Source organism: Lissotriton vulgaris, chromosome 7 (genome assembly GCF_964263255.1).
Source record: "Lissotriton vulgaris chromosome 7, aLisVul1.2, whole genome shotgun sequence".
In the NCBI taxonomy this organism is placed as follows: Eukaryota; Metazoa; Chordata; class Amphibia; order Caudata; family Salamandridae; genus Lissotriton; species Lissotriton vulgaris.
Window position 1 is genome coordinate 84,708,773 of NC_141695.1, and position 576,716 is coordinate 85,285,488.

Genomic DNA, 576,716 nt, shown 5'->3' on the forward strand with positions numbered 1-576,716 from the left:
TGTGTGAGTGGCTGTATGTGTCCCTGAATGGGTGTGTGAGTAGCCTTGTGGAAGTATGAGTGAATGTATAGCAACTTTACAGGTATGTAGGTGGCTTTGTGACTGTTTGGGTCTGTGACTGAATGTGAGAGTGGCAAAATGAGTGTGTGAGTGGGTATATGAGTGTGTGTATGGGTGTACCTGTAGCTGTGTGAGTGTCTGGGCCAGAACAGACCTTACCTGCCCCTTTATCCAACAACAACCCACAGATGTGCACAAAATATCTACTAACTGGAGTATCTTTTACTGGTTAATTAGTAAGTGCTACCTCATTGAGTAAATGTCCTTTGCATATTGTACACTGCAGCTGTGCAACATACCATGGAGAAATGTTTATTTTTTGGAGATGTCCTCATATTCCCACAAACCAAGTTTGCAGAGGAGCTGTATGAGCCAATGTAAGAGGTCCTGCCCCCATTGGCAAGAGTCAGCAGCTGCAACTTCTGGCTTGTATAGTGATGATGAATGGAGTCCCCAGGTTGCTGTGGGATTCATGGGGGCAACACTCCATCAAAATGGGTCAAAGAAGTATCCCACACAGCAAGTTTGCAGAGTTCATATAGGAGGCCCTGCCCCCTTTGGGAAGAGGCTTCAGCTGCACATCCTGGGGCGTGTAGCGATGTGGCATGGAGTCCCCAGGTGGCTGCATAGTCTGTGGAAGTCACACATGCTAAAACTGGCCTACAAACTGTATCAACAGCAAGTTTGAAGAGGGGATATAAGAGGCTCCACTCCGTTTGGCAAGAACCTAGAGCTGTGCCTCCTGGCATGTGTAAGGATGTGAGATGGATTCACTAGGTGGCTGCGGGATCTGCAGGGGTTACACACCACAATCCTGGCCACAAAAGTGTTCTCAGGTTCTTTGGCTTCAAGAACCCATCACTAGAATCTGTGTGAAACGCGCTGGGGAGCCTTTTGGTAAGCCGTCCATCATCCTGTTAAAAGGTGTGAAGACCATTCAATACATCTACGACTTGGCCTCTTCTTTATTATTTATTGGGGATGGGGGATCGGAGGCTCCCCTCTACAGGCCAATAACAGCCCCAGGGACTCAATTCCCAGGGCCATACCTCTTTATGCTGGGTGCCCTGGACACCACCCAGGTCACCAAGTGTGCTACATTGTCAACCGTGAGGGGTGCCTCAATGGCCCTGCGGTCCCTGCTGGCTCCCTGCTTCCAGCGGGAGCTGGCATTGCTCCCACACACATGGAGCAGCACACATACTGCTCCCTGTGTGTGGGAGCAATCCTTCCATCTGTTTTCGTGCCTGCTTGATAGCGGGCAGAAAAACATATTAAAAAACTGTTCACAGAGAGTGGAGCAGTTTTCCTGCTTCTGCCCACTGGGAGCAGACTAACAGTTTTCTATTGCTTGGCGGGAGCGGTCATAGCTCCTGCCAAGTGGAAGTGCAACTGCTATTTACTGAGGATGCTTACTACAGGAAATTGGGAGCAGACCCTAGGGGGTGGCGGTCTTCAGGGCTATTAGTGGCTCCAGGAATGGAGCATCACTGCCCCTCCTTTCTGTTTGAAGGACCTACACTAAAAAGGTTGTGCTCCCCGGGGCTAAGAATGATCTAGAAGGGGGGCCACGTGGCCACCCTCCCACTTTTAATGTAGCCATGCCCCGGGGAGGGGGAGGTTCCCAGGGTGAAATAGGGCAAATTCTGTGCCTTGGGGAGTGGCAGTCCCTGAAGCAATTTTTGAATAGAGGAGGAGAGTCAGCATGCTCCCTCTTTTTTATATGCCTCAAGCCCCTGTGAGGTGGTGGTCCTCAGGGCCTATTAAGACCTACCGAGGGGGGTTACATATCCCCCATCATATTACTGCATAAAGCCTCTGGGAGGTGGCAGTCCCCGGGTCAGTCTCTGTCTTTCTAAAAACCTGAATGCTACACATACATCTACCTTACAAAGCCTGTCATGCACTTTGTGATTATGCCAGTATTCAGCGCTGACTGAGAGTAGAGGAGGAGTGAAATGGACCTGGCTGGCTGGCATAGTCGATTCCCTGGTGCTTGGAGAGGTAGCCTTCCCCAGCAAGACAACGTAAACAAAGTCTTCTCAGGAGGGAGGCACTACGTAGCACAGTGAAGTTACAATGCATATGTGCAGTTGCCTGGGACAATTATATTGAACAGTTGGAGTTACAAAGTGTTCTGACTTTGTCTAATGACATAGTGAGGACAAACCGAAGAGGAAGGGGTGTATGACAGGTTATGGATTACATAAAGTGTGGTTACAATGTTGGACAACAGTGGTACTACTGCTTTGGACACTGTGAACCACTATTCTCCTCTCAGCCATCTTAATAGTTTTTTTTTTCTTTTCAGAAACTCCAAATGGCATGTCTGTATCTGCCAGTGGACTGCGTTTTTTACTCCCTCCTCTCAATGCCTCCACAGATGTGTCTTGATCACCAAAGTCAATGAACAACTGTTCATACCGCAGATGAACAACGTGGTCTTTACATCCTTATTCCTTATCCACTGCGGAACCATGCTGTGGGTAAGCTGCTGCGGTACTGCTGGAACAGTAGGCAAGTTCAAAAGACTTTAGAACTATGTCGTAATTTGACAGTGATCAGGTTAGCGTTAAGCTTTGCTACACACATTTTCCCTTATCTTGACCATGATGTTCGGGGGCCATTTTAAGAACACTGGCGTCCATTTTATATGAATGCGCTGCCTCATGGTCAGCATGCCCTTTTGTCCTTCCTCTGTACCACTGACCACCTAACTTGCCCAGCAACAGGCTATTTTTAGTACTGGTCAAGCTTGCACATGTGTAGTCAAACCCTCTATACTAGTGGAGAGTCATTACTTAGGAATGTTCCCCAAACTGACCAGTAGTGTTATAACGCCTCCCATAAGCTGGCTGTGTTCCAAAAATGTCCTTATATGTACCTAAACTGAGCAAATGTGTTCCGCCTACTCTTTTTATTACTGTAAAAATGTATAAAAGAGGTCTCGCACCGATGTTCGGGGTGATACTTCTTGCATTACCGAAGGGTGCTGTAGGAATGTACCACCACCCCATGGGGTCCTAATAAACTTGTCTTTTGCATTTCCAGTTTCCGTGCCAACTTCTGTTTTACGGTGTTAAGCAGTTTTGCAGAATATGTAGGTCTGGAGAACCCGATACCACAAATTGGCGACCACGAAGGGACTCATTGGCGACTCGGATGCCCGAAGGAGAGGTCGTGACGAAGGATTGGAAACTCTCCATGGACGCGTACGCTGCCACTGAGTGACCCGAGTCTTGGCACCCATGGGTGTTTTCTTCCTTTCCTTCTGATCTGACCTTCCAGGTGGCGCCGGTCCTCGACTGAGATCCTGATCGCTCGAGTTGTCGTACAGTGCCTGTTTGGCTGATTCGATTAAGGAATTTGGCAGTTGGAACCTGGATATTTGAGAATTTGGTAAGCTTGTGATTGGTAAGATAGTCTACGGACGCTTACTGTGGCTTTTTGGATTTGTTTTGAGTTAGCTAACATTTGGTTCTATGATTTGAGTTATATGTGCAGTGCACTTCACATAGGCAGGCAATGTAGAGATATTTCTCTAATTTCGTATTTGTTTGAACGGCACACCTTGTGTGAAGTATATTAAGTGCGTGTTTCCGTGATATTTCGACATGCCTGTTTTAAGCACACTTCGAGGAATGTGCTGTCTTGGAATAGGTACCAATTATCGATTAAATGAATCTCAGCTGGCTCCCCCAGAGGGGACACCTAATCGCGAAATGTATGTTAAATTTGGCCTTCCCCCCATTATGTATAGTACATTGTGGCCCAAATATACCAAATCCGATCACGAATTGCAATGGCCACTACATGGGTCGTTTGATTTACGAAAGGTTCAGTATGTTGAGCAATGTTTTTTTCAGCGCAGGTCTAGACAAGATATGTTTGATTGCGTACGTATGTGGGAGAAAGTGGTGCATGAGCGAATGAAGCGTGAACAAGCCTTGGCGGACAAAGAACAGCGAAAGGCCGCTCATGATAAACTTTACAGCTGGAGGAAAAAGAGTTGCAGGAAAAGAAAGAGAGGGAGGCACAGGAACGTAATTTGCAAATGAATGGTCAATTCCCTATTCGACGACCTCTTTATCCTGTCCTTACTAACGAATCTGATGATTTTTCATTATTAGACCGTTGCCCGCCTCCATACGTTCCACCTACGGCCCCGACCGAGGATTCGGACGGAGACGATCAAGGGGGTAGTCGTACTAGGCTAAGTGTTGACCGAGCTGCGGAATTGCGTAGTTTTGCTCGAAAACTTAATCTTAAGATGATAACTATTTCAGAGAATTGATGACCATATGCGTAAGTGGTCTGAGCGAGAACGGCTGTATTTCTTGAGCCATTTCGGAGATGAAGTTGTAGAACGATTTAGAAAGTATTCAACTGATTTGGAGCCTAAGGATGTATCAGTTGGTCGTAAGAATATGCGTAAAGGTCTTTTTGTTCTTGCAGATGCGGATCCGTTTTTCCAACGGTTGGTCCAGCTACGGGATTAGACATTAAGATTACGGGAGGCGAAAAAGGCATCAGATGCGCCTGCACCGGGATCTACGGAGAAATCCAAAGAGTGTCCTATCTTTGGAACAGATAAGAGTTCTACAGTCCATGTTATGCCTATATGTGAAGCTGCACCTTTATATGTCCCTCCTAAAGGGCAAGGTTCGAGAAGTGCTCCCCGACAATTCTATTGGGAGGCTCACAACCTTCGTCCTGGCGACTATGTTATGATCCGGTCCTTTGAGAGAACCAGCAGCTTGGAGCCGAGGTGGCGTGGCCCTGAGCAGGTGTTGCTGGTGACTCGAACGGCTGTGCGAGTCATGAACAAGAAGCGATGGGTGCATTCTACTCATTGTCGTTGTGTTTCTCCGGATCTGGTAAACCCCATTGTGCTGTCTGATTATCAAGACATCTTGGACGCAGAGAAGAGCCCAGCTGTTACGTCTACTGAATCGGAGGGAGCCTTCCCGGACCACACTGTCTCTGGTGGAGAGAGATATAATCTACGGCCAAGAAAAGCAGTTGTTTTGTGCGAGACTGGTTGAGTTACCGCTCCAGGTTTATGAAACGGAAACCGGGAATATCAAGGGGGGGGATCAGTCCTGCCAAGTGTAGTGACACCCGTCTTGAATCTCGGAGAAGAAACCAACGGCTAACTCGAAGTTCAGCAGTCACATTTTTATTTTTTTTAGTTGCTTTCTTCTTGAGACATTTGTACTTTGAACTATGTCACCTTCTACGATGCGGAATAAGAGAATTCTTGGTGCAGTACTTTTCGTTATGACCATAGTGGTGATAACGGTAATAGCATGGGTGGTAGAACGACTGATTCCGGCAAGAGAATATTTATTGCCTACTACCCCAATTCCATCTGAACATTTTCATTTCACTTTGCCCTATCATGAAGAACGACATAGACAGACTTATCTAAATAACAGTTTCATTCAAATTTTACATCACACCCATAATATGACGAACACTTCGAACTGTTGGGTATGTGGAATGTTGCCTGGACATCAAAAGAAAGGAGGCACTCCGCTTATTCCTCTTCCGTTCTCTCACAATGGTTCTTGCAATGCTTGGTACACTCTTTTGTTCACTTTGAGATGGCCGACGAAAGGTGGATTACTTTTTCGGCTCAATAAAGTCTGTTATAATGATCGAGATGGTTACCCGCAAGCAGAAGGAACTAAATTTGAATGGGAAGAATATCGACCAGATAATGTATCTTCGCCTCGAGTTTATACGAATCAGAGAAATGTAAATATGTCTAGTCTGCACGTGATTACAGTTATTGATACTAAAGCTGATTTATGTGTCCGAAATAAAGGTACAATCCCAGTAGGAAGAAGTGAATGTAATACTACTCTCACCTTTGACACTCCAAATGGTATCACCTTTGTGGCTTCACGAAACACTTACTTTATTTGTGGAAATAAAGGTTATCACCGTCTCCCTTTAGGATGGTTAGGAACATGTTATGTATCTTTTGTATTACCTCCTGTGTTTATTGCCCCGCCTATGTATCATAACGAATTTGTGTTATACCATGATTTTATCCTAAATAGAGTGAGGAGAACATTAGCAATTGACGAAATTGATCAGACAGATACCTCCCTGCAGCAATATGTTGATTTTAATTTAGGCCTCTTTTCATTTGTTGATGCTGCTCTAAATAGCAGAAAGATCAGACGACTGACACGTGTTGTGGAAGCCGTTGCTAATGAGACAGTTTTTGCTTTAGGGAATTTGACTGAGGAACTTCAAATTACCAGAATTGTAACGCTACAGAACAGATTGGTTTTAGACGTTGTGTTAGCTGATCGTGGGGGTGCGTGCCGCATTATCGGAAGTAGTTGCTGCGTATATGTGCCTGATTATTCACCTTCTGTATATGATGCTATTTCTAAATTGCACAAAATAGCTGCTGAAATACATCCTGATAATGGTACCTGGACACTTTTGGGTTGGTTTTGGACTTTGCTTAGTACTTGGGGTTGGAAACTATTGACAATTTTATGTATAATAATTGGGATACTCTTCTTTCTATGCCTATGTATTCAGTGTGGCCCTATGTTATGTTATATGTGCATTTCTGCTTGTATTCCATCCAAAAGAGCTATTGTCAAGAATGAGCAAATGATCAATAGAGAAATAACGAATATTATGTCAATCAATATTGACGATGAGTACCCTGATAATGTCCATTATGAGGTAGCTTCAGCTAAACGCTAAAAGGGTCGTCTGTCGTAATTTGACAGTGATCAGGTTAGCGTTAAGCTTTGCTGCACGAATTTTCCCTTATCTTGACCATGATGTTCAGTGGCCATTTTAAGAACACTGGCGTCCATTTTATATGAATGCGCTGCCTCGTGGTCAGCATGCCCTTTTGTCCTTCCTCTGTACCACTGACCACCTAACTTGCCCAGCAACAGGCTATTTTTAGTACTGGTCAAGCTTGCACATGCGTAGTCAAACCCTCTATACTAGTGGACAGTCATTACTTAGGAATGTTCCCCAAACTGACCAGTAGTGTTATAACTCCTCCCATAAGCTGGCTGTGTTCCAAAAATGTCCTTATATGTACCTAAACTGAGCAAATGTGTTCCGCCTACTCTTTTTATTACTGTAAAAATGTATAAAAGAGGTCTCGCACTGATGTTCAGGGTGATACTTCTTGTATTACCGAAGGGTGCTGTAGGATTGTACCACCACCCCATGGGGTCCTAATAAACTTGTCTTTTGCATTTCCAGTTTCCGTGCCAACTTCTGTTTTATGGTGTTAAGCAGTTTTGCAGAATATGTAGGTCTGGAGAACCCGATACCACACTATGCCACCCAAAACGATGTTGGAAGTGTAAGGTGGTGAACTGATTCTGCTGACACCATTGGCTACCTCTCCAACAGTGGTGATCAGTACTGAAATGCATGTGTGACCATGCACTCATCTATCAATGGATGATAATGTTCTCGTACCTTTCCAGCAGGCTCATAAGGCTGACTTTCCAGAGCAGATGTTTTACTCAACGAGTGATAAAAATAATATTACGGGGGGAATGACATCCCAATGGAACTTTCACCTACTATAACAGCACCTTTGGGAGGTCTTTGAAGAGCACAAAAAATGTGTGAAAATACCCCTCTTCCATCAAGCTATTTCGACCAGTACTGTAAAAAATAATTTCACATAACAGCCCTCTGTAGCAGTTGAAAGGCTGAATGAGCGCTAAACAAAACAACAAATGGAATAAAATGCAGTACTAGAGAACACAACTAAGAGAAAATACCTTACATATGCACCTTTTAACTATGGCTGAGATACCCGCCACCCCCTCTCAACACAATCCCCAAAGGAGGGAAACCGGAAACAGTTCTTGAAGTTTTTGGATGAGGGAGGGAGTGACCCTCCCCGGCCGTATTTATTAAAACAAAAATTAAAATTAAACAGTTTCATATTAATGTACAATTTCATTACCACATTGCGATGTTTGGCTAACCTTAACAGGTTCTCTAATACAGAGGTTCTCCTAGCCGAACTAACAACCTACAAAACATTTTCTTGAAATTTTGAAATTGTACATCCTAACGTTTAAGGGCCAACGGCAAGGTCGTAACCGGTGTCAAGATCCCTAACCAGAAATACCCCCCCCCACTTGGGAGGGGCGACAGCACTGAGGCGTACCTCGAGTGCAACTACCAATTTCCCTTGACTTGACGGGGGCACCCATAAACTCGACGCCACTTAAAGGTCGTTCGAGGACTCGTGTGAGGTATCTAGAAGGTAGCGTAGACCTCCCCCCAAACCCCACACAACTTACCACATCTGCCGTCGCAGACGTCACTGGCCCCGGGAAATTCCCCAGGAGGGGGCTGTAACCCTTCCTACACAGGAAGGGGCCTTGACCGCCTTTCCTTTTCTTTCGGCGACCCATCCTTAGAAGGGACCGCCTCCCCGTTGAGGGGCCAAAGGCCACCTCCCCCGAGCGCTCCCATCCGTGTTGGGTGACGCCCACTCATAGGGATCTTCCAATTAGTGCTCACCGATCATGACCTTACCGCCCGACCAAAATAAATACGACAATGCTAACTAATAACTAAGACCAAATATAACAGACAATAGCAATAACACTTTATTCAAAGCATGCTTACTGATGAACACTAAAGCAGAATTACTTTATTTGCAAAACATAACACCAATCGGTCATTCTTTATTGCATACTCAAAATCTTCACGATAATACCACAACCTGTAAACGAAACAGAATTAACCATCAAACTTTATTTAAAACAACTCGCTGTCTTCAGGGGCTGGTGGGTGGGTCAAAATTGGCTCTTCGTTCCGTCTCGAGCTCACGTGCAGCGAGGAGGTGCAGCTTCAGAGCACAGGAACAAGAGGATGCCTTCTGGTCTTGCGTCCCTTTTTATCCGTCTTCAGGGCGGGCGTAAACCCGCCCCTGCCTGCCCCGAGGGCGTGGCCAGCCGCGTCAGTGTCTAGGCCAGCCCACTCTAGGGCGGGAAAAAGCGCGCCCCGGCTACGCCGCTTCGGGCATACCAGCCGAGACGCGCCTCCCGCCCAAAATGGCTTCCCGGGGGGATCGAGGTACTCCGCCATACGTTCGGGGGGACCGAGTGGTCGCCCCTTTCCATTAGTAAAGGTTTTCAGCCTACAACAAAACAGAAAAACTTTAAACTTTATATTTTTAGACTACATCTATACAACTAGACACAATCAACAATACTTTGATGTTTTTAATAATTGATAATATTATGACCCATCTTTTTTCAACCTTAAAAAAAAGAAAAGCTGAGTCTGCCCACCAGGATTGAAACCTGTTATGCAGAATTTAATAGAGAAAAATAGGTCTGCCTGCATAATGGGATAAGGGTCCGCTGGCACTCCTATGTCTCACAGATGTTTTTTAGGTTGAATTGAGGCCCCTGATATAATGTACAGATTTCTGTAACAGGGCCAAAGACATTCTGACCTATACATGGGATCTCTTTTTAATTAGCATCCAAAATGGTTTAGTACTGCAAAGAGAAGTACATGTCTGTCCTGATTGGCTGACACCCATCCATTGTCTTGCCAGAATTTTGGAGTGCCGTTCATGGGCTTTATCTGATCTTACAACAACAGAGAGGCACTGAATAATTGAGTAACAAAACATGTATGCCATTGATGAATGTATGTATGAATGATTGAACATACACATATAGAAGAGTATCCAGATTATTTGAACCTGGTAGTTGCAGTAAGAGCTGCAATGGAAAAGAAAGGAAATAGATGCCGGGGAGTGGGGGAAGGGGGACAAGGGAAGGAGAAAAGGAAGGGATGTGTTACAATGAAAGTAGGAGAGCTCAGAGACATATTAGATTGGCAAGAAAATCAAGCTGCCTGAAGAAACAACAATTTAGCAAGGAAGGTGCTGCAATGGAATCTGCACAGACCTGCTAGGCACTTAAACAGGGTTAGAGAGGCTTTGTGGGACAAGGAAGGTGTTGCATAGGGAAGTGGCACAAACCCACCGGCTCTCACAGAACAGAAGAGTGGCATGGTGGGAGAAGGAAGAGGATGCAGTGGAGTGCAGCACAGATCCATCTTGGTGCTCGCAGATGTGAAGAATGACCAAGCTAGACAATGAAGGTGCTCAGGGAAAAGTGTCAAATGCCTCCTTGGTAACTCGATGGGACAAGTAAAGAATAGAAAGGTAGAGGAGGGACCCTAAAGATGGAAAAATACATTGACAGTAAAACTAATAAATAATATTTATGTGCATGTAGACTATTTCTTAGGTGTAATAATCCATGAATTACAATAGATTGGTCCCAAAACTGAATGTCAACCCCACTAGTTTTTGCCTCGTGCCAGCTGAACTACAGTAGCCTCTGGCTGAAGGCTGGTCCGAAAACCCCAAAGATTCTTTTATAGTGTATTTATGGATTATGTCTCTTTGTATAAATGTTTCAGTGTGTGCACATGTGTGTGTGCTGGTTACCTGATGACATGAGGCTCCCAGCAGACAGCTAACTATGTTGGTAAGCAACACGTAAAAAACACAGTGGATAAACATGTTTATCTTTCCAGAGTGTCCTAGCTTCTTCAGTAATAGAGACACATTTTGGGTTTTTTGTCCAAGCCAAGGAGCAGAAAATATGGGAAAATACCGAAGATACTTTACAGTTTAAATGGAGGGAAGATCTTTAAATAACCAAAAAGCATGTCAGGGTTTAAATGGAGGAGATCCCCTCCGTCACGGGACGGCACGTGGGCTAAGCCCGGGCAAAGGGAGGGCCATCTGTGGCCATCAGGGGCCAGAAGAGGCTTGGCTGGGCCAGCCCCCTAACACCCCCTCCACTGCACGGGACCTAAGTCCAGCTAAGTGAGCTGTCAGACATTTATTGAAGTGTTATACTTGCTTAATTTTGTATGATCAAGTGTGGTATGGTATTATTGCCACCAATAGCAATTTGCATCCAAGTATGAGTAAATCCAGCCGTAAGGGGGGGGTACAAGATGGGGGAGTGGGGACGCTGGATGCCTTCCTCCAACGGGCTGAATCAGTTTTGACAAAGGAGATAGAGCTCACGGAGAGGAGGCTCTCGCTTGATCCTCTTAACCAGATTCTTAACCCGGTACCAGGGATAGCGTGAACTGGAAGCAGACTTCTCTGCCCTGACTCCATGTTAACATCTCCTTCTCAGGGTGACCTGGTGTTGGTCCTCACTCAGTTCCCCTCCCTCTCCTTCCACCACACGTACAAGGCAGCTACGGGCTCCACCAGTTGTTAGAGCCAAAGACCAACTTGGGAAAAGAAAAGCAAATAGTGCTCCCAAAGGAAGTCGCCAAAATGCAAAACACGCTAGAAATAAGTATTCTGCAACTGGGTTGGAAAGCCAAACAGAAAAAGCCACGATTCAGGGAACCCACCCTATGATGCAAGGAGTGAGTAAGTCCATGATATCCGTGCCAGATTCTATCACTGAGGGTGTTATGATAGGATTAATTGGGCATAGGGAGGAAAGGCTCATGGCACTCATACATCCAGTTATGGAGAAACTTGACCTAATAGATCGTAGACTTACCATCTTAGAAAAGCACCTATCGAATGAGCAACCTCCCACTAAAGGGATAAAACCTAAAGAAGTATGTTCTGATAGTGCTTCTACTTCAACGGCCGCTAGACTTAGTGGCCCTTCTGTGGTTCCAGTGGCCTCAGTACCAAAGACACTGGCTTCGGTTACCAACATAAATTCTGGAGTGAAGTCTGGCCCTAAGGGTCCTGTAGGGAGATTACATCCAACGGGTATTGGCTCCACTAAGGATGTATTTCTTCACCTCCCTCCGGAGGCATGTCCATATTCTATTATCTTGGCAAATGTCCCAAAAATTCCAGATAGCGAGGAGGAGCACTGGTCTACGCTCAAAAATAAGGCTCTCCACTTCCTAAATAAGAAAACAGTGTTAGGAGAAAATCTTTTTAAAAATGTTAAGATGGTTAGAAGGGTTGCCTGGGTGAGACACACAATGAAGAGTATGGAGGGAGACTGTGTTGTTGTGAACTTTAGTTCTCCAGAGTTGGTAGGGCACATCCTGAGTCAGGCAGCATCATTCAGGATCCACCACGATTTTATTAATGTTTTACCATTGGGTTATTTCTACCATTCGTCGTCCCATCCAGTAGCCCATGTTAGGAGAGATCAAGTAATTCAGGCAAATCCCCCCACTAGTTTTGTCCCATTAAGCAATAGATTTGAGATCTTTAGTTCACTGGACATTAAGTATTGACTGCAATGTGAATTACGATTCAGAAAAGGGGGTGGTGATGAACAGAGTGTCTGAATTAAGCAGACCACTCTTACCCAGTCCAAAGATCAGGGCTTGATCCATCACCGTTATTTATCTCACTTCACCATCCCAGCTCAGAACCTGGCTATATGCAAATCAGTCTGTCCCTGGCCCAGTGCATCATGGGAACAGGGCAGACTAAACTACTAAGCCAATTCTTCACCAGAAAGGAGACAAGCTACCGGGGACCGGTTTCTGGCATTTCAGCCTTCTTCGGCCCGGCTTGCTTGAATCCTGATGGTGCAGTGAGAAAGGGACTCATGTCTGAGTATACCCTGCCACACCTATAGTGGCCAAAAACGATTCAGAAAAGGGGGTGGTGATGAACAGAGTGTCTGAATTAAGCAGACCACTCTTACCCAGTCCAAATATCAGGGCTTGATCCATCACCGTTATTTATCTCACTGCACCATCCCAGCTCAGAACCTGGCTATATGCATATCAGTCTGTCCCTGGCCCAGTGCATCATGGGAACAGGGAAGACTAAACTACTAAGCCAATTCTTCACCAGAAAGGAGACAAGCTACCAGGGACCGGTTTCTGGCATTTCAGCCTTCTTCGGCCCGGCTTGCTTGAATCCTGATGGTGCAGTGAGAAAGGGACTCATGTCTGAGTATACCCTGCCACACCTATAGTGGCCAAAAATGATTCAGAAAAGGGGGTGGTGATGAACAGAGTGTCTGAATTAAGCAGACCACTCTTACCCAGTCCAAAGATCAGGGCTTGATCCATCACCGTTATTTATCTCACTGCACCATCCCAGCTCAGAACCTGGCTATATGCAAATCAGTCTGTCCCTGGCCCAGTGCATCATGGGAACAGGGCAGACTAAACTACTAAGCCAATTATTCACCAGAAAGGATACAAGCTACCGGGGACCAGTTTCTGGCATTTCAGCCTTCTTCGCCCCGGCTTGCTTGAATCCTGATGGTGCAGTGAGAAAGGGACTCATGTCTGAGTATACCCTGCCACACCTATAGTGGCCAAAAACGATTCAGAAAAGGGGGTGGTGTTGAACAGAGTGTCTGAATTAAGCAGACCACTCTTACCCAGTCCAAATATCAGGGTTTGATCCATCACCGTTATTTATCTCACTGCACCATCCCAGCTCAGAACCTGGCTATATGCATATCAGTCTGTCCCTGGCCCAGTGCATCATGGGAACAGGGCAGACTAAAATACTAAGCCAATTCTTCACCAGAAAGGAGACAAGCTACCGGGGACCGGTTTCTGGCATTTAAGCCTTCTTCGGCCCGGCTTGCTTGAATCCTGATGGTGCAGTGAGAAAGGGACTCATGTCTGAGTATACCCTGCCACACCTATAGTGGCCAAAAACGATTCAGAAAAGGGGGTGGTGATGTACAGAGTGTCTGAATTAAGCAGACCACTCTTACCCAGTCCAAAGATCAGGGCTTGATCCATCACCGTTATTTATCTCACTGCACCATCCCAGCTCAGAACCTGGCTATATGCAAATCAGTCTGTCCCTGGCCCAGTGCCTCATGGGAACAGGGCAGACTAAACTACTAAGCCAATTCTTCACCAGAAAGGAGACAAGCTACCGGGGACCGGTTTCTGGCATTTCAGCCTTCTTCGGCCCGGCTTGCTTGAATCCTGATGGTGCAGTGAGAAAGGGACTCATGTCTGAGTATACCCTGCCACACCTATAGTGGCCAAAAACGATTCAGAAAAGGGGGTGGTGATGAACAGAGTGTCTGAATTAAGCAGACCACTCTTACCCAGTCCAAAGATCAGGGCTTGATCCATCACCGTTATTTATCTCACTGCACCATCCCAGCTCAGAACCTGGCTATATGCAAATCAGTCTGTCCCTGGCCCAGTGCATCATGGGAACAGGGCAGACTAAACTACTAAGCCAATTCTTCACCAGAAAGGAGACAAGCTACCGGGGACCGGTTTCTGGCATTTCAGCCTTTTTCGCCCGGCTTGCTTGAATCCTGATGGTGCAGTGAGAAAGGGACTCATGTCTGAGTATACCCTGCCACACCTATTGTCAGGATCCGTCCACCCCCTCGCCAGAAGGGTGGATCGAGCAGAAGGTGCAAGCTAAAAAACCCTTGTTGGAAAACTTCATTGAGATTCCTAGTGACAGCGCTGCGGAGGTCCGCCATCTTGGGAGTGCGGAAGTCATTCCGTTTCCTGCGTGGCGGTTTACTTTGCAGTTGATCCGAGAGTGTCTGCATATCGCGCACGCGCGCAATTCGCGCTGCGCACTTCAACTGAGGAAAATACCGGAGACGCGTGCTTACCTCACGCTCTCTTCAGAGAAAGTTCTTTTGACCAGAGTTTTTGAATACAAGGCGGCTGAACTGAAACCTTAAGGAAAGTAACAAGTTACGCTTTGTATTATAGAAAAAGACTTTTCCTAATTCGCCTTTTTCCCTTCAGTATTGTCAAAGCTGGAAGAATCCCGTCGTCGGAGTTCAGGAGAGAAGTTGTGTGGAGGAGTCAGAGCTGGGGAAAAACTTCAGTCAAGAGAAGTTCCCTCAAAGACCTTCAAGTAAGAGTATTATTCTTGAGTTATCTGAGAGAAGTCTCAAGGCAATGAACTAAAGACGCTTTGGACTCACTTTGGCAAAGAAGCTGATGAGCGTTGCGTCAAGAGCCTTACTGAGACATCTTGAGGAGAAAGACTTTGATTAAGAACGTGAATTTCCAAAACGTGTCCAGAGAGTAAAAACATGTGATGAAAGACTACTCCCTGTGGAGTTTCCGGAATAGTCTCAGAGTTGAAAGACTTTATATTCAGAGTTATAGACTTGAGTTTCACAGATCACAGAGTGTGTTCGAAGCATTGTTCTAGTCACGAAAATTCCCAAGACCAGAGTTTGTTCTTCCAGTGAACCAGTAGTAATTCTCCAGACATCACTTATAGAGAGTGGCTATCTTCCTAGTTTGCTTAGGTAAGACATAGAGGGCATAATAATAATAATAAGACAGAGTAACTAAAACATGTTAAGTAGAGAAGGCTAAAGAATTGTCTTTTCCTTTGCAGCGAGTCCAACCTGAGGGCTATCGAAGCAAACCTGACGAGGAAGAAGTCTCTCTTGTTTTGTCTGTCCACTTCCCCTTTCCCTTGCTGGTGAGGACTGAAGACTGTATATCTAAGCGGTCTTGGGTCTTGGCTAGAAGGGGACTGAGGAATTAGCGTCTGTTCCTGAGGGGGCCGAACCAGTGTATCCTTTACGGTTCTGACAGATTGAAGTGCCTGCCTCTATTGAGGAATCAGGTCCCCTCCCGGACAGAATGGCGGAAGGCTTCGATTTAAAAACCTTGAGTGAAGTTCTAGGAAGTATGCAGGTGCAGTTAAATAGTGCCTTAGAGGAGAATAAATCTTTAAGAGAGGAAGTTAAAAGATCTAGTTTAGAAACCATGCAAATTCGTCAGAGGTTAGAAGGTCTAGCAACGATAGGGCCGTTACCTAGAACCGCTACACCACAGCAGTCATCCCCGTCGGGGGTTTCGACTCAAGTAATTCACTCTATTTCCCCAGTCATTCCTTTGGCAGCCCCAGAGAGGTATGGGGGGGATCCAATGAAGGCCCAAATTTTTCTGACGCAGTGTTCCCTACACTTTTTGTGTCGTCCTGTAATATTCACAGACGATCAGGCTAAGGTAGCATTCATATTGTCTTATCTGACGGGAGATGCGGCTGCTTGGTCAATGTCATTGGTCACCAAAAAAGATCCGATCCTAACCAATTACGAAAACTTCAAGGTGGAGTTTGCTCGAATTTTCGATCGACGATCTTGTGCTCAATCCACTGATAATGAGCTGTTGGACCTTAAGCAAGGAAATCGAGATTTGGTGGGATATTTGGCTAACTTTAATAAGTTGGTAGTGGAAACTAATTGCCCAGAGGAGAAAAGAGCGGCAATTTTTTACAGAGGCCTTCGGGACGAGTTGAAAGATGCTCTTGCTCAAATACCACAGCGTCCCACAGAGGTTTCCGCTCTCATAGACTTGGTGTTACAATTGGATCACAGATTAAATGAGCGGAAACATGAAAAAAGAAAGGACTTTCGACCCATACCTCCTCGATTCGATCGAATGAGAAGTGATTCTCAAAAGAGTTCTGAGACAACGTCCGTAGAAGAGCCCATGCAAATTGGATCCGTTCGAGGTCCGTTGTCAAAGGAAGAAAAGGAGAGACGGAGGAACTCCCTGTTGTGCATTTATTGTGGAGGTTCTGGGCATTTTGTCAGAGAGTGTCCGAAAAGATTAAAGACATCGCAGCCAGTAAAAGATCGGCTTCGCCCGTAGAGAGAGTTGCACGGGTCGAAGCGTCAGAAAAGTCAACTCCAGAATCTCAGCATATTATGAATACCCTCCAGTCGGCTGCTCCACATTTAATCGCGACTTTTGTGGTGAAATTTTGAGATCAAGAAATCAAAGAGGTGTCTGTCATGATTGACTCAGGAGCAACAGGCAATTTTTGTGATTTAAAGTATGCCAGACGGCATGGCATTCAGTTTGTGAAGAAGGCTACTCCAGAACCTGTGCGAGCAGTGGATGGCACCAACTTGTCCTCGGGGCCTATCACTCATGAAACAGAGCTACTTCGATTAACAGGTTTACAAGGGCATTCAGAGTATATCACCTTTAACTTGATTGACGCTCCGCAGTTCCAGTTGATATTGGGGCTTCCTTGGCTAACAGAACACAATCCAAGAATCGATTGGAGTCGAAGAACAATCGAAATGACTTCACCTTATTGTGTCGAACATTGCTTTCGTAAGGAGAAGGTTCCAGAAGAGGAGTCACAGGTCAAGATTTTAGCTTCTGTTCATCCGGCCCAAATCTGTGCAGTGGAAGTTAAGTCAATTCCAGCTGAGTATCAAGACTTAGCAACGGTGTTCGATAAAAAGAAAGCAGAAACCCTTCCTCCGCATCGACCCTACGACTGCAAGATTGACATCGAGCCTGGAGCAATTTTACCCTGCAGTCGAATCTATGCGCTCACAGAGACGGAGAATCGTTTCCTGAAGGAATATCTAGACAAATACTTGGCCAATGGATTTATTCGACCCTCACAGTCCCCGGTCTCCTCGCCTCTTTTTTTTATTCCGAAACGGGATGGAGATCTGCGGGCTTGTATTGATTACAGAGCCTTAAATCAAGTAACTGTCAAGAATCGATACCCGCTCCCCTTAATCTCAGTGCTGTTGGACCAGGTCAAGAATGCTAAAGTCTATGCCAAGTTGGACCTTAGGGGAGCATACCATCTCATTAGAGTGGCTTCAGGAGATGAGTGGAAGACAGCGTTTCGGACTCGGTATGGATTATTCGAATATCAGGTGATGCCATATGGCCTTTGTAATGCTCCTGCAGCCTTCCAACATTTCGTAAATGACGTGTTGGGGGAGTTTTTGGATAGAGTGGCAGTGGTTTACATTGATGATATTTTGATCTTATCCAACAGTATGGAAGAGCACATTCCTCATGTAAGAGCAATCTTGAGTAAGTTATTGGAGAATCACCTTTACGTCAAGCTGGAAAAGTGTGCCTTCCATGTCACCAGAGTAGAGTTCCTGGGTTTTGTGTTATCCCCTGAAGGAGTGAGCATGGATGTCACGAAGATCAAAGCAGTTCAGGACTGGCCCTCTCCCAAGTCGGTAAAAGAAGTGCAGAGTTTCTTGGGATTCTCGAACTTTTACAGGAGATTTATCTCAGATTTTTCACAGAAGGTGACCCCCATTACTCGACTCTTAAAAAAGGGAGTCAAGTTTGAATGGAAGGAAGAAGCAGAGGAGGCTTTTCAATTTCTGAAGAATTCTTTTACTCAAGCTCCCATACTGTTGCATCCACGAACCGAAGACCCCTTCTATGTAGAAGCAGACGCTTCTGATCTTGCCATTGGAGGAATTTTGTCACAGCGGCATCCTGATACTGGTCAGTTACATCCGGTGGCGTATTACTCTCGCAAGCTCAATCCTCCTGAGTGTAATTATTCAATTGCTGATAAGGAGCTTTTGGCTGTAAAGAGTGCCTTTGTGGAATGGCGCCATTATTTGATGGGAGCGAGACATAAAGTAACTGTTTTTACGGATCACAGAAATTTACAGTTCCTCAAGTCAGCACGAACCTTAACCGCCAGACAATTACGATGGTCATTGTTTTTTGCGGACTTTGATTTCGTCATTACCTTTCGCCCTGGAAAAAGTAATGCCAAGGCGGATGCGTTGTCAAGGATAGATTCAACCACCTCAGAGAAAACTGGAAGAGAGGAACAGAGCATCATTCCGGAGGAAAAGATTGTTATGGTAACCACGGCAAGTGATCTGCGGGACAAGGTGCAGGAAAGTATGTCCATTCAAGAAATGCAAGATTGGTCTCAGGAAGAGCAGGGTCGAGAAATCAGAGATGGGTTGCCATATCAGGATCAGCGTTTGTTTCTACCGACATCAGAGCTCCGAGAAAAGGCGTTAAAATCTTGTCATGATCATTTATTGGCAGGACATAAAGGAATTCTCAAGACCACAGAATTGGTGGAGAGGAACTTTTGGTGGCCTGACATGAGACCGCAGATCCGGCAATATGTAACTTCTTGTGAAAGGTGTTTGCGAGGAAAAGCTGATAGGAGATCACCTCAGGGGAAGTTAAGACCACTACCGGTGCCACCTCACCCCTGGCATACGGTGTCAATGGATGTGATAGTGGAACTACCCTCTAGTTTAGGCTACACCGTAGTTTTAGTGTTTGTCGATGTATTCTCTAAAATGGCACATTTTATCCCTTTGAAGAAGGTTCCTAATGCACCCACTTTGGCACAGCTTTTTTCCCAGCATGTTGTGCGGTTGCATGGAATTCCCAAGGTCCTGGTTTCGGATAGGGGAACTCAGTTTGTTTCGCATTTCTGGAAGGCCTTTACCCACAGATTAGGAATAGACACTCGGTTTTCTACAAGCTACCATCCAGAAACAGATGGCCAAACGGAAAGAGTGAATCAGGAACTGGAGCAGTACTTGCGACTATACCTATTGGATCAAAAGCTGGAATGGTCTGAGATGGTGTGGGCAGCAGAGTTTGCTTATAATAACTCCGTTCACTCTTCCACTGGTTATTCGCCTTTCTACATAAATTATGGTAGACACCCTACTTTGATAGTAGAAAAAGAAGAGAGTTCAGTCCCTGCAGTGGATGATATAGTCTCTAGAGTGCAGAGGTCCCTTGCCCAAGTTAAAGAAAACCTGTCCAAGGCCAAGGATTCTTATAAAAAACATGCAGATAAAGGGAGGAGAGAAGATCCGTTTTTTTGCCCTGGAGAAAAGGTGTGGTTGTCCACAAAAAATTTGAGGTTAAAAGCTAATCGAAAATTCCAACCCCGTTTTTTAGGGCCCTTTACGGTGGAGAAAATGTTAGGACCTGTAACGGTTAGGCTACACCTGCCCTCTTCTCTGAAAATTCACCCCACCTTTCATGTCTCTTTAATTAAGAAAAGTCCAGAGCATTTGAGAGTAGGCTTAACTCCTAAGTCAGTGCAGGTAGATGGTGAGGAAGAGTTTGAAGTACACAAAATCCTAGACTCAAGGTTCAGAAGAGGAACACTATACTATCTGGTTGACTGGAAGAATTTTGGTCCAGAGGAAAGATCTTGGGAGCCAAGTGACAATATACATGCCCCCAGGTTGCTCAGAGACTTCCATAAACTTCATCCTTCAAAACCCCGGCTGGGGAGAGCATCCTTGGTGGGAGGTACTGTCAGAATCCGTCCACCCCCTCGCCAGAAGGGTGGATTGAGCAGAAGGTGCAAGCTAAAAAACCCTTGTTGGAAAACTTCATTGAGATTCCTAGTGACAGCGCTGCGGAGGTCCGCCATCTTGGGAGTGCGGAAGTCATTCCGTTTCCTGCGTGGCGGTTTACTTTGCAGTTGATCCGAGAGTGTCTGCATATCGCGCACGCGCGCAATTCGCGCTGCGCACTTCAACTGAGGAAAATACCGGAGACGCGTGCTTACCTCACGCTCTCTTCAGAGAAAGTTCTTTTGACCAGAGTTTTTGAATACAAGGCGGCTGAACTGAAACCTTAAGGAAAGTAACAAGTTACGCTTTGTATTATAGAAAAAGACTTTTCCTAATTCGCCTTTTTCCCTTCAGTATTGTCAAAGCTGGAAGAATCCCGTCGTCGGAGTTCAGGAGAGAAGTTGTGTGGAGGAGTCAGAGCTGGGGAAAAACTTCAGTCAAGAGAAGTTCCCTCAAAGACCTTCAAGTAAGAGTATTATTCTTGAGTTATCTGAGAGAAGTCTCAAGGCAATGAACTAAAGACGCTTTGGACTCACTTTGGCAAAGAAGCTGATGAGCGTTGCGTCAAGAGCCTTACTGAGACATCTTGAGGAGAAAGACTTTGATTAAGAACGTGAATTTCCAAAACGTGTCCAGAGAGTAAAAACATGTGATGAAAGACTACTCCCTGTGGAGTTTCCGGAATAGTCTCAGAGTTGAAAGACTTTATATTCAGAGTTATAGACTTGAGTTTCACAGATCACAGAGTGTGTTCGAAGCATTGTTCTAGTCACGAAAATTCCCAAGACCAGAGTTTGTTCTTCCAGTGAACCAGTAGTAATTCTCCAGACATCACTTATAGAGAGTGGCTATCTTCCTAGTTTGCTTAGGTAAGACATAGAGGGCATAATAATAATAATAAGACAGAGTAACTAAAACATGTTAAGTAGAGAAGGCTAAAGAATTGTCTTTTCCTTTGCAGCGAGTCCAACCTGAGGGCTATCGAAGCAAACCTGACGAGGAAGAAGTCTCTCTTGTTTTGTCTGTCCACTTCCCCTTTCCCTTGCTGGTGAGGACTGAAGACTGTATATCTAAGCGGTCTTGGGTCTTGGCTAGAAGGGGACTGAGGAATTAGCGTCTGTTCCTGAGGGGGCCGAACCAGTGTATCCTTTACGGTTCTGACAACTATAGTGGCCAAAAACGATTCAGAAAAGGGGGTGGTGATGAACAGAGTGTCTGAATTAAGCAGACCACTCTTACCCAGTCCAAAGATCAGGGCTTGATCCATCACCGTTATTTATCTCACTGCACCATCCCAGCTCAGAACCTGGCTATATGCAAATCAGTCTGTCCCTGGCCCAGTGCATCATGGGAACAGGGCAGACTAAACTACTAAGCCAATTCTTCACCAGAAAGGAGACAAGCTACCGGGGACCGGTTTCTGGCATTTCAGCCTTCTTCGGCCCGGCTTGCTTGAATCCTGATGGTGCAGTGAGAAAGGGACTCATGTCTGAGTATACCCTGCCACACCTATAGTGGCCAAAAACGATTCAGAAAAGGGGGTGGTGATGAACAGAGTGTCTGAATTAAGCAGACCACTCTTACCCAGTCCAAAGATCAGGGCTTGATCCATCACCGTTATTTATCTCACTGCACCATCCCAGCTCAGAACCTGGCTATATGCAAATCAGTCTGTCCCTGGCCCAGTGCATCATGGGAACAGGGCAGACTAAACTACTAAGCCAATTCTTCACCAGAAAGGAGACAAGCTACCGGGGACCGGTTTCTGGCATTTCAGCCTTCTTCGGCCCGGCTTGCTTGAATCCTGATGGTGCAGTGAGAAAGGGACTCATGTCTGAGTATACCCTGCCACACCTGCTCATTGCACCATTGCACTCATTGCACCATTAGGATTCAAGCCGGGCCGAAGACGGCTGCAATGCCAGAAACCGGTCCCCGGTAGCTTGTTTCCTTCCCAGTATAAGAATTGGCTTGGTAGTTTGGTCTGCCTTGTTCCCATGATGCACTGGGCCAGGGTCAGACTAATTTGCATATAGCCAAGTTCTGAGCTGGGATGGTGCAGTGAGCTAAAAAAATGGTGATGGATCAAGCCCTGATCTTTGGACTGGGTAAGAGTGGTCTGCTTAATTCAGACACTCTGTTCATCACCACCCCCTTTTCTGAATCATTTTTGTCCACCATAAGCGTGGAAGGGTATACTCAGATGTGAGTCCCTTGATCATTGCACCATTAGGATTCAAGCAAGCCGGGCCGAAGACGGCTGAAATGCCAGAAACCGGTCCCCGGTAGCTTCTTTCCTTCCCAGTATAAGAATTGGCTTGGTAGTTTGGTCTGCCCTGTTCCCATGATGCACTAGGCCAGGGTCAGACTAATTTGCATATAGCCAAGTTCTGAGCTGGGATGGTGCAGTGAGCTAAAAAAACGGTGATGGATCAAGCCCTGATCTTTGGACTGGGTAAGAGTGGTCTGCTTAATTCAGACACTCTGTTCATCACCACCCCCTTTTCTGAATCATTTTTGTCCACCATAAGCGTGGAAGGGTATACTCAGATGTGAGTCCCTTGCTCATTGCACCATTAGGATTCAAGCAAGCCGGGCCGAAGACGGCTGAAATGCCAGAAACCGGTCCGCGGTAGCTTGTTTCCTTCCCAGTATAAGAATTGGCTTGGTAGTTTGGTCTGCCCTGTTCCCATGATGCACTGGGCCAGGGTCAGACTAATTTGCATATAGCCAAGTTCTGAGCTGGGATGGTGCAGTGAGCTAAAAAAAATGGTGATGGATCAAGCCCTGATCTTTGGACTGGGTAAGAGTGGTCTGCTTAATTCAGACACTCTGTTCATCACCACCCCCTTTTCTGAATCATTTTTGTCCACCATAAGCGTGGAAGGGTATACTCAGATGTGAGTCCCTTGCTCATTGCACCATTAGGATTCAAGCAAGCCGGGCCGAAGACGGCTGAAATGCCAGAAACCGGTCCCCGGTAGCTTGTTTCCTTCCCAGTATAAGAATTGGCTTGGTAGTTTGGTCTGCCCTGTTCCCATGATGCACTGGGCCAGGGTCAGACTAATTTGCATATAGCCATGGTCTGAGCTGGGATGGTGCAGTGAGCTAAAAAAACGGTGATGGATCAAGCCCTGATCTTTGGACTGGGTAAGAGTGGTCTGCTTAATTCAGACACTCTGTTCATCACACCCCCTTTTCTGAATGCAATGTGAATTAGGCAAGAATCACTTGGAATTTAGTCCAGTTAATACCCACAGAATGTGCCCACCCTCAGGCCCCTGCTCACTGGAAGTGAATCCTTCTGCCCGGGCAGAAAATGCATTGTTGAGTAGATATGACAATAACAACAGCCTGTCTCAAGAGGTTCTTCAAATTGGGAAAAGAGGGAATGGAGGGTCAGTCGATAGTGGACCTCATGGTCAACATAAAATTGATATTTATCCTGACGTAACATCAATGGTCTCGTGGAATGTGGCGGGGCTTACAAGTAAGGTGACATCATTAGATTGGTTATCTTTTTTAGGCAGCAAAGATCTAATATTGCTTCAGGAAACTTGGCTGGTTACACCAGAGCATAGACACGGATATCTTAATTTTTATGTACCAGCAATCCCAAGTCTGTGAGGGAGACCGAAGGGGAGTCTACTAACGTGGGTAAAACAAGACAAGACAGTAGATATATAATCCACCAATTGGATACCAAAAGCAGCGATATCCTACTAATTCAAGTTCAGTGCCCCAATTCAAAGGATCTTTTCATTTTTAATATATATTCAAGGGGTTTGCCAAGGGGTAAACCCTCGGACACTATCGAACAGTTAGATGTACTCCTTGAGTTTTATCGTAATAAAGGTAACATCATAGTTGCGGGGGACTTCAATTGCTGTTTTGAACCACTGGACAGCAATGATATAGATCTTACCCTGGAAGAAGATTTTTCATGGAATATCCCTCAGCTTACAGTAGCGCCAATTAAAAAGTGGAAAGAGGCCGCACTTCAGCTCAAAGTTTTATGTGTAGGACATGGGCTACGTGCAATAAATGGTAGATCAGCTTCTGACAAACATGGTGCATTTACTTTCAATAATGGTTTATGTAAGAGCTGCATTGATTATATACTCACTAATAAAGAGAATTGGCCCAATATTAAGGACATGATGGTAGTTGAAAGGGTCGAGAGTGACCATGATCCATTAATTCTATCCTTTAAGTTATTTAAATTTTACCTCCAGGAGGGCCCTCAGGATTGTGTTGACATTGTCCTTTCAAATGATACTAGACAGATTAGATGGGAAAATTGTCTAGTGAGAGAAGATAAGATAGCGAAAATGAGGGAAATGACTATCCAGGCAACAATGGAACTCCAAAAATGTATCACACAGGAGGAGGTTATAGCAAATGTCAATCCGACCCATAATAAACTTTTTAATCAATTAAGGTCTTTTTTTATAAATAAGGTGTCAAATAGACAGAAAATGCCTGTTAAGAAGGAAGATCAATGGTATGGGAAGTACTGCAGGACAGCATACAAAACGCTGGCAGAGGCAGTTAAATCAAAAGATAGAGATAGAATTAAGAAAGCCTGTGCCCTCTACAAAAAAGCCCAATATGATGCCAAACGAGCATGGGATGAGGATTATTGGAGGGAGTTGTATTGTGCTAGTAAAGAACGATCTATGTGCACCTTTTTGGATATGGTTAAGTGGGGTAGGGGGGTTGAAAGGGGAGAACCAACAAACCATGTTCCACCCAACCTCTGGGTCTCTCATTATGCGTCCCAGTTTGCTTCTATCGAAATGGCTGGTGAAGCGAGTGAAGATTCTATCCTCTCTAACAAGGATATTACTCCACTATGATTTGAGAGAACCAAGGTTGGAAAGATACAGAACATTATTCCCAAAGGTAGACCACCAGGTTTGGTCTTAGTCCCAGCCGATTTACTAATGCATGATAAGGAGGTCTGGGCACCGTATATCCAATCTCTAGCAACTGGTATTGCCATAAGCTCACCCATACCTGATACCTGGAAGGATGCTGAGATCATCCCGATCTTTAAAGAGGGGGAGCGCTCAGATCCAGGAAATTACAGGCCAATAAGTTTAATCGACTGCATTCAGAAGGTGGTAGCAAGGCTTGTTCTGCAGAGAACTCAAGGGTGAATTGAAGAGGAAGAAGTACTGTCACCTCTCCAGGCCGGGTTCCGCAGTCATACAAGCACAATTGACCAAGTTTTTAGATTTGTTTTAATTTATTGGCGTGTGGTAGTGTTGGGGGGGGCACGCTCTTCGCGGCATTTGTCGACCTCAAATCAGCGTTCTACCTGGGCCCACAAGCACAAATGTGGTTGGTTTTTGCAGACCAGGGCACGCCACTGGATATTTTGTCCTTTTTAATGAAATTACATGAGGACAATTTTGCCCAAGTTCGTTGGAACCAACTGGGGAATGCAACAGATAAGTTTCCAATTGCTAGGGTAGTACGCCAAGGGTGCGTACTGGCACCGACCCTCTTTTTACTGTACATCAAAAGGGTGATCAATTACTACGAGCATCAACCAACTGATGCCCCCAAGTTGGACTGTAAGTTGATCCCCCTGTTGATGTTTGCAGATGATACTCTATTTATTTCAAAAACACAACAAGGCCTGCAAAAGGCTATAAATGTTTTTGAGGTATTCTGCAAAGACCATGGGCTCTCAATAAATGTGAGTAAGACCAAGTTCATGGTCCTCCACAAGTCCAAGTTTCTGAGAGGGAAGGTGGCCATGAATGGGGTTCAGCTCGGACAGACTCAGGTTTTTTTTCATATCTGGGCATCATCCTCGCTTCTAATTTAGATTGGAAACATCATACCAATCAGTTGGTCACGAAGCATGCACAGTTAGCAGGAGCCCTAACAAAAGAGTACCTCCTCTCCCACACTAGGCCAATTACCCCTGTACTCAAAATTGATGATGTGAAGATTGGTGCAGCAGTTCTTTATGGGGCAGAACTGTGGGGGTATAGTAATCTTACCCGACTGACTAGCGCCCAAAATACATTTTTACATGGAATCACAGGCCTCCCAGTATCTACCCCCTTGATTCCCCTTTTCTATGACCTGGGATCCCAACACTTGGAAGATATGGCCTGGTATAGACCAGTAGCATACTGGAGGAGATTGTGGGTTACCCCTGATCTCTCCCAGTAAGCACAGGTATTCCTTGAAGTCAGAGATGCTGACAGGGCACACAAAATCCCATGGATGAGGGAGGTAAGGGCATCATATACTGCTATGGGTCTATCCAGTTTGTGGGAAGACCCAATGGCCAATACATTCCCACCTAGAATTTTTTTAGAGAACTTTACTGGAGCATGAAAAGATTTGGTCGTTGTACCAGTCCGTCACTAACCGCGGACTTTTTGGAACTGAAACACTCAACTGCTCTTGAGGGGTATTGGGATTGTATTACCGTTCCTTAGGATAGGAAGAGATACCATCAGTTTAGGGTTGGAACACTACCTATTAACTCCGTTACTGCCAAATGGAGCGGAGGATACAACCCCAGTTGTCCTTTTTGCCCTACTCAACGGGAAAGCAAGGGTCACATTTTATTTATCCCTTCTTGTTCTTTCGAGAAAGTTTCTAGTGACCTCTAAGTTAGCTGGCACACACAATTAATTTTAATATACTCGCTAGACACATACTGACCTCATTCCTATGTCAAATCTATAGTGTATGTTATTCCAATGCACAGAGCCTATTAGGGATGTAGGAACTACACTACCATCCGACAGACTTGACTACCATACCTCCAAACCATCCATAGTTATGCAACAAGACTCATCCTCAACCTACCACACTGCTCAGCTGCGCTTGTACCTTGCATACACAAAAACAGAGCCCAAACTTGTGCCTTCTTGTACAACTCCCTTAAAATGTGAAACAACCTCCCACAGCATATCAGAGTCTCTCCATCACTTTTTGAGTTCCACAAGAAGCTGGCTCATTAGATAATTCTCCCTGGGAGCCTAACGCCTACCTACCTGCAAAGCTCATGAATACCGTCAGGGTGAGTAACATGCAATGTAAATAGGCATAACATAAAGTAATATACTTAAAATTATATCCTAATGGGGGTGCATGAGGACTGTGAATAGATACAGTACATGTATCACAGTTGCAATATCTATAGAAGGTTCAAATGTATTTGACAACCCCTTAAATGTATAGATATATGTGTAGTACAAATAAAAACAAACGAGAAGGTATGATTTAATAAAGTACTTTTTTAACCATTATATTTCCAAAAACGGGGTGCTATTGGTTATAGCTCATACATCTTAATACATGTTTGTGATCATTAGCTTATCACAACTTATCAGAATCAACACATGGATAAAGAAAAGAAGAGTATAGCACAGTAAAAACCAAGTGTTTGCAAAGTTTTTCACCCAAGAAAAAAGATTTGTGCCCTAGGTTAGAGTCAGGGTAGTGTTTCTGAAAGTAGATATTGTATGACCCTAGAGTGTTAGAGACACTGGGTCATGGGTTCCATGTCCAGGAAGACATACCTCTGTAAAGACGTGGTAACCAGGAGCCTGACCTTTGGGTAATTTGGAATGTAAGTCACTGGCATATAAGGCATGCCCTCGCCCATGCAGGACCTCTTTAATTTCCTGGACCTTGCTAGTAACCATGAGACCCTAGAAGCAGGCACAAAAGAGGTTGAATAGCTGTAATTCCTTCTTTCCTTGTGATTCCTTTTCATTTAGTAAGATCAATAGCACAGCTCCTCTTAAGTCCTCTCTTTAAACACTTTAAGCATCACTCTGACCAACCCAATGCACTGGGGAGACTTGTCCCATCCTAATATTCAGAACTAATCTGGGCAGCTTTATCTTGTGGTCTCGAAAATCAAGTACTGATGCCAATGAAAAGAAAAAACGAACGGAAGCAACTGCAAGCTTACTAGTTGAAAGTGGATCTGTAAGCTCAGTTAAAGAACCGTGGGCCAGATGTTTGAACATCAGGTCACAAAATACGGATTGCACATTGTTAACTGTATTTTTGCGACCATTAAAGATTTTAAAGAACCATCATATGCACGTATCATATGTTATCAAAAATACAAATTGTACTGGACCGCAATTCGATCTGCCTTATTAATTTTAATTATGTAGGTATCTACATGTGACTCTCTACTATTAAAGGCCATCACAGGGATATTGGCCTGCTGGTGCCAGAAGACATCCATGCGTTTGACTGCATTAAACATATTTTTTTAAATGCAGCCAGTTTTCTTTGAAGAAAACAGGTCTAACTTAAAAAAGTCTGTTTAAGACTCTCTACTAATCTATTTTTTCATTAATAAAGGGAACATTTTCTTTTGTGAATGATTTGCCACCTCCTGTGAGGGGGTCAGTACATTTTCAATGGATTTCTATAGCCAAGCCTTGACATATGAGATACCAATTCGGTATTTGGAAGGGATACTTCCAACACTTCCCTTCCAGACACCATTTGGTATCCATTTGTAATCCCATATTAGGAGTTTGGAAAATGTTTATAAGTCCTAAATCTGGAAATTCAACTTAGGAAACTGCATATTAACAGTCGCAAATGCTGAACTTGAATATTTGTGACTTAAAATGCTTAGTACATCTGGCCCCCTTTCTCCTCTTCTCTGCCTGGTTCATCAGTGAAACTTGATGTGCATGCCTTCTGCTGCTTAGTGCATACCTAACATTTGCCAGCTACTAGGGCATTAGTGAGAAGGAAGCAAGATGCCACCCCATGATGGTAGAGAGAGGGCTACCAACGAGAGGAAAGGTCTGCAGTAGGTCTATACCCTTACTGTATTGTGTAGATATATAATTTCATACATACAGTAGTCACATTCCAATTGCCATTCTTCCACTGGACAGTGGCAGGCAGATGTTTACCCTCTAGGAATCTAGGAATGTAACGATCACAGAGAATGCTGACAGGAGAAATGCAGTGAGAGGGAGGACCCCTGTCAATGAGCTGTGGCCGGTTGCAGTCGGAAACGTGTAAATTGGCTTGGATGGAACATTTGATGGAGTAGATGCAGATGGAGCATGGCTGGTGGACTCTGAGCCGATGCAGGGAGTAGTTGGTGGATCGGAGATGTTGTGAATGAAGCCATAGTTCCACCATTCCGATCCCTGAAAGCAGAGAACAGAGTGGAGAGCATTAATCGTCATAGAACACATACACCAGCAACAGAGCATTAACAGTGGCATACATATTAGCTTGTGCTTTACATACTTCTAGCAGAGAGGCACACATACAGTCTAGTGCATAGGTACTTGGTGATATTGGCTGTTTACAACTGTGGATCTTCTTAGGTAAATAGAGATATGTGTGGTTCTCTTTTGAGGGTTAAAAGAGGGTGTCCGGTGAAAATGCCTTAAAACCCAAGTAGACATCAGGGACATTGTAGAATGTCTACTCTTGGTAATGAAGGACTATGTAGGGAGAACAGCATGTTTCTCTCGACTGGGTGCCCCCTTTAAATTCAGTTCACTGTATTGTCCCCCAAGGCTACAGCATCAAGTCATGGATCCCAAAAAGAGAAAGGCCATGTGTTGCAAGGGGGTTTCCAAATGAATAGAGTGGACAGGAAGGCAGTTGAGGGCTTCTTTATTACATATTCTTCAGTGCAAGAGTCCTACGCTCCAGCTTGAGTCAGGGGCATAGCGCAACTGCCAAGCCTGGAATCCTTAAACAAGAATCTCCCCCAAACATTCCATTACCAGAGAGTACCAGGAAAATACAGAACAACCAACATTCTAAATATTAAGAACCCTAGAATATAACACCATGATATGTTATCTGTTTTTTGTGTTAAGTGCCTCTTTTTTTCTGACTTAGTGGAGTAATGAAACTTGATCCCCTGCCCCCCTTTGGAAAGTTCATGGAGGGGGGGTCATTCGGCCCACCACATACCACTTTGCCCCACTGCCCAAAAATCTGGTATATTTTTAATTGAACGCTCTAAAATGTAATGAAATGAGTCAATATTGTTTAAGTTCTAATAAGAGAGTGAGAAACACTCTTAACATATACAAATGGAAATATAAAAGTGTAAGTACTAAATGATGTAGAAAACCTTTTTTTGCAATTGAGAAGTGCTGGTACTCCCCCATTAATAGTAATGCACCAGTGCTGAGAGGTACAGGTACTCTTTCTTTCAACATTTTGAACTGCAGTGACCAGACTGCATCTGCCCATGTAAAGCACTCGTTACATGGGAATGCCTTCAACTACCCATAGTGCACAGCTTTGATACAAAGTAGAGCAAAGCACAAGTTGTTTGTAGCACTGTCTCCCCAAAAAATTTCTGGATTACAAACTGAAGAAAACAAATGAAAATGACATTGTAACAGAAAATATTTTATTTTACTTTTTCCCTATTTACTGCTTTGCAGGCAAGAGACACTTCGATGGAATTAGACACATGTTAATGTTTTATTAATAGTAAACATAATGGTGAGGGGAGGAGAGAAGCACACAGTGTGATCCATGCTGCCCCTATCAATCACAAGAAGTGTTAGCTATTAGGATGGTACCATGACAGAGACAACTCTGAAAACCCCAATTTACTGGCAGGTCCCAGCAGCTCCACGGAACTAATTGTCATCATCATTAATATCAACTGTAGACAAAAATGCTTGGAGTAGATTTAAAATGTAAGGATGCCAGGCAGTGTTGTGTTCCATCATTATCACCCATGCAACCTCTGTATTCCAGTACACTGTGCTGGGCTAACGTCATTTATATGTGTTACCCCAGCAGAGTGTCCAAGTTCATATACAGTATTTTTCTGGATTTTTCTGGTAAATAAGGCGGTACAAGGACATAGCCTTAATTGTGAATGATAAATGCGCATAAAATATATATGCATTCGATCATAATTTCGTCTCTGCTATAGAATAGTATATATTGTGTAGTGTGACATGTAATATAGACCACGCCTTGACAAACCTGCCTTGCTGTTTGGATTGCCTGTGGATTCCTTGCATCTCCACCAACGCCTCGCGGAACCCGCTGCGCGGGTCCCGCTTCGCAGAGGGGGCGCTCTCCTTCGTGGGCTGTTAGCTGCTGCTGGGGTAAGACAGGGGCTGAGGGCTGCGAGCAAGAGGGCTGGGACTACATTTCCCAGGAGTCCCAGTAACCCCGCCCGTTCCACCTGGGCTGCTCTCCCTCCCCGCCCCGCCCCCAACGACCGGGTGATCAAATACCAGCTTGCCCTGCACTTCGTGGGACACCTTGACAAACCTGCCTTGCTGTTTGGATTGCCCGTGGATTCCTTGCATCTCCACCAACGCCTCGCGGAACCCGCTGCGCGGGTCCCGCTTCGCAGACGGGCGCTCTCCTTCGTGGGCTGTTAGCTGCTGCTGGGGTAAGACAGGGGCTGAGGGCTGCGAGCAAGAGGGCTGGGACTACATTTCCCAGGAGTCCCAGTAACCCCGCCGGTTCCACCTGGGCTGCTCTCCCTCCCCGCCCCGCCCCCAACGACCGGGTGATCAAATACCGGCTTGCCCTGCACTTCGTGGGACACCTTGACAAACCTGCCTTGCTGTTTGGATTGCCCGTGGATTCCTTGCATCTCCACCAACGCCTCGCGGAACCCGCTGCGCGGGTCCCGCTTCGCAGAGGGGGCGCTCTCCTTCGTGGGCTGTTAGCTGCTGCTGGGGTAAGACAGGGGCTGAGGGCTGCGAGCAAGAGGGCTGGGACTACATTTCCCAGGAGTCCCAGTAACCCCGCCGGTTCCACCTGGGCTGCTCTCCCTCCCCGCCCCGCCCCCAACGACCGGGTGATCAAATACCGGCTTGCCCTGCACTTCGTGGGACACCTTGACAAACCTGCCTTGCTGTTTGGATTGCCCGTGGATTCCTTGCATCTCCACTAACGCCTCGCGGAACCCGCTGCGCGGGTCCCGCTTCGCAGAGGGGCGCTCTCCTTCGTGGGCTGTTAGCTGCTGCTGGGGTAAGACAGGGGCTGAGGGCTGCGAGCAAGAGGGCTGGGACTACATTTCCCAGGAGTCCCAGTAACCCCGCCCGTTCCACCTGGGCTGCTCTCCCTCCCCGCCCCGCCCCCAACGACCGGGTGATCACCGTAAGAGCCATAAATTAACGTGTGAATACCGCTGCGCGGGAGCGCGCAGGAGCTCGCCGGGAGAAGCCCGGGACAAGGGCGGGACCGTCTGTGGCCGTCCGGGGCCGCAGGAGGCCGGGCTGGGCCAGGTCTTTTTCATCTTACTGTTGTATGCTGTGTTTTTGCATCCTCTCACCGTGTATAGCCAGTTGTGTGTTTAGTTTGTTTTACTGAGTGTTGATAGCTTAAACTATCCGTCCTTGACATGAGTCACTCTGCCCCTCCCGGTGTGAGTGTCTCTGTTCTTGGCCCTTTAGATAAATTTTTTAAGAAATCTACCAAGGAGGTAAATATGGACTTACTCCTTGCAGAGAGAAGAGCAGAGCGCCGACGCTCAATCGAGCAGTTAAAGAAAAATCCACTGCCAGCACTGTCAGTTTCAAACAATATCAATGATTTAGCCGTCCAAGGTTTGAGCTCTATTGAGGTCGATGCTACTGACCTTAATCAAACCACTAATATATTTAGGTTCCCTGCTATCTCCCCGCCATGTACCAGTGCCACTAGTGGAGGTCATCTAGTTTGTCCCCCTATTGATCACTCAAGCTTCGTCGAAACTAACATCCCCGAGACCCATATTAGGGAAACTGAACCAAGCCCCATGCTGCCTAACTTGTCACTGGTTTGTATCGACCCAGGCGAGAGCATACCCGTAACGAGTTTATGTAAAACTAGAATCACGCTTGAAAAGGCAAAGAGGGCTGTACATTCCCCACCGAGGAAAAAAAGGAAAAAGGGCGGGGTAAAAAGGAAAGGACGCAGCTGGCAGACACCAACACCACCCCTACCCAAATCAATTATTGAGTCAGGGCCCCCACATCCTGTAGAGCCATTACAATCAGACACACACGATTTGGTATCCCCTGAGTTAGCTACCGTAGGGGTAAATGAGGTGTCCTATGGTATTATAGAGAAGCTCATTAAATCATATATGCTACCCCTGCTGGAGCGTGTTAGGACAATGGGTGAAAAATTGGATCGCCTATTGGCGACCATTGAGCCTACACATTCCCCTAGCCTGGTTAAGAATAAGGGCCCATCCAACAAACCCCCCGGATCTTCCCTTGTTGCTGGTAAAATAACTAGTACCACCAGTCAACAAACTATTAATGCTACCAAAGCGGTCACTATTTCAAATAAAGTTTTGTCTGTGGATGCTAAATCTTCTTCATCAAATATTTCTGCTAAGGCAAATTCTAGTGTGGTAGTCAACAAACCATTTGTTAAGGGAGCAGCGCCGCAGCCAAAGAAAGGGATGGGTAAACCTGCTGTTTCCAATGGTAATACCAAAAAACCCCCACCACTGAAGAAAAATGTAGACCTGCCCCCTGACTCCCTGAATTTTGTTATTGTTATGACAGGTGTGCCACCTGTTGCGGAAGGGGATAGAGAAAACAACGAAAGCTTAAAAAACAAAGTCATCTTTTGGCTGAAAACAAATAGACCCCTTCCTCCTAATCTTAATGGGGATATTGTTACGGTCAGAAGATGTCAGTGGGTTGGGGTTCGCCCTAAGGATATAGAGGGGGATATAGTGATCATTAACTTTAGGGACCATAGAGTTGTTTCTCATCTCACGGATTGGTATGTGGGAAACAATGAGGGAGGGATCTCCACAAGGAATTTAAGTTATTTCTATCCCGAGACCCTGATCAATCCAACAGATCAAGCCCCCTGGTAGAAATAATAAAAACACCAAAAGCCTCCTAAAATGGTCCAATTTTACACCAAGTTTTCATGGACCCCAGTTTAACCCAGAGGCGCAGTATCGCTCCTACATCCAATCTAGTTACAACTGTCCAGTACAAACGCCGGGCTGGGCTAAGTTTTATACCTAGCCCTTAGGTCCCCCAGCCTTATTGGATCTGCCATTTCCAAATAAGCCCCCGTATCCTATGGCTCCTACAACACATGCCTTCACACAGTTACAACAGCCCCCAAGCTTTTACCCAGTAAATCCCTATCCCAATAGGCCTACCCATCCCAAAGAGCTTTGGAACATACCACTGAGAAACCTATACGACCCACTTTCTGGGTTGTCGACTAATGATTGATCAGCACTTGCGATAAGGGATAACGAACCTAACTCTGAGTGTCCGAGTGTGGGAGATGACTCGAGTATCCCTCTAAGTAATGTTGAAAGCCCTAAGGACAGACCCCAGTGTGGTGAGGAGGGATGTATAGTTTACTCAAGAGAGCTTGACATACCAGCTCTGCTATCCACCCCACTGGACCCCATGGATGTTTCCTTCACGGGCGTACACCCTGAGTCAACTACACAGGCTGGGTCAATATACTTGACAAGGGAAGGGTTGATTATAGATGTACCTCTGCCTGCAGAATCCTCTTTCCAGCCCAGAGAACCCCTCCCATTAGACGCAACAGTATTGTGTGACCAAGTTTGTGAAAAGGGTACCACCATGGGATGTTGGAATGTGGCTGGAATTGAATCCTGTATAAGCACTCCTGATTGGGCTGATTTCATCCGACAAGGTGATGTTTGGTCTTTTCAGGAGACTTGGGCAACCCTTCCAGTGTATCTTCCAGGCTTCTTGAGCTTTAACAAACCTGCAGTTAGAGGCCAAAGAGGCAGGGCCATGGGGGGCCTTACTACTTGGGTTCGTCAAGCTGCAGGTGTTTCTGTAAAGGAAATTCATATCGACTGCCCTGATATATTGGTAATCAGCATGAAAACAACTAGTGGGCTGGATATTTTGTTGTTCAATGTATATGCCAGAGGAATTCCGGGTGGTCGAGTTTCAACCACCCTAACATGTTTGGATGATTTCCTAGGCTCTACTCAAATAGCAGGGCATGTGGTTATAATGGGTGATCTCAATACTTGTTTTGAACCTTTAAGCAGGGAGGATGGGTTATTAACTGAGGCAGAGGACATGATGTGGGGGATTCCACAACTTGAGCTACCCCCGATCACTAAGTGGACTCAAGCCGCTACCTTCATCAAAGGTCTCTGCCTGCACTGGGGGCTGCGTGCCCTAAATGGTCGCGTAAGCTCGGATAGGATGGGCAACCCCACATTCTTCAATGGCAGACATAGCAGTCGCATTGATTACATCTTGGTTGACATTAATCTGTGGCCCACAGTATTAGACATGACAGTTAAGCCACGACCAGAAAGTGACCACGAACCACTCATAGCAGAATTGAAGGACTTTAGTTTTGCTGGGCTGATTGTGCGACAGCCCAACCCCGTACAAGAGGCCATGGTACTAACTAATGATATGAGGCGGGTTCGATGGCCAAAGGTATCTGTTGATGTGAATGCACGCACAAAGATCAGAACTTTGGTTTCGAACTCTCTAAAGGAAATTGAAAAGTGTGATAACCTGGATCTGACAATCCCTAAAATTTCCGATATTCATGCCAGCCTGTTTTTGTCCCTAAAGTCACTATTTGTTAAATTTGTAGCTAACAAGGGTATAGGGAAGGCGAGGAAACCTGGTAATTGGTATAACGAAGCCTGCCGCGAGTCCCACTCGCTTTTGTTTAAGGCATTAAAATCAAAGAACCCAGTCTTAATTAAAACCAGTAGGAAGGCATATAATGAAGTCAAACGGCGGGCTAAAGCAGCATGGGATGATGAGCGCTGGACTCTACTAGCTGAGGCCTGTGGCTCCAGGAACCTCCAGCAGTTTTGGCATCTCCTCAGGTGGGGTCAGTCACAGGACGATCGCCCTAGCCCCGTATCTGTAGATCAACGGAAATGGGTGTCCCATTTTGAGGAACAGTTTAGATGTCATAGTGCCAGGCATGACCCCATTAGTTGGCCATTAACCTTTGACACTCTTGTGTTTTCGGCCAAAGAGGTTGAAACAGTCCTGAATGCCATCCCTAGGGGTAAAGCGCCTGGTCCGGATTGCATCCCTGCAGACATTTTCCAGCAAGATCAAGATCTATGGGTACCGTATCTATTGCAACTGGTAAATGCGCTGGCCAGGGGTGCCAGGGTACCTGATTCTTGGGCTGGTGCTGAGATCCTGCCCATCTTCAAGAAGGGCGACCGGTCGGTTCCATCGAACTACCGGCCGATCAGTTTTATTGACGCGGTCCAGAAGATTATAACCCGTCTTGTTCTATCAAGGGTTCAGGCCTGGATAGAGGAACACAACATTCTTACCCCCCTTCAAGCTAGGTTTAGACCTCATGTGAGCACCCTGGACCAGGCATTTCGCTTTATGCTATTGCACTGGAAGACGGTTACCTTGGGCAAAGGAAACTTATTTGCGGCCTTTGTTGACCTTAGGTCCGCGTTTGACCTTGTCCCGAGGGCCGGGCTTTGGAACTGCCTATTAGATATGGGCATGCCTCCCATTTTGGTCCGCCTTATAGTGAACCTCCATGCACAGACATACGCATTTGTAAGATGGGGCAAACCTGGTGAGGTGACAGAGAACTTTCCAGTGGCCAAAGGTGTCAGACAAGGTTGTGTTTTGGCACCTACCTTGTTTTCTCTATATATCAATAGAGTTACCAAGTTCTATGACAACTTTTCCACGGATGCTCCAAGCTTAGCTGGCATGAAAATCCCCCTGCTCATGTTCGCTGACGATACTCTCTTGATTTCACGAACTAGACAGGGCTTGCAGAATGCACTGTCACGGTTTGAGAGTTTCTGCAGTGAACATGAGTTGGAGGTGAACGTGTCCAAAACCAAATTTATGGTTTTAAGGGGACACAAACAGGTTAAGGCCAGGGTTTCCATGGGGGATACCCCCCTGGAGCAGACAAAGTACTTCACCTATCTGGGAGTTACCTTTAGTGACACCTTGAACTGGACCCATCAGATCAAGCTTATGACCATGAAACACCAACAGTTGGGTGGGGCTCTGATCAAGGAACACAAAGGGTCATTCACGAGGCCTATGTCGCCGCTCATTAAGATCTATGGAGGAAAGGTTTTATCAGCAGTCCTATATGGCGCGGAGCTCTGGGGTGGAAATAATTTGGATCTGCTAAAACATGCCCAAAATAAGTTTTTAAGAATGGCTACAGGTCTGCCTCAGTCGACACCATTAATCCCCCTTCTCTACGACCTGGGGTGTCACACGGTGGAGGATCAAGCAAGACTTCGCCCACTTACTTTCTGGCGCTGCCTGTGGACGACGCCAGAACTCCATCATTATGCAGAAGCCTGCCTGGAGGTTAAAAATAGCTCTGGCGCCACAAAAATTGGATGGTTTAGAGACCTTAAGGCCACCCTACTTTCTCTGGGTTTTGGTGAATTGTGGTCTTCGCCCGAGTCAGCCAATTTCCCATCAAAAAATGAACTCAAAAAATGTAATTGGGAATGGGTGACTCATAACATGTACTCAAAAATGAGCTTGAGCAGTCTCACTGGACTGTTTACTGTACATAAGGACATTCCTAAGTTAGAAGGGTACTGGGACACTATTACAAAACCTTTGGACCGCAAACTATATTTTCAATTTAGATGCGGTTCACTTCCCATAGGGGACTTCACTAAAAAGTGGGGAACTGATAGATCGGGGTTTTGTCCAATGTGTCATGGTACTGGGGAAAGCCTGATTCATTTTTTGTACGTGTGCCCATTAAACTCAGACCCTAGAGCCAAATGGCTTAAACCGGTATGTAGACTCCTAGGCACCAGATCGGCTGTGGAAGCAATGAGATTGTTAAAAACTAACCTGGATCCGCTTATTGTTGTGGGGGTTGCTAAGTTTCTCAGGTGGGCCTGGGTGCTTAGAAGCAGGCTTATTAAAAATAATCAAGTGGTGATTGTTTAAGTATCATGTATTCTATGGATGTATGGTCGTGCTCGACCCCTTTTTAAACTTTTGTATAGTTCCATAAGAAGCTGATTAGATGTCAATGATTTAATACTTGTTTTAAATGTTTTATGTGTTTATACTGTATTTTATGTCTTTTATGATGAACTAATCGAATAAAGACTTCTTGAACTGAACTGAACTGATAGACCACGCATGGGGCTTACCTAGCCTCATCAAGTGAATCTTTTTTGCAGTACATGTGCTGGCTCCCGAATTAGGCATCAAAACAAATCAAATTAGGGACAGATTGAATGTTGTGGACTCATTCTTCCCATTGACCATTGGAGATGAAAATATATATATATTTTGAAATATGCTCTGTAACCATTTGCAGCAAAGCGCTGGAAAGAAACACCTTTTGACCTCATACTGTTGTTATGTTATAATTATTGTGGCATGATCATACTACAGGCATTCGCATCTCATTGAGGTGGCACATGAAGAGAAGACACTGTGCATAACTTCATTCCTCCCCTCTAAGCCTCTGGAAAATGCATGCAAGCATTTGTGGGTCAAAAAGATGGTTAGTGTCAGAGATGCAGAGAGAGTACTCACTCCTCAGGTAACAGACTGTTCCATTGTTCGAGTGCTTGAGGTGAGTCCACAGTCTGGGGAAAGAGAGCAAGATTCTGCCCTGCCAGTTCAGCGCCTGGCAGTTGTTCCCCGCTTCCGCAGGGTCCGTCTGGGGGGCAGTTCTTTCTCTGTTAAAGCAACGGAGGCCTGGAATTCACTCCCTTTAGAGCTCAGGACACTATGCTATTTAAGAAACAGTTAAACACTTTTCTCTTTAATCAAGTCACCTAATCTCTGATGCTTTGCTGTTATGTTCACCAACCGCGCCGGGACACTCTTGAGTATTTGTGTGCGATATAAATGTTCTGTAACATAACATAACATAACAGAGAGGAGGGAGCCCAACTCCGTCAGAGGTAAGGATTTCCCTGAGAGATTGACGGGGTGTACTGAGGCCCCTCTGATATAGCAGCATAAACCTGGAGCTGTGCATTTCATTCCAGATTGAACTGTGTGCTGCTAAATGGAGCGATGGTTTCCCAGACTGAACCCCTTGTGTTGATAGACCTGTAACTGTGCTTCCCAGATCTGAGGTGTTTACATGGGACAGCTAAACAGCCATGAGCCACACACTGCACCTGCTTATGCTGATTATTAATACCAATTTCATATCGCCTCTTAACTGCCGCCCAATCCTGGTCATGTCTGCCTCCCCCTCCCCTCACCTGTCCCAGAGTGTGCCAGAGACACAGAGGTGGGAGAGCTAAGAGAGAGGTAAGAGGTAGTGAGCATACCATGAGCTTCCCCCTACAGGCCAGTCTCTAGTTTACTCTTGCACACTGTGCACTCTCCTTCTGTCTGTCTCATGCTTCCTTCTGAGCTCTCCTTGTGGTTGTCTCCGGCCAGTCTCCTGTATACCATAAAACGTCCTCCTGTCTTAGAACACCTCCTGCACCATAGGAGCTCCCTTCTGGTGCCAGTCACTCACCTCCAGGCTCAGTCTGTGGTTGCATTTAGCAACCCCAAAAATGCAGTGCTACCCCTGCAATCCCACCTCCCACCCATGCAACAACCCCTCCAATAAATAATCAAAGCCCACCCCTCACAACATTGTAATGAATCACAACAGTAACCTGGTCCCTGGGTCTCTGATTACAGCAGCCCCCAAAGCAGAGAATAAGACGTGAGATAGTCTACTAGTAATACTGTACTCACACCTTACAGCTTCGGTGGCAGACGCAGAACACGGGTGCTGTGTAAATTATGATCCCACCATGACCGCACGTGCAGTTTACACTGAGCATGACCACACCATACAACACAGTCACATCCACCTTGCCCCACCCTGTTCCCGATCCTAGATCACACAGCAGCATGTATCATGTAAAGGTGCAGTGCACAGTTCTGGGAAACCAGTGTGCATGAGCAACATTGAATAAAACTAACTAGTCCCAGGGCCAGACCCAGTAAGTATACTGTGCTGAGTGGCCCCGCTGGAATGTTACGCCACTGTTCTAACATCTTCTAGGATTGCAGAAGAATGACATCTTACAAGTGCTCTCCCAATTCTACACCAAATAGATTTTTTTCCCTAATGTACCATGGTTCCTACAGCTTTAGAAATATGGATGCTATGTCATAATCCATAATGTGTTACATTTGGAGGTTGGGGGATTCAAGGTTTCTTAAAAAAAATTGTGAGGGATTTTTTCTTCTATATACCCAAATAAATATACTTCTCGGAGTGCGCAGAAAAAATGCGCTTTGTGATGTGCAGCTGAGGTTTTTTCCACGCTCGGAATGAGGTCCCCAGGCCGTAATTAGACCAGAGAGGGGGGCTGCGTGTCAAGACCATTCTAGAAATGCTTGGCACCAGGGAATAGGCCAGGGAAGGATGGGGACACAGAATATAAATATATATTCACTGAAAAAACAGAAGTTACAGGTAGGTTATAATTAGGCTCATATTTCACTCATACAAAACCAGAGAAAAACAACAGTTATAGTTACATGAGCTAACTATAACTTACACCTATGCAATGCACTGCTAATGACCTCGCATATTACATCACTCATGACATGGTTAGTGACATCACTGATAACATCTCAAATTACATCACTGGCAACATTATCCAGTGACTGTGTGTTTTCTAAATGTTTCTGAGTGTTAAAGATATATACTAAGATACCACAAAAATTAAATGTGTATATTTTGACATGGTTAGCCCTCACCTTTTTTCCTGATGCCTGATGTGATTTTGAACTGTAAGTGCACTGCGTCCCTGGTTCCCAGCGACAGATCTCTTTCCCCAAAACAGTACCACCATTGGCACAACTTCAGTCACTCATATAATTCCCTAGTAAATGGTACCCCTATTATCTAGGGCCTAGGTGCTGAAGAGGATCCACTGGGGCTCTAGCACAAATTGTGCCACCCCAGGGACCCCTCACCAAGGCCAAGCAAACTGCCACTGTGTGCCTTGGTGCAGAAAAATCAAAGAGTCAACATGGCTCGCCCTCTCACACTGCATGAGATATAAGTAAGTCAACCCTACTCAGGCCTTACAGCCCTAGGGCAAGGTGCACTATATCCCCTGGGTGGTCATATCTGCAGGAACAGACCTTATCGGAGCCCTTCTTGGATATTGTAAGTGCACTGGGAAACCATAAAGAGTGCATGGGCTGGATACCTGTCATTACGGGTTTCCAGGCTTCATGATGGCTTCACTATACCCTAAGATGTTGGTACCAAGCATCTTGTCCTAATAAATCCTCACTGGTGCCTGTGAGAGATTAATTAATACATGCACACAGGAGACCCTTCAGAGGGTCCCCATAAAACCTACCAAGTACTGATGTGGTCTCTGACTAGTCATAGCCAGTCTGCCCCTGCCAAACAGGTTTCTGACCTCATGGAGTAGGAGCCTGCCCTCTCAGAGGCCAGAAGCGAAGCCTGCCCTGGGAGGAGGTGCTTCACACCTCCTCCAGACTCGGATAGCCTTCCAGAGCGGGAATCTTCGAAGGCGTTGCCACCTTTGAAGTTCAGCCCAGGCTTCTCCAGATAGCTGAGATGCCAACCCCCCTGTCCTGCTCCACATTTGGTGGGAGGACAGGCATGAACATTAGTTAGATGAGAAGGTTTCATACTCAGCCAGCACCACTCGTATGGTGGGGCAGGTGATGTGACCCCCTCTCTTAAAAATCCCCCATCTTGGATGGCGGAGGAACAACCTATCATGGCTAGTGTAGTACATTCCTAGACCTGGAACCTAGATTTGATGGATAAGAAGAATACCCGGACAAAGAAGACTCAATGACCAAGTACTGAAGCCCTGCTGCAGAAGATAAATGGTGCCAAACGCTGCCTGCTGTCTCTGGGACTTCAATCGAAAATATAGTTGCTAGGACAACATGTGAAAACACAATAAACCAAAAAACACAAAATTACGGTTTTGAAAAAAAAAATAACACACAAAATGAGTTCAAGAACAGATTTATATATATCAAAAACTTAATTTTAATCATAAAAACACTAATAATCTAAATTAAAAAAATCTAATTGATGACAATAGTAGATCCTTGTTACATTTCATTATCTTATTCAAAAATTGCATCAAAATGACAAAACAATAAGTGGCAAAATTATGATCTTTGACACGCGTTTCAGTGCTATGGGCGCCTTCGTCAGGAGTAGCCACAAATAAGCTTGTCAGATAAACTGTACGGTGTCTTATTCTTTTTATGTAACGGAGACCCCAAGATGTAGGAGAACTTCTTGTTTTTGTTAAAAGGAGAGCATCATGACAACTGAAGGAAGGTACTTGTCTTTCAGTTTTCTGAGTTTAATTAAACTCTTTTAAAATTATACAGGGCGTGCAAATGGATGTAGGATAGACGTGACAGCCGGATGTCTAAAGTGACTAAAGAGCGATATATGCACCATTACTGACCCGACAAGCACGGTCACCAAGAGGTTATGTTTTAGAGGTTTCTGAAATTTGAATCGATAAGGGGCCCGCAAATTTCCTCTTGTCACGACTATCCTATATTTATTGACACATCCGGCTGTCATGTCTATCCTACATCCATTTACATGCCCTGTATAATTTGCCATGACATTTGGGCATGTGCACATGAGATGCTTTGATTCCGATTTGAAGTCACATAATTGGCAATTTGTGTTTTGGTGCCCACCCTTCAATGTGAGGAGGAGAACTTTGGAGTCAAATGTACCAAATCGAAAGAGCATAAAACTCTGTTTGAGAGCTGAATGGAAGGATGGGGTGATGTATTTTTGGGGTCTCAGGTTATTGTACTAGTTTATCACTGCCCATGCATGCAGCCGCTGTGCTAGAATGCTTTTATCTTTTAGGAGTGACAGCTTTTTGATGTGAAGTTGCTAAACTTGGCGAATGCAGCTTGACCCATCTTCTGTCCCATGCTTCTTGTAACTCTAGGGCTACCAGAAGATAGGCACCCTATGAGATGGCTTGTTTTCTCTCTCTTTGAGCCTTTCACTCAAGCCAACATAGGTTATTTAAGGTACCACTCTCCCCCTCTCCCGGAAGTCTCCAAAGTTTTACAAAGGTGTTAATTTGTTAATATTTCTGGTTTTGGAGACCGAATTCCAAGCTTACCTGGGCTAGAGAGGACCCTTTTGGAAGACTAAAGACTGCTTTATAAACTTTTCTTTGGAGCTGATTCAAAATTGCTATCTCCTTGCCATGCCATATTTCCAACACATACGTCAAGCATCACGGTCAAAAGATGGCTATTTGTCGGACTGCTTGATTTCTTTTTCAGAAGCTTGAAAGAGAATAATAAGGACTGAGCTTTTGCTTGTAAGATCCTTGTGTAATTGGTAAACAACAGTTGTCGCCCCAAGGCCCCCTTTCGTCCTGACGAAAGCTCTTAGACCCTCGGGCCGATAGAGCAGAAACATGTTGACGTTATTTTTTTTGTCCAAATGACTTTTGCTAAGGATTCCTAATTATCCCTAGAGCATACCAATCACTTTTTAATTAGTGGTCAAGCGATCTGAATAAAACATGTAATCGCCTGCAAACTATTTTACTCATTATTCAGCTTTAGTGGGGTAACCCCTTTTTCTCTGGATACTGCCACGAAAAAACCAGAGATTGCCTCGGGTGAGGCTGGCAAGATACTGATTGAATAAGCCCAATGACTGTTGCCATAACGCTTGTGTGGGGCGGAGAATAAGATATACCGCTTCTCGAGATACGCAGCGTTTATGAGGGCTTTTCAATTTATCTCTTGGAATAAGTGGTCACAAGTGTCCTATCCCTTTTGATAAACTGTACCATTCATGGGACAGCCTCGAACCCCATATACATTTTGACCCATCCCCGGTCTCCCCGAGTAATGCCCTGGGTCGGGGGGGGGACATTGCATGGGGTAAAAATATCCCAGAGGCAACGTTCTTATGTTACTTGCTAGATGGAAGGAGCCACTAGTTAGTATGTGCTCTACTAGTCTGGTGTCCCTGAAGTTCACAATAATGCATTTGCCCACGAGATCTTTGCCTTTTCTACCAATCCAATTCACCCTTCTAACATGCAAGATTTCTCCACTTTTATTCCCTAACAATGGTCTGTTCTCATTCAGCCAAGCTATTGTCTTGTTTTTTAGTTCTGGTAGGACTCTGGCTGATCTGGCTTCAATTCTGGGACTCCCCCAAGTACTACTACATAGGGGTATGCCTCAGGCGGGAGATTTATACTAGGTAGGGGTTGATTTCTCGGCTTAGGTGTTGTGTTTCTGTTGGTTTAATAATGAATGTTTTTTTATTGTGTAATTGTGCTGGTGGCATACTAGACCCTCTATCTAGGACACTAGTACCTCCAACTTGGCGGGGTGTGGCATTCGTTTGGATTGATGGACCTAAGGCTATTAAATCTTCTGTAGCACTTTGTGGATTACTCGTAATAAGGTCAGGTATTATGGCAGACTGTAGGACTTTGCTAGTTTCTGGTATGGGAATACTTCCTCTGGCACTGGGGTTCCCCGGGCTGCCCGGTCTCCTTTCCCTCTTATGTAGCTCATTTATGATTTTGTCTAATCTGCTGGCAAGTGGTTTGATCTGGCTAACTAAAAATAGTTCTAAAGATTTTTGTATATCAGTGACCACCTGAGCCATCCATTTTGGAGGGGTTAACTTTATGGCCCCTTGAACTTCAAAAACCTCTTCCTCTAAATGTCTGGTTTGGGGATAGTTGACCTTGATTTAGTTTTCTCGGTGCATGGTTTCTTCTGGCATACTATTCTTTTCTTACTAGTGGTTGCTTTCTTATCTGACAAGGTTATCACCTGGACTTCACCAATAGCCAACTGTGCAAAGGGCATGTCCTGAGTGATTGGCTCAATACTAGTGCCTGGGGAAACAACTGTTCTCTCCTTGATACTGTCCTGAGGTGAGGTGAGGGGGCCAGTTAGTGGCGTTAGAGACAGTCGCCTCTCTGTGCGCTCTATTTCATTGGAGACAGCCCCTAGGGTTTTCCGCAACTTTTGATCGATTGCGGTAGGTTGTATATTAGGGTGGTGTAGTAAGTTGGGATCCTGAACAATTACCCTTGGTGTAAGAGGGATATTTGATTTTGCTTTTGCTGCACGGGTATTTGCTTTGTTAGCCATACTAACTTTGGTAAGTGACTAAGTGTGACTACCACAAAATCTTAAATCAAACACTTCACAGAAAAACACACCCAATCCCGAGCATTAGCAAATACACCCTAGACCCGGGAACCCCCCTTCTAGCCCTCTTCCTTGAGCTTAAAGTTTTCGAGGGCCAAGTATTCCGTTTGATAGTCCCTCTGCAACTCCTTCTCGAGTGGTCGGTAGATAACACTGCTGCCGAGAGGACAAAGTCCAGGACCTTGGCGCCAAGGGGGGTGGCCCAGCCCAGCCTCCTTCGGCCTCTGACGGGCTGAGACCAGCCCGCCCTTGGCCGGGGCTTCGCCCGGCGCCCACCCGCGTGCATCCCGCGTTGCTTGAGCACTGGACGTTGATATAGTGTTATTGGGAGGAGTCTGACGGGCCTCAGGTGCTCCCTTCAGGCATTCCCTGTGAATGCTGGGACTCGTAGTCCGACTGACTATGGACTTGCTGCAATGGCAGGGGGGGGCGCGGGATCAGGTGTCGGCCTCTCATGCTTCCAGCCCCTGTCAAAGTTCCTCAGGCAGATTGGCAGAGCAGCCCCCAGCGGTATTCCCAAGGCAGAGTCTCGTGCTTCAGTCCAACACAGTGCAGCGGCACCCGCGGCACCGTGTGCGGCAAGGTCTTTTAAGGCTTGGGGGCTAATGGGCCTCAGGTGCTTCCTTCAGGCGTTCCCTGTGAATGCTGGGACTCGTAGTCCGACTGACTACGGACTTGCTGCAATGGCAGGGGGGGGGGGGGGGACGACGCGGGATCAGGTGGCGTCCTCTTGTGCTTCCAGCCCCTGTCAAAGTTCCTCAGGTAGGTTGGCAGAGCAGCCCCCAGCTGTATTCCCAAGGCAGAGTCTCGCGCTTCAGCCCAACACAGCGCAGCGGCACCCCCAGAAGTATAGTCATAGCACATCGAGAAAGTGGTAGCATCTTCGGACCATCCATGAGCATGCTTTTCGACGAATGCTGAGCGAAAATGAAGTTCGAAACCTGGATGCTGGAGCTTGGACTTTCTCTTCTGTCCATGCTACTGCTCCTGAAATGAGTATGCCACCTACTTGACCCGAACTAGGCGGAATGGTGACTCACTGTGCCACCTGCCACAAGCTTTTGAAGAAACTGTTGTCCACACCATTTTGCTTTGATAATGCAAAGTTCCTGCATTTAGTTTTTTTTTTACAAAAGTTCATTTTAATTTTCAGCATAAAACAAACAAAAAATGAAAAATATTTATAAAAATAAATAAAAAAAAGATTCTTGTAAGAACCACCATTCATTCACACAAAGAACATTTTAGTCCAAGTTTTTGTATTAATGAGAGGATGAGTATGTCAGTGAGTGCATCAGAGTATATATCAGTTACTGCTAGGGTGTCTCAGGATGTGTATAATTGAGTATGTGAATGGATTGGTATGCCCATGGGTGTGTTCGGAAATGTATGCCTGAGTCCCAGACTGTTGTAGTGTTTGTATGAGTGAGTGGGTGAATGTGTTTGAGAGTGCATTAGTATGATTTTGAGTGTCTCAGTGTATGTAGCAGTAACTCCCTGAGTGTTATGCACTCGTGAGTTGCAGAGTGTGTTACTGTGTGTATGACTGAGTGAGTGAATGTGAGTTGATGCATAAGTGTGTCCAAGGGTGTGCAGTTGAATGCATTATTGGGTCCTAGGGTGTGTCAATGTGTGCATGACTGAATGAGTGGGTATGTCAGTTAATGCACCAGTGTATTCATGGGTGTGTCAGAGAATATATTACAGAGTGCTAGGTTGTCTCAGGGTGTGCAGAACTAAGTGAAAGTGTGTGTTAGTGAATGCATTAGTGAATACATTAGTGTGTCAGTGTATGCATCAGTTAGTTCAGGATATCTCAGTGTGTATATAAATGAGTCAGTGATTTTGTCAGAGAATGCAACAGTGTATCCATGGGTGTGTTAGTGTCTGTGTTTGTGAGACCTCGGGTGTGTCAGAGTGTGTATGACAGAGTGAGTGATTGTGTCAGTTAATGTATCAGTGTGTCCACAGGTAGGTCAGTGTATTCTTAGCAAGTTGTAGAGTGTGTCACTGTTTGTATGACTGACTGAGTGAGTTTGTCAGTTAACACACCAATGTGTTCATGGGTGTGTCAGTGTATGTATTAGTAAGAGCTAGGGTGTGTCAGTCTGTATGACTGAGTCGTCAGTGAGTATGTTACTTAATTCATCAGTCTGTTTATGTGTGTGTCAGTGTACATATTAGTGAATTGTAGAGTGTGTCGCTGTGTGTATGACTGAGTGAGTAAATATCAGTTAGTGCATTAGTGTTTCCATGGGTGTTTCAGTATATCTATCAGTGAGACCTAGGGTGTGCCAGTTTGTATGACTGACTGAGTATGTCAGCTTATACATGTGTATTCATGTGTGTGTCAGTATTTGAATTAGGGAGTCCTAGGTTGTCTCAGGGTGTGTAAAAGTAACTGTGAGAGTTGGTTAGTGAATACCTTAGTGAATACCTGGGTGTGTCAGTGTATGTGTAAGTTAGTCCTTGAGTATCTCAGTGTGTACATGAGTGTGTCAGTAATTTTGTCAGAGAATGCATCAGTGTGTGCATGGTGTGTCAGTGTGTGTATCCCGCCTAAACGTCTGGAACCAATAATCCAGTTGCATACTGAAAGACGTTAAGCTGGGGAAGGGCTCACATCTGTCAAGGAAAATCCCCACATCATGGGGAATCAAGCAGGGACATGTGCTAGTTCCCCTGCTTTTCAATGTGTTCATAGCCGATCTCTCGCAGACACTTGACACAGTAAATTGTCATCCACCAAAGATCCGTGGAGTCCAGTTAATTAACCTCATATACGCTGATGATCTCATCCTCTTTAGCCTTACGAGGGTGGGACTACCACAGTTGCTAAATCAACTGTACAAATACACAACCACCAACAACCTAGAGGTTAAGCTAAAAAAAAGATGGTCACATTCGGCAGAAAAAGGTACCAAGAGGGCAGCTGGACATACAATAACCATCCGATTAGAATAGAACAAACATACAATATCTGGGGATTTACATCAATGCATTTGGCTCTTTTGCTAACCATCGGAGAGAAATTGATGCAAAAGCTATGACTCTTAAAGTTAGCTTATCTAAACACTAAAAAAAACAGGTAGGCCCAAGTCTAGCCCCAATGCTTGAAATCATGCAAGCAAAAATATCCTCTACTCTTTCTTACTGCTCTGAAGTCCTTTTGGGTAAGTCAGCAGTGCATTGAACCAATACACAACAAAGATCTCCAAATCTGTGCTGCGTCTGCCAAAAAGCTTGTCCGCAGCAGAGATTCTACTTGAGCTTGGCTTTCCAAACCATCGAGCGGTATGTGCCGGTGCTTTTATTAACATATGCCAGAAGCTGAGAAGGGTCAGCAGACTCAGCTCTTTGGAGACCCTGGTGAGGGGCGATATTAGCTCCAGCAGGCAAGCCTGGTCAGACCATCTGTTCCTAAATGATTTTGTGCAGCAACTGTCTGCGAATGAACTGTAGTCAAATGGCTTTCAAATCAAATATAAAGAAATGTGTCCATCTTTGTTCCTATCACGCAGATAGAACTGCTCCAGGTGTGTAGTTTCTTGTCTAGCTTGTTCCATTGCACTTTCCCTCTCATTGATAGCTATTGCAGCTTAATTTTCAATGTTAGGTGGTCTAAGAGGATCTTGACTCAGTGGTGCAGAACTTTGACTGCTTTGTGAACTGTCCATAGCTACCTCTGCAGCAATTCCACAGTTAACAATTGCATATAATTTTGGAAGGCCAACTACTCAACACTGTATCACAGCATTACATTAATCTTCAAAGCAGTAACAGCCTCCAAGCAATTCTGATTCAGCACACCAAGGTTTGAACCGTTGAAGAAGTGCTAAATAGAAAAATTCCCTTTTCTTTGATGTTTGGCAACTACATTTTTATAGTTGATTACGTTTCCTTTTGCATGCCTCACTAAACAAATATTACAATCAAGTACTGCAAATTTGCCTTCATCTATGTTTTCCATTACATTCCTTTGGTACCTGTAGTATTGAAGAACTTCATATAAGCACATATTTTCTAGATGTACTCTTCTTTTTGAGTAGTATGTATAAAAAATGTTGGATTTTACATTGTCAATACTTTCTGGGTCAAGCTCAGCTAGATTCTGAAATGCTGCAAAAGACTTTAATGCTCTTTTCCACGTACTTGCTAGGTCTAGACTTACCTAAACAATTCCCCTAGATTTGAGAATAAACTGGCTGAGCTCAACCTTTAATAACATTCTTAAAAACCCACCTCCCTATGGGATAGCATTTTTAAAAAAAGCTGTACACCTTATTTGTTAAACTGTTTTCTACAGAAACCTCCTGCCACCTATCTTTAATTTCAGTCTTCTCTGATTTTGTAATGTAAAAAGTCACATAACAAGCAACAGCAATAGAGTTGTCTGCAACAAATTGAATGTCCAAATTTGCATTCCACATTTTGAGAATTACAGCTTTATAATCATTAATGAACTTGGAAGCCTCTGCTCTTCTGCGGTTGTAGGCTGTTTTGTGATTTACGTGTTACTGTATGGCTCACTGCAGAAAAAAAGCTGTTGACTCTTCCTTGTGACATAACCGGTTATGTAAAACCAAAACATCATCTTGTATAAAATATTTCTTTGCTTCTGTACTTTCGACGACAGTACTTTTCACATATATGTGTTTGTAAACTAAGAACTTGTTCTCTCAAGTCTTTGTCAGTAGCATCTTTGGGATGGAGCATTTCACATTCTGTTCCATAAAAGACAGCACACAATCATTACTGTCTGCTCTAAATTTTTGAGCATATTATATCCATAACAACATGTGAATATGAGGAACACCTTTTGCTTGGTACTTTTTGCGGCAAAAGAAATCAGTTAATTCGCCAAGAGGAGGTTTACTTTTGTTGCAGATAAAATATAGCATGGCTTGGAACCTGTGTTTGAAATATCTGCAAACATTAGCAAGATCTAATGAGCAGGATCTCCTGCTGTGTTTAGACCGATGTCCTCAATGTTTAGGTTTGCCTCCCTTAAAAATTCAAGCAGGTCTTTGCATGCATAAACAACATAACCAAGTGTTATAAAGCAATTTGCAGCACCCAGGTTTTGCAGCATGCATTTGAGTTCTCCATGACGACAATATCAATATTCGTTGGTGCCACGTTGGCACACCATCAAATGTATTAAATTAAAGTCTGAGCTTTCATCTTTCTCTTGAACTTTATCAACACATTTCTTTGCAGAGAGATTTTGAAGATTAACACCTGTCTTCAGAATATGAGTATATGGGCAAAACTGCAAGCCTCTATACTCTTTGCCCAGACAGTCAAGGGCGCTTCCTTTGCTTATTTTATTCAAAAGAGGTTAATAGAATCACAAATTATATCTTTAGAAGGCATGGGATGGATGCTTTACTGTTCATACATTTTTTATGACCTGGACTGATCCACTTTTTCAATCTATCTGCTTGATGCTAATGTCTCATTCTCTAAACAAGTACAATTTTCAGCAACCTCAACATTTGTAAACTTTGTTCTTTGCTAGGAATAATGTTGCTTTTTTGTTCTTATTAACATCTACTAACTCTTGCCATATTTGTCCACTCTTTGTTGGAACACCATTTACCAAAATAATAAGTGGTTCTTCAATATCTTTAGCTACCCCTATAGTTTCAATATTCCATCTAAAATCTAAAGCTAAATAAACACCTCTTTCACTTAGTACTTTCTGGAGCTCAGATAGAGGCAATTTTCGTGTCTTTAGCTGATGTCACTGAACATGTCACGAATGATGTAATATGTGACATCATCAGCAGTGGATTGCGGGCGCGCGAGATATAGTGAGTACAACTAACTATATCGGAAGAATTTCAATGGTTTTGTACGAGTGAAATGTCCAGCTAACTATAACACCCCTAAAACCTATGCTTTTTTCTGTGAATTTCTAAGGTTTTTTAAATGCTAATTCCTAACTATATCAGGCCTGAAACCTATGGTTTATTCAGTGAATTTCAAAGGTTTTTTAAATGCTAACTCCTAACTATATCAGGCCTGAAACCTAGGGTGCAGATGTCATCTGATAGCAGAGAGGAGAGCGGTCTTGGTGCTGTGGTTGCTTCTGAAGCCTGGTTGGGAGAGTTCCAGGATGTTGCTAGTTCTGATGAACCAGAAGAGTTGGGTGTTGGTGGCTTACTTGATGACTTTGGCTGGGAAGGGGAGCAGAGAGATGGGTCTGTAGTTCTTGAGGTCCATCAGGTCAGCAGAGGGTTTCTTTGGGAGGAGGTTGATCTCTGTGTTTTTTGAGTATTCCAGGAAGGTTGCAGACTCGATGGAGCAGTTGCAGGGCCGGACTGGCTACAGGGCTTCCCTTAATAAACAAGGCAAAACAAATGTTTCAAAAAGTAGGCTTTAAAGCTATTAGTTTTGCAGTGTTAATTTGGAAGCATCTACAGCTACCCGGCAACAGAATGGACCCCTCCGCAGTGAACCTGGGGCCCATCCCGACTCCCAGCAAAAAACGCCTGGTAGCCAGTCCAGCCCTGAGCAGATGATGGTGCTTGGGTCAGATATAGGTACCGGCTCAGTTAAAGTTGTGGAGAGTGCAGGGATCCGAGGTGGCTCTTGAGCCGATGCTCTTTATGATCCTGAGGGCATTGTCAGAGGTGAGGGTAGTCCAGTTTGTCAAGGAATGCTGGGGGCTGAAGTGATTGGGTATGGTGTTTGCTCGTGGGGTGGGTGAGTCTTAGGTTGCAAAGCTGATGTAGATCTCCTTGATTTTGCAGTGGAAGAAGGTGGCGAGGTTGTTCAAAAGGTCTTGAGATGAGGAGATGTCTGCTGTTTCCGTGCTGGGTCCAGCGAATTCTTTAACCATGGCGAAGAGTTCTGTTGCGTGCATTGGCGTTGATGCATTCCTCGATGGCTGCTTTCGTTGTCTTTCTGAAGAGACGGTTGTATGCGGTGACAATGGATTTGAAGTCTACAATAGCTTCCTCAGTGGCCACAGCTCCTAATGTTGCAACTCTTTGTACCTCTGGAGTGTCAATTGGACTTCCACCATCACCCACTCTATCTATTCTACCCTCTGTGCCTGCTTCTTGCACAATGGTTTCTGGTTTCTTTACGCAGGATTGGAATTTTGTGGACCACTACGGTATTACAGCCACCTATTGCCTACTTTGCCACACAGTCAGAATGGCTGGTGAGAAGGACTTGAACATTCATCGTTGGCTTGTTCTCACTCATCAGTGTCACATTGAATAGTTAGAAAAAAAAATATGAAAAGAAAAAAGGAAAACAACATTCTTTTCAGAACTACCCAAAAATGTCCAAGACTATAAAGCTTGTGTTAATATTAACCATATTTTTTACACGTAACAAGACAATATTATTGAATTTAATATAGTAAGAAAAGGTAAGCTTAATATACATGTAGGGTTGATGTGAGTGATAAGAGAACAGTTGTATAAGACAGTGAGGTGTTGTAAAGTGAGTTAGAGTTGGGGTCGTAGAGTGCAGTGCCATAGAGAGGAGTGGGATGTAGTACACTATACTGGTAAGTGGTACAGTAGAGTGACATGCCATACAGTTGAGTCCCATGTCGTACCGTGAAGTACATTGGTGTGTTGTATAGTGTGACAAAGTACAGTACAGCAGCATACCATGGACGTGTATATCTCATTTTTTATGAAATGTTCTTTGCTTGTAGTATTGTTATTTCATGAGCTTATAACTATTAAACTGTATTAAGTATGATTTATATATCCATTAAATACTAATATATACATTTTACAAGTATATGGTAGGGCATCTTGGAAGTATTTTTTTTTTCTGAACCCACCTTGCAACTGTACACATTTCCAATGCTTCAAAATGGTTAGTTTGTACCACAGTCATATCTTAATGTATGTCATGAACAGAAGTACAAGTTTTTTTTTAACAGAGTTATATATAGTACGACCTTTACCCAAATTGGATATCAGAGCACTTTACATAGCACTAGTTAGGTTACATGAGGACACACATTCATTTTTGTTAGGCACGGGGAGATTAAGTGATTTGCCCAGAATCACAGGATGTCCAGTGTCATTGCCTTCCTCTTGGACACTCCACCGCTATGACTCCAGCACCCTCCTCGCCATCAACCCTGGATGACCCCTCGCCTGCCAGGACCCGCAAGGACACCCCGACCATCAATGAGGAGGCATTGCCATCACCTACAGCAGCACACTCCGACTGACCAACCACTCTAATGACCCAAGGGTGACCATGGGCCACCTCAACTCCCAGATCCTGACCAAGCACATCCTCTACAGCACTCTCATGTGCAGGCCCCAATTCTCCAATACCATTGTAGACCTCATTGCACAGGGTCTCCCATCCACCAACGACATCCTACTTGGTGAACTCAAGTTCTACCTGGACAACCCTAGTGACCAGGACACCACCCCCTCCTGAGGAAGGATCCCTATATCAGAGGCAAGCAGCAGGTCCCCTCAGCAAGCCACACAGTAAAGCAGGTCACCTTCTCCAGCGGGAACTTGAACTACAGCCACAACAGTGGAATCTCCTGGACCGACCATCATTAGATACATTACGTCTTCACCTTTCCCACCGGATACCACCTCGCACCCCCTCACAGCTGGATCAAGACCACTGAAGAACGTCAACTTCCTCCGCACCAGCACTCCACCATTGCTTCCAAACAATGACACTGCAGCGCGCAACCACCATTGATGGATCTTTAACAGTGCCGACAGTTGGGCATTCCTGATGAACGGCACTGTGTCAGTACCTTTCGCCTGTCTGATAGCAGGCGTGAGGGTGACTAGGTGCCACAGGGATAGGCTGACCCCATGCATTGCTGGAGTTGCGTCATGGTTGTGACACGACTGCAGCAATGCGTGACTTAAGCACAGACAGATAAGTCAGGATTCCTGATGTATCCATCATTACTTGCTTTATGGTGCGCTGTTCAGTGAATGCGGCCCATCCATGCTGTCGCAAGAAGGGTGTAGTGAGAAGTGCTGCAATGCTGTCTTGTCACAACACTTTTCATTACAGGGGACCAGGAATGTGCATTAATGTGCATTATAGATGGTGCGCATTCTTACGCTGTACTTTTGTCAAAGGGCAGCACTGCTACAGTGCTTGCAGCACTGTCCAGCACCAAAACCAGCTGAGATGTTGCCCCAAGTGTTATCCCCATTTTTAAGACTAGCTATTTCCTGGTCTTAAGTTACAGCAGCTAACGGGCATAAGCGGCTGTTTTTTTCACGCATCGCCGGTCTGGGTGATCGTTTAGAATACAGGGAAGTGGGGTTAGCATGCGTTTTAACACGGGAACGCCTGCGTTGTATATGATTAGTGTTAGTATCGTTGGCAATGGCATTAGCGGCCGCTTTTGCCAGAAAGCTGGCGCTAACGGCAGTTGGCGACAGCTTGTGAATAGGGCGATAAAAATATTGCTGCTTTTGCGGCAGAAAAGTACAGCTAATGTGGCGATATCACCTTGAGAATGAATATGCCCCATAGTCTTGCAGGAGTTTAAGTCCAATTGCTAGGACTCCTTGGGTTAAATAACCCCCGATTGTTGTCAGCATAATGTGAGCCAAATTCAATCTTGGAGCGGCGGTTCAGGCAGCATAGAATAAAATTCATTGCCACAAAATTCACCAAAGGCCCTGACAGGGACTAAAGTGTTCTTGAAGCGAACACCAGTTGAAAACAGGTAGAAAGCAATTGATGCAGGAGATAAACTTCGCAAGAAGCTGAGGTCCGGTGTCATATAGATATATATTGCCTGTATGCTGTGTTAAGTTAGCAAGAGCTTATTAGGAGTTTAAACGCCATTTTACCTTTCTGCTGCTTCTGCACACGACACATAGCTGTTGCTTTAGCTTTGAGCCTAGTAGAATGTTTTGATTCATGCGAGAATAATATGTTGTTACTCTGATATCAGCCTTGCTTGGTGAGCTGTGTCTGTACAGTGAGTGCAGAAACCTTCAAGGATATCTCAACACAGTGGTTGTTGTGAGGTCTGATCTTTGCACGTTGCTAGACATAACATACGTGCAGCTGCAGCCAAGTTCTGGCTTTAGGCGCGTTTTATATTGCTTTGCACAAGAGCATACAAACACACTTGATGGTGCTTCGCATGCAGAGAGCTGGTGGCAGATGATGTGATCCCTTACCACTAGATTCTTGAGGTATTGGGCCGCCCTGATAAAACCCAAGGAGACCTTCTTAGATATAATATAATATACTAGCTAGGGAGGGTGAGAATTAGGTGTTATTAAACCCTATTTGTTTTAGCATAATACCATGCTTTCACCGTTTGTGTTCAATGGACTAGTGACTATGCTGATTACTTTGTTTCTTATAATATGTTTGCTAGTACTAGCTAAGATACTGCATTTGAGAACACTGCATTAGTGAATAAATATTTCAAATATGCACGTGTCCTCTTTTACTCCTTGATCTGGGTTGGAATGATTGTATAACGAAAGAGTGTTCATGTATTCCACGTTACCTGAGGTGTACTAGGTCCATGTTCTGGTTTGTCTAAGCATTGGGAGTTTGTGATAACCAATGAGACACTGTAGCTAGTCTGGTAGGGGATTTTGGGTACTAAGGTGAGTTTTGGCACAGCCTATCTCACTGAGGTTCCAAGTCTCTATGCACAGTTCTGTATGAGCACGGAATCCCTGCGACACCGGAAAGAAAGCGAGTGTCAGCAGACGTGACTATCTCCTTTCCTCCTGAAGGGCATCTCAAGCAGGTAGGGTCCTGGAAACAGGGCCGGACTGGCCGTACCGGGCGCCGGGCAATCCCCTGGTGCGCCACAGGGGTTGCGGGCCGGTTTTGGGCCCCTGGGCCAATTTTGTTACAGGGATGTAAGTAAGTAAGTAAAATATCTTTTTTCGATTGTTTGCATGTAACAATCATAAAAGTGCATATCAAAAACATTTATCACAAGGTACAGTTTATACAAAAAAATAAAGTATGTTACCACATCAACACGAGCACAAGCAGAAATTTCAAGATTGCAATTTAAAAACAGTAAAAATACAATGTTAAAAAGAAGAATCATATTGGAAACAAAGTTAGTTAACCTTCCATGCTTTTCCTGTGTTTAAGTGCAAGTTTTAAAAAACTACATAAAAACAGGGTGCTGTCGCTATTTAGCATTTAAAGGTAATAAAGTGCTGGTCTGTATTGTGCAAAATGGAGCCGTTGTAGTAAAGGTTTTAAAAACAATTTACGAGGGACTGTATAATATGAGCAGAAAAATAAAAAGTGTGCCAGATCTTGTGGAGACTTATTGTCGCAGCCACAAGCTGGCAACATTTGGCCCCTGTGTGCCCCACTTGGTACAGCTAGCAAAAGGTGGAACATATCAAATCGAAACCTTGTGAGCAAAAAGCGTTCGTATCCCGACAAGGGCCAAACTAGGTAGGGTTCTATATGGAGGGTCGTTTTGGTGAGAGCATGCAATCTCACACTATTTTTCTCATACTCTCTTTCCTCCCTTGCTAAGTACCTAGTTGTCATGAAGGTATTCTTCACGTAAATAACATCAGATTTTAGTTATTTCCTCTGGGGCTAGAAAGAGGTCAGGCCGGCCTAATTCAGAGAGACATCTTTTAATATATTTTAACCACGGGATCTTATACTTCCCTTCCCACTCTAAAGCCTCTTGCAGGATGTTTCTAGTGAAAGGTATATCTGGATTTAGCCAACTGTTTAGCCATCATAGCAAGGGGTTTACCGCAATCCTATCGCTTAGATAGGGCATACCTAATTCTGTGTGAACAGAAAAGTTTGCCGAACCCCTAGGGAGCCATAGAACTTGCTTTAAAAAGTTGTTTTCAGTGACCTCAAGGGCGTCTAAGGGTTCAGATCCCCATATTTCACTCCCATAGCATGCAACTGCTATGCTTTTAGCTTGGTATAACTTCAGAACAGCGGCCACTGGGCTATTACCCATTTTCTTAGCAAAATCCATTATACCTGCATTTACGCGCACTATCTCACCCTTTTTCTTTTGTATTGCGGGTGCCCAAGTTAGTTTGTGGTCAAAAAGGACACCAAGATACGAGAAGGTCCTAGTTGTCGGTATTTTTTCGTTGTTTACAGAATGGGGGTATCTTTTTTTGGGACCTGATGCGGTCATCATGGTGAAAGATTTCGAGTTATTAATGCTCAGACCACGGGAATTCATAAATACAAAAAAAGAATCAAGCAGAGTTTGGAGGCCGATCGCCGTTCTAGAGATTAGGACGGCGTCGTCCGCATATAGCAAGACGGGCACGCCCTTCCTCCCTATGTATGGGTAGTCTGCACCGGTTTTTAGTAGGTGTCCTCCAGGTCATTAATATAAAGATTAAAAAGAAACAGGGCTAGGATGCACCCTTGTCTAACCCCCCGGTTTATCCTGAAGTCCCTAGTTACTTTCATATCCTGTGTGAAGCGAACATTTGCTCTGGTGTCCGAATGTAAATCTGCTAAACAATTAATGAGGTTTTGCTCCACGCCCATTTTTTGCATGACCTCCAGAGCCTACCTCTGTCAACGCAGTCGAAGGCGGATGATAAATCCATAAAGGCCATGTGGATAGACCCTTTTCTGGCCAAGGTGTATTTGCCATTTATTAGATACAGGTTCAGACATTGAGCTATCGTGGAATGACCTGGTCTAAACCCGTATTGAATGGATGACAGAATGTTTTTATCCTTGGCCCAGAGTACTAGCCTATTTAAAATAATACCCCCCACCACCTTAGCGATTGAGTTGATCAGTGATATTGGCTTGTAACATGTTACACTTCTACGATCCCCTTTCTTGAATACAGGCACTATGGTCGAGGACCCCCATGATTTTGGGCAACCTTTAGAGATCCCGGCATTTATTACTGCGGTAAGGACTCGTGCCCATAGTTGAGTGTCTGATTTAAAGAGGTCAGGGGGAAGTGTCTCCCCCACTGTAAAACACAACAATTCTTCATCAGAGGTATTAAGATCAGTGTCCGCTTGTGCGTCGTCACTTTGAAAAATTGATCTAAAATGAGATAACCACTCATCCTCGGGTATGTTTGACCCAATCACAGAGTTACTGGGGTCATCGAACAAGGGCTGGTTTATAATGTTCCAGAACTTGGAGCTATTACCCAGAATTGCTGGATCACTCAGAAAATCCCAGATGCTTGCCTTCACTTCTTTTTTTCGGGCTGCTAAAGATGTCTTGTAGATGTTTCTCAGTTCTTTTACAAGGGTAGAATCTCTGGGGTTGGCCTTTAATGCTTTTTTTAAGTTACGTCCAGCCTTTGAGCAAGCTTGGTCAAACCATTTCGGGTGGGGTTCATGATGTCCCTTCACTGGTATAGTTAACAGTTCACCAACTCTATCTACCACAACTGAGAAGGCGGTTAAGGTCACTTCAGGCAAGGTGGTGGGGGAGGCACAAAGTGCGAATTCTTTACCACAGCTGTTATTAATTGAATTATACAGGTTAACACTGTTGACTTTTGACCACTTCAAACGTCGATTTCCGTTTATTGGCTTTAAGCGGCCACAGTCTTTCCTGGGCTTTCGAAGTTCGAAGATACCTCCTCTAATTTTGATGGAGATGGGATTATGGTCACTGAACAAGCTTGTTTGAATTTCAAAGTCAGATACTAGATCAACAAGGTCTCTTGAAAGAAGAATGTGATCTATATAAGTGCCATTTCTAGGACCTTTATACGTGGGGACGTCAAAAATATGAGAATCCTCTGATATAGACATTGCAACTGTCAGGTTCCTGTCGTCAGTTAAGTTGTTAACATGGGTACCACGTGGCGAGTGATCAAAGTGGAAACCAGATCTATTATTGCATCCTAAAAGTCCAATTGGTGTTTCTGCAGGGTTACCGCATGGATGCGTATTAAGGTCTCCGGCAATGATGGTACTGCGGGGCAGACTTGGTGCTTTGACTTTAAGGAAGTTTTGTAGATGGAGAATATTGCACTCCCTATTTGATGATACGGCGTTGTAGAAGTTAATAAGGGTCAATGCCCTATTGCCCCTCCTGAGTACCAGGGTTTGGATATGTCTATTGTTGGATTCCCTGTTTGAGACATGACAGATGAGTGCAAGGCTAACGTAAACTGCCAAGCCCCCCTTTGATCTTCCACTAACGTGGTGAAGGCCACGGGCGTGCACCAGCGCTGCCGAGGATTCCGTTTTTTAATCTCAGCTGACTTAGAGCTGCTGCCCATTTTAAATCTCTATCGGCTCTTCGCGTGCAACCCAGCTGATTACGAGCTGCTTGCACGAGCCGCCTGCACTTACTTTTAAAACCTCACTGCCTCGTGTGTTATGCCCACAGTGCCCCGCATTACTTGCCAATTGCGACGCCTGCTTACTTACCTCGCTCTTGACCCCGGTCCGCCCCGGCAGTGTGCTGTTTGTGCGGAGGGTCCCTGCACGAGCGCCACTTCCTGGTTCTGCGCCACTTCCGCCCTGCCTCTCCACCGTGCAGGTGAGCAGTCTAGTGGTTCACGTTGCCCAGCATAAATGACGGGTTGGAGGAGGCACAGCGGACGAGCGCAGCGGGAGTGCCGACTTCGCGCCGAAGTCGCGCATAAGTCGAGCCCGTCTGCGCCCGTCCGCGGCCGACCGAGGCCAGGGGCCATTCATGCTGCTCAACGCATTACTTATACCTCCCAGGAACTTCGTTCATATTTCTCTTGTGCTCCTCCTTCCCCTCACATGATTGCCATTGCTCGGACTCATGATATCTTTTCCCATCTCTCCTCTAGCGTCCCCCCGGCTCCTTCCTCTACTACCCTGCCCCCCGACTCTGCCACTCTCATATCTTCCAGGCCTAGCTCCTCTGGTATGCGCTCCCTCTCTGTAGTATATCTGAACACCCGCTCTCTTCCTAAACACCAGCTTGAGGTCTTCCAACTGCTCGAGGCCGGCACCATTGACATCCTGCTCCTCGTTGAAACTTGGCTACATGCGGACTCCTATCCTGACATCTTGGCCGCTATACCCTCGGGCTACTATATCCTTCATTCCAACAGGACCTCTGGTAGACCGGGTGGGGGAGTTGCTGCCATCATTCGCTCCAATCTACAACTCACTTCTTTAACTACCACCCCTATTTTGAACTCCGATATTCTTATGTTGAAATTTTCCTCTCCCAAACACTCCTTCATTTGTGTCTTAGTGTATCGTCCCCCTATTAACATGCCCTCTTTCCCATCCTTGTTCAGTGATTTTATTTCACAACTAACCATTAATTCTGCTAGGATCCTGATCATCGGCGACTTTAATTACTGGCCATCCGACCCTCTTGAATCCTCCCTGTCACTTGAATTTTCTGGTTTTCTATCTGCCCTCAATCTCTCGCAACATATCTCTGTTCCGACTCACTCTAAGGGCCATATCCTGGATCAGGTTTGGACCGCCAATTTGGACATTTCCTCTCCTTTGGTGTATCCCTGTACCTGGTCCGACCATTTTTTCATTTCCTTTGCCCTACAAATCTCTGCGCCTACCCGCCCCCCTCCAGCCTCCAATTTCTTGGCACGTAATTGGAAGCACGCTGATACCTCTCTGTTTCACTCGACCCTTGCTTCCACTCTACCCCCCAGCCACTCTGACTTGAACTCTCAAGCAGTTGCAGTGGACCAATGGCTGTCTCTAGCCAGTGACGTAGTCGCTCCAGCCAAATCCATCAAATCGAAGCGACCCCACGACGCCCAGCGCTGGTTTACTGACCAACTTAAGGCCAGCAAACTCCTTCTTCGTCAGGCTGAGCGCCGATGGAGGCGTAACTATGATCCTTCACTGAAAACTACCTACACTGACTTACTCAAATCCTACAAACAATCCATCACTTTGGCTAAATCTGCTTATTTTTCTCAAAAAGTAATCAATTCTGCATCTAAAACCAAAGAAATTTTTTCAATTGTATCTGAACTCTCCCTACCCGACCGCGTAACACCTCAGCCTCAGCCATCACAAGCTTTGTGCGATTCCCTCAATTCTTTTTTTATTGATAAAATTGCCACGATTAAAAATAATATTCCCCCCACTACTATGTCTCACTTGAGTGCCCTTCCTCCCTCGAATCCCCACTCCCTGAACGTTTTTCCCCCGATTACTTTAGACACCTTCCGCTCACTACTCTCGGCTGTGGACTCAGGCTCCCCCAAGGATTGCTATCCTCCCAAAATTCTTAGAGACGCCTTTATGGCATGCCCTGACCCTCCTCTGGACCTTCTAAACCGCTCACTCTCCTTAGGCTCTGTCCCCAATGCTTTCAAAAGCGCTGTGGTGGTACCTATTTTGAAAAAACCCGGTTCCGACCCCGCGGTTCTGGGCAACTACCGACCTATCTCCCTTCTCCCTTATCTGGGGAAAGTCTTGGAAACCTATGTCACTCGCTGTCTGAGCACTTTCATTGAGGAAACTCATTTCCTCGATGACCAACAGGCCGGATTCAGACCCTCCCATTCCACAGAGGCAGTGGTGATAGCGGTTATGGACACGCTGAGACAGGGGGCCGACAAGAACTTGGCCCAGGCCCTGGTGTTACTTGATCTTTCGGCCGCTTTCGACACGGTCGACCACGACATCTTGGTCGACCGTGTCAGAAATGCTGGGATCTCGGGCCTGGCCCTGTCCTGGATTGTGTCCTTTCTCCAACTCCGGACCCAATCTGTACACTTATCTTCCTTTTCTGCTCCTTGCACTTCACTTTCCTGTGGTGTCCCCCAAGGTTCTGCTTTATCTCCCCTTCTGTTCAATCTTTATATGCAGCCTCTGTTGGTCTCCCTCCGTCACTCTTCTGTTACCACTTTTAATTATGCAGATGATCTGCAACTTATTTTCCCTATCGACTCCTCTCCTCTCTCCTGCTCTAAATTCCAAACCACCATGCTTTCCATCTACGAGTGGATGAACTTCAGCCAGCTGAAGCTCAATCCTAGCAAGACAGAGCTGGTCCTGATCGGTGGGCCTTCACATCCTTGGACTTCCAACTTCTGGCCCCCTGCCCTCGGCCCCCCCCCCCTGCCCAGTTGACTCCGTGAAGAGCCTAGGTGTCGTCATCTCCAGCGACCTCTCGATGCGGCCGCATATCAATGCTGTTACCTCGGCCTGCTTTTTCCACCTCCGCAGGATCGGTAAGATCCGAAGGTACCTCTCTTCAGAGGCTCTTATTCTTGTCATCTTGGCCCTGGTTACCTCACGTTTAGACTATGCCAACTGTCTATACGTGGGGATCCCAGCTTACCATCTTCAACAGCTTCAACTGGTGCAAAACCAGGCAGCCAGATTAATCTTCCAGCAACCCAAACATCAACATGTCTCCCCGCTGTTAAAAACCTTGCACTGGCTCCCGGTTGCACAACGCTGCATTTTCAAACTTGCTTGCACTGTTTTTAAATCTCTTTTTGTTTCTGCTCCAGCTTTTATTTCTTTCTGCCTTCCCCCTTATGTTCCCCCTCGACACCTCAGATCCTCTGCCCACAACCTGTTGGTCACTCCCAGGTTTAGACGCAAGAAGCACGGCGGTGCTGCCTTTTCCTTTCTTGCCCCATCCACTTGGAACTCCCTTCCCCTCCCTATTCGACTCATTTCTGACTACCCCACCTTCCGTAAATCTTTAAAAACTCACCTGTTTCGTCTTGCCCACGGCTAGCTGCCTACACCCCCCCACGCCATAGCCCACTGTCTTTGAGCGCCAAGAAACCAATTGGTGTATGTGCGCGGTATTAAATTTTTATTAACATAACATAACATAACACTGTTCGATGGAGTTGCCGGTAGGAAGAAACTTTGGAAGCCTTCGATATGTATGTTTACGTCTTCCAGCCATGTTTCTTGAAAACACAAAATGGTATAGTCTTTTATGTATGATACCCATGTTGGGTCCTTTACCTTGGAAGCCAGGCCTGCAACATTCCAGGATAAAAGTTTTATAGTACATGGTGATGTATCATTTGGGCCTGCTTCCTGGGCATTGGTTGTAGGTGGGGGTGTCGCTTGATTACTTTGATCAATTATTGTGTCCACTTGTGTTTCAATGCTGCGTAGAAAGTTTACAGCGCCAGTAGTACCGCGATAGACTTGAATAAGAGGATGTGGGGGACTAAGCTCATGTAGGGGCAACGTGCTCTCTGACTGTTTTGCTAAAGAAGCTGCCTCGGGGGTTACAGCTAACCCTTGAGTAGAATTGTTTGTGCACTCAAGTATAGTATTCACTGGATTGTTGGAAACTGCTTCCATGCGTGAAGACTCTGAGTATATAGGAGGGGGTATTAAGGGTACAGTATGTCAATCAATCTCGTCCAGGAATTCTGGGACATAAAGTGTGTCATATCTGTTTGAGACGGGGACCCCGTAATGCATGTTTAGCTGTTGTGGATGTGAATAGTGCTGAAACTGTGGGCGGGGTGGGAACTCCCTTCTCTCCTGATGGCTTGTACGATGTCTATTTAGCCTGTTAAACCATGGGGGTTCATTCCTATGGTTTATGTGTTCCATCGGGGTAGGTGGGTCATACGGCCATGAGGTTTCCCTAGCTTGGAAATACCCCGTTTGCTCAGGCGGCCCCCCCTGTCCATAGGTTAGCTGTGGTTGTTTTACATTGTGACTGGGATTATTGGAGGGATAAAAATAGCTTAGATCCATTGTACGGATCAGGCTATTAGTCACACCACTTTTCCAGCTGTTCACAAAACTAGCTGCACGACAGTCACCGAAGGTTACCACAATACAATCACCCTCAGTTGATTTAAATCTGGTGCCCACCCAGTCTACTCTTTTCACATGTGAGATATGGCCAATTATGTGTTGTGGAACGGTCTGTGATTTGTAAGCCAGTGGCTGACCTTATTTTTTAGTTCCACATGAGATTCTGTTTTCTCCTCCGGTAATTTAGGTACCCCGATCATGACGCTGGTGTAAGGACTGGATTCAGGGGGAAGGTTTATGTGGGGTGGTCTTTTAACTGCCACTGGTTTTGGCAATTTGTCCCCTGTTTGCAGTGTAGGTATACTCAAATGTGTAGTTTTAGTTTGTCTCGTTAGTTCAAGGTGAGTTGTACTAGTTTGGCTGGGGAACTTTCAGCGGCCCATTCACTTTCCTCGGTTTCATTGTCAGGTGGAATTTGGGCGTTGGTCAGGGTAGTGGCCACTATGGGAGAGGGGTTAGTCACCGTGTCTAGATTATTTCTCGGCTTAGAATGAGGAGTTTTATCCAGGCAAGCTGGCAGAGTGTGGTTATTTGCAGTGTTGTGAGTAGTTTGCTTTGTCCTTACTGATTTATTACTAGTTGGGGCAAGCGAACTACGGGCTGGTACAAAGGTGGAGGTGATTTTTGGTGCATTCAATATTTTGAGTAAGGTGGAGGATGCGTCGTTTTGGGCCCTTTCAAATTTCCCTAATGCCTTCTCGATGTTAATAACTCTCTCACTAATGGGCTTCAAGAGGGACTTGATTAGGGCTTCTAGTTGACCCAAGAGAGGCTCGTTGCTTGTCGGTGTGTTGTCTGACTGATCTGAGTGGACAATAGTCATATCTATAGGACCTATCTGCTGCTTGCTCAGGGGCGACCCTAGCTCCTGGCTGGTTGAGGGTGGGCAAAGATTTACTGCTTTGGGTGTTGGGTTAGCCAGTCTAAAAGTGGACCAAATATATTTAGCTGGATGGTGTTTTTTGACCTTTAAGCGAGGCATTTTTTTAGCTATAGATGTTTTTTTGCTTCGCGATCCACGGGACCTGTTTGTATGTTTTGGCCCTAGTCTCTTAGCCGGGGGGGGATCTATTCCTGTAGGTGCTGTAGATGTTAAACCTGCCGAATTTAAAGACCCAAGATCTAAGTGGTCTGTAGGCGACAAGTATATATTAGTACCGTTTTCGCTAGGCACCATAAGGCTGCAGTCCCTGCTGCTACCTGGGGAGGGAATAGTCAGGGCAGTTGGAGTGTTGTCTCTTGTTTGGGGACTTGGGAGCCCTGTGAAGGACAACATTAAGATTGATTCTTGAGAATTCATTGTATTGTCTTTAGAATTAACGTTTTCGGTGGTGTGTAGAGAAAGGTCCGGAAAACACAGGTCTGGCGTTAGAGATAGTCGTCTTTCAGTATCCTGGATAGCATCAGCCACCACACTGATAGTTTTCTGTAACATTAAGTCAATAGCAGTTATTGTAGGAAGAGGGGTTTTGGGAGCACTTATTGTTCTTGTTACAGATCTAGTGGCCACGGGGGTCTTTCTAGTTTTGGACATCTTCACGTTGTTATCCGAGGTATAACAATAATGAGGGACTCCCCTTTAATACGCAGCGGTTAGAGAACAAGGCGTATTAGGATACCTTATCGCAGGAGAAAGGGGGATAGCCCGTCCCGTCCTCCTCGGTCCCCTGAGGGCCACAGAGGGCCCGCCCTTTGCCCGGGCTTAGCCCGGCGCTGCCCCGCGCACTCCTGCGACGTGGGAGATGAAGGCTGCATTTAAGCGCCTCCTGGCGCGCTCCGCCTCGACGCGACTTCCGGTCGCGGAGGCCGCTGGGAAATGTAGTTTTTCCCTCACCCCCACTCTGCGGCAGCGCTGTTGTTGTGAGGCTGCGGCGGGGGGAGGATGTACTCGGCGGTGGAGCTGCAGCGAGGTCGGCGAAAATGGCGTTCTTTGAAGATTTTGGCAAGCTGGTATGGCGTCGTTACACCCTGTAACTTTTGCTGGCTTTTAAGACATGCACCCGCTCCTCCGCAGGTGAAGGCTGCTTTTAAGCGCCTCCTGGCGCGCTCCGCCCGACGCGACTTCCGGTAGCGGAGGCCGCTGGGAAATGTAGTTTTTCCCTCACCCCCACTCTGCGGCAGCGCTGTTGTTGTGAGGCTGCGGCGGGGGGAGGATGTACTCGGCGGTGGAGCTGCAGCGAGGTCGGCGAAAATGGCGTTCTTTGAAGATTTTGGCAAGCTGGTATGGCGTTGTTACACCCTGTAACTTTTGCTGGCTTTTAAGACATGCACCCGCTCCTCCGCAGGTGAAGGCTGCTTTTAAGTGCCTCCTGGCGCGCTCTGCCTCGACGCGACTTCCGGTCGCGGAGGCCGCTGGGAAATGTAGTTTTTCTCTCACCCCCACTCTGCGGCAGCGCTGTTGTTGTGAGGCTGCGGCGGGGGGAGGATGTACTCGGCGGTGGAGCTGCAGCGAGGTCGGCAAAAATGGCGTTCTTTGAAGATTTTGGCAAGCTGGTATGGCGTCGTTACACCGTGTAACTTTTGCTGGCTTTTAAGACATGCACCCGCTCCTCTGCAGGTGAAGGCTGCTTTTAAGCTCCTCCTGGCGCGCTCTGCCTCGACGCGACTTCCGGTCGCGGAGGCCACTGGGAAATGTAGTTTTTCCCTCACCCCCACTCTGCGGCAGCGCTGTTGTTGTAAGGCTGCGGCGGGGGGAGGATGTACTCGGCGGTGGAGCTGCAGCGAGGTCGGCGAAAATGGCGTTCTTTGAAGATTTTGGCAAGCTGGTATGGCGTTGTTACACCCTGTAACTTTTGCTGGCTTTTAAGACATGCACCCGCTCCTCTGCAGGTGAAGGCTGCTTTTAAGCGCTTCCTGGCGCGCTCCGCCTCGACTCGACTTCCGGTCGCGGAGGCCGCTGGGAAATGTAGTTTTTCCCTCACCCCCACTCTGCGGCAGCGCTGTTGTTGTGAGGCTGCGGCGGGGGGAGGATGTACTCGGCGGTGGAGCTGCAGCGAGGTCGGCGAAAATGGCGTTCTTTGAAGATTTTGGCAAGCTGGTATGGCGTCGTTACACCCTGTAACTTTTGCTGGCTTTTAAGACATGCACCCGCTCCTCCGCAGGTGAAGGCTGCTTTTAAGCGCCTCCTGGCGCGCTCCGCCTCGACGCGACTTCCGGTCGCGGAGGCCGCTGGGAAATGTAGTTTTTCCCTCACCCCCACTCTGCGGCAGCGCTGTTGTTGTGAGGCTGCGGCGGGGGGAGGATGTACTCGGCGGTGGAGCTGCAGCGAGGTCGGCGAAAATGGTGTTCTTTGAAGATTTTGGCAAGCTGGTATGGCGTCGTTACACCCTGTAACTTTTGCTGGCTTTTAAGACATGCACCCGCTCCTCCGCAGGTGAAGGCTGCTTTTAAGCGCCTCCTGGCGCGCTCCGCCTCGACGCGACTTCCGGTCGCGGAGACCGCTGGGAAATGTAGTTTTTCCCTCACCCCCACTCTGCGGCAGCGCTGTTGTTGTGAGGCTGCGGCGGGGGGAGGATGTACTCGGCGGTGGAGCTGCAGCGAGGTTGGCGAAAATGGCGTTCTTTGAAGATTTTGGCAAGCTGGTATGGCGTCGTTACACCCTGTAACTTTTGCTGGCTTTTAAGACATGCACCCCATAGCTGCAAAATCAGCCTGTTAACAAAATCAGCTGACACCCGGCCCTGGCAAAGAGCTCGGCGGCACCTCCATCCCCCCCGAGTGGGAAGAGGCGGGGGGTGGCCGAGAACTTTGCCAGGGCCGGTTTTTGTTCCCAGTCCAGACCTGGAAAGAAACCTTTTATTTATGATGCTGGGCAGTCACACCAGCGGCAGAAGCCAAGCTGGCATCCCACAAAAACTATGCCTAGGTGTGAACAGCAGAAAGCTTCAATGCACCTGCACCCAAGGAGAGAATAAAAGGCTGTTCTGCACATGCATCAATCCAATATATGGTTGCAAGTCTATTCCAATGAAACACTGGGTTTTAAAGAGCCACACATCAATAATAAAATATACAAAAAAACTGCCTGAAGGAGAAAGAATGCACACTATTAGGAATCATGCCAGTCTAATACAATTGGATTTGGGAAATGTCAGACACGCACAGGCATTTCAGAGTCAGGTTGTTCTTAACATTCATATGTAGGGTCATCAGTTTACAAAAATACATTTTCATGTCAAAGAAATAAAATACCACAGATGCTGATTGAATGAGGGTGGGCAAACATTAGCTTATCCTGTACAGATGAAACAGTTTGTCATGTCTTTAGTCGAACACTGAAACAAGCAACATTTGATTTCTACCCTGCCAAATCCAAAAGAGTTCCCTATTCACCAGCCTTGAAATGTAGAGACTTGAATTGGTATATTACACAAGAGCATTGAACATAACAGACTCCCTTCATTAATCCCTGAGTTCAGGGACTACAAATAAAGAACTAGACATATAACGGCTCAACCCTTGTAGTTTTAAAATTACAGTTTAATATTCCCTCATGCACATATGTCTTTTTTTAAATTCTTTATATGGAAATAGAAAAAAGCTTACATTAGAATGAGCCAATAGATTATACTGGACTGTGTCCTTTGTTGCTTTTTGCACCAGGGCAATATTATCAGGGGTCCAGGGTATAAAGTTCAAAGCACTGGGATTACTGCAAAGAAAAGACAGGTTGGTTAAAAAGGCAAACCAGCATTACCAAGCACACCCTGCCTCTTGTAGAACTCTGGTAGTGCGGTGGAGTTTTTTGGTCTCTTCGTGGAGTTCTGCTTGCGGAACTCTGCCCAGGCTTTGTCACAAAGAGAGAAACAGGACTCTAATTAGGGTTCGGCGATGTGCTACCCCTCATTAAGCTGATGAAAGGCCACGGGAAGCACAAATAGCCAAGCCTGTGATGTCACTGGTGGTCAAGATGTAATGTCCTCTAAACCTGGTGATTTATCATGTGGCAAACAATCCATATGTTCTGTTCTGACATTCACAGCCTTTGGACCTGTAACACTAAGTCCACCATGGAGTCCTTACTCATATTAACTCTCTTACACAAAGTTCAATTACTTATACATAAGAAGTCTAAAATACTTACTTCTTTGTTCAGTTCTTCTAAGCACATCCAGTGCCTCACCTGCTCATTTATTTTAGTGAAATTAAATTTGTTCTGTTAATAATTAAACATTTATTTAATGCTGTCATGTTAGCACCTCGCCCCACCCCCTCTCCTATTTCATGTCAGCCGCTGCGGTGGAGCGCAAGTGAAACCCTGACCTTTGGTCTGGATCAACTCCCTCCCCGGCAGCTCAACAGAGCTCTTGATACGCCGCAGCAGCGAGACCTCCTCCTGGTGAGGGTTCGCGCCGGCTGCCAGATTCCCTCCTGCCTGATCCCTGCCTGCCTCAGCCTCTGTCCTGCTCACCCTGGTTTCATTTTATTTTGACCTGCTGAATTTCACCAGTTTTTAAATTATATTAATTATTGCCTGATTCTCGGCCGGTTTTCTAGCTGCTGCTGCTCCTGTGCCCCTCCCCCCGGACAGCCCCCGCCTCCCAGCATCTCACCCCCCCCCCCTAGCCTATTTCATGGTGGCCGCTGCGGGGCAGCGCAAGAAAAATCATGACCTTCGGTTTGGGTCAACTCTCTCCCCAGCAGCTCTGCAGTGTTCTTGACGCGCCACAGCAGCGAGACCTCCTCCTGGTGAGGGATCGCGCAGGCTGCCATATTTCCTTCTGCCTGATCCCTGCCTGCCTCAGCACTCTGCCCTGCTAACCCTGGTTTAATTTTATTTTAACCCGTTTAATTTCACCAGTTTTTAAATTAAAATAATTGTTGCCTGATTCTCAGACAGTTTTCCCCAACGCTGCCGCTCCTGTGGCCCCTCCCCCTCGACAGCCCACACTTCCACCTCCCAGCACCTCATCCCTCCCCCTCCCCTATTTCATGCAGCCGCTGGCCGTCTGTGCCTGTCCGCGACCCGACCATAGCCAGCGCCAGGAACACTGGACCTATGATCCCCCCACCGATACACCCCCGCCGCCCTCCTCGCACTCAACCCTGGTAGAGACAACAACTGCCACAGATCAATGCCAAACACCACCCATGACCAGCTCTCCTGCCAACACCGCTGACTTTCTTTCACCATCAACAGACCCCCGCAAATACAGAACCCACACAGGACGCCTCAACCACCGAAGCCCTGACATGCATCCTCCTCAAATTGCGATCCCATCACAGATACGCCACGGAGGTCTGGGACCTGCTCGACACCTTCGCACCAGACGTCGCCTTCTTCACGTAAACATGGACTAAAGCCATCCTCCGCCCCCGACATCGCCACCGCCATCCCCGACGGATACAGGATCCAGAGGAAGGACCGCCGACTGCCCAAGAGGAGGACTTGCCATCGCACACAAGAACTCACACCGTCTCTCCCCTTCCAGCACAAGTTACCCCTTCTCCAACACAGAGCACCTCCACTTTCAGGTCTAAATAACCCCTAGAACCATGCTGCATGGGACCCTCATCTACAGCCCCTTCTGGTCTCTCGCCTTTCTCATCAGAGACCGAACTTCCAACTCGACAACTGCAGCGACCCTGACTCCACCACCCTCCTTGACAACCTCGACAACCTCAAACTGAAGCAGCTTGTCACCACCCCTACCCACCGAGCCGGACATACCCTCAACCCCATCTTCGCCAGAGTGACAAACATTAACTTCAGCCACACCAAGCAGCCCCCCTGGATGGACCACCAGTGCATACACTTCACCTTCAGTTCCACAACAACACCCAAACCTGTCCCACACCCATCTTGGAGGAACAGGAGCAAGATAACAGAGGAACACCTCAACACCAACTGCCTCAATGACCCACCAGTCACGACTGACGCATACTCCGCAGCCAAAGAACTCCACGGCTGGATCTCGGGCTGTACTGACAACCTCACACCCCTCCACCACCCTGTCAAACAGCACCCCCTGAATGCAGCCTGGTTCACCACCGACCTCCAAGAAGCAAGACGCTCCTGCAGATGCTTCAAGAAGGTCTGGCGGAACAGAAAACCCCCCGAAGACCTTCACAATGACAGGAACGCCATGAATGAATACCACCAGCGCATAAAAGCCAACAAATGGACCTTCATTAAGAACAAAATCCACACCAACGCAAGCAATGCAAAATAATTCTATAATGTTATACAGCAAATCATCAATCCCCCCAGCGAAGCCACAGACATTAACCCTCTCAGGACCTCTGTAACAAGCTCAGTGCCTGCTTCCACCTGAAAATCAAGGCCCTCTGTAACAACTTCAGCAAACAGACGCCGGAACCAATCACCCTCCCCACATCCAAAATCCAGCCGACCATCACCACTTTGAAGCCTGCCACCACAGAAGACACCACCACAACCATGAAATGCACCCACTCAGGAGCCCCTATGAAACCCTGCTCACTGCAAATCTACCACAGAGTGCCCACCACCATAGCAACCAAATTAGGCTGGACAATCAACACCTTCCTCGAATGTGGCATCTTCCCCAATGACTGGAAGCAGGCAGAGGTCAATCCCCTACTCAAGAAACCCTCGGCCAACCCGACGGACCTGAAAAACTGCCAGCCCATTTCCCTCCTTCCCTTCGCAGCCAAAGCCACAGAGAGTTTCATCAACGCCCAGCTGACCACCTTCATCGAGGAGAACTCCATCCTTGACCCCTCCCAGTCCGGATTCTGCAGCAACCACAGCACTGAGATCGCCCTCCTCGCCGCCCCACCGATGACATCCACATAATACTTGAACCACACTGCGGCCCTTTTCCTACTAGACCTTTCACCAGCCTTCCACACCGTCTCCCACGGCACTCTTGCAGCCAGACTCCAAGATGCCAGCATACAAGGAACCGCCCACGACTAGATCCACTCCTTTCTCTCCAGCAGAACCCAAAGGATCAGACTCCCTCCCTTTCTCTCTGAATCTACAGAGATCAACTGTGGAGTACCATAAGTATCCTCGCTCAGCCCCACAATCTTCAATCTACATGGCCCCCCTCGTCTCTATCATCAGACAGCATGGGCTCAGCATATGCAAACGACACCCAGCTCATCCTCTCTCTCACAAAACACCCCGAAAACACCAGACTCAGCTTCCAAGAAGGAATGAAAGACATTGCAGCCTGAATGAGCTACAGCTGCCTAAAACTAAACTTGGAGAAGACTGAGGTGTTCATCCTTGGACCCTCCTCCACTGTGTGGGACAGCTCCTGGTGGCCCCGGCCCATAGAAACCCACCCAACCTGGCCACCCCTGCCCGAAATCTCAGCATAATTCTTGAATCCTCCCTTACCTTGACACACCAGATCAACGCTGTCACCTCCACCTGTTTCAACTCTCTCCGCAAGACCTTCAAGTGAATCTCCCCGAAAGACCACCACCCACGCACTCATAACCGGCACTCTGGACAACAGTAACGCCCTCTACGCCGGAATCAACAAATCCCTGCTACACAAGCTCCAAATCATCCAGAACACCGCAGCCAGACTCGTCCTTGGAAACTCGTGACACAATCACAAGAGTGGTCTGCTTAATTCGGACACTCTGTTCATCACCACCCCCTTTTCTGAATCGTTTTTGGCCACTATAGGTGTGGCAGGGTATACTCAGACATGAGTCCCTTTCTCACTGCACCATCAGGATTCAAGCAAGCCGGGCCGAAGACGGCTGAAATGCCAGAAACCGGTCCCCGGTAGCTTGTCTCCTTTCTGGTGAAGAATTGGCTTTGTAGTTTAGTCTGCCCTGTTCCCATGATGCACTGGGCCAGGGACAGACTGATTTGCATATAGCCAGGTTCTGAGCTGGGATGGTGCAGTGAGATAAACAACGGTGATGGATCAAGCCCTGATCTTTGGACTGGGTAAGAGTGGTCTGCTTAATTCGGACACTCTGTTCATCACCACCCCCTTTTCTGAACAATCACATGACTCAGCACCTACGAGACCTCCACTGGCTACCTATTGAGAAGAGAGTAACCTTCAAGTTACTCACCCATACCTGAAAGTCCCTCCACAACATCGGACCCAAATACCTCAACAAAAGAATCTTCTTCTTCCATGTACCCAAAAGGAACGTCCGCTCCGCCGACCTCACCTTGGCAGAGACCCAACACATATGCAGAACCAGAGCAGGTAGAAGAGCTTTCTCCTACGTTGCAGCAAAGACCTGGAACATGCTCCAAATCAACATCAGATGCACCCCCACTCTGCACACCTTCAGGAAACGCCTCAAGACCTGGATCTTTGACTGATCCTGAACTGCAACATGCCCCCCCCCCCCACCCTCCAGCACCTTGAGACACTCACGGGTGAGTAGCGTGCTTCAAAAACCCATGTTTGGTTAATTTTTCTTTAAGCAGCAGCACAACACCCTCTCTGGTTTAATCTGAAACGTCATTAAGACCAGACAAGTGGGATATGTCAATCAGTACTTCATTTGTAAGAATGAAAAAATACCAGGGCTCTTGTCAGGAGGCCCCTGCAGCTTTCCCCACACATTGCCCTTGCTATGCTACCAAGTATAGTAACAACACAACTACTAACCAACACACTACTTCTAGTGTGACAATTCGGACTATGTCAGCACCCCAGAACTATGGGAATGGCTCGGGAGGCAGGTAATTGTAATTTTTATGTATATTGAATTAATAATGAACAGTTGTTGTGGTCATCTTTAAATTAGCCGGACAGCACCACCTGGTGGCATACCGTCACAAGCACCAAGGTAGACAAATAAGTGCTGATGCCGGCGCCGGAAAACAACAGCTCAAAAACAGAGCATGTCACTGCAAACATGACAGAGTTTTGTGTCCGATCAATATGATCAAAGATTGCCTTCAGGAAAGAAAAAATTATTTGTTGAGTCCCCTCACTCACCATGGTTTCCCCACAGTGACATGCTTCATCATTGGGGCCATCCCAGTTCTCTACAAAGTGGGGCTTGCCGCAACTTGCGAAAACTACGTAGGAACACTTTATGTGGAAGACTATGTATAGCGCACATTGTGGTGGAGTGGATTACAGTGATTAATAATACCTAGCAAGTGGGCTAAAATACTTTATTGTCGCTCCTACGTTGGTATGTCTAAAAAGGGGTGTTTACGCATAAAAAACAAACTTATAATGAGTTAGAAGTTCAATGTAAAATCAACATGTTTCGAGCCTACCCCTAGCTCTTCATCAGGACCACACAGGGACCAGCCCTGTGTATGCCAGTCCTATCAAACCTAATATGGAAATGAAAAAATGTAATCAGAACAAAAAAAGCTGCAACTAATAAAGCATGCTTTATTAGTTGCAGTGTTTTTTGTTCTGATTAAATTCTGATTTGTTCTGATTAAACTCAGGTTTCTTTTGAAGCATACACGAAGGAGGGCAGACCTGTTGTAATTTGGCAGCAATCAGGGTTAGCAAAAGGTGAAGCCATCTTTGTATTTTGGAAGCCATCTTGTATTCCGGCAGCCATCTTGTTTGCCATGTGCTGCCACGTGATCACCAAGTACTCTGTCTTACCTTTCTGTTCTCTGCTCTTGTACTCTGCCTAGAGACAGGTTATATTTAGCTTCTTTTACTTTGCACAAGCTCAGTTGAGCTTGCAGCTGTCCTTGCAGCTGCTACTAGTCTGTAACTGTCAGGATGTTTACTAGAATTAGTAACTGTTAGCTCCCCTTACTTGTACATTTTGTGTATGACCTTATATGTTCCTAAAACCTTCTTGTACTTGTACTGCCTTCTTTTGAGCCATACGTGTGGGTATAAAAGGACATTGCTCCTTCCATTCAGTGTGCTCCTTCATACACTACCGAGGGGTGTTGTGTGAACATGGTTCCACCTCATGAGGTTTAATAAATTGTGTATTTTATATTCTAGTTTCCGTGCCAACTTCTATCCTATTGGTCTGAGGACTTTGTGCAGGGAAGGGCGAACCCCATGCACTGGTTGAGCGCCACAAATTGGCGCTCAACCAGTGGGGCTCATCGGTGACTCGGATGCCCGAAGAAGTAGTCGAAAAGAAGGATTGGAATCTCGCTACAGATGATCATTGCCCGAGGAGACCCGCGTCCTGGCAAACCACAGCATATTTCCTCTCTTTCTGATCTGACCATCCAGGTAGTGCCGGTCCTCGACTGAGATCTCTTCTGTTGATTTGCCGTGCAGTGACTGTTTGGTCGATTTAAAGAACTTGGCAGTTGGAATCTGGATACCAAGTGATTGGTAAGAGTTGTTTTTATCCAACACTTGCTGTTGGTTTGATGTCTGGGATTGGTAAGGTAGTTTTGTTTTTGTTTTTTTTAAAACTTATTTTAGTTCCACACTTCCAAAACATGGTAGACATTTAGCAATACATACTTTCCTTATATAGTTTTTACACAGTAATCATACATTATTTAATCCGCCTATCACACTGGGTCATATCACGAAACTTCCCCATCCAAAAAAAAAATAGCCCTGAAAAGACACAACTGTAGGTCTTTTTAACATTAATTAAACAATGGTGTAGCCGGTATAGTGCATTACTACATTACTACTACAGTTATGAGTCCATATGCATCAATCTTTGTATTACAAAAAGAAAATAAATCATCATTAATTATTCAAATAAGTCAAAAATTGTTCCCAGATCATAAGACCCAATTTGCGTTTTTTGCCCCTTCAATGAATAAAGACTAAATTCCAAACTTGCAATTCTGTATAACTTGGCCCTCCACACCTCCAATCTTGGAGGTTCCTGGCAAAGCCAGTCACCAGCTATACATAAACGAGCTACAGTCATTGCTACAAACAAAAAGTATCTGAACTTGTATAAGCTGCCCCCCTTGGAAACCTCTTGACCCATCCCTAGCAACATCAATGCAATGGTTATCCGAACAGGTGTTTCTAAAACATCTGATAAAAAAATTTCCATAGCTTGATGAAGGGAAGCAGTTTATCGCAAGTATAAAAAATGTGATCTATATCTGCTTCGGGTGAAGCACATCGAAAACATTTACCATCATACTTAATACCCCATTTTTTTCCTCTTTCAAATTAAATGGGAAGGGATGTGCCCTCTCGACCTCCCTGTCCCAATCCCACTTTGTTAATTCTGGGAAGGCGTCCTTAAAGAGATTAACTATGAATTTGCGTGGATCTTGGCCTTCTTTTCCTTCAGGGATTTGGAGGACCCTCAATTTGTTCTGACGACCCCTGTTTTCAAAATCCGCTAACTTCCAAAGGGTATCCTCCTTTAACCCTTGTAGAGCTTCTGTAGTTCCTTTTTGATGTTGAACTGCGTCTTCCAAGCTAGAGATACGAGTCTCCGCCTCATTGAACCTGTTAGCTGTATCGGCTTGTGAATTAGCAAGGCTTCGAACTGAGTTTTGGAGTTTGCGACACATATTCTGAACTCTGTGGCTCTCCTCCCTGGTCTCATCACGCAATTAAATTATCGATTCATATATCAATGCTAGCGAAATCTCATTATGCCCCTGATCAGTAGCCTCCTCTATAACTGTCTCAGTTCTAATATGATCTGAGGCTTCAGTGTTTAAGTCTCGTACAGTACAGGGGCTATCTTCTGTATTGTCAATAGAATCATCCTGGCATAAGCTACTAGCCGGGTTCCCACCTTCCAAACTCATTTGCAACGCATAGTGCGATACCATATCTTCACAAGACGAGGGTAGGGATGCTTCGGACATAGAGTAAAAGTCTCCGGACTCTCCATCCAATTGAGTCTGTTCCTGCCCCTCTCCCTTTCCTCCAATAGCGCCAAGGTCGGTGACAACATCCTCACCCTCCGAAGGTGCAACAAGAGTTAGAGTCTTTACACTGTCCCCCTTGGCTCTCTCTTTTCCTGTTGCTGCTACCGCTGCTGCTGCTGCTGTGAAGATAGACGGGATCACCACATTCTTATCCGTGCCTCCCATAGTTGAACCGGCATTAGCCCCTACTTGTGTGCGGTCCTTCACTGTCTCCACTGGTGTTTTGGGCTGAGTTTTTTTACCCGTGCCGGATTTAGCCCCTTCTTTGGAAGCTCCGTTTCCCCCCTGATCTTCTGCAACTTTCTGCTTCCCCCTTGTACCCCTAAGCGCCATATCTTCACTGTTCAAGGCAATTTGAACACTTCAGGGCTTATAATCAATGCTTTTATTATACTAGCCGTTAGTAATTAATAGCAGAAGCAAAATAGTCCCAATGCTCTCACTTGGTGGGTAATTTAATTATCATTTATTGCCTTTGCCTTTACCTTGCAGTGGCACAATTCTCTGTGCGCTGTATTCGCCACTTCACGACTCTCCTGCCAACACGTGAGCAATCCCTCACTCAGTTTTCAGCGTCTTCCAGGTTACCACTCCAGCAGTCCTCGCTCCCAACACCACCCGAGGCAACAAGAGACCAAAGCGGAGCACCGCTGCTCAGCCGCCACCACACCACTGCCAATCAATTTTCCGCCAAAGATTCCACCGCTCCTATCCTCCGACAACACGGCAACACACAAAACTTCAAAACAGGACTGCCTGCCTTCAAAAACGCTGCCGAGTGTGAGTGTTTTGGCGTCTTTCGGTGTCTTGGGCTTTCTTCCCCCGCTGCTCCTGACTCCTTGCTCCGCCTCAGCCTCTGCTCCTATCCTCCGTCAACACGGCAGCACACCAAGCTTCAAAACAGGGACAGCCTGCCTTCAAAAACGCTGCCGAGTATTAGTGTTTCGGCGTCTTCGGTGTCTTCGGCTTTTTTCCTCCGCTGCTCCTCACTCCTCACTCCGCCTCAGCCTCTGCTCTGAACTCCCTTCTCCACAGTTGTAAAAGATCAGGAGCCCAGGGTGGAGCGCCGTGAACCCGCCACCACCTACTACCGGCGTTATTCTTTAAGCGGACACCATCCGCCGCTTTCGCGAAGCACTATAATGCCGGTATACCGCCAAGAGCTCTCCCGGTCTGGTCCTCCCAAACAGCTTGCAGGGGCGCGAGGAGTGATCAGCTTACACGTCCACTCGCGCAGACGCCATCTTGCTTCTCACCTCTGTAAGGTAGTTTTGTAACGCTTACTGTGTCTTTGGAAATTTGTGTTGGCCAAATTGGGATTTGTAAGTGATTAATATATGAATTGCAATTTATATAGGCAGGTAATGAGGAGAATTTTCTCTGTTTTGAATTGATTTGAATGGCGCACCGTACAAGCATACTTTAAGCGCTACTTTGTGTATAATACTGCATATTCTGCACTATTTTTGGCATGCCTGTTTCTAGCACACTTCATAGAATGTGTTGCTTTTGTAGTGGTACCAGTTTGAGACTTGATGAAGCACAACCGCCCCCCCCCAGAGGGGACGTCTAATAGGGACATGTATATTAAGTATGGTATTTCTTCTATAATGTACAGCACGTTATGGAATAAATATACTCGTAAGGATCCTGAGTTGCGTTGGCCTATGCATGGGGCATTTGATTTACGAAAGATTCAGAATGTGGAACAATGTATTTTTAAGCCAAATAAGAGGCAAGAAATGTTTGACTGTACGAATGTGGGAGAAAGAAGTGCGTGAACGAATGAAGCGTGAACAAGCCTTGATTAAAAAAGAACAGCGAAAGAATATTCATGCAAAAGCATTGGAGTTGAAAAATAAAGAAATTAAAGAACTAAAAGAGTGAGAGGATAGGAAGCACCATTTACAGGTTACTGGCCAGTACGCTGTTCGGCGACCCCTCTATCCTATTCTTAATAAACAACAAGATGATTTTTTGTTATTAGATCATTCTCCGCCTCTGTATATTTTTCCTTCTGCTCCTCATGAGTCAGATGAGGACTCTTCTGCAAACCAGGAGAAAGCATGGGAAACTCGTTCTATGTTGTCCTCTTAGCGTGCGTCTCAGCTTAGATCTGCTGCTCGTAAAGCCGTTGGCAGTGTTGCTCCTGCTTCTGAACTTTTGGAGGACATAAAAGGTTGGCAGGAAAGAGAGAAAATATATTTTACTGAGGTTTTTGCCGCAGAGGTCCTTGAGCAGTTTAGGAAATATTCTGAGGAATTGGAGCCTGATGATGTAGCAAGTGACTGTAAGCAAATGCGTGAAAGTCTTTTTGTCTTTTCTCAGGTGGCTGATACAATGCGATGTTTGGTTAAACTGCGTGCTTCAGCACGAGAGGAGAAAAAGATTGCAGAAGCAGCTGCACAAACATCTCAGACCGGCGTGGCACAAGCTTCTCTCTTCGGAACAGATAAGACTATGATAGTTCATGCGAAACCTATGCGGGAAGCCGCACCTTTGTATGTTCCTCCTAGAGGCGAGGGAACAAGTGAGGATAAGGATTCTGTTGATGCAAAGGGTTATTTTGTTTATAATTGGGTTTACACTCCTTGGAATAGAGCAGATGTCATGGCTCTTAAAACTACATTACCTGATCCGCGGAAAAATCCAGCAGCTTTTTATGAGGAAGTTGAGGGTGCTATTAGCTTTTGTACTATGACTTTGCATGACATTGACTTATTTTTCGGATTGATATTACCCCGTGATATGTGGAGAACTGTTCGTAAAGTTGATGATCTTGCGACATTATGGAAAGATTTAGATCGACTGGATGTAGAAAGGGAACCCGCAAAGAAACCATTTCAGATAATTTTAGATCTTCCCACAGCTATATTAGTTAAGTTAAAGACGATTATTCCCCCTAAAAAGATAGATTGGACTGTTTTAGCATCTTGCAAGCAAAAAGCAGATGAATCGGTTTCAGATTTCTTTACACACTTTGAGGAGGCATTCCACGATTTTAGTGGCCAGTCATTGACGAATGACACAGGCAGGCATCTGTTTGTTGATAAATATGTTGCAAACCTGTTGCCAGGAATAGCTAGTCGCCTAAAGGCCAGTGAGGGTTCATGGACTACCTCTTCTTCGGTTTCTCTGTTAACTATGGCTCAGTAATATGAACAACAGGAGTTAGAAGCAAAGGGCAGTGAGGATAAAAAGACTAAAGAGTTGAAAACGATGGTTATGTTGGCTCAGGCTTATGGTCCGCCTTCTAGAGGTAGTGATAAAGGTGGACGTGGATCTTATGGTTCATCTTTTTCTTCTTATAATCGTTCGAATTTGTCTATTGACCAGTGTGCATACTGCAGGAAATTTGGGCATTTGGCTTCTGATTGTCCAGCACTGCGTGCTCTGCAGTATCCACATGGACGGGGACAAACGAAAAATCACTCAGGATATTCAGGGCCTAGAGGAAGCACGGATGATCGTGCTAGGTTTGAGGCTAATACAAGTGGACAGGATTGGTTTAACACTTTTCATAGACGGAACCAGTATCAAATGTCCGATTATGTGCCGTCTGATTCTGCTTATGCATAGGACTGCCTAGGATGGGATAAGGAATCAGTTGAAGTTCCAGTAGATCAGAAGGCTCACTATGTTACAGCACATGTTTTGGGTTCTACTGATCAGTTTCTGGTTGATACAGGAGCTACTCGTAGCGCTTTATCTAAACACTTGGTTCCAAGGGCTCCCCTGTCTGGCTTAACTATTACATCAATAGGTTTCGATGGAACACCTACTCTTAGCCCACTACCACAACCACTTGCATTCCATGTTGATAAATTTACTGCTCCATGTCCATTTCTGCTTTCTCTGAACATGCCAGATAATATTGTGGGTCTTGATATGCTCAAACATTTCAGGGCTAGGCGAGCACTTGTCACCCATCAAGCCTGTGAAGTGTGGGGTCCCTCAGGGCTCCTTGTTGAGCCCAAAGCTTTTTAACGTCTATGTTGCCCCACTCGCCAGGCTTATAAGATCCTTTGGGCTAGAAGTTCTTTCCTACGACGACGACACGCAGATTATGGCCTCCATATCTCAATCTGTGAACACAACTGCTCTTAATTTCAGAAACTGCATGGAGGCGGTCGCCGGATGGATGGTTAAGAACTTCCTCAAGTTGAATGGGGAGAAAACGGAGGTCCTCATTTTTGGGGGCAAAAAGTGAGATCTGGTCTATGGACTGGTGGCCTTCTATCCTTAGCACCTGCCCCTCGCCGTCCTTATTTGCCCGCAACCTTGGGGTCATTCTGGACACTACTCTCTTGCTAGACAAGCAGGTCAGCAGGACTGTGTCCACCTGTTGCAATGCTCTGAGGATTCTAAGAAAGATCATTCATTATCTTTCCCCTGAGGCACGCAAACAGGTAGTAATGGCGCTCATTGCCTCCAGACTGGACTATTGCAATGCACTATATTTTGGCATTAGTAATGGTCTGGTCCAGCGCCTTCAGACTGTGCAGAATGCGGCTGCCCGTTTAGTTGTGGATGCCCCTAAACGCTCCTCGGGTACGGCCAGCAGAAAAATCCTGCACTGGCTCCCCATGAAGGCGAGGATTAATTTTAAGGCCTTATGCCTTACACACCGTAGTCCGGACCGGAGGCTATTCGCGCTCTGGTGGCCTATTACACCCCTGGTAGAGCACTCCGCTCTTCCAGTAAAAGCTTGCTAGTTGTCCCCCGTATATCTAAGGCCAGATGGGGCGGAAGGTCCTTTAACTTCCTTGCACCTAGGCTCTGGAATACGCTCCCCAACGACCTTAAGGTGATCTCTTCCAACACTTTGTTCCGTAAAGCTCTCAAGACCTGGTTATTTCAGCAAGCCTATCTCTAATTCTTCCGAAGGTGATTTTTGAGTTTTCCGCTTACCATCTTCCAGCGCCTTGATGCCTACGGTGTTAGTTGCGCTATTTTCAAATTTTCTTTAATAATAATAATAATAATAATAATAATAAAGGGCTACGATACGATGTTCTCCTGAAGGATTAAGTGTTATTTTAAATGACAATTACCCCATGATTGAGAGATATTGTCTTGTTAAAGAGGATATTGCTTTAGCTTCACTCCCTAGTACTTTGTGGGCTACTTCAGACACCGATGTAGGTTAAATGGTTATTCCACCAGTACCTATTAGTGTCAAGGAGGGAGCTTCATTGCCACGTTTGCCTCAATACAAAATTTCTCAAGAAGGCGAAGAAGCACTTAAATGCATTGTCCATGATTTGATTAAAGTGGGGGTTGAGGAAGAAGTTCCTTATAATGTTTGCAACAGTCCTATTCTTCCCATTTTGAAAAAAGATACTGATAGTAGGATTTACAGATTCATTATTGATTTACGAGAATTTAACAAGATTGTAGTACCGCTATACCCTGTGGTTTCTGACATAACAACATTGCTTACCTTAGTTCCCCCGACAGCGACTACCTTTTCTGTAATCGACTTGAAGAATGCTTTCTTCTCGATTCCTATTCATCCCGATAGCCGATATTTGTTCCTTTTCACTTTGAATATTCGATCGTTCAGATTTTGTAGAATTCCTCAAGGGTACACTGAGAGTCCTAGCATTTACAGTCAAGCATTGAAACAACAACTTGATTCCTTCACTTTGCCTAAAGAAGTGGCTCTCATACAATATGTCGATGATATCTTGTTGGCAGCCGATACGCCTGAACAGTGTGAAAAATGTACTTTGTCTTTACTTTCTTTTCTTTCTACATACCATCATAAATTGTCACAGACGAAATTGCAATATTGTAGACCAAAGGTTACCTACTTAGGTCAACTTCTGTCTAAGGAGGGACGTGCACATACATCAAATCTTATTCAAACAATGTTAGATACACCAGTGCCTTCTACTCAGAAAGATGTCTGTGCATTCATTGGTCTGACTTCGTTTTGTAGGCAATGGATATTGGGTTTTTTGCACATTGTAAAACCCCTGTTAGCACTTTTGACTAAAGATACTCCAATGCCCCTTCCATGGACGATTGAATGCAAGAATGCTTTTCGTCAGTTACAACAAGCTCTTTGTTCTGCACCAGTGTTAGGCATTCCAGATTACACAAAGGTTTTTACACTCTATGTACACGAGAAAGATGGGTGTGCATTGTCAGTTTTAGTACAGACACACAGTGACAAGCAGCGCCCCTGTGCATATTTTTCAGCGGTTCTTGATCCTGTTGCTCGTGCATTGCCTGGGTGCTTCCATTCAGTTGCAGCAACAGCTGTGTCCATACGTCAGAGTGAAGGGATAGTTTTGTCACATAAATTGTTGGTGCTAGTACCCCATGTGGTTGATGCTCTTTTGAATCAGACCAACACGCAACACTTAACTAGTGCTCGTTTGACAGGATACAAGTTGATACTGTTAGCCCCTCACATTACTTTGAAGAGGTGTGTGACTCAGCTACTTTGTTACCATATCCAGCGACTCAGTCTCAGTCACAGGAATCTCACAATTGTATATTCCTTACTGAGGAACAGACAAAGGGTTGCGTCACTTTGCAAGATACGCCCCTTTCAGATGTAGATGGGGAACTGTGGGTTGATGGATCCTGTTTGAAGTTACCAGATGGTACGACTTCAGCTGCATATGCAATTACGACACTTAAGACAGTAGTAGAGACAGCTCGTATACCACAGTAGTCAGCTCAAGCAGCTGAGCTAATAGCTTTGACACAAGCGTTTGAACTTAGCACTGATTTGCGTCTGAACATCTATACGGACAGCCGCTATGCTTTTGGAGTGGCCCATGATTTTGGTCTACTTTGGAAGGAAAGAGGCTTTCGTACGTCCCACGGGATGCAGATAATGCACAGAGAATTAGTACATAACCATTTGACTGCACTGGCATATCCAAAGAAAATAGGTATTGTGAGGTGTAGCTGACACAACAATGTGACTGATAAGATAGGACAAGGCAATGCCTTTGCAGATCGCGTAGCTCGTGAGACTGCAGTGCAATGAAGCACTACATCTATGTACGTAGTGAAGTCACAAGCTGAGAGTTGGCATGATGCTAGACAAGAAGTATTAGATATACAGATATCTGCCTCTGTGGAAGATTTTGAGCAATGGTCTAAAGAAGGAATTTTGGATGACCAGGGCTGTCGGCGAAACAAAGAGATAGATAAATGGAAAACTGCATAGGCCTATTTACAGCCTATGGTTCGAATGGCACATGGGCTGGCACATGTTGGAGCTCTAGCGATAACAAAATTGCTTACGCAAGTTTGGGAGCATCCAGAAATTGCCAGTACAGCTAAGAGAGTAGTGCAGTCCTGTTTGATCTGTTGGCAGTACAATCCTGGTAAAGGGACACCGACTCCTACAGGAGGGTTTGCTACACCAACTGCACCTTTTGAAGTTTTGCAAATGGATTACATCCAACTTGAACGCTGTAACAATTTAAAGTATGTTCTAGTGGTGGTATGTGCCTTCAGTAAATGGATGAAGGCATACCCTACAAAGGATAATACAGCTCTTACTACAAGAAAGGTCCTCTTAAAGGAATTTTTCCCTAGATATGGTGTTTGTAAACTTTTGCGGAGTGACAACGAACCTCATTTTATTGGGCAAGTTGTTGAGTACATCCTAAAAGGATTAGGGATCAAACAGAAATTCCATGCAGTTTTCCACCCACAATCAGCAGGATTAGTGGAAAGGTATAATGCTACTTTGAAGTTGAAACTAGCGGAAATATTGGCTTCCATGTCTCTAAAACGGCCCGATGAGTTGAGGAAAATTTAATTTTATATGGCCAAGTATGTCCCCTATCGTGTACCCCAACTTTCAATGTACGTGTATGACATCCATACGTTTTCCCTCTATGGCCGAAATGAAGACGCATATGCATTTGCGTCCAACGTTAACATGTCAGTTACTAGGCCCTCCATGTTAGAAACGATAATTCTGCTTTTAAGCCTATGTTGCCAACGTCTTTATAAGATGCACCTGTTTTGTGGCCTAGTCGAGCCAGGACCCGAATTCAGCCTCCTGAATGCTCTGAAAGCTGCAGTTTAGTTATTCATTCCTGACCTCTCCCTTACTTCCTGCTCAGCCGAGAGGTGCCCGGCCTGGCCTGCCAAGACAGTATTTTGCCTACAGTTATCTGCTCCGCTCCACAGAAACACATTCCTGCCTAATGAAAAGGATAAACATATTCAGCCTGCAGAAGATAGGGCCTAGCCTTCCTGTCTCCATTCTAGTGATTTACAGAGCTCGCATCCATAGATAGCCCACAGCCCCCATGCTATGCATGGAGAAATATAGGCCCATACCAGCATTCAGTGATGAATAGCCTTTGCCCGAGCGACCTTTAAGTTAGATAATATATTCTCCGAAACTAAAGATACTAGATAGTACTCGAGGTACAGGTCGTTCTGACATCCAAGACTCCTCTACTAGCACGAAAGTCAACCCCCTCCTGTCTCCTCCAGCTACACGTCTGTTACACGTCATGACTAGGTTACGCACACAAGTAGGGTAAAGGTTCCAGCTGGACATTCAGACCCCTTTCATGACCCCATCCAAGCCATGCAGACCCCCTCCAGGTATCCGCTCACCTATGACACAACTGTGACTCATCAAGGGAACGCCCACATGTACGCCCTTTTACACGCCTATGTGTTCTTATCTCTCTTTTTCTCTTGCTCCACCTTCTCCATGCAAGTTAATGTACATTTGTACTATAAATGATGTACTCTGTGAATAAACGTTAGATGTCGATCCTTCCTGAACCTTAGTGGTGATGGAACCCGATTCTCCATTGGCTGCAGCGAATGTAATAAAGCCCTTCTGAATCGGACTCCACGGACTCTGCCTCTCATTAGATATATGATCCTTGTTAATGTATAGAAATTATGTCGGGGTAATTAATTTATTTACCACATTTATTGGCGCCTGAACAGGGATGAGTCCCCTTCCCCACTCGCCGGCGATGTAGGTCGAGCCCCCTACCCTTCTACAGCTGTGACGGATCTCAAGTGTACACGACGCGGGATTTCCTGCCTACTCCCTCAGGCCCACGGAGGTGACGGAGACTGCGACCAGGCATCCACACGAGGCGGTGAGGATTGCGGACCATCCCAACCAGAGCCCAAGACGAGAGAGCAAGGTCCGAGGTATCCCGAGGCCCACCTGTTCCAAGGCGCATGCGCAGCAGCAGTAGCAGCCGTAGCAGTATCGAGTGTCCGAGGCCTTCAAGTTCAAGTTCTGCTTCCCGGTGAGTACCATTATTGGGAATGCATAAAGACAGGTTCATTTATTTGAGCCCGGTAAAGACGGGTCTGGGTACGCAGATCAGGTAAAGACGTGTCCCCTTTGGGGGCGCGGTAAAGACGTGTCTCTCTATGAGACCGGTATGACTGTGCTGCTTCGCAGTGCATAAAGTAAATAGTTGCCAGGATCGTGTTATTCTTACGTACTAGTTAGGATGTATCTGTTCTCAATGTTCTAGTGCTGTGGTATGAATGGTTGTTCTCAGTCTGTTTTTTGTAAATTGTGTTTTCATTAAAGGTAGTTTCAACATGCCATTGTTTTAGAAATTACGTCAGATAGGGACAAGAAAAGGGATACTCGAGGAATCAGTTCCCGTCCCACCTAGAGACACTCCTGGTCATTTTATGTATCAGAAACACGGGCTAGATGCCATACTGTTTCTAGATTTGTGGGTGGATTACACTAAAGATCTGGATGAAAAGTATAGATGGCCTGCCTCAGGAACATGGGATCCTGAATGCATTATGAGAATAGAGTAGGCACTATGGAAAAAGAAATCGAGACAGTCACAGAAAGATGCCATTGAATTATGGCGTAAAGAAGCGCATAGGAGAACCGAAAAAGAAATGAATAAAACAGATAGAGCCAGACAAGCTGGGGAGAAAGCCATAGAAAAAGAACTAAAGGAAAAGGGGGAGCGAGTCCAGAGAGAACAAGTAGACCGAGAAAGAAATGCCCTCAACATGGGCATGTATCCTGTCCTCGCGGTAGGACCTAGTAATTTACCGCCACCTCTGATCCCGACCAAAGTACGTGTGCATAGACAGACAGAAGCTGAAGCTTTTATTTCTTCCTATCTAGCGGAGCCTGCTCCGGACTATGTAAACGCAGCATCCCCACCTCCTCGTCCCGTCAATAATCCGAATAATCCTTTTTTTCTCCCTCCACCGCACCACAGACTCAGCCTACACCGACTCAGCCTATACAAACGCTACCTCCACCGACTGTAACGACAGTGAGAGATGACTCAGGACAAGGGGCAGTGGGAGGGGCAGTGGCACCCCGAACACCACCACCAACACGGTCATTGCAGGACGTAGGACTACGGACGCCCCCGACAATGTCATCTCCCTATAGGACTACTGCCGTACCAATATCGCAATGTATATACGATCCAGTACCAGGTGCTGGTGCCCTGTTAGTGAACTCACTCCGACTAAGACGAGCTGCAGAATATCTATCTCCATTACCAGACATGAAGGAACACTTAGACAGTATATACCGTTTCATTCGAACAAGGGAGGGAACGGAGAGTATAGAAAATGCCATGAAACACAGAAAGATAGAGGTTAAAAACATGATTCTACGTTTTATGATTAATTGTCTGATCAGGGAACAAGACCAGCCAGGAAAAGGAGTAACTAGAAGTATGATTGATTGGAGTGACAACATATCTGCCGGTAAACATGATACAGTGGGAAAGACAGAATGCATGTATAGGAAAATACGAAAAGAGATTTTAAAGATACACCAGAAAGAGTCTGAAGAGAAAGAGGATTCAACCTCGGAAGAGGATGGCACCGAGAACCCCGATAGAATTGCTTATGTAGGTAGAGCACGACCATTCGACCGGCCCATATGTCTTGATTACCACAAGAAGGGACCCCTTATAAAAGAACGATTTTCTCTCGAAAATCTGTTCCAAGCTACTGAGAACGCACTGAAAAAACGAGTAGAGTGTAACGGACCCCACACCACACATGAACAAGAATTAGCCCGGTCAGCAGTTCAATGGGTGTCTAACTCTAATATAAATAATGGTGACGTAGTGGCTCAGACCTTTTTGAGCCTCTCTCCAAATGAACAGCGTTTAGCTGGTATTTACATGGTTCAACATCTGATCACGTTGTATAAATGTCAATATGCTGATCCCGGTCCCTTGTACAAATTACTAGACGACATACTGTTAGATAGATGGACAAGTGCAGGTTCTGAATTAATTAATGTCATTCTGGACCAACGACATAAGTATGTGACTTTTCTGTCCACGAGCATGATTCCTGTCCCACACCACGACAGACATGGTTTACACTTTGACAGACAGAACCCCCTTCGAGAAGTGCATCCCGTTAAAGACAATGACTGTACACTCCAACGTGTATATGTTTACACACCCTTGAAGAAAATGGAAATATTGGAAATGAAAAAGATGCTTCCCTGTCATGATAAAGATCCAGGGGGATTCCATCGTGAATTAAAGGACATTCTCCGCATAGGGGATTACACGTATACTGATATTATTAAGTTATTGAAAGTACTGTTACCTGCAGGCATTTATGAAAAGCTTAAAGAAAAAGATTGGGAATTAGGAGAGAAAAAGATAGATTGGGCATTATTGGAAACAGAGGACAAAGGACGGCTCCCTGGCACAGGTCTGGGGGAGCAAGCTAAAGGATTACCTGAACTCTTGATACAGGTCCTGCCGAGATTATTGATTACTAAAAAGGAAGATTGGGGTGCTATTTCAGCCTGTAAACAGAAACCGGATGATGATACTCGTGATTTTCATTCCAGATTCGAAAAATGTTTTTTTATTAATAGTGGCCTTAAGCCAAGTAGTGAATCATATCCACATCTTTTTGTGAGCAAACTGGTAGAGAATTCTTCACCCCAGATCAAGAATAGAGTACTGAAGGTTGAGAGTACTTGGAAAGCAAATAGTCCTTCCCAAATGTTACAAATGTTACAGTACCACCAGAACAGAATTAGAGAAGAACAGGAACATGAAAAGAAACGTTTGAAAGATACGAAAATGAAAATGCTAGTTGCACAATCGGTACCAGCTAATGGAAATAGAAAAGGCACTCAAGGCACTCCCCCAGTTAAAGGGAACTGCAACTATTGCAAACAACCAGGTCACTATGTGAATGAATGCGCAGTCCTGAAACACAATATAGCTACAGGCAAGACAAAAGAAAGACCGCATCCTCCTAGACAGAATAGCACCCCACAGAACACGCAACAGACAGTAGCCCTACCACAACCGATAGCTGCCACTCAACAGGTCACACAACAGATGTACCAGTACGCACAGTCAGATTATCCAGAATTTCAGCAGTACTCATGAAACAGCCTAGAGAGGGAGGTTGGCTTGCCTCTTATCGAGATTCCTGTAGATCAAGAAGGTCCTTATGTACATAGTCGTGTATTGGGAAAAGATAGAAAACTTTTGATTGACACAGGGGCAAGCAGAACTACCATCAGTCATGACGAGGTTCCAGGGGCACCCCTCTCAGGCTCACAGAATGTTTCCCTGGGTTTTCAGGAAAGCCTATTGTTAACGAAGTGTCAAAGCCAGTTCCCCTAGGAGTTGGTCCATTGTCCCGTACTACAGACTTGTTGCTGACTAAGTCATGTCCAGAAAATTTGCTTGGTATTAAGACATTGAAAGAACTAGGAGCTGTTATTTGTTGTTCTCCGGAAGGAGTGAGATTGTTTTTACGTGATTTTAAAGGACATTATGTGATGAGAGATTTTGATCCCAGACTCCAGAATGTACCACAGCTTTTAGGGACACAAGGCCCGACTGATGTAGGTTGCATGCACATTACACCATATTGTGTCACGCTTAAATCAGGAGTAGTACTGCCACGAATCAGACAATACAAGTTGCCACCAGATGCCGTAGTAGCATTACTGAAAATTGTTGACGAGCTCATTGCACAAGGAGTGGTAGTAGAAACAGACTCGAACATATGTAATTCTCCTGTCATCCCCATTCTCAAACGAACAGACCCTAATGCACCACCAGTCTACAGACTAGTGATTGATCTTCGAGAACTAAACAAGTGTATTATACCGCAATACCCAGTGGTCCCAGACATTTCTTCCTTACTAACTGCGATTGATTCCGAAGCGATGTTCTTTACTGTAATCGACCTCAAGAATGCCTTCTTCAGTGTCCCGATACATCCAGAGAGCCAGTACCTCTTCGGATTCTGTTTAAATGGACAAAGCTTTAAATTTACGAGGGCTCCTCAAGGGTTCACAAAAAGTCCTAGTATTTACAGCCAAGCGTTAAAGAGACAATTAGACAGTATTCACATGCCTGACAATACCGCACTGCTCCAGTATGTCGATGACATTCTGATAACTGCTCGTACAGAACTTGACTGTGAACATGCATCACTGACAGTCTTACACTTTCTGGCAGAGAAGGAACACAAGGTGTCCCCTTCGAAGTTACAATTCTGTGCCCAGCAAGTGGTCTACCTTGGTCACTTGCTGTCCAAGAGGGGTAGACAGCTGACACAAGACCGTATCCAGTTAATTGCCAATCTTTCCCAGCCCAAGACGCAAAAGGAGGTACGGGCCTTTATTGGCCTCACTTCTTACTGCAGACAATGGAATCCCCAGTATGCATATCAAGCCAAACCACTTATACAGTTGACAACACAGGAGGCAGCCTCTTCGACTGTCCTCCCTTGGACGCAAGAACATACACTTGCATTTGAAGAACTGAAAAAAGCCTTATGTCAAGCACCAGTTCTAGCGACTCCTTGTTACAGCAAGCCTTTCACGCTTTTTGTCACTGAGCGAGATGGAATAGCATTATCTGTCCTTACACAAGATCAAGCAGGAAAACACAAGCCGTGTGCTTATTTTTCTAGTACACTCGATCCAGTGGCCCAGGCTCTGCCTGCGTGCCTGAAATCCGTTGCAGCCACAGCGCTAGCTATCAGACAAAGTGACTCTATTGTGTTAGGTCATCCCCTGACAGTACAAGTTCTGCATGCAGTCGAAGTTCTCTTGAACCGAACACAAACACAACATCTGACTATAGCAAGACTGACAGGATACGAACTAACATTATTTCTGCCATACATAGAGATCAGACGATGTAATATACTAAACCCTGCTACACTCTTGCCCTCAAGTACCGTAGAGACTGCACCACATGACTGTGTGGAAGTAATTGATACAGTGACGAAACCAAGACAAGATCTGACAGACATTGCACTGCCCGACCCTGACATGACACTTTACGTTGATGGTTCATGCATGAGAACAAGCACAGGAGAGTTAGTGGCCGCGTATGCCGTGACCACTGATACGGAAGTCATAGAGACACACAGAATAGACACACTGTCAGCCCAAGCAGCAGAGCTTATCGCTCTGACACAAGCCTGCAAACGAGCCAAGAACCTGAAAGTAAATGTTTATACAGATTCACAGTACGCTTTCGGAGTCGTTCACGACTTCGGTGTGCTGTGGCAGGAAAGAGGTTTCTTGACCTCTCATGGGACCAGAATTCAGCATGGTCCCCTTATTCAAGCCCTTTTAGAAGCAATACATTTGCCTACAGCCATAGCCATCATGAAATGTAAAGCACATACGAAAGTCACAGACACCATTTCCCAGGGTAACGACCTGGCAGATCGAACAGCTAAATCGACAGCCCAGACTCCAACGGACACGACAAAGACAGAAGTACCATCACTGACAAATAACATGACAGTTAGGGATCCCTCACAAGATATACTCGACATACAGACTCATGCCACTCCAGACGAAATAAAGAAATGGACTGAACAAGGAGGGGTCCAGACTGACCAGGGTTGGATGACAAAAGGCAAAGCTACATGGTTTCTCCCAGATTCTATGGTTCAAGTAATCATAAACACAGCACATAGTCCAGCGCACTTAGGAGAAAAGGCTATGCTAGACAGTTTACAGAACATTTGGTTTAACAAGCACCTGCGAGCAGCAGCTAAACAGAAAGTACGTACCTGTATGATTTGTTGCCAGTTCAATCCAGGTAAAGGCATTCCGGTGGAACAAGGTGGATTCCATCCCCCTGACCACCCTTTTGAAGTCCTCCAGATGGATTATATCCAGATGGACAGATGTCGAGGATACAAATACGTCTTAGTAATTGTAAGTGCACTATCCAGATGGACAGAAGCATATCCAGTCCCAGATTACACTGCTGTAACAACTGCCAGGCAGTTGGTCCGAGAGTATTTCCCACGATACGGATTGCCACGTGTCGTGTATTCAGATAATGGTCAGCCATTCTCCTCCGAGTTAATGAAACAAGTATCCCTTCTGTTAGGGTACCAGTGGAAGTTCCATTGTGTACGACATCCCGAGGCAGCTGGACTCGTAGAGAGACACAATCAGACCCTCAAGACTAAGTTAGCGAAAGTCTGTGCAGAAAAAGGCGTAGATTGGATGGTAGCCTTGCCAGTTGCCCTCTTTTACATGCGGATGGTAGCTCATTCCAGAACAGGATTGTCTCCTTATGAGGTAATTTTTGGTAGACCACCAAATATGTGGGGTACGCCGATGCCAAAGAAAATCACAGATGTTGACAGTAATATGCTGACAGATTACCTGGCTTCCTTGATGTCTGCACTCCTATCTTGTCGTTCACAGGTTGCAGCCGCCTTCCCCGACAACACCCAAGTGAAAGAGCACGCTGTCGTCCCTGGGGATACAGTTCATGTGTGAAATTTCGACCGATCAAGCCCTCTCGAGCCTCGCTGGAAGACGCCCAAGCTGGTACTTCTAACAACAAGGACCGCAGTGAAGGTCGAGGGAAGGAAGGGCTGGATCCATGCCCAGCATGTTAAGAAATTCCATGGGAAAACAGAGACTGTAACTAAACCAAAAGACTGCCTCGAAACCAGTGACTCCAAACCCCCTTTGCTAGAAAAAACTCAGCAACAGGAGTATAAATTAAAATTACGTTCTAGTAAGTCAGACAGTTTAATTGTTTAAGTCCCTCTCGGGTGAAGCGGTTAGACAGGTTCCTGACATGTATGAGACTGTAGATCAGAATAGTACTAGACAGAGGGATAAGAGAGTGAAATACTGCAAGTCCCTTCGCAGAGATGTATAGTAACCCTGATTATTATCTTTCTTCTAAGCATATCAGTTATATGTATCAGTTTAACGCTACATGTTTTCTTTCCCCCTCTTGCTTCGCATATACATTCTTTTTTCAATGACACCACAGAGCACGTGTTCAGTGATCTGCCACCTCATGAACTGTCATATCGACTAGCACTACGCAATAATACTTTTATTCGAATGTTGCACCATTCTCATCAGGCCAGCAATGTAACAAATTGCTGGGTATGTGGCCGACTCCCACCTTACCAGAAAACAAAGGGAGTTTTGCCCCTCTTTCCATTCCCGTTTACGCACAATGGTTCATGTGGAGCATGGTTTGCTCTAATGTCCTCACTAGATAAAAAGGTTACAGATCCCCCGAGCAATTGGGTATGGGGTGATTTGAACAAAGAAATGAATGAGGCATGTTACCCTGACACAGATGGTCTTCCCCAAAGGAAAGGAACAGATATAGAAAACGAGGTATATGAACAAGGAAATGCTTCCCTTAACTTTATGATTTTAAATGTCCAGTCCGAGAAAAATACAGGTCCGCCCTTCATATCAGTTCTACCCGTAAAAGGTGAATTATGTATTAGAAAACAAGGATCAGTACATTTAGGACACAGTGATTGTAAAACAGTAGTTGAGTTCAATGATAAAGGAAAGTCTACTTTCAAAGCCTCCCGCCATTCCTATTTCATTTGTGGTCAGACAGCCTATATACGTCTGCCTTTGGACTGGGGTGGAACATGTTATATAGCGTTCCTTTTGCCACCAGTTTTTCTAGCCCCGTCCCATTATCATCGAGATTCCCGACTAGTACACGTTAGAACTAAGAGGGAGACAGATTCCCCAATTGTCGATCAAACTGAGACAGCTTTGGAGCAATATACAGATTTCAATAAAGGATTCTTTTTCTTCATAGGTCCCATTCAAAACAGTAAATTAATACGTAGGTTAACAAGAACCCTTGAAGCAGTAATAAATGAGACTGCATCTGCTCTAGCAAACTTAACAGAGGAGCAGTCTGCTATGAGACTTGTCGTTCTTCAGAACCGCCTTGTTCTTGACGTCATCCTGGCAGATAGGGGCGGAGCTTGTAGAGTCATCGGATCCAGTTGTTGCGTGTTTATTCCAAATAACGCACCATCCGTGTATGCAGCAATAACCAGACTACATAAGATAGCTCATGAGATACATCAGAACCCAGGCACATGGACTTGGTCCGGTTGGCTCTGGAATGTAATAGCAGCATGGGGATGGAAAGTACTGTCATTCATAGGAATAGCAATACTTATTCTGTTCAGTTGTTGCCTCTGTCTACAATGTGGCCCAGCGATTTGCGGCTTGTGCGCCACTGCCTGTATTCCCCATCCACGTATCCAGAAGAGAAAAGATGAGCTAATGATGCAGTATGACCATATACAAGGTCTTATGCAATTAGATGTGACTTGAAGGGAACGTAGGGGACAAGGAGGGAATGAGGAATTTTCTATGGCCAAGTATGTCCCCTATCGTGTACCCCAACGTTCAACGTACGTGTATGACATCCATACGTTTTCCCTCTATGGCCGAAATGAAGAGGCATATGCATTTGCGTCCAACGTTAACATGTCAGTTACTAGGCCCTCCATGTTAGAAACGATAATTCTGCTTTTAAGCCTATGTTGCCAACGTCTTTATAAGATGCACCCGTTTTGTGGCCTAGTCGAGCCAGGACCCGAATTCAGCCTCCTGAATGCTCTGAAAGCTGCAGTTTAGTTATTCATTCCTGACCTCTCCCTTACTTCCTGCTCAGCCGAGAGGTGCCCGGCCTGGCCTGCCAAGACAGTATTTTGCCTACAGTTATCTGCTCCGCTCCACAGAAACACATTCCTGCCTAATGAAAAGGATAAAAATATTCAGCCTGCAGAAGATAGGGCCTAGCCTTCCTGTCTCCATTCTAGTGATTTACAGAGCTCGCATCCATAGATAGCCCACAGGCCCCATGCTATGCATGGAGAAATATAGGCCCATACCAGCATTCAGTGATGAATAGCCTTTGCCCGAGCGACCTTTAAGTTAGATAATATATACTCCGAAACTAAAGATACTAGATAGTACTCGAGGTACAGGTCGTTCTGACATCCAAGACTCCTCTACTAGCACGAAAGTCAACCCTCCTGTCTCCTCCAGCTACACGTCTGTTACACGTCATGACTAGGTTACGCACACAAGTAGGGTAAAGGTTCCAGCTGGACATTCAGACCCCTTCCATGACCCCATCCAAGCCATGCAGACCCCCTCCAGGTATCCACCCACCTATGACACAACTGTGACTCATCAAGGGAACGCCCACATGTACGCCCTTTTACACGCCTATGTGTTCTTATCTCTCTTTTTCTCTTGCTCCACCTTCATCATACAAGTTAATGTACATTTGTACTATAAATGATGTACTCTGTGAATAAACGTTAGATGTCGATCCTTCCTGAACCTTAGTGGTGATGGAACCCGATTCTCCATTGGCTGCAGCGAATGTAATAAAGCCCTTCTGAATCGGACTCCACGGACTCTGCCTCTCATTAGATATATGATCCTTGTTAATGTATAGAAATTATGTCGGGGTAATTAATTTATTTACCACAGAGTTACCCTTGGCATTGTCTTCCATAAGATCGGTGCCATATTCACAATCTGTGCTTACACAATATGAAATGGTATTTGGGAGACCGATGAACATTTGGGGAGTTCCTAAATCACGCCCCATACATGATGTACCTTGCATTCTGATGAATGATTACTTGGCACAGTTAACTGACAATTTGATCTCTATCCATCAACAGGTTCGAGAAGCTCTTCCTGACAGATCTACAGGTGAGGCCCACAAACTCTTGCCTGGTGACCATGTAATGGTCAAGGTCTTTGAGAGGTCGAACAGTTTGGAACCGAGGTGGCGAGGACCAGAGCAAGTGCTCCAAGCGATGAGGGCAGCAGTTCGAGTGACGAACAGAAAGAAATGGGTCCATAGCACTCACTGTAAAAGAGTGTCTCCTACCTTGGTTTAACCTGCTGTGCTGACCGACCATCAAGAGATTCTGGAAATGGAGAAAGGCCTCGCTATCTCACCTGACGAATCTGTGGGAGTCTTCCCGGACCACACGATCGCTGGAGTATCCCGATACCAGCTGAGACAGAGGAAAGAATCTGCAGTGTTGAAAAAGACTGGTTGAGCTACCGTCCTGGGTTGGTGAAGCGGAGTGCCGATGTGGCAAGGGGGGTGGATCTTGACCCTTGGTGAAGAAATCAACAGCTGCCCAGGGCAAAGCGCTCCAACGGTTGTTTCAACAACAAAGTCTGTAAAGAGATCAACTGTTGCTAAAATTTGAAATCAGAAGACCATTTGTGCTGAAGGATTGGTTGTTGCTATGGTGGCTATAGCAGTAATAACCTGGTTTGTTGAGAATGTGGCTCCTGCTCTACAGCTTTTGATCACCACTACTCCAGTACCAGTTGAGCATCATTACTTTACGCTTCCCTACAATGAGCAGAAGCATCGACAATCCTACCTAAATATTACATTCATTCAGATGTTGCATCACACTCACAAATGCCACAAGTACTACTGACTGTTGGGTGTGTGGGATGATACCTGCTCACCAGAAGAAGGGAGGAACACCTTTCATTCTTCTTCCCTTTTCTCACAATGGTTCTTGTCAAGCCTGGTTTGCGCTTTTGTTCACTTCTGAAAGGGCCAACATTACAATGATGACAGTAGGATGGATTAATTATCATCTCAATAAAGTATGTTATCCTGATGAGAATGGTTACCCTCAAGCTAAAGGGACTAACTGGGAATGGGAGTAGTATCGACAGGACAATATTTCTACACCACATGTTTTCTTACTTATACTTTATTTTTGATACAAGTATCATAAAAGTACATACATTTGGTAAGAAGATAAAGAATATAAAGTTTAGGAGGCACAATTAATAGCTATTTCATAAGATATAATACAGTTAAAAGACAATAAAAATATATATATACAAGTTAAGAACAAGTATTTTACAATCTCTCATTCAGTAGACAGTAATACACATGCAAAGATTCTACTCCTACGGGCTCTATGCGTTATTAAAATTTAACAACTTAAAGCGGGTAAACCAAGCACTTGAAAGGAATTTAACAACTCCACATACAACTGCCAGAGAAGTTGTATCAGTTAGAAAATGCGAAGAGCAATCCTAAAATCTCTGACCCCTAACATCATGCATACTGGTTTCAACCATTTTACTCTCGCTTTCTTGTATGCTTTGCATCCAAACAAAAAATGCGGCAAGGATTCAATTTTGCATGGGCAGCTTGGTCAGGCGCCGTCCACAGCCCGCCTTCCTTTCCAGCCCTCCACGAATTTATTGAGTGGAAGTGTACCGTACCTCATTTTTAAAAAGATAACTCTATCTTTAGGTTTTTGAATAAAGTCTAAAAGAGGTTCAAATCTCCTAGTGGGCTTGTGCTCTAAAAGTGGGCAGTTAAAGCTCCCCACTTTGTGCTCCTGAGTTCCTCATTTTCGATCCATTCCCACATGTTTTCATGAATACAAGGACTCTAAAGAACAATTAACCTTTTGTGATTTCTGTTACCAGGGCTAAAGCATATTTATGTATAAGTAGTTTTCGAAAGATTGCAGTATGCAATCTCTAAACTGCATAAGATTGCTGCAGAAATTAATCAAGAGACTGGTACATGGACTTTTTCGAGCAGGATGTGGACATTACTTTATTTATTTATTTATTTACTTCTGTGCTTGTATAGCGCAGGAATCGACCCCCGAAGGTGTATCTCCGCGCTTGCTTCACCAGATGTGCATCAAAACAGAGCTTTAGGAAGGCATAAGAAACTATGCTGTCAGGACCAGGTGTGTAATGAGTGTTCTCCTAAATTTAAGATAATTGGTAGTTTGTCTCAGTCCAGGGGAAAGTTTATTCCAAAGGGTAGGGCCCATATAAGATAGGGCTCGCCCACCCTGCCGTACCTTTTTAACCGGCGGGATCTGTAGCAATAGTTGGCCTCTGGAACGAAGAAGACGTTCCGGGTTATAAATGTTAAATTTTTCAGTCAGATAATGAGGGCCTGAGCCAAACAAACTTTTGTGTATGACACAGCAGATCTTAAACTTAACCCGTTGACGAATGGGCAGCCAATGGAGTCTTTCGAGGAGGGGGCGAGAAGGCGTTCTAGGGGGGACATTTAAGACCAGTCTTGCCGCCGCTTATCACTTGGGGCTGGAAGCTACTGACTATCCTATGTATAATACTGGTGATACTGTTTACATGCTGTGTATGTTTACAATGTGGTCCTATGCTTTGCTCCATTTGCATCACTGCTTGCGCACCTGCTAAGAGAAATGTTGCAGAAATAAAAGCCCAACAAATGTTGAATAAAGAGATCATTGAAATGATGAGCATCAACGTACAGGATGCATATTTAGATTACCCTAGATGAGCGAATGTCTTCAGCTAATGCTAAAAGGGTTGTCTGTTGTAATTTGGCTGCGATCAGGGTTAGCATCAGCTGAAGCCATCTTTGTATTTTGGAAGCCATCTTGTATTCAGCAGCCATCTTGTTTGCCATGTGCTGCCACGTGCTCACCATATGCTCTGTCCTACCTTTATGTTCTCTGCTCTTGTACTCTGCTAGAGACAGGTTATATTTAGCTTCTTTTACTTTGCACATGCTCATTTGAGCTTCCAGCTGACCTTGCAGCTGCTACTAGTCTGTAACTGTCAGGATGTGTTTACTAGAATTAGTAACTGTTAGCTCCCCCCACTTGTTGACTGTACATTTTCTGTATGGCCTTATATGTACCTAAAACCCTGTGTGGGTATGAAAGGACCATGCTCCTTCCATTCAGTGTGCTACTTCATACACTACCGAAGGGTGTTGTGTGAACATGGGTCCACCTCATGAGGTTTAAAAAATTGTGTATTTTATATTCCAGTTTCCGTGCCAACTTTTATCCTATTGGTCTGAGGACTTTGTGCAGAGAAGGGTGAATCCCTAGCACTGTTAGGCCTTGGTGAGGCCAACCACCGCAGTCCTAGCTCTATAAACCCTCTACTTCCCCCCCTTTAGTGAAGACTTCTGTGTCCACCAACCTGATGGTACACTCGCTCTATTTATAGTTAGATGAATCATCATATTTCTGCTGTTGGTACCACCGGTGTGTCCTTCATGTAAACCTTAGACTAATGGCCTGTATCAGACTGTCCATTATTTTTATAGCAGACAGTACCTTTTTTCTGTACCACCAAGGAAAGCCTGGCAGTCCCAAACCGGAAAAAAAGAAAAATACGAACCACACATTCAGAGAAATCACCCAGGTTGTCATGCTCATCATTATTTCGTTTTTTGCAAATACAAGTCCCGTTTTGGAAGTTTGTTTTTGTAAAACAAAAAAGTTGGTGAAAGGTTAGCATGAAACATGGAATCCACTCAGCAAACTTCCAGCGTCTTCAGAAGAGCCACCACGGCAGCGGCTCCTTTAAAAGAACATGGATCTCTACCAGGCCTGCAGAGATTTCTACATATGGTGTGAAGGGCCTATGTCTATATGAAAAATGTAAAAAAGATTAATTGTGAAATTTACTCCAGTCTACACGTAAGGCACTTTATATTGATCTGTTTGGAGTGATACCTGGATGGGAGTGAAGATTTAGTTATTTACTTTTGTAGCCACCTGGTGGATACTCAACCTAACCAGAGATTTCTTAGCTTGTGAGTTTCTCCGCAAGCACCACACTGCATCTGAAACATTTTCAGCAATTACTCCCACACACTGGTAGATTGTATGAATGGACTGTGCAGCGTGTTTTTCACTGCTTTGTGGATCAGTTATGGCAGATTACAAACATGACAGTGTGGAGAAACTAACTTAAGGCCTTTTTTAGGAAGGTAAAACCTCACTCCACAGGAAGCACAGTTGGGAGGGTGGTGAGCAATCTGCAGTTGGAGAGACTATCCACTAGAAAGAGTTTTACTGAAGGTAAGTATTTTTTTTCTTTTGATGGACACCTCTATCTACAGATTCCTCATAGATATGAGTAGATATCAAGGATGCACCTCCCAGAAGGTGGAGAATCTGAAGGATGAGCCTTTAACCAGTCCTGCAGGACAGAGGGGAAATACTCCCCTGCTTGTCGACTTGAGAGTCGAGAGAGTGCTTGATAAATGTATTGGCAGATGCACATTTAAAACCGTGGCATATGTCCACCACCGAAACACCGCTCACCAGTGCTGCAGTGGTAGCCTTGGTTCTTGAGGAATGGGACAAAATTCCCTCAGGATGCTCCTTCTTTGCCAGGGTCCAGCACGTTTTTAGGCGCAGGTTGATCCATTTGGCAAAGGTTTGTTTCAGAATTATACTTCCTTTCCTAGTACCAGGGAAGCTAGCAAAGGCTAGTCAACACCCCTTTACACCAAAGTCAGATTTATGTAGAAATTAAGGGCCCTCTTTGAATCCAACTAATGAAACCTTCCCACCTCTTTAGAATTATATGGAAGAGAAAAGAAGCTGGTATGTGTGATATACTCCTCCACGTTGAAGGACCACACTACTGTTGGCAGAAAAGAAGCCAGAGTCCAAAGCACAAAGTTGTCAGGGAAGAATGTGATATATGGATGGGTGTACTGACAGCACCTATAGCTCACTGACATGGAACACAGAAGTACTTGTAATAAGGAAAGCATTCGTAATGTACAGCTACATCAGGGAACAGCTGTGCATAGGCTCAAAAAGAGTGCATAGCAAAAAAGTGAAAACCTAGTTAAGATCCCACTGTGGGCCCTGGATGATTCAGGGGGAGCATGGTGGACGCCAGCTTAGCGGCCGCCACTGAACGTCTCCTCGGGCGTGTTCCCTGGTCTCTCTAATGGGATCTCCTGCAACGAATCTGGAGTAAGTTTTGCCCCCCCTCTCCGTTGTCGTCCCAGTACCTCTTGTTTTTCTGTTTTTCTCCCTTTTGCCTCCTGTCCTCTTCTTTCGATCAGGGCTGGACTGACCATAGCGGGCACCGGGCAATCCCCCGGTGTGCCGCACAGGTGGGGGGCTGGTTTTGGGCCCATGGGGGCCGTTTTTGTTACAGGGCTGTTTTTGCAGCATAACTGCAAAATCGGCCCTGTAACAAAATAGTCCGGAAACCGGCCATATCAAAGAGCTCGGCGGCACCCACAACCCCCCCGGGATGGGGGAGGGGGGGCGGAAGAGCAGTTTGCCATGGCCGGTTTTGGTTCCTAGTCCGGCCTTGCTCGGCCCGGCGATTAGCTCCAGAGCTCCGAGCCTCGCAGTGGGAGAGAGTGGCGTCGAAGCGGAACTGCATGCTTCCTAGTCCGGGCCTCAGGAGGACAAGTCAGAACTGGAGACCACTCTGTAGTAGAGCCAGGATGCAAGCGGACCGCGGTGTGGGAGCAAGCCTCTCAGGTAGGGCATGAGGGGTCCATTCAGACCCCGAGGCTGAGGCTGGGAAGGAAAGTAAGGACTTTTTTGGGAACCCCGGGCCCTTACCTCCCCGTGGTGTGTATCAGAGACAACAGGGGGCGATTCTTGCTGTTGCATGGAAATATGTAAAATATGGAGAAAAGTGAATCCCTGTAAGCAATAGGTGCCCCCGCATCCAAAGTGCGTAGATACACTCTCAGAACGAGGGTTTTTCAGCTCCCCCATACCAGTATTGTACCGAATATCCAAGACTCCCTCCCTACAGCTACTGTAAAGGTGCTAAATACACAAAAAAAAGCGAGGAGTGGAAAAAGATAGCGTGAAAGAAAATGTCGCATAAATTGAGCCCTCTGCATGTACTAAAGGCAGAGGGAGAGGCAGAGGTAAGAAAGTATTGGCCCCCAAAGTAAAGATAACACCCTCACTAAAGTCACATTATAAAGTTATTTCTGCCCCCGTAACCCGGGTCTCCAACAAGTAAGGAGCCTGTTCCATTACTACTAGCAAGTTGGAATCCAATCAACTCCAGAATACGAAGCCGACTATGTTAACCACGCCACTGGAAGAAACACACTTCCCCACAACACTTTTGGTCTCGGATAGAATGGCATAGGCACTGTCAGAGGGTTCTGGGAGCCATCAAATATCTGTTCACCCTATGGTTACTATCTCACACCGTTTCAGTGTACTTGAGGCACAAGATGTTCAGCCAGGTTCCCACTAAGAACCAATGCAACAAGTAACATACCCCGAACATCTTTCTACACCGAGCCCAAGGTCTTTGGCTGATATCCTTTTAGCACTCAAGGACGAGATGAGAAATAGATTCACAGTCTCCGAGTCCAACCAAGCGGCAATTAAGGCATTGTGTGAAGTGCTAGCCCAGAAGGTGGAAGAGGCATTGCTAAGAACAGACATTCTGGAGCAGGAGATTCCAAAAATTAAAGAGGCACTCAATACCTCCTCAAGAGAAATGGCCAAGCTAGCAAGCCAAAATAGGGAAATGAAGGATGATCTAGAGCGTTTGGAGAACCATGTTAGGAGGAACAACCTGATACTGATCAATGTTCCCAATGCACTTGAAGGTGCTGACATTAGGGGATTTGTGACATCATCATTAAAAGAGACAGTTTTGAAATTTTTTCCAAATATAGATCTTTCTCAAGAGATACAATGGGTGCATCGAGATCCCTATAAAAGAAACCCAGCAAAACAGAAGCCCAGAAAAATCCTGATAAATCTTCATACATATACTGTTAAAGAGGCAATTTTATCAACAGCATTCATGGAAGGTACATTAACATCTAATTCCCTCTCTAACTCTTTTTCATTTACTATCTGGTCTGACGTATGTCATACCACTGGACTGAAACAGTGGGAGATGGGCAAACAAATGGAGGAACTGAATAAGCTGGGGCTAGGGCACAATTGAAGTTTCCGGCATCACTTCATACCATGTGGAACAATCACATGTACATCCATCGCTGGGTTGCGGAGGCAGATTTTCTTATCGATAAAATCAGGAAGGGTGCAGGGGTATATGGGAGGAGTAATGTCAAATAATGGAAGCCCTGAGAGATTAGAGAGACCAGGGAAAGGAAAATGCAGAGGTTTAAATATTTCTTTTTTTTTGGCCCGAGGGACTGAAGCCGAATAGGCTTATAGCCTAATAGTAGGGAGGGTTGGGGGTAGAAGCGGAAGGGGAGCCCGGGGTAGGGAGCAGTGGGAAAAAATTCAATAAAATCCTCTATCACACTTTCAATGTGAGGTTGCCCGCTCTGGGTTTCCCGTATTAGGTATAGACACAAAGGGATGGCGCCTGTTGATAGTTTAGCTTTTGCAATGGGTGTTTGTGATCTAAAATTCCTCTCGTGGAATATGAATGGTTTAAGATGCCCTCGCAGACAAAGGTTAGTGATGAAATATCAAGAGCAAAGTCCAGCTCAAATATGTTTAATTCTGGCAACCGATTTGATCCACCTAGAGAGTTGCACTATATTTGCAAGGTACTCTTGGATAAAGTCTTTTTGCACCTCAGAACAGACAGTCCACAACAAGGGGGTAGCCATTTTGATAAAACAGGGGGCGGGCTGCACAATAAAATCAATTAAAACTGACCAAACCGGGAGATGTACTGCATGCAGCTGACTTATCTGTATCTTTATCTATTCCTTTACTAACCACCCCCATTCTCCTTTTTATATGGGGGTAGCGTTAGTACCTTTGGCTAAATTAGTCCCGGACAGGTGCAGTAACATTTGAGACCACATTTGGTAAGTGCCACTCTGCTATTGCCCTGAATATAGTTGCAATAGTTGCTATACTAGGGATCAAGCAAAAATGCCATGCAGTCTTCCACCACACAATCAGCAGGATTAGTGGAGAGGTAGAACGCTACTTTGAAACTAAAGTTGGTGAAAATACTAGCTTCAACGTCTTTAAAGTGGCCAGATGCATTACCCTTGGCATTGTTGCCCATAAGATCGGTGCTATATTCCCGATCTTCTCTCACCCCGTACGAAGTGGTCTTTGGGAGACCGATGAATATCTGGGGAGTTCCTAAGCCACGCCCCATACATGATGATCCTTGTGTTCTGATGAATGATTATTTGGCACAGTTAACCGACAGTCAGATTTGTATTCATCTAAAGGTTCGAGAAGCGCTTCCTGACAGATCTACAGGTGAGGCCCACGAACTCCGCCCTGGCAACTATGTGATGGTCAAGGTCTTCGACAGATCCAACAGCCTGGAACCGAGGTGGTGAGGTCCGGAGTATGTGCTCCTTGCAACAAGGACATCAGTTTGAGTGACAAACAAGAAAAACTGGGTCCATAGCACACCCTGTTAGTGTGTGTCACCTGCCTTGGTGGAACCTGCTGTGCTGAACGACCATCAAGAGATTCTGGAGACGGAGATAGGTCAAGTGATCTCACCTGACGAACCTGCGGAAGGCTTCCCGGACCACACAATTCCTGGAGCATCGCGAAACCACTTGAGACCGAGGGAAGAATCAGCAGTGTTTAAAAGACTGGTTAAGCTACCGCCCTGGGTTAGTGAAATGGAGAGCCGATGTGGCAAGGGGGGGATCAGTCCTGCGTTAGTGTAGTGACACCCGTCTTGGCCCGTGTTGAAGAAATCAGTGGCTGTCCATGGGATAAGAGCTCCAACAATTGTTTTCAACGAGTTTTAGAAATTATCACTGTTGCTGAAATGAATTACAAAAGAATAATTTGTGCTGTAGGGTTTGTTGTTGCTCTGGTGTTTATGGCAATATCACCTGGTTTGTTGAGAAAGTGGCTCCTTCTCGACAGCTTCTTATTGCCACTACTCTAGCTTCAGTGGAACATCATTATTTTACACTTCCCTACCATGAGCAGAAATATCGACAATCCTACTTAAATAACACATTCATCTAGATGTTGCATCATACACACAATGCCACGAATGCTACCAACTGTTGGATGTGTGGAATGATACCTACACACCAAAAGAAAGGAGGAACACCTTTTATTCCTCTACCCTTTTCCCATAATGGTTCATGTCAAGCTTGGTATGCTCTTTTGTTTGCTTTTGAAAAGCCCTCAGTAGGAGGAATTATCTTTCGTCTGAATAAAGCATGCTATCAAGATAAAGACGGTTATCCTCAAGCTAAAGGGACTAAATGGGAATGGGAAGAGTACCAACCAGACAATATTTCGACACCATATGTCTTCATGAATATGAGGAACATTAAAGACAATGGACCTTTTGTAATTTCTGTGACCAGAGCTAAAGCAGAATTGTGTATAAGTAGTGTTGGGGGAATTCCAGTAGGACGGAGTGAATGTATTTTAACATTGACTATTGAAGGTGCTAATAACAGTAGTTTTACGTCTTCACATAATTTGTATTTTGTGTGTGCTAATAAAGGATACTATCAATTACCTGTTGGGTGGTCCTGGGTATGTTACATATCATTTTTGTTACCACCTGTGTTCTTGGCCCCTCCATCTTATCACCGAAATTTAAAGTTGTATAATGACATTTCCAAGAATAGATACAAACGAACAATAAGTACAGAAGAGGTTTATCAGACTGATACCAATTTACAACAATATGTCGATTTCAATTTGGGTTTGTTCTTTTTTGTGGGTGCTGCATTGAATAGCAGAAAAATCAGACGATTGACTCGTGTTGTGGAAGCTGTCATCAATCAAACAGCTATGGCACTTGGGAGCATTACAGAGGAACTACAAATTGCAAGGATTGTAGCACTCCAAAATAGGATGGTATTAGACGTGATTTTGGCTGATCGAGGTGGTGCATGTCGCATCATCGGTAGTAGTTGTTGTGTTTTCATTCCGGATCACTCACCTTCGGTATATGATGCAATCTCTAAAATGCATAAGATTGCTGCAGAAATTCACACAGAGACTGGTACATGGACATTTTCGAACTGGATATGGACACTCTTTGATACTTGGGGATGGAAGCTACTTACTATTCTATGTATACAGTTCCGGCTGGACTGTTCCCATGAGGCACAGGGTCAGACTGATTTGCATATGGCCAAGTCTGAACTGGGGTGGAGGAGTGAGCTAAAGAACGGTAATGGATTAAACCCAGATCAGTTGACTGGGGGTGAGTGTTTGTATTGTCAACGCTCCGTCCATCACCCCCTTTGGTTTTTCTTTATTCTATGTATACTACTGGTGACACTATTTACATGTTGTACTTGTATACAATGTGGTCCTATGCTTTGCTCCATGTGCTTCACTGCTTGTACACCTGCCAAAAGAAATATTGCAGATATAAAAGCACAGCAAATGTTAAATAAAGAAATAGCTGAGATGATGAGCATCAATGTACAGGATGCATATCTAGATTACCCCAGATAAACTAATGTCTTCAGCTAATGCTAATGCTGAAAGGGTTGTCTGTTGTAATTTAGCAGCGATTAGGTTAAGCATTAGCAGAAGACATCTTGTATTTAGAGAATATCATGTCCTTTTTGTGGAATTCATTGTGTATTTCTGTCAGCCATTTTGTTTGGCATGTGCTCGCCATGTGCTCTGTCCTACCTTCCTGTCAACTGCTCTTGAAATCTGCCTAGAGACAAGATATATTTAGCCTCTTCTGCTTCGCACATGCTCAGTTGAGATTACAGCTGTCCCCAACTTGTAACTGTCAGGATGTGTCCACCAGAATTAGCTAACTGTCAGCCCCTCCCACGTGTTGCCAGCAAACTCTCTGTATGACCTTATATGTATTTAAAACCAGCATTCTGTACTTGTACCGCCTTCATTTGAGCCCCTGTGTGGGTATAAAAGGACCAAGCGCCTTCCATTCAGTGTGCTACTTCATACATTACCGAAGGGTGCTTTGTGAATGTAGTTCCACCTCAAGAGGTTTAATAAACTCTGTCTTTCTTTTCCAGTTTCTGTGTCAACTTCTTCCTATTGGTCTGAGGACTCTGTGCAGAGAAGGGGGAATCCCCTGCACTGGTTGGCCTTGCTGAGGCTCACCACCAAAATAGTGCCTTACTGAACACATTAACGTTTGGTTCAGTACACACCATCTTTTGTTATTTACTGTTTTACACTTTTTGCAGTAGCTGTTCTTATCCTTCGGATCCTGACCGAGGTCCAGATACTCTCATAGGTCGCTGATGGCTGAAACATGTTGATCCTTTAGATGCACCTGTTTTGTATGTTGACAGCTGCATCATGCAGCTCCTTGTTGTTTTTAATCCTGCCATAGAGTAGCTAAAATAAAGTCCCTGCCAGCTAGCTCTATAGGCAATTTTAATTCACATCCACCAGCACTGCACTTTACACTGATCCACACACCACGCTCACATAGAGTTTTTGGTACAACCCATGAGCTCAATTTGAAAAACATCCCTGAGCTCCTTCCTTGTAGAGAGGGGGTCGAAGCCTGTGTTAGGAGAAGGCTCCTAATGCGAGAAGGCACCCCTATGATGAAGCATGACACCTTTGGTGTGTGAGGGGCATTGTCCTTTAAAGGGATACCTTTCCCTGCTAGGTCGAATCTTTTCTAGTGTTTTTGTTTGAGTGTCACACCCTGGTACTATTGTAGATCCGGACCCGTGGGCTCTCGTGTGTGTTATATTTCAGAGTGGGAGTGTGCCCAAGCTGGTCCTTAAACCTCCTCCTGGCCCTCCTTGTGTGTTAAATATTTGTGAGCAGCGGCTTAGTTGCGGACCTTGAAATCTGCCTACAAGACTTCCTGGTTGTCTTAACTTTTTCTCTCTGTGGACTTGCTGTCCTTTTCTCGCATACAACACTTTTTTGCTACAACTATACCATTCTCATCTTCTATCATGGCAGAGTGGACAGGGTTAGCCTTTGATGATACAATGGTCCTTAACATACTTTCAATTCCAAGTATACTGGACACACCACTTACACAGTCCATCACAACATCTGATGACTGGAACATATTCCAAAAGTTGAGACAGCCACATATCAGAACTACAACACATGGGTCAAATATGACCGAATACTATAGAGGTAATTGTGCCCTAATGGGCCTTATAGTCACTAACGCCCCAAGGTTGTTTTTAGATAACAAGATCTTCCTTAAAGACTGGTCCCTCATTGCATGCCGGTGTACAAGGGGCTGGCAGATTCTGATTATCAACACGGCAAAGAAGGTGGCGGACACGATCCTGATCGAAATCCAGACTTTGGAATCTGAGATTAAGAAAATAGTTGGTGCCACAATGTTTTAAAAGAATCTCGAAGAAGTAACTAAAACCTCTACAGATTATAAAGAATCTCTTTTGATTAGCAAGATTACTAAATTCAACAAGGATCTGGCCAAATTTGCTTTGGAAGGAGTTTATCCATACACAGCTCATTCCTATGAACCTCCAGCTTACAACAACAAACTGAGCTACTCCTCCTCTGATGGAGAAGAAGGATCAAGTGATTCTGATAACAGTTCGGAAACACTGCGCCAAAGAACACAGAATCGAGGTAACAGGCAGTGGCGGGGGCAATGAGGAGGCCCACTTCAGACACATTGGTGGCCACCGACACCTTGGGGTTACTCACCCTTTCATGCATTTGGTCCAGGACAACAGGGCCCACTAATGGCTTTTCCTCCCCCACAATAAGGTTACATTCAGCCTTTTTTAGGACAGGATCCCAGAATCAAGTACACTGGAGCAGTCCATCATCACTACCGAGCACCAGGATCAAGACCAGACAGAAAGCAGGCCCCAGCAGGGATCTAGTCTAATAGTGAACCTCAGCCAACGTAGTCGTACAGAAGATGAAAATACCGTCCTTGAAAGCGGCTTGGGTTTTGTCCCTACCAATCGCGGAGATCCTTACATAAAACAACAAGAAATGCACCCGTTTTTTCGTAAGACAAGGCTCCATTTCCACTTTGCGGACAAGAATCTGACAGAAAGCGACCACACTGACACAAAAACAAATTTACAACTTAAATCTACTCTTTATCCTCCAACAGGCTCAATACCTGCAGAGGTGGCTACCTTCGACAAGGTTGTCCTCAAAGACCTGGCATCCATGACATCGACACCTCCGAAGACTTTTCAGAATCTTTCTAACCGAGAGAAACAAGCTTTGACTACTCTCCAGATGGATAAAACCATCACAATCAAAGCAGCAGACAAAGGGGGTGCGATTGTACTTATGGACAGTGCAACATATAGGAGTGAATGTCTGCGACAGCTGAATAACACCAACGCATACAGCCCTATACAGGAAGACCCCCACCAAGAAGTTACAGAAACAATAGCATTCATGACCAAAGAGGCCCTGGACAATAATTGGATTACTCAGAAAGAAGCAGAATTTCTTTGTACTAAAGAACCTGTGACCCCTTATTTCTACGCTTTACCAAAAATCCACAAACCACAAAGACCACCACCTGAGAGGTTAGAAGCATTATCAAAATTTGTGGATTTTTTCCTACGCCCATTGGTGCAGTTGATGCCAACCTACCTGCAGGATACCAATGATGCTTTGAGAGACCTACAAGGGCAAACTTTTGATTGCAATACTGATTACTTAGTTTCCTTTGACGTAGAGTCGCTGAACTAGTGTTTCCCCCAAAACCAAACTCTGGCCACCATTGAACACCTTTTACATCTCCATCCACCTGACACCACGACACCAACCTCATTCATTATGAGATGTGCCATTATGGAAATGAAGCTAAATGTTTTCATGTTCGAATCACAACTCTACCTCCAGGTGTCAGGGACGTCAATGGGGTGAACTTTTGCGCAGAGTCTGGCTAATATATACATGCAAGTGTTTGAGCAAGAGCTTGTCCTATCTACGAACAATCATTTCCTGACACACATCCATCTCTGGAAGAGATACATAGACGACATTCTGGTGATCAGGAGGGGTGATGAGAGAATAATATATAATATATTAATACCTTGAATTTGTAAAGCGCCCAGCTACCTTCGAAGTGGTTTCCCGGCGCAGGGGGCCCTCGGGAAGATTAAGAAAGCTATTGCCCAGAGTCACATGGTGATGGGCTGACATGCCGCCTGTGCCGAGGATCGAACCGTAAACCGTGTGGTCCAGAGTCAGGCACCCTGGCCTCTGCCCCACACCTCTTGCACAAGAGAGAACCCTCGCCTCCTTCCATCAGTGGCTCATTAACTGCAACGAACATATAAAATTCACGTGTGATTATAGCAAAGTCAAGCTGGCTTTCTTGGATTTATCCATCTATCCTTTTTATGGCTTTTTGGAAACCGAACTTTACACCAAGCCCATCACCAGGAATGCACTGCTTCACTATAACAGCTACCATCCTAAAGCCTTGTGCGAAAACCTTCTGTTTGGTCAATTTTTGAGGCTATGACGTAACTGTTCAGACACTGACAAATATAAAGAACATGCCATGACTTTAAGAAGTAGCCTTCAGGACAGACAATATCCCAAAGCCTTAATCAAGCGATCAGCCAAACGTGCATTGAACAATAACAGAGAAGCTTTACTGGACAGTGCACCTAAGGCACCCACGCAAAACAGACTGGTGTGTGTGAATACCTTTAGTTCCCCTACTAATGCTACAAAAAAATTCCATACTAAAAAACTGGAGCATTCTCAACAAATGTCAACACACATTACGAAGCCATTGTTTGCATTCAAACAAAGCATTAATTTGAGAGATACTGTGGTTCTTACCAGACCGCCAATAGGGAACACTCTGAGACCTAACACTATTTAGCACTTACCTGCAGTACAGGGACATTTCCCATGGGGGTCTTGCTCTGTTTGTCCGCAAACTAATGGCACTAAAATCATAGACATAGGCACCACGAAACCTTGGGATTACACACCCATACAAACTGTATTAGTGAGCGGGTCATATACCTCATTACCTGTCCCTGCAGGCTCCGATACATGGGAATGACCACTCGCAGGATATGTATTCGTATGCAGGAACACAAAAGCACTATTCGATGCAACAAACAGAACATCAGACTAACCAGACATTTCTCAGAGATGCACCACACAGCCGATTCATTCAAATGGACAGTACAAGATAAACCTAATTTGAATGCTAAGACACCAAATTTGGCTTTGCGTCTGCTAAGGACCGAACAGCGTTGGGTCTTTAGATTGAATACCTCCGCCGTCAGACTCAACAATTACATCCCGTGGCTTGCCCTGACCTGAGAATAGCTACTGGTGCTGCCTGTGCTATCCCTTGTAGCATTTGTCTATTCCCCCCAATTTGGGATAATCTCCCTAGAGTTGGTCACACCTTAGTGAGTTAGTGTCTGAATATGGTGCCATGGGGGATGAGTTTTGAGCCAATTGTTATGAATGATGGTCTCCATTCCAATTAGCTTTGGCACAGCTATGTATGTATGTATGTATGTATGTATAGGCATTTATATAGCGCACTACTTACCCGGAGGGTCCCAAGGCGCTTCGACCGCTGCGAAACCCTTCCTGGCTTCCCTGAGAGATGGTCCCTTAATGGGTATCTCCAGGGTGAGACCAGGCATCCCCGGCGGTCTGGTGGGGCCGTTCTTGAAGATGAGGCAAGCTAATGCCCAGAGTTGCCGAGTGTGATCGCTGATCAGAGTGGGCACCGAGGCGAGAGAATTATCGAGTCCGCTGACCCTGGTCCAGAAACCTGCCGCGCCGGGAATCGAACCCTGGTCCCGGGCCGTCCTCTGCTCTCGGGTCTGCCGCCTCTAACCAGTCCTTGACGTACCACTCACTTTGTACCCCGATCTCTCTAATTTCAGCCATACGCAAAAAGCATTGCGATCACAACTCACTTGTGTGCTGGTATGTGCCCAAACATTATATCCAGCTTCTCCGATCATCTATTGAGCCCCTCTCTTTCAGGACTCCATTACTTTTTTTTGCTTAATTAAACTAAACCTGGAATGGACGATATGAGGCTGAACTATGCTGGGTTTCCATTTCCAATGCTCTGCAAGTTTCTGGCGGGGTTTGACGCGCTTACGTCATTTTGTATCCCATTGGGACTTCATTTCCATTGTTTCTGCCCATGCTCTGTGAGTTCCTGGCGGGCTTTGACACACTTACGTAATTTTGAATCTCATTGGTACTCCATTTCCCATGTTTCAGCTTTTCCTCACATGACACCGCATACCGTTTAAATACGTTGACATTACCAATGTCCGGTGTCCCTGCCGGAAGGTACAGCGGTTTGTAGTGGGTAGCCTTTTTTTCATGTAAGTTCAGCGCACTTGCCCCGCGCCTTGTACGGAGCAGTTTTGAACTTTTGCTGCTCCTCAAAGATGTTACACGTGCTAACTTAACTATCCCCCTTGATGGCATGCTAGGTTATTGCGGAGCTAGATTCTACGCTTTATTGCCTTGGTTTTCCACTATGCGATATCTGCTACTGTTATGTGAAGCTTGAAACGGCTATGACTCCCTAGGGGTTTAAGTTTAGGCTCGCATGGCAGTCCTTTTTTGAAATGATCTCACAGTTGGAGAGAGTTCATCCAGCGCCCTATGGCTGCTTGTATAACCAGGGATTAGCCCATTTTGGGATGTTGTTGTAAGGCCGATGATGGGGGTTTCACATCCACTCTTAAGCCTGCTTAATTCGTACAATATTCTTACAAGCGTCTGCATGTACCAGGCTTATTCGGGTCAGCACCTAATATCAATAACATAGAGGACTGATGACTCTTTATAGTTGAAGACTGTCCATGCTTTTTTCTACAATATGCTCACATAGAGGATCGAGAGCTGAACATATTTTTTGAAGCTTCCTCACTCTTAGGTATACTTGGGTTTGCACATAATATTAACAACACAGAGTATTGCTGACTTTCATCAGTTTAAGACGGCTCATGTCCGTTTCTGCTCATAACTTGTGCATGCGCAGTATCTGTACTGTATGCACCTGACTTATCTATATCTTTATCTATTCCATTAGTGACCAACCCAATTCTCCTTTTTAGCTCGGGGTAGCATTCGTACCTTTGGCTAAATTAGCCCTGTGCAGGTGCGGTAACATTTGAGACCACATTTGGTAAGTGCCTCTCTGCTATTGCCCTGAATATAGTTGCTATACTTGACACTACTTGTGTTCTAAGTTTATTGTACTTAGGTAATGACACCCTATACATTGTGACACATGTTTTATTTATTTTGTTTCTTTTCTTCTTACTGCAGGTTGCAGCGGAGTGCCTCACTGAACACGATAACTTTTGGTTCAGTACACAGCAGCTTTTGCTATTTACTATTTTACACTTTTTGCAGTAGCTGTTTTTATCCTTTGGATCCTGATGAAGGCCCAGATACTCTCTGATGGCTGAAACATTTTGATCCTTTAGATGCACCTGTTTCGAGTTTTGACAGCTGCATCATTCAGCTCCTTGTTGTTTTTAATCCTGTCATAGGGTAGCTAAAATAAATTCCCTTTCTGCTAGCTCTATAGGTAGTTTTAATTCACATCCACCAGCACTGCACTTTACACCGATCCACACACCACACTCACATGGGGGTTTTTAGTACAACCCATGTGCTCAATTTGAAAAATATCCCTGAGCTCCTTCCTTGTAGAGAGGGGGTCGTAGCCCGTGTTAGGATAAGGTTCCTAATGCGAGGAGGCACCCCTATAATATAGCATGACACATTCGGTGTGTGAGGGGAGTCGTCCTTTAAAGGGATACCTTCCCCTGCAAGGTCGTTCTTTTCCAGTGTTTTTGTTTGAGTGTAACACCCTGGTACTATTATAGATCCAGACCAGTGGGCTCTTGTGTGTGTTATATTTCAGAGTGGGGAGTGTGCCAACGCTGGTCCTTAAACCTCCTCCTGGCCCTCTTGATGTGTTATTATCTTAAACTTGCATCCCAAGACTATTACCCTGTAAATATTGGATCAAAGTCTATGGATTATGTGTGGGATGCCTTAAAGGCGTATTTGAGGGGCTTTTTACATATTTTTATAGCCGCATCTGTCCCAAAAATAGGGAGGAGCCACAAGAGCTACGAATGTTGGAGGATAAAATCTCCCAATTTGAGGCAAAAAGGATTCGGCTTAATTGGGGGGGCACCTGTAAGAATATTACAAGTTCAGAGAGATCTGGAAAATGCCCACCAGGAATATAGGGCTAGGCCCGATCTGAAATGTAAGGCACAGAGGCTGACCAAATCTATGCAGAACTTTGAATATGGAGAGAAGACAGGAGCGCTCTAGGCATGGAAAGCCAGAGCAGATTGTGCAAAAAAACATATAAGTGAATTAATCATAAATGAAAGTCGGGAAAGAGCAAGTAGATTGGTGGACATTCAAGCCCGGCTGCTTTCATTATTCTCGGAGCTCTATAAGGAGAAGACCTTACCAAATATTGAGATCCTCAAAACTTGGTCGAGAGAGAAATCCCTATCGACTTTAACAGCCGAAAGCCGTGAAAGCTCAGATGCCCAAATTACTGAGGGTGAGATTAGATAGCAAATTGGGAAATGTAAAAATAATAAAGCAGCAGGTACAGATGCACACCCCAGCGAGGTATATACACTTCTGCTAAAAGATCTGGTCCCGAATATGAGTGTTTATTTAACTCAGTTTATCAGTCTGAGGGCAAAATACCCAGGTCATGGAAAGAGGAAACTATAGTGCTTATTTTGAAACCTGCAAATTATCCCTTGAGGGTGGACTCCTATAGACCAATCTCCCTGCTGAATGCTGACCATAAAATCTTCATGAGCATTCTAGCAGGGAGGCTGGTTAAAAATGCCCAACAGCTCATTAATGCAGACCAAAAAGGATTTATTCCTAAAAGATATATTCAAAAACAAATGCAGCAATTTATAGGCAGTATAGACCAGGCCACGGCTCGATCTGAAGCCTTGGCCGTAGTGGCACTAGATGCAGCCAAAGCGTTCGGCAGAGTCTGCAGGTTATATCTCTGAAAAATATTAAGGTCGATGGGCTAAAATGTTCCCAACTACGCGGCACTACTGCCCCAGATGTAAGGCAGATGGAGCTGACCTGATACACACGTTATGGTCATGCCCCCGGATCGGAGGGTACTGGGATTCTGTTAGGACCCACAGGGCGGAGATCACACAGAGGGAGATTCCGGCGACTATAGAGGGCTGTATTCTGGGGCTGAGGAGAGGAACTTCCAAACATAAAGTGCAGCACAGATTTGTTAATATGGCACTCCTGTTGGCAGTACAGGCGGTCACCATGCAGTGAAAATCTAAAACACCGCCCACAGTATATGCATGGCACAGTGAAGTGGTTCGCGGGGGGCAGAGAGTGCTGCGTTGAGGCGGGAGGAGGTGAGAGGGCTGCGCAAGACCCCAATTGCAATGGACTGGGATATAATGTTGGAAGCGTGTAGGTCCTTGGATGTGGCTTTCGATCCTCTGGTTAGTAACACGTAACGAGGGGTCTGGAACCGGGATTCGGACAGAAATGGCCCTAGACAGTAGAGTCTAATGTACCCGTAATGGACTGACACCATGGTATTGCAAATGGCTAACCTTTTTCTCCTTTTTATTTGCCTTTTTATGTTGTGGATTCGTGTGCATGCAGGACCAGAGGGTGGGGGGAGGGAACAGTAAAGTTGTGGGTTTCTTTAGTTCCCGTTGAGGCTCAACAGTGATACAACCAGATGCAGGAGCATGTAGTGGATGCAGACAGTCCAATTTTCGCTGCTTCAATGGTGATTTAAGTGGGCAGCAGCAATGTATTTTGTGGAATTGTAAATGCATATTGCACTGAGCAGTATCAGATATAATACTGTATGTTGGACTTGGCCCTTAAGGCAGGTTCCCCCCTAATCTTTTTGCTTTAGATCTGTGATCTGTGTGGATGATTTTCTGGTCTGTGCGCACTTTTTCTCTGTGTCCCAGAGTAAAGTGCGTGCATGTAGTTAGGCTGGCCTGCTCTCCCATAGGGATGCATGGGGAATGTCTGTGTCCCTAGTAGTTCCTGGTGCATGCTCGAATTTGGTATGTGCGAGTTCGTGGGAATGAATGCTTCGCAATGGTGTATGTGGTATGTGTGTGTCATGTGTAGAAATGCCATTTCTAGGACTTGGCATATTAACCCCTTGTATGCTGATGACGAACCCCAGCCGTCATGCACTACGGTGCTCGTGTGCTGATGACGGCTGGGGTTCGTCATGGCCCGCCCCTGTTCATTTGTTTACCGCACGGCGGATACGGGCCAGCAGCGAAGGGGTTAATGTAAAATATGCCTGCAGTGTGATTGGCTGGAGCTGGCTGGTGAGCCTGGCTCCAGGAAGGCTGGATGGGTCTGCCCGGTGGTGAGTGTGAGATTAGCATGTTGATGGCTTGGGAGGAGTGCACCTGGTCCCTGATGGGCCTGGACTTTCCCCACACAATGCTGGCTCCACTCCCTGTAGTGCGACTGATGACCCTAGCCATGCCAGTGAATAGAGAGGGTGGTTGAGGTAAACAGAGTACTTCAAAACCAGCTGCGACTGGTTTTTCCCCACCCTGCACCCTGAGACAAAGGGATTTTACTGTATAAGAAGGGGCTGTGTCCCCATACAATTTGTTCTTTGGTTTTCTTCCAGGATCCTTGCCAGAGGGGGCTGTTGCTGCTACTGGGGCCAAGAGGACCGACACTTGGCTGTCTCCCTGCCTGGAGACCCAGTGTGCTGGCTCTGGCCCTGCCTTGCCCCTCTGCCTGCCTCCAGACCCTGCTGGAGCTTTGCTGTGCCTGGAGGCGCTCTGATTTTGATTTGTAGCGCTAGGCGCGCTTTATTTGCCTTTTAGCGCTGAGCGCTCTTCTCCTTTGCTCCCAGAGCGCTTGGGAGCGCTTTATTGACCTTGCCGGTGCCCACCCGGCATTGGAGCCGATTTGCCGATTTTTGGCGAGCGAGTGTCCACCTCGCTTTCTATTTTAATTAGAGGCCGGTGCACACCCGGCATTGCCCCGTTGAGGTTTTATTAGTTAAAGCCGGTGCCCACCCGGCATTCCCGAGGAGATCACCGCCGCAGCCCAGGAGCACTGGAAATCGTTGCCGGGCCGCTGCCTACCGCGACCCGGAAGTCCCGCCTCCTGACCCCCAGGGCAGCCGGCCTGTCCTGCCCGAGGCTCCCGATCGAAGGAAGAGCCCCGGGACGAGTGAAGAGGAGCCCCGCAAGGAGACCGGCAGAGAGTGCTTCCCCGCCCTGCAGGCCCAGCGAGACACCCGGTTAGTGCCGAGGAGAGAGAGGGGCCGCGGGACACATTGCCGGTGTCCGCCCCTCCCCCGTAGCGCGATCTCGCGCGCACTGCTGCGTGGAGCCTCGATAGGCTCCTGGGGACATTGTATGATTCCCGAGTCCCCCGTGAGGGACTCCAACGTGGCCACAATATTGATTTAGGAGCCCCGAGGCTCCTGGGGGCAATCTACGTATTTGGAGCCCGAGAGGCTCCCACGCCCACATCGAGTTAGAGCCCTGAGAGAGGCTCTGGGGCATTTTCATTGTTTAGAGCGCTGAAGCTCTAGTTTGCGCATTTGCTTGGCGAGCCCCTGAGAGGCTCCTTGCCCACTTTGTTCTTGAGCCCTCCTGGCTCCAACGTTTGCCCAGTTCTGATTTACAACTGTCCGGCACTTAGTGGACAGTTGCTACGTTTAGGTTTGTGTTTGTGCTGCCTGCGCAGACCCCCTGATATTGAGACTCAGGGCATTCCGCCCCTTTCGAGGCCAGTTGGCCTGAGGGACATTTCGAGTGTTGTGCTATGTGCACCCTGCGCATTGTGATTTCTTTTGATGTGATTCTTGCGCAAAATGTTCTAATCTGCACCTCTGTGTTTTAATATCTCATGTGCAATTGTTGATGTCCCACTTTATGTTTATCCCCTTTGTTAGGTGTGCCCTGCATAGAGGATTGTTGACGTCCCACTTTATGTTTATCCCCTTTGTTAGGTGTGCCCTGCATAGAGGATTGTTGACGTCCCACTTTATGTTTTTCCCCTTTGTTAGGTGTGCCCTGCATAGAGGATTGTTGATGTCCCATTTTATGTTTAGGTTTCCTTCCCTTTGCTCAGAGTGAACTGCTTAGGTGTTGGTATTCCTTCCTTAGGTCCTGATGATAAGGTCCTAGTTACCTGCGTGATTTGCCTACCGTGTTTTAGGGTTGCGTAGGAGGTATTTACTCTAAACCAGTGATTACTGGATGTGTGCTGCATTTACAATTTTGGTGCTAATCATTCCATGTTTATGTCCTAAGTGTATACCTACAAGTATTATTTTCTAACAAGTGCCTACCCCTGACAGTGGTCCATGTGGCCCTGTCCTGTACATAATTACCTTGTAAATTCTGCCCGTGCCTCTGGCACATTGTAAAGTTTGTGTGTGTTATCTAATGTGTTTTTTACTATAATACAAAGGCTATTTTTTATATAACCTTGTGTGGAGTCTTCTTTGTGGTGGGCCTTGGGTGTTGTTGCTGGGGTGCGTGCGCAAATACTTAACTCATACCGCCTCCAAGTTTAGCCTTGACTGCTCGCGCCACGTTACCTAGAGGGTGAGCAGGGGTTACCTTGGTGTGTGACTCCCTTGCCCTGACTTTAGAAATGGCGATCCCTGACTGACTATGGCGTGAGCCTTGGCCAGCCAGGGTCCCGTTTCTAACACTGTTGATAATAGAGCGATATTCACAGTAGGGCGCTATATGCAATAATGTAAGAGATCTGTAGCAATGGCTCTGCAATATTGTACTACTGTGTGGTAAATGAAAATTAATAAAATCAATAAAACTTTGTTTAAAAAAAAGAAAAAGGTCGATGGGCTTTGGGCCCATTTTCATCCGGACTCTGGTAAATTGCTATAAAGGGGCTTCCGCTAAAATGTTATTAAACAGGATTTTAATTATTATTAATCTTAATTATTAATCTATTTTTTAACATTTATATAGAACCCTTGGCACAAGCAATAAGAACTGACAATCTGATTACACCCTTTAACTCTTATCAATATAGCAGTAAGGTCGCTTTTTACGCGGATGTATGAAATCTGGTCCCCTTGGCATGTTACATTGGAGAACGTTAAGCCGGCAAATCTCAAGTAGACCCATTTTTTGTTATGAATCGATTATAATATACCCCTGCAAGGATTGCTAAGTTTTCTCCACTTTCCACCCCTAAATGTACAAGATACAACCTTATTAAAGCCAATGAAATTCATATCTTTTATGAGTGTTCCAGACTCAGTGCTTTCTGGAGGGGAGTTGATGAAGCCCTTTGTGGTTTCTTTGGAGAGAACATGATCTTAAATGTGACTCTGGGTTTTGTTGGGGATTATGGTACGTTAATTAAGAAGATGAGGTATTCACATAGATGTTTACTGCTTTATCTTGTCTTAATTACACAGAGGGAAATATGTATGAACTGCAGAGATCCTTTGCCCCCCAAGCTAGAACACTGAGTTAAAGCTGCTTTTGCAATGGCCCGACTAGCCAGGGAGGATGAAAAGAGAACTGTTCGAACATCTGGCAGGCCTTTACATTGTGGAGTAGAGGTCTGGGACTTGCATAGTCCCTCTCGGTCCTATGATTACACCAAGCCACCAACAATGGGGCAGGTCTGGTCCAGGGTACAGACCAAAGCAAATTAAGCCGCCTCGGGGTGCAAGGTCGGAAGGGCAGCTTTTAAAGAATTGCAGATGCATATTTGGTGAGATTAGGAAAGAAAAAAGAAAAAAAACAGATCCCACTGTGGAAGGATTAAAGGTGCAGGAGTAAGATTGTAAATGAGCCTCTTCAGGAACTTTATAAAAATAGGTGACTTAAACAGCAAAGCTTGGCGAGAAAATGAAAAAAGGCCTAAATGGGTCACAAATAACATTTAACTATGTTCACAGCAAAGCCTTGCTGGGCTTCCAATAAAACAAACAGCAACACATCAGATAACTTGGCCTGAAGGGGGTCAGTCTGATGATCATCACATCAGGTCACAAACGTTTGCCCAGAGGCAAGAATAAACTGATTTAGTTCATGAGTTTCACAACGCCAAAATGATGTCTACTAGTTCTGAGGGCAGATCAAAACTACTGAGATGGTTCCATTCAAAGGGGTGTAGGTTGTGGAGATTTGAGTGTGGATCACTTATTAACTGCTGAGACAAAACACCCTCCTGAGGAGGTAGATGCAGTGGAGGTCAAAGTCTCAGAAGACCAGAGTAACACTCTCTTGGCTTAATACAGGGCAGCCAGAATGAGGTGAGCTCGGTCTCGCCTGACTGTCATAACTCTGGAAAGAAGAAGCAGCAGTGGAAAGGCATGCATATTGAATGTGTATCCCAGGGAAACTCTAGTGTGTAGTAAGTATGACACTGTTCTCTGCAGTTGCACAATTGCAATGCAAGACATGCTCCACTGACCAATGTGATGCTTTGAGACACCTTCTGGTGCAAACGCCATGTGTGCCCCACCACATGATGTCTGCTAAGGTCGTCCATGCTGTCGTTCAAAGAACCCACCAAATGATTAGCAGCCAGAGAGATCCCTGGCAGTCGAACCCCCGCTAGACCCTTTGTTCTTCCTGGCACAGTTTTTTCGACCCTATACCACCAGGTTCACTGATAGAATATCGACGGCCATAATATCCCTTACCAAAATATTGTGACATAAATATCGATGTCAAAATATCAACATCTTATATCCATAATGGTAAGTACAAAAATATTGAGCAAAAAAATATCAATGTCATTATTATAGTTGTACAAAATATCATGTTTTAGATATATAAAATAAAATAATAAATATTAAATATGTTTAATAGTAACATTAGCTTTAAAAATAAATTAGATTCAATATAATACAAAACAAACCGTTCTCATTAAATTACAACATTAAACTGCTTAAATTTAGTAAAACTATTTTTCAAATTACACATAATAATTGAAAATATTATAATTTTAAATAAAAAAACAATTTAAATAAAACAATACAAAATAAATTATAAATGTAATCCACATACTATTCCCACTATAATATAAACAAAACTACGCAAACTATCAAAGTAAATATATAAAAAATCAACCCCTCCAACTTAACACAGCACATAAATATTAAGGCTCCGATTCCGATAAGGTTGGGAATGGCTCTAACCCTCGATTGGAGCCATCCTAACTGCATTGAACTTGCCCATTCGGATTCCTTTCCGACGAGCCATTCTGATGGGCTCGGTCAGAAAGGAATCCGACTCGACTTTCCGCATGGCTTATAACAGGTTTGGGAAGCCCGTCCGCCATCTGGAAACCCTTCAGTACTCTCCCGGCTGGCTCTTTCCGGCAGCAGGAGTACAATGGCAGTTTCCCACTGCCTTTTTGTGCCGGCCTTTCCGACACAGAAAGGCAGTGGGAAACCACCCACAGCAGGGCCACCATTCATACGAGGCTGACAAATGGTTGACATTGGTGCCCCCCTGTTGATCCCGGTGGCAGGCACCTTGGGGTGCTTACCATGGGTTGCAGGGATGAACTGTGCCTCTGCACTTAACAATGAGAGCATGCATTCAGTTTGGAATGCATGTTCCCATTGTTAAGTATAGGACTGTGACTGAACAGGGTTAGGTTGCATCCTACTTGTAGGTCTGAAACCGACGACAAGAGGTTGTTCGGTTCGAGTTCCGGGCTGATGTCGAAAGGACTGCCGTCTGTCCAAGATCGGAATCGGCCCCTTTAAAAGTAACATTTACAAAGGGAAGAATTTGCTCGTTTTGAGTGGTGGTGATGGAAATAGCCCTTTTTGCAGGGTTATCCCCAAACTTTTTGCTTCTTCCTCCCTTATTTTTTCTGACCCGTGTTGGTTGGCAATAGGACTCTACCACTGCTAATCAGTGCTAAAGTGCATATGCTCTCTGTGTAAATTGTGATTGTAACTGGTTATCCATAATTGGCAAATGTGTATCCCCCATAAGTCCCTAGTAAAGTGCACTGAGTGTGACATGGCTGTTGTTACAAATGCTAATAGTAGGACTGCAGCCCTGATTGTGCCACCCACATGAGAAGCCCTAAAATAGTGTGTCAGCCTGCCACCGCAGTGCCTGTGTGCAGCCTGTGATCTGCCATGTCCTCCTGATCAGTGTCTCCACTGACCAGGCCTAACCCTTCCCTTTCTGTGCACATTGGTCACCCCTATGGAAGGCTCAAGGTACCCCCTTGGGCAGGTGCAGTGTATGTGAAAGGAGAGCATGTACTTGTGCAGGTGACATGCTCTGGTAGTAAATTACAGCCATTTTCGTTTTTCACTATTGTAAGGCTATCTTGCCCATAGGCGATCATGGGGAATGCTGGCTACATTGGCTACCAGCATATCTTCCCATAGGAGCAAGGTAGGACATAAAAGTCTGGTATCCCTGAACTTAGAATTTAATAACACATATTTTAGGAAAGGTGTTTTTTAAATCCTGTGTTTGAGAACAGCACCTTTAGAAAGTAGTTGTTCTCTTGTCTGACCTTTCTGTTTGCCTTGGCTGGTTTGTGAATTGACTGTCTGGCTTGTGAGTGACAGGGCTGGGGGATTCCAGGAGACAGAATGAGTCCACCCAGTGATTAATAGAAGCATCTGCCTCCAGATGGGAGGGAGGAGTTGCACCTGGGACCTGAATAGGACTGTGCCTGACCCCACAGTGCTGGCTCCACCCCCTGTGGTGCGTCTGATGTCTCTGCCCTGCACTGTGAAAGGAGAGAAGGAATCATGTCAACAAAGTGCCCCTGGGCTGTGATTTTTCTCCACAATGCTGTCTCCACCTCCTGCTGGGCGGCTGACGACCCTGCCCCTCTCTCTGAAAGGAAAGGAGAGGCCAGGAAAACAAAGTGCTCAAGGAACACCCAGAACTTGTTCAGACCGGGCTCAGAGCCCTCCTGCACAAAGGGAACAAAGAATTTTAGGGGTATAAGTACAAGACCCCTGACTACAGAAAATTAGAACATCCTGGAATCATGAAGGAACCTCTGCCAAGGACAAAGCTGAACCTGAAGGAGGAAGACTGTCCTGCTGTTGCTCTGCTGGACTGACCTGCTGTTGCTTTGCTGTCAAGGAGAGGGGAAGGACTTTGCTTTGTGCTGTGTCCCCTTGCTTGAAAGAATCTCCAAGGGCCTTAGAAGAGCTGGCTCCCTGTTAAGAAGTCCCAGGAACAAAAGGACTTCACCCCCAGCTTCCCTGAACTCTGTTGATAGAGTTCTGTCCTTCCTAGGGTGTTTGAGCCAGTTGTGGTGCCTCTGGAAGTTTTACTTGTGTTGCGAAGCTGGAAACCAAGCTTTTAAAGACTTTCTGCAAGTTTTGTCGCATTGCTCGCTTGCGGAGCGCATCCCAGGCAGTGCGAGGAAATTACCGCCGCTACGAAGGCCGAGATCATTGCAGCGCCTGTTGCCGCTGCCAGAGCCGTCACATCTTTCATTTGCGGGACGCACTGGACCGGTGTGGGAAGATTACCATTGCAGCGAGTGTCGTCGCAGAGCCTGTCGTTGCTGGGTGAGATCGTCGCACTGCTTGCTTGCGGACCGGCATCACGTCGCTGTGAGTGTTGTCGCAGAGCCATCGCATCAAGAAGCTGCGAGAGGAAGATCACCGCTGGTCCGCGCATCGTCGCAACTCCAAAGATCATCGCATCGTGCCTTTGCAACCTTTTACACTATGGAACCTCCGCACCAAAATCCACACAAGGTATCGCATCCCTCCCCATACAGACCGGAGTCACCGCATCACACCCGCTACATCAAGCGGGGCTGTCGCATCGCCTCCCCAAGGTCTCAGGAGTGACGCATCGCTTGTTTTCCACCACACCAGTTTCTGCTTTGGACCTTTGTCGCATTTAAAGGTACTGTTGGCTAAACATGAACTTTTCACGTAACTGTGGATTATTTTATCACAACTTTAAGAACTCTTTTGAAATCATATTCTTGAACTGTGAATGGTGGATTTTTATTGTTTTGGTCTTGTGTAGTTTAGATTAAAATACCATTTTTTTCTAAACTGTTGTGGAGTCAGTTTGTGGTGGTTTCACTGTGTTACTGTGAGTGTTGGTACAAATACTTTACACATTGCCTTTGATAAGCCTTGACTGCTCGTGCCAAGCTACCAAGGGGGTGAGCAGGGATTATCTAAAGAGTGTATCCTCCTTACCCTGACTAGAAGCTAGGGTCTCTATTTGGACAGTGGTACCTACCTCTGCCAACCAGAGACCCCCAGTTCTAACATTATTGTGTCAGCGGTGGGATTTTAACTTAACTTGTATTTGTACTAGACCCACAGTGACTGATGGACATCACTAGTGAGTGCAGACCACTACGCCACCGCATACTACGGTTGAGTTTTTTGGTTTAGTTCTATTTTTGATTGTAACCCTGAAGGAATCCAACCATCATGTCCCTGAATGGTAAACCAGCAAGCGAGGTTGCAGAACTGGAGTTTTATATTGAAATGTTAAGTAATTACAGAGTAGGTCAACTCAAGCAGTTCTGCAGGGACTTTGGATGTTCCATGAAGTGTCGCTCTAAGAAGGAGTAGCTACAGAAGGCCTTAAGGGCCTGGTGGGAGACCAAAGAGGCTGGGGAGACAGATGGTGCAGAAGTGGAGGAGGATACAGAAAGGGATGGTTTCGAGTCACAGGATCTGCCTGTGTCTGGAGCAGCCCCCAGGGCTGGCAGCAACCATTCAGCTAAAAGTTTTTCTCCAGAGGAGTTGGAGGAAAACCAAGGGGCTAGAGATCTTAAGTTAGAAATGGTGAGGCTTGAATTGAAGCTGAAGCAAATGGAGAGAGAAAGGGCGACGGAAGAGAGCAAGAATGCCCGTGCCCTGGACGAATTGAAATCGACCTTGGCCCATGATTTGAGAATGAGGGAGCTTGATTTGGAGCTCGAGAGGCTTGAGGCCATGAGTGTCTCAGCTGAAGAAGAAACATGGGTAGCTCAAGAGGTGAGCTTTGCTGAGTTGGAGGTGGAGTCCAGCTCAGATGGTGGCAGCAATATTATAGTTTCCAGTGCAGAGAGTAAGGTACAAACACCCAGGGATGTGGCGCCTGACTTGAGGGAGGGGGTTGACATACACCAGGGTGTTCAGGTTTATGACGTAGCTCCAGTAGTGTGCAGTGTCCCTGAAGTAGATTGTGGGACTGACACAGGGGATCATATTTCTAGTGATGGGAGGTACACTCTACTGACTCTAGATGAGAGGTGCAGGAAGAGGGGTTCCCCATGGTAGAAACCTTGGTGTGTGAGCGTGAAGACCAGCCAGAAGAGTGTGGGCTGTGTGACAGAGACAGTAGTACACTGTCTTGCCAGTCTCAGGAGAGTGGTGTGGGGTACATGTGTGACGCACTGGAAGGTGAGGCAAAGGGTACCTTGGTTAGTAACTGTGGGGGGCTGTGTGATTCATGTGTTGGAGATCATATTTTAAGTCCCTGTTTTCCAGAGCTATGCCAACACCCGGTGGAGTGTGAGTTCTCTGATCCCAGAGAGCTTGCGTTGGAGGCAGACCTCCTGGTGGGTTCCAGAGAGTCTGAAGAGGCAATGGGGAGTGATCCTAAAAGGAGAGGCACAGATATCTTCCAGACTTGTGAGGTGGAAGAGGTTCAGTGTAGCCCAGTTAGGTCCCAGTGTAGTAGGAGGGGTGTAGGGCTCATGTCTGGTCTCAGTGGAGAAGTAGTGAGTGTGGGACGGTGTGTCTCATGGTGCCCGAAACCCAGTCTCTGGGCCTGAAGGGTTCCTTAAGGGAACACCAGGTTGGGGGCCTAGAAGGTGCTAGTATGCCATTTGAGGAGGATCTCCTAGTGTCTGTTGAACGGGGAGTGCCTGTTACCAAGCCTCCATCAGTTCTGGTGTCTGGCGGTGCCGCTCCATTTGGGAGGGTACAGAAGTCCAGACTGAGGGGTGAGAGAGGGAAGAAGTCCCCAGTGGGAGAACCAGTGGGCCAGGGGCCAGCCAGGAGGGCTGTGTCCCCCAGGAGTGACCATGGTGACACCATTTCCGTCCTGGGGGATCTTCGCACACTGTCAGGTGGACAGGGGTCGGGAGATCTGCACCAGGCAGACTGTCACAGGATACATGAGTCATGTGTCACCCTCAAGGGGGTACTGTGTGAGTCCCCAGATGTCCTGGCGTGCCAGGCAAGTGCAAACCGCAGGTATTGGTCCCTGGGTTGGGAGACCAGGTTCAGGATCTGCCTGACCTAGAAGGAAGGACATCTGTAACCAGTGTCCTGACCAGTTTGGCTTCCAGGGATATCCCTCCAGTAGGGAGGGTGCAGCACTCTGGAAGGGGGTGCAGAGGGAGGGAGTCCTCTCCTCTAACCTCGGTGCAACCTGAGGGTTTAAACCCTAGGTTGGGAGACCAGTTGCTGGAGGGAGGTCCTGAACTGGTAGGAGAGTTGTGTTCAGAGGGTGCCTCTGCTGGGAGGAGAGTGCGGGAACACAGAAGGTGGGGTAGAAGGAGGAGAGCCTCGCCCGGGACCCCTAGTCAACCTGAGGGTACAGACCCTGGGCTGGCGGGCCAGTTTCAGGATGCCCTACCTGACTTGGCAAGATGGAGAGCGGAAGGAAGGTACCAGGAACCTGAGGCTACAGCCCCCCACTCTCTGATGCCACAGAGGATAGAGAGGCCTGACAGGCATGCAGCCTGGCTCTCATCACTGACAGCTGTCAGTGGTCCCTGTGACTGGTTGTCCTGGTGGACAGGGTTGCCCCTGGAAGGGGCCAGAAGTACTGCCTACCAGTGTGGGCACATCTGTGAGTGAAGCCCTGGTGCGCCAGGCAAGTGTTCTACTGCAGGGGTTGGTCCCTGGGTGGGGAAGCCAGGTCCAGGTGTTGTCTAACGTGGAGGCTTTGGAGCCTAGGTTTGAGTGCCAGGTCCGGGGTGCCCCTCCTGACCTGGAATACCAGTTGCAGGATAGAACCCCTGAACTGGTGGGCAAATGGTGCAGGACAACTGCCACAGGTGCACTGACTATTCTAGAAGGGGGTACCACTCCAGGTGGGAGGGTACAGATCCCCCAAGAAGAGGAGGCCCGGGTGTGGGGAAGCCCACCCCAACCTCCTGTCCAGCCACCAGATACAGGTCCGGGACTGGTGCCAGGATGTCAGACCTGACCTGACAGGAGGGAGAGTTGACAAAGGGTGCCAAGCACCTGGGGCTACTGCCCCCACCCTCTGGGCCACAAGGGTTTTAGAGCCCTGAGAGGCATACGGCCTGGGTCCCATCCCTGACCACTGTTGGTGGCCACTGTGGCTTGCTGTCTGTTTGGTGGGACAAACCTGTGAGATAATTAAGGTTAGGTGCTGCACAGGTGGTGTCCACAGGTGAGGAGAAGGGTTCCACATGGATTGGCGTGGTAGACCCTGAGAGTATGGATAGAGTGATCCAACTGTGTTCAGGAAGGCGTAGAACAGGAATAGTACCCTGCTGTGTGGGCCAGTTTCTGTGTTCTATTGCCTTAAGCAGGGAATCCCATCAAGGTATCGTTTGGTCTACCCTGGTTTTAGGCTGGAAGGGGGTTGTGTGGGAAATGGCCCTTTTTGTAGGGTTATCCCCAAACTTTTTGCTTCTTCCTCTCTTATTTTTCCTGACTCGTGGTGGTTGGCAATAGGACTCTGTGCTGATCAGTGCTAAAGTGCATATCCTCTCTGTGTAAATTGTGATTGTAACTGGTTATCCATGATTGGCATATTTATATCCCCCAGAAGTCCCTCGTAAAGTGCACTGAGTGTGGCAGGGCTGGTGATACAAATGCTATGAGTGGGCCTGCAGCACTGATTGTGCCACCTACATGAGTAGCCCTAAAATGGTGTCTCAGGCCTGCCACCACAGTGCCTTTGTGCAGTCTGTGAACTGCCATGCCCTCCTGGTCAGTGTCCCTACTGACCAGGCCTAACCCTTCCCTGTCTGTGCACATTGGTCACCCCTATGGAAGGCCCAAGGTACCCCCTTGGGCAGGGTGCAATGTATGTGAAAGGTAGACCATGTACTTTTGCAGGTGACAGGCTGTGGTAGTGAATTACAGCCATTTTCGTTTTTCACTATTGTAAGGCTATCTTGGCCATAGGCTATCATGGGGAATGCTAGATACATTGGCAACCAGCATATCTTCCCATAGGAGCAAGATAGGACATAAAAGTCTGATATCCCTGAACTCAGAATTTAATAACACATCTTTTGGGAAAGGTGGTTTTTAAATCCTGTGTTTGAGAACAGCACTTTTAGAAAGTAGCTGTTCTCTTGTCTGACCTTTCTGTGTGCCTTGGCTGGTTTGTGAATTGACTGTCTAGTTTGTGAGTGACAGGGCTGGGGATTCCAGGAGACAGAATGAGTCCGCCCAGTGGTGAATAGAGATATCTGCTTCTAGATGGGAGGGAGGAGTTGCACCTGGGACCTGAATAGGACTGTGCCCGCCCCCCAAGCTGCCAAGGAGAGGGGAAGTCTATTACACAAGAATGATGATGCATAGGAAATAATAACCATCAATCTATTTCCAAGGACCAAGAGAAATGAATTATCCCTTCCTAAGTGAATTGTATCACAACCGAAATAAATCTGTACTTTATAATCATCCAAAACCAAACTAAATGACACAAAAAGAATTGCAAAGTAACTCTTTAATATATATTTATTATTCATTTTTTTGTTACTGTTCTATTTTATCATAGAAGGAAAATCATTATTTTTGTGTCACAAAAATGTTCACAATATATACATTGACACACTGACATAGATATTCAAAACTTTTTTGTCTGTTATAGCCCAAAAATTTTAACAAAAAGGATGCTTTACTGAAGTAAGGATAAGCATTCCTATAAAACAAGATCTACCAAAGAAATGCAAAAGGAGCCTAATCGGTATATATTATTTAAACCTATCTAATTTTAATACTCCTTGTTGATCTATTTATACAACACTAGCAGCCCGCCCCAGCGTTGCCTGGGGCAGAAAGGGGCTGGGGGCATTACAACCGCTCCCGCCCCAACCCCCTCCCGCACCGACTCCCTCCCGCCCTGACTCACTCGCGCCCCCCTCCCGCCCCAACTCACTCGCGCTCCCACATTTTCATTTACTACTGCCTCCTTCTTGCCTCCCCCTGCATCACACAGTCTCACTTTCCCTTTCCTTACCTGTGCCACCGCTCCTCACTGCACAGCCGCTCGTCACTGCAACGCCCTCCTCCTTCGTCATCACGCACGTCGCGTAGCGGCCAGCGCTAGGTCCCGGCCGGCGCTACTTTCAGGGGACTACTTTGTTTACAAACTTAATTTTTTTAATTTACTTTTTTTTAAAATTTATATAGCATATGTCCATCTACACACCCTGACGTTTTCATAGATATATCGGGTGTGTAGATTGGCGCTGTGGTTCCCGAGTTTACCTGGCCAAAAGTTGCAAGTTCTCTCTTTATAATAGTAGTATAGATAAACATTTTTGAAGGTGTCTTCTTAGAAATGTTGACGCGTTTCAGCCCCATGAATACGGGTCTCATCAGGACGAGGGCTATTAATGATTCGTCATGGTCTGTATCCTCCTAGGACTAGTGGTGGTGTGATTCTACAGGCGTCTTAAGTATTATATAACAGCAGCCACAAGTATGTTCTATGGTTCTAGGAGTATGTATATTGCGCTCCACACTTCTAAGTAATTTCGGTGAAAAATAGAGACTAGTAGAAGGCCTGCGTTCTCCTGTATTTGAAATGCGCAGTGAATTGCGTCAGTATCACAAATCAATCGTCTACGGAGGAACAATTCTTCCGCTGTATTATCAGGCAGATGCCGCTAAGCATGTATGCTCCACGCCATTCCGATTCACTCCGAGGAGAGGGGAAGGACTTTGCTTTGTGCTATGTCCCCTTGCTTGAAGGAATCTCCAAGGGCCTGAGAAGAGCTGGCTCCCTGTTAAGAAGTCCCTGGATCAAAAGGACTTCACCCCCAGCTTCCCTGAACTCTGCTGGGAGAGTTCTGTCCTTCCTAGAGTGCTTGGGCCAGTTGTGGCGCCTCTGGAAGTTGTACCTGTGTTGGGAAGCTGGAAACCAAGCTAAAAACTTTCTGTGAGTTTTGTCGCATCGCTCGCTTGCGGAGCACATCCCCGGCAGTGCGAGGAAATTCCTGCTGTTACGAAGGCCGAGAACGTCGCAGCGCCTGTTGCTGCTGCCAGAGCCGTTGCATCCTACGTTTGCGGGACGCACCAGACTGGTGCGGGAAGATTACCATTGCTGCGAGTGTCGTTGCAGAGCTTGTCGTCGCTGGGTGAGATCGTCGCACCGCTTGCATGCAGACCACACCAAGTCGCTGCAAGTGTTGTCGCAGAGCCATTGCATCGAGGAGCTGCGAGAGGAAGATCACCGCTGGTCCATGCATCGTCGCACCGGAGATCGTCGCTACTCCAAAGATCATCGCATCGTGCCTTTGCAACCTTTTTCACCACGGAACCTCCGCACCGGAATCCACACCAGGTATTGCATCCCTCCCCACACAGAACGGAGTCACCATATCACGCCCGCTACATCCAGCGGGACTGTCGCATCGCCTCCCGAAGGTCTCAGGAGTGACGCATCACTTGATTTCCACCGCACCAGTTTCTGTTTTGGAACTTTGTCGCATTTAAAGGTACTGTTGGCTGAACGTGACGCGACTGTGAACTTTTCACACAACTGTGGATTATTTTATCGCAACTTTAAGAACTCTTTTGAAACCATATTCTTGAACTGTGTATGTTGAATTTTTGTAGTTTTGGTCTTGTGTAGTTTAGATTAAAATACCTTTATTTTTCTAAATTGTTGTGGAGTCAGTGTGTGGTGTTTTCACTGTGTTACTGTGAGTGTTGGTAAAAATACTTTACACATTGCCTTTGATAAGCCTTGACTGCTCATGCCCAGCTACCAAGGGGGTGAGTAGGGGTTATCTAAAGAGTGCATCCTCCTTACCCTGACTAGAAGCAAGGGTCCCTATTTGTACTGTGGTACCTACCTCTGCCAACTAGAGACCCCCATTTCTAATAGGGGGCTACAGCATAACCTGTCTCTGCGAAGGAGATACACCGCACAGATCAAAGAGCTTGACTGGAGGATTTGGACTTGGCAAAATGAGAATTAGCAGGAGCTCATTTATATATTTAATTCAGATACAAGTTGAGAATATGCATATACCTGGTGATGTCGAAGCCAAGAAATGATGAAACAGGGAAGTAATCTGGGAGGCTCATACACAGTGCGATGTCGTTTCTGGGGTAGTAGACCAGGAAGGCAAGGCACATCTCTTCAACGGTGCTAAGACCACCCTGGAGGGAGACACAACCAGACAAGACTAGTTAGGCAGGCCCAGCTATTCCAATGTATTGCCTTAAAGGTGATATGACAGCTTTCTGTGGAAAACAAGTGTAACAGACAGTGGCCACGAACATCAGTGCTGCTAGTAATGTGCCTGTACCATGAAGTGTTACACATTGCCTCATAACTGGACCTCTCTGGTGGGATTATAGTGCAGTGAAGGCAGGGCTGTGCTTGCGCACATTGCTATTTAAGCATAGGCTTATTAGAGGTTTAAACACCATTTTACCTTGTTGCTGCTTTTGCAAATGACACTCCATGTAACTGTTGTTGTAAGTTAGGCTGCGTGAATTTCTTTACATAAGAATGGCTTGTTTTCCGCATCCCTAGACTTACATCTCGACCTGAGTCTGCACAGTGAGTGCTGAAGCCTCTAAGGTTATCATAACAATGATAGGTGTTGTTCGCGCTGATCGACTCATGCTCTAGACACAACATGCACGCAGCTGCAGCTAGCTGAAATTCTGCCGCCTTTAATATTGCCCTGCATGCATGATTTAGAACACTTGGAGAAAAAACATTTCCAGAGAGAGAGAGCTTTTTGCAGATCCTGATGTGATTTATATCTACTGATCTTGGAGGTATGGGGTTCCCATTCAAGCCTAAGAGACGTTCTAATATTATATAAAATATAGCTCCTAGCTAGGGAGGGGGCATACAAGGCACTATAGGACCTCTTTCCTCTATCATTATAATATGATTTCTCCTTTTGTGTTTTATGGAATTGCTACAATGCTGATTGTATTATTTTTAATCATATGCCTACTTATGTTAGCAAAAATACTGCATCTTAGAGTACGTCGTTAAAATAAACATTTTAATCTTTATTGTATCTCTTTTTACCTATATTGTGGACTGGTATGAGAATAAAATGAAAGAGTGTTCTTGATTCCCACCATTTCTGAGAGTAACCTAAGTCGCATGTTCTGGGTTGTCTAATCATTGGTAACTTTGCTATAGGATGAAGAGCTAATGAGACACTGATGCTAGTCGGTTAGGGGGTTCTAGGTACTGAGGTGAGTATTTTGGTCCACCAAAATTCACTGAGGTCCTGGGTCTCTGCACAGTTCTGTTTATGAGCAGAATCCCTGCAACACTAGTCCTTTCTCACCCTATATTCACAGGTCGCACAGGGAAGTGAAAATAAAGTGACAAAGATACTTTTACAGTGTGATGTTCCCTTACTATAACCATATATTATCAGAAGGACAACACCTTGTATGCCCACGTGGACCAGGTTTACTAATACTTATATGCAAACAACGTCCGCCGTGGGACTCTTTTCAAAACCAAGAGCCCCCCTCTACCTTCATTTGTAGAAGCTCGCATTCCATGTATTCACTCATAAATTTTAAGTGGTATCTACACACTTTGAGTTTTCTAATGTAAACAGGAAATGAAGCAATGTTTTTTTTTTTTTTAAATGATGACAATGGCTTCTAGGGTTATTTTTCTGTGTAATATTTATTTTCATATGCAAATGACACTATAATTAATAACATAAGTGCAGGCAATGCAGTGCTCTAATATGAAGAACATATACAATATATACACAAAAGACACACAATAAAAAGTTCACTGTTTCTATGTACGGATGATAAAGAAATGCAGGTATCACATCACAGCATGCCGACTAATCAATAGTCAAAGCAACCAAGTGAAACAAATGTTGAAGTTTCAACCCCTGTTGAGTTTCGGGGTCTCCTCTGGACAATTGTCGTCTGACTTAGTCCCTGCAATATTGAGAGGTAGAAACCAAAGCCTATCATTGATATATTTCCACTAAATGAATAGTCCAATATCTGTGGTTTAAACTCATCCGAGTCAACCACCATTCAAAAGTCATGATTCTAAACTCACCAGCAAAAACTGGCATGTAACAATCTGCCTGTACGTATATTCTGCAAATGTCCAGCATACGATGCATAAATCCTCAAAAAGGTGCCCCCCCCAACAGATCCCTGTACCAAGTGACAGGCACCGCATGGTGCCTGTCACTTAGTACAGGGATGTGTTACATTTCCATTACTGGGGGTGCTGCAGCCAGCAGCACCCGCTCCATGGAAAGCCTGGGCAATGCACCGGCCATGGTGGCGGCTGCATTGTAATTTGGCCTGTGGGACTCCCAACACTATGTTGGGCGGTCCCCATCTCCATTAGCATGATGGGTGGATGTGAATCCCCCCGTCATCCTCATCTAGCCAATAATACTATACAAACCATGCATACATATTTCTTCACAATGTTTATAAAAGAGACACAAAAAGTTCATAGTTAAAATAAGGGTAGACACTAAAATTACTTTTTGAGTTCATTAATAGCACACTTATTGAAGGGACTTTGAATGCAAGCAAACAAATTCCAGAAACATCCTGCAAAAAATTTATGATATATAAACGTCTCCTTCATTAATGCAAAGGCCTCAGTTTTATGGCCCAACGATTCTTATACATAGGCTGGACAGCAAAGAGTAAAGACTATTTTCACAAACCGATGATGAAGCATGCCACCTACCTGGTAGGTGGGTGAGGGGTTTCATAAAACAATGACCGTTGTCAGCGTTCCGCTACTGGTGATAGGGGAACAACCCTGATCTATACCTGAAAAGGGACTTGTCCACATTCTTTTCTACACTTTATTGTTCCATCAGATCAAACCCGGAATTCGGTCACATTGGTCACTTGTTGCAAGACCTGTGATAGATTTTATATAGATTGAAGTAATTAGTAGGCCACTCTGTCAGAAGCCTTGGTGATGCTATGAACCTTCCTTGTTTGTTTGAGGTCCCCACAAACGAGTAAGGAGCACTGCCATCAGTCTTGCATGGGCTGGAGAATACCTAGCATTAGACAATTATGGATATTGCAATTGTGAAGTACATCATGTTGATACAGATCAGATTCCTTTAATGAGTTTTGGGACTTTACTATGAATTCTATCAGAAGCACTTCTTTGAGATACTGAGGGCCTGATTCACAAAGGTAAACTTACACTTTAGTGTACATTTAAAAATGTTTTTAGATTTACTTTGGAATTATACTAGTAGTATCTATTCGACTGGGGAGTCGAAATGCACATTAGGGAGACTCCGCACATATAAAGATAGACTTGTCCCATCTTTTTATGAGCGAAGTTTCCACCACGAGTGCAGAGCCTCCGCAGTTGTAAAGCTACAACTCTCAAAATGTATTCATGAATACCAAAAAAAATAGTAAACTTACACTACCTTTGTCAATCAGGCCCCAAGGAAGTATTTGTTCTCTGTGAAATATTGCAACCTGTGTGTATTTGTTAGAATGGTGGCTGATTTCATGTAGCAATAATTGTCCAAAGTGAGGGTTTAAATAAAGGAGGCATTAACATATGTATGTGGGAAATAGTTTGAACCAATATTTGTGTACATGTACGTCTTGTTAGTAAATACTTTTTGAGTTTTGTATTTCTACAAGTACATCTTACCTATAAAAAATAAATGAAATTCCAATGGAAGCGTACAGGCCTCAATCTAAGTGTAGGAGAATAGAGCTCTCCTGGGTGAAAGCGTGCATCCCCAAATTTTGTGAAATGATCAGTAATTAATTGCATGGCGCATATTTCTCTCCAGCATGATTTGAGCTCATAGTGGCGCCATCATCAACAGCCTGTTTTCAGTCTGCATTTCAACCTTAAAAGAGTGGTGAATGTCCAAGCTCATTAAAATCTATTAGTATCTCCTAGCAATCTTGTTGATTGAATCTGAACTATGGCTATTTTCCATCACACCTTTATCAAAGACAATGCCCCATAGCTTGGGAATTTCAAAGAATTTCTGTAAAAACACACAATGCCCCCCTCATACTGCTTTCAAATCCTTACTTATTACAGTAGGCAAAAAGATGTCCAACTCAATAGGAAAGGACCCAAAAATAGATGAAAACTGGCCAAAAACCTGAACCTGAATCTCTAGTTTGAGAGTCTTTAATGATGGAGTAGAGTGACATTGGAGTGTCCATGGACCCGATCGTCCAAATACTGATGGCTTTTATGATGTGGCACAATCTACATAGGGAAACAGAAAACATGATGCTAAGTGAAATTATTGGCAAGTAAGAAGACTTTCATGAACTAATTGAAAGAGTCACAGAAACCAAATGTGAGAAAGTCATCATTTTTTCCCTGATAACCCCCATTTTTCGCTTGGTACTGGTGGTAACTGACTCTGACTGTGCCCTGGTCTCTGCTTATTGGGCCCTGGGCCAGTGCTCTGCTGTGATGGTTATATGGTCTAATTACAATTGCCACTGGCAAACCCTGTAAGTCCCTAGTATATAATAGGACGAGGGGGATTCCACCTACCTATAAGTTTCCAGTATATAATGGGCTAGGAGGTTTGGAGGCCCAGCAGATTTCCTGCACTTGTGTACGTGCTGCTGGTTTGCCTGCTGTGATTTAAAAAACAGCCGTGCTTTGCAGACTGTTTTTAAAATAGAATAATATGCAAATTCGAATTTGGATTTACAGGTACTTCCAAAGTCTCAAACTACCCTATTTTTTCACAAGTCCCCCTAAGGTCTCCTCTAGGTGCCCCACGGGTAGGGTGCTTTGTAGCTATAAGCATAGACATTATAAAATATGTTTCATATGCCCTGGTGAGGGAACAACTGCTGATTACATTTTCCCCATTGTAATGAATGGCTCCATGGGCTAACATTGTAATATTTTATTTAACTATAAATATTGATAGGAGCCATGTAAAAAAATATACTTCAAGGTATCAAACTAATAATAGAATAAATACAACTTGCCACTGTTGGATTCGTAATACCAATTACAGGAAAGAAGCTATTACACTTTCTTTTCTGTGAGCCAAAGTCCATCTTTCTAGCTGCTCTCTCCTGATTGGCCAGCCTGCTCCCAGGCTGTGTCAGTGTTGGCTGTTGCGGAGTGTAGTGACCTGTAAGAGAACACAATAGGTTTCCTATGGGCGGAGAAGTACAAGCTGCAGAGCAGATGGCAGGAATGAGGTGAGGGTTAGCCAAACTGGTCTTCAAAGGGAGAATGTCACTTTAGTACGGCACAGGTCCACCCCTACAGATGGCTTTTTCAGCCACATAGGAGCTTCTGTAAATGGATTAGAGAGAGAGTTGGAAAGGGAGTGTTAAGTAAAATTAGCCCCACCAGTACGTTGGGTTACCCTCATCCAGCTCCCCTGGAGAGAATTCCTCCATGCTGGATTTTGAAAGAATTATGCTTTCCGGGATAGGAATATACCACAATTTGGAGTAAGGGGTCATACACCTGGGTGGTACCCTGCATCCCATTGGTCAGGGGTGCCCCCCTGCGTGACACCAAGGAACCATGAATAAATATGGGAGAGCTGCATAGCTCCTCAGATCTGCTGCTTGAAGAAACAAGAAAAGAAGACTGTCCTGCTGACGACCCGGCCAGCACCAAGCGGACTACACTCACCAGGACTGCTCCTGCGCCACACTGTGGGATTCAGCACCGGAATGACTCTTTAGGCCCAAGGAATGGACTCCCTGCACCCTACAGGTTAACAGATCCCACCTGCACCCCCTCCACCTAGAGTCCCCATCCTGAAGTGCATCCATTGGTCTTTTTAAGGATTTGGCCAGGTGCATTATGGGAATTGTAGTGCAGACATCCCATGGAGACTCCAGACCCTTGGAGTTTTTGTTTTAGACAATTTGAATCTCAGGAAGGACTTCAGGAAGAAGTTATAGAAGTTTGGAGCAACTTTTGGGAAAAGCTCAATGAAGTGACAAACCCTACAACAAGAGTCAACATGGCTACCTTTATTCTCGAGCTGGCCTGGATTTTTTTGTGTACCATTTTAGGACCCTACTGTAATTTTCCCGATTCATGCCCTTATATAGGTATAAACCACTATGTCCTTATATAGGCATAAGAATCATAACCATATTATGCTCATGCAGTCCAAATATGGCAGGGCTACTTCCACTAGTTCCAAAAATCTACAACGATTTCTTGGAAAACTCGGCTGCAGCAGCTAGGGACTTCCCCTTGCTCGAGAACTGACTTGTCCAAGAACTCATGGAGTTTTCAAAGAACTGAGACTCTTTTATGACGTTATTATGTCCACCTTTATGTCAAACTCGGCAACTTCACGGTATAAATATGCCCACACTTGCCTTAGCAAGCACACAGTGGTTTAGAGCAGTACGACTATCTACTTGCCCGACGCATCCTGCTACTGCAAGTGCCGAAGGAAGCCCACCCTCCAGCAGACGCACTGAGACAGGCGCTGTCTTTTCTCATGCTGAGAAATCCAGCTCCAGTGTTTCCAAGCTACCCATGCGGGTTGTTGGGAAATCGAGTCCTGAGCCTGGCCCTCTTCATTCGAAAACAAGGTACGGAGCTGATTAGACCCTAAGAGAATCTTAGACACATTCTTGGCAAAAGAATATTATATTTATTCTACACCTCACTTACTTCTTCCCTCGTACTAAGCTAAGGTTAGGTTCATCGGGGTAGGCGTATTTTAGAAGCACCAGTTGAGTACTTCTAGCCTCTGTTATTTATGTATGTAATTATTTATGGTTTAGGAACCATACAATGCTCTTACCGTATTATTTTATTCTACTCTTTCTACTGTATGCATTATATTTTACAACCAGTGTTATGATTGTAGCAGTTCATTTCTTATGCTTGAGAAAGAAGACTGTTCAATAAATCCTTTTATTGAAAACGCCAGTCTATCTATTTTCTCTGCACCTCTGGTGAAACGAAGCATGCACGATTGACTGAGTGAAATATCTATCTATTGTTTCCATGACTCTGAAGATCAGTTTTATCTTGGAGGAAACGAAGTTGTCATGTTTATGCGGTTGTCAGAAACTAATCCCTTCTTGTTTATTCTAGAAAGTTTCTAGTGACCTCTGAGCTAGCTGGCATTCACAATTAGGTCTAGTATATTTCGATAGAGACCTAGTAGACAGAAGTCCTTCGTCACATCTATAGGATATAGTATTCCAATGCGCAGAGCCTATTGGGAATATAGGAACTACACTACAATTTCAGGCTCATCCCACTGAATGCTCAAGAGCTCCAGTCTTCCAGGATTTGACCCGACCTCACTGAAATCCAAGCCAGTGAACCTGTACCGAATCCAGCCTGACAAAGTGCCTTGCTGGTCACTGAGGGAAAAAGCTCCAGAAAAATGATTTAGTGTGAAGGTCAAATTTTTACTCAGGCCTTCCACTTGGGGCCTGGTTATGAGTTTGGGGGTCTTCCTGCGGGCCACCATGCCAGTGCCCTGCAGGAAAACTGCCAAACTTGAAGTCAGACCACCTGCCGAATAACTGAATTCATTCTGGCAGGCAGTGTGTGCTGCGGCGGTCCCAGGCCGGTGCCTTTCTAAGGCTCAAAGAACCCTTAGAAAGGCACAGTCGTGGGATCACCACAACATGCACCTGCACAGGAAGAAATGCACCATGTAGGCCATTTCTTCCTGTGCAGGAACAGAGGGTGCAGAAAGACAGGGGGGCACACCATGTGTTCATTACGATGGTGGCCAGTAATGATAGATACTGAAATGGCTATCAGATCAATGGTTTTACAAAATCGACTTGCCCTTGACATTCTATTGGCAAAGGAGGGTAGTGTCTGTGGTATTTTACAATTTCAACATTACTCTACGTATATTCTTGATAAAAGTCAAGGGATCGAAGGGTATATTAAAATATATCAGAATTACATACAGAACTGATCTCAATGGAGGTTGACAGTGTTTTGGAGAGACTGGATAAGAGTTTCTCCTCAATAGGTAAATGGTTTAATACCTGTGGAAGTAGTTAACTAGGAAATATATTAATACCATTCGTTTCCATAGCGATGATAGCTTTAATGCTGATAACAATTTGAAAATGTTATAAGAATAAGAGAAGAAGGGATGAGGTGGTAGAAACAGATAATTAAAAAAGTGAAAAAGAGAAAGAGAGAAGAAAGAGAGCCAGAAGAAATGAAAGGAGAATATTACAAAATGATGAAAGGTTTAGATGAAAAGGGAGATAAGGACTCAGAGCTGTAAATTAAAGATAGCACACATTATGGTAGGTATTTTATGATGAATCTAGGAAGCCATCAAAGGGGGGATTGATGGAGTGAGGTTTCATAAAGGCGAGACTTGCTCTGAAGCAACACTCGCATAATATGTACTAACAGTAAGTAGAAATAAAAACGTATATGCATTACACATATGCACAAATGGGAAAAAGCCTTGCACAAACTTACACTAATATAAACTAACAAAAAGGTACTAAAACCTACACTTCTGTAAGTACGGAAGATGAAAGAAAAAGTATGCATGCGCAACTGATGCAATCCACTTCAGAAATACTAACTTATGCCGCTCTCAGCGTAAAGGCTAGGTAATAATAACTGGGAATAGTTATGGGAGGAGGTACACAGTGAGAACTAAATTGTCATATAATTAATACATTTTCATTTACATTTACTGTAGTATGCAGGACTCAAACCCCATTTTGTCTGATGCTGTGCTGGTTGGGAGGGGGAAGAGAAAAAGAGGAGCATGTCAGAGCTGACAGAGTTGAGCAAAAGTGCTTTGATCAGCAAGCAAGCATGCCTGAAGGTGGAGGACATTGGTCACGGAACATTTGTCAGTCTGCCAAAGAGTATAGATGATCATGGGAATGGACATCCCTTCCTCCGAAGATGCTGAGATGCTGAATAAACTTTATTGAATTTAAACATTTGAATGTATTATGAATAGAGGATTTAAAAACCTGTGAGAACAGAAATTATGAGAAAGAGATGTCAGATGTTTGGGGTGAAGTCACCAGAGGGTGATAGAACCACCTCTAGTATAGCCAATCAGTTGTTAGAAAATGAGATTTGTTGCCATTTTGGTGGGATGGATATGGATTTTTTTTGCTATAATTGGGGTATCTTTAGGGGTGTAGTTTAGAACTTTCAGGGAGGCCTAGCTGTTCTGGGTCCTGTCTGTTTGTCCCTTGATCCTATCTCAAGGGACCCTCACCATTCCCTTGTCCTGGGGGTGATTTTCCTACAGACTTATTCGGGTCAGTATTTTCGGTACATGCAAATGTACATTTCTGAAATCTTTGTCTTTTCACTTATCTACTCAAACAAATATATTGTTCCATGAATAATATTTACTGAAACTGCTTTCTCTTATTCTATCACCTCAACTAAATGGTTATTGTACTTATTGATGTGAGCGAGAACGTGTGACTATTACATTTAATTATATTTTGTTCTCCTCAAATTAATCCATTGTTTGTATTTGTGCCATTGCACAATTGGGCATTATAAAATTAATAAGAATAATATTGATAAAACTTTATTAATCGAACAAAGAGTGTTTTTTATTTAAAATAATCGATAGAAAAATTCGATCATGTGATATCATTGCCATCAACTCTTCAATTAATTGGCGTGGCTTGGAGCTCGGCGAACATGGCCGCACTGTAGTGCTGCTCCGCCAGCCATTGAGCAAAATTAGCTAATATCCTGTCGTATATACCCTCGAGAGCCGAGTGGCGGCCACCGGAGAGAATTGCCGCGACCCTGCGACCATCAGAGCGCAGCTTGGGGCACTTGGGATCGCTCTGAGGCACAGTGGCTGGCCGGAATCGGGAGAGCCCGGATCAGGATCAAAATGGAGGCGGCCTCGCGGGCTGAGAGGCTGACTGGAGAAACGGAGACCGGGCGGTGTAGAGCTGCCTAGAGAATACCCCACGGGTGCTCCTGACATCTCCTGCTCCCGACATCGTACCCGTCGCTGGCAAAAGCGAAACTGTGTTGAGCCTGCGCAGCCGAGATAGCGGCGTCGACATCTGCCTGGACCAGACGGAGCTTCTGGGCTTTATAATTCGCGAGGCCCCGGCTTGGAAGGTGGGAATGGGCCGCAGCCGGATACTACGCTCAACGCTGCCGGACCTACGGGGGTAAAGAAGGCACCTCACCAAGACTGTATTAGCACACTACGGGGCACTACATACGCTGGGATCATTTGTTTTTCACCACTTGCATAAGCGTGCACTGGGCGGAAAGGAGAGTGCACAGCCGGATTGTGTGGGGCATATATGGCAGCAGGGACAGACCGGGTTGAACGTGGACACTTGAGTAAGGAATCCACGAGTGATGTGTAAAGCGCAGCGCTCCTGACACTGAGGGCGCTGTAGCTGCTGGGGACTGTTTCTTGGAACCTCCAACAATGCGCAGTAGGTGGCCTACAGGCCCTAGAGGTGCCACGAATTTACTGCCCTGCACAGGCCACTGACGAAGGGCCGAGCCAGTGAGAGGACATGCGCTATCTAGGGGGTGTGTGTGGTACACCCTGCAGATTGACCACGTTACTATAACGCCCAGCCAGAGGAACAAATGGGATGCGGAGACAATGGTGATCGCAGTGGCTGTAGATTGCTGGGGCGCCCTGCTGCAGACAGTTAGGTGAGACCTGCGTGGAATCTGGGCCGCCTGCGGGGTGAGGTACGTGCGGAAGCCCCGGATACCTCTCTTAAGCTGGAGGAGGACTGCGACTGCGAGGGATCGATAGCGCCATATTGGAGATAGGCCCATTTCTCTTGGTAAACGCCTTAATAGACACAGTACCGTCATCGGGAAGCCTGAAATAACCCAGCCTAAACTCACATTTGAGCTGCGAAAAGGGGGACGACCGGGACGGACATCGGCGTCAGACACTGAACATGACACAGACGCTGCGTCCCCAACTGCCCTGGAGCGGACGCTCTCTGCCATTCAAAATAGTCTACAAACCATAGATGGTAACATTGAAGTTCTTACTGGCAGAATGGACCAATTCTCGTCCAAACTTGATTAACACACGGCACGGCTGAATGAGGAGGAACAACGTATATCTGATGCGGAGGATGGACTACAGCAAATTGCTAATAAAACAGGGGAATTCGCCAAGCTGCTGGAGGTAATACAGGCAAGGAGCGAGGACAGCAAAGCGAGATCCCGAAGAAATAACATCCGACTACTAGGCCTACCGGAATCGACAAATGTGGGGAAAATGGAGGACTACATCGAGACTCTGCTTCTGGACATCTGCGGAAGGGATGAGCTTTACCCTTTATTTGCTGTCGAAAGGGCGCACAGATCGCTGGTGGCGCGGCCCCCACCAGGTATGCCACCTAGACCAATAAAAGCCAGACTGCTAAATTTTAGAGAGAGGGACACAGTACTGCGCATCTCTCGGCAGAAAGGAACTATTTACCATAGGGAAATACACTGTTGTTTTACCCAGATTTTACTCCTGCGGTGCAGGCGGCGCGCAAGGAGTTCCAAAATGTTACAAAAATCTTACAGAAAGAAAAAATACCATATGCAATGCTCTACCCGGCTAGGCTGCGCATCGGATCATTTGAGAAAGGTAAAATATGTGCGACACCTAAGCAAGCAATGTATCATACGAAATCGACTCTGCGCCAGCAAAAGAACTCTGCTGCCTCCCCGACGTCGGACATTGATGAATGACAAGTAAGGGGGATGCTCTGGTTGGGTGAGGTTAAGGGTGTTCGCAGTGAGGCTCTGAACACCCTTAACTTGATGGAGAGTATGACCCCCCCCTGCGGCACATATGAGGGTGGAAACACAGCCAGCAGCGAAGGGGGGATTTTGGACACTGAGAAAGACTCAATGGCTCCTCTCCCAATAGGTAATTGGGAGTGGTGGTAGCTGCCATGACCCCCAATGGATGTTCCACAACTTGATGATTGGATGCCGGAAATGTTACTGGATAGGGGGTTGCAAGGGGAAAATGTCTTTAGCGATTGGGGTATGCTGAAGTGGGTGGTGGGAGGTGGGGGGGTGTTCTGTTGTCCTGTTGGGCCGGGGGCGTCTGAGTTCCGACATGATTCACTCTGGCAAAATGTTGTATATGTGCACACATAATTGGGCTCCCATGCTAGAAGTATTGATCTGCCACAGATACCGCCATGATGGGTACACCCATTAGGGCAATGACTTGGAATGTACGTGTCCTTAACACACCACAGAAGATAAGACAGGTACTGGCATACTTGGATAGGCACAATGTCATAATAGCATTACTACAGGAAACCCACCTTACTAGGAAATCTGAAGATAATGTAGCTAGGAAATGGGCGACACACAGATTTGCCTCCTCATATTCATCATATGCGAGGGGGGTTTTGATACTCATAAAGAAAGGGGTGGACTTTAGGGTACTAGATTCAGCCAAGGACGAGGAGGGAAGATGGGCGATGGTTCTGGGAAAACTGGGTCAGGTGAAGTTAACAATTGTACATTTTTATGGGCCGGTAGTAGATGACACTGCAGCTTATGAAAACTTGTATCGAACCCTACGAACATGGCCTGACACAGCGATACTTTGGGGAGGAGATTTAAACACTCAGTTGGACCCTAAGATGGACAAGTCTAACCCACAGGGGGCTAGGATGGTCAAGGTAGCAACTGTGAGAAGGTGGCCTGATATGCAGTGCTCACTATTCTAGTGAACACTATGTATCAGTCCAGCAACCCTTATTGATGATTGGTTGTAAGTCAACCTTATAGACCAGCTATCCTAGTAGCGTGGATACAAGCAGTCTAAGGCTAAAGACTCGAGAGGGCGTGTTAAGCCAGCTGTTTACCACACATATACCCCTTGAACACCCAGTGAAAGGACACCACACAAGTGTTATGAAAATAAACAGTGTATTTATTAAGAATCACAACAGCCCTGTACTCTTTATGAGGACAGGGTACTAAGCACAAAACAAAACTCTTACGAAAATACTTAAGTTAGCACAGTATATACAAATGCCCGAGGGGCACGGAAAACCATATACTCTGAAACTGGAATGCGAAATTACTAGCAGGTAAGTACAGTACTAATAGGCTTTGGAATCGCTAGGACTTGACTATAGAATCGTTATATTACTTCTAGGAGACCCAGGGGACTCGGGTGCAGAGTGTGCACTCTCACGCGTGATGCGGGACAAAGTCAATGGTAGCTAGATTTCACAGAGTTAGTGTTCTCGGGCGAACCCGACCTGGTAGGGAGAAAACGAAAGTGGATCCTGACCCTTGGATAGTGAGGCTATGCTGGGGCACCGAAATGCCGAAGTTACCTAGCCCAGGGGCTGCAGCTGCATAGGTCTCAAAAGACGTCGGGAATCCTCGTTGCCGGACCAGGAGCCTGGAAGAAAGAAGTTGCTGACAGGCGACCAGTGAAGAAAGTTCAATGGATCCAAGCCTGGATCGAAGGAAGATGACACCTGAAAGCAGAGGGGACCAAGTTCGAGACTACTAGCCAGTAGTCAGGTGGCACCAGGAGGGCACCGGATGGTAGTCACCTCGACTAGGTGAGGGGGTGACGCTGTGCTTGCAGATCTCATGGACCAGGAGGCGTTGTCGGCGACCAGGATGGAGGAGCGAGCCGTCCCACGATGGATGAAGCTGTCGGCGTCGCTGGACCCAGGATTGGGCAACAAAGCCTTGGCAAATTCAAGCCCACGCGGTGGACTCAAAATGGCGTCTGGAGTGGACCAGGAGGGTCCGGGGTGCCTCTCTTAAAGAAGGAAGCAAGGGCCAGTCTGGAGCAACCAGACCAGCAGCAGTGATGTCGTCGGGCATCGTGAAGAAGGCCACAAGCCAGCCGGCTAGTAGCCACACAGCGCGGTGAGCAGGCAAGAGCAGAAGGGCCCCACGCAGATCGTGGAGATGCTGGAGGGCTGATCTTCGGTGCTGGAGCTGCTCAGGGTTGGGGGCTTCTCGGACCCCAAAGCACTCACCAGTGGAACACTCGGTGGGCTTGTTGCAAAGAAGTCGTGCAGTCTTGGCGATCGTCGGTCCCTCGAGGTCTCGTCGCACTCACGGGTCTCAGCTTGGCTGTAGAGGTGAGTAGAGGTCAGAGGTGCCAGGGAAGCTGGGTCTCGTCGAGCTGGGCAGTCGGATTCCGGAGGAAGGACTTGCAGCAGACTGCAGTGTTCTTAGAATGGTGCCTGGGGATGCAGGGTGACTACTCCTTAGCCACAAGGGAGAATCTTGAAGAAGAAATCTTGATGTCCTTTCGCAGAAAGTCGTGTCTTGATTCCAAAGATGATCTAATTTGAACAGGGGGCCCGCTCCTATCTTTATACTAAAAAAGGGGGCTGACCCGGTGACTAGGTCCTGCCTATGGGTGGGACCAGGAAGGGGGGTGGTTACACCCCTCTCCCCTGCTGGACTTCCCCAGGCCAGGGGCTGGTGTGCCCCTGGAACTGGTTCTGACCGGCCTATGCGTAGTGAGCACCGGGGTGCCACTCAGCAGTCACCTTCCTGTAAAGCCCTGCCTACCCAGGATACACAAAACCCTGTCTGGGATGGTGCTAGCACCGCCCCGGACAGGAAACCCTTTGTCCAGGCTCCCCTCGCTGGAAGGACTCCCAGCTGCAGGGGGTCAGACTCATGTCTGTGGTGGCAGCATCCATTTTGTGGAGCTGAGGCTTCGTTTAACTTTAACCGGGGTTCACAGTTACATACATGTCGTGTCCCTCTAGAAGGGTGGAATGCTAACCCCGTCGCCAGAATTGGCGAGGGGTTAGTATTCCAATTCGTATGACACCTTACTCGACATGTTTTGATAAAGCAATACCAAAGATAGCATTTAACCGCGAGGATTATAATGCACTTAAGAGTATATGGTATGCGTTATCATGGAACAGCTATTAGGACTTGGTTCCGCAAGCTGCAGACAGGCTCAGCTCATGCCAGAGCACCATCTCACACGATTCCAAGCACTCTGCCTTCAGGATTGTTAAGGCCTGCCATAGGAGTGACTGATTGGAATCTGTGTGTCCATTTTTAGGGTTAGATATAGGTATACTATATCTACAGCAAAGGGTGATTACACGACTTTGCCCCAGCTGTCATGCAGCCAGTTGTGTCAAATTTAGGAGGCCAGCCAGGGGTGGCATAATACATGCTTCAGCCCCTGGTAGGCCCTGGGTACACCTATGCCCTGAGTTACAGGGTCTGATAAGGTGGCCCAGTACCAATTGGTAAGTGCACCTAGGGTACACGTTGTAATTTAGAGAGAGAACAGCCAGGCTGTGGGTCTGATTGGCAGGCCCACAGCCAGAGAAAGTCGTAAACCAGTGAAACAAAAGCAAAAAATCTGGGTGATCATAGGATTGCAGACCCTACTCTCCTACAGCAACATGCATCACCAATGCTATGTTGGAATTCGGTTTAGTAGACGCATGGCGACACAGAAATGTACAAACACTAACAGGCACACACGTCACGCTGTGAAAGTTGAAGAAATTGATGTACATAGACAGCATTCATTTCCCTTCTTCTCCCACTCCTCTCCCTGTGAACACCATGAATGCCATAGACTATTGACCGTATCATTCCGCCAGTGGGAACCCATACCTATATGCATATGCACAGCCATTCTGGGCACCATGGCCTTTTTACCCATTGGAATCCCCGGCTTCCCTCCTGCGCGTATCTTGCACCCCCTCTCTCATGTATAGACCATGAAACCCTTTCCCTTTGCGCGACCCTGATGTGAAAGGCAACCCTCCTGCTTGACCCAGGCATTCCCCATTTCCCTCTCGAAGAAGCATCCTTCGCCTCAGCTGACATAGCCCCCCCCCAGCTGTATCTGACTGCCCCTGTTCTCTCATGTACAGGTCATAGGATCTCTCTCTCTCTGTGCGACTCTGACCCTGCGCGCACCCTGACCCCCTCCCTCTCCTCACATGGGCAAGTCATAAACCTTCTTCTTCTGCAAGGCCCTGTCCTTGAGAGTCACGGCCGCGCCTGACCAACACCTCCTTCCCTTCCATGAATGCCCCTCTGTTGACAAGCCTTCCTTCAGCGTTCGATTGTCCACGCGGCATGAATACCACTCCTTTGATGACCCCTTCCCCCGAGCCCGGCTGACCACACATGTCCGAGGCCATCGCCTAAGCCAGGAGATACCATTTACTGCCCTTATTGTATGAAGTCACTCCTCTCCAAAGGACTCACTATTGATCCTGGCCACCCCACCCCCTGGCTATGATTAGGCGCGCACATCCTATACTGTTGATGAAACACTCAGCTGCGTGATTGCCCTCCCCTCTTATCAGCAGGTCAAGGGTCCCCATTGTGAACATATGTGGGGTAGGATTGACACGAGGATTATAGGGATGTCTTTCTTTTGCGTCATACTGTCCTGATTGTACTCTCAAGTGTTTTGTAAGGTATAAAAGCAAGAGTCTCAGCTCACTTGTTAGAGCACCTCCCGAAAGACACTGTGTTTCGTGTCCGAAATGACTGGCTCTCCTCATGAGAATTAAACTCTGTTCTTGATTCCTGCTTCCAGCGCCCGTCTCTTTATTTGGTAATTATTCAACATGGGAACTAAGAGGCGGTTTGCGCCAGCAGCCTGGGCATCGATAGCAATTATGGGCTCATTTTCCACAATTGGCGTCCCAACGCGGGGTCCATCAGTGACATGGGGTTCGGTAAGAAAGATCCAGACGAAGAAGTGAACGTCTAAAATGATCGGAGTATACCTGCCTTGAGAGGGCCCTAGCCCGGCTGCCGATCAAAAGAACTTCACCAATTCTGAAAGGACCTCTCTTGAGTGACCTATTGTCCTGACTGGAATCCCACAGGAATGCTACATGGAGTAAGAGAACAATCAGGCGCTGGAGGAGGAAGACGAAGAACTGTCCGTATGGTCCGGTCCGGGTAAGATTAAGTAGGGTGTTTTTACGCCTGATTGGTAGGGTGGTTCTATCCACCTGATTGATTGATTGATTGTATTGAAAATCGGTATTTGTATACTGATATTGTATTGGTTGGTATTGGTTCATTTAGCTTTGAAGGCTACTTGACATATTGGTTCTCTTCTGGAGAACGAGACATTCTCTGTTTGCAAACAGCGACGAATAGGAACGTCGTCCCTCTTTGCAGATCGAGAAGGGTAGGTAATGCAGACTTTTGTCCCCGTTGTAATCCGTCATGCCTACTTTTCTCCCCACTGATTGTTTTGAAGTCGATTAATAATCGATTGTTGCTCTTTGAGATCTTCCCTGTCCACAAACAGAGACGAATAGGAATATTCTGTTTCCTTTATGGATAGCGAAGGGCAGGTAATGCAGACATTTGTCCCCGTTGTAATCCGTCATGCCTGTTTTTCTCCCCATTGATTGGTTGGTTGCCTGGACATTGTTGTCCCAGGAATTGTTTCGTTTGAGGTATTTTCTATTTGCAAACAACGTGAAATAGAAATATTCTGTCTAGTCTTTGCAAGTAGAAAAGGGTAGGTTATGCCCCTTTGTGAATTCGTCAGTCCTACCCACTCCCCACTGGTTGGTTATTGGGGGGTAGCTCGCATGGTCCGCCCAGGAGACTACCCTTATGGAGGACATATGCTCTCCACTCATGGGCCATTTAGTAGAAATAGACCGACTGGTCCGTCCAGGAGGCTACCCTAGTAAGTGGAAGTACATCGCTCGGTCTGTCCAGGATGATACCCTAATGAAGGAATATATGTTCCCCTTTTTGATCGATAATCTCGTTCCACCCCGGACCATTTATTGGAGGGAACTCGTCTGGTCCGTCCAGAAGTACCCCCTAGTGAAAAGGACACATAAAAATATGAAGTGATCACCGTTCCCTACTAACAGAAGACTTTAGCTCGAAACACGCTAAGGAAAAGAAAGAAAATAAAAAGAAATCAGGCTAAGTCAGTAACCCCCTGATGAGCTTTTGACTTCACCAAAAATAAGAAACATTAGAAATAGTTCGTAATAAGAAATTTAAAATGGCGAAAAGGTTTGACAAACAAAAAATAGCTACGAGGTAGCTAGGCTTCACTGCCTGTTCCTGCTCCCAACATGTCTGCCTCATTGCCCGCCACGCCCAAATAACGGTCACATAAAATAGAAACAATTCAATAGGTACCTACCCCCATTCCGGAAGCTCCCGAAGTGCAACAGGTCCGCGGTTACGCCCATCCGGAAGGCGAGGCCTCGAGGCACGAGGGGCTCGCCTGGCCACGGTCGGTAGGAGGTGATGTTGGGCAGGCGGTCCAAAGGATGACAAGGACCTCTCCATCTTTTCTCTTCTGCCGCCCTGCAGGCCGCGGGGAGAGAGGGGGCTGTCTTGCCTCGGCCACCGACCACCCCTCTCTCTCACCCGATCCGGCTTTCGTCGAAGGCCGAAGCCAAGGCGAGGATGACGGCATTTCTTTGTGCTATAATGGCCGCAACTACACCCAACGCCTGATAGTTGCAAGTAGTCCCGCCACATGCCATCGCCTGCATAGTGACAAGCAGTCCCGCCACGTGTCCACCCCTGGACAGTTCCAGGTAGTCCCGCCACATGTCAAGAGGAAAGAGGGGGGGCTGTCTTGCCTCAGCCGCCGACCACCCCCCCCCCATCTTCAATAGCCGGCACGGCCAATATCGAAATGGCGGAGCCGAGGATCGGCGAGGGGTCGCTGGAAGGGGGAGGCGGCGCGAACGAGCCTCCCCCCACCTCCCTCCAGGTGGAGGCTTCCAGCGACACCCCAACACTCTTTGCTTAAAGAGGGTCAACATCAAAAAGCGGTCTTCTGCCCAGGACGGGCACACGCTCCATATCGTCTCTCCTCGACCTTGAAGATTCTATAAGAGCCGGGGGGCCCCCGACCCCCCTGCATGGGTGCCCCCGCCCCCTTCACTGGGAACCACGACATCGACACTCCTGCCGGCGCCAGCCTCGGATTGGAAATGGCTAAAATGCAGCCACGGCACAGACTTGTTCAGTTCCGGAGGAACACCAGAATGACCCGGTAGGAAAATTGTTGCCGCCCTCCCCACTCTTTGACTAATGGTCCATATTTGTTAGACTGTTAACCACATAGCACAAAACTTTTTGAACTGCCAACGGAAGGTTCTGGGCCAACCATGCGAGACTAGAGACATTCTGACTGTGCTGGAACTCGCCTGACCCCACCCAAAATGGCGCCGACACAAAATGAGACGTTTCGAATAAACTTTGTTGCACCCTGATTGCGCAAGCTTTTTGCCCCGAGATATATATAACGTTTTGGATAATGAAAGTAGATATGAAGGATATTGAGTATGTGCTTGGACAATGAATTGACTTAGGGTGGGTACTGATTATGAGTTGGAAAATGAATTGGTGTAATTTAGGTAATGAATGAACATTGGATAATGAATTTATGAATTTATTAAAGATGAATTACTGACATGCATCATGTTTGCTCTGTAGGGGAGTTAATACGATTTTATTGCACTGCCGCACTTTATGCAATGAACTGCCACCAGCTTTGTTCTTCCTATGTACAGTTCCAATCTGCTCCGTGGCCAGTCCACTGGGTTGTAGGCCTGTATTTATACATCAACACTTTTTATTAAAAGTATTTTGAAAACGAAAGCATAGTTGTAGCGGTTGCATTAATGAGTTTTGAATGTATTACTACTGTGAGCAACGAGAAAGTATGATGAAGGCTAAAGGTTAAAAAGGACCCGATATTTAGCAGCCACACTATGTGTCACTGGCAGTAGAAGCTCTGAAACGACACCACAGAAATGCCACCTGACCGCCACCCTTGTACCCGATCAAAAGGGGTTACGACCAAGTAACTCATGTAGATACGCAGATCGTCAATGATTATCTGTCTGACATTACTGGTCCCTCTGGGCTTAAACGCCGTGAATGGTAGAGAAATGCAGTACGTGGAGATAGGTCGAGTATGTGGTAGGTAAAAACATTTCCGGATTACTGCATGCTGATGAGGTTTGAATATTGCCCCCCCACCCCTTCTTTCTCCTCCCTTCTGCAGGTCACGTCGGAACCTTGGCTGATGTATGGAAGGACGATGACCGAACCGCCAATGAGAAGGGGAAGAAGGGAATATGAGCATGGTCATTATGACAAATAAAAGTTTTTAAAAGACGTAGACTTAAACATGACTGTTCCTCCTTAGAACATAGCAACTGGGAGGATGGACTGACATAGAGACTGGACAGGTACTGAATGACGAAAAATTGACTAGAAACGACGCGTTAAATAATGTAACTGGACGTTTTGACTAGGTAGGGAAAGGACAAAGAAAAATATACGGGTAAGGGTTATCACGGCACCACCCGTCTGGGAAGTTAGAAATGTTGCTGGTGTTCAAAATGCACTGCCCCCCTTTTTCGCACTCTTATAGATGTAGCCAAGCTGTCCGACTGTTCTCCCGATCAATACTTGCCGTTGCCTCAGCCCGGAGAACTTCCCACCAAAGGAAGGAACTGAAAAATGGTTTAAAATCCAACCATGGGTAAATAGCACGACCAGGCTAATTTCTGACCGACCAACGACTGAGGTGTAAGTATTGGCAATTGGGAACGCTGGCCGACATAACTGGCGAGAGGGAAAAGGAGGGAAGGGTAGAAAGAGCTAAGCACATAGATAAATAAGATAGTAAAGATACGTAGGATATAATATGGATTTTGTTGGCCACCTGTTGTTTCCTGTCCTGTCGTGAATGTCTTATATATGTGTAATGCATGTGCCGTCTTCCCTGTCTGAGTTTGTGTGTGTGTAATGTACGGATTTATGTCTTCCCTCTGTCTGTATTTGCGTGTTACCTGACCTTTGCTGTTCTGTGTTGTGAGCGCACTAAATGACCTATTTTCGTACACGTCTCTCTCTCTCTCTCTCTCTCTCTCTCTCTCTCTACATGTCATACGTGTACCGAATGGCTCGTTTAGATTGCGGAGGACTCTCACTCTCTATGAGAGTCTCCCTATTTTCTCTCCCTCTTTTGGTAAAATTGTGCCACACCGGCACCAGCCTGATTCGATACTTATTGAACGCGGAGGTGTTCAGCGAAATTGACCAAAATAAAAATGATTGTACCTCGCCATATTACTACCTCTCCTTTCTACAAAAATAAATGAACTTGAATTGGCTGAAAAGGAAAGGACAGGTAAGACGGCTAAGGTCCCCCAAATCTGGCCATTCATGGGGGAACTGTATGTCAATGGCACCTTATGTCTGTTCTTCAGAGACGAACGCCAACGTCTAGATTGACACCCAATGCCCAGATTGCCCCACCCCTTCGCACCCAAGCGCGAGCGCCCGAAGTATACCCTCCCCATTTTGTAGACCCCAGCTGCTGTCCCGGATATAAACATGATGACCATGAGTAACTGTTGACCCTCGAGAAAACCTTGTTTTGCCCGACTCTCGACGATAGCGCCCCCGCCCTGTGTGAAAAGGTTAGCCAGTCCTGAAGGGAAATGCTCCGCAAATGTTGAATATGATGTAATGCACAGTTGATGGAAATATTATTTTGTCCTCACTTGAATTCTAAATGGGACGATGAATAAACCTGCCATAAACTCAGTAGGAATGCTGACACATGCACTGCTTGGTAATAGACCTCTGACTGTGACCGATGAGCATAAACTCTCAAATGCGTAGAATCGAGGGAGGAATTCATATGCGTAGATGTCTTCTTCTACCATTTCTCTAAAACGTTGTCTTGTACCTATCCAAAGATTCACGATCACCGAAGGAGATGGGTCAGATGTGACGTACAGCCTGACTGCAGATCTTGGGACACGTATGACATCGACCAAAGGTGGAGCTGCAGAGCAACAAGATACGGGACGAGACCGCAATTTCAACGTGGAAAATGAAAAATGACGGGCCGCCTTGAAGCCCTCCGACTGCTAACCCACGTGTGCCTGGAGTCTCCGTCCGCCTTCTTTGGGCCCGATTGATGGGCCTGCATGCTTGTTATCCTTTGCTCCCTTGGTCCCTTTTGTGTGTCCCAGGAACTCTGACCCAACTCCGCTCTCTCTCTCTCTCCTATCGACTATTTGAACCACATTCACCCTCTTTCCCACGTGACTTTTTGCCAAAGGAAAGAACTGCATTCATATGGGAATAGGGTGTTGCCACAGAACTATAGGTGCCGAGCATAAGGCGCCGCCAAACGGATTGTTTAGGGAACAGGACTGTGGTTTAACAGCAGAGGACTGACCGCACCCTGCAACGCGTAAGGATAGAACAGAGCTGGACCTATAGCTCCACCGCCGGTGCTCAACAGCGCCAACGAAAGTACTCGGACTAGAGCCTACCAGTGATGGCTCAATGATAAAAAGACACTGTGACGAAGAGATCTTGTATATTGAACTGAATTCCGCTCTCAACTACCTGGTCAAAACTGTTCATTGGTCACATTTTTAAGTTAGACAGATTTATGCTATGTAGTGCGTTTAATTGTCAGGAACACAACGAAAGGCAATTTCCTATGTGCTGCATTCTGTCCGTCACCTCGACTGTCTATAATTGTACGTCAAATGTTAAGTATCGACAAAATGCTAATTCATCAGCGATGCCTGTCTATCTGTAAACCCATCGATTGCAAAAATGACTGCTGTTATGTAAAAAGGGGCGACTGTGAAAGTTGAAGAAATTGATGTACATAGACAGCATTCATTTCCCTTCTTCTCCCACTCCTCTCCCTGTGAACACCATGAATGCCATAGACTATTGACCGTATCATTCCGCCAGTGGGAACCCATACCTATATGCATATGCACAGCCATTCTGGGCACCATGGCCTTTTTACCCATTGGAATCCCCGGCTTCCCTCCTGCGCGTATCTTGCACCCCCTCTCTCATGTATAGACCATGAAACCCTTTCCCTTTGCGCAACCCTGATGTGAAAGGCAACCCTCCTGCTTGACCCAGGCATTCCCCATTTCCCTCTCGAAGAAGCATCCTTCGCCTCAGCTGACATAGCCCCCCCCCAGCTGTATCTGACTGCCCCTGTTCTCTCATGTACAGGTCATAGGATCTCTCTCTCTCTGTGCGACTCTGACTCTGCGCGCACCCTGACCCCCTCCCTCTCCTCACATGGGCAAGTCATAAACCTTCTTCTTCTGCAAGGCCCTGTCCTTGAGAGTCACGGCCGCGCCTGACCAACACCTCCTTCCCTTCCATGAATGCCCCTCTGTTGACAAGCCTTCCTTCAGCGCTCGATTGTCCACGCGGCATGAATACCACTCCTTTGATGACCCCTTCCCCCGAGCCCGGCTGACCACACATGTCCGAGGCCATCGCCTAAGCCAGGAGATACCATTTACTGCCCTTATTGTATGAAGTCACTCCTCTCCAAAGGACTCACTATTGATCCTGGCCACCCCACCCCCTGGCTATGATTAGGCGCGCACATCCTATACTGTTGATGAAACACTCAGCTGCGTGATTGCCCTCCCCTCTTATCAGCAGGTCAAGGGTCCCCATTGTGAACATATGTGGGGTAGGATTGACACGAGGATTATAGGGATGTCTTTCTTTTGCGTCATACTGTCCTGATTGTACTCTCAAGTGTTTTGTAAGGTATAAAAGCAAGAGTCTCAGCTCACTTGTTAGAGCACCTCCCGAAAGACACTGTGTTTCGTGTCCGAAATGACTGGCTCTCCTCATGAGAATTAAACTCTGTTCTTGATTCCTGCTTCCAGCGCCCGTCTCTTTATTTGCTAATTATTCAACATGGGAACTAAGAGGCGGTTTGCGCCAGCAGCCTGGGCATCGATAGCAATTATGGGCTCATTTTCCACAACGCAGGCGACAAATGGCTGGTCTAGACTGGATTATTGGTTGATAAGTGAGGGAGTAAACACCTGGGTGAATGAGGTGCTGATATTGCCGAGAACACTGTTGGATCACAACCCAGTATAACTGACAGTTACAATTACACAGAATCGGAGACCACCATTCACATGGAGATTCCGTGCAGAGGCACTTGTAGACCCCACGTACGCGGATACAATCAGGGTTGCTATCGAATGATATTTTGAAGAAAATACGGGGTCAGTGGACAGCCAGGAGACACTATGGGAGGCCTTCAAGGCCACGATTAGGGGTACCTGTATTGGTACGACGGCGAGAATATTAAAAGATATACGGAATAGACTGCGTAATGTGGAGGGCAGACTGAGGGAGCTCGAACCCCAATACGACACGACACATGATAAGGAGACACTGGCGCATATACACGAACAAGTTGATGAATACAATGAACTGGCAGACACGGAGGTTAAATATATCTCCAAAAGGCATTTAGCTAGACGATATGGGGAAGGCGGAAGACCTAGCAGATCGCTGGTGGCTAGGCTGACATGCAGAGCTATGCAACCTCCAATAGATTGTATAATTGACAGTGCTGGAGAGACACATCATACAACCAGGGAAATTATGGAACAATTTTGCACCTTCTACGGAAAATTGTACACTTCTGGGGGGGACACAGATGGTCGGGAGCTGAATAAATATCTAGACATTGCCTGCGCCTGGCTGTCAGACGCCCACAGGAAATACCTTAGATTGCCAATAGATGTAGAGGACGAGGATACAGATATCAATTCACTTCCGAATGGGAAGGCGCCAGGACCGGACGGGCTCACAGCCGAGTTCTACAAGGCATTTGTGAAGGTCCTTGCACCTCACATACTGGAAATGTACGCAGAGGTCTACGAGACTGGCAAACTACCGCCATCTCTATGATAGGCAATGATTATCACACTGTTGAAGAAGGACAAGACCCCGGAGGAATGCGAGTCATACCTCCCCTTGTCCCTTATTAACATAGACGCTAAAATCTTGGCGAAAATTCTGGCTATGAGACTGCAGCCGTTGATGCCGCTGCTAGTGTTACCTGACCAGTCCGGGTTCATCCCTGATCCTTCCACGGCTATGAATCTGCACACCATATTTTCCATGTTCCATGTCCTACATCCAGACCTGCAGGCCGTCGTGGTGTTACTTGACGCCGCGAAGGCATTCGATTCCATAGAGTGGAGTTACATGATACACATACTATACAGGATGGGCTTCCCTCCCATATTTGTTAATTGGATTAAACTAATATACACTGAACCCACTGCGAGCCTGACATCTCCCTGCCGCTACAGATGGTAATCACAGCCTCCACGAAAAAGAAAATGGTTACTAAACTTTACAAAGCGACACAATCTGACATGCCACATACTGAGGACACTAGTCTGATGAGATGGAATAAGGTGTTAGACACTCCATTGACGGAAGTGGACTAGGAGCGAATATGCTCGACTACTGGGCGCCTGACCCCTAACAGCAATTTAAGGATAATACACTTAAAGTTTCTACATCAGACATACCACACACCTCACAGACTTTGGAGAATAGGGCTACTCGAGGAGGGGACATGTAAACAATGCGGACTGGGCCCTGCGGGTTTTCTGCATCTGGCTTGGGAGTGTGGATATGTACATGCCTACTGGGAAGACGTAATAGCTTGTATAGTAAAAATGACAGGAGTTGAGCTGTCAAACACCCCGGAATTGTGTCTGTTGGGGCACGCCCCGCAACTAAAGGGTATTGTGAGCAGACTGATACAGGTGGCTCTGCTTTTGGCGAAGAGGCGTACTCTGTTCACCTGGGACAGCAAACAACGCCTTAGAGTAGAGGCATGGCTGAAGGACATGGTGTACTGTAGGGACCAACTAGAAACTTACGCGGAAGAATTGCCTACCAAGTCCAAACCCAGAGACATTTGGGCCCCCTTGCGAGAATACCTGCTAGCCTGCAGTGAAGGCCATTCTGAGAGCAGCTCACAGGTTCAGGTGGAGTGAGGGAAAAGGGCTAGGTAACTTGTGACAAGGGGTTGAGTCCAACGGTACAAATCGAGGAGTGGTGTTAAGTGTATGAACTAATGGTTAGTGTGCTGCACTGAACAAACCGGAACTGTTTTTGCTCTTACTCTTTGTGTTTCAGTTATTGTTTATTACTGTTTTTTATTAATTACTTAGCTAGCAACCTGCAATACCAACAGGTAGGACTGGGTTGGTTGAGTCATGTACGCTGCTAACTCAGACTATGACAATGTGACACGAAATTACACCAATAATGCTGTGCCTGCTACTACCGAACTATTAAGTACGGAACACACACACTGTGCAGGAGCCACGCGGGCATGGGTAATTCCCGTGCTTTTGGGGGAGGGGCTATGCACGAACGATCTGCTAAATGCTTTATCTGGGGTTCACGTACGGATAGATATGGCGCGGCCTGCCCAAAGTGGTTGTAGGTGGCTTGCTGTGTACGAAGTAGCTGAGGGCTTGGTTGCTCGGTGATTTGTTTAATATTGAAACTGAAAAGCTGCCGGCCACCAATTAGTTGTAGGTGTACAGCTGTGTCACACGCAAATGTCAATAAAGGTGTTGTCAAAAAAAAAAAAAACTCTTCAATTAATTGGTCCATCGCCCGAGTAGAGGGAAAGTTGATTAGAAGGTTTGATAATTATGATAAAATTTGAATAGGAACTAATAATTGACATTGGTAACTGAACTTCAAAACAAAATTGACCCCCAGTGCCTTAGGGATATGGGTGAATGTGTATGGGCCATTTATGAGATATTGTAAGAGTTAATCCCTGAGCAAATAGTTGGGTTTTGCGCTGGATCACCACTGATCAAAAAGAATGGTTGAAGCTTCATAATCCTGGGAATTCTCGAGAGAGTTGCCAATATGATTCCAATGTTTGTTAAGAAATTCCGCTTGATGAAATTGTAATTGACTCTGATGTGCCGGGTCAGTCCAACTGTGCCAATGTTGATTCCAATGTCAAGTCGAGGGAGATTCCTGTTTGTGATCGCTCTTCTCTTGTCAGAGTTAAGCCTAAGCATCTTGATGATTTTCTATGTTCTCAAGTTCTTGTTTTTGTTTTGTTTTTGCTGAGGGAGGAGATGTATTGTATCTCTGTGTACTCTGTATTTCATAGATGTGTTGTATCTCTGTATACTCTGTTTTTCTTAGACATGTTGTCTTTCATAGATGTATTGTATCTCTGTATACTCTGTATTTCTTAGACGTGTTGTATTTCATAGATGTGTTGTATCTCGGTATACTCTGTATTTCTTAGATGTGTTGTATTTCTGCATATACTCTGTATTTCATAGTGTACATTCCTTGTGGAATGCTTGCTGTTCCCTGGTAACTTGCTTCTCGTGAAGTAGCGGTGTTACTTGACGCCGCGAAGGCATTCGAATCCATAGAGTGGAGTTACATGATACACATACTATACAGGATGGGCTTCCCTCCCATATTTGTTAATTGGATTAAACTATTATACACTGAACCCACTGCAAACCTGACATCTCCCTGCCGCTACAGATGGTAATCACGGCCCCCACGAAAAAGAAAATGGTTACTAAACTGTACAAAGTGACACAATCTGACATGCCACATACTGAGGACACTAGTCTGATGAGATATTGTAAGAGTTAATCCCTGAGCAAATAGTTGGGTTTTGCGCTGGATCACCACTGATCAAAAAGAATGGTTGAAGCTTCATAATCCTGGGAATTCTCGAGAGAGTTGCCAATATGATTCCAATGTTTGTTAAGAAATTTGTTCATGCTGTGGGAGTCCTGTGCTTACAAAACATGTGTCCAGCAGAAGAAAACCCCAAAGGGTGGCTAATGGGTTTACTACCCGTGACTCTCCAAGACAGAAAAAACAACGAGTAGGAAGAAAGAACTTGGAAATGACACCAGGCCAAATCCTGCATGGATGGAGAGATCCGTGGGTTATCAAAGACATGAACATGCATTATTTCATGAGTGGTGCAACATCGGTGTTAAAGTCATAAATAAAGATTTTTTAAAACATGTTCTCATCCCCACTCACAACTTGAAACAGTGCTGTTTCCATGGTGCATCCTACTGTGCCCTAAAACTGACAAACCTCTCATATGAAACCTTTTGAAAGAATAGAACGATCCTCTGACTCATGCAGCAACCTCTGAAGCGACAGTATTGTTCAAATTCAACATTCTTTCTGGTTGCCTCTAGGAAAAATTACTTTTTTTTTAAGTTGCATAGAAATCTACTATCTCCTTATGGCCCGCATAGACAGGCTGTAAGGTCCTAACTCAGTTTTTTCTGTATTAGTGTACATGGTTAGGGAATATTTGTGTGGCTCACATGTTTAGCAGAACTCAAAGGACAGTTCGTTTTTCTGTTGCTCAAAGACTGTGACCATAGAATTGGGGCATTTTTCCTTTGCTCTGTTTTTGTTTTTAAGAAGTTGCAAGATATCTGGAGACGAAGGCCAGATGTACTAAAAGGCTGGGCGCAAATGGTGGTATTAAATTGTGCACTGACGTTTGCGACCAGCCTTTAATTTTGTGATCCTGAGTCGCAGGAGGGCCTTTCCTCATTGCAAACCATTTGCCATCTTCTTCGTCTGTACCTGATCCAGAGTTTCACTCACATGTGATTGCAAACTATTGATGTACATCATTCCACACTGCAATTAGAAGGAAACGGTCCTTTCACAACCCTTGCTGAAATAGCTTTCGACATTTAACCGAAAGTTGATTGTTGGAGCAAACACACAGCTGGTAATATTCCTTTCATGCTCTTAATAATGGCAAATGAGAGTGTGTTTTTAAAAAATGAACTTACCAATGTTACATTGTGACGTCCTAATGTGTTGTAGGTGCAAACCGTCTGCAACTGATCTCCCTGCAATGAGAGAATAAAGAAATTGCTTATTACCAAAACGAGGCATACATTTTGAAGAATTCGGTGTGTGTGAACCCTATAAGGCATATTCACAAGGAGCTATCATCGGATTACCACACTTTATCGCAGCCAAAGTTGCAATAAAGTCATCACCCTATTCACAAGCTGGTGTAAATAGCCCATATCACCAGTTTACCAGCAATAGCAGCCGCAAAAAACATCGCCGGAGATTGAACTCAGCAACTATTGCTACTGAGATGCAGAGTAGGCATTCCAGTGCAAAAAGCAGCAAAAACATCACTCCACAACATTCTCAACGAACAGCCAGATCGGCGATAAGAACACAAAACAGGCGATAATGTGCGTTAGCAGAAGGAAACTAGCACCTGCTCTGACCTGGTGTAGAGTCGGACGGCAGCCTGCACCACAAAAGGAAGACCAGCCCACAGCCACACCTGAAGAACGACAGATGTCATGGAGCCACTGAACATGGGGGCTGGACACCCAAGAGGGCCCAATAACCACCCTAACCCTTCCCCGGACACATACCCCCCCCAGATCAACACTGAGGCAGCGCAGACGAAGACAGCGACCCACTGAAAATGCACCAACCTCACAGATCCAACACCAGAGAATGCCATTGCCCACTATAGGCCAAAAGGGACAATCATCGCCCACAGACTGAAGGCACCAACACAGCGGACAACCAACATCCCACCACAGACAAAGCTGCTGGCCGTGCTGCACCTGTTGGCCTCTGGCACCCACCAAACAACATCCGCCTGAGATGGAGCAGTCACACAGCCAGGCCAATACAAGTCCCCCGCAATGATCATGGATGACACCATCAGCATGGTACCCCACTAACTACATTTCACACACTGCACAGGAACAGCTGGAGACCAAGCGAGGTGTGTACATCACAGCTGGCTTCACGCACGTGTCAAGGGGCAATTGACTGCACACATGTCCTACCAGTGGCCCTTGACGCAATAGCAAGAGCACATATCACCAATGTGCAGACAACAGTGGAGCACTGTTGAATCACCGCCGACACCGCAGCCAACCACCCAGGTAGTGTGCATGATACCTGCACCTCCCGACAGTCCATCATCCATCTGCGCCACCAGGATGGTACCCACGGAAATGCACTGCCAATTTGCCAATACCAAATGCACACACCACACACCTCATCTCCACAATCATTAAACTCACAACACAAGAAATGCACATGTCACAAGCTCACACACAACATGCACACCCACCAGACAGCACAACTCACAGTGGGAACCTGGGCCAGCCATGGACATGAGCCATCAACGGCATGGCACCTCGGACACACAATAGCAGAATGTCGGCAGAGGTGAGGACCGGGCATGTGCGAAGGAGGCAAGGGACTGATGAATGACAATGTACACAATGCCAAGTGTATCGTGGATGTGCTGGCCACACTGCAGTAAGCAGACCACACACATGTCCATGAAGACACACACCGCTGGTGTTTGGAGTGCAGTGGATGCAACCATGTCACCCCAGCCAGTGGGCAAGTACGCAGAACTGTAGCCTATTACATCGCCCCATAAGCGTGAGCCAGACCAGCGTAGGGGTGTGAATAAAAGGCACATAACTCTGGGCGTGAACCTCTTCCAGAAAGCCTAACGTCTCTGCCAGGGTGGCGCCTCACACCCCGCCACAAGGCTAATGTAATGAGCGGTGTTGCCAGCGAACCAGTGCGCCTGCTGCACCCCAGGACGCTGTTCCCCGAACCAGTCCTGCCCGTCCCTGCGCACCCAGGCCTCAATGTCCACCTACCGACACCGGTGTGTCGAAGAGGGCCCACTACATGCAGGTGCAATCTCCAAGCCTGAGGCTTTCGACCGTGGCAGCCTCCTCAGACCATTACACCCTCCACAACGCAGGCCCGTAGTACTCCTCTCTCATTAACGTACTCCAAATGCATGCACAGGGGACAAGTAGTTCACACATTTGGAACTGAGTCTTGAGTACACAATGGCAGAGCACATGAATCATGGCTGAGAGTATGTCACTATGCACCCTTCGTTGTGGTGGCGAGAGGCCATAGTTACATCACAGCCGCAAGATTCTGTAGGCCCATATGGACTACTGCTCTTGGACTACGCTGCGCTTGAGTAGGTCACAGATTTAGAACTGTACATCGATTATTCAAAGGTCGAGTACAAATCATTGCACGCAAGGAGAGGTGTAAGAGGATGATGCATTGTATTTGGGTGGAAAAAAGGATCATCATCATGGAGGTGATCGAACACTGCCGACACCTATCCTGATGTCACTAACCCTGTTCAGCACCAGCCTGCAACACATGGTGCCGCTAACCCTGTTCACCACCAACCTATGACACGTGGTGCCACTAACCCTGTTAACCACCAGCCGGTGACACATGGCTGTGGCCCACTGCTGACCACTGCCTCCAGCCTACACTTTTGTCCAGTAAGTCCCAGAGTCTTGATGTGGCAATGCAGAACTCATCATCCGTGTACAGGCATCATCGCAGACTGCATCCCCACTCAGCCCCGGTGCCACTAAGCATGTTCCCCGACTACTATGAACACGCTCTAGTCGTACATTGGTGGCGTCTGACTCAATAGCCTAGGTGGTAGTACCCATCCTCATGCATCTGATGCTGAATTGGTTGTGGCACGCTTTCCACTCCTCCATTTGCTGCTTCTGGACAGCTACTGCCCTCTGCTTCATGTCCTGGGGGACACCTTCTACTGTCCCCTGCGACCCTCCGCCACATTCCCCTTCGATATTGATGAGGAACCGCTCAGTCTGCGTGGCCCTACCTCAGTGGACCTCAAGTTACCGTCCAATCGCGGGGTGCCTGTGCCGGCCTCTGTGCATACGGGGCCATTATCTCTGTGCTGGTCAGGTCAAGGACCCCTTCTTCTGAGATATTGGATGACCTCTGTGACAGTGGTTTTGGGCTCATCGACGGCATGTGTCTGTGGCCCTGCGCTGTCTGCTGCCTCCGGCTTCAACTGCGGCCCACCAGGGTTCTCACATCAAATTGAGTTCTGACCGGCCCAGATGTCTCATCACAGCAGAAGACACACGCCACCACCGCCAGGACCAAGTCCAACCGCCAAATGCCAGTGTTGAAACGGTCGTACTGGCAGACTGACGGAGTTGCACACACCTGTTGTGGATGCCATCTTCTGCCTGCTCCCCTGCTCAGCGCTCCAGGTGCCACTAGCTCAGTGCACCATGAATCATCAATCATGACTTTTTTTGGCCTGTGCTGTAGAGAGTTCATGCAGCAATGTCACCTCAGGCAGTGTGGGAGGCCTGGGACGATGATGATGAAGATGATGTGGGTGTCACCCCCCCCCCTACAGCTGCTTCGGGAATGTCCCAAAGGGACACAATCCTAGACATTTTCTTCACATGTGCGCACTCAGCTCTAGTGCCCCGAACTCAGCGCACTGCAACTCACGGACTCTTCTGTTTGCTCATTGTGTGACCCCTGGACTTGCTCCTGCTACCTCCATGAAGCTTCGCAGTTGTCCCTGTAATGCTGGGATTGTCTGTTTCCGTATTCATAGTATTCACTGTTGTATTTGTTGCCAGCAGCAACACCTCCCTATGGGCTGGCTTGCACTCACCCCACACACATCCAACACAGGCGTCACTGTACATGTGGCCCTGCCAATAAAAGTCCCGGGTGCACGAGCCCGTAGCCAGGTCATCATCATATCTGTGTGTGTCCCGTGGTTTTGCTGTCTGCATGAGGGCCCTGGGCCCTACGACATTACATTGTGCTGTGTACAGCGGATGCAGACATGTCCCCACAGGCAGCGTGTTAGAGCTTGGACATGTAGCTTTGTCTTCACCCTCTCAATTCGTAAGGGGAAGGAACCGGGCTGTCGTACGCAGAGCCAACGTGGGTGTGTGACTTATGTGTGCGTTCACCTGGGTGTGGTTCTGTCCTGGGAGTGTACATCTGCATGTGTCTCCATGGCAGTGTGGGTCTCCTTTGGGGGGTGTGGGTGGTCCCTGAAAGGTAATAGACACCCACGTCTGTGATTTAGTTCACCTGCCATGGGATCTGACCACACCCGCACCTGTTCGGCCACCTCCTGTTGGTGATCTGGCACCTGGCATAAGGGTTGCCATGTGTGGGTCGCGGACATGTTGTGAGCCAACTGTGCTTGCGGATCCTTCAGGCTTTGTGGTCTGTTGCAGGGGCTGGGTTCTCCTCTAAGTAGCTTGTCTGCCCTGGTCCTGGTGGTGGGTTGCATCTAATGTCCATGGGCTGTTGTGTGGCGTCGGTGTTGAGGGTGTGGTGGTCGTCTCCGGCATCACTGATGGGTTGTCTGGTCTGCCCTGCTGGAGGTGTTGTTGTCCCTCTGATATGTGAAGGTGAGATGCATGTTTGCATGTTGACATTGTGTTGACATTTATGTTGGTGCATTGTTCTTGCAGGCATGCAGACTGTGTACATTGTGACTGTTTGGGCGGTGCTGGCAATTTGAGGGGGGGCAGTGTCCAAATGTGATTGGCCTGTTGCTGCGCATAGGCGTACAAAGTTGTGTCCCCTGTTCTGCAGTGTCGGTGTTGCACTTTGAGACACATTGTCAAGGGAAGTGCTGTGAATGCTGTGTGTGTGTACCACGGGAATGGGGTACATGACCCTGGGTAATTGTGGGTGTGCAATGTGCTACACGTCCTTGTGCATGTGTGCCATTGTGCCCTTCTACCCCCCGCCCCCCGGTCCCTGTGCTTTCCTCACCCTATTTTTGTTGTGTCAGGTCCTCTCAAGCTGTGTCCGTACTCCCACCTACTTGCACCGTCTTCACAAGGATGACTGGCCTCCATTTCCTCCAGCTCCTCCTGTGGTGCAGGACTCCCACCTCCTGTCACTTCTGCTGTCTTCCTGTGGGCAGCTGCTTTGGGCCTAGTTTATGCTTTCACTTCATGCCAGCGCCTCTTGTCCTCCTCCATTGGTGCCCTCGACACTCCAGCTGCATTCAAGGTAGTCTGATTGTGGGTCAGTTGCTGGTAGTGTCCTGTCGCCTCCGCAACACTTCTTTTGTTTTCCGGCTTCCTCTCCCTCTTCTCCGTGGCCATCGCTGACCCCGATGTTCTTTGCTGGTGGACTGTGGGGCTTGTGGGGTCCGCGTTGGCCTCTGCACTGGGTCAGGGTGCATCCATGTTGCTGCGCACATTGGATTCTTTCTGGTGTGTTGTTTTTGTTGCTTTTATTGTGCATTTTCCTGCCAGACACATGGGATTTGCAGGCCTGCCGCTGGTTTTCACGGCTTTTTGTATCGTGATTAGCGTTATCGCTGCTTTTTTGGCGTTCGTGTTTCGCATTTTTTTGGCGTGGTGTTTATTTTGATGCGGCCATTTGACGCATTATCTGGTGTCTATCTGGTGTTGTAAATTCCACGTTGACACAGGGTTCTTTTCCCACGATAGGCTTAGATGTTGAAAGTTGCATTACGCTGCACTTGCAGTAGTTATCACACGTTCTTGTGACTATACCCCTGTGTTTTGCTGTTGATCTTAATGTTACAGTAAAAGAGCAGCATATGTAAGAAAAATACGAAGACAAAGGGAGTTATGTAAAGTTTGGTGGGCAACTGGCTGTACTGACAGGGCAAAGGGGGCTAAAACCTCACCCATCTGCAGACAACAACTCTCAATATTGAGAGATCTCCACCTTCACGGTGAAGAACTCAGTGGGTTCCTGGTGGCTCCTCTGAACGCACTGTAGGTTTGCTGAATGGCTGCAATGTTTTGAGCAAGTGTTCAGCAAACCTTTTGGCTTTTCTAAAACCATTCTGCAAAACCTTTGTTTTTTCCAAAACCAATTCCCAAACTAGAACTTAAATAGGTCAGACAGTCTGAGGTCCTTAGGCCAATGGCTGATGTCTGTTGGGTGTTTGGTATAAACCTTCACCTGGCAGATCCATCTAGGACCCCATCCGTGGAAACATGACATGATGGTTTTTTCAACAACAAACCGACCGTCAGTTTAGCAGCTATGGCAATACTCCACATTTATCAATGTCAACCCTGTCTGCCAAACTCTAAATAACCCCTTGATTATTGATCCTGAGGAACTTAGGGGCATATTAGCAAGAACCTTGTTAAAATTATTGCTGTTTTAGCGGCAGGAAACTGCAGCTAAAACGGCGATTATGGGCTTGCTAATATGTGTTATAGAAATCCAATAGAAGCGCAGTTAGATGTCCTGGAGCTTTCCTTCGATCAGTAGTGGAGAACTCTGCACATAAAATGATACGACAGGCCTATCTTTGTATGTGCAGTGTCTCCAACACGAGTGCGGAGTGTCTGCAGCCATAAAAGTACTCTTGTAAATCTGGGATGGCATGAAATTCATGGATGAATGCACAGGAACACCCATGGAACACTTCATTTTGTTAATCTATTTAGAAAGGCACACAAGCTAGTGCATAGCTTTGTAAATGTCTACTAGCATTTTGCATCATTGTGGATCCATAAAAGCTGTGCAACCATGACGCAAAATGTTACTAAATCTGGCCCAGTAGTTTTTTTTTCATTAAAGCAGCACTTACTCCTTTAGGGACATGGGCTGCTTTAAGAAAGAATCCCGTTCGAGAATGCAAACACAGGAATAGTGGTTTGCTGTTCCTTGAAGACCACTATCAGTGTGTTTGTAGCTAATCACCGGATGTTGCAATAAGAGAGCTGTTTAATCAATATTGATTAGTTACATCAGATTGCAACCCCCACGACTACAGATTTTACAAAGTGACCTAGTAGTAAATGGGCACACTGCACATTACCAGACAAGTCACATACCACTGCACTGTTTGCAATAATTTCTATAACCTGTCCCTTACTACATTTAGCCTGTAATGTTTTATTTATTTCAGTTGTTAATCATTTGTTTGACATATGTGCAGTAGAGAACTGAGCTGCTAGAAATACGTTTTTAATTCAGCATATTAGATTGATGGACAAACTTGGTAAGCACAAATGTAATTGTGGAATGTAATACCAATTTAAACCCCTGAAGGAGTGTGTTCCAGATGAAGTGGGTAGTTCACTGATAATAACAGTTCATTCAGTGTCAGGTAATGCACTTACCATTTTGATAGGCATGACCGCAGGCAGGTGTCTGAACTCTTGTAGGCTGAAGTCGTAGGACATGTCTCGTCCCAAGAAGCCAATCTGGGTTCCATTCCTTGTAGATAGGAAAGGCTGTTAAGAACTTTTTTAATTGTAAAGCATCTTCAAAACATTATAATTGGGCTGGATGTATAGGAGTTTCCCCTTAGATTTAGACAGCCAAATGGCTCCAAAAAAAGGTTTACAAAATAGGGCCTCTAAATGTGATAGCACAGATTTTATATCCATGAAGTTTATATTCTGGAATTCTCTTACACCAGCACTTGAAGAGAGCACCAACATTTGATGTAACACCACAACTTTGAATCTGATCAAGACCCCAGAAACCATTCAGCTACAGGCAGCCCTATGAGAGACAATAACTTGCATAGCATAACAAAACCTCTCAAACAATAATATTTGGAATCTGAACTTTCAGGCCCAGTTATATTTGCCCCTTGATTGCTGATAACCTACTCTTATTTGAATCAACCAAACAGACGCTTGCTCCGATAGCAAATCTAATTCATAGGAAATGAAATCATGGGAAAGGGGAAACAGCTTTTAGCACACAGCCGGTACCACACAGGCCATTGCAATGTATTTCATTGTAAAAGCATGCATGGTAAAGGCATATTTGTAAAAAAAAGTTTTAAAGTTAAATATGTGTAAGTATTAATAGTTGTATGTTTTAAGTGTATATCTAAATATATAGCTGTATATATAAGAGTGAAAAAAGGGTAATTTTACTGTTTGGGGTGGGCATGTTTTTTTTTTAAATTTTAAAGAGCTTTATCAAAGAGGATATACAATGTAAAACATCAGTACATAAGAAGAAGGCATCAAAAAGATTAAGAATTAAAAATAAATATACAATTGGAAAAACAACCCCAATAGGGGTAAATGAGCTTTACTATGGGAAAAAGCTTATACAGAGATTTTGTGTAGAAGGAGAAGAAAGAGGGGGGAAAAAGGAGAAGAGAAAGGAACAGAAAAGAAGGAAAAGTAGAGAAAAGAAGAGAAGACAAAGGGAGCAGCCTAGAAAGAAAGCTCAATACTTAAAGGTAATGTAAATGCAAATAATTTTATCAAACAGAAAACGACATAACAGGTGCAATATAAACTCTATAAATGTAAAAACCGCAAGGTACAATAAAAAAATAAGAAGTTGAGAGAAAGACATTATGTGACACCTCTGGTAAGAAAGTCAGTTAATGGCATCCATACCAAATCTCTCTTAATTAATAAAGGAGTTGTGGTGGCAAAGGCACAATCAAGTCTATGATGATGACTTAATAAATTCCACCAAGCATTATAAGATATCTTGGATGTATACTTCCAGTTGGTGGTTATAATCTGAAAAGAAATTGCTATAAAAAGATCTATAAACTTACGAACATTACAGTGAACATTCCAAATAGGTGAAGAGCCACCCAAGAAAATATGTACAATTTCAAAAGGAAAATCAGTAGCTAGAATTTAATTTTAACCAAATGCGAGACCAAAGGGATTTAACTAAAGGACAATAGAAAAACATATGTAAAAAATCGCTATGTTCATGAGAGCAAGACCAACACTTTTTAGAATCTAGTAACTTAAATAAATATAAATCAGAAGGAGTAAAAAAAAGTCTATTGTAAAAAAAATAACAAGTATGTGTGGTACTAGCGGATCGGGAGACTGTGTGTATTTTGGACCAAATATTATCCCACAACTGCAGGGAAAATTCTTGAGCTAGGTCTTGTTCCCAAAGTAATTCAAGGTTAGATGTAGTCCTAGTAATGGCAGGTTGAGAGATTATTTTATAGATCGTAGCAGCTTTGAAAGGGAGAGGAAAATCTGGTGGAGGGGAGGGAGTTGGGGGAGAGGTGGGTAACAAAGCATTTTGGGAAATAATGTCAGTGAGAATATGTTTGAGCAAAGGATATTGAGAAGAATGTGTGTTAGAGAGATGAAAGGTGTCACGAATGGGAGAGAAAGTTGTCAGGGAGTTATCAATAAGTAAATGATTATAAGTCAGAATAACTTTATCAATCCATTCCTTCCAAAAAAGCGCCCTATTGTTAATTTTAAGGGACTTATTATACCAGATGGGAGTAAGAGAATGAAAGTCAGCTTGTGAGAGAAAGGAGCAAAACAAGGATAGAGCAAGTGTTTTAGAGCATTTGAGAGTGGGAGCAAGAAATCGTGTTGAAGGGTGAGATAGATAGCTGTGAGGAATGAAAAAGGAGCAAGTTGCTCGAGTTCTAGAGGACTCCAGGCGGTTGTGGGGGGGGGGTCAGTATCAGTCAAAAAAGACCATATTTGTTTAAGAGTGAAGGCTGAGTGATAACGAGAGATGTTAGGGAAATTCACTCCACCTAAGCTTTTGGGTTGTTGAAGACGAGAGAGGGACAATCGAGCTTTACGATTATTCCATAGAAATTTAGTTAGGAGTGTATAAATGGATTAAAAAAATAATGCGGTAGAGAAATAGGAAGCATAGAAAGGTAGAAATTAATAATAGGAAGTAACATCATCTTAATAGTTGCAAGTCTCCCCCACCAAGATAAAAAGAGAGGAGACCAACCATCTATGAGGGATGAAACTTTTTTAACCACGTCTTTATGATTTATTTTAATGGTTTCTATTATGGTATTAGCATATAAAATACCAAGACATTTAATATTATTAGGGTTCCATTCAAAACCAGATCCCTGGAAAAGATGAGACAGACAACATTTATTAAGAGACAACACTTCATATTTATCTATGATGAATTGATAGCCAGAGACTAAAGAGTAATCCTGTAATAAAGAAAAGAGAGAAGGTAAAGAAGTGAGCGGATTAGAGATATAAAGTAAGATGTCATCTGCATAAGCTGTGTATTTGACCTCAACGTTTTTATAGATAAAACCAGTATAGGAGGAAGAACGCCGTATTTTTTCCAAAAATGGGTCTAAAGCAAGAACAAAAAGAAGGGGCAAGAGGGGGCAACCCTGCCTAGTGCCCCTATGGAGGGAAAAATAATCAGACTGGGAACCATTTACCCAAATAGAAGTAGAAGGAGCAGAATAAAGCAATTGAATATAACGAAGAATAGGGGGACTGAAACCATGCCATCTTAATGCTCCAAACATAAAATCCCAATTTACCCGATCAAAAGCCTTCTCAGCGTCTAATGTAATAGCTGCAATAGGGGAGTCCATTTTAGAGGCAAGATGTATGATATTAAGAAGAGTTCTTGAATTAACCATCATGGATCTACCTTAAACAAATCCAGACTGATATATGTTTATAAGATCTGGAATGATATGATTAATCCGCAATGCTAAAATATTTGCATATATTTTACAATCAGTATTAATAAGGGATATGGGCCGATAATTTTTACAAAGGGAGGGATCTTTGTCTATTTTGGGAAAAAGACAGAGCATGGCTTGAGTAAAAGATCCCTGTGACTCTCATTTGGCTAGAAAAGAGTTAATCAAGGAAAGTAGATGCAGTATTAAATTATTTTTAAATTGAAGATAGAAACTAATTGTAAAGCCATCTGGGCCGGGCGTTTTATCTTTGGGCAGGAGAGTAATGGCGTTAAGTATTTCTTTCTCTGAAATAGGAGTATCTAGGGAGGAAAGATCAACTAGATTATCAGGAGATTTAGGGATGGAGTGAAAGAAAGAATCAATTTGTGCAGAAGAGGGATTGGATTCTAGGGTGTAAAGGGTAGAATAATATTGAACGAAACAATCAAGGATCTTAGCATCAGAGGACTGCAGCGTACCATGGGAGTCGGTAATGGATACAATTTTAGCTTTTTGTTGTTTAATTTTAAGATAATTTGCATGTGACTTACCTGCCTTATTACGCCCACCGTACATTTTAGCATTACATTTAAGAAGGTTATTGGAAGCGGAATCCCAAGAGTGTTTATTAAATTGCATCTTGGCTTCAATAAGAGAAGACAATGTATTAGTAGAATTGGGAGTGAAATAGAGATGTTCCAGATGTTTGATTTGTTTAAGAATTTGGGTAGAATGAGCAACAGCTTTTTTCTTTTTACGGTATACATAATCGATAATGCAACCTCTAGCGGCAGCTTTAAAGGCGTCCCAAAGAAAGTGAAACTCAGAGGTGGAATGAAGGTTAGTGTGAAAAAAGTCTTCCATGAACAACGAAAAAAGTGCTCAACAAACTGAGAATCTAGAAGGAGAGAATTATTAAAGCACCAGCGTCTAGAAGTGGTAGAAGTAGAGGGGTAATCCATGTCTAAAATAACAGGGGTGTCATCGGAAATGAGAATGGAACCTATTTCTGAATTGGTCAAAAACTGAAAAGCATGTTGGGTGAGAAAAATGTAGTCAATACGTGAATGCGAGGCATGAACTGGAGAAAAAAAAAGAAAACTCAAGAGAGTCAGGGTGGGATAGTCTCCAAGAGTCAATAAGGACTTTGGAAGAAATTGCTCTATGAAAGGATTTTTGCATCTTGTTGGGAACATACTTGGTTTGTGATTTCCTGTCCAAAAAGGGATCCATCAGCTGATTGCAATCACCTTCCACAATTAAATTTAAATTTAATTTAAATTAAATTTTCATTGGCATGGGAGGAGAGGAGCATTGAAAAATCATTCCAAAAGGTGGGGTCGATACCATTAGGGCCATAAACATTGCAAAAAGAAAACTTAACATTGTTAACAGTACAATCCAAAAACAGCCACCTACCTTCAGTATCATGTAACTCATTCAGTAACTGAACAGTCAATGATGGGCATGCATGTGTGTGTGTGCATATATATATATATATATATATATATATATATATATATTACCCTTATCCACCTTATCAAGGATAAAAGATATATTTGCAAGACATTTAAGCAGCATGGCTACAGTATTATCAGTTATTGGAACTGCGATTACCAGCATGCACTGCCTGAAAATACGATGCACACCTGACATTATTAAAGGGTATTTAAACAGTGCGCAGTCTCGTGAGATGTTACTTTGCTGCTGCCCGTGAACAAGGAAATGTTTTTTCTGAAACGCGTTGGGCTAAAAAGAATATTGAGGAAATTCATGCTGCCCTTTGACATGCTGTGCATTAATTATATCCTGGTGAGGAGTGCGCTTTGTGTTTTCTGGACAATGTGGAACTGAATATATATATATATATATATATATATATATATATATATATATATATATATATATATATATATATATATATATATATATATATATATATATATATTACCTGCTGGCGATAGCCAGTAGGTATATATAGTTAGGATTTTTTTCCTATGGGACTTTTGAAAATTCTATGTCTAATAACTTTGGCGTTTGTGGACGGAATCGGCTGAAATTTTCAGGAAAATGGCACATTTTGTTTCTGAGCAGGCCTTGAAAATTTGGGGGGGTTTCGTCAAGGGGGGCCGAGAAAAAAGGGGGGTCCCAAAACACGTTTTTCCCATGTTAATTTCCATAGGGCGTTTGGCCTCACTTTTAGCTCGAACGGCTGAATGGATTTGCACGAAACTTGGCAAAATTGTAGGGACTGTTAGCCCGATGTGCCTTTGCTGGGTCTCAATATATGTGCTCCAGTGGATTTTGAGAAATTAACGTTTTAAAAAATTTATATATCTGTGACAGCGTCCCAGATAGCGCTCCAGATCGCGTACTTTTCGCGTCACAGAGCTTTGCGAAGCGATGCTGATTGGCTCTCCGGTGTCTGTCAACATTCTAAACAGTCCGGAGCGGCCGCCATCTTGTCTCTCGGTAGGATCGAGAGACAAGAGGAGGAGAAAAATGAAGGGGGAATTTAATGAAAGGGGGCAAGGTAGACCCCTCTTGGCCCCCTAGGAATGATGTTGGGGTTATTAAAGGGTCCCGTGAGGAAAATAAAAAAAAAATGGATTTTTCACGGTAGAAGCACTTCCCGGGCCGCGAACTGGGCCGCAAACTGGTAGCAAAACGGGAATTCGCCATTTTGTGTTTCGTTTTAATTAAATTACAAGGTATAAGGGGGGACGGGAGACGTATCCTGATCCCTTATGTTTTCTGAGGGTGGCTGAGGAGGCTCATATATGTTGATACATGTCTTCCAGCGGCTGTGCGTGAGCATTTTTTTTTTTTTTGCTGCGTGACGTCTGTTAACGTTCGATTCGATGGAAATCAGGAACTGTTGACCGCCATTTTGTCACTACGATAAAATATTTTGTTATAAATTAATCCGTATTGATAAACATTGTCTGCGCCATCTTGCCTTTTTTTCCAATGCCACAATTTTGTCGTGCACGGCAGCCATTTTAGATGCCTTGACCAGACCCACTCTCTGCACGCCGTCGATCCTCAGCACAGCTCCCCACCCTCGCAAGCATCTCCCACATGCACTGGTCACCCCCGCTCTCTCTCTCATGCATGGGCCATAAACCTCCCCCCATCTGCGCTGCTCTTCCCTGAGAATCACACCCCGTGCCCGCTCGACACCTCCCTTTCACCCTATTCACTACCGCACCCTCTGACACTCCTCTTCCTCTGTGTCCGATTGTCCAAGCCGGTCCCAGGCTATCACCTAGCCCTGCGGATGTAGTTTATGGCCCCAGCTGTAGAGAATCACCCCTCTTCAAAGGAGTGACAGTAGATCAAGGCCCCCACCCCATGAGATCCGTCACACCATACGCGTTCCTACTATCTGATAACCATCCTGTATTGTGCTTGGGGAGGGGATTATCACTGTGAGGGTGTGTGGGTCCGAGCCTGAAGCGGAAGATTCCAGGGATGCCTTTTTGTACATCAAAGTTTTTACAATTATGTGTCACATTAAAAATATATAGCACTCCAACAAAGTAGTAGGATTATAAAACTTTAATAACTTATAAATATATACAACGCAACAAAAACAGTAAACACATTTAAACATTTTTTTGAAAAAAGAAGCAACAATGGTCAGTAGCTGTGTTTTGTGCGAATAGTCCCAAGGCAGCACAACGAGCTGAGTTCTGGACGGCACCCAGGTGATGTCACCTGGGTGCCGCATTGGTTTTTGGTATCCTACAATGCAGCTCCGAAAAATGGCGTGGGGCGTCCCGGGGGAGGCCTTGTCAGTAGCAGTCTGTTGTGCGAATAGTTCCAAGGCAGCAGAGCGCGCTGAGATGTGGATGGCACCCAGGTGATGTCCAGTAAACTGCCGCACTGGTTTTGGTATCCTATAATGCTGCTCCGAAAAACGGCGTGGGGCGCCCCGGGGGGGGGGGGGAGGCGGCGTGAACGGGCCTCCCCAGGTGGCGGCTCGTGTGCTGTAGTGGGGCACCCCTTTACCGTTTCAGTTGCCATTCCGCCCGCTTTTGGTATACTGTGCCAAAATCCGCCATTCAGCTGAGTTGCGCCCACTCTTGCGGTTCACCGATAGGCGGCTGCCACAGGACTCTCAAAATGGCGGCAGGCTCTTTCCTTTTTGGGCCTGGTCCACTAAAATGGCCCTGGGACACCTTGGAACTCGGACGCTTGTCTGCTAGGTCTTGGACCCCATTCTCGAAAGCGTCCCCTCAGCCTTGAAGATTCTACAAAAGTCTTGGGGGCCCCCGACTCCTGCAGGCTTTCGGTGGGGAGCGGCTGCCATGATTGCTCGCGGAATGACCACGACGGAGCCACGAGATGGTGGTGCTCTCATGCTGACGCCAGCTTCAGTCTGAAACATCAAGAAAGAAGGTGGGGCTTTCATCGTTTGGGAAAAAAAAATGTTTTAATCCAATGAAAAGTGTTATTTTTAGGTCATATGATCAAGCCTTCCATCATTAGGAAACCAAAAGTAAAATGAACCAATGAAAAGTTTTATAAACAAGTCACATGACCTGTTATGCGGCATAGGGCTATAAAAAGCGTAGAAAATCCGTTGGCACGTGAGGCGGTGTCAGTAGCGGACCGATGTGCGAATAGGCCGAAGGCAGCACAACGCGCCGAGATCCGGATGGCACCGAGGTGGTGTCCAGCAAGTTGCCGCACTGGTGTGGCCATCCTACAATGCTGCGCCAAAAGTCGGCGTGGGGCGCCCCGTTGGCCTGTGAGGTCGCGTCAGTCAGTGGGGGCTGTTTGAGGATCTGACTGCATTGGTGATGCTGTGCGTCGCCCCCAAGATGGAGGCTCCTCGGCTGCAGTGGGGCGCCCCTTGGTGTTTCACTCGCTATCCAGTTGAGTTGCGTCCGCACTTGCGGCTACAGTAGGCCAAAGGCAGCACAACGCGCCGAGATCTGGATGGCACCGAGGTGGTGTCCAGCAAGTTGCCGCACTGGTGTGGCCATCCTACAATGCTGCGCCGAAAGTCGACGTGGGGTGCCCCGTTGGCCTGTGAGGTGGTGTCAGTAGCGGACCGATGTGTGAATAGGTCGGAACCAGCACAAGGCGCCAAGATCCGGATGGCAAGTCCTGGATGTTGGGTGCCATAGTTGAGAGCCAAGATCCGGATGGCAAGTCCTGGATGTTGGGTGTCATATTTGAGAGTTCTGAGCAGTGCTTGTAACACTGTCTGAAGCTTATTTGCACTTGCTGCAGCTTCACTATCGCCCTGGTGTGGCCAAAGATCGCCCATGACATAGGCGGCCGGCTCCCAGGGTCTGGCGGAACTTTTTTCCTTTTCCTTTCTGCATCTTGTCCCACAATCCGTTTGACCTGGAGACACGACCAGGTCCCTGAATGTGTGCAGGGGGACGCTATTGATTGAATCAAAATGGCGGCTTCACACAAAGCTGACTCAAGCGTTGCTGCTGATGCTATACAGACAAAAATTGGTTTTCAGTTTGTACATTCTTCAGGATTTTTCCATCCAAGGCTGGTTGAGAGTTTGTAGAACAATGGCTTTAGATTTTCAACATACTACTCTTCAACATTCTTCCTAAATGTAACAATGTGAGACTCACTAGGAGAACGGCTGTTTATCTTTCCTTTCAAAATGCTGTGAACAATATTTTCTGAATGGAAGACACCATCTTGTAGCATAAAGGGCTGCGTCAAGGGTGGTATTGCCCAAAATGGCGCCGGTATAAATGGGACTCGTAACTTCTTGTTGTGTACTGGTTGTACAACCTTGATATCACGAGATACGTATGCAGTTTTGAAGCACATGGCGGGCGGGGACGAGAATTGATTGAATATTTCGACATCCCTATTGATATTAAGTTCTGATGTGTTATTGATTACTGTACTATTGAAAGTTCGAATTAACGTCACTCATGGTACTTGCCCGCAAATGTATATCTAGATAATTTTATTGAAAGTGGCCCTGTCGTATTTTAATTACAAAATGTACGTCCAGCGATTCCGCAACTGTTAGACACCTTAGTTCTTGCAACCTAATGGCCCGCTCGTTACGTTCCTCTACAATGTAAATGTCTCCTCATCATATACGATTCCAGTTTGCTCCGTGGCCGGCCCACGTGGTTATAGGCCCGTATTTGTATACTGACATTTTCACAATAAAGGTTTTTAAAACAAAACATGGTAGTAGTATTTACAAGTTGTCGCACTGGTGTGGCCATCCTACAATGCTGCGCCGAAAGTCGGCGCGGGGCGCCCCGTTGGCCTGTGAGGTCGCGTCAGTCAGTGGGGGCTGTGCGTCTCCCCCAAGATGGAGGCTCCTCGGCTGCAGTGGGGCGCCCCTTAGCGTTTCACTCGCCGTCCAACTGAGTTGCGTCCGCACTTGCGGCTACAGTAGGCCGAAGGCAGCACAGCGCGCCGAGATCTGGATGGCACCGAGGTGGTGTCCAGCAAGTTGCCGCACTGGTGTGGCCATCCTACAATGCTGCGCCAAAAGTCGGCGTGGGCCGCCCCGTTGGCCTGTGAGGTCGCGTCAGTCAGTGGGGGCTGTTTGAGGATCTGACTGCATTGGTGATGCTGTGCGTCGCCCCCAAGATGGAGGCTCCTCGGCTGCAGTGGGGCGCCCCTTGGTGTTTCACTCGCTATCCAGTTGAGTTGCGTCCGCACTTGCGGCTACAGTAGGCCAAAGGCAGCACAACGCGCCGAGATCTGGATGGCACTGAGGTGGTGTCCAGCAAGTTGCCGCACTGGTGTGGCCATCCTACAATGCTGCGCCGAAAGTCGGCGTGGGGTGCCCCGTTGGCCTGTGAGGTGGTGTCAGTAGCGGACCGATGTGTGAATAGGTCGGAACCAGCACAAGGCGCCAAGATCCGGATGGCAAGTCCTGGATGTTGGGTGCCATAGTTGAGAGCCAAGATCCGGATGGCAAGTCCTGGATGTTGGGTGTCATATTTGAGAGTTCTGAGCAGTGCTTGTAACACTGTCTGAAGCTTATTTGCACTTGCTGCAGCTTCACTATCGCCCTGGTGTGGCCAAAGATCGCCCATGACATAGGCGGCCGGCTCCCAGGGTCTGGCGGAACTTTTTTCCTTTTCCTTTCTGCATCTTGTCCCACAATCCGTTTGACCTGGAGACACGACCAGGTCCCTGAATGTGTGCAGGGGGACGCTATTGATTGAATCAAAATGGCGGCTTCACACAAAGCTGACGCAAGCGTTGCTGCTGATGCTATACAGACAAAAATTGGTTTTCAGTTTGTACATTCTTCAGGATTTTTCCATCCAAGGCTGGTTGAGAGTTTGTAGAACAATGGCTTTAGATTTTCAACATACTACTCTTCAACATTCTTCCTAAATGTAACAATGTGAGACTCACTAGGAGAACGGCTGTTTATCTTTCCTTTCAAAATGCTGTGAACAATATTTTCTGAATGGAAGACACCATCTTGTAGCATAAAGGGCTGCGTCAAGGGTGGTATTGCCCAAAATGGCGCCGGTATAAATGGGACTCGTAACTTCTTGTTGTGTACTGGTTGTACAACCTTGATATCACGAGATACGTATGCAGTTTTGAAGCACATGGCGGGCGGGGACGAGAATTGATTGAATATTTCGACATCCCTATTGATATTAAGTTCTGATGTGTTATTGATTACTGTACTATTGAAAGTTCGAATTAACGTCACTCATGGTACTTGCCCGCAAATGTATATCTAGATAATTTTATTGAAAGTGGCCCTGTTGTATTTTAATTACAAAATGTACGTCCAGCGATTCCGCAACTGTTAGACACCTTAGTTCTTGCAACCTAATGGCCCGCTCGTTACGTTCCTCTACAATGTAAATGTCTCCTCATCATATACGATTCCAGTTTGCTCCGTGGCCGGCCCACGTGGTTATAGGCCCGTATTTGTATACTGACATTTTCACAATAAAGGTTTTTAAAACAAAACATGGTAGTAGTATTTACATTGGTAAAGTTTTTAATTTTAGTCACTGTTTTCGAATCAGTAAAAGGCAAGTGAAATAAAGCAGTCCAATTACATGACGGATAAAAGGTATAATACGCAGGAACGCAGTAAAGATAAATGGTCAAGGGCAGTTGTGTTTTCCACTCCTGCAACATAAAGTGATCGATAAGAATCTGATATTCAGGCGTATCGGCGACTAAGACAGCAGGCCGAGCCTCTTTTACTCAACGGCTCCATCATGGGACGAAGAAACGCCCTTTTTCTCGAAAGGAATATATTTTACTTGCAAGACAGTTGTAAATTTTCCGGGAAAGTACATTAGCTTGAAACATTATAACATATATGTTTAAGAAAAAATAATGTTCGAAACCAATAAAAAGCGTAATTTTTAGGTCATATGACCAAGCCTTTCATCATTAAAATAACAAAAGTAAAATGAACCAATGAAAAGTGTTATTAACAAGTCACATGACCTGTTATGCTTACGTTACACGCTGCGCGCCGCGCCCCATGCCCCGGATCGCTTCCGGGAAGCTGCGCTTCGCACACCGGAGCACTTCCGGGTGCGCTAACGCGGCGTGTCATATAACGCATTACGCGACAACGTAGGTCCAGAATATAGTCAAAATGTCTCCACCAACCAGCATTCGGAACACAACCCCTTTCAGCAGTCTAAAAAGTTCTGTTAAATGACAACAGAAGGGACAGGCAACAAGAACAATCAGTCAAAGAGGGGAGGGCAAGTTCTTCTCTACCGGGTCACGTTGGGGCGCTACCGGAAGTGATCGAATTGGTAGTCTACAGTGTTTCTGGATGTTTCAGACTGAAGCTGGCGTTAGCATGAGAGCACCACCATCTCGTAGCTTAGTCGTGGCCATTCCACGAGCAATCATGGCAGCCGCTCCCCACCAGAAGCTTGCGGGAGTCGGGGGCCCCCAAGACTTTTGTAGAATCTTCAAGGCTGAGGGGACGCTTTCGAGAATGGGGCCCAAGACCTAGCAGACAAGCGTCCGAGTTCCAAGGTGTCCCAGGGCCATTTTAGTGGACCACGCCCAAATCTGAAGAGCCGGCCGCCATTTTGAGAGTCCTGTGGCAGCCGCCTATCGCTGCATCGCAAGAGCGGTTGCAAGTCAACTACATGGTGAGCGAGACGCTGTAGTCGCAAGAGCGGGCGGTAAACAGCTGAATGGCGGAAGAGGCACAGTGTAGCAAAAGCGGGCGGAATGGCAACTGAAATGGTAAAGGGGCGCCCCACTACAGCGTGTCTTCAGGTCAAACGGATTGTGGGACAAGGTCCAGAATGGAAGAGTCATCAAAAGGCAAAAAGTTCCGCCGGACCCCGGGAGCCGGCCGCCTATGTCGGGGGCGATCTCAGGCCACACCAGGGCAACACGACTTGGGGAGGGGGCAGGAGCCAAGCGCCCCCTCCCAGTCCGCGCCATCTCACCGCCCCTCGGGGGCCTCCGTCAAGCGGTTCAGGGAGGCACTGCATCACATTGTTTTCCAATGCAGTCAGGTCCACAAACGGCCCTCACTTACTTTGAGAATAGTGAAGCTGCAGCAGGTGCAAATAAGCTTCAGACAGTGTTACAAGCGCTGCTCAGAACTCTGAACTATGACACCCAACATCCAGGACTTATGCCATTTGAGCATGGCAGTGACATCGAAGCTACTCAGGGACCAAAACCATGAACGTACACTCACGTATGAAAATCTTACTTGGGGAGGGGGCAGGAGCCAAGCGCCCCCTCCCAGTCCGCGCCACCACACCGTATGTTGAAAATATGTTTGTTGAAATATGTTGAAAATCTGAAGCCATCGTTCTACAAACTCTCAACCAGCCTTGGATGGAAAAATCTTGAAGTATGTACAAACTGAAAACCAGTTTTTGTCGGCATAGCATCAGCAGCAACGCTTGCTATCAGAGTGCATGAGTTTCATGCTCGATCGATTGAGCTAGCCGGATCGGGCAACAGAAAGTATAAAATAGTTATGTAAATAGTTATTTAATAAAATGTTTTACCCTGTTACTTTGCTGGTGTGTTGTATATATTTATATTTATAATATTTGCATAGGGTTTGTCGTTATTTTGGGTGGGGTGGGGTGGGCGGCAGAGTCGAGCTGTCTTGCAGCCATCATGGTGTGGAGCTAAGTTCATCTCACTAGTTTCGTATTTCTCATGAGGGGTTGTTCTTAATGTTTCTATTTTAGCGAGGTGAAAAACAGATCCCATTAGTGGCCTACTGATTTTGCTCGATTCCTTTTGTTTTTTTAAACGATTTTTCACTATCTGCAAGGACTAAACAGAGTATTGCGACTCTGTGCTTGTTTGTAAATACAGAATGAACCAAAGAGAACCAATTCAAAAATATTAAATGCTTGGATAACAATCAATCAAATGGAGAGAGAAGCAGGCACGACGGATTACAACGGGGGCAAAGGCCTGCGTTAACTACCCTTCACTATCTGCAAAGAGAGAGTACTCCTAAGAGAAAAGAGGGGGGGCAGCGTTCAAAGCACATCAGCATGCATAAACACGAAAATGTTTTTACCTATCATGTACTTGACATTTGACAGCATTTGATATTTGCTATTAAAAAACCATTGAAATTCACTGAAAAAACCATAGGTTATAGACCATATATAGTTAGGAATTAGCATTTACAAAACCTTGAAAATTCACTGAAAAAAACATAGGTTATAGACCATATATAGTTAGGGATTAGCATTTACAAAACCTTATTTTACTCGCATAAAACCATTGAAATTCGCATATATAGTTAGTTGCGCTAACTATATATCGCGCACCCGCAATCCACTGCTGATGATGTCACATATTACATCATTCTTGACATGGTCAGTGACATCACTGATGACATCACTGATGACATCTCATCAGTCCCCTTGGCGCCTGAGAAAACAGCTGGGCCCAGCTGCTGTCTGACATTCTTGGAGATTGAGCTGGATTCCATTCACTGGATTGCTCACCTCCCGCAAAAAAAGGTGGAGGAGATACGGGCATGTCTGTTGTGGGTCTTTGGAGAAAAGAGGATTGCTTTAAGGGCAGTGCAATAACTGTTGGGCTCCCTGAACTTTGCATGTCGGGCAGTGAGGGCCGGAAGGACATTCTGTCAGCGGCTTGGCATGGTCATGTCGGGGGCAGTTACCACATCACAGGGTCCGGATTTCCATGGGGGTGCGGGCTTACTTCCGGACATGCCTGACGTTCCTCACTGATTTCAACTGGGTGTCACTCGACTTTGTGGAGGAAAGGATGGTCTGGCAAATCCAAATTTATTCTGATGCAGCCGGGGCAGCGGGTTTTAGCATCTTTTGGGATGGCAGATGGTGCTCTGAGGACTGGCCGCCCAGTTGGGTGAAGCAAGAGAGGAGCATCGCATTTCCGGAGTTTTATCCTTTGCTGGTAGCATTGGAAGTGTGGGGGTCGGAGTTTCAGAACAGGTCGGTGTTGTTTCATGTGGACAATATGACTGTGGTCGAGTTGGTCAACGGACAGAGGGCAAGAGATTTGAGAGTGCTGCACTTGTTGAGGAGTTTTATGCTGAAGTGTTTGAAGTTGAATGTTTTTTTTCGAGCCGAGCATGTTCCTGGGACGAATAATGACATTGTTGATGCCTTGTCTCGTTCACAGTGGCGGCGTTTCCAGAGACTGGCCCCTGGAGCAGATCAGTGCAAGACCAGACTGCCGATCGGCGTCTGGGCCTCGGGGAAGTGAGGGTGTTAGGCCTGGTGGAGAACTCTACGGCAGACTCAACAAAGCCGACCTTCAGGCTGACGTGGGCGGAGTTTGGCTCATTTATTGGATGACGGCAAGATGTGACATATGAAGATTGTGCAGTGGTGGAGCAAGGGGTGTTGCAGTTTGTATTACATTGCATTGACAGGGGGTTATCGGCCGCGGACATTGCTGGGAAATTGGCGGGTTGTCCTTTTATGGTAGCTTGTTTTTAGGTTTTGATCCTACAAAGGATGTGGTCATAGGTAGGATGCTCAGGGGTTAGGGTAGGGAGCTGAGGGGGGGAAGGGCATTGAGGGAAGCTGTTACATTTGAATTGTTGGTCAAGTTGGTTGAGGTTTTACCGCCGTGTTGTTATGACAGTTTTGAGGTTCGCCTTTTCCGTTTGTGCATGGTATGGATGTTTTTTGGAGCTTTCAGGGTCTCCGAGTTGCTGGGGACAAGGGCCAGAAGCAGCAGGAGGTATGAGGAGATCAGGTTGGATGCGGGTCACCTGGGGATTTGGTTGGGCCTGTCGGGATTTTGGACACATTCCTTCTGCGTTGGAGTGGCAAAGGCAGCACCGCGTTTGATTGTTCATGGGATAGTGAAGTAGTGTGGCTCACTGGTTAGAGGCGGCAGACCCGAGAGCAGAGGACGGCCCGGGACCAGGGTTCGATTCCCAGCGCGGCAGGTTTCTGGACCAGGGTCAGCGGACTCGATAATTCTCTCGCCTCGGTGCCAACTCTGATCAGCGATCACACATTTGGCAACTCTGGGCATTAGCTTGCCTCATCTTCACTAACGGCCCCACCAGACCGCCAGGGATGCCTGGTCTCACCCTGGAGATACCCATTAAGGGACCATCTCTCAGGGAAGCCAGGAAGGGTTTCGCAGCGGTCGAAGCGCCTTGGGACCCTCCGGGTAAGTAGTGCGCTATATAAATGCCTATACATTACATTACATTACATGGGATAGGATCCGGGGGATTGGCAGGTGGAAGTCTCAGTGTTGTGAACGTTATGTCCGGAAGTAGGGTCCTGGGTTGGGGCTTGGGGTTGCATGGTGGTCAGGGGAGCTGTGTTTCAGGATGTCTACTAATTTATTTTTCTTTCGTAGGTTGGTGGGTGGCCCCTGTGGTAAGACAGTCACATTGATTGTGGGGCATTCATTTGTGCACTGGGCCTCCAAGTATGCAGAGAAACAGGTGTACGGCCATAACCTGGGACTCAGAGGACAACAACATGAAGTGCATTGGTGGAGGAAAGGGGGGATGCGATGGGGGGCACTATTGCCCTGGCTCGCGAAGATGGTCCCTCAGAAAGGATGCTCGGATCTGTTGATCATTCATTTGGGGGAGAACGACTTGATTCAGCTGTCGGATTTGGCGCTCTTACAGTTGATGCAGAGAGACTTGGAGGTGGTGAAACAAAAATTGTCTAGAACTTGTATTGCATGGACTGAACTTTTAAATGTATTGAGGTGGGGTAATAGTCTGTATCTTTTTTAAGGATGTTAATATGAAACCATGTTGTTTTAGCAGGTTTATTTTTGTAGCATGTGTTTTGTAGCATATTTATATTTTACTTATATGGTTATATTTGTATGGCAGTGTAAAGCCATTGACTGAACTTGACTTGACTCCAGATACATTATATAGCAGCAATTTAGTGGTCTTGGCAGGATGTTTGTACTGTAAACACAAAGAGAGCTTCCTGTAACAACTTATGTATCTTATGCTTGAATTTTGGAAGACTGTTTGGGAGATTATTATATAAACTTTGACTATTGGAGATATCTTGTATGTCTTTTATATGATACTAACATTATTCATTTCATTTTTTTCTCCTAGATATCCACAGTCAAACCATACTGTTTTTTTTCCTTTTTTCTTTTATCAGGTATTACATCCATTACCACTAATTATAAGGATGTTAAATTGCTTCCTGTCCATACATGATGAAGTTGGGTTATATTAAAAAAAAAAAGGCACAAATATCTACTTATTAAAGCCATAAAAATGACTACTGCTCTTCACCTTTTTGGAAGCATCTTAAAACGTATGTAATAAATGTGTATTGAAGTAGTGACTAATATTTTACTTTATGTATGGCCTCTGAGTTGGATATGACTGTCTATGCATTCTAATATTACCTTCCATCATATTTTGAGATTGGCCAATATTTGTTTAATAAGTTTCTGTTATTAAATTTGGCATCTAAAGTTGCATTTATTTATTTCTCAAATACATTTGCATTTCTCTTATACAACTTGGTATATATTTTAGTTTTTCTCTAGTTTTCTAGTTATATATAGATTGTTATACAATTAATCAAATAACTCTGAACATAAAAAAACATTCAAGAAACCAATCAACAGTTTTGCTACATTAATCATGTAACTGAATTACAAGGGCTCAATTCTAATTTGAGATACGAGATAACTACTTCTACTGTACATATCAAAATTATGAGTTGTGTAGATTTTATTCCACCCAGTAAATACAGGGTGTAATAACCTCTCCATCCCCCAGAGAAATTCAGCAGGTCAGCCCTATCGACGTTTCCTGGGGCAAAAACTGGTGGTAAAAACCAGGACATTATGATGTGTCCTTTAATTACCCAAATATGCATTGTTTGCTCCTTGTTTGAGTGTACAGCTTGGGATAGGCAATACTTATTGCACTAACACCAGAAACAAATTGTATCAGGTCCCATTTTTATTACACCTGGCATTGGGTCACCGGTGTAGAAGGCCTAACTCTTGGCCTGGACTCCAGCATCATTAGCCAAAAGTAGGTCAAACACGCCTGCCTATTTCTGCTCACGGTGCTCCTGTAGGAGGTTCACAGGGTAAGTTCCCACCGGAGTCCCCACTTCTGGTGCCATCCTGCAGGCGATAAGGGCCTGGAGAGCACTGGAGAGCTCTTATGGAACACCTCAGGCCCCACCAGTGCTGAGTGCCGTGTCCACAGCAACGAACATCGTTAGTTATGGCCACAGAGATGCGTGCGGCACTCAAGATAGCGGAAGAGGGCAGTGACTCCAGCCTAGCGAGACCCATCGGCACCAGAGGCCTGCTGGTGAGAGAGGCCCAGAGCTTGAGACTACCAGCAGGAGCAATGGAGTAGTGAGTGTGCCCTCCCCCAGGGGTGCCTCGAGGACTGACCCTGTGGGTTGTAGGTCGGGACACAGTACCGCTGTGGGTGCTTGATCCAAAAAGGAGACCTAACTTCATGGCACGGATCCGCCTGCCCTGAGTGTCCTCCCCCGTCCCACAGCTGGAGCCCAGCATGAGCTCAAGATCAGCTTGGGGATCCCCCATGCTGCATCTGCCCACCCCCACCCGGCCTTCTACCCCTACAGCCATCACCAGCTTGGGGATCCCTCCAGGCCCAAGTTCCCTGCCTGTAAGTGCACCAGCACCCTAAAGGCCTAGCAGAAAAATGGCGAGAAGATCATGCTCTGTAAATATATAATAAATATTTGTCCAACCCTAATTGCGCCTTAAAATGTAATCTTGAGTGAATTTGCAACTTGTATATATTCAACTCTAACCACTTGTATTTCTAGTAGATTTTTGTACTTACTACCATTCTTGTGTGAGTTTAGAGTTTATCTGTTTGCATCTTTTATGTTATTCATTTATTCTGAAGCCCGTATGTAATGTAACTGGTTCTATTGTAAAAGTGCTCTGACACCTTCGGGTTAAGTTCGCACTATATAAAAACGCATAAATAAATAAATTAATTCATTCATAAGATCTTTGCATTTCCTTTATTTATATAAGGGTGAGCTTATGTAGGACAAGAAAAGCAGTATGTGTTTTTTTCTCTCATGTCATATTCAACAGTAACCTAAATATTTCAATAATGAACACTGTGAGACATTTGGACTACTAAACTGAAGTCTGGTAACAGAAACACAAGAAACAATGAGATCCTTTTGAGGTCGGCATTGTGAGAAAGAATTGTAAATGCTAACGATAATAAAACAATATATGCAATTTGTTATTGGTGCATCACCATTTTCCTGCTGACCAGAAGCCTTAATAATCACCCTTGGAGATGCCACCACATCACAGTTCTGCTTACCTGTACTGAACCACCTGTACCGCTGTTCCCGTCAGGTGAGTATGGAGGAGCTCAGCAAACACCTGCATATCTGGAATCACTTTGCCCGTCACCTACAACAACAAAGGACACATCTCTTCAGAGAACAGTGCTGCACATCAGCATTCCCACTTCAAGCCGCTCCCAAAGCCCACCGCTGTTAGACTGGCTCGTGCTACAACAAGGAACATATCAGACAGTGGTTGGGATGGATGAAAACTTTTTAGTCAAAGAGAGAAAGGAACGTTTGACCATTTCCCCCTCTGTAGAATGAGCATGATTTGTATTAATAAAACTAACCTCCATTGAATAAGGGGGGGGCTACAAATATTGGGTCAATCAAAAAGCAAGAAACTCATTGGCCCAACCAAGAGGTAATTCAGTGGTCAGAGCTCGCCATGTACATAGATTTACACACATGCCTGAGCTTAAAATTTCCTGCATAAATGTGATTCAGCCGCTGCAGGATGAGAGTTCTGCCGGTGTGGGGGGCTTGTGCGCCTGCCCTCTGAGGAAATGGGGTCACTTTTAACTCTAAATTCCAGAATCGTCTCTATACGATCTGGTGACACTCTTTGTTTTCCCTTCTCAATCCGGTGACCTAGATACTGATCTACAGGCAGACAATACTGAACTTTTTTTGGGGACACTTTGTGTCCATTGTCTGCCAAGTGATTCCGCAAACCCACAGTGTCAATCCTGCAAGCATCCTCAGTCTCCAAAGCAACCAAAAGGTCATCAATATACTGGACTAGGACTGAGTTCTGAGGCATCGCAAGTCCTTCAAGATTCTTTTGCAGTCTCTGACGAAAGATAGAGGGACTTTCTGTATACCCGTGAGGGATTTGACACCATGTTAACAAACGGTCGTCCATTCTAAATGCAAATAAAAATTGGCTGTCCTCATGCAAAGGTATGGAGAAAAATGCCTGACATAAATCTATCACCATAAACCATTCTGCTTCACATGGTATCTGAAAAATATAACAGCTGGATTCAGTACCACAGGACAACATAGACTCACGATTTTATTAATTCTGCCCAAGTCCTGCACTATTCTGAACTTGCCACTAGGCCTCTGCAGTTCCATGATGGGTGAGTTACAGGGACTTCTTCTTATCTCTTTGAGAATGCCTTCTGCGATCATAGACTCAATTACAGGTCTTATTCCAGCCACAGTTCCTTGAGTCAATTTATACTGCAGAGTTTGTGGAAATTCAATATTTGTTTTGACCAGTATCTTAACACGTTCAGCCCCTCGGATCAAATCTATCTCCTCACCCGTGAAATCCCACACTTTCGGAGAAAGGGAGTCTCTCAAGTCGTGTGGTAATTCCTCTACCGTGAGAACCATGAGCATTTCTGCATACAAGCTCATGTTAGCCATTTTAAAATAGTCATCGTCATCACAGGTTTGCAACTCCACACCTCTCGGAGTGCAGGATATAGTACAATTTAGCTTACACAAAAGGTCTCGCCCTAATAGACAGACTGGACTTGAATTGCACACTACAAATTGATGTCTGTCTCGGAACAGTCCTATTCTCACAGTTAACTAATTTGTCAATGGGTTAGTCATTTTCTGATTGGTAAATCCAACTACTTAAAAAGACTGTCATGACTGGGATAAATTTGGAACTACTTCTGTTCTTACTGTGGAGCGCACAGCTCCAGTATCTAACAAGAAGGTAACAAGATATCCATTCACCTCTTCATCTTCAAACGGTCCACTCTCATCTACTTCCAGGGCCGTACCCAAAGTGCATTCTTCCTGCACCCCCCTCTGACAATATTGAGAATCTTGAGTCTGGTCAAATCTGTCTTGTATTTCAAAATAGGGCATCTGATGATACACCTGATTATGCATAGGTATTCTTGGAGGCTGAGGTATCTGCACTTGCGGCTCATATCCTCACCCACACATGGACCTAGGTCTAGTCACGATGTTCAAAATCTCGGACATCTGTCCCTCTCCCTCATTCTGTAATTGATTTGCTGGATTCAATCGACACTCGAGCTTCCAATGCCCGATTTTGTGACAATAATAACAAGCAGTGACTCAGTCACTTCCCATACCTACATCCATTCCCCTTCCTCTTCCCTGTCCAGGTTGGGTCAACATTTGTTGACCTATTCCTCTACCACGTCCTCTACCTCGACCCATCGCTCCTCCAACTCCTTGTATCAGATCGGGCCTTTCGGCATTCCTCAACTGCACCAACATCAACTGTCTTTCATTTTCTTTTGTGCTGATTCCACCTGATCACTACACTGTTTCGAATAAGACAGAATTTTGTCCACCGTTTTATTATGCCTACATATCAAGTGTTGTTGTATCATCAGACTAATATCAGATTTCAATCCTAACACAAACTTTGAGACAAACTGTCCCATATTTTTCTGCTCAATAGTATCCAATCCACTATGCTGTTTAAAAGCCAATAAAAGTCTCTCATAGTAAACATGTACCGACTCCTTAGGCTCTTGAGTAGTACGATCGATCTTAAGCCAATCAACCGTCTGAGGAGCTAACTTGGATTGTAAGCATGTAATTACTTGATCATATTTCTTCATTACATTGGGTGAAGGACCATGAGTCACCGGATCTCTAGCTGGTTCTTCAGCAGGCCAATCAATGGCAACTTTACATGACGTCCACAAATCACCCGGACCCACTATATCAAACAAGGTGTTCAAATCAATCCATAACACCTTTGAAACCTTGACAAATCGGTCTATTTGTTTGTACCACTCAGCAGGTTTTTCCCTCAGCCGAGGAAAATCATTAGTGAATGCTGCCAAATCACCCCTGCTACATGGCACATGTAAATACTCCCCATTCTGTACTTCTCTCAGAGGGAAATTTCCTGCAGCTCCAATCCCTCCACCTAGAGGCGGAGTGTTTCCTATCCTGTTCATTGCACTTTTCTTTTTGGCCCATCTCTCTTCCCATCTGTCTAATTCTTTCCACGTCTCGCATCCCTATCACCAATTCTCTGATATGTCCCTTTAGTCCCATTGCTCACTTCTCTTCCAGTTCCTTATCCGTATAATTCAATCTGTAGAGTCCCTGCATCATTTAGGTCTTTGTCAAATCCACCTCATACCTTGTGCTAGTTGTGAAAATGCATCATGGGGTCGCTTTGCCTTTCTAGTAATATCCTTAGCTACAAATAGCAACTCGCTTGGGTCATATGTCTCAATTCTCCAGGGAGGACCTGGCTTGGCAGTTCGGTCTGGACTATTCCCATGGGGCACAGGGTCAAGACTGATTTGCGTATGGCTGGGTTCCAACTGGGGTGACGTATTGGGCAAACGAACAATGGATTTAACCTAGATCATTTGACTGTGGGAGAATGTTTGCATTGTCAGCATTCCGTCCATCATTTTTTTGCTGTAAACTTTATAATTAGGTATGGTAATAGGATATTACTTTATGCTGAAAAAAAATTCAGAAGTTCACTGGAAAAACTAAAGGTTAAATTGACACTATAATTGGGTGTTGGTAATGATAGTAATAATATAAAAAAGAAGCATTCAAAAAATAAAAAAACACTGAAAGTCGCCAGTTATAGTTTACTGGGCTAACTATAATATGTGCCACTGCAATGCACTGCATATGGCTTCACATAATACATTGCTCACATGACATGTTAACGGACAGCATTGATAACGTCACTGAGGTCATCGCAAATAACGTAATTGATTATTAGCTTTCATGTTGTTTGACAAATCTTCACAAAACTTTCCACAAAAAAAGTTCATCCATCTCAGATCCTTCCTGGAAACTTCGAGGTGATCTGTCAAGCAGGGACCAAGAAAAAGTGGGTGTGCCAAAGGGTTATTTTCGCATGCTAATTCCCATAAGAATTTTGGTTGGCAATACAGGTAAATTTTCTGATCATAGTTGCACCAAATTATCAGAAAAGTAGATCTTTTTTGTTGTCGTTAATATCTTTATTGAGTTTTAAGCATAGGAAAAATACTTGGGAGATAATAACCATTACCAATTAACAATGTTCGCAATGCAGATTGACCATCCATGCAGCATCAAAGTGTCCTGAGCATTTTATATGAACCGACCAAAGCCCCATGTACGCAACCATCTTAAGTGTTTGCCTTTTAGACACTATTAGGTTTCTAATGAGTCACAACTCAGACCATGCATAATCCGCATCAACCATCCAGTTGGGGCTCTATATCTGCGTCATCGATGGTGGCTTGCTCCAGGAGGTATGACTGGAGGGGAGACCATATGTCACGTGGGCAGGAGGAGGGCAGAAAGAGCTCGGCATAAGTGTTCGATTGTTCTTGGCAATATATAAGGTAATTCAACCAATGTTTAAATTTGGGCACCCTCCCTGCTCCCCATCTACAGGCGACTCATCTCTTAGCTAGAAAAAGCGCCAGGGAGATGTATCTCCGCGCAGAAGCGGTCAGTGCCTCGGTGTATCCTAGGAGCGTGACAAGGGGGGCATCAGGAATGTGCAGTCCAGTCATTTGATCAAGCACCACCAATACCTCCGACCAGTAGCATCAGATGGGAGGGCAATCCCAAGCTAGGTGTCTGAAATCCACTCCCTCACACTCGCATCGGTTACATCTGTCAGTGTCACGAAGATGAAGGCACATCAGGCGTTTGTGGGTATAATAGAGACGGTGTAGGTATTTGTAGTGAAAGATGCACAGCCTGCTGCTGGCAGACACTTTCCCAGTCTGTTGGCAGCAGAAGAACCACTGATCATCAGTGAGGGGGGAGTCAGTTCTTCCACCCAGTGGGTCCAAGCTGAAGGGGGTCGTCGGTGCAGTCTCTTTGGGCGGTGCAGTACAGCAGTGAAATGACCTGTGTGGGGGTAGTTTTCTGCAGGAGGTTGTGCAGCAGAGTCATAGTAGGGGGCTCATGTGGAAAGCTTGGGGTGAAGGCCTTAATGTCCTGTCTCAGTCTGATGTAGAAAAAGCATTCCAGGGGGGTAGGTGTGGTAGGATCCAAAGAATTCTTCGCTGGTGCAAAATTTACCGTGAGCATATAGCTTACCCCAGGTCTGAATAGAAAGCTTTCGGAGGAGTTGGTGGCAGCCTTCTTGATGTACGAATGAGAGGTCAAGTCAGCCTTGAAGGCGCAACAAGGGGGAGTATAGTGTGATTATGTGAAGGTGACGAGCCAGGTCACGCCAAGTGCTTGTGGTGCAGTCTACTGTGGTGGAGGCACGGCACCTCGGGATGGCAGGTGGGCTTAAATATGCAGAACAAGGAGTTGCAGTCATATACCCGTCCTCGATTGCTAGGTGAGGCATTTAAGGAGGGGGGTCCATCCAATACACTGCAAAGTGTACTTAGCCTAGTGACCTAGCAGAGTACTTCTATACTAAAATAGAAAAAATTCTGATTACCCTGCCCCAAATTAACATAGGAGTAGAGCCCAATGAGGACGGAGGGAGACCCCTGGAGACCCTCGAGTCTCTCGGACCAGTATCTGAGGATGAGGTTCTTAAGGTCCTGGTGACCGTTAAGAGTGGTTCTCCCCGTGATGTAGTCCCCATGAGGATTCTCAAACTGGTTGCCCCTTCCATTGCGGAACCGATAACCGAGGTTATTAATGCCTCATTGGGTTCCGGTGTGGTGCCACCTAACTGGAAGGGAGCAATAGCAAAAGCCCTCCTAAAAAAAACCTAGCCTCGATCCCCTTGATATGGCGAACTACAGGCCCATTTCTTTACTTCCGGGACTCAGTAAAATCGCGGAAAAATTGGTTAATTTCCAGCTATCCAATTTCCTTGAGTCCAACGGCTTATTGAGAAGTTCTCAAACGGGCTTTCGCCCGGGTCAAGGCACTGACACTGCCCTGCTGGCAGTCGTTGAAGAAGCAAGAAGCAATTTGGATTCAGAAGGATCAGTGGCAGTGATCCTCCTGGACCTTAGTGCAGCGTTTGACACTGTTAACCATCAAGTGTTACTTCAACGGCTGTCAGACGTCGGAGTGTGTGGGACTGGGCTGAAATGGCTGTGGTCATTTCTTAGTGATCGGACTTTTCAGGTCTGGGAAGGCGGCGCACGATCGGCATCCACCCACCTCCATTGTGGAGTGCCGCAGGGCACCTCCTTGAGCCCCACATTATTTAATGTGTACATGGCCCCCTTGGAGGATGTGGTGGCTCCATTTAACATCAAAATCGTGAGCTATGCTGATGACACCCAGCTGGTCTTTGCCCTATCCCAGGCCACGGAAAATCCCCAGGTGCTGCACTCCTGCCTATCCAAAGTCCACACTTGGATGGGGGAATCAGCACTAAAGCTTAACGGTTCAAAGACCGAAATAATGCTGATGGGGAAGAAAAGTCCCTCACTCCCCCTGTCCGTCTGGCCTAGTTGTCTGGGATCCCCTCCCAAACCCAAGGCTGAGATCAAGAGCCTTGGTATTTGGCTGGAGCAAGATCTCTCCTTCAGGACCCAGGCTACTAAGTTGGCAGGTGTCTGTTTCGGCCTTCTCCGATCTGTGCGCAAAGTGCTGCCTCTTCTTCCATTTCCATCTCGGAATCTTCTGATCCAGGGGCTGATTATATCAAGATTGGATTTTAGTAATGCAATCTATCTGGGCGCCCCTGAAGCCACTCTCAACAAACTACCGCAAGTTCAGAATGCGGCGGCACGAATGCTTAATAACATCTCTATGTCACGGTCGGCCAAACCCGCACTGAGGGCTTTGCATTGGTTACCGGTGCGAGAAAGGGTGATATTCAAATCTCTCTGCCTTGCACATAAATTCTTGCAAGGTAAAGGCCCCCCCGCTCTGCAAAAGATGGTGACCCCTTACAAGGCAAGTAGAACACTCCGCTCAGACCAAAAACATCTACTCAAGATCCCTATGGTTAAAAAGGCCCATTCAGGAGGTAGGAGATTTTCTGTAAAGGTTGCAACTCTTTGGAACTCACTCCCTTTAAGTTTGCGTTCTGAGCCATGCCTCTTGCGTTTTCGTAAACATCTGAAAACTTTTCTTTTCTGTTAACCGCTGTCCTCCTATTCACTTAAGCATTATTCTGTTTGGTTAAGCGCTGGGATGCTCTAGGGTAACCACGCGCTATACAAGACTGCCTTAATAATAATAATAATAAAGTGGGATTGAGCACAGCTGAAATATAGTTCCAAGGTTGCGAATTTCAAACCCCTAGCACTAAAGGGCCGAGTGAGAGTGTCACAGCTCGATCTAGCTTGTTTCCCTCCCCAGGTTAGGCGGATGAGTTGAGATTTTAGGGCTTTAAAGAAGTGTCTGCTGGGGCATAGGGGATGATAATGAAAAGGTAGAGCAGTTTGGGCAGGATGACCATCTTGATAAGTGAGGCTCTCCTGGCCAGTGAAATTGGCATGGTGATCCACCTGGTAATTTTGTCAGTAAGGACGTCCAGTATGTGCCCGTAGTTGGCTGCCATCAAGTCGTTCTGAATTAGAGTGATTACTATTCCCAAATATGTGATTGTGTCTTCACACCATGCAAGGGGGTAGTCTGGTAAGAACGGTGGGGTGGCCTCAGTAAGGGGAAAAAATCTGGGATTTCCCCCAGTTTATGTTGACCACCGAGAGGTGTCCAAAGAGGATGAGCAATCTCAAAATGGGGTTTAGACTATCTTCCGGATTGCGCAGATAGAGTGTGAGGTCATCTATGTATAGGGAGATTAGTATTTGCCTTTCGGGGTATATGAGGACATGGTCACGGAAATGCTGGTGAATCTTGGCAGCCAGGGGCTCAATTGCTAGGCCAAATAGGAGGGGAGATAGAGGACACCCCTGTCTGGTGCCTTTGGCTATTGTGAAGGGGGAGGACCTAGTGCCATTGACTAATATGCTAGCCTGCAGACCTGTGTATAGCAGGTTAATCCATGCCAAGAATGGAGCGGGGAAGCCCATGTGCTGGAGAACAAATGCCAAACTGTCCCATGCTAGAGAATTAAATGCCTTGGTGGCGTCAAGGAAGTCAGCCACCACGTTTGTGTCAGGGTTAATTTCCTGTAGGACGGCAAACAGGGTGCGAAGGATGTGGGATATACCTCTGCTTGGCACAAACCCTGACTGGTTGGGAAGGATGAGGGTGGTCATAAAGGGGCTAATAAGGTTCACGATCAGTTTTGCTAAGATTTTAGCATCTACGCTTATGAGTGAGAGGGGCCTATATGAATTGCATTGTGCAGACGGTTTCCCTGGCTTCGGTAAGGATATTAGGAGCACCTCTCGCATTGTCTGGTGAAGTATGCCGGTTTCTTGAGCCTCCTCATAGACCTGTCATAGAATTGGGATAAGTATAGTAGGGATGTTTTTGTAACATTCTGCCGGGAGGCCATCAGGGCCAGGGGCCCTGCCAGACTGCTGCTGCATTATAGCAGTGATTATCTCGTCGTCCTCATAATGTGCAAGGAGGAATTCTCTTTGGGTGTCCCCGAGCCAGGCAATTGTAGTGTTGTCAAAGAAAGGGGTGAAATCGACAGGCTGTGTCCTGTGTGAGGTGTACAGGGATTTGCAAAAACGTTTAAAGGTGGCGTGTGTGGCGTCCTTATCAGTGATTTTCTAGGATAGTGTATGTGGGCGAATTAGGTCCGCAAGTGCTTTCCCTAGTCTCTCACCCTCCCCATAGCGACGGGCCTGGTGATATTTCCCTCTGAACTTGCACTCCCTATCGCCTGTTTCTTGATAGTCAGAGTAGGTTCCGCAGTCACGTTTTTAGCTCTGGGGTGGGTGTGGCTTGTATTTGAGTTTCAGTGTGCTTAAGTTCATTTTCTATCTTATGGAGTGTGGAACGAATGTCCCTCAGAATTCCGCCACTTTTAGCGGTGCATATTCCGCGCATGGTTACTTTGAAGGCCTCCTCTATAGTGGAGTATTGTGTGACTGAGTGTTCATTTCGAGGAAAGAAATCAACAATTTCCTGCTCAAGTTCCGCTTTAAGGACAGGGTCCAGCAAGGCATGTGTGGGTAAGGACAAGTATGGAGATTCTTAATGAGGGGGTGTGAGGAGGACCGGTGAGTGGTAAATGGGAAGAGTGGGACAGCCACGGGGTTAACCCTCTAGAGATTAGCCAGCCATCAATCCAGGACCAGGAGGAGTTGGCAGTGGAAAAGCAGGAGCTCTCTCTATCTTGTGGGTGAAGGTTGTGCCAAGCATCAACGAGGCTGTGGTCAGTGATTATGTGGTTAAGGGTATGATGTTCTTTGGAGTAATGATGAGGTAGTGGGTGTGAGCGATCTAGCGATGGATTGAGGGTGACATTAAAGTCTCCTCCCCACACCACGTGCATTGAGCCAGTGTCCAGGTTTTTGCCCCAGAGGACCTGAAACAATTCGGGGTCATCAATATTGGGCCATAACAGGAGACACGCGTAATGAATTGAGCAGCCAGTCTGCCCCATAGGATACTGTACCATCCTTGCAGGGTCAGCCTAGGACCCAATGGGGGTATAGGGGAGTGTGCGCCTAATCAAAATGACTGTGTCACGAGCGCAGGTGGAGTATGAAGAAAAACATTGGCAGGTTGCCCAGCGGGATGCAAATGAGGGTAGGGTGGTGGGGCTAAGATGCACCTCCTGGAGCATAGCGCAGTGTATGTTGTGTCGGTCCAGGTAAGAAAGGATGTGTTGGCGTTTGCGAGGGTCTCCCAGACCTCTCACGTTCCAAGTCAAGAGGTTGTATTTGGGTGGGCTAGGTCAGTTCTCCATGGTTACATGTCGGGGATGTTGTGGTGATTGTTTGATACGTATTGAGTGGGTCAGTCGTGTTGGTTGTGCCTATGCATGTCAAGTCAACAGTAAGTATACAAAACCTCCCCCCTCCCCCACCCATATCAGCAGCCCAATCCTTCTGAGTTGTGATCCCCTCCCTCCCTTCCCCAATGCTCGTGCTCCATGCTCCCAATGGGGGAGGGTGGATGCAGGGCTGTGAACCTAATAAAGCTGAGCACTCTAGGGATTCCCTAAGTGGGTAACCGCCAGAGGGCGAATCAGAGTCTCCTCGCGACGGTGAGGGCACTCAGGGAGAAATAGTAGAAAGTCTCATCTTACCCAGAGTTCTGACGTGGTGTCATCGGATAGGGAAGTGGCTATGTCGTCTGCAGAAGAGAACCAATAGCGGCCTTGCAGCTGACCATAGTAAAGGGCGTTGCTGTTCAAACAGTGATCTGATGGCATCAGCGGCAATGAAAGTTACTGAATGAAGGCCGTGTTAGATTTCTTAAGGAGAGATAGGACCATCATTCTACAGCTGATGTGCTTCCAGCTTCGTTGGAACAAGTGGTGGGGGAAGCACGATCCGTGGATAGTTCAGAACGTACGGTGGGTCGGGGCTTCGTATTGTTGGTGGGAGCCAAGAAGGCCAATTCCGGAAGCTAATAACCAGTGACACCCGCTGCAAAGAGTTCAGAGCGTGTTACAATCGTTTCTCTACATCTGAAGTGTCTCCAGCATCTATAGAATGATTAGGCGGGGAAGAACAGCACAAAATGGAGCAGGCATCATTCCACGTCTGAGAGGTCATCGGTACCGGCAGTTTGGTGAGAAAGCGAGGCCCGATCTGAATGGCCTCTGGGTAAGGTTTTTAGAAAATCGTAGACGTGTTGAGGATTATTGAAGAAATGCTGTTTTCCTTGTGCGTGATTCAACACCTGACTGTAACGTCATTTTAATTGTTGTTTTTTTCAGTGAATATCTAGGGTTTTAGAATTTAAACTAACCTACTTTAGTTTTACCTTTGTTACATTTTGAAGAAATGCAAATGTATTTTAATGCACCTGATGAGTTTAGGCCGAAGCCTTGGTCACAGGTCTGAGTGGTATATCCCAGGCAACATACAAATACAATGTGACATAAGGCAACCACAAACAAAGGACGCACAAAAGGATCATGGTGCTGATCAGCTAGGAAACATAGTAGCTATGATATATTAGGTTACAACTAATGAACTTCCATAATAGTGGAATACTTTCCATCATGCGCTCATCAATTTCATTACACAATGATACCTAAAAGTAATTCCTGGATATGTGTTTTAAAGTCATATTTTCAAAACTATGGTAAAATATTCAAATACAAAAAATGAAAAATGCAATAGCAAATAGGGTTCCATGATGTAATTTCATAAGTTTAGCCAAAGCATAATCTCATTTCATATGTCCTTAATCTGTATCTGATGTAGTTCAAAATGCAAGCAACAATCATATAAATGACCAACAGGCACCATATTGAAAGTTCTGAAGTTTAACCATAGAAAGGGCAGCAATAGGAAAAGAAACAAATGATTAAGGACATATGAAACTAATTGATTCCTATATCTAAACGTGTCCAAAAAAGATTTCTACATCCATGTATCTTCATTGTTCAATTGATATTTTTTCTAATATACCACTGCTACTTATATATTTCAACATAATAATGGAATGCAGTAAAGAGAAACATTCTGGCACATGCATCAAGGTAGGCTTTTGCGATTCCTTACTTGGGATTATTAAGGAATTGCAATTATGGAATCGCAAAAGCCTATGCATGTAGGAATCGCAGAAAATATAGCAATTCCTACAACTTCCTTTATTGCAATTCGCATATTGCGAGTCTTAATTAAGGAATGGCTTCTTATTCATTCTTATGGGCACAGGCCCATAGGAATGAATTGGAATTGCATGCGCAATTTGCGAGTACCAAATAGGTACTCGCAAATTACGCATGCATGCCAATTCAAGGGTCCAAGGGTACCAAAAGGACACCCTGTTGCACCCCTGAAATTACCATGTGACCACATGTGCATACACGCATACCCCAAGGGCATGTGTGTGTGTAACATGTGAGTGCATTTTTCAAAGTTTTCACAAATTACCAACCAGTTTTTATTTTCAGTCATTTGCAACCCCTAACAGCGAAATCACTATTTCAAATTGCTTCTTACATTGCATTTAAGGAATCGCAAATTGCGATTCCTTGAATGCAATCGCAATTTAAGAAATCAAAAGAAACTTTGATTACCTAATTTGCGAATCCCAAACACTTTCATGCATTGCAAAAAGACATTTTGCGATCGCAAATGGCCGTTTTTTTTTGTGAATCGCACTGTTTAGGGTCGCAAAATAGCTTGATGCACATGCCCCATTATCTTTAACGTGTTAGTTGATGTCAGGAACAGTTGTTGTCAGAGTATCATTATCAACTTGCTGCAATTTTCCAGTTTGTTTCCAATCTTCTTTATATAAATACCACTATGAACTGCTAAACCACCATTGCTAGAACAGATCATTGATGTTTTTGAAGCATGCTTAATAACCTCAAAGATGAGGACTTCTAGTGCCTAAAGGCGCATGGTGATAGATAATGATTGAGCGCATAACCCCACTCACATTACAATTGTTTAACCTGACTTGAAATCAAATTCCATCCCACTGACCCCCACAGATGCATGGTCTGTACACATTATGAGGTCAAAGTTTCACTTATGTAACTGGTGGAAGAGCTTAGTATTAGCAATGGAAACATATGGAAGCTACGGTATCACCCATACTGTTGCTGACAATCCCTCCCGCATATCTGGTCAATGCTCGTCATCGGCAGTCATCAAACTGGTGACTACCCCAGTTTGAAAATGCCTCCATTAGGATTAATTCTTATGGTTGCTCAAACGTAACTGTTACGCATCAAACACTGCACAACAAATAAAAAACGTAGAGTAGTGAGAAGCTAATTAAATGCCCCATTAACCTCTTCGCTGCGGATGACGAGCTCAGCTCGTCATCAGCCACGTCGGTCATGTGCTGATGACGAGCTGAGCTCGTCATGTAACACGGCTCTTTGAATTTTGCCGCACACAGCGGGAAAAGCCGCCGCTGCGATGCGGTTAATAAGATATCAATTTTCTCCAGCCCAGTGCCCCACTGAGTGCAGGCTTGAGCTACATTCACATTGTTTTAAAGAGCAATTTGACACAGTGGTTCCACTTGCTTTAGCACTATAAAAGCGTAATGGGGTCTTCAGCGTTCCAGTGTGCCTGTACATTATCCTATATAATCAGGGAAAAAGCAGACCATGACTAAACACATATATGCCATTTATTCACCTGATTGAAACCTTCAGTTTTGCAGAGCGAGTAAAGGTTGAAAGATTCTGCCCCTGGAGGGATAAAGCTAAAAGCTTGTGGTATAATCCCCGTTGTCAGTACGCCGGCATCATGCTCTCTTAGTACTGGGGTGTAGAACAGCCGGATGCCAGAGCTGTCTGTTCGCCCTGGAAGAAAAGACACACACAATACTTCCATGAATTAAACAGTTTAATATAATGATAGCATATCTCAAGGAGTTCAGCTGGACATGGAATGCCCTTAGAAGGTTGTGTCTCACTGTTTTGATTGCCACAGTGTGGGGTTACAATTAATTACTGTGGATTACCATCATTTTGGCCTGGTAAATGTCTATAGAGAGTGTACACTTTATTTCAGTTGTATTTATATTTATGATGTGATTTACTATAACAATATATATATATATATGTGTGTGTGTCTGTGTGTGTGTGACATGTTTTGTTTATATTCAGCAACTGGGGGTGTCACTATTTGCTGATTATAAGGAAATTAGAGGCTGCTGTTATACATATGGGACAGTATTGACATTGATGAGTTGCCAGGACATTTTTCCTTTTCTTTTTCTTTTTGTGTGCCTACAAATAATCAGTGAGAAGATCTTCACCTATTGTAATGTCTATTTGATTTGGTCTGTAACACTGGCAGTAGACTCCGGCCTCGATAATCTGCACACTTGTGAAAAGTAATAACTGAGGCAACAATAGTCACTGTTGTTGAACCATTAGTAGATATTTAAAAAACAGACTTTGATTGAGATTGGACACACAAATGCGATATTTTGAAACGTATTGAAAGCGGATTTATTTTCATGGCATCAGCAATAGATATATATCAAATGACAAAAAAATGGAAACAGCAAAAATATAAAATACAAAAAAATGTAACACCTATATTGCTTGAGGAAAAAAAGCAAAGTCTATTAAATTGTAAAATGTATGAATTGATATTCTCCTAGTATGTTGTCTGTGTCTATGACATCATGTGACCCAGCACTCCATATAAAGGGAACAGAGTTGTGGCGCTCTTTGTTTGAGCTCATTTGTGAACTTGGTTACATAGTGGAATGATGACGAATAATCGCAATAAAGACTTATTGAATTGAATTGTTATGTATACCATTGCATTGGTTCCATTTTGTTAATTCATTCACATTTTTAGAGATACAGATTGGTTTGGCCTTTCTCTACCAACAGTAAATTGTGCAAATTGTACAAACTACCAGTGTATTGTCATGAATACATACATAAATATATAAATATGAATAGATCAATACGTATATGCTTAAAACGATTATAAATACCGATTTTAGCGTTCTTAAAATCTGTAAAACAATCATGGTTTAAATACCTAATGTATGATGTGAGGTTCATAATGGCTGCATTGTCACAGTTTGTAGCTCAGAGATGCTGCTAGTTTCATGGATTCAGAAAAAGGGGTGGTGATGGACAGAGTATCTGAATTAAGCAGAACACTCGTACCCAGTCAAGAGATCAGGGCTTGATCCATCACCGTTTTTTAGCTCACTGCACCATCCCAGCTCAGAACCTGGCTACATGCAAATTAGTCTGTCCCTGGCCCAGTGCATCATGGGAACAGGGCAGACCAAACTACCAAGCCAATTCTTTAACTGGAAAGGAAATAAGCTTCCGGGGAGCGGTTTCTGGCATTACAGCCGTCTTCGGCCCGGCTTGCTTGAATCCTGATGGTGCAGTGAGCAAGGGACTCACATCTGAGTATACCCTCCCACGCTTGTGGTGGACAAAACGATTCAGAAAAAGGGGTGGTGATGGACAGAGTATCTGAATTAAGCAGAACACTCGTACCCAGTCAAGAGATCAGGGCTTGATCCATCACCGTTTTTTATCTCACTGCACCATCCCAGCTCAGAACCTGGCTACATGCAAATTAGTCTGTCCCTGGCCCAGTGCATCATGGGAAAAGGGCAGACCAAACTACCAAGCCAATTCTTTAACTGGAAAGGAAATAAGCTTCCGGGGACTGGTTTCTGGCATTACAGCCGTCTTCGGCCCGGCTTGCTTGAATCCTGATGGTGCAGTGAGCAAGGGACTCACATCTGAGTATACCCTTCCACGCTTGTGGTGGACAAAACGATTCAGAAAAAGGGGTGGTGATGGACAGAGTATCTGAATTAAGCAGAACACTCGTACCCAGTCAAGAGATCAGGGCTTGATCCATCACCGTTTTTTAGCTCACTGCACCATCCCAGCGCAGAACCTGGCTACATGCAAATTAGTCTGTCCCTGGCCCAGTGCATCATGGGAACAGGGCAGACCAAACTACCAAGCCAATTCTTTAACTGGAAAGGAAACAAGCTTCCGGGGACCAGTTTCTGGCATTACAGCCGTCTTCGGCCCGGCTTGCTTGAATCCTGATGGTGCAGTGAGCAAGGGACTCACATCTGAGTATACCCTTCCACGCTTGTGGTGGACAAAACGATTCAGAAAAAGGGGTGGTGATGGACAGAGTATCTGAATTAAGCAGAACACTCATACCCAGTCAAGAGATGAGGGCTTGATCCATCACCGTTTTTTATCTCACTGCACCATCCCAGCTCAGAACCTGGCTACATGCAAATTAGTCTGTCCCTGGCCCAGTGCATCATGGGAACAGGGCAGACCAAACTACCAAGCCAATTCTTTAACTGGAAAGGAAACCAGCTTCGGGGGACCAGTTTCTGGCATTACAGCCGTCTTCGGCCCGGCTTGCTTGAATCCTGATGGTGCAGTGAGCAAGGGACTCACATCAGAGTATACCCTTCCACGCTTGTGGTGGACAAAACGATTCAGAAAAAGGGGTGGTGATGGACAGAGTATCAGAATTAAGCAGAACACTCGTACCCAGTCAAGAGATCAGGGCTTGATCCATCACCGTTTTTCAGATCACTGCACCATCCCAGCTCAGAACCTGGCTAAATGCCAGAAACCGGTCCCCGGAAGCTTGTTTCCTTTCCAGTAAAAGAATTGGCTTGGTAGTTTGGTCTGCCCTGTTCCCATGATGCACTGGGCCAGGGACAGACTAATTTGCATGTAGCCAGGTTCTGAGCTGGGATGGTGCAGTGAGCTAAAAAACGGGGATGGATCAAGCCCTGATCTGTTGACTGGGTACGAGTGTTCTGCTTAATTCAGATACCCTGTCCATCACCACCCCCTTTTCTGAATCGCTAGTTTCATGGAAGCAAGGGAAAAATCATTTTATAAACAACTAAATACTTATCTAGCAGACATAAAGAAGTCAAGGAAAGTGAGGAAATGCAGAGGTTGTTGTGGTATTAGGACATCTTTGTATAGTTGACATTTCACAGATATGTGTGCATATCCTCTGTGACGTTTAGGCTGTTAGGGTTTTTAGAATCCAATTCTAAAATATAACGGGTTTCTAGTTGTCTTAAAAAAAATTCTCTGTTTCCTCCACGTCTGCCAAATTGCACACAGTCTATAATGAAATATTTAAGGTGTTTAGGATCTGATTGATGGTGTTCCATAAAATACCGTGCCACCGGATACACAGAGTCTTTATTGGATATTGCTCTTATGTGCTGTAAGATCCTTTTGTGCCCCTGCAGCTTGGTGCTTTCCACGACCCTAAGTCTGCAACGGCACAAGAGGACATACACAACATATTCAGTTTTACAGGATAGGGCTTTATTATTGGGTTGTTCCTGTTCACTGAATGCAGTTCTGTATGTTAATGTATTTGTGCCAAATTGGCATGCTTTACGGATTCTGCATTTGAAAAAGCCCTTTCTTTGACTCAACCAATTGCCCTTTGGTTTGTCTACTGGATTATTCTGTACCAACCTGTCATGCATATTGGGTGCTCTCCTGTTGGTAATGGAGAGCCTGGTAGTGTGGGACCTAAGATTGGATCATTCTTTATGAAAGGCGAATTTCTCTGAATAATGCGGTTAATTTCCCTGCTTTGATTACTGTATCCTATTATCATCTGAAATTGATCATTTAATGTTTGTTTTGGTTCGGATGATAGCCTTGGTGCCTCACTCGTTGTCCCAATAGTTTTGGCTTCCAGAAGGGTGTTCCGGTCCACTAACCCACTTTTCATAATAGCTGCATCAATACATTTTTTAGTATAACCCCGTTAGAGAAATCGGGATCCACTAATCTGTTGGGCCTTGACTAGTTCAGACTCAGTGCTGCAGATTCTTTTTAGTCGGATCATCTCCCCATAAGGGATACTTTGTATGAGGTGTTTGGGGTGCAGACTAGTTGCATGTAACACCAAGTTTACTGCTGTGGGCTTTTTGTCGATTTTGGTCTCAATCTTCCCCTTGTCAATGTATACTTCTACATCTAAAAACTTCACTTTCTCAGCACTGATGTCAAATGTAAAATTCTAATTAATCAATCAATCGATCAAGCAAACCATTTATAGAGCGCGCTGCTCACCCGTGAGGGTCTCAAGGCGCTGAAGGGGGGGGGGGGGTGCTACTACTGCTCGAAGAGCCAGGTCTTGAGGTGTTTCCTGAAGGAGAGATGGTCCTGGGTAGTTCGTAGGTGTGCGTGGAGGGAGTTCCATGATTTGGCCGCCAGGTAGGAGAGCGATCTTCCTCCAGTGGTGGTTCTGCGAATCCGTGGGGTGGTGGCGAGGGCGAGGCTGGCAGAACGGAGCTGGCGGGTGGGCGTGTAGAACGAGAGACGGCTGTTGAGGTATTCGGGGAATATCATTCACGTTCAGTTCATCAATAGATGTTTGAGCCTCTGTTTCAGAAGCATCCCATATTAAAAATAGATCGTCAATATATCGCCACCAACATTTTACTTTGTGTTCAAGGGTGTCTACAAAATTTCTGTGAAGGACCAGTTCCACCCACCACCCCATATGGAGGCAGGCATGACTAGGGGAGAAACTGGCCCCCATTGCTACACCCCGTAACTGTTGGTAGACTGTGTTCTGAAATAAAAACATGTTGTTATGGAGGCAAAAGTCAATCATGTCAAAAGAGCATTCTATTGTGTGGTTAATACATGGCCTCCGTTATTGTGAGGTAATGTTTTATTGCCCGCAATCCATCATTGTGATTAATGCTCCTGTATAGAGCTGTGATGTCCATAGTTATCAATAGTTAACCCTGTTGCCATTTGAAACTCTGTACCTTTGTTAAAAAGTCACCAGTGTCCCTTATGTATGAGGGCAATGCTTGGACATATTCCTGAAGAAAATAGTCTATATACTGTGATGTACTTTCTGTCAGACTGTTGTTAGCAGAGATAATTGGGCGTCCGGGCGGATTAGTTGGATTCTTATGTGAATGTAATTTGGGTATGAAGTAGATTACTGGGGTGGTGGGTGTGTTATTCCTTAAGAAACAATACTTAACCCCAGACTCCTCCAGGCCATAAGTTTGCAGTGATAGCTATTGTATGTTGCTTTTAAAATCAGTTGGTCACTTCTACGGTAGCATTGTTGTCTGTGAGTTGGCTTAATGATCTTTGTAGTAATCTTCCTTAGCCCAAATTACTAAATTCCCTCCCTTGTCAGCATTCTGTAGTATTGAGGCTGACAGGACAACAGGATAGCTTGTAGAATTGGTTTATTCAGCTTAGGAGAAGCACAGCGACAGGCAGCAGGCAAAGCTATCAACTGCCAGAAGGCAACATTCTATAACAAAAGCCATGGAACATAAGAACACAGGGGTTCTAAATACAGGTGCCAGGAAGGCACAAAACAGTGAATACTACATTATCCTCTTTTCTGTAAAACAAAAGAAGAAGTGTACATACAAGGAGAAGAAGGAAAGAGAAGAGAAGAAAAGAACAAAAGAAGCAAAAGGAAAGTGGAGAGAAGTAGCCAGGCAATAGAACGAGAATGGGAGAAGGGAAAAAGCACAACAGGTAGTGAAGGAGAAAACAGAAGCAAAAAGGTTATCTGAACCTGGCAGGAACCTTACACACTCTATGACTCCTGCGAAGTCCCGGAACAGAAGCATCAACAACATTTCTGCCATTATCATTAATAGCAACAGTACTAGAACGTTTGTCACTTGAAACAGAGCTGGGATTGGGCTGAGAGACACCAGTGTAAGCATCATCACTACTAATTTTAACAATTTTGCAGATGTTCCACCAATCCTTATTATTTACACGTACAGCATTCCCACAGACCTTGTCAACTACAAGTGGTTGAGAGAATTTGCTCCTGCCTTTAGTGACATGAACAGGATTTTTAATCCGAACCACATCACCAACACAGATGTCATGGGCAGCAGATCTCTTCCTTTCATCAAAATAGGTTTTCTGCTTCTTCTGAGCTTCAGAGACATTTTCTCTGACCAAAACATCAATTCCATCCATAACATTCATTTTTACCCACTTGGACATCCAACCCGGACAGATTTTGGTGGATGGTTTTCTACCCCTCAGGAGCTCAAAGGGGGAGACCCCAGTAGAAGAATGGGCTGTGGTACGATAAAACCATAGCATGGAACGTACAGCATTCTCAACCACACACTTGCTAGCAATGGCCCACTGGATACAGTTGTTGAGAACGCGGTTCATCCTCTCAACGAGACCATTGGCCTGGGGGTGGTAAAGGGAACTTTTCTTATGTGTCACACCACCTTGTTTGAGGAAAGATTCGAACTCACAACTGACAAATTGGACACCATTGTCAGTCATGACAACAGAGGGGAACCCCTCTCTCAAAAAGATGTCTTTCAAAAAGGAAATTACACTAGCAGAGGAGGCTTCACTAACGAAGCGAATTTCCGGCCATTTGGAGTAGTAGTCAATGGCAACAATGGCAAAGCGAGAACAGGAGGGTAAAAGATAAAAAGGACCGACCAGATCAATCCCAATATTTTCCCACGCTCTTCCCGGAAGCTGAACTGGCTCCATAGGGGGAGACCTAACTTTGTGGCTTTTATCTGAGGACTTACAAATGACACAGTTGTCAACCAGAGAATCAACACACACGTCCATCTGTGGCCACCAGAACACGTCTCTCAACCTACGTTTGGTGAAAGTCTTCCCTAAATGCCCTTCATGTGCACCATCCACCAGACGCTTCCGCAAACTCTCGGGAGGAATAAGCCTACCACACCGCATGAGAATGCCATCTTCAACAGTGAGCTCGTCAGCAACTTTGACAAAAGTTTGAAAAAGCCCAGTAACATTCTTTTCTTTGGGCCAACCAGACTTCAGATAGTCGACAACCTGTAGGAGAACAGCATCCTTTGATAACTCTTTTTTCCACTCACCCTCACTGATTGCACACATGCCTTCAAGATCCAATCCCGCAACAAAACAATCCTCAAGATCTTCGTCTTTTTCAACCTCGGAGTCATTATCAGTTAAAGGAAAACGAGAGAAATAGTCGGCTCTGACATTCTTTGACCCTGGCAGATAAACAACCTTAAAATCATACTGAAGAAGCTTGGTGGACAGCCTTGCAATTCTGGGGGTGTGCTCCTTAATTTTTTCCCCAGACAAAATAGAAACTAGGGGACTGTGATCAGTGCAAATAGTGAAATGACTACCCCAGAGATAAGGATTGAATTTCCTGACCGCCCACCAACAGGCCAAGAGCTCTTTCTCAATAACAGAGAAGTTAACTTCTGCTCCACGAAGTACCCTAGAGGCATATGCGATGGTGTTGTCAACTTGACCATTCCTCTGAGTAAGAACAGCCCCAGGTCCAAACCCACTCGCATCAACAGTCACGACACACTCCTTGTTGGGATCAAATGGTTTGAGAATACTTTCCCCAACAAGCTGAGATTTGATCCACTTGAAAATTTCTTGACAATTTTCATCCCAAACAAAAGGCACACTTTTTTTTAACATGTTAGTCAAAGGTTGAACCTTTGACGCGTAGTCTTTGATAAATCTCGAGTAAAATTCACTGAGACCATTGAAAGATTTTAGCCCAGATTTGTCGGTAGGTGGGGAAGCATCAACAATGGCTTTCACCAAACCAGGACGTGGTTCCACACCTGCATGAGAAACCACATGACCCAGAAATTCCATCTTTTCCTTTGAGAAAACGCATTTCTCTTTCTTTAAAACAATACCCTTTTCTTGCATGATTTCTAGAACCTGATTTAAGGAAAAGTCATGATCGTCCCTGTTCTTGCCAAAAATCAGAACATCATCCTGGAAGACAATCACTCCAGGTGTGTCCCTAAACATCTGACTCATCAACCTTTGGAAAACTGCGGCCGCTGACGCAAGGCCAAACGGCATCCTACAGTACTGAAAACTCCCAAAGGGGGATGCAAATGCAGTCAGATGTCTAGAGGATTGACTCAACACTACCTGGTGGTAAGCGGAGGCCAAGTCCAGCTTAGTGTACCACCTTGCCCCCCTGGTAAGGGACAGCAAATCTGTTATTTTAGGTAAGGGGTGTGAATCAACCCAGATGTTCTTATTGAGGCTGCGCAAATCCACATAGACGCGCAAATCCCCATTCCTTTTTCTGGCGACAACAAGGGGAGACAACCACAAGGACGACTCAATGGGTTCTATGACTCCTTTTCTGCAAAGGCCCATCAACTCTTTTTCTAAATCATCCCTCACGCTGAAAGGAACACTCCTCACCTTATGTTTTACAGGAATGGCACCATCCTTAACTCTAATTTCATGGTTGAAACCCTTAATGATGCCAAGGCCACTCCCGAAGACTCTTGGGAATTTGGAAATTAAACCCTCAATGTTGTCACCTGAAACAATTACAGCTAAACTCTCTACATTGTCATAAGATTCCTCAATACTGATCTGTTCTTTGGAGCCCGGTCTAAGGATCATCTTGAACAAACCCTGATAAAACCAACCCAATATGTTTAGGCCCTTCAGTGAAACGTACACTTTGCCAAAAATCCTCCTTCCCCTGAACTGAATAATGTCTTCAAAGAACCCAAGAAGAGCAATTCTACGCCCTTCATAAGAAACAGGGGTCCTGTCAGGTGGTAGGAGGTACCTTTCAGGCCAAGTTACATCAAACAATTCTTGTGTAATCATAGTTACTCTAGCCCCAGAGTCTACTAAAAGGGTAATTATCTTGTCACCCACAACAAAATCTTCAAGAGGATCAACACAATCAGAAGGATCTCCAATAATGACCCCATCGTCCCGTACTACTACGACCATGTCTCTAAGGTCATCTTGGATGCCATTCATAGAGTCAGAGTCATCAGTAGTGCTTTGATAGGACTCTGAGACATTCCCAATAGTGTTGACGGTACTCAGACTCTGGGACTTGTTGCTGAAAGCAGGATTTCCTTGTTTAGAGACTTGGCAAATCTTTGCGAAATGCCCAAACTTTCCACAGTTCCGACATTTAGAGTTCCTGGCAGGGCAAAACTTGTTATTTTTATTGTGGGAAGGATTCCCACATCTGTAACAAATGTCACTTCTTGAGAAAGCATTTCTCTCAAAACGCTGAGAACCAGGAGTGTTGCTTCTATCAAAACGTTGATTGCCAACCACTTTATTGTCTTTGTTTTCCTTGGTTCTGACAACTGAAACTCCCTCATCACATTTCTTTTCAAGTTCCTTTACTTCTTTTTTCGACAGTTCTATACTCTTGGCCATACGAATAGTCTCTTCAAGTGTAGGATTGCCCAGAGTTAGGAGCTTCTGCTGAATAGACTTGTCGGAGCACTTACAAACATACTGATCCCTAATTAATTGCTCACGAAAACCTTCAAATTCGCATTCAGCACTTAGTTGTCTTAGACAGGAAACATACGTCTCAACATCCTCCCCAGATAGTTGTTCTCTTTTGAAGAATTTATGTCTTATGACAACAAGACTCGGCTTGACATCAAATCGTAACTCAAGTCTCAACCTTGTCTCTGTGTATTCATCTACATCCTCTTCTGCGTTGTTTCTGACCAAGGGAGGTAAATGCTGGAAGATTTCTCTACCCTCGAAGCCCAAAGAATGCAGTAGGAGACACTTCTTCCTTTCAGCGCGATATCTGGACGCGCCTATAGCCCCCAAATAAGTCTCAAAGGCATCAAACCATTTTCTCCAGATTATTGGAGGATTGCCTGGGGTCTCAAGAAAAGGAGGAGGAGAAACAGATTGCATACTGGTAAGGATTAGGGATTTTACCCTTTATTGACTCTTTCGCTGCGCAAATTGAGTTGAGTATGCAAATATAATATATTTTCCTTGAAAAGGACCATGTAATTATTTTTTTCCCCACAAGATGGCACCGCCGTGTAAAACTAGAGTCAAACAAACACTAGCGTAATGCCTTTCTTTTCTTTATGTTTAGGCATTTTTAGGCGTTTTTCTTTTATTAACAGTCAGCGCCAGCATGAGGATGGTGAAAAGCGCTTCCGAGGACTTTAGACCGGCAAGGTACAAGCTGGCTCAAAAACGCGTTGTCAGTACGCTGTGAAATTGACATACAGCGGCGAGATACGAAGAGGCACTGAGACGCGTAGTCAGGGAGACGCGTCTGGCTGAGAGGGCGCGCGTCAGGCGTAGTCAAGGAGACGCGTGTAGTTAGCGTCAGGTGGTTGCGCTGGCAACAGAGCAAAGCAGAGCTTCACGCAGGCATCAGTGACGTGGCGCGCTCGCGCTGGAGAAGACGTAGCAGCTTCCTCGAGCCTCGTTAAAGCCTTGCGCAAACACAGATGACATGGCGCGCTCGCGCTGGGATGACGTTGTTGCCTCAACGTAATTAAGATAGATTAAAGAGCCATTAATTAGTTAATTCGCGCAGAAAAGCAGCGGACCACTTATCTTGCCAATGATCTTCGCTTCACCAGAGAGTTGAAACAGCTGCTCCTCATATGCACTCGATCCACAGTGTACAGTCCACAGGAATACGAGGAGGGAGAGGTAAGGCAGGTTCTTTTATCTTCTCCTAAGCAGCATCGTCGCCAACAAATTTGTAGTATTGAGGCTGACAGGACAACAGGATAGCTTGTAGAATTGGTTTATTCAGCTTAGGAGAAGCACAGCGACAGGCAGCAGGCAAAGCTATCAACTGCCAGAAGGCAACATTCTATAACAAAAGCCATGGAACATAAGAACACAGGGGTTCTAAATACAGGTGCCAGGAAGGCACAAAACAGTGAATACTACACATTCCTTATGACAATTTATTTATTTATTTATTTATTTATTTATAGTGTTTTGTATAGCGCGAACAAGACCCGTGGGTATCAGAGCGCTGAACATAGAAAGATTACAGACTTGACAAATTATCACATCAATTATAACAACAAACAGTTATGAGGTAGAAGCGGTGTGGTAAAAAGGGTGACTAGCTAAAAGGCATTGAACGGTGCATTGGTCTCAGCTTGTGTCATAGTCGTATCTTCAAGCTCGTTGAGGTAGGGTTATATAACATAATCAAAAACAATTGCCTATATAGTTAGCCATTAAGAGTTGCGTAGGTTTAGAGTGTCATAGTAGTAATAAACATAATAAAGTGAGGTATAGCTTGTAATAGTAGTCATAAACATAATAAAGTGAGGTAGAGGTTAAATAGTTTTAGCTGTGAGATACAGTATATAAGCTCCCAAATATATGAGGTAGTAGTACATTGTGTAGCCGAGGCTCGGACGGGAGTCTTTCATTTGTTAGATATTGAACTTCCAATTATTCAAGATGAGTACCTCCTCTTTGGTGTAGATGTTCATATCCATTAGTCTGTAGTTTCTCTACGTGGGGTATTTACTCATCAAGTGGCTCTTTAGTTCCCGTTTGAATGTTTCCGTATTTTGAATCTTCCTGATGTTTGGAGGGAGTGAATTCCAGATTCTGGGTGCAGCTCCGGAGAAGGCCCGATCGTATGTCCTTTTCTTGCGGAAGAAGGCTGGTCGCAACAGCAGCTCTTTAGCACTTCTGCTTGGTCTGTTGCCTCCCGAAAGTTTAATTTTCTTGGCTAGGTATCTAGGCATGTTGTAGTGAACCGCTTTGTGGGTAATGCAGGCCATTTTCATTTGAATTCTGGCCTCATAAGGTAGCCAGTTTAGGGCTTTCAGGTGGGGCGATATATGATCGAATTTCTTCGTTCCCGTGATGAGTCTTGCCGCTGCGTTGAGGCAGGCTTTTAGTGGTGCTATGGATGTTTTGGGTAGGCCAGCTAACGTGGTACAACCATATTCAATCCTCGAGATAACTAGCGATTGAGTGGCCAGTTTTAGATCCGCCTCAGAGATAAACGGTTTTAGTTTTCTCAGATAGTTCAAATGGAAGCGGGCGCTTTTAGCCATTGAGTTAATGTGGGCTTTCATGTCGAGGTTCTCATCTAACGTGATTCCCAGTGATTTAGCTGAGTTAACTAGGGTCGGAGTGCAGTTTAACGCAGTCACCAATTTCACCCATTCCTTTACTTCAGTTTGGCTCCTTGTTGGTGAGATTAGCAGGAATTCAGTTTTTTGGGCATTGAGTTTCAGATGATTAGTTGTTAACCATTGCAACGCTTTCTTTAGTGTGTCATTCATTCGGTCAATGTCATCATGGGAGGCGATCTTTATATATATTTGCGTGTCGTCTGCATACATGTGGTAGGATTCCGTGATTTTTGAAGAATCTCCGTAAGGGGTTCTACATATAAGTTGAATAGATCTGGGGATAGAGTAGAGCCTTGTGGGACCCCGATTGTGTTAGGGCATGGGGAGGAGGTTGCTTGGTTAATCAGGAATAGTTGAGTCCTGTTCTGTAGGAAAGAGTTGAACCATTTCAGTACGTTTCCTGACAAACCCATCCTGTCTTGAAGCCTGGTTATTAGTAATTCGTGGTTTACCGTGTCAAAAGCCGATGACAGGTCTAGTAGGATCAGTAGGCATGCCTGATTTTGGTCAAGGGCTTGTAAGGCGTCATCAACAATGTGCAGGATCGCAGTTTCAGTACTATGTCCTGTTCTAAATCCTGATTGGCAGTCGTCTAGTAATGCGAACTTAGTGATGTGTTGACTCAGTTGGCCTTGCACGCATTTCTCAATCAGTTTGGCCAGTAAAGGTATGTTGGTTACTGGTCGATAGTTATTCGGGTCTGTAGTATCAGCTGTAGGTTTTTTGATGATGGGCACTACCTGCCCCGTTTTTAGGCAGTCAGGGAGGGTCCCTTGTGTAAGTGAAGCATTTATTATCTGGGTCCAGATCGGAACTAGAGTGTGGCTAATTTCTCTTACACACTTTGACGGTAGAGGGTCTTGATAGTGGTTGTTCGGTTTAAGTTCCGCTAGCTTTTTGGCAATCTTACCCTGGTCATATAGTTCAAATGTGTCCCAATTTGCTTTATTTTTTGTTTGAGGACCCTCTGTTGTCTCGTTGGCTTTATTTTTAGGTGAAGGAAGGGTCACAAGGTTGGCTGCTGCACTTGTGAGCTCAACTTCTAGTAGTTTGGTTTTTTCCGAGAAAAATGAGGAGAATTCCTCGCAGCTTATGGGGGTTTTTGGGTTCTCTTGGGTTGTTTTAGTTAGTTTGTTTGACTGTTGCTTTAGGATCTCGAAGAGTTTTCGTGGTCTGTTTTTGGCATTATCCAGTTCGGCTCTTATATATTCTTTTTTGGAGTTGATTATCTTTTTGTTATATTGTTTTCTGGTTTTTCTGAGGGCTTTCAACTCGGGGGAGGAGGGATGTCGTCTCCATTTCCTTTCGGCCATTCTTAGTTTTCGCCTATCCTCGTTCAATGCCTCATTAAACCAAGGATTTTTTGGCTTCTCTGAGACGTTTTTCAGTTTTTGAGGCATGGTGTCATTGACGATGTTGCCGATCGAGGTTATGTAGTGGTCAGTCAGCTCATTGACATTCTGCCTGTTATTGGGTGGCTTCAGGTCTTTCTCACATCTTTCAACCAGTCGTTGAATATTGGCTTCCTTTGTCTCACGAATCAGTTTTTTGAACTTGCGGGGTTGCACGGTCTTGCCCTTTTTTATTGTCGGTATCGTGAATGTTATGGCGTGGTGGTCAGACCAATCGCAAGGATCTATAGCAATGATCGATGTCACATTATTTCTTGAGATAATCCAGTCTAACGTCGCTCCTTGTGAGTGAGTGGGCTGGGTGCATGCTTGGGTAAGGTTTAGTTCATTGAGGAAGTCTTTCAGCGTGTTAACCAGCTTGTCATTGTCGTTGTCCCAGTGTAGGTTAAAGTCACCTAGGAATATATTGTTGGCATCGGGTTTGAGTTGGCCGTTATGATCTCAATTAGTTCCTCTGTAAACTTTGCGTTATCTCCAGGTGGGTGGTAGAATGCATGCAGGTTGCAGCTTTGCTTATTTAGTGCTCTTATATTAAGACCAAGGTATTCACAGGACTCTATGGGGTCAGATTGGAATTGGCTGACCTCGATCTCCGAGCGGTGGATGCACGCTATACCTCCTCCCACTTTCTTTGGTCTGTCTGACCTGACGATGTTGTATTGTGGTGGAACTAGGAGATCAATGGTAGGAGATGAAGATTCGTTGAGCCATGTTTCAGTGAGGATGGCCAGGTCGATATCATTGTTAATGATGAGTGCGGCTATGTCTGATGCATGTTTATTTGCCGAACGGCAGTTGAGTAGTAGGCAGTTCAAGGTTTTCTGTGAATTATCGACATTATTATTTTCGGTATCCGTTGTAGTTAACTGAATGTGTTGTAGGTTGTGGTGTATCGCTTTCCTGTTATTCTTTCTGGGCATCCTATTGGAGTCAATGGGTATTATTTTGATATTCTCCTCACTTCCCTGGGCCAGATGTTCATAAGATCGAAGTAGCACCATGGTTTCTTCATTTGACAAAGGATAGGTCCTGTTAGGTCTGTTGGGTCGGAGTGCAAGATTCTGGATGTGTGAAACCTTCGTGTGCATACTTATCGTCATCTCCCAGATTTTTTCAACTGTCTGTGCGACTTTCAGCGAGTCTTGTGCCAGGTTTCCTACTAGTTTCTTGAGTTCCTTGATTTCTTTCTGGGTTCGGGGTGATTTCTTGTGTGAGCTAGGCTTGCCTGTTTGGGTTCTGCATTTTGCTCTTCTTCGTGAGAGGTTGGTTCTCGAGTCCCCAGATCTTTCCATTGACTCCTTGGTTTGGTTGTTGTTCCTGACTCTATTAGGACTGACCTCATTGTTTCTTATATTGCGATGTGTAACGGGTGCCTTTGTGGATAGGGATCTAGGAGATTCCAATCTCGCATTCGGGGGAGGTTGCGGAAGGTAGGTATCTTCTGCTTTGTTCATTTCGTGGTTATCTTCATAGGGGGACTCGTTAGGTGTTGAGTTACCCTCTTCCGGTGAAGTGTCATTGATTGGTAGCATCAGCCGCTCTTCCATTGGGGCCATTTTCTTTTCTTTTTTTCCAAGGTTATTAGATGTCGCAGTCATTTCACTCTCCTTCTCCATTGTTATGGGCTCACTTTCAACAATTGGCGTCCCAACGCGGGGTCCATCAGTGACATAGGGTTCGGTAAGAGAGATCCAGACGAAGAAGTGAACGTCTAAAATGATCGGAGTATACCTGCCTTGAGAGGGCCCTAGCCCGGCTGCCGATCGACAGAACTTCACCAATTCTGAACGGACCTCTCTTGAGTGACCTATTGTCCTGACTGGAATCCCACAGGAATGCTACATGGAGTAAGAGAACGATCGGGCGCTGGAGGAGGGAGTCGAAGAACTGTCCGTATGGTCCGGTCCGGGTAAGATTAAGTAGGGTGTTTTTACGCCTGATTGGTAGGGTGGTTCTATCCACCTGATTGATTGATTGATTGTATTGAAATCGGTATTTGTATACTGATATTGTATTGGTTGGTATTGGTTCATTTAGCTTTGAGGGCTACTTGACATATTGGTTCTCTTGTGAGAACGAGACATTCTCTGTTTGCAAACAGCGGCGAATAGGAACGTCGTCCCTCTTTGCAGATAGAGAAGGGTAGGTAATGCAGACTTTTGTCCCCGTTGTAATCCGTCATGCCTACTTTTCTCCCCACTGATTGTTTGAAGTCGATTAATAATCGATTGTTGCTCTTTGAGATCTTCCCTGTCTACAAACTGAGACGAGTAGAAATATTCTGTCTTCCTTTTTGGATAGCGAAGGGCAGGTAATGCAGACATTTGTCCCCGTTGTAATCCGTCATGCCTGTTTTTCTCCCCACTGATTGGTTGGTTGCCTGGACATTGTTGTTCCAGGAATTGTTTCGTTTGAGGTATTTTCTATTTGCAAACAACGTAAAATAGAAACACTCTGTCTAGTCTTTGCAAGTAGAAAAGGGTAGGTTATGCCCCTTTGTGAATTCGTCAGTCCTACCCACTCCCCACTGGTTGGTTATTGTGGGGTAGCTCGTATGGTCCGCCCAGGAGACTACTCTTATGGAGGACATATGCTCTCTACTCATGGGCCATTTAATAGAAATAGACCGACTGGTCCGTCCAGGAGGCTACCCTAGTAAGTGGAAGTACATCGCTCGGTCTGTCCAGGATGATACCCTAATGAAGGAATATATGTTCCCCTTTTGATCGATAAATCTCGTTCCACCCCGGACCATTTATTGGAGGGGACTCGTCTGGTCCGTCCAGATGTACCCCCCTAGTGAAAAGGACACATAAAATATGGAGTGATCACCGTTCCCTACTAACAGAAAGCTTTAGCTCGAAACACGCTAAGGAAGAGAAAGAAAAATAAAAAGAAATCAGGCTAAGTCAGTAACCCCCTGATGAGCTTTTGACTTCACCAAAAATAAGAAACATTAGAAGTAGTTCGTAATAAGAAATGTAAAATGGCGAAAAGATTCGATATCAGAACATAGCCACGAGGTAGCTAGGCTTCACTGCCTGTTCCTGTTCCCAACATGTCTGCCTCATTGCCCGCCCCGCCCAAATAACGGTCACATGAAATAGAAACAACTCAATAGGTACCTACCCCCATTCCGGAAGCTCCCGAAGTGCAACGGGTCCGCGGTTACGCCCATCCGGAAGGCGAGGCCTCGAGGCACGAGGGGCTCGCCTGGCCACGGTCAGGAGGGGATGATGTTGGGAAGGCGGTCCAAAGAATGGCAGAGACCTCTCCTTCTCTCCTGCTGCCCTACAGGCCACGGGGGGGGGGCTGTCTTGCCTCAGCCACCGACTACCCCCCCCCCCTTCTGTCTCTCGCCTGGTCCGACCCACGAAGAAGGCCGAAGCCAGGGGCGAGAACGGCGGCAAATCAAGTAGTCCCGCCACATGCCAAATTCGCCGCATGCCATCGCCTGCTGGTCCAGAGCCGAAGCCAAGGCAAGAACGGCGGCAAATCAAATAGTCCCGCCAGATGCCAAATTCGCCGCCTGCCGCTGCCTGCATAGGTGCAGGCAGTCCCGCCACATTCCACGCTCCCTGGAGAGTTGAAGGTAGTCCCGCCACATGTCGCCGAGGGAAGGGGGGGGCTGTCTTGCCTCAGCCGCCGACCACCCCCCCCCATCATCAATGGCTGGCACGGCCGATGTCGAGAACGATGGAGCCGAAGAACGGCGCGGGGTCGCTGGAAGGGGGAGGTGTCGCGAACGACCCTCCCCCACCTCCCTCCAGGTGGAGGCTTCCAGCGACACCCCAACACTCTTTGCTTAAAGAGGGTCAACATCAAAAAGAGGTCTTCTGCCCAGGACGGGCACTCGCTCCATATCGCCTCTCCTCGACCTTGAAGATTCTATAAGAGCCGGGGGGCCCCCGACCCTCTGCATGGGTGCCCCCGCCCCCTTCGCTGGGAACCACGACATCGGTGCTACTCCTGCCGGCACCAGACTCGGATCGGAAATGGCTAAGATGCCGCCACGGCACAGGCTTGTTCAGTTCCGGAGGAACACCAGAATGACCCGGTAGGAAAATTGTTGCCGCCCTTCCCACTCTTTGACTCATGGTCCATATTTGTTAGATTGTTAACCACATTGCACGAGACTTTCTGAACTGCCAATGGAAAGTTCTGGGCCAACCCTGCGAGACTAGAGACACTCTGACTGTGCTAGAACTTGCCTGACCCCACCCAAAATGGCGCCGACCCAAAATGAGACGTTTTGAATGAACTTTGTTGCACCCTGATTGCGCAAGCTTTTTACCCCGAGATATATATAACGTTTGGATAATGAAAGTAGATATGAAGGATATTGAGTATGTGCTTGGACAATGAATTGACTTAAGGGTGGGTACCGATTATGAGTTGAAAAAATGAATTGGTGTAATTTAAGGTAATGAATGAACATTGGATAATGTATTTATGAATTTATTAAAGATGAATTACTGACATGCATCATGCTTGCTCTGTAGGGGAGTTTAATATGATTTTATTGCACTGCCGCACTTTATGCAATGAACTACCACCAGCTTCGTTCTTCCCATGTACAGTTCCGATCTGCTCCGTGGCTAGTCCACCGGGTTGTAGGCCTGTATTTATGTGTCAACACTTTTTATTAAAGGTATTTTGAAAACGAAAGCATAGTTGTAGCGGTTGCATTAATGAGTTTTAAATGTATTACTACTGTGAACAACGAGAAAGCATGATGAAGGTTAAAGGTTAAAAAAGGACCCGATATTCAGCAGCCACGCTATGTGTCACAGGCAGCCGGAAAAGTGCTTTGAAAGCCCTAAAACGACACCACAGAAATGCCACCTGACCGCCACCCTTGTACCCGATCGAAAGGGGTTACGACCAAGTAACTCATGTAGATACACAGGTCATCAATGATTATATGCCTGACCTTCCTGGTCCATTAGGGCTTAAACGCCGTGATGGTAGGGAAATGCACTACGTGGAGATAGGTCGAGTATGTGGTAGGTAAAGCATTTTCGGATTACTGCACGTTGATGAGGTTTTGAATGTTGCCCCCCCACCCCTTCTTTCTCCTCCCTTCTGCAGGTCACGTCGGAACACTGGCTGACGTATGGATGGACGACGACCGAACCGCCGATGAGAGGGGGAAAAAGGGAATATGAGCATGGTCCTTAGGACAAATAAAAGTTTTTAAAAGACGTAGGCTTAAACATGACTGTTCCTCCTTAGAGCATAGCAACGGGAGGATGGACTGACATAGAGACTGGACAAGTACTGAATGACAAAAATAAAATTGACTAGAAAGGACGCGTTAAATGAAATGACTGGACGTTTTGACTAGGTAGGGAAAGGACAAAGAAAAATTGTACGGGTAAGGGTTGCCACGGCACCACCCGCCTAGGAAGTTAGAAAATGTTGCCGATGTTCAAAATGCACTGCCCCCCTTTCTCACACTCTTGCAGATATAGCCAAGCTGTCCGACTGTTTTCCCGATCAATACTTGCCGTCGCCTCAGCCTGGAGAACTTTCCACCAAAGGAAGGAACTGAAAAATGGTTTAAGATCCAACCATGGGTAACTAGCGCAACGAGGTTAATTTCCGATCAACCAACCGAGGTGTGAGTATTGGTAATTGGGAACGCTCGCAGGCGTGACAAACGAGAAGGAAAAGGGGGGAAGGGCAGAAAGAGCTAAGCACGTAGATAAATAGGATAGTAAAGATACGTAGGATATTTATAAAAACAGATGTTGTAGACTAACAATTGTTTTCTGTCTTGTTGTGAATGTCTTGTATATGTGTAATACATGTGCCGTCTTCCCTGTCTGAGTTTGTGTGTGTGTAACGTACGAATATATGTCTCCCCTCTGTCTATATCTGCTTGTTACCAGACCTTTGCTGTTCTGTGTTGTGAGCGCACTAAATGACCTATTTTCGTACACGTCTCTCTCTCTCTCCACCCTTTTTTCTCTCTCTCTCTACATGTCACACGTGTACCGAATGGCTCGTTTAGATTGTGGACGACTCTCACTCTCTATGAGAGTCTCTATTCTCTCTCCCTCTTTTTGGTAAAATTGTGCCCCACCGGCACCAGTCTGATTTGATACATATTGAACACGAAGGTGTTCAGCGAAATTGACCGAAACTAAAATGACTGTATCTCGCCATGTTACTGCCTCTCCTTTCTGCAAAATGAATGAACTTGAATTGGCTGAGAAGGAAAGGACAGGTAAGACGGCTAAGGTCCCCCAATTTGGCCTTTTATAGGGGAACTATATGCCAATGGCACCCTAATTTTTATTGTTAGAGACAAACGCCAAGGTCCAGATTGACCCCCAATGCCCAGATTGCCCCACCCCTTTGCACCCAAGCACGAATGCCCGAAACGTCCCCGCCCCACTTGATCGACCCCAGCTACTGCCCCCGATATATGTATCTGATGACCATGAGTAACTGCCGCCCCTCGAGAAAAACATGTTTGACTATGTCTTTCAATGATTGCACCCCCGCTTGTTTTAAAGAGTTAGCCAGCTCTAAAGGGAAATGTAAGACTGTTAAGGCTCGAATTAGAAGGACGAGTCTCTCCTGAATGTTGTCAATCTTGGGGTTTTTGTTGAAATACGCAGGTGATAAGAGTCCGACCTCTGTCCATATATGTCATGAACGAACGCCGATTAGACCTGGTGCGAACGCAGTAGAAATACCCACCTACTTACTTCATGGTAATAGACTTCTGACTATGACCAATGAGCATAACGCCAGGTGCTAGGATTGCGAGTGGAATTCATATGTAAAAATCTCTTCTCCTGCCAGTTCTCTAAAACTTGTTTTTACCCATTCAAAGATTCACGATCACCGGAGGAGATGGGTCAGAGGTGACGTTCAGCCTGACTGCAGACCTTGGGACACGTATGACATCGACCAGAAGTGGAGCTGCAGAGCGACAAGGCACGGGACGAGACCGCAATTTCAACGTGGAAAATGAAAAATGAAGGGCCGCCTCGAAGCCCTCCGACTGCTAACCCACGTGTGCCTGGAGTCTCCGTCTGCCTTCTTTGGGCCCGATTGATGGGCCTGCCTGCTTGTTATCCTTTGCTCCCTTGGTCCCTTTTGTGTGTCCCAGGAACTCTGACCCAACTCCGCTCGCTCTTTCTCCTATTGACTATTTGAACCACATCCACCCACCTTCCCACATGACTTTCTACCAAAGGAAAAAGCTGCAAATATATGGGAAGAGGGTGTTGCCACAGAACTATAGGTGCCGAGCATAAGGCGCCGCCAACGGACTGTTTAGGGAACAGGACTGTGGTCTAACAGCAGAGGACTGACCGCACCCTGCAACGCGTAAGGATCGAACCGAGCTGGACCTATAGCTCCACCGCCGGTACTCAACAGTGCCAACGAAAGTACCCGGATTAGAGCCTACCATTGATGGCTCGCTGATGAAAGACACTGTGACGAAGAGATCTTGTGTATTGAACTGAATTCCGCTCTCAACTATCTGGTCAAAAATGTTCATTGGTCACATTTTTAAGTCAGAAAAATTTATGCTATGTAGTGATTTGAAATGATAGGAACGCGACAAATGCCATCCCCTATGTGCTGCGTTCTGCCAAACACATCAACTGTCCATGATTATAAGCCATATGTTAGTATTGACAAATGCAAATTCTTCGATCGCACCTGTTTATATGTACCTTCATCAACTGCAAAAATGAACTTTGCTATGTAAAAAGGGGCGACTGTAGAAAATAAGAAGTATTAATGTACATAAGCAACGTTCATTTTCCTTTTTTTCCCACTCCCCTCCCTGCACGCACCATGAATATTGTAAAGCATTGACTGCATCCCTCCGCCCGCAAAGGCCTGTACCCATGTGTACATGACAGCCATTTTAGGCACCTTGGCCTCTTGCCCACTCATTAGAATCACTGGCTTCCCTCCTGCACGCATTTGAGCACCCCCCTCCCCCTCTCACATGCATAGACCATGAACCATCCTGCTTGACCCAGGCACCCCCCCCATTTCCCTCTTGAAGAAGCATCCTTCGCCTCAGCTGACATAGCCCCCCCAGCTGTATCTGACTGCCCCTGTTCTCTCATGTACGGGTCATAAGACCTCTCTCTCTCTCTGTGCGACTCTGACCCTGCGCGCACCCTGACCCCCTCCTTCTCCCTCACATGGACAAGTCATAAACCTTCTCCTTCTGCAAAACCCTGTCCTTGGGAGTCACGGCCGCGCCTGACCAGCCCCTCCTTTCCTTCCATGAATGCCCCTCTGTTGACAAGCCTTCCCTCCACGCTCGATTGTCCACACTGCATGAATACCACCTCTTTGATGACCCCTTCCCCCGAGTCCGACTGACCACACATGTCCGAGGCCATCGCCTAAGCCAGGAGATACCATTTACTGACCCTTATTGTATGAAGTCACTCATGTCGTTATTACTTGACAATTTTTGCATAAGTTGTTGATATTGAATTCTCTGTTTGTTCTTATTCGTCCTGCGTGTGTCTTTATTCATTTTTTATACTTTGGTATTAAGATCCTTGAGTCCCAATATGATCTGCTCATGGTATGTATCTATGGCATCTCTAGGCATGACTGGTATGTAGACTGAACGTGGTTTGAACTTGGTATTTACAATTATGTCATCTGTGCTAGTTGCAGTGGTAGCCGCATGTTTGTCATTTTCAACGACAGAAGATGCCAGCACTTGCATGTCTCTGAAGAGTGGCATATCATCATTTGTTAAACCGTAAACTGAGGGGGGGCAGCTGAGGGGTGGGTGGGGAGGGATTTGGCTGTGTTTTTTGCAGTGCTCGCCGCCTTGATGAGATTATATTTTTGAAGATTTAATTTCCTGATGGCCTTCAAAACGTCTATCCTGGTTGCAGCATAATTAAACAAACTTTCCGGCCAAAAGGAGAGCCCAAGTGAGAGCAGTTGTAATTCGGCTGAGTTGAGAGTCATTGTTGTCAGGTTGGTCACAGTGATATTGTTGACATTGTCCTGTTTTTCCCTCATTTGTGGTTCCATCGGCGTGTTTGGTACCGTCTGGTTTGTTCTCCTTTGTTTTACCCTTCTCCTTTCTCTTCGTTTGGCTGTTTTTTTGTTGGTTGTTGTTGCTGTTGTCTTTTTGGTCAAAGCGTTTGTTTTCTCTCTTCGACTAAAAAATCGAGTTCTTCAACAAGGGAGATAGTAACTGGGACATTTCTTGTCTCTGTTTTCAACTTTGGATTCATTTTCAATTGCCGAACTCAGGTCAGAGATGGACGAATTAGCTTGTTTATAACTAGTTTTACCTTTTGGATGACATCTGTGGGTTGCTGCTATATTGGATATTTTCATGTTTTCATACTTTTTGGCAAAGGTAAAAATGCATCCACATTCATTAACAGCTTTATCCCAATGGTACTTGTATGTTTTACGCTCCCTTATTTTATCTTCATATTTTTTCAATCGCTGTGTCATATCATCTCTTAATTTCTTCCCTTCTTCATTCTGACCCACAGTTTCTATTTCCTCGTATAGAGTATCTATTTGCTCTAGTAGTTTGAGGCAATCTGATTAGGCATATTTCACTAGCAAAATTACTAGCCTCCTTGATGATTCCAGATTGGTCTCAGCCAATTCCTTCATCATCTGTGGGTCTGGCGTCTCATAACTAGGGGCGATTAGTATACGGAGACCACGCGGAATCCTTCCCACGTCTAAATATCGCTGGAGGGAGCGACACTCCCACCACTTGCTCTGCTCACTTTTGATAAACTTCTCCAGGCTCCGATACTTGTCACGGAGCTTGCATTCTTTGCTACAGTTGGTGCATTCTGGGCTACGTAGTTTGTGCTCGGCGTGTTCAAGTTGCCGAACATCTCCGTGGCAGCCGCCTCACGATCTCTAAGCGTATCAGCTGACATATCCTTAAGAATTATTTAAAATGTCAATAATATTGGGTAGACGGTGGAGATTCAGAGTATTTGCACTTTAAAGAATTTCAATTGGCAATCTCTTACTCTGCAGCACTCCCCTCTACCCAGCTATTTTGCCTGCTTTGCTGTTCCTACCTCCAGCCGCTGTCAGCACTTCTCGGGCCTTGCGAGCCGGGTCCGTCCTGCTTGGCCTTGTTTCTGTAGGTTGCAACGTCCGTTTTCTGCGTCGCTGGGGGACTGAACACACGATAATCCTCCTGGGTTCAAAACAATGGTGTTGGTTGCCGGACAGCGTCTTCCTTGAGCACTGTCAGCCCACGTGGAGGGGGGTCCATTTACAACCGGGGAAGGCACAAACCGGTTTGAAATATCAAAAACACTCCACTGCTGCTGGGGGCTTCAATGTATTGAAGAAAGGAGCATGGACCAAATCTCGGTGCATTAAATCAATTTATTTTTCTTAAGGTAAGTCAGCCATAACGCGTTTCAACTCCGTGGAGCTTTGATCACATGATACGCCATATATACATATTACCTACTGGCGGTCGCCAGTAGGTATATATAGTTAGGACCTAGTTACCATAGTAAATTCCGAACATTCTATTGGGAATAACTTTGGCGCTGATTGAGGGCTCTGCCTGTAATTTTCCTTAAATTTGCCTCGCTGCGCTCCGCTCCTTCCCTGAAAGTTTCGAGGGGATTCGTCAAGGGGGGGGGGCGAGAAAAAAGGGGGTCCCAAAACATGTTTTCCCCATGTTAATTTCAATAGGGACATTCTGACAAGGCTACAGCTCGAACGGCTGAACGGAATTACACCAGATTTGGCAAAATGGTAGGGACTAGTATGCACCAGTGCCTTTTGTATGTTTGGTGTAAATCCCTCCAGTAGTTTTTGAGAAAATAGAATTTGAAATTTTTCAAATGGCATTTTCCATGGGACCTTTAGACACGGCTACAGCCCGAACAGCTGAACGGAATTACACCAAACCTGGCAAAATGGTAGGGACAGGTATGCAGTAGTGCCTTTTCTTTATTTGGTGAAAATCCCTCCAGTAGTTGTTGAGAAAATTGAATTTGAGCAAATTATATATCTATATGCCCTCAACATTCTATTGGGAATAACTTTGGCGCCGATTGAGGAATCTGCGTGTAATTTTCCAGAATTTTGGCCAGCTCCACTCCGCTCCTTCCATGAAAGTTTTGGGGGGATTCGTCAAGCAGGGGCCGAAAGGGGGGTCCCAAAACGTGTTTTCCCCATGTTAATTTCCATAGGGACCTTTAGACACGGCTACAGCCCGAACGGCTGAATGGAATTACACCAAACTTGGCAAAATGGCAGGGCCTGGTATGCACATGTGCCTTTGCTATGTTTGGTGAAAATCCCTCCAGTAGTTCTTGAGAAAATTGCATTTGAAATTTTTCAAATGGCATTTTCCATGGGACCTTTAGACACGGCTACAGCCCGAACGGCTGAACGGAATTACACCAAACTTGGCAAAATTGTAGGGACAGGTATGCAGTAGTGCCTTTTCTATATTTGGTGAAAATCCCTCCAGTAGTTGTTGAGAAAATTGAATTTGAGCAAATTATATATCTATATGCTCACCGTACGCGCATCGTACGCCTATGGTACGTGTACCGTATGCATACGTGCACGTACCCTTACGTGCGCGAGCGAGCTTCTGATTGGCTGGCAGTCGACTGTCAACATTCCAAACTGTCCAAACCGGGAAGTGTTGGCCACCATCTTGTTTTTCAGGAGAACTGAGGCACAAGGGAGCCCAAAACAAGAGTGGAAAACACGAAAAGGGGGCAGGGTAGAGACCCCCAACCCTCTAGCCCTTCTCAGGGGGTCCAAGAAGGACCCCCAAGGGCACAAAAAAAAACAATTCGAAAAAATCGAGGGACACGCACACCGTACGCGTACGTTATGCGTACTGTGCGCGTACCCCGCGATTTAAAAAAACAACAACATTTTTTTGCACTTGGTGGTCCTTCTGGGACCCCCTGAGAAGGGCTAGGGGGTCAGAGGGTCTCTACCCTGCCCCCTTTTTGCGTTTTCCACTCTGGTTTTGTGCTCTCTTGTGCCTCACTTCTCCTGAGAAACAAGATGGCTGCTCAGGTGGTCCCAGAAGGATAATAACATATATAAACGTTATCCGCTAATAGAATTAGCATTTACAAAACCTTTGAAATTAATTGAAAAAAAATATAGGTTTCACGCCTGATATAGTTAGGAATTAGCATTTAAAAAAACCTTGCAAATTCACTGAAAAAAAACATAGGTTTCAGGCCTTATATAGTTAGGAATTTGCATTTAAAAAACCTTGCAAATTCACTTAAAAAAACATAGGTTTCAGGCCTTATATAGTATAATAGTTAGGAATCAGCATTTAAAAAACCTTGCAAATTCACTTAAAAAAACATAGGTTTCAGGCCTTATATAGTATAATAGTTAGGAATCAGCATTTAAAAAACCTTGCAAATTCACTTAAACACCATAGGTTTCAGTCCTTATATAGTTAGGAATTAGCATTTTAAAAACCTTGCAAATTCACTTAAAAAACCATAGGTTTCAGGCCTTATATAGTAAGGAATTAGCATTTAAAAAACCATTGAAATTGCTCATATATAGTTAGTTGTACTAACTATATTTCGCGCATCCGCAATCCACTGTTGATTATGTCACATATTACAACATTCATGACATGGTCAGTGACATCACTGATGACATCTCAAAATGACATCACTGATGACATCCCAATGCCATAATTAATTGTGGGTTTATATAGCGCAAGAATCGACTTCTGGAGGAGTATCTCCGCTCTTCGACCGCTGGGGAACCCGTCCTGGCTCACCCTGAGAGATGGTCCCTAATGGGTATCTCTAAGGTGCGACCAAGCATCCCCGGCAGTCTGGGGGGGCCGTTGTGAAGATGAGGCAAGCTAATGCCCAGAGTTGCTGAATGTAGTCCCTGACTGGAGTAGGCACCGAGGCGAGAATTATCGAGCCCGCTGACCCTGGTCCACGACCCTGCCGCGTCGGGAATCGAACCCTGGTCCCGGGCCGTCCTCTGCTTATGGGTCTGCCGCCTCTAACCAGTAAGCCACACCACTCCACTAACAGTGAGCCACACCACTCCACATAGAGCGGAGCTGTCGAAAAACGGAGCCCGGCACCCAGGCCGGCAACGTCCGAAAATAATACAATAAACGTGGGAGCGCCACCATCTTCAAGAGTGCAACCTGACCCGCTACCAACAATGGCAATGTACTCCAAAACCCAAAACTACCCCTGAGTCCGCTTATTGCCCGGCCTAAATTACCCTCCAACAAATCCTCTGGAGTGTGATAAACGTGGGTGCCTAAATAAGGTAAACATTGGGGTTGCCAGCAGATGTCCGCCACATGCAGGGGATTCTGCACAGCCGGTGCCACTGGAAATAAACAGGTCTTTTCCCCGTTCACCTTCAGCCCCGAATACTGTCCAAACACCCTAAGCAATGTTCGCGCTCCTTCTAAAGCTGTAGCCATGTTGGCGAGAAAGATCAACAGGTCATCTGCATAAAGGGAAATAAACTGCTCGTCCCCTCGAAGAAATAATCCCGGATAATACCTCCCCAGTCGCGCATGATCAGCCAGCGGCTCAATGGCCAATGCAAACAGCAACGGGGAGAGTGGGCACCCCTGCCGCGTGCCCCGCCCCACCCGGCAGGCCGAGGAAATTGTCATGCCTGTCCTCACCCTAGCCGTCGCTGATTTATAAAGGAGTTCCATCCATCCCACAAAGACGTCCGCAAGCCAAAACTTGTGCAGGACCCTATACAAGTACGGCCACTCCAGGCTGTCAAACGCCTTCTTAATATCTATTGAGAGCACCGCCGCGGTTGGGGCCTCCCTATGATCTTCCCCCAATATCCGCATCACCCGTTGCACATTCGTCGCAATATTACGTTTTGGGATAAAGCCCGCCTGGTCAGAATGGACCAGTTGGGTCATGTAAGGATGCTTACCCACTTAGAGGCTCAAGAGTGTAGGACGGGGTTTAGTAAGTTTAGATGGATCCAGGAAGGCCTGTACTCAGAACAAAGTGGTAGTTCTCGGGTGTAGCAATTAATATTAGAGGCATTAGTGGGATAAAGGCTGAAAAGTGTGAAACAGACCAACCCGGAAGGTGGGTGGTGGCCATTCTTATGATGCATGGCAAGCCCCTGGTATGTGCGGTGTATTCTGGGCCGAATCACGATAATCCAGGGGTCATGATTGAGCTAAAGACAAGTTTATTGGCCACCTCTGCTCCTGTTGTTTTGGGGGGAGACTTTAATCTTGTTTTCGATGAGTTTTTGGATCGCACTTCTAAAGCCAAATACACTGTTCCTCGCAGATCATATTCTGAGCTGAAAACTCGTATGAAGGAATTTAGTCTTATAGATGTATGGAGAGTGAAAAATGGTTCCAAAAAAGATTTCTCCTTTTATAGTAAAAAATATAGACACCACTCCAGAATAGATTATTTTTTGTTAGATCAGATAATTTTTTCTGATGTGGATTCTTTCTCCTATGTTCCTGCTATTCTCTCTGACCATTCAGCTGTGGCCTTGGTAGTGAATCTAAAGCAAAGAAAACGCCAGTTGAGGTGGACCCTAGATCGATCCCTACTATCAAAAGAGGCTGTAAAAGTTGAAGTAATAGCCCAAGCACAACAATACTTTAGCCACAATCTTGGGACTACAAATGATCAGATAGCATGGTAGGCCTTTAAGGCTTTTTTAAGAGGTGTCTTTACCTCGCTAATGATCAGACAAAATAAATCTAAAAGAAAGGCGGAGGAGGATGGGTTCCGTAAGATTAAAAGTAAAGAACAGGAGCTGCAGTGGGTCTGGGCTAATGCTCAAAACCAAGTTCCAGGTCTACAAACTGAGCTTGAGGGCCTTCGGGCAGAATTGCAGGCAAATCCGGATAAGATTTTGAAGGACTGGTGGTATGTCAGTAAACTCCAAAATGTTGCATATGGGGAAAGATGTGGGTCCCTCCTAGCTTGGAAGGCTAGGGCGGACAGAGCAAGGAACCAGATAAATAGTGTATCTCAAAAAAACACAGGAAACATCCTACATGATGATGATGAGATACGGGAGGAAGCTAGACTATTTATGCAGGATTTATATAAGGAAGACCTAAATATTAGTATCTAGGGAATAAAGGATTGGCTAAATCAGATTGACCTTCCTCAGTTGTCCCAAGCAGATGAAGCTTTTTTAGACTCTATTATCACGGAGGGCGAGGTAGAGGCTCAGCTCAAGAAAATAGCCCGAGGTAAGGCTCCTGGTCCTGATGGCCTCCCTAGGTAAAAATAGGAGAGGTACCCCTTAACTGAAGTCAAGGGAAATGGGGTTCACCAACCAATATAAAAGAACAATTCCCTTGAACAAAGGTCATTTACATAAACATCATGAATAAGAAGAAAGCAATAACTATAACAACTAAATTAGGAGTAAAAAACTGGCAAAATTTATTGTGTACAGTAAAATTAAAAAAGCAGAGAACAAAGTTGACTGCTTGGCACAGATTAAAAGAGGTTGTAAAACACAGTAAAATAACAATCCACATTCAATATTGACCAGCAATATTGCTGAAAACAGACAGAAACAACCGTAAGACATACAATTTGTGCAATACAGGGTGTGTGTTCTATTATTCTTTTAGAATACCGGTGTTATGCACATTGGAATATTATTATGTCAACAACGGTCTTTGAGCCACGAATCACACTGTACTAGGGCGTCGACGCGTTTCGGTGGTTTGTTGAACTTCTATCCACCTTTATCAAGATAAAGAGTAAATTTCTGTCATAGTGTACATGGATTCCTAAAAGATGGATACACAGTGGAATCAGTAACATGGCAATGAACTCGTTATTAACATAAGCCTGTTTACATTTTTACTAAGACTCTATTGTTCACATTGGTTGACTCATTTTCACAGTCCATCTCTAGGTGCAAGTTTTCATAACATCATAAGAGACTACACAGTTATAACACATTATGCATTTCAGATCTGACACAAGTTTTAATAAAGGATCTGGCTTTTATATTGGTTCATGAGCAACCTCTATTGGTTTCTAGGGATAACCTACTAGCTTAGTATAAGGCCAGGTATTTACATATGTATCTCAGGCCAGCTGTTGTGAAAACCCAGGGGGCAGGGTTTGTTCCATGATGATGTATTAGTCCCCTGTGAGGCTATCCCCTGTAGTAGCTGGAGCTCGTTATTCTTACCGCCAAACATAGAAAGGCTATAACCCCTGATGCTTATTTGTACCTGGGTATGATTGATTAAGTTCATTATTCAAGGTATCAATGAGCCATTCATTTATATTGGTTTTAGCATTGATGCAGAGGGATAACTTTCAAATGTCAAAAAAATGTGAACGTGTAATTTACCTCTGAAATGTGAAGGACCGATGTACAGTAGTAATGCGGTCGTGCTCTAGAGAGGCGATGTTACTCAGACCGTAGAAACTCGTAGAGAATTTTCGAGCTATGTCTTTGTTAGAGTCCCTAGTAGGGGAATACACATGATAAAATACAGAGGGGAAAGATTACCCTATTTGTGTATAATGGCTGAGACATCTTACACTGATACTTGAACTGTACATATCAAGTTTAAATTTACCTTGTCCTTAATCTGTTGGGAAATTTATAGCAGAGCGGGTCGCATATGGTTCCTTCCGCCCCTTTTGAATTGGCTTGTATTCTAGGTTTGTTGTTGAATCTACCTGCAATTTAATATCATGAGATGATTTTAATATTTGCTCTGGTGTGCTCTATTAAGCCTAACCTATGATATTAAATTGCAGGTAGATTCAACAACAAAACTAGAATACAAGCCAATTCAAAAGGGGCGGAAGGAACCATATGCGACCCGCTCTGCTATAAATTTCTCAACATATTAAGGACAAGGTAAATTTAAACTTGATATGTACAGTTCAAGTATCAGTGTAAGATGTCTCAGCCATTATACACAAATAGGTTAATCTTTCCCCTCTGTATTTTATCATGTGTATTCCCCTACTAGGGACTCTAACAAAGACATAGCTCGAAAATTCTCTACGAGTTTCTACGGTCTGAGTAACATCGCCTCTCTAGAGCACGACCGCATTACTACTGTACATCGGTCCTTCACATTTCAGAGGTAAATTACACGTTCACATTTTTTTGACATTTGAAAGTTATCCTTCTGCATCAATGCTAAAACCAATATAAATGAATGGCTCATTGATACCTTGAATAATGAATTTAATCAATCATACCCAGGTACAAATAAGCATCAGGGGTTATAGCCTTTCTATATTTGGCGGTAAGAATAACGAGCTCCAGCTACTACAGGGGATCGCCTCACAGGGGACTAATACATCATCATGGAACAAACCCTGCCCCCTGGGTTTTCACAACAGCTGGCCTGAGATACATATGTAAATACCTGACCTTATACTAAGCTAGTAGGTTATCCATAGAAACCAATGGAGGTTGCTCATGAACCAATATAAAAGCCAGATCCTTTATTAAAACTTGTGTCAGATCTGAAATGCATAATGTGTTATAACTGTGTAGTCTCTTATGATGTTATGAAAACTTGCTCCTAGAGATGGACTGTGAAAATGAGTCAACCAATGTGAACAATAGAGTCTTAGTAAAAATGTAAACAGGCTTATGTTAATAACGAGTTCATTGCCATGTTACTGATTCCACTGTGTATCCATCTTTTAGGAATCCAGTTACACTACGACAGAAGTTTACTCTTTGTCTTGATAAAGGTGGATAGAAGTTCAACAAACCACCGAAACGCGTCGATGCCCTAGTACAGTGTGATTCGTGGCTCAAATACCGTTATTGACATAATAATATTCCAATGTGCATAACACCGGTATTCTAAAAGAATAATAGAACACACACCCTGTATTGCACAAATTGTATGTCTTACTGTTGTTTCTGTCTGTTTTCAGCAATATTGCTGGTCAATATTGAATGTGGATTGTTATTTTACTGTGTTTTACAACCTCTTTTAATCTGTGCCAAGCAGTCAACTTTGTTCTCTGCTTTTTTAATTTTACTGTACACAATAAATTCTGCCAGTTTTTTACTCCTAATTTAGTTGTTATAGTTATTGCTTTCTTCTTATTCATGATGTTTATGTAAATGACCTTTGTTCAAGGGAATTGTTCTTTTATATTACCTGATGGCCTCCCGACAGAGGTATACCTTGCTCTAACTGATATAATTGTGCCTGTGCTAAAAATTATTTTCAATAAAATATATATGCTCGGAGAGCCCATACCAAGCTCTTGGTCAGAAGCAACTGTTACCCTCATTCTCAAATGCAAAAAAGATCCACTATATATCTTATAGACCCATTTCTCTTTTAAGCATAGACTATAAAATCTTTGCTGGGGTATTGGCAACTAGGACCGCTAAAACTATAAAACCGGTAATATATCAAGACCAAAGGGGCTTTATTCCCAGGAGACAGCTGAACGGACTCACTTTTCAAGCCATTGGTGCCATCGATGTGGCGGTAGATAAACAACTCCCGCTAACTTTGGTTACCATCGATGCCGCCAAGGCTTTAGATCAGGTGAGCTGGCCATATCTCTGGGAAGCGTAAAATATTTTCGGTTTCCCTAGTAATTTTATCTCCAGTGTTAGATCTCTTTATTCTGCCCCCCGAGCTAACATTTTGGTGAACGGTGCTCTCTCCGACTGGGTTAATATCTCTCGAGGCACCAGGCAGGGGTGTCCCCTATCACCCCTTCTGTTTATTTTGTTTATAGAACCTTTTGTTTGTCGGCTTAGGACTGACCCGTTAATTATGCCTTTTAAAATCTCGGACCTGGTCCTAAAATGTTCCCTTTACGCAAACGACCTGCTTATGTTTGCAACCAATCCAGCAGTGTCTATACCTAGACTGGTAGAGCAAGCTGGGGTATTTGGGGAAATCTCGGGGTACAGAATAAATAGGGACAAAACGGAGATAATGGAGTGGAATCAGGCCAATGGGACACAAGGGGCCAAATCTCGTATGAGGTATCTGGGCATTCAATTAGCTCAGAAAATTGAGGAGATCCCTAAGATCAATTGGAGCAAGGTCTCCAAAGAGGTTTGCAGTCTCATTCTTCGGTGGTCAAGTCTACCACTGAATATATTCGGTAGAGTAAATCTAATAAAAATGATTATTTTGCCCAAGTTAACTGTTTTATTCAACTGTATCCCATTATCTTTTTGTGTTGCGGATATCTCAAAATTGCAGGGGAAAATCGGCTCCTTTATCTGGAACACCAAATCCCCCGGAATTGCCTGGAAAAAGCTGAGGAGGAAGTTACAAAGGGGAGGTCTAGCCCTACCAGATTTACTTAACTATTGCCACACATTCCATTTTAAGAACTTCAGAATATTGGCTAATAAACACGTCCCGTCCTCCTTGGGCTTACCGTTTCAGGCCCTACTCCATGATATCCCTCAAGGACAGGAGTTCTTTCTTTTTAAATTCAGGGACCCTCATTTTTTCAAGAAGGTCAGGCTGAAGGTACTGGGGGCTGCATTAAAAAATTGGATCTATGTCAGGAAGAGTCTAAAAATACTGTACTACACTTCCCAGGCTCCCATCTGGGACTCTCCAGGTACTCCTGCTTGTCTCTGCTTGTCTTAGGGATCATCTCTCTCAGCCTCCTAAAACAGTAGGCATTCAGCTTTGGGGTGATCTTCAGAAGGATTCGCAGGTGATGAGCTGGGAATCTCTCTCCAACATCACAGGTGGCACGCTTACCAGATTTAAATATTACCAACGGTCTGGGTGGTGGGCACCCCAGTCCTGGGTTTATGAAGACTCGAGTGTCAAGTTTAACTTAATTTATAGAAAGGGAGGCTGGAAGCGAGAAATTTCTTTCTGGTTGTGGGCCTTGTTGGAAGATGAGAGTCTGGTGGCATCTGAAAATCAGCATCTTTGGGGAAATAGCCTTGGCCTCGATAGGCATAACCTAGACGACCTCTGGAGGGACTCTTTCACTTTGTTGCAGACTGTAGTAAAACCATCCGCCCTCAAGAGAAATCATCTCTATACGGTCTACAGGGTTTATTGGACTCCAGGGAAACTAGCCAAGGCGTTAGGGTCAGTATATCGTTGCCCCAGATGCAAGCACTCGGCGGCCGCTGGCCTCCACATGTTTGTAGACTGTCCTAAGATTATCAGCTGTTGGCTTGAGGTAAAAAGGTTTGTTGAAGATGTTCTTCAACAACAGGTGGAGATTAACCCCAGGACAATCTTTTTCGGCCTAACTACAGACTACTGCTTGAAAGATCCAGCATCCAAATGTATTTTTTATGTGGTCATTTTAGCTAGAAGAGAGATTTGCAGAACATGGAAATCTCAAAACCCCCAACCTTTGCAGACTGCCTGTCACATATAATATTCACTAGTGAATCAGACATTGCATGGGACACTACAAGTCTGGATAAGATATGGTTGGCCCTGGCGGCCTGGCAGAATATGTAAAGTGGTCCTGTGATTTTACCTGGGTACTGTTGGTTCTTTTTCTCCTAAGTAACATATGGCTTGGGAACTATAGTAAAAAGGTGTGGACTAAGAAAACAGTTTCGACTTGAGCGAACCTCATATCATTATCATTACTGGCCTAACACATGGCCCGGAACGAGTAAGCCAGATGAGAAGAGCGGAGGAAGTCCTTCAAGAATGCCCAATACGGTGTATGTGGACTAAAAAAAAAAATGCTTGTCTGGAATCCCATCGTGAGTCTGTGTCCACTCCTACAATCATCCTGAAAGAAGCATGTCCTTTTCTAATCTCTCTGCTGAAATATAAGCGCTTATAAACTTATTCTGCTGCCTACTACTAGCAGTCTGGGAACCCAGTCACTGTCTATGCACTTGGAGAATGAGTCAGGTATTCAGAGAAATAGTGGTACAGTCAAATGTGCACAATATATTCGGTCCCCTAACCCCTTGCAGACTACTAAGTCAGTCCTGCAAAAGTCTAGGGAATAGTCATGCTTGTCTGGAATCACATTGTGAGTCTGTGTCCACTCCTACAATCATCCTTAAAGAAGCATGTCCATTTCTAATTTCTCTGCTGAAATATAAGCGCTTATAAAGGTTTCCTGCCATGAACTACTAGAAGTCTGAGAACCCAGTCACTGTCTATGAACTTGGAGAATGAGTCAAGCATTCAGACAAGCAGTGGTACAGTCAAATGTGCACAATGTATGCAGTCCCCTAACCCCTTGCAGACTACTAAGTCAGTCCTGCAAATGTTCAGGGATTAGCTATGCTTGTCTGGAATCACATTGTGAGTCTGTATCAACTCCTACAATCATCCTGAAAGAAACATGTCCTTTTATAATCTCTCTGCTGAAATATAAGCGCTTATAAAGCTATCCTGCTGTGAACTACTAGCATTCTGAGAACCCAGTCACTGTCTATGCACTTAGAGAATGAGTCAGGTATTCAGACAAGCTGTGGTACAATCAAATGTGCACCTATATATATGCAGTCCTCTAACCCCTTGCAGACTACTGAGTCAGTCCTGCAAAAGTCCAGGGAATAGTCATGCTTGTCTGGAATCACACTGTGAGTCTGTGTCAATTCCTAAAATCATCCTGACAGAAGCATGTCCTTTTCTAATCTCTCTGCTGACACATAAGCGTTTAAAAGCTTATCCTTCTGCAACTATTAGCAGTCTGGGAACCCAGTCACTGTCTATGCACTTGGAGAATGAGTCTGGTATTCAGACAAATAGTGGTACAGTCAAATGTGCACAATGTATGCGGTCACCTAACACCTTTCCGACTACTGAGTCAGTCCTGCAAAAGTCCAGGGAATAGTCATGCTTGTCTGGAATCACATTGTGAGTCTGTGTTCACTCCTAAAAGCATCCTGATAGAGGCATTTCCTTTTCAAATCTCTCTGCTGAAATATAGGTACTTATAAAGTTATCTTGCTGTGAACTACTAGCATCATGAGAACCCCGGCACTGTCTTTGCACTTGGAGAATGAGGCAGGTATTCAGACAAGTAGTGGTACAGTGAAATGTGCACAATGTGTGCGGCCCTCTAAACCATTGCAGACTACTAAGTCAGTCCTGCAAAAGTCCAGGGAACAGTCATGCTTGTCTGGAATCACATTGTGAGTCTGTGTGCACTCCTTCAATCATCCTGACAGATGCATGTCCCTTTCTAATCTCTCTGCTGAAACAAAAGCGCTCATAAACTTATCCTGCTGTGAACTACTAGCAGTCTTGGAACCAAGTCACTGTCTATGCACTTGGGGAATGAGTCAGGTATTCAGACAAGCAGTGGTACAGTCAAATGTACACAATGTATGCGGTCCCCTAACCCCTTACAGGCTACTGTGTCAGTACTGCAAAAGTCCAGGGAATATTAATGCTTGTCTGGAATCACACTGTGAGTCTGTGTCCACTCCTACAGTCATCCTGACAGAAGCATGTCCTTTTCTAGTCTCTCAGCTGAAATATAAGCGCTTATAAAGTTATCCTGCTGTGAAATACTAGCATTCTGAGAACCCAGTCAATGTCTTTGGACTTGGAGAATGAGACAGGTATTCACACAAGTAGTGGTACATTCAAATGTGCTCAATGTATATGGTCATCTAACCCTTGCAGACTACTAAGTCAGTCCTGCTAAAGTCCAGGGAATAGTCATGCTTGTCTGGAATCAGACTGTGGGTATGTGCCCACTCCTGCAATCATCCTGACAGAAGCATGTCCTTTTCAAATCTCTCTGCTGAAACATAAGCGCTTATAAACTTATCGTTCTGTCAACTACTAGCAGTCTGGGAACCCTATCACTGTCTATGTACTTGTAGAATGACTCAGGCAGTCACACAAGCAGTGGTACAGTCAAATGTACACAATGTATGTGGTCCCCTAAACCCTTGCAGACTACTGAAACAGTCATGAAATAGTCCAGGGAATAGTCATGCTTGTATGGAATCACACGGTGAGTCTGTGTCCACTCCTACAATCATCCTGACGGGGAACATCCTTTTCAACGCGGATGTTACCCCGCAGTGCTTTTACGGCGCGTCCTTTACAACGCAAGTCGTAACCATGACTTGCGCTGGAGGGCGCTAAAGGATAAAGAATAGTATATTTACTATTCCAACACCTTCCCTACTATCCACGGGGACTGGTGTTAGAATAGTAAATTATACTATTTACTATCAGCGTCCAACAACGCAAGTCGTTGTAACGACTTGCGTTGTTAAAGACGCTTTGTAAAGGCACACGTTGAAACGGTACGCGTTGTACCGTCATACATCCATCCTGACAGAAGCATGTCCTTTTCTAATCTCTCTGCTGAAACATAAGCACTTTTAAACATTTCCTCCTGTGAACTACTAGCAGTCTGGTAACCCAGTCACTGTCTATGCACTTGGAGAACGAGTCAGGTATTCAGACAAGTAGTGTACAGTCAAATGTGCACAATGTATGCAGTCCGCTAACCCATTTCAGACTACTGAGACAGTCCTGCAAAAGTCCAGGGAATAGTCATCCTTGTATGGAATCACACGGTGAGTCTGTATCCACTCCTACAATCATCCTGACAGAAGCATGCCCTTTTCTAATCTCTCTGCTGAAACATATGTGCTTATAAACTTATCCTGCTGTCAACTACTAGCACTGTAGGAACCCAGTCACTGTCTATGCACTTCTAGAATGAGTCAGGTATTCAGACAAGTAGTGGTACAGTCAAATGTGCACAATGTATGCAGTCCTCTAACCCCTTGCAGACTACTAAGTCAGTCTTGCAAAAGTCCAGGGAATAATGATGCTTGTCTGGAATCACACTGTGAGTCTGTGTCCACTCATACTATCATCCTGACAGAAGCATGACCTTTTCTAATCTCTCTGCTGAAACATAAGCACTTTTAAACGTATCCTACTGTGAACTATTAGCATTCTTGGAACCCAGTCACTGTCTATGCACTTGGAGAATGAGTCAGGTATTCAGACAAGTAGTGGTACAGTCAAATGTGCACAATTTATGTGCTCCCCGAAACCCTTTGCAGACTACTGAGTCAGTCCTGCAAAAGTCCAGGGAATAGTAATGCTTGTCTGGAATCACACTGTGAGTCTGTGTCCACTCTACAATCATCCTAAGAGAAGAATGTCCTTTTCCAATCTTTCTGCTGAAGCATAAGCGCTTATAAACATATCCTCCTGTCATTTACTAGCAGTCTGGGAACCCAGTCACTGTATATGCACTTGGAGAATGAGTCAGGTATTCAGACAAGTAGTGGTACAGTCAAATGTGCAGAATGTATGCGCTCCCCGAAACCCTTTGCAGACTACTCAGTCAGTCCTGCAAAAGTACAGGGAATATTCATGCTTGTCTGGAATCACACTGTGAGTGTGTGTCCACTCATATAATCATCCTGACAGAAGCATGTCCTTTTCTAATCTCTCCCCTGAAACATTAACGCTTATAAGCTTATCCTGCTGTGAACTACTAGCTTTCTGAGAACCCAGTCACTGCCTATGCACTTGGAGAATGGCACAGGTATTCAGACAAGCAGTGGTACAGTCAAATGTGCACCTATATATATGCAGTCCTCTAACCCCTTGCAGACTACTGAGTCAGTCCTGCAAAAGTCCAGGGAATAGTCATGCTTGTCTGGAATCACACTGTGAGTCTGTGTCAATTCCTAAAATCATCCTGACAGAAGCATGTCCTTTTCTAATCTCTCTGCTGACACATAAGCGTTTAAAAGCTTATCCTTCTGCAACTATTAGCAGTCTGGGAACCCAGTCACTGTCTATGCACTTGGAGAATGAGTCTGGTATTCAGACAAATAGTGGTACAGTCAAATGTGCACAATGTATGCGGTCACCTAACACCTTTCCGACTACTGAGTCAGTCCTGCAAAAGTCCAGGGAATAGTCATGCTTGTCTGGAATCACATTGTGAGTCTGTGTTCACTCCTAAAAGCATCCTGATAGAGGCATTTCCTTTTCAAATCTCTCTGCTGAAATATAGGTACTTATAAAGTTATCTTGCTGTGAACTACTAGCATCATGAGAACCCCGGCACTGTCTTTGCACTTGGAGAATGAGGCAGGTATTCAGACAAGTAGTGGTACAGTGAAATGTGCACAATGTGTGCGGCCCTCTAAACCATTGCAGACTACTAAGTCAGTCCTGCAAAAGTCCAGGGAACAGTCATGCTTGTCTGGAATCACATTGTGAGTCTGTGTGCACTCCTTCAATCATCCTGACAGATGCATGTCCCTTTCTAATCTCTCTGCTGAAACAAAAGCGCTCATAAACTTATCCTGCTGTGAACTACTAACAGTCTTGGAACCAAGTCACTGTCTATGCACTTGGGGAATGAGTCAGGTATTCAGACAAGCAGTGGTACAGTCAAATGTACACAATGTATGCGGTCCCCTAACCCCTTACAGGCTACTGTGTCAGTACTGCAAAAGTCCAGGGAATATTAATGCTTGTCTGGAATCACACTGTGAGTCTGTGTCCACTCCTACAGTCATCCTGACAGAAGCATGTCCTTTTCTAGTCTCTCAGCTGAAATATAAGCGCTTATAAAGTTATCCTGCTGTGAAATACTAGCATTCTGAGAACCCAGTCAATGTCTTTGGACTTGGAGAATGAGACAGGTATTCACACAAGTAGTGGTACATTCAAATGTGCTCAATGTATATGGTCATCTAACCCTTGCAGACTACTAAGTCAGTCCTGCTAAAGTCCAGGGAATAGTCATGCTTGTCTGGAATCAGACTGTGGGTATGTGCCCACTCCTGCAATCATCCTGACAGAAGCATGTCCTTTTCAAATCTCTCTGCTGAAACATAAGCGCTTATAAACTTATCGTTCTGTCAACTACTAGCAGTCTGGGAACCCTATCACTGTCTATGCACTTGTAGAATGACTCAGGCAGTCACACAAGCAGTGGTACAGTCAAATGTACACAATGTATGTGGTCCCCTAAACCCTTGCAGACTACTGAAACAGTCATGAAATAGTCCAGGGAATAGTCATGCTTGTATGGAATCACACGGTGAGTCTGTGTCCACTCCTACAATCATCCTGACGGGGAACATCCTTTTCAACGCGGATGTTACCCCGCAGTGCTTTTACGGCGCGTCCTTTACAACGCAAGTCGTAACCATGACTTGCGCTGGAGGGCGCTAAAGGATAAAGAATAGTATATTTACTATTCCAACACCTTCCCTACTATCCACGGGGACTGGTGTTAGAATAGTAAATTATACTATTTACTATCAGCGTCCAACAACGCAAGTCGTTGTAACGACTTGCGTTGTTAAAGACGCTTTGTAAAGGCACACGTTGAAACGGTACGCGTTGTACCGTCATACATCCATCCTGACAGAAGCATGTCCTTTTCTAATCTCTCTGCTGAAACATAAGCACTTTTAAACATTTCCTCCTGTGAACTACTAGCAGTCTGGTAACCCAGTCACTGTCTATGCACTTGGAGAACGAGTCAGGTATTCAGACAAGTAGTGTACAGTCAAATGTGCACAATGTATGCAGTCCGCTAACCCATTTCAGACTACTGAGACAGTCCTGCAAAAGTCCAGGGAATAGTCATCCTTGTATGGAATCACACGGTGAGTCTGTATCCACTCCTACAATCATCCTGACAGAAGCATGCCCTTTTCTAATCTCTCTGCTGAAACATATGTGCTTATAAACTTATCCTGCTGTCAACTACTAGCACTGTAGGAACCCAGTCACTGTCTATGCACTTCTAGAATGAGTCAGGTATTCAGACAAGTAGTGGTACAGTCAAATGTGCACAATGTATGCAGTCCTCTAACCCCTTGCAGACTACTAAGTCAGTCTTGCAAAAGTCCAGGGAATAATGATGCTTGTCTGGAATCACACTGTGAGTCTGTGTCCACTCATACTATCATCCTGACAGAAGCATGTCCTTTTCTAATCTCTCTGCTGAAACATAAGCACTTTTAAACGTATCCTACTGTGAACTATTAGCATTCTTGGAACCCAGTCACTGTCTATGCACTTGGAGAATGAGTCAGGTATTCAGACAAGTAGTGGTACAGTCAAATGTGCACAATTTATGTGCTCCCCGAAACCCTTTGCAGACTACTGAGTCAGTCCTGCAAAAGTCCAGGGAATAGTCATGCTTGTCTGGAATCACACTGTGAGTCTGTGTCCACTCTACAATCATCCTAAGAGAAGAATGTCCTTTTCCAATCTTTCTGCTGAAGCATAAGCGCTTATAAACATATCCTCCTGTCATTTACTAGCAGTCTGGGAACCCAGTCACTGTATATGCACTTGGAGAATGAGTCAGGTATTCAGACAAGTAGTGGTACAGTCAAATGTGCAGAATGTATGCGCTCCCCGAAACCCTTTGCAGACTACTCAGTCAGTCCTGCAAAAGTACAGGGAATATTCATGCTTGTCTGGAATCACACTGTGAGTGTGTGTCCACTCATATAATCATCCTGACAGAAGCATGTCCTTTTCTAATCTCTCCCCTGAAACATTAACGCTTATAAGCTTATCCTGCTGTGAACTACTAGCTTTCTGAGAACCCAGTCACTGCCTATGCACTTGGAGAATGGCACAGGTATTCAGACAAGCAGTGGTACAGTCAAATGTGCACAATGTATGCAGTCCCTTAACCCCTTCGCATACTACTGAGTCAGTCCTGAAAAAGTACAAGGAATAGTCATGCTTGTCTGGAATCACACTGTGAGTCTGTGTCCACTCCTACAATGATCCTGACAGAGGCATGTCCTTATCTAATCACTCATCCGAAACATAAGCACTTATAAAGTTACCGTGCTGTCAAGCACTAGTACTCTAGGTACTCATTCACTATGTTTGCATTTGTATAACATTTATTCATTCTAACAATTACTCAATTACTACCTGTGTACTTCAGTAAATTATTTTTTTTATTTTAAAAGGAAGTGTTTAAATGTTTTTAATGTATAATGTGTGTGTTTAGTAATAGAATAGTATAGTTTTAAGATGTATTTAAATAGTATTTTATATATATATATATATATTCACTGAAAAAACCATAAGTTTCACACCAGTTATAGTTAGCTGGAAATGTTACTGACATAAAACCAATGAAATTCCCACGTTATAGTTAGTTGGACTCACTATAACTTGCACGCCTGCAATGCACTGCTGATGACGTCACATATTACATCACTCATGACATGGTCAGTGACATCACTCATGACATCACTGATGACACCATCCAGTTAATGTGTGTCTTTCTGTAAAATAAATATGTTTTATATATGTATTTGTAAAGGTCGATGGAAGAATACATTTTTAAATAAGTGTCTAAATGGATGTTTAAAAATAAAATTGATTGGTTAACTGGCTTATTAGGTGTATCTTAGTGAATACATATATTAGAGAGTAATGTTTAAATATTTAAATATATATATCAGTGTTTCACTTTGTGTATAAGTGGCTGCATCGGTTGGTGAGTAGCTACATGTGTGTGTTTATGGGCTATTAGATGTTTTTTTTAGTATCAGTATGTGTGTATGCATGGTTTGGTGGGGGTGTTACTTAGCACATAGATGCATCAAAGACTGACTCACTGTTTGTATGTGTTTTGAAGACAGCATATGTGCAGGACTGTATCGGTGGATGAGTGTGTATATGTGTGTGTTAGTGAGTGAATGACTGTCTCACTAGTGTCTTTATCAGTAACTACATACGTTTTAATCTAGTATATTTGAGTATTGATGTATATAAGTCAGTATATGTGAGAGTGAGAGATTGAAAGAGTTCCTGTTTAAATAAGTATGTGTTTTCTATAAGTGATTGTTTAAGAGAGTAAGTATGTGTAAGTTTCCTTAGAAGTAAGGTGGTAGTGTATGTATAGCTGAATATGCAAATAAATGGATGTTCAATAGTTTATTTGCATGTGTGAGTATGTGTGTGAGTAACTTTTGGATGTCTGTCTGTGTGTAACAGGATGTATAGGTGTATCACTACATATGATGAGTGAGTATATGTATGAGTGACTATATAGAACTGTTGGTGAATGAGTGGACGTGTATATAGATGGTGGTATTACTGAGATGGTTGTTGTAACTGGTATGGGTATCTCCATTTTTTTGAAAATGTTACTTTCTATTTTTGAGTATGTGTTTCAAGGGTTACATTACACTGGAAGGAGGTCTGTCATTCTGTCACAAGGATGGTGTCATCAGTGATGTCATGAGTGATGTCACTGACCATGTCATGAGTGATGTAACATGTGACGTCATCAGCAGTGCATTGCAGGCGCGCAAGTTATAGTGAGTCCAACTAACTATAACGTGGGAATTTCATTGGTTTTATGTCAGTAAAATTTCCAGCTAACTATAACTGGTGTGAAACCTATGTTTTTTTCAGTGAATTTAATAGGTTTTTCAAATGCTAATTGTAACTATACCTGGTGTGAAACCTATGGTTTTTTCAGTGAATTTAATAGGTTTTTTAATAGCAAATCTCTATAGGTATGAAATGTAATATTTTTTATTACGAATTTTATATAGGATAATCATGTAATATTTAAAAAAAAAAAAAGATTTTATTTTTTTGCCCCGGTGTGCTCCTGGGGCGCGTACCGGTGCGCTCACCGGTAAGCGCAGTGCTATGGCGCGCCCCGGGGCGCGTACCGGTGAGCTTCCCTTTAGCGCTACTGCCGTGAACAAAAACAACATCGTGACGTATCGCGTAGCCGTGATGCATCGTATGACGCACAGCGTAAGCGCACCCGGAAGCACACGAGCGCATACGATCGCAAAAGGTCCTGACGCGCTTACGCTACACGTAGCGTAAGCGCGTCGGGTCATGTGACCTGAAAATAACACTTTTCATTGGTTCACAACATTTTTGGTTTCCAAATGATGAAAGCCCTGCTCATGTGACTTGAAAATAACACTTTTCATTGGTTCAGATCAGTTTTGGTTTCCAAATGATGAAAGCCCGGGGCATGTGACTTGAAAATAACACTTTTCATTGGTTCAGAACAGTTTTGTTTTCCAAATGATCAAAGCCCCCACCTTTTTGAGTGAGAAAGACCTGCTTTTTGTTTACAGAGATGGCTACAGTCATATCAGCAGCTGGAGCATCTGCCCCACCACCACCACCATCAAAAAGACCACCAGAAGATCACATTGGTGGTCAAGAAGAAGAGGAGGAGGATGATGAAGAGGAGGGACAGACACCGCAATTCCTGCCTGAAGTTAATCAGCCCTACAAACCAAAAGAGCACTTCGTATGGCAGTTCTACAAAATCCCAAGGGGTTTCAAAAAAGTCAACGCTGCGAAGGTAACTTGTCTGATTTCTGATGCTGAGCTGTCCAGGGGCAACCCTAACAAAAAATATTCCTTCGGGAATCATACCATGATTCGGCACATGATCCGTTGGCACCCAATCAACTATTCTCCTGCAGAGGTAAGGGACCCTGCAGTAAGCTACCCCCATCTTCATCTAGACCCTCAACATCGAAAGAACCAACTCCATCGGGTTCAGAGGCAACAGAGACAATGCCTATCATACAACCAAAATTTAACAATTTTAAAATCATGTGCAAATATTGTGAAAAGTTAATTTGCTATGGTGAGCAAAGTATAAAACATGTCATCTGTGCTGGGGATAACCATAAGTGCCCGAAAAATCCCTAATTTCTTCTGTTTTTTTTTTTGCTCCAGTTGAGCCATTTCCAATTCCCTGTTTTTTGTTTCACCTCATGAAAAATACAAAAAAAATATAAAACTGTTCAAAAAACCCCAAAAAAGTAAAAATTGGTCAAAAAAACAATAAAACAAATATAAAACAACAAAAAGAAGAGAGAAAACAGTTCTTTTTAGCCCTACCTCCAATTTTTTAAAAAAGACTACATTTTTAAAAAACTCTGTCATTCTTTTTTCCCCATGGTACGCTCCCCGGTACGCTCCCCTGTGTGCATACCGGGCGCTCCCCCGCGCAAATCGAAAAAAAAAAGTAATTTTTGTTTTTGCCCCGCGGGGCCCTTTTATGGCCCCCACATCAAACCTAGGGGGTCAGGGGGGGTCTACCCTGCCCCCTTATGGTCATTTCCCCCTTTGTTTTTGCCACCTCTTGTGTCTCGATCCTACCGAGACACAAGATGGCGGCCGCTCCGGACTGTTTGGAATGTTTACAGACACCCAAGAGCCAAACAGCTTTCCGTGCGCAAGTCGCGCGCCACGCCAGGTGCGCTCCCCGGTGCGCGTACCGGGCGCTTACAGAGATATATATTTTTTGGAACCTAAATTACTCAAAATCCTCTGGAGCACATTTCTTGAGACCTAGCAAAGGCACATCGGGCTACCAGTCCCGACAATTTTGCGAAGTTTGGTTGAAATCCATTCAGCCGTTCGGGCTAAAAGTGAGGTTGACCGCCCTACGGAAATTAACATGGGGAAAACACGTTTTGGGACACCCCTTTTATCTCAGCCCCCGCTTGACAAATCCCTCTCAAACTTTCAGGGAAGGATCGGAGCGCCGCGAGGCCAATTTGAGTAAAATTTTCAGGCAGATTCTTCAACCGGCGCCAAAGTTATTCACAATAGAATGTTGAGATTTTGCATTGAAAAAAATCCTAACTATAACTATAACCGCCTGTAGGTAATATATATATATATATATATATATATATATATATATATATATATATATATATATATATATATATATATATATATATATATATATTATAGATATTGTTCATCATCATTAAAATAAACTTATCATGGCTAGAAAAACAGAAAAGAAGAAACAACAGAAAAAGGATTAATATTTGAAGAAAACTCTACAGCAGAAATTAGATCAACACCAACATGAGGGTAAAACAAAATAATTTATTTAAAACATTTCAAAGCCTACAAACAGTGTGCAGAGTGTGGAAAGTACTAAGAATGCCTCAACAACAAAAAAGAATAAGAAGAAAAGTAACGTAAAAAATGGAAAATCACATTCAAAAGACAAAATGTATGGTAAAAGGAGGCAGAGTCAGTATGAAGAAATAAGAAAGAAGATGTTTTACAATAGAGTTGTCTTTAATTTGTTGAAAGATGTGAAGAAATACAAAAGAAGAGCAACATTTTATAAAAAGAAGAAAAAAATTGAAACTATTGTTGAGAAGGTTTTTGAATAAACAATGTAATTATTCATTTTAGTTTTAAACAGACTTCGATCACTAGATAGGCCAATTCATTTTATGAAAGCCAAAAGTAAGAAGAAAAGAGTAATTAACACAACTAACTTTTGTGATTTTTTTTGGGTGAATGGAAACACAGTTCAAGTTCAGAGCCTTTTTTTAATGAAGAGAGTTATTTTCAAGCCAATACATTGTTGCTTGCAGTTGATACCAGTGGTTGAGCTTATGAGGTTAGAAATGGTTGTCCAATTGAGAAAGAGAAGATGGTTCCTAGAAATGTAGAAGAAGTGATAGCTGAGTTTGTTCTAGGGAGACGTCCTAAAGCCGCAGTGTATACTTGGGATTGTAGGAGTATTTGAAGTATACAACAGGAATCCATTCATATTTTACGCAATTTGTTATGACAGTATAGTAAACAAACTCTTAAACAGAAGATTAAGATGTTGCAAGGACTGGATCCGTGCAGAGTGAGAAAAAATACTGATTTGCAAGATCATTCTCTGGCCTGTCTTTCTAGGGAAGTATGTCAAAGTGTTTTTCATCATTTTAGAATGTTAGCAGTGCATCATTCTCAAATGCAGACGTTAGTCAGAAGAATGTATTACCAAAAAGTCTAGCAATAATTTTAAAAGAGAAGAACAGTGCTCTTTTGCGTGGGTAAGTATCAGATGTAAAAAAGGTTTGTGATGAAATAGAGTTTTGTTACTTTGGTCCTGAAAAAGAGAGTGCAGAAAGTGAGACATTAATAGAAGTAGATGTTGAAGAGAATGTGGAACATACTAGTACAAAACATTTTGAAGAACAAATTACAAAGTTTAAGGTGATTTAATGTGAAAGGCCAAATTATTCTTGTATTTGTTACTGACAAACTCACTATAAAAATCAGACTAGGACTGTTGATCTATATTTCAAAAGTGAAAGAGAAAATAATGATAAGTGGAAGGAATTTTCAACTTATTGCTTTGATTTGGGTTCTGAGCAGCGTATTTGTAAATATTGTTATAACAAATTAGACGAGAATAAAATGCCTGCTAGAGCTGTCCATAATAATCTAGAGTTGGTAACTATTCCTCCAGAACTGATAGATTTAAACATGTATGAGTCTATTCTGATTCAATGTGTGCACCCATTTCAGGCTACTGTTCGTATGGAGCTAAAACAAGTAAATTGCCTCCTACAGATTTACAGAGAGGATTAAAAGGAAGAGTTGTATATTTACGTCTAGATTTAACCGCTTGGCCGCGGCGGTAATTCTGCCACGGTGCTGGGGGTAGGGGGGTCCGCTTGGTGCCGCCAAGCCCGTGACGGAACCACTCTGTCACAAGCCACGGGCGTTCTGTGCTTGTGATGGAGTGGTTCCGTTACGGCCCCACCCGCTCAATTGAACGTCCAATTCCTGCAGCGTGGGCGGGGCGGCTGCTCCGTGACAGAACCACTCTGTCACCAGCACAGCGCGTCCGTGGCTCGTGACGGAGCATGGAAGAGGTTGAAGAAAAATATTGAAGCTATTGGTGTAGAGAATGTAGAAAGTGAACCACTAGTTATTCTAGTTAATAGTGTTCCTACTAAGAGTAAGAAAATCTGGCAGGAATTAGTTAATGTCAGGAAAGTGCAAAAGGCAACATTATATCTTATAAAAAATAATGATTACTACAAAAATGTGTATGTGGAAGAAGAAGAAATACTTTTAGGAGATGATAGCGAAATGTCAGGTGGTCAAATTAAAAAAGTGGACATGTCCAAAAGTGAAGAAATTTATGAACATTATAGTGTACATGCACTTCATTCGAAAGAAGTGATGGGGAATACTATTGAATTATTCCAAATGAAGAAAGCGAAGGGGACTCCCATAAGTGTGTGGGAAAAAAGTTTGGAACCTCGTTTTCCACAGCTGTTCCCAACTGGAAAAAGTGGACAATATGACGAACGATCAGTGCCCATATCGGACAACAAGATTGTATGCAGAAGATCCAAGATTTCGACAATGTATCCCATATATATTTCATCTTTTGTTTGAGATTGACTTGTCTGGACTTTCATATGCAGTCAACCACATATTAAAAACAGGAGTGCATCTTCAAAATGTTTCTGCAAAAGAATTTATGAATAAAGTACATCAGAGAGACTATCATTTAGAATCTCAGCTGATTAAGTTGATGGCATGTCAGCATGGTACTAATGAGTATTGGTGCCATCGTCATGGAGAACTTAAATGTATGCTAAGGAACTTAGGAACTCCTACATGGTTCGTTACCCTAAGCTGTGCTGAATATGCTTGGGATGATTCACTTGAATTTCTTCGGGAAGCAAATTCAAATATAAAAAATATTAAATACAAGACTGCTGGAGAATTGTGCTCTTTGGATTCTGTTAATGTATGCAGATATTTCAATCATAGGTTTGAAGCTATGATGTCTTTTATCTGCAATAAAAAGAATTCTCTTGGAGAAGTTGTGGATTTCTTTTGGAGAAAGGAGTATCAAGCTAGAGGTGCTCCTCATATACATATGCTGTTATGGATCAAGGATGCAACCAAATTTGGAACTGATTCGGATTACACTGTTTTGTCTTTTATTGAAGAACAGAAGAAACCATTTTAAGGCAACAAGTGTTACGATTCCAAAGTCATCGATCTGACAAATACTGTCGACGAAAGTACAAGTCCAAGGAAAAGTTTTATATCAAATGTCGTTTTGGATTTCCACGTCCTGTAATATCCAAAGGAAGAGTAAACAGTTTCATGTCAGCTGAGAGACATACCATCACTAGAAAATCTCCCAAAAATATATACAATTTGAGAAGAAGGGAAGAATCAAAGTATATCAATGATTATAATCCAGTTATTCTCTCAATGTGGAATGCTAATATGGATATTCAATATGTCCATTGCTGTTGCCAGGTATGTGACATCTTACATAACAAAATCAGAAAATATGGAATTGAAAACAATGTGGGAAGAAATTTCCCACGAGAAGAGTCGTAGTAAGACATTGTACAGTTTTAGTTTGAAGATGTTATCCCATTGAGAGATTGGAGCACACGAATGCTCAGATCGGTTATCATCTGCAAGTTCATACTCAAAGTCTACATTTGTGTGAGTCTAGGTCTTGCTGCAACGCAAAATCGAGTACTTAATTCTATACAAGAAATCGAATATTTAGCAGTAAATGAAACGGAAAGTAAAGATATTGTTAAAACAAACATGTTGGATACATACTATCCAAACAGAAGTCATCATCTTGTAAACATATGTCTCTATGAAGTGCTGCAATATTACCATTTTCAGAGAAATACTACAGAAAACATAAATGAAGGAAAATATGCAGTGATTGGTTCAGAAGGATGTTTGGTGAAAAAGAGCAAATGAAGTCTGATGACTTGTGATACTCCTGATAGAAGAGAATTTTACAATTTAGCACTTTTGCAACTGTTCAAGCCTTGGCGTACAGAATTGGAATAACTTTGAGATTTTCAGTGCTACAAAGATTCTTTCAATGCATGTAAAGATAGCATTGAATGCACAGTTTTTGCAAATTATCTCAAAATGTTGAAAGAAGAAGTCAATCAAGAAGCTACTATTGCAGCTGAGATTGCTCAAGACAGTTCTCAAGATAGTCAAAGTTCTGCTCCACTTAGTCAAGATCCACTAGGACAACCAATTATTGAAAATGAAGCGGCAATCACCATGAATGAAGTGGAAACAGAAATGCATCAAGCTCAAGAAGATATTATGAACGTAGGAAACTTGGAAGAACAACTAAATGTTGAACAGAAAGAAATATATCAGCAAGTGAGACAACAGATTGACCATGGTTTTCTTCATCAAAAGAAAGAATGCACATGCACATCATTTCAACCTATCCGAATGTATGTCAGTGGTCAAGCTGGTATAGGAAAAAGATTCTTAATTAAAGTATTGACCAGTTATCTACAGAAAACAACTGACTCACATTTGTCTTGTGTTGTAACTGCTCCAACTGGATTGGCAGCACACAACATTAAAGGAATTACATTACATTGTTTACTTATGCTACCTGTAGAGCATGAAAATAAATTGGAATATCGCAAACTTTCTGGAGAGGCTTGTTATGAAGTTTCAAGAGTGCTAAAGAAAATGACACTTCTGATTATTGATGAGGTGAGCATGGCCTCAAACTTAATGCTTGCCTTTGTGCCTTTAAGAATGCAGCAAATTCTAAAAACAGAATACAATATCTTATTTGGAGGAAAAAATATAATAGGTTTTGGAGATCTACTGCAACTCACTCCTGTAAAAGGTCAACCAGTATTTAAAACACTTGTACATGAAGATACCAAAAAGTATTTGGGAAGTGTTGAGAACGTTAAAATTTTGTCATATTATGAATACAAAGAACTCGTTAAAAATATGCGACAGGCAAATGATGTTGATTATGGAACTATTATTCAAGATATAAGAATTGGATTATTGACAGAACCTGGCAAACAAGCTTTGCAAAGTTGACTACTTATAGACTTGTTTTGAAATGAAAATATAGTTCTTGAAAAAATATATTAAAAAATTACAGAAAAGAAATCTATAATCTGCGTAATGCCAACACTGCACAAGTGTTCTATATTCAATGAAGAACTTTCAAAGCTAGAAAATGAACAAATAATAAAAATGGAAGCCATTGATAAAATAGAGCATGAAGGAATCACTATTATTCTGACGGGAAAATGTAAAAACAAAATTGGATTCTTCAGAGAAATCGACATCTAAAACTGCTGGTTTGGAAAAGAATTTATATGTATGTGTAAACTTTCGGGTAATTTCATGGCGTAATTTGGATGTGGAAAAAGGTTTAGTAAATGGAGCAATGTGTAAAGTTGTTGATTTTGTTAATGATCAAAATAGAGATGGAATTGAGTTTTTGAAAATCAAATTTGATCAGATTGAAGAAGTAAAACAAATTGGTTGTTGTTCAGTTTGTTTTTTGCTTGTTAAAGGTTTGTATGTTCCTAGAAAACAGTTTCCTCTTTTTCTGGCATATGCAGTGACTATTCATAAATCTCAAGGTTTAAGTGTAGACAATGCTTTGGTAAACATTTGAAGTACCATATTTAAAGAGGGTATGGCATATGTTGCTTTGTCCAGAGTAAGAACTTTATCCGGATTGCATTTGATTGGTTTCGATGAGAGAAAGATTAGTGCAGATGCAAATTGTGTAAAAGTGTATAATCGGGTAAGAAGATTGTATGCTCCTAATTTAGGTGAATATCCTGTATATCAAAAGCGTGTAGTAGGTCGAAAAAGAAGATATGAGAATATCTGTAGTGAAGTTATAGAGAAGGAAAAAATCAAGATAATGTTGACATTGCAAGCAACAAGAAAGAGGCCACTATTGAAGAGATTGTTGGGTATCAGAAAATAGTTCAGGTATCAACTGCTATGCTAATGTAGTGGTAAATGTTGTCTTTTTTCTAGAAAAATATGGAAAATCGTCAAAAATTTAGACAATATATAATTTTATAAATAAAATTGGAAACTTTAATTACAAATTTTGTAGCAAGTCAACTTTCAATATCAGGACGAACTTATGTAGCAGTAGCAATTATTTTCCATGATGGTCCTTCTACAACATCTAGACATTACACTGTTTATTTAAAATGCAATAAAGGATGGACATATTGTAATGATGCTCATTTGATTTTTAGACATTGTTTGCTTTATGAATTACCAAATTTCATTACAAGACCGGAGGCTACCTTATGCATAAACCTTTAATGCAGATCCCAAGCAGTCGCATCACAATACAAAGGTTCCAATTAGAACACAGGCAACAGCAAGTGCCATGAACCAACAAGAGACAAACTCTTTTAAATGCGGCTCCCGAGCAGATAAGTTGATCTTTTATCTCTCTTCATTTGAATGTATTTATTGTGTTTATTGTGTCTTTTTAAACAATTTATTTACAGGGTGTGTTATTGGCGTGGTTTAACTCCCACCCCTTTACCCCCGCAGCACCCCCTCCTTCACTGATCTCCAATTTATCGAGATTTATCCCTTTATGTCCCTTTATTCTTTATTCTTGTCACAGACTGACCCGTGTATTTCTTGATGCTCCTCTCGAAACCCCTTCGTGAGTAAACCAAGCGTACTCGGGCAATGTCGAGCATAATTGAGCGCAGAACCGATTTCCCTCTTACACAGTTTACACGCTGGGGGAAGATTATTCTGCAGTTCAAACCATATTTAGGCCTATGTAGCCATGTTTGTTGCTTTGTTTAAGTGTATTTTGCCCCAAAAGCCCTACATAAATGCCTCGTCGCTCGAGCCTCAGTTTTTCCGACCGCGACACGTCATTCGAGGGATGGACCTTAGCGAGAACGAGGCAGCGCGTCCTCGTTGCTAAGGTTCTTTCCTTCTTTTACCGATTGCCCGTATGCCGGTAACAACTACGGTGTTTCCATAGCGACCCTGTATTCACGAGCACGGCGCTTGGAGAATTACCAGCAGTTAACTCTTGGCTTTCGCGTTTTAAGACGCTTTCCCTGATTTTGGCAGCATTTTATCACAGTTTGCTGCATTTTGAAACACAGTTTGCTCTTCTTCACTTTATACATCGTTTATACTAAAAAAAAAAAGGGGGGGCTTATTTATCTACCATGTTGGATAGTCTCATTCTGACTTATCCTAATTAATTGGCCTAGCATTATAATGTCTAGCAGCGAATCAGATGAGGCCTCTGCCCCTACATCAAATTTAGGAAGTGATTCCTTCAAGAAAATGCTCCATATTGAGATGAAATCTTGTATGTTGGAAAGTCTCTCTCATTTTATGCCTGTAAAACGTCCAAATGAAGGTACCAGACGACCTTTAGACCGTGGGAGTGATTTAGGAGGTAAGAGACTAAAAAAGAGCAAACACTGTGATGTGAGCATGGGAAGTCTTAGCACCTCATGAAATCAAGGAGGCCTGAGCACCTCATGGTCTGATGGAGGTCTTCGCACCTCGAAATATATGGGTGTCCTTGGCAGCACGAAAGATGTAGGTGTCCTAAGCGACACACAAGATGGAAATGAGCATCACAGCAATGATAATGATGACTCAGATAATTCTGAATTTATTGATGAATATGTCCTCGACCTCAACGATAATGATAAGGATTTCAGGGATTCATTTGAGGATGCTCCATCTTCCTCAAAGGACGTGATCCTTTACCCACTAGGTGAGGAAATGCTCTCACCCCAGAACCTTAAGCATCCGCAGAGTTCAGAATGGACTCCACAGGATCACATTGCTAAATTTGTAAGGAAATGGATTAGAAACCCTTTGGAAAGAGAAACACGCAACATCTTGAGAGCAGAATGCTCTAGGCCGAGCATTGGGGATAAGTCTTGATACACCCCAAACCTGGACCCTGACTTGATTAAGTTCCTTTTTAAACTAGGGCGCAACCCTAGGAAAGGGGTGGAGAAGTCTTTCAAAGGGTGCCAGAATCGTCTCCTTGACGTCCTTGGTCCCGTCACTAGAATCCTAAATTCGGCCGAAGAGAGCCATATGGAGGGCACTCACCTTGATACGGGAGCCAAAGGGTGATTATCCTTTTGGGGAACGCCAATGCTAGTATCAATGCCGAGAGGCGTAGAGTGGTCCTTTCTCGCATCAACCCCAAACTCAGCGATCTCGCTGATAAGGAACCCTCAATGAACCAAAAGGGCCTCCTGTTTGGGGAAGACCTAATAAAGTCATTAGGAAAATATGTTTCGACATTTACTGCCCTCGACAGAGCGCAACAAAACATCGCAAGGTGTTCAATATCGGAAACAACCTTTTTGGAAGGGCCGGAAGATGAGGCCAACCTTCCGGCTGATTCTCCCAGAGGGCCAAATATAGAGGACACGGAGCTGGCAGGGGCTACCAACAGTACACAAACCCGCAGTTCTACCCTCAGAGGGGTAGGGGACAACGTTGCAGGGGATTCAGATCGCATGGATCAAGCAATCAGAGCAATACCTCAGGTGAGTGTTCCCCGTCTACCTCCTTGTTCTTCCCCCTTAAAAGTGGGCGGCAGGCTAAAATACTTCCTAGAAAATTGGAAATCCATTACTCAGGACAGTTGGGTACTAAACACTGTGAAAGGCTTCATAATAGACTTCGATCATGAACCTATCCAGAACTCTCTCCCAAAGGGTATCCCATTGTCTCTGGAACAACAGGGTATAATAGAAGAGGAAATCTCTTCTATTATTCAAAATGGTGCAATCTTAGAGCTGCCCATGGAGCTCCTAGGATTCGTGAGCAACCTTTTTTTGGTCGAAAAGAAAGACAAGGGTTGGAGACCGGTTATAAACCTTCGGCAGCTCAACAGATTCATTACTTACAGACACTTCAAAATGGAAGGAATTCACCTTCTCAGGGACCTGCTCAAACTAGACCTCAAGGATGCGTATTTTACCATTCCCATGACGAAGGTTCATCAACGTTTCCTCCAGTTTCTCTGGAAGGGTCGCTTGTACCAGTTTCAAGCACTTCCATTTGGTCTCTCTTCCGCACCCTGGTGCTTCACCAAGGTCATGAGAGTTGTTGTATCTTACCTAAGGTCAAGGGGCATTCGTCTAATCATCTATCTTGACGATATTCTCATTATGGCGCAAGACAAATCTCATTTCATCCGAGACCCGGACTTTACGATGAAACTCATAGAGAGCCTGGGTTTCATCATAAACAAGGAGAAATCATGCCTGATCCCCTCAAAATCAATAGAATTTCTAGGCTTCACGGTCGACACAACCCATCGTCTCCTCCTTCTTCCTTCGAAGAAAATCTCGAAAATAAAGAAGCAAATAAAACATGCTCTAAGCCGACAGAGCCTCTCCCTCAGGGACTTGACCAGGGTCCTAGGTCTCCTTTCGTCTTCAATACAGGCCATATTTCCAGGGCCTCTCAACTATCGAGCTCTTGTACGGGGATCATATTTCTCTGGACTCAGACTCACGTTCAGAGTTGGTTTGGTGGCTGAACAACCTGGAAGCATGGAATGGGAAAGCCATTTTTATCTCATCCCCGGAATTCGTGCTGGATTCGGATGCCAGCCTGCACGGCTGGGGTGCCTGTCTCCTGGGTCAGAACACTGGAGGACTTTGGTCTCTGGAAAAATTTCTCCACCACATAAACTACCTGGAATTGACCGCCGAACTATATGCCCTCATCAACTTCAGAAATTCCCTTTAAGGGAGGTCTGTCCTTTTAAAGATGGACAACATGTCAGCGGTAGCTTACATCAACCGCCTTGGAGGCACCAGATCTGCAGACCTCTCGGAACTGGCAAGGAAACTCTGGATGTTTTGCTTGGAGCACAAGATTGCTCTGAAGGCGGAATATCTTCTGGGGGCAGCAAGTTCCTCCGCAGACTGAAACTCGAGATTCCTTGTAGATTTCCGCGATTGGAAGCTGAATCCTTCTGTCTTCAGGACCCTGAACCAGATCTGGGGTCCTCTGGAGCTGGATCTCTTTGAGAACAGACTCACCTCCAAACTCTGGAATTATTTCAGCTGGATGCCTGACCCGGGTGCTCTGGCATTTAACTCTTTCCTTCAGCCCTGGAGGGATATCCGAGGATATGCCTTCCCCCCTTTCGATATGATTCAGAGAGTGCTTCAGAAGGTGAGACAAGATCAGTGTCTCCTCCTTTTGATAACTCGCTTCTGGCCCTCCCAGGCGTGGTTTCCCACAGTTCTGGAGTTGACTTGCAGTGTCCCCTTCTTGATCCCTTCACTAGAAGATCTTCTCACAGATTCGGACGAACGAATACATCCTCTAATCCGACCGGAGTTTATCCCTTCTTGTCTGGAGGGTGTCAGGAGATCTAAGGAAATCTCGGGCCTTTCGGAAACGGCTTCAGTCCTCCTCCGGGAGTCTTGGGCACCAGGCACCCATTACAGATACAACAGAATCTGGAAGCTTTGGGTACGTTGGTGCATGGAAAGGGACCTGGATCCCTTGAGACCCCTGTTGTTGATGTGACCAATTTCCTGGTTGAACAGTTCGAGAGGGGACTTAGTTACAGGTCCGTCAACTGCTTTAGATCTGCGATTTCTGCAGGCCATTCTCTTGTTAATGGAAAGACCATTGGGAAGAATGTCATCATTGGTAGGGTTATGAGGAGTATCTGTCTTAAAATACCCCCTAGAGCCAAGTTTGATACTCTTTGGGATGTTAATTTGATTCTTCGTCTTTTTATTAATTGGCCTTCTAATTCTCTCCTAAGCAGGAAGAATCTTTCTATTAAGCTGGCTACTCTCTTGTGCCTAGTTTCTTGCAGAAGGTCTTCAGATTTCCGAGCTCTTGATAATACCTATCGTTCTTATAATGTATTTGTTGTCAAATTTGATATCCATAGGAAGACTAAGACTATGTCTGACTCCATATTTTATCCCCGCTTTGACCTTCATCTCAAACTCTGCGTTGTTGAGTGCATGAAGGAATACGATCCTAGAATGTCTGGACTCCGTCCTGTTGGTGTTAATCAATTGCTTATCTCCTTCATTAAGCCACATAAAGGAATTAGTTCCTCTTCTATCGCTAGATGGATTAAGTCCACGATGAGCCTGGCTGGGGTTGACTCGAGTAAATTTCAGGCTCACTCCCTTAGGGGTGCTATGGCTAGCAAATCACTGTGGTCCGGAGGTAAGTTGGACGACATCTTGAGAGCTGCTGACTGGTCCAATGCCAGTACCTTCGCTCGTCACTATTGTAAACCCATCCAACATATGTCTGATGCTGTTTTAGGAAGCTTCCAACATGCAGAATGTAGCCTCCGGTCTTGTAATGAAATTGCGATTCTCATATTAACATGACTAGAGAATCTGGATTTCATTAAAGACTCAGATGCTGACATTATCCCTCCCTCCCACCTCTGGGGGCATTCTAATGAGTATTGTTACCTTGTACAATTTATTGTAATGCTTTACAGTCTTTGGATTATCTTTACAATCCTTAGTGTACTTTTGGATTTGTATTTTATGACATGTTTGGATTTATATTTATTGGGTTTTTGGACTAATTTCCTTATCTTTTTCAAATATCCCCTGAACTTGACAGTGCTTACGGCATCTCATTCACCAGTGCGTCCTGCTTGGATCTCTTCCTTTCCTGCCTTCTCCACTCAAGTTACGAAGTTTGATTCCTTGGATGTCTCAAGCCTTTTATGAACTTTATCTTCATCTTTGTCCTCATTTAAAAGGGGCTGTCTCTTGTTGGGTCATGGCACTTGCTGTTGCCAATGTACTAATTGGAACCTTTGTATTGTGATGCGGCTGCTTGGGGTCTGCATTAAAGGTTTATGAATAATGTCAGCCTCCGAGTCTTTAATGAAATCCAGATTATCTAGTCATGTTAATATGAGAATCGCAATTCCTTCCTAATATTTTTAAAGCCAAAGTTCCAAGAACATAATTCAGGCTATGGGGAATATGTTAAAATGTATTAATACGATTACTATTGGACAATTTCCGTATAAAGGATTTCAGGAATATCATTTGGCCTAGAGGAAAGGTATTAATATCAATTAAGCACTTTTTCTTGGACATTCTCACAGCATATATTTTTTAACAACATCATTTAGAGTATATGGAAATTATAAAGATTTGTTGATTGAATTATTGTTTCAGTTCTTTCATATTGTAGTAACACAATTCTTATGTGTTATTTGTATTAATTTGTATGTTATTGAGGATGTTAATTTTATGAAATGTGCAGAGATAGTTGAGTATATTGAAAATATTTTTGACACAGATTTGTTTTTTTTTTAAACAATCTTCTTGATTTTTTTTTTTTGCCCACTGTTATGTCATGAGTAACATTGAAATCACTGTCTGTAGTGAAATTCAATATATTCTGAGAACAGCAAAAAAGGCAAATGAAATAATTCATATAATGTTAAAATTATGCTGTGTTGTTAAAAATATAATATTATATATTATAACTGTATTTTTTCTTCTCTTTCACAGATCCTAATTCTAAAGTACGAAATTTTGAGAAATTTAAATTATAAAAAACAACTGAAAAAAATGTTGAGCATTTTTTGATATGTACTACTGTCAAGGTAAGATTAAGTAATGCAAACACTATCAATGCACAACTACATTCAGCTGTGCACTATATATATAAACCTCTAACCAGCTACTTAGTAAAGTACTACCCATGTAGTCTAGGAATCCTCCTGTCTGTCCCATGCACGTCTCCAATCACCCATCCAGCACTATCTACGTATTCTATCACTCCGCCAATACCTAAGCACTTATATATTCAGCATGCACTGTCTTTGCAGCACTGAAATTACTCCAGTTACTAGCCATATACCTAATGAATGGCCTAGCACTAAAACAAGTCAGGTACAATATTTTGTACACTATGCATGTAAACCTCTAACCAGCTAAATACTATTGATATGCTCTTCTAAATACCCAGTTAATACCTATGCAGTGTAGGGATCCTTTTGTCTGTCCCACGTATTTCTCCAATCACCCATCCAGCACGATCTACGTATCCTATCATTCTGCAATAAATAATCACTTAGAAATTCAACAGGCACTTTTTTTTCAGCACTAAAACTATTCTCGTTACAACCCAAGGTACTTCCGCAACCCAAAGACTCGTGGACTCTTGGCCAAGGCTATTGAGCTCTACTTTTCTGAGAATGCAGGGTCGGTTGCATCTGCTGTCACCCTATGGGAAGCATTCAAGACGGTCTTAAGGGGAGAGGCGTTCTCCCTTATTGCTGACGTTCGGAGACGTAGAGATGCGGATGTGGTGCGTATCGAAACTGAGATTAAAGATCTTGATTCTCGACTGGAGGTCGGCCCGACACCGGAGCTACTCCATGCTCTCTCACTTAAACAGTCAGAATACCGCGCTACTGTTACTGACGCTGCTAAGGTCATGGGTAGAGACGTTCGCAGACTACTTTGAGGCCATTTACACCTCGGTCACTGACCAGTCCGAGACCGATTCTGGGGAGCTTTTGGCGGAGGTGAACCTCCTGTGTCTGTCGGAGGAAGACCGGGATGACCTGGATAGGGAAATTTCCACAGACGAGATAGCCCTCGCCATTCGCTCCCTCAGGTCCGGCAAGGCACCCGGCCCCAATGGTATACCAGTGGAACTTTATAAGATTAAACCCGACGTCATCTCCCCGGCCCTGCGGAACATGTTTCTGGAGGCGCAGGAGATGGGCATGCTTCCCCACGACCGGAGACTGGCCACCATTGTGGTCATTCATAAGGAGGGGAAACCCAGAGATCTGTGCCGGTCGTATCGTCCCATTTCTCTGTTGAATGCGGAGCCTAAGATCCTGGCTAAATTGCTGGCCAACCGTTTGATTGGCACGATTGGCGACTTAGTGCATGCATGAAACAATTTTTCAAAATTCGCTTTTTTTTGCATTTCCTAAAAATGCAAATGCATTTAAGGAATCGCATTTGTGTGCCTTAATCCTTCCGATCTTAAGGCACTACAATTTCACGCAACGGAGGGAGGCACTATATTTCTTAAAAACACTCTCCGACCCCTTTGTTTGCTTCTCTGTAGCATGCTTTCTGTGGGCATGTGTGAGAAAGAGGAAGAATCGGCATTTGATTGTATAATCTGCTGTTTTAATTGGAAAATCGATTTCATTTAGGTGATGGGGGCCTACAAAGCAAAAGTTGTCTTAAGACACTGATCGCTCCCACTTACAGCTTTTAAACACTATTTTTCTTGTGCAGGGCACATTTGTTGAAATTGCGAACAATTTTTGATAGATCTTAACTTTTTTTTGTTTTTATGGTTTTATTTATGATATTGTGCCGTGGCCTATTTGATGAATTAACGCTTTTATGATCTGTTTTAAAAAGAGAACGAATAAAGATTATGGAATGGAATGGATAGTAAAGCACTCCATGAAATTTGCTGTGCTGTCTCACTCACCACATTTCATAAAAGGGTCCCAAAATCAGTATTGCTGGCTCTCAAAATACAGCCATATGGGTAAATATTAGAAAGGCTACAGGAAAAGCAAAAAGAAGCTAAGGTTTGTGCAATTTTCTGCTTGAGCGTGAAGATACCTGATTTGCGAACCGTGCCAAGAGATTAAATCGGAAGAGGATTGGATATCTGGACAATTGAAGGATAGTGATACTCCAAATATATGGCCACATTTTAAATGATCCCTTTCCTACCTTTCAGATCTTGAAATTCTGCTGACTAATTCAGCACAGAAAAATAGCAAATTACAGGTCAACCTGTACGCATATAGTGAAATTTCTCTTTTTCATCTTCAATAGATCCACAAATACATAGGGCAGAATACATGCTGTGATACCTGTACATAGGTATTAGTTTTACCAGTACATTTTTAGCATGAAGGCTACTGTTTTAATCACAAGCAGCTCTTTCTGAATTGCACCAGGATAACATCTTTCGCAGTGCAGCACACTTTCACAGGGTCAATGTAAGCGGCCTCCAGCGCATCATATCTACTCTGCAGCATTCCACTGTTGGAATTAAACTATGGGGAAGTTTACTGCTTGGCTGGGCACTCCATGAACCACATCACCGTGCACCAGGAGGCGCTTGAAGGACCTGTGGGTAGGATCAACAGTGCTACATAGCACAGCCTCGTCACCAGCACATGACAAATGTACTGCTTGGCTGGGAACTCCCTGTCCGACATCACTGCGCACCTGTAGGATGAAACAACAGTGCTACAAAGCACAGCCCCATCACCGTCAGTGCAGGAAGTTTACTGCTTGGCTGGGGACTCCCTGTTCCAAATCGCAGCACGCCAGGAGATGCTTGAAGCACCTGGACCAACAGAGCTACAAAGTGCAGGTCAGTCACCCACAGTACGGAACGTGCGCAGGTTGCGCTCGGGGGAAGACTGGGCCATGAGAGGGCCCATCTGTACCTCTCCGCAGCTGGATGGGGCTAGGCCACCCCCTTAACATCGGTTTCCCCATCCGACCCCATCTTTTTTTTATCTTTGTTTCCTTGCCTTCCATGCCCGTCTTTGTTTTCGTGCCTTGACACTACGGCTTACCACTATTTACATTATGGCATTTTTGTGTGGTAGTGTAGCTTAATGCAGTGAAGTAGTCTTTGGGAGCAGTAATACATTAAAACATTCTTTGATTGTGTAGTGGTCTGGTTCACAGCCACACAATCTGTTTCTTACTAACTGATTGCGCCTGGACTTCAAGTCATTTAATCCTTATCCCACTTGTGAGCTTAAGTTTACACTTTGTGTTAGACCCGGGTTTTTTTAGCGGATTTATCCCCAGACTTTTAGCCTTTTGTCCTGCTGTTTATGTCCCTATTTTACGTTGATTTTATGACTCTGTGCACTTTACCACTGCTGTTCAGTGCTAAAGTGCATATGCTCTCCCAGAAAATTGTGTTTTTTTATTAGTTTTTCAATAATTGCTATGTTTTATATACTGGTAAGTCCCTAGTAAGGTGCACTGGGAGTTCCAGGGCCTTTAAATCAAAAGCTACTAGTGAGCCTGCAGCACTTTTTGTGCCACCTATAGAAGTAGCCCGGTAAAGGTATCTCAGAACTGCCACTGCGGTGTCTACGCGCAGTTTTTACTGCCATGTCAAATTGGCAGTGCACTCACCTGCCAAGCCTAAACCTTCCCTTTTATCACATGTAAGTCACCCCTCAGGCAGGCCCTAGGTACCCCTGTGAGCAGGATGCAGTGTAGTGAAACGTAGGACATGTATTAACATTTGTGACATTTCCTGATAGGGAAATACAGTGCATTTCGTTTTTCACTATTTAAAGGCTATTTGTCCCATAGGATAGAATAGGAAATATGTTACAAGTAGAACTTCCCATTGGGACAAGATAGAGAGATGGAATTTAGTATGCCTGATCTCAGAATGTAAAAATGTATCTTTTAGTAAAGATGATTTTTATGTTGTGTGTTTGAAAATACTACTATTAGAAAGGGTATTGTCTTGCTTAGCCATCCTATGTGCCTCTGCTAGTTTGTGTATTGACTGTCTGGTTTTGGAGTAACAGGGGCTTTTTTATGTTTAATCAATTCATAATTAGTTGTTAATTCTATTAAGAAATTAATTGATAATTAATTATTGTAATTTTGTGATTTTATGTTAGGTGTGGGTTGTGGGGTTTATAGGGTAAAGGGTGGGAAGTAATATATGTTTAATTAATTAATAATTAGTTGATCATTAATCATTTATTAATTTATCATTTTTTGTGAAAATTAGTTATAATTGTGTAAATAATTTTTTTACAGTTTAATTTTAGCTGTGGTTTGTGGGTATTATCGGGGTCAATTGTGGGTAGTTTTAATTTTCTTTTTAATTCAAATATTTTTTTAATTGGTAATTAATGATGTTATTTGAGGAATTACATTTTTTCATTTAATTTATATGTGGGTTTTGAATTGTGTGGTGTTATACAGTAGGAAGTAAAAAAATTAAATGTATGTAATAATGTGTTTTTAATATTTTTATTTAAAAATATTTATTTGGTTGGAAATCATTTTTTTCTTTTTTTAATTATAATATTTGTAGGTATTTGTTATATGTATTTAACATTATAATATGTTCTTTAAAAAAATACATATATTTGAATTTTTAACATATTTATATATTTCTTTATGTATTTTGATTTTTAAATATTTTTATTGATATTAAAATTTTGTTTAGTTTTAATTTTGAACTGAATGGAGTGAGAATATTAATTGTTACTCTTTTGCAATCCAACACTTTCCCTACTGTTGCATTCACTGGAGTGGGACTACATTTTTTTTTACCCTTCCTCCTGTCCAACACTTTCTCTACTGTTGCACTAACTGGAGTGGGACTAGTAATTTTTACCCCTGCGCTATCTAACACTTTATTGTCACACTCAGTGGAGTGGGAATAGTCATTTTTACCTCTCCGCTATCTAACACTTTCGCTACTGTTGCATTCACTGGAGTGGGAATAATTATTTCTACACCTCCGCTATTCAACAATTTCCTGACTGGTGCACTCACTGGAGTGGGAATAGTTATATTTACCTTTACGCTATCCAACACTTTCCCTACTGTTGCAGTCACTGGAGTGAGAAATGTAAGTTTGAAGATTTTTAAATAGTTTAATGCTTTGTAAATCTTATATAATTTCAAAATTCAAAATAACTTAAAATTAATAGTTTATTAATTGTTTTAAAGTAAATATATATGAATTATTATGTATATGTGTTTAACTTTTTATAATTACGTTTATTTATTATATATTTTTTCAATTTATATGAAATATACTTTATTTGTTGAGATGTAATTTATCATTTAACATATTTAATATGTATTTTTTATTTTACATATATATATACATTTCAATTTTTTTTACAACTATATTTTTTATTTACCTGTTTAAGTATCGGTAGTCGATATTTTAGTATTCTGTATTATTTTATCGATATTTTGTACTTCTATATTTTTAACTTCGATATTTTGTCAGTGAAGCGCACTTGAATAGAGCCTGTCTCCCTTGCATAATGCTGTCTCCACCTCCTGGCAGGAAGCTGGGCCAGAGAGGAACAAACTGCTTTGGGCCGAGCACAGACACTCTGCCCAAGAGAACAAAGATAAACTGAGTTTAAAAATTGCGGCCCAGTACCCAAGACTTTAGATTATTGCTGAACTAAGAAACCTGCCAGGAAGAAGGAATGGAAAAGATGTCAGGAGGAACTGCCACTTTGCTGCATACTCTACTGTGCTGGCTTGCTGCTTCTGTATTAGGCAGGGAAAGTACTGGATTGTACTTTCATCATCCTCCTGTTAGAGTTTTCTCCAAGTGCTTAAAGTAGAGCTTGCCTCCTTTTGATAGTCTCGGGGAAATAAAAGAATTCAGAGAAGTGGCTGGAATCAAGAAACCTGCCACAAAGAAGAGCAGGAAGAGCTGTCAGGAAGAGTACTGCTCATTTGCTGTGTTGTTGCTTTGTTGGGTTAGCCTGTAGTTGCTGCTTCTGCCTTGAGCAGTGAAAGGACTGGACTTAAGGACAGCCTCTGGAACCATGCCGTGGGTTTAATTTGCCACACCGACGATCCTCCTGTCTAAATCCCAGTGGGGCTTCAGAAAACTTTAGACAATTTTGACAGTTGCTGCAGACAGAGGGGTTTAGAAATGAATGTGGCAAAAAGCAAATACATGGTGATTAGTCCTTGCCACACTACTAGATCTAACCAAACCCTGATGGGGACTCCTTTGGACCGGCTACACACTTTTGATTATCTCGGACTCACCCTTACTGAGCAACTAGTAGGGTTACCCACTTTGCAAGGTGCAGGCTCAAACCCAAGCATCATATTGAGGGGCTGGTGAAAGCACATTGGTTCTCCCATCACTTTCAATTTCACAGGTGATTCAAATATACACCCACCAGCCCTGGGTGTTGCACTTTATGGTGCAGAATTATGGGGGCATAAGGATTTAATGCTCTGGTGATATCACAGAACCAATTTTTGTGCCAGCTTACGGGGCTTCTGGTCAGCAACCCACTACTCCCTCTTAGGCTGGATATGGGCTCAGATCGATTTCCAATGGCATTGGTGTAAGACGAATCCTATATTGGATCAGAATCTGGACTACCCCAGAGCTCCATTATTACCTCTAGGGGCTGGAAGAGGTGTTAAGTATTCCAGGCTCAGGAGCATTTACCTTGAGAAGGATGGGGGATGAGAGTCTGTGGGATGATCCAAGGCAGGCGCAAACATTTCCCAAAATAATCCTAAAACAGACATTTAAGCGAGTACACACTGATTTTTTGACCAGGCCCTCTTTGGCTACTCTGACAGATCGTTTCCTCTTAAAGAGGGATGTATACAAAGCAGAGCAGTATCCAGGTGAGATTCAGTCCGTGCTGGCCAGGAAGTTATATATCCAATTTAGAAATGGGACACGCCACATTTCTCATTTACTAACTGCATCCCTGGACCAACAGAGTGGCAATGCCCGTCTTGTGCAACCACTAAGGAAACGGTGGAACAAGCCCTCTTCTTCTGCCCTTCTTCTGCCCTGCATATAAGAATGTTAGGACAAAATGGTTAATTCCAGTGTTTAGGAATTTAGAAACCAAGCATCTCAAGGAGGCCTTCCGATTCCTCCAAACTGACACAAGACAACATATATTTTGTGCTGTTTCACGGTACTTGTTACCAATGTGGTGAATTAGGCAAAACTCAAGCTTACCATTAACTGGCCTACGTGTTAATCAAGTAGTGTAATCTAACTGTTGTTCACTTTTTCTCAAGAATAATGTACTTTATGTAGACAGAGAAAACAGACTTATGATTAAACACTCTGTGTATCATAGCCTCTCAGTTGATTAAGGATTTGTTTTTAGAGCACTTTTGTTTGATTGTTGGAGAAAACGATCTGTGTACCAAAATGTTTTTTACTTCTTTTTATAATTAGAAACAAAATTGTTTTTATTGACGGAATTTTTTTAATCATATGTTTAAAAAGTTGTATGTATGTTATTTCTTTTTTTATTTGTTCTTTTATGGCAGTCTGCCGAAATAAAGATCATTGATGATAATTATGTTCTTCAAAAGTCTCCTTGGAGATGTGCATGCCAAGATATTGAAAGCACTGTCTTGATTTCAGAAATGGGCAGTCACATTATGATTAAGGCAACTTTGTAAGAGGAAAATATGTATTTTTTTTACCAGTTTATCAGAAATCCAAAAGAGAGTCCTTTCACCTTAAATATGTAAAGAAGTTATTTATTGGCGAACTTTGGGACCCCATTGTATAAAAAAGAAAATAGATCTTGAAACCAGTGAAAATGTTCTACCATATATGAGTCGCCAAGAAGACATACACATTAATGAAAAGACCTTCAAATATCAAAAGTAAAGTTTGCTTCAAACTCACTTTACTTTTGGTATACTGTTACACGTTGCTAAAAGGTATTTTATTGTGTTGTGTAATTGGGTATTTATGAATTTATTTTTGCAGATTTTTCTTAAATAGGCATATTTTTACTTTTCACTGGTGCACTAAAAATGCTGTAGTTTGCCCTATGCATGTGTCTGCCCCAATCATGGAGTCTCGAGCGTTATACCCCGGATTTAAGAAGCCTTTAAAAGAAGCAACATCTTTGATCCCAAGTGATCTAGTCCTTTGTAAAGTAGAACATACACTCAGGGAAAGTGACGGATCCCACACCCGAGCACCTACCGCTTTGCAACATTGCGTTGTTGTAGTGTATTTCTAGTCTGACGTAGGTTGGAGCGAAACCTTTACCCAATGGGATGCCAGCATTGCTGGGGAATGTGAATGCCTGGTGTGGAAGAAAAGAAATCATTATTAGCAATGGAGACAAGAAAGAAGCTGACCACATCACTGATGTTTAACAGATTTGCTTAGGCATTCATGCATCATTTGTAAAACAGGAACACAGTAAATGTGACACACAAGGCACTTTTGAATTAAAAAACAATAACACCAATATATAAAAATGTGAATTATGTAATGCAAGTCTAGCTAAAAAGCAATGAGTGCAGAACCTGACTGTGCATTGTCAAGTTTGGGAAAAGGTATCTGCATCATAGGCAATAGTTAACAGTCACAGGAAGATACATTCTGGAGAGTGGTTTACAGCAAGAGTTGAACATCGAGGCGACTAACATAGGAAAAAACTACAACTGCACCAGAAGGTCAAAGAACTCCTCAAAAAAAAGTACTAGAAAGAGTGCCACAAAGATAGACAAGAAAGGGGAGTTATTTCTTCTCTTCCCTAGTATCAAAATAGGAGCTGATATTAAGGCCAATACTAAACTGCAGGTTTTTTAAACACGCTCATGAGGATGCAACACTTCAAGATGGCAACGTTGCAAGAGTTCATTCAACTCCTGAAGAAAGGAGGCTTCAAGGTCACAATAGATGCAAAGGACACATATCTACATTTCTCAGTGACTCAAATACACAGAAAGTACCTCAGATACGTCATGTGCCACTCTTCTGCATAAAATCTACATCAAGGGTATTCACGAAATATCTAGAGGCAGTAGCCACACACCTGAGACAAGGCTTACACGTCTACTCATAATTAGAAGGCTGACTAGTGAAAGCAAACTCACAGCACAAGTGTCAACAGAATATACAAACATTCACCAAAGGTGCACCACAAATTGGGGTTCCCATCAAACCAGGCGAACTCTTTGCTGCAGCCTGAACAGGTAAAGTTGTTCCAAGGAGAGATACGGAACTTACGGACAGAACCAGCCTACCCAATTCCCAAGAGAGCCAAGGCACAAATAGAACAGACTTGCCTACACTGCATGGCTCAAAGGGTCAGTCCCTAACAGTGAAGACAGTAATGACGCTGATGGGTACGATGTCATCATATATAGTGCCCCCACCACAGGCCAATCTTCCCCTATGTTCATTATAAGAATGGCTCAACAATACATGTTCACAGCGCACAGTGAGGTGGCAGGATCTAGTGGTGTCACAGAAAGGATTCAAAAGGAGATCTTCTGGTGGAACACACACCATGTTGCCATGGTGAAACCATTTAAGCTACTAACTCCCACAGTGACCATCTCCACAAACACTTCTCACATAGGATGGGAAGTGCACATGGATAATCTAAAGATCAGGGGCCTGTGTTATCCAACAGAAGCAGTGAAACACGTAAGCCTGAGGCAAGCCCGTCTGCGCCCGTCCACTTCCAGATCTCGTCCAGCTCCAGCCATGGTGGCCAATTTACTAACCCCCAGGGTGCCTCCTCCAAGAATGGCAGTCCTTGTCACCCTGCCTTGCGTTAAGATCCTGCCGAAAGGAGCACTTGTTTTTAGTTGTAATGCCTGCGGTTTCAGTTTAGTGCCCATGACCATGTCTGAGGATGAAGTTGTCCTGCCCAATAAGACTGCACACAGAGTGGCGAGTTTTAGAGCCTGCCTTACTAATTGTAGGTCCCTTCCTAAACACTCTGCTTGCATATGGCTCTCCCTATCAGATAATACTTGGGATCTTATGTTTCTCATGGAAACATGGCTGAAGGATGGCTCTAATCCTGATCTTGCGTTGGCCATTTCCCCAGGTTATTGGAATATGTGTGTCAACTGGGGTGGGGATGGTGTAGGAGGGGGTGTAGCTATTATCCATAGGGATACATGGGAAGTTTCATCATCTAAGCTGAGTCAAATCAGGAATATTGAGGGCCTTATTTGTTGTGTCAAATTTACCCCCCTCTTTTTCTTTTGCAGGTTTGTTGATATATAAACCTCTGGATTTCCTAAACAGTAAACTGCCTGAATTATGTGATGCTATTGCCCAATTATCCTTACAATTAGCTAACTTCACGGTTTTGGGAGAATTTAAAATGCATTTTGATGAGCCAAACTGCTCCCTGGCCTCTATGCTGATTCATGTTTTGGAATGCATTATTCTGACCAAGTTAATTACAACTTCTACCCATAAAGCTGGTCATATACTGGACCTAATTTTTTCTAATATTACCAGCCCTCAAACTGATGTCCCTTTGTGCCTAACATGGATGGATAATTTTCTTGTCCCATTCACCTTTTATGGTGTGGGCAATAAGCCAGAGATAAGTACAGCATCTATAAGGAGGAAGCATTGGCAAAATAGTATGAAGGAGTCCTTTGTCCCCTCTCTTCAATCTACTTTGCCTTCCTTTACAGGCAATCCCGACAGGGATTTGATCCTCTTCAATCTACAGATCTCTAAGGAGCTAGACCTGCTCACTCCTCTAGAAACAGTAATACCCAACAGATCTCAGCCATCTGCTCCCTGGTTTTCGGCTGACCTTAAAGCAGAGAAAAGTCTGTGTAAGAGCCTGGAGCGTAGCTGAAGAAGGTCCTATAACCCTGTAGCAAAACACATCTGCAAAACAGCCCTTAAAAAACTTTGCACCATACAATGAGATAGCATTTTTTGTTTTGCACCAAGAATGTCATTAACTGGGGACGTGCCTTTGGCGCCAACGAGGCTCAGTGGTGGTGTGAGGGAATGGGAGACCCTCCAGGTGATACTACCCGTTGTTCTGGCTCCACACCGCTTGTGATTGGTGATGAGGCCCTGCTGCATATTTTGCAACGTCTGTGAGTGTCAGGGGTGAGTGATAAACAACAATTTTTCCTTTCCCTTTTGGTCGCATATCCTCATTGGGCATCTGTCGGCCACTGATTTGTACGTTCACCACTCAGATGCCTCAGAAGCTCCTCTCCTCATGTTACACAAATGCCTCTAACGTGAAGTTCATGCCACGATGTTTTTGTTTATTTTGGTCGGCCTAAGTCATTGGTGAATGCTGGCTTTGTGAAGACTTGTTTCCATGGGATAATTCAAGTCAAGTCAAGTCAAAGTATGCTTTATTCGAGGTTTCACTCATAAAAGCAGGTACATTCAACAATTTAAAAATACAATTAAATTTGCAGTTAATTATATTAAAAACTAAAGCATTAATTTTACAACTAATGACTTGAATTACAATTCCAATTTTAGGAATTTGAGGCAGTGCAAAGTAAGCAATTTGTTAAAAATAGTACAAAAATTAAAATTTGCCTAGTTAAAACAATTTTACGGGTGAAAACATAGGCATAAAATGCAGACAAGTTAGTTGGACAGAGAATAGTCAGATGACTAGCAGTCTCTGTCTGATCGACCATGCCCATCCAAGATACTTGGCAGTAGCTATTGATAGCCATGTCAGATTGTTAGTGCGTATAATACACAAGGCAACAGTGCTGTTGGTGGTTCCCAAGTTCTTACACATCGGTGTTAACCAGGTACGCCGTGAATCAGAATAGGCTGTGCAAGAAAATAAAAAATGACCAATTGTTTCTTTGGCGGTACCACAGGCAGGACAACTGTTGCACGCTCCACCGTCCCATTTTGCTGTCAAAACTCTAAGGGGAAGTGCACCTGCTCTTAATTGGAAAAGGAGCTTTCTATCGCCAGGCCTTGTTATGATGTGCCAATAGGGTTCCAGGCAGGGATAAAGTTTAGCTTCTAGGAATGTTCCAGCCATAGATCCTGGACTCAAGCTACCCCGGCCCCGAGAGGCTACCTTCTCCCAGTAAATTACTTTTAAGACTCTTTTAGTCGGAAAAGGCGATCCCACTGGATCTACCCAAAGTAAACTCATACCAAGCTCAGTCAAGATTGCTCTGAGTGATTTGAACCACTCGATTTTGTGAAATACATCTGCCTTAATAATGTCTAGGAACCCCTCGGCATAATGGGAAAGCTCAGGAGTCGTCCAGAGCCTTCGCCAATACAGAATCGGTCGAAGCCTGACCAAGCCTGTAACCGCTTTTCTGCCCAGATCATACCTCAAGGGCAGCAAGGGAGTACTTTTAGGTACACCAGTTATTGCCCGGAAAAACTTATTTTCCGAGCAGCCACCTTCTCAAACCCCCATAGCTCAGCACCATAAAGTGCGGAGCCAAGAGCCTTTGCTTCATGTGCCTGGAGAGCAGGCTTTACAGGTTTAGTCAGGGATTTTCTATGCTCTGAGCTGATAGCACCTGACAGTTGTCTGTGTCTCAATGTGGCAAGATCTATATGCTGGCTCCATCTGTTCTTACCAGATATGTGAATCCCCAAATATGTGAAAGCATTCACCATCTCTAGAGGGCGGCCATTCATGATCATTTTAGACTTGAAACTACGGTGGGGTTTGAAAACCATATGGCTGAGATACCCGCCACCCCCTCTCAACACAATCATCCCCAAGAATTGGGAAACCGGAAACAGTTCTTGAACTTTTGGAAGGCGGGAAGGGAGTTACCCTTCCCGGCCGTATTTATTAAAATATGAAACAAAAATAAAACATTAAAATAACAGTTTCATATTATGTACAATTTCATTTCCACATTACGATGTTTGGCTAACCTTAACAGATCTCTAATACAAAGGTTCTCCTAGCCGAACTAACATCCTACAAAACATTTGACTTGAAATTGTACATCCTAACGTTAAGGGCCAACGGCAAGGTCGTAACCGGTGTCAGATCCCTAAACCAGAAATACCCCCTTCACTTGTGAGAGGAGCGACCGCACAGAGGCGTACCTCAAGTGCATCTACCAATTTCCCTTTGTACTTGACGGGGGCCCCAATAAACTCGACGCTATTTAACGGTCGTTCGAGGACTCGTGTGAGGTGTCTAAAAGGTAGCGTAAACCCCCTCCCGCACACCACACAACTTACCCATCTGCCGTCGCAGATGTCCTGGCCCCGGGAAATTCCCCAGGAGGGGCCGTAGCCCCTCCTATCCAGGAAGGGGCCTTGACCACCTTTCCTTTCCTTCCGGCGGCCTCTCCTTAGACAGGACTGCCTCCCCGTTGAGGGGCCAATTGGCCACCTCCCCCGAGCGCTCCCATCCGTAATGGGTGACGCCCCCTCATAGGGATCTTCGAATTACTGCTCACCGATCATGACCTTACCGCCCGACCAAAATAAATACGACAGTTCTACCTAAGTTACTAAGATTACAAAGCAAACATCACTTATTACCAAGCATAAATACTGATCAATCCAAATTACTTTATTTGCAAAACATACTGAAAATAACCAATCTTTATTGCATTTCAAGAAATTTCACGACAATCATCACAACCTGTAAGAAAACAGAGAAAACAAAAAAGATACTATGTCAACTGTATTTACAACAAATCGCTGTCCTCAGGGGCTGGTGGGTGGGTCAAAATTGGCTCTTCGTTCTGTCTCGAGCTCACGTGCAGCGGGGAGGTGCAGCTTCAGAGCACAGGAACAAGAGGATGCTTTCTTGGCTTCCGTTCCTTTTATCCGTCTTCAGGGCGGGCGTAAACCCGCCCTCGCCTGCCTCCGAGGGCGTGGTCGGCCGCGTCGGTGTCTAGGCCAGCCCACTCTAGGGCGGGAAAAAGGCGCGCCCCGGCTACGCCGCTTCGGGCATACCAGCCGAGACTCGCCTCCCGCCCAAGATGGCTTCCCGGGGGGATCGTGGTACTCCACCATACGTTCGGGGGGACCGAATGGTCGCCCCTTTCCATATGGCTGAGATACCCGCCACCCCCTCTCAACACAATCATCCCCAAGAATTGGGAAACCGGAAACAGTTCTTGAACTTTTGGAAGGCGGGAAGGGAGTTACCCTTCCCGGCCGTATTTATTAAAATATGAAACAAAAATAAAACATTAAAATAACAGTTTCATATTATGTACAATTTCATTTCCACATTACGATGTTTGGCTAACCTTAACAGATCTCTAATACAAAGGTTCTCCTAGCCGAACTAACATCCTACAAAACATTTGACTTGAAATTGTACATCCTAACGTTAAGGGCCAACGGCAAGGTCGTAACCGGTGTCAGATCCCTAAACCAGAAATACCCCCTTCACTTGTGAGAGGAGCGACCGCACAGAGGCGTACCTCAAGTGCATCTACCAATTTCCCTTTGTACTTGACGGGGGCCCCAATAAACTCGACGCCATTTAACGGTCGTTCGAGGACTCGTGTGAGGTGTCTAAAAGGTAGCGTAAACCCCCTCCCGCACCCCACACAACTTACCCATCTGCCGTCGCAGATGTCCTGGCCCCGGGAAATTCCCCAGGAGGGGCCGTAGCCCCTCCTATCCAGGAAGGGGCCTTGACCACCTTTCCTTTCCTTCCGGCGGCCTCTCCTTAGACAGGACCGCCTCCCCGTTGAGGGGCCAATTGGCCACCTCCCCCGAGCGCTCCCATCCTTAAATGGGTGACGCCCCCTCATAGGGATCTTCGAATTACTGCTCACCGATCATGACCTTACAGCCACAGGCCGGATAGTTGACCGGCTATCCGGACCCCCCACAACACACTCCTACCTAAAGGTCATGCTGTAAACTCCTTAACCATGCTATGAAGTCTCCTATGAGTAACTCGTTCCCCACCCGGGACAAATGAACACCGTCCCCCAAATACATACTGTCCCCTTTGATACAACCATGCGAAACAGAATGCAGTGTATTTGAACTAAACAATCTACTCACTTTGTTATTTATCTTCCTTACTGAATGATTTAATGCAGTAACCGAAATAGCCCCCCGCCACACTTTCCGTGGGATCATATGGGACCATGCAATTGTGCACCCTGGAACTCTCCTTGCCAACCAACTTACTGTGGAAAGCATTGCCTCAAGAAGAAGTCGTCTACCAGTGGCCACCAGATCGTTACCCCCAAGATGGACTATGATTATAGACGGCGGTGACCTTGTCCGCTCTAACAAACCCTCAAAAAAGAATTGAAACTGGTCAATACAGAGCCCGCCCTTTCCGTAGAAGGACACCCTGTACCCGTATTCCCCAGCCACGTGAATCATATCACCTGCATTGAATACGTCCGCGGCACGCCTCACATATGAGTGGCCCACGACCCACACCTCCTTATTCGCAGATGGTGATTTCTGACTGCTGATCCCCAGGAGTCGGGTCGACTGTACAGTCCGCCCCGCTTCGTAAGCTTGCGTAACTGAAAATCAAACAGAAACAAGAAGCGTGAGTATATCATTACAGCTTCACAACATGTGCAACCGCACATACCTTTTATAACAGTTCGAGGACCAACGCCCCACACGTTTTACTTGTTCCACACTCAGACCCCTGGCTGTAGCCTCAGTAGCAGCCCCTATCCGAAAGGAATGGGTCCCGAACTCGCCGGGGTTCAAGCCCGCGGCCGAAATCGACATCGCAAGCACCCTCTGGAACTGAAACCTCGTCAGTGGGGTGGCGTCAGCGTGTCTCAAGAAGGTCCCCCCCATGCTGCAACCCTCTGTGCCAAATATTCCTCTACGCATACCACAGGGCACATGGAAGACCAGGGGATCCTCTGAATGATTACACAGTCCCCGATTGCACCTTGATCGGATTTGGACCTAACAAATGAGACCGTCATCGTCTCCCCCCTGACCTGAATGTGCTCCCGGCACAATCCCCCCGTCCTATCCCTCTTGTTCTTTGCCACTAGTTCGCTTACCCGCATAGCCCCATGGAATGCTAGCGCAAATGCGGCTCGGAATAACACAGTTTCATACTGGGATGAACATGTTGCAGGGAGTACGGAGGATAACAGGGCCAACCTATCCAGACCTATCGGGTGCCTCTCATCTACTCTGCGACCCTCAAGGCGTTGCCACCCACGTAGCGCTTTCTGCACAACGAAAGACGCTGTCGGGTCCTGGATCCCATGAGCCTTTGCCATAAAGGAAATGGCGGCCCGATGCCTCTGGGCCGTAGCTACTGATTTGCCTGCCTGATGTAAAGAAAGCAGAAATTTCACTACCAACTCTTCCTGACCCCAAAGCTCCCCCCTAGCAGTACCCAAAAAGGCCCAATAGGAACGGAACGCCCCTTCATATGCCTTCCTCGTCCTGGGTGCTAAACTCTCTCCCACGAGGTTTTGTAGTTCGGGGCACCGAGTGACCAGAGAGCTTCGGGAAAGGGTGCCGCCACCGGGTCCGCTGTGGGCAGAAAACCCCAGAAGGCCTGTATACGGAAACGAGAAAGCGCATCAGCCGCTTGGTTCATCACCCCCGGCACATGTCGTGCCCTAAATAGTACATTCAGTTGCATGCATAACAACACAATTTCCTTGAGCAGTCTCAGAATCAATTTGCATCGTGCTGCCTGACTATTGATACACTCAACCACGGTCATGTTATCAGACCAGAACACCACAGAGTGATTACGGAAACCCCCGGGCCATGTTTTCAGGGCCACCAAAATAGGAAAAAGTTCGAGAAAAGCAATGTTACTCGTCAACCCGCACTCATGCCACCATGACGGCCATTTTTGAGCCGACCATTGTGTACCAAATATGGCACCAAAACCTATACTCCCCGCTGAATCTGTCCACAGCCCCAGCTCCTCGGAGGACACCGCTGGTTTGTTCCAGACAATTCGACCATTGAAATCCGCCAGAAATGCCAACCAAATGCGCATGTCCTGGCGAACCTCTGCCGAGAGTCTCGTGCGGTGATGTCCTTCCTTCAGGCCGACCATGGCTTGTGCAATCGAGCGGGAAAAGGGGCGCGCCATTGGTATCACTCTTAGGGCAAAATTCAACTGACCCACCACCTGTTGCAATTGATGCAGGTTTACTTTTGTTGCGCGAATACATGTCTCAAGGGATAACCTGAATTTCAACACTTTTTCCTTGGGTAATCGAAAACAACCTTCTACCGAGTCGAGCTCGATCCCCAGAAACTCGATCAAGGTCGAGGGCCCCACAGTCTTACCTGGCGCCAATGGCACACCAAATCGATTCATTAAGACACAAAATTCCTGTAAAGCCTGTCCACACTCAGGATCCCCGGCTGCCCCCAAAAACAGAAAGTCATCGAGATAGTGCATAACATGTTGAAAACCTGTCTTCCTTGTGAATACCCACTGCAGAAAACAACTGAACTTCTCGAAATAGGCACATGAAATCGAGCACCCCATTGGCATACATCTATCCATGTAATAGCGACCCTGAAACATGAAACCAAGAAGACGCTGATCATCTGGGTGTACCGGGAGCAACCGGAACGCTGACTCGATGTCTGATTTCGCCATCAGCGCCCCGGGCCCTAGGCGATTCAACATGGCTACGGCCTCATCGAAAGATGCATACCGCACTGAACACACTTCCGGGTCTATCGCGTCATTCACGGAAAGACCACGTGGGGCTGACAAGTTATGTATCAGCCGAAACTCACCCGGGTCCTTCTTGGGGACCACCCCTAGAAGGGAACAAACAAAGTTAACAACCGGTGGCAAATCGAATGGACCGGCAACACGACCTCGAGTCACCTCCTTCCCAATCTTTACCTGTACCACCGCAGCGTGCTGCAAGACCGACAGTTGATTCTTACAGTTTGCTACACCCTGAAAATCCCCCACTGGGATGCGGAAACCATATGAGAACCCGTTTCGCAACACCCCAGCGGAAGCATGATCCGGGTATTCGTTGAGCCAAGGAATCATTGCCATGGTATCAATCGGGGTAGGTAAAGGCGCCCCTCGGACTATATCAGACCTGTTTGGCGCCTCCCTTACCACCGTTATCACCCGTTTTGGCTCTGCACAAGGACTCAGGATGGGATGGCTGCCCACACCCCCCACACTCATGTCTGAATTTGCATGACCCCTGGGGCCTCGTACATTTCCCTCTGTTAAAATTCCAACAGATCCCCCTTTTCCCTGTGTTGCCACTCGGCTTCGAGTGGTACTCATTACCTGCACCCGTCCGAAAGGGCGTCCCAGAGTTTTGGCGGGAAGATTCTCCTCCGTTACTCCCTACCAATGGTACCTTCAACATTCCTGTACTCTCCATTTTTTGCCATGACACGGAGTCGTAACAATCCCAAGTCAACAATGGATTGTGTTCCTTAGCTTTTCTAAAAAGATTGTCATAGCAGAACCACTGATTGCCCCCATATGCCACAAAATACTCCATAATACGTGACTGGTAAATGGGTAACTCGGTCAGCAACTCAGGCCTGCGCTCGCCCATGATGGAGGTAAATATGCCCCATGCTCTGCCCCAAGTACCAATGTTCTCGTCAACCTTAAAGGCGGCCATTTTTGCGCGCCAAACACTCGGATGCATGAGCTCCTTTTGGCTCTTCACATGCTCTATCTCGTAATGGTCGGTAAGCAATGAAAACATGTTTACATACTTATCCGCCCAAATCAATTCCTTAATTCCTAGTGGGACATGCTGGGCAATCTTCTCCCTTCGAGAAGGTACAGACCCCTCCCCCGCAATCGGCAATGGCCGCTTACCTGAAGTAGACCCCGCGCTTGTCGCCGAACTTGGGCCTGCTGTACTTCCAGCCGCCGGAACCTGTGGGGGAACAGAAGATGTTACCTTCGCAGCCTCCCTAGATTCCCGCAGTTGCCTCATTACTGCCCGGGCGTCGTCAGCCGTGGCGCCCTCGCTATCTTTTCCCAACCACGCTGCCAATTGTGCCGCTAACTCGGGGGGCATATCCTCCCTGTTCACGGGGGTGACCACCACAGGAATTGGATTCCCCTCTTTCGGCACCGGGATTGGCTCCTCACGTGGGGTATCGGGAACCGGGGTGTCTCCCCCAAGTGCTCCCCTTCTGGGCCTCTTGCTTTTTTCACCGGGGACTGCTCCCTGCAAAGGCCGTTTCGGTCCTCCCGCCCCGTCCTTAGCCTCCACCTTTTTCTTCAGATCGGCTATCTCCTTCATGAGCATGCGGAGCATCTGCTCGGTACCGACCCGCTTTCCGACTTTCTTGGGCATTCTCAGACGGGATACCTGTAAGACAAAAGAAAGATTACAACGCTCAAAATTGGCTCTTCGTTCCGTCTCGAGCTCACGTGCAGCGGGGAGGTGCAGCTTCAGAGCACAGGAACAAGAGGATGCTTTCTTGGCTTCCGTTCCTTTTATCCGTCTTCAGGGCGGGCGTAAACCCGCCCTCGCCTGCCTCCGAGGGCGTGGTCGGCCGCGTCGGTGTCTAGGCCAGCCCACTCTAGGGCGGGAAAAAGGCGCGCCCCGGCTACGCCGCTTCGGGCATACCAGCCGAGACTCGCCTCCCGCCCAAGATGGCTTCCCGGGGGGATCGTGGTACTCCACCATACGTTCGGGGGGACCGAATGGTCGCCCCTTTCCATAAGTTTTGCTTTCGCCACATTGACCTCTAGGCCATGCTCCCCACAGAATAGATCAAAGATGGACAAAATACTCGGAAAACCGCTCGGAGTCTTTGATAGGATAAGCGTGTTGTGAAATCTGACAAATTCGATGTACATAGACAGCATTCATTCCCCTTCTTTTCCCACTCCTCTCCTTGTGAGCACCATGGATACTGTAGATTATTGATTATATCACCCTGCCAGTAAGAACCCGTACCCCTATGCATATGTACAGCCATCCTAGGCACCATGACCTTTTTACCCATTAGAATCCCCAGCTTCCCTCCTGCGCGTATCTTGCACCCCCTCTCTCATGTATAGGCCATGAAACCCTCTCCCTCTACGCGATCCTGATGTGAAAGGTAACCCTCCTGCTTGACCCAGGCCTTCCCCATTCCCCTCTCGAAGAAGCATCCTTCGCCTCAGCTGACATAGCCCCCCCATTGTATCTGACTGCCCCTGTTCTCTCATGTACAGGTCATAAGATCTCTCTCTCTCTCTCTGCGCGACCCTGGCCCTGCACGCACCCTGATCCCCCCTCCTTCTCCTCACATGAACAAGTCATAAACCCTCTTCTTTCGCAAAGCCCTGTCCTTGAGAGTCACGGCCGCGCCTGACCAGCACCTCCTCCCCTTCCATGAATGTCCCTCTGTTGACGAGCCTTCCCTCCACGCTCGATTGTCCACGCAGACATGAATACCACTCCTTTGATGACCCCTACCCCCGAGTCCGGCTGACCACACATGTCCGAGGCCATCGCCTAAGCCAGGAGATACCGTTTACTGCCCTTATTGTATGCCTAGCCACCCCACCCCCTGGGCCATGATCAGGCGCACACATCCTACGACACACTCAGCTGCATGATTGCCCTCCCCTCTTATCAGCAGGTCAAGGGTCCCCATTGTGAATGTATGTGGAATAGGATCATCACGAGGATTATAGGAATGTTTTCCTTTTGCGACACATTGCCCCGATTGTACCATCAAATGTTTTGTAAAAGTATAAAAGCAAGAGTCTCACGCTCACTTGTTAGAGCACCTCCCGAAAGGCACTGTGTTTCGTGTCCGAAATGACTTGCTCTCCTCATGAGTAATAAACTCTGTTCTTGATTCCTGCTCCCAGCGCCCGTCTCTTTATTTTGGTAATTATTCGGAATGGGAACTAAGAGGCGGTTTGCGCCAGCAGCCTGGGCATCGATAGAATTATGGGCTCACTTTCCACAATTGGCGTCCCAACGCGGGGTCCATCAGTGACATAGGGTTCGGTAAGAGAGATCCAGACGAAAAAGTGAACGTCTAAAATGATCGGGGTATGCCTGCCTTGAGAGGGCCCTAGCCCGGCTGCCGATCGACAGAACTTCACCAATTCTGAACGGACCTCTCTTGAGTGACCCATTGTCCTGACTGGAATCCCACAGGAATGCTACATGGAGTAAGAGAACGATCGGGCGCTGGAGGAGGGAGTCGAAGAACTGTCCGTATGGTCCGGTCCGGGTAAGATTAAGTAGGGTGTTTTTACGCCTGATTGGTAGGGTGGCTCTGTCCACCTGATTGATTGATTGTTTGTATTGAAATCGGTATTTGTATACTGATATTGTATTGGTTGGTATTGGTTCATTTAGCTTTGAGGGCTACTTGACATATTGGTTCTCTTTTGAGAACGAGACATTCTCTGTTTGCAAACAGCGGCGAATAGGAACGTCGTCCCTCTTTGCAGATAGAGAAGGGTAGGTAATGCAGACTTTTGTCCCCGTTGTAATCCGTCATGCCTACTTTTCTCCCCACTGAATTGTTTGAAGTCGATTAATAATCGATTGTTGCTCTTTGAGATCTTCCCTGTCCACAAACAGAGATGAATAGGAATATTCTGTTCCCTTTATGGATAGCGAAGGGCAGGTAATGCAGACATTTGTCCCCGTTGTAATCCGTCATGCCTGTTTTTCTCCCCACTGATTGGTTGGTTGCCTGGACATTGTTGTTCCAGGAATTGTTTCGTTTGAGGTATTTTCCATTTGCAAACAACGTAAAATAGAAACACTCTGTCTAGTCTTTGCAAGTAGAAAAGGGTAGGTTATGCCCCTTTGTGAATTCGTCAGTCCTACCCACTCCCCACTGGTTGGTTATTGTGGGGTAGCTCGCATGGTCCGCCCAGGAGACTACTCTTATGGAGGACATATGCTCTCTACTCATGGGCCATTTAGTAGAAATAGACCGACTGGTCCGTCCAGGAGGCTACCCTAGTAAGTGGAAGTACATCGCTCGGTCTGTCCAGGATGATACCCTAATGAAGGAATATATGTTCCCCTTTTTGATCGATAAATCTCGTTCCACCCCGGACCATTTATTGGAGGGGACTCGTCTGGTCCGTCCAGATGTACCCCCCTAGTGAAAAGGACACATAAAAATATGAAGTGATCACCGTTCCCTACTAACAAAAAGCTTTAGCTCGAAACACGCTAAGGAAGAGAAAGAAAAATAAAAAGAAATCAGGCTAAGTCAGTAACCCCCTGATGAGCTTTTGACTTCACCAAAAATAAGAAACATTAGAAGTAGTTCGTAATAAGAAATGTAAAATGGCGAAAAGATTCGATATCAGAACATAGCCACGAGGTAGCTAGGCTTCACTGCCTGTTCCTGTTCCCAACATGTCTGCCTCATTGCCCGCCCCGCCCAAATAACGGTCACATGAAATAGAAACAACTCAATAGGTACCTACCCCCATTCCGGAAGCTCCCGAAGTGCAACAGGTCCGCGGTTACGCCCATCCGGAAGGCGAGGCCTGGAGGCACGAGGGACTCGCCTGCCCACGGTCAGAAGGAGACGATGTTGGGCAGGCGGTCCAAAAAGGATGACAAGGACCTCTCCGTCTTCTCCCTTCTGCCGCCCTGCAGGCCGCGGGGAGAGAAGGGGCTGTCTTGCCTCAGCCGCCGACCACCCCCCCCCCATCATCAATGGCTGGCACGGCCGATGTCGAAAACGATGGAGCCGGGGAACGGCGCGGGGTCGCTGGAAGGGGGAGGTGCCGCGAACGGCCCTCCCCCACCTCCCTCCAGGTGGAGGCTTCCAGCGACACCCCAACACTCTTCGCTTAAGGGTCAACATCAAAAAGAGGTCCTCTGCCCAGGACGGGCACACGCTCCATATCGCCTCTCCTCGACCTTGAAGATTCTATAAGAGCCGGGGGGCCCCCGACCCTCTGCATGGGTGCCCCCGTCCCCTTCGCCGGGAGCAACGACAGCGGTGCTGCTCCTGCCGGCACCAGACTTGGATCGGAAATGGCTAAGATGCCGCCACGGCACAGGCTTGTTCAGTTCCGGAGGAACACCAGAATGACCCGGTAGGAAAATTGTTGCCGCCCTTCCTACTCTTTGACTCATGGTCCATATTGTTAGACTGTTAACCACACTGCACGAGACTTTCTGAACTGCCAATGGAAAGTTCTGGGCCAACCTTGCGAGACTAGAGACACTCTGGCTGTGCTAGAACTCGCCTGACCCCACCCAAAATGGCGCCGACGCAAAATGTGACGTTTTTAATGAACTCTGTTGCACCCTGATCGCGCAAGCTTTTTGCACCGAGATATATATAACGTTTGGATAATGAAAGTAAATATGAAGGATATTGAGTATGTGCTTGAACAATGAATTGACTTAAGGGTGGGTACTGTTTATGAGTTGGGAAATGAATTGGTATAAATGAATGATCATTGGACGATGTATTTATGAACGTATTTAAGATGAATTACTGACATGCATCATGCTTGCTCTGTAGGAGAGTTTAATATGATTTTATTGCACTGCCGCACTTTATACAATGAACTGCCACCAGCTTCGTTCTTCCCATGCACAGCTCCAATCTGCTCCGTGGCTAGCCCACCGGGTTGTAGGCCTGTATTTATGTGTCAACCCTCTTTATTAAAGGTATTTTGGAAACGAAAGCATCATTGTAGCGGATTGCATTAATGAGTTTTGAATGAATTACTACTATGAGCAGCTAGAAAGTATGATGAAGGCTAAAGGTTAAAAAGGACCCGATATTTAGCAACCACACTATGTGTGACAGGCAGCCGGAAAGGTGCTTTAGAAGCCCTAAAAACGACACCACAGAAATGCCACCTGATCGCCACCCTTGTACCTGATCAAAAGAGGGTTACGACCGAGTAACTCATGTAGATAGGCAGTTCGTAAATTATTATCTATCTGACATTACTGGTCAAATCTGGGCTTAAACGCCGAGATGGTAAAGAAAGGCGGTACGTGAAGATGGGTCGAGTATGTGGTAAGTAAAAACATTTTCGGGCTACTACATGCTGATGTACTTTGAATGCTGCCACCCCCACCCCTTCTTTTCCCTCCCTTCTGCAGGTCACGTCGGAACGTCGGCTGAAGTGTGGAAGAGCGACGGTCAGACCACCGACGAAAAAGGAAAAGAGGGAATATGTGTGAAGTCGTTAGAACGATAGGTTCTTAAAAGAAAAGACGTAGACTTAACATGACTGTTCCTCCTTAGAGCATAGCAATGGGAGGATGGACTGACATAGAGACTGGACAGGTACTGAGTGACAAAAATAAAATCGACTAAGAAAAGACGCGTTAGATGAAATGACTGGACGTTTTGACTAAGTAGGGAAAGGACAAAAAGAAAAATTGTACGTATAAGGGTTGCCACGGCACCACCCGTCTAGGAAGTTAGAAATGTCGCCGATGTTCAAAATGCACTACTCCCTTTCTCACACTCTTGCAGATATAGCCAAGCTGTCCGACTGTTTTCCGATCAATACTTGCCGTTGCCTCAGCCTGGAGAACTTCCCACCACAGGAGGGAACAGAAAAATGGTTTAAGATCCAACCATGGGTAACTAGCATGACCAGGTTAATTTCCGATCAGCCAACGGAGGTGTGAGTATTGGTAATTGGGAACGCTCACAGGCGTGACAAACGAGAAGAAAAAGGGGGGAAAGGCAGAAAGAGCTAAGCACGTAGATAAATAGGATAGTAAAGATATGTAGGATATATATATAAAAAGCAGATTTTGTAGACTAACAATTGTTTCCCGTCTTGTTGTGAATGTCTTGTCTATGTGTAATACATGTGCCGTCTTCCCTGTCTGAGTTTGTGTGTGTGTAACGTACGAATATATGTCTCCCCTCTGTCTATATCTGCATGTTACCTGACCTTTGCTGTTCCGTGTTGTGAACGCACTAAATGACCTATTTTCGTACACGTCTCTCTCTCCACCCTTCTTTCTCTCTCTCTCCTTACATGTCATACGTGTACCGAATGGCTCGTTTAGACTGCGGACGACTCTCACTCTCTTTGAGAGCCTCCCTATTTTCTGTCCATCTTTTGGTAAAATTGTGCCCCACCGGCACCACTCCGATTTGATACGTATTTGAACACGAAGGTGTTCAACGAAATTGACCAAAACTAAAATGACTGTATCTTGCCATGTTACTGCCTCTCCTTTCTGCAAAATGAATGAACTTGAATTGGCTAAGAAGGAAAGGACAGGTAAGACGACTAAAGTCCCCCAAATCAGGCCATTTCTAGGGGAACTGTATGTCAGTGGCATCCTATGTCTGTTCTTCAGAGACGAACGCCAACGTCTAGATTGACACCCAATACCCAGATTGCCCCACCCCTTTGCACCCAAGCGCAAGCGCCTGAAGCATCCCCGCCCCACTTTTTTGATAGAACCGCTTCCGTTGTCCCAGGTATAAACATAATGACCATGGGTAGCTGCTGACCCTTGAGGAAATCCTGTTTTGCCCGACCCCCGATGATGGCATCCCCGCCCTGTCTGAAAATGTTAGCCAAGTCCTGAAGGGAAATGCTCTGTAATATTGAATGCAATGTAACGCACAGTTGATGGAAATGTCATTTATCCTCACATGAGTTATAAATAGGACAATGAATAGACATGCCATGAACTCGGTAGGAATACTGACATATGCACTGCTTGGTAATAGACCTCTGACTGTGACCAATGAGCGTATCTCCCAACTGCGTAGAATTGAGGGAGGAATTCACATGCGTAGATATCTTCTTCTGCCATTTCTCTAAAACATTGTCTTGTACTCATTCAAAGATTCACGATCACTGGAGGAGATGGGTCGGATGTGACGTACAGCCTGGCTACAGATCCTGGGACACGTGTGACCTCGACCAAAGGTGGAGCTGCAGAGCAACAAGATACGGACGAGACAGCACTTTCGACGTGGAAAATGAAAAATGACGGGCTGCCCTGAAGCCCTCCGTCTGCTAACCCACGTGTGCCTGGAGTCTCCGTCCCCCTTCTTTGGGCCCGATTGATGGGCCTGCCTGCTTGTTATCCTTTGCTCCCTTGATCCCTTTTGTGTGTCCCAGGAACTCTGACCCAACTCCGCTCACTCTTTCTCCCATTGACTGTTTGAACGACATTCACCCACCTTCCCACGTCACCTTTTGCCAAAGGAAAGAACTGCATTCATATGGGAATAGGGTGTTGCCATAGAACTATAGGTGCCGAGCATGAGGCGCCGCCAAACGGACTGTTTAGGGAACAGGACTGTGGTCTAACAGCAGAGGACTGACCGCACCCTGCAACGCGTGAGGATGGAACCGAGCTGGACCCGTAGCTCCATCGCCGGTGCTCAACAGCGCCACCGAAAGTACCCGGATTAGAGCCTACCAGTGATGGCTCGCTGATAAAAAGACACTGTGACGAAGAAATACTGTGCATTGAACTGAATTCCGCTCTCAACTGCCTGGTCAAAACTGTTCATTGGTCACATTTTTTTTTAGTTAGAAAGATCTGTGCCATGTAATGCGTTTAACTGTCAGGAACACACCGAAAATGTAATTTCGTATGTACTGCATTCTTCCCTTCACCTTAACTGTCTATGATTGTACGCCACATGTTAGTATCGACAAAGTACTAATTCGTCATCGATGCTTGCCTGCCTGTAATGTCATCAGCTGTAAAAATGATTGCTGCTATGTAAAAAGGGGCGACTGTGAAATCTGACAAATTCGATGTACATAGACAGCATTCATTCCCCTTCTTTTCCCACTCCTCTCCTTGTGAGCACCATGGATACTGTAGATTATTGATTATATCACCCTGCCAGTAAGAACCCGTACCCCTATGCATATGTACAGCCATCCTAGGCACCATGACCTTTTTACCCATTAGAATCCCCAGCTTCCCTCCTGCGCGTATCTTGCACCCCCTCTCTCATGTATAGGCCATGAAACCCTCTCCCTCTACGCGATCCTGATGTGAAAGGTAACCCTCCTGCTTGACCCAGGCCTTCCCCATTCCCCTCTCGAAGAAGCATCCTTCGCCTCAGCTGACATAGCCCCCCCATTGTATCTGACTGCCCCTGTTCTCTCATGTACAGGTCATAAGATCTCTCTCTCTCTCTCTGCGCGACCCTGGCCCTGCACGCACCCTGATCCCCCCTCCTTCTCCTCACATGAACAAGTCATAAACCCTCTTCTTTCGCAAAGCCCTGTCCTTGAGAGTCACGGCCGCGCCTGACCAGCACCTCCTCCCCTTCCATGAATGTCCCTCTGTTGACGAGCCTTCCCTCCACGCTCGATTGTCCACGCAGACATGAATACCACTCCTTTGATGACCCCTACCCCCGAGTCCGGCTGACCACACATGTCCGAGGCCATCGCCTAAGCCAGGAGATACCGTTTACTGCCCTTATTGTATGCCTAGCCACCCCACCCCCTGGGCCATGATCAGGCGCACACATCCTACGACACACTCAGCTGCATGATTGCCCTCCCCTCTTATCAGCAGGTCAAGGGTCCCCATTGTGAATGTATGTGGAATAGGATCATCACGAGGATTATAGGAATGTTTTCCTTTTGCGACACATTGCCCCGATTGTACCATCAAATGTTTTGTAAAAGTATAAAAGCAAGAGTCTCACGCTCACTTGTTAGAGCACCTCCCGAAAGGCACTGTGTTTCGTGTCCGAAATGACTTGCTCTCCTCATGAGTAATAAACTCTGTTCTTGATTCCTGCTCCCAGCGCCCGTCTCTTTATTTTGGTAATTATTCGGAATGGGAACTAAGAGGCGGTTTGCGCCAGCAGCCTGGGCATCGATAGAATTATGGGCTCACTTTCCACAGTGTCGTCTGCGAACATTAAAATAGGCATTTTTATGCCAGATAGTGAAGGAGCATCCTCCTTCACAGACAACATACGGGCTACAACACCATTAATGAATATTGTGAAGAGGGTGGGTGCCATTGAGCAACCTTGCCGGACGCCCCGCTCAACCGGGAAGTCTGCAGTCACCTTACCATGTCCCCCCCACTGAATCCTGGCAAAGTTTGCTTCATGGAGTCTTATTATCAGTGACAATAGTTCTGTAGGAACACCCATAGTCTTGAGGACTGACCACAGCTTGGACCGTGGGACTAGGTTGAAGGCAGCCCGCAAGTCAACGAAGGCTGCGTATAGACTGCCCCCGCCCAGTACCACGGTCCTCCATTGCAACAGGGTAAAGCGGAAAGCCTGGTCCACCGTACTTGTGGACCTACGGAATCCCGCTTGGAAAGGTGACAGAGCGTTGTTCTCCTCTGCCCAGTCAAGCAGCCTGTTCACAATCACACGCCCCACTACCTTTTGGATGGTATCAATAAGGCTTATCGGCCTGTAATTGCCAGGCTGTGATCGGTCACCCTTCTTAAACACTGGTATTATTACCGCACCCTGCCAGGATGTTGGTACCTCAGCACCCTGGGCAATAGCATTAATAAGAAGGTAGATGTACTTACACCAGCGTTCCTTATCGTTGATAAAGACGTCCGCTGGTACTCCATCTAGTCCGGGAGCGCGCTCACTGGACACAGAGCTCAAGGCCGCCATGATCTCTTTTGAGCTAAAGGATTTATCTTTAAAGGGGGTTGAACTTATACCCACCAATGTGGGGACCTGTTTAGGCTCAGCATACTGTGCCTTAAAGTATTTTACCCACTCCTCTTCCGGAACATTGTTACCTGGGGGCTCTGGTTGCCCCTCACTACCCCTCTTAACAATGCTCCAGAATAACCTAGAATCGTTCCTATCACAGGCTACTTTTAGCTCAGACCAATGATGCTCATCCCAGGCTTTCTTTGCCTTCGCTATACTAGCCTTATACTCCTTTCTAGCAGATCATATAGCAATAGGCTGTCTCCCTTTTATGGCAGCTCCTAGGGCCAGTCGTGCAACCCTGCAGTGGACATTAAACCTTTTTTCATGTTAGGGGGCTCTCGCTCTAGTGACTTTTACGGGCTTCAGAAAGTGGTTTTTGATTACACAAAAGAGAGTATCATGAATTTCAACCACAGTACTCGACCCAGAACTAGAGGAGTTAATGTGTTCTAGGGCTAGTATTGCTTTATCTGCCTCACAGTTAATGTTGGCAATGGCCTGCTGGTTGGTCGCTACATTTACCCACCTTAGCCTGCGCATGTCATTTGTAGGGACAATTAAGGGAGGAATAAGGACATTAGAGCCTATGGGCCCGTTGGTGGGAGTCCACCATTTGTGCTCTGTACATAGAGGATTGTGGTCGCTCTCGCTCCTCCACACAACCTCCATGTCACAGACCAGCGGCCATAGTTTCAGGCTACATAAGACATAGTCAATTCTGCTTTTATGGCGCCCGTTGTCAAATTTACTAGACCAATTGTTGGCACTTAAGGTCCTCCCATTTAACGCTCTTGATCCTTTTTCATAGCATAAGGCATTCATACTAATGACATCCTCGGTCCAGCGTACAACTAATTTCAGCTCTTCTTTGGGGACTCCCCATTGCATATTTTCTTCGTCCCCGAGAAAATCGTCATCTATCGCTAAGGGTTCAAATGTTCGGTTAAAATCACCTGCAATGACAATGTTATTATCTTGTGAATGGGTATCAAGGAGGGAACCCAAGGCTGCTAAAACCTCTGACCTCCCACCCTTATTGCTCCTTACTTAAACATTATAGATGTCAAGCGACCCCAGAGTGTCAGAGCTCATTCTAATTAGTTGTATATCTCTGTGGGAGGTGTTTATTACCTTGACAGCTAGTTGTAAAGTCTGACGGACCCAAATGGTTAAACCACCCATAGGTCTCCCCTTTGGTCCCTTTAGTGCTGGCACAGAGTAATTCAGGTATCCCTGTGCAAAGGATGGATCACATAACCATGTCTCCTGGAATATACATAAATCATAAGAATTAACAAAGAAAAGCCAATCGCCTGAGTCCAGTTTAGAACCCAACCCAGCAATGTTCCATGAGAATAGTTTTCCCACATTGTCCACAATGCCAACCGGGGGCTTCAGTAGAGGGTTTGCATGGTTCACCAAAGACGAATCTTGTTCCGTTTCCTTTAGCAGACCTTGGTGTTGATTAGAAGGAGTGTCAACCCCTCTCCCAGAATCTGACTCAAGGCTAGGGCTTACAAAGGAGGTAACATCACACACTTCAGAGCTAGGTGAGATATTTCTTACCCACCCTTTCATTGGTTGCCATCCAATTCTCACTACCTTCTGGCTGGAAGACCAATGATTGTCAGTCAATATTATCTAGCCCAGAATTAAACCTACCACCTGGTCTTACAGGAAGTGCAGAGGTGGACACCAAGGTGTGGGGGCATGTTTTCCTTAGCTGGATCTGAGAAGGAGATGGAGCACTGCATCTAAACTCCAGTGCGAAAAGGTTTTCTGCAAGGAATGGGGATTTCAGAGTTAGCTCTATAGAGTCACCTGCATAATTTGGGTAGCTCAATCTCTTCGCCTCTACAATATCCTCCCTAATCACCGAACGGCATCCTCTAACATGGCGCAGCCAATGAATGGCCTTGTTGGTTAGAGAATCCGGGGGCTCGCTATTGCCAGGCTTTCCCTTTGTTAGTTTCGGAACATTGGTCATATATATTTTATTCTTAGAGGGGTGTACTTTATTATAGAGACTACTTGGTTTAGGACCCAAATTATTTGGCCCTAAGGTTGATGGACCCTCAGAGATTTTGGCCTAGTATAAATGGGGACCAGCTGGCCCATTGGTAGTTTGTCTTGTTGTTTGGCCGCACCCCTCTCCTCTAAGGCCTTGGGGAGACTGTCCTGTATTCCTCAATTACAGGGCTAGACACCCGGTGTTTAATCCTGCTATATTCCCCTGTCTCTGGGTACTAGATTGGTCCGGGGTTTTAACTAGGGGTGCTTTGCTTACAACGTCAGTACGTGTTTGAGATGGATTACGTGCTGGCGGAGCCACTTTACTTGTTGGTTTTGGTACACCTTCACGTTTTTCAGTGATGATAGAGGTTAAATTTACGATCAATGACCTCAAGGCCTCTATTTCATCCCTTAGTAAGATAACTAGATTGGACAGAGTACCAACATCCATAGGCAGTATCTTATCCCTGCTACTATTGTTGCTAAAGTGAGAAGGAGGCTCCTCATGGACCTCAGCCAAAACTGCAAACCTGTTTCCCAGAAGTACCTGCGGGGCTGAGACCAATGGCTCAGTCTCACTCAGTCTCACTCAGGGGGAGTAGTCCTGCCTACTGAGCTAACAGATTCACTTTGTACAATTAAACAATCCTCAGTAGGATTTGCCATACTTTCCTTGAATTTACGTATCCGTTTTGCCTTGAACATGGCTGGTATTTTAGGATGATCCTTTGGAACATTGGAGAGATTCAAAGTGTCCCCACCATTTCCAGTCGCAAAGGTCTCTATTTGATCGACAACGAGGATTTCTCTACACTCATTCACAAGGGAGTCAATACGATCCATAACGTCACTATCTGCTGCTTGGCATGCCTTTTTAGATACTCTCTTCCCCTTGCGAAGCTTTGATGCATTCCCTGCTCCGTTCCCCCCCTCCATCGCTTTTCATTTCCCCATGTAGCTACGGGGCGTTCGTCTTTACAAAGAATACAATGTATTGCCCCTAAGCAAAACAGTCACAGTAAGATAATAAGTTCCTCTTACGGCTTTTGCTGGTGTCGGTGATCCTTTTTTGGGGGGGATGTTAGAGATGTGGCCCGTCCCGTCCCCGGCCGACCCCGGACGGCCACAGACGGCCCGCCCTTTGCCCGGGCTTAGCCCGGCGCCGTCCTCGCGCGTCCCGCGGGCTGGAACCTTGTGCTGGTAATATCCGGTTTGGTGGGGGCGAGGCCGGGTAGCGCTCGTGCCTCTCGCGCTCACCCTGGTGTTCTCCTGCTAATTGCTGCTCCTGGTGCTGCGTCTCCCGCGAAGCCGGAGACGCAAGGTTCTTTTAAAGGGCCCGGCTTGGTGGGGGCGTGGCCGGGTAGCGCTCGTGCCTCTCGCGTTCACCCCGGTGTTCTCCTGCTGATTGCTGCTCCTGGCACTGCGTCTCCCACGAAGCGGGAGACGCGAGGTTGTTTTAAAGGGCCCAGCTTGGTGGGGGCGTGGCCGGGTAGCGCTTGTGCCTCTCGCGCTCACCCCAGTGTTCTCCTGCTGATTGCTGCACCTGGCGCTGCGTCTTCCGCGAAGCGGGAGATGCAAGGTTGTTTTAAAGGGTCCGGCTTGGTGGGGGCGTGGCCGGGTAGCGCACGTGTCTCTCTGCTGATTGCTGCTCCTGGCGCTGCGTCTTTTTTTCATTTTTCTTTTCACAAGTTATGGATGGTCCTTATTATCATCTGAAGACGCCTTTACAGGGGGGCTCTTGAACTTTTGGCTCTTATAAGGAACTGTATGTTGCTGCATTTAATTTATCCATGATGGTGCTACTGATACTACATGGTTTATGGCAAAAATACAATCTTCTCGTAGTGGTGTTCAGCCTCTTAACCCTACTCCATTAACAGACTATAATCCTTTCAGCATTTTAAAGGAGAACATGGAGGACTTGGAATCAGGGCACTCTTGTACTGCCACAGGTGGTGCAACGCCCAATACGTCTCGCAATGCTTCTAAATTACCCTCCACTTCAGCATCTGTGTCAGGTAAATGAGTCAAGAAGGACCCACCTTCTCCTACCTTCTCTCATCATCAAAATCTATGGAGTTAATCCTTTAGGAAATATGTGCTCTCAGACCCTACATAGAGTAAACCCACGCCACGTTCGCCACCAGAGTCTCGATGAAAAATGGTCACATATGGAGCAAAAAGTTAATTTCTTGGAAAAGCGAGTAGACTCTGTCTAAACTGTTGTCAGACAAGTGCATTCTATTCATATGGAGATTTCACATCTTAAACAACAAGTGGAAAACCTTGAAAACCGTAATAGGCGTAACAACTTGCGCATCTATGGCCTTGTCGAGGGACTTGAGGGTCCTATTCTTCCTTCCTTCTTTCAGTCTTTTTTCCCGATTCGTCTTGGTTTTCCTGAGTCTCCACCATTGAATATTCAAAGAGAACATCGCTTAGGGCAAGGCCCACAAAGATTATCTCCAGTCAACTAAACCAAGAGGTGTTATTTTTTAGTTTTCGGAATAAACCGATTTACTTAAAATCTCACAAGCTGCCAAACATAAAGGTAACATTTCTTGGCAAGGATCCAATATTTTCTTCGCTCAAGATTATGCAAAAGCGACAGCAGATCGACGTAAGAAGTTTTTGGAAATGAGACCTACACTTCGAAGTTTGAATGCCAGATTTGGTTTGTTTCATCCTTGCCTCTTTAAGGTGACTTATCAAAATAAAACCACTAATTATGAGGATCTTGTTCTTCTACAACAATTCTTAGATACCTGCAAAAAAGAGAACATGGAAATTGCTTGTTCACCAATGATTTGACTGTTTTATTAACATTGTCGTTATTTGTATTCTCCTTATCTTTTCATGTTTTACAGTTGCCCCGTTTTACTTCTTTATCACGTATTCTCTTTTTACAGTCAGGTGCGGTTTTCGTGGTCCCCTGATATGTGATTTTCACTCTGCCTGGATGATGTCTCCCTTTCCCGTCTTCATCCTGGGGTTTCCTGCTTGGCTGTGCTGTCTTCCTTATGTGGCTCCACCACCCCTGTGTTCATTGTATGTTTGTGGTTTGTCTATTTGTTATTCTCTTATTTTCTCTGTCCTTCCCCTTTCCAGTTTATCCTATCAGCCATATACTTCTCATCTGTTTCTTTTTCCTATTACTTCATATTTATTCTAAGTTATTCTTCCTTTCCCTCTTCCTTTTCCTTTTCCTCTTGCTGGCTTCCCCCTTTTCCTTCTCTTACTAGTTGTTTCCTGCTTTTTTGTAGTTATGTTCCTTATCCAATTATACTGTTACTCTATTGTTTTTTTTTACATTAATGTATTTTATTGACTGCAGTTATTCATATTAAGCTTTAACAATGCTTCATATATTTAGATGTCTTTAAGAATAATATCTTGGAATGTTAAAGGTCTGGGATTACCCATAAAACATCAAAGGGTTTTATCGCATATTGCTGGGTTGAAAGGTGATATAGTTTTATTACACGAAATTCATGTAACACATAAAGAGATATCAAAGCTTCAGCAGGAATGGGTGGGTCATTTTTTCCCTCTCCTGGTTCGGGGAAACGAAATGGTGCTGTCATTCTTTGTCATAAATGTTTGGATATCCAACTTGTAAATCAAGGGGCAGATACTGAAGGTAGATGGGTCAGTCAGTTTCCTTACTAGTCAATAAGATTTCTTTGACTATTTTTAATTTATATGCACCTACTAATCCTGATAAACATTTTTGGCCCCAGAATTTCTAGAAATTAATGGTAAATAGTGAGGATTATCTGATAGTTGGTGGAGACTTTAATATGGTTGTTGTCCTTTTTATTGATAGATGTCCTAATTCTAAATGTATTCACTCTTATGTACACTCTCAATTTACATCTAATATAGCTCAAAGATCCCTAGTTGATGCCTGGAGACTATGTCACTGCACCCTTCAAGAATATACTTATTTCTCTCCTGCTCATTCCTCTCAATCTGGCATAGATTATTTATATACTTCTAAAGCCCCTATGCAACATATTTCCCATTCTGATATAGGATCTATATTATTTTCAGATGGCACTCCTGTCTCTTTGGATTTAGATTGACTCATCCCCATTGAAGGAGCTAAGAGATGAAGATTTAATAGCTCCCTTCTACTAGATTCTAGGTTTACCCCAACTTTTCCGAAATTTGCAGACAGTTTGTTTCTAGAAAATGAATCCCCGCATGCCTCTCCTCATCTTATTAGCGACACCTTCAAAGCTGCTTCTAGAGAATTCATTATTTCTTTTGTAGCCCAGAAACAGAAATCCTTTTCTAAGAGCATATAATTACTTAAATCACGTATTAAGCAATTAGAACTTTCCTTTTACTCTACAAAAGCCCAATCTCATCTGGATGAACTTATCAAAGCCAAATTTACCTTTAATAAACTTTCAACTGATTCCACTGATTTATATCTGTTTAAAATCCAGTGCTAAATAATATGGTGCTCAAAATAAGGCTGGGAAACTTCTTGCTAACTACCTTAAAATTAAAAAAGAGCGTACTAAAATTGATAAAATTTTAACTTCGGCCAATACTACTATTCATAAAAATGAAGATATTATTTTGGAATTTACCTAATTTCTACCAAACCCTCTATACTCCTGAATCTCCTTCTCTACAAAATCATATTGTTTACTATTTATCCTCTATTGCTTCTCTGCCTTTCTTGTTGTGGATTTCTCATCCTTAGAAGAGGATATTCAAACTAATGATATGCTTACTGCTATTCAAGCTATAAAAAAGGAAAGGCTCCAGGACCTGATGGTTTCACTATTGAATTTTACACACATTTCTCCAAGATCCTTCTTCCCAAATTACATCAATTATTTTTATATTTGATCTCAACTCAGAAATCGGGGTGATATTTTCAGGAGGTTTTAATATGTCTTCTCCCTAAAGAAAACAAAGACCATACATTGTGCAAAAATGATAGTCCCATCTCTTTAGTCAATTTAGATCATAAAATATTTGCAAAAATACTTGCCCTTCGTTTGGACTTCTTATTACCCCACTTGATTGGAAAGTAACAATGTGGTTTCATTAAAGGATGGCATGTATCTGATAATTTTTGATTGTTTTTTTAATGTCTTAAGTAAATCTAAATCATACAAAAATAATTAGCATCAATTTCACTAGACGCAGAAAAAGCATTTGAAAGGGTCAGTTGGCCCTATAATTTCTCTATGCTTGCTTGGTTTGGTTTTTGCCCAAAAAGTATTAATTATGTCCCTCTATTATATTCCTCTCCCAGGTCCTTTATTTTAGCTAATGGACATGTATCCTCATCATTTTCCCTTCATAGAGGTGTTCGGAAAGGTTGCTTGTTATCTCCGTTACTATTTATTTTTGCCCTGGAACATTTTTTAATAAAAATTAGATAGAACAAAGATATTAAAGGATTTCCGTATGGTGACAACCATTTAATACTTTCAGTATATGCAGATGACATCCTATTATTTATTTCAAACCCACAATCTTCCTTATCAGCTTTTCTGTCAGAGGTGGACGGTTTAGCTTTTGTCTCAGGTTTTAAACTAAATGCTGATAAGTGTGAAATCCTTCCCTTGAATAAACTATGTTTTCATGCTGATTTTCTGTCTTCCTCTTTTCACTGGAATTTAAATAAAATTAAATATCTTGAGTTGTTGGTCAATACTTCTATTAAGGACACTGTTGCTTTAAATTTGAAGGAATTACATTCAATATTAACTTCATCTACATCACGATGGCACCCCTTAAATTTATCATGGTGGGGAAGACTAGATGCTATGAAAGTGATGTTGGTTCCCGTAATGTTGTTATATTTATCCAGTACTCCGATTAACATTCCTAAGTCTTACTATAAGAAATTATATAGTATTCTGTCAAAGTTTTTATGGCATAATAAAACGGCTAGAATGTCCCTCAGTAAACTTAAAAAACCTCAACACAGGGGAGGAGTCAATTTTCCTGACTTTCACTCCTATCACACTGCATTTTTTCTTAAACAGTCTTCTTTTCTATTGTCTGATAATGGGAATGACTCTACACCTTACCCCTTGTGGGTAGAAGATAAAAAGTCCTTTTTCATCCATTTTCCTTTGAGGAATATATTTCCCTTTCTCATACTCCCTCAACGCTGTCTCTTCCTATTTTAAAAAATGCTCGTAAAGTCTTCCAGCTACTTTTCTCATCTGCTCAAGATTATTGTACACAGTTTTTAATTTAATCGATTTTGTATTATAAACATATCAAACTTAACAACAACTCTATCTTCTGGAAAGATTGGTTAGCTTACAGCTTTAAATGGACTCATCAGCGTTTTCAAGATGGAATCTGTATTCCCTTTTTAACAATTCAATCCCACTTTTCTCTTCCTTCTTCATGTCAACCCAAATACATGTCCTTGACTGTAGTAGATCAAGTCTCTTTTAATGCTCTCCTCTAATCCTACACTTGGTCCTTCACCTCTAACCATAAAATCGATTTTATGTAACTCTCCTTCAATGTCTCAAATCTATAAAAATGTAACAGGTATTGCCCTTACTCTTGATTAATTAGAAGTAGAATGTAGTTGGGAAACCGACCTGGGAAAATCTTTCCCTATTCCAGTATGGAATAAAATCTGGACTAAAATAAGGAGTTCTTCTAGAGCAGCAAACAGCACTCAAACTTTGTTTTTCATTCATAATGGACTTCTGATCGCCCCAGCTAAGCTACACAGCATTGATCCTGATATCCCCTCTACTTGCTGGTCTTGTACTGCCTCACCAGCAGACCTCAAACATATGTTATTTGAATGCCCAGTCGTTCATACATTTTGGACTCCAGTCTGGCAACAGATTAACACTATCTGTCACATACATGTTCCTTTCTCTTTCACTCATATTTTTCTAGGAAGCATTTCTGAGGTTTGGTCATCTCATTCCACCAATATACGTATTATTAATTTACTCCTTGCTGATGATTTTCAACAGATTACTAATTCATGGAAAGATGCATCTGCTGAAGCAAAATGGCGGAGTGAAGACGCCACGGAGAGGACGCTCCCGCAGGAACCCTTGACCTTCGAGTTTACTGGCAGCTGACAGGCTGAGAATGTCAATGTAACAATAGCCCGATGCTTTGTTGCTGAGAAAAATTTCTCGGAGAAGAAGAAGGTGCGGAGAAAGTGTGGAGAAGATGTAAATTGCCAAAAAGTCTACAAAGGTGCTGCAATCTACGAGTTTCAAAGCTAATATGCTACAGCTGCCGCTGCGGGGCTGTGTGGGGCTGTGCGGGCTTCTATTCTTTGAGCAGAACGTACCTGCCGTGGTGGAGGCTGTGGTGCACTGGAGCTCGGGACTCGAGGCTCGGAGAAAGCAGAGTCAGAGGAAAGAGGAAGTTGGCTGGGAGCCGGGAGCCGGTAGCGCTGGTAACCTCGGTAGGAGCGGCAGGGAATCGAAGCCGCAAGCATATGTTTGGCACGTTCATGGTCAGACAGACCGAGGTGGATTGACTGCCTTGATTGACTGCCTCCGGTTATCGTACGGGGAAAATCTCCAAGGTTTGAGGCTCGAGGTTGGTTAAGGCGTGGGAAGGAGGAAACGCAGCGAGTAGGAGGTGAGAGGACGAGAGAGGACGGGAGCCGCTGTGAATTGGTTACTAGCAGTGTGTATGGTGTGTACACGGTCTGTACACGGGTCTGCGGCCAGTGATTGACAGTGTTTGACTTTTGGCTTTTTGACTCCAGTAATTTCAATGCCGGGAGACAGAGGAACAGTAGCGCTGATGGCGCCCAAGCTCGCCAAGACTAGAGTAATCAGAGGTACCCCTCTGAAAGAAGGAGTGGACGAGGTGAGCTCACCAATGCTCAAACCGATCTCGCCAACAGTAGTAGCAAGGATCCCGCGCCTTATGGAAAAACAAACGGGTAAGCAACAAGCCACTCAACCTCCTTTAATTACACCTACAAAAGGTAGCACCACAGCAGCAATTACTAAAAATAAAGACAAACAAAAAGATAAAGACGAAGGTGTAGAAAAGTCAGTTGATAAATCTACTGATATTTATAATACCATTAATCCTGGAACTAATCACCTGGCCTTAACTAACGTAACTGATATACGCAATTTAACTAAAAACAGTAAAGATATGCCAGATTTGGGGGATAGGAGTGCTGTATATAAGGCGAATAAGGCGGTGTTTAATGAGAACATTGTGGAGGGAGTTCATGTCATAGACACTACCACTAAAACTGCCCTACAACCTCCTCAAACCTTACCGGCCTTACCGGCCTCAGATCCGACCGTAGCTGATGAGAGATGTGACAATCACTGTGATGGCACTGATGGAAATGACGATACCGAGATTGAGATATTTCTAGAGGCTAATTCTGATGATGCGGAATATGCGGAACTAGTTGAAGGAGGGGATACCGAGGGTGCAGAAGATGCAGGCGAGGATATAGAATATAGCTCTGCGGAATTAAAGACTAGTAAATCCTCTGCCCTCAAAAAAAGGGGGAAGGCAAAAAATAAAGTTAAGAAAGGGGGGAGAAATATGAACCCTGTCTCTTTATTAACTACATTAATACCAACTATCGGCGGAGGGAAATTGATTACAGACCAGAGCCCGCTGAGTAAGTAGGTTCAAGTAAAAAAAAGAGGGACTAAAAATCTGTTGTTGAACTTACCAACAATCAATTCTACTGCAGGGGAGAGCCTTAAAAACAACTCAAAAAATTTGCAAGCTATTCCGCTTGAGAGCTTGGCCTTATTAGGCCCAGATTCGGACTTGCTGGCGCTGCCTGTTACAGTTGCTCCTTCTGCTCATGTGAATATATTATCAGCCTTACCACCTATGCTGATGATACTCAGTTAGTCCTTTCAATACATCGGGATGGAGACAGGGTGGCCGCCAATTTTCGGGAAGCAATGTTGTCCATCAGCTCATAGATGGCGGCCAACTGTCTCAAACTGAATTCCAACAAGACCGAGATTATGTTGTTTGGCAAGTTAGAACCGTGCTGGTCCCCTCAGTGATGGCCAAGTGAACTAGGCCCCCTGCCTATACCTGTCAAAAAAGTAAGAAACCTTGGAGTCATCTTTGATGATCGGACTCTTTTCAACCACCATGTAAATAATGTTGTCTCCTCATCCTTTTTCACCTTGAGGAAAATTAAAAAAATTCTACCCTACATACCCATTTCGGCGGCAAAAACCCTTATCACCTCCCTGGTATTTTCACGAACTGATTATTGTAATGCCCTTCTCCTTAATGCTCAGGCAAAAGTGCTTAATAAACTTCAGTTGGTGCAGAACGCTGCGGCCAGGGTACTGCTCAACATTCCTAAACATCATTCCATTTCCCCTTTTATTCACAATCTGCACTGGCTCCCAGTGAAAAGTCGCACAAAGTTCAAGGCTCTATGTATAGCTTATAAAAATATTAACAATACGGGACCTCAGTTCCTCAAATCAGCATTTAAACCTCCGGAGGCACCAAGAACTCTCCGTTCATCATCAGCCCATCTTTTGAACGTCCCACCCACAAGTAAGGTCAACTGGGGTGACAGACGTTTCATAGTGGCTACTGCCAGACTGTGGAACTCACTCCCTCTGTGTATTAAGATCTGCCACACTCTATTTAGTTTTAGAAAACAACTTAAGACCTGCTTGTTTACACAATAGATGCTTAGTTTGTGCAGTTTCTGATCTTTACAGCGCCAAGACACCTTTGGGTATTTGCGCGCTAAACAAATTGCAAAAATAAATAAAATAAAATAAATAAATTATCTAATGGGAACTTTAGTGATGGCACCACCGGGGGTATCACACTGAGCCAGAAAGATAAACCCCTCGTATTTACTTCCCCCCATAGCGAGGTAACGGCACCATCCAATATCTCCATATCCCCTCCACCGGCCTCTGCTAATGCTTCATCCTTGGATTTAATCTTAAAAAAAATAATGGCCCATCGTCAAGAGGTACAAGAACATTCCCTAAAACTAAGGAAAGATAACACTAAAATGCACAGCTGCCTCCAGGAAGTTACCAACAAATTGAGAGGGGTAACAAAAGAAATTGATGAACTACAGCAAAGAGTTGTCGAAGTAGAGGAAACCCTAGCCACTACCACGGTCTCATCAGATCGACATAACGAAGAAATAGGGGCTCTGCAGAACAAAGTGGAGGACTTGGAAAACAGGCAGAGGCGTCAGAATCTGAGACTCTTTGGGATACCTGAAGGATCAGAGGGAGCAGATGCAAGGGCTTACATGGTAAAATACTACAGAGGGCATTCCCGGATCTGTCCGACTGGGACTGGGATTCTCAGCTTCAGTGGGTACACAGACTCCCCATCATTCCAAGATCTCAAGAGAGTAAATATCCATGGCCCTTCTTAATTTACTTCGGCAACTACTTGCTGCGACAAGCAGTTTCAATTAAAGCCAGACCAAGCACCCCCGTGACAATCGATAATGTAACTTTCTTTGTAAAATCTGACCTCAGCAAGGTTACTATGGACAAAAGATGGGGGTTACGTAAACTGATCGATCCCTTTAAGTCTCGTGGAGCAATGGTGTATCTCCAGGAACCTGCTTGCCTCAAAGTTATAAAGTCCGGACACAGTCATTTTTTTCATGATGTTAAAGAGGCAGAGCAATTTCTTTCAAAAATGGATTCTAAAACTTAATCAAGAATATAACGGGAAAGAAGGGGAAGGAAAAAATAAGATTCACAAGATTAACTTGCTATGATTGTTACGGTCATTCATAATTGACTAGGATACTTTTTTTTCTCATTTACGTTTTCTTTTTTTTGGGTCATGTTTTTTTTTGTATGAGAATAATACAGAGGGATGGGGTCCTTGGGGAATCCTCTCTGGCTGGCTGCCTCTCAAGTGGCAGCAGAAGATAGAGGTAGGCTTCTGGGTAGGTACAGGGGGGAGGGATCCAGTGGGCCTCGGGGTGGGCTCGGGGGTAGAGCGTAAGGGAGGGGTGGGAGGGGTAGGAGGGGTTATGGTCCAGGGTGGGTCAAAAAAAGGGGGAACGTTTTTATTGCAAGAAGGAATAATGGTTTATATAAAAGTAGGCTATACTTTACTGACAAATTCTGTGCACAGAGGAAAGTTAAATTTATGAATATAAGATATGTTTTTGATTAGACTTTTTGTTTGGTATGTTGCTGGTCTTAATGGTAAACAGAAGAGGAGATTGGTACAAGAGAAGGTAGATATGTATAATCCTCATTTCGCGCTTATGCCAGAAACACACATTGGCTATCAAGATAGAAAACTACTGTCTCCAATGGGGTACGAGCTGGTGGTTTGTTCAACCTTGGGAGCCTCTATTAGGGGGGTGGCTATATTCAAACAGAAGCGATTAGGGATTGAAATTATTAAGACCGTTTCAGAAGCACGGGGTAGGTGGGCAATCGCTCAGGTTCAATTTGAACTTAAGAAACTTGTTTTGTGTTTGGTATATGGGCCTAACACAGACGATCCTACACTGTATGAGCAGCTAAGTATAGAGCTATTGGAGTGGGAGGGGGAGGTATTGGTCATGGGGGATTTTAACTGTGTTATGGATTATAAAATAGATTCTACTGGACAAGGCACTTCAAAGAGGATGCGTAAGGTCAGGGCTGCAATTATGGAGCTCGGTAGACTGCATAATTTGAGGATGTATGGTGCTCAAAATATCCTAATATAGCCAGGTACACATACAATTCAGCACTCCACAGATCCTGCTTTCGAATTGATATGGTGTGGGCAACAGATCAAATTGTGGGAAATTGTAATATGGAATTATGCCGGAGGGTTACATCAGACCACAACCCAATACTATTAGAACTTGAAATTATTGATCAGAGACAAGTTGCACGACTTTTTACTTTTCCAAGGCACTTATTTATAGACTCTCATTTTGTCTCATTTTTAAAAGAGCATATTAAAGAATATATAGAGCTGAATGTTAATACGGCTACGACTAATACAGTTTGGGACGCTTGTAAGTGTAGCATAAGGGGCTTTGCCCAGCAAAATATTTTAAGGTAAAATGCTGAAAATCACTGAGATACAAAGTTAACTACTTCTAATATTTTGTTAATGGAGCAGCAATTCGCGGAGGCGACTAAAAAAGGAAAAGCAAACTTTAAAGAACTAAGAATGGAGTTGCTAAAACTACAATCATCTATTAAAAAGACTTTAAGAGAAAGATATAGTGCAAAAATACATAAGTACAAATTGGCTCAATATGAAGGAGGGGATAGAATTGGTAAAGTGCTGGCATACAAGGTAGCTGATAAGAAAGCCAGAACAAAGATTAAAATAATCTAAGGTTTAGATCAACGTAGCTGCGATCAGCCAGCAGAAATTCTAGATCAATTCACTAATTACTATCGAAATTTATACACGCAAGATAATGCTCCTACTAAGGCTAAAATATTTCAGTATCTTAATAAACATATGCCTACACAAAGAGATATTGAAGCCGTTAAACAACTCAGCTCTAAAATAAAATTAACTGAAATCGAAAAGACAATCTCAGCATTACCTTTGGGAAAAGCTGCTGGAGAGGATTGCCTACCCATGAAACTGTATAACATGTGTTAACAGGAACTACTTCCACTCTTAGAGTCAGTAATTGATTCCATAGCGGAGTCAAGAAAGGCTCCCACATCTTGGAAAATAGCCAAAATAATTTTTTTCCTGAGAAAAATAAACCCCCGGAGGAATGTGGCTCCTATCGGCCGATTTCTTTGTTTAATTCTGACGCCTACATTTTCGCAAAATTTTTGGCTAATCGCTTAGCCCCTATTATGCCGGATCTAGTCAATATTCAGCAGCATGGGTTCGTGATGGGGAGAGACACCACGGCCCATGTCAACATGGCACTTACAGCATTCGACGTAGCCTCAACTACTCTCACCCCACTCGGGATGGTCATGTTAGATGCAGAAAAGGCTTTTGACGAAGTGGGGTGGGAGTACTTGTGGGAGGTGTTGAAGAAGATCAGTATCCATGGTCAATATATAGACTGGATACTCTGTATGACAATCCAATGGCCAAGATCAGTTATGGGGGAACTGAGTCGGCAAACTTTTTGATAGAGAGGGGAACAAGGCACGGCTGCCCTCTGCCACCTCTGCTCTTTGCTTTATCTTTGGAGCCATTTTTAAACGCACTGTCCGCTCAAGATAACATCATTCCAACACAACATGGTGGGAAGAGCTTAAAAATAACCGCCTTTGCAGATGACATAGCAGTATTTACTACGGACTTAGTAAGAGCCATCCCAGAAATAATAAAAGAAGCTGCTAATTTCGGAGATGTGTCAGGATACAAATTAACTGTAGACGCAGGTTATTGCCAATTATAAACCTTTGGAACCAATTTCGGCTCTATGCCAAAGTGCGACTTATTTAGGAATTAAGCTGGCAGCTAACATCGATAAGGTAATAACAATGAATTATGACTCATTGCTAAAGGAAATTACTTTAACTTTAAAAAAATGGCACAAGATACCGCTTAGTTTAGTGGGGCGCATAAATTTAGTAAAAATTAAGATTCTGCCCACATTTTTATATTTATTTAGATCCATCCTTTTACAACTTAATAAACTTTTTTTAAGAAATTGGAAGGTATTTGTAGTAGCTTTGTGTGGGGCTATAAAAAAGTGCGCAGATCTGTGAAACTTTTGGAATTATCAATTGAAAAGGGAGGTTTAACGTTTCCTGATTTTAGGCTATATTTTTTTGCTACCTTTTTCCGTCGCATACGAAGTTTGTTGAAAAACGAGAGCTCGTTATTTTACCATCAGTATATGTTGGGACCTGACTGCAATCAATTTTTATTTCGTGTACGCAACCCAAATTACTTTATAAGAGTAAAATTTAAGACAGCTAGTCACATTAAGAAAATATGGGACTAAATTATGACTGTAGATAAGATCTCTTTTTATAATGCTGAGCTTAGAATATGGGGCAACCCAGGACTACCTGGTATTTTTTCAGATGGGACAGGGAGTCTTTGGGCCAGGCATGGCGTTAGCACTTTGGGGGATTTTTATGGCCCAAATGGCTTTTTAGATTTCGATACACTAAAACTTCTATTCGAACTAAATGATGATATGTATGTTAAATACATTCAAATACGAGACTTTTTAGTTCGTAAGATGAAAATTGTAGAAGTGTCTCACTCAGATACACTAGCATGTGTATATTCGGATAAAATAAAATCACTCATAAGCTTGGGCTATGGATATCTGAGCTCAGGTAAAATAGATGATAGTGGGAAAATAGCGGCCAAATGGTCGTCTAGACTGGGAATAAATATCAACTCCACACAGATATCATCTTCATTACGCCAAATAAACCAGGTAGTCCAATCTTCTAATCTGAGGTTGCAGCTATATAGAAAAATTACTCAGCTGTACTATACTCCACAAAGAATATCAAGCTGGACACTAGGAAATCAATTAAATGATCGAACAAAATGTCCGAAATGTAAAATGGAAGCAGCAGGCATTGAGCGCATGCTTTTCTCGTGCCCAGAGATAACTTTATTCTGGAAGGGGATAACGGATGTTCTAACTAGGAAACAAATTATCACTCCATCACTTTCGGCACATTTGATCTTATTAGATATTCAAGATGTTCATAGCCACTATAAAGACTTAATAACTATAGTATATGCCTGTGCTAGGCTAGTCATAGCTAGATCTTGGACATCAAGGGATATTCCGAAAGTAATTGAATGGTGGACTCTGATAAACGAAATAAATGTAATGGAACTTTCGCTATCAGGACTTAGAGGTCCCAAGGCTTTGATAAAGAAGGAAAAAATTTGGGGTACACTTTTTGAACTGTGAAATTCAAGATACTAATGTTAGAAGAGACCAGTTTAAATTTGTGTTTGTATCTTCTAAAGTATACTTTTGAAACTGTATAAGGTCATCCTCTGTCTCAGTTGTTATTTGTTAGTCTACATTTGTTTTTCTTGTCTGTATTTGTTATACTATGTAAATTTATTGAAGATGCTCTTCTTGCAATAATAAAAATATTTTTAAAAAAAAGGAAAGATGCATCTGCTGTATCTTTTACGGCATGGTGGTATGGAGTCTGCTATAATCATATGTTGGATGGAGCTTATGTACACCCAATCACACTTGCTATTAAATGAGATCTGCTTTGGTTACCTGTCACTGATTTCTTAAATGTATCTGCTAAAAAGACATCATTACATATTCCATACATTGAAGAATTAGCCAAGCCCCCTTGACTTTTATAAATATTGTTGTTTAAATATTTATATTCTATGGTTATATGCCAATTTAATGCATTAGGACCATTTATGTTCCACTGTTGTTCTTATATTGCTAGTGTATGATCTTTTTCCACTTCCTTTTTCTTTCCTTCTTCCCACCCCATTTTTCCTTTTCTTTCTTTCCCCTCCCCATATGATTTGCCATTGTTTTTCTATGCTTATGATATATATTTTAATTTATTGTAGTATGCTTTACCTTTTCATCAAATGAAAACCGTTTTAAAACAAAAAAAATGTTGTTAACTCTTAATGTGAAATTTGTGATATTGTTCAATCTTATATTACACCAGAAGTCACTAAAAGTGTTTTTCAGCTGTACCCAGTCCTATGTCCTAGATTCTAAAACTATTGTCAATGTTCTCAGAAAAAGTATGCTCAGCAAGACCGTTGACACCATCTGACAGTTCAGTGCCTGTTTTTCAGAATTTTGCACTATTTAAAAAAAGAAACCTTTAGAGGAGTTATTTAAATGCAACTCTAGCTCCCCAACGGACCTGCATCCTCAATTTCCTAAACTGGCTGCCCTTCTTGTAAATACTATCCTTAATATGATCTGGAATGCTTTTTCATAATCCGGTCTTTTTCGTACTTCATGGTAACAGGAGTTTCTTTTGCCATTGATTAAGAAGGTTAATGCGGACCCTGCTGTGATCAGCAATTTTATGCCCATTGAATTGTTACCTGCATCGGCAAAGATTTTCGAAAAACTGGCTTATTGCCAATTGCTTGCCTTTGCTGAAACAAATGATTTGCTTCACTACACCCAATCTAGCTTCCCTGTGGTTTATAGCATTAAGGCCGCTCTAATGGAAGAATCTGACACTGTCAGAGAGGCTCTGGATGGCGGAGTCTCTGCTATGGTAGTGATGCTAGATCTATCTGCAGCATTAAACATGATAGCCCATTCTACCTTGTTGAACAAATTATGCCATTTTGGCCTTCAAGGAAATATGTTGTCATGGTTCCGATCTTTTCAAACTCACCGGGTCTTCCTTCGCTTGTGGTGTGCCACAGGGATTGGCCCTCACTCCACTGCTTTGCGACCTTCACTTTGCCCTTTGGCTATATTTATTGAGACGTGGGGAGTTAAGGTTGTTTCCTATGCATATGACACACTACTTGTGTTTTTGTTTGGAAAAAATTCAGAAGCTGACTTTCTCAGCTTCAAAGAGTCTATAAGGCATTGTTAAATGGATGAACATCAAGTTCTTGAAATTGTACGCAAGCAAAACAGAGGTGCTGTTCTTCAGTCAATATGTTAGATTGGGGACATTTACACCCCCAAAAACTGTCTCTACCTGTGGAGTTCCGCAGGGATCATCCTTGTCCCCGCTACTTTTTAATTTGTATTTACGCTCTCTACTGTATTCTCTGAAAAATCACAAAGTTACAATCTTTAACTATGCAGATGACTTGCCACTTGTTTTCTCTCTAGACTCCCCTGATGCCGTGGTTGAATTTAAAAAAACGATGTCCCATATCCAGAGATGGATGAATCTGAACCACATAAAACTCAACCTGGGCAAGACAGAACTCATCTTGCCCGGGAAAAGTGAAATTAGCTGGGGAGCCCATTTCTGGCCATCTGATATGGGAACTCCTCCTTTTAAATCCCACACAGTTAAGAGCTCAGGGGTGACTGTCAGTGAGGATCTATCGCTTAAAGGTCATATAGGGATGGTAGTTTCATCCAGTTTCTTTCAACTGAGAAAAATAAAGAAAATTGCCCAATTTTTAAATCACTCAACTTTGATTCAGGTAACTATCACTTTGGTTTTGTCTCGGCTTGACTTTTCTAATAGTTTGTACCTAGGTCTTCCAGCAGGTCAGCTAAAGAGATTACAGTATGTCCAGAACCAGGCAGCCAGGCTCATTAGTAAACAATCTAAATGGCAATCCATTAGGCCAGGATTGGAAAATCTTCACTGCCTGCCGGTAGCCCAGAGAGTTGTATTCAAAGCCGGCTGCATTATTTTTAAAGCCTTGCAGGTTAAAGGTCCCAAATTCATAAGGAATCTGGAATGTAAATACACCCCCTCACGTAACCTTTGTTCGGCCCATCAAGAACTGCTAATGGTCCCCTCATTTAAGAAAAAACGTCAGGGTGGTAGCGGTTTTCATTACCTTGCTGCTTCCTTGTGGAATTCCCTTCCATTGTCTCTAAGACAGTGCGACACTCTTCTCACTTTCAGACATGCCTTTAAAACATGGCTTTTTAGACAGGCCTATTCCTGAATAAGTGCGAAATGTACCCTTGCGAAAATGTATTTTTAAGTGTTATGCTGTGCTCTCATAAACTTCGATAGCGCCATGAAGCCCACGGGCGTACGTGTGCTGAATAAATAAAATTTAACATAACATGGCACCCCTTTCATTCAGTCTCTTGTGGCCGACTGAATTAAATCCACCACCAAGACCGGCCATTTTAGCCAGAAACATAGGGGGGCAGATTTACAAGCCCCTTGCCAGAGTTTTGTGTTGCCATAGTGTCACTTTTGAGATACAGGAGCGGCATAAACAATGCTGCCAATTTACAACGTTACGGTACAAAAGGGGGTGGTGATGGACGGAGCATCTGAATCAATCAAACACTCACACCCAGTCTAAAGATCTGAGTTTAATCCATCACCGTTCTTTAGCCCACTCTGCCACCCCAGTTCAGAAATGGCTATATGCAAATCAGTCTGACCCTGTGCCTCATGGGAACAGTCCAGCCCGAACTGCCAAGCCATGTCTTCCCTGGACCGGAAACAAGCTTCCGAGGACCGGTTTCTGGCATTCCAGCCGTCTTCAGCCCGGCTTGCTTGAATCCAGTGGCAAAGTGAGCAAGGGACTTACATCTGAGCATACCCTGCCACACTTATGGCGGCCAAAAGCGGTACAAAAGGGGTTGGTGATGGACGGAGCATCTGAATCAATTAAACACTCACCACCAGTCAAAAGATCTGGGTTTAATCCATCACCGTTCTTTAGCCCACTCTGCCACCCCAGTTCAGACATGGCTATATGCAAATCAGTCTGACCCTGTGCCTCATGGGAACAGTCAAGCCCGAACTGCCAAGCCATGTCTTCCCTGGACCGGAAACAAGCTTCAGAGGACCGGTTTCTGGCATTCCAGCCATCTTCAGCCCAGCTTGCTTGAAACCAGTGGCAAAGTGAGCAAGGGACTCCCGTCTGAGCATACCCTGCCACACTTATGGCGGCCAAAAGCGGTACAAAAGGGGGTGGCGATGGACGGAGCATCTGAATCAATCAAACACTCACACCCAGTCAAAAGATCTGGGTTTAATCCATCACCGTTCTTTAGCCCACTCTGCCACCCCAGTTCATACATGGCTATATGCAAATCAGTCTGACCCTGTGCCTTTACAACTTTAGGCATCTTGGGATTTGCGTCACATTGTTAATCCCTGCGTCACATTATACCTGCGTCAGGTATAATGTATGCAGGGTAGGCGTTCCCATGCAGGAAAGCCTTGTAAAAGTGATGCAGTGAAATCTACAAGATTTCATTGCGCCAATTCTAGGATGCCACTGCATCAAAACCTCATGCCTGTTTGAAGCAGGCGTCTGGAGTGATGCTGTACAATAAGTAAAGGCCTCAACATGCATTGCTGAAGTTGTGTCCTGCTTGTGACACAACTCCAGCAATGCATGACTTTTGGGCCAACAGATGTGTCAGAATTTCTGACGCATCTGTCAATCCTTGCGGTATGGTGCGCCGTATCGTAAATAGCATAAATTCATAGAACAGGAGTAAACCTGTTAACCCAGTCGACACCCGGGTAGAGTTAGCAATCAAGAACACAATGTCTCAACTGGCAATCATTTAAGGGGGGCAGATGCATAGAGAGTATAAATCTCTCAGATAGGGGAAGAAATGGAGACCACGATAGAGTTTAGTAAAAAGAAGACGTTTCTTGTTTGTAAGTAGTTATATCAGCACTACAAAACATTTTAAGTAGAAGTAACCAAAACACAGAAATGTGAAGCAGGACATGGTATGACGGAGGCACAGCGCTCACCAAAAGTCCAAATGTATTATTGGGCATACCAGCTGGCAGTTATAAACCAATGGATTCATGTCCCACACGCAGACCCGCCTTTCACCTGAACAGGAAAATGGAATGCTTTCAGAGGAGGGATATGTACTGCGCCAAATGTAGACACCTCACAGGACGAGGATTAACCAAACATGGGGACACTGTTTATGATTCAAAGTAACTGTCATGATGTGCTTATAGGTTGTACTGAACATATGTACAGGTGTTGCAAGAGCAACGGGTCAAGTGACTCCGGAGTGTACTGCTATATGTGATTTTTGCACCAATAAAACAAAGGATTAAAAAAAACTTTTAAAAAAACCCATAGAAATGTGTACTGGACATGCTAGTGAAGGTGAACAGCGCAGTGAAATTATATACAAGTTGAATCTTTTGTTTAGATTGTTTAGGTAGACCACAATGCTGTCGTAATTTTACACTGGGCGGTCGACGGCGTTTCGACCTGTTCGAGTCCAGATCATCATCAGAACAAGGTTACTTAATTCTGTTGAGTGCTGTAGCGGTACTGATGAAGCAGTCCAGGAAGAGAGAGTGGTGTTCAGCCATTTGGCAATAACTTATGAGATGGTCCAAAAAGAGATGGCTGCATCAAAGTCAGAGGGTACGTAGGTCTGGATCACACAAGTGGGAACTGGAATACAGTATGATCATGCACCAAGTGATTAACTACATCAGTGCAAAAGGGCACATAGCTCTTTGTCACACAGATGGTGCTGAGCCTGTAAAAACTGCTGAAAAAACAGCCATCTCTTTTCAGACCATCTCATACGTTATTGCCAACCAGCTGAACACCACCCTCTCCTCCTGGACTGCTTTTTGTAATTCAGGGTGATACTTCCCTTAAGAATGCCTTTCACCAGGTACTCTAGGAAGCTACTTTGAGAGTAGCGACGTATTCCGTTTTTTCACTACCCTTTATATGTCAGAGCTGTAAATACCAAAAGAATCGAGCACAGGGCAGGGAAAACCTTTGCTGCAAGCAGTAGCAGCCAGTGTCAGAGGAGAGGGGAGGCTTCACTGCAAGCAGAGGCTCCCAGACTCGCCTACGGCCAATCCTGAAGAAGCTCTTGCACATGAGAGCAGCTTCTGGATTAGCCTGAGCTCTGATGATTTGCGCTTCCAGGGAGACTGGGTGCCTGTGATTTGCTGCGTCCAACCCAGCAATGTAGCTTTGTTGGAATGAGCTTCAATTCGCCTAGGCATTGTTTACAGTGCATACAACTCCTGTGGGTGCCTGTTATCCCATGTCCCTGCCCCCAAGTCTCCGGTGAACAAAATAAAACAATACTAAATCTTGGGCTAAATATGCGGCTGGTGGGGGGCGACGCTCCTCTGCCATAGCAGAGGAGCTGCCCCTGGTTGAAAGTTCTCATTTGAGATAAGAGTGCAACCTTCAAATAATTGCTCTAATGTAAGAAGTTTGGAGCCTTCCGAACATTCTACAAAGCTTTCATGAACCTGCAGATTAGAATTATAACCCAGGTATGTATATCTTTCAAAGATAAGACCATATAGAATGATACACCCCCAGGTTCTTAGATCTAGTCCATTTGAAGTAGATTATATTGATGATACTGATGCAGGGTATGGTAGACGCACCCCATGGTAGGTACTCTGGAAACATATGTTCCAGATGCCACGGCTCCCTATCGCATAATTAAGACATGAATGCGGCTAGGTAGTAAACCCGTAAACTGGGTAAGAAGAGACACCCTCTCTCCATTGGCAATTGGAGAGACTGTTTAGTGGATATCGTTTTCCGATTGCTCAAGATAAATTTCTGCCAAGACACCTTGATTTTATGAAAGAAAGCGTTAGGAACATAGTGAGGTATACACCTGAAAAGGTAAGGGTAGCGAGGTAAGATGATCAATTTAATAGGGTTACACCTCCAGATTACCCCAAAGTGAAATCTATTCTACACATTAAAGGTCTCCCTGTCCCTATGAAGGTTTGACTGTAATTAAGCCTCAATATCTCTTCTATTTTTAATGACAGTTTAACACTGAGATATGCAGATGAGTGTACCCAGTGACTGACTTGTCCCAGAGCAGAGACATCATTCAAGACCTGAGTCCTTTCAATGTTAAGCTTATACCCTCATATAGAGCCATATTCACTTGCAACTGTATCTATTGTCGTTAAAGCGATTGCAAAGTTAGAGGTTGGAATGGCCACATCGTCCACACAGGCTGGAACTTTAAGATCTAGATAATGTATCTGCAGCGGGTGAATATCCATGGCCATTCTCAAAGCTTGTATGTAGGGCCCAATATGATTAACAAAAAGCTGGGGTGAACGAGGACACATCTGCTGGTGATAATTTTATGGTCTGAAACAGTACTCAAACAAAGAACCCTGGGCTTCAAGCCTTTATACAATTGTTGAACTCTATTAATAAACCAGGGGCCAATTCCTGAGGCACCCATAATGCCCAGAGAAATGCCCAGAAATCCAGGTTGAATGGCTTTTCTGCATCAAACATTTTCATTCTGGCCAAGCCCCCATTGGCCAACCCAATTTCCAAAACAGTGATGACCATATTAACATGGGTGATGGTGTCTTGTCCCGGTATGAACATATGCTGGTTCTCATCAACCAAGTTTAATATCACAGAAAATAATCTGTTGGGCAGGATCTGAGTATAGTTTTTCGTATCAACGTTGAGCAATTAAATTGATCGATATGACCCACACATCTTGGGGAAGATGACAGTGTTAGTCTCTGACCAAGACTCAGGCACTGATAATTCTCGTCTCGGTGCCTATTCCAGTCATGGAGTCCCACTCTGCAACTCTGGGCAATAGCTTGCTTAATCTCCACAACGGCCCCCACAATGCTAAGGATGCCTGGCCTCCACCTTGGGGGTGGCCAGGAGTGGACGCCTCACAGGGAAAGCCAGGATGGGTTCCACAGCTGTATTCGTACAAGCGCCTTGAGACCCTTGCAGGTGAGTAGTGCGCAATACAAGTATCAATTTACAATTTTATTTTTCTGAAAGATTAAAAAGAGTTGAAAAGATTGCGGGTGAGAGATGCAGGAACATGTAGAAGGGCCGCATAAAATTCAAGAGGGATTTCGTCTGGACTGGGCACTTTCACCCTAACTCCTCGACTTACTAGAGTCTCAACTTCAAGCAGAGTAATTGGGTCTGTTGTATCCCAGTCAGTTTGTGGTGGTAATACATACTGCTAAATAGATTGATGGCGTCTGTAGAGGCAACCTAATACTTTTGATAAAGGATTTGATAAAACCTATGGAATTCTTCCCGAATGCACGTGAATAATATTTGCACTAGCTCTATCCTTCACCCGGAAGGAGAGTATTCGCCCAATCTCTTCCTTATTTTCAAAAGTAGTTAATTGCTTAGGTCGTATCTTCTTTACCAACCTTTCCCAAAGTGTAGCCCCAACAGCAGACAAAGCAATTGTGGGTTTATCTAAGAAAAGATGGCGGCATGGGGCTAGCCATGTGAGGACACCGAATCCATCAGAGTCGCTTCTGTGAAAAAAGATATGAGAGCTTGTTAAGATCTGGTTTTATTTCATCTCCCCGGTACCTGAAGCAGCAGTGGTTGTCCTTCGGAGTGCTGCAGGGTTCCTGGTGGAGGCAGGCGAGCAGTCGGGTGGCTTCATTGTAGAGCCACTGAAGACTAGCAACTTCCTACAGATGGTTTCTCCAGTTGCAGGACAGTGGGTGGTGCCTCTCCTCCGGCTTAAAAGACTGAGGGGCATATTATCAAGACAGGCGATACAATTATTGCCGTTTTAGTGGCAGAAAACTGCAGCTAAAACGGCAATATTGGGCTTGATAATATGCTCTATGGAATTCCAATTGAAACCCATGTTAAATGTGAAGGACATCTTACATGGGCTTCAATTGGAATTCCATAGAGCATATCATGAAGCCGATTATCGCCGTATTAGCAGCAGTTTTCTGTTGCTAAAACAGCGATAATTTTATCGCCTGTCTTGATGATATGCCCCTGAGTCTTCTGATCAGAAAGGCATGTTTCTTGGCTTTAGGGAGAGTTGGACTGTGGCTCAGCTAGAGACCCCCCTGCACCCTCCCCATATGAGAGAGAGCTGGTTCCTGGCACATGGGAAGATGTCTTCTAGAACAGTCACAGCATTTCACGTGGAGCTGCTCTAATCATATGGCCAGGCAACTTGGGTTATTGGGTATGCTTTTTAGTATTTCCACTCTCTGTCCAAGGTTCCTATGAAGTTACACTAGAAGAAATTGTAGCAGTGACTCCGGGTGGCCAACTGCAACATTGTTTCAATCTTTTTTTCTGTGGCTCTTACCTTTACAGTTACTGTTAGTGGCTGGATTATTGAAAATAAGGCGAAGGAGTCAGGATTCTTTTAGGCAGATCACTCCCAGTAATTAATTCTTCAAAATGTCAGCTAAGTCAGCAGCCAGGGGAAGCACTGTTGTTCGAGGCTCTTTGATCTGCCCAACTAGATCATGGGAACTGAGAGGAGAAGACCCCATCTTGTAAAAACTGTGACTTCTAAGCAATAACTATGGCTGTTAATGTACGGGACTCACATGCCACAGTGGATGGAGGAGACTCTAGGGGTTTTCTTGAACATCCCAGATGATACTGGAGTAGCGTCCCTATCTATGTTAACCACTAAAACATCCTCCTGGAGGACTTTAGATCATATATCTTTCATCTCAATTTGTCTGCTTAGGTAGTAGGGAGGAAGGTGGCACCACCTCATGTATCACTGGTTCTATCCATCTCAATTCCAGACTCTTCCAGAGGGGACTTCAGAAGATGGCTGTCTGACAACTTCCTCTGTGTAGTTGAAAGGTCCTGTAGACTTTGCAATATGTAGGGAGTGGGGATGCTGAACAACTACTATCAGACTCTGTGAGCTTTTCTGATTCTGATATCAAAGTTCACAAGTCTGGGATTACAGGTACTATGACTCTCCAAAGAGCGGCTGCTTGCTGAAACCGGAGATAATTTGGGGCACATGTCATTAAGCACTGGTGGTCTGGAGGTTGGGAATGGCTTTACCACAACTACCAATATTGAAGAACAGTTTACACTGGCCTTTACACAGGGGGTCTTGGACCCTGTGATATCAGAATTTGCATCAGAATCTGAAGACGAGGGTTGTGGGATCCTGACGGCATTGAGCTTACTCCCATTAATTCCACTCCTCCGGTCTTAGAGAAAGCTGCCTCTTCAACTGAGATCATGAATACTACTACTCCTCACCTAACACAGGATTTCTGGGCTGGGACTTGATTCTCTGTCAATGTTGCTATTAATGATTATGGTTCTCCTACTTTATCTGCAATATATGATCTCCTACAACAGCATAGGGTGGAGTACTGTAAGGACTCTCTTGCATTCAAAGCTTCACATTTAAAGATACAACTTAAGCTGAGGAAATTGTCAAAAAACATGGACATTATTCATACTTGTTTTGGTAAGGTTAAGACAGGTCAGGTAGCTGTGGGGGAGGCCAATTCATCCTCCTTGCAACATAAATCTCAGCTGGTCACTCCTACATCTAGGTTGGAAGACTTGGAAAATAGATCTTGACAAAATAACCTCAGGAACGATCATCCATCTTTTTTGGGAGTCCTTTTCTGCCTTAAATGATTGAGACATGCATAGTGTGATCTAAAGGGCCCATTTTTCCCATTTTGCCTGTGAAAGAAGGATGGGCCAGCTCGCTACCAACAGGTCATCCTGATCTATGTTGGTACATTTCCATTGTGACATGAGATTGTCTGTTTGTTTCAACCTAGGTCACCAATTAAAGCTTGTGGGGCTAAGTCGGACTTCTGCCATAAGACATTGGTTCGGCGTTGGCAGCTCCGTGAACATATCCCTGCTCATTGGAAGCTCAGGGCCACAGTCTCGCTCATGGAACCTGCTACTCTTTGAATCAAGTATGAGGGTCAAGGGTACTATTGTTTTTATGCTGTGAAGGTTGAAGAGTTGCTGCAAAATGTGAACCCGCAAAATGGCCTGTCATTTGATCTGATCCACTAGTTGCCCATAAACCTTTCTTAGGTTTTTTTTTAGCAGACATAGGATCTATAATACTATTCTTACTTCCACTTTTCTTCTCTACTTTATATTTGTTTGTAGTCTAAAGTGAGGGGGGTGGTGGCATTGTCTTTTCTTTTCTTTTGGGTATCTGTTCTCTCTTTCCTTGTGGTGCATAGCTTTGATCTGAATGTTCAATGGGTTATCATGAATATCAAATGGGAGAATGTGCAGTTTACTATGTGTATTGTTTAAGGTCCTAACGAGGGGAACCCCCACGGTCTTTAACATCTTACTGGCCGAGTTGCATCATGGCCTGAGCTGGTTATACTCTGTGATGATTTGAATGTCACGCTGCATCCTGGTTTTAATTCTTCACATCCTGAGACAGAGTATGGCTCCTACTGTAAAGCAGCACATTAGGGATGGTCTGAGACAAATAATGGTTTCCTATACACTTATAAATGTTTGACAGAGCTGTCGCTCTAAGAATTCTGTGTTTGTCTTTTATGCCACCCCTCATTTTTCACCCTCACCGATTGATATGTTCCTTGTAAGCCTCTCTTTGCCATCCCTGATTAGTATCGAGCTGAATCCGAAAGTGATCTCTGATCATAGTTCATTGTCCCTGTCTCTCTCAGTGTAACGGATCTCTCAGCTTTATCAGCCTTCAAGCAGGACCTTTGATAGGAGGCTCCTACTTGATGATGAGTAATTTCATTTCATGAAGGAGGAACCGAGAGATTATCTGGAGTTCAATGCCAGCACTTTCTCTACTCTAGATTAGATCTAGATTAGATTAAGTATTTATTAAGTGCTCAAATCACCCTGGGGCATGTCAGCACTGACTAGAGATTGGACTTCTGCAGGGTAAATACCGGACCATGACAAAGTTAAAATAATAAGGCTTTCAGATGTTTCCTAAAAGTGCCATAGCTCGGGATGGCTTGTAGAGCCTGTGGGAGCTGGTTCCAATACTTGGGAGCCAGATAGGAAAAAGCTCTCCCACCTGTCCGGGTGAGACGAATTCGAGGGATTTGTAACAGCTCCTGTGAGGTGGATCTGAGCGTCCAACTGGGGCAGTATTTAATCAGTTTACGTTGTAAGTAGCGGGGGCCTTTATCATTAAGAGCGTTATGGGTTAGGCAACAGATTTAAAAAAAGGATCTTTTTTCTACATTAAGTCAATGCAGTTCTCGAAGCAGCGGGGTTGATGAAGAGCCAGCGAGGCGGGTTAAGATCATTCTTGTGGCCGTGTTCTGAACAATCTGTAATTTGGCCAGGAGAGTCTCACCTACTTCTGCCAGCAGGGCATTGCCATAATCTAAACGGCTAGTTACCATTGCGTGCACGTAAGTCCTACGATGGGAGCTAGGTATGAACAGAAGTATTTTCCGAAGAAGTTGGAGACAGTAAAAGCATGTGCCGGTCGTGGTCGCAATATGGTCTCTCATAGACAAGGAACGGTCAATTTTTATTCCTAGGTTCTTTACGGAGAGTTTAGAGGAGGGAGCAGAGCCTAATTGGTCAGGCCACCAGTCATCTAACCAGATGTCACGGGCCTTTCCCATTAACATGATCTCCGTCTTCCCTGGATTCAATTGAAGGTAATTCCCAGCCATCCAGTCTGAGATCAGCTTCATACCATTGGCAAAGCGTATTTTTTCTAGCTCTGGACATTTTCCGATAGTGAACATAAGCTGAGTATCACCTGCGTGTGAGATTATTTCAAAACCCAGCTGTTCCACAATCTGAGCCAGAGGGGCCATGCATATATTAAAGAGGGTAGGACTTAGACAGGAGCCCAGTGGGAGCCCCTTCTCTAAGGGCATTTTGGCCGAGGAATAGAGACCTAAAGTGACAGTTTGTGTTCTCTCTGACAGAAAGTGTTGTAGCCATTTTAAGGCTGTTCCTTTGATACCGCAATCAGATAGTCTCTCCACTAGCAGTATGGGATGCTGTCAAATCTTTTTGTAGAAGGCACACTCAAAATATTTATTGTGTCAAAGAAAGGAGCAGGGCAAGGAGGAGGCTCATCTATGGATTTCCCTCAGTCGTATGTAATATCACTTATCACAGAGCGCAATTAATCCGTACTGGGGAATGTTTTCATCAAAAGACTGTTTTAACAACGTCAGCTGCCATGCCAGTCAGAACACTCATCAACAACTACTTAATGACAGGAAGTTAGAAATTGAGTTTCCGGTTGGTTAGGGCATGCACCTAAGACAAAGATAACCCACCACTCTAGCAGGGTAAGTCAGATACACAACTTAGATAACCTGTGCTCACCCTCTGGTAGCTTGGCACAGAGCAGGCAGTTGTATCAACAGAGGCGATGTTTGTGTAGAGTATTTGAGCAGCACACACACACACACACACAAACAGTTACACAATGAATCCACCAGTAATAATCCCTACAGTATGAATAAAAATATATTTGTATTATAAACACATTAGCACCAAAATGGCATGAATATCATCTATACTTTGTCATATATCACAGTTCTCAATATTACTGGTTATGCTGGTGAAAGCAGGGCAAATCAACATAAATCCCCACAGTACTATGCAAGTTATTACACTTTTGATATTATTAACATTTCAGGATAACACAGGTTATCCTGCACAAATCAAACCTAAAATGATAAAACTCGGATAAGAGATTCAGGAGATATGTAAATGTTATGTTATTACTGTTCAGAGGATAAACATAAGAGCAGTGCTTGAATCAGCAAGGCTCCTTCATGTTAATTCTAGTTGTCTACAACAGCACACAGAGCTGCGTATCAGAGGTCATTACAGAGTATCGAGGGGGACGGAAGTGTGGCCTCATGATACAGCAGGACAGTAGTGCAGACCGCACTGCCTACTACCACAGAACCTTTTTAGGATGAGGACTGCAGCTCCCGTTCGGGACCAGGAAAGGGGCAAAGTCAGCGACAGCGGAGCAACGGTGAGCCCTGCTGGGTTTCCTCATCCATGGTAGGAGCGGGGCACACATGCTGCTGCTGCCGATTTGGGCAGCCCTCAGCTGGTCACGCTGTTTGTAGAAGAAGCTGTATTCCTCGAACGCTCAGGACGAGGACCAGCACTGATTGTCAGGCCGAGCACTGCTGCTGGTTAACGTTGTTTGAGAGGGAACCGTTGTTCCCTGGGCACTCGTACAAAGTGGAGCATGCCCTATTCCTTCAGCTGGTGTACAGGGAAGTGTAGCTTCTCTGGCAATTTTGCAAAGAAGCACTTTACTTAATTAAGAATGCTGGTGTTCAGAGTGCAGCTGCAATACTCATGGATGACAGAGTCTGGCAGCAGTAGCACAGGGGAATCACTGAGATTTCATATAGAACAGGGGGAAAGCCAAGAAGCCCATGGAGAACACAAGTAGATGTGCACACAGCAGTAGGCAGATTGCTGTAGGCCAGCAACACAAAGCAGGTAGCAAAGTGACAGTCACTCCAGCAGCACAGCACATATCAAGCAGCAGATGGACACAGCAAAGCAATTCTCAAAGTGGCAGTTCCTCCTGGTGGCACAGCAGTTCCTTCTGGCATTGTGCAGATGTAGAGCCAGCAATGTCTGGTTACAGGTCCAAAAGTGTTAATATAAAACAAGGACCCCCTGATTCCACATAATGTTCCTAGGACAGGGCAAATACAGATTATTGAATATTTCCTAGGCAACACGTTACCTAACAATATTTAGATTAGAAAAAGGACTAAAGATACCATGGAGCCTCATGTACTAATCACACACCAATGTCTTACTAGAAGAATATATATATATATATTTTTATTCAAAAGAAATTGTACATAAAAGACCATATATCACAAACAGTTAAAAAAGGAACAAACATGTTTTTGGATACTTAAACCACAATTTAGTCCTTCAGTAAAAAACAATTAAAATATATACAATAACATAGAATAAACACAGTACAGATTTATGCTTGTTCGACACTGTTGCTGTAATTAAAAACACAAATTGTCATAGTTCTACAGTCCATTGAGTTTCGTCATTAGTCTCTACGCGCGTTTCGGTGAGTGACCGCCTTCTTCAGGAGAATAGTTTGTTGTTTTAGAAAATAAAGAACAATGTATGTTGCACATGTATAAGAAAAATAGTACATTGAGGCTCAAAAAAGTTGATACTTGATATATATAGGTACACCGATGGTTCTCCTACTAGAGTTAAACATATGATAAACCTAAAGAAAAACTTTTAAGAGTAAAGATGAGTAGGAAACACGTGCTCAGAAAGGAAGCTGAGTAAGTGCTATACCATCAAGAGGTATCATCCATTTACACAGTGAAAAAGATTAGATTTTGTGATAAAGAAACAGATAAAAAATGATAAACCATGACCATGATAAAGCAGTGAACTAGAGGTAAGCTAATTGTAAGCTCGAGGTTAATATATACATATGAAGGAGTAATGGCTTGATCCAGGGTGCGCTATTAGTCTATCAATTTCTTATGACTAGTACAAATCCCTTACTGACTCATCCTGTTTGTTCTTCTCTGCACCATTTAGCTTTTTTGAACTCAGGATGCCCTGTGAGGTATTGAACCAATGCATCAATTAAATAAAGAGCTGAGATACGGTAGCCACAGGTACTAATTAGCTTCTTCTAGCCCTATTTATACATGCCTGCGCTTTAATCAAATGAATCCCTACAAAGCTCTTTGCTTTCATATAGATCTATCCAATTCAAGTGTGGATGAGCCGACGCCCCACTGGACACATACAGCTACATGACCACTTTTCAACAGCGTAGGGTCAAGCATTCTATGTAGAATTAATTACAGCTGGAGGTTTTTTATCATCTTATCCAGAATAGACTAATAGCGCACCCTGGATCAAGCCATTACTCCTTCATAGGTATATATTAACCTCGAGCTTACAATTAGCTTACCTCTAGTTCACTGCTTGGAAGACAGGTTATGCTAAATTATGCTTTCTTCTTTCTAATATCATTATTAGATATCCTATTTATCCCAGCCATCTATTCCTCCAAGCGAAAGGCATCAAAATATCTCCAATTGGTAAGAACAATTTAAGAACCATAGGGCTCCCGACTAGTAGAATCCTATGCCAGGATCATAGGGCTCCTTTAAGATATCAATTTTTAGTCACGTTGCTTTACTTGTTTTCTATCATGGTTTATCATTTTTTATCTGTTTCTTTATCACAAAATCTAATCTTTTTCACTGTATTAATGGATGATACCTCTTGATGGTATAGCACTTACTCAGCTTCCTTTCTGAGCACGGGTTTCCTACTCATCTTTACTCTTAAAAGTTTTTCTTTAGGTTTATCATAAATTTAACTCTAGTAGGAGAACCATCGGTATACCTATATATATCAAGTATCAACTTTTTTGAGCCTCATTGTACTATGTTTCTTATACATGTGCAACATACATTGTTCTTTATTTTCTAGAACAACAAACTATTCTCCTGAAGAAGGCGGTCACTCGCCGAAACGCGCGTAGAGACTAATGACGAAACTCAATGGACTGTAGAACTATGACAATTTGTGTTTTTAATTACAGCAACAGTGTCCAACAAGCATAAATCTGCACTGTGTTTCTTCTATGTTATTGTATATATTTTATTTGTTTTTTACTGAAGGACTACATTGTGGTTTAAGTATCCAATTACATGTGTGTTCCTTTTTTAACGATTTGTGATATATGGTCTTTTATGTACAATTTCTTTTGAATAAAAATAAACATATATATTCTTCTAGTAAGACATTGGTTTGTGATTAGTCATTGAGGCTCCACGGTATCTTTAGTCCTTTTTCTAATCTAAATATCGTTAGGTAACGTGTTGCCTTAGAAATTTTAAATAATCTTCAAGTCCAAAAGTGTCCAACTAGATGGGGTCAGAGCCCCAGTACTGACACCATATGCTGCCTTTGAGGTAAAGGTGACTCAATGGATAGTCTTTGAAGTGCACAGCTTCCCTTTCAGCCCAGTCATGTCTGCTACGCTACCCCTGGGCATTAATCAATCCTTTGTGTGGGAAGACAACACAACCTTTTGAAGTATACGTGCCAGCTCCTCCCCTTCCCTCCTGCTCAGAAAGACCCGTCAGAAATCAGATATAGGGGAGTGCCCTCTGTTTGTGGCTGTCTAGAGGGAGTGGACAAAGTGTAGCTGTCACCCAGACGTAGATTGGAAACATGCTGTAAGGCACACTAACAGCTAAGAGCAGAGAAATGCCCTCTTCTAAAAGTGGTACTTCGAAACTAGTAATTCCAAGTCCAATTTTACCAGTAATGAGGATTTGTCCTTATGAATCTAAATATATTAAACATCGCACAGCTATACCTCGGCAATAAAGAATTTCAGCTTTAACTTATTTTAAGGAATCCCCAATGCTAACCTATGAGAGGAGCAGGCCTCACATCAGTGAAAAACAATATGGGGTGTTTGTCACTAGAAGGACATGTAACACATATATGTATGTGTTCTCACTTTTACATGAACAGCATCCTGCCCTTAGGGTTCTTAGGGCATACCTTATGGGTTATGTATATGTAATGAAAGGGATGTTTGAGGCTTAGTAAGAAGTTTTAAATGGCAAGTTGAGGTGTCAGTAAACTGCACACACAGGCCCTGCAATGGTAGGCCTGAGACAGGTTTGAAAGGCTACTTATGTTGGTGGCACAATCAGAGTTTAGGATCACTAGTATCATTTGAAATGCAGGCCCTGGGTATATGGTATACCACTTTACAAGGAACTTACCAGTAAACCAAATATGCTGATTATATATACAATGTTTGTACACATATTTAGGATAGAAGCACATGTACTGTGGCACTGGTTAGCAGTTGTAAACTGTCCTAAAGCCAACAAAAACAAGGTCAGGTAAAGGAGCAGGAAGGGAAAACGTTTGGGATAAATCATGCATAAGGTCAATTTCCAACACAAACGTTTTCCCAGAAGACTTAAAAAAAGACATACATACTCCTGCTATTAAAGATAAAGTTGGGGTTGCAAGGATCATAAAATAGGGAACCATACTCCTTGATTACCTTACGGTAATCCACGTTTATTCCATCCCAAGGCTCCACATGAATATAAGGATACCAGGGGGTATACCTCGAGGTACTTTTAGTTAGTAATGGAGCATTGATATCCAGAGTGGAAAAATATCTAAGAACTCCCTCTGAATATTCCAACCTGAGGTTAAGTCTGCCCTGATGGTATTAGCCTACTAGGGTGGGACAAGGGGGCCTATGATGAAGCATGTCACATTAAGTGAGTGAGCCCACCTTGTCCACTACTTGGATTGACCTTCCTTAATAGGAGACCACAAAACTTTACATAGGTTTGTGTACAATAAAACATTGAATTCACTTTCCCAGACTTAAGATTTATTATACCTTAATGTCACTGCGATATAGCCACAATACCTATTTTTTGTGTTATATATTAAAGAAAACAAACCTGAATACTCAAGACCCTGACAACTACAGATCTGTAGTAAATTGACTAATACTGGGAAAACGTATAGAAAGAGCAGCCATTCGCCCAGATGTCAAATTCATTGAAGGCACATTCCTACTCTCGAACTTCTAAACTGGATGCCGTCCAGGAAGAGGCACTGAAGCAGCCCTAATCTCAATCTGGGATGACCTTGACAAGAATAGGGTTGCTGCACACTTCTCTTTCAGCAGCCTTTGACACAGTCAATCACATTACACTAATCCTAGGACTCTAGAAATCCAGAATACAGGGCACAGATCTCTCTTTGGGAAACGTCTTACCTTTACAATAGAACAAATCTCATCCATTCTCAATATTTAAATATTCACTGAAAAAAACCTTAGGTTTCAGGGGCGTTATAGTTAGTTGGACATTTCACTCGTACAGAACCATAGAAAATCCCCCGTTATAGTTAGTTCAGCTAATTATAATTTGCGCGCCCGCAATGCACTGCTGATGACTTCACATATCACATCACTCATGACATGGTCAGTGACATCACTTATGACATCACTGATGGCATCTCAAAGGACCTCACTGATGACACATTATCCAGTGAATGTGTGTTTTTCTGAAAATTAAATATGTTTTATATATGTATATCTCAAGGTCAATGGAAGTATGAATGGGTATATAAGTGTCTAAATGAATGATTTTTCTGATGTAAAATTGATTGTATAACTGACCGATTAAGTGTATCTTAGTGAATACATGGGTTAGTGAGTAATGTTTAAATATGTAAATATCTGTATCAGTCTCTCACTTTGTGTATAAATGGCTGCATGGGTTGGTGAGTAGCTACTTGAGTGTCTATATGCGTTATTAGTTGGTTTTTTGAGTATCAGTTTGAGTGTCTGAGTACCTGCATGGTTGGGTGGAGGGTATTACTTAGTCCATAGATGATTCAATGAGTGACTCACTGTTTGTATGTGTTGAAGACAGCTTGTGTGCAGGACTGTATGGGTGGATGAGTGTGTGTATGGGTGTGTTAGTGAGTGAATGACTGTCTCAATAGTGTATTTATGAGCAAGTACATATGTTTTAAACTTGTATATATGAGTATTGGTGTATAAGTGAGTATATGTGAGAGTGAGAGATTGGAAGAGTTCCCGTATAAGTAAGTATGTGTTTCTATAAGTGATTGTTTAAGAGAGTAAGTATGTGTAAGTTTCTGTAGAAGTAAGTGTGGTGGTGTGTGTATAACTGTATATGCAAGTAAATGGATGTTTGATCATTTGTTTGCATGTATGACTATGTGTGTGAGTAACTCTATGGATGAGTAGCAGTGTGTAACAGGATGTATAGGTGTATGAGTACATATGATGAGTGAGTACATGTATGAGTGACTGTATAGGACTGTTGGAGAATGAGTGGATGTGTGTGTGGAGATCTTGGAATTACTGAATAGGTGTATTGTAATTGGTATTGGTATGTCCATTGTTTTGAAAATGTTAGCTTGTATTTTTGAGTGTGTGTATCAAAGGTTATATTAGGGAGATGGAGGTCTGCCACTCCATCACAAGGATGATGTCATCATTGATGTCATCAGTGATGTCATTTGAGATGTCATCAGTGATGTCATCAGTGATGTCACTGACCATGTCATCAGTGATGTAATATGTGACGTCATCAGCACCGCATTGCAGGTGTGCGAGTTATAGTTAGCTGTACTAACTATAACAGGAGAATTTCTATGGTTTTGTACGAGTGAAATGTCCAACAGACTATAACGCCCCTGAAACCTATGTTTTTTCTGTGAATTGTTAAGGTTTTTAAATGCTAATTCTAACTATAATTTTTCAGTGAATTTCAAAGGTTTTTTAAATGCTAATTTCTAACTATAACGTGCCTGAAACCTACGGTTTTATCAGTGAATTTCAAAGGTTTTTTAAATGCTAATTTCGAACTATAACGTGCCTGAAACCTATGGTTTGTAAAATGAATTTTTAAGTTTTTTTAAATGCTAGTTTCTAACTATGCCTACAGAGGTAGGACATGTGAAGAAAGAAGAAAAAATGCACAGAAAGAAGCAAAATAAATGCAGAAAGAAGCAACAGAATTCCACAAAGACGAAGAAAAGTGCAGGAAGTAGCAAGACATGCAGAATGAACAAACAGAGGAGCAGAAAGAGGCCTTGTTGCAAAATCATCCTGTGCCTACAACTTTTTCAGACGGGTACTGGTGGTAACTGACTCTGACTAACCAGGCCTAGAGCCAGTGCTATTCTAAAAGGCACTTAAAATACAGTGAAAACACCTACATACACTGGGGAACACTAAGCTTTGGAGTACCACTGTGATTAGCATGACCTCCTCTGTAAGGCCCTAGTACATAATAGGGAAGGGGGACTAAAACTACCTCTAAGTCAGAGGTGCAGAAATATGCTACTTCAACTAGTAGTCGAGTTAGCAGAGTGGTGGAGAAAGGGTGCTGGGCGTCCAACCAAAGCTCAGGAATTCCGCTGGGTAGTACTTACAGGAGGTACCAGGAGGGATTCTTAGCCCACAAACGCCCTCAGGACTAAATTGGACTTCATCCCCCATGCCGTAGTCTGCCACGAGGCACGTTTACAGAGTAATAAAGGGGGCCATGGCCTCCAAAGACGTCTTAGCAATCCCACTGTGCGGGACTTACTGGAGGTAACAAGAGGAAGTTGGCCCAAGGACATCTTTGGGGGCCAACTTCCCAAACTGTTACCTCCAGTTAGTTCCACACAGCAGCATTGGTAAGTACTCGTACCAGACCATGCTCACTTTGCCCACCACTCTACAAATGCACTCCCTTCACTGCTGGGGGTCCTTTAGGGGCCAACTAGCCTACCTTTTACCTCCAGTAAGCCCCACACAGTGGGATTGGTGAGAGGTAGACAAAGGCCATGCCCCCTTTCTCCACCACTCTGCAAACACCCCCCCTTCGGCGTTGTAATTTGGGGTATTAAGTCCCCTTGCATCCTGAAGGTCCCTGCGGGTCCAACTAGCCCACCAGGTGCTCCCAGTAAGCACCACAGAGCTGTGTTGCAGAGAGGTGTAAAAAGGGGCGTAGTCTGGACTACTTCTCTGCAATGCAGGCCTGTTGTACTAAACTAACGGGAGGTACCTGGTGGGCTAGTCGGCCCCCAGGGGCCCTCAGGAGTAAAGGGGAATTAATTCTCCAACTTAAAACGCGCCACAGGGCGTGTTTGCACACATGTCACCTCAGGACCCACCCCCTCCCTGCACCACTGTGCTAATGCGCCCTGTGGCGCATTTTAAGTTGTGCGATTAAGTCCCCTTGAATTCTGAGTGTCCCTGTGGTCCAACTAGGCCATCAGGTACCTCAAGTAAGCACCACAGAGCTGCATTGAAGAGAAGTGTAAAAAAGGACATGGCCTGGACCACCTCTCCACAACGCAGCCCTCTGGCACTTTTTGGAGGTACCGTATGGGCTAGTTGGCCCCCATGGACCCTCAGGATTGAAGGGGAATTAATTTCTCAACTTAAAACACACCACAGGGCGTGTTTGCACATATTTCACCTTAGGCACCGCCCCCTCCCTTCACCACTGTGCAAACACGCTGGGTTGTAGAGAGGTGTAAAAAGGGGCATGGTCTGCTGGACCACCTCTCTGCAAAACGGTCCTGTGGCCCTTACTGGAGGTACCTGGTGGGCTACTTGCCCCCCAGGGACCCCCAGTATTGAAGGGGAATAATTTCCCCATTGTAAAATGCGCCACAGGGCACGTTTGTGTTGTTGTGAGGGGTCGGGGCCTCCGGCACGACCTGGGGGATTTGTTTTATTTATTTTTTTAGAAGGGTGGCTGTGTGGCTCCCCCTTCTTTTTACCTTTTTTTGGACCCTGGGGACCCCATCCCCCAGGGCCTTACAAATATTTATTTTAAAGAAATAATCATTTAAACAGGAAGGGGGCTGTGTGGGTCTCCCTCCCATGGCCAATTCCAGCCCCAGGGACCCCATCCCCCGGGGCATGGCCGCATAAATATTTTTTTTCTATGGAGGGGGCTGCGTGCTCCCCCTCCTGAGGCCTTTATTGGCCCCAGGGACCCCATCCCTATTTTTTATATATAATTTTTTTGGGGGAGAAGGGTGGCATGTGGACCACCTCCAAGGTCACTTGTGGCCCCGGGAACCCCATCACCCGTGGCCTGGCCATTGGTTTTGAGTTTATTTTTCGGAGGGGGTGAGTGGCCCCCGTCCTCAAGCCAATTATGGCCCCAGGGACCCCACCCCCTTTGGCAGGCCTGCCTTTTAAAAACAATTTGTAGGGGAGGGTACCGCGTGGCCCCCCTCTCAGGCCACTTCTAGCCCAGGGGACTACATCCCCCCTGGGCTGGCCCTCTCTGTTGGGGACCGTGTGGGGGGTCCCCAATCCCCCCACACGGTCCCGCCAGCTCCCCGTGTCCTGCGGGAGCAGGCATTGCTTTTCCACATGGGGAGCTGCTAACATGCAGCTCCACTTGTGGAAAAGCAATTTGACTTTGCTTCATTGAAGCGAGAGCAGGTTTCCCACCCTGTCATTGCAGACAGCAGTGTCCTGGGTTGGGCACCCCGGGACACTGCAGGAGCTGGCCCTGAGGGTGGCGGTCCCCAGGGCCATCACAGGCTCCAGGAGGGGGGCCCCTCCCAAAACTGGCAAAGCCCCGGGCAGGTGATGGTCCCCGGGGCTCGGGGGTCCGTAACAGACCCCCAAAATTACATAATTAGTGCCCGGGGGAGGTGGCGGTACCTGGGGCATGTGGGGGGCTCAAGCCCCCCCACACAGATGTATGCATTTATTTTTAAAAAAGCCCCTGGGGTTGGCGGTCCCCGGGTCAGCAGGGGGGCTGTGTGCCCCCACAAAATAATGTATAAAAGCTCCGGGGGTGGCGGTCCACAGGGCTTGTTGGCCCCCCACACATAAAAAAACAAAGCCCCGGGGATGGTGGTCCCCAGGGCTGCAGGGAGCCATGAGCTCCCGCAAATATTTACTGAAAGCCCTAGCGGGTGGCAGTACCTGGGCTACGGGGGCCTAACTGGGCCCCGCAAGTTCAATTTTACATGCCCTCGGGGCTTTGCACACCTATTTATTTAAAAAAATGCTTTTTATGGCCCTGGGGTCCTTGTGGGAGCCCCTGAGCAGGCCTAGGGGATCAGGGTGCTTCTACCCTGTCCCCTTTTCCTGTTTTTTGTGCTTTATTTCTGTTTTCTTGTGCCTCGGTTACCGAGGCACAAGATGGCTGCCAACACTTCTTGGTTTGGCGTGTTGACAGCCAATTAGCATAAAGCTTGTGATTGGGAGGGTGCACGGATCCTCCGTGCCTATAAATATCAAAAATTGTATTTTTTGCTTTTCTCAGCAACTACTAAACTGATTTACCCCATTTAAGAAAAAGAGTTCTTTCTGATACAAGGGCTACCTTTTTGCCAAATTTGGCAGTTTGAGCTTTAGCCGTGTCAAAATTTTCCTAGGTGAAATGTTTTTTTCGATCTCTACTTTTTGAATTTCTCAGGAACTACTGAATGGATTTACACCATTTAATAAAAAGAGTTCTTTCTGAAACAAGGGCTACCTTTTTGCCAAATTTGGTGTAATTCCGTTCAGCAGTTCAGGGTGTAGCCGTGTCTAAAGTTTCTTATGGGAATTAACATGGAAAAAACACATTTTGGGACCACCCTTTTATTTCGGTCCACTTGCCAAATTACCCCAAAACTTTCAAGATAGGACCTGACTGGAGCGGGCGACCAGTTTTGAAAATTTCATGAAGATTAGTTAAGCGGCACCAAAGTTATTGGGAAAAGAAAAAATACTTTTTGAATAGAAACAAGGTCCTAACTATAAATACCTACTGGTGACCGCCAGTAGCTCATATATATATATATATATATATATATATATATATATATATATATATATATTCACTGAAAAAACCATAGGTTAGAGACCATATATAGTTAGCTGGACATTTTATTGACATAAAACCAATGAAATTCCATATATAGTTAGTTGCACTAACTATATATCGCGCACCCGCAATCCACTGCTGATGATGTCACATATTACATCATTCATGACATGGTCAGTGACATCAGTGATGTCATTTGAGATGTCATCAGTGATGTCATCAGTGATGTCACTGACCATGTCATGAATGATGTAATATGTGACATCATCAGCAGTGGATTGCGGGTGCGCGATATATAGTTAGTGCAACTAACTATATATGGAATTTCATTGGTTTTATGTCAATAAAATGTCCAGCTAACTATATATGGTCTCTAACCTATGGTTTTTTCAGTGAATTTTCAAGGTTTTGTAAATGCAAATTCCTAACTATATATGGTCTATAACCTATGGTTTTTTCAGTGAATTTCATTGGTTTTTTAAAAGCTAATATCTATAGCTGTAAAATATATTCTTTATTACGTGACGTATCACGTAGCCACGTGAGACGCCTCATGACGCGTCGCATAACCGTGACGTATCGGCTCTGCAGCGCAAACAAAACCCGTAACGTAAGCGTGCCGGAGCACGCTTACAGATATATATATTTTTTTTAACCTTAATTAGACAAAATCCACACGTGCACATATCTTGAGGCCTTGCAAAGGCACATCAAACAAACAGTCCCTACAATTTTGCCAAGTTTGCTGGAAATCTATTCCCTTAATTTTTTTTTACTGTTTCTCTTGGTTTTCCCCTTGTTACGCTTACCAGGACGCTACCCGGTACGCGAACCGGACGCTCCAAAAACACAAGATGGCGGACTCCCGTTACGCTGCCGGTTAGCTGCCCGGTTCGCGTACCGGGAAGCGCCTCTACCGCGAAAAATCGCTGGGGACTTTAATATCCCCCTCATCAATCCTAGGGGGTCAGGAGGGGTTTACCTTGCCCCCTTTCCTTCATTTCCCCCTTCTTTTTTCACCACATCTTGTCTCTCGAACTTACCGAGAGACAAGATGGCGGCCGCTCCGGACTGTTTACAATGGTGACAGCTACGCTGCCGGTTAGCTGCCCGGTTAGCTGCCCGGTTAGCTGCCCGGTGAGCTGCCCGGTTCGCGTACCGGGACGCGCCTCTACGTCGTAAAATCGCAAAAAATTTTTTTTATTTATTGCCCCGCGGGGAACTTTAATATCCCCCTCATCAATCCTAGGGGTCAGGAGTGGTCTACCTTGCCCCCTTTCCTTCATTTCCCCCTTCATTTTTCACCACATCTTGTCTCTCGATCGTACCGAGAGACAAGATGGCGGCCGCTCCGGACTGTTTAGAATGTTGACAGACACCGGAGAGCCAATCAGCTTCGCTTCGCGAAGTTACGTTACGCGTCAGGTACGCGAACCGGGGCGCTAACCGGAGCGCTGTCACAGATATATATATTTTTTTAAACGTTAATTTCTCAAAATCCACTGGAGCACATATATTGAGACATAGCAAAGGCACGTCGGGCAAACCATATCTACAATTTTGCCAAGTTTCATGTAAATCAATTGAGCCGTTCGAGCTAAAAGTGAGTCCAACCGCCCTATGGAAAAATGAATGGGAAAAACGCGTTTTGGGACCCCCCTTTTTTCTCGGCCCCCCCTTGACGAACACCCCCCCAAAATTTCAGGGGCTGCTCAGAAACAAACTGTGCCATTTTCCTGAAAATGTCAGCCAATTCCGTCCACAAACGCCAAAGTTATTAGACATAGAATTTTCAGAAATCCCATAGAGAAAAAATCCTAACTATATAGACCCACTGGCTATCGCCAGTAGGTAATATACATATATAAACATATATAGTCTGCATATCTATATAAATATAAATGCAAGCATACATATACATATATGCATACATATGCATGTTATTTACATGAAAGTTTTAAAAACACTAATAAAAGCAAAGCTAAAAAGCCACCTCATTACAAACAGAATGGCTTTAACTTAAACGAGGGCGAGATCTATTGCATTTTCAATGCTTGTTTACTTTGGTTCTATCAAGAAGGCATTCAGATGTGTCACACATTTGCCATAAATTCTGAATGTTAGCACTCTAGTTGCTCATTAGATCACTGTAGTAAAGCTAGTGCTCACCAGGGAAGTCTGCTGCTAATCATGGTTTGCAGCCATTTTCCCGCATTTTTTATCCCGCAGACTTTCAGTCCGCATACCATTATCCCGCAAGGTCATTGACCTCGCATACCATTATCCCGCATTTTTTCAAAACGCATGTGCATTTATCGCGCATGCCTTTACAAAGAATTACGTTTTAAAGGCATGTATGGTAAATGCATTTGCGTTGTGAAAACCACGATGACGAGAGAGGTAAGTGGGTTTGTGTTAATTTTTTCGTGGGTTAGTGATTGTGTAGTGTAGTGCAGTGTTGTGTAGTGTAGTGTTGTGTTAGTGTAGTGTAGAGTTGTGGTGGTTGTTTAGTGTAGGGTCATGCTGGGGGTAGTGTTTTAGGGTTTAGGGTTGTGTTGTAGTGTTTGCGTAGTGTAGGGTCATGCTGGGGGTAGTGTTTTAGGGTTTAGGGTAGTGTTGTAGTGTTTGCGTAGTGTAGGGTCATGCTGGGGGTAGTGTTTTAGGGTTTAGGGTTGTGTTGTAGTGTTTGCGTAGTGTAGGGTCATGCTGGGGCTAGTGTTTTAGGGTTTAGGGTAGTGTTGTAGTGTTTGCGTAGTGTAGGGTCATGCTGGGCGTAGTGTTTTAGGGTTTAGGTTAGTGTTGTAGTGTTTGCGTAGTGTAGGGTCATGCTGGGGGTAGTGTTTTAGGGTTTTGGGTAGTGTTGTAGTGTTTGCGTAGTGTAGGGTCATGCTGGGGTGTAGTATTTTAGGGTTTAGGGTAGTGTTGTAGTGTTTGCGTAGTGTAGGGTCATGCTGGGGGTAGTGTTTTAGGGTTTTGGGTAGTGTTGTAGTGTTTGCGTAGTGTAGGGTCATGCTGGGGGTAGTGTTTTAGGGTTTTGGGTAGTGTTGTAGTGTTTGCGTAGTGTAGGGTCATGCTGGGGTGTAGTGTTTTAGGGTTTTGGGTAGTGTTGTAGTGTTTGCGTAGTGTAGGGTCATGCTGGGGGTAGTGTATTAAGGTTTAGGGTAGTGTTGTAGTGTTTGCGTAGTGTAGGGTCATGCTGGGGGTAGTGTTTTAGGGTTTTTGGTAGTGTTGTATTGTTTGCGTAGTGTAGGGTCATGCTGGGGGTAGTGTTTTAGGGTTTAGGGTAGTGTTGTAGTGTTTGCGTAGTGTAGGGTCATGCTGGGGGCAGTGTTTTAGGGTTTAGGGTAGTGTTGTAGTGTTTGCGTAGTGTAGGGTCATGCTGGGGGTAGTGTTTTAGGGTTTAGGGTAGTGTTGTAGTGTTTGCGTAGTGTAGGGTCATGCTGGGGGTAGTGTTTTAGGGTTTAGGGTAGTGTTGTAGTGTTTGCGTAGTGTAGGGTCATGCTGGGGTGTAGTGTTTTAGGGTTTTGGGTAGTGTTGTAGTGTTTGCGTAGTGTAGGGTCATGCTGGGGGTAGTGTTTTAGGGTTTAGGGTAGTGTTGTAGTGTTTGCGTAGTGTAGGGTCATGCTGGGGTGTAGTGTTTTAGGGTTTTGGGTAGTGTTGTAGTGTTTGCGTAGTGTAGGGTCATGCTGGGGGTAGTGTTTTAGGGTTTAGGGTAGTGTTGTAGTGTTTGCGTAGTGTAGGGTCATGCTGGGGGTAGTGTTTTAGGGTTTAGGGTTGTGTTGTAGTGTTTGCGTAGTGTAGGGTCATGCTGGGGGTAGTGTTTTAGGGTTTAGGGTTGTGTTGTAGTGTTTGTGTAGTGTAGGGTCATGCTGGGGGTAGTGTTTTAGGGTTTAGGGTAGTGTTGCAGTGTTTGCGTAGTGTAGGGTCATGCTGGGGTGTAGTGTTTTAGGGTTTTGGGTAGTGTTGTAGTGTTTGCGTAGTGTAGGGTCATGCTGGGGGTAGTGTTTTAGGGTTTAGGGTAGTGTTGTAGTGTTTGTGTAGTGTAGGGTCATGCTGGGGGTAGTGTTTTAGGGTTTAGGGTAGTGTTGTACTGTTTGTGTAGCGTAGGGTCATGCTGGGGGTAGTGTTTTAGGGTTTAGGGTAGTTTAGTTGTTTAGTGTATGCTAAAGGCATATTCGTTCTAAAAGTTTTCGTTATTTTAATTTGCGGCCTAATAGTACATGCAGGATTTTTTTTGCGGACTGATGGTATGCGGGATTTCGTCATATATTCGCTAATCATACTTTCTATGGCAAAATTAACCCCCTCATTTTGTTCCTTTTTAAATTAAATGTTTTAAGAGTTCAGAATTGGCTGAAATTTTCAGGAAAATGGAACATTTTGTTTCTGAGCAGCCCCTGAAAATTTGGGGGGGTTTCGTCAAGGGGGGGCCGAGATAAAAGGGGGGTCCCAAAACGCGTTTTCCCCATGTTAATTTCCATAGGGCGGTCGATTTCACTTTTAGCCCGAACGGCTGAATGGATTTACACCAAACTTGGCAAAATTGTAGGGACTGGTAGCCCGATGTGCCTTTGCTATGTCTCAAGATATGTGCTCCAGTGGATTTTGAGTAATTTAGGTTCAAAAAAATATATATATCTATAGCAGCGCACCGGTGCGCGCACCGGAGAGCGCTCCAGGCGCGCCACGCGAGGTGCGCATGGAAAGCTGATTGGCTCTCGGGTGTCTGTAAACATTCGAAACAGTCCAGAGCGGTCGCCATCTTGTGTCTCGGTAAAATCGAGACATAAGAGGTGGCTAAAACAAAGTGGGAACTGACCATAAGGCGTCAGGGATAGACCCCTTTGACCCCCTAGGTTTGATGTGGGGGCTATAAAAGGGCCCCGCGGGGCATTTAAATTATTTTTTTTTTTTTCGTTTTGCGCGGGGGAAGCGCACGGTGCGCGCACCGGGGAGCGGCCCTTGGAGCGCACTATGATGAAAAAAGGTGACAGAGTGTTTAAAAAATGAAGTTTTGATTTAGAAATTGGAGGTAGTTCTAAAAAGAACTTTTTTTTTTCTTCTTTTTGTTGTTTTATATTTTTTTTGTGTTTTTTGAACTTTTTGAACTTTTTTTGGCTTTTCAAAACAGTTTTATATATTTTTTTGTATTTTTTTTGGGGGAGAAACAAAAAAAGGGAATTGAAACTGGCTCAACTGGAGCAAAAAAACAAAAAACCCAAAAAATTACTTCTTTTTGGGGCACTTGTGATTATCACCTGCAAGGACGATGAGTTTCACACTTTGTTCCCCATAGGAGATAAGTTTGCCACAAGCAGTGCAAGTAATTTTAAAATCAGCAAATCTCGGCTGAATGCAAGGCATCACCTCTGATGTTTCTGGTTCCGAGGAAGTGGGTTGGTTTCTTTGGGAGGGGGTCCTTGATGAATGGGGGAGGTTACTGGCCAGTTCCCGGAACTCTGCACGAGAGTAGTTGTTTGGATGCTTTCTTGTCATGTGCCGAATCATGGTATAGTTACCAAAAGAATATTTCTTATTTGGGTTGCCCCGTGAAAGTTCATCATTGCAGATGAGGCAAGTGACTTTGGGCGCATTCACCTTTTTTTCCCCTCTGGAATTGAAAAAAACTGCCAAATGAAGTGTGGTTTGGGTTTATAAGGTGTGTTTTCTTCAGGCAGCCATCTTCTTCTCCCCTCCTCCTCTTCCTCTTCCTCTTCCTCCTCCTGTTCTTGACCACCAATATAATTTGGAGCTGGTCCTCTTGGTTGTTGTGGTGGTGGTGGTGGGGCAGATGCACCAGCTGATGCTACTAATGAAGCCATTTTATAGTACAAAATATTACTCAAAGAGCAAAAAAGTAGACAGAGCAACAAACAGGTCTTCCTCAGTCAAAGGACAAAGTCAGAATAAGGAAAAAAGGTGGGGTCTTTCATCATTTAGAAAAAAAAACTGTCCTGAACCAATGAGAAGTGTTATTTTCAGGTCACAAGACCAGGGGCTTCATCATTATGAAACCAAAACTGTTATGAACCAATGAAAAGTGTTATTTTCTGCTCACATGACCCGACGCGCTTACGCTACGCGCCCGGGGCGCGCCCGGGGGCGCGCCCCAAGTCGCGCAGCGTAAGCGCGTCGGAAGTTTACGTTGTGCGATCGTATTCGCTCGAGTACTTCCGGGTGCGCTTACGCCGTGCGTATCACGCGGTCGCGGCTACGCGATACGTCACGATCATGTTTTCGTTTGCGATATTGGCGCTCACGGGGCGCTCCCCGGAGCGCGCCCCGGGGCGCTTTGTAAAAATACGCTTTTCGGGGTGCTCCCCGGGGCGCGCTCCGGGAGCGCTCCCCAAAATAATTTAAAAAAAAAAAATTGGGAAAATTGTAGGGACAGGTAGCCCTATTCTGAAGTGGTTTGTAAAAAACATTAACTTTAGAAAAATATGTATTGTGCTACATTGGGCTTAATATATGTTAGAGCCAAAATGTAGCCCAAATGTAGCCCAAAGTAGCCCAATGTAGCCCAAAGATGGCCACCAGAGATCAAAAATTGAAAATGTAGCCCAAAATTCAACTAGATGTAGCCCAACTGTAGCCCAATGAGAGAATGTACCAGAGTGTTAAAAAGAACAACTAGAGTGCTAACAGTCTTATTTATAAAGTGAAACTTATAGTTAGGAATTAGCATTAAAAAAACCTTTGAAATTCACTGAAAAAACCATAGGTTTCACACCAGTTATAGTTAGGAATTAGCATTTAAAAAACCTATTAAATTCACTGAAAAAACCATAGGTTTCACACCAGTTATAGTTAGCTGGAAATTTTACTGATATAAAACCATTGAAATTCCCACGTTATAGTTAGTCGGACTCACTATAACTTGCGCGTGCAATGCACTGCTGATGACATCACATATTACATCACTCATGACATGGTCAGTGACATCACTCATGACACCATCCTTGTGACATATTGACAGACCTCCTTTCACTATAATGTAACCCTTGAGACACATATTCAAAAATAGAAACTGAAATTTAAATAAAAAAAGGAGATACCTATATCAGTTACAACAAGCAATTCAGTAATTCCACTATCTATATACACATCCACTCATTCACCAACAGTTCTATATAGTCACTCATACATATACTCACTCATCATATGAAGTGATACACCTATACATCCTGTTACACACCGACATTCATCCAAAAGTTACTCACACACATATTCACACGTGCAAATAAACTATTGAACAACGATTTATTTGAATATAGAGTTATACACACACTTCCACCTTACTTCTATTGAAAATTACACATATTTATTCTCTTAAACAATCACTTATAGAAACACATACTTATTTAAACAGGAAATCTTACAATCTCTTACTCTCACATATACTCACTTATATACATCAATATTCATATATACTAGGTTAAAACATATGTAGTTACTGATAAAGACACTAGTGAGACAGTCATTCACTCACTAACAAACACATATAGACACTCATCCACCCATACAGTCCTGTACATATGCTGTCTTCAAAACACATACAAACAAAGAGTCAGTCACTCATGCATCTATGTGCTAAGTAATACCTCCACCAAACTATATAGACACTCATACTGATACTAATAAAAATATCAAATAACCCATATACATACGCATGTAGCTACTTACCAACACATGTAGCCACTTATACACAAAGTGAAACACTAATAAATGTATTTAAATATTTAAACATAACTCACTAATATTTATTTTTCAGAAAGACACATATTCACTGGATGGTGTCATCAGTGATGTCATGAGTGATGTCACTGACCATGTCATGAGTGATGTAATATGTGATGTCATCAGCAGTGCATTGCACGCGCAAGTTATAGTGAGTCCGACTAACTATAACGTGGGAATTTCAATGGTTTTATATCAGTAAAATTTCCAGCTAACTATAACTGGTGTGAAACCTATGGTTTTTTCAGTGAATTTAATAGGTTTTTTAAATGCTAATTCCTAACTATAACTGGTGTGAAACCTATGGTTTTTTCAGTGAATATATATATATATACATATATATATATATATATATATATATATATATATATATATATATATATATAGTTACCATAGAAAATTCCGAACATTCTATTGGGAATAACTTTGGCGCCGATTTAGGGATCTGCCTGTAATTTTCCTTAAATTTGCCTCGCTGCGCTCCGCTCCTTCCCCCAAAGTTTTGGGTGGATTCGTCAAGTGGGGGCTGGGAAAAAAGGGGGGTCCCAAAATGTGTTTTCCCCATATTAATTTCCATAGGCACATTCTAGGCTACAGCTCGAATGGCTGAACGCAATTACACCAGATTTGGCAAAATGGTAGGGACTGGTATTTAGCAGTGCCTTTTGTATGTTTGGTGTAAATCCCTCCAGTAGTTTTTGAGAAAATTTAATGTGAAATTGAGTCCAATGCAATTTTCCATAGGACCTTTAGACACAGCTACAGCCCAAACGGCTGAATGGAATTACTGCAAACTTGGCAAAATGGTAGAGCCTGGTATGCAGAAGTGCCTTTTTTATATTTGATGAAAATTCCTTCAGTAATTGTTGATAAAATCGACTTTTTTCAAATTATATATCTATAAGCGGGACACGGTACGCGCGGAATTCTGATTGGCTGTTGGACGTCTGACAACATTCCAGTCAGTCGAAATGAGGAAGTGTTGTCCGCCATTTTGTTTTTGTGGCAGATGCTAGTGGTTGTAAACATAAGTGTAAAAGTTGACAAGGAGGCAGGGAAGAGATTCCTGAGCCCCCCAGGTTTTTTCATGGGGTCTGTAAAGGACCCCGAAGGTTGAAAAAAAAAATGTTTTTAAAATTTCGGAGTCCGCGCACCGTGCGCGGACTGCGGCTCAAAAAGACAAAAAAGAAATACATTAAAATAACAAGTTTCAGTGTTTAGATGTTGGTTGAGTGCAACATTGAGTGATGACTCTTTCACCTTTGGGGTTAGGTATTTGTTTTGTGGACAGTTAGTATGGTAATTGGTAGAGAGCATTGGGGTTAGGTTGAAGATTATCTGAGTTTGAAAGTGTTGATAATTTGAACCAATTAAAATGTTACTTTTGTTTTGATTTTGTGTGTGATAAAATTTGATTGGCTGGGTATCTGAATATGTATGAGAAATACGAGGGAAACACAGCCATTTTGAGATTTTAGTGTCTGAGGTATACTTCCGAGGTGTGAGATTGAGACAGATTATACTGTTCAACAGTTTTCTAGAAGGTGAGTTGTTAATTTGTAAGGAGAACTCTGTTGTTCAAATGAAGTTTATAGGAAAAATGTTTTCTGTTAGTTATTTAATGTTTTTGTTTTATACTTATGGATTGAGTAGGGCAACATCAGATGCAGTGCATTATATTTTTAATTCTTGCTTGATACTATACACTGTCCAGGGAAACACGGCCATTTTGTGATTATAGTGTCTGAGGTAGTTTTGTGAGGAAATGTTGGTGTTCAATTTCTGGTGTGAGATTTACACAGTAGTGACTCTTCTAATAGAATTTAATAGTTTTTCTCTGCCCTATCTCACTCTTCCCCTGCACCATCTCACTGTCTTTCTGTTTCTTTTAATAGTACACTGGCATCAATAACGCCTGAAAATGAAGAGTCATTTGACATCGTTATAGAAATTTTTGTGACTGTTATTGAGTATGATCATGCAGTAAGCGCTGTTTCTCTTTCTTTTAATAGTACACTAACATAAAATGATGAATGAAAATGAGGAGCCTACCAACATCTTCTTTGAAATAACAGCAACGTTTATTGAGGCAACTTGTTCTGTGGTGTTTATTGATCCTATAGATGAAACAAATCGTGAAGAACATGAAGGAGATACCGTGGCAGATTTGTTTGATGAAACACTAGATATGGAATTAATGGAATGTGTAGACATTGTAGAGTTTGACGAATCATTTTCAGACACTTTGACATATGAAATTCCTGATGAAGAAATGCTACAAGTTCTTTTAGATTATAAAAATTCCGGAAAATAAATTTTAATTTAGTAAAGAAAAATTGTTTTGAAAATGTTACTTATTTAAATTTAATTTATGAGGTGGTAGCAAAGTGATACAATTTTGTGTTCTTCATGTCTTTCATCCTTTCTCTCACTGACTGTCTCTGATGCATTCGTTTACAACATAAGTAAGTATATAGAACAACAAGTGTGTTTCACCTGAGTAGGAACTCAGGACTCTCTACGCCAATTCTGACCACACATTAAGAAAGGAAGGAATCATGTGAACAAATCTGTTTCTGCTTTCCTGAAAGACTACAGTATGGATTCAATATACCACAATAACTTGCAGTTCAACATACAAGGTATCTACAGAGGAGACGATGTCCATTTCCATTTAGTTTTATTTTTTTTTAAAAATCCAATAGGTCCGTGCACCGTGAGTGCTCAGTAAATGAACGGTGCGCGAACCCTATCGCCGCCATTTTGTGGTTTCAGAAGAGAGTGAAAAATATAACTTTAAAACGTGGGAAGGGGGTATGGTAGAGTGTCCCTGGCCACTTAGGCCTTCTCAGGGGGTCCGTCAAGGACTCCTAAGGTTAAAAATAATGTTTATTTTTTAAAAAATAACAGAAAACACGATAGGTTCGCGCATGGGGAGTGCTCGGTGAGTGCTCGGTGTGCGGACCTCGGTAAAAAGTAATAAAAAGAATAAAGTTAAAAATTATATTTGAGTGTGACATGTTAGTTGGCTCTAAAAAGAGCCGTTGTGTTCATTGTGTTTTTTTTGGTACCTACAAGTAAGTACCAATGCAGGGTCTGATGTTACAGAGAAAGATTCTGTTCCCTTCATCAGTGAAATGTACACCATCTGTCCTATAGATGCCTTGCATGTTGTAACGCAAGTAGTTGTGGTATATGCAACCCATTCCATAGTCTCTCATGTATGCAGAAACAGATTTATTTACATATTTCCTTGCTTTCTCAATCTGCGGACAAAATTGATTGGATCAATTCCATTTTTGCCTTTGTCATATATTTGAATAGACAAACGCAGTTTGAGGAAAAATTGACATCAATTGTCCAAAGATGTCCTTCAATAGCATTTCCAGACCAACCCCAATCAAAGTGCATAAGTCATTTCCACCACAGTGCACAATTATGAGGTCAGGGTGTGGGAGATGCATGAAGGATTTCACCAATGGTATCAATTGGTGACATCTCAATTCTCTCTGGCCAATCCATAAAATATCCACATTTGGTAAATCAAGGTTTAAAATTCCTCTGTTTGTTGCATACCTTTTAGACCAGAATACAAAGCTGTGTCCTACAAACCATACTGAAAGCATGTTCAAGGCAGATCTGGTTGTACTCAGATGAGGGCTGTAAATGAAATGGCAGTTGGAAAGCTTGCAGTTTAGAAAAAAAAGAAGAGGACTTTCACTGCACTTGAAGCATAAGAAATGATTGGTGCTTCTGAAAATGCAAAAAGAGCATATTAGGGTGCATAGTTTTGTTTTTTAAAAGAAGCAATTCTAATGGTTCAGGAAAAGTCATTGAAAGGAACATTGCACATGATTAGCTGTTATATTGAAAGCTCTAACAACCTTGCTGGATTCATTTGCAACATAGTATGATGAACGTTTAAACTCTGTTCTTCTTTAGGTGGGAGTTACCATGGTAACAGGTTGAATGAGCAGTAGGGGGATAGGTGAATATTATGTGAGTTTGAAAGTGTGGAAATGTAGAACCAATTGAAATGTTAGTTTAGTTTTGAAAAAGTGTGGGAAGACATTTAATTTGTTATGAGCAGAAATAAGTGAGAAGAATGAGTGGGAAACTGTGCCATTTCTGTTTCCAGTGTCTGAGCTGCAGTTCAGGGATTCTGCATTAGAAAATCAGGTGTGTGTTTCATACTTTTCCACATTTTCAAAAGTGATTTTAAAGGTGAGTAATGGTTCTTTTAATATGGAGAGAGTGCTGTTTGCAGTATTGGGAAGAATAACAAGCATATTGGACTTCAATTCTGTTGTACTTTGAAAATGAGTCAGGTTTCTCAATTTATGTCATTAGTAAAATCCTTTATGCATCTCTTACAGCATTTCATATTCCTGTCTGTGTGCCAATTGTATTACTCTGCATGCATTTTCTGCTTGCACCCATGTCAAACATTGAGCAAGGGGCTTGTAAATATGCAAGAATTTGGGGATTAGACAATGCGCTGATTCTTTTCAGATATTAAAAACTGATCTTTCTCCGTTAATCGTCTTTGCAGTAACAAAATTCTTAGCAGCAATGTGGATTAAGAGGCGTAACTATCTGAATGTCTAGTACAGTGGGAGAAGGCACATTTATGTATCCAGTTTTAAGAGAAGTTTAGAGTAATGCCTGGGCTTCTTTGACGATCTTGTTTTTAATTGTTCTTATGGATTTTTTATATTGTATAGCGATGTTATTTTCCAACGTAGATGCATTGATTGATATTTTTAACTCAATGAATTGAATTGAAGTCTGTTAAAGCATATTGTGAATGTAATGTGACTCTTTTATGGCATTACTGTCGAAAGAAAGATGAGAAAAAATATATATATATTGTACAATGAATATGTAGATATAATGATTTAGCACCCTCGTGAGATTTATAGTTGTTTAAATAAAGTTATATATGTTGTTTAAAAGTTTAAAATAAACATGTTCTTTATTATCCCAGGTAATGTGTTCATTTGTATTGTTCAATGAATACGTAGATATAATGATTTAAATCTTATAAAACTTTTGGAGGTAAATAATGAATTCCTGTGTACATTTATATCTGTGCATGTACATTTGTGCCATGTTGCACACATACATGCCCTAAAACCATGTATGTGTGTGACATGGCACACAAATCAGAATCAAGGGTGCTACAGGGTATCAAAGTGACAACCTGTCTCCCTTGACAATTCAGTAATTTTACCGATTCGGTATTTACTGATTCAGTAATTGCCATTGATTCCTAGTCTCAAGATTTATAGGAATCAATGGCAATTACCAAATCGGTAAATACCGATTCAGTAAAATGACTGAATTATACAGAATCAGTAATTTCAAAAGAGAAATTACCTACATCCGAATTACCTACTCTTAAATATTGAAGTGGTATGATTTGGTATTTATGAGTAGGTAAATCGAGACTACGTACATCTGGCCTATTGAGTTGTAACATATTTATATACATATGTTACATTTCAGTGCTTTGGAAGTAGTACAGTATACTATAGGTAAACACCTTATAGCTTTATGCTGTACCACATCCTTATAGTTTTGCACTTTGACATTCAGTATGACAAACTTTTACATACAAACATAGAAATGTAGTACTTTTTTTAACCAGTAGAGGTAGTTGTAAAAAGAACTGTTTGGTACGCACCCTTGCGAGATTTGTAATTCCTTAAATAAAGTTATATATATTCTTTAAAAGTTGCTTAAATAAAGTTATATATGTTGTTTAAAAGTTTAAAATAAACATGTTCTTTATTATCCCAGATAATGTGTACTTTTATATTGTACAATGAATATGTAGATATAACGATAAAACTTTCGGGGGTAAATAATGAATTCCTGTGTACATGCACATCTGTGCATGTACATTTGTGCCATGTGGCACACATACATGTCGTAAGACCATATATGTGTGTGACATGGCACACAAGTCAGAATCAGGGGTGCAACAGGCTGTCAAAGTGACAACCTGTCCCCCTTGACAATTCGGCTATTTTACCGAATCGGTATTTACTCATTCAGTAATTGCCATTGATTCCTATTGGTCTCAAGGCCCATAGGAATCAATGGCAATTACCGAATCGGTAAATACCGATTCGGTAAAATGACTGAATTATACAGATTCAATATTTTCAAAAGAGAAATTACCTACATCCCAATTACCTACTCTTAAATATTGAAGTGGTATGATTTGGGGTACGATGTAGGTAGGCATTTACCGGTCAGTATTGGCCGAATGCCTTTTCCTATGTAGGAGGAATTTATTTACAGATTTGGTATTTTTAACGATTCTGTATTGACCGAATCGGTAAAATTATGAATTGGTAAATACAGACTCTGTAAAAATACCAAATCTGTAAATTCTAATGTAAGTAGCACTGTTGACAGTGCTAGAGGCGTCTAAGAATTTGTTATTTACCACCCAAAACAATTGGGTGGTAAATAAGGAATTCCTGTGTTCATGCACATCTGTGCATGTACACCGGTGCCATGTGGCACACATACATGCCCTAAGGGCATGTATGTGTGTCACATTGCACACAAGCCAAAAACAGGGGTGCTACAGGGTGTCAAAGTGACACCCTGTTCCCCCTGGCAGAATTCGGTATTTACTGATTCGGTAATTACCAAATCGATATTTGCCATTGATTCCTATGGGCTTCAAGGTCCATGGGAATCAATGGCAAATACAGATTCGGTAATTATCGAATCAGTAATTACCGAATTTTAGCGAATCGGTATTTAATTCGGTAAAAATACCTACATTCCCATTGCCAGTTCTTAAATACCGAATCGGTATGATTTGGTAATTAAGAAGTGGTATTCTGGGATTACCTATATCGGGCCCTATGTATTTATGAGTAGGTAAATCGAGATTACGTACATCTGGCCCATTGATTTGTAACATATTTATATACATATGTTACATTTCAGTGCTTTGAAAGTAGTACAGTATACTATAGGGTAAACACCTTATAGGTTTATGCTGTACCACATCCTTATAGTTTTGCAATTTGCATTCACTATGACAAACTTTTACATACAAACATAGAAATTTAGTTCTTTCTTTAACCATTAGAGGTAGTTCTAAAAATAACTGTTTTTTGGTATTGTTTTGCTTGAAAAACATAGAAAAATAAACTTTTTACACAAAATATTTGTTCAACAGCAACAAACTATGAAATTGAAAGAAAAAAATTATTTGCTGCATCTGTGGTTCCTGTTTTTCTGTAAAATTACTTCAATGGACTGTTGTCCGAAGGCTACTAATTTACAGCAATGTATGCATTGCATCATTAAATTTTTCAGTTCTGGCTGAATGTTTGCCACCAATGAAGATGGCATTGGTGGTACTCCGGTTCTTGCTGTAGATGTACTAGGAGAAGAGTCCTCCTCCTGAGATCTTTGCACCACAGCTCTACTCCAATTGTTGGGGTGTTTATTTTTTACATGGCGTTCCATGGAGTGGGTTCCAAATGAACATTTCTTATTTGGATTTCCTCTTGATAACACTGTGTCACAGATCTTGCAGGTGACCAGTGGTGCATTTACCTTCTTCTGATGTTCTGGAAAGCTGAAACATTTCTATACTATGGACTCCTTCTTCTTACTTGGGCGAGGGTCCTCTTCAACAAAGTCTTCATTAGAAGAATGGTCAGACTCTGGATGTTCAGCCACTTGGAAGTATTTTTCTGTAGCTAGGAGCTGTAGAAAAAAGGTGTTGCTTCTCTGAAAGCCAACAAAGAATGATGAACATGGGAGGGGTTTTTCAACAATAGGAGTAGGAAGTATTATAAACCAATTAAATCTTTTGGTTTAAGATCACATGGTTGGACGTAAGCTTACGGAGCGCTTACGTTGCGTTTACGGAGCGCTAACATCATCTTACGATGCGTTTACGTAGTACGCACCCTCGCGAGATTTATAATTGCTTAGATAAAGTTATATATGGTCTTTAAAAGTTTAAATTAACATGGTCTTTATTATCCCAGATAATGTGTACCTTTACATTGTGCAATGAATACGTAGATATAACTATGCTTGCATATGAATAATTAACATGTAGGATGTGGTAGAAACGTACTTTCGCTCGTAAAAAAACTAGGGGCTATATGAGTGACAACCTTAATCAGTACAATGAACTACTACATGGGCACTATAGGCACTAGACCAAAGGAAATGTATACAAAAATTGTTATACTTGATAAATGATATGATGACAATAACTGTTTAGCTCCACGGCACTAGACCTTGAAAGTAAGATACTTTGAAACTGAGCTTGAGTTTATTAAAAAGGTAAATACCAGAATGTATATAAAAAACTCTGACCGGCATTAGCCTTTCTTTGTCTATGAGCCCATAGGATATTTCAATCTGCAATAGTATGACTCTAATATGCTATCTATGGCTTGCTTACAGTGTGATGGTTCCTATATAGACGTATATTGATAAGAAATGCATCGACTAAAGACTAGTCCAAAATGGCAGATCCATTTAACACTAAGTAGGAACAAGCTGCAGCATAAGTACATTTTCTATGTTTAGTACACTTTTCCTCTGTTTGTGTTTACATAAGCAAGCTGAATGTCGGGTTTTACTAACGTGTGAACAAGACACACTTTGGTGTCGAAACGCGTAACGTTGTCTGAGAATAAAGAAACCTAAGCATCTTTACTACCGAGTGCCCGTGTTTCTTTAAAGCACACTGTGGATTTGACATTAATCTTTTTCGGCTTGGTTCGCCGAACAACGCGCCACCTGACCATGGGAGTGAGGATCCCGGAAGGACCCTTTTGTTTGTAAGCTTGATTCATTACGAGTGATCCAGAGCCGGCCGTTTGTAAAGTGGACTCCATACACGTGAGAACCAGGATTTGAGGTGACGCCGTGACTCTGAAAGGTAAGCCGTCCTCTGTTTTCCATCTGCCGCTCTCGGACTATGCCTTCGCAGGAGTGCGGTAGGCTTTTTTGGTGAGTAGCGGGAGCTTACGGGGAGTGTGCTGAGGCAGAGCAGGCGGGCGCAAGACGGAAACATAGTACCATACGAAATACTCACACTCGAATGTGGGATTTGAAGATCTCCTTTCCGAATTTCTTGCACACCTCCCTGGAGTGTCTATAATACGGCATCAGGAACCGCTTAAAATAAGCGGGGTAGTATCGACATGCAAAATCGACAACTGAGATTCTAATTACACGCAGAAGATGCGATACGGAGTATCGCGTATTTCTCAGAAAAACCTAACGCATAGTAAACAGGTGAAACAGCGGTCAGTACAGTCACGTTAACATCCACAGGTGGGGACCCACATACTATTATGGATGAAGAAGGGGAGAGAAGACGCAAGGCGGCGTCAATGTTTGCCAGAGCTCCAGGAAAAGGAGTATTGAATGCAACCACACTTGGCAAACCAGCAAGTGACCCCTTGAACGAACAATTGCGCAAATATGAAAGACTAAAGAAACAAGAAAGTGCCAAATGGTGGGAGGCAACATCGCTACAGGATTATGTGGAGAAAGAAATGGTGCAAAGAGGCCTAAGAATCTACATTACTCCGTCTCACGAGTCATTAAACCCAAAAATGTTGGTTGATTGGTCACAAAATTCCGCTACGAGCTCTAAGAACATGATGTGCATACTTATTAAATATGCGTGGGAGGATTGTGATGTAATCCTGAAACAACTAAAAGAAATAGACGAGGAATTTGGGAAAAGTAGCGATCAAGAAACCATTAAGAAATTTAAAGAAGAGCTCAAAAACAGACTAAAAAAACATGAAGATGATATAAAATATCGTAAACAAAGAAAACTGCACCGCGATTGCGGAGACTACGACAGTGGACGTATCCTGACATATAGCCCAAAATATGATTATCTATATAACCAACAGGATACCACCTCAAGCAATTTGAATCAAACTCATACGGAAAGCGACCAAAATATAGCAAACCCAACAAGCGGCTCAGAAACTGACACTTCTCAACAATCCAATAGTACAATATCTGTGGTCGACATTACTAAGAAACCGGCGAATTTTTTACAGGAATTCCGGGTACTAAGAACACGGAGAAAAAAAGATGCAGACGTGGTTCATCAACCAGAATTCAAAAGGAATCCAACACGAGGACGGCCAAGGGGAAGAGCAAGAGGCAGGGGAGATCACGACAGAGACGACTCAAGCTCCAGCAGAAGAGAAGGAAAGAACAACAAAAAACCAGTGGAAACCAAGTGTGGGGTTTACAAAAAAAGAAAATAAAGATGGATGAAGAAACGGTAAATAAAACTATTATAAATCTTTCTTCAAGAACACTGACGTTTAAAGAAAAACAAACCCTTTGTCTGGGACTTACATTTTGCCCCACTGAACTTTTTTGACTATGCAGACACTAGGGTTGATATTTTTAAATTTATTAGGAAACTTAAATTGTCAAAGTTTCATTCACTTGTTAAAAGAAACCAGGAACCAACCCAGAAGAAATCGTGAGCACACCAGAGTTTACAGTGGGGGATGCCGATATACTGCAAACAGTCTACTCGTTAGGAGGTGTAGCCTCTGCTAATGAACCTGACTTAGAGGTTGTAGGAGTCTGGGAAACAAGAACTGATAGGGCTGCCAATACTTCCTTTAAGCCAAAATCTGTGTTTTTCCCTACCCTTCCGCATGACGCAATTGACACCTTTCACGAGGTGGTAACCAAAGAACTCACTAAACTTAAACATACTTACCCCAAACAGAGAAGAGGAGACAGCAATTTGACTAAGGGAGAGATGGATTTAATTTTCTCTCTAGCAGATGATAAAAATGTGATCCTGAGACCCTCAGATAAGGGAGGAAATATTGTGTTGTGGGGAAGAGAATTATATATAAAGGAAGCCCTGTTCCAATTAGATGGGGGTCTGTTCTATTGTACCAGTAACATGAATGATTACAACAGAAGTATCATAGAAACACGGGAACAACTTACTGAATGGCACAATGAGGGATTACTTTCATGGCATGAATTTCATTTTTTAAAGAAAGATTATCCAAAACTCCCCATTTTTTACCTTCTACCGAAGGTCCACAAAAACCCAAGAGAACCTCCGGGGAGACCTATTATTTCTTCCATAGGTAGCATTAACGAAAATCTTTCAAGATATATTGATCATTTTTTGAGAGAATTTGTCTGTCAATTACCTTCTTACATTAAGGACACTACAGCCTTTTTTAAAAAACTGGAGGACATCACATGGTCTGAGGGCTCTCTATTAATCACTATGGATGTGAGTGCCCTTTATACTATTATAGACCACATTCAAGGAATGGAAGCAAGCTATCACTTCCTGAAGAAGAGGGGAATAGGCTTTCATGAACACACTACTATGCTAATTCAAATGATGAAACTATACTTGAAAAATAATATTTTCATGTTTGATGGGGCAATTTATAAACAGACTCGTGGCGCGGCTATGGGTTCAGCCTTCGCGCCGAGTTTCGCGAACCTCTTTGTAGGCAAGTGGGAAGAAGAACTGAGAAATGATGAGATGTTGACAGAAGACTTGGCTAAGGTACAAACATGGATCAGATATATTGACGATCTGTTTGTAGTATGGTGTGGAACTGAAGAAGAAGCGTCCAAGTTTATTGAGAAACTCAACAGGAACGTATACAATATACAGCTCACCCATACCATAAGCAGATTTCATATAGAATTTCTAGACACAAAGATAAGGATAGTAGAAGGTAGACTTATCTCGGAATTACACAGAAAAGAGACCGCAGGTAATAGTCTCCTTCATGCTCTGAGTGCACACCCAGAGCCTCTGAAATGGAGCATCCCTTACGGGGAATTACTAAGAGCCAAGAGAAATTGTAGTGATAAAGAGGGGTTCCTTGTAGAACAAGAACATATGCTTTCCAGATTCCAGGAACGAGGTTATCCCGAGTGGGTGTTGAGGAAAGCGGTGAGAAAAGTGGCAGAGGTAGAGAGAGCAGAAACCCTCATCCCCAAACCGGATAGAGAAAGCGACACAGAGCCAACCAGGATTATAACTACTTACCACCAGAGATCAGATAAAGTACGCAAAATCCTTGTGGATAACTGGAATATTCTCCAGTCAGATAACATAATAGGATCAGAACTAACTGAGAGACCCCAAATTACTTATAGAAGAGGGAGGAATTTGAGGGATATCTTGGTGAGAGGCGATATCTCTGACAATAAAAAACAACACATACAGGGCCTTAAAGGATTTTATCCATGCGCACACTGTGTAGCTTGTAAATCAAGTTACATGGTTAAATAAGTGAGCATTCCTGGACAGAAAGAAACATGCAAAATTAAACAATTTCTTACTTGTAACACAAGTTTTGTCATTTATGTACTTGAATGTCCGTGCAATATGAAATACGTGGGCAGTACAACTTGCATGGCCAAAAAGCGTATTCAAGAACATCTGCGAGCAATAACTAATGCGGATGTACGTTACCCTGTCGTTAGACATTTCCAGCAGTTCCATCAATCGAATACCTCGTTACTTAGATACTTTGCTGTGGAACAAATTAACGTGGGCAAAAGAGGAGGTAACCGATTCCTAGCACTCAGAAAAAAAGAATCCAAATGGATTATGGAGCTAGAAAGCATATTCCCTGGGGGGCATAATATAGATGAGGAACTTGCAACTCACTTATATGATGAATAAATCTAACCTGTTGTTAATTATGAACTGTACTGAATTGCACATAAGATGATTGCCTATGTTATTGTTTTAATGCATATTTTAATTGCTTTTTTCAGGAGAAAAGGAAGGGAGACATTAATTTTTTCAAAACATCTTCCCTACCCTTTTCTTCGGCGAATGATGAAATCACTTCACTTGACTAAGATAAGATTATTCACTTTTCACTGTTATATGTTCAACTTTATTCAGGACTACAATCGATATTACCTTTTGGGAGGCCTGATGCTTGCATATGAATAATTAACATGTAGGATGTGGTAGAAACGTACTTTTGCTCGTAAAAAAACTAGGGGCTATATGAGTGACAACCTTAATCAGTACAATGAACTACTACATGGGCACTATAGGCACTAGACCAAAGGAAATGTATACAAAAATTGTTATACTTGATAAATGATATGATGACAATAACTGTTTAGCTCCACAGCACTAGACCTTGAAAGTAAGATACTTTGAAACTGAGCTTGAGTTTATTAAAAAGGTAAATACCAGAATGTATATAAAAAACTCTGACCGGCATTAGCCTTTCTTTGTCTATGAGCCCATAGGATATTTCAATGTGCAATAGTATGACTCTAATATGCTATCTATGGCTTGCTTACAGTGTGATGGTTCCTATATAGACGTATATTGATAAGAAATGCATCGACTAAAGACTAATCCAAAATGGCAGATCCATTTAACACTAAGTAGGAACAAGCTGCAGCATAAGTACGTTTTCTATGTTTAGTACACTTTTCCTCTGTTTGTGTTTACATAAGCAAGCTGAATGTCGGGTTTTACTAACGTGTGAACAAGACACACTTTGGTGTTGAAACGCGTAACGTTGTCTGAGAATAAAGAAACCTAAGCATCTTTATTACCGAGTGCGCGTGTTGCTTTGAAGCACACTGTGCATTTGACATTAATCTTTTTTGGCTGGGTTCGCCGAACAACGCGCCCCCTGACCAACCATGTGAGTGAGGATCCCGGAAGGACCCTTTTGTTTGCAAGCTTGATATTGCGAGACTCCCCTGCATTTATGCCCTTTATCTTTGATCTTAAGCCCTCTGGGGGACAATGTTCCGGTATTGACTGCATCGGTTTATGAAGCTGTGGAATTTTTCGCAAAGGTTTCTGATGAAACTCTGACTTGTATAGCCGCCTGAGAGGATTATGGGAGATGTAGTCCCACTCGGAGTAGCAGCCAGCACCCATAGGCTAAAACCGCCGTTGGAAATATGCACAACATGTGCAACTCTGAGCCCTGTGGCAGCCCTATAAGTTCTTTGTGCCTTCATCAAGAGTGCATATTTTCGCGCACATTTGTAAAACATTGCTTTGCAGAAACAGTCATTCAGCATGTCTTCATCTTTTGTACTGGACTGACAATGAAGTGGGAGCGAGTAAAACTTTTTTAATACAGGCAGCGCAACCTGCATTCACGCAGTTTCTAAATCTTTCTGTACACAGTAGATTTTTTATCAGGAAGGCAACTCATTTTGAGAGCATTTGGCGCCAGTATGGTGTTTCACTTTGACAACTCCTCGGCATGCCCTCATGACTTTCAGGCTAAACAGACTCTTGTATATAATTGTTTTTGGCTCATATGTTATGAATTCGTTCATGTTTTATTGTGGACATTATTTGCCTGTAGTGCAATATGCAGTTATTTTGAATGTTGTGCACTTTGCAAGTTATGCATATGTTGAAGGCCAGTATGTCTTCTGTTTATAATGGCAACCATGCAGTCTATCCTTTATGTCTATGTATGCCTGAAGGAGGGAGGAGGGCTCTCTCTCTATATATACCTATAATGTTATGGCGCCAATTATATTGACAAAGCCTGCCGCGCAGGCGAAACGCGTCTCTCTTTTACTGCAGGGTCGCGGGAGACCCAAACATCAATAAAGAAGCCTGATCCATGCATGCCTCGTGTACGTGCCTCTTCTTCATTGAAGCAGGATTGTTTTCTCTCATATATATATATATATATATATATATGTCTATATATATATATATTACCTACTCGCAAGTAGGTATATATAGTTAGGACCTGGTTACCATAGGAAATCCCCAACATTCCATTGGGAATAACTTTGGCGCCTATTGAGGAATCTGCGTGAAATTTTCCTTAAAAATGCTTCGCTCCGCTCCGCTCCTTCCCTGAAAGTTTCGGGGGAAAAAAACGTGTTTTCCCCAGGTTCAATTCCATAGGGACCTTTAGACACGGCTACAGCCCAAACGGCTGAATGGAATTACACTAAACTTGGAAAAATGGTAGGGCCTGGTATGCAGATGTGCCTTTGGTGAAAATCCCTCCAGTAGTTCTTGAGAAAATAGAAATTTTTCAAATGCCATTTTCTATGGGACCTTTAGACACGGCTACAGCCCGAACGGCTGAACGGAATTACACCAAACTTGGCAAAATGATAGGGACAGGTATGCAGTAGTGCCTTTTCTATATGTGGTGAAAATCAATGGTTTTTTAAATGCTAATTCCTAACTATATAAGGCCTGAAACCTATGGTATTTTAAGTGAATTTGCAAGGTTTTTAAAATGCTAATTCCTAAATATATAAGGCCTGAAACATATGGTTTTTTAAGTGCATTTGCAATGTTTTTTAAATGCTAATTCCTAACTAAATAAGGCTTGTTATGTTATGTTATGTTATGTTAAATTAATTTATTGAGCGCGCTAACACCATTAGGTTTCTTGGCGCTATGCAGAAGGAGCAGGGAGGGGAGACAAACAATAACCCAGCTGAAAATGAAGGCTAGTGATAGGCAATGGTAAACAGATACGTTTTAAGAGAAGATCTGAACATAGGATAAAGGGAGGACAACCTAAGAGAGAGGGGTAAAGAGTTCCAGAAAGACGGGGCTAAAAAGGAAAACCTAAGGCCACCGTGTTTGTTACGCTTGAATCTGGGGATGGAAAGTAAAGCCAAGCCAAGCAAGTAAAGCTTGAAACCTATGTTTTTTTTTCAGTGAATTTGCAAGGTTTTTTAAATGCTAATTCCTAACTATATCAGCTGTGAAACCTATATTTTTTACAGAAACACACAGTCACTGGATGATGTCATCAGTCATGTCACCAGTGATGTCATCAGTGATGTCATTTGAGATGTCATCAGTGATATCATCAGTGATGTCACTGACCATGTCATGAATGATGTAATATGTGACATCATCAGCAGTGGATTGCGGGTGCGCGAAATATAGTTGGTACAACTAACTATATAGGAGCAATTTTCAATGGTTTTTTTTTTTTATTTTTTTATTGGTTCAGTTCAAAACCGATATCTTTTCATATTCATAATACAGTTATGAAGTTATACACTTCCAAAAGACAGGGGGAAACAATAGAAATTATATAGATAAATGAAAACAGTACAATAAGTGGGTATTACCCAATATAAAACAATGTTGATATTACGCTACAGTGGAGACCTTCATTGGTCTAGATTTATGCAAACATCATTCCTCAACCCCCATATGATCAATCATCGCCTGCCAAACCTTGGTCCCCCTTTGCTTTTTCTTAATTGACTTAGTACAATATAGGTTGCACTCCAAGTAAAACACATTGTAAAATTTTGCTCTCCACATCTCATAAGCTGGAGTTTCAGGTTTCAACCACATTGAGGCAATGCAAAGGCGAGCCACTGCCGTCACCATGAATAGCAAGTATCTATACTTGCGATACGATAAGAACACATCCAAGTCACTAGATAAACCAAAGATAATCATTTCCTTGGTGATTATGACATCAACTTTTAACACATTTGAGAGAAATTGTACAATGCATGTGAAGAATGGATTTAACGCACTACAATCAGCAAATATATGAACAATGTCAGCCATATTAGTTTGGCATCTATAACCTATGGTTTTTTCAGTGAATTTTCAAGGTTTTTTAAATGCTAATTCCTAACTATATAAGGCCTGAAACCTATGTTTTTTTAAGTGAATATATATACATATATATATATTCACTGAAAAAACCATAGGTTATAGACCATATATAGTTATGAATTAGCATTTACAAAACCTTGAAAATTCACTGAAAAAACCATAGGTTATAGACCATATATAGTTAGGGATTAGCATTTACAAAACCTTATTTTACTCACACAAAACCATTGAAATTCGCATATATAGTTAGTTGCGCTAACTATATATCGCGCACCCGCAATCCACTGCTGATCATGTCACATATTACATCATTCATGACATGGTCAGTGACATCACTGATGACATCACTGATGACAACATCCAGTGACTGTATGTTTCTGTAAAGTTAAAATATGTCTTACATATTGAAGAATGAGTGGATGTATAAGTGTCTGGATGAAGGATTTAGTAGGTGCATGACTGACTGTATGAGTGAGTGATTCGAAAACAGTGGCTATTATTCAAAACTTTACCAATGTAAGTACTACTACCATGTTTTGTTTTAAAAACCTTTATTCTGAAAATGTCAGTATACAAATACGGGCCTATAACCACGTGGACCGGCCATAGAGCAAACTGTTATTGTATATGATGAGGGGACATTTACACTGTAGAAGAACGTAACGGGCGGGCCATTAGGTTGCAAGAACTAAGGTGTCTAACAGTTGCGGAATCGATGGACGTACATTTTATAATTAAAATACGACAAGCCAGTTACAATAAAATTATCTAGATATACATTTGCGGGCAAGTACCATGGGTGACGTTAATTCGAACTTTCAATAGTACAGTAATCAATAACACATCAGAACTTAATATCAATAGGGATGTCGAAATGTTCAATCAATTCTCGTCCCCGCCCGCCATGTGCTTCAAAACTGCATATGTATCTCGTGATATCAAGGTTGGGCAACCAGTGCACAACAAGGAGTTACGAGTCCCATTTATACCGGCGCCATTTTGGGCGAGGCCGAGCAGGTCCAGGATATAGTCAAAATATCTCCACCAACCATTGACTATGATGATGTTCATAAGCTCTATTGATTAGACTACCACTCCTCTCTCCACATGAAATTAATTTGCCGCAAGTTAAACATGTCATTTTCATTTGTCCAAAGTTCTTCTGAAGATTTAGAACCGTTTCCCTTGCCGCTGATGCTGTCACTGCCACTTCATTGGTGGATGTACTGGCAGGTCGGGGGTTAACCACCAAATCTCGAATTTGGGCAGCACTATAATTAATCGGGTGCCACCTCTCCATATGACGATGCATGGTATAATTACCATAACTATATTTTTTTTCGGTTCCTCTGGAGAGTACATCGTGGCAGATGAGGCAGGTAACGTACCGAGCATTTACCTTTTTTGCATGTGGAGGAAAGGAAAAAAATTCGAGCGTCCGAGTTCCAAGGTGTCCCAGGGCCATTTTAGTGGACCAGGCCCAAATCCAAAGAACAGGCCGCCATTTTGAGATTCCTGTTGCAGCCGCCTATCGCTGTAGCAGCAAGAGCGGGCGAAACTCAGCTAGACGGCGCCCCACTGCAGATGAAGTGCCTCCACCTGGAGAGGCGGGAGAGGCTCATTTGCGCCGCGTCCCCCCCCCGGAGCATTGTAGGATGGCCACACCAGTATGGCAACTTGCTGGACACCACCTCGGTGCCATCCAGATCTCGGCGCGTTGTGCTGCCTTCAGCCTACTGTAGCCGCAAGTGCGGACGCAACTCAGCTGGATAGCGAGTGAAACACCAAGGGGCGCCCCACTGCAGCCGAGGAGCCTCCATCTTGTAAATGTAAATGTAAATGTGTTTGAGCTTATATAGCACACAGCTACCCGCAGTGGGTTTCCCGGCGCTTGCTTATGGAACCCGTCCTGGTATTCCCCTGTGAGATAACCCCGGCAGGGTATCCACAAGGTGAAAGCCAGGCATCCCGCCGCGAGGGGCCGTTGTGGAGATTAAGCAAGCTATTGCCCAGAGTCGCAGAGTGTGAACCCGTGAGTCGAGAAGGCACCGGAGCGAGAATTATCGAGTCCGTGGAATTTTTTAGCCCAAGACCCACTGAGGCGGGGAATTGAACCCTGGTCCAGGGCCGATCTCAGCTTCCGGGTCTGCCGCCTCTAACCCCTGAGCCACACTTCTCCACAGAGAAGGCACCGCATCACATTGCTTTCCAATGCAGTCAGATCCTCAAACAGCCCCCACTTACTGACACCACCTCACAGGCCAACAGGGCACCCCACGGCGACTTTCGGCGCAGCATTGTAGGATGGCCACACCAGTGCGGCAACTTGCTGGACACCACCTCGGTGCCATCCGGATCTCGGCGCGTTGTGCTGCCTTCGGCCTATTCGCACATCGGTCCGCTACTGACGCCGCCTCACGGGCCAACGGATTTCTTTGGCTTTTTATAGCCCAAAGCCGCATAACAGGTCATGTGACTTGTTTTTAAAACGATGAAAGCCCCACCTTTTTTTTTCTCACTTGGCAATCCAAAAAGGTTCTGTTAGATGGCAACAGAGGGGACAGGCAACAAGAACCATCACTCAAAAAAGGGGAGGGCAAGTTCTTCCCTACCGGGTCACGTTGGGGCTCCACCGGAACTCATCGAATTGATAGTCTACAGTGTTTCTGGATGTTTCAGACTGAAGCTGGCGTCAGCATGAGAGCACCACCATCTCGTAGCTCCGTCGTGACAAAATGGCGGTCAACACTTCCTGATTTCCTTCTAATCGAACGTTAACAGACGTCACGCAGCAAAAAAAAAAAACCGCTCACGCGCAGCCGCTGGAAGACATGTATCAACATATATGAGCCTACTCAGCCACCCTCAGAAAACATAAAGGGTCAGGATACGTCTCCCGTACCCCCTTATACCCTGTAATTTAATTAAAACGAAATACAAAATGGCGAATTCCTGTTTCGCTACCTGTTCGCGACCCTGTTCGTATACCTCTCTTGACCCCCTAGGAATGTTGTTGGGGTTATTAAAGGGTCCCGTGGGGAAAATAAAAAAAAAAATGATTTTTCACGGTAGAAGCGCTTCACGGGCCGCGAACTGGGCCGCAAACTGGTAGCGAAACGGGAATTCGCCATTTTGTGTTTCGTTTTAATTAAATTACTAGGTATAAGGGGGTGCGGGAGACGTATCCTGACCCCTTATGTTTTCTGAGGGTGGCTGAGGAGGCTCATATATGTTGATACATGTCTTCCAGCGGCTGTGCGTGAGCTTTTTTTTTTTTTTTTGGTGCGTGACGTCTGTTAACGTTCGATTCGATGGAAATCAGGAAGTGTTGAACGCCATTTTGACACTGCGAGTAAATATTTTGTTATAAATGAATCCTTATTGATAAACATTGTCTGCGCCATCTTGCCTTTTTGTCCAATGCCACAATTTTGTCGTGCACGGCAGCCATTTTAGATGCCTTGACCAGACCCAGTCTCTGCACGCTGTCGATTCTCAGCACGGCTCCCCACCCTCGCAAGCATCTCCCCCACGCACTGGTCACCCCCGCTCTCTCTCTCATGCATGGGTCATATACTTCTCCCCATCTGCGCTGCTCTTCCCTGAGAATCACACCCTGTGCTCGCCCGACACCTCCCTTTCACCCTATTCACTACCGCACCCTCTGACACTCCTCTTCCTCTGTGTCCGATTGTCCAGGCCGGACCCAGGCTATCACCTAGCCCTGCGGATGTAGTTTATGGCCCCAGCTGTAGAGAATACAGACATACCAACCCTCCCGATTCAGGCGTGAGACTACTGATTTCAGTGCTAGTCTCCCGCCTCCCGATTTCTGCAAGCAAAAACCCGGGGGCATATTACCAACAACTAGCGATAATTTTTGTCTCTAACTTGTTTAGAGACAAAAATTATCGCCGCACATCGGCGATTTTTATCGCAGATAAACCTTGCTATTAGCAGGGTTTATCGCAAATGCGATAAAAAACGGCCGCAATGCATGAATATCGCTGAAAAGTCAGCGATATTCATGCATTATCGAGCAAATGCTCTTAGCCATGTTATCCACCTCCCATTGGATAACATGGCTAAGAACTGCTCAGGGCAGGTGTTAGCTTTTGGAGATATTCGCGCTTAGCGCGAATATCTCCAAAAGTTGGTAATAGGAGATAGCGATGTTAGGGACGGTTTCCAGTCGGTAACATCTTGGCACGCCCACTTTGCATGTCATTAGTGATAAATATCACTGACATGCAAAGCGGGGCCCAAGATGGTCGCTATCTCCTTTTAGCTGTCACTAACTGGTGTTAGCGACAGCTTGGTAATAGGGAGATAATTTTATCTCCGCTTTCTTGGCTTTTAAAGCCAAAAAAGCAGAGATAAACCCCCTTGATAATATGCCCCACGATTCCTCGGGGGTTTCAGCTTACAGGGCTTGGTATTGTGTTACGTGGTAATTTTTCCAGGAAACGTCAGAGGGTCGATGCAGGGGTTCTAGAAGGGGTGATAAACCATTTAAGCCTCATGAACAAGCGCATGGTCTTTTAATGATCTGTGAAGTACTCGGGGCGGCGGTGTGTGTGTGTCCTCTTTCAGGAGCGGGCGGGGGGGGGCACTGCCAGCATCTTGCCAGGCCAAGCAGTGTTCAACACTTGCATCACCCTTTCTCTGCCTGCTATTGCGCTCCATGCTTCGGAAAGGTAAGAAAAAGAACGTGCATTTGAGTTTGAAATGTCCGATCCTGTAGCAGTACACTTGCAAAGCCCACACATGACAATAACCCGATTCAAGGCCCCATTCACCCGATTTTTTAAAAATATATAGCACTCCAATAAAGTGGGATTATAAAACTTTATTAACTTTTAAATATAACGAACGGAACAAAAACTGTAACAAACATTTAAACATTTTTGACAAAAAAAGCAACAATGGTCAGAAGCTGTCTTTTGTGCGAATAGTCCCAAGGCAGCACAACGTGCTGAGTTCTGGACGGCACCCAGGTGATGTCACCTGGGTGCCGCACTGGTTTTTGGGATCCTACAATGCAGCAAAGAAAAACAGCGTGGGGCGTCCCGGGTGGTGCGGAGGAGGCCTCGTCAGTAGCGGTCTGTTGTGCGAATAGTTCCAAGGCAGCAGAACGCGCTGAGATGTTGATGGCACCCAGGTGATGTCCAGTAAACTGCTGCACTGGTTTGGTATCCTACAATGCTGCTCCGAAAATTGGCGTGGGGCGGCCCGGGGGGGGGGCGTGGGGGAGGCGGCGTGAACGGGCCTCCCCAGGTGGCGGCCATCCAGCTGAGTTGCGCCCGCTCTTGCGGCTACAGCGTCTCGCTCACCATGTTGTTGATTTGCTCCCACTCTTGCAGTGCAGCGATAGGCGGCTGCCACATGACTCTTAAAATGGCGGACGGCTCTTCGGTTTTGGGCCTGGTCCACTAAAATGGCCCTGGGACACCTTGGAACTCGGACGCTTGCCTGCTAGGGCTTGGGCTCCATTCTCGAAAGCGTCCCCTCAGCCGTGAAGATTCTACAAAAGTCTTGGGGGCCCTCGACTCCTGCAGGCTTCCGGTGGGGAGCGGCTGCCATGATTGCTCGCGGAATGACCACGACGGAGCCACGAGATGGTGGTGCTCTCATGCTGACGCCAGCTTCAGTCTGAATCATCCAGAAACAAGGTGGGGCTTTCATCGTTTGGGAAAAAAAAATGTTCTAAACCAATGAAAAGTGTTATTTTTAGGTCATATGACCAAGCCTTCCATCTTTAGGAAACCAAAAGTAAAATGAACCAATGAAAAGTTTTATAAACAAGTCACATGACCTGTTATGCGGCATAGGGCTACAAAAAGCGTAGAAAATCCGTTGGCACGTGAGGCGGCGTCAGTAGCGGATCGATGTGCGAATAGGCCGAAGGCAGCACAACGCGCCGAGATCCGGATGGCACCGAGGTGGTGTCCAGCAAATTGCCACACTGGTGTGGCTATCCTACAATGCTGCGCCGAAAGTCGCCGTGGGGCGCTCCGTTGGCCTGTGAGGTCGCGTCAGTCAGTGGGGGCTGTGCGTCTCCCCCAAGATGGAGGCTCCTCGGCTGCAGTGCGGTGCCCTTTAGCGTTTCACTCGCCATCCAACTGAGTTGCGTCCGCACTTGCGGCTACAGTAGGCCAAAGGCAGCACAACGCGCCGAGATCCGGATGGCACCGAGGTGGTGTCCAGCAAATTGCCGCACTGGTGTGGCCATCCTACAATGCTGCGCCGAAAGACGGCGTGTCCAGCTGAGTTGCGGTCACTCTTGCGGTACAGTGACTCGAACGCGCAGAGATCCGGATGGCACCGAGGTGGTGTCCAGCAAATTGCCGCACTGGTGTGGCCATCCTCCAATGCTGCGCCGAAAGACGGCGTGTCTAGCTGAGTTGCGGTCACTCTTGCGGTACAGTGACTCGAACGCGCCGAGATCCGGATGGCACCGAGGTGGTGTCCAGCAAGTTGCCGCACTGGTGTGGCTATCCTACAATGCTGCGCTGAAAGTCAAATGAATTCAAGTGAGAGGCCTAATTTCACTTGTGTGTGTTGTCGACGCACTTATTATAAGAATCAGACTAAGTTGAAGACTGTCTGAAGCTTATTTGCACCTGCTGCAGCTTCACTATTGCCCTGGTGTGGCCAAAGGTCGCACATGACATAGGCGGCCGGCTCCCGAGGTCCGACGGAACTTTTTTCCTTTTCCTTTTTGCTTCTTGTCCCACAATCCGTTTCATCTGAAGACATGACCAGGTCCCTGAATGTGTGCAGGGGGACGTTATTGATTGAATCAAAATGGCGGCTTGACACAAAGCTGACTCAAGCGTTGCTGTTGATGCTATACAGACAAAAATTGGTTTTCAGTTTGTACATTCTTCAGGATTTTTTTTTCCATCCAAGGCTGATTGAGAGTTTGTAGAAAAATGGCTTCAGATTTTCCACATACTACTCTTCAACATTCTTCCTAAATGTAACAATGTGAGACTCACTAGGAGAACGGCTGTTTATGTTTCTTTTCAAAATGCTGCCAACAATATTTTCTGAATGGAAGACACCATCTTGTAGCATAAAGGGCCGAAAGGGGTTCTGGTCTGGCCGATTGTTGGTGGAGACATTTTGACTATATCTTGGACCTGCCCGGCCTCGTCCAAAATGGCGCCGGTATAAATGGGACTCGTAACTCATTGTTGTGTACTGGTTGAACAACCTTGATATCACGAGATATGAATGCAGTTTTGATGCTCATGGCGGGCGGGGACGAGAATTGATTGAATATTTCGACATCCCTATTGATATTAAGTTCTGATGTGTTATTGATTACTGTACTATTGAAAGTTCGAATTTCAGTTTGCTCCGTGGCCGGCCCACGTGGTTATAGGCCCGTATTTGTATGCTGACATTTTCACAATAAAGGTTTTTAAAACAAAACACGGTAGTAGTATTTACATTGGTAAAGTTTTTACTTTTAGTCACTGTTTTCGAATCAGTAAAAGGCAAGTGAAATAAAGCAGTCCAATTACATGACGGATAAAAGGTATAATATGTAGGAACGCAGTAAAGATAAATGGTCAAGGGCAGTTGTGTTTTCCTCTCCTGCAACATAAAGTGATCGATAAGAATCTGATAATCAGGTGTATCGGCGACTAAGACAGCAGGCCGAGTCTCTTTTACTCAACGGCTCCGTCATGGAACGAAGAAACGCCCTTTTTCTCGAAAAAGGAATATATTTTACTTGCAGGACAGTTGTAAATTTTCGGGGAAAGTACATTAGCCTGGAATAGGTCTAATCCGGGTAATTATCGCCCGATTAGTCTTATTGACTCTATGCAAAAACTTATCGCTCGCATGGTTCTGGGCAGGGTCCAAGGATGGATTGAGATGGAGGACATCTTATCCCCAATGCAGGCGGGCTTCAGATCGGGAACCAGCACCATCGACCAGGTGTTCAGATTTTGTCTGATCTACTGGAAGGTGGTGCAGCTTGGCGGCGGTACCATCTTTGCAGCGTTCATCGATCTGAAGTCCGCCTTCGATCTTGTACCGAGGGAGAAAATGTGGGGAGTCTTGAAGACTCTAGGGATGCCAACAGAACTGCTTGATTTGATAATCAAATTGCATAAGGACAACTTTGCAAGGGTAAGATGGGGTGGACAGGGCCAGGTGACAGAACCCTTCCCAGTCACCCGTGGTGTCCGCCAGGGCTGTGTTTTGGCACCCACTCTTTTCCTATTGTTCATTGACCAAGTGGTAAAATTCTTTGAATCGACCCCAACCGATGCCCCCATGCTGGCAGGACAGCGATTCCCAATGCTCATCTTTGCTGATGACACCTTACTCCTCTCCAGAACACGCAGCGGACTACAGCGGGCCCTGGACCGCTTTGAGGAGTTCTGTGTCATCAGCGACCTTAAGGTGAATGTTGGGAAAACCAAATTTATGGTGCTAACCAAGAACCACCCTGTCCGGAGTACAGTTAGTATGGGAGGAGTCAAACTGGACCAAGTAGAGAACATGACATACTTGGGGGTTATGCTAGATAGTCGCCTGAAATGGAAAACACAAGTTGATGCCCAACATCTTAAGCTTGCCCGACTTACTGGCTGCTTACTCAGTGAGCAAAGGAAATCTATTACCAAGCGGGTCACACCAGCTCTTAAAATCTACGATGCAAGAATCAACCCTGCAATTCTATATGGTGCAGATCTGTGGGGCCACAAGGATCTGACGGGCCTGTTTAAAATACAGTGCAAGTTCCTCCGCAACTTGGTAGGCTTGCCACAGTCATCCCCCTCAATCCCCCTTTGCTTGGACTTAGGATGTCCTCCAATTAACGAGTTGGCCAGATTCAGACTGGTTGCCTTTTGGAGGCGCCTATGGACCTCGCCTGACCTTATCCTATTTGCAAATGGGGTAGTAGAAGTTAGGGCAATTAGTGGATCGGAAAAAATTCCCTGGTTCCGAACGGTCAAATCCATCTTGACGGATATGGGCTTAGAGCACCTTTGGACATCCTCAGCCGCTAGTATTTTTCCAACTAAATTGGCATTTAAAGAATTGTACTGGTCCACGCTCCGCCTGAACAGAATAAATGCCTCCTGCTCTACTAGTCTTACTGGCAGGTTTCTTTGTTTTAAGTTGGACCCCACACGTGAACACTATTGGGATACGGTTTCCAAATCCTTAGACAGGAAACTTTTCCACCAGTTCCGGGTGGGCACATTGCCGTTGAATACCTTCACGAAAAATTGGTCCTCTAACACCACGGATCAATGTAAATGGTGCCCAGGCCAGAAGGAAACAGAGGGCCATTTTCTGTTTGCTTGTCCCAAATATCATGAACCAAGGGCCAAATGGCTAAAACCACTTTTCCAGAGCCTGCCCATAAGAAAATCAGAAGAGGCTATCCATGTATTAAAAACTAACACACTTGAAATTATCACAGTGTGTATTGCCAAATATCTGGGCTGGGCGTGGATACTTAGGGCAAAACAATAGCTTAAATCTGGATAGTATGAATTTATTTGTAATTCCATTCCCCCTGAGGGAAATTTGTTTCAGGATTGTCAACAAACTGTTTAATTCCTTTTTAATGTATGTGTATTTATTGTCAATTAATTATTGCTTGTAATATTTGTCTTTTATGATTCTTTTAATAATCGAAATAAAGACTTTAAAAAAAACCTGAAAAAAACCTGAAACCATTAGCCTGGAATATTATAACATATATGTTTTTTAAAAAAAAGTTTGAAATCAATAAAAAGCGTATTTTTTAGGTCATATGACCAAGCTTTTCATTATTAAAATAACAAAAGTAAAATGAACCAATAAAAAGTTTTATTAACAAGTCACATGACCTGGTATGCTTACGTTACGCGCTGCGCGCCGCGCCCCGGATTACTTCCGGGTGCGCTAACGCGGCGTGTCATATAACGCATTACGCGACAACGTAGGTCAAGAATATAGTCAAAATGTCTCCACCAACCAGCGTTCGGAACACAACCCCTTTCAGCAGTCCAAAGAGTTCTGTAAAATGACAACAGAGGGGACAGGCAACAAGAACCATCAGTCAAAGAGGGGAGGGCAAGTTCTTCTCTACCGGGTCATGTTGGGGCGCTACCGGAACTGATCAAATTGGTAGTCTACAGTGTTTCTGGATGTTTCAGACTAAAGCTGGCGTCAGCATGAGAGCACTACCATCTCGTAGGTCCGTCGTGGCCATTCCACGAGCAAACATGGCAGCCGCTCCCCACCAGAAGCCTGCGGGAGTCGGGGGCCCTCAAGACTTTTGTAGAATCTTCACGGCTGAGGGGACGCTTTCAAGAATGGGACCCAAGCCCTATCAGGGAAGCGTCCGAGTTCCAAGGTGTCCCAGGGCCATTTTAGTGGACCACGCCCAAATCTGAAGAGCCGGCCGCCATTTTGAGAGTCCTGTGGCAGTCGCTTATCGTTGCATCACAAGAGCGGGAGCAACTCAACTACATGGTGAGCGAGACGCTGTAGTTGCAAGAGCGGGCGGTAAACAGCTGAATGGCGGAAGAGGCACAGTGTAGCAAAAGCGGGCGGAATGGCAACTAAAACGGTAAAGGGGCGCCCCACTACAGCGTGTGTTCAGGTCAAACGGATTGTGGGACAAGGTCCAGAATAGAAGAGTCATCAAAAGGCAAAAAGTTCCGCCGGACCCCGGGAGCCGGCCGCCTATGTCGGGGGCGATCTCAGGCTACACCGGTGCTATAAGACTTGGGGAGGGGGTCGGAGCCAAGCGTTTTCTCCGAGTCCATGGCCATCACACCGCCCCTCGGGGGCCTCCGTCAAGCGGTTTAGGAAGGTAACATATCACATTGTTTTCAAATGCAGTCAGGTCCACAAACGACACTCACTTACTTTGAGAATAGTGAAGCTGCAGTAGGTGGAAATAAGCTTCAGACAGTGTTACAAGCGCTGCGCAGAACTCTGAACTATGGCACCCAACATCCAGAACTTATGCCATTTGAGAATGGCAGTGACATTGAAGCAACTCAGGGACCAAAACCATTAACGTACTTTCACGTATGAAAATCTTACTTGGGGAGGGGGCAGGAGCGAAGCGCCCCCTCCCAGTCCGCGCCACCACACCGTATGTTGAAAATCTGAAGCCATCGTTCTACAAAGTCAACCAACCTTGGATGGAAAAATCTAGAAAAATGTACAAACTGAAAACCAGTTTTGGTCTGCATAGCATCAGTAGCAACGCTTGCTATCAGAGTGCATGAGTTTCATGCTCGATCGATTGAGCTAGCCGGATCGGGCAATAAAAAGTTTAAAATAGTTATGTAAATAGTTATTTAATAAAATGTTTTACCCTGTTTCTTTGCTGGTGTGTTGTCTATATTTTTAATATTTGCATAGGGTTTGTCGTTATTTTGGGCGGGGTGGGTGGCGGAGCCGAGCTGTCTTGCAGCCCTCATAGTGTGGAGCTCAGTTCATCTCACTATTTTCGTATTTCTCATGAAGGGTTGTTCCTAATATTTCTATTTTAGCGAGGTCAAAAAGAGATCCAATTAGTGGCCTACTGATTTTGCTCGATTACTTTTATTTTTTTACACGATTTTTCACTATCTGCAAAGACTAAACAGATTATTGCGACTTTGTGCTTGTTTGTAAATAGAGAATGAACCAAAGAGAATCAATTGTAAAACAGTAAATGCTTGGATAACAATCAATCAAATGGAGAGACAAGCAGGCACGACGGATTACAACGGGGTAAAGGCCTGCGTTAACTACTCTTCACTATCTGCAAAGAGAGAGTACTACTAAGAGAAAAGAGGGGAGGGGGGCAGCGTTCAAAGCACATCAGCGTGCATAAACACGAAAACGTTTTTACCTATCACGTACTTGACATTTTACAGCTTTTGATATTTGCTATTAAAAAACCAATGAAATTCACTGAAAAAACCATAGGTTATAGGCCATATATAGTTAGGAATTTACATTTACAAAACCTTGAAAATTCAATGAAAAAACCATTGGTTATAGAACATATATAGTTAGGAATTTGCATTTACAAAACCTTATTTTACTCGCATAAAACAATTGAAATTCCATATATAGTTAGATGCGCTAACTATATATCGCGCACCCGCAATCCACTGCTGATGATGTCACATATTACATCATTCATGACATGGTCAGTGACATCACTGATGACATCACTGATGACATCTCAAATGACATCACTGATGACATCACTGATGACATATCAAATGACATCACTGATGATATCATTCATGTGATAATACGATGAACCTCTTCAGACTCTAATATAACCTTAGATACAATCAGTGTAAACAGACACTCACAGACTGTCACTCATTCATGGAGTTACTCACACAACTAGTCAGTCATGCAAACAATCAATCACACCTCCATTTCCTCAACTATACAGTTATACAAACTTTACTTATTCAAACATATACTAACACATATTTTCTCTCTTATACAATCACTGATACAAGTTGTCAATGATCCATGTAACCACTGACACATTCACTAGCTCTTATACAGTTATTTATATATGTCAACTCTCACATGTACTGTGTTTTACATATGTACTTACTTTGACATGTAGCACTGAGATATCCTTTCACTCACCAATACACTCATGCACACAGTCAACCGCCCATACAGCTGTTTCCACATGCACTTTTGAAACCATACATCTAGTGAATCAACTGCTCACACATCTATGCACAGAGTCACACACCTCCCAGCCACTCACACACATACTCAGTCTCCCATACAAATACTTGAGCAACCAATCAATAACCCATATAGTTATTCATATAGCTACTGATCAACACATGCAGCAGTTTACAGAACAACAGATATAATGATGCACAAATTAATACAGTTTAATCACTAACCCATGCACACAGTGAGACACATTTAATCACTCCCTCATACAATCAGTCATGCACCTACTAAATCCTTCATCCAGACATTTATACATCCACTCATTCTTCAATATGTAAGACATATTTTAACTTTACAGAAACATACAGTCACTGGATGTTGTGATCAGTGATGTCATCAGTGATGTCACTGACCATGTCATGAATGATGTAATATGTGACATCATCAGCAGTGGATTGCGGGTGCGCGATATATAGTTAGCGCATCTAACTATATATGGAATTTCAATGGTTTTATGCGAGTAAAATAAGGTTTTGTAAATGCAAATTCCTAACTATATATGTTCTATAACCAATGGTTTTTTTATTGAATATATATATATATATTATTTGCATTTAAAAAACCTTAGAAATTCACTGAAAAAAACATAGGTTTCAGGGACTTTATAGTTAGTTGGACATTTCACTCCTACAAAACAATAGAAATTCCCCTGTTATAGTTAGTTGAGCTAACTATAACTCACGTCCGCAATGCACTGCTGATGACGTCACATATTACATCATTCATGACATGGTCAGTGACATCAATTATGACATCTCAAATGACATCACTGATGACATCACTGATTACATCGCTGATGACAGCGATAATCTAAAATAGTTCAAACATTTATATATTTCTAACTGTAAATATATTGTTTTAAAATTGCATCGGGTGCGGTCTCCTTTCACACTGAGTGTGCGATTACCATGTGACCTTAAAAAAAAGCTTTTGATTAGTTCATAACATTTCCCATTGTAGCAGATGAAGGACGCCACCCATTTTAGTTATTCTCTCTACAGCATTTCATGAGACACACCTCTTCTGCTTACAGAGTCTTTTTGAAACTTTTTGCTATGTACACATATCTTGCACTACACACAACATTCAACGACCATCTTCATCAATAATATTCATCGTCTGTAAAGAAGCCTTCCACCTATGATAGTCATACACCTAAAAGTTACACAACCGAAGTTTTCCCCACTACCAGAGGTAACATAGTTACATACACTGCCCACAGCACAATGTATTGTAATACGCCCAGGGCCAGTATCATGCATAGATAATGAACACACGGGCACAGATAGATAGTGGAAGCGGTGTCATATGGTTACTACGTTTCTATATATTGTGTTAAGTTAGCATGAGTGTATTAAATGTTTAAACACCATATTTTCCTTCAGCTTCAGTTTGCACACGACACCTACTTGTTATTGTAGCTTTCAACCTAGACGAAAGATGTGATTTATTTGAGAATAATATGTTATTGCTCTGATATCAGTCGTGCTTGGTACACTTGGTACAAATGTCTGCACACTGAGAACTGCACCCTCTAAGAATAACCTAACACAAGGTTGCTGAAGGCCTGATCCTCGCACCACATTAGACATGACACAAATAATGTTGCTGCCAACATTGGGCTCTACGCGGGTTTAAGATAGAGTTACAGGGAATGAATCAACACACTTGATGCTTCGCATGCAGAGAGCTGGTAGCTGTTGATGTGATCTGATCCTACTGACCATTAGAGGTATGGGCCCGCCCTGCTAAAAACCCAAATGAGACCTTCTTAGATATAATATAATATGCTAATTAGGGTGCGCGAAATATAGGTGATACAGATTTCTATAGATTTTGCATTATAATATGCTATCACCGTTCGCTTACTATGGACTAGTGACTATGCTGCTAACTCTGATTTTTATAATATGTATGTTGATATTATATTAGATACTGCGTTTGAGAACTTTGCATTGAAAAATAAACATTTCAAACTTGCACGTGTGTTCTTTGCCTCCCAGTTTCGGTTTGTAATGATTATATAACGAAAGAGTGTTCATGTGTTCCACGATACCTGAGGTACCCTAAGTTCATGTTCTGGATTGTCTAAGTCATTGGGAAGTTATTACTACCAATGAGACACTGTAGCTAGCTTGGTAAGGGGATTTCTGAAACTAAGGTGAGTTTTGGGTCACCCTAACTCACCCAGGTTCTAGATCTCTGTGCACAGTTCTGTGGGAGAACGGAAACCCTGCTACAGCGGGTATGGGCATGTGCACTCGACACCTTTTTTTTGCCAGGGTCACATATCCAGTGACGTCTATGGTGGATGCGTGTGGAGTCAGGGTAAACCAGCCCTCAGGGAATAGTTGCTGCTATCACCAACTACAGCAGTAATCATTAGATCACACACAGACATTCAATAGTAAAAGAATCAATAGTTTGTGTTGTAGTAGGGTAGGGACAGTAGATGTGAAACAATAGAGAAAAATATACTACCGTAAAAGAAACACAGCTTGTAGTATACTGAGACACAATTAATAGATCTAAAATAATACACCAAAAAGATTGTATTATAAAGGGTCCATCAGTTCTAGTGCACTCAGATAGCCACATCAAAATCATTCAGCATGTCAACAACCAGCGATGATTTGTGCTGTAGACGGGCTGGCCGTACTAGGAGTAATATCTGTTGCCATCAACACAACATCATCTGCAATAGCAACTCAATCTAATTTGTAAACACTGATGTCTACAGTGTAGACCAGAAAGAGCAGTCAGCAAGGGCCCACAACTACATAAGGTGGAATTCAGCTAGACAGTTTCTCATACGCGAAGCAACAAAAAGCGTGTCTGGAGCCAGCAATAATACTTATGCTTGGTGTAGACAGACACACTGGAGCAATGTATTTTCCTACAGAACTGTGTCATCTACAAGACCAACTTGATCTTAATTGTCAACACTGCTATCTGCAGTGTTAATTGTAGACAGTACTCACTCAGACATTCATGAATACTTTCTCTCACCTCCTCTTCACAAAAGACAACAACATAAATTGCAGAAAATCTGCAATAAATAAAACAAAACAATTCAAATACTATTTCTGCTGTCTACAGTGTAGACTATTCAGTGTCCCTTTGCACTTGCAAATTAAATTTGGTTGTTGTAGTAAACCTATACGTCATTTCAAAAAATGTCTTCAAGCGAGTATACTAAAAAGATAATATGTATATTCCAATATACGTTGTAGTTACTTGACTACTGGATTCTAAAATTAATCAATCAGCACTCGATCTGAATTGTGAACACTTCTGTTTGCATTGTAGGCCAGACTCACTATTTATTAACGCCTGACAGCCATGTACCATTCAATTCGAAAGCATGGACTTGATTGCAACAGATCAGAGGGGGTTCAAAGAAATAATAACAAACTTGAACTTCTGACATCCTCAATCATAGAATCAAGACCCTGTTTCACTGTTCGAAAATGCTGTACCGCGGTGTACTGCACCGACTAGTGTCAACCAAACACAATAATCATGTGCAGCAGTTAGCTACACAAGCACAGAGTCTGATGCACCTAAACGGAGGAAGCTCTATCAAAACCAAGCAGCAAGTAATATCAGATATCTTCCATTGCAGAATCAAGACACTGTTCCACTGTTAGGACCTAGAGATTGATGCACCTCTTCAGAGGGGGTACCAGAAATCATCACAAAGTCTAACTTCTCACATCCTCAATCATAGACTCAAGACCCCGTTTCACTGTTCGGACCTGCTGTACCGCGGGGTAGTCCACCAACCACAGTCAACTAAGGCCATTAATCATGTGCCAACAACCAAAGACAATGCCAATACTGCTTATTATTTAAAATTATTTAAATCCAAGAATGCGTGGACAGACCATCAGACCAACCTTAAGCTCATTAGTAGCTTTTATTTGAATATCCCAAGTTTTTAAAGATTTGTCTTTCACAAAAACAATTTCATACATATACTAAACACTTCATATAAACACTACACAGGAAAAAATAATAATAAAGATGAATTCCACTGCCATTTAACAGTTCTCATCACTCTCGCCACACCATTTACTCTACAACCACATCACCCACCCTCTCAAAAGGATACATTAGGCATTCAAACTTGTGAATCTTGTACCAAACAATATTGCTGTTAATCACAATTTAATTTATATCCTATACAATATTTACAAATTTCTAAATTTGATTGAACAGTCTCATTAATTAAATATAACATATGAGAAATTTACAATCAACAACTGAAAGCCAATGTTTGGTGATTCCAAGGTATATTATTACTTTTTCCTGTTTAGTGTTTATATGAAGTGTTTATTATATGTATGAAATTGTTTTTGTTAAAGATAAATCTTAACAAACTTGGGATATTCATATAAAAGCTACTAATGAGCTTAAGGATGGTCTGATGGTCTGTCCACATGTTCTAGGATTTAAATCATTTTAAATAATAAGCAGTATTGGCATTGTCTTTGGTTGTTGGTTTAAGAGTGCTCAGCCTTACTGCTCATGAGCCATACCCTTTTGTGTTATATTAATCATGTGCAGCAGTTAACTACGGAAGCACGAAGTCCAATGCACCTCAACAGAAGGACCTCTGTGAAAATTCACCTGCACGTTATATCGGACATCGTCCATTGTGGGATCAAGACACCATTCCACTGTTGGGACCTAGAGTTGGTTGCATCTGGTCAAAGGGAGTAACTTCATCTCAACACTCAGATGCAGTTCTAACATCATCCATTGAGGGATCAAGACACCGTTCCACTGTTGGTACCTAGAGTTTGATGCACCTCATCAGAGGGGTACACACAACTCATCACAAACTTTAACTTCTGACATCCTCAATCATAGAATCAAGACCCCGTTTCACTGTTCGGACCTGATATACCGCAGGTCTATTCCAGCGACAGCAGTCAAGCAAGCCAAAAAATCATGTGCAGTTGTTAACTACAGAAGCACAAAGTGTGATGCACCTCAACAGAGGCAGTTCATTGAAAACCAAGCAAAAGGTTGTATCGGACAGTGTCCATTTTAGGATCAAGAAACCCTTACACTATTGGGACCTAGAGTTGGTTGCACATGGTCAAAGGGAGTACCTTCATCTCCACTCTCAGATGCAGTTCTAACATCCTCCATTGTGGGATCAATTCACCGTTCCACTGTTGGGACCTACAGTTTGTTGCGCCTGATCAGAGTGGGTACACAAAAATCATCACACACTTTAACTTCTGACAACCTTATTAATAAAATCAACACCTTGTTTCACTATTCAGACCTGCAGTACCGCAGTGTAGTCCACCAACTGCAATCAACAAAGGCCATTAATCATGTGCAGCAGTTAACTACGGAAGCACAAAGTCTGATGCACCTCAACAGAAGAACATCTGTGCAAATTTACCTGCACGTTATATCGGACATTGTGGGATCAAGACACCATTCCACTGTTAGGATCTAGAGTTAGTTGCACCTGGTCAAAGGGAGTACCTTCATCTCCACTATCAGATGTAGTTCTAACATCGTCCACTGTGGGATCAAGACACCATTCAACTGTTGGGACTTAGAATTGGTTGCACCTCATCTGAGGTGGTACACCAAAATCATCACAGACTTTAACTTCTGACATCCTCAATCATAGAATTAAGATCGTGTTTCACTGTTCCGACCTGCTGTACCACAGTATAGTCCACCGACTGCAGTAAACCATGCCCATTACTCATGGGCAACAGTTAACTATGGAAGCATAACGTCTGATGCACCTCAACAGAAGGACCTTCATGAAAATCAACCTGCAGGTAATTTCGGACATCGTCCATTGTGGGATCAAGACACCGTTCCACTGTTGGGACCTAGAGTTGGTTGCACCTGATCGAAGGGAGTGCCTTTATCTCCACTCTCAGTTCCAGTTCTAACAGCGTCCATTGTGGGATCAAGACACAGTTCCACTCTTGGTACTTGTCGCACTACTGTGTTAGTAGTATACAGAGCGCTCCTCGCTCTTGGGCCTCAAGCTTGGCACTGTGTGCCTGTGTCGCGGTAGCCAGTGCTGATCTCAGGAGCCTTCCGAACTCGCAGACCTCGACCCAGGAGCTTCTGCCTGCATGTGGTGGGCCCTCTTTAACATACGGCAATGTTGAAAGGTGAACTGTGCGGCATATGTGCGTCGCAGTGGCCTTGACGCTTTCTAGATACCAGCACGCTGAAAGCATTATTCGCGCAGTCACCTTCGCTCAAAGTGTCAGCCTTGTGGCGGTGTATGCTGCGCAGACCTTGCAGACATGTTCGCCATTCCAGAGGAGAACCACACCCAGAGAAACATGCCTCTTCTTCAAACCCCTACGCTAGCCTTGCATACGCCGGGCCAGCCCACTACGCTAAACATTTTGGGGGGGTATGAACGTACACGCTACCTTTCCTTAATCTTCCCTACTGACAGTACTATCATGGCTGCGTCCACTGTCCATTACACTCAATAGACCATCAGTGTATGTTGACATGTACATGTCTGTGCTCTGCATACTCAAGTCTGTCTGGCACATCCCCTCAAGACTGTGCATTATATACTTTTATAATCGATAATTACTTGCCACTACTTTGCTCCCATCTCTCACCGAATTCTGCATTGTGAGGCAGAGATGCCATGCCATGTTTAGTTTGACTACATAGCTAGCCAGGTTTTCCACAGTATGTAGTGTTGTTATGTCTGCTAGGTGCACATCTTGTTTGTCATGTTGAATGTGATTATATAAGGTAGCGCGTTTATTCACGAGCAATGGTTTCTCCCATTTACATATCGCTGTCTTAAAGAGCATACAGAAGTTTTTCTCACAGGTGAATAGTGTGACCACAATGGCAGTCATTCATTACTATCCAAGAATGTCCAACTACATGGCGCTTCTAAGCTTACAGCCCCTAATCTTGCGTCCATTCTTAAAAGGACGCCAACTCCGACAATCAGACCATAATTCACACAGCTTTCTAATGGCAGTTATCTGCTTCTCAATAACATGTACTCCTACGGAATGTGAGCTGGCACACCACATGTCCTTACTGTTTCAAACACAGTAACTTCCTGTGGCAATGTCTATTCCCACCCACACAAACTAACTCCCAAAATTCAACTTGGCCTTCATTACTAGTTTGAAAACAGATTTCAAGAAACAAACCAAACTAAAAGCGCTTTTGTTCAGAACAGAAGTCCCCCCTTTAATTCTGCAAAAGAAATTTATCGACTACAGATACCACGAACTTCAAATAAAATACACTCCCTTTTAAATACGAACCACCAATCACGCTTTGTGAATTGTTACACTATTTTCAATATATGTCACACTCAAGGTCTGGCACACTTTTTTAACACGGTCTCCTACAGCCTTCTAACACGCTTTCAAACTGTTCTTCTTTTAATACCAGACTACATTCATTTGATCATCTCTGGGATAACAGGAACAGTGCCCATATTTCTCGCTCTCTTTTCGGCCATCCTACTACTAATTCTACTTCTATAAATGGCTACATTCTCTGTGGTAACAACTATGTCCGTCAGAAAATTACTCTATGCCAAGCTACATCAATGCTGTAAAAAAAATGGAAAAACTTTTTGGCTACCTACCTCTATCTATTATCGGAGCTAGCTACAACATAACATTTATCTGCAGATATGCAATATGCGTACAAACGTTGTTTGTTTGATTGCCCATTTGACTGGCGAATGGATGTATGCCTTGCCAACATCCCAACAATTGCTCCCGATATACAGCAGGTAATGCATTATCTTTAAAAAACCATAAACGTGATTGTTGTGGCAGTGGAGAAATGGCGAATGCAATGCAAAAAGGAATCGCATCAGAATGGAATTTCTGCGCAGCCGCGAAAGATCTCCTGCAACGTGCGCCATTTCACAACATCGCAGATTGCCTGTCAATTCAAATTGCTGCTCCAACATGCGAGGAACATTATTGTCCCTTCGAGGATATGAATTGGATCGCTTCGCTTTTCTCACATGATCGCAACAATAGCCTCTTGAACATTACGCATATCAAACCGCTGAAGAACTCCTGGACTGCAATCTCCAAGACTTGTAGGAAACTCACATTATTCTTGAATGGAATTTTTTCGATCTTTTTTTACTTTTTTTTTAAAAAAAATGTAATACACTTCAAACCTACTACTTTGATATAATACCTTTCTAAGTATACTCAGACATTTGAACTCTATCTTAATTATTGCCCTTTAAATCCCCATCTAACCAGGGATCAGTGATGTATGGCCTATGCAAAAACACTATTTACTTCCTAAATTAGCCTAAACCCGACACCCATTTGGAAACCACATCTATTCTTTGTACACACGCCTTTCTGCCTCCCTGTTATTCACAAAGCCCTTTCACACAAATGTACTCAAAGTCAGACTCTGCTCAGAACCTCACGATAACAATGAAAAAAGACGACTTTGTTTAGGAACTGGTTGGCACAGTGAGCTAATCGTAAACTACCTTTATTTTCATTATACAATTTATTCATTCATATCTAATAGCTATTGTGTATGTCACATAGTACGGTAACATATAATGTGCAAATCACTGATGCAGGAGCTTTGATTTGACTACAGCAAAAGCGGTTGGAGTTTGTCTCAGCTCGATGCCTTAGCTCTCTACACAAGAATATTTTTCTGAAACAGCTGAAGACAATAATGTATGATTTGACTATTCATCCTCAAAGTTCCAAAGTGGGTAGAACTAGTACCAATTCTGACACGCACCACATTGAATCAACTGTACAACAGATTGCTGGCTATTCTACTGTTCAAAATTTTCTGTTACAAAAAAGCACTGGCAAGGCACCTAAAGGTTTTGATGAATACATTTTGCAGTTTCTTTTTTATTTATTTCCTTTCTTAAAGGATAAATGTAGTAATCATATCCTACCTTTACTTTCCTTATAGAATGTAGATTCATTCAACTGTAATAGCTATTGTTTATGTCACATGCAACTGTAACATGTAATATGCAATTCACTGATGCAGGAGCTTACGTTTGAATATAGCAGAAGTGGGTAAACTATGCATCAGCTGGATGCCCTAGCCCTTGCACCAGCGGGTCCAATTATGTCACTTAAATAAAGACACTTTCTATATAATTTTCACTCCATCCCTTTATTACACACAGCCACTTTCTTATACACACCTCATTTCACCATTTTTCTTCTGGGGCATTGCAACATTCTTCATTATATTCTGCACAATTATTTCTTTATTCCAGCTTCCTAAAACTCTTCATTCGAGTCTTCAGACCGGTAGGGGTGAGTAGTTCATTTCCCACTCCCTGTCTATATCTTCTACACTAATATAATAAAGAGAGAGCCAAACCTATGAGGCGGGTAATCTCAGGGACCACAGCACCAATCACAACACCCAATACAGCGTTGGAAAGGGCAGTTGCAGCAGAAGGACATAGGCTATGCAGATGCCCACCATATACATTTAAAAGGTAAAAGAACTGTGCCAGCAAAGTAGTCCCGTGTGGGTGTGTCTGCGTTGTGCTGTGGGTGTGTGCTGGGGGCATGACAAAGGCTGGGGGCGTGTGGTATGTTCCGCCCTTCATGCCATGTCTCATATCATGTGCTGTGGGCATGTGCTGGAGGCGTGGGCGTGTGCGGGGTGCGGGATTACGGGAAAAAAGCGAGTGTTGTGCCCAATAATAAATTGTTTTTTCTTCCCAGGTTCTGTACATTCCAGCTCCGGGTGTGCTTGCCCCGCGCTCCCAGTGACGTGCACCTGCTTTACTGTATGGAGGTCAGGCATGGCGCTATTCCCAAGGGCAGGAGGGAGCGTAAACAGGGGTCATTGTGCAGGAAATGTAATTTCACCTTAACTTCCGGTGACGCTTGAAGCGCACACTGGAGATTTTCCACTTCTGTTGCGCACAGGCCTCGCGCCACGCACATCCAGACACAAGGCCCGCCTCCACGGAAATAGCAAGAAAGGGACTATCCCTCCCCTGGGAATATGTGATGATATTCCGCAAACCAACATCCCGCATACCATCACTCCGCAATTTTTATAACGCAGGACTATTACTCCGCAAAGACATCATTTCTAAAACTTTTACAATTCATATGACTTTATCACGCATGCCATGATAATGCAAATGCATGTGTGGTAAAGTCATATACATTGTAAAAGTACATTAATAAAACATCAAATATATGTTTGTATATATGTGTATTTATATATATATCACCTACTGGCGGTCGCCAGTAGGTAGGTATAGTTAGGACATAGTTTCCATAGGAAATCCGCAACATTCTATTGGGAACAACTTTGGCGCCAGTTGATGAATCTCTGCGAATTTCTCGAAGAAGATGGCCCGCTCCGCTCCGCTCCTTCCCTGAAAGTCTTGGGAAGATTTGTCAAGCGGGGGCCGAGAAAAAAGGGGGGTCCCAAAACATGTTTTCCCCATGTTAATTTCCTTAGGACGATTAGACATGGCTACAGCCCGAACCGCTGAACGGAATTACACCAAATTTGGGAAAATGGTAGGGTCTGGTACGCAGATCACGCTTTTGTTTAAATGGTGTAAATTCCTTCAGTAGTTGCTGAGAAAATTAAAGTTGAAATCAATTATATATCTATAAGCGCGCACCGTGCACGCACCATGCACGCATCGTGCGTGCACCTTGCCGTGCACGAGCTTCATGCTGATTGGCTGCCACTGTCTGTCAACACTCTAAAACAGAAATTGATGGCAGCCATCTTGTGCCTCAGTAGACTGAGGCACAAGAAAGCAGAAAAACAAACGTGTAGAACTCAAAAAGGGGGCAGGGTAGAAGCACCCTGACCCCCTAGCCCTGCTCAGGGGGTCCCACAGCGACCCCCAAGGAATTTTATTTATTTTTTTTAAATCGAAGAGTCACGGGGTGCGCGCACCGTGCGCGTACCCCGCAATTTCCCCTCCTCAAAAACATTTTTGGTTTTGCCTTGGGGGTCACACCTCCCTTTTATCATCCTCAAATCCCCTTCCCTCACCATCTTTCCATTTCTTTTACATTCACTCTCTTTACCCTACTCTATGTATCTCTCTTTGGCCCTTAATCTCTTTCCATATGTCCATCCTCACTCCCCTTCTGTCTTTTTGGAAAAATTTGTTATTTCTGAAAAGAACTTTTTTATTTTGTTTTGTTATTTTGTATTTTTATTTTTGTAAAGTTTTATTTTTTTTGTGTGTTTTTTGAAACGCAAACTGAAATCCTGAACTTCAAAAGTGTTCAACAGGAACAACAAAAAACTGAAATAATTTTTTTTTTCGCGTTTTCGTGCACACATGCTCCATGATGCGCTTTTCAACAAGCACAAGGCTCTGTTTTGAGTACACGAGAATTTCGAAGCACTTGTTACACCTCATGTGCACCTTCTTTAAATATAGCCTCAGGTCCAGTTCGGCAGTTGAGGGAGATGGAGGTGTTGCCGAAGAAGTGCTGGCCACAGCTGGTGGCAGTTGTGTGGCCAGGTCTCTGGTGGATGCCTTCGCAAACTGTGGAGGATGAACTTGCCTCACATGCCTAATCATTGTATGGATGGAGAAGGAATATTTTTTGGAAGGGTTTCCCCTTGAAAGAGCTGTGTCACAAAGGTTGCATGTGACCTTCGGCGCATTCTCCTTTTTTTGGTCCTCTGGATAGCAAAAAAATTGCCAAATGAAGGAATCTTTGACTCGCCGATGAGGAACACGATGTTGGTCATCAGATTCTGATGATGATGAATCTTGTCTTGCAGCCATTTCAAGTTCTTGTCAGTGAAGCTGGAGAGGGTCTTTCTTCCACAAGACTGAAACAGATAGTGAGGGAAATGGGTGGGGTTCCTGAAGATTCTAGAACTGAAACTACTATGAACCAATGAAAAGTGTTGTTTTTGTGTCACATGACTCAACGTGCGCGCTCGGGTGCGCGCACAGCGCTTATAGCGTTTTACCCGATTTACATGAAAGTTTCAAAACGTGAGGAGGAAAGGTAGACACTCCCTGACCCCCTAGGTTTTCTCAGGGGGTCCATTAAGGACCCCCAAGTCCAAAAAAAAGCTTTTTATTTTTTCTAAAAAGTTGTGGGGTGCGCGCACCCGATCGCGCTCCCTGTCTCTCAATGGCGTTTAACCCAATTTACATAAAAGTTTCAAAACGTGAGAAGGAGGCAAGGTAGACACTCCCTGACCCCCTAGAGCTTCTCAGGGAGTCCCTAAGTAACCCTGACAGCAAAAAAAAACATTTTGAAAAACAAAAACTATAGAGGTGCGCGCACCCGGGCGCACACGTTGTTAAAAAAAACAAATTATTACCATTATTTTATTACTATGTAAGGAAACACCTCAAAATAATTAATTTTTCATTATCATTTTTAACAAAAAGTACACCATACTTTCATTAAGCCCTTCACTGCGGCAGCAATTTTGCCGCAGCGCTAAGGGGGTGGGACGGCCGCGCGGCGCTCCCGTACTTGTGATGGAACTGCTCTGTCATGGCCCTCGGGTGGGCTGTGCTGGTGATGGAGCGGTTCCGTTATGGCCCGCCCGTTGATCAGAACGTCAGCGCAGGCGTCAGCGCAGCCCACTCGAGGGCTATGACGGAGCGGTTCCGTCATAAGCGTGGGAAGGGTATCAAGAGAGATGAAACCATGCGCACATTCGACCACAATTTTACAACACACAGTATAGTTAGAAATTAGCATTGAAAAAACCTTGGAAATTCACTGAAAAAACCATAGGTTTCACACATGTCATAGTTAGGAATTAGCATTTAAAAAACCTTGCAAATTCACTGAAAAAAAACGTAGGTTTTACACACGTTATAGTTAGGAATTAGCTTTTAAAAAACCTTGCAAATTCATTGAAAAAATCATAGGTTTCACACATGTTATAGTTAGCTGGACATTTCACTCATACAAAACCTTTGAAATTCCCCCGTTATAGTTAGTTCAGCTAACTGTAACTCGCGCGACCGCCACTGCTGATGACGTCACATATTACATCACTCATGACATGGTCAGTAACATCACTCATGACATCTCAAATGACATCACTGATGACACTGCCAACTTATGGCAAACAAAGCGGTACAAAATGGGGTGGTGATGGACGGAGCATCAGAACCATCTGTACCTTGTCGGAAGCTTGTTTCCGGTCCAGGGAAGGCATGGCTTGGCTGTTCGGGCTGGACTGTTCCCATGAGGCACAGGGTAGGACTGATTTGCATATGGCCATGTCTGAACTGGGGTGGCAGAGTGGGCTAAAGAACGGTGATGGATTAAACCCAGATCTGTTGACTGGGTGTGAGTGTTTGATCGGTTCAGATGCTCGGTCCATCACCACCCCCTTTTGTACCGCTTTGATCACCATAAGTTGGCAGGGAATGCTCAGACGTGAGTCCCTTGCTCACTTTGCCACTGGATTCAAGCAAGCCTGGCTGAAGACGGCTGGAATGCCAGAAACCGGTTCTAGGAAGCTTGTTTCCGGTCCTTGGAAGGCATGGCTTGGCAGTTCGGGCTGGACTGTTCCCATGAGGCACAGAGTCATACTGATTTGCATATGGCCATGTCTGAACTGGGGTGGCAGAGTGGCTAAAAAACGGTGATGGATTAAACCGAGATCTGTTGACTGGGTGTGAGTGTTTGAATGGTTCAGATGCTCCATCCATCACCACCCCCTTTTGTACCGGGAAGTTCTCATTAAGGCAGCAGCGCAATCAGCGTATTAGGAAGTTTGGGTCAGGATACTATGATCCACTCGGCTGCATTACCGTCGACTAGCTGCACAGTTCAGCGGCGGATAGGAATTTCACCAAGCGTCAGCTTAATTGGACATCCTCGCCGGAAAAGCTTACTAGCACCAATTGTCTGCAAGGCTAAATGTGTTTCTTATTAAAGAGTGGTCTAAGGAGGGTCCAACTTGAGGTAATATAAATTTTGTGATCGATTGTGTCCCCTATCTTAGACCCCAACGACTCCGTGTACATGCTACAAGTACATGTATGTTCCCTCCCCTTCAAGCTATGAAGACGCAAATACATTTGCGTCCAACGTTAACATGTCCTCTTTCAGATCCACCATGAATGGGTCAAATAGTCCGTTCCTAAATATGCCATGCCAACGTCTTTATGTAGTGTACTTTACACGTTTTTCAGCTCTGGCGAAGTAGGCCCTGAATTCTGCCATCGAGCCCTTTCTGCCTTCTGACTCTGAATCTCAAACCTGGGCTTGCATCTGTACCCGTGACCTCTGCCTTACTCCTTGTGCGGCTAACGGTGCTTGGCTCAGCCTGTTGTCTGCCAAGACTGTATTCAACCTTCGAATTATCTGCTCCACTCCTCGAAAATACATTCCTGTCTAGTAGTTTCATGTGAACATCCTTCCAGCTGCAGAGCAAAGGGCTCGGCCTCACTGTCTCCATGCAAGTAATTCATAGCACTGTTTCCATGGTAGGCCCATGCCCTCCCTCGCACCCCTCGCATCTCATGCAGACACGTAGACGCTCATACACGCACTCACAGTCAGTATAGAATAGCCTCTTGTCCGAGAGACCTTTTCCTTCCAGATAATACAGTTCCTTAAATATGAGATATTAGATACGATTTGGGATTAGGTTGATCTGACATCCAGACATCTGTCTCCACATGTAGGGCTAAATGTCAAGTCCCCCTTCACCCCTCAAGTTACACGTACATTACACGTCATACTGCTGCGCGCGCATCTCTGCCATGTATTTCTGCTGACACTGCCGGATTCACTCATGGATCCGCCTACTTGTGACATCATGTTAAATGACGTTCTTGTTCACGCCTTCATACACGCCTATTGTAACGCCTTTTTGTATTACGTACATGCTTTCTTATCTCTCCTCTCAGCTGTTACGCCTCCTGCATATGCCTTTACTGTAATGCATTGACTATATATATGAATGCCTGTCAATAATGTATTGTCGCATACTTGCATACTCGCATATTACCATTGACTCTGTCAGTCTGTCCCTTCCCGAACCTGCGTGGTGACGGAACGGTATGCCACCTTGGCTCGAGCCAATATGCTAATCACCCAATTCCTTTTTAAGGAATAAAAACCCTTTTTGAGAAACCTCAAATATCACGGATTTTGCCTCTTATTTATTATGAGTTATTCTTATTGACTTTACCGCATAGAAATTCAGTACCAGGTAATTAAATTTACCACATAATTGGCGCCCGAATAGGGACCCCTCCCCCATCTCACCCACCGGAGGTGCTTTGCAGGCTTAGTCCCCTGCCACAGCCGGACGGAAACTACGCGTACCCGCAGGATTTCCTGTATCTCCCTCAGGCCAACGGAGGTGACTGAGGCCGCGATCGACACCCAGACGAGGCGGTGAGAAGTGCGGAGGATCCCGACCAGAGCCTAGCTGAGAGAGCAAGATCCGAGGTATACGGAGGCCCACCAGGTTCCGAAGTTCTGAAGTATCTGCGTCACGAGTCGAGTCCGAATCCAGTCCGAATCCAGTCCAGAGTTTCCGAGGCCTTCTGTTTCCGTGCTTCCCGGTGAGTACCGTTGCTGGGGACGCATCAAGACGTGCGCATTAGGTTGTGCCGGTCAAGACAGGTTTGGGTACACAGACCTGGTCTGCACTGTTTTAGACAGTGTATCTGTACTGTTTAGCAGTATATCCAGTCTGCACTGTTGAACAGTGTATCTAGTATTATGCAGTTAGCGAGTTACTTTCTAATTGTTATTGTTCATCTTAAAATGTTCTAATTGTGTCCCAAAATGTCGTGGTATGAGTGATTGTTCGAATCGTCATTATTGTGATTATTGTGTTAATTGTGTTCATATCTGAGTAAGCACCAAGTAGCCAGATTTTTAAGATGCCGTTATTCTCCAAATTGAGACAGATAAAGACTAGAAAAGGGATACTCGAGGAAGCTGTTCCTATTCCACCTAGGGACACTCCAGGGTACTTTATGTACCACAAGCACGGCCTGGATGCCGTTTTATTTCTCGATTTATGGGTGGACTACACTAAAGATCTAGCAGAGAATCAGAGATGGCCCGCTGCAGGGACATGGGATTCAGATTGCATCATAAGAGTAGAAGAAGCATTACGGAAAAAGAAAGCCAGACAGTCACAGAAGGATGCCATCGAATTATGGCATAAAGAATCGCATAGGCGTACAGAAAAAGCACTTAGAAAAGAAGAGAAGAGGAAAGAGGATTCAGACAAGGCCCAAGAAAACGTATTAGTTGAGGAAGGTATCCGAGTAAAAATAGAACAAGTAGACAGACAACTAAACACCCTTAGGAATGGTATGTATCCTCTCCTGACCGAAGGTTTACCTAAGGCCACTCCGGAAATACCAAAAGATCTACCACCTCCCATGCTCCCGACTAAAATGCATCCCAAAACCGCGAAGGACATTTTCCTTTCTTCCTATCTAGATGATGTAGCGCCCGCATATGCTAATGCCGCACCGCCGCGCACACCTCCTACTGGCGGCGCTCGACCCCGAGACAATCAGCCCCTACCCCCGCGACAAGCTACTCCTCCACCTCTTCCTCCCATTCCGAATGTCCCTCCTGGTCTTCCTCCCGTTCTTCCAGCTCTTCCCGCACCCATTCCTCCCACTTTTCACCCGAACAACCCCTTCGGAGCCAGTGCCTCAGGAGGCGCGTCCGGAGGGGCGATAGGTTTCCAGACACCACCACAAGTACATAGATTGACTTACAGGGATCTAGCACAACAACGTACACCTCGATCAGCCGATTTTGATATAATAAAAGAACGACTCGGGGATTGTAGATATGACCCAGTACCTGGTAGAAATGATGATAGATTAATACTAGCATCAGTACGACTAAGACGGGTCACCAACTTTTTGTTGACCATACCCGGAATGGTTGAACATCTAGACAGAATATATCATTTTGTCCAAACAGGGCAAGGACCTGAAAGTATTAAGGAAGCCATGGCTCACCAGAAAGTTGACACTCAAGCCAAGATATTACGGTTTTTTATAAACTGTTTAATAAGAGAACAAGATAGGCCGGGGATGGACCCGGAGGAAATGAAAGCACTTCATAGATGGGGTCAGAATATAGCAGACGGGAGCCATGATAAACAGAATTGTATAAAAAACATGTATCAAAGAATCAGAAGCGTAGTAATAAAAATACATGAAACAAGACAGTTAGAACCAGAAAATGAATCAGACAAGTTAGAGTCCTCAGAAGAGGAGCAACCAGAAGAAGCTACAGGACAAGCACAACTACCAGTTAGAGAAACGATAGCGTATGTAGGTAAAGGAAGACCTTTTAATAATTCAATGCGCCCAGTGCGTCCAGAAAGTAAAAGAATTTTTCAAGAAGCCATGTGTAACCCAAGAACTCCTGAACACTTATTTCAAGCTACTGATAACAGACTCCGAGAACGAATGGGGTACCATGTACTAGATTCTATGGATGAACAAGAATTAGCGAGGTCAGCAGTACAATGGGCTGACAGTCCCGAGAAATATAGTGATGATGCGTTAGAACACACATTTCTGAACATGACACCAAGTGAACAGCGTTTAGCTGGTACATACATGATACAACACCTACTTCTATTGTATAGAAGCCAACATTCCGATCCAGGCCCCCTGCCTGATATATTAGCAGAACTACTCATGAATAAGTGGAGAGGTCTAGGTACCGATCTAATTAAGGTAATTCTAGAACATCGGCACAGATATAGTGCCTTTCTATGTCCACAATCTGATTCAGCACATTCCATGTAAAGAAAAATATATTAAATGGATAGACAGAATCCGTTACGTGAAGTGCACCCAGTCCAGAATACCGATAATACACTTGTATACGTGTGTTTGTGTTCACACCCATAACCAAAATAGAATTATTGGAAATGAAGAAACTGGTACCTAGCCATGATAAAGATCCCGCAGGTTTTCACCGTGAAATAAAAGACATGTTACTCATGGGTGACTATACTTATCCCGACCTTATGAAGATATTGAAAGTATTACTGCCTCCTGGTATTTATGAGAAACTTAAAGAAAAAGAATGGGAAGTGGGAAATGCAAAGATTGATTGGACTGCATTAGAAAACGAAGAAAATACTAGAATTCCAGGCCAAGGGCTTGGGGATAAGGTTAAAGCATTACCAGGATTGTTAGTACAAGTGTTGCCACGTTTATTAAGTACGAAAAAGGAAGATTGGGGTGCAATCTCAGCCTGTAAACAGAAACCCGATGAAGACACTAGTGATTTTTATACTCGATTTGAGAAATGTTTTGGTATTAATAGCGGCCTGAAACCAAGCAGCGAATCATATCCACACCTTTTTGTAACGAAATTAGTCGAGAATTCACTGCCCCAGGTTAAGAACAGAGTACTGAAAGTCGAAAGCACTTGGCAAGCTAACACCCCTTCACAAATGTTACAAATGTTACAGTACCACCAGAATAGAATTAGAGAAGAACAAGAACATGAACAAAGACGTATGAAAGACACGAAAATGAAAATGTTAGTTGCCCAGTCAGTTCCTGCTGATGGTCACAAAAAGGGTGCGACCCAGCCCAGTAATTCGACGGCTCCTGTTAAAGGGACATGTAACTATTGTAAACAGCCAGGTCATTATGTAAACGATTGTGCAGTTCTGAAACACAATATCTCCACGGGTAAGACCAAGGAGAGACCGCGCGTACCTAGACAAGATCAGGCCCAGCAACAAGTACCACAGAATATACAACATATTCCGCCTATGCCAGCTTCATCACAAACTGTAGCAGTGCCACAGCAACAGCCTATTACTGCAACACAGAACACGACACAACAGATGTACCAGTATGCACAGAATGACTACCCCGATTATCAGCGGTACACATGAAACAGCCTAGAGAGGGAGTTTGGCTTGCCCCTTATTGAAGTTCCTGTAGATCAAGAGGGTCCTTATGTACACAGTCAAGTGTTAGGAAAAGACAGAAAGTTTTTAATTGACACAGGGGCAAGCAGGACCACAATCAGTCACAATGAGATTCCAGGGGCACCCCTCTCAGGCTCACAGAATGTTTCCCTTGGATTTTCAGGAAAGCCTATTATTAATGAAGTATCACAGCCACTTCCCCTTGCAGTTGGTCCTTTGACACGGACTACAGATTTATTGCTTACAAAAGCATGTCCAGAAAACTTGTTAGGTATAAAGACACTGAAAGCTCTAGGAGCTATTAAATGCTGTTCTCCGGAAGGAGTACGATTATTCTTGCGAGATTTTAAAGGCCATTATGTATTAAGAGACATGGATCCCCGGTTACAGAGTGTACCTGCACACTTGTGGGCGCAAGGCCCCACTGATGTAGGTTGTATGCACATTACACCATATCGAGTCACACTCAAAGCAGGAGTGGTATTACCACGAATTCGACAATACAAGTTGCCCCCAGATGCTGTAGTGGCTTTACTGAGAATAATTGACGAGCTCATTGCACAAGGAGTGGTCGTGGAAACAGACTCCAATGTATGTAATTCTCCTATTATTCCATTTCTTAAACGTACTGATCCAAATGCACCACCTGTTTATCGATTAGTTATTGATCTGCGCGAATTGAATAAATGCATTGTACCACAGTATCCTGTGGTTCCAGATATCTCTTCATTACTGACAGCTATTGATTCAGAAGTGACGTTCTTTACTGTAATTGACCTCAAGAACGCCTTCTTTAGCGTCCCAATTGATCCAGAAAGCCAATACTTGTTCGGATTCAGTTTAAATGGACGAAGTTTCAAATTTTCACGCGCACCTCAAGGATTCACAGAAAGCCCCAGCATCTATAGCCAAGCACTGAAAAGACAACTTGACAGTATCCACATGCCTGTTAACACCGCCCTACTCCAGTATGTCGATGATCTACTGATCACCGCACGAAGCGAACCCGAATGTGAAACAGCATCACTGACGGTTTTAAATTTCCTGGCTGACAAGGGGCACAAGGTTTCCCCTTCAAAGCTGCAATTCTGTGTTCAGCAAGTTGTGTACCTGGGTCACTTGCTGTCCAAAGTGGGGAGACAGCTCACTCCAGATCGCATCCAGTTAATTGTAAACATGTCACCACCGAAAACACAAAAGGAGGTGCGGGCTTTCATAGGCCTCACCTCGTACTGCAGACAATGGATTCCCCAATATGCATTTCTAGCAAAGCCACTCATTCAGTTGACAACTCAGGAGGCAGCGACATCGACTGTCCTCCCTTGGACTCAGGAACATACACAAGCTTTTGAAGACTTAAAGAAAGCCTTATGTCAAGCACCGGTTTTAGCAACACCATGTTACAGTAAGCCTTTTACACTTTTTGTCACAGAACGTGAAGGTACTGCCTTGTCAGTCCTCACTCAGGAACAAGCAGGTTCGCACAAACCGTGTGCTTACTTTTCTAGCACATTTGATCCAGTAGCCCAAGCTTTACCTGCATGTTTGAAATCAGTCGCAGCGACAGCTTTAGCAATCAGACAGAGCGATTCCATAGTATTAGGACATCAATTGACAGTACAAGTTCCACATTCCGTGGAAGTTCTTTTAAATCGTACACAGACCCAACACTTGACCATAGCAAGACTGACAGGTTATGAATTGACATTGTTTCAACCACTCATAGAAATCAGACGCTGCAGCACATTGAATCCTGCCACACTTTTGCCATTAAGTGGTGTAGACCCACTGAAGCATGATTGTATCGAAGTCATCACTATTACGACGAAACCCAGACAAGACTTGACAGATGTCCCATTACCAGACCCAGACCTGACACTTTATGTGGATGGTTCATGTATGAGAACAGGTACAGGAGAATTAGTGGCAGCTTACGCAGTCACGACAGACACCGAAGTTATAGAAACAAATTGTATCGACACCCTGTCAGCTCAAGCAGCAGAGCTCGTCGCTCTGACACAAGCCTGTATTCAAGCCAAAAATAAAAGAGTTAACATATACACTGATTCACGTTATGCATTCGGAGTCGTTCACGATTTCGGAGTCCTCTGGCGAGAGAGTGGTTACTTGACTTCTCACGGTGCCAACATTCAACACGGTCCCCTCATTCAAGCCTTGTTAGATGCAATACATCTACCTACTGCGATATCTATTATGAAGTGTAAGGTACATACAAAGGTCACCGATACGATCTCCCAGGGTAACGACCTGGCAGACCGAACAGCTAAGCAAACTGCCCAGAATCGAATGCATGCAACTGACTTGACAAAGACAATAGTTCCGACACCATCACACTGCATGACAGTCAAGGATCCCCCACATGATGTAATTGACATACAGACACATGCCACACCAGATGAAATCAAGAAGTGGACTGAACTAGGAGGGATCCAAACAGATCAGGGATGGATGACGAAGGGAAAATCTACATGGTTTCTCCCCGATTCTATGGTTCAAGTCATCATTAACACTATACATAGCCCAGCACACCTAGGAGAAAAGGCAATGCTAGATAGCATTCAACACATATGGTACAATAAGAACTTACGAGCCGCAGCGAAACAAAAAGTGCGTACTTGCATGATTTGTTGTCAGTTCAATCCAGGTAAAAGCATTCCTGTAGAGAAAGGTGGATTTCAGCCTCCCGATCACCCTTTTGAAGTCCTCCAGATGGATTATATCCAGATGGAACGTTGTCGAGGATTCAAGTATGTCCTCGTAGTCGTATGTGCACTTTCCCGATGGACAGAAGCATATCCAGTCCCAGATTACACTGCTCCGACCACTGCTAAGCAGCTGGTTCGCGAGTTCTTCCCACGGTATGGTTTGCCCCGTATCGTGTACTCAGATAATGGTCAGCCATTCTCATCCGAGCTTGTGAAACACATAACACTCCTGTTAGGGTATCAGTGGAAGTTCCACTGTGTCCGGCATCCCGAGGCAGCAGGTCTCGTGGAGCGCCATAATCAGACTCTAAAGATCCGACTTTCAAAAATATGTAGAGAGAAAGGCGTTGACTGGATAGTAGCCTTGCCAGTTGCCCTTTTCTATATGAGGATGGTTGCGCACTCTCGAACCGGGCTATCCCCGTATGAAGTGGTCTTCGGTAGGCCACCAAATATGTGGGGGACGCCTATACCTCGTAAAATCACAGATGTTGATTGCGTTATGCTGACAGATTACCTTGCCTCCTTGATGTCTGCACTGCAATCTTGTCGTTCACAGGTAGCTGCAGCCTTTCCCGACAACACCGAGGTGAAGCCCCATGAAGTGGTCCCTGGCGATTTTGTGTTCGTGCGGAACTTTGACCGGAGAAGTCCACTGGAGCCCCGCTGGCAGACCCCGAAGTTGGTTCTTCTGACGACAAGGACGGCTGTTAAATTGGAGGGCAGAAAAGGATGGCTGCACTCGAGCCACATCAAAAAGTTTCACGGACTTCCTTCGGACTTGGACTCTAAGCCCTGCCCTCCTCCACATACTGACTCAAAACTCCCCCTGGTTGAGAAAACCGCCTCCGAAGAATATAGACTAAAGTTACGGTCTAGTAAGTCAGACAGTTTAATTGTTTAAGTCCTCCCCTAGGTGAATCGGTTAAATTAGTTTCTGACATGTATCCCCTAGACCGAGATAGAGAGAGAGATAGACAGAGACAACTCAAGAAAGGCGCATATTGTAAATCACTTCGTAGTCACTGTATAGTGACACTATTGATTATGTTTTTTTTAAGCCTTCTTATTATTGCTGCCAGTATATTATTGCACATGTACTACCCTATTTTCAAGCGTGCACAATCTGCTTACAATGTCACTGCCGAACATTCTTTTAGCGAATTACCTCCCCATGAATTGTCTTACAGACTTGCGCTGCGCAACAACACATTTATTAGTATGTTACATCACTCCCATCAGACTAACAATGCTACAAACTGCTGGATATGTGGCTGACTCCCTCCCTACCAGAAATACAAGGGAGTTCTGCCCCTCTTTCCGTACCCGTTCACTCACAATGGCTCCTGTGGGGCATGGTTTAGATTGATTAATTCCCTAGATTCTGACATTGCTGTTTACAATGGGAATTGGGTTTGGGGAAACCTGAACTTAGTTCTACTTGAAGTCTGTTACCCTGACAAGAAGGGACTTCCCACTAGAACAGGAACTGATCTAGAAAATGAAGTATATGGGTTAGGTAATTACACAATTAACCTCATGATTCTAACTGTTGAATCCGAAGCCGCACCAGTATTGCCTGCTATGTCAGTGTTACCAGTCAAAGGTGAATTATGTATCAGAAAGAATGGTTCCGTACACTTAGGTCATAGTAAATGTACTACTGTGATCGAATTCAGTGATCAAGGCAAATCCACGTTTAGAGCTACTCGTCATTCCTACTTTGTCTGTGGCCATACCGCATACATACGTTTGTCTCCAGATTGGGATGGTACCTGTTACATTGCATTCCTTCTGCCCCCTGTTTTTCTAGCTCCTCCTGATTATCACAGAAATACCAATCTTGTAAACAATAGACTCCGAAGAGATCTCCCGATTGTCGACTACACTGAAACGGCATGGGAGCAATACACAGACTTCAATAAAGGTTTCTTCCCCTACATAGGTACTGTTTCTAATAGTAAACTGATACGTAGATTAACTAGAACCCTTGAAGCAGTAGTGAATGAAGCTACTTCCGCTCTAGGTAACTTAACAGAGGAACAGTCTGCCATGCGGGTTGTTGTTCTTCAAAATCGTCTCGTCATTGACGTCATCCTAGCTGATAGGGGTGGAGCTCGTAAGGTCATCGGGTCAAGTTGCTGTGTTTTCATTCCAGAAAACGCGCCAACGGTATATAAAGCTATAACACGTCTCCATAAAATTGCAAGTCTGATACATCAGAATCCAGGCACCTGGACTTGGTCCGGTTGGTTCTGGACAACGTTGACCGCTTGGGGATGGAAGATCTTATCCTTCCTAGGCATTGGCCTTCTCGTAGTATTCAGTTGCTGCCTGTGTTTACAATGTGGACCGGCGATTTGCGGCCTGTGCGCCACATCATGTATTCCGCATTCAAATTCCCATTCAAAACGTCAAAAGAAGAAAGAAGAGCAAATGATGTTACATGAACAGATTGATCGATTCATGCAGATCGATATATCATGAAGGGTCCGTAGGGGACAAGGAGGGAATGAGGTAATATAAATTTTGTGATCGATTGTGTCCCCTATCTTAGACCCCAACGACTCCGTGTACACGCTACAAGTACATGTATGTTCCCTCCCCTTCAAGCTATGAAGACGCAAATACATTTGCGTCCAACGTTAAAATGTCCTCTTTCAGATCCACCATGAATGGGTCAAATAGTCCGTTCCTAAATATGCCATGCCAACGTCTTTATGTAGTGTACTTTACACGTTTTTCAGCTCTGGCGAAGTAGGCCCTGAATTCTGCCTTCGAGCCCTTTCTGCCTTCTGACTCTGAATCTCAAACCTGGGCTTGCATCTGTACCCGTGACCTCTGCCTTACTCCTTGTGCGGCTAACGGTGCTTGGCTCAGCCTGTTGCCTGCCAAGACTGTATTCAACCTTCGAATTATCTGCTCCACTCCTCGAAAATACATTCCTGTCTAGTAGTTTCATGTCAACATCCTTCCAGCTGCAGAGCAAAGGGCTCGGCCTCACTGTCTCCATGCAAGTAATTCATAGCACTGTTTCCATGGTAGGCCCATGCCCTCCCTCGCACCCCTCGCATCTCATGCAGACACGTAGACGCTCATACACACACTCACAGTCAGTATAGAATAGCCTCTTGTCCGAGAGACCTTTTCCTTCCAGATAATACAGTTCCTTAAATATGAGATATTAGATACGATTTGGGATTAGGTTGATCTGACATCTAGACATCTGTCTCCACATGTAGGGCTAAATGTCAAGTCCCCCTTCACCCCTCAAGTTACACGTACATTACACGTCATACTGCTGCGCGCGCATCTCTGCCATGTATTTCTGCTGACACTGCCGGATTCACTCATGGATCCGCCTACTTGTGACATCATGTTAAATGACGTTCTTGTTCACGCCTTCATGCACGCCTATTGTAACGCCTTTTTGTATTACGTACATGCTTTCTTATCTCTCCTCTCAGCTGTTACGCCTCCTGCATATGCCTTTACTGTAATGCATTGACTATATATATGAATGCCTGTCAATAATGTATTGTCGCATACTTGCATACTCGCATATTACCATTGACTCTGTCAGTCTGTCCCTTCCCGAACCTGCGTGGTGACGGAACGGTATGCCACCTTGGCTCGAGCCAATATGCTAATCACCCAATTCCTTTTTAAGGAATAAAAACCCTTTTTGAGAAACCTCAAATATCACGGATTTTGCCTCTTATTTATTATGAGTTATTCTTATTGACTTTACCGCATAGAAATTCAGTACCAGGTAATTAAATTTACCACAAACTCTCCTGTGACAGAATCCTGCATATGGTTAGCAGGTGCACTATGTCATCCTCTCCCTCCCCGCATAATCAGCAGATTACTGGCTTCGGAGGGCATAGCCACGGGGGCATATGTTATGCAGATTGTAATATGCCTAGGTGCAGTTCCAAGAACTTATCCTTGATGGTTCTAGAGAAGCTTGTGTGGAGATAGGCTTGGGGTGACGCCTTACTGTAGGACTGTATGGTGAACCAGCCATAAGTGTGCTCTATCAGGGCAGCTTTGTCTTGTATGAGTGATTCTCTTTTAACAGTATTATTTACTATTTCTTGGAGAGGGATCATATCAAAATTTTGGAGGTAAGATTGCAGTTCAGGGTTCACTGTATTCAACTCTTTGTCTGACACAGTACTCCACTCTACTTCACAACTCTACTGTACGCCATTCCACTGTACGCCACTCAATGCCATTGTACTATATAACAATATATGTCAATCCACTGTAGCACGCTCAACAACATTGTACTCTACACCATTCCACTCTTCAAAAATCAACTAGACTTTCTGTAGCTGTACTCTACTTTAGCCTATATCATTTTCCAATACTTTAAGACACCTCACTATGCTCTACTATGCAACACAACACTCTGATTTATGACACTTTACTAGAATGTATAGTACGCCACTCCACTCTACTGCACTCCACACCACTGCAGTCCACAACACGCCGCTCCACTCTATAACACTTTACTCTATTCTACACTACTCCACTCCAGTGTAACTCCACTCTAGTATACACCATTTCACTACATTTTATCCCACTCTACGTCACTGTACCATATTCAGCTCTACGCTGCTCTACTCTACTCCACTGTATGCAATTCCACTCTACAACACTGTACTACACTCTATTATACTGTACTCGCCTCCATGCCCATCCATTTTGTTCCACTGTACTACACTATATGACACGACGCCACGACACTCAAATTCTCTCCACAATACACCACTCCACTAAATGACATAGCACTCCAACTCTACTACACCCTCCCACATTGTACTCTATAACACTCTACTTGATGATACTCTACTTTATGATGTACTACTTCACCCTACTCCACTCTAAAACGCTCTACTCCACTCTATGACAGTTTACAACACCCTACTCCACTTTTTGACATGCCATTCCACTGTGCAACTTGCTGCTCCAGTCTACAATACTTGACTCCACTATATGAAACACCATGCCACTACACTATAGAACACTTTACTACACTGTATGACATGCTACTACACTGTACTCTACTCCACTCAATTCCAATCTACAATACTCCAGTCTATGACAATAGACTTTACAACACTCTCCTCCAATGTGTTGTATGTCACTCCACATAACAACTCTCCACTTGCGATGCTAGACTCTGCGATTTGCAACACATTTTTATTAAATTTAAAAAAAAATTGAAATCCAATGAAAACGCCAAAGGTCAAAGGTTTGTTATAGCTCTGAAAACATATTTTCCCTATACAGAGGGACCTCAGGCATTGTGGTCAACTGGGACTAATCAATATTGATCTTGGTGCAGAGTGGATCCCAGGCAATGGTGTAGCAGTCCCAGCAGTGAGTCAAACTTGACAATCTTAAACACCTGGATGTGCAGTTCTTGCTGAGCTCACAGTTGTGCTGGGACTACAATATACTCACCATGCCCCATGCACTTTGCAACATCTTTTGTAACTCACACACCCTCCCTCTCCCTGTTGGATAAAGCTATGTTATTTAAAATGATTGCACTGCCAAGGATGCTTTATGCACTCCAGAACTATACAATATGCCAGCCAGCTTCTTTAACAGGGTATTTCAACTGGTAAGAAATTTCCTGTGTGCAGGCAAACAATCAAGGGTAGCCTTTGCTAAGAGCTTGCAATTGGTCTACAATAGTGGAGCAGATATTATACACCATGCAGCTTTATTATTGGACGGCCCAGCCTGTCACTGATAACAACTTTCATTTTAGTACGGCCAATGACCCAGCACACAGGTGGGAACTGGGTCCGTTTGAATGGCCGTTGCACATTACAGAATCAAACCTGGAGTTCTAAACTCGCTGCTACCTTCTGTCATGAAGGCCAACCTGCAAGAGGGGCATAGGGACCTTAGGTGGATATGCTTAGGAGGCCGGTTCACAAGGGAAACCCTCTTTGGCAGGGCTCTAGTTTTCACAATTGGAGTCCCTGGATAGATTTAAAGACTGGGACTGTATTGGGATCTCCAAATTGGGTGAGGTCTGGGATAGGAACCATAGAAAATCTGAAGGGCCCGGCGAGATCATATTTACAAAATCACTTCCTAAGATACTCGCTTCCCCTCTCCTTTTATTATGACATACATCAGGAATGATGTCGCCTTGGAGGTTTTGGCTATAGTGGAATGGGCATCACCCCCGTCAACACTGAATGTTTATCCCTCCACTCTGGTACAGATCTGCTGGGTCTTGATGGGAATCTACAAAACATTTCCTGTGAGTGGACATGAGAATACAATGCTGATCTTTCAAGACCTTGAAAGATGTACAACTGTTACTCATCTTACTGTGTTCCAATTATCAGATGCATGTCCTATATACACTGTATCCTGCAGATTGGCAAATTGACTTGGTCACAGTGTGGGGCAAATATATTGACTGAAACACATAGAGGCAACCTAATGCCAGCTGTGTAGGCCAAGCTAGCATTCCAAGAAAAGTGGTGCACCACCTATCGAATTCTGGCGATGAAGGGAACCCAAATTTTAGTGATGCGGCTGTGCCTCCTACATAAGTAAATACTGCCTGTAGGAGTTAGCTCTATGAGCTATGCCCTTACTTGCCTTGCTTTATGGTTGCGATGCTATGTGTAATTTTAGCTGATGAATATTTAAACAGGAGGGAAAGTGAATAGTGAGCAACATGAGCATTGATGGTTGAGGAAATCAGGTACAAGCAATGGCTATGTATCCCAGCAGAACCTGGATCAGGGTAATGCTAAGGAATACCAGGTTCTTCTCTTTATAATCATTGCCAACTCAAGCCAATCCTGTAGCTGTTATCTCAGTAACATCCCAAGACTCACTAGTCTCACTAGTTTTCTTTGGAATAGGTTCCTGACCTAACACTTTTGTACCAATTGAATCTGTATCTGTTGCTCTGCACTCAAGGTCAAGCCGTTGTTTCATTCAGTTTAGAAGTAAAAGATTAAAGGTTTGAGTTATTCCCTATTCTTTGATTATGTTATTTTGATTATTAGAAAAGTCTCAACTGCAAATGTATATGTGGCCCATCTTGCTCTACTTACAGTTGTCTGTTTTTTAAACATTGTTGATAATCTTCTTTCCTATTTTCCCCATTTGCTCTCTTTCTACTTTGACGAGGCCGGGTCACTCCTCCTGCCTCCCACGCCGGCCGCTGTCTCCTGCTGCTTGGAGTGCGACCCAGCCGCCGCTGGGCCGCCCGGATCTCCCCTCCTGCTGCCACGCTTGCCCCCTGGTAGAGCCCGCCGTCCAGAGTTCCCGCCGCTGCCTCCCTGCGGCCTCGCCCACCACCAGCCCATTCGCCGCCCCGCTCCCGCCACCCAGCTGACCCGCCCTCCCGGCTCCTTACTTATGACGCCCCAAGAGCGACCGCGCAGCGGACGCGCGCAGCGGGAGCACCGATTGAGCGCCGAAGGTGCGCCAAAGGTAAGCCTGTCTGCACCCGTCCGTGCCTGGACCGCGCCCAGCGCCAGACCCCCTGGCCCCCGCAGACGCCAGCCCACCCGCCGGACCTACGACGCCACCGAAATCATTGCACTCAACACCGGCCGGATCCCTGGCTGCTACCGAGCCACCCCGAGACGCACCCACGGACCCTTCAGCTGCCATTCCTGCAAGTTCACCTGCATCCGGACCTGCACCGCACCCACCAAGCCGAGCACCAACAGCAACCACCTGAAGTGCATCCTACTCAACACTCGCTCCGTCCTCCACAGACACGCCGTCCAACTCTGGAGCCTCCTCGACACCACATCTCCAGACGTCGCCTTCCTCATGGAAACCTGGATGAATGCCACCTCAGCTCCCGACATCGCCATCGCCATCCCGGACGGATACAAGATCACCCGAAGGGATCGCACCAACCAGATTGGAGGAGGCATCGCCATAGTCCACAAGAACACCATCCGCATCACGACCACCACCGACGACACCCTCAAAGCCACCGAACACATGCACTTCCAGATCCACACCGACCCCAAGACCACCCTCAGAGGCACCCTCATCTACAGACCCCTGGGACCGCGCACACAATTCAGCGAAGACATCGCCGACTTCATCAGCCTGCACGCCCTACCCTCCACCGACTACATCCTCCTCGGGGACCTCACCTTCCACCTGGAGAACAATAACGACCGCAACACCACCACCCTGCTGGACAACCTGGCAAACCTCGGACTCAAGCAACTGGTGACCACCCCCACCCACTACGCCGGACACACACTCGACCCCGTCTTCTCCTCCAGCAAGGACATCGCCTTCAGCCACGCTACCGGACTCCATTGGACGGACCACAGCTGCGTCCACTTCAGCTTCCGAAAGAACACGATCCACCACCACCAGCAACAGGTCGCACGCAGAAGCTGGAACAAGATCACAGCCGACCAGCTTGCCACATCCCTGAGCCAGGACCCCCCCGCCAGCTCAGCGAACCCCAGCCAGGCCGCCAACAATCTCACAAAATGGATCAGCAACTGCGCGGACGACCTCGCCCCGCTGAGAATCCCGCCCAGCAGATCCGGCAGTAAGAAACCACCATGGTTCACCGACGAACTCAAGAGCTCCAAGAAGAACTGCCAAGCCCTCGAGAAAACCTGGCGCAGAAACCCTACACCAGACAACATGACCACCATCAAGCTTGCCACTCGAAAACACCACCAACTGATCCACACCACCAAGAAAACCGCTTTCAAGGAATGACTGGACAACAACGCTCACAACAGCAAGGAACTCTTCAACATCGTCAAAGAGCTCTCCAACCCCAGTGCCGAAAACAACGACATCACCCCTTCGCAAGACCTCTGCAATTCCCTCGCCTCCTACTTCCACAACAAGATCGCAGACATACACAACAGCTTCAGCGCACAGCCGACGCACCCCACGACCACACCGGCACCCCCCACCCCCACCCTCCGTGCCAGGACCTCGATCAACACCGAAGAAACCTAACGCACGATGAACTCCATACACTCCGGATCTCCAACCGACCCCTGCCCACACCACGTCTTCAACAAGGCCGACTCCGTCATCGCACCCTACCTGCAGGACATCATCAACGCCTCCTTCGACACCACCACCTTCCCGGAGAAATGGAAGCACGCCGAACTCAGCGCGCTACTGAAGAAACCATCAGCGGACCCCACCGAGCTCAAAAACTACCGGCCCATCTCGCTCCTCCCATTCCCAGCCAAAGTCATCGAGAAGACCGTCAACAAGCAGCTTGCCACCTTCCTCGAGACGAACGGATCCCTCGACCTCTCGCAGTCTGGCTTCCGGGCCAACCACAGCACCGAGACCGCCCTGATCGCAGCCACCGATGACATCCGTGCCCTGCTCGACAACAGGGAGACTGCAGCCCTCATCCTTCTGGACCTCTCCGCAGCATTCGACACTGTCTGCCACCGCACCCTGGTGCAGCGCCTCAGCAACATCGGGTTCCAAGAGAAGGCACTCGAATGGATCATCTCCTTCCTCGCCGGAAGGACACAGAGAGTCCGCCTCCCCCCGTTCAAATCAGAAGCCACCGAAGTCATCTGCGGCGTTCCTCAAGGCTCCTCGCTCAGCCCCACCCTCTTCAATGTCTACATGAGCCCCCTCGCAGCCATCGCATGCCAGCACAACCTCAACATCATCTCTTAATCCGACGACACCCAGCTGATCCTCTCCCTCACCAACGACCCCTCCACGCCAGAGCCAACCTACACGGTGGGATGAAAGACGTAGCCGAGTGGATGAAGAACAGCCGCCTGAAACTGAACTCAGACAAGACGGAGGTCCTGATCCCAGGCTCATCACCATCTGCCTGGGACGACTCCTGGTGGCCCCCCGCCCTGGGCAACGCACCCACACCGACAGACCACGCACACAACCTGGGATTCATCCTGGACTCCTCCCTCTCCATGACCAGACAAGTCAACGCCGTCTCCTCCTCGTGCTTCAACATCCTGCGCATGCTACGTAAGATCTTCCGGTGGATCCCTACCGAGACCAGGAAGATGGTCACCCAGGCCCTCGTCACCAGCCGACTGGACTACGGCAACGCCCTCTACGCCGGTACCACGGCCAAACTCCAGAAGAGACTCCAGCAGATCCAGAACGCCTCAGCAAGACTCATCCTCGACATCCCCCGACACAGCCACCTCTCCGGACACCTGAGAGGCCTGCACTGGCTCCCGGTCAACAAGAGAATCACGTTCCGACTCCTAACCCACGCACACAAAGCCCTCCACAACCATGGCCCAAGATACCTCAACAGCCGCCTCAGCTTCTACACTCCCACACGCCAGCTCCGTTCGACCAACCACGCCCTCGCCGCTGCCCCCCGCATCCGAAGGGCTACCACAGGAGGAAGGTCCTTCTCCTACCTGGCCGCCAAGACGTGGAACTCCCTCCCGACCCACCTCCGCCGGACTCAAGATCACCTCGCCTTCAGGAAACAGCTCAAGACCTGGCTGTTCGAGCAGTAACGGACCCCCCCCCCTCTCCCCAAGTGCCTCGAGACCCCCCGGGTGAGTAGCGCGCTATATAAATGCTTTGATTGATTGAATTTCTCCACTTCATGAACCTACTTTCCTTCTCCTATTCATGTTTTTTGACATTTCCCTCTTTTTACCTTATATCTTTTCTTCCCTCTCTGTATGACTTGTGTCTTTAGTGATTTCATTTAGTTTTTTTGCACATGTGTTTTCAACATTAGTGTACGTAAGTCATCATTTTGAGCTACAGTTGTCCTGGTAAAAGGGGAATTCACATTGGCTTAAAGAACACATAAAAGAGAATACTCAGTCATTTCTGCAATTGTATAGCTTCCCTCCTGATTCATAGTTCATATGGTGCTGTTTGTGTGAACGTTTAATATCAGTCATTGCATTTTTATGTTTTCCTTTTGTCTTTTCACACTGTGGCACAGATCAAACATTTGCTCTTAGATTGTCCTATCCTTTATTTGCCTTTTCCTATGTCTCTACTCTTCCGCACCCGGAGTTTAGCCTTTTCAATCAGTTCTGCGTCTGATTAATCCTGTAAAATAGCTCTCGGGGGGCTTTGTTGCTTGGTGGGTGGAACAAAACAGGAGGTGAGAGATGAGAAAAGGGGCATGTTACAGTTTAGCAATAGAGGCTACAAGACAGGAGGTGAACTTTGAGTTACAAGAGAAATTTTTCTGAGGCAAAAAATAAAAGATGTTTCATCAAAATGGAAGTGATTGTTGAGCAACATGGAAAGCTAACCTGTAGCACCAACAGTGCATAGAGAGTCTGAGTTATAGATGCCTTAGAATTGCCTGCCTCCATGATAGAATACCTTCAGTACTCAATGGTGCGTGTAACTGTGACCACAAACTCTGGACAAGCCCAGTTGTTCATTCATTGACTTACCTTGCCTCCAACGGCCCATCCAACAATCACCTCATAACAAGCAAAAAAGTCAGGATTGGTCATACATATGCCAGGTGCAATGTTGACGTTGGTGGAGTTTGGACAGCCGTAGACCAGGATGTGATGAACCAGATTTTTGTTGTTGTCTTGTATGATTGAATCAAACTGTGAGGGGATCACAGAACAGAAAAGAAGTTATAGAAAGTACATTTAGTTTCCTGTGCTAAAATAGGAGGGAAATGTTGCAGGAGCAGAAATATTGCACTCAATATAATGAAAAGCAGAGCAAGGATTCAGGTAAAATTTCTAATATTTAACATGGGAATAATTTTCATTTCAACACCTGTTTTTAAATTCTCTTGAATTTAATCCAGGGAGACTGTTATCCAATTTGCTTACATCTAGACTCATTCCCGCACGTTTAAAATAAGAGTCTAGATATTTGCACATTAGGAGGTATCCTATTTTGCACAGTGAATGCCAGAGGGAAAAGGGGACTAGTGCAAGAATTTGTACAAATCAACACATTTGACTCAAGTGTACATGCTTGAGAGGTAAAAATGCACATTGACAAGTGAGACACATATTGTGAGTAAAAAATGTGTATGTAAACTTTGTCAGCGAGAGGATGAGCAATTTGGTATGTATTTAGATTTATCAGGTAATAACATTCAAGATACAACATATTTGAATATACATAGAATAAATACATTAAGGTATACTTGCGATTTATCAGATTTTAACTAAGACTTCATTTACATGGGGTCCACAACCGCAGGAACCTTGTCAGTATTTCAAGATATTCACATGGGATAAATTCACATACATTGAACCTAAATGACAAACATCTACATAATCTCTGGTTGCCCTTTAAATCGGTATGGTCGGACATTCACAAATTTGTATGCACCCGTGTTGCTTTGGTCATTAACACTAGTGTGGTTCCGCCTTCATCTTAACCTACTTTCACTGAGTACTTCAAACCTGAGCCAGGGATAATTTCTTCCTTGCTCAATGGCCCACCATGACTTCTGTTGGAGGCAAATCTATTAGTGAGATGATTCCTGTCTGACCAAAGCTTGGTCTAGTACTTACCAGGAATTGACCTATCTGCCCATGGCTTACTTTTGAATCACAATTCACATTGGTGCAAAGTTACATTGTTAGATACATATTTGTAGCAATATCTATGTTCTGTACGGAGTGGAGACACTTTAGCTTAACATCCTGATTTCAGCTCAGTTTTTGTAACTTTGGTCTTATACTTTCTAAGTGCCCCTTTATTGTATTTGTATTTCTGATCCATTGACTACCTTTTGAATATAATTTATTATTTCAAATATTATACTGGGGCATTTTAATTTCCATTTAGAGTGTGACAAAAATGCAGATACTTCCACTTTACTAGACAATCTGGACGGTTTTGGACTGACACAGAGAGTCTCAGAACCCACACACAAGGGCTGTCATATGCTGGATAGGATCGTTCCTCACAATCCCAATTACGGTGAACAAAGTATTGCCTGTAACCTGAACTGATCATATGGCGATTCTCTTCAAACTACTCAGTCTGAATAATCAACTCACTCAGGACAAAACCTGCCCCCCCACCAATGTAAGATTTTGGTGTAATATCAGAAAGACGCTTTAATAGAAATACATGATAATAGTATACCTGTCCTAGTGGCAGACACCAATAAGGCGGCTGACAATTAAGAAAATTGGATTAGGTCATCCATGAACCAGTTGCCCCACAAAGAACAATTAAACAGCAGAGAAACACATTTTCTGCCCCCTGGTATAACTGAGCCTAAACTTCTAAAATCTAAGTGTAGACGCTCAGAGCATGCATGGACGACAGAATATAGCGAGCAAGGTAAAGCTACCTACAAACTTGCACTAACTGAATACAAGGAACTATCAAAAGTTCAAAAAAGATTTATTACACAAGTAAAATCGAGGCAGCAAAAAAAACCTCAAGAGAACTTTTTAAGACTGTCACTGCCTTGTCCAATATACAGGAGAATCAATTGGCTCCTGATCAACCTCTCTCCAATAAAATGGCCAACTTCTTCCAGTCTAAGGTTCAAACGATATATGATGAACTGGCTGGGAGGATCCCTGCCCCCACCACCTCTTGTTTACAATCAATGGAGGATCTTTACTCCTCTATTAGGGATGGCCAGTTGAGCAGTTTTTCACTTTAAACTTAGAACAAAGTCAACGATTTGCTATTAGCCACAAAATCAGGGTCCCGACAGATCCCTGTCCTCCCAAAATAATACATCCGAGTTTGCGTAAGATTAGTACTCTACTAACCCCACTTCTGAACAATGTCATTATTTAGGACAGGAATCTTCCTTGCTTCCTGGAAAAAAGCCTGTATTAGACCCATCCTAACGAAACCCTCCCTTGACCCATCTGAGTTGGCGAACTACCGTCCGATTACCTGTCTACCCATGGCCACAAAATCCTTGAGAAAGCTATTAACCTAGTTTTAACTGGTTACCTTGATGCCAATGACCACCTAGATTCCAATCAACATGGCTTCCAGACACATGACTCCACAGAGTCAGCTTTAATCATGGCCACAGAAAAAATCTGCATGCTGATTGATGGTGGAGGTAGAGCCATCCTGATCCTACTTGACCTATCAGCCGTGTTTGATACTGTGAATCATACAGTACACATGCAGCGGCTAAAGGCAATAGGAATAAAAGAGGCCGCTCTAACTCTTCTCACCATGTTTCTGACTTCCAGGGGACATAATGTGTGCTGGGACAACTTCAAATCTGAGAGGTTTTCTCTCCCCTGTGGAGTCCCGAAGGCTCAGTACTGTCGCCAACATTATTTAACATCTATGTCACATCCCTGGCCAAACTAATTAGGGCTCACGGTTTTTTGTTGGTATCATATGCCGACGACACTCAGATTGTTATTTCCATTTCCTCAAGTATAGATACCGTGGTGGTATAGATTCCACAGTTGTCTTGAGCACAATATGGAATGAATGCATAAGAATTACCTCAAATTAAATACAGGTAAAATGGAGGTCATGTAGTTTGGAAATGGACCTCCAATCTGGAAGCAATCTTGGTGGCCGTTTGTGGCAGGGCCTGCCTGGAACCGGTGTCTAAAGTGAGGAACTTGGGATTTCTGTATGATGTCCAGTTAAATTTCTTAGGGCAGAAAAAGCTTGTGACATCACCCCCCCTTTTATTTCTACTAAAAATTTGGCTTAAGATACTGCCTTTCATTCCATCAGACCTTAGAGAAACAGTTGTAGTTGCTTTAATTCTCTCTCAAATTGACTAATGCAACACACTTTATTTAGACATTGACAAACATCAATTGCTAAAATTGCAATCGCAACAAAATACCATCATATTTCTAGCAGCTTCTAGTCAGGCAGCTCATTGAGTTTAAGGTGTTACGCTTGGTGCATAAAGCACTCATTCGACCTACAAAAACTTTTTCAGTGGTACACCCCCGTCTAAATCTGAGATCGGCCAGTAAAGTTTGTTCGGGTTCCTAAAATTGATACGGCAAGATGGGGAGGTAGATGCCTTGCCTATCAAGCTTTGAACCTCTGGAATGAGCTACCAACTCAACTACCCCAGGCTTCAATCAACCAGACCCTTGTTTAGGAAAATGGTTAATACTTGGTTATTCCCTACTTAGGAACGATCCAATACTTCCAGGTCTCTTTGCTTGTTTCTTTGCAACCCTGAGCGACAAGACACCTCAGCATTTTTGCACTCTACACATTCTTTAGTTACTTACTTATTCTAGATCACACCTTTAAAAAATGTTAGGGCACCACATATTCCTCATGTCAGAAAAAAAAGTTAAAGTCCAGCCTGGCATCAATAAATATGCACGAGTCATATCTACACATAAATATGATCAGTGAAAATGATTTGCATGATTGAAGGCTATCTTGAACACCCAACTTTTATACAATTTGTTGTTTCAAAGCGCCTATCTTATGTAGTGTGCAGATTGACAGTTCTGTGTATTCCAGTTTAGGCATTGACCCCCTTTTCCAGTATAGCTTTTCCCTGACCTCAGTCTCTGTATACCTTCCAGTATTTTCCTTGTCTTCTTGTGTGTTATATTATTATCCTGATTTCAATACTTCCAAATGGTGCCCATTAAATTCCAAATCTTGTGCCTTGGTACTGAGAACCATCCAGGGCTTCTTCTCCATGGAAGATGTTGAGTGGCTCTTTGAAGTATGTGAAATTATTCTGCTCCTTGCTTATATGTCTGATATTTTCACTTCTCAGAGAGATCACTTCCACAGAGCAGATAAACAATTATTGTTGGCAGTTTGTCTACTGTTTGCCTGCTTTCACCTTCCTGTTATTTGCACTTGTGTTATTGTAATAGTTTCCACTGCAGACCTTCTAGTCCCCTTTTCACTACCTGTTTCCTCCCAGACTTCAGATACTGTCTTGTTTATATTTAGCCGCTTCTCTTGAAAACCTTTGTCCCTGCACAGGACCACTACCTCCCTGTCACCTTACCTTGTTCTGAACTCTGCTAGTGTCCCTGCTAGATGGTCCTGAACTTCACTAAAGGCCACAAGTGTGTAGCTTTTTCTTGATCACAAAGGGCCTGATTTGCAGAAATTGGGTCATGTGCAACCAATATAAAGCCTTTTTCTATCTACAAAGGCCAAATTTCCATTTTGGTAACCTTTTACCGAATCACAAAATGGGTTACTGTGTCCCTATTAGGAAGCGGCGTGTTAAGGGCGTCCTTTCCTAATGCCGAATCACGTGCTATATAAAAATGTTTTGCGACCAAAATGTGGTCACAAAACATGTGCATTTTACCGCCTACTTCAAGTAGGTGGTAATCCAGTTGCAAACGGGAAGGGATCCCCATGGGACCCCTTGCCCTCTGTAAATGGTTGAGGAAAAGTTTTTTAAGAGCAGGTAGTGATGCCACGGACCACTGCCTACTCTTAAAGAAAAAAATTGAAAGGATGTATTTTTGTTTTTAAAATCCATCCTGCTTTCCTTTAAGGAAATGGGCTGCATATTTTTTTAATTTGCTTTATCTAAAAGCAAACACAGACATGGTGGTCTGCAGTCCCCAGCACAACTCCATCCAGCATTTTTAGTGATTCCCGATGGGTCTCATAGACAATGCACTATATTGAGGAAGTAGAAAGATTTACCTTATAGATATGATTTTTCTCAGCTAGTTGTGGCAGTGGAATGTATGCGCAGCCGTAGGTAGTTGCATTAGATGGTATGGAAAACTAAAACGTGGAGAGAAAAAAGAAGGATGTTAAAATTTCACTAACCCTGGCTGGCCATAATGAAGCTCATTCAAATTGACTGTTATTAAAGAGCTAGGAGAAAATAGTGTCAAGACAGAAATCCTAAATGACTTAGAATTGACTACCCTTATGAGAGAATTACATAGTGCAACCTTTTTTGGGAAAATTATTGAAAAATCTTGTCCTCCACCATTGCTGATGTAACCTTAAAACACCAGTCTAAGAATCTTCCATCTTAGTTAAGTTAAAGTCCCAAATCAAATACAATGAAGTGCCAAGGGTCCAATGTACTAAAGGTAAAGTCTTAAAGCAGGCAATGTACACCTATTGCTTCGCCACTCAACCTAAAGTTTGTGCTGCACCACATGCTGCAACACATATACAGATCTATCATTGCACAATATGACCATTCAAAATGATTTGATGAATCTACCTTATGAATTGAGGCTGGCTTCCATTTGAAAATCCAAGCTAAAGCATGTGAGTACAGAGATGGAGCCCCACAAGGGAAAGCAGAGCTTCAACCCTGCATTCATAATATAAAATTGCTATTTATGTGAGGAACAGGTTCTGCATTCTGAATAAAATAAGCATGCTGCAGGTGGACATCATAGGGACCCCTTTCTCCCTGTAATCACTCGCATTTGCCCGCAGCTGGTATTCACATAGTGGAAGTTGACTGCCTTGGGCAGCTTTCACTTTGTGAATGTCTGTGAGAATTGAGGTGTTTTACATGGTGTGGTTGTGCGACCTCACCATGTCCTACACTAGCCTACCCATCTTGAGTCCAGGCAGGCTCATTTGAGAAAACTTTAGCTCAATCCTGGGAAGCTGTGGCTTCGAGCAGTCAGGTCTTGTCAAAAGTAAAGGTGCAAAACATTTAGTAGTACCAACACAGTGAAACAAGAAAGAAACACAATAAGAAACTCCAACACTAATTCACAGAAATGGCTGACATAGCTACAAAATCCATTGGAGGGATCCGGTAGTATAAATATTCAAGCAATTCGTAAATCACAGCTTTTGACTTAAAACTAGCCGAATATTGGCCACTGTCACAGGTAGCTGTAAATTTAAAACCTTTTGGAAATTTTTAAAGAAGTTGTGTTTGGGTACACTGGCTTACTTTAGATGACTATCTTTGGCAGTTAGCAAGTCAAGGGTAGCAGAATGGCGTATGTGGACAGTTACCTCAAGGCCCAAGCAATCTCCAGTTCAGTACTATATAACCTCAATTAAATAATTATTAATACATAAAAATATGTATTCATTTATTATAATTAAATTACTTCCTACCCTATTCCCCTATCCCCCTATAAACCCTCAACCTGCTACCGAACTAACAAATGCAAAATTAAAATAAAATACAATTGATAACTACTAAAAAACACCTATATTAAAAAACATAAACAATACTTATACAAAAACACATATCACATACATTTAAAACATATACTAAAATACATAACACTAATTAACAAATCAATATTTCAAAAAAATTGGGGCCGATTACGGTGGCGGAAGGTCCGCCACCGCCAGCCGTGTGGTGGTGATTCCTCCGCCATTGAACGAAGATTCATCGCGCACCAGATTAGGATGGCGGGCGGATCCAGACCTCGACCGTGGCGTTACCACCGCATGCATGGCAGGCGGTCCAGATCCCCACTATGATGGCGGGCGGACTTTAGTCCGTCCGCCATCATATCCGGCCCAAATATTTTTGCAAATGAAATTAATTAATTCAATATTTTTTAAAACATTTTTTCTTACCTTAATGTCAATATTCTTGACCATGATATTCTTGCTGTCTATATTTCTGTGTCACAATATTTCCAACTCAATATTTGCGTAAATTGACATTTCCAACTCGATATTCTGTCTGAATACCCTCTCCAGTACCACATGAGAGGTGCTAGTAATCCCCCTGCTTAAACCGGGTAAATCACCATTAGACTGTGCGGCATACAGGCCCTTATCTATACTTAATTTGGATTTTAAATTATTGAGTAAGCTCCTAGCAACAAGACTCCTGTCCAACCCCTGACAGTACTGAGGGACCTATGGGAAAACAGCTTGGGCATTCCTATGGAAAATAAGGACTTAGAAAATACACTGGACAGAATCCCTAAAATTTCAAGGAATGCCTGATTCAAGCTGATTAACTTTCATGTTCTTCACCGGGCATAGCTACACCCAGAACTCATTAACCAATACTTTGACAGGGAGGCCGTGGGATGTCCATGATGTGGAGAAATCTGGGTAGATATGCTGCACATGTTCTCGAGCTGCCCTACCCTGTACCCCATACCCATACTGGCAGGAAGTCATGGCTGAAGTGGCAAAATAACTGAGCAAGTGGTTCCTTGTACGCTGGTGCACTGTCTCCTTAGCCTAGACCCCCAATAATCTAAACCGAGGGTCACCAATAGATTTCAGGACCTTGCTTTCATATCAGCCAAGCGATAAATCACAAGATGCTGGAAGGCACCTAGGGGGCCCAAAAAGTTGGTTGGAAAAAGTAAATGGAAACCTTGGCTCAAACACCACTACTAATATCTGACAGAACTCTTGCATGTGTCTATTTGGACCACTGCAGCCCCTTACAATTTGACGGGGCTTACAAAATTATCTTGGTACATTCATGCTCTAGATACCTGTGGGTTTGGCCTCAGCGCTCGGCAGACACCCAAACTGTTATAAAGGATTTGCGAGTCTTCATAAGGACATACGGAATTGGCACATTATATTCCTAGCATGGTCCCGCGTTTAGCTTTTGGGCTTACAAGAAAGCCATGGGAATTTTGGGTGTGGCCTTGCGGTACTCCTCCCCTTATCATCTCAAGGGAAATGCGATTGTGGAGAGGAAGAACAGGGATCTAAAGCAATCCTTAATGTCTTGGGTATTAGGCCTGGGTGTCAGTTCGGTCAATTGCCTACATGGGGTCCAGAGGGCACTAAACAACATGCCAAGAAAATCCCTGGTAAACCGTACCCCATACGAGGTCCAGTTCGGGATAAGAATGTGGACACCGGATGCCGATAGTGGCAGCATAGTGACGAATATAAAAACATTTGATATCAATAATCATTTGGCTGGTTTATAGGAACTCAATGAATTCCGGGCATTACAAAACAATGCCCACTTAAAACACACCATCACTGGAGAAGGGAAAGCTGTTCCGGCAAGACTTGCTGGATCCCGGAGGTTGGGGATCTGGTCAGAGAACTTATTGAGGACAAGAAAGAATTTGGACCATCCTACAGGGCACCTGTACCTGTCCTGGCTGTCGAAGGAACAAGAACTGACCTTCTTCTGCCTCTTGCCGGCAGTAAAAAAAAAGAGATTAGTCTCAATCGATCCGATTTAACCACACAATGTGGCTGATTCTTAACAGTAGCCCACGTGGACTCCTGGGTAGCCACCGATCTCCTCTCGCTACCATACAGGAAGCTCAGATGGAAAGACTAAAAACTTTTGATGGCTCAACTCTGCGAAGTGAAGGAGTTATCAACAGTGGAATACAGCTTGTCCCTGTTGAAATTGAATAAAATGAAATTACAAATTAAACACAGAATTCAATTTGGCTAAACACCCACGTCTATATGAATATGTCTTGAAATGAGTCATCTACCATGGTGTTGTGTTTAAAGTGGTGCCACGGGGAGTGCATGCAACATGCTAAAGTAATTTGAAATACTCGCAATAATGAGTTTTGTTTTAACCTATGGAACGTTTTAGGATATATTTTATGGTGGAAGTTAAGGAACAAAACATTTTTTAACTCATTAATTTTGATGATGTTTTACTGTTTATTGTGTAAATTGTGATTTTAAGTACTGTTTTATGACGATTTTATACGTTTAAGGACGGTATAGTCCAAATAAACTTTGTCTTTTAACTGAACTGAGTCATCTACCAGTTCTACAAAACCTGCGGAACTACCAAGAATAGATGAAATTGCTTCTGGCTATTTCAACAAATGTAATGACTTTTCATCAGATCCAAGTGTGCCCAAGACACTCCAACCAACTGTTCCCTACAAGCAACAAATTGGTGGGTTCTACCTTTGGCTGAAAACGACTTACCTTGTTTATCCCTGGCTGGCAATTGGTATACTTTTCCTAGTACTTTGGATTGGTATGGTAGCAGTCTTTTTCTTGCTCCTGAAAGCACATTAACTCCCTGAATGCTCTGAAGTAAAACATGTGATCTTGGTCTTGAAACCACACACATTATCATACCATGAACAAAGAGACTTGTCCTTAGTGAACATTACAGCAGTTCTAGTTCCTGAGGAAATAGTATGGGGTAGGGTTTCCTTTGATGTGTATGGTCGTACCGAACTTTTAAAAATTCCACATAAGTTTAAAATTTACTTTGAATGATTTAATTACATCTGATACAATCTCTGATGATTGGGACATTGAAACTGTTTGCACTATGATGTCTAATTTAGAACATTCTGCCGCATTTGCACGCAATGAATTGTATGATTAAACATCTAATTTTGACACCATTTTTTGTTATCAGCATTATGGTGACCATTTTTGTTACAAAGCAAGTATCCTATGAAATGTTTTCATTCATCATCAATGGTAACATTACCTGACACCACCAAAAAGGTGGTTCTTATACCTTTGCACAGATGTTTTCTTATTTTTCTGGGTTTAATACTCATTGTTATGGGCTTGCACCAACATCTGCACAGAAAAATATGCTGACTAACACCAAGCTGATATCCTCTGATTCTTTTATTTCCCAGCTGTCTTTACAGGGTTTCAACTTCTGGAAGTACACAAAAGACAAAATCTGTCCGGGGGACTAAATATTGGCAGGTTCAGGGAACCGAAGACTTGTTTAGAGTATGCCTCATACACACTCAGAATATTTTCCTGAACACAACTGTGCAACAGACTTCCTGTCTTGTGTTAGCCAGGTTTAAGGATTTGAATAAACCTCTTATTCCCTCACCTACACACTTTGAGGGTTGGAAAAATTATACATCATACAGTGAGCATACACTAGATGCCCTGATGCATATTGGTTCGTATAATTCTTCTGACCCCAATTGGAAGGGATAGCTGATTTGACCTATAGACACAAATAGTTGCCAGTCAAGATTAAGGGTTACCACCAAAGGGTTTAGTATCCATAGGACTGACCCACGCCATGTACAGTCAGAACACTTGGGGTGGTGACATCTTACAGTGTCGGGAATTTATGGCTTGAGTGGCTAAAAACCTTGACATTGTCTCAGGTGAAACAACACTTGTCCCTGCTATCAGCCAACATGGATCTTAAGGATTTTTTGTTAGGTCCCCTGAAGCTAGGTCGTATGAGCATCATATATGCCATTTACAATGAAATACGGAAGATCTCCCAATAGGAAGCTGCTGAGAGATTGCTTGAAATAGATATGGTTAACCTAGAAATGGCTTTGGCTGTGGTTCACAATGGCATGACCACTTTCTCGTCCAGAATGTATTCACTGGGCAACATTGTGTCTTCTGCTATCAATATAATGAAATAAGATTTGTCTATTTTACAACATGGATGATCGACATAGCGCTACAATCCTTGCGTTCTAGCCACATGCCCCGGCATTACATCAACAGCATTTCCATGTTTGCTGCATACAATCTAATGAACAGACAGAGGGTTATGGCACAAAGAGATGCAAAATACATTACGTTGCAGATTGAAAAATGTGACCTTTTTCTGTGGCTGAGTCCCCTCCACGGAATGCTTAATCCATGGCTATTTTACACTGCCAGTCATGACCTTCCAATTTCAATACTGCTCCAGCACCATTAGGTAGGCAGTTATGAGGCATTGGGTGAGGGGTTCATTCATGAGTACTGGGAACTACGGTACAGATTTGATGTAGGAATGAGGACACTGAAGTTTTTCTCAGTTGTTCAATCTGTGAAAATGCATTTAGTGGATCTTTGATGTGCAGAGAGGTAACACTTCACAGAGCTTGTAATGGTTCAGTTGCAAACTTGTCCTGCATTTTGGAGGGCTCATCCAGCGGCAGTGATTCATCCAGTGTTTGAGTTACTCTCGAATGGGAGTTACTAAATGCTGGATGATCCAGGCCGCCGTGTGGAATGGTATCAGGCATCGCATTTCTAGTCACAGCAAGTTCTAGGGTTACTTGTTGTATGCAAGTATTGTTTCCACCGGCCCACACAGTTGAAGAGGCACCACTATGGCCTTTGCTGAATGTTTCCTTTATACGGTTTGACTCTCTGAGCATACTGAAATCATGCTTTTTTCAGAAGGATGTGGCCTTAACCTCAGCCGGAGAGACTTTTGATCTCTAGGTTCCAAGGTATTCATCTGAGATAAAAGCTCTAGTCTATACAAACTTTCGTGGAAATGGTTTATTGTATCTTTAACATGTCTGATAAGAGGGGGATCATAAACTAATTTGAACGTATAGGCTCTGGACTGGTTAGCGCATTTCAGACTACTTTCGTAGTCATTACATCCTTGATACACTCAGTATTAGAAAGTGTTTTTAGAGAGCTTCCGCTGGTCCTACTACTTGTAGTGGGCATCCTGATTTCAATCTATCTGCTTCTCAATGGACGTCTCAGTCCCAAGAGCCCTGCCGGTACAACACTTTCGTGAGCACATGGTTCTCCATCTGGGACCCACCTCGGCTTCGGGGGCTAAGTGAGCGTTGGCTCCTATTGTTCAGGCTGGCATGATTTGACTGCATCTTGCCTGTGTTCCATTGCCTCTTCTGCATGTTGGATAGGTGTCTGACACTTCAATTGGTTGTGTCACTGGACATGGATGTACTCCTTGACCCCTTAAAGGCCCATGGGTATCGATATCCCCAGCGTATTCCCTTGTTCATAATGGCATTTTTCGAACCTCAACGGAATTCTTCAGCTCCTGGCGGAATGGATAACGGCTCTGCAATGGGTATGCAGGTATCAGGTGCTTCCTTAGTGGCTACTGTGGGAACTGGAACATGTTTTTCAATTGACCTGATACACAAGGTGTTGGAGGAACCATCATCTGCGAATGCGAGTGACAGTGAGGTCTCAAAAATATCTAAATTGGAATGAAAATATAGCTTTGTTTTATTTTTCTGCTCTGCACTGAGCACCATGGCTTTTGATGTCCTCATTGAGCCTAATCATATATTGACTCCTAGGTGTTGAATCCAATGTCAGTCGGAGGGGCTCCAGGCGGCATCCGTGAGAAGCGACTTCATTTCGTAAGCGCGATTTCCGGTCAACTTCGACCGCTTAACAAGCGAGCAAGTATGATGTGAGGATAGCCTTGCACTCTGAACGACCCATACCCATCAGTGATGCCATCTGGGTGACTCCAACTTTACCGATGTGCACCGTAATGGGCCCAATATCTGGCCAACCAAGTACAATGCGCACGTCGAGCAGCCGAACCAACTCGGAGCCTCCGACTCCATAATGCTTCGAGAAGTGGACTCCGGGGGCAGGCACGGTCCCCCTTCACCCGGGACCCAACGAATCTGTTACGGGGTGGAGCCAAGATTCCCTCCTACACATGCATACACATGCATACATGGCGCCACCGGCGCCGAAGCATTCCAAAGACAGGGGGCCCCCTTTACCGCGACCTATCTTTTTTGCTATGGGAGCCTATGCAAGAGGCATACAACAGGCCTCCCCTTTACTTCAATGGGACTCCAAGTGACCCGCCTCCGTAAGTTCTCTACTGCATCGTACTTGGTCGTTCGAAGCCACCAAGTGCGAGTCGCTCGGGAAGCTCTAAGGGATGGAGTCGGCCATAGGGCTTTCTCACCGACATCGGAATCGACCCCTTAGTGACCTTTTGAGAGCTTACATTTTTTTTCAGACATCCTTTTTCTCTTAGCACCTTCTAACATATAATGTTTTTTAGATGTTTTTAGCTGTTGATTTTATAAATGCGTTTATGCTTTTAAAAAGCTTGTTTTTAGCACCAGATGACCTTAACGTCCTTCAGATGTGGAGTGGATGTTATACTTTATAAGTTAGGCCTATATAGTAAGGCGACATTTCACCTACATTTGTCCTACCTTTCCCTATATACATGGTTTGGCGCTGACATTTTGCCAAGTTATGAGATGCAAAAAAATGTTGTGTGTTTTTCTCTGAAAATTTCTCTCATTTGTTATGCATGAGGATTCTCTGTATCATATCTTTATCTCTGCACACTCTGTCAACACCATCGTCATCCTTGAATGACGAGTCTGTTGTGGACAGTTACAATAGATTCAGGTTGATTTGCATAACTGCAACCATAATATATCAATCAAGGTAGAACCCCTTAGGGTACCTTTTTGGTATAAAAGAAGCACATCATCACTGGGCTTACAGACGAGACACTACCATGCTGACACAGTGTCCTGCATGCTGAATCATCAACATGGTTTGACATCCCTTGCGGGGGTGTACTACTCAAAGCCAAGACGGGGTCCTTCATTCACTCCACAAGGTAATAAGGTTTTCTCCTAGGGGATTCTTGGCTTCATACACCCACATAGATGCTTTATATCTATATACATGTCATGTGCATCTAGGTATACTTAGATTGGGTCGGCATTAGTAGGAGTACGTAAAGATTACTGTTTTATATGCCTGCATATATCCAAAGCTTTAGCGCTATGGTAGAAATCTATTTACTATTTACTCTTTCTGTGCTCGTAATCCTATACATTTGCTTCTTTCTAATGGTTCCTGCAGCACATATGTTTTACACTAGAATGACGCAGGTTCAATAAATACTTATTCAAAATGCTCCATCTTTTAATCTGTGCATCTCTCTGAGGACAAGTGAGTGTGAGAGACTAAGCAAAAAGTAATGAACTGTATCCCCGATCCCTAAGGGTTTAGGGTTGTCATGTTCAGTGGTTACCAGAAACTATTCACTCCTTGCGAAGGACTAGGGGGCCTTTGAGTGTCACTGTGCGCTAGCATGACTATAGGACTTCATATCCTGCAGGGGTGTCCGGAAAGCAGTAAGGTTCAACCATGAGTTAACCTGTTGACCCTACAATAATGTTCAGACAGAGAGTGGAACCTGTAGTGATTTTCAGACATTAGAAATTAACATGTAGTAATTTTCCATTTAGTTTTATCAAGGAATATTTACTTGGTTGGGCCCCATTGAATAGTCTAAGGAATGAGACTATTCTATTTCAAAAGGTGCTTTTGGAGAGAGTGAGGTCACTTCTTGTCTCATTCCTGGCCCTGCATACATTTTTAAACAAAAGATTTGCAACTCTGTTATTTTTGGAACAGCAACAGAATGAAGCTCCTCAAGAAGGAGAAAATGGGAAGCAAAATCTGTTGCCCTTTGTAGCAGTTGGAAACTAACTGATTCTATAGCCACAGGGTGGCTGCTTAGGGCAACAGTGGAAGTGGTGTCAGGAAGCAGTGGATCCCAGTTATCTGATGGGAGCCACACACTTGCAAAGTTATAACTTGTTATGCACCCACCCTGAAGTCTCCACTGCTGCTTGGCCAGAAGTCAGTGTGGTAGCAGAATATCTCAGCCTGGATATCATTAAAAAAAAAATCCTAAATATTGGAGTTATTAGTAAAATATTTATCAATATTGTAACATGCCCCCCGCAAACACATTTTTCATGGTTACTCCCTCAGCGCCCTGTATACCTCCCGTACACATCATTATCCAGCGGCCACAATCCCCTTTACCAGCTGTTGATTGCAGGGGAGTATGACCATTCCCATTCACCATTTCCCACTATTTTTATTTATTTATTTTACATATTTGTAGAGCGCTCTGTTACCCGGAGGTGTCCTGGCGCTAGAAGGATAGACTGGTGTGATGGAGCGTGCTTACTGAGTGAAGAGCCATGTTTTGAGTCCTCTTCTGAAGGCCATCAGATCCTGAGTTTGTCTGAGCGCAAGTGGGAGTTTATTCCAGGCCTCTGCCGCCCCAAGAAAAAAGCTCCTGCCTCCCCAGCGAGCTTTTTTAGTTCTGGGGACCGTAACCAGGGCCAGTTGTCCTGACCTCTGGGTTCTTGCTGGTTTATGCCAGCAGAAAAGTGATTTCAAGTGCCTAGGGCCCGTATCGTGGAGGGCTTTGAAGACCATGCATACTGCCTTGAAAGTGATTCTTTTACGGATGGGTAGCCAATGTAACTTTACCAGATCTTGAGATACCGAGGCAAATTTGGGCGTGTCAGTGATTAGGCGGGCGGCTGCATTTTGCAGAAGTTGGAGTTTATTGAGTACGCTCTGCTACAGGGTGTATTCTTGTTAATTCGCATCAGTTATTAACAATAACAACATACATTTACATCAGCATGTAATTACTATAGGAGATACAATATTAACAACAGAGCACATGAGAAATAAAGCTTTGAAAAATGTTATCTCCCACTTTTAAAAAATGACAGTCACACAAAGAAAAGAGTTACAATTAGAAAGAAACGAGAGGCTCAAAACTTACAGCTGTTCTTATCAGAAAAGACAGATACATAAGATTGACAGTTCATTTTAATAAGTAGATGGAAGGGGAATGCTTCTGCAGCAATAACATACTTTGCCTGGGGCACCAAACATACTTGATTTCAGTGGCGGCTCACTAAACATGGAAGCAGTGAGACAACGTGAACGAGAGGTGGGAGTGTGGGCGTGGGGGTTAATAAATGAAACCACTTACCTTCCCATGCAGCTGTCGCCTCGGGACTTCTCTCCCGATGGTATTCAGACAAAATATTGAAATTAAAATATCCCTGTACCAAAATATCGTCTCCAAAATATTGTGATATTGGAATATCGCCTACAAGAATATCATTGCCAAGAATATCTATTGTAGGTAAGTAATATCGCTTTTTAAAATATCAAAGTCATTTATATCGCTCAAAAAAATATTAGGGTTGGTTAGGTTGTTGGTGGGGGTTCAACAGCGATAGCACTGTCTGACTGACTAACATTTACCCCTGCGGTCTGCCCGCCACATCACAATGCAGCCGGTGGAGGCATAGGGTGGAGGGAGACACCATAATCCCCTAATGACTGTGGCTTCGCTGTCAGGAATATGATGTCATTTCCTACAGACGTTACATGTCGGCCTTTTCTGACATGGAAAGCCTGACGGCAAATGACTTTGGGGGCCCTTAGCAAGTCCCATTCCCCATGGCCCTCAGCCGTGGGCCTAGGGGGCACCATGTGCCTCCTAAACATCCCAATGGATGTTTGTAAACATCCCTGCACCGTGAGGCTGTGACACGGTGCAGGGATGTTTACATCCATTTCACTATGGATGCTTGTGCTGCAGGCCTTTTCTGCATGACGCACAAGCTGCCATAATGAAATGTATGTTTCCGACTGGCATCCAAGTTGCGAGGTCGGAAACGCTGACCTATGTTCGGGCGGTTCGTGCTTGATTCAAATTTTGATGCAAGCACCAAAAAATTGCACTGCACCTATTACTAATATGTAACCCAATGAGTAACATTAACTACCATTTTTCTTACCACTTGCAGTAGAAAACAGGTATTTAAAGCTATAGATCAGGTCCTATTGCAGTGTTTTAAAAGCTGTGCCAAGCCAGAAGAGTCTTCAGATGCCTGTATAAACAGTGTTCAATGCCCAGAGTCCAAATGATCCCTCTGTCAAACATAGGAGGCACAGTTTCGTACAAATAATTAGATACAAGTTAATGAACTTTACATATAATGCTCACATTAGACATTTTAATGTCATAGGTGAAAGATGGCTCTGGATCTGGTTCTGCTACTGGTACTTCTGACAGCAACTGGACAGATGCCATGAAACGTTGACCGGATCCATGATAGCGAATGGTGTCAGTAGTCCCATACGCAGCGATGATGCGCTGGGTGTCCGCCTACAGAGGGGAAGATAGACAATGTTACTGTTGAATTTTTCAACCTCTAACTACATTTTTCTAGATTCTCTGGCAGGGGTGAGGTTGGGTGTGGGATGGAAAGAATGAATTAACTATCACCCATGTTTGTACTTTGCAGGGGCATATTTTTACCCATCCTTTATAATGGTTATCTCTTTTGCATTCAGTTAACATGTAACCAATAGACAACAGCAGCACTAAATTACCATCATGAGAAATTAGATTGCAAGGATGCTACCATCTAACCCGATGGTGGTCATCACACCTAACCACTACGCTAGGGAACAGTGATCAAAGAGAAAAGGCTGATCATGCAAGACACAATTTGGGATTCTTTATTACATCATATGCGCTTATTATTGTCTATGTCATGGGCAACCATCCTCACTCATATGATAACCACTTACTGTGACATCGACATCAAAGGGGTCACATGTTCTGAACTTGCGGCTGAACCTCATGGTTGTAAGCCCTTCATCTTCAGACAAGAACTCAAGTTTGTAGTTTTGAACTGTATCCTGAACCGGAGGAACTTCCCCAACACCGTGGTAGTCCTGAAATAACGTACAATTTGCAAATTATCCAACAGTGCTGAGATAATATGTTGTGGTCATATGTTAATACAACACATGCCTCTACCACACATTTGTATTTATTTATTTTCATTATGAAGATTTATATAGAGCGAACAAGATCATTTCTGGTAACAGAGAGCTGTATAATGGAAAATAGTGGAGAATGTACATTTTGGTAAAACATAGAGTAGCAGGGTGAAAACAGAGTGCTGTACAATGGAGATAACATAGAATATGCACAGATAATACAAAGAGACACAGGATCATATGTACAAGCCCCTATGGTCACGGGACCATCACTTTTGGTGACGTTCCCGTGGCGATAGGACCCTTGCCTTATGTGAAGGCAGATTTAAGCCACTTAATGTGGCTTAACGCTGCCTTGTACATAAGGCACCCTTTCACGCTATGTTTTGTGTTAAAGTGGCGTGCTGTGGGCGTTATGGCGGGCATGCCACCGCAACACCCATTGTATTTGGTGCTGCCTCCTATGCACAAGGGTGGCGAACATAGGAGGCAGTGCCAAAATTAAGACCAGGAAAATTCAGGTCTTAAGTTGGCAAAACAAGGAGAAATGCATTATTTTTCCTACTTTTTTTTCTTTTTACATGTGTGTTGTCTTGTGCAGCACACATGGAAAAAGCAAAATACCATGGTTTGTTTATGTACAGGAAGGTGTTCCTTCCTGTACATAACCAAACTTTTTGAAAAAATGCCATTTTGTAACTTTCATGCGTGCTGCATGAAGCAGCACACATGAAAGTTACAAAATGGCGTTTTAGGATTGTTTATGTGCTGGAAGGGACACCTTCCTACACATAACCAATCCTCCCCTGCACACAGACACCCTTGCACTCTGGTGCAAGGGTTCCTGCGTTGGCGCTAAGTGGTTAAACTTAGCACCATTGCAGGGGGAAAAGCTAGGCTGCGCCACATTCTTGCAAATATGGTGCAGCCTCGTGTTTCCGAAGTGGCGGAGCATGTCGTTAAGCCCAGGAGGCTAATGACACGCTCTGCCACTTCATTGCACATTTCCCCCACATGGTCTTATCAAGAAGCATATCTAAATTGGTAGCTAGGCTTTGAATGCATTATACTTTCATGATGAGGTGAGAGGAAGATTGACAGGAAACAAATAGGTGTTGTCATAAAAATAAGCGAAAAAAGTCGAACAAGGAAGGTATTCAGTAATATCACTTTTACTTCTTTTTTGAAGAAGATTGTCAAAGGGTAGGGCCTGATCTTTGCAGGAAGAGAGTATCAGATTTTAGGGGCTGATCCAGATGAGGTACGGTGGTAGGTTTTCTTTTTGTTGAATTTTGTATGGTTTCAGCAGTAGGGAGCTTGTGTTACAAGAGGATCTAATCTCACCAGATAGGACCAGTGTCTGGGTCAGATAGCAAGGAGTATTTTGGTTGATAGCTATATGCTTCATGCAGGCAATTCTTTTAAGAATCCTAGCCTCATAAGGTAGCAAGTTCAGTGAATGAATGACAGTGGTAATGTGATCACTTTTTTTAGTGTTGTGATGAGCCGAGCAGCCACATTTAGGGTATCCCTCAGAGGTGCAAGTTTTATTTTTTGAAGGTCCACAAGGGTAGCATTTCCATAGTCAAGTTTGGAGATCACAAGAGCTTGAACTACTATTTTGAGTGGGCAGGAAGGGTTTAAGTTTCCTTAATGCGTGAAATTGGTGATAAGCCCCTCTAATGGAGGCGCTGATGTGGCTCTGCAGGTAAAGGTTGATGTCTAGAAATTATACATAGGGATTTGCTGATTCAACAGTATGAGGGGTACAATTCAAGGCTGTAAGGAGTGGGAGCCAGTGCTTGATGTTAAACGTGGAGTTCGGTGGAGAGATTGATAAGAATTCGGTTTTGAGGGTGTTAATTTTTAGGTCATTGAGAATAAGCCAGTGTTGAGATTTAGTCAAGGTGTTATTAAGGATGCTGATGTCTTCAGATGAGGTTTTTTCATGTAAAGTTGCTCATTATCAGCATACATGTGGTAGTAGATGTTAGAGAGTTTGAGGATTTTGGTCAGGAGTTCTATGAACAGGTTGAACAGGGTGGGGGACAGAATAGACACTTGGGTAATGCTGATCGTGACTAGTGTCTGGTTGGTTAGGGAATGATTGATCAAGACTCTTTGAGATCTGTTTGTATGAATGCGGAGAACCATTTTAAGACAGTACCAGCAAGTCCCATCCTATGTTGTAAATGGTTCATAAGAATCTGTGTTTGAAAGTGTCAAATGCCGCTGATAGGTCAAATAGGATTAGTAAGCAGGACTCGTTTTGATTGAGTAAGCATAATGCCACATCGACAATGTTTACCATGGCAGTTTCAGTACTGTGACCCGCTCTGAAGCCATGTTGGCAAAGGTCGAGTACCTGGTATTTAGCAATGTAATTGCTGAGTTGCTGATAAGCACTTTTTTTCAGAAGCATGGCAATAGTTGGAATGCTGGAAATAGGACATTAGTTGTTGGGATCAGAAAGGTCTGAGTCAGACTTTTTAAGATAGGGATGACTTGGCCACTTTTTAGGCAGTCAGGAATGGAGTTTTGTGCAAGAGAGGTATTGAGGATTCTGGTCTATAAAGGCAGCTAGCTGTGTACTGTCACAATGAGTCATTTGGAGGGAAGAGGGTCATTGAAGTTGTTTGAGTTTTTTATGTAAGTTAGCCGCTTTAATATCATAGTTTCATTGAATGTCTGAAAGATGGACCAACAGGCATTGATTTTAGGTTTGGAGGGATGACTGCCAGGATAGCCTGCCTGTGATATGGAGGTGCAATGTTTTTGGGTTTTTGATCTGTAAGAGATTTGTAGCATTCCGGAGATCAATGTCAATACATTTTCTTTTCTCGAAAAAGAAGGACTCAAATGCTTAACAATTTGGTAGAGTTTAATGTCTGAGGAGGGAGAATTTTGTTTCCCATTAGTTTGATTTTTAACAATTTACAAGGGCGTTTTGGGTCGGTTAGTTGCAATATCAAGCTGTTGATGAAAATTAGAAGATTTGGAGCTTCTGATGTGCCTGTTATAGGCGCTCTGGTTTTGCGGTAGATGTTTAGGTTTGTCATAGGCGGGGTCAATCTCTATGCTCTTTATGCAAGTCTAAGGGAGCAATGTTCCTCATTAAAGATAATGCCTTTTGTATGTATATATATATATTCACTGAAAAAACCATAGGTTTCACACCAGTTATAGTTAGGAATTAGCATTTAAAAAACCTATTAAATTCACTGAAAAAACCATAGGTTTCACACCAGTTATAGTTAGCTGGAAATTTTACTGATATAAAACCATTGAAATTCCCACGTTATAGTTAGTCGGACTCACTATAACTTGCGCGTGCAATGCACTGCTGATGACATCACATATTACATCACTCATGACATGGTCAGTGACATCACTCATGACACCATCCTTGTGACATAGTGACAGACCTCCTTTCACTATAATGTAACCCTTGAGACACATATTCAAAAATAGAAACTGAAATTTTTTAAAAAATGGAGATACCTATATCAGTTACAACAAGCAATTCAGTAATTCCACTATCTATATACACATCCACTCATTCACCAATAGTTCTATATAGTCACTCATACATATACTCACTCATCATATGAAGTGATACACCTATACATCCTGTTACACACCGACATTCATCCAAAAGTTACTCACACACATATTCACACGTGCAAATAAACTATTGGACATCCATTTATTTGAATATAGAGTTATACACACACTTCCACCTTACTTCTATTTAAAATTACACATATTTATTCTCTTAAACAATCACTTATAGAAACACATACTTATTTAAACAGGAACTCTTACAATCTCTTACTCTCACATATACTCACTTATATACATCAATATTCATATATACTAGATTAAAACATATGTAGTTACTGATAAAGACACTAGTGAGACAGTCATTCACTCACTAACAAACACATATAGACACTCATCCACCCATACAGTCCTGTACATATGTTGTCTTCAAAACACATACAAACAAAGAGTCAGTCACTCATGCATCTATGTGCTAAGTAATACCCCCACCAAACCATATAGACACTCATACTGATACTAATAAAAATATCTAATAACCCATATACATACACATGAGTGGATGTGTATTAGATGGTGATATTACTGAATTGGTTGTTGTAACTGGTATGGGTATATCCACTTTTTTGAAAATATTAGTTTCTATTTTTGAATATGTGTTTCATGGGTTACATTACACTGAAAGGAGGTCTGTCACTGTGTCACAAGGATGGTGTCATCAGTGATGTCATGAGTGATGTCACTGACCATGTCATGAGTGATGTAATATGTGATGTCATCAGCAGTGCATTGCACGCGCAAGTTATAGTGAGTCCGACTAACTATAACGTGGGAATTTCAATGGTTTTATATCAGTAAAATTTCCAGCTAACTATAACTGGTGTGAAACCTATGGTTTTTTCAGTGAATTTAATAGGTTTTTTAAATGCTAATTCCTAACTATAACTGGTGTGAAACCTATGGTTTTTTCAGTGAATTTCATAGGTTTTTTAAATGCTAATTCCTAACTATAACTGGTGTGAAACCTATGGTTTTTTCAGTGAATTTCATAGGTTTTTTAAATGCTAATTCCTAACTATAACTGGTGTGAAACCTATGGTTTTTTCAGTGAATTTCATAGGTTTTTTAAATGCTAATTCCTTTGTATATCGAGTTTCTAACCTTTTTTTTTTTTACAATTTGCTGTTTTTTTTTAAGTATTCATTTTTTCTTATAATTTTTTTCTTTTGCGCTCTGGGTGCGCGCTCCGGGAAGCTTTCAGCTAAGCTCTCCTGTAAGCTTCTCCGAGAGCTCATCTGAAAGCGCACCCAGAGCGCAACTGTCGTTCGTGAAAAAAAAATATGAATGAAAAGTTAATAATAATGCAAAACATTTCGTACCATACAAATAAAATTAGTTTTTTTTAATATGGAAAATGATTATGCATTTCTATAAAAGATTGATGACGTCACTTCGGCGCGCAACGTAAGTGCCCTCGGAAGCGCATACGTGCGCGGCGCATAAACGCACGGAAAAGCGCCTACGATCGCGCCACGTTTGCGCCCCGGAAGCGCCTACGATCGCGCTGCGTAAACGCACCCGGAAGTGCTCCGGAGCGCGCAGCGTAAACGCATCGGGTCATGTGACCCTCAAATAACACTTTTCATTGGTTGCTAACAGTTTTTTTTTACAATGAATGAAATCCCCACCCATTTCCTTCACTTCTTCTTTCACTTTTGTGACTGAAAGACCTGCCTTTTTTGCTGCTCCATATTCCTGGATTCATCATGGCTGCCAGACCATCCAGCAGTGAAGATGACTTCATTGATGAAGAGCCTCCTACCCCAAAGGTGAAGGAACATTTCATTTGGAAATTTTTTAAGTTTCCAGAAGGCCAGAAGAAGGTGAATGCACCAAAAGTAGAGTGCAGGATCTGCAAACAGGTCCTGTCACGGGGTAACCCCCAAAAAAAATACTCTTTTGGGAACTTTACGATGATCCGACATGTGGAGAGGAGGCACCCCCAGAATTTTGCCCGGGAAAGTGTCAGGGCTCTGGCACAGGAGGTTCCCAGAGATGGGGCCTCTACATCAACAGGAGGAGCAACTTCTTCTGGAAGAGAACAATCTCAGGGGCAGGTAGCAAACATTCAACCTGCATTCAACCATGGGGTCGTCAAATGCAGATACTGCAATCAACTCCTCACCTATGGGGAGCAAAGTGTCCTGCTCATGGTTCGGGCATTGGAGAACCATCACTGCCCTTCCCACCCCTAATTTTTTTCTTTTCTTTTTGCTCCTGTTGAGCAGTTTCTATTCCCTGTTTTTGTTCCTCTTCAGTTAAAAGAAGAAAACCAAAAGTTCTTTTCAGAACTACCTCCAATTCTCATCAAAGAGCTATAATCTTAAAAAATGAAGAGTAAGTGAAATATAGTGCATTGATAATTGAAAGGAGAATGAGTAAGAAAGAACAGAAAGGTATGAGAGGTGAAAGGAAGTGAAGTAGGAGGAATGAAAGAAGGTGAGTGTTAGAAAAGAAAGTTATGACACAGTGAATAAACTGGAGTATTTCTGACATATCTGTAAACACAAAAGTAACGCATTGCAGGAGTGCGTCACAAAAGTGACGCAACTCCAGTAATGTGTCCTTTCACATGGAAAAAGCACCATGTGAAAGGTTTGCTGTGAAGCAGGCGCAAGATTTTGGCGCAACTGCATCCTAAAAGTGACGCACTGCGTCATTATTACCAAGCTTTTTGCAAGGAACACCCCCTCTGCATGCATTATACCTGACACTATTTTTTAAAAAGTGACGCATCTAGGTACATGGGTCACTTTTTAAAACTCTGCGCCATATTGTATCTGCATCAGGTATATTGTATGCAGAGGGGCAATCCCGCGCAAAAAGCTTGGTAATAACAACGTACTGAAATCTATGAGATTTCCCTGCGTCACTTTTAGGATGCTATTGCGTCAAAATTTTGCGCCGGCCTCGCATCACTTTTATGTTTACACATATGTCAGAAATACTGACGTATCTGTAGCTCCTTGCAACATGATTCGTCATACATTAAATATGACACATCTGGAATGTCATAAGGACTGTGGACAGAAAAGTGACGCATCACACCAGCAGTGTAATAAAATGTGCCTCGTTGCACTATATTTAAAGGATGCAACAGCATCCTAAAAGTTACGCAGTGAAATCTCAAACATTTCACTGCGTCGCTATTACAAAGCTTTTAGTGGGAGAACACCCCCTCTGCATGCATTATACCTCACGCAGATATAATGTGGCGCTTGATTTTAAAAAGTGACCCATCTACCTAGATACCTCACTTTTTAAATATAACGCAACGCGGCACATTTTTTTACACTACTGGTGCAATGCGTCACTTTTCTGTGCGCACTCCTTATGACATTCCAAGTAACGCATTGCTGGAGTGCGTCACAAAAGTGACGCAACTCCAGTAATGTGTCCTTTCAAATGGGGAAAGCAGCATATGAAAGGTCTTGCCTCAGTCTAACACCTGCTGTAAAGCAGGCACAAGATTTTGACGCAACAGCATCCTAAAACTGACGCAGTGAAATCTGAAAGATTTCACTGCGTCGCTATTACAAAGCTTTTTGCGGGAGAACACCCCCTCTGCATGCATTATACCTGACGCTATTTTTAAAAAGTGACGCATCTAGGTACATGGGTCACTTTTTAAAACTCTGCGCCATATTGTATCTGCAACATGATTCGTCATACATTAAATATGACACATCTGGAATGTCATAAGGAGTGCGCACAGAAAAGTGACGCATAACACCAGCAGTGTAATAAAATGTACCTCGTTGCACTATATTTAAAAAGTGACGCATCTAGATAGATGCGTCACTTTTTAAATATTGCATAACAATGCGCATTTTTTTACACCGCTGGTGCGTCACAAAAATTGACGCACAGGAAGCGCAAAACTAACAGCGCAAGGCCTTCATAAATATAATCCTGGATTTTCCCCGTGCTTCGCCGGTGCGCGTACCATGCGCTTCCCCCGCGCAAAACGAAAAAAAAAAAAAAAAATTTGAGGCCCCGCGGGGCCCTTTAATGGCCCCCATATCAAACCTAGGGGGTCAGGGGGGGTCTACCCTGCCCCCTTATGGTCAATTCCACCCTTTGTTTTTGCCACCTCTTATGACTAGATTTTACCGATAGACAAGATGGCGGCCGCTCCGGACTGTTTAGAATGTTTACAGACAACTGAGAGCCAATCAGCTTCCTGCGCGCAAGTCGCGTGCCGCGCCTGGAGCGCACTCGGGTGCGCGCACGGGAGAGCGCCTATAGATATATATATTTTTTTGAACCTAAATTACTCAAAATCCACTGGAGCACATATCTTGAGACATAGCAAAGGCACATCGGGCTACCAGTCCCTACAATTTTGCCAAGTTTGGTGGAAATCCATTCAGCCGTTCGGGCTAAAAGTGAAATCGACCGCCCTATGGAAATTAACATGGGGAAAACGCGTTTTGGGACCCCCCTTTTATCTCGGCCCCCGCTTGACGAATCCCCCCCAAACTTTCAGGGAAGGACCGGACCGCCATGAGACCATTTTCCTGAAAATTTCAGGCAGATTCGTCAACCGGCGCCAAAGTTATTCAAAATAGAATGTTGAGATTTAACATTGAAAATTATCCTAACTATAACTACCTACTGGCGACCGCCAGTAGGTAATATATATATATATATATTTCCCAAAGTGCCTTCGTGCTGTGAGAGGTCACACAACATCGTCCCACCATTCGGTTTGAAGCTACAGGCTGCTTTCCACCATGCAATATTTTCATGAGCCAACGCGTTTCAAGACTTCCTGTCTCTTCTTCAAGGGCTGCCACATCACCTCACTGAAAAAACGAGCATTGTGTTAACTCATTGTTTTTATTCGTTATCACGCCGTCCCAAGTAGGCGTATCATTATAACAAGAATTCTGGGACATGAAGTTCAGTGCTCGATATCACTCAGTCTTTAGTAAGTTCAGTGGTGCAATGTAAATTTGGGGCTGTATTGTACCTTAGTAGGTGGCAATTGTGGGTGCAGCCTTATTAAAGCAGGGGACGCTGTGCACACAGTCCTGAAAGGTTCTGGACCAAATGCCTCTGCAACCGGCTTTAAAGTCCAAACCGGCAGCAGATGGTGCTCCTCTCCGCGGTAAGACCACCGCGTAAGTTTTATGTTTCCCAAAGTGCCTTCGCACTGTGAGAGGTCACACAAAATCGTCCCACCATTCGTTTTGAAGCTGCAGGCTGCTTTCCACCATGCAATATTTTCATGAGCCAACGCGTTTCAAGACTATAGGTGTGTGTATGTGTGTGTGTCTGTACATATATACACATATATATATAAATACATAAATACATCCACATACATACATATGTAATATATATATATATATATATATTACCTACTGGCGTTCGCCAGTAGGTATATATAGTTAGGATTAATTCCCTATGGGATTTCTGAAAATTCTATGTCTAATAACTTTGGCGTTTGTGGACGGAATCGGCTGAAATTTTCAGGAAAATGGCACATTTTGTTTCTGAGCAGCCCCTGAAAATTTGGTGGGGTTTCGTCAAGGGGGGGCTGAGAAAAAAGGGGGGTCCCAAAACGCGTTTTTTACATTGAGTTTTCCATAGGGCGGTTGGACTCACTTTTAGCTCGAACGGCTGAATGGGTTTGCACGAAACTTGGCAAAATTGTAGGGACTGTTAGCCCGATGTGCCTTTGCTAGGTCTCAATATATGTGCTTCCGTGGATTTTGAGAAATTAACGTTTAAATCAAGATATATATCTGTAACAGCGCTCCGGGCAGCGATCCGGTTCGCTTACTTTTCGCGTTTCGGAACTTTGCGCGCAGAAAGCTGATTGGCTCTCCGGTGTCTGTCAACATTCTAAACAGTCCGGAGCGGCCGCCATCTTGTCTCTCGGTAGGATCGAGAGAGAAGAAGAGGTGAAAAACGAAAGGGGAATTTAATGAAAGCGGGCAAGGTATCCCCCTCTTGACCCCCTAGGAATGTTGTTGGGGTTATTAAAGGGTCCCGTGGGGAAAAGAAAAAAAAATGATTTTTCACGGTAGAAGCGCTTCACGGGCCGCGAACTGGGCCGCAAACTGGTAGCGAAACGAGAATTCGCCATTTTGTGCTTCGTTAATTAAATTATTAGGTATAAGGGGGTGCGGGAGACGTATCCTAATCCCCTATGTTTCCTGAGGGTGGCTGAGGAGGCTGATATATGTTGATACATCTCTTCCAGCGGCTGTGCGTGAGCTTTTTTTTTTTTTGCTGCGTGACAGTCCGGAGCGGCCGCCATCTTGTCTCTCGGTAGGATCGAGAGAGAAGAAGAGGTGAAAAACGAAAGGGGAATTTAATGAAAGGGGGCAAGGTATCCCCCTCTTGACCCCCTAGGAATGTTGTTGGGGTTATTAAAGGGTCCCGTGGGGAAAAGAAAAAAAAAATGATTTTTCACGGTAGAAGCGCTTCACGGGCCGCGAACTGGGCCGCAAACTGGTAGCGAAACGGGAATTCGCCATTTTGTGCTTCGTTTTAATTGTTTAGAGACAAAAATTATCGCCGCACATCGGCCACAATGCATGAGTATCGTTGAAAAGTCAGCGATATTCATGCATTATCCAGCAAATGCTCTTAGCCGTGTTATCCACCTTCCATTGGATAACATGGTTAAAAACTGCTCTGTGCGTGAGCTTTTTTTTTTTTTTTTTTTTTTTTTGCTGCGTGACGTTTGTTAACGTTCGATTCGATGGAAATCAGGAAGTGTTGACCACCATTTTGTCACTGCGAGTAAATATTTTGTTATAAATGAATCCTTATTGAAAAACATTGTCTGCGCCATCTTGCCTTTTTGTCCAATGCCACAATTTTGTCGTGCACGGCAGCCATTTTAGATGCCTTGACCAGGGCCACTCTCTGCACGCCGCCGATCCTCAGCATGGCTCCCCACCCTCGCAAGCATCTCCCCCACGCACTGGTCATCCCCGCTCTCTCTCTCATGCATGGGCCATATACTTCCCCCCATCTGCGCTGCTCTTCTCTGAGAATCACACCCTGTGCCCTCCCGACACCTCTCTTTCACCCTATTCACTACCGCACCCTCTGACACTCCTCTTCCTCTGTGTCCGATTGTCCAGGCCGGACCTAGGCTATCACCTACCCCTGCGGATGTAGTTTATGGCCCCAGCTGTAGAGAATTCAGACATGCCAACCCTCCCGATTCAGGCGTGTGACTACTGATTTCAGTTCTAGTCTCCCGCCTCCCGATTTCTGCAAGCAAAAACCCGGGGGCATATTACGAACAACTAGCGATAATTTTTGTCTCTAACTTGTTTAGAGACAAAAATTATCGCCGCACATCGGCGATTTTTATCGCAGATAAACCTTGCTATTATCGCAGAAAAGTCAGCGATATTCATGTATTATCGAGCAAATGCTCTTAGCCATGTTATCCACCTCCCATTGGATAACATGGCTAAGAACTGCTCAGGGCAGGTGTTAGATTTTGGAGATATTCGCGCTTAGCGCGAATATCTCCAAAAGTTGGTAATAGAAGATAGCGATGTTAGGGACTGTTTCCAGTCGCTAACATCTTGGCACGCCACTTTGCATGTCATTAGTGATAAGTATCACTGACATGCAAAGCGGGGCCCAAGATGGTCGCTATCTCCTTTTAGCTGTCACTAACTGGTGTTAGCGACAGCTTGGTAATAGGGAGATATTTTTATCTCCGCTTTCTTGGCTTTTAAAGCCAAAAAAGCGGAGATAAACCCCCTTGATAATATGCCCCACGATTCCTTGGGGGTTTCAGCTGACAGGGCTTGGTATTGTGTTACATGGTAATTTTTCCAGGAAACGTCAGAGGGTCGATGCAGGGGTTCTAGAAGAGGTGATAAACCATTTAAGCCTCATGAACAAGCGCATGGTCTTTTAAAGATTTGTGAAGTACTCGGGGCGGCGGTGTGTGTGTGTCCTCTTTCAGGAGCGGGCGGGGGGGGGGGGGCACTGCCAGCAACTTGCCAGGTCAGGTAGTGTTCAACACGTGCATCACCCTTTCTCTGCCTGCTATTGCGCTCCATGCTTCGGAAAGGTAAGAAAAAGAACGTGCATTTGAGTTTGAAATGTCCGATCCTGCAGCAGCACACTTCCAAAGCCCACACATGACAATAACCCGATTCAAGGCCCCATTCACCCGTTTTAAAAAAAATAGATAACACTCCAACAAAGTAAGATTATAAAACTTTATTAACTATTAACTATAACGAACGGAACAAAAACTAAAAACATTTAAACATTTTTCAACACAAAAAGCAACAATGGTTAGAAGCTGTCTTTTGTGCGAATAGTCCCAAGGCAGCACAACGTGCAGAGTTCTGGACGGCACCCAGGTGATGTCGCCTGGGTGCCGCACTGGTTTTGGGATCCTACAATGCAGCACAGAAAAACAGCGTGGGGCGTCCCGGGTGGTGCGGGGGGAGGCCTCGTCAGTAGCGGTCTGTTGTGCGAATAGTCCCAAGGCAGCAGAACGCGTTGAGATGTTGATGGGACTGTGTCCAGTGTCACATGGCTGACACAACATGTACGACAGGCACCCAGGTGATGTCCAGTAAACTGCCGCACTGGTTTTGGTATCCTACAATGCTGCTCCGAAAATTGGCGTGCGGCGGCCCGGGGGTGGGGGAGGCGGGGTGAACGGGCCTCCCCAGGTGGCGGCCATCTAGCTGAGTTGCGCTCGCTTTTGCGGCTACAGCGTCTCGCTCACCATGTTGTTGAGTTGCTTCCACTCTTGCAGTGCAGCGATAGGCGGCTGCCACATGGCTCTTAAAATGGCGGACGGCTCCTCGGTTTTGGGCCTGGTCCACTGAAATGGCCCTGGGACACCTTGGAACTTGGACGCTTGCCTGCTAGGGCTTGGGCTCCATTCTCGAAAAGCGTCCCCTCAGCCGTGAAGATTCTACAAAAGTCTTGGGGGCCCCCGACTCCCGCAGGCTTCCGGTGGGGAGCGGCTGCCATGATTGCTCGCGGAATGACCACGACGGAGCCACGAGATGGTGGTGCTCTCATGCTGACGCCAGCTTCAGTCTGAATGATCCAGAAACAAGGTGGGGCTTTCATCGTTTGGGAAAAAAAATGTTCTAAACCAATGAAAAGTGTTATTTTTAGGTCATATGACCAAGCCTTCCATCTTTAGGAAACCAAAAGTAAAATGAAGCAATGAAAAGTTTTATAAACAAGTCACATGACCTGTTATGCGGCATAGGGCTACAAAAAGCGTAGAAAATCCGTTGGCACGTGAGGCGGTGTCAGTAGCGGACCGATGTGCGAATAGGCCGAAGGCAGCACAACGCGCCGAGATCCGGATGGCACCGAGGTGGTGTCCAGCAAATTGCCGCACAGGTGTGGCCATCCTACAATGCTGCGCCGAAAGACGACGTGTCCAGCTGAGTTGCGGTCACTGTTGCGGTACAGTGACTCGAACGCGCCGAGATCCGGATGGCACCGAGGTGGTGTCCAGCAAATTGCCGCACTGGTGTGGCCATCCTACAATGCTGCGCCGAAAGACGGCGTGTCCAGCTGAATTGCGGTCACTGTTGCGGTACAGTGACTCGAACGCGCCGAGATCCGGATGGCACCGAGGTGGTGTCCAGCAAATTGCCGCACTGGTGTGGCCATCCTACAATGCTGCGCCGAAAGACGGCGTGTCCAGCTGAGTTGCGGTCACTGTTGCGGTACAGTGAGTCGAACGCGCCGAGATCTGGATGGCCCCGATGTTGTGTCCAGCAAGTTGCCGCACTGGTGTGGCCATCCTACAATGCTGCGCCGAAAGTCGGCGTGGGGTGCCCCGTTGGCTTATGAGGTGATGTCAGTAGTGGACCGATGTGTGAATAGGTCGGAACCAGCACAAGGCGCCAAGATCCGAATGGCAAGTCCTGGATGTTGAGTGCCTCAGTTGAGAGTTCTGAGCAGTGCTTGTAAGACTATCTGAAGTTTATTATAAGAATCAGAGTAAGTTGAAGACTGTCTGAAGCTTATTTGCACCTTTTGCAGCTTCACTATTGCCCAAGGAGGTGTCCAGCGGAACTTTTTTCCTTTTCCTTTCTGCTTCTTTTCCTACAATCCATTTCATCTGAAGACACGACCAGGTCCCTGAATGTGTGTAGGGGGACGCTATTGAGTGAATGAAAATGGCGGCTTGACACAAAGCTGACTCAAGCGTTACTGTTGATGCTATACAGACAAAAATTGGTTTTCAGTTTGTACATTCTTCAGGTTTTTTTTTTCCATCCAAGTCTAATTGAGAGTTTGTAGAAAAATGGCTTCAGATTTTCCACATACTACTCTTCAACATTCTTCCTAAATGTAACAATGTGAAACTCACTAGGAGAACGGCTGTTTCTGTTTCCTTTCAAAATGCTGCCAACAATATTTTCTGAATGGAAGACACCATCTTGTAGCATAAAGGGCCGAAAGGGGTTCTGGTCTGGCCGATGGTTGGTGGAGACATTTTGACTATATCTTGGACCTGCCCGGCCTCGCCCAAAATGGCGCCGGTATAAATGGGACTCGTAACTCCTTGCCCGCAAATGTATATCTAGAAAATGTTATTGTAAGTGGCCCTGTCCTATTTTAATTACAAAATGTATGTCCACCGATTCCGCAACTGTTAGACACCTTAGTTCTTGCAACCTAATGGCCCGCTCGTTACGTTCCTCTACAGTGTAAATGTCTCCTCATCATATACGATTTCAGTTTTCTCCGTGGCCGGCCCACGTGGTTATAGGCCCGTATTTGTATACCGACATTTTCACAATAAAGGTTTTTAAAACAAAACACGGTAGTAGTATTTACATTGGTAAAGTTTTTACTTTTAGTCACTGTTTTCGAATCAGTAAAAGGCAAGTGAAATAAAGCAGTCCAATTACATGACGGATAAAAGGTATAATATGTAGGAACGCAGTAAAGATAAATGGTCAAGGGCAATTGTGTTTTTCATGTCTGCAACATAAAGTGATCGATAAGAATCTGATAATCAGGCGTATCGGCGACTAAGACAGCAGGCCGAATCTCTTTTACTCAACGGTTCCGTCATGGAAGGAAGAAACGCCCTTTTTCTCGAAAAAGGAATATATTTTACTTGCAAGACAGTTGTAAATTTTCCGGGAAAGTACATTAGCCTGGAATATTATAACATATGTTTGAAAAAAAAATATTGTTCGAAAACAATAAAAAGCGTAATTTTTAGGTCATATGACCAAGCTTTTCATCATTAAATTAACAAAAGTAAAATGAACCAATGAAAAGTTTTATTAACAAGTCACATGACCTGTTATGCTTACGTTACGCGCTGCGCGCCGCGCCTCGGATCACTTCCGGGTGCGCTAACGCGGCGTGTCATATAACGCATTACGCGACAACGTAGGTCAAGAATATAGTCAAAATGTCTCCACCAACCAGCGTTCAGAACACAACCCCTTTCAGCAGTCCAAAAAGTTCTGTTAAATGACAACAGAGGGGACAGGCAACAAGAACCATCAGTCAAAGAGGGGAGGGCAAGTTCTTCTCTTCCGGGTCATGTTGGGGCGCTACCGGAACTGATTGAATTGGTAGTCTACAGTGTTTCTGGATGTTTCAGACTAAAGCTGGCGTCAGCATGAGACCACTACCATCTCGTAGCTCCGTCGTGGCCATTCCACGAGCAATCATGGCAGCCGCTCCCCACCAGAAGCCTGCGGGAGTCGGAGGCCCCCAAGACTTTTGTAGAATCTTCACGGCTGAGGGGACGCTTTTCGAGAATGGGACCCAAGCCCTATCAGGGAAGCGTCCGAGTTCCAAGGTGTCCCAGGGCCATTTTAGTGGACCAGGCCCAAAACCGAAGAGCCGGCCGCCATTTTGAGAGTCCTGTGGCAGCCGCCTATCGCTGCACCGCAAGAGCGGGAGCAACTCAACTACATGATGAGCGAGACGCTGTAGTCGCAAGAGCGGGCGGTAAACAGCTGAATGGCGGAAGAGGCACAGTGTAGCAAAAGCGGGCGGAATGGCAAATAAAACGGTAAAGGGGCGCCCCACTACAGCTTGTCTTCAGGTCAAACGGATTGTGGGACAAGGTCCAGAATTGAAGAGTCATCAAAAGACAAAAAGTTCCGCCGGACCCCGGGAGCCGGCCGCCTATGTCGGGGGCGATCTCAGGCTACACCAGTGCTATAAGACTTGGGGAGGGTGTCGGAGCCAAGCGTCTTCTCCGAGTCCATGGCCATCACACCGCCCCTCAGGGGCCTCCGTCAAGCTGTTTAGGAAGCTAACATATCACATTGTTTTCTAATGCAGTCAGGTCCACAAACGACACTCACTTACTTTGAGAATAGTGAAGCTGCAGTAGGTGGAAATAAGCTTCAGACAGTATAACAAGCACTGCTCAGAACTCTTAACTATGGCACCCAACATCCAGAACTTATGCTATTTGAGAATGGCAGTGACATCGAAGCATCTCAGGGACCAAAACCATTAACGTACTTTCACGTATGAAAATCTTACTTGGGGAGGGGGCAGGAGCGAAGCGCCCCCTCCCAGTCAGCGCCACCACACCGTATGTTGAAAATTTGAAGCCATCGTTCTACAAAGTCAACCAAACTTGGATTGAAAAATCTAGAAAAATGTACAAACTGAAAACCAGTTTTGGTCTGCATAGCATCAGTAGCAACGCTTGAGTCAGCTTTGTGTCAAGCCGCCATTTTGATTCAACAAAGCACAGGCATTGAAAAAGGCTCAAATTCAGAACTCTAAACTATGGCACCCAACATCCAGGAGCTTGCCATCCGGATCTTGGAGCCTTGTGCTGCTTTTGATCTATTCACACATCGGTCCACTACTGATATCATCTTATAAACCAACGTTATGTAAATAGTTTTTTAATAAAATGTTTTACCCTGTTTCTTTGCTGGTGTGTTGTCTATATTTTTAATATTTGCATAGGGTTTGTCGTTATTTTGTGCGGGATGGGTGATGGAGCCGAGCTGTCTTGCAGCCCTCATGGTGTGGAGCTCAGTTCATCTCACTATTTTCGTATTTCTCATGAAGGGTTGTTCCTAATATTTCTATTTTAGCGAGGTCAAAAAGAGATCCAATTAGTGGCCTACTGATTTTGCTCGATTACTTTTATTTTTTTTACACGATTTTTCACTATCTGCAAAGACTAAACAGAGTATTGCGACTTTGTGCTTGTTTGTAAATAGAGAATGATCCAAAGAGAACCAATTCTAAAACAGTAAATGCTTGGACAACAATCAATCAAATGGAGAGACAAGCAGGCACGACGGATTAAAAAGGGGGGAAAGGCTTGCGTTAACTACCGTTCACTATCTGCAAAGAGAGAGTACTACTAAGACAAAAGAGGGGAGGGGGGGGTGCAGCGTTCAAAGCACATCAGCGTGCATAAATACGAAAATGTTTTCATCTATCACGTACTTGACATTTTAAAGCTTTTCATATTTGCTATTAAAAAACCAATGAAATTCACAGAAAAAACCATAGGTTATAGTGGATATATAGTTAGGAATTTGCATTTACAAAACCTTGAAAATTCAATGAAAAAACCATTGGTTTTAGGCCATATATAGTTAGGGATTTGCATTTACAAAACCTTATTTTACTCGCATAAAACCATTGAAATTCCATATATAGTTATAAGCGCTAACTATATATCGCGCACCCGCAATCCACTGCTGATGATGTCACATATTACATCATTCATGACATGGTTAGTGACATCACTGATGACATCACTGATGACATCTCAAATGACATCACTGATGACATCACTGAAAACATCTCATTTGACATGACTGATAACATCACTGATGATATCATTCATGTGATAATACGATGAACCTCTTCAGACTCTAATATAACCTTAGATACAATCAGTGTAAACAGACACTCACAGACTGTCACTCATCCATGGAGTTACTCACACACCTAGTCAGTCATGCAAAGAATCAATCACACCTCCATTTCCTCAACTATACAGTTATACAAAATTTACTTATTCAAACATATACTAACACATATTTACTCTATTATACAATCCCTGATACAAGTTCACAATGATCCATACAGCCACTCACACATTCACTGGCTCTTATGCACAGTTATTTATATATGTCAACTCTCACATGTACTGTGTTTTACATATGTACTTACTTTGACATGTAGCACTGAGATATCCATTCACTCTCCAATGCACTCATGCACACAGTCAACCGCCCATACAGCTGTTTCCACATGCACTTTTGAAACCATACATCTAGTGAATCAACTGCTCACACATCTATGCACAGAGTCATACACCTCCCAGCCACCTACACACACACTCAGTATCCCATACAAATACTTGGGCAACCAATCAATAACCCATATAGTTACTCATATAGCTACTTATCAACACATGCAACAGTTTACAGAACAACAGACATAATGATGTACAAATTAAGACAGTTTAGTCACTAACCCATGCACTCAGTGAGACACATTTAATCACTCACTCATACAGTCAGTCATGCACCTACTAAATCCTTCATCCAGACACTTATATATCCACTCATTCTTCAATATGTAAGAGATATTTTAACTTTACAGAAACATACAGTCACTGCATGTTGTCATCAGTGATGTCATCAGTGATGTCATTTGAGATGTCATCAGTGATGTCATCAGTGATGTCACTAACCATGTCATGAATGATGTAATATGTGACATCATCAGCAGTGGATTGCGGGTGCGCGATATATAGTTAGCGCTTATAACTATATATGGAATTTCAATGGTTTTATGCGAGTAAAATAAGGTTTTGTAAATGCAAATCCCTAACTATATATGGCCTAAAACCAATGGTTTTTTCATTGAATATATATATATATATATTTATATATTACCTACTGGCGGTCGCCAGTAGGTGTATATATAGTTAGGATTTTTTTCAATGTTAAATCTCAAAATTCTATTTGGAATAACTTTGGCGCCGGATGACGAATCTGCCTGAAAATTTCCTCAAAATGGCCTCTTTGAGCTCCGGTCCTTCCCTGAAAGTTTGGGGGAGATTCGTCAAGCGGGGGCCGAGATAAAAGGGGGTCCCAAAACCCGTTTTCCCCATGTTAATTTCCATAGGGCGGTCGATTTCACTTTTAGCCCGAACGGCTGAATGGATTTCCACCAAACTTGGCAAAATTGTAGGGACTGGTAGCCCGATGTGCCTTTGCTATGTCTCAAGATATGTGCTCCAGTGGATTTTGAGAAATTAACGTTCAAAAAAATATATATATCTATAGCCGCGCTCCGGTACGGGCACGGGTACGCGCACCGGGCGCGCCACGCGACTTGCGCAGGAGGCTGATTGACTCTCAGTTGTCTGTAAACATTCGAAACAGTCAGGAGCGGCCGCCATCTTGTCTGTCGGTAAAATCTAGTCATAAGAGGTGGCAAAAACAAAGGGGGGAATTGACCATAAGGGGGCAGGGTAGACCCCCCCCTGACCCCCTAGGTTTGATATGACCCCCTAGGGTTGAAACGCATTTGTTTGCTAAATCTCTCTGATCTGCCCCGAGCCTGCGCTAAAACCATTTTATCTTCAAGCGCTGCGAGGCCCCAGGGCGGTTATGCGCTATACAAATGCAATTTTTCATATGGGGGCCATTAAAGGGCCCCGCGGGGTCTCAAAAAAAAAAATTTTTGCGTTTTTCGCGGGGGGAGCGCACGGTACGCTCACCGGTACGCGCACCGGAAGCGCACAAAAGTCAAAAATGAAAAAAAAAAACTATATTTAAACAAAAATATTATCATAATATACAATATCGGGATTTTTTGGAATAGGGATTTCTGAAAATTCTATGTTAAATAACTTTGGCGTTTTTCAGGAAAATGGCACATTTTGTTTCTGAGCGTCCCCTGAAAGTTTGGGGGGGTTTCGTCAAGTGGGGGCCGAGAAAAAAGGGGGGTCCCAAAACGTGTTTTTAACATTGAGTTTTCTATAGGGCGGTTGGACTCACTTTTAGCTCGAACGGCTGAATGGATTTCTATGAAACTTGGTAAAATTGTAGAGACTGTTTGCCCGATGTGCCTTTGCTAGGTCTCAAGATATGTGCTCCAGTGGATTTTGAGCAATTAACGTTCAAAAAAATATATATATCTGTGACAGCGTCCCAGTTAGCGCCCCGGTTCGCGTACCAGACGCGTAACGGAACTTCGCGAGGAGAAGCGGATTGGCTCTCCGGTTACTGTCAATATTCTAAACAGTCCGGACCGGCCGCCATCTTGTTTCTCGGTAGGATCGAGAGACAAGAGGTGGAAATAAAGGAAGGGGGAAATGAATGAAAGGGGGCAAGGTAGACCCCTCCTGACCCCCTAGGATTGATGTGGGGGCTATTAAAGGGCCCCGCTGGGCAAAAAAATAAAATAATTTTTATTTCGATTTTTCGCGGTGGAAGCGCTACCCGGTACGCGAACCAGGTAGCTCACCGATAGCGTAACGGGAGTCCGCCATCTTGTGTTTCGGACGAATTTAGTCACAAGATGGAGGATAAACAATGTTGGGAATGGGTATAAGGGGGCACAGGAGACATATACTGACCCCCTAGGTTTTCTGAGGGTGGCTGAGGAGGCCCATATATGCGAAAAAAAACAACCTTTTTTTTTCAAATTTTCTCACGGTTAGCGCCCGGTCCGCGCACCGGGTAGCGTTCCGGAAAGCGTAACAAGGGGAAAACCAAGGGAAATAGTAAAATAATATTTTATAGTGCTTTGAGGTAGGGTAGCTCAGAATAGAGCTGTTGTGTTGTGTGGGTGATGTAAGTACCAACATGTAGGTACCAATGAAGAGCCTAAAATTCAATGTACACCGTCTCCTCTGTAGATATTTTGTATGTTCTAATATGTTCTAATATGGGTTATTTAAATGTAAATGTGTGGAAAAGCACTTCATGCTTTAAAGCAATTGTATTTTTGAACTGATTGTTCTTTCCTCTTAGTCCTCCTCTTTGTTTTTTTCCCCACACTCTTCTTCAGCATGATAGTTGATAAATTCGCTCCCTCAAAAAAATGTATATACATAAAAAAATTATATTAAATACATATAAAATATATTTTTCCTTTAAAAGAAGAATACATTTTACAGCTTTTGATATTTGCTATTAAAAAACCATTGAAATTCACTGAAAAAACCATAGGTTATAGACCATATATAGTTAGGAATTAGCATTTACAAAACCTTGAAAATTCACTGAAAAAACCATATGTTATAGACCATATATAGTTAGGAATTAGCATTTACAAAACCTTATAATGGAGGTACCTGTTGGACTAGTTGGCCCCTAGGGGACCTCTGGATTGAAGAGGAATTAATTCTCCAACTTAAGTAAATCTAAGCATACTAAGCTCCGCCCATACCTTCATCACCGTGCAAACGCGCCCGTAGCATGTTCTAAGTTGGGGGATTAAGTCCCCTTGCACACTGGGGGTCCCTTGAGGCCAACTAGCCCACCAGGAACCTCCAGTATGCGCCAGTGGTCTGCTTTGCAGAGCGGTGTAAAAAGCGGCGTGGCCTCATTATACCTCTCTGCAACGCAGCCCCCTGGTGTGTTTGCAGAGGGGGAACTAATTCCCCTTGCATACTGGGGGTCCCTGGGGGCCAACTAGCCCACCAGGAACCTCCAGTATGCTCCATGGGGCTGCACAGCACAGAGGTGTAATGAGGCCCGCCCCTTTTCACACCTCTCTGCAAGGCAGAGGGGTAACTAATTCCCCTTTCATGGCTAGCCCACCAGGAACCTCCAGTATGCGCCAGGGGTTGCATTGAAGAGAGGTTTAATGAGGGCTTGCCCCTTTTTACATCTCTAGCCACGCAGCCCCCTGGCTCATTTGCAGAGGGGGAACTAATTCCCCTTGCATACTGGGGGTCCCTGGGGGCCACCTAGCCCACCAGGAATGTCCAATATATGCCAGGGTTCTGTGTTGCAGAGAGGTGTAATGAGGCCCGCCCCTTTTTACACCTCTCTGCAACACAGCCCCCTGGCACGTTTGCAGAGGGGGAACTAATTCCCCTTGCATACTGGTGGTCCCTAGGGGCCAACTAGCCCACCATGATCCTCCAGAATGCGCCAGGGGGCTGCGTTGCGGAGAGGTGTAATGAGGCCCCACCCTTTTTTACACCTCTCTGCAAGGCAGCCACCTGGCGCGTTTGCTGAGGGGGAACTAATTCCCCTTGCATACTGGTGGTCCCTGGGGGCCAACTAGCCCAGCAGGAACCTCCAGTATGCGCCAGGGGGCTGCATTGCAGAGAGGTGTTCTGAGGCCACGCCCCTATTTACACCTCTCGGCAGCCCCCTAGCGTATACTGGAGGTTCCTGGTGGGCTACTTTGCCCCCAGGGACTCCCAGTATTCAAGGGGAATTATTCCCCCCTCTGCAAAGGCGCCAGGGGGCACGTTTGCAGAGTGGTGTCTTAATGTTTTTTGGGGGGATCGGCAAGGTTGTGTATCCCGGGATTTCTAAAAAAAACCAACATTTTTTGGGCCTTGGGGGTCCTTGTGGGACCCCCTGAGCAGGCCTATGCCGTGTGTGCCGTGGCGAGCTCGGAGCTGCCTGCCGAGACTGCCTGCTCGCCCGTTGAGACTGCTGCCGGGCCGTGGGGCACCAGACGTTCAGGCGTGGGGGTGTAGACTCCTGCTAGCATCCACCAGAGACACGTTGATTGCAGACCCAGATCCTGTTTTTACCATTGCCCCGAATAAGCAGGGAGTGGGGAGATGCCGAGGCTGCGGCGATCGTGCTCATGGCTTACGCCCGGCTCCAGACTCCAGCTCCAACATCAGGCACCTTCACCAGGGGCATCTGGATTGCGGTACGTATGGATTGTCCCAGGTGCGGGTGCAGATGTGCTTGCCACGGGACATCACTGTGTTGTGCAGCACCCTCAGAAGCGGCGACGGCGCCCTGAATTGGAGGAGTTCTCAACAGCCGCAGTAGCTGCAGAGAGGACAACGAGGGTCCCAGCGGCAGCAGCAGTACCCCAGTCTGCTCTTCCCCACCCCACATCGCATAGTGAACCAAAGTGAGCGATGACGGTGGACAACTGCGGATAGCAGGAGTGAACAAACGGCACACAGGAAATCTCTGCCTCTGCCCCCCTTCTGGTTTGCACCCTTGGAGAGAAGTGCTGTAGGGCTCTGTGAGGCAGCCCTCCCTATCCACTTTTGCTCCTCCATCTTGCTCCCCCCTGCTGCCGTCACCACCACCACTGTACCTCGCGGTGAGGCGCTGCGAGAGGAGAGCACGGCCCAGGACAGGGCTGTGAATGGCTGCGATCAGCGTGTGTGCTATCCCTCAACGGGGGTGGAGTTGGAAGAGCAGAGGGGGTCGAGAAGATGGGTTGAGCAGGGTCCAGTATATAGGTCAGCGCACCCCTGCACCCCCGCTCCCCCACACTCGGTACCCTCATATTAACCAACCAAAAAAAACAAGTGGCGTTCAGCAGTAGCCCGTTGAGGCCAAAACTTGCAATCTACAAGAGCCTCAGTGAGACCCCTTCCTCCGCAAGGAAGGCAAAAAATAAAAAATAAAACTTTAAAGAAGGGCACCCGGCCACCCTAAGTTTCAGTCACATCACAATGCAGGCTGGAAGGCTTAAAAAAGAAATAAAAAAAACCCCAAGAAGACGTTCAAAGACCCCCATAGAACCACCCGGGGAACAGGAGATGGTCCAATCACCCCCTCAGGCGCTACCAACACCTTCTTCACAGCATCATGACTATGAACCCGGACCCTTAGGCCACACTATCAAGAAGGAAATAACAATCTCTCCAGTGCTCCCACTAAACATCATCATACGCAGGACGAAACAACTAATGACTCAAAGAAGAAGACACTCAGAGATTACTTTAAGAACTACGGATCCAAAGTCCAAACCCCAATCAACCCCAACAAAACATTGTCCTCATTAGCTCAGTCCTCTCAAATTCCCCCCAACACTGATCTAGTTCAGATTAAAGTGCAGGCCCTGATTCATGAACGGCTTCATAACCAGGTTACCATCACACCCCCAGAAAGTCATCCCTTAAGGGACAAACCCCGTACGTCAGGAAAAAAGGGGCTAAGATCAGCCACTCAGTTTGCTAAGTGGGCCCTGCGAGTCAAGTCTGGCTCGCCTGCAGACCCGGTAAGATCTGCCCTTTTCAGGGATGCTGCTTTTCAGGGACGCACTATAGTGTGTTCTCTGATTAACCTCTCCCTGACTTCCGGCCTGGTCCCTGCCAAGTGGAAGCAAGCGGTGGTTTCCCCGATCCTAAAAAAACCATCTTTGGATCCGCTGAGACCAGAAAACTACCGCCCTATATCTTTGCTCCCTTGGCCGACAAGGTCATGGAGGCTCATGTAAATCTGGCCCTCACGGAGCATATGACCCAAGTTAATGTCCTGGATCCCACGCAGAATGGGTTTCGTGCTGGCCACAGCACTGAGACGGCCCTTCTGGCAATGGTTGAGCATTTGCGGATTGTGCTCGATGCAGGTCAAACGGCAGCGCTTATTTTATTAGACCTGAGCGCTGCCTTTGACACTGTTTCCCATCGCATCCTTCTACACCGCCTGCAGGACATTGGCATTTGTGGCTCTGCTCTGCAGTGGTTCCGCTCCTTCCTTAGTGATCGCTCCTTCTGCGTTGCCACCCCTCCTTTTCAGTCCAAGTACCATCCTTTGGACCTGGGGGTCCCTCAGGGCTCCTCGCTGAGTCCCACGCTTTTTAACCTGTACGTGCAGCCGCTGGCTGAGGTCGCCAGGCAATGGGGCCTAACCATGGTCTCCTACGCCGACGACACTCAGTTGGCGGTTACGATCAGCGGGGATGCCAAGCAGGATGCCCTCAGGTTCCGAAGTGGACTGAGAGAGGTGGCCAGCTGGATGAATAACAACTGTCTCCAGCTGAACGCGACAAAAACGGAGGTGATGATCGTTGGAAGGGATGCGGACCACTGGGGGGACGGATGGTGGCCTCCCGAGATGGGATCAGCGCCGGCCCCCGTCCTGGAACTCAGGAATCTGGGAGTATGGCTCGACCACACGTTAAGCTTTGTGACTCACACGAAGAGAGTGGCGGCCTGCTGTTTTGGAGTATTACGCGGGCTAAAACCCCTGCTCAGATTTTTTGATGCTCCTACTAGACAGCTGGTCATTCAAGCAATGATTATCTCTCGGCTGGACTACGCCAGTTCACTCCTTTTAGGAGCGAACCAAGCTGAGATCCTTCGTCTACAGCGAGTCCAGAACGCTGCGGCTAGGGCGGTGGTCGGTTTGCCCCGGACCTGCCCCACCTCTAATACTCTGCGGTCCCTGCACTGGCTCCCGATAAACAAGAGAATTCAATTCAAGGCTCTTTGCCTGGTTTTTAAAATTCTTCGAGAGTCGGCACCTGTGATACTTAACAAACTACTCTCTCCCTACGTTCCTACCCGCTCACTCCGATCCCTTGGACAATCCTTGGTGGTTGTCCCCCGTTTTAGACTTAGCCGGATGGGGGGTCGCTCCTTCCGAGTGAAAGCTGCTACCCTCTGGAATGCGCTCCCGTTGGAAATCCGCCTCATGGATGATCTAATATCCTTTCGCAGGGCCCTGAAAACCTTCTTGTTTTAAATGTTCCCTGTTTTAAGTGTTCTGCTTTTTTGTTGCTGGATTTTGTGTTATGTTGTGTCTACCTTTCCCTGCGCCAGGACGCTCCTTCGCTGGAGCAGCTGTGCGCATTAAAAATGTAAATAACATAACAAAAATAACATAACATAACATAACTCAGTCTGGAGATATATCCCCCACTTTCCAAGAAGTTTACCAACCAAATAAGGATCAATGTTCATCGCCAATATCAATCTCAAGCAACGATACTCCTTTCAATACTAGACTGTCCGTGAAGCAGGAAATCAACCCTCATGTAGATAAATCAATCTCTCCCGGAAATAGAATACAATTCAGCCCACAAGCAGCACAGTGGACCAGGACAACTCCGGGTACTATCAAACCGTTAACACCAACGACGCCACCCGTCTTAGTCAATCAATCAATCAATCAATAAATTTAAAGAGCGCGCTACTCACCCGTGAGGATCTCAAGGCGCTGAAAGGGGGGGTGCTACTACTGCTCGAACAGCCAGGTCTTGAGGTGTTTCCTGAAGGAGAGATGGTCATGGGCCATTCGTAGGTGTGCGGGGAGGGAGTTCCATGTTATGGCCGCCAGGTAGGAGAACGTTCCTCCTCGCCATCCCACGGATCCGCAGGTGGTTCTGCGGATCCGTGGGATGGTGGTGAGGGCGAGGCTAGCGGAGTGGAGCTGGCGGGTGGGAGTGTAGAACGAGAGGCGGCTATTGAGGTATTCGGGGCCCATGTCGTGGAGCGCTTTGTGTGCACGGGTGAGGAGCCTGAATGTGATCCTCTTGTTGACGGGGAGCCAGTGCATGTTTCTCAGGTGGGCGGAAATGTGGCTGCGGTGAGGGATGTCGAGGATGAGTCGTGCGGAGGCGTTCTGTATGCGTTGTAGTCGTTTCTGAAGTTTGGCGGCGGTTCCTGCGTTTAGGGCGTTTCAGTAGTCCAGTCGGCTGGTGACGAGGGCCTGGGTGACTGTCTTTCTGGTTTCGGTGGGGATCCATCGGAAGATCTTTCGGAGCATGCGCAGGGTGTTGAAGCATGATGACGAGACGGCGTTGACTTGCTTGGTCATCGTGAGGGAGGAGTCCAGGATGAATCCCAGGTTGCGTGCGTGGTCTGAGGGTGCCAGCGTGGACCCCAGTGCTGAGGGCCACCAGGAGTCCTCCCAGGCGGAAGGGTATTGTCCGAGGATGAGGACCTCCATCTTGTCTGAGTTCAGCTTCAGGCGGCTGAGCTTCATCCATTCTGCGACGTCTTTCATCCCTTCCTGTAGGTTGGTTTTGGCGGTGGGTGGGTCTTTGGTGAGGGAGAGTATCAGCTGGGTGTCGTCGGCGTAGGAGATGATGTTGATGTTGTGTTTGCGTGCAATGGCGGCGAGGGGGCTCATGTAGATATTGAAGAGGGTTGAGCTGAGTGAGGATCCTTGGGGTACGCTGCAGATGATTTTGGTGGCTTCTGAGCGGAAGGGAGGGAGGCGGACTGTCTGGGTTCTGTCGGAGAGGAACAAGGTGATCCAGTCCAGGGCTTTTCCTTGGATCCCAGTGGTGAAGAGGCAGGTTATACGGTATCGAAGGCTGCCAGGAGGATGAAGGCGGTTCTCTCTCCGTTGTCCATCAGGGTCCTGATGTCGTCGGTGACTGCGATGAGGGCGGTTTTGTTGCTGTGGTTGACTTGAAATCTGGACTGGGATGGGTCAAGCAAGTTGTTTGCCTCTAGGAAAGCAGTCAGCTGTTAATTGACGGTTTTCTCGATGACTTTGGCCGAGAAGGGAAGAAGAGAGATGGGGCGAAAGTTCTTGAGGTCTTTGCGGTCCGCTTTAGGTTTCTTCAGAAGGGCGTTGATTTCTTCAGGAAATCCCTCAGAAATCACAAGTAGCTAAGCAAAGAAAAACTAATGATTGCTCCTTCTTGGACTTATCTTTTTTTTAAACAGAATCAAACAAAACAAAAATCGAGACTGAAGGTCACGACTCTATAGCGTTCCTACCCTCTGCCGTCTGGCCTAAGCTTTTACAAACCTTACAATCTACCATTCAGATAAACTCGACTTACAAGTTGACCTTCTAAATACACTAGCTGTATACACAGCAGGGATTGACAACAAACTGGAAGGCTTGAATGCCCTAATTACAAAAGCACAATCCAAAGTCAATCTGAACCAAGCGATATGCTGCTGCTCACCAATTATCAATAGCTTGTCAACACTTTAAAGATTTTTAAAGGAAAAATAATAATTATTTGAGAATAGACATGTGTTTTTTGTACCATGTGTAAATATTTCAGTAATACTGATACACGTTTTTATTATCACTGATGCATGTTTACCATTGGAATGATTTGTATTAATCAAACAATAAAGTTCTTACTTACTAGTATTAGCTTATAATACAGGAAGTTCTACTGAACTTAGAGTTGTGTGTCAAGGTCTTACACACCCTTTCTACAACTCAGGAGAGGTTTAGTAGGTAAACAAATAGTGTAGGTAATGCATACACCACACCTCACTAGTCATGTCTTCAAAGGAAGAACCTAGTGGTTCTCTTCCAGATGTCAGTCAGTACAGACATCTAAGTATGACACATTCCCTTACAAGAGTTAAGGGCTCTGTGCCATGAGAAAATTGAAGCCAGTACAGAATCCTAATCCCAACGCCTTATAGAGGTGTTATTGCTTGATGAATTTAAAAAGGCATCAGATCCTGACAGGGTAGGCAATGGGGTGGATACATCTGAGGAGGGGAATCCCAGTGGGTTGCCCCACCAGGACTCTGACTCTGATGAAAACCAGGCAGGTGAAAATGACCTAGATCTGGGGAATCCAGCTCCTACTGGAGATGAGGAAGGTTAAAGTGGCCCTCTCTTTGTCCCCCCAGGAAGAGTTGGTGGTGTGCCAAGAAGACCAAGATCACCTTCAGTTGAATCTAATCATTCTGGGAAATCTATTGGGTCCTCTGCTTCTTCACATAGGAGGGGTAAAGAAGCTCAGCTGAGAATAAGGAGACAACAGGTAGCCTTAGAGAAGGAGAGCCTAGAGCTTGAAAGAGCAAGAAAAAAGATGGGGCTAGAGCCCCATGGTGGCAGCAATTTCCCTAGTGGTAGGGATAGGTCTTATGACCATAGAAACCTTAACAAGAATGTCTCTCCCTATTAGAATGGGGATGATATCCACAAATGGATTAATGCACTGGAGAGGGCCTGCAAAGTACAGAAGGTACCCCAGGAGTACTCTGCAGCAATCTTGTGACTCTCCTTTGCAGACAAAGGTAGAGATAAGCTCCTCACTGTAAGAGAAGAGGATGCTGATGATTACAAGGTCCTAAAGAGTGCTCTAATAGATGGGTTTGGCTTAACCACTGATCAGTTTATAATACAGTTCAGAGACACCCAGAAGACACAGACTCAGGACTGGGTTGACTTTGTAGATTGTGCTCTCAGGACTGAGTTGACTTTGTAGATTGTGCTACTAAGGCTCTGGAAGGCTGGTTATTGGGCAGTAAAGTGTGTGACTATACAGGATTGTATAATCTGATCATGAGAGAGCAAATTATTAATAACTGTCAAAACCAGCTGTTGCATCAGTACCTGGTGGACTCTGATCTGACCTCTCCCCAAGAATTGGGAAAGAAGGCAGACAAATGGGTCAGAACCAGGGTGAAGCAGAAGGTACAGAACTAAGGTGGTGACCAAAAGAAGCAAGATCAAAAAGGTAGAGAGAAGCGTAAAGACCAGAAGTCTTCACAAGGTCCCCAAAAAGCTTCTAATGGTGGGAATTCCCATCTTCCAAAAAGAAAGCAGGCCCAAGAAAACCATGGTGCAAAGTCTGTAAGCAGAATAGTCACTGCACCAGTGATTGCACCAAAAAGGAGACAACTTCAACCACCATTGCCCCTAAGTCAACTGTTTCCCCAAGTTCAGCTACAAATGGTGGACTCCGCAAAAGGGTGTAGTAGGATTAACCCTGGGATCTGAAATGGGCTCTGGCCTAGTCAGAGTAGCAACTCAAGCTGTTTTAGTCTGTGATGGAGGCATGGATATGTCCTCCTCTGTGAGTCCCAGTAACCTGGGCAAGTACAGACAAGCACCTTTGATAAATGAGAAAGAGGCCTTGGCACTGAAAAAAAAAACCTAAAAATTGCTTTTTCCAAGGTATTCGGTATTTACCACCAACTTATAGTAGGAGGTAAATAACGAATCCTGAATGCTAAAATGCACTCACTTGAGTGCCTCCTACATAGGAATTAAGGATTCGGTAATATACCAAATCGGTGTTTTAAGAATTCAGTAATTTCCCGATTCGGTAAATTACTGAATCCTTAAAACCTGCCTCCTACATCTCTAATCCCTAAAAACCGGCCGGTAACGGTTAAATTTACAGAATTTCACTCTTACCGACCGGTATTTGGGGCACCTACATCGGGCCCTTTATGTCTAGCTACTTAACTGCAATGTGGAAGGAATGTGGAGTGAACTATACATTCACTACACCCTATCATCCACAGTGCAATGGTTTAGTTGAAAGGTTCAACAAAACCTTTAAGGGTATGATTAAGGGTCTCACAGAAAAGTTCAGGCGAGATTGGATATCCTGCTACCCTGCCTTTTGTTTGCATACAGGGAGGTTCCTCAGAAGGGGGTTGGCTACAGTGGAGTGGTGTGGCTCACTGGTTAGAGGCGGCAGACCCATAAGCAGAGAACGGCCCGGGACCAGGGTTCAATTCCCGACGCAGCAGGGTCATGGACCAGGGTCAAAACGGACTCGATAATTCTCGCTTCGGTGCCTACTCTAACCAGGGAACACACTCGGCAACTCTGGGCATTAAGCTTGCCTCATCTCTACAACGGCCCCCCACAGACGCCGGGGATGCCTGGTTTCACCTTGGAGATACCTAGAAAGGGACCATCTCACAGGGAAGACTAGGACGGGTTCCCCAGGGGTCTTTAGCGCCAGGATACTCCATGGAGTTGCAGTGCGCTTTACAAGTACACCCACATTTACATTTACAGCCCATTTGAACTTCTGTTTGGACACCCTGTCAGAGGACCACTTTGTCTGGTGAAGGAGGGATGGGAGTTACTTCTCAAACCCCCTGGAGAAGTGTGGCTCACTGGTTAGAGGAGGCAGACCTGGAAGCAGAGGTCAGCCCGGGACCAGGGTTCAATTCCCGGCTCGGCGGGGTCTTGAGTCCTAATTTGTCCATGGACTCGACAATTCTCGCTCCGGTGCCTACTCGATTCACGGGTTCACACTCTGCGACTCTGGGCAATAGCTTGCTTAATCTCCACAACGGCCCCTCACGGCGGGATGCCTGGCTTTCACCTTGCGGATACCCTGCCGGGGTTATCTCACAGGGGAATACCAGGGCGGGTTCCCTAAGCAAGCGCTTAGAAACCGCTTGGTGATTTGCGCTATATAAATTCCTGTACATTTGCATTTACATTTACATTTCCAAACCTCTAAACAGGATATTGTGGACTATGTACTTGGTCTCTGCTCCAGGATGGCTGAGTACATGATAAAGGCAACTAAAAACCTTGAGGCTAACAAGGAATTGCAGAAAGCCTGGCATGACGAAAAGGCTGAACTGTTTACCAGCCAGGGCAGAAAGTGTGGGTGTTGGAGCCTGTGGCCTCAGCGGCTCTCCAAGACAAGTGGAGTGCACCTCACACTATTGTTGATTAGAAGGGAGAGGTTACCTATTTGGTAGATCTTGGAACTCCCAGGAGCCCACATAGGGTGCTTTATGTCAACAGATTAAAACCATATGTTGACAGGGCAGAAATGGGCTTGATCATGGCTACTGATGAAGGACAGGAGGAAGAGAGTGACCCTCTCCCAGACCTGCTCTCTCAGAACCCTGATGCTGGACCAGTTGATAGAGTAGCCTTGACAAGCAGCCTCACTGATCAGCAGCAAACTGATTGCAGACAAGTTCTAAATCAGTTTAAACATATGTTTTCACTGACTCCACCAGGAGTCCGTGCGGGATTGCACCTGCGAGGAGCCCCGCCCCCTGCTCACCGGGACCTCATAATTCTTTGCCGGACCCGCTGGCGCGGGTCCCACTTCATTTGGTGTGATATTTGACAGCGGAGCTGTTGCCGGTGCCGGAGGGGCTCTACACCGAGGGCCATCAGTTCTCACCTGGTGAGGGGGCTGAATTTGCTGCAAAACCACGCCGCAAGAGAGAGAGACCAGGAGTCCGTGCGAGATTGCACCTGCAAGGAGCCCCGCCCCCGCCCACCTGTAGATATAGTTACTTCCGGCCCCGCGGCGCGGGATGCGAGCGGGACGCGCCGGACGAAGCCCGGACAAAGGGCGGACAGTCTGTGACAGTCCGGGACAGGACGAGGCTAGGCTGGGCCAGCAATCCTGGTTGTCTCACTGCAGAACCCAACTGCCTAAGCCAAGTCAAGTGAGATCTTAATTTCATATTAAACTGTTGCTGCATTTTAATTTTACATTGATATAACTATTTTAGTATTCCTTAAGGTCCTCCAGAGGAGACACAAACTTTGCCTGTATTGTCTTCAGTGTCTAGTGTCTAGCCCTCCGTAACCTTGAGTTCCTACGGTTAAGGCATTATGTCAAAATAAAAGGCGGCATTGGATAACTACCTGGTGAAAGTAGTTAATAAAATCAATGATGAGCGGCGAAAGTCGCTAGGTAGGGGGAGTCCTCCAGTTTTATCCTCTTCACCCTCTTAACCCTCCTCACCATCATTAGTACTACCAGAGGACGACAGGTGTGATCTTGTTGATATCATGCCAGAAGTGATAACTATTCCTATTCCTGCTCAGACTGTTCTTGATACATTTAATGACACTTCAAGACAGCGTTCCCCAGTTCCTAGAGCTGTGAGGACTTGCAGGAAACAACAACTTAAAAAAGGGGGGAACCACAATAAGAGAAAAAATGAAGTTGCCCCCAAAAGCACCAATTCTGATGTGATCGCAACTGGTAGTAAGGAGACAGTCAATCTGAGTTTAGAGCAGTTCGATCTTTTAACCAGCTCTATAGAGGATAAGGTTGACAAGATCATCCAACCCCTATTATCCAAGCTTGACCAGTTGTCAGCATAGGTGTCAAGACTGGGTGGGCTTTCAGAAGCGCATAATGGCAAGGGCGAATGTTGTAGGGGTGATGATAAGAACCTTGAAGTTAGTACCAACGTTCGACAGACATCCAATAGGAGGTCAAATATAACTAAAGAACCCACGTCTGTACCTATGCCAATAATACATCGGAAAGAACACATGTTGACAATACTCGAATGTAAGACAGGGTCAACTATGGTAAAGAAAAGTAATTTCATCAATCTCCCACCTGATTGTGCACCCTACGTAGTAGTCTTAACTAATGTACCCCGCTCTGATTCAAATCCAAGTCAATCTCAGCCAGAAACGCATGACTCACTTAAAAACAAAACTGTTTCTTGGCTGCACAAGCAATGTGGGTTTCCAATTGCCTATTCTGACCAAATACTCACTACTAGAAGGGTAAATTGGATAGGTAATTCTAGTAAGGCCTGCAGGGGGGACTGTGTCATCGTTAATTTTAAGCACCCCCAACACGTCGCTACTGTTCTGCTAAGAGCGGCCTCTCTTTTACAGGATGAGACTAGCATATATGTTCGCCCTCTTGGCTACTTCTACAGCCATCTCAACAACGCTCCACATGTTAATGGTAGAGGTAGACCTTTCACCCCTACCTTAAAACCTATCCAGCCCTCCTTATATGAGGTTCCGGTACAGAACAGGTATCAAGCTCTGAGATCTTTGGATATGAACGATTGACATTTACAGGGTTGTGAGCCCCCTACTAATGTGATTCCAACTGACTGGGAAAACGAACTAGGTGCCAGAGCGAATTATGATGGGTGATTTATGTTCGATTGACGAAGGGGACCAAATTGTTTCTATTACCGAGAGGCCTGCTTCTAACCAAGGCCCTACAGCTGTGGAACCAATAAGTGCTGGATTATATGAGATAGAGACTAGAGTTGATGGCATTCATTGTTGTAATGCACAGGAGCAGCTGAATTGTTATAATATGAGTGGGACATCTATCATTAGCTGGAACATAGCTGGATGGGCTTCCAAGGAAACGATGTTGGGGTGGAATGATTTGATAAGGTCTTACGATATCGTCTGTTTTCAAGAAACTTGGTGCTCTACTAATCCGAGCCCTGATGGGTTTGTTAGCTATTATTTAGAAGCAATCAAGTCACGACATGGTAGTGCTAAAGGTGGTTTACTTATCCTATTGTGAATCTAATGTTGTTAAACATGTAACTGTTGGGGCTCATTCGCAAATTTTATGGTTACGTGAGAAGAAAGGTAAAGAGGTGCTTATAATTAATTTTTATAATAATTGTTTCGACCATACACGACATAAAGCAATAGAAGAACTGGAAGGTGCCTTACTGAAGCTTGCATTGCAGGCTAAGACTGCTTTTGATTTTATCTGGCTAGGTGATTTTAATTCTCCAATTTGTTCTATGTCGACTTCCAGGGTCTGTGGGATACAAAATAATAGGGGTGACAATACACCACATTTCCCGCATAACAACTACGGGGAGGCAATAAACAATCTGTTGTCAATTTATGATCTAGAGCTCCTACAACCTGCCAAAGATGCTAAGGGCCAAACAATTCCGACCTACACAGGCAGGAATAGTAATTCCCAAATTGACCATGTTATGGTGTCATCTTGTATCGTGCCATACTATCAAACCCCCGGTCATCGATGAATCCCCTTTAAGCGACCACAACCGTATTATATTGCGGACTGAGATCTGGAAATCTAGCTTTCACCAGATCTCCAGAATTGTAGACAATATTGAACCGCATAGATTAAATGGGACAAGGTTGAGGTGGAATGGGGAAAAGTCTGAAAAGGTAATGAGCCTAATAGTAACAAAATCAGTGGCAGACATTTATGATATCCTGACACCAGGGAGTGACCCTTCTTTTATAGTAAATTTTTTTATTAATATTAACAAAACTGTGGACACCATATTTACTAGGACAAGTAATGAGAAAACCGTCGGGAAAAAAGGATGGTTTGATCATGCGTGTACAGCATTTAATTCTAAGTTAAAACAGGCGTTAGCTCTCAGACCCAGGGACAAGGATAGGGTAACACTCCTGACACATGAATATAAAATGGGTGTCTCTAAAAGGAAGAGAGAGTTACAACTGGAAGCATGGGATAACCTAGCGCAGGCCGCGGAGACCTCTGACTGTCGCCTGTATTGGGCCACGATTAACTCCCCCTTTTTGAGGGATGATAAAGCTCCCCATCTTGCTTCAAATGTTAGTAGCAAGGCTTGGGTTTCCCACTTCTCAAATATATTCCAGGCAGCTGGTACAAATTATTCTAATATGACACCTTGGCCAATAGTCCCTTTGGATATTACTTTAGCTGAGGTAGAAAGCAGTATTGTAACTAGCAAGGGGGGCAAGGTCCAGGGACCGGACAGGGTACCCATTGATGTTTACAGAACACTTCCGCTGTTATCAGGCCCTATACTTACCTTGGTCCTTAATGCTGCCGTAACCACCATGATATCACCAACCTGTGGTGGTTCTATCATTGTCCCAATCTATAAGAAGGGTGAGAAGTCAGAGGCATGCAACTACCGCCCAATCAGCTTACTCGACTCATCTGTGAAAATTATGAACAGAGTTCTGCTTACCAGGCTGGAAGAGTGGATGATTAAAGAAGGGAATCTTGTGACTTCCCAGTATGGGTTTAGAAAGGGCTATGGTACATCAGATCAATGCTTTAATCTAGAATGACTAATCGGCAAATACACCAAGGCCAAGCGTAGCACCCTGAATCTTTGCTTCACCGATTTGAGCAGCGCATTCGATCTGGTTGACCATTCCATTTTATGGCCCGTCTTGTTAGAGCTTGGCGCACCAGAGGGAATTATTTTCTTTTTGGCCCGCTTATATGGAAAAATATGGAAAAATGCAAGACTGTGTGCAATATGGGGTTAGTGGGGAATGTACCCCTAATTTTAATGTTAAGCGAGGAATAAGACACAGTTGTGTTCTCGCCCCCCTGCTATTCACCCTCTTCATAAATGCTGTTGACAACATTTTAAAAACTGTTAAAGCTGATGCACCGCAGGTTAATGGGTCTGGAGTGCCAGTACTGCTTTATGCAGATGATGCTGTGCTTTTGTCCTGGACTCCCATTGGATTGCAACGCTTGATGGATCGATTTTCTGCTTTTATTAACGAAAGAAAATTATTAGTTAACAAGAGCAAAACTCATGCCATGACTTGCGGTGCTAGGACCAACAAAAAATACTCTTTTTATATAGAAGGGGTAAAAGTGCAGCAAGTTGAAAAGTGCAGTTCCCTGGGTGTGACCTTCTCACACCCAAGGTGCCTTCTCTGGTGATGGCAGTTGGTCTAGTGAGCTTGCTAGCGTAAGGTCCAAGATGTCCAAAAGTGCCTACGGAATATTTAAATTCGCTTCTAAAATCGGCGACAGACGTATTATTGACATGATGCAGATTTATAAGGCAAGAAGTGTCTTGATTGCTTTATATGGGGCAGGGGTGTGGGGTTATTCCAATGCAGGCAGTCTACAAACACTGAAGAAAATATCTTCCTGAAAAAACTTCTCTGCTTACCTGCCTCGGCCGCAACTGAGTTGACCCATAGGGAACTGGGGGTTGATTATTTGTCTGATCTCGTTTCATTATGGCCCCTAATGATCTGGCGTGCCATATGGAACAAGGAAGAGACACTTTTTAACCAACATGTCATCCGGGATTGTCTTAATTTAGCTTACTATAACAAGATCCCTTGGCTAAAATATACCGTAGATGCTTTTCAGGATATTTTTGGACTGGATATAATAGACCATAAACCGTATGGTGCTGGAGATATTCCTAAACAGGTACTAAAAAACAAATTTTTGGCATATCGAGTGGAGAGGCGTCTAGTTAACAATGCCCACCTGACTACTGTTATTTTTTATAACAAATATACTGATTGCGAAGGTCCGCAGCTGTACTTAAGCCAGGTATCCAGACCGGCCCACAGGTTCGTTCTTACAAGAATTAGATTCGGACTGGCCCATGTCTTTGTGGCCTTTCCTCATCCTAAGAAACATCCCGTTGGCCCCTGCCTATGTGATGGGCATTCAGAGCAAAGCACACTGCACTTTATGCTAATTTGTACTTTATTCCTGAACCTTAGATTGGTTTATCTTAAACCAATATTCATAAAATATGGAATCTGCAGCATTGATCAGGCTATGAAATTGATTTTTAATGTGAACTCGCCGGATATATGCATTTTTATTGCAACTTTTATATGTAAATCCATGTACCATTGTAAAAGTATGATGTTTTAATCATGTTTTATCTATTTTCTGTATATTTTCGTGTAATTGTGTTTTTTGCCTGTATGCTTTTATGGTCATTTGTATAATAATGTACCGAATAAAGCTTCATGAAATGAAATGACTCCAAGTCAGACTACCTGGTGCACTCATGAAGTGGACACTGGAGACAGTCTGACTGTTAGAAATAAGATTTACAGGCAACCTGATCATGTCAGGGACTTAATCAGGACTGAGGTCCAGGAAATGTTGGATTTGGCAGTGATTGAACCCTCAGATAGCCCTTGGGCTAGTCCAGTAGTCTTGGTACCAAAACTTCACACCCAGGGTGGTAAGAGAGAGATGAGATTTTGTGTTGACTACAGAGGTCTCAATGGAGTCACTCCAGGACTGATACCCATCCAATACCCAGAGCAGATGAGCTCATAGATATGTTGGCCTCTGCCACATTTCTGAGCACATTTGAGCTGGCTACTGGCAGATCAGAGTAGCTGATGATGCAAAGCCAAAAACAGCATGTTCAAACCCTGGTGGACATTATCAATTTGTGATAATGCCCTTTGGTCTGAAAAATGCACCTGCCAAATTTCAAAGGTTGGTGAACACAGTCTTAACAGGCCTGGAAGACTATAGTGGAGCTTATCTAGATGATATTGCTGTCTTTAGCTCCACCTGGGAAGATCACCTAACTATCAAGGCTACTAAGTGCCAGATAGGGCAGAGTCAGGTTGTGTACCTGGGCCACCTTTTAGGTGGAGGCCAGGTTCAACCATTGCAGAGCAAAATCCAGACCATAATGGACGGGGCTGCTCCAACCACCCAGACTCAGGTCAGAGCTCTCTTGGGCCTGACTGGGTACTATAGAAGATTTGTCAAGGGGTATGGATCCATTGTGACACCCCTGAATGACTTAACTTCTAAAAGAATGTCTTAGAAAGTTCAGTGGACAGTCAGCTGTCAAAAGGCATTTGATGACCTGAAGCAGGCCATGTGCACAGCACCAATTCTGCAAAGTCCTAACTACTCCAAGGAATTCATTGTCCAAACAGATGCATCTGATTTGGGGGTAGGGGCTGTGCTATCACAATTGAATGATGAGGGTCAGGACCACTCTGTAGATTTTATTAGCAGAAGGCTGACCCCTAGAGAGAAATGTTGGTCAGCTATTGAGAGGGAGGCCTTTGCTGTGGTTTGGGCTCTGAAGAAGCTGAGGCCATACTTGTTTGGTACTCACTTCACTGTTCAGACAGACCATAATTTATTTTTATTTATTTATTTATTTTAGGTTTTTATAGAGCGCGTAGTCACCCAAGAGTATCCCAGCGCTAAACCTCGTGGTCCTGATGGATGAAGGTACGGGGTGAAAGTAGTTTAAGGGATAAGCCCCTCTTATGGCTAAAACAGATGAAGGGTGAAAACCCCAAACTTTTAAGGTGGTCCATTTCCCTACAGGAGATGGAATATACAGTGGAACATAGACATGGTAGTAAGCATGCAAATGCAGATGGCCTCTCCAGATATTTCCACATAGAACGTGAAGACTCAACTGGTCAAGGTTAGTTTAATATCCCTGCGTTTGGGAGGGATGTTTAGGAGAGTAGGATCTGCTTACTATGGTTACCCCCACGTTTTGCTGTGTTTCACTGGTTTATCGATTTTAGTCTGGCTGTGGCCCTGATAACCAGGACCCCAGCCTAGCTGGATTACCTTTTTGAGTCCCTAGTATATGGTAACTTAGGTACCAAGGGCATAGGTACCCAGAGGCCTACCAGGGGCTGAAGAATGTATTATGCCACCCCTGGGAAGCCTTCCAAAATGGCACCACAGGTCTGCTACTGCAGCCTGGGTAAGGTGGTACTTGTACCCCTTACTTAGATATAGTATACTTATATCTACCTTTTAAAACGGACACATATAAACCTATAAGTCACTCCTATGGCAGGCCTTGGCAATCCTGGAGGCAGAGTGCTTGGTTTTGTGTGAGAGGATGCCCTAGCATGAGCTGAGCCCCTCTGCAGCTTTCAGAATCCCTTCCTTATAAGTGTTCTGTGATACAGCCATACCATATACTCTTAAGTGCATTATAAACCTTGCGGTTAATGCCATTTTTGGAATGGCCGCATCAAAACATGTTGTGTTTGGTGTCAAACACTTTGGAATACTACCTCCCACCAGTCCTGGCAGCGGGGGTAGCATTCCACCCTTCCAGAGGAAGAAGACATGTACACACTTACTTACTCGGTGATAGTTATAAAGAGCCCCAGCATCACAAAATGGATGCTGCTGCCATAGACACGAGTCTGACCTCTTGCAGCTGGACAAAACTCCGGCATGGGAGGCTTGGACAATAGGTTTCCTGTCCAGGGAGGTGCAAGCACCTCCCAGGACCCACCCTGCCCCAATACACTAAAGCATTAGTGTATTGGGGGCAGGGCTTTAGTATATTGGGCTTTAGTGTATTGAGGCAGGGTGGGTGCATTCAGTGAATGCTTTTCAGACAGTGCCTGGGGCACACAAGGTGTCCCTGTGCATTTCCCAGTTCAAACCAGTTGCTGGGGCACTCAGCCCCAGCTCTGGCGTGAAACTGGACAAAGGGAAAGTGGTGTAGCCACCCCCTCCCCAAGTCCTCACATAGGTGGGACCCTAGAATTAGTCCAACTCCTAAACTAGGTATGAGTATAGGAGCCCAGTCCCTACGACTTTAGATTACCCTGGACGAAACTCTGCAACATAAATCTTGGACCTTCGACATTCCAATTCGATTGGAAGATGGAAGAAATCTCCCTTGGGGTCAAGGAGTGACTCCCTTGTACAAACATGCACCCGAGAAGCATCTTGCCGGGTCTGCATTTTTGAGGCTCCCACCGGATTCCGTAGAATCTGCGACACAGGACACAGACTTTCAGACATCTCCGAGGCTGACACGAGTCCCCAGCAAAGCTGAGACCTTTAGGCTTCAAGAGAGACGTGGGACCGGAACTCCTGGACATCCAGCAAATTTGCTAGTGCATCAACTTTCCTGACGTTGTGCATTGGGTTACTTGTAGTCCAAGCCCTGAGCACCTTTTGCATCAAAGATTGTGGGCCTACACTCCATGAGTGTTCCGTGGGCCCACTTTTGCCATTTCTGCTTGAGGCTCCTTCGCGATCCCTAGTCCGTTGACTGGTGGTTCCCCACGAAGGTAAATCCTTTGTTTTTGGGCTATCCTGGTTGCTCCAGACGTGCCCTTACTCCCCTCCAAAGGGTGAGTTCCACAGACCTTGCTGGTCTGCGCCAAACCCAATCTTTCCATTCTGTGTGGGTTGCTGTTGCCAAGGCTTGTTGGGTCCAATCCAGATACCGATGCTATAGCACTCAACATCCGACGTGGGACAGTTCGAATCCAGCACCTGATTGTCGTCGACGCCTCCTGGTCCTCGTGGCTGAAGAGTCAAGCTTCACCTACATCACCTGAAATCACCCGACATTGGCTGGAATCTTCTTGTCGCCTTCCTGGTCACTGACTCTGTCCCCTCTGCTTTCAGGTTCTTCAGATCTCCAATCCACCCTTGGATCCATCCGGACACTTTTCACCTGGTCGCCTGCAGCACTTTTTTGTAGCTTTCCATTGGAAACGACGACGAAACCCGACACGGAAAGACACCTATGCATCCCTGGGTGAGGTAACACGAGTACTTTGGTGCTCCCATGGGTCTTGCCTCTCTAATTGTCCAGTACTTAAGGGGTTTTACCGTAGTCCACTCCTAAGTGTCCTTATTCTTTAAACTTGTAACTTTAACTTTCTCCATAGAAGTCAATGGTGATTCGCGGCTGTGTTTAGACACTGCACGCATCCCCCGTGGGTCTCCTGCATCCCTACCTTTGGTGGTTCCTCGTTGCCCCAGCGGTTCTACAGGCTCTAGGCCTTGCTTCTATCTCTCTCGTGGCTCTTATACCACTTTCTTAGGAAATGGTTTGTTAGGCCCCCAGGGCAAAACGTATGCTGTGCTTATTTACTGTGTGCTATTTAAGTTCTTGTATTGTACTTTTACTCCTAGCCTCATAAAGAGACTAGGGCGGTGTGTTTAGAATAAATACGTATATTTTATATATATACCTGGTGTGGTTCTCCTTTCATTGGATCATTCATGAGATTATAGACTGGTAAAACACGCTGTTTTACATTCCTTCAAGACTTAGCCTGCAGGCTGCTCTCCACAGCTAGCACTAGGATAGCTTTCTATAAAGGTTTGTCTAAACCTACCATCAATAAGGGTCGTTTGGACTGGTGCAAGGTGCCCACTAGAATAGTAGACATCACATGCCAGGCCAACTTCTAACACACACTGCAACTGGTGGAAGAGGTGTGGTGTGGCGGCCAGGGTGCCTGACTCCGGACTACAGGCTTAACGGTTTGATCCCCGGTGCCGGCGGCAGGTTAAGTCCAGCACTTAACCTGCCATACTTGTAAAGCATGCTACTTACCTGTGAGGGTCTCAAGGCGCTATGGGGAGAGGGGCGGGGGTGCTGCTACTGCTCGAAGAGCCAGGTCTTGAGGAGCCTTCTGAAGACGAGTAGGTCTTGGGTCTGCCGTATGTGGGTAGGGAGGGTGTTCCAGGTCTTGACGGCGAGGTAGGAGAAGGTTCTACCACCGGAGGTTGTTCATTGGATGCGGGGGACAACGGCGAGGCTGGCAGAGCGGAGCTGGCGGGTGGGGTGTAGAAGCTGAGTTTGCTGTTCAGGTAGGCTGGTCCGGCGTTGTGGAGGGCTTTGTGTGCGTGGGTGAGGAGCTTGAAGGTGATCCTCTTGTTGACGGGGAGCCAGTGTAGGTCTCTCAGGTGGGGGGTGATGTGGCTGCGGCGGGGGACGTTGACGATCAGTCGGGCGGAGGCGTTTTGGATGCGTTGTAGTTGTCGTAGGTGTTTGGCTGGGATTCCTGCGTAGAGTGCGTTGCTGTAGTCCAGTCTTGTGCTGACGAGGGCCTGTGTCACCGCTCTTCTTGTTTTGGTCGGGATCCACTTGTAGATCCTGCAGAGCATGCGGGGGTTGTTGTCGCAGGAGGAGGAGAAGGCGTTGACCTGCTTAGACATGGAGAGGGAGGAGTTGAGGATGAATCCTAGGTTATGTGCATGGTCAGTGGGTGTTGGTGCTATTCCCAGTGTGGTCGGGCAATAGCTTGCTTAATCTGCCTGAGGGCCCCCAGCGCCGGGACACCACTTCGGATGTAGCTGTGCGCTATACAAATACGGGTATTACATTACTGCCAGGGTAGTTTGTGACGATGTTGGTTGAGATTCCACGGTGGTCAACTATTGCCTGCACATTGATGTAATGTGTATGAGTCCTGTGCAGTGATTGTGTGCATTGTCACCAGGGGGCACAAGTGGGACATGTGTGCTGTCAATTGCCACCTGACACGTGCCGGTAGCCAGCTATGGTGTAGACGCCTTGCTTGGTCTCCAGCTGTTCCTGCACAGTGTGGGGGGAGTATGGGTACTGGGGTTTCAAACTTATGATGACATCCAAGACAGTTATGTTGAACTTTGATGGGGCTGGCAGTTGTTGGTTATAAGGTCCATGAGGCCCACATGGGCAGCACAGCCAGCTGCTTTGTCTGTGGAGGGATGTTGGTTGTCTGCTGTGTTGGCACCATCAGCCTGTGGGCAATGGTGGTCAGGATGCATATGATGGTTGTCCTTTTGTGCCTGTAGTGGGCAATGAAATTCTCTGTTGTTGGATCAGTGAGGTTGATGCGTTTACTGAAGGTCCTCTGTCTTGGTCTGCGCTGCCTCTGTGGTGGTCCGGGGGGCGGGGGGGATAAAGGGGGAGTGCTGGTGTGTGTTGCTGCCCTCTTGGGTCTCCGGGCTGCATGTACAGTTGCTCGTGGGCATCTGTTTTTCTTCATGTTTGGCTGTGGGCTGTCAGATCTTGCGCCATAATAAAAGGGGGCCCAAGTGAACAATGGAGCATGTTTACAAGCCTCTTGCGCCACTTTTGCGTCACTTTTAACATGGGAAAAGTGACGCAAAAGTGGCGCAAGGGGCTTGTAAATCTGCCCCAATGTCCTTTAGAAAGCTTAGCCCTACTTCTTGATGGCTAACAGAAGGAACTCGTCTGCGGATTGCCATTAGTAGCTTCAAGAACCTATTTTATGTGATTTGTAAAGAACTCATCTATGTATGGCCCCTCACCACACCCCATTAGGTGACTATGCTCACAAACATATTCTTCTGCAGCATTTATTTTATAGGTGTTTTGCCCAATCTTCTTGCAAACCTAAATGTTGATGAAAGAGATGTCTAGCCCTGACCAAGTTCTTCCGTGCATCTTTAGGGTTACAGTGCACACCCAAGTGCATGTATTTCTTGGTTACTCCAGAGCATAACACGTTTTTCTCCTACCAAGTCTTCTGTGCTCGATGAAGGTCTTGGAAAGGTTTTAAGGTTGGACAGGAATTTAAACATGTATAATGGTAAAATAGCTGCCAGGGAAAGGATCTCCCTCTTCAGACTCCCAGGCTGCAGGGATAACATCCTACCATGGCCCTTTAAAGGGGTGGCAGAAAGGGGGGGGGCATTATTTCCCATGCCTGTGCTTTTTAGGGCTCTGTGCTGCAAACTTCATTTATTGATTTTGAAGCAAGCCTGCCCTGTTTACCACTGATCAGCCAGCTGCAAGTATTCAGTACTAGATGGCAACAGGGGTTGGAAGTGGTATTTTTTCTCTTCCGAGATGAAGAATAGTTTTTTTATCTTAAATTATAACAGCTCCAGGTGTTGCAAAGAACTGTTTTTGCACTTTTATATAATATGTGAAAGTTTCTACGAGTTTGTCAAGCTGTTCAAAATTCATACCCAGTAATAACATAGAGTAGGTTGAAGCGCTAACTGCCTATAGCACATTCTAACAGGTACGAGGAAATACACAGACATGCATTGTCATGTTACTTCCCATGTTACATTGCACTAGAATTTATTGTAACCTGATCGACAAAGAGGGCACCGGCAAACTGTTAAACAGGATTTGGAACATAATGTCATTATTATTCACCTTATATTTATGTCACGATTAAGATAACCACCCTTTAATATGAAAATGTTATTATGTTGCAAAAACACTTGATCTTCGGGGAGGTATAAATGTTTAGCCAACTTCCATGCCTATATATGTTAAAAATAAACATTGTTATAAAAACGGAGGTGTGATTGTATGGAATTGTCCATCTTCCACCCATGGTAGACGTGCTGGCCCCCAAGTAGCGCTATATAGCGCATCGCACTACTTTGCGCTAATGTATGCAACTTTCTAAAACAAAACTTTCAACACCTTGCCCTGGATTCGCATCACTTTTGTAACTGAAATCCACTGATATGTGTTAGTACACAGGCGCCTGTATTTATACATTATTTTGCAAGTTTCATGGAGATTTTAAAACGAAATTCTCATCCATGAAAATATTTTTTCTACATATAAGACCACGATGGTGAACGATTTTTCTACATATTTATTGAAAATGGAATAAACGTAATTTTGTCTCAGATATCGGTTTTTCTAAAAAGCACTCCAAAAATGATGTGAATCGGGTTGTGTCATGTTTGACCCGATGCATAACTATTGCTCCCCTGCAAACCACCCACATTTTGAACATGGTTCTAAATTGTATGGATGGAAAATGAATTCGCTCCATCTGTTTACAACTTTCCTTAGCTGGTCATCTTGAATTTGGATCGGTGTAGTTCCTGCACCACCTCTCCCTCCCCCCTTACCCCCCCCCCCCCCCCATGGCCTCGTAGCTGCTTCATCCATCCCCTCCACCTGCTTCTCTTCTTCATACTCTGCCCTGTCTGTAAAGGGCTGTCCTCTGCCCAGGAGCACACGGTTCATAAGTGGATGGTCCACTGCTGTTTAATATGAACACTTGGTGCCACAAAACCACACTTTAAATAACCAGAACCCCCGACCCCCTCCCCCCCCCCCGGAATCTTTAGAGCACTTACTGCAAAATAAGTGGATGGATTTGATGCTGGTGACACTCCGCCAATCACGATGTCTGCCCCCGCCATGCCCCCGCCGGGGCTCAGGCCGAATCCGATCCACCCAGTGGTCGCCACTTTAAGTTCAAAGGTGATCTCTTCGGTGGTCTTGTTGAAGTCCCACCGCAGGAGAACTCTCCCCTCGGGGTCAAGGGTCAGAGAAAACCTCAGGTCAGGCAGCTGGCCCAGGACCAGGGGCACCAAGGAGAGGAGTAAGAGTGCTCGGGGGCTCATGGTCTCTGGGGGCCTCTCCAGTATCAACCAACAGGCACCAATCCTCAGTGCCGCTCTGAGGACCGTCACAGGTGCGCCTGGTACTTATCCCTGCTCACCGATGACAGACAAGGCAATAAAAGATCTGTCACGTGGCTGTGCACTGGAAACGTTTTGACCAATAATCACTAAGGGGCGAAACTTTCCTGGAAGGTAGGTGCTTTTTTAGTTTCTGTATAGATGTCCTCTCTTTCCTGTCTAACAGGTTGCTTGAAATAGGAGTAAAAGAGTGACACTGGGGCACAGGGCATTGTATTGTTTCTCACCTGCATCAACTGTGTTTGTGTTTCAACTGTAAATTGCCTAGTCACGAAGGTGTCTACACATGACATGTATTCACATACATATTTCCTTCTACACCTAGATGTATCTCTACACTTTTTGCTATTGACAATTTGTGAGCGGATTTACACCTCTGTATGGATTTGTGAGTCTCCACCCCCTCCAGTGGGGGCTGGACCCTTGTACCACAGAATCTCCTTGTAACTCTACAACTGTATTTCACATTCTGCCTTGGTGGTGGTTGTGTCCACCACTGGCGCTGACAGAACCCCTTTCCGAGGGCGATGGAAAGTCAGGGGGTACTGGGTCCAACCATGAGATTGTGGCCCTTTACTCCTGCTGTTCCAGGGTCCAACCTACTATTGGTCCTGACCAGATGTGCCAAGTAATAGCCCTTCAGTGCTTCACTCTAAGGGGTCGATTTCGATCTCGTTAGGAAGGGCTCCGTACGGGATGCGAAGCGTGCAAGTCCGATTCGGAGCCCATGTTTCCGACCAAATCGCCCCTTGTTTACAAACAAACAAGTACGATGCAAAGATTGCGTCCGCTCTGCCCGACTCATTTACAAACACGAAGCTATCCGTCTGACTCATACGCAGCGGAATCGTGCTGCACAATGGAGCCGGATTCTGAAAGACCGAGGGGCATATTACCAACAACTAGCGATAATTATCGCTAGGTTGGCTTAGCGGCAATATTTTTATCGCCGAGCTGCGGCGATTTTTATCGCTTAGGAGCCTTAATATTATCAAGGTTTATCTCCTAAGCGATAAAAATCGGCCTAAATGCATGAATATCACTGAAAAGTCAGTGATATTCATGCATTACCGAGCAAATGCTCTTAGCCATGCTATCCACCTCCCATTGGATTTATTTATTTATTTATTTAGAGAGTTTTATATAGCGCGAACGTGACCCTTGGGTATCAGAGCGCTTCACAGTTACATATACATGGTGTAGAGATATAATTCGCATAGCACTGCCATACAGTGACTGAGGTAGGGAAGTATAGAGCTATATAGTAAACATTTTCCTGAAAAGAGGTAGGTAGGCAGTCTAAGGTATAGAGATATATAGTAACAGATACATATACATATCATTTGTATAACTTTACCATATCGTGAGTGAGGTAGGTAAGTAGAGCGATATGTAGTGAACATTTCCCTTGGCAAGAGGTAGGTGGGTATAAGTCAAAATATAAAGCTATATAGTAAACGATAACATGGCTAAGAACTGCTCAGAACAGAGGACCCTAGTAATTAGAGATCAACTGAATGATAGACATATACTAAATAGTATATATGACTGCTGTCCAGCCGGACAGAGTTTTTTATTTTTCAATTTTTCAAATTAAGTGTGTAAGTATAACAGTTATACAAAAGTGGGCACAACCTGTGACCCACAAAGGACAAGACAAAACATATGACAGAACAATTATGTAAAAAGCGCACAAACGCGGTCTGTACTAGTAATCCATTTTACAGACAAGAATTAAGTCATAGCAACCCATTGTTTAACACAATATGTGAATTGAAAAAAACATATGGTGCAATATGGTCGACGACGTTTCGATGCAATTTCTAAATGCATGCATCATCATCAGGACAAAAGCTGGTATGTCAGGTTTGTCTTGGAAGCTTAAAGCAATTTCATTAGCCCTATGGCAATTTACATAATATTAAATTAACAATTAGCCAGGACATGGAAGAAATGGAGAAAAAACATAAACAAAGAAATAATTAGAACTTGACTAGGTATGAGTACATTTTACACGGTCTGCAAAGTGCACAGTGCTGTGGTGAAGTGGTAAACACTGTGTATAGTGACTACTTGGCACATGCTTGTGACCATTCAGGGATGAATTGGTGACAGGTTCCAGTTTCAAAGAGCGGACATTGTGGGGAGTATGTGGGTTTCGATAGATTATACTATAGCACATGCAAGGGAGAGATATGTAAATATCAGCGCAGTTTGGTATGGGCATGCTTGAGATCTGGCATATTAATCAATTGGCGATGAATTCATGGCAGCGTCGCAGTGAGAGAACTATTCAATCCAATGAGCTACAAACTATTAAAGCATGCAAAATGAAAACATGTGCTATTCGGCGCATTGACTTTGTAGATGCTTGGTGAACTGGCAAAGTGGACCAGCGGCGATTCGAAGTGTTTGCCCATATTTCAATTAGGAACGGCGCAGTGAAAGGGATTGTGACTGACCTAGAGCAATTTTATTTACAAGTTTTACCTTTACTGTGCATTATTGCATTCATGGGGGTACTCGGGCTTTCTGCCGTGGTAGTTTAGCTGTGAGAGCTAGAAGTTATCTACCGCAATGTCCCTGCGTGTGAGAACTTACTCACAGCGCCTTCGCCGGTGCAAACTAGGGGGAAAAAAATACTTTAATTAGCCGAGGGAGCGTGGACAAGGGCGGGAGCGCCGTGAGCCATCGCTGCACTTACTTAGAATAATAAAGCAGTGCTCGTCTTTGCGGCGGATCCAGCATCCATGATAGGGTTTATCTGGGAAAGCAGACGTAAAGCAGCAATTAGGGAGGCAGACCTTCCTCGCTATGGGGTGTGGGGAGCGGGGGAGTTCGTGCATTACTTACATTTCAGGCATTGCTTGATAGCCGGTCAAGTGGGTTCTGGCGGGGATCGCTTCCTACCCGCTCGTGGAGCTTACTGGTAGTAATAAAGGACGGACTTGAAATGGTGGAAGGACTATAGCTAACGAGTCCCTTGGCTTTGGCGGCCATCTTAGAGAGGTCAATTTTCTCGGCTCTGAACATGAAGCCGGTGTACAGGGAATATACAGTAATTAGACAAGGCGGAAAATGGCTCAATGAGCAGGCAATATGCATTGATTAGATGAAGCAAAAGGTGGCTCAATGGGGCCAGCGTAATTCATATTGTCACAATTACTACCCTTATCGATCAAGCATTTTAAAAAAATGGTGAAGGTGAAGTGACGTCCATCATAGAGTGGTGAAAGGGGAGTGGCCCAAGTGAAGTGAAGTGCTCTGTGACCATCTAAAATTATATCTCATTATACAACTTCTGACATGAACATATTTACAAAATTACTGACTCAATTGGCTTGAGCTTAAAGCAGAGAGGTCCAATCCTCAACCCTGTTGAGCCCCTTTCGGATACTGTCTGTACGTAGGATCCAGTGTAGCTCCTCCTTGTTTTTTTTTCAATTCACATATTGTGTTAAACAATGGGTTGCTATGACTTAATTCTTGTCTGTAAAATGGATTACTAGTACAGACTGTGTTTGTGCGCTTTTTACATAATTGTTCTGTCATATGTTTTGTCTTGTCCTTTGTGGGTTACAGGTTGTGCCCACTTTTGTATAACTGTTATACATACACACTTAATTTGAAAAATTGAAAAATAAAAAACTCTGTCCGGCTGGACAGCAGTCATATATACTATTTAGTATATGTCTATCATTCAGTTGATCTCTAATTACTAGGGTCCTCTGTTCTGTAAAATATACTACTGCCCAAGGACCCTAGTGGCATTCCTTTTGGGTTTCCCTTGTTCTTTAAAAATATAAGAACTGCTCAGGGCAGGTGTTAGCTTTTGGAGATATTCGCGCTTAGCGCGAATATCTCCAAAAGTTGGTAATAGGAGATAGCGATGTTAGCAACTGTTTCCAGTCGCTAACATCTTGGCACGCCCACTTTGCATGTCATTAGTGATAAATATCACTGACATGCAAAGTGGGGCCCAAGATGGTCGCTATCTCGTACTAGCTGTCGCTAACTGGTGTTAGCGACAGCTAGGTAATAGGGAGATCATTTTATCTCTGCTTTCTTGGCTTTTAAAGCCAAAAAAGCGGAAATAAACCCCCTTGATATTATGCCCCCGAGTACGATGCACGATTCAGACGGCTGCATTGACTCGTCTCAGCGAGCAGAAGCAGTTGTCGGAATCGAACTCCGGAGACCAGAGCAGGCCCCCTTGAACCTGGAGCTCTCCTAATCAAACACAGGGGTGTGCGCATGGGTCCCCCGATTCAAGCATGCACAGTGTGGCGGGCAAAATGGGGTGCCCGCCACGGTGTGCACGCTTTTCTGCACCCAACCTTTTTTTGCTAAGGGAGCCTGTACACAAGCTCCCATAGAGTGCTATGGGAGTCTGGCTGAATCGAGTCCTTAACCATGCGGTTGCATCTTACTCGCTCGGACGGACTTGCACAACGCCTCTCGCTAGGAAAGCCCTCTGGATTCGATCTGTGCGGGGGCTTTCCTAGCGAGATCGGAATCGGACCTTAAGTGGTAGTGCACGTCAATCAGTCTGAGGCTTCTCTGGAAGATGCAAGGCATACACAGGGGCAAGGCAGAACGTACAAAAAGTAAACCCAATAACTAATTTCCAGTCACATACCTAAAGTAGTATTTAATAAGATACAAGGTATATACACAGCACCCTAAATAATATCCACAGTTTATTAAGGTAGGCCTGCAAGCGTCTGCCAGGATACTGTCCCCGAGTCCCCCCTTCTCTTCTAATGGGTATGCAACCTTTACAACGCAACTTTTACCACGCAGTGCTGTTACAACGCATGTATTACAACGAAAACCATTACATCGCATTACACTGGGGGCGCTCTAGGATAAGGAATAGTTTTAATTTACTATCCAACACCTTCCCTAGTGTCCACGGGGACTGGAGTTGGAATAGTAAATTAAACTATTCACTATCCAGCACCCCCAAGTGTAATGCGTTGTAAAGGTTTTCGTTGTAATACTTGCATTGTAACAGCATGCGTGGTAAAAGCATGCATTGTAATGTCATACATCCCTTCTAATGAAGTATTTGAGTTACTTATTCCCCATTTGATAATGGAGGCAACTTTCATGAGAGGCCTGCAGTAGTCAACATGCAGCAAAGTCTTGTTCTAGAGTCAATAAAGCAGTGCTAAGGGTTACACTCATGCACGGCCTAGAAGGATTGTATTAATAAATATTGACACAGACAATATTGAGTTAGAAGAATATATCGTAGTGAGAATTACGAGGGACAAAATATCGACAGGTAAGTGCACAGGGAATATAGATTTACTATTCCTAACACCACATCTAGGTACCTTAAAGATATATCTCCACTAAGGTATACATACATGTGGATGTTTCGATTCATGTATTTATTGCATAATTACTTAAAATCATTGCAATCATTACATACATAGAACACTGTTTTAGAAAAAGATTTTGTATATAGAAATAGACACTTTTAATTTTTCTTCAAAGAATCTCCGTAGCGGTCTGCCAAAAGATATTAAAATATACAATATTATTCATATATGCTTCTTCCATAAAATCTCAGTAAAAATATGCCGGTAGGCTATTAAAATCAAACAATGTCTGACATTTATCAGTTTATGTCTTTTGTTAATGACCGGTCTCCAACAGTGCTGCTATAGCTTTAATACATTTCATGAAGCGGGCGTCTAATTATACAGAGTCCCCTCTCAAGCATGCCTCTGCCGCTCCTTGGCAGGTGGGGATGTTTAGAATGTGCAAAATTGGTCGGAGCCAGAATTTTTTTCTAAGCAACTTCAAGGCCCTACAGATGCAAAGCTCATGGTTCAATGATTCTACTCCATTGGTGCAAAGGCAACGTTGACTGTCCTTCCCCTCGCGGTTCCTCCACCCACACCAATCCGCCTTTAACAGAACCAGACGAAGGCAAACCCATTAACTGACACTTCATTGTCACGTTAAGGGGTGAGGAGAGAGATAAGAAGGCGGAGGCTCGGAGTCGAGAGTGTTATGGCCCAAATGCCGTGGCCCAGCTTTTTCACTGATTGTGCTTGACTTCTGCCGATATTATCTCTGCTTGTTTTGTCAGTAATTTACGTGCCACGAGGGGAGGCAATACGCTTGCCCATATTGATTAGCGTCAGTGCCTCCACAGCATGTGTTAAATACTGGTGCCAATGTGTTGCTGGATTACTTATAAATGACCAGATGTGACTTTTTAGCGTGCTCTGATGGGCCTGCTTCACTTTCAAGCAGTATGCTATGTACCTATCTTTTAATAACCCTTGCTGTGATGTTTGTGAGAAGTTGGCCTGGTATATGATGTTCACTGTTCTAGTGGGCACCTTGCACCAGTCCAAACGACCTTTATTGATGGTAGGTTGTAAAGTAAACCTTATAGAAAGCTATCCTAATGGTAGCTGTGGAGAGCAGCCTTCAGGTTAAAACTTAGAGCGAGTTAAGCAAGTTGTTTTACCTGTTATAATCTCTTCAATGATCAAATGAAAGCACACCACACAAGGTATATATCAAATATATATGTATTTATTCCAAACACGACCGCTCTGGACTCTTTAGGAGATCAGAGGTAAAAGTACAATACAAGGAACCTAATTAGCATACGATAAGTTGCACAGTATACGTTATGCCCTTGGGGCCTCACAAACCATGTACTAAAATAGTGGCATAAGAACCACATGAGGGATAGAAAGCACGCCTAGGGCCTGTAGAACTGCTGGGGCAACCAGGAACCACCCAAGGTAGGGACGCAGGAGGCCCACGGTGGACGCCTACAGTGTCTAAACACAGCCGCGGATCACCATTGACTTTCTATGGAGAACGAACAAGTTACAGTTTTAAAGAATAAGGGCACTTAGAGGTGAACTACGATGGAACCATTTTAAACTAGGACACGTCAAGAGTCAAGACCCCCAGGAGCACCGGAGTACTCGTGTTACCTCACCCAGAGAAGCCGGGTGCATAGGTGTCTTTTGGTGTCGGGTTTTGTAGTCGATTCCAATGGAGAGCTGCGAAGAAATGCTGCAGGTTGACCAAAGGAAAAGTGTCCGGGTGGATCCAAGGGTGGATCAGAGATGTGAAGAACCTGAAAGCAGAGGGGACAGAGTCTGGGTCACTAGCCAGGATGGCGAGGAGAAAATGCCAGCCGATGTAGGGTGTTTTCAGGTGAGAGAGGTGAAGCTTGACTCTTCAGCCACGAGGACCACGACAACCAGGAGCTGGATTTGAGCTGACCGACAAAGGATGTCGAGTGCTGCAGTGTCGAAATCCGGATTGGACCCAACAAGCCTTGACAACAGCAACCCATGCAAGATGACAAGATTGGCTTCGGTTCAGACCAGCAAGGTCTGGGGGCTCCTCCTTTGGAGGGGAGTCAGAGCACGTCTGGAGAAACCAGGAAAGCTCAAGTAACAAAGGATTGGCCTTCGTGGGGGCTTACTAGCCAACGGACTAGGAACCGCGAAGGAGCCTCGAGCGGAAAAGCACAAAGCGGGCCCACGGAACACTCGTGGAGTATAGGCCTTTAAGCTTTGGTGCAAAAGGTGCTAGGGGCAGGGGCTTCAAATACCCCAATGCACAACGTTGGGATACCTTGGGAAGTTGGTGCAGTTGCAAAAATGCAGGATGTCCAGGAGTTCCAGTCCCACGTCTCTCATGTCAGCTACGGGTCTCAGCTTTGCTGGGATTTTGGGTCAGCTTCAGAGATGTCTGGAAGTTTGTGTCCTGTGTCTCAGATTCTTCGGGAACCGGCGGGAGCCTCGAAAATGCAGATAGGCAAAGATGCTTTTGGTGCCTGTTTGAACAGGGTGGTCACTCCTTGACCACAAAAGGAGATTTCTTCCGTCTTCCAGTCGACATGGAATGTCGTAGGTCCAAGATATATGTTGCAGAGATTCATCCAGGGTAATCTAAAGTCCTAGGGACTGGGCTCCTATTCTTATATTAAGTTTAGGGGTTGGACTAACTCTAGGGTCCCAGCTATGGGAGGACCTTGGGAGGGGGTGGTTACACCCCTTCCCCTTTGTCCAGTTTCACGCCAGAGCTGGGGCAGAGTGCCCCAGAAACCGGTTTGAACTGGGAAATGCATTGTGCACCTTGTGTGTCCCAGGCAGTGTCTTAAAAGCATTCACTGAATGCAACCCACCCTGTCCTAATACACTAAAGCCTGGACAGAAAACCTATTGTCCAGGCCACCCCTGCCGGAGTTTTGTCCAGCATCAGGAGGGCAGACTCGTGTCTGTGGCAGCAACATCCTTTTTTTGATGCTGGGGCTCTGTTTAACTTTAACCGGGTATACCAGTGTGTACATGTCTTCTCCCTCTAGAAGGGTGGAATGCTACCCCTGCCGCCAGAACTGGCAGGGGGGGGGGGTAGTTTTCCAAAGTGTTTGACACCAAACACAACATGTTTTGATAAAGCCAAACCAAAGTTAGCATTAACCGCAAGGATTATAATGCACTTAAGAGTATATGGTATAAACACAAAATCCTGCGCACTCAAAAAGAATCCCAACAACAATGTGAAAATTAGATTCAAATTAGCACAAAAAGAAATTCTTGTCCAGCGTCGTTTTCATGGAGGTTCATGTGTCTCTTTATTAGGTCATCAAAATAGGTAACTTTATACACAGCCAGCCGACACGTGTTTCGTTGTAGGACTGTACATACACAGAAGCTACAACTCTTCAGGGCTGGAAAATACAAAACGAATTACCTAAGTCGCACTCCTACATATGCCTGTCAAAACAAAGTGTGCTCTGTTATGCATATGTACCACTGGTGACATTTTTAGTTGATAGACACCTCCTTTTGTGGAACCCCTAGAGAATTAGTAGTAAAATGGTCTTCCGAAAGTACAGTCCAGTCTCAAGAGAGCGAATAGAATGAAACCTCACCCATGTCGCAATTCTAATGGGTCACCCATTGTGTGCATACACCAATCCCTTATTGATTACAGCCATTGACACAATGTGCGAAACCACAGAGAGAAACACGATGTACATGATTAAATGAATCAAAATTTATAATACCTCAATTGCTGAATCGTCAATGTCTCGACTAGTTCCATATAAAAATATAGAAAAGAAAGAGAAAGAAAGGAACAGAGAGAAGAGGGGAGGGACATCAAGAGAGCGGAATTAGTCTCTCAACATCCTCACACCTGAGCTCCTCTTAATTTCAAATATCAATGACATCCAAGTTATGACTTACCCCAATTCTGGTGATACTTCCAACCCGGAGGGGTACCTTTAGAGCTGTAAAATCACAATAGACGTCGCCACTGTAAAATATAGGGGTCATGCTATCAGTTAAGCTTGTTAGAGAGCGAACAGCTAGGCTGTGGTCCTGATTAGCAGGGCCACAGTCATACTAAAGTCAAAAAGCAGTGAAACACAGCAAAAAGTGGGGGTAACCATTGGAAGCGGACCCTATTCTCCTACACAACCTCCCCCCCAAATGCAGGGACATTAAACTAACCTTGCCCATTTAAGTCTTCATGTTCTAAGTGGAAATATCTGGAGAGTCCATCTGCATTGGCATGGTTACTCCCAGGTCTATGTTCCCCTGTATAGTCCACCCCCTGTAGGGAAATGGACCACCTGAGCAGTTTGGGATTTTCACCCTTCATCTGTTTTAGCCATAAGTGGGACTTATGGTCTGTCTGAACTGTGAAGTGAGTACCAAACAAGTGTAGCCTCAGCTTCTTCAGAGCTCAAACCACAGCAAAGGCCTCCCTCTCAATAGCTGACCAATGTTTCTCTCTATGGGTCATCCTTCTGCTAATAAAAGCTACTGGCTGGTCCTGACCTTCATCATTCAATTGTGATAGCACAGCCCCTACCCCCAACTCAGAAGCATCTGTTTTTACAATGAATTCTCTGGAGTAGTTAGGACTTTGCAGAATTGGTGCAGTGCACCTGGTCTGCTTCATGTCATCAAATGCCTTTTGACAGCTGACTGTCCACTGAACTTTCTTAGGCATTCTTTTAGAAGTTAAGTCATTCAGGGGTGTCACTATGGAACCATACCCCTTGACAAATCTTCTGTAGTACCCAGTCAGGCCCAAGAAAGCTCTGACCTGAGTCTGGGTAGTGGGAGCAACCCGGTCCATTATGGTCTGGATTTTGCTCTGCAATGGTTGAACCTGGCCTCCACCTACAGGGTGGCCCAGGTACACAACCTGACTCTGCCCTATCTGGCAGTTGGTAGCCTTGATAGTTAGGCCTGCTTTTTGCAGGGCCTCCAAAACAATTTTTGGGTAGATCAGGTTATCCTCCCAGGTGGAGCTAAAGACAGCAATATCATCTAGATAAGCTGCACTGTAGTCTTCCAGGCCTGTTAGGACTGTATTCACCAACCTTTGAAATGTGGCAGGTGCATTTTTCAGACCAAAGGGCATTACCACAAATTGATAATGTCCACTAGGGGTTGAAAATGCTGTTTCTGGCTTTGCAGCCTCAGCTAGTCTGATCTGCCAGTAGCCAGATGTTAGATCAAATGTGCTCAGAAATTTGGCAAAGGCCAACTTATCTATGAGCTCATTTGCTCTGGGTATTGGATAGGCATCAGTCTTAGGGACTTAATTGAGACCTCTGTAGTGTACACAAAATCTCATCTCTCTCTTACCACCCTGGGTGTGAGGTTTAGATACTAGGACTACTGGACTATCCAAGGGCTATCTGAAGGTTCAATCACTCCCAATTCCAACATTTTCTGGACTTCTGTCCTGATACAATCCCTGACATGATCAAGTTGCCTGTAAATCTTATTTTTACCAGGTAGACTGTCCCAGTGTCCACTTCATGAGTGCACCAGGTAGTCTGACTTGGAGTCAGTGAAAACATATATCTAAACTTTTGGAGAACTTGCCTGTAGTCAGTTTGCTGCTGATCAGTGAGGCTGCCTGCCAAGGCTACTCCTTCAACTGATCCATCATCAGGGTTCTGAGAGAGCAGGTTTGGGAGAGTGTCACTCTATTACGCCTGTCCTTCATCAGTAGCCATGAGCAAGCCCATGTCTGCCCTGTCAACATATGGTTTCAGTCTGTTGACATGAAGCACCCTATGGGGGCTCCTGGTAGTTACAAGATCTACCAAATAGGTAACCTCTCCCTTCTGTTCAACAATAGTGTGGGGTCCACTACACTTGTATTTGAGAGCTTCTTGGGCCACAGGCTCCAACACCCACACTTTCTTTCCTGGCTGGTAACCAGTCAGTACAGCCTTTTGGTCATGCCAGGCTTTCTGTAATTCCTGGATAGCCTCAAGGTTTTTGGATGCCTTTTTCATGTACTCAGCCATCCAGGAGCAGAGACCAAGTACATAGTCCACAATATCCTGTTTAGGGGGTTTGAGAGGTACCTCCCATCCCTCCTACACCAGACAAAGTGGTCCTCTAACAGGGTGCCCTAACAGAAGTTCAAATGGGCTGTAGCCAACACCCTTCTATGGAACCTCTCTGTAAGCAAACAAAAGGCAGGGTAGCAGGATATCCCATCTCCGTCTGAGCTTTTCTAGGAGACCCTTAATAATACCCTTTAAGGTTGTGTTAAATCTATCAAGTAGACCATTGCACTGTGGATGATAGGGTGTGGTGAACTTGTAGTTCACTGCACACTCCTTCCACATTGCAGTTAAGTAACTTGAGATAAAGTTTGCACATATATCAGAAACTACCTCCTTAAGGAAACCCACTCTTAAGAAAACTCCCAAGAGGGCTCTTGCCACAACAGGTGCTGTAGTGGTCTTAAGGGGAAATGCCTCTGGGTACCTGGTGACATGATTCACTACCACCAGGATAAACCTGTGCCCAGATGCTGTTTGGGGATCCATTGGTCCAACAATGTCAATCCCCTAGGGGAATTTAATGAAGCGCTGACACGCGGAGGCCAGCCAGGTGGAGAGGATATAGAATCGGCTGACCTGAACCTGAATAGGCGCATTACAGAGGCGCTAGATCACACTGCGCCACTCAGCCGGTCATCCGCGGGCGGGTGCACGAAGAGAACAGCCCCATGGTTTAATGGAGAGCTGCGGCTGACCAAGGCGGAATGTAAACGGGCGGAGAGATCATGGAGGGTAGCGTATGACAGTCAGGCCAGGGAATTGTTTTTAGAAAAGAGGCGGATACATCACAGGCTGATTAAGAAATCGAAGGCGGCCTTTTATGCAGGAAAAATCCTAGGGGCAAAGAACTCGGCTAAGGAGCTCTTCTGCATTTATAAGTCCTTGACAACTATAGAATCATCTGCAGACCCGGAGAACTGTTCTGTGGAATCATGTGATTGTATCGCCAACTACTTCTCTATTAAGGTTGCAAAGATCTACTCGACCTTCCCGAATCCTCCTTCTACAGGGGTAGAGCTTGATGTAACATCTAGGGGCACGGAGAACCTGGGGCCCCTTACATATTTTCATCACCCCCCCTCCTGAAGAGCTAGTCAGGATATGTCTTTCTGTAAAATCTGGCTCCCCTCTTGATCCGGTGTCCCCTAAACGTTTGGGGGACAGCCTGGAGGTCCTGGAACCCTACATAAGGCATGTCCTGGATGTCTCTTTTAAGACTGGCATGTTACCTAGGGGATGGAAACAGGCAGTGGTGCTCCCCCTTCGGAAGAAACCTCATATGAGTTTTGAGGTGTTAGAAAATCTGCGGCCCATCTCTCTCCTGCCTTTTATGTCTAAAGTGGCTGAGAAGGTGGTAAATGCCCAAATCATGGAATATGTGGAGGAGGCAGGGCTACTCCACACCACGCAGTTTGGCTTTAGACCTCGCCATTCGACGGAGTCAGCCCTACTGATGGCAACAGAGTATCTGAGACAGGGTGTAGATGAGGGGCAAACAATGGCCTTGATCCTGTTGGACCTCAGCGCGGTGTTCGACACTGTAGCACATTCCACCTTGCTACAGTGTCTGAGCAGAGGTGGCATTGCTGATACTGCGCTGAGGTGGATCCAGGCCTTCTTAACTGGCAGGGGCTTCCAAGTGAGGCAAGGAGATTGCTACTCTAAAAGGGTTCCTTTGGGCCAGGGTGTGCCTCAGGGCTCGTCCCTGAGCCCAACCCCTTTTAACCTGTATGTAGCGCCTGTTGCCTCCATTGTAGAGAACCATGGCCTTCAGATAGTATCCTATGCCGACGATACGCAGCTGGTCATCTCCCTGTCGCATGTGCCCTGTCTTGCGGCAGATAGTTTCCGGTCGTGTATGAAAGATCTTGCCGACTGGATGGCTATGAACTGTCTGAAACTCAATGGCAGCAAGACAGAGGTGCTTGTGGTGGGGAGAGACCAGTCTGCTTGGTCGTCGGCTTGGTGGCCATCCTGTCTGGGGCTGACCCCCACCCCCTGTCAGGAGGCAAAAAACTTGGGGGTGTGGTTTGATGCGGGTCTCACTTTTGGGCCCCAAATCAATCGTGTGGTGGGTATGTGCTTTGGAGTCTTAAAAAGGCTGAGGAAAATTCTGGAACTGCTGCCCACGGAGGCCCGTGAAACCCTCGTACATGCACTGGTGACCGCAAGGTTGGATTATGTGAACCTGCTGTACCTGGGGGCACCTGGGAAAAGTTTTGGTCGCCTTCAAGTGCTGCAGAACGCGGCAGCACGCCTGATCCTCAGGCTGACCAAAAGGGCGCCCTCGAGGGAGGCCTTGCAGAGGCTACACTGGCTCCCTGTGAGGAGCAGAGTAGAGTACAAGGCCCTTTGCACCTGCCATCGTATCTTGAATGGCAGGGCACCTCGGCCACTGCAGAGCCTGATTGAGCCCTATGAACCGGCTCGAGCACTAAGATCTGCGGGTGGGGGACTGTTAAAAATCCCCAAGGTGAAGAAAGCCTGCATGGGAGGTAGATCGTTCAGGTATTTAGCGGCAAATCAATGGAACAAACTTCCAATGGAGCTACGACTAGAACTGGCAGAAACTAGGTTCCGTGCTAAATTAAAAACATACCTATATGTCAGGTAGACTGCCCGCCCCTCAGTTAAATTCCCAGCTTCCGCCTCTCTCACCATAGGGCGGGGACACGCCGGTGTGCGTAACTCAGCGCTTTACAAATGCCCCTATTATTATTTTTATTATTTACACGTTCAAAGGGAACCCCCACCACAGGTAGTAGGTATAAGGGGGGCCTTTGTAGTGCCACCTGATTTGCCACTGGCTTGGCAGGTGACACTGGAGCGACAAAACTCTGTGGTGTCTTCAGACATGTGGGGCCAGTGAAAGTGAGGGACAATTCTGTCCCAAGTCTTGTTTTGGCCCAGGTGTCCTGCGAAGGGAATATCATGGGCTAGTGACAAAAGTAAGCCCCTGAATGCCAAAGGTATGACCAACCTCCTGGAAGCACCAGGCTTGGGGTCTCTACTCTCTGAATACAGGAGCCCTTCATCCCAATATACTTTATGGGTGCCACTAGCATTCCCAGCAGCCTCAGCAGCAGCTTGCTGTCTGAGGGGTTCCAGAGAAGGGCAGTCCAACTGCGCCTGACTCAGCTCTGCCCTGGAAGGGCCCCCTGTCCCTAAGAACTCAACCTGATCAGGTTCAAGCTCCTCTGGGACAGTTCCTTCTTCAGGCTCACAATCAGCTTCCTCGGAAGGCTGATCCTCACTCTGAGTCAGGGGGAAGGCACTGCCTTAACCCTACTGCTCCTTTTCTTGGTAGGCAACTGGTCCATTATTTTGGAACCCAGTGCCTGTCCAGTGTTAGACGTTTTGACCTGTGACCTAGTCTCTGCAAGAATATGTGCTGAGATTCCTAACATTTTTGCCTAAACTCCACTTCAGACCAGGCTGAAGTCTCTAGGTCATTGCCAAGCAAACATTCTACAGGGAGGTCTGCACTAATCACAACCTTCTTAAGGCCAGTTACCCCTCCCCAGGAGAAATTAACAACTGCCATACTATGGGTAGTACTGACATTGTTGGTGTTGATCACTTGGTAAGTTTCACCAAGTATGACTTGTCTAGGGTCAACAAAGTCTGGTATCACCATTGTGACACTGGCACCTGTGTCCCTGTAGGCCTGAGCCTTTTTCTCATTGATTAAAGGAGTTTGTCTGTACTTTCCCAGATTACTGGGACTCACAGAGGAGGTCATATCCATGCCTCCATCACAGATCAAAACAGCTTGAGTTGGTACTCTGACTAGGCCAGAGTCCATCTCAGTTCCCAGGGTTAACCCTACTACACCCTTCTGTTGAGATCCACCACTTGCAGCTAAACTAGGGAGAACAGTTGCCTTAGGGGCAATGGAGGCTGGAGCTGTCTCCCTTTTGGTGCAATCACTAGTCCAGTGACTATTAACCTTACACACTTTGCACCATGATTTTCTTTGGGCTTCTTTCTTTTTAAATTGGGGACCCCCACCATTAGAAGCTTTTTGGGAACCTTGTGAAGACTTCTGGTCTTTACCTTTCTCCCCACACTTTTGGTCTTGCTTCTTTTGGTCACCACCTTGGTTCTGTACCTCCTGCTTCACCCTGGTTCTGGCCCATTTGTCTGCCTTCTTTCCCAATTCTTGTTGAGAGGTCAGATCAGAGTCCCCCAAGTGCTAATGCAAAAACTGGTTCTGACAGTTATTAAGAATATGTTCTCTCATGATTAGATTATACAATCCTGTATAGTCACGCACTTTACTGCCCAGCAACCAGCCCTTCAGAACCTCAGTAGCACAATCTACAAAGTCAGCCCAGTCCTGAGTCTGTGTCTTCTGGGTATCTCTGAACTGCAACCTGTAATGTTCAGTGGTTAGGCCAAACCCATGTATCAGAGCACTCTTCAGGACACTGTAATTGTCAGAATCCTCTTCTCTTACAGTGAGGAGCCTATCTCTACCTTTGTCTGCAAAGGAGAGCCAAAAGATTGCTGCCCACTGCCCGGTGGTACCTGCTGTACTTTGCAGGCCCTTTCCAGTGCAGTTATCCATTTGTGGATATCATCCCCAGTCTGATAGGGAGGGGCAATCTTGCTTAGGTTTCTATGGTCATAAGACCTATCCCTACCACTAGGGATATGGCTGCCACCATGGGGCTCTAGTCTCATCCTTTTTCTCTCTATCCAGAGCTAGGGTCTCTTTTTCTAAGGCTACTTCTTGTCTCCTTATCCTAATCTTGGCTTCTCTCATCCTAGCTTCATGTTCCCTCTCCTCAGGAGAAGTTCTCCTCCTATAAGCAGAGGCAGAGGACCCTACAGATGTACATGAATGGTCAGATTCCACTGAAGGTGATCTTTCCCTTCTAGGCACACCACCAGGTCTACTTGGGGCGCTGGGGGGTGGAGGCAGGCCCATTCTGGCCCACCTCATCTCCAGGTAGACTTGGATTCCCCAGGTTGAGTCTACTGACATCAGCCTGGTCTGCATCATCATCATCATCATTAGAGTTCTGTTGAGGCACCCCACTAGAATCCTCTTCTGCTGATGGTTGCACCCCATACCCATTACCTAGTCTATCAGGATCTGATGCTTTTTCCAAGTCATCTAACACTAATATTTCTATCAGGTGTTGGGTGGTGGGACTCTGTCCTTGCTTTAATTTTCTTATGGCACACAGACCCCTTAACTCTTGCAAGGTGAATGTGTCATATTTAGATGTCTGCCCATGGCTGACATCTGGCAGAGATACACTAGTTCCTGCCCTTAAAGCCATGACTAGTGAGGTGTGGTGTGTGCACCTACCTACACTACTTGGTTTCCTACTAAACCTCTCTAGGAGTTGTAGTCAGCAGTCCTCAACACCTACAACTGCTAAGTTCAGTAGAACCTATGTATTTTAGGCTTGATTTATATGTACCTACTGGTACCTTAATGTGATTTTTCAAATTATATTCTCAAGATTAACTGGTAAAACAATGCAATCTGTAATCCCACACCCTGCACACCAATGTGAGAAGTTGGCCTGGTATATGATGTCCACTATTCTAGTGGGCACCTTGCACCAGTCCAAACTACCCTTATTGATGGTAGGTTGTAAAGTAAACCTTATAGAAAGCTATCCTCATGGTAGTTGTGGAGAGCAGCCTTCAGGCTCAGACTTAGAGGCGAGTTAAGCAAGTTGTTTTACCAGTTATAATCTCATGAATGATCAAATAAAAGCACACCACACAAGGTATATATCAAATATATATGTATTTATGCTAAACACAACCCCTCTGGACTCTTTATGAGGTCAGAGGTAAAAGTACAATACAAGGAACTTAATTAGCATAAAATAAGTTGCACAGTATACGTTATGCCCTAGGGGCCTCACAAACCATATACTAAAATAGTGGTATAAGAACCACATGAGGGATAGAAAGCAGGCCTGGGGCCTGTAGAACGCTGGGGAAAACAGGAACCACCCAAGGTAGGGATGCAGGAGGCCCACGGGGGACGCTTGCAGTGTCTAAACACAGCCGCGGATCACCATTGACTTTCTATGGAGAACAAACAAGTTACAATTTTAAAGAATAAGGGCACTTAGAAGTGAACTATGATGGAACCCTTTTAGACTAGGACACTTCGAGAGTCAAGACCCACGGGAGCACCAGAGTACTTGTATTACCTCACCCAGGGAAGCCGGGTGCGTAGGTGTCTTTTGGTGTCTGGTTTCGCCTCCGATTCCAATGGAGAGCTGCGAAGAAATGCTACAGGCGACCAGAGGAACAGTGTCCGGGTGAACCCAAGGGTGGATCGGAGATATGAAGAACCTGAAAGCAGAGGGGACAGAGTCTGGGTCACTAACCAGTGACCAGGATGGCAGGGAGAAGATGCCAGCCGATGTTGGGTAAGCTCCAGCGGGGACAGGGAATCTAGAGCGGAGGTCTCAATGAAGATGCAACGAAGCGAAGCGTCGTTTGGGGGACGGGTGGGTTATTATAGCACAGTATGCACGAGCGCTTCATTAGTCCTGCGCTTCGCATGTGAGGCCAACAGTCAGTTTAATCATGAGGCCCTCAAGTGCAACAGACCCTGATAGTTAGCTTATGGCCATATTAGGTAGAAAAACAACAAGCATTGACACCTTCAAGATGGAAGAGCAACAAACATTGATACCTGTAAGATGACCATCTATGGAATAAGCATTTCACAATGAACTCTGTACACAATATTATTAAGTAGCATGACAATAAGCATTACAACAAGCATACCAATGATTATGAACCCTTAACACCTATGGTACCATATACAGGGGACTCATAAGGGTGACCCAGTAACCAATCTGGTATTTACCAAAAGTACCTGGTATCAATTTAGAGAGAGAACAGCTAGGCTGTGGTCCTGATTAGCAGGGCCACAGCCATACTAAAGTCACCATCGACCAGATCTCCTCATCGCTTCTTCAAAACCCCCCTGCCCAATCTTCGAACCCCAACCAAGCAGCCATTAACCTCACTCAATGGCTAACCAACAGCGCCGACAACCTAGCACCCCTGAAAAAACATCAAATCAAACTAGGCAGAAAAAACGCCCCCTGGTTCAACGATGATCTTAAGAAATCCAAGAAACTCTGTCGCTCCCTTGAGAAGGCCTGGAAAAAAGACCCTAACACCAGCACCAGGGACGCCTTCAAAAACGCCACCCGCATACACCACCAACTGATCCGGACTGCCAAGAAAGCAGCTTTCAAAGACCGACTTGACAACAACGCCCACAACAGCAAGGAATTATTCAACATCGTCAAAGAGTTTACCAACCCCACTGCCAACTCCAACGACATCACTCCCTCTCAAGCCCTTTGCGACTCCCTAGCTTCGTTCTTCCACGACAAAATCGCAGACATCCACAACAGCTTCGACAACCAACCCGGAGACCAACCCACCCTAACTTCTGCCGTACCCTCACCCCCCTTGAACATCCTTAATGACTGGAACCCAATCTCCACCGAGGATACCATCCGCCTGATGAACTCCATCCACTCAGGATCCCCCACAGACCCATGCCCTCACCACATCTTCAACAAATCTGACTCCATTATCGCACCCCACCTCCGAGATGTCATCAACTGCTCCCTTAACTCCGCCACCTTCCCAGGAATCTGGAAACACACCGAACTCAGCGCCCTTCTGAAAAAACCCACAGCTGACCCCACCGAACTCAAAAACTACTGCACCATCTCGCTCCTTCCATTCCCGGCCAAAGTCATCGAGAAAGCTGTCAACAACCAGCTCGCCGCCTTCCTCGAAACCAACAAATCCCTAGACTCCTCACAATCTGGCTTCCGAGCCAAACACAGTACTGAGACCGCACTCATCGCAGCAACAGACACCATTCGAACTCTACTGGACAATGGAGACACAGTCGCCCTCATCCTCCTCGACCTCTCCGCAGCCTTTGACACAGTCTGTCACAGCACCCTGTTACAACGCCTCAGAAACATAGGAATCCAAGGAAAAGCACTGGAATGGATCACCTCGTTCCTCGCCGGAAGAACCCAGAGAGTCCGTGTTAGATCTGGGGGTCTCTAGTTGGCATAGGTAAGTACCTTAGACCAAGTAGGGACCCTTGCTTCTAGTCAGGGTGAAGGAATACACACAGTAGATAACCTCCGCTCTCCTCTAGGTAGCTTGGCGCGAGCAGGCAGGCTTATCCCCAAGGCAATGTGTATAATATTTGCACTCAACACAACAATAATCCCCAATCCACCACAAACTGAGACCACACAGGTAAGTATATTTTATAAAAATATATATAACTTTATCTAGTTTCAGGCAGTAAAAGGCAGTAGTACGATAATCACTTTTTCAGGTAAAGGTTGCACTTAATCTTAGTGGTTGCAAGTAATTTCAGGAAGTTCTTATGTCATCAAATGTCTCAAGTCTCTCAAATCAGTATTCACAAATGACCTAACTGATTTATGTCACGTAGGTTTTGAAATAAAGGTCTTGCAATGCCAATGGGCTAAGTTATCCCAAATCAGCCTTCTCAAGCCATAAGCCCCAAGCGCGGCGAGCCCGCCTCACCAGATACTCCTGGGACTCCTTGTTTACTGATCACGCTCAGCCTCGCAGCCCCGGTGGATTTAGGCGCACCGCGCCTCACAGAGCACACTCGCTCCTTGCCCCGGCCGGTCCCAGCAGCCCTCCGCCCACTCTCGTTTCCTCGGGGAGCGGCGGAGGACTAGCGCTGCGTTCCAAGCAGGGACAGGCAGGCCAGGGGCAGGGGGCACTCACGGCGCTCCCTCGGCGAGGTCGGGTCGGTCTTCCCCGGCTTCGTCACTCCCACGCAGCTTCCTACCAAGCAGGGCGCCGAGGACCAATCCGGTCGCGGCGTTCACGCCAAGCCTCCACACACGCCCGGGAGTCAGCCAATGACAGCGCGGCTCCCAGGACCACTGATTGGCTGCTGAGCCGGCAGCCAATCAGTGCGCGGCCTCGGCGATGACGCGGCGGCGCTGGGCCAATCCCAGCGCGGCGTTACTGGAGGGGCTCGTCTTGCTGGGCCAATAGGAGCGCGGCGGCTTCGATCTTTGCTGCTGCAGCTCCTGGTCACGAACGGCCGCTTTGGAGGGTGTTTCTGGCCCCGGGCCGCGACGGTGATTTGGCGGCAATAGATTTTCGGGGCCCCAGGTCGCGGTTAGACCGTTTCTAACCAGCAGATCAACAGGGGGGATCCTGGGTGCAGGGAAACACCGCGGGCCTCGTTTCACCCCTGAATCTGTGCCGATGAGCACAGCGATCGCTCCTCACAGCTGGTAATTAGAAACACGCGTTGGGGCAAAACACCACACGATCTTCTCAGCAGTTCTTGGCAAAGCTTGGGAACCTTTTGATCCTGGGTTCCAAACAGGAGGCCAGCTCTTCTCAGGCCCTTGGAGATTCAGTAAAGACACAGCACACAGCAAAGTCTTGACAGTTTCAAGCAGGCAGGGCCACAGCACACAGCAAAGTCCCTTTCTTCTCCTCTCCTTCAGTTGGACAGCAGGATAGGTCAGCCCTTAAAGCACACAGCAAGGCAATCTTCCATCAGCTCCTTCAGCAGTCCTTCTTCTGGCAGAGGTTCCTCTTGATTGTAGAATCTGATTTTCTGTAGTCAGGGGTCCTTCTCTTATACCCCAAAAAGGCTTTGAAGTCCTTTGAAGTCTTTCGAAGTCTTTTGCAAAGGGGGCCCTGAGCCCGGTCCAAACCAGTTCTGGGGGTCTGGGGTGTTTCTGGTTTCCTTCTTCCTCCCTGTCCCAGGGACAGAGGTGACAGTCGCCCAGCAGGAGGTGGAGCCAGCTTTGTGGTTAGGCAGGCACAGCCCTTCACTATCAGGTGCTATCTCCTCCCACTTCCCTGGCAGCAGATGCTGCCTTTCATCCACGGGGCTGGCTCAGATAACCCCCTGGGGCTCTGCAGACCCTGTCATCCTCAACCCAGACAGTCAATCCACAAACAGTCCCAGGCACACAGAAAGGTTTAGACAAGAGAACAGCCACTTTCTAAAAGTGCCATTCTCAAACACAGAATTTAAAAACAACCCTTACTAAAAGATGTGTTATTAAATTCTGAGTTCAGGGATATCTTTCACTTATGTCCCATCTTGTTCCTATGGGAAGATAGGCTGGGATCCAATGGGACCAGCCTCCCCCATGTTACTCTATGGAGCAAGATAGCCTTACAGCAGTGAGCACACAAAATGGCTGCTGCTCACTACCAGAGCATGTTACCTGCACTAGTACATGCTCTACCTTATCCATGTACTGCACCCTGCCCAGGGGGGTACCTTGAGCCTTCCATAGGGGTGACTGGTGTGCACAGACAGGGAAGGGTTAGGCCCAGCCAGTGGGGACACTGGCCAGGCGGACATGGCAGTCCACTGACTGCACACAGGCCCTGGGCTGGCAGGCCTGAGACATCATTTTAGGGCTACTCATGTGGGTGGCGCAATCTGCGCTGCAGGCCCACTAGTAGCATCTGTCATCACCAGCCCTGGCACACACAGTGCACTTTACTAGGGACTTCATGGTGACACAAATATGCCAATCAGGTATACCCAATCAATATGACAATTTACAGAGGGAGCACTTACCCTCTGACACTGATCAGCAGTGGCAGAGGGTCCAAAGCATCTAAACCAGCAAAAACGAAATCCAGCACAGCATCAAAAATACATGAGTCAGAGGCAAAAAGATGGGGAAAAACCACGCCAAGGATGTCAGGTCTAACAGTCCGCCTCCCACCATTCAAGTCAGAGGCCACTGAAGTCATCTGCGTCGTGCCACAAGGATCGTCACTCAGCCCCACCCTCTTCAACGTATACATGAGCCCCCTCGCGGCCATCGCACGCCAACACAACCTCAACATCATCTCCTACGCTGATGACACTCAACTGATCCTCTCACTCACCAAAGACCCTAACACCACCAAAACAAACTTACATAAAGGAATGAAAGAAGTAGCCGAGTGGATGAAGCACAGCCGTCTGAAACTGAATTCTGACAAAACTGAAGTCCTTATCCTAGGTACCTCCCCCTCCGCCTGGGACGACTCGTGGTGGCCAGAGTCCCTTGGAAAAGCACCCATCCCGACGGACCACGCACGGAACCTGGGCGTCATTTTGGACTCCTCACTCTCGATGACCAAACAGGTCAACGCAGTTTCATTATCTTGCTTCAACATCCTTCGCATGCTCAAAAAAACATTTCGCTGGATCCCCACCGAAACTAGAAAAACGGTCACCCACGCACTGGTTACAAGCCGCTTGGACTACGGAAACACCCTATACGCCGGCACCACCACAAAACTTCAGAAAAAACTCCAACGCATCCAGAACGCATCAGCCAGACTCATACTAGACATTCCGCGTAAAGACCACATTTCTGATCACCTGAAAAACCTCCACTGGCTCCCCGTCAATAAGAGGATAACATTCCGCCTCCTAACCCACGCACACAAAGCAGTTTACGAACTTGGACCCGAATGCCTCAACACACGACTTTCCTTCTACACCCCCTCCCGCCAGCTACGCTCCTCCCACCAAGCCCTTGCTGCTGTACCTCGCATCAACAAAACCACCATGGGAGGAAGATCCTTCTCCTACCTGGCAGCCAAAACCTGGAACTCACTTCCCACACACCTTCGCCTCACTCAGAACTACCTAGCATTCAGAAAGCAACTTAAAACCTGGATATTCGACAAGTAATTCCCCACCCTTCTCCAAGCGCCTTGAGAACCTCTGGGTATGTAGCGCGCTATATAAACTAATTGAATTGAATTGAATTGAATTGAATTGAAAAAGCAGTGAAACACAGCAAAAAGTGGGGGTAACCATAGGAAGCAGACCCTACTCTCCTACACAGTTAACCTGAATTCTAGGCTGATTTGGGCATATGAGGTACAATGCCGCAACAAGAATACTCTACGATAACAAGTTGATTGCACTCTGCCCAGCCAGGTTGCCATTCTATCTCTAAAAAACATAGCCCCATAGGCCACTGTGGAGAGAAATGTGCAGCCTATAACCTTTAGGAGGGGGGATAAATCTTGTGTGCTCAGTGGTTTTTTCACCCTAGTAAATGCCCCTTCTAGGGAGTTTGCTACCCCCTGCTGGGCGGTGATATGTGCGGGTAACCGACACATATGATCTAATTACACACCATAGTATTTATATGTCGTCACCACTTCCATGGCTCTTCGTTCAATAAACCAAGACCCCTTTCCTTCCTGTTGCCACGAAATTACCATCACCTTTTTTTCCCAATATTTACTTTCAAAAAGCTTGCCTTACAGTAAGCAGTCAGCGCTGAAAAGAGCCTCTCCAGTCCCACCGTGTCTGGGGTAACAGTACTCTGTCATCTGAGTTTCACTCTTTCAAATTTAGGGGAAATTGCCCTCTCACATGCTAGATGCCCTAGGACAACTCAGAGAGTCCGCCTTCCACCATTCAAATCAGAAGCTACCGAAGTCATCTGCGGCGTGCCACAAGGATCTTCACTCAGCCCCACCCTCTTCAACGTATACATGAGCCCCCTCGCGGCCATCGCACGCCAACACAACCTCAACATCATCTCCTACGCTGATGACACTCAACTGATACTATCACTCACCAAAGACCCTAACACCGCCAAAACCAACCTACATGAAGGAATGAAAGAAGTAGCCGAGTGGATGAAGCACAGCCGTCTAAAACCGAACTCAGACAAAACAGAAGTCCTTATCCTAGGTACCTCCCCCTCCGCCTGGGATGACTCTTGGTGGCCAGAGGCCCTTTGAAAAGCACCCATCCCGACGGACCACGCACGGAACTTAGGTGTCATCCTGGACTCCTCACTCTCTATGAACAGACAAGTCAACGCCGTCTCATCATCTTGCTTCAATATTCTTCGCATGCTCAAAAAAACATTTAGCTGGATCCCCATCGAAACTAGAAAAACGGTCACCCACGCACTGGTCACGAGCCGCCTGGACTACGGAAACACCCTATACGCCGGTACCACCACAAAACTCCAGAAAAAACTCCAACGCATCCAGAACGCCTCAGCCAGACTCATACTAGACATCCCGCGTAAAGACCACATCTCTGGACACCTGAAAAACCTCCACTGGCTCCCCGTTAACAAGAGGATTACTTTCCGCCTCCTAACCCACGCACACAAAGCACTCTACGAACTTGGACCCGAATGCCTCAACTCACGACTTTCCTTCTACATCCCCTCCCGCCAGCTACGATCCTCCAACCAAGCCCTTGCAACTGTACCTCGCATCAACAAAACCACCATGGGAGGCAGATCCTTCTCCTACCTGGCAGCTAAAACCTGGAACTCACTTCCCACTCACCTTCGCCTCACTCAGAACCACCTAACATTCAGAAAGCAACTTAAAACCTGGATATTCGACAAGTAATTCCCCACCCTTCCTCAAGCGCCTCGAGACCCTCTGGGTATGTAGCGCGCTATATAAATCACTTGACTTGACTTGACTTGTTAAGTATGAGTTGAACAGCAATGGAGCCAGGACGCACCCTTGTTTCAATCCTTTGTTTGTTTCAATTTTTCTCGTAGTGGCCCATCTGGAGCAGACTCTTGTTTTCACCCAAGTGCCCAAGTAGAGATAGATGATTGTTTTTAATAAAGTTTGGGCAATACCCCATTTATTTAGTCTTTCCTAGAGCCTTAAGCATGATACACTATAAAACAGTATGTAAGTCAGTGTATACTAAGTATAGGGTCCTTTTCTTCTCTGATAATGTGTCTTCAGTCAGATAGGCGATGCAGATAAGATTGTCCTGGATGTTGTAACTCTTTTGAAAGGCAGTTTGGGATATAGGGTTAAACTGTTTTCCTTCCACCCAGCCCAACAGCTCTTGATGTAAAATGCTACCATAGCACTTCCCTTCCACATCTATCAGTGCAAATAATATGTAGCTCTCTGGACATGTTCAGGAACCTTTTTAGAGGGTTGGGATCAGGAGGGACCTTCTCCATCTCTCCGGGATGGTTCCCCCAGATCGACATTCCTGAGACAATGGTGCCATCACTCCTGCCCATCTCAGGAGTGCACACTTGTTTGCTGCTTCTGGGATGCCATTGAAGTCGCGCTCCTCGCCTACTCGCGCTTTCTTATTAGCTTGTGTTATTGGGGCTGATGTATTTTAGCTGTTGTTTCTTCATAGTTTAGCGCAATTATCTTCGGCTCGCATCCGTAGATTGACGAGTTTCAGTGACTTATTTTTTCCTGGCCCTTTGAATCTAAGGTGGCCATCATCTGTCATAGGTTCCACATAGAGGGGCAGATTTATGAGGCCGTTGCGCCTCTTTGCGCCGCAATTGCGTCACTTTATTTGACGCAACTGCGGCGCAAACAATGCGCCCTATTTACAACGTGACGCATCTAGGAGATGCGTCACGTTGTAAAGCACTGCGCCTTAAGAAGGCGTTCCTGTGCAGGGGGGGGGGGGCGTTCCTGCGCAGGAACGCCTCCTGAAAGTGGCTGAGTGAAATCTATGAGATTTCACTCAGTCACTTTCAGGGCAATGCTGCGTCAAAACCCTGCGCCTGCTTGAAGCAGGCGTAGGTCTTGACGCAGCATTTTGCACATGGTGTACCCCCGAGCCTTGCTGGAGCTGCGTCATGCTTGCGACGCAACTCCAGCAATGCGCCACATTTCCGGCACAGATGCGTCACGCATCTGTGTCGTTTTTGCACCATGGTGCGCCACATTATAAATGCGGCGCACCATGGGTGCCGTAGCTGTGGCGCACGTTAACTGGCGCATCCCTGGGGGTGCGCCAGTTAACATAAATCTGCCCCAGAGAGTCTGAATGTAAGCATCCCAATCACTGGATGTTGTGAAGTCAGCACACTAGTAGCTGGGAGTGGGCGGAGCTAGGGGGCCAGAGGAAGAGGAGGAGCGGACACAGGAACGGGGCAGTTAGAGTAGGGACAGGGCAGGAGTAAGAAGTACTGAATAAAGCTCCAGTTTAGATAATTACATGTGTCTGTGTTTATTGTAGCAGGATGCTACAACTGGCGACGAAGGTGGGATAGAGCAAGCCCCACTGTGCGCAGAGCCTCACAAGGACGCCCTGTCCCGAGCAGCTTCGAAAACGCTGCTGAATGGAACCATGCTGCCGCCTGGAGGTCGAGGCCAGCAGCCGTCAAGAGTGACCCCCAAAGTCTGTGAGGGAGCAGAGGGGCCGAAGAAACAAGCGCTGAACTGCTCGAAAGCAAAGCAGTCTGTCGCACTGAAAAGCGCCTCATGCTGGAAGCGTGTGCCCTGGGTGAAGAGCCCTTGTGCAGGAATCGGGAGCCCACTCCGACCCTGTGGAGTGCCCAGAAAGGTAGAAGAAGTGCCCCAGAGTTGTGGACGGCGTCCACAACGTGCCGCCAGCAAGCGCTGCTGAGAGCGCTGCAATCCGAGCCCGGGCGACATCGGACATCGGAAAACGTCAAGCCTGATGTGTGAGGTTTGGCAGGTCATCGGCGCGAGGAAAAAGCGGGAACTGCGGAGGTGAGCCGGGAGCCCACCCCGATCTCACCTGATGTCCATGGTGCTGAGGAGGAGTGAATCCTGGCGTGGACTGCCCCAGAAGCCGACCGCCGGTGAGTCCTGAGTGCCCCCGAGTGAATGAGCCTGGAGAGCCAGCCTCGTGTGGGCCTGCAGTGACGGCGACCATCTTAAAGTCAGGCGTCTGGTAAGGACAACCCTGTGCAGAGCAAAGGCGGCCATTTTGAAGTCAGGCACTGGGAAAGAAACAAGCATTGGTCAAGTAAACAAGCATTGGCGACAGAAAGAAAACAAGCACTGGCAAATAAACAAGCATTGGCGACTGAAATAAAACAAGCATTGGCAAACAATCAAGCATTGGCAACAGAAACAAAACAAGCACTGGCAAATAAACAAGCATTGGCGAAAGAAACAAAACAAGCATTGGCAAGGAAACAAGCATCGGCGAAACCAAGTGAGATTGCTGCAAAATGTCAGACGAAGAGAACGCTCAGCCTCCACCAAGTGGGTCGCTCCTGCGGGCACCCGCACCTATCAAGGTGACAACTGGAGGGAGCATGGGTCCCAAATGGCAAGAATGGCTGGAAGAGTTTGAAGATTACACTGAAGGTTCGGACATCGTAGAAGACAAAAAGAAGTTGATTGCTCTGCGCAACCTGGCGGGGCGAGAGATAGTTAAAATACTCAAAGACCTTCCTGCTACCATCGTGGATACTTATGTTAAAGCACGTGAGGTTTTGAATAAAAAGTTTCTTCAGAAACAAAATGTAGATTACGAGCGCCACACATTCCACTCCGCTCGGCAAGGGAAGGATGAGCCCATGAGTGCCTTCATGATGCGTCTGCGGAGACTAGCCAAGTACTGTGAATTTGATAATTTCTCTACAGATGATGCCATCAAATCACAAATAATAGACGGATGTTATTCGGATCAACTCAGGAGGCGCTTGCTGAGAAAAGCACATGGACTGGATGAAATAGAGGAAATGACACGAGTTTATGATCAGGCGGAGAAGTAGGCAGCCGACATTGAAACGGAACACAAAGGAAGTCATGAACAGGTGCGACGTGTGCACGCCAAAAGTGACAGTCGAAGAAGCTCAAGAGACAAACAATGGAGGTCGCACACGTCTTCCCGTCAAGAACAATCAAGATATCAACGACGAGAACCATGGAAGAAGGAGAAAAGATCGGAAAGAGTGAGAAAATGTTACCGATGTGGGTATGATTACCCTCATGTGGACAGCTGCCCTGCCATGGGCCAGAGATGTCGGAAGTGTGGTCGAACTAACCACTTCGAAGTAATGTGTGGGGACTAGAATAAAGAGAAACGAAGTGGTACCACAGGGACAACACGGTCTGACACACGAAGCAGAGCCCCAAGAATGTCTCGGTCCGACACTCGAAGACACCACGCGCGAGCTGTCCAAGATCAGACGGAACAGTCCTCTGGATCGTCACATTCTAGCAGAGAGTCACGTTGGTCCAGGTGGGAGCAGAGGTCACCTTCCAGAGAATCCAGACCGTCGTCCCGAGACTCAGCATACACCATTGAATATCTGAACTTGGCAGCAGATCCGAGCCAGCTTAAGAGATACCCTCGGCTGGATATAAAAGTTGGAAATCACAACACAAAGTTTGTGCTAGACTCTGGTGCATCCTTAAACTACATTCCAGTCACCGAATACGAAAGAATGAGCCCACGACCTCCTCTGACATTCGCACCCGTGAGGGTTTTCACGTGGATGGCCAAGAAGCCACTTCCCTGCCTGGGGAAGTTCTCGACGACCCTTACACACGACAACACAACTATATCAGCGGTCATCCATGTCATCAAGGGCCCCGAAGCAGACTGTCTTTTGAGCCTACCAACCGCTGAACGGCTTCACCTGCTAGAAATTCTTTTCAAGGTCAGCGACAACCAAGATGTGACTCGCCAGTTTCCCGGATTGTTTCAGGGATTGGGCAAATTGAAAGACTGTCAGGTGCGATTGCATATTAATGAACAAGTCAGGCCCGTCGCCCAACACCCTCGATGGGTACCATTTCATCTACAGACTGCTGTTGAGGAAGAACTCCAGGATTTGTTAGCTGCGGACATCATCGAGCGCACTGATGGCCCGGCCCCATGGGTATCACCAGTCGTTATTGTCCCAAAGAAGGGCACGGCCAACAAAGTCAGACTCTGTGTGGACATGCGCCTGCCCAACACTGCAATCGAAAGAGAGCGACACCCGGGACCACATTTGAGTGACATGATCGCAGCGCTTAATGGGGCCACCGTGTTTTCCAAGTTGGATTTGAATAAAGGTTACCATCAATTGGAACTGGATGTGGGGTCCAGATATATCACCACCTTTGCAACCCATCTGGGGTTGTTTAGATATAAAAGACTGAGCTTCGGAGTTTCCTCAGCGGCCGAAATATTTCAGGAAACAATTCGGCAAGTCATTCAAAACATTCCTAACACGCTCAACTACAGCGATGACATCCTTGTCTATGGCTCTGATGTCCGAGAACATGACATTGCGCTCAATCGGGTCTGTCATGCCCTATTGGCGGCAAACCTGACCCTGAACAAAGAGAAGTGCGAGTTTCACCAGGCCACACTAAAGTTCTTTGGGCACATCTTTTCTGGAGCTGGCATGAAGCCTGACCCCGACAAAATTGTGACTTTAAACAACACCAAGAGTCCCCAAGATGTCAGCGAACTCAGGTCGTTCCTTGGAATGGCCAGCTATTGTGCTCGTTATATTAGGGACTGCGCAACGATCAGTCATCCCCTCCGCATGCTAACCAAACAGGGTCAACTATTTGAATGGACTCCCCAATGTGAGCAGTCATTCAAGGAAATTAAGAAAGCGGTGGAATCAGCGGATCACTTGTCATACTTCAACCCAAAGCGAAAGACTGAGATAACTGTGGATGCCAGCCCCGTGGGGCTTGGAGCGATCCTGGCACAATATGAGAACGATTCAGATCAACGCCGCATCATTGCCTACGCGAGTCGTAGTCTGACTGACCCGGAACGGGCCTACTCCCAGCCCGAAAAGGAGAGCCTAGCCGTAGTGTGGGCATGTGAACATTTTCATGTTTTCATTTATGGCAAACATTTCACTTTAATTACAGACCATCAAGCTCTCATCACCATTTATGGAAACCCAAGATCCAAGATGCCCCCGAGGATTGAAAGGTGGGGCCTACGATTACAGGAATATACTTTCACCATAATCCACAAACCGGGGAAGTCTGAAAATCCAGCGGAGTACATGTCCCGGCACCCACTTCCATCGTCCAAGTCATCCATCGCAGAAGAGTACATTCATTTTGTAACGGACCAAGCTCTACCTCCAGCTATCCCTATGGAGACCATTCGAGAGAGCACAGCACAGGACGTCATCCTGCAGAAAGTCCTTCACAGAGTCCGCAACAATCGATGGAGACACGACCCTCAGGACGACAATGCCGACTCCTCGATCCAACGTGAAATGCAGGCCTTCCGGCATGTGAGTGGCGAGCTGTCGGTCACCACTGATGGCATACTGTTGCAAGACCAGAGGATTGTAATCCCCACTCAACTGAGACAAGGAGTGGTTGCTCTGGCACATGAAGGACATCGGGGAATTGTGTCAACCAAACGAGCACTAAGGGAACGAGTGTGGTTTCCATACCTCGATCAACTGGTGGAAGCCACCTTGAAGGATTGTCATCTCTGTCAACTAACTAGCAAGAGCGATCCCCCGGCACCATTACACATGACCACCCTACCCAGTGGTGTGTGGCAAGAGATCGCTATTGATTTCTATGGACCCCTATCATCGGGCAAATATGTACTGGCCATCATCGATGAATATTCTAGATATCCCATTGCATGCTTTGTGCCGTCCACAAACGCTTCCAGTACTCTTAAAATACTCGACGAAGTCTTTGCAACGTGGGGGGTTCCCAAGACAGTTAAATCAGACAATGGGCCCCCTTTCAATGGAAATGACTTTGCAGCCTTTGCGAAACACCTAGACTTCCATCACCGTAGGATTACACCCCTCTGGCCACAGGCAAATGGGACAATTGAGCGATTCATGGCCACGCTCAAAAAGATCTTCCAACATGCTACCGCGGAAGGGAGGGATCTGCAAGCAGCACTCAATGAAGTCCTCCGAGCTTATCGCACAACTCCTCATGCAACGACTGGCCAGTGCCCAGCGACCCTCATGCTGGGACGTCCCATGAGGAATCGCATCGCATCGGATGGAGCCCTGAAAGCACCATCATCTACAAAAGACCCAAATGAAATAAGAGCGACGGATGAACGCAACAAAAGAAAAATGAAGGCCTATGCAGACCACCGGAGAAGAGCGAGGTCGCTATCGTTACATGAAGGGGACCATGTTATCGTTAAGCAGGAGCCACAGAAAAAGACCGACTGTCCATTCAAGGACGAACCGTTGGTGGTCACAAAAAAGAAAGGAACTATGTTGACGGCAGAGTCCGAGCAGCGGCGAGTTACAAGAAACATCTCGCACTTTAAGAAACTGCCACAAGACACCTCCAGAACCATGATGAGTGAAATGGACAATCCCAGATCGGAAGAACTGCATTCTGATGATCGTGAAAGCACTACTCCGATCATTGAGACACTGAATACTAATAGTCCGAGAGTCAGGTCGCCACGACCTCATCGCGACATACGTCCACCCAAGAGACTGATCGTAGAGATGGACTGAGAAGTCAGTATGTTTTGTTTGTTTTGTTACAAAGGGGGGAGATGTTGTGAAGTCAGCACACTAGTAGCTTGGAGTGGGCGGAGCTAGGGGGCCAGAGGAAGAGGAGGAGCGGACACAGGAAAGGGGCAGTTAGAGTAGGGACAGGGCAGGAGTAAGAAGTACTGAATAAAGCTCCAGTTTAGATAATTACATGTGTCTGTGTTTATTGTAGCAGGATGCTACACTGGGGGCGATGTTTGTTGCGTTTTTCTGGTGGTTTGTTTGAAAACATTTGTTCATCCAGAACCAGAATTTTCTCTGGTCCTTTGATTTTAACACTTCATGTGCATTCTTCCACCTCCAATTTTCTTCTTATCTCTTAAGGGCATTCTAGGCTTTCGTGTATTCTTGAGGGATTGAAGGAACCTGTAGGCGTAGTTGTGTGTTTTCAGCCTTGTCCTTGCTGATCGTTCACATTGTTTTATTTGAGGCGAGTTTTAGGGTTGCCGTTTGCTGCTTCCTTTCGGCTACTTGAAGGAGTTTTGATGGTGATTGTTCTATTTTTATCTTCACCACGCCATTTTCATGTTCCGCATTAGTGAACTGCTGGCTCCCGGGGTTTGCGGTGATTGCATTATTGCTTTCATGCTGTCGAAGAATAGGTCCACCCTTCCTCCCAGCTTAATTTGGTTCATCACAGACCACTTCACACCCTTTACAGACTCAAGTTGTTCCACAGAGCCAATAGGTCTTGTCTTAGGGTGAGCATGTCGCAAAGCTGCAACTTCACAGTAGAGCATTGAGTAGTCACTGCCCAGAGTAGGAATCATGTTCAAATTTCGGATGATGTGAAAATGAGCTATTGGGACCCAAATATAGTCCAAAGTAGCCATTCTAAAAAAAAGGCATGCGTTTAGGCTGCTGGAGAGTCAGCCAAGTTTCTTGCAAGGCAATGAGGTTGAAACTCTTTAGTTTACTAATGGCTGACATTTTAGCTTCACCATCACTTAACTCACGTATTTTCCATGAGCAGATTTTGAAATTCGGGGTTATCGCTGTTTTATGCAGTTCCACACCAGCGTGCTAGGAGCATGAGTTAAGCGCTGTTGGGAGCCATGTCCAGCCTGCTGTGCTCTGTTTTTGCATGGTGCATTGGCTAGTGCACCCTCCTTCATTTACTTTAATTTGCAAGATTCCACTTTTAATTGGCATGCTTATCGGTCCCTCACTAGTGCCCCTTAGCATGGAACTGGTCACTGTCCTCATCTTGTTTTACTGCCCTTTGAGTGACACTTATTCGCGAGTGAGTCATCACGTTTTTCCATTAGAACTGCTGGGTATCTCGGTGTGGCCACCTCTTTGATCTGAAATACCCAGTTTTCTAGTTGTATTCTATTCTTTGTCGGGGCACTTGCTAGTTCTGGTCTAAAGAAAGTCATTTCTGTGGACTCTTTTATATCGCCAGTGTCAGGTGGACAGAATGCTACTCCGTCGATGTCAATCAAGATGATTTTTTCTAGGCCTGGCAGGTGTGAGCAGCGTTTCAATACATTCCCTCTATTAAGAGTGTCCCATTTCCTTTGCGAGATGTACTCAAGGTGCAACATCACCTGAAGCTCTTGCCAGTTCACTACTGCTCCTCTTTTCTATAGAAGATATCTTGGAGCTCATACTGTTTAGGGGGTGCCCTTTTTTCCTTCCTTGCAGCCTTGTTTTTGGGGTCTGAAACTGTCCACTGCTTCATACAATTGCGCGCTCTGTGGAGGCACCTGGGGGGGTCAATCATTTGTTGGTATACCCCTTGGGCTTCTTCTTCGTTCGTGTGCTTGATGACATTGTCTTACTTTCCATGTAGATTGAACTTATTGAGATTTTAAATTGTGTTGTGTGTTTATCCGTTTTCTCTGTTATCTCCTTGCTATAATTTTCTAGCAAATGCAATAGTAGCCATTCAATGCTTTTCTTGCCCTTGTCGAACCTTTTAATTTTTTCTTGTTTGACCTGGATAAGGGCTTACTTTCCCTTGAGGGGCCTTGCAGCTCGCTATTCACTTCTTCAAGTTCTGGTTTTGATTCTGGGGAGGACTGTTCCCATTTTAGGTCTTGCCTACGCAGCATGCATGCGCTGAAAGGGAAAAGAACTTTAGTAATCGGCACAGCTTTGCGGGCAAAAACGAGCACACGTTGCATTGCTTTGAATGGCAACGCATGCACGTTTGGCGATTCCCTTGCAGGAGCGAGCTTTCAAGCCATATGTTTGTAATTAACTCTCTCGCTCCCACAAGGGAAACAGGCCCAGTCTCCATCCTCTGTCCCCTCCCCCTACAGCTTTTCACTTTCAGCGAGAGGCGCGCAATGATGTTTAAGACGGCAGGCTACCAAGGTCACGCGGAGAGTTATCACACTCTCCTCTCCATGGGGTCTGGATTAGGAGCAGGTAAACGGTGTGTTTTTTTCCATTACTAAGATCTGCAATTCTCGAGAGGACCACCAGTGTTGTGCAAGTTACAAGTGCAAGCGTGAAAAATGTGCACGAGGTGAGCCCCCGAATGGCATGCAAGACACCACATTAAAGTAAAGCCCAAACAGTTTCCAAAGTCATATGGTGAATATTGGAATGCGGGGCACGTGGCCCTGGCATCACCCACTTTCACACTTCCTGTAGGACATGTATTTTCTTCACTAACCAGCCCACAAATATTACACAATCACGGCAGACGAAAGAATTCATAAACAACCTGTTCCTTGCACAGTTCAATAATCGGGGTGTACAAGAGATCACACTCACCTATGCAATATGCACTGTGCTAGGACGGAATAAAGGCAGTTTCTCAGACCTGGAAGGCCTAGGGGATTCCCTGCACAGTCTCTCGGGTTTGGGGTGCCCCCCAGGCTGGTGAAAGCAGAGCCTGGCCTGAGATTGTGGAGAGGGCAGAGCTGAAGCCCCTTATATCAGCCCGCCGTCTGCTATTCCCATCACTTGACAGGTTATCTCTCTCACAGGAAATGATCGACACCCTGAGAATAAACTCCCTGACACTCAAGCCGAGCCTGGCCTTTTTATAGGCAGTGTTTGAAGTAAAGTTTCCTGGTAAATCACGTGACCAAACTTCCACGGAAGAATGAGGTAACCAGGGGTCACTAGTGTGCACGCGGCCTGCACTGCACACTCTGCCAACTCTATGCAGCATGCACAACTCTGCTGTACATCCTGCCTGCACTGCAGACCACCACACCGCACAATATATTGTGCAATGTTACCACTGTGCACCCCGCCTCTGCATACGCCTGCTGTGTACACAGTGCCTGCACTGTGTACCCTGTCTCTCTCACTGCACACCCTGCCTGTTTTCACTGTACACCGTGCCTGCACTGCGTGCCCTGCACCAGCTGCCCATTCTGTCGACTTGCACAGTCATCTGTCTATTTCAACAGGGCACCCTGTCTGAACAGTAACTTCTGTTTAGTCAAATCGTACATTCTGCCTGCACTGTGTACCCTGCCTCTTTCACTGCACACCCAGCCTGATTCCACTGTAAAGCTTACCTGTTTTTAATGCACACCTGTAGTATTTCCTACTGCACTCTGACTGCGCTATGAACACTGTGCATTGCTATGGCCCATCCTGGCTGGATTGCTTTACCTATCTGTTGCCACTGTGTAACCTGCCAGCAATGCACAAACTACGTCACTCAAATCTGCACTCTGGCTGCTGTCACTGTGTGCGCCCCTGTCCTTGCGGCCATAGTGCACCATTCCACTTTGCAATGTTGTCACTGCGCGTGCTGTTTAACTGCACACCCTGCACCCTTAATTCTGCAGCACAATATCCTTGGTGCAACATCAACTGTTGCATGGCTAAACACTTATAATGTCCCAAAAGCGAGACCTATTGGCTATGCCAATGCTTGTTTGTTTAGGCTCAGTTTCGTGTTTACAGATAAATGCTTGTTTAGTATCTAGCTGAGTCTCTGACTTGGTTGCTTCCGTAGCGCTTTTTGGCATTTTGGCGACGTGGGTTCTTGATCAGTTGTGTCCTTTATGTTGTCAACGTTGTGAGCCTGATCACCTTGCTTCTGTAGATGCTGCTTGTTTCTGGGATCAACATCGTTCGATTTACGTTCTTTTGGCGCTCAAAGCTATTCATGCGTATTTGACCTCCTGCTCTCTCTTCAGGTCCTGAATTAGAGAATTCATCACATCCGGCAGTGTCTCTAATTTCTTTAGTAATGGGCTACAATGGCATACTTTCTGGTTTTGGGTCAGCTCTACTGAGTCTTGTGCTCTGCGTATCAGGCTATTTAATCTGGTCAACTTTCTATCCATTCATGTAATTAAAGTGGCTACAGGCGGGAGTATATTTATTTGCACATCCTGTTTGTCAGCATTTACAGCGCATGCCTTCACAACACGTTTTTTGCCTCGCAACATCCATTACAACGCATACGATTACAAAGCATAATACTTTTAGGGCAACAGTAGGGTAAGTGTTGGATAGTGTAGGGGTACAAATTACTATTCCCACTCCAGTGAGTGCAACAGTAGGATAAGTGTTGGACAGTGTAGGGATAAAAATGACTATTTCCACTCCAGTGGGTGCAACAGTAGGGTACATGTTGGATATTGTAGGGGTAACAATTACTATTCCCACCCCAGGTGGTGCAACAGTAGGGTACATGTTGGATAGTGTAGGGGTAACAATTACTATTCCCACTCCAGTGAGTGCAACAGTAGCGTGAGTGTTGGCTAGTGTAGGGGTACAAATTACTATTCCCAATTACTTACCTTATAATGCCTTGTAATGGCATGCCTTGTAGTGACATGCATTGTAATGGCATGCGTTGTAGTGATGTGTGTTTTAATGGCTGTGTTGTAATGGCATGCAACGTAAAGGCGGTTGCATTGTAATTACTGCATTGTAAATGTACTGCGTTGTAATGACTGCATTGTAATGGTTGTTTCCCCTAACGTAATCCAGGAAATCTTTCCAGTTCTGTGCATGTAGTTTGTGGCCACTCCTGAACTTTTGCCTATACCTTTTTAGGGGTAAGACCAGACTTTTTAACTAAGGCGGCTCTCATGACAGGGTAGTGGTCTGATCTGCCTTCTCTAGCATGAGGAGTGTGTCCCACCCCACCAGACGCATGTACTTGTACAGGCTACCCCCCAGTGACTCTCTAGGACCCCATGGGCTCTTAAAGGCACTTCATAGGCTGCTAGCCATCTATCAATATCATCCCCCACATTGAAACTTGCCACCACATCTTTGGGCATAAATACCCTAGACTCACTTGAAGCTCCGGTAGGTAAGCTGCCACCATTTATGTTGTTGCTGGCCCCTATTTGTAGGGCCCTGATATCCAGTTCCTCCAGGCTGAGCTCATGGGCAAGTTTACTCTCCTCCATGACCAGTCTTCTTCTTCCTGAGCCTGCTCAAGCTTGGCAAGCTTCAATTTCAATATTATCTCCTCTCTCCTGCCCTCCAATTCCTCTGAGGAATGGTTCCTTGAAGATATACTGCTGCCTGCCCCAGAAGGAACTCTCAGTTCTGGGAGAAAATTATTTCCCTCTTCTGTAGGTGATAGGTCGAGATCCTCTGTGGTGTCTCACTTCAATCCTTCCTTGGACACTGACCATTCCTCGTTCCTTTCTCCTTCTGGTGGCAGCTGCCCATGCTCTCAAGGATTTTCTGAACTCTGCTTTCTTGGAGCTTTGCTTGTAGGATACGCCTTTCTCCTGGCAGAAATCCTTGAGCTGTGCCACTGGGCAAGCTTCCAGGTTGGCCTGCCCGAATTCCAAGGTGCTAGGTAGGACCACATACGTTTGTAGAGAAAAACAATGTGACTTGGGGAAAGGACTTTGAGAAAGAACTACTTACAGCCGCCAATCAGGGAGAATTGAAAAAAAAGAAAAATGCCAATCAGAAAGGACGGACAATTTTTTTTTGCCAATTAGCGAAAATAGGTTTGAGTTGATTCAAGTGTAGAGTTGCAGCGCACACTGATGTATGGTGTCACACAAGCACAAGTCCTATCCCAACGCTGATCACCAATGTTAACAATGGGGTCTATAATTGGCAGGGGAATTTACCCTTGTCCAAGTAGTGACCACCACTTTATTCAGGGTAAGCTCCAAAATCCCTTAGGAAATATCGCACCCACCCTCTAGTAGCTTGTAGTCCAAAGCGGGAGGAGGGAGGGAAAAATGTTAGGGGGAGACCACCCTAAGGCTGACAGGTCTAACAGTTAAATATATTTAGAGTTAGCTATAGGAAATCTTGACTTACTTACCTTTCAATACTTTTTTCAATATTTTCTCCTTGATATTCTGTCCCACCACTCTTGTGGGTTCGGTATTTAGGATGCACACCCTTAGAAGCAGTGTTACCGAGGGACCAAGGGAAGCTGATGAGTTCAAGGAGGACTGGTACACGTATTGTTGTACTCAACCTCTTGATGCTTAAAAGACACAGCATCTAGCGGCCTCTTGAATATGATGTTTTGGGGTCCGGATGGCCCACAGTGTTGTCGACTATCTCCTTTGAGTCTAATTTGTCTTTTTGGTAAATGTTACCACAAGAGGTGCTCTCTACAGCAGCTCCTTTCTTGTAGATCTATCAGCAGGGATACTCTTGGCATGATGCTTCAAGATAATGGCCCAAATCTTCAAGTTGGCTTTCAGGGGCTCCAAACTTGACAACGAGAGGGGCAAACAGTCCACAATCACGCTGTGTTCTCAACCAGACCATGCATCTTAAACTTTGCATACTAGGATCCACACACCAGGATCCAGACTGGACTTCGCTCCCTCCAAGTACGCTTCTCCTCCTTTCAGGGTATGCTGGTTACATGCAAACAGGTCAAAAGCTAGTGCTCCAGACTCAGGTCAAGTGGTCTTGACTTTCTGTGAGATTTCCTCAGCAGGAGCTTCGGCATCATAGGCCTAGGGACTAAATGGTGAGCACACCTGCTAGTCAGCTTCTCTTGCAATATGTTTCACAAAGGTCTAGACCCTTCCCTATGTTATGATTCTCTAGTCCTGCAGGGCTAACCTTTCCTGACCCACCATCTCTCCTAACAATGAGCCCAAGCCCCACAGCCCAGGAGTTTCGTCCTGAACCAAAGACACTTTTGATTTACACTGAGGATGCTCTACTCCCCTCCTCCTGTGTGTGTCTCCCCACTCCAGCCCCCAGGAAAGTCAGTAACCCAGATCTCTTGTATGGGGTTGTCCTCACAATCAGGTAGCCTTTCCAGGCCCTGGGCTTCCAAAATGGAATCCACAATGCTCCATGTTATTTATTTACCAAGCACATGCACACATATAACAGAGAACACCCAGGTTGTGTAAAAAGCAGCAGAACTCTACATGAATAGGCCTGCAGTGACACAGGTGAAAAGACCCCTTCACACTACTGATTACTTCACAACTAGAATGGGTATGCTTCCACCATCATACTTATGTCACTTAATTCCTGGCAGGGGAAGTAGCCCTCTACCACTATGAGGGTAGCGGTTAGTGTGCCTCACCTAGCCTAACAAGGCAGCATTACCATTTGACAGCTGGTAATTGCACATATGCATAAACGGTATTCACCCATGACCACAAATCAATACCAGAGGCCTCATTTATGAGGCCTTGCGTCAGTTTTGCGCTGCTGATGCGTCACTTTTTGTGACGCAACGGTGGCGTAAAACATGCGCCTTGTTGCGCCATATTTAAAAAGTGACGCATCTAGGTAGATGCGTCACTTTTTAAACCCCTGCGCCACATTATACCTGCGTCAGGTATAATGTATGCAGAGGGGGCGTTCCCCCGCAAAAAGCCTCGTAATAGTGACGCAGTGAAATCTATGAGATTTCACTGCGTCACTTTTAGGACGCTGTTGCGTCAAAATCTTGCGCCTGCCTCACAGCAGGCGTAAGACTGACGCAAGCCCTTTCACATGGGGCTTTCCCCATGTGAAAGGACGCATTGCTGGAGTTGCGTCACTTTTGTGACACACTCCAGCAATGCGTCACTTTTGCGCTTACAGATACGTCAGAAATACTGACGTATCTGTAACTCCTTGCGACATGATGCGTCATACATTAAATATGACGCATCATTGGTGTTGCAAGGAGTGCGCAGTGAAAAGTGACGCATCGCTGTTTTCACGCAGCGATGCGTCACTTTTCATAAATAAGGCCCCAGGAGTCCAGTTGTCCCGGCAACTGACATGCTCAGGGTAGGGGTGCACATCTGTCACCATGCAGGGCACTCTTCTATCTCAGGAGGTGCTACAATCTCTACATGCACTCTGCAACTTCTGCCGCAGACCTTTACCACGGAAAATGAAGACTTAATAGAATAGGCAAATACTATGCACATGTGCCAAATGACAAACATCTAGGAACAATTCACTTCAAAACACATAAGTACATACCACACCCTCAGCACTGTCTGACTCTGCTATTAACAGAAGCCACATTCCAATTTTAGGATGCAGAACACTCACAAGAAGAATTATGCTAAGGTCGAAACAGCCCTTGCATTGAAATGTGTGGCGGAAAAACACTACAAACAACTACATGGGCTGCCTCCTTTTAATCTTAGAGGAGGACCGAATGCAGATTTGTGGTAGCAGATCTTTGACTCAGACAATGCATTGGGGAGGAGCTTTGTATCTTGTAAGGGTGTTAAGAGGAGGTGGTTACAAAAATAGCGTCCCTCATTCAGCTGGTACAAGCTATTCCATGAAGCACACTGGGATCCTGTTTCTGTTGCACACTCCTGGAGGAGGCTGTGCTCTCACTAATGCTCCCTCATCTGCTATAAGAGTGCCTGTTGCAGACAATCCTAATACACCAGGTAAGAAGTAAACCCCCGCTCTATCCCTAAAACAAATGCTACCACCACTCACCCAAATCTCCCCTTCCATCAAACCTACACTGTTCTGCAGACTTCACATACACACCTTTCAAACATAGCCTCTAACACACACACTTTAAAAACATTGATATTTAAGGCAATTTTCATGTAGTTTTCCTTCCTCTTACACAATGACTATTTCAAGTGTCTTGGGTGCTACAGCTGGGTTAGAAGGGCTCCCTAATGCAGCAGGGCAACAGAGAGGACTTTAATCAACCCTACAAAACGCAGAGGTATGTTTTAGGCTTGGAATGTCATTACATTGCTAAAGGGTGTTCCTATAATTCTGTTTGCTGTATCCTAAACGTTTTGTTCTAGCATTAGCCTAGACATGTTGTTTAATTAAAAATATATATACTATACATATTTAAAGAGGGTTTCAGTTAGCCCTCTTGATCCACTGGTTTGCTTTACTGTCTGTCACATTTTCCTTCCGCCTTCCAAAGTGTATGTTATAAAGCACAGGGTCAGCCCAATTAAGCCACTGTCTTACCTGACTGTCAGTGGTAGTAATTTTGTCTTGCACAATGTGCATTGTTGGACAACATTTTTTTTTTTGAAGTTGTCACAATGATGTATTCATTTACTTTTTTAAGACCACTTCTTTTTAAACTCTCCTCTTAGTAGGGGCTGACCTTCGATGTCAGTGCAGGCAGATTGTCAAAAGCTTAAACAGTTCTCGCCTGCTTACAGGTTCAACAAGCTCCTGTACTTGGAGCACTAGAACACTTCAGCTGTGCACACTTCCGCTTCAAACAGGAACATTGCCCTGTGCACACTTCCACTTCTAACAGGAACATTACCCTGTGCACACTTCCACTTCAAACAGGAACATTGCCCTGTGCACACTTCCACTTCAAACAGGAACATTGCCCTGTGCACACTTCCGCTTCAAACAGGAACATTGCCCTGTGCACACTTCCACTCCAAACAGGAACATTGCCCTGTGCACACTTCCACTTCAAACAGGAACATTGTCCTGTGCGCACTTCCGCTTCAAACAGGAACATTGCCCTGTGCGCACTTCCGCTTCAAACAGGAACATTGCCCTGTGCACACTTCCACTTCAAACAGGAACATTGCCCTGTGCACACTTCCACTTCAAACAGGAACATTGTCCTGTGCGCACTTCCGCTTCAAACAGGAACATTGCCCTGTGCGCACTTCCGCTTCAAACAGGAACATTGCTCTGTGCGCACTTCCACTTCAAACAGGAACATTGCCCTGTGCGCACTTCCGCTTCAAACAGGAACATTGCCCTGTGCGCACTTCCACTTCAAACAGGAACATTGCCCTGTGCGCACTTCCGCTTCAAACAGGAACATTGCCCTGTGCACACTTCCACTTCAAACAGGAACATTGCCCTGTGCACACTTCCACTTCAAACAGGAACATTGCCCTGTGCACACTTCCTCAAACAGGAACATTGCCCTGTGCACACTTCCGCTTCAAACAGGAACATTGCCCTGTGCACACTTCCACTTCAAACAGGAACATTGCCCTGTGCACACTTCCGCTTCAAACAGGAACATTGCCCTGTGCACACTTCCGCTTCAAACAGGAACATTGCCCTGTGCACACTTCCGCTTCAAACAGGAACATTGCCCTGTGCACACTTCCACTCCAAACAGGAACATTGCCCTGTGCGCACTTCCGCTTCAAACAGGAACATTGCCCTGTGCGCACTTCCGCTTCAAACAGGAACATTGCTCTGTGCGCACTTCCGCTTCAAACAGGAACATTGCCCTGTGCGCACTTCCACTTCAAACAGGAACATTGCCCTATGCACACTTCCACTTCAAACAGGAACATTGCCCTGTGCACACTTCGACTTCAAACAGGAACATTGCCCTGTGCACACTTCCACTTCAAACAGGAACATTGCCCTGTGCACACTTCCACTTCAAACAGGAACATTGCCCTGTGCACACTTCCACTTCAAACAGGAACATTGCCCTGTGCACACTTCCACTTCAAACAGGAACATTGCCCTGTGCACACTTCCACTTCAAACAGGAACATTGCCCTGTGCACACTTCCGCTTCAAACAGGAACATTGCCCTGTGCACACTTCCGCTTCAAACAGGAACATTGCCCTGTGCACACTTCCACTTCAAACATGAACATTGCCCTGTGCACACTTCCACTTCAAACAGGAGCATTGCCCTGTGCGCACTTCCGCTTCAAACAGGAACATTGCCCTTGCCCCCATCCCATGTAGTGTTTCTGTAATTGTGGATTGGTTCATGCCTCTAAGGGCTGACCACTTGTCATGCTATGTGGTGGAGGGCAAGCAGAACAAAGGGCCTTAATATGATCTTGGTTGATGGGATACTCCATCACAAATGTGATGGATATTCCGTCCACTGTATTGAAAATTCTATTGGGCATAATGGATTTATAATGTGGCAGACAGGATATCGGTCACGTTTGTGTTGGAGTAATTGCGTCTGCCAAGCTTTTAATCAGGAACAAAGGGGGTATATTTACAAGCTGTTTTACAGCAGCGGAGCGCCAAAAAATGTACTTCTACAGTATGACAGATCCTCACATCATGCTAGCATTGTACTTCCAATACAGCGCTACTTATTTATTTATTTATTGCATTTGTAAAGCGCATCTATCACCTAAAAGGCAGCCTGGCGCTTGCAGACTCAAGGCAGCATAGGAAAGGAGGGCGATGAGGGTCAAGTTAGGATGAGCTAGCAGCTGAAAACCTGATGCTACAGTTTGCGTCAAGTCGTTAAAAAAATTCACGCTATGGACAAAAAGTGACGTTTTGCCAATTAGCGGCTAGAAAATACACTCTAGCCATCCTAAGGTCACTATTCTGCACCTAACGGGAAAAAAATGCAAACATGCCACTACTTGCAAAACAAAGTTAAACCTACCTGAAAGCAGCAATTGAGCAGCCAGGAGTGAGCACACCACAACAACCCCAGCAGACCCACTACCAGCCAGGATGACCAGTCTCAGGGGAAGAGAAAGTGCAAGTTCACTCAGCAGGAGAATGTGATCTTGATTAGGGAGGTTATGGAGCACCAACACCAGCATTTCGTCAGCTCCAAAGCATCCCTGGGGAGTAAGAAGACCATATGGCAGTCCATAGTAAACAAGGTGAACTGCACTGCTGAAATCAAGAGAACAATGACTGACTGTAAGAAGCGTAATGCAAAACTAAGGAGAAACTGGCAAACAATCTCAAGGCAGTATTGCAGACCAGAGTTAGCAGTCCAGTGCGCCGGGAGGAGCTGGATCCCTTGGAGGAGCAGCTGTCTGAGGTCATCTCCAAGGAGTCGGTGGTTGGAGTAGTGGGAAAGGACAGTGCTGCCTATGATGAATTACATCAGCAATAGGGTAAGTTCCAACAAGGGCCAATGTGGGGAACTACGTAATGTCTTGCAGTTCAGGCAGCTACGTCCCAGTGCTCCGATGCACTGTCTGCAGGACAAACGATAGGCACCAGTCTCATCTATGGTTAAACATGACATCAATGGAAGGCTCATGGGCATCTTAATAATATGTTGGCGTAGGGCAGCGCTGCAAGCCTTCTTGCTGTGCTATCGTATGTAGGAAGGTGGATATCTGACTATGGTTACCCCCAAACTTTTTGCCTGGTGTTTAGCTGGTTTTTGACTTAGTTGGCCTCGGATCCTGCTATTCAGGGCCCCAGACTAATTGCTTTCTCCTTAAAATGGACTCCATGTACCTTAGGTGCATACACAATTGGAACTGGTTCACCTTATAGGCCCCTGTAACAGTGTACCCTAGGTAGCCAGGGCATAGGTGTAACCGAGGCCTACCAGGGGCTGCAGCATGTATTATGCCACCCCTGGCCTGGCCTCCATATTTGACACAACTGGCTGATCAATCAGCTGGGGTAAGTTGGTGTAATCACCTCTTACTTAGATATAGTATATCTATATCTAACATATCTGGACACATGTTAACCTATAAGCCACTCCTATGGAAAGCCTCGACAATCCTGGAGGCAGAGTGCTTGTTTTCATGTGAGATGGTGCTCTGGTACGAGCTGAGCCTGTCTGCAGCTGTCGGGGACAACTTCCTTAGCTGTTCCGGGATATTGCCATACCATATACTCTTAAGTGCATTATAATCCTTGCGGTTACTTGCTAACTTTGGTTTGGCTTTATCAAAACATGTCGAGTAAGGTGTCATACGAATTGGAATACTACCCCCTCGCCAATTCTGGCGATGGGGGTAGCATTCCACCCTTCTAGAGGGACACAACATGTACATAACCTGAACCCCGTTAAAGTTAACTCGAGCCTCAGGTTCACAAAATGGATGCTACCACCACAGACACAAGTCTGACCTCCTGCTTCTGGGAGTCCTTCCAGCGAGGGAGGCTTGGACAAAGGGTTTCCTGCCTTGGGAGGTGCTAGCACCACCCCAGACAGGATTTTGTGTATTAGGTAGGACAGGGCTGAATAGAACGAGACATGCCTGGGGCACACAAGGTGTCCCTGTGCATAAGCCAGTCCAAACCGGTGCTGGGGCTTTCCAGCCCCAGTCCTGGCATGGAACTGGACAAACGGAAAGGGGGTGTAACCACCCCCCTTCCTGGTCCCACCCTGAGGAGGGACCTAGCAGGTAATCCGACCCTAGATTTGAAATAAGAGTAGGAGCTGTGTCCCAAGACTTCAGATCATCCTGAACTCGACTTGAAACTAAGAAGAAAACTGGACTTCGACATTCTGCTGCACAGAAGCCTGAAGAGCATCTCCCTTGTGGCCAAGGAGTGACCACCCTGCGAATACAGGCACCATCCAGCAACTCAACGTCTGCTTTGCCGCCGCCCCCCGCCAGAGCCCAAGCCCAAAACCCAACAAGACCCAGATTCCCAGACATCTCAGAGTCTGATTCACAGTCCCTGAAAAGAAGAGACCCGTGGAGGCACCGAGAAACGTGGGACTGGCCAACTTGGAAGATTCATGAGAAGCTGACTGCGCAGCACCCGAGGCACCCTCGATGCTCTGCTTTGGGGTTTGAGAAGCCCCACCACCGAGCAGCTTCTGCACCGAAGATCAACCCCCAGCATCTCCATGATCTGTGTGGGGCCCTTTTGCATTTTGCCACTTGATGCGTCATCCCGGTTACTGGCCCGTTGCTAGTAGCCATCTTGGCAACGAAATCCGAAATCAACACCACTGGTCTGGTTGCTTCAGACTGGCCCTCTCTCCTGTAAAAAGGAGCATCCCCTCTGACCTTGCTGGTCCGAGTGAGAAGCTTGCATCGATTCCTGCATGGCTTGCATTAGCCAAGGCCTGTTTGCTCCAATCAAGAAGCCGACACCGCCATCAGCTAGAGCATTTGTGGCCCACCTAGTGATCGACTCCTGGATGTCCTCAACCTCTTTGTGTCCACGTGGCTGCAGAGACAATCTTCACTTCTTCGCCTGTTTGCACCCGACATCGCCAGGTTCCCTCCTGGTTCCACGGTAGTCACTGGCTAGTGGCTTTGAACATTGTCCCCTCTGCTTTCAGGTCTTCACCTCTTCAGATCCACCCTTGGATCCACCGGAACTCTCCTCGACGACCCGCCTGCAGCATCTTCATCTACAGGCTCCATAGACCAGCGCGACGAAACCCGACACACTTTGAGACATATGCACCCGCTTCCTGTGGGTGAGGTAAACCTGGCACTCCAGTGCTCCTGTGTAGCAATACACCTCTAGTGTCTATGTTCCAAGTTGCTAGGTTCTAGGTCATCGGGAAGGTTCCCTTTTCAGTAACTTCGTACTTTTTACGCACCATTGACTTTGCTTTGGTGCATGCGTGTGCTTTCCCGATTATATCACTGCTAGTCCCGAATAGTCCCAGCGATTCCCAAGGCCCTAGGCCTTCTTCCTTTTCGATTAGTGATACTTATACCACTATTTTAGTATATGGTTTGAGTGGCCACCAGGGGCCTATCCATATTGTGCAACTTTTGTATATTTAAACAGTGTTTTGTTTTAACGAATTTGCTTCTGTGCTCATAAAGAGTATAGGGGATATTTGTAGTAAATAAATATATATATATTCTCAATATATATCTGTGTGGTGCCCTTTCATTTGGTATTCAATGGGATTGTATATGGTAAAACAGCTTGCTTCACATGTCTTTACAGAGTTTAGCCTAGGACTGCTTTTTCCACGCTACCTCTAGGATAGCTGGTCTATAAGGTTGACTTACAACCAATCATCATAAGGGTTGCTTGGCATGGTACAAGGTGATCACTAGAACTAGTGAGCATCATATACCAGGCCAACTTCTCACATCGTACATCAGAAGGAAAGTACAGCAATGTGCCATTTCTACAAGTAAGGGTTAATTCCTGTACTTACTGCCTGCACTTGTGCACAAACAGTAGAAGTCCTCCATAGCAGGAGCCCCTGCCCCATGTTTCAAGGGTATCTTCATTGTTGCTATGTGTTGTACTGTTGTAAACACAGTGCAACCTTGCATTTTCCTATTCACACAGCTTGGTGCAGCAAGATGGTCTATTGCACTGCACTGCACCACATGTCTACAAATGATGTCCCTCTGTCTCACCTGGCCCCATGCAGATTAACCTAGCCTACAAATGCCTAGCATAGAATTGGTATCTCACACGAGAAACAAAAGACCTGAGGGATGGAGGATATGAGGCCATGGGTAGTACATTTCAATACTCACTTCCATACTCGTCTAGATTAAACTACATGATATGCAGCTGTCCTTGCATACAGACTCAGACCACACAGGTGTCAGCTGCCATGGTAGGGACCACCTGGACTCTTCTCATCAACTAAGTATAACTGGGTGTGGGGGTGAATGCAAGTGATGTACACCAGAGGACCATGGAGCATAATTGCAGTGCAAAGGAGCAGTGTGTCCATGCAAACAAATGTTCAGTGCTGAGCTTCATCATTGCCAAAATGCATGGATGGGTTGTATTTACAGGAATATGTGCTATCCTTGTGCTCACCTAAACTCAACTGCAAAATGACCAGCTGTGTGCCAACCCAGGCATCCTTGCACCATGGCACAAGGGTGTCTGTGTTGGTGCTTGGCAGTTCTTATCCGTCCCAGCACAAGGACAAAACACATGGGGTTCACCATACCCTTGTGAATATCATCTCTGGACATGGGGAGGGTCAGCAGTATTATGGCCTCTCCACATCCAACGCCTAACAACCAACAGGCACCATCTCCCACCCCAACCAGACCGCTGGACTCTGTTTGCAGAGTCTTCCGCACTCCGCAGAGCGTGTGGTGTTCAGATAAACTCGACCACACGGAGCGGAGTTTTTTCCTCCCTTGTGCTTGCTAACTCTCAACGCGGGTGGTCAGTTTTTTCAACGCAGGCGGTCGTGGATGGTCACGCCCGCTCCCTTTGAGAAACCTCCTGTTTGCTTTGAGAAAGCTGCCCCTCAAGTACAAAATCTACTCAAGCAGCAGAAAAGAAGTAGCGCACTCTTGCTCTGGGCAAGGTGCCGTTCATGCAGATTTTACAGCCTGGGACAAACACCCAGCGCTGAAAATCAACCTGAACAATTTCAGCAAATGCACTCCGCCGCTTACGGAAATCTACTCAGTGAGGCAGAATTTTTTTGTCACTTTGTGGAGTTCCACGTAGCGGAACTCCGCAAAACTCCACCCATGCCTACTTCCAACGTTCTGTGGTTGGAGTCCAGAGGGAGTTGGTAGAGCAGATGGGGACAGGGAAAGAGACTGTGGTGGGCTACCCTTGAGGGGGTCTGTGTGTGCCTCAGTCCAAATAGGGACAAAACTGCCACCGTTAGAGGCACCTACTCTCCACTCCATGGCCTCTGTGGCTTCCGCGGCCTCCAGAAGTCCCTGGCTGACATCACTGGTGTCATGAGGTAGAGGTATCAAAAGCTGCCCTGCCAAAGTGGCACCAGTGAGGTGGCCAATCAGCTGGGGGCAATAAGAAACATCTTGGAGTCAGTCACTTAAATCACTTTGTTCGATGTTTATATGATAAGATCAAAAAAGTACAAATGTACAGAATAAAAAGAACGTCCATCATAGTGCACAATATTAAGAAAAACAATTAAGAGCAACTATTAAAAACGAAGTAAGAAAATACTGTTCATTCATGGGTATTGTGCAAATCGGCTGGTCTTCCAAAGTGCAGAATATTGAGAAAAAATCAGTCAGGAACATTCATTAAAAACAGAATAAGAACATACAATTAATTCTTGAGTATTGTGCAATCGCCTAGTCTTCCAGGAAAGAGATAGAAAAGACGCCACGGAATAACAAACAAAGTGACGAGGCTGTGATTGTACAAAAAAAAAAACAGTCCTGGGCAGCATTGGGTGAAATTATATTTACATATAAGTGGCAGTATAAATATTTTGCGGTGTGCCACTTAAAATTTGCAAAATAAATATGTATGCAAATTTGATTGGGTGAAACAGAAGGGATAAGATTCAGATGAAACCTAAGTAAAATACATCTGTGAAGTGGATTTGTAAGAGTAAGTAAGTATAGAGCTGCCCTTTCCTGGTCAATCGGTACCTCTAGGTAGGATTTTACTGGTATTTTCGAACAGCTTGTTTTAACTCTCTCATTTAGCCTTTGATTGAGTAATCAGGTTTTGATTTCTTTTTTTGAAATCTTAGAGCAATCATTTGACGATACAAATAAATGCTCTAAGCCAAGAGAGGAAAGTCTTTTTAGGTCGAGCTGGAGAAAGCAATGCGAAGCGAAGTATCTAATGTTGTCCGCCTCCTGGGAATCTGAGACAGGGGTTGGGCACGCGCGGCGATTGATGTCTGTGGACGCGCACGTCCAGGCCGGCACCGTGCACATCTCCTGCCTAACATTCCCTGAAGTGCGCAAACACACACATACACACATGCACAAACACACACACGCAGGCAGGCACACATACACACACGCGCGCGCATGCACACACACACAGGCACACACACACGCGCGCGAAGGGAGGGTGGAGTCTGCGTCTATGGAACTGGGAAGCGCTGCAGGGAAAGCGCTGTACATGATAAGATCACCCCTGCTGTCCCGAGTTTCTTATAGTGTGTGAACTTACCCCCCAACTTCACTGCTGTGTGAGAGTGCATCAAGATCGCCATTAGAAGCACCGCCAGCGGCCCAGGAACCTCGGGAGGCCGTTGCCTGCTCCACCTCCGTCACCTCCGTGCCGCGCTGTGGTTGGCTCAAAGTTTCAGTGATTCCAGCCGCGTCATCAGAGGGCTGCGCCAGGATTGGCTGCAGCTCTCCAGGACTTCAGTGACATCACCTGTGTGCCGCGCTCCCATTGGCTTTGCCCAATCACATAGGGCTTGCTCTTGCCGCCACAGTCTTAGAGCTTTGTAGCCCTGCTGACAACAGGTGTTAGGGCTGGATAGTACTTAGCTCATCTGTCTCAGAAGGATGAAAGTCTAATAAAGCCCCGGCTCCATTGGATCCGGTCACCTGCTGAGATCTTGCCTTTGCTGACATCAGACAAGGCGTGGATGCGACACCTGAGCACAGATGTATGTGTGCGCTGCATTAGCCTACCGAGCTACCTGCCCGGTTTGTATTGATGAGTGCTGCGTGCCTTGTGCATTCCTCGCGTACTTCTGGTCTCCAAGATACTCACTCGCTCCTTTATTGCTGTCACAGACTTGTCGATTGATTTATGTGTTCCTGTTTGAGGCGGGCCGCACCTCCCCGTCGTAGACTCGAGTGTGAGGGACAACTGTAAGGCCAGAGGGACCCCCGCTGCGACAAGGGACCCTCAGGGCTGGGGACACCGCAGCCGCTTGTTGGAAAGGTGGCAGCCCCCGGCAGCAGGGGGAGTGGACCCCTCTGGAGCAGAGGTAAGGCCGGTGCCCCTACACGCCCTCTGCTGCCCTGAAGCTCAGCTCCACAGTCCACTCACCGGCAGTGAACTGTGTGCCAGTCACCGCAAGCCTCTAGTCTAGGAGCTTTCTTGAGCTACATCGGGCTAGATTCCTGCCGAACAACCTAGCAAAGTCCGTGTGAGGATTGTATCATAGTGTATGTACCGCAGTGTTTACTTGCTGAAGATGCCAGTGAGAGCTGTGCGTCCTTTGAACCCAGGGCATTAAGTGGGACGAAAAAACGAGGGGGGGCTTGAAAGGTGGGTGACGCTCTGAGTGCAGCTCCTGCTATTGTGATTGATGCTGAATGCTACACGGTGTGTCTGAGTCGCAGGGGCCGTCATGTGTCATTCTTATCGCTCTCAGCCTCTCTTCCGGGGATTAATGCATCGCACATGCGACCTGCACTTTAAGTGCTGTTTAAATGCACTCTGCTTGTTAAAATGTCTTCCCTCTTTATTGTTAGTAGGGTGTAGGTACCATAGTGCACTGCGAGGGGCTACTATTCTCCGTAGAACACCACAGTGTCTCAGTTAGGGCTACGGTGCCAATTTGGTTTCAGTTCGGCTCCAGGGCCCCTCACACTGGAGCTTGATGTTTGTGCAAGATTTCCTTCTTCGTTAGCGGCGTCCGAATATTCTCACCTTTTCCGATAGCCGATTATGCGATTTATTGACTTGTGTGGACTGCCATTCCTCTTTTATTCAGTGATGTTGTGCCACTAGGTGTGGAACCGGAGAACTACACTGCCACCTTCTCCTAGTCACCATCACACCCTCTCACCCTCACACACCCTCACTCACACTCACACCTCCTCACCCTCACACCCCCTCACTCGCTCGCACACACCCTCACTCACCCTCACTCACCCTCTCCCCCACACCCTCATCCTCACACACCCTCACACACCATCACACCCTCACCTCCCCTCACACACCCTCTCACCCACCCTCACTCACCCTCACTCACCCTTGCACACCCTCACACCTCCTCACCCTCACACTTCCTCACCCTCACACCCTCACTCAGCCTCACACCCCCTCACCCACCGTCACCCTCACACCCTCACCCACCATCACCCTCACACCCTCACCCCCTCATCCTCACTCACCCTCACAACCCCCTCACCCTCACAACCCTCTCACCCTCACAACCCTCTCACCCTCACTCACCCTTACTCACCCTCACACACCCTCACTCTCACATCCCCCCACCCTCAGACATCCTCACACCCTCACACCATTGCACACTCACCCTCACACCATCAAACCCTCACTCACCCTCACACACCCTCACTCACCCTCACATCTCCTCACCCATACACCCTCACTCACCCTCACACCCCCTCACCCTCTCACCCCTTCACTCACCCTCACACACACCCTCACACCCTCACACACCCTCACACACACCCTCACTCACTCTCTCACCCTCACCCCCTCACCCCCTCACTCACCCTCACACACCCCCTCACCCACCCCCACTCCCTCACCCTCACCCTCACACACCCCCTCAACCTCCATCACCCTCACACCCCCTCACCCTCACACACCCTCTCACCCTCACACTCCCTCACCCGCATCACTCGTTCACCACCACAACATCAATCTGTGCAACCATTCGACAACTAGTTCAAATATGTTCTCTCAATGTTTCAAGCTTTATTACAAATGTAACAAAAAGATGTTAATATTCCACTTCTGTTCTATGATTTTTGTCTCAATAAAAGACACTGAAAATAATCTTCACAAGTTATTTACAAAAGTTTAAGCTATTGCCATTATAAATTACAATACCTTTTATTTAAGTATTAATTATTTAAAAAAAATTAAAAGCCATTGTTATTTGTAATATCAATACATGTAAGTCACGTAAATACAAGACATATTGCATTACAAGTGCTATATGTGTCACATTTTTTTAATAAATGTGACCCATGGGATCCTAAGGACATGTCCTAGAGAGAGACAGTCTTCCGTTAGCTTCTGAGTGATATTGACAGATTCTCTTCTCCGGATAGAATGCCATAGAGTAATTGGGGCCAGGCTAATTATATCATTAATGTATGGGACATTCAATTCTGTGTGATATATAACATTTGAGCAGCATACAGGGAGGCCTACTAGTTTTTTACAGAAGGTATCCTCAATGTTCTGGAGAACAGAGGAATTAGAATATCCCTAAATACCTTCCCCATAGGTTGCTGTCGAAACAGATTTAGCGGTCTCAACATTTTTAACCATATCGAGGGGTTTAGCTACCAGTTTTTTTGTAAAGGATTGTAGGGCAGTGATACATTTTTCTAGCGATAATCCCCTAGTGGTACGCATATTGATCTAATTTAGTTGTCTGTAGACCCCTAGGTAAGAGAAGGTGTCAGTTTGGGCTACTTTCTGACCTTCTATATGAAAAATTTAAACCTTCCTATCTTTACGGCCAGTGATTAAAATGAAGGACTTTGCCTCTTTGGTTTTTAGATCCAAATTGTTCATATAATACACATAGACCTCTAATAATTCCTGTAGGGCTAGACCTGTATGGGCAATTAACACTGCATCATCTGCATAAAGGAGATTTGGGGTATGCACATTATTATTCTTAGGAACATCTCGTGCTGTGTCCAACAGGGGAGTTTCCACCCCATTAGTATAGATGGAAAAGAGAAATGGGGCAAGAACACAACCCTGTCGGACATCCTTTTTGATTGGGAATGACCTAGGGCACTCTCCCTGCTTCCCATAGCGGATGCAGGCCGAAGCCGAAGTGTAAATCTGCCTGATAAAAAGGATAATTGCCTCATCAATGCCCATTTCTTTCATTAACCTCCATAGATGATGATGGGCAACGCAGTCAAATGCTGCCAATAGGTCTAAAAAAGCCAAGTATAGCTTGCCTTGCTTGTGCATACTTTGCAATTAGCTGATTTAGGTTGGGGCATTGATCCTGGGTGCCTTTCCCTTTTTAAAACTGTATTGCACTGGGATCAGGACGTGATTGCGAGTGGCCCATTCCTCTAGTCTGTTCAGTAGAACCCGAGTCATGAGTTTGGCGGTGCTATCTAGGATTGAGATAGGTCTGTAGTTTTTGGCCTCAGATTTATCTCCTTTGTTGTAGATTTGATTTAAAAAAAGATGTTGGCCAATGGTTTGGTGGGCCAACACTGGCGACTGCGTTCAAAACATTTGTTAGCACCGGTCCCCATAGATCCGGCTGCTCAGTGAAAAATCTATCAGAGTACCATCCGGGCTGGGGGCTCTGTTACTGGAGCACTGAACAAGAGCCTTTCTGATTTCATGATGATTACAAAAGAGAAAAGGATTGGTAGGGGGAATTGCCTGCCCACTGTATGGTCACTCCCTCAGCTTTTGGGCCGAATATTGAGGAGAAATATGCAACCCAAGATTGCTCATCCACGTGGCAGTCCAAACTCGGGCCAGTTGGGGGTTTGAGGAAGGGACCGTTAACAACTCTCTAAAAATCCCTGGCATTTTTTGAGAAAGCGGCTAGGTGCAATTCTTCCATGCTTCTTCCTTCAGAGTTTTAATTCTGGTATTCCTTGCCTCTTTATACCGAAGACGTAGAAGCGGAACTAATTCAGCATCTCTAGGGGTAGATCTGAGAGCTTTATGTAGATTTGATAGGGTCTTGGTGCAGGATTGGTCAAACCTTCTTGGGCCTAACATGTTGGCGGTAGGATTTTTTCTAGTTAGGAGGTTTTTAATCTCCAGTAATATCCGTTCGAAGGTGTGATAACCTGGGTAGGATCAGATACTGGTTCAAGGCAGATCGTAATGTCATCTTGTCTGTTTGCAACCACAACAGGAAAAATGTATGCTTTATCTGTTGTAGCCCATTTAAGGATAATACCATTGTTCCTTGCTATAGTCTGCTTGACATGCCTCATCTGCTCTGGGTAGATTCCTACCCATTCCAGCTTACCAGTAATGGCAGCATGATCACTAAGACTAAAAGGATTAATTTGAACATTGCAAATCAGTTTTTTAAATGGGTCAGAGACCATCAGATAATCGATGGTTGAGCCCTGAGTAGATATACCAAATGTATTTTATAGCTTACCTGAGCTTGCATCAATGGAATTCAGGATCACTAAATCATTAATAACAAGGAATTTATTCAGAGCATCTCCATAAATGCGATATGGGCTCATCTGCCTCATCGGTTATGCTACATACTGATTTATTTAAAAAGGAATAATTGTGCACATTAAAATCACTCACCCATAGAAAATTCAGGGTCTGTTTAAGAGTGTTAAAAAGTACATTAATTTCCCCTTCCAACCGATCAACTACCTTCTTCATGTCACCGGTGAAATTATTATTGTAAAAGTTAATTAAGACGACTGTTTGTATATCTGGGCGTTTTAGATGTAAAAGGTGATAGTAAGAGGAATCATTGTGAAATGACAAGACTTCCAGTCTTAAGGTGTTTTTCAGCAAGGTCAGAATCCCACCCCTGGCACAACCTGATTTTGATGGGAGGGCAGGAGTATGGAAAGAGCGGTAACCATCTAGATTAATTGGACCGGTCTCCCATGTTCCTTGGAAACATATCAGAGCATAAGTGGTGTCAGGCTCAGACAGTTTAGACAGTTTTAGTCCAGATGACTAGTTTGGCATGGCCAAGCTGATCACATATTGCCAAAGGTTGCGTGGGTTTTTAAGATCCTGATATGTTACGACTTTGTACAGGAGTGGGAGCCCTCCTGTTCTTCCTCTGTCAATCTCAGCCTTTAAGGTCAGTTAATACACTGAACAGATTATGGATGGGGAAGGGGGTAAAGGTTTGTTTCGAAAGAAGGGGTTGGGGCTCAGGGTGGGGAAACTGGGGGGGGCCACAGGAGCTAGGCCCCAAGGACTGGTCCTAGTAGGTTTAATAAAAAAAACTGCGGTAACACAAACATTTGGGTGTTCAATGATGGATCTGTAGGTAACCAATTAGGCAATTGCTGAACCAGGTGGTATGAATTGAAATTAACCACCACACAGTCCCTCAGGATACATTTCTTTGAGTCCTGAACCCAACCCACTCTTCTTGCCATTAAAATTTGGCAAAGTATCTCTCACACCCCTGTGTGTTTACTAATCCAAGGACATGCTTTGTTATTGTTATTGCTATTGTTAGTGAGTTTTTATATCGCGCCTAATCACCTGCAGGTCTCTAAGCGCCTGGAAAGATGGTAACAGACATGAGTTAGACCGTAGTTTGCTTTTGAGTACAATTTAGCTTGGGGGTGTTTGCCAAAATTATCACGTTGGGGGAAGCTGCTGGAGAAAGGGCCAGTCTCGAATGGCAGACTATTTGGCCCCCTCTTTCCAATACATCCTCTCCGTCAGGTCTTGTTGGTGGCAATAGAAGACCCTTGGATGTCCCCTGAGACTGTGTGTTAGATTTAGCGGAAACAGGTTAGAGGGGCAAATGATTGATCTGCTGTATTGGGGGGTTGGACAGGGGTTATAGGGTCTCTTAGTGTCATTCTTCCTAAGTGAGAACCTTTAGTCTTTCCACCGTTGCCCACTCTCATTAAGCCCAGGTTAACCATACAATCAGTGGGTGGACAAAGGGGTAGGGTGGTCAGGTTGTTATGAGGAAAAGGCTCTGCTGCCCAGGCCATCAAATTGGAGTCTGTTGGACCTTCCCCTGCTAAACAAAGAATCACAATTTTAGCCTTGATTCTGACTAGTCTTTCAAGGATTGGGTGTAATGAAAATGTGATTGACAGTTCAATTCTTGAGATCAGGACATCCGAGAGAGGTCACAATGGAGCCTTGGCGAACAGCAGAAGTTGGATTGATTGTTCTCCCCCCTTTTTTTCTTCTTTGCCTATGGTTCTGAGGGTACCAGAAGTGAAAGTACTTTACCTTCTGTGTGGGGAATCACTTTTGAGCGAGTAATAGCTGCTTTTAGTTTTGGGTTTCAGTCGTCAACATGGGGGCACAGAGACTCGCTAGGTAACGGCTTACTTGACTGACCAGAAGTCCACAACTCCCCTGTGGTGAGTCTGAGCTCAGCAATTTGAATCTCCTTGTCCAACGCATCAGAAGCCCTTAGTAGAAAATAGTCTAAAGTGTTAGGGGGCTTACCTCTATGCTTAGCTGAAGTAGACTTCCGTTTCCCCATCTGCAGGCCTAAGTCCAGACCAGCTAGGTAGCCGGAATCAAACACATTAGGGGGTGGCCCAGCCCAGCCTCCTCCGGGCTCTGATGGGCATGGATGGGCACGCCTTGAGCGCGGTATGCAGGTACAGGGGCTAGCAGGAGTTGTGGTCCCCAGCAGAGCCTTTCGTCATCAGGCACGGATTCCACCTGTGAAGAGCAGTTTGTTGGCAGTTACAAACATCATGTTGATGTCACTCGTTTGAGCACAGTATGCAGGTACAAGGGCTGGCAGGATTTGTGGTCCCCAGCGGAACCTCTCGTCATCAGACACGGCTTCCCCCTGTGCAGGTCGATGTTGTGCTTTGAGCGCGGTATGCAGGGACAGGGGCTGGCAGGAGTTGTGTTCCACAGCGGGGCCTCTCATCTTCAAGCAAAGCTTCCCCCTGTTTCTGGATTTGGGCTTGAGTCAGCAGCTGATTATCCACTGCAAAACAGGACAAATACCTTGTTCACAGGAATTTTCCTTGGGCTTCATCACTGTTTGTCTTCCTTACCCGGGTGTGCTCTAGGATGTATCCTTCGTGACAAGACATCCTGGAGTCCTTAGAGCGGAGGCAGGAGTCCAACTTTGCTCCAATAGATGTCCACCACAGCGACATTGCTGCTGTGTTACAAAGGCATCAGATCCTCTTCTCTGCTGTGCTGCCTTATGTGTTGGCACAGATGAATGCTGCTGCAGGCGTGGGATCCACTTCTTCCGCCCCTGATGTGGGTGTGCCTCCCTCGGCTGATGCATCCACAAAGCCACTCTCACAGGAGACTCCGCGCACATCAGAGGAGGAAGATGTGGATTGTACCTCCTTCCAACGAAGAAGTCTCCGGTAGCCTGCATCTGTGCTACATACCCAGTTTCTCCTTAGCCCTTTGCTGATTAACATGCCAGGGGACATCATTTATCGCTGCCCTCACTTTGACTTCGCACTGTTCACCTTGACCATTTGAGGACTGTCAATGTTGCCTATTCTCCCTAATGGCATTGAGGTCATCCTCCTGACTGAAGCTCTCCTCTGCTCCATATGTCTCATGACATGTTCCCTACATGGACTCTGTCTGGACATCCACTGGCTCTAAACATCTTTTGGGATTGTTGTCCAATGACTTTACCTGTGAGTCACTTCAACATTTTCACATGTAAATAAATGCTTAAAGCTACTTGTGTGTTGTCTGTCTGTAGGAGTCAGGACCTAGTTGACCATTGCATATTTTGTGAGGCAAATACATCAACTACTAGCCAAAGGGACATTTGTATTTTTGTGGAGCCAGGGACAATGCTAATCAGGGAGAGTGTAACATAATTTGCAAACACTGTTTGTATGATGACTAGCAAGTGCTTACTCAAATTGCAAGCAATAAGTTGTACAGATGTCATGGTGTCAATGGTAATGGTGAATTAGGTCACCCTATAAGTGCTAGGTCCAAACCATGGTAACTTGAAAGCATACAACGTTGGGCTGACAAGTAAACGCTGCAAGTATATGTGTGTACAGGGCAGCAATCTGTGTCTGAGTCTAAAAACATACTGATTGGCCAAATGCTTTAGACCACAGCATCCCTCCAAGGCACGTTGCATGACATACACACACAAAGATATTGTACGTGAACACTTGATTTGCACTGTTTACATTTTCCATCATGATTGCATTGTCCACTGCTCAATAATGTCTGCTAGTCAGAAGATGTGAAGTCATGGCCAACCAAACAGATCCCTGTCCATAGGTAAGAAACCTACTCACACATGAAGCAAAACGCTGCTAGCAAATACATATGCATACATATATCATTACCTGAGAAAACATGCTAACTCCCACACAGTAAAGCATGATGAAGACCTGTATGTTGCAAGCAATTACATTTAATGTCAACAGAATGACACAAAATTCTACCTACAGAAGCTAAACTACAAAAAGCAACTACACTAATCTACCTATAACTATATACTAATAATGCCTAACCTTAGCTTAGCCTATATAACACTACACATTTAGCACAACATAATAAACACCACCACCACTCACCCCCTTAAGAGACCTATAGACACGAGGGCAACAAAAACTACACCTAAACATGAACTGCACATATTGTCCTAAACAATCAAATATATATTTTTATTATTTACAAAAATATATATATATTATATATATATTTTTGGGCTTTTATATTGTTTAGTAACACACATATATGAAGACATCCACCCAACCCCCCAAATAACAATAAACCTCTAAAAACTTTCAATCAACCCAACCCTAAAAATCACTAAAACATCCTAATGCTACTAACCCTACTCCAACTAATCTATACAAATCTAAAAAAGAATTAATGAAAGAAATATTCAAACCAAGTTCTGGGGCAAGGGTAGGTAGGCTCCCTGTGATGCAGACAACGCTAAGGCTTTCACAGTAACTGCTATTTCTCCTCCAGCATTGTCTGGGCCCTATCCATTTTGTGCTGTAGCATGGCAACTCTTAATTTGAGGTCTGGGAGGTCCTTTTGAATTTCGTGGTCCAATGACCTTGGCCCTCCTGTGTGCTGTAGGGGCAGGTGGGTTTGAGGGTTGACTACCAGATGTACTCAGGACAGGTTTCTTGCCATGACTTGGCATATCTGTTCTTGCTGGCTTTCAAGAGTGCTGGTGATCCCTGATGGAAGCAGCACCATTTCCCAGATGCTTTCTTCTCCTTAAAATAGTGTTTCATTGCCCGGTGTCCTTTGGCCACTCTCCTGAAATGTAAGTACCTTTCCTTGCGGAGATTGTGGGTGTGTAACTGCTCAGGTGCATGTTGTCTGTTGACGGTAAAATGTAAAGATGTCAGTGACAGACCGACTAGCTACAGGTGCATATCAAATGAGACAACTATTTGTGTACAACATCCAGTTAACAAACCCTACAACCTAATGTCATTTTGTAGCAGCTCAGAGTGACCAAACACATGCTCAAAATATATGGAATCAGATGCACTTATGCCAAAGCTCCTGCCATACCTATGTATTACCATGGATCCTGCTACAGTCACTGCCACTCCATGCTGCACTTTACCGGGGACTCCATCCTCCAGTAGACTTCGTGCTAGGAGGCGCTAATGCCATTTTGCCACGCCCTGAGGCGCATAAAGCTAGTCCAGAGCTCCAGCAGTGCAGGACATGCGCGGGCGGGCCCATATGCGCCCGCCAGCGGCAGGAAGAGGCAGGGCGGACCACCCCCCCCGCTCTGCAGTAAGCTGGTCTCCTCTGGTTTTGCAGGTTGAATCGCCTTCCATTGGTATCTATTTCTCTTATTCCCTTTATTTTTCTTTTATTGAAATTTTAAGCTGCAAAGTTGACCCCAACTACTGCTAGGTGGCCATTCTTCTCCCTTTTTTTCTGTTCTTGGGGGCTTAGGGGTGCTGCTGCGTTCTTTTCCTTAGAGTGCAGAGGTTGTGTATAATTAACCAAGGGGATCCTAGAAAGATGGGTAAAAGAAAGGGTCACGATAGGGCTCAGGGCATGGATAATTCTAAGAGGAAAAATTAGACCATCAACCGAATTGAGTCAATATTGACTGAGTGCCAGGAAATAGTTGATGACGGTCCACCGGGCTCTCCTAACTCAGGCAGGTAGCTCAGCCAAATCAGCTATTCGCACAGAGGTAAATTCTGGAGCTCCGCCATTCATCTCACACAAGCCATCACAAGGGAAAAAATCAGCTAAGTTAATTCCACAAATGTGTAAACAATCGTCCAAAGGGAGGAGCAAGGGCTTGGTAAAAAGACCTTCCGATTCGGAATCTCATTTGGCTACAGCTGTTCTATGCATTGAGCCGAGTGTGTCCCCTAGCATACACAATTTGAGTGCCACAACAGATTTGATGTCCTTGTTTATGAGGAGATAGGGGGATCAGGAGCCGGACTATATAACCCTGAAGAGCTTTGTGAAATCCCTGCTTCTGAGGTGCTTGCATTGAAGTTGCTGATTGAGTCACTGAGAGAGGTGGTTGTTTTCCTCAGAAGGGAGGTTGCTACCCTAACCGAGAGAACAGCCTATATATCTGCCCCCTAGTACAAGCTCACAACTGTGTTTCTACCAAAATGCTGCATTCTAAAAAAGTGATGAATATTACTCTATATGGATGCACAATCTAAAAGTGATATATTGTTGAATAATGGCCTCATTTCTAGATTCTTGCAATAATTAGGATTAAGGCCGAATAAGCGACACGTACCGCTCACATAGGAGGGTAAGGTGTCAACTCAATAAATTACACCGAAATACAAGCATGGATGATACATTGTGAGGAAACATGAACCTCAGTTAAAAAGAAAGACTATGTACAAAATAGGTATTACGACCATCAGTTTGGAACGCAAACTAACGGCATTATGCAATAGGGATATAAGAGGAAATAGAAACACAGGCATTACTGCTATAGATTGAGTTGCATGAAAATATCAATTTAAAGGAAGCTGTTTACATTATAGGTACAATAACCATCATTTGGGCTAAAAACACAAAGCATCCCACAAAGGAGATATGGTGATCTACAATTGCAAACCCCACACCCAGATATGATTACAGTGTATATTGTGCATCCAGTGGGAATCAGTCAGGGTGTTCTGGATGTGTAATGGTAACACCCATCCTCTGACCTAGGTAAAGGAATGTCATTCGGATGTATGGCATGCTATTTGTGCATGACTGGTGTCAAATTCGTTGAGGCCATTTTGTATAGAGCCTATTAGAGACATCCATTTACATTCCCTTGTATTCAGTCCTATGTTTCTTCCTCTGGACCCAAGGTTGCCTTTTCAAGGACTATCCACTGGAGATCTTCAGGACCGTGTTGGGCTGCTTTATAATGTTCGACCAAGGGTGCTCCTTGCACCTCACATCTTATTCGACTGCAATGCTGCAGTATGCAAGCCTTTATTTTCTGCTGTGTCTGACTCACGCATATTAGGCCACAGGGACAGAAAATCCCATAAATTACGTTGTTAGTGTTGCAATTTGTGTAGGATTTCAGATTGATCTATGCTGTCTGTAGCTGAACTGTTCGGTTTGGATCGTAGTTTGACATGCCTTGCACTGGCCACACTTGTAATATCCTAGTATCGGTGGCAGATTTCATAAGGATTGAAGTCTCAGGAGAGTCTAAAAAAGAACGGACAATGTGATCCCTAACATTCTCGGCTTTTTTGTAGGAGTGCATCGGTAGACTCATTTGTTCTATGTCATCCGATATCAGGCCCCAATATTTGTTTATCACCTTTTTGATGGCATTGCTCTGTGTAGAAAAAGTGGTGACACAAATCATTCTTTGCATCATATCCCCTCCTTTTTCTTTGGGTTGCAACAACATCTCATGGGGACTGAACCATGCCCGCTTTCTCGCTCTTTTATTTAAAATTTTTATATAGCGCGCAGTTACCCTCGGGCATCCCAGCGCTCTTTTCATCAACCTCCTAGGGTAGCCTCTTTCCAGTAATCGTTTACTCAGATCCTCGGACATGTAGGCTGTCTTCTTTGAACAATTCCTGCAAATGCGCAGGAATTTCCCAAATGGTAAATTATGCCTGAGCCCTGTGGGGTGATAGCTGTTGTACTGAAGGAGCGATTTGAGGTCTGCATGTTTACGGTAAGGTGTTGTATACAGCTTGTTCTCCTCATTCCTAATGGTAATGTCCTGGAAATTGATCTCTTTGGCATCAGATTGCATGGTAAACTGTATGTCCTGACTTCTTTGGTTAAGTCAGGTATGAAACAAGCCCAGCTCTGCTGGATCCCCAGTCCAGATCTTGAGTATATCGTCAATGTACCTCCTCCACATAGCCACAAGTCAAGTCAAGTCAAGTCAAAAGATTTATATAGCGCGCTACATACCCATAGGGTCTCAAGGCGCTTGAAGAGGGTGGGGAATTACTTGTCGAATATCCAAGTTTTAAGTTGCTTTCTGAATGCTAGGTGGTTCTGAGTGAGATGAAGGTGAGTGGGGAGTGAGTTCCAGGTTTTAGCTGCGAGGTAGGAGAAGGATCTACCTCCCATGGTGGTTTTGTTGATGCGAGGTACGGTAGCAAGGGCTTGGTTGGAGGAACGAAGCTGGCGGGAGGGGGTATAGAAGGAAAGTCGTGTGTTGAGGCATTCGGGACCAAGTTCATAAAGTGCTTTGTGTGCGTGGGTTAGGAGGCGGAAAGTGATCCTCTTATTGACGGGAAGCCAGTGGAGGTTTTTCAGGTGACTAGAGATGTGGTCTTTACGCGGGATGTCTAGTATGAGTCTGGCTGATGCGTTCTGGATGCGTTGGAGTTTTTTCTGGAGTTTTGCGGTGATACCGGCGTAAAGGGTGTTTCCGTAGTCCAGGCGGCTTGTAACCAGTGCATGGGTGACTGTTTTTCTGGTTTCGGTGGGGATCCAGCGAAACTTTTTTTGAGCATGCAGAGAATGTTGAAGCAAGATGATGAAACGGTGTTGACTTGTCTGTTCATCGAGAGTGAGGAGTCCAGGATGACGCCCAGGTCCGTGCGTGGTCCGTCGGGACGGGTGCTTTTCCAAGGGCCTCTGGCCACCAAGAGTCATCCCAGGAGGAGGGGGAGATACCTAAGATAAGGACTTCTGTTTTGTCTGAGTTTAGTTTCAGACGGCTGTGCTTCATCCACTCGGCCACTTCTTTCATTCCTTCATGTAGGTTGGTTTTGGCGGTGTTAGGGTCTTTGGTGAGGGAGAGGATCAGTTGAGTGTCGTCAGCGTAGGAGATGATGTTGAGGTTGTGTTGGCGTGCGATGGCCACGAGGGGGCTCATGTATACGTTGAAGAGGGTGGGGCTGAGTGAAGATCCTTGTGGCACGCCGCAGATGACTTCAGTGGCCTCTGATTTGAATGGTGGGAGGCGGACTCTCTGGGTTCTTCCGGTGAGGAACGAGGTGATCCATTCTAGTGCTTTTCCTTGGATTCCGATGTTTCTGAGGCGCTGTAGAAGGGTGCTATGGCAGACTGTGTCGAAGGCTGCGGAGAGGTCGAGGAGGATGAGGGCGACTGTGTCTCCATTGTCCAGTAGAGTTCGAATGTCGTCTGTTGCTGCGATGAGGGCGGTCTCCGTGCTGTGTTTTGCTCGGAAGCCGGACTGTGAGGAGTCGAGGGATTTGTTGGCTTCGAGGAAGGCGGCGAGCTGGTTGTTGACAGCTTTCTCGATGACTTTGGCCGGGACTGGAAGGAGCGAGATGGGACGGTAGTTTTTGAGTTTGGTGGGGTCCGCTGTGAGTTTTTTCAGAAGGGCGCTGAGTTCAGCGTGTTTCCAGCTTTCCGGGAAGGTGGCGGAGTTGAGGGAGCAGTTGATGACGTCTCGGAGGTGTGGTGCTATGATGGAGTCTGCTTTGTTGAAGATGTGGTGAGGGTATGGGTCTGTGGGGGATCCTGAGTGGATGGAGTTCATCAGGAGGATGGTGTCCTCAGTGGAGATTGGGTTCCAGTCATTAAGGATGTTTAAGGGGGGTGAAGGTCCAGCAGATGGTTGGGTGGGTTGGTCTCCGGGTCGGTTGTCGAAGCTGTTGTGGATGTCTGCGATTTTGTTGTGGAAGAACGAAGCTAGGGAGTCGCAGAGGGCTTGAGAGGGGGTGATGTCGTTGGAGTTGGCTGAGGGGGTTGGTAAATTCTTTGACGATGTTGAATAATTCCTTACTGTTGTGGGCGTTGTTGTCAAGTCGGTCTTTGAATGCGGCTTTCTTGGCAGACCGGATTAGTTGATGGTGTATGCGGGTGGCCTTTTTGAAGGCGTCTCTGGTGCTGGTGTTGGGGTCTTTTTTCCAGGCCTTCTCGAGGGTGCGACAGAGTTTTTTCGATTTCTTAAGATCATCGTTGAACCAGGAGGCGTATTTGCTGCCTAGTTTGATTTGACGTTTTTTCAACGGCGCTAGGATGTCGGCGCTGTTGGATAGCCATTGGGTGAGGTTAGTGGCTGATTGGTCGGGGTCTGAGGAGTGGGCAGGGGGGTTTTGAAGAAGCGATGAGTAGATCTGGTTGATGGTGATTTTGTTCCAGTTTCTTAGCAAAGTAGGTTGAGGATGGTTGTGAGTTGTGGTCTTATTGTAGATAAAGTGTACGCAGCTGTGGTCCGTCCAATGGAGAGCTGTGGTGTGACTGAAGGAGACATGTTTGCTGGAGGTGAAGATAGGGTCGAGCGTGTGACCTGCGGTGTGGGTGGACGTAGTGACAAGTTGTTTGAGTCCGATGTTGGCGAGATTGTCCAGAAGGGAGGTGGCGTTGCTGTCATTGCTCTTTTCCAGGTGAAAGTTGAGGTCTCCCAGAAGAATGTAATCCTCGGAGGGGAGGGCATGTGGATTGATAAAGTCAGTGATGTCGTCGCTGAATTGTGCACGAGGTCCAGGTGGCCTGTAGAGGAGGGTGCCTCTGAGTGTGGTCTTGGGGTCGGTGTGGATCTGGAAGTGAAGGTGTTCGGCGTTGGCAAGGTTGACGTCCGAGCTGGTTGAGATGCGGATGGAGTTCTTATGGATGATAGCGATGCCTCCTCCTGTTTGGCCGGCGCGGTCCTTACGAATGATCTTGTATCCTTCCGGGATGGCAATGGTGATGTCTGTGGCTGAGGAGGCGTTCATCCATGTTTCTGTTAGGAAGGCAACGTCGGGGGAAATGGTGTCTAGTAAGTTCCAGAGGTCGATGGCGTGTCTGTGGACTGAGCGGGTGTTGAGCAGGATACATTTTAGGTGGTTGGAGTCAGTGATCTGTTTTGTGTTCCTGGATGAGGAATTTTTCTTGGTGCCGTCGAACTTGCAGGAGTAGCATGTGAAGAGTCCATGGGTGTGTCCAGGAGCGGCTTGGGCGCAGTTGGAGGGTCGGCCGGGGTTAAGAGCTAGTAGGGTGGAGGCGTCATAAGTAATGCGGGGGGGATGGGTGGGACGGGGGCCAGGGGGTCTGGCGCCGGGCGCGGTCCAGGCGCGGACGGGCGTAGACGGGCTTACCTTTGGCGCACCTTCGGCGCGAATGAGGAGCGATCGCTGCGCGTGGACGCTGCGCGTAGATGCTTCTGACATAAGTTGAGAAGTGGAGGGGGCGGAGCGTGGGAGGGGGAGCTGGGAGGCGTGATCGTAGGGGGAGGGACGGGCTGCAGGCACAACAAAATGGTGGCCAAACAACAACAAGAAGGACAACAGTACGCAATGGGCGCAATCAGGCAGCAATTGACATCAGGGGGCAGTGCAGGAAAAGCGAACTAGCGGTTCAACACAAGATGAGTCACAATACTTGAAAACACCAGGCAGAGCGATGCAGAGCACTACGCCACAGATCGGGTTCCAATGCTATGTCCTTAAGTTATGGCAGAGGGGAGGAGCAGCGCTACGCACACAGCCACAATATGAAAGTAATATGCAAATAACGCAGTGCGGAGCGCTATGTTGCAGATGGGATGCAGAATCAATTTAGTTACAATATAAGGCAATGGGGAGAAGCAGCGCTACGCACACAGCCACAATATGAAAGTAATATGCAGATAAAGCAGTGCGGAGCGCTACGTTACAGGTGGGATGCTGAGGCAATTTAGTTAGAATATAAGGCAATGGGGAGAAGCAGCGCAATCTCTGTTCTGTACTTACGTCTTGTACCACGATGGCACCCACCTTATCTGCAGGCTTTATATCCTTGTTCTGTTTCAATGCCAAAAGTGTTTCGTTCTCCACGTTGGTGATGTTGTAATTGGTGTGTTTATTCTTCTCCAGTACTTTGCAAACATCCCTTAGCACCACGCTCTCGTATGCTCAGATTTTATTTGTCATGGTGTGGGCTGGTGGATAGAAAGTGGATGGAACCCTCAATCCATTCCGCGAGGGTGCAGCGACAGTGGGTTTGAGTGAAAAATGAATTGGGGTCCAACGTCAAGCTCCTTCATGTTGACTCACAGGACATTTTGGCCTAAGAGCTGACTTTTTACAGTGGTTGGAAGGTTAAAATTTGAATTGTCTATAATAGAGTGGTTGGTGCCTCAGAGGGAACAATTGCTATTCGCATTCTAGCTCATGCTCTGGTCAAATACTCAGATGATTCCCCCATATTAGTGGCGGCCAATTTTAATTGTACTTTTGAACCCTGTGCCCTTACCCCCCCTACCGAAAGTAATATGGGCAAAGAGAGGAGGCCAGGTGCTTGCCCTTACTCTAAAACAAGATTTAAGAGCAACAAGTGGGAGAACTCGGTCCGATGCTAATGGAGACTGTACTTTTAACAGATCTGGCCACACAAGTAGAATTGACTATTGATTAATTACTCCCAATATCTGGCCCCTAGTGGATGATATGGCAGTGATTAAAAGATTGGAGAGTGACCATAACACCCTTACTCTCATTAAGCCAGACACCCCTCAAACCGATATCAGGGGGTACCCTTTTTGGGTGAGCTCTCTGTTACAACAATCTAAGATCACTCAAGTGGGGCTGGGTGGAAGAGCATCCGGGCGCCCTTGAAGCCGTTAAGAGCAAGCGCGGTGGGTGATTAAGGAGTTAGTAAAATTCCCCGCCAAGGTCGCTGTGGAGAGTCCGGTACCTTGCCATGAGTTGTTTTTTTGTGAGATAAGGGATATGCTTAGCCGGCCTCCTAAAGGGCGGAAAAGGGGGAAACTGCACAAATCCAATGAAGGACCTCAAGAGCGCCTGGTACAATCATGACTGCAGGATAGCCAAGGTGGCGCTTATTAGTGCAGTAAAACGGAAGGCACATCCTGAGATTGTGGTTTGCAGAGCCAAGTACAGGCAGGCCATTGACAGAGATAAAAAGGATTGGGAGGGTACTCTTTGATTTTTGCTACACACTGCATTGACAGACTAAGACCCTAAGACTTTTTGGAGAAAAGCAACATATTGGCTTAAGGGAAATAGGCCAGCCTTGGAATACACTGTCCAGCCTGAAGAGGGAGTCGCTTACTTTGGCTCTCTTTATGGTAATGTCACTCATGCAGGTAATGAGACTAGTGAGATGTGGGCTGAGAACTTTGGTGGGGAAGGTGAAACCCTGGTTTTCTCTATGTAGGAAACCCAAATGGCGATTTCTTCTTGTGTGCCCACGCGAGCCTCCAGACCAGATAGAATTCCCAATGATCTGTATGGAGAGGATAAGTCACTCCGGGGTTCCTATATAAATCTGGTAACAAATCTGATTATGGCTGGTGCTCCCATACCATCATCGTGGCAGATTGCAGAGATAGTGATCATTTAAAAAAAGGAGACAGAGCTAAGCCAATGAAATATAGGCCGATAAGCCTTAGTGACTCCCTTCAGAAAATAATCTTTTGTAAGCAGGTTTTAGGAAAGAAACAGGATTGGATGACTGAGTTCCAAATCTTGAGTGATTTTCAGGCAGGTTTCCGTACAAAGTTCAGTACACTGGACCAGGCCTTCCGCCTTCTCTGTATTTATTGGAGGGAAGTAGTTGTTAAGGGGGGGAATTATATGCGGCCTTTGTTGATTTGTGCTCAACATTTGATCTTGTCCCCCGGGCCAGATTCTGGAGGAATTGAATGAGATGGGTATGAAGGCAAACCTTTTAGACATTTTAATTAGACTAGACTCATCTAACGCAGCGCAGGTCAGGTGGGGTGCGAGCATCCAAGTAACAGGAACCTTCCCTGTCCAACACGGAGTGAGACAGGGATGTGTGTTAGCCCCCACTCTTTTTACTCTTTTTTATTAATGGAGTGGTTGATTTTTTATAGACGGCTGTGATGCCCCCAAAATTGGCGCAGGAAGATTGCCTGCAACATTGTTTGCAGATGACACACTTTAAATCTCTGAATCACCACAGGGTCTTCAACAACTTTTAAATGATTTTATAAGGTTTTGTGATGAGAGGGGCCTGGTTTTAAATGAGGCCAAAACTAAGTACAGTATTTTTATTAGAGGAATGGCTAAATTGTCAAAGAGATCTATTTGGGCTGGTAGTACCAACCTGGAGCAGGTTAAAGTTTTTGACTACTTAGGTATCCGTCTGACCTCATCGACCTACTGGGATGCCCATATTGAGAAAGTATTTTACTAATGTGGGCACACCAATGTGCCCACATTAGTAAAATACATAGGAAGACGGTTTCCCGTTAAATTGCTCCAGCACTTGAAATCTACAATACCAAGGTCCTTGGGCGGACACTTTAGGGTGTAGAGTTATGGGGCACGGGCAATCCAGCACCCCTTACAACCATTGAAAACTGTTTCCTAAGATCACTGGTAGATCTCCCCTCTAGCTCCCCTCTGATACCCCTGCACATGGACCTTTCTCCTATAGGCCGATGATACACAAGTTGAACTATAAACTGCTAAGGTTCTGGTACAGGTTATGGACAGTGAGAAGAACTTGAAATCTATAGAGATGCCTCAACAGATCTTTTGAAATGCCCTAGGGCTACATAGATCAGGTGGTTCATTTCTTTACGGGAACTACTGGGGAGGGTGAGGACGGAGGCATTCTGGTCTGACCCAGAAAGTATGGTGCAAATTCTGAGGGAAAAGTTGAAAGAAATGTATTGGGAATTTACACTTGCAAAGGACCTGGTAAAATCTGTGACCAGTTTGACTAACGACTTTCTGAATTTTAAACCTGTCCCTTGTTTTGAATCTAATATTGATGAAATTCTTCCTCCCATGGCACACAAACTTTTCTTGCAATTCCGTTACAAGACTTTACCCCCCAGACTGTTCTGTACTAAGTGGTCCGTAGCCTTCTTACTGACGGTCTGTGCCCTGCCTGTAAAGTCTGCCCGGAGTCCATTGTTCATCTACTTTTCTTCTGTCCACATTATTCATCTTTGAGGAGGAAATGGATATTCTCACTGTGTAGACTTGCAGGACTGGGCCACTATCTTGAGGTGATGACAATCTTGTACACTAATACCGAATGAACAATGGTTTTTGGGCTCTCAAGATTCTGGTATGCACTGTGGATCAGGCGAGGGAAATTGTCTGCATGAAGCATTTTATCCTCTCCTGAATTGATGTTGTACCCTGAATTTTACACAACTATTTCGTGAATTTGCTTTTTAACATATTTATCAGAAAATATTTTACACTTCTGTTTTTTATATTTGTGTTGTGTACGTTTTTGGATCTGTGCGATCAAAATAAAGTTATGATGATGATGGTATGACTATGTGAGTACATGTAATTCTTGGCTACTATGCTGCTTTGTACCCATGGAATGGTATGCATCACAAGCTCACTGGACAGCAGTGTGCCTTCTGCTTGCTGCACTGGCTATCATTGCAAATGGCTTTTTCCACAGCTACAAGTCCCAATTATACCAAGTGCATTTCTTGTCTCAGAATGTAGTGTAACTTGTACGCCAATGACCTTTAGCATGATACATTGCTAACTATACTGAACACATGGCGGTCCTCACTTGTAAAAATGGATGCCAGATATGTAGCACACATCACACAGACACCTATGACACCTGACCTATCAGGCCTGTTGTAGGTCCATGGTGGACTAGTCCACCAGCCATGATATGCTCCCCATGTCTTTTCATGTGCTCCTGACATGCATTCTGAAACTCACCAATCCGTAGACATGTATAGTTGTGCTTTATCAAGCACAGATAATCATAGATCCAGCTAGTATGGTCATGCCACCCCTCTAAGGCCTCTGTCAGATTGTCAATGTGTCCTCATAGATATCAGTGAGAGGTAGACTATCTTAAACATTTCAAGACCCACTACATCTCATCTAACATCAAATACATAAAGTGTCCTAGTTCAAGGGATACACATCATTGCACCAATTTTGCACCAACATCACACTCACTCCTTCCACAACACGATTAGCATAGACAAAGGCACTTACTGGTGATGTTGAGGTCTTTGAACAAATCCACCTCCACACGTGAGAATAATGCTGGTCCTCTAACAAGACATGACATGTTAAAAAATTCAGTCATCATTGGACACATTCATCTTAAACATGCATTCATATTGACTATGTAACCCATCAGGTTGACAAGCATGACCGTTACACATTGGTAAGGAAGGCTGCAGTGTTAAAAATGTAAATGATCCAGGACAACCATCTCTAGATATACATTACCATACATACGTTGGGTGTCATCTACATTTGATAAGTACAACTGAAGTCACATTTGTTAGCACATCTCCAGTAGGTCAGTCCTCACTATCACCTCCATGAGGCCATGCAAAGCCAATTTGTGTGGCTTACAGAGGCATGGTATGTCGTCAGACAAGACAGCGATGAGCACAGCGTACCCATTGGGAACATCAGAGAGCCATACGAGTGCTATTGGCCTTATTGCTAAGGATCTGTAAACATGGCAGGCCTCAATTAATACTGACTACCCAGGGGAGGCATTTCAAGGAGAGTCATTGGTGCATTATCATGTCGAATTGTAAATTGCAAGTGTGAAAACTTTCAATGCACTCTTTCACAATTGATTCACTCTGCCTTAGAGTTTCTGTGTGCTGAGAGCTGTCCCTTCCAGTGCATACCATTAATGTCAGCAATGCACACACATGTGCAGTATAAGTGTGTGTGTGGAAGCCTAGGACAAAAGGTGCAGAAGTAGATTGCACCATATCGCAAGTGTATCTGGACACGACACCACAACTAGTAGCTTCAAATTAGACAACGTAGTTGTAAAGAGGAACCCCTAATACTCAATGTCTTCTTCAGATATATGTGTTACCAATGTCCTGCTGCAGGCCAAAAGAAAATCCGGGGAATGGGTGTGCAGTAATATAACTTGTGAATATCACTACCAGGTACTTTGTCAGACCATTGTGTGGCTTGCTTACAAGACCCCTGTGCCACCGGAGCATCAGTTCTACATATGCTCTGATGGGGCTACGCCCTGCTCCACATTTCTAACGAACACAAAGCCACTTAAAAAGGTTTAACGCTGCTTTGAACATATGGGCCTTTTGGACACATCCGTTTGAGTGTAGGGTGTCTGCGTTGTGCCTTAATTTAGGTGTGTCCATGCAACACCAATTTTTTTCTTAAGTTGTCCCAGATTTACATGTATAAGATAATAATAGCCAGAATCCAATGAATAGACCAGGGGATAGGAGGCCTAGGAGTGTAGCAGCAAGAATATATACCTTTGTGTATCCTAGTTGTTTGCACTTCCTATGTGTGCAGCATTTTTAAGCACACATGACAGGAGCTACATGCCAGCAAAGAATGTTATTGGGTTGAAAGGTCCCTCTTCCTATACAAGTACAACAATAAATCTATGGCAATTTCCTTTTTCTATGTGGACTGCAAGGAACAGCACACATAGTAATGGTAAATCACCATTGTTGATTGTTTAGGTGTTTCATTGTAAGCATACCACTCCATGTTAACAACTGTTATTGTTATGTCAATGTGACACACAGGAAAAGTGACAGTACTGTCTACTTACCAACTTGTTCCCCAACTTCAATGCCTACTTAGTCCAGCAGGTCTGACCTCCTGCCAGGCACACCTGCTCAGCGATGTTTAAGTTGGGCCACCGTCCTGTGGACATTGTAGATGCACATCATCTATTGCTGCACCCTCTCCCAGTGTTGCTGCCTCACAGGCACTGGATACCCCTGGAGGACATAACCCCCAAAGGACACCATTTGTGGTAGTTAAAAGTTCAGAAGCCACAGGAAGCCTCCAAACACCACTTCTTACATGCGACTCACCCCGTCAAGTGGGCACTGGAAACATAGTACACCTCTTTAAGTTAACCCGAGCCTGGTAGCCATGATGCTGCTTTTGCACATAGCACAACATGTCTTCTTTTTTGCAAGACTCTGTTTATGCCTTTCACATGAGAACACTCTGCTGCGCTCGTTCTCTGCCTGTTCCTAGAGTTTAGTCCGAACATTGTGTTCAAAGTCGATAAGCACTGACTTTTGTTATTCTGTTCTGGTCAGGCCCTAGCACTTAGACAAAACATACAAGTGCATCTGTGTTTGCTGGAGAATTGTACTTTGATATTATGGGATGCATGTTTAGGTAACACACACTTGGAGAGGGACCTTTCCAGGGAGAAGAGCAACTCGCACGTGTGATGTAGAAATATGGGCCTAGATGTAGGTAATTTTATTTTACCACTTCTTAAATACCGAATTTTACTGATTCAGTATTTAAGAAGTGGTAAAATAGAGGGGGGGGGGGTGTAGGTATTACAGAATCGGTAAATACCGAATCGTTAAGATTCGGTATTTACCGATTCTGTAAATACCGATTCGGTAATGCCCATTGATTCCTATGGGCATTGAAGCCCATAGGAATCAATGGGCATTACCGAATCGGTATTTACCGATTCGGTAAATACCGATTCCAGCAAGGGTGCAGGGGGTGTCACTTTGACACCCTCAAGCACCCCAAATACAGGCATGTGTGCCATGTGGCACACAGACATGCCCTAGGCATGTCTGTGTGTCACATTGCACAGGTGTGCATGCACAGATGTGCATGCACACCTGAATTCGGTATTTTACCACACAATAGGATTGTGTGGTAAAATACCGACTCTTAAGGGCCCGTGGCACTCTTAGGAGTGTCACCTACATATGGATTTACAGATTCGGTAAATATACTGATTCAGTATTTTACAGAATCGGTATATTTACCGAATCGGTAAAATTACCGATTCCTAAAATAATATGCATAATATATATCTATATACAATGTATCTAATATACATCTGAAAACCCTAATACCGTTTCCGACCGGTATTAGGGCTCCTACATCTGGCCCATGATCTATAGCCTGAGTTATGGGTTCTGCTGACACAGCCCAGAGATCTTCTATTATATAATAATACTTCTGCTTACTAAGGGGAGGGTAGTTAGGCCTTATAGTTCTTTATCAACTTTCTTTATAAAATGGCATCTCCCTAGAAGGATTGGTGTCAGTACAACGCATGTTATTACAACGCATGCTTTTACATCGGATTTTTTACAACGCAACTGTTATTACAACGCGTTTTTTTACAACGTATGCTATTACATCGTAAAATAGTGTAAGTGATTCAAAAGTACTATTACAACGCATTTTAATACAACGCATACCATTACATATTTTTTTTTTTTTTTTTGTAAAATAAAATCTGGCACGGGATGCAGGGAAATTAGGGGTTTTGGGTGGGTAAGTGTATTAAAAAACGGGTAATTAAACTACTATAATATCACGAAATCGATTTATTTATTTAATAAATTAATACCCGAGTATTAAAAAACATATTTATTTTTTTAATAAATAAATACCCGAGTATTAAAAAAATTATACATTTCAAAACATACCATTAAATATAATATTTTTTTTTTTTGTAAAATAAAATCTGGCACGGGATGCAGGGAAATTAGGGGTTTTGGGTGGGTAAGTGTATTAAAAAACGGGTAATTAAACTACTATAATATCACGAAATCGATTTATTTATTTAATCAATTAATACCCGAGTATTAAAAAACATATTTATTTATTTAATAAATAAATACCCGAGTATTAAAAAAATTATACATTTCAAAGCATACCATTAAATATAATATTATTTTTTTTTGTAAAATAAAATCTGGCACGGGATGCAGGGAAATTAGGGGTTTTGGGTGGGTAAGTGTATTAAAAAACGGGTAATTAAACTACTATAATATCACGAAATCGATTTATTTATTTAATCAATTAATGCCCGAGTATTAAAAATATATTTATTTATTTAATAAATAAATACCCGAGTATTAAAAAAATTATACATTTCAAAGCATACCATTAAATATTTTTTTTTTTTTTTTGTAAAATAAAATCTGGCACGGGATGCAGGGAAATTAGGGGTTTTGGGTGGGTAAGTGTATTAAAAAACGGGTAATTAAACTACTATAATATTTCGAAATCGATTTATTTATTTAATAAATTAATACCCGAGTATTTAAAAAAGAATACTATTTCACATCGATGACTGTAATGACACACCCATAAATAAATACATAAATTTTATTAAATAATACGTAGAACTGGTTACATACAAAATAGAATTTAAGAGTGGCTAAATATGTTTAAAGATGGGTTCAAAAATCAAAATAATAACACGATACCGATTTAGACCATTAATAAATTAATACTCGATTACATATAAAAATTCTGTATACCATGGAATTCTTTAACAACGCAAAATAATATATATATATTTTAAGAATATAAAGAAGAAATAAGAGTTTCCAAAACTCGATAGACAAAAATAGTCACCTTACGAAGAAATGAACGCCATTTTAAACACAGCAATGAAAAATAATGTCCATCTACTATTTCAATGCCCTCCAATATCAACAAGACATTCAAAATGGATGCTAAAACGGAACGAAAGTTTGTTGAGCATACTTTTAAATAAAACAGTTTAAATTATAGGTTTCCACATGAAATGAATCCCCCAAAAAAATGAAAGAAAACAATATAATTTACGAAAAATATAATGCTATTTAAGAAAACTTATAAATAGACGTAACCCACCATTTTGAAAACAGTTGATTATCAACTAGCAGAGTAATCAGACGTGAAAACCTGACCCTCTGACCTCTTGAGATAAATATCACCGAAAGCAACCGTAGAAGCATTTCTATTTCAGTGAACAGTAAGTAATTTAAAGCGATTTAGTAAAATAATGTAACTTCACATATTATTAGCGAAATATTTCCTAAAACTGTTCCAATTTTGTATTAATTAATATAGTAGTATACATTAATTTAGTAATACTCAGAACATAATATGTTAGGTTGATTCGTTTTTTTGATAACATAGTGAACGATAATAAGAGTTAAAAGTTATTTTAAGAGAACTAATATATATATAATGAACAATAAACAAAATATAATTAATTCAACGATTTAAAATATTTCCTGAAGCAATAAACTGTTAAAAAATGTATTTATAGAAACGCCAACATTTCTAAACTAATGAGAGATTACTTAAAAGTAATATTTCTTAAATTTGTACATCCAAATGCATGATAAACGATTTAATAATAACTAATACATATATTTCAAAAGAGAAACAACAATTACAACGCAACTATTAATCCATTTTAAGAATTTTTTGAAATAATATCTCAGCCAGACCTAACTAAAATATATATATAAAAAAAAGAAGGTTCTATTCCATCGGAAAAAAAATAAGAAGTAATACAAAATCGTACGATAATGTGAAGTAATATATAATGTTTCAAATTAAAAATGATTCAAAATCACCACATTTAATTTACACTTGTGAAATTGTATTATTTATAGCCAAACTGAAGAAGTAGCAAAACTCACAGAACGTTGAAAAAACAACCAAAATCGAAAATATTTTGAAGTATTTTCAAAAAACCACCTTCAAACACAAAGGTAATTTCAATGAATATATATTGCATTTACAGATTTCATAGCAAATAAAAAACAATGTAGTATAGATTATAAGTGCAGTATAATAATAACATTTTCCATATTTCTAACCATCCTTCAAAGTAAATGTTTTCCCCCCACATATATATATAGAACAGCCAATAAAATGGTACATTTTCAAAGCATTGAACACCTTTTGTACTTGTTTTCTTCACAGGCTACCAGAAACCACTGCAAGGCAGATATCCACAAAAAGCCAACCTATTCCACATCTACATACAACAGTTTTTCGAAAAGAATCCTCCGAAACCCAAGGTAAATTCCCAAAAAAAAAACACTTCTATGTATCATATTTTAGAACATTTAAAAATCATTTGAAAACGCATTATAAGTTCAGAATAATAACCAGTAAAATTAACCAATTACTATCCCAACTCTGTGAAAATACAAGAATAGGTAAAGTGCTGGATAGTGTCCTATTGCTAGTTACTATTCTAACTCCAGGTAAGTGCATATTCAGAGAAAATTCTAACTTCAGGTGAGTCATATTCAGAGAAAGTACATGGTTAGTGAAAAAATGCCAATTACTATTCCCACTCTGTGAAAGTGCATGAGTAGGGAAAGTGCAGGATAGTGTCCAAGTGCCATTTACTATTCAAACTCCAAGTAAGTGCATATTCTGAAAAAGTGCTGGTTAGTGAAAAAGTGCCAATTACTATGTCCACTCTGTGAAAGTGCATGTGTAGGGAAAGTGCTGGATAGTGTCCAAGTGCCAATTACTATTCTAACTCCCGGTGAGTGCATATTCAGAGAAAGTGCAAGTTAGTTAAAAAGTGCCAATTACCAAAGTGCATGTGTAGGGAAAGTGCTGGATAATGTCCAAGTGCCATTTACTATTCTAATCCCAGATAAGTGCCTATTCTGAAAAAGTGCTGGAAACTGAAAATGTACCCCTTACTATTCCTACTCTGAGCAAGTGCATGTGTCGGGAAAGTGCAGAATAGTGTTAAAGTGCCTCTTACTATTTAAACACCACATCATTGCATATTGATTGAAATTGCAGTTTAATGATAACATGTGCCATATTAATAAACATACATAAAAGTAAATGCTTTTCCCCCCACATATATATATAGAACAGCCAATAAAATGGTACATTTTCAAAGCATTGAACACCTTTTGTACTTGTTTTCTTCACAGGCTACCAGAAACCACTGCAAGGCAGATATCCACAAAAAGCCAGCCTATTCCACATCTACATACAACAGTTTTTCGAAAAGAATCCTCCGAAACCCAAGGTAAATTTCCTAAATAAACACATCTAAGTATCATATTTCAGAGCAATTAAAAATCATTGTGAAACGCATTATAAGTGCTGAATAATAACCTGAAAATTTATTCAATTACTATCCCAACTCTCTGAAAATACAAGAATAGGTAAAGTGCTGGATAGTGTCCTATTGCTAGTTACTATTCAAACTCCAGATAAATGCATTTTCAGAGAAAGTGCTAGCTAGTGGAAAAGTGCCAATTACTATTCCCACTCTATGAAAGTGCATGTGTAGGGAAAGTGCTGGATAGTGTCCAAGTGCGAATAACTATTCTAACTCCAAGTGAGTGCATATTCAGGGAAAGTGCTGGATTGAGTAAAAGTGCCAATTACTATTCCCACTCTGTGGAAGTGCATGTGTAGGGAAAGTGCTGGATAGTGTCCAAAAGCCAATTACTATTCTAACTCCAGGTGAGTGCATATTCAAAGAAAGTGGAGGTTAGTTAAAAAGTGCTAATTTCCAAAGTGCATGTGTAGGGAAAGTGCTGGATAGTGTCCAAGTGCCATTTACTATTCTAACTCCAGATAAGTGCCTATTCTGAAAAAATGCTGGATACTGAAAATGTACCCCTTACTATTCCTACTCTGAGCAAGTGCATGTGTCGGGAAAGAGCAGAATAGTGTTAAAGTGCCTTTTACTATTTAAACACCACATCATTGCATATTGAAAGAAATTGCAGTTTAATGATAACATGTGCCATATTTAAAAACATGCATAAAGGTAAATGCTTTTCCCCCCACATATATATATGGAACAGCCAATAAAATAATACTTTTTCTAAGCATTGACCACCTTTTCAACTTGTTTTCTTCACAGCCTACCAGAAACCACTGCAAGGCAGATATCCACAAAAAGCCAGCCTATTCCACATCTACATACAACAGTTTTTCGAAAAGAATCCTCCGAAACCCAAGGTAAATTTCCTAGTGCATATTCAGAGAAAGTGCTAGTTAGTGAAAAAGTGCCAATTACTATTCCCACTCTGTGGAAGTGCATGTGTAGGGAAAGTGCTGGATAGTGTCCAAGTGCCAATTACTATTCTAACTCCAGGTAAGTGCATATTCAGGGAAAGTGCTGAATAGTGTCCAAGTGCCATTTACTATTCCAACTCCAAGTGAGTGCATGAGTAGGGAAAGTGCTGGATAGTGTCCAAGTGCCAATTACTATTCTAACTCCAAGTGAGTGCATATTCTGAAAAAGTGCTGGATTGAGTAAAAGTGCCAATTACTATGCCCACTCTGTGAAAGTGCATGTGTAGGGAAAGTGCTGGATAGTGTCCAAGTGCCAATTACTATTCTAACTCCAGGTGAGTGCATATTCAGAGAAAGTGCAGGTTAGTTAAAAAGTTCCAATTACCAAAGTGCATGTGTAGGGAAAGTGCTGGATAATGTCCAAATGCCATTTACTATTCTAACTCCTGATAAGTGCCTATTCTGAAAAAGTGCTGGATACTAAAAAATGTACCCCTTACTATTCCTACTCTGAGCAAGTGCATGTGTCGGGAAAGTGCAGAATAGTGATAAAGTGCCTCTTACTATTTAAACACCACATCATTGCATATTGAATGAAATTGCAGTTTAATGATAACATGTGCCATATTTAAAAACATGCATAAAAGTAAATGCTTTTCCCCCCACATATATATGTAGAACAGCCAATAAAATAATACATTTTCTAAGCATTGACCACCTTTTCAACTTATTTTCTTCACAGCCTACCAGAAACCACTGCAAGGCAGATATCCACAAAAAGCCAGCCTATTCCACATCTACATACAACAGTTTTTCGAAAAGAATCCTCCGAAACCCAAGGTAAATTTCCTAAATAAACACATCTGATTATCATATTTCAGAGCAATTAAAAATCATTGTGAAACGCATTATAAGTGCTGAATAATAAACAGAAAATTTATTCAATTACTATCCCAACTCTGTGAAAATACAAGAATAGGTAAAGTGCTGGATACTGTCCTATTGCTAGTTACTATTCTAACTCCAGGTAAATGCATTTTCAGAGAAAGTGCTAGTTAGTGGAAAAGTGCCAATTACTATTCCCACTCTGTAAAAGTGCATGTGTAGGGAAAGTGCTGGATAGTGTCCAAGTGCCAATTACTATTCTAACTCCAGGTAAGTGCATATTCAGGGAAAGTGCTGGATAGTGTCCAAGTGCCAATTACTATTCTAACTCCAGGTAAGTGCATATTCAGGGAAAGTGCTGGATAGTGTCCAAGTGCCAATTACTATTCTAACTCCAAGTGAGTGCATATTCAAAGAAAGTGCTGGTTAGTGAAAAAGTGCCAATTACTATTCCCACTCTGTGAAAGTGCATGTGTAGGTAAAGTGCTGGATAGTGTCCAAGAGTCAATTACTATTCTAACTCCAGGTAAGTGCATATTCAGGGAAAGTGCTGGATAGTGTCCAAGTGCCAATTACTATTCTAACTCCAGGTAAGTGCATATTCAGGGAAAGTGCTGGATAGTGTCCAAGTGCCAATTACTATTCTAACTCCAAGTGAGTGCATATTCAAAGAAAGTGCTGGTTAGTGAAAAAGTGCCAATTACTATTCCCACTCTGTGAAAGTGCATGTGTAGGTAAAGTGCTGGATAGTGTCCAAGAGCCAATTACTATTCTAACTCCAGGTAAGTGCATATTCAGGGACAGTGCTGGATAGTGTCCAAGTGCCAATTACTATTCTAACTCCAGGTAAGTGCATATTCAGGGAAAGTGCTGGATAGTGTCCAAGTGCCAATTACTATTCTAACTCCAAGTGAGTGCAAATTCAGAGAAAGTGCTGGTTAGTGAAAAAGTGCCAATTACTATTCCAACTCAGTGAAAGTGCATGTGTATGGAAAGTGTTGGATAGTGTCCAAGTGCCAATTACTATTCTAACTCCAGGTAAGTGCATATTCAGGGAAAGTGCTGGATAATGTCCAAGTGCCATTTACTATTCTAACTCCAGGTAAGTGCATATTCAGGGAAAATGCTGGATAGTGTCCAAGTGCCATTTACTATTCTAACTCCAAGTGAGTGCATGAGTAGGAAAAGTGCTGGATAGTGTCCAAGTGCCAATTACTATTCTAACTCCAAGTGAGTGCATGAGTAGGAAAAGTGCTGGATAGTGTCCAAGTGCCAATTACTATTCTAACTCCAAGTGAGTGCAAATTCAGAGAAAGTGCTGGTTAGTGAAAAAGTGCCAATTACTATTCCAACTCAGTGAAAGTGCATGTGTAGGGAAAGTGTTGGATAGTGTCCAAGTGCCAATTACTATTCTAACTCCAGGTAAGTGCATATTCAGGGAAAGTGCTGGATAGTGTCCAAGTGCCAATTACTATTCTAACTCCAAGTGAGTGCAAATTCAGAGAAAGTGCTGGTTAGTGAAAAAGTGCCAATTACTATTCCAACTCAGTGAAAGTGCATGTGTAGGGAAAGTGTTGGATAGTGTCCAAGTGCCAATTACTATTCTAACTCCAGGTAAGTGCATATTCAGGGAAAGTGCTGGATAGTGTCCAAGTGCCATTTACTATTCTAACTCCAGGTAAGTGCATATTCAGGGAAAATGCTGGATAGTGTCCAAGTGCCATTTACTATTCTATATCCAAGTGAGTGCATGAGTAGGGAAAGTGCTGGATAGTGTCCAAGTGCCATTTACTATTCTAACTCCAAGTGAGTGCAAATTCAGAGAAAGTGCTGGTTAGTGAAAAAGTGCCAATTACTATCCCAACTCAGTGAAAGTGCATGTGTAGGGAAAGTGCTGGATAGTGTCCAAGTGCCAATTACTATTCTAACTCCCGGTGAGTGCATATTCAGAGAAAGTGCAGGTTAGTTAAAAAGTACCAATTTCCAAAGTGCATATGTAGGGAAAGTGCTGGATAGTGTCCAAATGCCATTTACTATTCTAACTCCAGATAAGTGCCTATTCTGAAAAAATGCTGGATACTGAAAATGTACCCCTTACTATTCCTACTCTGAGCAAGTGCATGTGTCGGGAAAGTGCAGAATAGTGTTAAAGTGCCTCTTACTATTTAAACACCACATCATTGCATATTGATTGAAATTGCAGTTTAATGATAACATGTGCCATATTAATAAACATACATAAAAGTAAATGCTTTTCCCCCCACATATATATATAGAACAGCCAATAAAATAATACATTTTCTAAGCATTGACCACCTTTTCAACTTGTTTTCTTCACAGCCTACCAGAAACCACTGCAAGGCAGATATCCACAAAAAGCCAACCTAATCCACATCTACATACAACAGTTTTTCGAAAAGAATCCTCCGAAACCCAAGGTAAATTTCCTAAATAAACACATCTAACTATCATATTTTAGAACATTTAAAAATCATTTGGAAACGCATTATAAGTAGAGAATCATAACTAGTAAAATTATCCAATTACTATCCCAACTCTGTGAAAGTGCATGTGTAGGGAAAGTGCTGGATAGTGTCCAAGTGCCAATTACTATTCTAACTCCAGGTAAGTGCATATTCAGGAAAAGTGCTGGATAGTGTCCAAGTGACATTTACTATTCTAACTCCAAGTGAGTGCATGAGTAGGGAAAGTGCTGGATAGTGTCCAAGTGCCAATTACTATTCTAACTCCAAGTGAGTGCAAATTCAGAGAAAGTGCTGGTTAGTGAAAAAGTGCCAATTACTATTCCAACTCAGTGAAAGTGCATGAGTAGGGAAAGTGCTGGAAAGTGTCCAAGTGCCAAATACTATTCTAACTCCAAATGAGTGCATATTCAAAGAAAGTGCTGGATTGAGAAAAAGTACCACTTACTATTTCTACTCTGTGAAAGTGCATGTGTAGGGAAAGTGCTGGATAGTGTCCAAGTGCCAATTACTATTCTAACTCCAAGTGAGTACATTTTCAGAGAAGGTGCTGGTAAGTGAAAAGGTGCCAATTACTATTTCTACTCTGTGAAAGTACAAGAGTAGGAAAAATGCTGGATAGTATCCAAGTGCCATTTTCTATTCTAACTCCAAGTGAGTGCAAATTCAGAGAAAATGCTGCTTAATGTGAAAGTGCCAATTACTATTCCAAATAAAGTGAAAATGCATGAGTGGGGAAAGTACAGGATAGTGTCCAAGTGCCATTTACTATTCTAACTCCAGTTAAGTGCATATTCAGAGAAAGTGCTGTTTAATGAAAAAGTACAAATTACTATGCCAACTCTGTGAAAGAGCATGAGTAGGGAAAGTGCTGGAAAGTGTCCAAGTGCCAATTACTATTCTAACTCCAAATGAGTGCATATTCAAAGAAAGTGCTGGATTGAGTAAAAGTGCCACTTACAATACCAAGTAGAAAAAGGTACATTTCAAACTTAAAATCAACAGTAAAAGCAAATAAATATTTTTCCAATTATGTTTAAATAAAAAACTTTTAAAATGTGTGTATCTTAAATAGAATATAATTTAAATTTCCTTTTTTCAACAGGAAATGGCAAGCCAAAATACTGCAACATACACCAAATCTCGCAAAGGGAACAGACTCCTGAAACATTGTGGGTATATATACTGTAATGAGAGGCTAAGTGAACCCAGGAGACATTGGAGGTGTGTACAATATTATACCGCCCATTGCAGCGGCAGAGCGGTTACTGTTGGTGAGATAGTGGTAAGAACCACAGAACATAACCACTCTGCCTCTGCAATGGAGATTGAGATACGCGATACTATCAATGAAATGAAAGATATTGCATCCACCTCCAATCAAACTCCTGGTCAGATTTTGAGAGAGGTTGCTCAACATGTCCCTGGACATGTTGCTTGTAATATGCCAACAATCCCAAATTTGCGTAGAATTATTCAAAGAAAAAAGCAGGCAAGTAACACCCAAACTGTTACTCCTCAAACTTTTGCTGACATTGTCATTCCTCATGATTTAACCCTTTCCTTCTCTAATGAACCTTTTCTACTGTATGATAACCAAAACCCTCTCAAACGCATGTTAATATTTAGCACTCCCCGTAACCTTTTTAAATTAGAAAATACAGAAATTTGGATGATGGATGGGACGTTTAAAAGTACGCCCCATCCATTCACCCAAATTTACAGTATTCATGCTCAAATTAATAATAATGTAGTACCTTTAGTATACAGTTTATTACCAGATAAGCAATCAGCAACCTATACTGAGTTTTTATCAGTTATTAAAGAAAAAACTTCAGGAATAAGTCCTAGGAAAATCATATTAGATTTTGAATTGACAATGATGAATGTCATCAACAAATTGTACACGGATACCCAAATTCAGGGATGTTTTTTCCATTTTTCCCAGGCATATTGGCGTAAGCTTCAAAAAACATCCCTGGCTGCTGATTACTCATCTGATAGCAAATTACAAGTCGAACTTAAAAAATTAACTGCACTTTGTTTTGTACCACCTGATAGTGTAGATGACTACTACACAGCAATTTCAGAGTCAGAATATTTTGTAGAACATGAGGAAAAATTGGCACCCATTTTAAATTATTTCGAGGACACATGGATTGGACGTCTAGGCAGATCGGGTCGCAGGAGGAAGCCACATTACCATGTGGAGTGGTGGAATTGCTACTCAACCTGCTTAGAAGGTGGTGCAAAAACAAAATAATGCCATAGAGGGATGGCATAACTCCTTCAGTCACACGATTGGGAAACACCATCCTAATTTCTACTCTTTCCTGAAAACTTTGAAGAAGGAGCAAAGTTTTCAAGAAATGAGACTTGCTCAGGCATTGTCAGGTATTCTAAACCCACGTCCTTCAAGGCAAACAAAGGAAATGTCTGAAAGACTATTGGGTGTACTACAACAATTTTCGTTGTGTGTGGCTTTGGATTACCTAGAGAATGTTGCTAATATTTTACATTTTTAACTATTTTTTATTTAACTTACTTTCCTGCTTTGCCCTAAATTATTTTTTCTATTTTATAATTCATTTGAAATTTTTTTTAAAAATTTTTAAATTATTACTTGTCGGGTTCCCTTACCTTTTTAAGATTTTTTTTTCTCTAAGTACACCAGTTAAAAATAAGATTTTTTTTTTATCTTATCTCTTTCAAAAGAAGCAAACCCTAAGATAATAGTTGTTAAAAATCTTTATGACAACTAGGATGGAAATAATTTGCATTCCATTTTTTCAAAAAATGTTGTAAACATTCTGAACGTACCAATAAAATTTATAATATACAAAATGACACCCCTTTATTTTAGAAAATTGATGCTGGCTTGTAATAAATTATATTAGTAAACTGGTACTATTATAGAAAAAAATATTTGTTTCTTTATTATATTTTGCAAAAATTTCTGTGCTATTTCAAACAGAAATATTTTTTGTAAAAGATAAAATACTTTATTTTTCTAAGCTTAAGTTAAAAGCATTATTGTATGTTTTTTATCAAATTTACCCCTATCAATTTAACTTTTTCATTTTTTTTTTCACACCAACCTAACTGCAGTATTTCTTGCTTACTAAACAACCTAACTGCAATATTTCTCGCTAACTTAAAAATTCAAATTGGCATTTTTTCCAAAAATAATTACAAGTTTCAATGAAAATCCTTTTTTTCCCCAATATATAAACAATTTATTCTAAAATAACAGACCTCGATATCAACTTTCTCAAACAAATCGATACCATCAAAATGTAACAAAATCAATCAATTATAAACATTTTTCTAAATTCTCAAAAAAGCAAATAAATGAAACCTTGCATGGTATTTTAACAACGAACTGTCTTTTAAATTCAAAAAAACCAGTTTTCTCTTATACAAAACAAGCCAAATGCAATCAGTTTTCCAAAACATTATTTCTAACAATTCCTATCTGTGTTCATCTAATGAAAAGAATCCAAACTATTCTACCACTACACAAAACATATTACGTTCAAAATGTATACAATATAAATCATCACTCTATGTATTTAAACATATTTACACTTTATTTCTCCCGTAAAATAAACCCGACAATGGCATATAACAGTGAAATGTTCGACGACATGTTGTAATATAATCAAAACAACTATTAGTTTAATAAGCAACCTCTACTTAACCTCTCATTACATTATATATATCTATTTTAATATGTTTTAGTCTAAAATAAGTTCGAAAAGTTTCCTACCTTTAGCGCAGATCAGCTTCCTGCTACTTCCAGCAATCGGAAAATCCAAGATGGCGGCTTGCGTCGACGTTAACGTGAAGACGTCATCCAAAAACATCAAAATAGAAAATGGACAATTACATTATAATCTATTATATGTTTAAATTATTTTCTAAATCATTTATTTGTTAATAAAAAAATTAATAAAAATATTTGCAATTGAAGTGAAAATATATATTTTTTTTACATTTAATATCATCAATAAACAAAATTTTAATTGAACTAAATGTGGTTTCTACTTTTATTATTTTTAATTTAAACGTTATTAATTACAATAAACACATACAAAATTATCTTTTTTATCACTTACCTTTTGCCTACCCTTATTTCCTTCTTCTCCCTCCTGCATCCGTTGATTTAAAAGCATAGCAAACTGTCCCGCGGATCACATTCAAGACGTCAACGAAATAAATGAAGGACAAAACGCTTCATTGAAATCAATTCAAAAGCGTGGGAAAAAGTATAAATATGAATCTAAAAATAGTTTTAAAAATATTTTTATTTCATTAAAAATATTATAAACACTAAACAATATTAAATAGATTTACTTATTACTATTGTAACATTTTACAATATTAAATTCTTTTTTTAAATTAAACATGAGTATTAATACTTGATTTTTTAATCTTCTTTACTTTTTTTAATGATTTCAAATTTAATTTAAACTACCAAAAATAAAGTATTACTAAACATGATATTTATTTTGAAAAAAGTACCTGAGTATTAATACTTTATTTTTAATTTTTAATAAATAATTACCTAAATATTAATACTTCCTACATTTTTAAAATTTTAATACACTAAATATATATATATATATATATATATATATATATATATATATATATATATATATATATATATATATATATATATATTCTAAGACAATTAATAAAAATATAAAAAATAAATGTTTATCTTAATACCCCCATATTAATTATTTATAAAAAATAAAAATATAAATATCTATATATCTGTAAAACCCAAAAACTACTAATAATCACTGAGTATTATAATTAATTTAAATAATAAAAAATGTAATAACAAACATAATATTTATCTTGTAAAAAGTACCTGAGTATTATTAGTTAATTTTTTATTTTTAATACATAACTTCCTAAATACAAATACTTCCTACATTTATGAAATACTAATACACTAATTCTATATTTTTAAATATATGTATATCACTAATTAATAATTAAAAAAATAAAGAATTAAATAATTCTATATATATCTCTAATACCCAAAATCTACTAATAATCACTAAGCATTATAATTAATTTAAATAAAATATTAATAATTTTATAAAATAATTATATAAATAACTAAGTATCTAGATACACAAAATAAATTAATTAATAATTAAATAAATAAATAATTAAATAATTCTATATATATCTATAATACCCAAAATCTACTAATAATCACTAAGTATTATAATTAATTTTAATAAAATAATAATAATTTTAAAAAATAATTATATAAATAACTATGTATCTACATACACAAAATAAATTAAAACAATGAAATTACGATGTAAAAACATGCGTTGTAATAGCATTAGCGTTGTAACACCATGCGTTGTAAAAACATGCGTTGTAATAGTAATTACGTTGTAATACCTGCGTTGTAATAGCACTACGTTGTAATAGTTGCGTTGTAATGGATGTTTCCCCCCTGTATGATCTATGGCCTTGCTACAATGCTAATTGTATTGATATTAAGTATTTTGCTGCTGATTATGGCATGTATACTGCATTTTAGAGCACGTTAGTTAAAATACATATTTTAAATTATCTTTGTATCTCTGTCAGATCTTTTTGTGGACAAGTACAAGAGAGTGAGCGAAAAGATGTATCTTGTTACTATGATTCCTAAGAGATCCGGGAGTGTTGTTTTCTGGGGTGTCTAATCATTGGTTTCTCCATTTATGAGTAGGAGTGCGAGTGAGACACATAGTTAGTTGGTCATGGGCTCATGGGTACTAAGGCGGTAGGTAGGCTTAGCTCATATACACTGAGGTCCCATAATCTTGCGCATATATCTGTGTATGTGCAGAATCCCTGCAGCCTACCCTACCAGGCATGATCGAAGAGGAACTAATTTTAACCAAACCATACAATAACCCCCCCACACAACAACAACTACTCCTAATACAAAACGACCCCAGTAGACAAACACCCGACAGGACACCAGACAAAATACAATGCATGACAAATACGATAAACAAGGACTTTACAAACATATCAGGAACAGCTCAATGGCACACCAGCAACTCTCCAGCACAATTCACACACAACCATTCAGAAGCATAGACAGAAAAACTGTGGCTTAAAGTGAAAATGAAAGTAATTCACCAGTTCTTTACATCACTCCTTTATCGAACACTTAATTTTCTGGGTGGATACATCACGTTTTCAGCTGATGCATTGTGTTTTTTCACACTAGCAATCAATGCGTTAATTTCAAACAAAGTCTAACAAGCCACAATGTGACTGTTTATGCACACCAATTGGGAAACATCATTTTTGGCTGATGCTGCGGGTTTGAAAAATTATGCATGATAGTAATGCGTCATATTTTTTGGATGCAATATGTAAATCCTTTGTTTTTTGAAGTACTAGAATTTGCAATGCATGGGATTGTGTTTTGGGTGTGTATAGTCGAGTGAACCTGTTTACAGTCTTTCCTTCGTTTATTTCTTTCTTTACTTTATTTTGTCATGAACCATAAAAGCAACATCCTTGATAATGCTGTACAAATAAATTACTTCAATCCTGTCTAAAAACAAAACATAAAAGAAGCATAAAAACAGCATAGCAATAATAAAACACTGGTCTAATCTAAAACATTATAGAGCATCATTCTATATTTACACTTAGATAACCTGTGCTGTTTAGTCTTTGCATTTGTTTACTATGTAGGTTGACAGTGAACAAATGTATGAGTTATTGCTGTTCAGGGAGCATACTACGCATAGGGCCGAAACACTGGGGTATATGTACAAGATGATTGCACCACCGTTCCCCACATTATGGTGATCCAATGTCCTGCACCATGTTAACAAAGTGGCGTTAAGCGACTTTGCAAGACTTCACACTGCTTTGTCAATATGGTACCCTTTTACGCAGTCATGCAGAGGGGGTTCCTGTGGGGGTTCCACAGAAATACCTATTACTTTTTTGGGCTACCTCAGATTTACAATGGTATGTAAATCTGAGGCAGCGCAAAATAACTAACGCCATGCAAAGCGGGAGTTTGATTTACACAATGAAGAGTCATACTTAATATCTCCTTGTTTCTGTTATTTCTATGTATACAGCCTTCTGCAGCACACATAGGAAAAGCAAGACACCATTAATGCAGTATTTGTGAATGAAGGGACACCTTCCTGCACATAAACAAACATCCCTGGAAAGCAGCCAGCCTTACACTATGGTGAAAACGTGTCTGTATTGTATGTATGTATGTATAACACACTTGTAAAGCGCTTGCTGTCACCCGACGGGCATCCTGGCGCTGAGATCTAACAGGTCCTGAAGCACAGTCAAGAGAAGGATCAGAGAGTGATTATCCTAGCCTGGGGAATAAATGAGTTTTTAAATGTTTTTTAAAAGAAAGGAAGTCTCCCAAGCATCTAAGCGACAGTGGCAAGTCGTTCCACAATTTAGATGCCGTGAAACCAAACGAACGGCCACCCATTCGCTTTCTCCGGAACTTAGGAACAACCGCCAAATGGGCGGAAGCAGACCGGAGAGCTCTTGCGGGGATGTACCATGTGAACATCTCCTGCAGGGGCAACGGTCCAGAGTCATGTAGAGCCCGGAAGACCAAACAAAGCGCCTTAAATTCGATCCGTTGAGGGATAGGGAGCCAGTGTAAATCTCTGAGAGCTGCAGAGGAGGAGTCAGAGCGGCAGCGGGAGAGTGCTAACTTAGCCGCGAAGTTCTGCACTCTTTGCAGCTTACCTATCGCCGTAGCAGGTGCCCCCAGAAGTAGTGCATTGCAGTAATCCAGTCTACTAAGGATAATGCTGCGCACTACTTCTGGTCTGGCATTAACAGGGAGCAAAGGAAGAATCTTCCTGAGAGAGCGCAGAAGGCCCATGCAAGTGGATACTGTTTTATCAATGAAACCGTCCAGTTGAAGACTTGGTTCCATTGTCACTCCTAGATTCCGAACCGAGGTTGCTACTGCCGCCGTGCCCTGAAAGGAGGAAGGCCAAAAATCTTGTGGCAAAGATCGAGGGACCCGGTCCACTGAGCAGTGTAACACCTCTGTCTTAGTGCTGTTAAATTGCAGCGAGTTGTTGCTCAGCCATGTTGCCGTGGTGACCATGCAATGGTGAAAGGTCTCCAAGGACACCGCATTCTCCCCTTCAAAGGAGAAAATAAGCTGGGTGTCATCAGCGTAGTTGGTGACTGAAATGCCAAATGTTTTTATTAACTTGATCAGGGGGCGGAGGTATAGATTAAAAAGGATGGGGCTGATGGCCGAGCCCTGGGGTACTCCCTGACCAACCCTCTTAACGATGGATTTATAGGGTGGCAGGGCAACCACCTGATGTCTATTGGCCAGGTATGAAACCAGCCAATCCCGGGCGGTGCCCGTCACCCCCACCTCCTCCAATCTCCTGGTCAAGATGGCGTGGCTGACCGTATCGAACGCTGCCGACATGTCGAGCAGCACTAAACAGGCTGCTCGTCCATAGTCGGCACGCGAGCGAAGGTCGCTCAGGACAGTCACCAATGCTGTTTCAGTTCCATGCGCTGGTCTAAAACCGAACTGCGCCGCATCCAGACACTCGTTACCCTCCAAAAAACTGGACAGGTGTCTTGTGACCAGTTTTTCCAAGATCTTGATCGGAAAGGGAAGTAACGATATAGGTCTGTAGTTGGCGGGACAGAGGGGATCCAATGATTCTTTCTTCAATAAAGGAGAAACAACTGCTAGTCATTAATATTTCTCAACTGTGTTAGTAAAAAACATGGATGTGCTATATTCGTGTTAATACAACGCATCCCTGCATTTTGTACATCACACAGCACAGCAAAATTTGCCCCTGCCCCGCTCTGCACCATTTCCTTATACGTATGCCCCACTATGGTAGCTGAAGGGCACACCGTACAAGAGGTGCCCTGTGTGCTAAATATGTCTTAGCACCAATTTACAATGTATTAGCTTCCCCCAGGGATGCAAAAGGCTACCACTGCCATGGAGTCACTGCACATCAAATGTACGACAGCTCAGCCTACTGCCAAACAGCACCTCATCTCACAGTGGAGGCCTCAGCCTGTAGGGGAAATATTATACTGTGCAGCGATTGCTGCCGTCACCTGAAAGGTGATGTATGGATTGGGCCATTAGAGTTTTTTGTGTATTTGCCATTCATATCTCAGATGCAAAAAACACAAAAATGCCTAGACCACTGTTTTAAAAAAAAAACAATAACAATTACTGAAGGTCAAGAATACTCTTTATTGAATTCTGACCAGGTACTTATATTTTATACCTTTGACTTCTTTTTTTAATTTCAAAGTTTTTTTACATATATATTCATTAGCAAAGATAGGACAAACTGTACATATATTTACAATACTATACAAACCAATTTATGAACAAAATATATCACAATGTATCTACACAAGCTCAAAAAAACATCATCACAACAAAAAGCACATTAAATTGATGTGTACTTAATCTCAATAAATGAGAGACAAAATCAAAAGGAGGAAAAGAAAGGCAAGAAGGAAGGAGAGCGTAAGGAATGGAGTCAAATTAATGATACTCTTTCATGGTGTTAAAGCTAGCAAATAGTTCTCTTGAGCAAATTATTCCTTCAAATGTGCCTCCAAGTATGCCTGTGCCTCCAAATATGCCGACGCGTTTCGATTACAGAAAACCAGTTCCTGGAATCTCATCAGGGCCTTTTTTTCTTTTGTCTGTATGATGTAAACAACAAAACAATAAAGTTTTGTGTATATAAATCTCAATGTTTATCTCCATTAAAGTTGCACAAATGACCAATGCAATGTCTCTGATTGAGACTACATACCAGATTTAGGCGGTGGACTGTGGAAGACTCTCTTGTTATGCTCGGAAATGTTTTCTTTCTTTAATTCCCCAACGTTTTAGCAGTGTAAGGTGCGGGGGCTGTTAAGAAAATGCAAAGTGTAAATTATTCAAACCTAGAGTCTCTCTAGCCTAGTGTGAAAGCCGTTTTATGGCCTACCTTTGTATTCATTGTTGGCAGATTTCTTTCTGATTCTTCGCGTTATATGTGGAGTTTACTCAACACATGTACACTTTCAAACACTCCATGTCGTGAAAATACAGAGCTGCAAAACATTTAAAAACGTTTCAATGCGGCTGTCCTACCTATCAAACAGTTCTAGCTTAATGGAGGCTCCATTGTAGCAATACGGCCCTTACCTGATCATATAAAATAATTTCTACGGCGTTTTTCTGCCACACACGTTCGAGTACTGTAAAAAAACAAAAGGGTAACATTGTAACCTCTTTGGATGGCGCGCTAGTCAAGCTGGTTTTGCCACAATTCTGGCAAAGCGCTTACCTATTTTTCGAGTCACTCTGGATGTAGCACACGTCCCGGTCGATCTCAACAAAGATGGCCGCTCGTTTTGTGGGCGTGCTTTATGTCATGCTCAGACCCGAGGATTGTGGTACTTGTAGTAAAGTCTATCTTTTCAATTACAATCCCAGATAACAGTATGGGATATTGATCAAAGGTATGTGTGGCTAGAGAAATGCTGCAAGCTAGTCATGTAGTTATTCATTATGCCCAAGGACATGTTGTGTTTGCGCCTACCGTGTGTGCCTACCACTAAAACGCAGTGTGTAAATTGAAGGGAGTCCTGTGCGTAGTGACTAGTGCCTTAATCCAAGAAGCCCCATGGTCACCATTTTTCATTAAGGAAGAGTACTCAAACACAAAGATTAAAATGAGATGAGGGTCAGTGGTCACTAACTACCAAATCGGTCCAAGTGAAGATGAAATGTCATAGTCTTGCAACTTCAGATAGGTAATTCAACCCTGTCTGAGTGCTATTGAATTTTAAAATGGGTTGAAGCTTCCTTCTGTAAAAGGACTCTTTCTACATCAAGACAGCAATTGGTTTGCTTGGCCGTGAACAGGATAGACCATTTGAAGTCATGTTCATCATGGCCTTTCTCGACAAAGTGATCTACCATGGGTGCGGTCATAACTTTCTTCTTGATACGTGAGCGGTGTTGGCTGATTCGCATATTTACCTGTTGGCTTGTTTTGCCAATGTAAATCACCATGCATGGACACTGTATCACATAGATTACATGCTTAGTTCTGCAATTTGAGAAATCCAGATGTTTCCATTGTATTCCTGAATGGCAAAATTCTTTCCCTTCAATGGTATTGGGACATGCCACACAATTTCCACATTTGTGGTGGCCCTCAATAGGTTTCGTGTTCCACTTAGTTAGCAAGTCATTTTTGGGCTTTGGCACTGTAATATCAGCCCTGATTAGTTGTTGCCCTATGCTCTGGTTTTTCTCGTAAGCAAATATTGGTTTGGGAAAGGGACAATCTAGACCTTCCAACAAGGGCCAATTCTTCAATACAGCCTGTCTCATTTTATGTGTATCTGGACAAAAAGTTGTTACACACACTAATTTGTCAAGTGCTGCTCGCTTTTTTACTTGGAGGAGGCATTCGCGGGGCGTAAAGCGTGCTCTTTTAAAAGAATGTTTCAGCAATTTTTTTGGGTAACCACGCTGTTTCATGTCCATACAAAAATTTTGGGCATGGGTATCATACTGGCACAAATCAGAGCAATTCCTCCTTATTCGCAACAGTTGGTCATAAGGCAAGTTTGCCTTAAGATTTCTAGGGTGTGCACTTCTGTGGTGCAAGATGGTGTTCCTATCTGTTGACTTTTTGTATAGAGATGTCTGTAATTGTCCCTGGAAGCATGTCAGTTCCACATCCAGAAATGTCATTTTAGTGGTGCTGAGATCTATGGAAAATTGTATGTCTCTATGGCAAGCATTTAACCACTCATGGAATGCCAATAGATCTGCCTGGCTCCCCTGCCACAGGAGCCAGACACTGTGTGATGTTTTGTTTGTACGGATTGTTAGTTTCTACAAATTTGTCTTCATACTGTGCCATGAAGAGGACAGCCATCTCAGGGGCATAAGGACAACCCATGGCAGTCCCCTTCACTTGTATGAAAAACTCACCATTGAAGGTGAAATAATTCTTTCTCAGTGCGATTTCAGCAAGCGTCAAAATAAAAGAAGTGGGCACCCTATGGGGTCTTTCTCTTTTGTCCAAATAGAGTTCCATCACCTCTAACGCTTCTTCCTGCGCGATTTGCGTATAAGGGATGTAACGTCCATCGTTGCCATAATCTGTAGCTCAGGGTCAAAGTGAGTACCTTCCACTTTCAACAGAAAGTCAGTAGTGTGTCTAAGGTACAAAGAAAATGAGGCACGCTATTTGCACACCTTCCCAGGGTCCCTGAACATAGTTTTTGTGGAAACGTGTGAGATGACTTTATTGGTGTTGGATGGGAAAGGCCATCCCAAGGCCTGCGGTAGACAACCTTAACTTAGGGTGATTAAATGCTGTATTTTGGTGTGACTTGCTTTACTGCATACCTATGATGCCTTGCAATGTCATGCAGACAGAATTTGCATTGTTCATTGATATGAATTGGGGAGCTGCTCCACAAGAGCATCATGAATAGTGGTAGTCTATCAGCACAGTTCTATTACACTTGTGGCTCACAGTGGCATTGACGGTCTCAACATATGTGACTTGTAGGATTCTGATGCGCAAATGCCATGCAGTATGGTGAAAGTATGTAGGCCCACATCAACTACATATGCACTGTGTCATTCAGCCCAAAACTGGTATGTCAACATATTCCTACATAATTGACTGCCAAGTGGCCTGTCATGTGCTTGAGATGTACTTACCAACCAGTAGGACATTCCCATAGTTCCCATAAGTCCCATTCTGGAAGCGCTCATTGATGGCGGAATGCGGGAAGATGAATGAGTCATGAGCACTGCCTGGGTACTTCGCAAGAACATTGAGGAAGAGACCCAGATAGTCCATGATTGCTGGCATGTTCATGGAATAGGTGCGCTTCCTGTTGCTGAAGAGGTGTGATGTTGCTGCTGAAGGTACAAGTTGCACATGTACGCAGTCCATTGCACCCAGCACACGTGGGAATCCTACAATGGCATAAAAGCTTTGATTGCTCCCCTGTTGTTGCTGTGCTCTGTTGGGGAACTGGGGTGGGAAGCTTATGATTGCATCCAGGATAGTGGGCAGGAACCTAGAGAAGGATGCCTGGGATACTCCTGCCACTCTGGCGGTGGTGGATTGGAAAGTTCCAGAAGCCAGCATGTGCAGGACAGCCAGTAACTTAGCCTGCGGAGGGATGTTGGTGAAGCCTTGGTGCAATCTTGTGCAGGAGGCCTCTTCCTAAGCCACTAATGGGCAATGACCTACATTCCCTGAGGTCAATGAGGTAGGTACACTCCCTTCTCCTTCGCTGCTTCTGTGATGGTCTCCTTGGTGCTCCAAGCTGTAATAGTAGTAGATCCATGGTGTTGTTCAGCTTATCAAAATGATTTGGTAATGTTCTGCTGTCATACCAGTGTGCTAGTTTCATTGTTTAGACCAGCTTTTCCTCAGCAGGAAAGGAATTGCTGCAAATGGGGCTTAGCGCCTGTTTTTCAAAAATAGCGCCATTTCCGAAAATTCTTGTACATATGGCAGTGTCGGTATTGCAATGATTTTTCAGAGAGAATGCCTACCTTGCATATCATTACCAGAAAATGCCGCTAGCAGATTTGGCGTTAAATAAATCGGAGCTAGCAGTGGAAAAGTGACGCTAAGGGGCAATAGCGTCACTTTGTATGTATGCCGCTAAAATAAAAAACCTCTCAGTGTCGGAAAAGTGACACCGCTGAAGTGTTAGCTCCTTTTAAATATGCCCCAGAGTCTCTGCTGCCTCCCTTTAGGCTGCCGCTGAGACATCCACACAGAGTAAAATGCTTGCACCCCTTTAAAGGTCTCAAATCAGAGGGGAAGATTGACAAATTGGCACCCATTGCATAATGACCCTGCACCCTGCTTTCTTCACAATGCCAGGAATTTCAAATATATTCTTGTTCTATGCTGCATTTGTAATACATTGATGTAAGGAGCTATGCCTTGATCATCTATTTATCATTTACTCATATATTACTGGCTTGTCAATTTAGTTGTCACATTTGCTTCTGTTTTTGTCGTCCTTTGTTGGTGTTGATGGTTGAGTGGCTTTTCTGAAACACATTGCCCCTGCTTCTATATGTTTAATCTGTCTAAAAAAAAAATACTGCTCCTTTCTTTGTTTGTTTTTGCTTAGTGGGTCTGAGGGCAGCAGTTTAGGAGGTTAGCCTGAACTTTGAAAATGGAAAAGGGTTGCTAAATGCCAATATGATTTATATAAATGTACTTTAATATTTATTTGGTAAAGCAACACCTGCCATGCATTGAAGCAAAAGCTGCTCATTTATGTCTGTGTTTGTTTGATTTTCTAATAAAGCAACTTTTTTTCAAATGCAGCCTGTCTTCCTTAAAGAAAATAGGGATGGGTTTAAAACAAATTCACATTTTCTTTCTTCATTTTTTGAGGAACACTGCCTGCTCTTAAAAAATTATTTTCGCACCCATTCACAAAGGGGCACTGTTGGAAACATAGCCTTGCTCATAGTAGTAAACTTGCATTGAATGATGCGTATTCTACAGCCCCTGTTTGCTAATATATGACGTGTTCTATAAATTTGTTTAATTGGCCTTCTTAAATTCCAGCTCTAAACATGTTCTTTTTTCTGTGAGACACTTTTTTTCTGTAATGCTTCTAGAGGTTATGCGGGCACAGATTGTGGCTTTAAACACGTCCCAGATAATTAATTTTGAATTTAAAATAGTTGACAATCTCATCTTCAATCTCTTTAGTCCACACCTCATCTTCTAATTGCACCCAACTAAAGGGCCATCTGCCAGTGCATCTATCAAGTTCCAACCCTGCAACCAACATTTCAACCAAAGAATGCCCGGTTACTCACCGGTAGTATTCATTACTCCGAGTCCAGGTCTCCCCGTCCCATTCCTTAACAGTGAGCAGCTAGTCTGCTCTACAGAAACCTATTACCTAGCCGAGCTTTTGCACTTCCCCCAATATGGCGTCACCAGCATGTGACAATAAAGGGGGAAGTGCAGTAGAGAAACTTCCTGAGAATACCAAAGAAAACAATCCAGAAACAAAACAATCACCCCCAAAAAAACTCAACACAGTCAGGGAGGGAAGGGCTCAGGAATGGGACGGGGAGACCAGGACTCTGAGCAATGAATATTACTGGTGAGCAACCGGGCATTACCTCCTCGTCCTGTGTCCCAGTTCATTCCTCATCATAGCTCAGCCATGCGAACCCCCAGAAATGCATCTCCACCTTCCTAATGATATCCAAATGTTTCGGTAGGGCTATGGCTCTATCTAGATGCTTCTCACAATATATGCTAGCATATGCTAGCATATATTGTGAGAAGCATCTAGATAGAGCCATAGCGCTACCAAAATACAAGGATATCATTAGGAAGGCACAGATGCATTTCAATAATGGTGGATGCCCAATTTTACATGTTCACTGGGACCCTAGGTCTCCTCGTGAGTTCCCATTCCTCTTCCTTCGAGCCCTCCTTCGCCTGGATCTCCCTATGTAAGAGTTTAAATACGTCCACATATTCATGCCTCCAAATTCTACTCCTCGTTTTTTCTGACAAATGAGACCCGAACGGCATAGCTAATCCCATGTAAGGCAATTTTTGGTGATGTTTGTCGTCCTTCCCTTCCGACCCTTCCATCTTGTCAGTCTGGACACTCGCCACCACCAGCGTCTTGGTCCCAGCCTTCTTAGTCCCCAACACGGGTGCTACTGTGCTGGGTGACAGCGTCTTTGTGTCCCTCACCGACCCCTCTCCCACACCTACCGCCTGGCAAGCTTTTTTCCTCCCCCCTTTGGGTCCGCCGTCCCAGACAGCCCACCAAGCATCCTCACCTGTCAAGCTTGTTAGCATCTCTCCCTCATTTCCTTTGGCACTGCTCTTCTTTGGGTTGTCTGGTCTCTGCTTGGCTTTCGATGCACTTGCTTCCTGTAAGACACCAAATCGTCTGTTTGCCTTCTCCCCTCCCACAGGTCTGCCAGTCACGTCCTTGTCATCCCGCAATTCCCCTTCTTCCAGCTCATCACTCTCAGAACCATAATCCAGATCAAACTCAGGCTCCAACTCCGCAAGTGTCCACAAAACTTCATGCACCACTCTCTTCACACCTTTGTTTGTCTTTGCACGTGCTCCACCAAATCCTTCCACACACGCCGCCAGTGCCCGCTCCCTCACTGGAAGGAAGGCTACCACAGACCCCCCTGCTGCTTCAGTCTGGCACCTCAGGGCCGTTTTGCACCCTGCTGGCCCCCCAACAGCTCGACTGACTGCCGCTGGCTTGGAACCACCCCCCCAGGCTGCTCCAACCTGGAAGGGCCCCAGCACCATCGGGTCTCAGCACTGTCTGGGCTGTCCCTGCCCCCGACCGGGGGTGCCTATCCAGTTCCATCCACACCCACTTGCCCTTGGAATCCGCCACCTGCGCCTCCTGGTCAGCCCACGCTGTGGGGACCCTTCTGCCTAGTCGACCCTTCCCCCCTGTCCCTGGCCATGCACAATTCCCCCCACCTCCTGAATGATACGCCGCTGGTCCCATATCTTGTCCTACAGGGAAATCCTTCCCATCTAGGTAGAAGGAGTGGAGGGCAAAAGCCCCTCCCTGCCTCCAGCCCTGGGTCACCCCTCGCCAAGAAACCGGTCCCCAGGCCCTCCTCCTCCACCTCCCCTGCCCTACCGCCACCTGGCTGCCAAACCCCTTGCCCCTTCCCTCACTGATCCTGTCTATCCAGTGCCCCACAAGAGAGGTCAATGGGAGTGTCATCTCCTTGTCCCCTTTCTAGCCCTTGGGGCATGCCCACTCCTAGACAGGTTTAAGACCTGCCATTCCTCTTCTCCTTCTGCGCCCCACCTACCGCACTCCAAGCCAAAACTCGGCCCCTTGCCGGTCCGGGTACCCTGCTGGGCCGGCAAGATATGCCTGCTCCCCCACCTCCAGGGATCCACCCGCCGTGCCCTACCGCTGCCTTTGGAGTCCCCCAGGCCTGCCAACCTCAAGCAGCAGCTCATCCGCAGCTGCCACAGCCTCGCTCAGCCGCGCAGGCAGGCTCCGCCGCCTGCTTCCACGCTTCGCGGGCAGCTTCTTCAAGGTGCCCCGCCCTGCCATACCTCTAGCAACCTGTGGTGGTTCCGCCATGTAGGCCACCACTGCTGGTGCCACGCCCGCGGACAGAGACCGTTGGGTCCTGGACATCCCGACCCACGCCTGCTCCAACACACGGGGCCACAGAAGGTCTTCCCGGCCGGCACAAGCCAGCATGCACAGGGCCTCCCTAATGGCCTCCACATTCGCTGCCGACATCGACACTGAAAAGCACGCCTCCGCTGAGCTAACTACAGACACACCCACAAACAGCAACCAATCGTCCAATTGGCCGCCACCTAAACTCTAGACCCCCACTACTATCAGTACTTCACTCCAACATAAACTTCCTATGCTCCCCGATGGTGCTGGATACAGGAAGAGGAAGTTTCTTCCTTTCCTGTACCCTTATACCCTTCCCCAACTCCCCCCCTTAACCCCAGCCTAGTCCTTCCTGCGCAAAAGCCCCGGGGAAAGACTGGTCCGCGACCCTACTTCTCCAGGGGGCCATCATTCGCCAGTGCACCCCCAAGTCATACACCCTGCTTACTTTTAATACAAAGATACTGTGGTCGTCGATGAAAAAACCGCAGGAATGCTGTCTTCATGTGGGGGCGGAGGTGGTGTAGTATCAACTGGTGAGGGGGTGTTGGTACCTCATCTAGCGAGCTACCTGCCACTCATGTCAAGGTTCAAGCTGTGTGAAGGTTTTTTCCACATTCTGCAGTGGGTGGCGGTCTCATCAGATCTTTCTCCTGCCATGGTCCATTTCTTGGGCCCACTAGCGGGCTTGCACGCTAGTGGGTTAATGGGCTCCCGGCAATGCGTGGTAGTGATCACGTGTCTTTCTCATCTTGGGCGGAAGCATCCAGGCGGGGCTAGGAAACTTGCAGCTTCCTCAGCTCATTCAGACTACCAGCCAAAGAAAACACCACTTCTCATAAGGTTTGCAAGAAATAACCAATGTGAAGCAAAGAATCTGTGAACCAATAATCATGTAATATTAAGTATTATTATCTTGTCTGTGAGCAACACTTGCTGCTTGCAGTCAAGATTTTTTTTCTTCATAATGCATATTGTTATTGTTTGTGGTTAACCTTTGAGATAGTTTAAGGTTCTTAGTTTAATGGTAGCCCTTTAAGTCTCTTTCCATTTGCTCTGCTCATTTAACCCTTGTGCTGAATATTGTCCCAGTGCTCCTGCTCTGCACACAAATGTTTCCCTCTTCAGAGACTTTGTTGAATCTCTCCAACATGTTTTTGCCAGAGGTGCCATTCAACAGCCTTTGAAAACACGGGGCACATTTCTGTGCTTTACGCTGGGACTGTGTTTGATGAGAGCAAAATGGCCTTTCTCAAGTGCTTATCTCGGATCTCTTTCGCAGGTGAGGCCTTTCTCCTCACTCTTCTGCGTTCTGCGTTCTCCTCAGGGCCTTCAGAGATGTGTGTACATATTAGGACAACAGGTAAAAGGTGGAGGTTGGGAATTGGCTCTTTCTGCACTCTGGAATGTTATGCTTGTTTGCCTAAAGAGCTTGGGAAGGGAGCTGCTGTCTGGATCATCACCAGAGTGTCCCCAAGTTATCAGTGAATGACCCCTAGAAGGGTGGTTCAAGTCCCCTTCAACAGAAGGAGTGAGAGTATTAGGATACAGCAGAGATGTTGTCCCCAGGAGGACAGCGTAGAACATGCCCTGGTATCCATTAGTGTGCAGATAGATCCAGAAAGAAACTGGCAATTCCTGAGGGTGACAGTCATCGCGTCCACCATGTCAGGTGAATGGTGCCCCTGTCACTGCTCTGAGGGATACCCGTGCCAGCCAGACCATGGTGGTGGAAAGGATGGACTCCCCAGAGCATATATAACAGGACAGCTATGAAGGTTAACCTAGCCCCATGGCCAGGGTTTTTAAAGCCAGATGGATCTTGTATCGCTGGATAGGGGTGACGTGGCACAGCGGATGGTCATTGTCAGTCTCCAGATGTCCATTAGCTGCATTCTTGGAAATTAACGTCTGCCGGTGAGAGAATAACTTGGTAGGGCCCCTAAGATGCATGGAGGCCGAGAGGGAGAGTAAGTTGTAGGAGGTGAAGGCAATAACACAGTGGGAGGACCAGTAGGTCAGGGGTTACCTGCTCTGAGGGAAGAAACTCTGTGGTATCCTGCTCTTATTACCGCACATGTCTTCCTTCGTTTTATGTGCCCTGCTGCTTAGCCACAGCCTGTGTGAGTGCAATGTCATAGAATATTTAGGTGTGCCTGGTTGAGTGAATGTCAGTTGGAGTGCGTGGGTTGAGCAGCTGGAATGCTGCTCCCGGTGGGGCTGCTACCTTACAACTTACAATACCTGGAACCTGTGACCTACTTGAAACTGAAGAATAAACGTTTATCTTGTTTCATCATCTCGACTGGATACACTCTTTCTTACTATATTACACTGGCGACGAGCCTTTTCACTTATGCACTTTAAAATGCAGTATTTGAATGTGCCTGTGCCTCAGCTGAGACGCGCACTGACAACGCATAGCGACATTTGATTTCCACAGATATTCTTGCCACATGCACGCGCCCCCTTCTCTCTGTATTCTTTGCTCAATCAACTGAGCCGCAAGAGGCCGCGGAGCCGTCGTTGGAATGCAGCCGGGTGAGCTGTGTTTGACGTTACCTAAGGTTTCCTGGGAAAAACCTTTGCATCAGAAACTATAGAATGTTGCTGCGCTACATTTGTTGCCACAACTCTAGAGTCCTCTTTAAGCAGCAGTGACTCAGCCTTTTTTGAAGAACGTTGTTCTTCGCGGGACATGTGCTCTGCAGGCAGAACTCTCACGCTGATGAGCACAGCTTTGATATCAACATTTAAAGAGGAAACTGATCCTCTGGCTTATTTTACCTATCATCTGAAGCCTGAGACATCTGTTTCTTTGTGCTGGTACCCGTACTTTGCTGTTACCAATGATAAGCAAGCCTCGTAGAGTAATGATCTTAAGAAGTGTCTCCTGACACCAGTCTCTCAAGAAGTATTTCAAGCGCTATTCTTATTTTCTATCTAGTTATTTGTGCGATGCTGAATTATTACTGCATGTGTTTGAATGTCTTTCTTACATTTGCTGTCCCTATAATTTCTGACATGTTGACATGCTGCACACATTAATTTTGTGTTTCTTGGCTGTGCATACTTTTGCATTACCTGTCAGTCATGTATCTTTTTTACATTGCAGGAGTCTACTTATTTATTTATGCCATTTTTGTAATGCTACTGATTTTGTACTATTACATGTAGCTTTACAATATTACTAGATGTTGCATGTGTGTTGGTCGAATGTGTGAGTTTTGTCCCCTTTACAAACTTTACTTAAGGTTTCTGTCGGTGAGGGTTATGTTTTTCAGCCACACGTTACAGGCTTTTACTTGTACTGGGATATGCCTGTTTGTATTCATCCCAAACAAATCATTCTTTTTATGGGTGATGGGGCCGGTACCCTGTAACCCAAACCTTATTTGCTGTATGAACTTATTGTGTTGGAGCATGTTGTTGCACTCAAACCATTTTGAGAGGGATTGTTCCGACCCCACATTTTACTTGCCTTTTATGGTGGTGGAACATGTTGTTGTGCACAAACTATGTTAAGGGGGTATAATGCGACCCCAAAATTCACTTGCATTTTCTGTTGCTGGGCATGTTGTTGCGCTCAAACGAATGAGTGAATGAGTACAGATTTGTATAGAGCTGGCTACCCGGGGGCATCCCAGCGCTTTAGACCCATCTCAGACAAATCACTCAGCAGAACAGTAAGGCCTTCAGCCGCTTTCTAAACTGTAAATGATTAGGCTCAAGCCGCAGGTAATCGGGCAGCTGATTCCAACTTTTTGCTGCCTGTACTGCAAAACGTCAGCCCCCTGTACGAGAACGGTTGATCCTCGGGACAGAGAGCAAATTGCGGTGGTTCGATCTAAGAGCTCTGGGCCCATGATGGTACCTCAGGAGAGGGCACAGAATGGCAGGGCCCTTGTTGATTATTGATTTGTGGGCCATACACAAGGCTTTAAACTGGATCCTTTCTTGAACAGGTAACCAGTGTAGAGCCCGGATGGCCGTCTTCGCCGAGCTGTGTCGAGGGACATCCATAAGCATTCGGGCTGCGCAGTTCTGGACGGACTGGAGTATCTTAATGGTCCCTAGTGGTGCCCCCAAGTAGACCGCGTTCGAATAGTCAAGCCGCGAAAGGATCAAGGACTGAACCAGGATCCGTCTTGCCTCGAACGGAAGAAGAGTCAGGACCTTCCGTAGGATCTTCAGAAGGCTGTAACAGGTAGCGGCGACCTTACGGGCTTGAACTTGAAAACTAAAGGTGGGATCAAGCCACACCCCCAGACTTTTAATTTGCTCCTTCGGGGGAGGGGGCGGACCCAAACATATGGGCCACCAAGCGTCAAGATTGATGGGGGCCTTATATCCCAGCATCATAATCTCTGTTTTTGAACCGTTAAGTTTCAGAAAAGAGGCGCCCATCCAATCAAGGACCTTGGTGAGACACGGGGAAAGGTTATTGACCCCGGAATCCACAGCATCTGCCCTGGCCAGGGAAACCACCAACTGCGTATCGTCGGCGTAGGTGACCAATTGGATTCCCCAGGGAAGGACCTCATTAGTCAAGGGCCTCATATAGATATTAACTAGGGTCGGGCTCAATGAGGATCCCTGGGGAACGCCGTAATGCAGTGGGAATTGTTCGAATGCTACTTCCTCCTCGAAAACTGCAAAGGATCTGTTAGCAAGGAAGGACCGAAACCAATTAAGGGCGGTCCCCACAATGCCAACCTCCCGCAACCGCTGGAGAAGGAGTGTGTGGTTTACAGTATCGAAGGCTGCGCTGAGGTCCAAAAGGACCACCGCAGCGCAGCCTCCTCCATCCACAATTTTCCTTGCCTCCTCCACTACTGCGACCAGAGCAGTCTCAGTTCCATGCCTCGTTCTAAAACCCGTTTGGGTGACATGCAAGGCACCCTCATCCTCAATAAATGTTGATAGTATGCGGTTGACATATTTCTCTGCAATTTTGCTAACCCCTGGCAGGAGAGAGATAGGTCTATAATTGGACCATTCTTCTGGATCAAGGCTATGTTTTTTTAGCAGAGCTTTGACACTGGCCTGCTTCCACCGAGGGGGAACTACACCTGCCCCCAGAGAGGAGTTAATAACATGCTTGATAACAGGAACAACCATGTCAGAGGCCTGTTTTAAAACTGAAGGCGGGGCAATGTCAGAGGAGGAGCCAGATTTAAGGTGCATGAGGAGCCCTTCAGCCGTAGGTAGATCTAGTGGCGGAAAGGACTCGAGTTTCGTGAGGGAGGTCGGTCCAGAGGGAGGGATCGTGGACTCGGTGACTCGTGGGGGTGGAAAAGCTGAGTATATGTTGGCAACCTTCTTGGCGAAGAAGTGGGCCAATTCGGTGCACCGTTTCTGGTGATCATTTACCTCAATAGACGGACATGGTGGAGTAACTAAAGATTTAAAGATTTTAAAAATTTCCCTGGGTGAATTGGCGGCATCAGCAATTTTTCCTTGGTAATAGGATGATGGTGCCATTTTAAGGTGCTTCTTATAATCCCTGAGAACCACCCTATACTCAGTTTTATTTTCGAGGGAGAAGTTCTTTCTCCACTTTCTTTCCGCCCTCTTGCAGGTCCGTTTAAGATCCTTAAGATCAGTGGAGTACCAAGGCAGTTTATTCCCACCGGTGCGATGATTAATCTCATTTACAGGCAGGATGGGATCGACAGAGGTCTCTAGCCACCTGTTGAGTGCCTCATTTGCTGCGATAGGATCGGCACAGAAGGGAGGGGGAGATTTATTTAATATGGATAGCCATTCCTCTAAAGGGAGTCTCGACCAAATACGCCCCAATCTCTTAGAGGTTGTGGTCGGACGGCTGACATCAGCCGGGGTCCAAGTGAAAGATAGAAGCGCATGGTCTGACCAAGGGACAAAGAGTGACTCATCCCAAATAATCTCATCCAGATTTGTAAAGAAATGATCAATTAGATGCCCTGCCAAATGTGTAGGTCCCGCTACAATTTGTTTGAGTTGCAGCATCCCCAGTCTTTCCAATAAAGCTTGCGAAGAAGAGGCAGATGGATCGTCTAAATGTATGTTAGAATCTCCCAAGATTGAGAAATTGGGGGCGCTACTGATGATATGGGTGATTTTATCATGAAGATTGTCGCAGAAACTTGTGTGTGATCCAGGAGGCCTGTACACCACAATCCCTGAAAGGGAACGTGTGGAGGAAAAGGTTAATACAAACGAGAGGCTCTCGCAGTCAGCAAGCGGGCTCTCAGAGATACGGCACCTAAAAGAGTTTCGATATATAATTGCCACCCCACCTTCTCGCCCAATCTGCCGGTCATTCCGACAGATTAGGAAACCCGGGGGGAGGGCACAGACTAAGTCCGGGTCAGAGGCCTCGGTTAACCATGTTTCCGTGAGGAACAGGACATCTGGCTCACGCTCCTCCAATATTATGCGGATTTCATGAGCATGTTTTGGGAGTGAACGGCAATTAATGAGAAGTAAAGAGTATTTTTTGGGCTTAGGGAGTGACAAAGTACCCAGTTCCTGTGGGCCCAGCAAACCTTTACAGAGAGGACAGGGAATCATTACCTCCAACGGGAGTAACACATGGGGACAGCAAACTGCGGGGTCATCTCGGAACCTCAATAGTTGGTCTCTACAAAACGTGATTCTACCTGCTCCCAAACCAGGAGTCGCTTCCATCCTCCCGGCCCCTGGGCCCGTCCTGGCACGGACGGGCACAGATGGACTATCTTTAGGCACTCCTTCGGCGTGAGGAGGTGCGACCGCTAACGCGTCCGCTGCGCTTTCAATTTATGCGCTACAGCGAGTGTCACTAACTTGCTCCCCCGAGTCTAGAGCACCAACCAGCCTCCAACCCAACCCAAGATGGGCGCTCTAGTTTGCCAGCCACCTCCAAGCCCCCAACTCCCTCAGCAGCCTAATGGGCTAAAAAGGGTCGGAAATGAATACAAATACAGCGGAAATGCTCGTGGGTGTCAGCAGAGGTGAAATACAATTTAAAATACAAATTTTAAAAATCGAATTCGGCGAGGGTATAAAAATGGGCAGAGCTGTGTAACTCCCGGCTACAGCCTAAGGAGTGAAGTGTAGGGTGCAAGGTCAAACCATTTTACATTATCATATCATGGGGCATATTAATTGTGACTCCACACAGTGCTTATGTTTTACTGGTAATGAGCATCTGTATTATACTCAAACCTTTCTCTCATTTACATTTTACATTTACATTACATGTTAGGGGGAATTTTGGATATAACCTCAAGCACTACTTACATTTACTGCTGTTGGGCATTTGCGCCCAAATCATGCTACAGTTACATTTTGCGGGGTACATGTCTTGCACCCTGGTGCTCTCCTTACGATTGCTGGTGATGGGGCATTTACTTTGGACCACTAAAACCTAGGGCATATGTGTTGCACCCATAGGGGCATAATAGCACCCATCAGGGCACATGTATTGCACCCATATTCTGTATGGGAAAGAGTATGTGTGTGTGTGTGTGATTCCTCTCTGTATTTCTTTTTTCTTTATATGTCAGTTTTTATGATGATGAGTATTTTCTTCTTATATGTGTTATTGTTTGTTATTGTTTCCTCAAAGGAGGGAGGTGTGTGGTATCCTGCTCTTATTGCCATGTATTTCTTCTTTGTTTTATGTGCCCTGCTGCTCAGCCAGTGTGATGTCATAGAATGTTTATATGCGCCTGGTTGAGTGAATGTCAGTTGGAGTGTGTTCGTTGAGCAGTTGGGATTTTGTTCCTAGTGGGGCTGCTACCTTACTACTTACAACACCTGAAGCCTTGAATTTACCTGAAATTAAGAAGAAACGTTTATCTTGTTTCACCATCTCCACTGGATACCCTCATTCTTACTATATTACAGCCTCCCAAGACTGACCCTTATGATGCCACAGAACTGGAGGTGCTGCCTGTGCAGTCACAGAGACAGAGGCAGACTTCTGCATGACACAGATAGAATGTGTCACTCTAGAAGGGTGCTTTGTATTCCCAAGCTCTGACTGCCAGGCACCTGTTCAGTTACAGGGTACGCATCCTTGGCTGAGCAGCAAGGACACCACCCCTGAGATGGTAGGAGTGAGAGTACAAGGGGAGTGTCTCACACCTGAGGATGTAGCCCCCTCACTTTGAGAACCCTCTGAGGCCAAATAGACTTATGGAGCAAGAGGGGGGCTAATCTGCCTAACTGAAGACTTCGGCCATTTTGAAAATGCAAAAATCTAGTTGGGTAGCCATATGAAGCTTTACCCCATTGGCATCCCCAGGGGTCATCTCCAGACACATACTTCAGAAAATTCCTGGACGCAAAGAAGATCAGAAGAGGACTGCACCTGCAGTCTGCAACCTGTGAAGAGCCCTGTAGGACTGCACCTCTTGTAACCAGGGCAAAGAAGTGGACTTCAAGGGTCATAAGTCTGGCCTTCTGTTAAAGCTACAGTGACACAACAAGCTAAAAGAGGCCTTTTCCTGCAAGTGCCCAGCTGACTAGTGGTAACTGGCTCTAGACTGAACTTTCATGTTTCCCTCTGCCACCCACCCAGTGAGTCTCTAAAAGCCTCCTCTACGATTCTGGGAGGCTTCAGATGTATACTTCTGTGGTGAACTGGGACATGAAAACCTGAGGGCTGAAGGTAATATCTTTGACCAAGACAAATGTCTATCTGACCAGCACTCCATGCGGTCAGTGTCAAATCGTGCCTAGGTCCAGCAATAGCGTAACCATCGACTATCATTGGCACTTTGTGCGTCTTGGCATTATCTATACTTTAAACTTTAGAAACCCATATTACCAGTTTCCTTTATTAGATTTGTGTCATTTTAGTGTAATGTTGTTTAATATATTTTGCTCTTTTATTGTGATTCATTTTGGAATTTTTATTGTTGAGCATTTCAACTTTGCTACTGTTTTAGTGCGACATAAATACTTTATACATTGGCTGCAGTAAAAACCTGTCTGCTGTGTGCCATAAGTACCAGGGTGTTACAATTAGGTTTATGTCATAACTTTGAGGGTTCACCTTTCAAGGATTGTGCCTATCATCTGCGATGGGTGTCTACTCCCTTCAACTAATATCCCAATTTCTTACAGCTGTCTTCACATTTATTCCAATTTTCCCTTATTAGCTTTTGTTAAACCTTCCCTCCCCATCTCCACCCAACACCTACCCTATATATAAATCACATCCATCATTTATCTCCAGGAATTACCAATAATTTTGTTCAAATGAATATTTCAATAATGACTTAAAAATATATTTAATAACTTTTTTTGAACTAAATATGTATGACTTTCTTTTTACACAGTTTTTATTACCAAAATAACAACAAAAGAGTGTAGACCAACCAAAAATGAGCCAGCAAGAGGAGTTACTCTTGTTCAGAAGGACCCTTACTCACCAACCTAGTTGGTGACATGCTTCATCATACTATCCCCACCAGAGAGGCCAAGTGCCTCTCCGGTGTGCTACAATTCCTGGTTACAGTGGAGCAAGTTTTTTCTTGTGTATGACCAAAGTGCAATGGTGCAAGTGGAACAATGTGATTATGAAAGATGCCGGAGTTTTAGCCAAAAATCTTTAATGGTGGATAGCCAGGTAACAGCACAAACAGGTGCGTAGGTTGTTTAATAACTTGCTAAATTGACCAGGTACATCCTATTGTGAGAAGAAAAAAATGGTCGACATGTTTCTGTTTCAAAATGCAATTAGTGAAGCATTCATTAGGACCAGCACACTACAGCGGTATGCGCACGCTAAGGCGCCCTGACCTGTGGTGGAGTAAACCGAAAACTCACGGTTTATCTGGTTGAACCTTCAGGACTTTTGAAAGACGATAATATGTGAGGAAATTATCAATCTTTCAGTCACAACCAGGACATCCACAGTTTTTTTTTCACAAGGGTCCACGGGGAGGGAAGGGGACCCCAGACCTGCGGCCATGCCGGATCCATGCTCATCTAGGAGCTGGCATAAAGTATTTTTTAATATAAGTTGGTGTGCCCTTTTACAACCGAGACACACCACAGCTTTAACCACATTGGAGGGTGTGAGGAGAGGCCCAGGGCCCGCAGCTCTGTTGGCTCCCCTCCGTGCATCCATCATGGATGCAGTGGGAGTAGCCATTGGTCCAAACCTACGGGCCAGTTTTCTTTTGCTCTTGTGGGTTGGGAGCAATCAAAGCATTTCCCTGCCTGTGCAGGCAGGGAACAGTGTGCTCCTGCCCAGTAGGAGAACCATAGCACAATGTGAAATAGATGGTGTCCAAGGGGTTCGGTACCCTGAGACACCATCACTGAGCCGGCCCCAGGGGATCAGGTCACCAAGGCTATTGCATGGCTCAGGGATGGGCCAGTGCGGCCCCCTCCCCTTTAATTGAAAGATGGCCCGATGAGCGTGCCCCCTTTCCCTTAAACTAAGTTATCCTCTGGGATCTTGAGGAGGGTCATGCAGGGGGTCCCTCTCGGACACGACCACCTGGCCTAGCAGGTCAGTGTATCCCTACCCTGCCCCCTTATGTTTTTTTTCTTCATTTTTTAAGTTTCATGTCTGAGTGCTGAGTCCTAAGATGACTGCAACCTCTTTCTGGTTGAGGTGGTGGTAGCCAATCAGATCTCAGGTTGAGATTTGTTTGCTCCATGGATCCTCTGCGGTGTGATAAATACAATACTTTTGAACCTTCGTTTTTCCAAAACTAGTAAACCGATTTACACCAAAACATAACTTGCAGTCTTTCTGACCAGGATCTTGCTTCTTCCAAATTTTCTGTGAATCTGTTTAGCAGTTTGGTCTGTAACTGTGTCTGAAGTTCCTATGGAAAAATAAATGGAGAAAATGTGTTTTTGGAGTCCCTTTTTTCTTGACCCCCACTTGACAGATCACCCCAAAAGTTTCCATGAGCAAACTAGTCAAAAAAAAAAAAAAAAAATATATATATATATATATATATATATATATATATATATACATATATATATATATATATCAATGTGTTTGCGATTCCTACATGTATAGGCAACATTGATTCTTTAATTGTGATTCCTTAATAATCGCAATTGAACAATCTCTATTTTCTATGCTGATGCATGTGCCCCTTAGTACCCTGTCGTGAAGATGTAAAAGATATATGGGGTTGGGTAGGGATACCCTGACCCCATTGACCCCATTGACCCTATGGGGAGGGGGGAGAGTGATAGGGACCTAAAAAGAAAAATAGGATAAAAATGCAGCAACCTGCTAGGCACTCACTGGATAAAAAACAAAATTGCGGTCAGGCCGCATCTACAGGTTGTGACTATGCACCTCGATTAACGTAATTTATGGTTATTGTATTTGCAATTGTTGATTTCTAGAAAGGCATTTATTTCCACAAGTGTATTTATGTTGAAATGCATTTGAATTGCCAGTATAGCATTGTGGTTTACACCATTCCTTTATGGCGACCACAACAACATTGCGTAGTCCTACCTTGATTTCTATGAGTTTGCATGGTGTCCTTTTAAATTTGACGCACGCCTCGGCTCTCTGCACAACTTGACGAAGCCCCAAGGCGAAACGCGTCGTTGCTGTTGGTTTTTCCATTAAATATCTGTGGAAACCTCCCCTGCGTGTGCTACTTTCCTTTTTGGAGTGATTTTCCTGGGATACTTGGAGCGCATATTTAAACACGGGTACACCCCCGTTTTTGTGTGCACCCACTCGCGTGTGCAATTGGTTGGTGTTTTGGAGCTGTGGGATTTTGTTACCAGCTGCACCGAGTTTGCCCCGAGAAGCCTTGCATTGCCTGATATCCGGAACTTCTGCCATCGGCTTATGCTAACGGTCATCACAGGCAGCCTGTTCCTCCCACCACCCCACGAAAGGTTGCGGGTAAGGCGCAGTGTGCGCATTTAAAGACTTTCTTTACACACACTGAGGGCATTCAACTTAGAGTGAAGGGGACTATACAGCATATTTACAGGCAGTTGCGGCTGCACTACCTACATCATGTTTTGCGAAGCAGAGAGAAGAGAGGCGGAACAAGGAATGTTTAAAAATAAGAAAAAGACAGATGGTACACAAAAGGCTGGTGGAGGTCAAGCTAATGGAGTTAACGTGTCCTTGCAATCCAAACTGATCTCATTGGAACGTTTATATGAACAGGAGATCAGAAAGTGGTGGGAGGCGACCTCGTTGCAAAATTATATTGAGGTCGATCGTGTTCCCAGAGGCTTGCGGATATACACCATTCCAGCGTACGAGAATCCGGACCCCAAATTACTAGATGCATGGGCAGAGCAGACGGCCGCATCATGCAAGGAGAGCCTACAAATTCTTGTTCGCTTTGCCTGGAGTGACAGAGAAAAGGCACTGGTACAGATCAAGGAGATTGAGGACGAGTTGCTCAAAGAAGAAGACCAGGGGACCCTGGGGGAAAAACGAGAATCCATGAAGAAACGTTTGAAAAAATATGAAAATAAGATCATACAAAGGAAAGAAGAAAAATTTGAAAGGGATGAAAACGACTATCGAATGGGGAGAGTGCTGACCTTCGCGAAGAAGTATGATAATACCAGAAAGCAACTGAAGATGAAGAAAAAGACGGGCGGTCCGGCGTCTGCCGAACCAGCGACCTCAGAGTCCGATGCTAATCCGGACGACATAACAAGCGAAGACAGCGCTGAAGATGCTTCTTCTTTTCAGGTGGAATATCATGTAATGCGCAACAACCAACTGGAGGGAGGGAGAGAAAAGCCCCCGGACAACCAAGGGCAAAGAGGAAGACGCGGCGGGGGGGGCCGCTGGAAGAAATCCCCTAAGTTCTCCTCCAGTAACACGCAGCATGAAAAAGTTCTTCAAGAAAAAGAACTGAACTATGATTCCACTGATTCTCAAGATAATCTTACCATCATTAACCTAACAGACAAAGTGCTTACGAATGAAGAAAATTCGACACTTCGACTGGGTTTATCCTTTTGTCCACATAAAAACTTTGAATTCGCGCAAACGCGCATTGACATTTTTAAATTTGTGAGAAAGCTAAAATTGCACAAATTTTTCAAGCTCAAACCACCCGGAGTACGCACAACAGCCAGCAAAGTCACGGATGGCACTGAATTCATCTGTAGTGAGCTGGGAGGCCTTAGAGCAATAGAAGGCCTCAGATTGGAAAATAACACTGATGGTGATGGTGAGGTAACCAACACACAATTGCTTGATAATTGGCAGGTACAACAAAAAGGAGGGGCCAGTGACTTTAAACCGACCTCTACATTCATGCCAATAATGGGCACTGATGCCATTGACACTTTTTCTGATGCCGTAATAAGGGATCTGACAAGATTGCGCATCAGTAGTAAACATGGCCCAAAAAAAAAAAAAAAAAAAAGACAATTTCACCAAAACTCAACAGTTTGCTTTGACTACCCTCTGTGAAGATTCGAGATTGGTATGCAAACCCTCGGATAAAGGGGGGAACATCGTTCTTCTCACAGCCACCCAATATGAAACGGAGGCCCTCCGACTTTTGGGGGACACTAACACTTATGCTGCTGTGAATGAAAAAACATACAATCAAAGTGTGGTGGATTATCACGAGATGATAACTAAATGGCACAACGTTAACATGTTGAATACAGACGAATATTTGTTTTTACGTTGTCTCAGCCCCGTGATCCCCACCTTTTATTACCTTCCCAAGGTACACAAAGACTTGATAAACCCTCCGGGCAGGCCCATTGTGGCTTCCAATGGGAGTTTGACTGAAAATCTTTCTATTTATGTGGACTCATTCTTGTCTCCTCTGGTGATGTCCTTAAAATCCTATCTGAGAGACACTAAACATTTCCTAAATTGCATTGATGAAATTGTTTGGAAGAACACCTACTGTATGCTGGTACTTGACATCACCAGTCTATACACGTGTATAGCACATGGTGATGGTCTCACAGCCATGCCCAGCTTTTTGGATAAGCGTCCAGCTAAATTCTATGAGCATAATAAGATGTTAATGGAGTTCATGATGTTTAGTCTCAACAATAACATTTTCTTATTTGGCAAGCAATTGTATAGACAAATGTCCGGAGTCGCGATGGGTGCCTGCTCCGCCCCCAGCTTTGCGAATCTTTTCGTGGGGTGGTGGGAGGAGCAGGTAACCTGGAGCGAGCGACATCCTGAATGGGACAGCCAGATTATAAGGTGGTATCGTTATATAGACGATCTGTTTATTATTTTAGATTGTCCTGTAGATACTGCTAACAACTTTGTAGAGGCTCTTAATGACAACAACATCAACCTCAAGTTTTCAGGCACTATCAGCCAAACTTCTGTGAACCTCTTAGACCTCACGGTCTACATTGACAGCCATGGTTTCATACAGACTAAACTTTTTAGGAAAGAGACGGCGGGAAATTCCACATTATTTGCCACTAGCAGTCACCCCCGCCAATTAGTGGATAGCATCCCCTATGGGGAGCTATTAAGGATACGCAGAAATAATTCCAATGATAGTGATTTTGAACAAGCTGCACACGCCAGCATGCTGAGGTTTCGAGTAAGGGGCTATGGTGACAATGTGCTTCTGAAGGCCTATGAGAGAGTTAAGAAAATGAAGCGTAAAGAGCTACTAAAGTCTAAAAAGAAAAACAGATCTAACAATGGTAGCTTTCGACTCATTACAACTTTCTCTAATAATGCTGGCCAGATAAAGCAAATCCTTAGAAAAAATTGGAATATTTTATTGTCTGGCAATACTATCAAATCAGACTTACCAACGAACCCCCTTGTTACATTCAGAAAAGCAAGATCATTGCGGGATCATTTGGTTTCTAGTCACTATTCTGCCCCTGAAATAACCCCCAAATTGCCAGCTCTCAATGGCTTCTATCCTTGTGGCCGCTGTAAGGCTTGTAAATATAGTAAGCGGACGCTCACCTACAAGATACCGGGTGTCACCACTCCTAAAAGAATTAGCAAATTTTTAACCTGTTCCACGCCTTATGCCATTTACTGCTTAACATGCCCATGCGGCCTAAATTACATTGGCAGCACGACTAATGCAGTAAAACTACGCATATTAGAACATATGCGTGCGATTGCTAAGAAGGATGACACCTACCCGGTGGCCAGGCATTTTGCCAAAATGCATAAAAGCAACAGGGACCTGTTAGCATTTATATGTATTGATAGTGTGCCATTGAGTATCAGAGGCGGGGATCGCTTGCTTAAACTTAGACGACTCGAATCTAGGTACATCATAGATCTACAGAGTAAGCACCCGTATGGCCTCAACATGCATGAGGAATTATCAGTCCATTTAGGTTAACTGGATGGGAACTGATTTTCTGTATTACCAACTTATTTTGCAACTTTTCCTCATATTTCTCCTGACTGTGCCTTTCCTTATTAGGATATGTGTATTATGATGAATTTGCATATTCTTTTAATGGTTTTATATTTACATATTTGTATAGAATTTGGTATCCATGCGTTAACGCTATATATCTACATGTATGCCCATACAGGGCGTGATAATAGTGAGGTGCAACTCCACATTAACATTTTATATTATATATATAGTTTAGTTATTCACTCCATTATTGAGGAGCGAGGCGCATGTGATCTGTTGACATTCTGCCGCGCCAGCTATTCCCTTTTTGTATAATTGCTATTCAGCGCGTTAAGGCTCGTGGAGTTTAACCTCATGCCCATCCAGGGCAATATTCGTTTCTACAGGTTGTGACTATGCACCTCGATTAACGTAATTTATGGTTATTGTATTTGCAATTGTTGATTTCTAGAAAGGCATTTATTTCCACAAGTGTATTTATGTTGAAATGCATTTGAATTGCCAGTATAGCATTGTGGTTTACACCATTCCTATATGGCGACCACAACAACATTGCGTAGTCCTACCTTGATTTCTATGAGTTTGCATGGTGTCCTTTTAAATTTGACGCACGCCTCGGCTCTCTGCACAACTTGACGAAGCTCCAAGGCGAAACGCGTCGTTGCTGTTGGTTTTTCCATTAAATATCTGTGGAAACCTCCCCTGCGTGTGCTACTTTCCTTTTTGGAGTGATTTTCCTGGGATACTTGGAGCGCATATATATATATATATATATATACATATATATATATCAATGTGTTTGCGATTCCTACATGCATAGGCAACATTGATTCTTTAATTGTGATTCCTTAATAATCGCAATTGAACAATCTCTATTTTCTATGCTGATGCATGTGCCCCTTAGTACCCTGTCGTGAAGATGTAAAAGATATATGGGGTTGGGTAGGGATACCCTGACCCCATTGACCCTATGGGGAGGGGGGAGAGTGATAGGGACCTAAAAAGAAAAATAGGATAAAAATGCAGCAACCTGCTAGGCACTCACTGGATAAAAAACAAAATTGCGGTCAGGCCGCATTTAAAGGTATAATGCCCTAGGGAAACTACCCTCAGGGCTGATTGCATATAGGGAAATGGGCTGCATCCCCCCCCATCCCTGAGCGTATATAGACCCCAGGGAGCCCACTCCCTGGGGTGATTCCTTTCACGGAGGAGGTGCATGCGACATAGCAGTTTCCCTGCCCGCACCAGCATGGGCAGGGAAACTTGTGTTTGATTTCACTTAGTTGGAGCATTTTTAAATCTCTCCCAGCTAATGGGGGCTTTAAATATGCTGACGCCTGCTGGGAGCGGACTTTAAATCTGTTTCCCTGCCCGCAGTGATGCTGGCAGAGAAAACAAAGTAGCATTATTAGCTGATCCTTCAGGCTGGGAGCAATGCTGTCTCCTGCTGGATGTTGCCTTGACGGGAATATTGGGTGGCTCTGTCTTGTTTATAAAGTATATGCGCAGACACTAGTCTGCAAGGGCCCTTTTCTAAAGAAAGTGGGTTTTTTTGGGTATAGAGAGGTAACAGTCTACTTTACTTGAATTAGTTGATGTCGTATTTCACTTAGAATTGTATTTGTTTTATTATTTAATTTTGTTCTATTTTGTTTAGTTATATACAGTGTGCTAATGTCTGAGAAAGAAACCCTAACCTACACAGATGATTATATAGCCAAAATAGTAGGAGGTCCCTCTCTACTGGGCCCTCAAAATACCAACACTAATCTAAATACGCAACAGTCTGAAGCACGAAGTAATCTTGAAAGATTACCTAAAAAGCTCATTAGAACAAAGCTACACGCTAAATTCTTAAGAGACTGCCTCAATAATAACATCATCCCCATAGGCTTGCAAGTGCGCCATATCCCCGCAATTTTTGTGGAGGATGAGGATTACAAAACTGGGTTTAGCTTCATATCCAACAAGTGCTCCAGAATCTGGATTGTTTTAAGTATAGAGACAGCCCTGAGACACATTGAAAAGTTAAAATTGGAGATTGCAGAACTAGAAAAACAGATCCGGGAAGATCCCGTATCTACTGATACAGTTGAGTTTTTGAAAAAATTGGACGCTATAATCACTGATTTCCAGAGAAATAACATCTTGAAGAAAACAGATAAATTACAGAAATATTTAAAAAACTATAGTAGGGAAAGAACATACCCTTACTTAAGAAAAGATTTTTTCCAACAAACTGGTAATCAGTCAAATTGGACCCCGAAACATATAACCTTTTCCGACACTGCTAGTTCCAGCTCGGATGAGAATCAAAGTCGAGGAGGTTCCAATTATAGAGGAGGAAGGGGACACAATTCACCTTCTTTTTTAGCCAAGGGTCATCCACCACAGAGAGGACGTGCACGGAACAACAGGAGAGGGTGGTTCAGACACCAATACACCCCGGGGTTCCGCCAGACCCGGAACAGCTAGTACGAGTGGTAGACACCGCATCTGCATCACTAAACATGAACAATCCCAACATGGAGATTGTCCCAATCTTTAATTTATCATTGCACACTTTAAGTTCAAGAGAGCTTGAACTTTTGAGCCTTTTGTCCCAACCAATAGAATTGACATTTTACAAACACTGATGGAATTACACTGATTTTTTAGAACTGTACGCCTAAGGTACTTTTTTGCCAACAAACCTGATGTTTACACGAATAACATTAGTGGTCTGAAATGTCCTTCGACTTTCTTTCCATCAACAAATCTAATGCATAAAGACCTAATTACTTTTGAGAATGTAGTTTTAAATGAAATTCAACAACTATTCCTGGATAGGAAATATATAAAATTCAATTTCTCGAAAGAGGACCAGACCATTCTGAAATCTTTGTCCAACCGGGATGATCTGATTGTGAAGCCAGCAGAAAAGGGTGGAGGAATAATCCTACAAGGTGAGGTGGACTATGACCGTGAGGTACTCAGACAACTGAATAATCTGGCACATTATAAAAAACTTGTATGTGACCCAAGATCCAGAATACAGAAGGAGATACTATCCCTGACCACATTAGCCTTAGATGGGTTGTGGCTAAGCAAAAAGGAGTTCGAATATATGAATAAAAAAGATTATACCATTCCAGCTTTCTATACGCTACCAAAAATTCATAAGCACAGTGA

The 576,716-nt window shown here is 44.6% G+C and overlaps 2 protein-coding genes across 4 annotated transcripts; one reads left to right on the plus strand and one right to left on the minus strand.

Moving 5' to 3' along the window:
* Positions 1–27,421: 27,421 nt before the first annotated feature.
* LOC147700843 (putative DBH-like monooxygenase protein 2) lies at positions 27,422–462,289 on the minus strand. 3 transcript variants are annotated; one of them, XM_086929747.1, is made up of 13 exons: positions 462,228–462,289; positions 414,231–414,377; positions 413,641–413,802; positions 401,835–401,918; positions 396,647–396,811; positions 265,252–265,354; positions 199,152–199,318; positions 186,063–186,154; positions 166,953–167,049; positions 159,774–159,833; positions 131,098–131,228; positions 68,635–68,740; positions 27,422–29,338 (listed from the first exon to the last, which is right to left on the minus strand). In XM_086929747.1, the coding sequence occupies exons 2-13, from the start codon at positions 414,282–414,284 to the stop codon at positions 29,099–29,101; spliced, it is 1,461 nt and encodes a 486-aa protein (XP_086785873.1). In that variant the 5' UTR covers positions 414,285–414,377; positions 462,228–462,289; the 3' UTR covers positions 27,422–29,098. The 3 variants fall into 3 exon arrangements, with proteins under 3 accessions (XP_086785873.1, XP_086785874.1, XP_086785872.1); XM_086929748.1 differs by lacking the exon at positions 462,228–462,289 and adding an exon at positions 462,079–462,118; XM_086929746.1 differs by lacking the exon at positions 462,228–462,289 and adding an exon at positions 459,027–459,383.
* LOC147700844 (uncharacterized) lies at positions 343,499–344,437 on the plus strand. The gene has a single exon (XM_086928508.1). It carries the CDS (start codon positions 343,499–343,501, stop codon positions 344,435–344,437), a length of 939 nt encoding a protein of 312 aa, XP_086784634.1.
* Positions 462,290–576,716: the final 114,427 nt, after the last annotated feature.

Coding starts and splice junctions, on each gene's coding strand:
- LOC147700843 (XM_086929746.1), bottom strand. CDS start 459,296: ATGAGCCCCCGAGCACTCTTACTCCTCTCCTTGGTGCCCCTGGTCCTG. Junction 199,319..265,251: donor CAACGCAATGTTGCAAAGCG/GTAGGTGCTCGG, acceptor CTTTTCTTCCAG/GGCGAACAGACAGCTCTGGC. Junction 29,339..68,634: donor ATCTATTGGCTCATTCTAAT/GTAAGCTTTTTT, acceptor CTCTGCTTTCAG/GGATCGGAATGGTGGAACTA.
- LOC147700844 (XM_086928508.1), top strand. CDS start 343,499: ATGGATGAAGAAGGGGAGAGAAGACGCAAGGCGGCGTCAATGTTTGCC.